The sequence below is a fragment of the Anser brachyrhynchus genome (genome assembly GCF_964034855.1).
Source record: "Anser brachyrhynchus genome assembly, chromosome: 24".
In the NCBI taxonomy this organism is placed as follows: Eukaryota; Metazoa; Chordata; class Aves; order Anseriformes; family Anatidae; genus Anser; species Anser brachyrhynchus.
In genome coordinates, this window is record NC_137717.1 from 1547463 (window position 1) to 1979004 (window position 431542).

General features: G+C 45.7%; 2 protein-coding genes and 1 long non-coding RNA gene across 26 annotated transcripts; 1 reads left to right on the plus strand and 2 right to left on the minus strand.

Annotated features, from left to right (window-relative positions):
• Positions 1–27164: 27164 nt before the first annotated feature.
• Positions 27165–28741, minus strand: LOC308182569. Its single transcript, XR_013941889.1, has 2 exons — positions 28046–28741; positions 27165–27954 (listed from the first exon to the last, which is right to left on the minus strand). It is a non-coding gene; the product is annotated as an uncharacterized lncRNA (long non-coding RNA).
• A 3926-nt stretch (positions 28742–32667) lies between these two features.
• Positions 32668–370347, minus strand: CSMD2 (CUB and Sushi multiple domains 2). 24 transcript variants are annotated; one of them, XM_080566781.1, is made up of 77 exons: positions 350131–350405; positions 349761–349966; positions 348951–349119; positions 334126–334329; positions 333493–333561; positions 333314–333410; positions 331348–331606; positions 305345–305561; positions 289275–289387; positions 257663–257857; positions 251036–251243; positions 207746–207858; positions 201018–201095; positions 193309–193396; positions 191963–192117; positions 189348–189469; positions 182784–182887; positions 178223–178335; positions 169711–169893; positions 158196–158522; positions 156012–156206; positions 153222–153360; positions 152304–152491; positions 151685–151873; positions 151390–151506; positions 145417–145632; positions 142863–143051; positions 138712–138881; positions 136652–136808; positions 136072–136263; positions 134605–134731; positions 128795–128997; positions 126219–126410; positions 123590–123728; positions 122870–123057; positions 116142–116336; positions 115041–115157; positions 112649–112762; positions 112373–112468; positions 109739–109942; positions 108969–109093; positions 105644–105740; positions 104313–104417; positions 100548–100666; positions 100384–100453; positions 97544–97660; positions 96362–96571; positions 94566–94754; positions 90931–91108; positions 90301–90446; positions 86444–86524; positions 85393–85506; positions 83398–83586; positions 82729–82875; positions 81564–81752; positions 76198–76383; positions 75702–75896; positions 74069–74242; positions 73527–73700; positions 70031–70204; positions 69029–69217; positions 66105–66278; positions 63501–63683; positions 57216–57392; positions 56243–56422; positions 54849–55022; positions 53740–53913; positions 50513–50586; positions 49051–49162; positions 46757–46936; positions 46046–46111; positions 45293–45454; positions 44607–44719; positions 43781–43868; positions 42437–42575; positions 41704–41879; positions 32668–41310 (listed from the first exon to the last, which is right to left on the minus strand). In XM_080566781.1, exons 7-76 carry the CDS (start codon positions 331502–331504, stop codon positions 41720–41722), a joined length of 10824 nt encoding a protein of 3607 aa, XP_080422907.1. In that variant the 5' UTR covers positions 331505–331606; positions 333314–333410; positions 333493–333561; positions 334126–334329; positions 348951–349119; positions 349761–349966; positions 350131–350405; the 3' UTR covers positions 32668–41310; positions 41704–41719. The 24 variants fall into 24 exon arrangements, 23 of the variants coding, with proteins under 23 accessions (XP_080422907.1, XP_080422923.1, XP_080422906.1 ...); XM_080566797.1 differs by lacking the exons at positions 333314–333410; positions 333493–333561; positions 350131–350405 and adding exons at positions 369061–369178; positions 370221–370343; XM_080566780.1 differs by lacking the exon at positions 333314–333410.
• Positions 334336–346481, plus strand: LOC308182476 (uncharacterized protein C1orf94). Its single transcript, XM_080567199.1, has 6 exons — positions 334336–335658; positions 339445–340013; positions 340720–340916; positions 341985–342056; positions 342700–342881; positions 343536–346481. Exons 1-6 carry the CDS (start codon positions 335429–335431, stop codon positions 343609–343611), a joined length of 1326 nt encoding a protein of 441 aa, XP_080423325.1. The 5' UTR covers positions 334336–335428; the 3' UTR covers positions 343612–346481.
• Positions 370348–431542: the final 61195 nt, after the last annotated feature.

The window sequence follows — 431542 nt, forward strand, 5'->3', positions numbered from 1 at the left end:
AGAAACCCCACGGCAGGCAAAGGAAAAGGGGGAAATAACACCGGGAACGGGTCTGCTGCCCCCCTGCGTAGCCCAGGGCAGGCTCTGACTTCCCGCGTTCGGGAGCACACGGGCAGGTGGAAGTGGAAGAAAGCAGAGAAAAAAGGGAAACGGCCCCAGATGGCAGGGCAAGATGAGGCCTGGCTCCCAGGAGGAGCAGCCCTGCTGAGCACCAGCCCAGCTCTGGCCCCCAGTTCCCCAAGAGGAGTGAGTATTGCCCCTAAACAATGATTTCTATCGTAATAACTTGCTCCCGTCAGCAAGCAGCCTGGTGTCAGATCCATTTTTATGGCCTGCTGAAAATGCCTTTTCTGTGCTGCCCGAGAGGCGCCTGCTCCTTCCCTTCCTTTCTCTTTTCCCACTCTTTTTTTCCTGTCTTGCAGGAAAAGGAGAGAAAATCCCCAGCAGATTTGTTGTTTATAGAGTCGTGTTCAACACGAGCGAATCGATACAACAAAACATGCGCTGCGACTCCGCGTCTGGAATAAATGAGGTCCCGGGCAATTCCGCCGGTGCCTGTCATGCTCAGGCACCTGCCGGATCGGAGCCTGGAATGAAACCGAAATGTCTCTTTGCAGGAGTTAATTACAGCTCCACGTTTCTCATTTATCTCCACCACCAGCGCTGTGTTGTGCCTCCAGGTGAGAGGCGATTTTGGCTGGGCTGGGGGAAGCACCGCTCGGTTTTTGTTCCTGTGCACAAATCCTGGGCTCGCGGCACCCGTGCGGGTCTCAGCACAGAGGGGCTGCCCCTGGGGGACCAACGCTGCCCCTGGGGCACTGCCAGCCCCTGCCCAGCTGCTTTGTCCCCAGAGCTCCCCATGGTGTGATGGCGAGAGGGCTGTCCCCAGGCCCTTGCAGCACCAGGAGGTCTGGGGTGACCGAAGTGAGGGTGAGATGTGGTTTGCGTTCCACCCTCCATTTCATGCCTGGGCCTCAGATTTAATGCAGTCACTTGGCAGAATCAGATTTGTTTTTTTGCAGTCTGTCCCCAGCAGAAGCTCCTGCAGGGACGTCGGTGGAGTTGCACCTGCACAGGACTCAAGGCCATGTGCCAGCTTTGCTCCACTAATCGATGCAATGTGCACAAACGTGAATCGCAACAACAGAGGCGAATATTACATTAAAAGGGAAAAATTCTCACTTGTCACCAGCTTAAAATCAGCAAAAGAGGCATGTAAGTGCTGCTGGGCCTGGTGTCCAGCAGAAGAGGTGCCGGTGGGTGCAGATCCGCACTCAGGATACTGAAACTTCAACCAGAGAGGACCCCTAAAACTTATCCTAACCCTAACGGCGAAGCTAACCCTAACCCTAACCCGAACCCTAACCCTAACACTAACCCTAATGGCGGAGCTAACCCTAATGACAGAGCTAACCCTAATGACAGAGCTAGCCCTAATCCTAACCCTAACCCTAACTCTAACCCTACCCTTAACCCTAACCCTAAACCTAATGCTATCCCTAACCCTAACCCTAGCCCTAACCCTAGCCCTAGCCCTAGGCCTAAACCTAAAACTAGCCCTAACCCTAAACCTAATGCTATCCCTAACCCTAACCCTAGCCCTAACCCTAGCCCTAGCCCTAGGCCTAAACCTAAAACTAGCCCTAACCCTAACCCTAAACCTAGCCCTAGCCCTAGCCCTAGGCCTAACCCTAAAACTAGCCCAAACCCTAACACTAAACCTAAAACTAACACTAACACTAACCCTAACCTTAACCCTAACACTAACCCTAGCCCTAGCCCTAATCCTAATCCTAGCCCTAGCCCTAACCCTAACCCTAACCCTAATGGCGGAGCTAAACCTAGTGACAGAGCTAACCCTAACCCTAACCCTTCCCCTAACCCTAACCTAAACCCTAACTATAAAACTAGACCTAACCCTAACCATAAACCTAACTCTTAACCTAACCCTAACCCTAGCCCTAGCCCTAACCCTAATGGCAGAGCTAACCGTAATGACAGAGCTAACCCTAACCCTAACCCTAACCCAAAACCTAACCCTAATCCAAAACTTAAACCTAACCCTAACGTTCGCCATAACTGTAACGCTAACCCTAACCTAAACCCTAACTATAAAACTAGCCCTAACCCTAACATTAACCCTAAAGGAACCACAAACACTAACCAAAAACTTAACCCTGACCTTAACCCTAGCCCTAGCCCTAACCCTAAACCTAACCGTAACCATAAACCTAACCATAACCCTAAACCTAGCTCTAACCCTAACCCTAACACTAACCCTAACCCTAAACCTAGCCCTAAAGGCTGAGCTAACCCAAATTACAGAGGTAACCCTAACCCTAATCATAACCCTAATCCTAACCCTACCCCTTACCCTAACCCTAACCCTAACCTAAACCCTAACTATAAAATTAGACCTAACCCTAACACTAACCCTAAACGTAACACTAACACTAACAAAAACGTTAACCCTGACCTTAACCCTAACCCTAACCCTAGCTGTAGCTCTAACTCTAACCCTAGCTCTAGCCCTAATCCTAACCCTAACGCTAACCCTAAATCTAGCCCTAAACCTAACACTAACCCTAAACCTATCCAAAACCCTAGACCAAACCCTAATCCTAAACCTAGCCCTAGCCCTAACACTAACCCTAACCCTAATCCTAACCCTAACCCTAACCCTAAAGGCGGAGCTAATCCTAATGACAGAGCTAACAGTAACCAAAACCCTGACCCTGCCTCTAACCCTAGCCCTAAAACTACACCTAGCCGTAACCCTAACCCTACCACTAACCCTAACCATAAGCCTAACCCTAAAATTAACGGTAATCCTAATGACAGAGCTAACCCTCATGAGAGTGCTAAACCTAAACATAACCCAAAACCTAACCCTAACCCTACCACTAACCCTAACCCTAAGCCTAAACCTAAAATTAACCCTAAACCTAATGACAGAGCTAACCCTCATGAGAGTGCTAAACCTAACCCTAACCCTAACCCTAAAATTAAACCTAACCTTAACCCTAACCCTAACCCTAGACCTTGCCCGAAACCTAGCCCTAAACCTAACACTAACCCTAAACCTAACCCTAAAAATAACCCGAAACCTAACCCTAAAAATAACCCGAAACCTAACCCTATCCCTAACCCTTATCCTAAGACTAAGCCTAAGGCTAACCATAACCCTAACCCTAATGGAGGAGCTAACACTACTGGCAGAGCTAACCCTAATGACAGAGCTAACCCTAACCTTAACCCTAGCCCTAGCCGTAGACCTAGCCCTAGCCCTAACCCTAACCGTAACCGTAACCCTAACCCTAACCCTAGCCCTAACCCCCCTCTGTGGGGCCGGGGCTGGGCTCTCCCCTTGTGGTGCACCATCCATGAGTGTTTCCAGGACACGTTGTGACACACCAAGGTGTATCCAGAGAGATGCTGTAGAGGTGCAAGGGGTTAAGCCCGTAGCCAAGCCATCAATCATCGGGCCCAACTGTTGCAATATCATATTTCTTATTGATGGAATTAGCAGCGCTGAGCTCCCAGCCCGATCAATACCCTTAATAATTCTATCAAGGTCATGTCAGCTTTCATTTCCCCGGGTATGTTTTCTGAAAGAAACTCATTTCTAAAACCAAACCCCAAAAGTGTTGCCTGCATCCTGCCCAGCAACAGCTCCCCGTGGAGGTGGTGGGGCGCAGCTGTGTTGCCCCCTGAGCTCAGCTGGGGGGGAGCACCCACCAGGGGGCTTTCCGTGCAGAAACCTGGCTGAGCTGGGGTGCACCCAGGGTCGTGGTGGGGCGTGAGTCCCCCAGTGCCACCCAGAATACGTCCCCATCCCAAGCACAGCCAGATCCCAGCAGCTGTCAGCAGGGTGCTGGCTGGGGGAACAGCCACCCCCACGCAACACTGCGAGCAGTGGCCACAAACAGCTCGCGCCACGGATTTTTGATGCCTCAAAGGCCTCTGGCATTTACCAGCCACACCTCGAGTTGCTGTCTGAACCAAAGGCTTTGATGGCAGTTTAAAAATGGAATTACTGCCTGTTAGGAGTGTGTCGGGAGGCTGTTAGAGACCTGTTGGCTGGGGTTTGGGAAACGTCCACCGAAATCTCTGCAGGTGCTTTGCAGGCAATGATGGGCGCAGTTTTCCTGCAGGTGCAGCAGTAGGGGTGCAGCAATAACAGGGTGCAGTTATACTTGGGGTGCCCCGGGCTGGCAGCCCTGGGGGAAGAACGGGTGGGTGCTGGGGACCGAGACGCATCCCAGCAGAGGTGCCTCCCCCCGGATCCTCACAAAAGGCACACCACTGCCCCAGGCTTTCCTGCACAATGGTGGGATTAGAAAGCAGAACGAGCAGCTCCGTCTGTAGGCAGCAGCTTTGCTGCTCTTTCTCATGGCAGGACGTGGGGCGGCTGGAGTCCTCTTAGAGGCTGTTCTGCGCTCTGCTGACAACCCTAATCCTCTCTCTCACATCAGGGCCCTGCCATTGTCAGGGGTTTACGAGGCCCTGAATCTGCACTCGAATCTTTCCATGTGTATTATTAATCCTGTGTCTCCATTCCTGTGGAGATGGATTTAATGAGGGTAATTATGATTTGCGAGAGAAAAACCGCTCAAGCTGCAAATAGTGCCAGCAATTCCCCGTTTCTTTCTCTCTCTGCAGCAGCAGCTCGGAAAGCACCAAGAAACATGGTGTCCTCTGCTTCGGGTGAAAAACCTGCAGCTTTCCCCTTGCATGGAGACCCCTGCTGATGCCCACTGAATCTCCTGCCCCTGTTCTCTGTTGGGGCTCCCCACTCGGTTGTTAAAGCAAGATGCAGCAGTAGCGGAACCCATTGCAGCCTTGAAACACCCTGGGAAGAACCAAATCTTGAAGCTGGAGCCCTCCCGTCCCACCCAGTGCTTGCCAGCCTGCTGGCTGCTGAGCAATGCAGGCACCAGGGCCTCCTGCAGATGGTTCCTCTCCTGCAGCAGCCGGCGCTGGGCTCTACCTCCAGCCTTTTTGGCTGCTGCGGAGCTCACGGCTTGTTGGCCGCTCCAGTAGGTTCCCTCATTAAAGACAGGGACGCCGTAGCCTTGTTTTTCCTGATGGATTAATTCTGCATGAGCGGCCTAGATTCTCCCCGGAGTTTCACTCAGATCTGATTTTCTCATTTCTGCCTTCTCTGCGTATGGTTGCAACCGCACCTGGGTGCCCCGGGGGGGCACGGCACAATCCCCGGCTACGCTCGTGGCTGTGCTGGGCTGGGTGTGTGCAACGAGTCCCCGGGGGGGCACTGCACAGGTTTCGTTTTGGTGGTTGGGATTACAGACATGAGGTGTTAGGGAAGCCCAAGCTGGCAGACACCTCTCCTCCTTTACACCACCCCGTCCCCCCGTCCTGCATCCCCTGGGGGCTGAGCTGTCCCTGCAGCTCGGTGGACTCCTGTTGCAGAGAGCCTCTCGGAGACACCAGAGCCTCTCTGCCCACTGCTCGGCCAGTTTTTCTTCCCAGGCCAGCTCAGTAGCTCTCTTGCTTATTTCAGGTCAATATTTTTTCCTTCCTACCAGGAGAAACAATAATGTTTTGCATTAACTCCGTGCCCTCTGCCCTGTTTCTTTCTTTCTTTACTGCCTCCATTGCATGAAATCTTGGATGTCTCAGCCCCAAGGTCCGTATTTCAGATGCACGAGAGGCAAACAAAGGTGCTTGGGGGACAGCGGGACGTAGAAGGATCATTTTTTTTTTCTAGGGATTTGGATCAAGATGGAGATGGATTTTCTCGGTTTGCCTCAACGTGAGGGGATTTGCATGTACATAAACAGTGGTGCAGACTGCTTGTAGTGCCTGTGCCTGCTCTGCTGCGTGCTGGTGGAGGTAAGGCAAGCCAAAATCTAAAGAGACCGTGTCAATAGCATTACGGGACAGGAGCAGCATAATGCTTTCCATTAAAACCCATCGTCCCATAGAGATGGATTGAAAGGCGCTCTGCTCCTCCTGGGATAAACTTCTTCCCTATCTCTAGAGAGCAGGCACGGGGTTTCATGGCCCTGTAAATCCAGCTTCAGGGCTCCCAGCGCCAGATAAAGAACCCGCTGTGGCTACACGACGCCGCGCGCTGAGCCGGTGTGAATTCGCTCTGCCAGCTCACGTCTGCTCCGGCATTTTGGCAGGATACGGCCGGCCGGTGGGTTTTGGTTAGGGCAGGTACCCAGCGCCCTGCTGCGGGCTGCACAGATCCGGGATGGAGGCTGGGGAGGCCGGGGAGGCTGGAGGTTGGAGGCTGGGGGCTGGAGGCTGGAGTTGGGGGCTGGGGAGGCTGGGGTGGCTGGAGGCTGGGGGCTGGAGGCTGGGGTGGCTGGAGGCTGGAGTTGGAGGCTGGGGAGGCTGAAGGCTGGAGGCTGGGGGCTGGAGGCTGGAGTTGGAGGCCGGGGAGGCTGAAGGCTGGAGGCCGGGGAGGCTGGAGACTGGAGCCTGGAGGCTGGAGCCTGGAGCCTGGAGGCTGGGGAGGCTGGGGAAGATGGAGTTTGGGGAGGCTGGAGGCTGGAAGGTGGAGGCTGGAAGCTGGAGGGGGGAGGCTGGGGAGGCTGGAAGCTTCGCCCCCCAGCCCCACAGAGCTTCTGGGGGCTCCCTGGCCGGGCGGAGGGAGGGGATGCCCAGGGTACCCGCGGCTTGCATCTCCTCTCCCGCTGGCTCCCACCCCTCCCAGCTCCCCTCCTGCCCTCCCAGCTCCCAAACGCAGAGCCAAGCCTCGCACCCCGCAGCCGGGAGGGGGCTGCTTTGGGGCTGGGAGCGGCGGGGAAGGACGGCCCCGGCCCTGCCCGTCCCCACGCCGACGCTAGGGGGGGGCCGAGCTCCGCCGACGAGGTTGCAGCCGCCCCCCGCCCCCCGCTCCCCGCTCCGCAGCCTCCAGGGCGAGGCCCGGCCTCTGCCGGCGGCCTCCCCGAGCCCCAGGGGTTTTTTAGGGGCGCAGCGCCCTGCCTGCTGCCCCCTGGGGCTGGGGGCGATGCCGGAGCAGCTTCTCCCTTCCTTCGCCCGGAGGGGTTTGCTCGCATCCTCCCTGGGGTCTCCTGCCTCCTCCCAGCCTCTCGCCTCGAGCCGGAGGACCCCAAGTGTCCCCAGGCTGGGGTATGGGGACGGGGCTGTCCCAGCGCCTCTGATCTCAGAAGTGATGGCAGCGGTGGTTGCAACGGGCAGGAGCCCGCAGCCGACCGACGTGGAGGTGCCCAAAACAGGGGGCATCGGCAGCCCCGGAGGCATGCTGCCCTTCGCTGGGGGTCCACGACCGCCTGAGCCGAACCCCTTCGGCGGTACCACGCTCAGCACTGAACTTGTGAGAAATGGGTATCTCGTTTTTAATAGATGGCTTGTCAGGAAAATCTACAAAAGGGGCGGTGTGCAGAGTCAGAAACCGCGGAGCGTGAGGCAGAAAATGCATGGGTGTTTCCTAAAGCTGTGGCATTTTCCGTGGACTTTGGTCAGGTGAGGAACATTATTTCTCAACCTCTTCATCTGACAAAAGTAGCCCAGAACATCCTGACATTGCCTGCCCAGGACCTGAGAGCCTCAAGGCCCTTCAGACACAAACAACGGGCACATACGGCGGGGCTCAGTGATGGAGAAATGGACACCGAGGAGGTTTGTGCCTGCAGGGCGCTCCTACCTGCGCAGCCAACGCGGGGCAGGCTGGCTCCAGAAAGTGCCGGGCAGCGGCAGCCGGGCACCATCGGTCCCAGTTGCACCAGTGGTGCGGGGCTGGCGCAGCGTGCGTGTGCCACTGGGACCTGCAGCCAACCCCGGGGGCTTTGAGACTGGGCCCCTGCAGTAACAGTGATGCCCAGTGGGGGGGTTCTTGCCTCCTGCCCAGGAAAATATGGCTTTCCCCACAAATATTGCAACCGACGCTCGGCGCATCCTAAAATAAAGGCAGCCGTGGCACACGTCTCTGCGTGTACTTCACACTCCCACGTCTGCTGGGATGCAGGACCCAGCTCTGCTCAGCCGTGGAGAGCCGTGAGGTGCTTTAAAGCATTTCCTTCTCGTTACACCTCCTCCTCCTATTTTCTAATACACTGAACTATGAAATTAGGAACGTGAGACCTTTCCGTTAGGATCTGTCCCGAGCAATGCGAGACGTTTGGCAAAGTTCAGAACCATGAGAACGTGCTGCAGTGGCATTTTTAAATCATTAATCAGAGATTGGCAGCTAATTCCTAAAATTCTTATTTTATTGCTTACTGTCAAGTTAAGCTGTGTCTTCCTCGGTGCCTGGGATGCTCCTTGCACAGTGTCCCCAGCGCTGCCCACACTCGGCCCTGGGTGCGTTTTGCTCCCAATTCCAATTCAAGGTGCATGGAAATGATGCTGAGCTGCTGGGGCTCATAACGGCAGGTTAGGGACTAAGGGAAGCACTAATGCACACCTCCCTGGCAGCCTGCAAGAACAGGGTCCCAATATTTAAATGTTTTCTGCATGAGGGAATTTAATGAGCTAAGGATGAGGCTTGAACCTCAAGCTCTTCGGTGCTAGAGCCGCAGCTCCTGCTGCTTGCCCAGCGCGGTACCACCATCGCTGGCTCCCAGGATCACTTGTGCCCTGGTGAGAACACCAGCCTTAGAGGGCAAACACTGCAGGGCTGGGTGGTTGGGATGAAAACCTCTGGGTTCACACCCCCGGGGTCTGTCTCGGGGCTCCTTTCAGCCCTGGCTCACACACCACGCTTTAAATAATATCCCCTGAGCTTAATATCACCCAGCTGCCCTGCAGCCAGCCCCTTCCCGCTCCCCTTGTCCCCTGCCCCAGGAGGGTCCCTGACGTCCCAGCACCGCACCCTAGCAGGGGTGCAGCACCTCGATGGCCCCTCCAGCACAATCTGGGTGTCCCCAGCGTGCCCGGTGTGTGCCACCCCCCAGCCCTCCTCTCCTGACTGCTTGAGCTTGTTGCTTTTGACAGAAACCAACTTGCATTGCACAGAGGAATGCCTCTGAAATGCTTAAAAGGAGCCAAAATAAATGAATCTATAAATATCCTTGTCCCTGACTACACGTCTCACTATTGCAGATGTTCTTTGGCATTAGAAATCCCCTCGGCCCTTTTTAGCTTGTATGTATTTAATGGGAAATTAAGTCCTAAATCCTCCGTCAACTTGTCGGACGGAGGGACCCTGCCTGATGTTAGGCAAGGACTTGGCCTGCGGCCACGTGCGCAACCAGGGCTTCGTGTTTCTGCAGTGGATCTGAGCAGATCTCCTCCTTCCTGAGGTGATCCTGGCCCTGTTTTTACCCGGGGCCACAACCCAGAGCTGGAGCAGCCCTGGTTAGCTTGGGCAGGCATTAGTTGCACCACTGTCCTGCTTGCTCCCCTGCCAGAAAATTGTCATTTTGTGCCAGGAGAAGAGACCTGGAAATGATATTTGCTGCCCTCTGAGTTTCTGCATGCTCGTGGGATGAAGGACACAAGCTGGAGCTGTGCACAGGGTGCCCTGGGCCGTTATTTCAGCCACTTGCCCTGAGCTCAGGTCGGGCTTTCCAGCTTTTGGCTCAAGGGGCTCAGCACCAATACGGGATTTATGGAGCCGGGTGGGAAAGGGAGGGCTTTCTGGCTTTCTATTTTTGGCTCATCTCAGGGAATCCTACAGCAACTTTGGCTCCTGTATTGGGAGCCACCATTAAGCAGCAGCATGCAGATGGGTGCAGGGATCCCGGGGAAAATGGTGGTGGAGCAAAGGGGAGAGGTGAGCCCAGGACTCAGGGTGGGACGGGGGGGTGCCAGTGATGCAGAACAAAGCAGCCCCCTGGAGGCAGGAGATCCCCTGAGCCTGGCAAGGCCTTCCCAGGACCTGCAGCAGCCACTTGGCCCTTTCCATGGAAACATCTCCATCATTTGCCCAGGTGTAACGTCCCCAGGGTCACAGCCAGACCCTCCATGTCCTCCTGGCCGCACTGCCGAGGAGCAGCGTACGATTTTGGGATGCCAGCAGCAGCTCACTCGTGGCTGCAGCCCCACTAATGACATCTCCCACCCCGGAGGGGGACCCTTCCACCCCTCCAGGGGAGCGGGCAGCAGGCTCACCGCCCTCACCGGGGGGAGCTGGGAACATTTCCCTTCTAAAGCACCGCTCAGGGGCACTGACTGGGCTCAGCTCTGCTCCTTCCCAGCCAGCTCGCTGCCAAAAGGCCGGGGAAGACGAATCAGCAGTTTGCCTGCGTGGCTCCCCGGAGCCCTGAGGAAAAGAGCCTGTTCTCTAGCCTCGGAATAAGGTTTCTTTAGCAGCTGCTAAGCAGAGCTGCTAGGAAAGGAATGGGAGGACGTTCAGCAGCACCACGAGCCCGTGCAGCATCGTCACAAACCACGCTGGGTCCTGCACCAGCCCCTTGATCTGTGCTGGATCCTGGCTGTGCCCCAGGGCTGCACGCCTGGGTCTGGGTCACTGGGGGACGTTTCCTCCTCTGAATCCCAGCGGTGTGGGGGCACAGCTTCAAACTGGGTGCTGCAAAAGGCCAACGGAGAAAGACACACTTTAAAAAGGAAAAAAAAAAAAACACCACTCGATTAAAAAAAGAAGCATTTAAAAATTGAGGTTTGCGCATCTCTAATGACGAGGGATGGGGAAAGCTTGCTGCCTCCTCTCACGCTCGCCCCACTGCGTGGGCAGGAGGTGACGACCAGCGCTGCGAAATTTAGCAGCTCCTCCAGGCAAAATCACTGCGCGGGGAGAGCTGCTCCAATTTCATCTCAGGTTGCCCAAACCTCGAGCTCTCCCCTCCTGCGTGCACGGGGCTGCTCCACCAGCAGGTCTGGGCTGAGCACGGGGGCACGGCAAGGAGCTGGGTGCTGGCTGGCTCCGCGCCCCAACCCCTGGCACCCCCGGGTTGTTTGGTGCCGGGTCCTGCCAAACAAGGGTGAACCAGATCTGTGAGATCGCCACCTTAGATGCAATTATATCCTACGGTCTGGTAAAAGCCAGGATTTATCTCCTGCTTTGATAGACGGCCTTTTCTTCCTCTGGTGTTTTAGCCACAAATCTCTCGCCCTCTCATTTTACTTTATCACCATGCGGGCAGTTTGGGGAGAAGATCTTTTAAACGCTGAATTAACATGCAAATGTTAAAAAAGCCCAATGACAACAACAACCAAAAACCATGCCCTGCAAGAGCAGCATAAATATGGAGAAAAATAATTGTGCATTAATGCTAATTGAAACAGTGAGGGCCCCACTTATACCGTTTTGAATATGCATCAATTGAACAAAGAATTAATGGAACTTAAAAAAAAACAATCCTGACAAAAGAGCCCCCATTCCGTTTTCACGACTAATATTGTTAAAATGTTTTACATTCCGGGAATAAATGTCTGGTTTTGAGTGAGAATTAACCCATGAGTCATTGGATCACTGCATATTATAGCATTTAATGGTTATTATTATTTTCACGTTTCCCAGAACGGTGCCAACCACGGAAAACAAACTGAGACGGGGATCTGCAGAGCAAAACACAGCAGCCACCAATGGGCTTGCCTCAGTTTCCCTACTGCAGCTGGGGTGGATCCGTCTCCTCCACCCCATCGTGGGCAGCAGGGACCTTGCTCAGCTCCTTCCTCACGCCATCAGCATCCTCCTTTTGCTCCCCAGGTCCCCGCGCTCGTGCGGGTGTCTGCGTGCACGCTCGCAGCCCCCAAAGTTCCTGGAGCCGCTCCTCGTATTGTTTAATTTCCATACGCGACCCCGAGGTCTGAGCATTCAATTAAAATCGCTGTATAAATTACTGCATATGCTAATGGTGATGGAGCAGGCTCGGTGCAATGCTGATGCCTCTGAAGGCGGCGATGGCAGAGTTCAAACGGCCTCGCTCCGAGGAATGAAACACTCGCCAGGATCTGGGGTTTGGGTGATAATTGAGACTTAAAGAAGAGCACCTTTTTTTGGGGGGGGGGAGAGCAAAGGGATTTCAAAAATAATGAGCGCTGCGTGAATAAATGATGAGTGACTGGGAAGAAAGTTGGTTATTACTTTATAAAGAGCCCTAATTTAATTAAGGTGAGGAATAGAGCTGTCTGGGGCTGGAAGCCCTGCTCCCGGACCACAACCAGCACCTGCCTGCGAGCCTCCAGTTCAAGGGAAGCAGCAGGGAGAGACTCCTGGTCCTGCCAGGGCCCTGGGAGGAAGAGAGGGAGGAGGAGGAAGGAAGATTTGGGGATGTGATGGTCCCACACCAGCAGAGGATGTGGACGCAGCCAGCCATGGGACACGGGGTCACACCACCTGCATCTGCTCCTCAGTCTTTCTCCTCCCCAGCTGTACCTTCTCAATTCTGCAAATTATTTTTGCGTTTCATTTTTCTTCAGACATTCTAAAGAAATATTCCACCCCTCTCGGGCATTAATTCCTGCACCCCTCCGTGCACAAGGCTCCGTCCCAGCCCGGCCCCAAGGCTGCTGGAGCCCCACAGCTGAGCTGGGACTCAGCAGGCTGCGGTGCTGCTCACTGAGGCTCTAACACCTCCAGGGCAGGCTGCATTTATGGGCAAGTAACTAGGTTAGAGAGAGAAAAAAAAAAGATCCTGGCATGTGAATGTAGGCTAAGGCATCCACAAGCTTTAATCTTCTTCAGGGTGATAAATGGGGAAGAGGTGGAAAAAGTTGCTCTGTCCGCTGTTTCCTGTATTTTTTTCCTTTTCTTCTTTTTTTTTTCTTCCTTCTTTTTCCCCTCCGAATAAACCCTTTGTGAAGCTGACAGAATATCTCAAGTGGGATGTAAAAATTACTTTTTTTTTGGGCACCTTTGCCAAAGCCTTCCAGCTAAGCTTGAGCAGCCCCTGTGACACCAGTGCCGAGGGAGCAGCCAGAGCCCAGCACGGCCCAGCACCCCCGTACCGGTGACAGCATTCCCAGGGGCAGGGGTCTCTCAGCTCCATCCCCTCTGCCCTCTGGTGCTGCTCCCCCCAGCTTCCACCAGCCCAGCATCACCCGTCCGGGGGCAGATTTCAAGGGCATCGCCAGCTCCCGGGAGCAGGCGTCACAACCTGCCCTGCTCCAAGGGTGCAGATGGTGTTTATCTGTTAGGAATAACCCGAGCTCTGTGTCTGCTGCCTGAGCTCCTGAATGTTAATCTCATCCCCGGCACGCTGCCCGCTTTCCCTGCCCGGGATCCAGCCCCTGTCTCACCGGCCTTGGAAGCTGCCGGCGCTGTCGCCGCTCGCCCCCAGCCCGCCCCTGCGAGCAGAGCAGGAGCAGCAGGGAGGACAGTCCGGGAGCCTGCTAAAGCTCATCTTGAGACCAGAATAGCCTTCAGGTGTCTCAAAGCAGCCCAACATCTGAGGGTTGTGTGCGTAAACCATGACAAAGCCAGTTTCTCTCTCTGCTGGAAGTGAGGAGTACGGGAAGCCAGGCATCGAGGTGCTTCCAGCTGAGCTGCAGCGTGGCAGCAATAAATGATCTTCCTTTTTGGAGGCAAAAAGCCACCCCCCAGCCACCTCCTCTGCGCACCTCGCCTTCCCCATCACCTGGGATTTGCTGGTTTTCCAGCGGGGGCTGAGCAGCCCCCCCCAGCCTTCTCCAGCGGGCGCCTGGCCCAGGCAGTGCCAGGGGTGCTGACAGCCCCATCCCTCCTGCAGCTGGGCTCAGCGCACAGCAGGACAGGTTTGGGGCTGGGAGCAGCGGACAGCAGATCCCAAATGGAAGGAAATATCAGCCGTGGTGCCAAGGTGCGCACCAGGCAAGGGCAAGCTGGATCTTTGCCCTTCCAGGGCAGCCGTAATGTGTCCTGGCAAACCCTGGCCGGCTCGTCCTGCTGTCCCTTCTGCTTGGCAGGCTCCATCAGGACGTGGGCTGGAGAGCTGCAGCAGCCAGTGAGGTCCGTGACAGCTCTGAGATGGAGGGCAAGTTGCTGGGGACAGCAGTGGATGGTTCCCACAGCAGTGCCCTGCTGGAGGTCACCGCAGGACAGCACCAGCGCAGGGACAGGCACGGCCCCTTTGACCCCCCTCAAACCTCACTGCCCATCTTCCCCGAAAAGCCAGGGTCCTCACCCTGGGATTTCTTACCCAAAGGGTCTCTCCAAACCAGCACAGCAATACAGAGGTGGTTTTAGGGAGTGGAAACAGCCACCCTGAAAGCACCCTCTGCTTTGTAACCCCCCTCGGAGCACTTGGCTGGTCGCTGCCCAACCTGTGCTGACACCCAGAGCCAGGCAGCACACATCCTCCCTCCCCAGGCTGGGTTATTGTATTTTAAAATTAGCTCCATATGCAAAGAAGGGGATAGCTGCTTCCTGTTTATAAATGAAATAATGTTGATTGGGTCTCCTAGTGCCTGCTTGCCGTGGAGCTAATTAGCTCCAGACGCGGAGCCTCGGCAGATGCTGCAAGGGGCTGATCCTGGCAGAGGAGGAGCCAGGGGTGCTGCGGATGGCCCAGCACACGGTGGGTTTCCTGAGAAATCCACACCCAGGGTACAGCATCAGTAGCCGGCGGGGTTTTTGGACATTATTTTGTTGTCATCATGGGTTGGTTGTGCTTCCTACCGCTTGTCCAAAAGCCATGGGAAGGAAATGCTTTTCTGCTCGTGACCCGCACAGCCTCTAACAGAGGGCAGGCTGGTGCCTGGCTGCTGGGCTGTTTTGTGGCGTGTGTACACAGGTTTTAAACAGCTGCTTTCAATCTCTGACAAATTTGCTGGTGGGACAACTAGGCTGCATTCAGGGAAAGTGTCTGCTGAGCTCCCACAATTACAAGGCTGCCCCAAAGTGACTATCATTTGCTACTGGAATGTTTTCTAGGCACTCAAATAGTGGTAGAAGTAGGAAAAAATCAATAGCTACAATCCCATTGGCTTGATTTTACCAACGAGCCATGCTTCGCCCAGCAAAAGCTTCCCTAGCAGAAGATTACTTTATGTAGCAGAAGGTTTTCAGCTGGCCAGAAACAATTCAGTGTGCACGGGGGGCAGTTAAACATAACAACCCCAGCGAACTTCCGAGGCTTTGAAAAGCAAATCCGGCCAGAACAATCTGCTTAAAAGCGCTGGCTGCAGCCAGCACCCCCTTAAGCCTGTTCCTCCGTCACCTCTCAGCTCTCTGCTGCGGTGGCGGAGCCAGGCTGGAGTAACGAGCACGGAGATTATGGGCAAGAAGAGCAGATCGAGCAACTCAGAGGAAATATGGGGAGCTAAATCTTCAGTGGAGCTGCTGCAGGCAGCAATGGCTTGATGTTTGTGGGCAGGGAAATTTCCAGTGTACCTTCAACAAATCCCTGCTTGTGCCTCCCTGCACTTCGAATCCCTGCTAGTCTGGCACCTTTCCCACGGGCTGGCTGCACCTTGGCACCATCAGGCAGAGGACGCAGGGGCACAGTGCAGGCAGCGTTATGGGATCAGGACCCAGACATTTAAAAATCAAAGGGATTTGACTTTTCTTGTAGTATCTGTCAAACGCTCTGCTCCAGGAAGCCGTCCTCTGCTCAGGCATCCAGCCGAGCCCAGTGAACACCTCCTGCCACGTGCCTCAGCGGCATGGGGAACCGATCACATCTCTGTCCCTTTCTCTACCCACAACATCTATTCCCAATATGCAGCTGAATAATTTCCTGCCTGCTTCTTTTCTGCAGCTGGAAAATCACAGAGAACGACCTGGGAAGGCTGGCTCACGTTTCAGGACAAGCCCTGGATGAGCCAAGCAGGCGTCCTGGGGACAAATCTATTTAGAGCCACTCAGTGCCATCAGACTCACAGCAGTGGGTAGAAACTGCTGGTCAGGGGAAGCAGAGGCCAAAACACAGTTTGTGTGTGCATCTGTGCACGGTCACAGTACGGGTCCCAGTAAGTGCATGGCTGTCTCCATTTCCCTGTGCAGCGGGCAGCAGAGGAGCAGGAACTGAAGCACTAATGACAGCCCCCATCCATCACCCTGGCTAATGCTCTCCTGAGACAGCTCTGCCATTGCCACCGCCAGGCCAAGAGAAGGGCTGACTGCCGGGGCCATAAACACTGCCTGACCTCGAGCCTCAGGGCATCTGCAGGGGTGAGGAAGGCTCTTGCTGCACCTCCTGTGAGCTGGCGCTCAGTACCCGTAGGAAGTTATTGCTGCCACTGATCTGCAGCTGGGTTTGGGCCATGGGCTGTGCCTGCCTAAGTTGGTGAGATGGTATTAGACCTTCTTTGCAGTATCGAAATAAAATGCTCCAGCCCACTAAAAGAATTAGCCTTGCTAATACTGCAAAGCTGCTTAATGGTGGATTTGCCTTCTGCAGCAGGCTGCAGACCCAGGAGCCCTCGGCTCGCCTCACATGCCAGCACCATGCAGGACTGCACCATGTCAAATGCATGCAGGACAGTGTCCCCTCCCCGAGAACGTGCCAGGCCTGCCCCAGTGCAGCTCCAGCTGTTTTAGTCCCATCTCCGTAAAGGAGGGGTTGGTTTCCCTGCCATGCCACTGGCCCCTTCAGCATTTCACGTTTGTCCCCTGCAGTGCACAGGGTGCCCAAAACAGGCAGCTATTTATAACAAGGTAACGTGCACTGCTTAAAAATTTCATGAGGATATTACAGGAATTGAGCAGAGCCCATCCATCACCTAAATTATATTTCTAACCATGACGGTGCCATGCATGTTGGGAGTCAAGCCAGCAGGAGAGGGCAGGGGACGGGAATATTACAGACATTTTTGTCACCATCCCTTTTGCAACAAAAAGCCGCGGAGATGATCGGCCACGGGGAGCCCATCAGGTTTCCTGGCCCTGCACCGATGAGACTGAAGGACTGCAGAGCCCTGGGGATTGCCCATCCCCACTTGGGGCAGAGGGGACACATCTTATCTGCGATGCCACCAGAGCTCCAGAGCTGATACGTGCCTTGCTTGGGCGGTTGCTGGGCAAGAGGAACCCTGCCTGCTGGGTGCTGGTGGTTGGGATGGGTCAGGCCTTCTCCTGCTGCAGCCCCAGCTCACGACTGGCTAGGGCTGAGCTCTGCCTGCTCCCTCCACCTCCAATTAGCCAAACCGTTTGGAAGGAGGTGATGAGAGAGGGAAAAAAAAAAGCAAATTGGACCTAAGAAACGTGAGGTGCTCCTTGAGCTGTCCATCCTGGGGAAGGGACCGCTGCTCCTGGTGGGAAGGAGCGCGGCGCACCCCGCCGGTGCCCTGCCTCTGCCTCTGCCACTTAACCTTCTGCCAACCTTATTTCCCTCTGAAAGGTGCCAACACGCCCCTCCAGTTTTTGAGGCTTAATTTAATAACACTGCTGATGTGCACTGAAATCCTTTAATGGGAGGGAGAGGCCAAGGATTGCTGCATAGGTGAAGGATTTCTAAGAAGCCACAGCAATATGCTCCGTAATAAGCTGAAATGGCTGTTTAAAAGGGCAAATAGAGCAATATTTCCTGAGAGTAATTCTCGGGCGCAGCGTGCCCCTGTCTGTACCCACCCCTATCTCTCCATCTTTATGCTGAAGGGCTAACATACAGCTATATTTAATTTATAAAAGAAGTAGTAGTAAATCACAGCTGGGAGCAACCACAGGTTCACTCTTCTGCTTTCCTGCATGTACATTACTGTACACACAGTCATTACTCAGGGAGGTTTCCGTGCCTTGTTATTTCTGCAGCTTGTATCACTTTAGGATGGCAGATAGTAGTCTTCTGAATAGTTTTAGCTTTTGGGGATTTATTTTAAAATAAAAAATCCTAATTAAAAGCATCTCATGAATGTTAGGACTGAGCCAGCCATTGACAGCAGGGCATGGATCTTCGCAGTGCCCTGAAAAGCGAGCAGCAAAATGCAGCTGGGGGCTGACGCACAGCACCACAGAGGTGCAGGAGCTGGGGGTCCCATGGGGTGCTCATGGCGAAGTCTTCAGCTGACCTTCACCCACTTTGGAGGGCCCCTCAACTCACAGCCCCAATTCAAGAGTGCTGAGAAAGCATTTTGTGAAGGCAGGGAGGGCCCCGAGCTCTTGTGGTGTACAGGGCAGCCCCCAGCATTTATGGGGTTGGGGAGGTGCAGAGCCATGAACCCACCCCGAACCCCAAAGCATCCCAAACCCCGCTGTTCTGCTCCTGCTGCGAGAGCCGGTGGGGGCAGAGCGGGTTGCAGCGGGCTGCCAGCGGGTGTTTTAAGAACCAGGCGAGAGTCCGGGCCACGCGGTGTTCCTGTTTTAAATTGACCTGAAAATGACTTAGCTACGGACTTAATGAAGTGTTAATGTATGAAAAGCTCTCATTAAAAAGCAAAACTGTGGACGCTTTTGATGGCTGCATGGCCGGACTCTGAACCGAAACTGATTAGATATTCAAAGGTTTTCCAGAGACCTCTGCTGCCGTGCCTGCCGGCTTCTTTCTAAAGCCACCTTGCTGCCCTCCTTGCCTTTTTTTGGTTTGTTTTTTTTTTGTCATTTTTCCCAGAAGTGGCTGCTCCATGCTCCGGGCAGGTGCTGCTGCCCCAGGCTCCTGGCCACTTCCAGCCCCAGGGGATGAGCCGGGGGCAAGCTCATGCCAGGGCGCCCTGCGAGGTCCCCTCCTCTCCTCTCTGCAGGCACTCGAGTCCTTTCTGCTCCATCTCCGTGCAGATGGGCTTCTGTCACGCTGGGCAGTGGCTCGTGGCTGCACAAGAATGTGGCTGGGGTACAAGAGATCACGATGGGGGCTGGTGCTGTGGGACATCAGGGGTCCTGTCCTCACCCAACATCGGCCCGTCGAGCTTCATGTCAATGTGGTCCCTGCGGTGCCCAGCTCCTCACCCCGTACACATTAAATAATTGATTCCTACGGCCCTGGTAGAAAATGAAACAGGAAAAAACCCTGCTATTCTGCTGTTTCTTTTTATGGTCTCTTTCCCAGGGAGGGCACTGGCACATTTACTTTTAGTGGCTGCCATAAAATGCTCTCTGAAATCCTCCCTCGCAGCGCCGTGCACAGCCCACGCAGCCTCTTCCTCCCTCTCCAGCGCCTCCTCCTCCTCTTCCAGACCCACGTCAGGTTTGAAGCGGGGCTCCCAGGCCGCGGCAGAAGCAGGAACAGTGCAGCAGAGCAGCGAAGGCAGCAGGTGACATAAATGTAAATGAAGGAGTCAGGGAGCAGAAGGCAGGAAAACAACCTGGCGAGGCTTCTCTGGAGAACGCCGCTCGCCCCGTGCCCCAAAATGATCTGGCTGGATGGGAGCGAGCAGCCTGCAGGAGCAGCAGAGCTAAGGAGTGGGTTGAAAGTACCTCTGTGAGCATCAAGGAGATGGGTTTAGATGAGAAAAATGAATCCCAAATGTCTTGGCTGAGAAAGAGCAAACTTCATGGGTGGGCTGAGCTGCTATTTACGTGCCTGTGCCCAAGGAGAGGGATTCCCTAAGGGCAAGGTAGGCACACGGGGTGCCTGCTCTGCCCAGGCTGCTGGTGTGGTCCCAGTTAAACCCTTCCCTGCTCTGTCCTCTGTGCCCTCTGCTGCACTTGTGAGCACCTGGCCTCCACGGGGCAGGAGGGGGCTGCTGCCCCTCAGAAAGGCTGCTGCAGGCTCTGGAGCCAGGAGAGCAAAATGAAGTGCTAGCAAGTCAAGGAACGTACGTAAAGCCCGATTCACTTAGCTCATCCTGGTTAAAGGCACATTAAAAGAAATCCCCTGGGATTAATGGGGGAAGCGAAGCTGACCCTCTGCACCAGGACTACAGGGCGAGCACTGCCAGGGTGTCCCGGGGGGGGTGTTCAGCCCCGGTGCCCCCTCTGGGCTCCCAGCTGGGCGCAGGGCAGCACCGCGGTGCAGCAGAAGCAGCCTCTTCCCTTCCCTCCTCCCAGTTTCTGTGTGTGCACATGAATTATTTATGCAAATAGCTTTGTTATTTATAAGCATTCAACAGATAGCTTGGACAAACAGCCTGCAGCTACGCAGCAGCAGTGCCCACTTCTCATCCAGCACTTGTCGTTTACAGATGACAAAGAGGAGGCCGGGCTCAGATAATGGGATGGCAGAAGCCGTCACATTGCTGATTTCTACCCTGTAGTCTGCATACCTCTCACTGTAGGTGAATTACTTTTATAAAGACCATGTACCCTAGCTAAGAAAATAAATATTATTGTTGGTGAGCTCACATTTACTGTCTAGGAGCCTGCACCCCCATTAAAATGAAAGAAAGCTGAATATCACCAGCCAGGGCTGCACGGGTACTGTAGAGTCTCACTACGAAGTACATCAATCTTACGGACTCTCTGTCTCATTTCCTGAATGAACCTTTGAAAACAGATATGTACCAAATAATGAGCAAATCTCCGGCGAGGGCGAAGGCCCCCTGCTCAGGACACGGGGTCTCACTGGTGCTGCAGGAGGGAACAGAGTGCAGCGGCCTCGGTGCGTGCTGGGGGCTCCCGGAGCTCTGCTGGCCTGGCTGGAAGCCCAGCAGCACCCAGCAGCACCCAGCAGCACCCAGCAGCACCCAGCAGCCACCTCCGTCCTCCAGCTCTGCCAGTCCCCTTTCTTTTTTTTTTCTTCAATTAAAGGAGAAAAAAATAAAATAAGAAAAAAAAAAAAGAAAGAAAGATGCAGGCAATTAACTCGCCCGCTATTTTCAAATGACTTTTCCCTTCTCCTGTTCTTCATTACGCACACAGGTTTTGTCTTGGTAACTGCTGTATTTGCATAATGCCTGTTTTGTAGCAATTGTTTTGGATTTTTTTTCGAATTCTTTGTTTTGGAAAGAATTACTGCAGGCCAGCATCCTACACCTTCAGTGCTCGTCCCCAGGGAGGCACGGGCAGCGAGCGGGGAGCCCCCCCACAGCTCGGCTGCGGGCGCTGGGAGGAGTTTTTTTGCTTTTCTGTTAGCAGGAAAATTGTTTTGGGGAGGTAACTGCAGCCATCGCCTGCTGCTCACGGTGCTCCCGAGTCCCCGGGCAATACAGGGAAATGCTGCTTATAAAAACTGAGTGGTGATTTTGTCTTCAAGTCATTTCTTCGCAGTCACCTGCTGCTTTATCACCTGGGATTGCCGGGCTTTGTGTAAACATAAATTAATCCTGATGATGCTCTTGCGAGGCAGCTGGCGTTGCAGCAGTCTGGTGCTGAAATGTGGTGCGCTGAGGTTTGCACGAGCAGCGGGTGCCTGGAGCCCTGGGGCGGAGACAGGGAAGATTTCTACCTTAGAGTAGCCAAACTATAAAATCTCTTTAATTCCTTCCTTCTGCACCACCATAAATCATAACGTTTATCTCGGACAGATTTTTTTTTTAGGCCCCGAAACTCAGAGGCGGCTTCGTGGCGAGCTCCAGTGGTGCCTGCTGCCCCCTGGCACCCCCAGCACCAGGCTCAGCGCTCACAGCCCCCCGCTCGTGGTCTGGGAATCGGCACAAAACACTGCTGAGATTTTGAGCCAGGTCACTTTTGACGTGGGAGAACCCAGCCCAGGCTCCCCCTGGTCCATCACTGAACAGCGACGTGCGCCAGGGCTTGCCCACGTCCCCACCGCTGCAGGCAGTGGCAAAGGGTGCCCAAACTCGTTAGCCTTAACGAGGGCATCTATCACAGCAGGGACTCAGAAGCATCTCTTCTCTTCTCTGCTTGACGTCTCTCTTTAAGGAAATCCAAACCCAAACCAAAAGCAGAAAACTCCAACCCGAACGAAGGGAGGTAATTCCCGGCTGTTTCTTCTTCGCCAAAAAAAAAAAAAAAAGTTTCTAGAGGAAAACTCTCGTGATGGACATGTGGCTGTACCGCTGCTGACAGGAAAACATTTCAACGGGTGTATTAAAGCTGGCATCCTGTCAAACTTCCAGTTTCTGAATGATTGTGCTTTCCTTAGAGGATGCGCAGAAGCACTGCATGCGAAAATTACTGTTCTCCTCCGCCGGAGAGCCAACAGGTCTAATTATCACCCAGGTCTGCCGAGGCCGGGTGGCTTGTCAGCGTAGTGCTACGGGATAATTAAAGTCCCAGCTTTCTGCAGCAGAAAGAAGCAGCTTCTCATTAAAACGGGATTTTCAGAGTTTTGATGCCCCCCCCTCCAGTCACGGGAGCAAAAAACCTGCTGGGTGTCCTTGCCGGCGGGGCTGGCCTGGGTGCTAAAGACAAATTAAACCCAAACCTGAGCATGCAGCAAAAATGGGCAGAGGGAGCAGGATGGAGCCCACGTCCCGTCCTGCCCCCCGAGGTCAGCCCAGGAAAGCTGCTTGGTTTTTCCTTCAAGCAAAGCCAAAGGAATGGCACGAACGCAGCTGGACACGAACGACACGCCGACCAGACAGACGGCAGCACCCGCAGCGAGCTGGGCTCACTCGCAGAGACGCCAAGCAGTCAGGATTTCAAGCTGGGACCGATCGCCCCGCTCGTCTTGACAGTGCTGGAAGGTTCCTTAGGTCTTGGCCCAAAGTCTCATTTGGGTGATTACATTCTGCTGCCGGTTTAAAGCACCTTACACGCTCACAGGGGGAGATCTATCCACCTCTGTGCATGCAGTTCTGTTAGCATCGGTTACACGGGGGGTTTAAACCTTCTTGCTACAGACCCATGCAAGTAACGCGTTACCAAACCTTTTTCCCCATGCCTGTGCCCTCTTACAACAGCAAATTTGCTTTGGCTTTGGCAGTCGTGCTTGGCGGGCACCAGCGCCTGCGTTTATCAGCCATGAATGCGCGCTACAAACCGGGCGAGGTGAATCATTGATTTTTTTTGGTGCTCTCAAATCTGGAAGTATTTTTTTAAAAAAAGCGAAATAAAATGGTGCTTAAAAAATTAGAGAGCAGGGGAGAATAAATGGAACTTTTTTTGAAGCTTGAATTAATTATTTTGTTTTGCATGAAAGCGTTTTTCTAGAAGAACTGAAAGCAAACCAAAGTCATACTGAAGAGTGTCCGTAAATGAAAAAATAAAATTCAGACTGAACAACTAAAGTCAAACTTCAAAAGTCTGAACAGAAAGGCTTTGATACTCTAAAAACCTGCATTTTGGTTTGCTTTCCTTTGACACAGACCGTGCAGCAAGACCAGGAGGCGCAAGGAAGAAGCTCGTGTGCAGCTGAACCTCGACGAACAGCTACAGCTGCCAAATAAATCAGGGCTTTCCCTTTCAGATTTTTTAAATAAGAGCGAACAGTTATTTATATTAAAATATGTGTGTTGTTTCATACGCCTGTGGAAAGGGCTCAGCCATTATTACCAATGATCTGATATACAGTTCTGTGTTTTTATAATAACAATCGATAAGGTAGGCGGGCAGCATGCACAGGGGGAACGTATCACCAGGGATCTAATTAGTTTTTATTACTGTAATAACTCAACAGGTGGACCTGATGCTATTAAAAATAATGAAAGCTTTATCTCTGCGATAATTATTTTCCCTTTGAAAGCATGTATGGATGCGTGCACGCACACACCTATGAACTGCAGATAAGAGGATGAGCTCAAGTGATTAACTCTCTATGAAGTTGGGATTTATTTGGCAATTCCACTTCTAAACAGGGAACGGGGCAGCGGGTGCTGCCTCCAGCCACGCCGCAGCCGTGCGGGTGAATTTAACCTGCTCGTTAAATCCCCCGGGCCCTGACCTTCCCCAGCACCTACACACCAGCACAGAGGTGACCCTGCGGAAAGGCACATACGTGCCCCGATGCCCTGGTGATGGCCGCAGGGGGATGTCATGGACAGTGGCTGCAGTGAAACCTCTGTCCCCCTTGTGCTGACTGCATGGGGACAGCAAAACCCAGCAGCCCCCTACATGCTCTGTGCCTGCCCCTGCTGAGCCACCCCGTGCTGCTTTCCCGCTCTGCCCGTTCCCGTTTTCTCCCGTTAGTGAGGGTTTGGTGAGGATGTCAGCCCGTGGGCAGGGACCAGCTCCTCTCCCCGCATCGCACCCCTGAGGAGGGGCCGCTGGGATGAGCCTGGTAAGGAACCGTAACACCTCCCTGGTCCTTCGGCAGCTGTAGGAGCAGGAAGCGTTTGTCCTAATTACATTGCTCTGAAAGAGATGGGCTGAGGCATTTCTGGGCTGCTCGGGGAACGTAACAAGCATTAAGGCACGCAGCAGCGGGAGACAAGAAAGGGAATTACCGAGAGGTGGAGGCAGCTGCAGCGCTAATGCATTCAGCTGCCTCTTCAACCTGAGGAACCAGCAGCAGCTCCGGCATGCGTGGTGACAGCCCCACCTCTGCCACCGACACCATCGAGGGGCTCGGAGGCCTCGCGGCGTGCCGGGGACACCCCAGGAAGCAGCACGGTGCTGAGACCTCAGCAGCTGGGCCCGATGGCCTGCGTGGCTGCTTCTGCGCTCGCTCCCTCTCACCCATCTGCTTTCCGTGGGAACGGGCACGGCCAAAAGAAACCTGTGCTCGGCTCCGAGCCGCACACCGGGCTGCACCAGGGGTCAGGCGCTGGTCCCTCAGCAGCCACCGACACCTCCCCATCGCACCATGGATGGGGTCACCAAATGCTGCCCCTGGAAATCCCGCTTGGCCAAATCCCCCTCTAGAGTAAGGACGTGACCTGTCCTCCGAGGGGTGCGGACTGCTGCTTGCAGCTGAGCTTGCAGGACACAGCTCCTAAGGGGAGCCAGCGGCAGAGCCGTGACTTGGCCTAAAACGTAAAGCTGCAAAACCTACCTGTGCGCGTTAAATTGTGATCACTTAATACAACAGCGATTTGCATCTAATTTGGATGAAGTCAAGGGTAAAATTCTCATTAAATTACCTGAGTAGAAATAGGTGTTCTCCTTTGCAAGAAACTTCTATGTTGTTATTTCATTTTGCATATTAACACACCTATTTCTTTGTCTTTATACTGCAAAGGAGTGCAGCCATTCCTCAATTTAAGATTTTATTTTTTTAATAGACACCTACAGCAACCTGCCATGAGGAAGCCGGGAATGAGCGGGTTGTTGGTTTTGCCTGATTTATTGTTGTGCCCTGCCCAGCTCCAGACCCCCTGTATATCTCGGTGCGGTCCATAAATCTGCTGGCAGCTGTGGGGATTCTGCGTGTCAGGCTGCCCGGCTGGCTTGTCTCGCAAGCTTTCTGGAGCTAGCGTACATGTGGTGTAGTTATTCCTCCATCCATCCCTCCTTCTCATAAATAACTTCAGGAGTTATTTATTGTTCTCAGCTCGGGGTAATTGCCAGAAAATGAAGTTCTGTCTGTTTTTGCCAAAAGGAGGAAAGAACGAGGGATTTAACATAAAGCCCTGTTTGCCGCTCGGTGCGCCTCCTCCAAAACTCCCGGTCAGAGCTGCCCACATAAAATAAAGCCCGCTTTCCTCCTAATGAAGCCTCCGTGAATTCCTTGGCCACCAGCTCCGTGCTCCGCTGTCCCCTCCTGGTCCTGCCCTGTGCCACCGTCACGCTCCTGGCCCAGGTCCCCCGGCAGGGGCTGTCCTCACCAGCCCTCGCTGGGGCTTTTCTGCCTCGCTCCTGCAGTGGGATAACAGCTTTCCTGCGCTAGAAACAGATTAGATTTTCTTGTCAAGAGCTAAACTGCAGGACTCTTTCACCACTAGATCAAAGGGCTCGTGTTAGTTCCTATTTTGAAGGGCCCTGTACGGCTGGATGACAGCAGAAGGAATTCACCGCGCCCTGCATAGCTCCTGCTCACCCCCTCTGAGGGCTTTTTAGGCCAATGCCTCTGATCAGAAATGAACTTCACCCAGTGTGGGGCAATCGACGAGATGCTGAGATGTTATTAGAACATCGCTGTCCCTGTCCCTTAATTTGCAGAGAGAAGTAACGGGGAAAGTGAGCTGGTGCAGTGGAAAAGACCCCAGAGTTAGCTGCGCATAGCTGCAATACGGGATGCTGCTGTGGGAAGTCTCCCAGTATTAAGCACAAGTCCCTGAAATGTGCCACTGCTTGGCAGTTTTCAGATTATTTATGGCCTTTTATGCAGAACAAACCTGCCTGCCTCCACAGGCTTCCCCATCAGCTGGCAAACAAGGTGACATGAAAAGCTTTATGAATAACACATGGAAACAGAAAATCAGATGGATATTACAAGGCAGAAGGGAAGAGAGTCACCGTTTAAATAATTCCGCTGTATTGCCACCTGCCCTAAATTACTGAGAAGGGCAAGCAGACCCAGGTGAGGCTGGGGCATGGTTCGGAGGACGACTTGCTCAGTGACAGTGAGATGCAGCCCCCCCAGACCACCAGGGGCATTTGCCTTGGCCGGATTGAATCAGCCTGTGGGTCCCGTCCTGGTGCAGGCACCCGTTTGGGAGGCAGGAGGTCTGCTCCCTGGTGCTGGTATAAAACACAAGGTCAGCACCTTGCCCGCCTCCAGCCTCCGTGTCCTCTCCCATGTCCTCTTCCCACCTGGGAGCTGCTCAGAGCCGAGGCTCTCCCTACTCTCCCCAGCACCCTTTCTTCTTTTCCTTTTGTTCACAGACTCCAAAAAAGCCTGGCATCCCTTCGTTACTAATGCTGGTGAAACAAACAGGCCCCCAGGAGACAATTCCCCAAAACCAGATGTTTAGCAACGCCTTCCTGAGAACGGCCACTCACGTGCAATTTCTCTACATGCAAAATCAAGCACTCCGGTGTGCTGCTCAGTACGCCCACGGCAGAACTTGAAGCAATATTTCGGTTCCCAACACTGTTCTGCAGGGCAAGAGGCAGAGCTTCAGTGTGGAGAAAACCCGTGAGGGCTTCCTGAAAACTTCCTGAACACGGCAGCACAGTCACAAGGGGGTTTGCAGTCATTCCTCACAGCCCAGGGCTGATCTTTGCCGAAAAACTAAGAAGTTTTTAACCTAGTGGGGAAAATTGAGGCAGCAGGTGGCTCGTTATCCAGCAGAGGGCTGTCTGCATGGGCCGAGGGACTGCTCCCATGCTCAAAGCACTACAAGACACCAGCCTACAGGTCAGAAGCACGCACTGTCCTGGTGGCCAAAGCAGAGAGAATTATTGTGTCCATTACCAAAAAAAAAAAAAAACAACCAAAAAAAAAAAAGCATCACTTAATTTTGTAAGCAATAATGTGTTAGCTATAAATGTTATCTTTCAGCAGTAACTGCTACAGAACATAGTTATGGGCTGGCTACAGCAACGCATGCCGGCACTGCAATTCGTTAACATTGTTGATTTTTCCCCCCCAAGCATATGCTGAAATTTGATTACATCCAAGTAAATCTGTTTGTCAAACATTAATAGCCTCCTTCCATTCTATTACTCTTTTTCTACCAGCACAGCCATCACATATAAATATTTCAAATCATCTCACTCAATAAAGCCAGTCCAAGGGCATCACGACCTGATGATTTCAGATTGTTATTGACATATTTATTGGAGGCCACTGTGTTGGCAGGGCGCTAGCCGGCACACGAATAAGGATGCAGTTAGCAAGCAGAGGGAGGGGAGCCAAGCACAACAGCCCAGGGAAAAGAGAGTGTTGTGCTCTGTTGGTCCAGCTCTTGTAATCGGTGAGATACTTCTCTGGCTGCACCAATGACATGAATATAAAAACAATACCCTGCGGAATAACATCTTCATGCCCCAGGAGCTTCTTGTATCAGCGTGAGATGTTAAGTGGGTGTTTTTAAGGAGAACCTGGGTCAGATGGGGGATGTGACCAGGGGCTGCCACCCCCCCACGAGATGTCCCGTGCCTGGTTCCATGTTGCGGATGGGCCTTGGTGGGATTCCCCTGTCCAAGCTGCTCAGCCCCTCTCAGAGCCAGCCAAAATAATTATTTTGCGCTGCCTAATTTTGACTCTCAAGTGCCAGCGCTTCCTATAGCGCTGTCTGCAACCTCAGCTGCAATATTTCCCTTGCCAGATTTTTCATTCTTAATAACAGGGTATAATTAGCGCTAATTAATACGAAATGCAGTAAGCAAGAATTCCAGTAGTTTCCCCTGCTGCTTTTTCTCATCAGCTAAGATTCGTTGGTGGCTCCTGGGTTATGACCTGGGACAGGGAGCGAGAACTTCCAGACCGCACGGGGCGAGAAGGAACGGCTTCTCTAAACGGGATCCTCTAAAGCACAACGCCTCCTGCTCGTCTGCAGAGGGAAGCACTGAATTGTCCTCCAGCTCACTGTAAACTGTAAGAAAGAGGCCGTGAGACAGTCATTGCGTCCTCTGCAGTTCCCTAAGAGCAGAGGTCAGGCGTTGAACATTTCCCCTTCCCCTCACCTCAGCAGCCGCAGGGCAGCAGGTGAGCTCGGAGGGGCCGGTGGCAGCGCCTCGGCAGGAAAACTGCCGTGGGTGAAGGCTGTTTGTCGCTGTTCAGACACGGCTGTAGGCTCACTGCGGGCTGAGAGCCACCGTCTGCAACAGGCTGCCCATTTCTGGACCCAGGAGGGAGCTCGCTGCTCGCAGGAACCGCTCCCAGCCCCGGGCCAGGAGCCAGGACCTGGCTCCCTGCTCCTGCGGCAGCCCGGGCTGCGGATCAAAGCCCCATGCGTGCCTTAAGTCCGTCCGTGGATCAAAGCCACCCTCGGGTTCTCCAGGACCACTGCGTGGAGACCCAGCCAGGAGCAGACGTCTGGGAACAAGAGAAACTTCAGGCCACTCGCCCACCACCACCCCTCGCTGGCTTTCCAGCTGTTTGATCAGACCCACGGCTGCCACCTCCGTTATTTCAGCCCCATCTCCAAGAGCTGTGCTCACCTGCTGCTGTTTTCTGCTGCAGCCTGCAGAGCCGAGGCCGGAGGCTTCGGTCACCCCCAGCTGCCCACATCCCTCCTGCCAGGGCCAGCAGGTGCCGGTCTGGCTGTGCACAAGAAGAGCTCTGCCCCCACTGCAGACTGCATTTAAACAGCTGCACTTCCCAGCGCCCCAGCCTGGGCTTCCCGTGCTGCATTAATGCATACAGACTTTTCAACTTTTCTTCCCCCCCCCCTTCCAAAAACTGCTGGAGCTTATCAGGAGATGAAAGATTGAGGGACATGCATAATTAATGGCCTAGCTTTATTTAAATAATTTCATTTTGCCATCACATTTGCATTCTTCAGGTATGGCTTTAATTCTTTAATTACAGAAGAGCGTGCCACAGTGCTTTGCCTGATTAACAGTTGAAAATTAAGGCTAGAGTGGAGTGTGGGGGGGAAGGATGTGTAAATACGGTAATAAGCATATAAAGCAGCTCGATGAAGAGGTGAAACTAAAGCACATCTTCAGCTCAGCCGATCTACCTCCTCTAAGGGGAAAAACCTGGAAGCCCTCAGGGAAAGACTTGGCCAAGCCCACGGCCCCATTCAGCACAGCCTGTGAACGCAGCACGGCCAGACCGTGGCTGTCCTGATGGGCTGCACCCAGCATCCAGCTCCCTCCAGGGAGCTTTTGTGGTCCCGGGAGAGCAGCAGGGGCCTCCAGGGTGGCAGAGGCCAGATGGGGCTGGGCAGACCTGGAAGCATCCCAAAAAACAAAGGCTGACTTTGTGAAAAGTTTGGCAGAGCTTCTGTTATTGTTGCATTTAGAGAGCAGGATTGAGGTGTTAGGGTCAATAGAAGCCGAATTCTCTTGCTGCAAGCTGGTATTTTCACCTTCTAGAAATGAAGAAAAAATTTCCCGGTCAGTTTAGGCAAGCTCATTTGCCAGCAATTACCCAGGGACCAATATCGATGCCAGCTACAAAACATAGCTCTCCCTTGGCTCTGCTCCCAGCCCAGCGCCGAGCAGAAGCAGGCAGGTACCTCAAATTGGGACGGCAGCAGAGAAGGAACGAGAAGCGAGTAAGATGAGAAACAAAGCATCGGAAAGAATCGAGAGCACTGGTGCTACAGGTTTCTGTGTGGAATGATTATTGCCAACGCAGGCCGACGGTGCTCGTTCTGGCTGAGTGCTCCCCGGGTGCTGCACCCCTGCTTGGGCTGCTGCTCCTGGCCAGGGGGCTTCACTGCCCCGGCCTCCTTCTTTCTAAGCTTTTTTTTTTTTTTTCTTTGATGGTTTGGTGGTTATGTTTTGCTAGTGTCTATCTGAATGAGGACTTTTCAGTAATAAAGAGTAAAATGTAAACTTCTAAGCTTGGTTAAACTAGCGCACGTCTGAAAAAGAAAAGCAACTCTATGACGGCGAATGTTTCACCTGTACAGTGCTGCAACGTCCTGCTGATTCACCCCAAACCAGCTCCCTTCCACAGCTGCTGACCGACGATGGCCCCAGGTCTGCTCCCGCGGCGCTGTGCGACAAGCAGTGGCTGCACACCCAACCTCCCCAGGGCTCCGAAGCGGAGCAAACGCTGCCAGCAGGGCAGGACTGCGGTGCGGTGCTCCCGGACCTCTCTGCAGCTGGGTCTGGATGCGGCCGCTTGGCTGAGGCTGCCCCAGCCCTGCCCCGCAGGGACGAACCTCCGCAATTAACCCAATTAACCAGCAGCCACAAATGGGAATAAAGCGGCTCCAAGAGGAGAATGTTTAAACCCTTTAAGCAGTGCTGCGGAGAGCCTGCTGCTGTCAGAGTCGGGCTGATGAAGGCTGCGGTCCCTAACCAGGGTGCACGTGCAGCCCTGGAATATTAAATCTAATGGGAAGATGATAATGATTAATTATCCCACCTGTCTACAGGGGGAATAATTTTCTCCTTACTGGAATAACTAAAACAGCTTCTTTTACACAGTAATGGCACTTTGCTGTCACACAGCACCTTAAATCCTAGCACTTTACACCTATTTGACTAATTGGGACACAGCCTTGCCAGGGCTGGCTGAGGCATTCCTCCAGGATTGCTCTGCCCACAGCCGAACTGCAATCTTTTCTGGGGTCAAACATAAAAGCTGCCAAAGATCGCCCTGAAGTGCCCGACCAGGGCAGAAAGCCGAGGTACCTGGCGTGGCCGGAGCAAGCAGGAGAAATCCGAGGGCTGATTTCTGCAAGAGGGCCTCATCTGCAAGTCACGGTGTAAGTACGAATGAAATGCCACCTCTTTTTTTTTTTTTTTTGTCTTCCAAAGTCTGGAAAATGAATAATGCATTTTCCCCCCTAGCGCTGAACTATAAATTCTCCTTTTAGTGCGTGGAACATTTCTGAAGAGAAAAGGCACCCTGGCTGCTGCACCCTCCTCCCTCCGACTCGCTCGCTCACTTCCTTCCTTCAAGATGCAAAATCTCAGTTAAATAATACAAAAATATGTCATACTCGGGTTTTTCATTTAAGTGCAGGCTTACTGTGGTTGCTGCTCATCTAACAGCCCCCTGTGACGGATTTCGTATCACTCATCTGTTCAGATGAGGATGCGAGGAATTTGTATAATCTTGGCGTCTTCCCAGGAGATAAAACCAAGTGTTTATCCCAAGGCCCCGGTGAGGCTCAGGGAGCTGCAGCACAATACAGCACAGCTCAAGTGCCAGGAACCACTTCTGGCTTTGCTAGCAGCTCTCTGCACACCCTTTGGCAGCTCCCTTGCATCTCCAGCCCCCCAAGTGGCCCCGGTACCTTTTTTAAGGGACCTTAACTGGTCCCAAAATAAGGCTTCAAAAGCTCGTTGCAGTGGGTTTTCCCACAGCAACCTCTTTTAAAGTTTTCACAGCTCCACCCCTGGGTCATCCTGTGGTGCTTGGCTCCGTGTTTTCCTCTAAGGAAGGAGGAATGGGCAGAAGATGCTGCCGACAACAGGCAAGGGGCTGCAGAGCCATCGTTGTCCATCCTCTGCTGAAGCACAGCCCCGCAGTGGCCGTGCGTGGTGAGCTCCCCATGGTTCAGACCCCGCAGCCAAGAGCAGAGGTGCCGGAAAGCCTGCGTGTGGTTCTCAGCCCTGTTAGCTGCTGCTAGGAAGAGGGAATCCTTCTTCAGTGGAAATTTTTAATGAATTCCGTCTCACACATGCGGTGAAGCAGGCAAATGACATCGCCCCCATCCTGCAGCTGAGCCTCAGCGCTCGGAGACGCAGCGTGGCGAGGGGACGCTGCCCAGGGGAGAAGGGCGGTCGGCAGCACCCAGAGCAGGGTGGCAGCACCCTGTGAGCACCGTGTCCCTGCCAGCCGCCCCGAGAGCAGGTCCCAGCCAGCTCCGAGGCAGCAGAGAAAGCTGGAGATGCAGAGGGGGACATGCCTGGTTAGCTGGGAGGGGAGCACGGAGCAGGATGGGTACCTGGTAGAGCAGCGCCCTGCAGGAGCCACAGCTGGGCCTGCCAAAACATCCAGGAAACTAAAAGAAGTCATCAGGAGGATAAGATCCACGCTCCATTTTCCTAGTCTAGCCAGAGCAAGCTGTAACGGAGAGACGAGACGTCCAGGGAAGCTGAAGCACGCAGCTCCCACCATTGCTGGAGGAGCTAAAACACTTGGCTGACCTTCAGACCACAGCGCAGAAACGTTCCCAGGTTTCAGGCATCGCTGACAGCTGAGGGCACCTCGACACCCTGCAAGGAGGTGTAAGGATGAGAGAAGCTGATTTGTGGCAGCTGTCCCCCAGCTCCGATGTGATCACCATCTCTAGTGTTGCAGTCCCAGCAGACCCGGGACCGTTCCCCGTCTCAGAAAGCCCTTTCACGATTATTACTTTATCGCTGTCACGGTGCCAGGAACGCCAATTGTTTCCAACCTTTAGGAAAGGAGCCAAAGAGGGTGGCTGAGTATTTTTCTGTAGGACATCCAGCTGTGATAATGCGATGAGTAAAGTTGAGCTAAGGGACTCGCAACGGAGCCCTCGGGTGGGGATGTTGCGGTGAAGCGAAGGCTCAGACAGAACAACCTCCCCTAAAAGGGGGTGGCAGCGCCCGCACCTGCAGGACAAACCCAGCGAGGGGGGAATGCCCGGCATTTATTTTTCACAGTGATGCTCAGGCAGAGATGGATGTCTCGGGAACCAGACCAGCAGCAGAGGGGCATCTGGCGGTGCCCAGTCGCCAGGCAGAGCGGAGGCAAGCGCAGCCCGTGTGTGTTTCCACCAGGCACTTCGGTGTGTGCCAGGCTACACACAGCAGGGGGTCAAGCATCAAACCTGATCACTGTTTCTCTACGCATAATAATTTATGATCCTGGTCTTAGCATGTATTTTCAGGAACTGCTATTTGAATTAGGATGAAAACGGAAATTAACTCACTTTGACTATTAGGAAGAACCAAGGTGGATTTACTGAACGTTTTCCAAACGTGCTGTACTAGGGATGGCAGTGTATGGTCCTCAGGTGCCTGAACCCACAAACTGTGTGTGTGTGGCTGGATAACCCACATCCCACAGCAGAGGACAGAGGGAGCTGGCTGGGGCTGCTGGCCCCTGGCAGAGGCACAGCCTCGTGCCTCTGAAATGAGCCGGGAGGTGCTGCCATATCGCTGAGCTACGTGAGTATACGCTGTGTGGCCGTCAGCCATCGGGTGGTGGCAGTCCATAGCTCTGCCAGGAAGGACAGACACCAGACAGAGGGATAGCATCACTCTTCTTTCAGCTACGTAAGCTCTGACTGCAGCCTCTGAAGTTGAGACCGTTGTTGCGTACGTGCTATGGTCAGGTCACCGCAGGACTGTGGTCATTTGGTCATTTTCTCGTTTGCTTTCTGAGAATACCGAAGTTTTTCCCAGGCTGCGGGTTTCAAAGCTGCACACATGATCTGCCCCCACAGAAATTTGCAGGGGGTTTTACAGCAATTCAGTAAGGACATGGAAACAGCACCCGACGAACAGCGCAAAGCACTTTGTTAATGCAGAGCCACTAATGAAATCTAGCAGAGCACCAGACCTGATCATGACAAATATATTTGTCAACTCCTTTCAATAAGGAAGGAATTAAGCGAAATTGCAACCTGCTGCTAGATATTCTCTTCAAAGAGAAGGGGAGGGAAATTAGCTGTAAATTATTCCCTGTGAATTACCACTTAGCTCTCCCGATGCCTGACGGGCAGGCCACGGGTGCTGTTGCGCAGGGCTGTGCCCAGGCTGGGCACGACGAGGTGCAGCTGCCCTAGGAGAGGAGGCAGCAGCGGATCACCAGCTCCACCAACCCAGAACAGCGGTGCTCACGCACTTTTTGCTGGGGTTGTGACACTCAGCACTGCTTTCACCTGGCCTGGTTGCCCGCACAGTCCGTCGAAATCACCTCCTCCATCCTCCGGCGTGCCCAAAACGCATGAGACAGCCCAGCTGCGCCTGCATGTTTCCGACACCACCTCTCTGCAACAGTTCCTGCTGTTTGTTGGTTTTACTTTTTATGGAATAGGTTTAAGTTTCTCGTTTGTTGGAGACAGAGTGAGCAAGGCTGCAAAGAGCAATGTACAAAGTGGGAGCCTTATAATGGAATTTAAAAATTGATGAGGAAAACTGGAACAATCTAAACTGATGTTAACTGAGTAATTAGGCAACATCAGGGCTGCAGATTCTCTCACGCATAAGTGGCCATTAGGCAGCTACTACCCACACAACCTTTTTCCTCTCTCCTGGTCCTACAAGGACAGATCAAGCCTGGAGCCCAAGCATCCATGAGCCGCGTACAGGGTCAGAGCGAGGGCTTTGCACAGGGAGAAACCTCAGCTGCAGGGTCCCACAGAAATCCCCTTGATTTAAAGCTTTCCCTGGGCTTTACATCGCATTAGGGACACCCTGCAGTGTAAATGTGTTTCTCTGATGGTCGTGTGAGGATCTGAACTACACAAGGGGCCTGGCAGTGATGCTTCTGTGTACTTGCTGTGGGCAAATCCCACTTTGGACCCCCAAACTACCCAGCTTGTTGACATAAGGGGTTTATCAGGTAAACCAGGGATTTCCCTTTCTCCCCCAGGTGGGTCCATGATATTTTATCCTTCCCATCCGAGAAACTGCAGGACAGGGCAACAGGCAGAGCCCCAGGGCCAGCACAACCCATGGCTCCCCCTGCACGCACGCACGGCCCCGCTCCCAGTGAACGCCTCCAGGGCAGCCGCAGCCCCGGCAGCTGGCACACGGAGCCATGCCCCGCTCCCCGCTGCCTTCCCTCCGTGGTTAATTATTCCAGCATTTCATTATTCACCTCACTTGGTTTCTTCGTTTCTCCTCCAGTGACAAATGAATTTCCAGGTGCTCTGTCGAGTGCTGTAGAGCGGAACCAGCGCAGCCGCCGCGTGGCCGTAATTCGCTTGGACAGCTGCACGGCCACGGCTGCTGCCTCCTTCCTCCCTGCCACGTCCCCCTGGTGCAGCCGGGGTGCGAGGAGGAAGAACCTGCCCTGCCCAGCCACCTGCTCTCCTCATCCCCACGTGCAATTATATCACGTTTGCACCCCAAAACACAGACCCCAGACACCGCGTGGCTTTAAGCACAACAGGGTTGGGCAGCACCAGCTTGGCAAAGTCCCACCGAGCAGGGTCTATGCAATCTGGGAGCCAGCAGCATGTGGGGGTAAAACAAAAAAACACCCTGAGCTCCCTGAGCGGGGCCCAGCTAGACTAGACGAGGCAGGGTGGCTGCTTCATCTAATTCAAACAATTAATGGGGTGTTTTCTTTCGCCGGCCTAAGCTCTGTTGAAAAGCAAAGGGAACTGCAGCCGTGGGTGGACTGTATGTATGGGGCACCCCCATGAGTTAATTAGTCATTTAAAAAATGCTGATATAAATTGCTGTTAATTAGCTCTGTAAATGCTTATTCTGCTGGCTAAATTAGAACCTGCTGGAAGGGGTCAGATGTGCCAGCACAGCTTAATGTTATTTATTGATTTCTAAGGGGACTCTGTGGATGTTTGGGGAGCCCTGAGAGACAGGTGAGCTCCACAGGCCTCTCCCGTTTTGTGATTTGGTTTTCCTCACCTATTCCCTTTCTGTTGCTTCCTTCGTGCCTGGCTGACTCGGCACAGTTGGGCATCACGGCAGCATCCTCAGACCTGAAGACACAGTGTTGGCTGACCCAAGGAGGCAGGTTTTCTCCTCTCCAGCTTCCGTTTCCCTTTGCACAAGCTGGGTTTTGATTTGCAAACCCTGCTCCCAGAACCATCTCCTGCTACACCTTCACGCCATGCCCGTTGCCACGGGACCCAGGGCAGCCCACAGCCCTTGTTCATACACTGACAGCGTCTGCCGGTGCCCGAGGGGAACATACTTTAAAGACACTAAAGTCCCTTTGCAGAAGACTCCAGCACCAAAAGCAGGCAACGGCATGAAACTGAAGCACTACCACCTCCACCTTAAGAGCATCTAGCCCCCAAGAGCCCCCAGCTGGGCCTGCAGAGGGGGCCGGGTGGCCTTGCCTTGTGACATGGCCTGGCTGCAGGACCCCAGCCAAAATGGCGCCCTCATGAACCAAAAGGATGACCAGAGACCTCCCAAAGGTGCTGACAATCCTTCCTCCGTCAGTGTCCTCCTAAATCAAACAGGAACAGTGCTGTTGCCACACAATTCAAAGTAAAAAAATGTCTGAGGTTCATCATGCCATGGCTGGGCTGTCCCCAGCTCCAGCACTGGCCAACATGCGGCCCAACGTGCTGCCTGCTCAAACCTCCCGCTGCCTTCCTGCCGACCTCGTTTCAGGTAAACCAGCCGAGGCCAGCTGAGAAGAGAATGAAACAAGAAAGATGAAGCATCTGGCTTAGAAATCAGACAAATAAATGGCAACGGGAAAGCCACAGAGAGCAGCAGACTAGCATCAGTGAAGCCAGCGTGGGCAGAGCAGAAGCAGGCAGCAGGACATCAAAGAGCGTGTAACGCCCTTTTTATAAAACAAATTTTGTCAATCAGCGCTGAGACACAAGCTAATTGCAGTCAGTCACCGGCAAGGGGGAGAGAGGAGGCGTTTCAGCAGAGAACACAGCCTAATTAAAGCAAACTGGGGCATCCTGGAGCAGACCCACCGGAGCTGACTGGCAGCCTGCAGAAGCCGGGGGCTCCGCAGACCCCGCTGTCCCACCACCCAGCAGGGCTCTGCTCACAGCCCTGTTTCTTCCTGCCTGCAGCGCTGAATAAGCCTGATAAAAACCTGCTGGAAAAGCAAAATAATCAATTCTGCACACAGCCAGGGATTAACCCTGAGCTCTGGGATGGGGCAGTGACAAGTCGTTATTTCCTGCACCACGCTGAGGCTGCGACCTGGCCCTGCAGCAGTGGCTGCGGAGGAACCACCACCCGCACGGATGGAGAGGAAAAGCAGGGATGTCTCACATTGGTGGTGCTGTAACTCGAAGAGAAGCTCGCTAACGTGGTCCCAGGGACTGATGGAGTCCACCATTTTGGCAGGGGCATGGAGGGCTTTCTTCCAGGCTGCTCACTGCTGCAATTAAATGATTAATTTGTTGTCTGGCTCTACCTTTCTCTAGGGCTCAAAGAGATTAAAGTTCTGCCCCGTTTAGTTTCTAAGCTCCAAAATACTTCATCTGGAGTCTCAGCCAGAAGAAAGGGACGAGGGACTGGAAGGGGACAGGGGCCTGGGGGTTGTCACCCCAAGATTGCCCTCCAATGCTACAGCAGGAAAAGCAAACCGCTGGAGCAAGAACCCCTGAGATAAGGCTTAATATGGGTCAGAGCAAAAACATGTTGACAAACTCTGCCAGGGACACCAGAAATGAAAACACGCCTATTTATCACTGAAAAATTCATCAACTTCAGACACACTCCGAAAGCACAACAGCAGACATGTAACAACATATTCAGTGTCCCTTTCCAACCAGAAAATTCTCTGCCAAATTAATTTCCAACTTGAAGCAATGCGAATTCAGCACCAGGCCTGGATCAAGAGACATTAACAGCAGTTAGTCTCACTTTGGGGAGCTGTGCTCCCGCCTTCAGTAGTGAAGTTGAGATATAAATCACAGTTTCAAGGGTTTTGTTTGTTTCCTCGAGGATCTCAAGTACCTGTTTTCAAAGGGGCTCTGCTGATCTGCCGTGGCGGAGGAGCCGTGAGCTCCCCGAGCCCTCCCAGCAGACCGAGCATCAGCTCCCTGCTGGGGGGCAAGGGAGGGGAGGATGAGACCACAGCTGGAAAAACTTCACATCTGATTAGTGCAGAGCAAGTGAGAAGAGAGGGCGGCACCAAAAGGGCTGGCAGACAGATGTCGGTTTGGTTCAGCTCCTTACAGATAGGCCTGCTGCTGGCCACGCAGCGCAGACCGTATCCAGACTGGGGCTGTCTGCCCGGGGCACGGGGAGGCGTGCCGCAGTGGTGATGGGGAAAGGGGCAAGGTCTGGCCTGAGTCCTCTACCTTTTACTGCTGCTGTGCATTGGTGAGAGCAGGGATGTGCTTCTGAGCAGCTGTGGCACGAGGCCAGGACGTGAAGGTCAGGAGCCCCCCCCAGCCTCCAGCCCCGGGAGCATGGGCGCGTCCCTGCTGTCCTCATGCATGGGCACGTGTGTGCGTGCAGGTCAGCGTCCAGAGGATCCTAGAAGAAAACTTTGGCAGCTCATGAAAAAGGCACCAGAGGAATGTAAGAAAAGCAATGCAAAAATTTATATTTTATTTTAATTCAAAAATTTAAAATAGCTTTCAAATTCAGTAAAGTATGCCTGGACACAATGAAAAGCCTCATATACAGAGACAGATAAATTAAATTGTATATATTGCAGACAAGCCAAGTGTATGTATAGATTACATATTTACACTTTTATGTAAACCATATTTATACATTTTATTACATTTACAAAAAAAAGCTGATCTTCCACTACTGTTTACTACAATAATGAAAAAACATTTACATTGTGTCTTTACTGTACAAACTTTTGCTTCATAAAAATATATCTCTGTACAAAAGAGGGATTTTTTTTCTTTAATTTTTCTTTCTTTTTTTCTTTTTTTTTTCCTTTTCTTTTTTAAACATAATGCAAGTCCTCTGGGCGCAAGAATGAAGAATGTCACGTATCAGGTCCCAGCCAGCTTGCAAAAAAATGGGACAAGACCCCCTCCACTGCCTTTGTTGCTTGGGCAACAGTAGAAAATGGTACATAATAGGCTGAAAGCAGCAAGTCTTGTTTAAGTACGGCTCCCATTCTCCCTACCTTGCTGTTAAAATACCTCGGGCTTGTTATACACACCTTGACACAAGCTTCTCCTTGCTATTACTTTGATTGAGTGGGATTTGGAAAGGTTTGAAAAGCAAATGTGGGACCTGTTGTTGTGTGCGTACATCGCTCCTTTCCGCCTGACAGCCTGAGCTGCTCGGTGCGTGCCAGGGGCTGGGCACTGCTGGCAGCCAGGAGTGGTTCTTTTGCAGCTCAGCAGCAGGAGCCCGGTGAGATCCAAGCTCTGCTGCGGCTGTTGGGGGATGCTGCAAGGTGCTGGAGTTGTGGGTACTGAGAGAGGAGCCGGGATGTTGCAATCAACGGCACCAGAGCACAGGGGACTACACAAAAGGGCGCTGCCTTCAGGATTTGTTTGGTTTTAGGATCTGTTTGGTTTCAGGATCTAAGATTCTACCATTTGCCATGCAAGGGAGCCTGGTCTGTTCGCTGTGGTACGGGGACTAGGCAAAGGGCATGTATAACATTAAAAATTAGGCTAGAAGGGGCCTTTGAAGTCAAATATGGGCCAGAAGAGCAGGTGTGAAGTCAGGAACCAGCTCTCTGTGCACACAGAAGCAGGAACCTGGAGAATATCCAGATCTTGGTTACATCAGTGTGACTGAGAGGCAGCTCCTGACTTCACCGCAGCAGCTCGACTGAAGCAGACAAACTGCAGGGGATGTGTGCCCTGGCTCCAGGTCCCGAGTGCCACCGCAGCCTACTTGGGGTCCCCTCCTCTCACTTCCCCTTCAGCTTGCCCTGGGGTCTGTGTCCTGCAAGCTGGAGGTGCTCAGGGAGGGGCAGGCGCCCTGCCAGCCTGTCCTGGCTACCTGAAGGAACGTAGTCCCACAGCCATGGAGGGCTGCAACTGCCTCCGCCTGCATATTTGGCACGAGCTGGCAGCGTGGCTTGCTGCAGGACTCGCTCTGTCAAGGTCCAGCACTGGCCCTGAGCTACGTGTGCACCCACCTCTGTGCGGCAGTGCCTGACTTTCCTCCACGTTCCATCAGGGCTCTGGCTTGCACATGTGCTTCCACCCACCTCTGAGGAATAAATCAGAGCGCCTCTGCAATGCTTTGGGGAGCAAAGACGGCATTTTTTGGCAGGCTGGCTGGTGAGCAAATAGGCTGTAGAACGCTGCTTACTCTAAGAGTGCTGAATAAGAGACAGAAGTAAAAAAAATAATATATATTTATACATATACACACACGCACACATGCGCACACACAGTAAACGAATAAACAAAACAGAAAAAAAAACTACCCTGTGGTTTTCATTAGACAAAACCTCAGCTGATGCTAGGTAGGGGAGAGCCAGTGTTTAAATGCAAGCATGGATGTAAACACCACCCCTTTTTTGTTTTAATTATTCTCCCATCAAGTTTTCTGTAAGAAAAAGATGCTTCATTGACTTACTGCTCTAAGTCAACTGTATTTCAGAGAGGTGCTTGACATAGTTTGGTAAAATGGCACTGTTGCCGCCTTTGACTCTTGTCTGGCGTAAGAAACAGTGACTCAAACCAAACAGACTAAACCCCTAAATCAACAAGAGCAGCTCTCCTCTTTATTAGAGGAGGAAAGTGTCATCACAAAAGCATCGTTCGTTTATAAGGGAGGAAAAATGTCAAGCCGCCTTATCTGTTCTCACGAAAGCCAAGCCAACCTTTCTGCTCCTGGGAAATAAAGGGAAGAGCTTTGGATAGAAATTAAAACTCTTATTGCATTGCCATTTGGAGGATCAATATGGAAAGGGCAAAGGCTTCTGAATGCTACTGGTGTGCGTGGGGGCATCGTTACTTGTTACAGTTATTTTTAAAGAGGTTTTTGTCCCTTCGTGTCTGTCAGCAATTTTCTTATTAGGGTGTTTGGGAATGGCTAAAATCAGCAGTCACCAGGAGAAGGCCAGAGGTGGAGAGAATTTTCCTTATCAGCCCTGAAAGCAGCCTCAGGTTCAGAGAGACAACGTCGATGATGAAAACAGGGGCGGAAGAAACCCAACAAGAACATACAAAGGAAAATTAAATACAGGGGAGAAAAGTTTGAAAAGGTCCCATTTGAAAACGTCTGCTTAGACAAACCGACAAATAACCCATACAACCAAATAAAGACAAAGCAAGTATTCACCTTCTCCCCTACGGGTATTTCCCAGGAACCCCAAGCAGCACGTCATGAAGTGTAACCTGCATTCGTCCTTCCTGTCCACGCTCCTCCCAAAAGTGGAGGGGACCCCACATGCCCCTCTGCTCCCTGCAGCGTATCGATCCCACCACCTCACTTCCCAGGTCCTCCACTTCCCCAGGCCTTGACATCGGGCTGGAACCCACCGGGAGCGCGGGAGAGAGGAGCTGTGCTGGAGCAGACCTTTGGCTGGCTCCGTTATCCACGGCAGGATGCAGACGGAGGACGAGGACGACAGAGGACAACCCAGCAGTCTCTCGGGAGTTAACACAAAGTCCAACAAGGTGTAGCAGCTTCTCCACAGCCTCAACACGGTTGGGACGAGGGAGATGGGAGGGAATGGATGGAGGCTAGTGAGGTGAAACACAATCATCCGCTAGATACCAACCCGGAGGAGTCTGGACAATGGGAAAGGAAGGGCGAGAGAGAAGGAAACAGTTGGCTCTTACAAGCAGAAATGAAAGCCTGTATAGCTTTGCTGTCTCAAACTAAGAACTTGCCGGTCTAGAAGTGCCCTTGAGGGCTGCTTGATGCTTTTAGAATCATAGAATTTTGTTTACAACGGCAAGTTATTCCTCTGTCCCTGCGCAGTAAAACTTTTAACCCCCTTGGTTTACCCTCGTCTGTACCTTTTGTACCACTGTACAAAATGCCCTGTCGGGAACCACACAGGGAACCACTCAGCAGCACACCAGTATTCTATTCATGACCAGTTCGGCCTAGCTGGGTTGAGGTGGGACAGAAAAGTGCTGGCACTGTCCCCCTCTCGTGCTCCCTTTCTGCCCACTCACCGCATGGGGACGAGTGCTATACAGCTGTGCACACAGTGCTGACTGTGAACTCCGTCTCGTTGGCCATGATGTCTGTGGGCTGCAGGTTTCGGTCATACATAGGGTTTTCAAATGTTGCTCGGACGTTGGTGTTTTCATGGCCTGCATAGCCATTGAATGGGACTTTTGGTCTTCTCCTACAGAAAGCCAGAGAGAAAATCCAGAGAGGTCACGGGTACTCCTGCTGCAGGCAGAACAACAGCACTGGCAAAGTCAGTGGAAAGGAAAGAGCTGGTTTTGAACAGGGTAAACACCTGGGGGAAAGGCAGCAGGGATCTATAACAAATCTTATTATAGACCTGTGGTAAAGGAAGCTCTCTGGGCTTTGCTATAGTCCTAAGCATGCTCTGTCTGCAGAGCAGCCACATGCTTTGAAGTGCAACAGCATTTCTACAGCAATGCACTGATCAGGAGAAATACGTGATTTACAACATATGCAAAGCCGAAGTATGAAATTTACTTTGCCTTATCCTACTTAATGTTGCCACAAATCTTATTGATGGTCATAATAGCGCTCAGCGCTCTCCTCTCCTAACACCCTTGTCCTTCCATGCATGCTTGCTCCATTACTTTTTTACTTTCTACATTAAATGAGAAACCAGGTCTAGGGGGAGTGCTTTTAAGTCAAGCTCACAAATATTTCTGTCAGCCCCCTTATTTTGTTTCACTTACTGGCATCTTTCCTGAAACCTACCTGTGTTTGTACAGATAAAGCACGAACCCTGCAATAATCAGGGCTATGAAAGGCACAAGAATGGCAGCTGCCACAGAACTGCTGTTTGATGCAAAATGGTGTCCTATTGATTCTGGATCATTTTCCATCATGCTGATGTCTGAAACACAGCAAAAGTAACCAAATTTCAAAACACTGCTGCAGGAAATGGGGTTTGCTTGACTTACAGGCTATGTCTTCAAGGACAGAACAAGAGTTACAAGTGTTGCTGTAAAAGGTAATCAAAAGCTTCTGACCTTCATGAAGAAAGGTTTGGAGAGCTAGCCTAGTTCAGGCATTATCATTTATTGAGGAGTGCAATTAAAGATAGATGTAAACAGATTAACCTTACTGAAACGCTCTTGCTTGGATATGTAAAGCCAGGCTTTAAGAGAGACTTCCAAAGGCCACAATAATGAGCATCTAATTCTCCATAAAGGTGATAAGACTCCAGGGTTAGATTCCAAAAATGCTAAGAGGCCTAAGAGCTTAAGCCACATTTTAAGAGAGATTTAGAGGCTTAGACCTTGGGTGGTCTAAGCTCTCAAGTGCCTCTGTGACTTCTGAAAGTGCGATGGAGATGCTTTTTGTGGCAGCAATGGGACCTGGGCTCTTAGGTCAGACATCTGGCAAGATGGGGAAAAAATGTGCTCAGGTGCTCTTTTGTGCCTCCAAACTCTTTCTGTCTTTGAACAGAAACATGTTTGTTTAAATGCCTCATTTTAGTTCACACATTAAAAATGTTCTTGTTGTGTTGTCTCCCCCAGATCTTGCATTATCCAAGTTGAGGAAGGGGGTTTAGTCCCCCTTGCCAGAATATCCAACATTTAAGGTATTCAGTGTTTGAACACCAGTTAGGGCAGAGTTGCTGCATCCACTGTGCAGGGAGGAACCAGAGGTGAGAACGGAGCAACTTGCAGGGTGGAAATGCTTTCAGGGAACTGCGATCCCCTCCTTCCTGTGCAGCGTGGATGGCTCTGCCTCAAAAACGAAAAAACAGCTGCTGCTTCAGATGTAACTACCTCCAGCCCCCTTGGCTACAGAGACCTGAGGGCACCTGACTTCTCTACCCCAGTGGCTGGTTTGGGTTTTGTCAGCTCTCTTGTAAACGATATATGGTGGGGAGAAGTACAGGGGAGACAGGCTGGGCCTTCACTAGAAAGGGCTACGTGAAACCTGACAGGTCAAAAACAACCGGGGGATCTGGCCCAGCAGGGTTGAAAGCCACTACCAGGGGCAGTAGGATTGTTTCCTGCTTGAAAATCTCTACTACCGCCAATATCTAGCCTTTGACAATTAAAGGAAGAAGTGTTAGAGGAAAGTTACCCAGTCTCTGAAGACCAAACTGCCCAAACCCTTTGCCACGCACAAAGCCCTGGTACACAAACGTGCCACTTGACGACTCTGATGAGACCTGCAATGACATGAGACCAGAGATTAACAGATTTCTTCAACACTTCCCTGGGTTTTTAGCACCTGTCTTGTCAGTCTTTTTCAACTTCACGCACAGCATTAATTTAATTCAATTCCCCAGAAAAAAAGTGGCATTTTAAAAGAAGTTTAACTGCCCAACAACTTGTTAAGACTCTCACATCTCAAGGGGAGGGTGGTGGTGGAAATCTTGTTTGCAATAAACTTCAGACCATGCTGCTGATTCAACAGGGACAGCAATGGCCCTGAGCTACGACTGGCCATGGGTCAATCAGATGCACATTTCTTCTAAGCTCCAGTGGATCTCTTATGGGCATGGGAAGCTACCTGACACAGAAATTGGGTTGAGAAGTTGACTCCATAAGGGAAGATTAGCTCTTCTAACTTGATGTTATAGAGATATAAAACGTTAACATGGAATTAATCATGTTGGTTTCTCCTCTAGTGTTATCTGGAAGACTTACAGATAACCAGAGGGCAGTAAGAAAACATACAGCTGCAAGGGAGTGTGGAAGAGCTGACTGCTCATGTAACATTATCTCATGTGCTGGAAGAATGCCCTATGTGCCCTTCAAGCAAGCAGGGCACTGGAGGATAACAGCCTCATATTGCTACCAGCTAAGAGAGTTATTTCACCAGCTGCAGTGAGAGGAAAGCTGGGGTTATGATAGCAGTGGGATGAATCGTGTGGACTTTGTATACGATGTGTCCGTGCACTTACATGTCCATCTAGAGCCCATTTATCATTTTTGAACTTGTTTAAAAAGATCTCCACTGGCCCCATTATCTGATAAACCTGGAGAAGCAGGTGCACATCTTCTTTCTTGTAAATGCCTGGAACACAAGTGACTTTGAATCATGAGATCGTAACAACAATTCAAATTTGAAGTAATTCACTTTCTACCTGTCAGAGTAGAGAAATCATCTCAGAGCGGGCAACAACTCCTCCTATAAATCTATCAGTGGGATACACCAGGAAACACACCACAAAACCACAATCCCACATCTGCCCCCCATGATATTAAAGACATTCTGCACATAGGAAGAGACTCAGCTGTTAATGTTTAGCTTATATTACCAGGTCAGTAAAAGTGCTCCTTCGAGGGCAGGTACAAGGGGCACTTGTGCCATTTAATTGTTTGTATTACACTACAAGTCCACCACTCCAGCCCTGTGGGAATGCAAAATGGACTGGGTCGTGCTGCCTTTTAGTTCGAGTCACAGCAAACCCAGGTACAGGACTTGTTCATCTTGGTCCAGGCAAAGAGTGGAGACTTCAAACCTGGGTGGTTCTGTCCAGCTCTATCACAAAATCCACACTGTTCAGGTAACAGAGCACACTGCCCCTTTCCCTGAGACAACACCATGAGTACAAGTCCCTACAAAAGGCCACGTCGGCTCCCTTACCAGACACCTGGAGCTCCACGCCGCTGTGGTCTATTAAAGTGGCATTGACTTTACTGGTGACAGGGTCGAAGCTGGTGACAGACAGCATCGCAGGCTGCTTCTTCCCCATGTATTCATAGGAGCCTTTCCAAAGGGAATTTCTTGCAAACACATCAGCAGGCACTAGAAACCACAGCAAACAGGGACACAAACACAGGAGCATTGCATTGCTGCTTATTTTCATTTTTCAGAAATCAAAATAGAGTGAATTTCTTTCTTTTCTCAAATTCAAAAATATGTATTCAAATATCTCAAATCCCACCCACTCTCTGTATTATCATCACTGAGTACAAAGCCAAAGAGAGGAGAACAAACAAGCTGATGACTTTAATTTTGTTGTTTTGACAAAAAAAGCCATGGAAATTTTAAAAACAAACAAAACCCAAAAATGGATTCTTAGGAAAAGCTAACACACACACAAAAAAAATCCCAACATCCACCAAAATTTTAAAAAAAGCTCTGATGTAAAACATCCTAGAGGGCTTGAATCTCCAGGGAGCGCAGTGGATGTTGGTGCTCGACTCCCTCAGGGCTCCTGTCCGTTCTCCAGCCAAGCATGAAGGAACAGGATGGGGCGTGTGGGCTGCTTTCACCAGCCCGGCTGTTTTAGATGTTTTATTGGCTGTTCTGGGGACAGGGCAGGAAGGGATGGACCTCGCCGTTTGCCATAGGGCAGTGCTTTGCTTCCCACAGAGAGCCAGCCCCATCACGTACCTGACACCTTGGCAAGTGGCGGGTCCCGCGCGGTGCCAACCGGCCTTCCGCTGGGGCGGATGTCAGCTGGAAGAGAGGGACAAACCCCAAACCAATGAATAATGGTGCATCCGACACTGTTGAGACACTGTTTTTTTCTGTCGTGGCAGTACTCGTAAAGGACAGCCCTCACCTGATGTTGCTTGCACACGTAATGGGGCTAACCATCCTACAGGGGCTTTGCATGGGTTCCTGCCCACCTGCTGCATCATGCACCTACCCATCAGCACAAGGCTTTCATTTACTGTCCTTGCCATCATTTATTGTTTTGCTTTCTGCTCCAAACCAGTGTCCTGAGACAGCAACCATGCTCCCCAAGAGCCACACAGCTGTATTTCAAGACTACATGTTCCTGACCTAAGACTTTAGCTTTGGGGCAAATAAAAGGTTGGTAAGGTACAGACCAAGGTTCATCTTGTGCAGATGTTTCTAGGTCCAAACCACCTGGCAGAAAATCCCTCCCGTCTTTTCCCTGCCTCTCTCCCGGGAGCTGGGCAAGACCCTGTGACAGCTGTGGTATCTGCAACCAGCTCAGCCACGCAAACCCACGACTCTCTCTAAAAAGCCAATGTAGCTCCAAGAGCAAAGCTGGTTTCTGTTGGGCTGCAGCGCTCCCCTCTGCAGAGATGGAAGGAGAAGCCAAGCTGGCATCATGCTGCTCAGAGCTTTTACCGAGGCAAATGGGTGGTTTTCCCGTCCAGCTGCCATCTGCTTTGCAGGTTCGATGCTCAGATCCTCCAGTGAGATAGTACCCGTTCTGACAGGAATAGATCAAGGTGTAGCCCAGGGATGGCAAATCCAAAGCCCCGACGTTGGCGTGGGAGGGGGTTTCTGGCTGCTTACAGTGGTGAGCTGAAAAGCACAAAACCAGAGGTGAGATTCCCCACCCAGAAAGGCAGAAGAGTGTCACCAGTGAGGTCAGCAGGGACACAACTCTCTTTGAAGAGCATTTTTCAGCAAAAGCTTTCTCTGATCACTGAGGGAGACAATGCCATGCCTGGATTTTTCCCAGCCAGATGAATTAATGAGACCATTTCCTGTGCTTCGCTGGCCAGATTGCTCTTCCTGGCTGAAGCTCTCAGGGGATCCTTCACTCAGTTCCAGCTTCCATGAACTAAAAAAAAAATCAGGCACCATTATCCCTCATCTTTTAAGGAAAAAAAAAAGTCAAAACCAAATGATGCTAAAGACCTTGTGCCTGACACATAGAAGAGAAGAAAGCTCAATTCACCCTCCTAGAGGTGAGCAGGAGTTTGAGCTTCTTGGGGTTAGACGGGCACTGCTGCCTCCGAGCAGGGATGCAAGCATTTTTAATGCCTTCCCTTATAGCTGCACTCAGAAAGGTTGGGAATCAAAACTGAGCAGCCTCCTTCCTTCTTTCTTTTAACTTACACCCGAGCAACGTGTCCCAGGAACATCTGCAGGCCAATACGTGCCTTCACAGGACATCAGGGCCCAGTAAGTCAAGCCAATGACTCCAGTGGGTGCATTCCAGATCTGTTTTTACATAACCTTTCTTCACAGGACCAGTGTCCTACTAATAATTTGCATCTACCTGTTCATAGGATCACACAGCAAGTCCTCAGAAGCGTGCAATAGCCATAAATTCCTGTAATTGCTCAATAACTTCCAGGAGATGGCCTACAGAAACCTAAGCTGAGCTTGTCCAACTGCCTGCCACCAGAGAGAGCATGTGCGTGTGCCGCTCTATCAGGCCTTGTAGTAAACGTGTCACCACTTTCCTTGAGAAGTTACGGCACAAAGCTAATCCATCACAGCGCCAGGAAGCTCGCTCTCTGCCACGCTGTAAATTTCCCCGTTCTGTCGTTCTCGAACTGCTCATGAATGAAAACAAATCCTCAGCAGCCTTCATGAGGTATTATCTTCATCCTCGTTTTAAAGAAGATGGAAAATAAAATTTGGAAAGGCTGAGAGACCAACCTGAACTTGCACAGCCATAAAGCCGCATCCGAGACCCCGGCTCCGAGCCCGCAGCCCTGCTCAGAGCCAGCAGCTCAGCACCACATGAGCAGTGACTGCATCAACTCCATGCTCCCGTGCTGAGGATGGAGAATGTTGTTCACAGAACCTAACAGCAACAACTCAGCAGCCCTTGCTGACACAAGTCGAAAATAACTTCTATTTCAACACATGTAGCACCAGGAGCAAAATCCCACTTACAGTCACAGCTGCTGCCATCTTCCTGCCATCTTCCAATTCAGCAGAGGGAAGCCTGCGAATCTGGGGTCACGTTCCCCTCACCAAGGCGAGTAGTGGGGAAAGGCAGCTTCCAACAAAACTGCCCCCTCTCCCCTGATGCTACTTGTAGGAGTTTTTAAAAGGCAAGCACCCAGCTGGGTTACCTGCCTGGGCTGCTCGCAGTATGCGTCCCTGCAGGGTTTGTTAACTGAAAAATATCTCGCCAATAAACCATCTCACAAGAGAGAGGGAGAAGATTTGTAGTACTTATGATACAGAGGCCATGATGGATATTACAGCTTAAATACATTAACTCAAATTCCTTCTGGTGTAGCAGGGAAAAGATGATGGACAGCTTAAAACAAAGAGCAACACATTATTAAAGACGAAGAGAAACACTGCTTTGCTGGAGAACCCTTCTGGCTAAATGTTAACCATGTCCCTGGAGTGCGAGCTCACATCTCGGCCCTCAAATGTGGTTTCAGAAGCACAACACAAAGCCTCACCTCAAACTACATCTCTGAGGAAGGAACAAGTTAAAAAAAATCTTATCTAAAACCAGAAGTGGCTGCTGGTATAAGCGTGTCAGCAGAGAAGTGATCATGCGAGCTCCCCTTTTCTTCAAGGACGTGTTTTTTCAGAGCCTTCCCCAAAAGGTACCAGCTCTTCAGCGCCAGCCATTTGCATGGTGAAACACACCACCAACAGAAGATAACAGCACGGCCAAAGGCACCGGATTCCCTTTGGCAAAACATCCCAACACTTACGGACGCAGTCCGGCTGCACGCCGCTCCACGTCAGGTTGGGGAGGCAGGTGCGGGTGGTTGAGCCCTGCAGCAGGTACCCCTTCTGGCACTTGAAGAAAATTACACTTCCCACCTGTTTCAATAGGAGACAAAACACTGAACTTGCCACTGCTATGTACTTATAATACAAAAGCACTAATGTAATTTTTCATCTTCTGTACGCTGAAAAGGTGATTTGCCTACTTTCTGCACTCACCCCCCTGCCGGAGTCTAGTGCCAAGACGTCCCTCAGAGCCCCTGGAAACCTGCAGCCTTTAGCTGTGCTGAGAGTTACTTCGTTCAGTGATAAGGAAAGCTGCTACATCTTTTAAAAACACCCAGAGCTAGCACTGTATTTAGAAATGGCTAAAACTTCTGCCAAAAAGGACATTCAAAATAACTAGTATCGACAAACATCCCACAGCTACAGTGTAAGTGCCAAATTGGACCGTGAACAGCAAAAAGGATCACAAAAACTGAAAACTGACTCCTCAACATGCCTGAGGTATGCCTACATTTTGCAGATTATTGACTTTCTGTATTTGGTTTCAAGGTGGCTAAGATCACCCCCTGCTTCAGACAGGTGGCAGTGTGACGCAGTTTGGCTGTGAGCCCCAATACTTCAACCGGATTTGCTTTCAGACCAGGATACGCTGGCATACGATCGCCACAAAGGGCTTTGAACATCTCCCCTGTCCCCCCCAGGAAGGCCGTACCATGCCGGCCGCTTTCTTGCTGCCTGTGGTTGTGCTTTATCACACACTTGCTCCTGGATTCTCGGTGGGCTGCTGAGGTCCCCAGGGCACCGCATCTGAAGGTGCAATTTCCCCAAATTTCCCTTCTCCATCACCACCTCACCCCCAACGAGGCAGCTCTGCTACGGCGTGCAGCTCGCAGACCAGCAACCCTCACAAAAATCAGACTTAGGGTGTCTCAGGATTAATTAAATACTAGAATTAATTCATTAAAACCCAGGATTAAGATAACTAATTAGCAGCAGAACTGGCAGATCCATTCTGGCAGGGGTGGCTGCATGGAATTAAACATCCCGGCCCCGGCCCTGGCTCTGTTGCAGCCGGCAACGGGCGCCCACGGAGCCGGCAGCGGAGGCCGGAGGTGGAACGCCCCAGGGAATTGCTCTGCTGTTTTTTCTCCTTTCCGCTGATTTCACAGTGCACGGATTACGAAAACCACCTACAGGATTTAGTCTGAAAACGAATGGAAATTTCGCCTCCGATGTGAATACTAATTATGCTAATAACTATTAATTAGCGCTGTAATTAATATTATAAATAATGCATTGCTAGTTAATCCCCTACAAATGCACCGAGGTGTAACGGAGCACGCCGTGACGTCCTGCCCACAGACGACTCATGAATCCACGTGAGGACTCGGACTGACCGCAGCCAGTACCACCGAGGGGACCCCGCTGCTGTGACTGTACCTGGTAGCCCTGGGAGTTGTTCTGCATCCCAAAGAGAGGCACGCCGGGGTCCGCGCATGTTGTGAGGCTCGGGTCTTAAAAGAAAAGAACAGAGACTGTTTTAAAGGAGCTCTTGTGAAAGCCACGCCAGAGCTCTGCCTTCCCCTGCTCTCCACATAGCACAACCATCCCGTGCCTTTGCAACGCGAGCAAAATATTTTGCTACAGAAGGAATACACGGCAACAGGGAAAAATACATGGATATTTTTGTTCCTTAAATCCCTGACGGTTGCAACGCAACCTAACCAGAGGCGCACTATCACCCAGGAGAAAATGTAAGAACATAAATCTTGTCTCAGAGACATTTCCCTTCCCTTCCCCTGTTCTATACTCCACGAGCAAAGCAGCTGGCTCCCAGCGCCGTGCCCGCCTTTCCCGCTGGCCATTCCCTGCTCCGAGGGAGTGATGTCCCTGTCCTCCCCTGTGCCCGGGGTCAGTGCGTTCGTCCCTCTGGGCAGGGCTCAGCCGGCCCTCGCACGCTCACCTCAGCACCTTGCTAATTTGTGGTGATAGATGGGGGCTGGAAATTTTAATGCATCTCAGATACGTAATCTCTCTTTATGCCTCGTTTGGTCTCGATCTATCAGAAGATGAATACACACAATTCAGTAGGAATACTTGCTCCTACTCTTTTAGCACTTATCTCTCTTTTTTTTTCCAGTGTGTCGACAGTAGCAGGACATCAATGGAATCGAGGCAGAGATGTATTACGTTATTATCAGCATCCCAAACGGAGCAAAGGAAACTAGAGTTTTGGGGTAAAAGGCAGCTGGGCAGCCTCAGGTTCCCTGCTCCTTGGGATCACAAGACTGAGCTACGCTGCAGTGCCCACCTGCAGGGATGCTCCAGTACCCCGGCGAGGGGATAACTCTGTTAGCAGAGACCTGGAACATTGTGGAATCTCATTCAGATGAGATTCTGGTCTGGATTCCCAGCCTTTTTTCTTCGACGCACTTGATATTGCTATGAGAAGGACCTTAATTCTTCCCCCACTTCCCTGCCCTGCCCAACCCCTCTCTATACTTAGTCAAAAACCTCCAATTAACAGGATTGGGCAAGGCAAGAAATAAACTCTCTAAGAAAAGTCTCCACAACCCAACACAGTGGGGGCAGAAGTGGCCTGTCGCTTCTTGCTGCAACTGTAGGGAAATGGAGCACAACTTCGGTACCTAACAGCCTGGTTATTTATTTTTATGCCTTTATTCCTTATGATCTAACTAATCAGCCTCTTCACACCGAAGCATTATGCACACCTGGTGTTCTCCCTGGGTCCTTAGAGCTGTGGCAAGTCACAAAACAAGGGGTACAAAATGTGGCTGATCTGGGGCTGCAGCACACAAGCTAATCCATTTTCCATCATCCAAATTTGCTGAGATTTTGCCATTCATCACTGACACACTTTTCATAGAAGCCCCCAGATAAGTCACATTAAAATAAATAAAGAGCTCCATCGGCTGGATGAGGTGGAAGGTGATGGATGGCACAGGGTGATGGAGGGCAGAGCCGCGGTCTCCTGGCTGCATCTGGGGGTCTGGCAGCGCTGACCATCTAACGTGTCTCAAAACTGGATGAGATCTGGCTAAACAGAGCATTTTGGGTTTGGCTGCCCGTGTTGGAAGCTGACATTTCAGGTCAGGGATTTGTAGACACGTCTTTCCCTTCCCATGGTTCGTTTTACAGAGACAAATTCAAGGTACATTTCACCAGCAGCACGGAGAGCTGTTTGCTGTGCTCGAACGCTGCAGTTTCACACAAGGCTCGGGAGGGCTGGGTGCCACACATGTACAGCAGGATCCCTGATAAGGGATTGCAAGGAAGTGATGAAGCATTAGAGAGAAACCTGACACTATCCTCTAAAGCCAAAATTTACAACAGTAGGCATGTGCTCCCAAGTGCCTGTATGCGAGAGGCTCCTGGTGACATCAGCAGGAAACCAGAAGACTCTGACATTCAGGTCACAAATATTTTTACATAAATGTAACTTGCGATACATTTAACATGTAGTTAACAAGCCAGGGTGATTGAGAACAGTGGAGAACAGGCTGAGCTCTGTTTCTGCCCCAGCTGGGGGCAGACAACGTGGTGATGATGCTGTTCTGGCAGGCAGCTAAGGCACACAGCACAGAGCCTGTGCAGCTCAGCACCACGGGAGCCCCCGGAACTCAAGACTGGAGCCAGAGTTTTAAACTGGTGGAGAATGCTGTGACTAATTATGATTATACACATCCCTTAGGTCTCCAAGGGTTCTGGAAGCCCCAGAAAATAGTCACATGAAGACTGTGTGGGGATTTCAACCTGAATCCCAGCATTACAGCTAGGCAAAGCAATCTGTAGGACTTTGTTCTCTGTATACATCACCTTCACATTACAGGAGTTGCTATTCTGCCATTCTGGATATAATTTAGACGCAGCAGAGAACATAAGAGCTCTCACGTTCGCAGTTTGGGCAGAACTGGGTTTTCCTGCAGTTTCTGTGAACAGGACAGCCACGCTCAACGGCAACCCATGGCTGATCTTTGCGGCTGCGTTGCATTTCAGCCACATTACCAATAATGATACGGTGCGTTTCCACAGAGAGATGTGTTGGGCTGGAGGCCCCTAAGGAAGCCTGGAAGCAGCACGGAGACCACAGAGTGCAGGACTGCAAAGCCAACAGCCTGGATGTTGGCAGGGGGATGGCAGCATTAGCACAGTGCAGGGGACGAGTGCAGACGCAGCGCTGCGCTGATGCGCCGCCACCATCCCCAGCTCCACGGGTACCTTGGGCAGCACCAGATTTTGGGGTCTTTGTGTGCTGCTTCCCTCCGCAGGCTCTCCCACAGCCCTCACACCCCACGGTCCAAGTCACCAACATTAATCTGGAAGCTGTGCAGAGGAGCTCCCTCCTTCCTCCCTCCTGCCCGCCACCACCACCAGCAGGGGCAGGAAGGATGGGGACAGGCACTGAGTCTAAGCCGCAGACTTCAAGACAAGGAGGTGGGTTGTTGATCACCACCTAGTACGGTCAGAACAAAACAAAAGCATCATCTCTATACAACAGGAAAATGCTCTCATTTTCAGGGAAACAAAACGCTAATTTCTGCAAACCCAGAAAGGGAAAGAAAAGTAAAACCCCACACTTTTCTACAAAGAAAACTGCAAAACGACAACTCTGCTTGTAGCTGCAAGACAGAGGAGCCTCCCCTTACCTATGCAGCTGGGCTGGGTCCCGCTCCACGTCCCGTCAGACTGGCAGAACCTCCGGGCTGATCCCACCAGCACCAGGGGGGCCAAGCAGGAGAAGGAGACGAATGAGCGGTACGTGAAGCCTCTGTCCTCCCGCCTGCCTTGAGCGGGTATCCCAGGATCACCGCAGAACACAGCTGCAGCAGGCAGAGACCAGAAGATTGCAGTGAGCCTCCTCAGGAGCAGGCAATGCTAATAAGCTAAAGATGGGTCTATTGATGGCCCGGACCTTACTACTCACTGCCATCAAACTCAGTGATTGACTAGGGAATTACTAGTGGCAGGAGGCGTTGCTGGCTACTTCCCTTGTAATTTTCTTTTTTTTGCCAACTGCTGTTAATTAACTTCCACCTTCTCCCCATCTTTTTTTTTTTTTTTTTCCCTAGCAGCATGCTTAGCTTTAAAATGCATCTCTAATTGCACGATGTCAAATTGCTGTACGGTTCCATGTCACACAGAAAGCCCACTAATTATACAAGATCCAGGGAAAGGTGCAAGGAACACAGTGAGGGCTTTGTATGATTTAATATGAAAATGGCTATTGTGCAGCTGCCAGCCATTCAGCCAAGAAAAGAAACTCAAATCTGCCTTTATCATTATGAGACACTTAACTAATTTTTTGCATTAGCTATTTTATCAAGCACAGAGGTTTCCAACCAGCCAAAGCTCTGCCTTCACAAAACATTGCTAACTTCTGCTACAACACCACAGTGCCCTTTGTGAAGGGTTGGTAACATTTCAGGAGCCCTGGCTTCAGAAGACTCAGTCTCTAAGGAGACACGCAGACAAGCAACTGGAGTTTTAAAGATGCCTCATAGACAGGAACATGTGAGGGGTTCAAACCCATTGCAGACCTGACCTCACACCTACATTAAAAGGGGGAAAGTGTCCAGATATTTAACTTCACGCATGCTGAAAATGGCCCCTCTGTGACATTGCCAGGCTGGACAAAGTTGACACTAAAATCAGTTGCATGGAGACCAGAGATGTTGGAGAAAGGGCATCAAACGCCTGGGTTTTAAGCCCAGCCCGCCTCCCAGCTCACACACAAAGACGCAAATGCTGTACTCACGGAAGCACTGCGGAATTTCCCCGCTCCACGTCCCGTTCCCCTCGCAGGTGAGCACAGCGGGCAGGGAGAGCTGGTACCCTTCCAGGCAGGCGTAGCTCACGCTGGAGCCCCAGCTGAAATCCGAGCCCACGACTTTGCCATTAGGGATGTCTTGCGGGGATTTACAGATGATAGCTGAATGAAAAACAAAGGCATAATCGGTTCTCTCGACTTCTCGGTGTAGTTATTCTCATTAACAAGCAAATTCATGTAGGATCAAAGTTATATGCTGCTCTCAAAGAGCATCTCCTGGGACTGGCCTAGTAGGGGCGGTGTACAAACTTTTCCAGCTGTGTATGCAGTTGTAAACCCTAGGATTTTACTTTGAAGTTTGGAGTTAGCCAAATCCCAAATCTTGAAGTCAGATTTCTGAGTCCGTGTTCACTTCCAAGCGAAGGTAAGAATCCAGCCTGACTTAGTGTGAAAACTCATCTAAGACTCCCTGAAAGATTCATGGATTTTGGAAAACCTGGCTGAATCTCAGATTAGCAGCTGAATCAATAACCAGCCTGTATTTCATTCACTCTAGGGTGTTTTAATATGACATTTTTGCAGTGCTTTGCTTTTCAGCTCAGGGGAGCACTGGGAAAGATGCTAAGCTCATGCAAATCAACCTGGCCTCCAAATGAGACTCTGGCCACATTCTATATTATTCCTGCAACATTAGCTCAGTGGTGAGAATGAAAGAGGAGTGTAAGAATTGCTCTTTACAGCCTCTGAAGGAACTAGAGTATATTTGGAAGTTTCTACGTGGTCTGCATTTCTATCAGAATCATGACAGGTAAATTTTCCAGATTGCAAAAGAAGTATACAGCTGCCGCTACAAGCCTTATCTACACTTGGTGGGGGAGTAAAACACTGGCAGAAGAGATCCAGCCTGTCCTGCAACTGTTCTATTATTTCCCTTTCCTATCTCTGAACTAGAGAGGCAATCTCAGAATGGAGAAATAATGAAAGGAGTTGGAAGAAACATTTTTCAGACTTCAAGATGATGGGAAGAGTGTGTGCCCGCAAAACAGAATGCTTCATTCAAGTTTTATCTGAGTTTTTGTGACGAGTAAGTCACTTAGCTCTCCGTGCTTCACTTTTCTTCTTCTACCCTAGGGATAATAGCAATTCCCTCCCCTCCAAGCATGATGTGATGACTGATAGACCTAAAGACAGCAAGGTGTTCATGCTATGTTGAGTAATTTGGGTAAGTGCTATAAACACAGTGGACAGACTGAATGATAGGACCAAGAAACCCCTAGGTGGGTTCTGGGCACTATGCAGTAGTTAGTGCCTAATACCTTGTGTCCCAGGTTACACCAACTTTGTGGCCCATAAAACTTATATCCTCCTACATTTACTCTTACCCTTGCAGGCAGGCTTGGTGCCATTCCAGGTTCGGTCTTTTGTGCACGTTAGAGAGGATGCCCTGTCTGACTCCATCATGTAGCCAGGCATGCACTGGAACGCCACCGTTTTATTGTAGGTAAAATCACCGCCCAGCCTAATGCCGTTGGCTGGGACACCGGGGTCACCACAATTGATCACTGCCAAAGGAAAAGAAAGAAGCACTTGTGGCTCACCGTCCCTCGTCTCACACTTCTGGAGCTGCGATCACTAGAAACCTGGCGGTCCTGAACACTCTTCAGAGCAGGATGTAGCCCACTAGTCACAGAGAAGGGAGCTTTTGTAGCACAGAGGAGTCGGAGAGCTCTGCTAGCTAGCTGGAGCAGGCTGGGCTGTAACATGTGGGGGAAACTTTGCTTCTACTCGGTGGAGCGAGCAGTGATGTTAATGGCACATTAAGGCCGTGCAAGAATAAATATTAACACACATTAAACATCAAATAAAACCTGGGTCAGATCTGGGCTAGCTCCTCAGCCTAGTTACAGTCTCTTACGCAAAACCACATCTGCCAACATCTGTGCTTCTGCTGGAGGCAGGAGAGAGGCACACAGAGACCCAGCGCCTTCACCAAGGGTCTCTGGGCGCAGGCTCTGCCCACGCACATGGTGGCTCCCGGAGGCAGGACCGCTCACGTTCCGGAAAGCCCCCGAGAGCCCCTCCAGAACACTTGACATCTACTCATGGAAGTTATTACAGAGCTCCCTTCACCCAGCTGGAAAAAGACAAACCCAGAGCAAGAGTTTTCCATTAGGCAGTCACAGAGCTTGCAGCCGGAGTGACTGGTGCTGGCAGCAGGCAGTTTAGCCGAATTTCTCAGCACAGAGCACTCGTGTGCGCATCCACAGCGAGCCTTCAACACGCTAACAATCTGCCCGCAGAGCCTGGCCAGCATAATTCAGAGCTCATCGTGCAGGAACCCGTCCCAGCACCCACCTGTACACTCTGGAGTGGTCCCGGTCCATGTCCCGTTCACAGTGCAGTGCCTGCTCAGCACCCCTGTGGAGTAGTAGCCTTCCCGGCACTGGTAGATAATGGAGCTGGAGAAGATCAAGCCGTCGTTAAATATAACCTTCGCGTTGCTGGGGGTCCCTGGGTTTCCACAGGATATAACTAGAAAGCAAAACGGCCAGGTGAAAAAAGCAATCCCTGCAAATAAAAAACAAGGCTTTTATCCTGCAGTTGACTGTTTGACATAAAAGGAAGATTAGCTGCAAAGCCACCGGATCAAATCGGACGGCGCAGGCTATTCCGTGGGCAGCCAGCCACGTCAGTCTGACAGCATCACCACCACCGGGTACCCCCCGAGCAATGGGTCCTGCAGCATCCCTGCCTGGGGAGTGGGAAAACGGCGTCCCTGCAGGCAGTCGGTCCCAAAGCACCAGCACCTCTCTCCTGCCAGGTGGATCCCGCAGTTCAGAACCACAGCCAGGCCTCTTGGCCGCTCTGCCAGGCTGAAAGAAGAAATTTTTTTGGTGTCTGCTTGTTGCGGAGGCCTTCTTCTAGCTCTCAGTCCACACCTGGTCCTCCAGCTTTGCCAAGCAGTGGTGCCCTGCCTGGGGTGCCTCCGTCCCCCAGCGGTCCGGGAGCCTGGATCTGAGCGTGCCACTTTGCTTCCTGCCCCCTTGGGAAGCCGACAGCTTTGCAGACTTCAAAGGAATGAAAGCAGCGAGGGACCCTGCTGCCCTCCCCCTGCAGCACCGCCACTGCCTGGTTATCTCCAGGTAGGCCTTCAGAGGAGGGAGAACGTTGTGGGAAGGCAATTACAGGTTTGTCAGCGCCCCAATTTTTTGTCTAATGCACCACAGCAGTAAAAGGGCGTTGGAGTGAGTGGTGATGCATGAAGCCCTGTCAGGACAAAATAAGCACCTGCAATAATTGCACCCAGCCCTCATTTACTCTGAAATTACAAGACATAAAAGAAAATCACAGGAATCAAGGAAAGGCTTAAGCTGCCTGGATCTTTGTCAAGGAAATCCCTTGCTCTTTCCCCTCCCCAGCAATGTGCCATGGTCTCTGCAAGAGCACCAGCCTGGGCACACACGAGGTGAGCCCCCCCCCAGCACGTGCACCCACCACGCCACTGCCAGCCCTTCTCCACTGGGAAACGCAACTTTGGGCCACAGCAGGAAAGCAGCGAGCACAAGCCACCAAGGCAAGGAGAGAAGTCTCCCTCTTCCTTGTCGCTAAGTTTGCTGACAGCCTGTTAACATACGAGCTTGTTGGAGGCATATCTGTTTGACAGGAGGAAACTAATAACCATTCTGGACCGTGCACACAGGAACTCTGCATGGCACTAACGCCATCCGAGGTGCTCTCTCGTTACGGATTTCTCATGCAGCCAGTGTCTCCGCGTCTCATTTCCAAGAGATGCTGGGATAAAAGTCAGATTCTATCACCCCAGAAAAAAAGCTTGAAATTACTATTTCACTGCTGGTCCATACATCAGCTGTTCTCTCCTGTCCAGCCTCCTCCACATATGCCTGCGGCCAAACATGCACGGATGACCCCAAAATATTACTTTTGTGACTAAAAGGAGACTTATGGAAATTGGTTAATCTCAGTGTACATCAGCTACAGCCTCTGTGGTGCAGATATAAAAGAAGCCATAAATGTAAGGATGAAAAGCCTTAAACTTAAAATCATAAATTATATATATGTAGGATCCAATCACTCAAGTGAGCAGTAAGTGGGTAAATAATTCCCTGTGGCTTCAGTGGGAGGTGAAAAATGAATGAGACCCCAAAAGAAAACTGTTTTTGCACTGTTTTTAACGGAGTATAAATCGTAAATACCCTGGAAGTCCCATAGTCATATCCACTCACGTCTCCTGAAGAATCTCAAACCCAATTATCTTTAAGTCAAAATTCAAGACAATAAGCTGAAAATCAGCTGCAATGGGGATTTCTTGCAGTCGCTGCTTCTTTACCAGGGAAATATTCCAGGAAACGACACTAACTTGGAAATGACTGATATGACAAGGAAGGTTTGACTTTCAGCTGCTGCGAGGAGCGCAGGAGGTACCGGCAGCCACTCATCTCACCCGAGTCTCAGTTTCTGCCACGCTCCAGAAGATACGCCAGATGAGCCCAGGAGCCCTGACCCTCCGTGCCAAGACCCGAGCAGCACACATCTCCCTGCAGAAGCCCCGTGAGCCCTGGTTCCCAGTCGGCTCCCACCCCACAGAGCATCCGTACCGAGAAAAACCTCTGCTGGGCTGCGGAGCACCATGGGGTGCACGCACAACACCAACCACGTGCACTGCTGAAAGGTCCCCGTGCTGCTATGGAAACATTTCAGACATCTCTGGGACTTGTGGATTATTACAGAACTCCCCACCTCGGGGTTTCTGGGTTTGTTTCTTTATCAAAAGTAAATTTTGTTCCTGTAGTTATTTCTGTGAAGTTCTTTTTAGCAAACACCACTGAAAGGCTTGCTAAAAGCCATCAGTATCTCTGCCAAAGACAAGGAGAGTGCCCTGCGCCACAAGGAAGATGAGAACAGAGCATCACAATCAGCAAAAGCTGTCTGGTGAGTGCTCTAAAAACAAATGCTTGGAGCTGGTGGTGAGACTTGTCTGTGAAGTCAGCCGGGAGCCAGAAGGCAGCCAGAGAAACAACCCCCAGAGAGCCACCAGCCATGGAACGGAGTCAGTCCCAGCATGCTGGCAGAGGGATGAGCCTGGCTGGGCACCCTGGCAAAGCGGGTGGCACAGAGGTCCCAACTTCTGCCACTGCCAGGGATCAGAAACTCTTCCCTGTGGCAGGAAAAAGAATGGGGATCAGTTCCAGGATAACTCCATCCCCACCAAGTACATGCACACCTCTAACGCCTGCCTGCAGACACGACTTTCCAAATAGCTTCAGGCCAAGCAGCATGGCAGGCTCCAAGCTCCTCCGAAAGTGGGACAGAAGATGGCACAGCAGGAACCAAACACCTGAAAATGTGTTCCCCAACCCTCCTGAAAACTCAGCTACTTGCCCTAGTCTAGGAGCTGTACACTATTTTCAACATTTCATCGCTTCCTTTGGCCTGCAGAACATGAAGTCAGTGGCGCGCTGCCTCACCCCCCTTTGCTGCTCACTAACTTACTGTGCAGGTATCGAACACCAGCAGCTGCTAACTGGTGTGATTTCGAAGCAAGCCGACTGGCTGGGGCGAGCACAAGAGCAGGAGGCTGTTGCTGTCGCACTCTCCCCGAGTTCCTCCTCCCAGAAGAAAAATTTTGGCTTCTGGGGATGCTTGCTCTGTGCTCATGCTGGGGCAGGGGGGACTTTTGTGTCTGCCTTGACTTCTGCTTACAGCCCGAGCTGCTTCCTGGGAGCTGGATGCTGCTGGGGGGCAGCTTCTCCCATGCACTACAAAGTGGTTCTGCTATAAGAAACACTGCAAAGTCCAGAGGTGCTCCAGAGCTCAGCAATGACTAGTCCACACACCCTTTTTTTCTGAAAAGCTTATTTGAATTGCTCCCTTGCCTTCTTTTGGGTCTTGCCTTGTCTTTTCAGGGCCTTCACCAGTGCCAAGAGAAGGGCACTCTCCTGCAAGGAACAGCGAGCCCTGCTCCTCTAACCTGCAGCGAGGAAAAGCTGAGGGCTGATAACTTCTCCCAGAGCACAAGTGCACATCTGACTGTGCTCGAAGTGACATGTGAATACAGTGTCCTTTGCGCGTCCCCCACTGCCCTAATCTTTATAACCGTTGCTCCTTCTTTCGGGCTTTGCTGCCACCTGACCGGCCGGCTGAAACACTCCCTTAATGATGTCTGACACATCAGGCAAAACCTCCTGCTGGAATAAGACACAGCCGAGAGCCCTTGGAGTCTCACAGCCTTTGCTTCAGGGCTGGTAATTTCCATGCTATTTAATTTAACCAGTAACCCACATTCCACCTAACTATGCAGAGAGAGAAAGAAAAAAGCAGCCTAAACCCAAATTCCAGCTCTGCCACCTCGCATGTCCTCGGTGGTCAGATGGGGATGAGACAAATCTCAGTTCCTTCCCCCTGCATTATCACATTAAATAAACACGTTTCTGTCTACTGAAACTGCCAAAGAGCAGCCAGGGCCCCATCTCATTTTGGATTCAGTTTTAATTCATCTGGTGAAACAATAAACATTATAAAAGCAAATTTCTGCTCAGCTTCTGAGTGGAGGAGGGAGCACACAGCAGAGTACGACTGGTGAACCCCCTCCTGCACCGCTCCTCAGTGAGCACAAATGGGGCATCAGGAAGGAGAAAGAAGGAAAAACACATCTAAAATGTCATTTACATCTTAAAAACTTGCTGGAAATTAATGTTAAACGAGATCTGCCATTTTTAGAAAGCTAGGGAAGCTGCTCTTACTGGGGACAACAAAGCTGGAGCAATGTAAAACAGACTGAGAGCAGGAGTCCCAGGAGGAGCCTCTCCAATTAATTTAATTTCAAACAATTTGTACATTTTGGAGAAGTCAGTTGTGGTTTCTTCCTGCCTCCCTGTTCCTTTGGTTTTTATGGAAATATTCCAGCTGGTAAAAGGTAGCAGGACTGAAAGCTGGTGAGTTTGAAGGTCATCCTTTGTGAAGCCCAGTACTCTCGCACACTTACATCCCCTCCATATGGCTGTACTGGTCCTGACGCAGGAAGCCACTGCCAGTCCAACAATCAGCTCCTTGACTTCAAAGACAAGCACAGGCTTTGTAATTGAACCTATTACGGCAGCTTGCTCTCTCTGAAATGGAAATAACAGCTCCTCTCCTCTTCCTTCTGCTTACACGGTAGGATTTGCATGGTGTCTGCGCGCTTGTGTGTTCATCTGCAGTGGGCCCACATCTCCTGCTGAACGGACCGAGACCCTCTGCGCTCATTTTGCAGCTTATCTGGAGAGCAATTTGCATTGAATTCCCTGGGCAGGTGAGCGCTGGTGACCTGTGAAGCCCCATCAGGCTTGATTTTGCTCAATTTGGTGGCTGAGAGCTGCGAACAAGTGGCTGAGTCACAGCTAATGCCCCGCAGAGGTGCCGAGTGGCTGCGCTGCCACGCTGGAGCTTTTCCACGTCAGCAGAGATGCCTGCTCCTTCCAAGCACCTGCCTGGGCACTCAGCCCTCATTTTCATTTGCTCAAAATTAATCTCTCCCCTCCGTCTCCTATAGCTACCTGTTCCATAAACTTGAATATAACACTCAAAAGTGCAGTCATAAGAACACCTTGTAGCGCTTGCAACTTGCCGTGCATACAGATGACAGAGACATAGCTTACTGCTCATCACTGTAAATTACTTTCCTATATTGGCCAGTCAGCACTTAACATTAAATGACTACATTATAGGCCTAATGTTATTATTATTCATAAAGTATGAAAAAATCTGCCAGGGATCCTTATTTTGGTGCCTCTAGAACCCGATGGGTTATTTATCCTGAGATTAATGAACAGAGCCTTTCTACTGAGAAAAAAAAAGGAAAAAAAAAAAAACAAGACCTGAGTGTATTAATAACACGATTCAATGTCTTTTCAATCAAGAGCTCCATCAATTTGGAATAAATTTCCAATTCATTTACAAACTGTCTCCGAGCTTTTGGCTTTCAAATCAGCTGGAGAGAAGCACTTGCCCAGGTCTCCTTGCATTTGGTATCCTGCCTCATTTTGGCTTTTGTTCTTTCCCCAATTGATTTTTAAACACTTTTATAAAACAGTAGCAGTAAGCAGCACAGCCCAGAGAATCTGGCTGGGGGTTTATTACATTGGATTATGGGGTCTCACTTGATTCCTTCAAATAGGAAAATAAGGGGTTTGGGTTTTTTTAAATACAAAATATGCTTACTGGATTATAATTTGCATTTTGCATTTCTGCTTAATGTAAATGACTCTTGCATGTGCCAGTGCCAGCTTTAACAGCGGTTTGAGTCTATTCACATTACTCATTCTGACACATTTCTTTGATAAAGCAACAATTAATCAGTGGTACTGGACCTGCAGATCTGCAGCCAAAATGGACCATCTAGTTGGACGTGGGATGCAGAACAAGAAATTCACCCTGTGATTCTTGCACTGAGCGACGCTCTCAGGAGGATGATCGAGAAAGTGAGGACCAGTGCCCAAAGGCTCTACCTGCTCTATACCTCAGTCCTGATGTTGGCAACAACCTGAATGGCCTCGTAACCAAAACCGAGGGGCTGGGCTGGACAGGCAGCCGACCCTGAGGCAGTACTGGTGTGGCACAGGAGGTGTGGGGTTGCAGAAGTACCTTCACATTCGGGCTGTGTGCCGCTCCAGGAGCCGTTGGCTTGGCAGGTCCTCTCAGATGAACCCCGGAGCGTGTACCCGGGCTCGCAGCTGAAGCGGACCATGCTGTCTACATCAAACTTGTCTCCCAGCCCAATGCCGTGAGACGGGATCCCCGGGTCACCGCACACGCCCTGGCTGCCTCCTGTTAAGAAGAGAGCACAACACCATCAGGGTAAGTGAGCCTTGGGGCTTGGCCCTTCTCCCCCCTGCACAGCACACGTTCAGAGGACGAGCACAGAGATTTGGATCGTGTGGCTGACTCAGTTTAACTCTCTGGCTGGCTTCCAGCAGAGAGGGAAAGTTCCACAAGAAATGTCCCCCGACTTTGGGAGCACATTGTTTTTAAGCTGGTTGCAAAATACGGCCCTAGCTCCTGAATCTCAAGATGGAGTCCTCACCAGCTGCAGCTGCTTTCCGTGGCAGCTGCTCCAGCAGACAGCAGCTTGGTTGCCAGCATCAGTCATGTGGATGGTTTCCCTCCAAGCAGAAATTACAACATGCTCCAAGCCACCTCAGCAAGCCCTACTGTATTTGCAGAACAAGAAGCTGTTGGGTTTGGAGTACGGAGGCGATAGGGATCCAGCTGAGAACCATCCGCTTGTACAAGTTGTGAACACTTTGTGCTGCTGGCTCTAAGTTAGGGGGACAGGAGGAAGGGAGCAGCTGCAGCAGATGCCTCGTGGGGGTTCGCTGAAGCAGGCTGGAGAAATGCCCACCTCTTAACTGCCTGATGCAGGCTCACACCATGTATGCCTGTTCTTGGCTTTCTCTGCTAATGATCTGTGTAAACACATCCACCCCCAAGCCAGGAAAGACTACTCCACTCCTGCAGCTAGCAATGAAGCTCCCAGTTCCCGAGCCTTCTGTGCTTTGCTGCAGGTACAACCTTTGCAGTGTTACGTGCAATGTAAAATATAATGAACATATTCATCACCTGGGAAAAACGGTTGCTTTTAAAAAGAAGGGGGAGAACGCTGCAGGCTCAACAGTTTCTTTCATACCAACTTACATCAAAATCTTTCGTTTCATTGCGCAGGAGTTGCCATCAGACAGTAGGGATCTTTGGTGCACAACAGAGACAATCTGAGCTCCCAGCCTCCACCCTGGGTTGGGAAAGAGGCCTTGAAAAACCTCCCCTGAGCAAAAGGCAGAGAAGACATGAGTCTCTGCCCCTCCTGCTCCAGCTTCCAGCAAGGACTTGCACTGGGGAGGCACTGAGGAACAAGGCTCTGGGGTAGAGTTTTGTGTTCTTGTTACAGTAAAATAGAGGCACATGACTAAAGGCTTCATTCTTCACTGCTTTGGTAATTGCACCACCTGGGTTTGGGGTAAAAGAGGGCTCCTTCCCCAGGCTGTTGGGTGGAGATCCTGGTTCTGAGGTACTGGGCGTTCACTGGGCCCTGGGTCAGAGAGGACCCGTCAGGCACAGTCAGCACTGGTCTAAAGCTGCCTCCACGAAGTCGTTCAGAAAAATCACACACAACAGATGTCAGCAGGAACTAGTCAGAGTAATGCTGAACATCCCAAAAATCCACCCAAAAAGATGACAGAAGTGACAGTGAAAACTGCACGGGGAAAAGGGACGAATTAGAGCGGAAAACCCTTCCAAGCAGCTACAGATCAGGAACTCTGCTCTGCAGATATGGCTTCTGAGTATGAGGATGACTCTGCCTCATTGCTTTTTCCCTTCCAAAGCAGAGGTTAAATTTGGTCAAGTGCAGCTGCTAAATCTAAGCGGTACAATTAAAAATTAACACTTGTCCTAACTGCTCTGCTCCATCTAAGTTCTTATTTTGTCAGTATCTGTGCTCTCCGAAGGAACGAGTGACAGGATGGCACGGAGAGGGCTTTGTACAGCATCCTGCCAATTATTCAGCATCTTTCCTTCCAGTGGAGGCCATCAGCTGAGATCCCAATGCCCTGATTTCAGGAAGGCTTGGCAAGCATATCTCTTTGTATCCCACACGACTTTGACCTGTCTCACCAGGGACATTTTTACTTATTGGGATGTTTGCAATGCAAGACCCTTTCTCACTGGCAAGGGAGCAAGGAGGGAGTTCTGAGGCCAAACTGCTCCCAGCTGAGGTACTGAGACCTGGGACAGCTACGGTGCCATAACAGCAGGTGTCAGGCCTTGGAAAGGGGCCACACATGCTCTTTTACTGGAACGCACATGCAGAAGGGTCAGATGCTGGAGTTAGGATGCAGGGACCTGATTTTTCCTAAGACACGTTCACCCTGTACAGACTCCGCATGGAGAAAACCGTAACCAGCAGGCTGCAGCACACCTCCTGCCACAAACATTTGCTGCAGTGATTTATTCCTCCTCTTGCAAGCTTCGTGGTTTACTCTCTGCCAGTGCTTATCATCCAAGTTGCAGGAGACTGGATAGCTGAGACAGTGATTTTCAGTATTCCACGATCCAAAATCTCCGTAGCACACACATTTCTCCAGCTCATCAAAGCCTGTCAGGCTGCCTCCTTGCAGGGCAAAGAGCAGTAGTGCTCTTTACCCTGCGAGGGACAGGACTGTGCCATCTCCTCCTGCCCCGAGTGCAGCTCACCTGAGCAGTGCGGCAGGGAGCCGCTCCAGCGCCCGTCGAGCTGGCACATACGAGTGGAGTTGCCGATCAGAGTCCGCTTCCCGAGGCAGCTGTACCGGACCACGGAGCCGACGGTGTACTTGTCACCTGAGATCTGAGCGTGCGGCGGGGAGCCCGGGTGCCCGCAAGAGACCACTGCAAGAGAGAGACGGGACAGCTTCAGCCACGGGGAAACTGCCTGTGGGACATGTTCAGAGGCGGACAGAGCAGGTACACAGCAAAGCCCTTCATGTTCGAGGTTGCTACCTGGGATCTTGGCAGCTCAGAGCCCACACATCTGCCCCAGAGTGGCCTGAGCCCACCAAATGGCTGTGCCCAGCCCCGGTGATGGGCTCACAGCAGGGTGCAGGTATGGCACAGCAGACCTTGTACTGCGTCCTTGTGGGGGACACACGCTGCTCCTGCAAGAACTGCCACGGGTTTGTGCATAAATGCCTACTCCTAACACTGACGGGCATTTCGCAGGTTCCTTGGGGACACATCCCTTCTTAAACACGAGTATCTCCATGCACACCCTCATCCCCATCCACACCCGGCAGCGCCACGTCCTGTTGACACAGAGCTGTAATCGATTACTCGATGCTATGTCACATCTGAGGAAATTATCCTGGCGGATACAGAGCACTGCTCGCTCAGCCATTACTAGTAAAAAAAATAAACACAAACACACAAAAAACCAACCCCCACCGCTAACAATAATTAATAGGTTTACTTTAGCTTGGCAATCAAAGTGGAGACAGCGAGGGTGTTGACAAATATACCAACAGATCTAGGGACTACTAGACAGGTTTGGATGAGGATCCTCAGTGTAAAGACCATGCATCGTTTGGTTTCGGAAGGAAAGCATCCGTAACGGATATGTTCTCTCCCTCCGCTAGAGTCTAAAAATACAAATACTGGCATTAGGTAGAAAACATGATGTATGTTTCAATAAAAAGGAGAGCACGCTTATGTTTGGGCACGTGGGCGTTGAAATATATTGGTGCAGAGCTGTGACTAAAACCAAGGACGCTTTGCAAAGAAATGGGTTTGATAGCTAATACTTAAACTCACACTGTAACTAACAATTTAATAACAGATACTCCAGCAGACTCGGCTAAGCTTAAAACCTGTGGCAGTATTGAGGTTTTTAAAGGATTTATATACACAGCAGGAAGACTGTTTCTTCTGATGCATTAGGCTCTGCTCCCATGTACTTTCCTTACCGGGCTTGCTCTCCCACCCCTTGAAGGAGATCAGCTCTGTTTCACTTCCTCTTTAAAAACAGGTATGAGACACAATTCTCAGCCCAAGCCTGTCAAGCTTCTTGGCTTATGTTTTAGAAAGTCCCTTGTAATTCTACATACCCAGCTATAAACACCTTTAAGGGGTATGGGTTTGAGCACTGAGCACAGCCTAAGGTTGACACAGAAAGAAAACAAAGACATGCAAGAATCTCTTACATTATTATTCTTATTTGTTTTAAACTATTAAGCCCACAAATCAGAGGATCATTTGTGAAACTGACTGGAATTTCCAAAGTTTTGAGAATGCCCACAAATCCTCCAAGTCAATGGATGTTCATCATTTTAAGAACGGAGATCCCTTTTACTGAGCTGAACAGCTGTGGACTGGAGAAGCCCAAAATATCAGGCTCCCAGCTTTTAGAGGAAACTACTGCCTTGGAGTCCCTGCAGCTGTGTTAACACGTGGTTATCACTTGTCAATTCCCACAGCCCGTGCAGGGTGCTGTAAACGCAGGAAGGTGGCATGCTGCTAACAAAAGCAAAGAAAAATGTACCGAAAACTACGTTTTATGACTGTCAAAGAATAATACAAGAAAAAAAAAATAAAAAAGAAACAGTTGTGGCTTTGGAACAGCTCAGCTGATTTTCGTACTTAAGGAGATCCATTTTCTGACTGCTTTACTGATTTGTTATGCCAGGTGACAGGAGATCCCAATTGCTTTAGTCTCCAAGAAGGAAATACTAGAAAAAAAGACTCCTGAGATGCTGTGTCAAGACTCGGACTTGGAGGTGTCATCTTTGCACTGCTCTTTGGGCCAAGCCCCTGGCTGCTAATGCCAAGGGCATGACAGAGCCTCCTGCATGGGGCCAGCACGCTATGCTGAGGGCAACACCACTGACATCTTTCATAAAATGCCTGAAGAGCTCCTAAACTAGGTATTACTACTACAGCACATGACCAGCAAGAGCATTTTGTGTCTTTCTACATAAGGTCTTCTATACTATTGGAAATATCCCTTAAGCCAAATCATTGCTCTGAACCTCCCAATTCTTTCTGCAAACCACAATGTCAGAAAGGGCAAGGATACTCTAAGGAAGGGAGAAAAAAAATAGAACGAGTCAAGAAGCAAATCCTCTTTACCACCTGCTTTGCAGCAGAATAAAGGCTGTGTGTATTTCACCACCACACCATCCTTTCCCTCCTCCGAAGCCACGGGGACAAGTGGGTGTATGGAAACTCAGACATGCCTGGCTGCTGCTAAATATGCTCTGTCCTTGGTCAGGCTAATTGATGCTGCTTCCTGTGAAAGCCTGCGGTGCAGAAGCCAGGCTTCTCTTCTCTACCTGCACTATTTCTGCTGGAGCCCCACAGAACCAGTAAAACTCAGAGGAAGCTGCCTTCCCCTGCAGAGGAAAATGATCCTTGTCTAATATGATTTCTCTCCTCTGATCACTTATTTTCCTTCTTTGGGCAGGATCCAGAGCCCAGTGAAACATATGGAAAGGTTCCCATGGATTACAAAGGGCTTTGGATCCAAACTTTTGACATAACCATTCAGCTTAAGCAACAAGAGAACTACACGGGAGGAAAACCCGTGGTGGGTTTGTGGAGTAGAACTTCATGCCCTGACCAAGCAGGTATTATTCTGGAGAACTTACAAAGACACTGTGGGAGGGCACGGTCCCAAGTGCCATCCCCCTGACAGGTCAGTACATGGGTACCCAGTAAGTAATATCCATGGCTGCACTGATATGACACAGTTGTTCCAAAGCTGAATCTGTGAGGACCGCTTGGCTGCACTTGACGGATGCTGTTTTCCAGGTGCCCAGGGTCAGTACAGTTTATAACTGCAAACAAACAACAAAAAAAAAGAAAAACAAAGGGTGTAACAAAGAACAAAGGATTCTTCAAAAATGAGCAGGAAAAGGGGAAGAAACTGCAAATCACATATTCCACAGTTTATTTATTTATTTATTTATTTAAGATTCTTCGGGGGCAGAGATAGCAAAAGTCTTTATTAAAAGTAAGAAGAGAGGAGAGGCAATCCTGCAGGCTCCTGCCCTGCCACAGGAAGCTCAGCAGCAGAGCCTTCCTCTCTGGTCCCAAATCAGGGCTTGCATCAGCCAACTGGGAAGGGCTGATTTCTTGACCAACACAGCAACAGTATCGAGAGAGATACTGGATTAATGGAACACAGATGAAGGGAGTGCAGGGAGGGGAGGGAATTTGGTAAGTGAACTTGAGTACTAATACCAGTGGAAGTAGGGCAGCCTGTAAGGAAAAGGGCTCTGCAGCAAAGACCAAAGTGTTTGCTTTGAGTAAACTGGACTAGGGTTACCAGGAGGACGTCTACTAAGGGTCTGGCTTGACATTTTCTTTTGTATTCCCCACTTATAGCAAATAATTCAATGTCTTGGAGGATGTAGAGGCTGGGCAGGGTCCATTAAGAGCCTTAAGTGAAGCCCAGGGGAAAATCAGGTTTGTTACATTTAAACCGGCCCTCGGAGTTCAAGCATCACTCGCACATTCCTGAGGAGCGAGGATGTTTTACAGATGAATTTATGCCAGTGTCAGGCTGGATTTCAGGAACCTAGAGTAACAAGGGAGGTGCACAGAGGATGAAGCCCGAGCAGCCTAGGGGGTGGCAGCAGACGACTTACCGCGGCAGGCGGGCAGGCTGCTGCTCCACTGCCCGTTGGCCAGGCACTGGGACTGCGATGCCCCTTCCAGGCGGTACCCAGTGTTGCACACAAACTTGGCCACATCGTTCAGATTGAACTGACTCCCTTGGGTCAAGCCATTGGCAGGGTTGCCAGGGTGGCCGCAGGTGATGGCTACAATCAGAAATTGGAGATGTTACTTCTCTGCCTGGAAGAAAGTGGATTATCCAGTGGGGGGGGAAAAAATAAAAAACAAACTAGAAGGGCAACCATGCAAAAAACCCACATCAACTCTGAAACCCACGCTGACTTCAAAGATCTGTGGCCTGCTCTGCTGAAATACTGAATCAAGTTGAGGACACGGTACCTTTGTTCATTTTACTGGCATAAGAAATTCTCTGAACCCCTCTCTAAGCAGCTGAGTGCCAGCATCTCACTGACTTATGCTGTAAATCCCTAGAGCTCCTCTTCAAAAATCCTGGCTACTGCTATTAATCTATTGCCTTACATTACCCTGGGCATTGCACACGCAGCCATGAAACCTGATGTTTTCCTCCCCCTCCCTGGTGTAAGTCAGATGTATGCTCACTGCAGTATAAAGATACACCTGGAGGGATAGTAAAAAGAGAGAAAAAACTGAGAAAAATCAGGTTTCTAGCATGTGGCCTAAAAAGCTTATATCTTCCTTCTCAAGCCTGAACAACTTCAGGGGGAAAACCTTTGTAACTAAATCCCTGTAATGAGGATTTTTGTGTAGTTCTTTTTCCTGTGGCTGATGTCAGCTCAGGCCAGCGAGGAGGTGCAGAGCTAAAGGACCCTGCTCAGAGTCACTCCAAGTTCTCAGGGCAGCTGCAGGTAGGGAAGGTGCAGGGACTGGAGCAGCAGGAGCCGAGCAGCATTGAGCACTGGCAATGCTGACGTTTAAATCACTTTTGCCTGGGCCACCCTGCCGGCTCCTTGTCAGAAGCGGGTCTGGAAGGGAGGACACAACCCTTGCTGCAAGTGAAGCCTGGAGACCTTTGCTTTGAGCACAGCAAAAGAAATGTCAGGATGCTCCATAAAATGCTTTTTGGCTGCTTAAGGAATGCAACATCTTCTGACAGATGAAGACAAACCAATATTGATTATTGTCATGCTGAAACAGGGTAATGGTCCATCAGTAAAAGTCCAGCAGTGTAGCTGTACGGCTGCCAAAACTGGAAGCCGGAGGGGGAAGATGAAATTCCCACAAAAGATCCATAACACATTTGACTGCCAGGGCTGGACTATACCACAGGGACAGGAATTTATTCCTTATGCAAGCTGGTGACAGGTACAGGTTTAAAAAAATATGAAGCAAGACAGCATTTCGGTGCTACAGGAAGCAGATGTCAGGTTCTCCGAGGTACTTCTGAATACAATTATGCAGGTTTTGAAATAGATGATGGAATCTTTCCCAGAAAAAAAGACTCCCTCCAGTTGGCATCGATCAAAAAGACCAGTTCACATAGAGCAAGCAACTGTAGCAGGTTTAAAGAGAAAATATCAGGACGGTAGGAAATTATAATGCGGTAACACACAGTATCCTGAGCTTATTCAGAAGCAATAAAGCCACAATCCATCTAATTTCAGAGCTCAAGAGTGGTCTGCTTTAATAACATTAAATTTATGTTATCCATAAGGCCTAATGTAGTGTAATAACTTCAAGGCCAGCTTCTTCACGAGACACCTTTATAGGTCTCTGCACAAAAGCTTGGTAGGCTTTTAGGTGCCAGAATCAGAAGCCAGCACAAAGCAGTGCTGAGCAAAGGCACTGCATACGAACGAGCTGAGTAGTGGAAAGATGGCTCAGTAGTCAGAAGACAGATACAGATGGGCTTTGTTCTAAAGGGTTTGGTCCCTCCTGAAAGGAACAAGATGATCCAAGAAAATGGATGTTTAGAAAATCCTGCATTTCCATGAATCTGCCTGACAGCAGGAAGACCTCTATCAATATGATTTCCTGGTCCAAGGTTACTGTGTATGTACTTGGCAGGTAAAAGTGAATTAAAACTTTTTCAGCTGAGCATCCTCAGACACTGGAGTAATTCACACCTGCCTACAGAACCAGGGACAGCCTTCCCAATAATTCTTTTCCTAAAAGCCTTATGCAGAATCCTAGACATGAATGCCTCCAATTTTAGGAGCCCCTGCTAACCTTTACAGCTCGAGTCTGTTTCCTATTTTTAGGCTGGAATCTGCATATTCATTGATTTGCGGGTCATTCCTTACTTCGTATCTTGCTGTTACTATTGTGCCTCAGCACATAAAACCCTAACCCAGACATGAGAGGTTGGAAGTAACCACCTGGAGAATCATGATATGAAATGCATGGAATGCACTGTCCACTGATAAGATGCTTAAACTTATTAACACCTTAGTTAGAGCTCTAGAGACTTACTTAATTAGCTTATTTACTGGAAAGATAAATGAGCAGGTTGTGCAAGGTGACTCATAATGTGGATCAGAGGAAGAGAGAGAGCCTGACTTTCCTCTGGCACAGAGCACAGGTCTCAAAGAAGGGGATAATAGCGGTGTGCTTGGCGGGGACGATGTCTGCCTTTAACCTCCCCACACCCTAATAAACTCTCCCCAGAAACTACACCTTCAACTGGGCTCACCCATTAGAAATTCAGCACACAAAAAATAGCAAAAAAGATGGAATTTACAAAGCAGAGGCAAGAAGCAAAGCAGCCAAAACTGCAGAGTTGCCACTCCTGCCATGCTTCAGCTCTCTCCTATGCAAACCCCAGGGATGCTTGTGCACTACACACACTCACTCTGGGCACGCAACCTTGCGCAGCCCAGCTGTGAAATGCTGCAAGAGAAGCAGAAAAATGAGCACAGGAACCTGAAAACCCACAAGTTGCTCCTCCACAAAACAAGGGTGGTTGCCTACAGGTCTTCCCACTCCAGATTTGTTCCCAGCATGACAATTGGAACCCGTTTCATCTTTGGACTATCCTGAGAAATAACAGGCTCGCTTCCAAGCAACGGCACTTTTGGAAACCTAACTGCATTTCCCCAGCTTCCCCAGTGCCATTTTTGTAACTGCCTTTTGAGTATGTATTACCAGTGCCAGAGATTGCTGCTCAGTTATAGAGAGACCCAGTACGGACCCAGAGCTGCCAGCAACATGCCAGGCTGAACGGGAAGGGCCAGCTTTGCACAGAACAGGGGGAGTCAGAGCGAACTCAGCTGATGCTGCCAACCTGACAGCACTCATTTAAATGAGGAATATTTCAGAGAAAGGAGCTACGAATAAAACTGAACTCTCCTCCCATCCACCCTTCTGTAGCAACAATCTAGGGGGCAAGCATTTCTTAGCTGAGTGAAAACCTGGGCTGGTTGGTCCCCCCCAATCTGGTTTTTCATTGCTTACGTTACTTTTTCTTTCTGTAAACTGAACAACGGCCTTTGCGCGTGCTCTTGTCCTCTGCCCATAACCAGGGCTAAAGAAATCTGACCACATACTTACGCACACAGACAGGAGTCTTCCCAGACCAGCGGTGGTCCTGCTGGCAGATCCGCACAGACATCCCGATCAGGCGGAAGCCGGGGTTGCACTGATAAACCACGCTGCCGCGGTAGTTGTAGTTCTCCCCATTGATCTGCCCATTGACGATGGGACTGGGAACACCGCAGTGCCCAGCTGCAGGAGGGAGACAAGGAGAATCACTGAGAGCTCACGCCCGCCCCTCCTGAAGTGATCACACACCGACCTGACTGTCTGGCTGGATCTGAGTTTGAGTCTCTGCAGTAATAAATAAAACCAGAGCAGCAGCAAAAACAACATATCATTTTTAAAGCTCTCCTCTCCAATCTCAAAACATCTCACATCTACTGAGCAGGACGGAATCCAAGTCTGCTTCCTTTTTCTATTTACTGAAAACCCCAATGTTTCAGCAGCACTGAGTCCTCACTTGGGTTCCTTCTTTAATCAGCATCCAAAATTCCCGTTCCCTCCTGAAACACCTTCAGGACTCTTTCACCACCACATCACGGATGCTCCACACGTACCCAGACATTTCACTTCGGCTCCACTCCAAAGTCCGTTGGCCATGCACTCCCGCACGCGGGACCCTACCAGGGTGTAGCCGGTATTGCAGGAGAAGATGGCCGTGGCACCGTAGCTGGTCAGCGTGCCGATCTTGTTGCCGTTAGGAGGAGTCGGCAGATCTCCACAAGAGATAACTGAAAGAGATCCCAAATTACAGTAAGAGAGAATGGACAGGGAGATAGTTGGTTTTGTTGTTGTCTTTTGTTGTTGTTGTTTTTTTTGTTATAGAAGTGCAGACACTTATCACCACAAGTCATTATTAAAGCCAAAATGAGTAGGAAAGATTATTAAATAGTGCAGAACATTATTAAACATGCAGAACAACAATTCAGTCATGTTACATGAGCTGACAAATATAAGCACTACTAAAAATTATGCTTCAGGACACGAGTGAAGTCGTAAAGATAAGACTGGCTAGGAAGAAATTAGAGAAGCTTTTCACACAGGAAGTTTTTAATACGGGGATATTTCTATTATTAACCCATTGCCAGATACAGCCGTCAGGCAATGACTTTCAGAAAACCCACAAAATGGCACAAAATTAATGGGTGCTTTCAAACTAGAACGTGACACTCAGAGACCTCTGTGCTTTTTCTGGCACAGTGACTTCCAGGACAGGGCTGAAGTCTACAGATCAAAGCCACAGAAGACACCCAGTGGAAAGCCCAGGGATCCAACTCCCACAGGTACAGCTGGAGCTTGGCCAGGAGCCATTGCACATGCAGCTCCAGCCACAAAGTTCAGCTCTTTATTTTATCTACCTTAAAGATCTGCAAACCCTCTGGGAGCTTTCACACTCAGCAAGAAAACAGACTCACGCTGGGTTCTTCTGACCTTAGTGCATTGCCAAGTTCCTGTCATTTGAATTTATGTGGCAATAACGCTGAAGAAATAAAATGGGGTCAGGCTCACGCTCCTGGATCTGGCTGAAGAGCTAGCAGGGGTAAAACTACATCTGTCACTGAAGCTGGCAGTTGCATCTCTAGAAACAAAGAGAGCCAGGAGGGAAGGGAAAGCTGCCGTTCTGAAGGAGAAATTTTTCTGCCTCTATCCGCACTCTTGAGAGAAAAATCTCCACCTTTGACAAAAAAAAGATCCAAGGCACGGCAGTCGTGTCAGAACGACTGAGAGCCGCTTGTTTGCCAAGGGTGCTTTTGATTTACAGGTGACACTGTTACCCTCGTAAACTTGGCATTTGCATCACATTGGAAGAGGTTAGGTCTTAAATCAGAATTTTTTATTTTCTTTCTTAAAAGCAAACTTCAGAGCATCTGGCACCAGTGACAGTGAAGCTGCTGGGACCTGACAGCAACAGATGAGCTAATGTGCTCGAGTTCTTGCGGAAGTGTTTAGGTTAAGCCAAGAATCAGATCAACAGATGACCTCTCCCTGCCTCCAAACTATCTTCTACCAGAGCAGTTCTGCAGCCATGTTCTCAGACACTGCCATGAGCAGCCAGGGTTGCGGCGTGCTTGCACGCACACAGCAGAGCTTGCACACCTGCCGAATGGCAAACAGAAAGCACGTTCCCTGCGCAACATCCCGTGCATCTGGCTTGTCCCTAGCACAGCTCCCGAGCTTCACTGCTCTTACTTTTACAGGTCGGCATCGGTTCGCCTATGCTCCACTTCCCGTTGGCTTGGCACCTGATGACCCGCTGGCCTGTGTAGTAGTAGCCCGGGTCACAGATGAGCATGAGCTGGGCGTTGTAGTGGTACTGGATCTCGTAGGTCAGCCGCCACCGACCGTGCTCAACTGCGATGCTGTTGATGTCGGGACAGGTGACAGCTAAAAGCAGACAAATGTGGTGAGTCAGGGGAGAGAAAGGAGACAAAGCGCTAAGAGGTGTTTAACTCTAGGGTACTTTGGGGCATTTCAGTGAGTGTGTTGGCTTTTTAACAAGGGGCCCAGTATTAGCATCTCCATTTTACAGGTAGGAAAACGAGGCACCACGAGAGGGGGCACCAGACAGAGGTTGCACAGGATTAGAAACCTGATGTCCTAAATATTGTACCTATGAGGCAGGAAGATATTACTGAAAGGACTTCCCAAATTCCCTGTGGCACAGCCCCGGGCTGCCACCACTCACCCACGCACTGCGGGGGCTGGTTGCTGTTACTCCACTGTCCTGCCTGCAGGCACTCAGTGCTGGACTCCTCCCCGGGCTGAAGCTGGAAGCCCTGGTTGCAGTGGTACACGGCTTTCGTACCCACTGTGTACTCCTTGCCAAAGACGACGCCGTTCTTCGGTGCTCTGGGAACGCCGCAGGAAAGAGCTGGGAAGAAGGAGGGGAAAAAAAAGCTGAGAAATCAGTCAGCTTCAAATATGATCATGGATTTGTGATAAGTGAGCTGAAACCCCAGCTACAAAGCTTGCCTATTTGCAAAACTCCAGCACCCTGTTGAACCCCAGAAGCTGCAATGAATGCCCGCTTTCACAGAGGATCAGATTTTCACCTCCTTTGCATCACTGCGGTAACAGCAAAGCCAACACTGAATACCGATATCTACTGGAAGAGACGCTGGCTCATATTTTCTCTATCATCTGTAACACAAAGTGCATCAACACAGTATTCAGAAGTTTTCACACAGAGATGAAGGATTAGATAGCAATAATGTTTTGTATTTACATCCCACAGCACTGACAACCTGAATCCCTTTTCCAACAGCACTTCTGGATTACAGAAGGCAGCAAATTCTATAATTATGTAGTGCCAGAAGGAGGGCTAAATTTAGCACTATGACTGAGAAGGTAAGGGGGAAATTCAGGGGGAAAACTCAAACAGGCACAATGCCAAACGGCTGCTCAAGACAGCAGCACTTAGAGAAGCTCTGCACCAGTCCTGCTGAGATCCTCGCTCTGTGGCCAAACAGGGCAGAAAGGGGCCAGCCAGGCCACAGAAATGCAAGCAACAGCCAGATACGGGCAGACCAGAATCACGTTCGTTTATGCTGCAAGAGTTTCACGAGTCACTGCAAGCCCTGCTGCCCTCTTCCCTACTGCTAGGAAAACCAGCACTGGGAGTCCGTCACTTGAACCTGTGCTCTTTTTATCAGCATTTGGAAGAGCCGGGAAGCCAAATCCAGACTCGCCTCCAAAACCAACACGCAGGTTCCCATCCCTCTCTTTGAGGCTTGGTGCTGGGGGAAGCCCATCTCGCTTGGGCTGGAGACCACAGCCAACTCATCTGGACAGGCACAGAATGGCAAAGGCTGGGACATGTAAAGCTGCCCCTGCAAGAGAATTCCCCCGTGGGGCTGCCAACAGCCTCTGCAGGGCACAGAGATGAGCAGAGCCTGCTGGCAACCACTGATTTGGAAGCCAACAGCTAACCCAAACAATTGTCTGCGTTTTAAAAATGCTCGAAAAAAACGTTTCTTCCTGGAGAAGCCTGAGCTGCTCTCACCCAGCTAATACATGAACTAGAAGCTGAGCCTGTCTCCTGAGCCACATGCTGATACCTGAACACACATTCACCTTCCTGTTATTTCCTCTGTACATAAACAAGGGTTAGAAAATCAGCAACATTAGGAAAGTCACGTTCTGGTAATACGGACCCCCACCGAACACTGAAAGGAGAGACCAAAATTATTGAGTACAGCATCAGCACAACCACTGGAGCTTTCCGCCACTCATGGTCCAAGGCACTTTTATCCCATTACTACTACATGAGTGGGCCAGAGCCCCAGCCTGGAGCACAATTACGCAGCACCTTGCAGATGCTGGTGTTGCTAATAGGTGTGAGTAATTCAGCAGGCTGGTATTAGCACGATCAGGCATATCCCTGGTTGAAATGATAATCACATGTATGTCACTTCATCGAGCTAAGGAGCTTGGCGAATCTCTCTACAAGGCTGGGTGTCTAGACAAGCAGCCACGCTGAATACCAATTTCGTTCTAAGGCAAAAGGAGACCTGGGATGTCCTACCCTTTCACTTCCATCCTGTAGTTCTCTTACTATTGCTTTTTGATGCTGCTTCCAGAGAGGCTGGTTAGAGAGCTAGCCCCTTCCCTTGTCACTGACCCCAGCAAAGCCTAATCCTTTCTCTACTCAACTCTCTTCTGCTCCTGGGAGCTGGAGAGAGGGGTCATGATGAGGAAGCTTCCACTGGCATCAAGAGTTTGGTTCAGAGGTCAGCAGAGAGCATGTGAAGTCAGCAAGACCCTGGTAATGACAGCAAGAAACATCTTACTCCTTTTCACCCGATCCCGAGGACAGGCCCAGTCTTCCCAGGCAGGACAGACAGAGCGAGGGGGCACAAGGCCTGAAAAGTCTTCGCCTCCAGCCTGACACCTCACCAAAGTCGATCACTTGTGCTTGGTGCCAGGAGGCAGGGGCACAGACTGACACGGAGGGACACCAGGAGCAAAGAGAGCCTGGGCCCAGCCTTGCTCCAGGCCAGTGAAGCTGAGCTGCCACTTGCCTTCGTTTCTCTTCACGATGCAGGGATTGCTACCGCAGGCTAGTCCTACCTCCTGCCTCTGAAGTGGTCTGCTTGATTAGTTAGAGTTTTACTATTGCATAAGCCTTGCCCTGACACAAAAGATAGTTAGCAATAATACAGAGCTCGTGGGCCAGAGGCAGTTGACTCAAAAGTTCATTAGGCCACCAGAAATAACAACAAAGAAGTAACTTTCTCCTCCTCCCGCAGATGGTCAGGCTACAACGCGAAGATGTATTGGTCAGGAAGAGCTCATTAGGCTGCAAACTCTGCTGCACCGAGCGGGCTGCGTGCTGCACCTGATGGCAGGATCCTGCCTTTCCTTGCAGTCGGGCATCCCTGAGCAGAATGCAGCATGAGTAACTTCCTATTTACAGAGTCCGGCTTGATTTTTGGGGTGGTAATAACCTTGCTCCATTTCCGAAGCTCAAATTGTGGACAATGCAATCCACTGAAAACAAAGATTAAAGAGTAGCTGTTCCTGGGGGAAAGCAAAAACAACGTTTGGCCAGGAGAGACCCACTGAGAGCGTGATCTGGGGAGAGAGGAGCGCTTGTGGGGGTTCAGGGGTATGAAAGCTCAGTCTCCAGGAAGAAAATGTGCTAGGAAAAGGGACGGAGGCTATGAAAGCAAATCTGCAGCTGGGATTCCAAAAACAAAGCAGCTTAAAAATAGGCAGCAGAGACAGAAAAGGCATATTAGATCATCTTGTGTTCTCCCCCATTGTGCCAACGCAAGATTGTTCCCTGCAGAATATTCTCTGCTGCTTCCATAAATGTCAGCTAGGACAGAGCACGTAGTAAAGATTATTCAGAGGGGATCGGGAAGGGGAAGAGGATTATGTGCTGGCAGAGGGGAGCTATGGGAAATGTCATTTGTTAACTAGGCCATGTGTTTATGGGGACCCCAGTTCCTCTCCTCCTGACGCAGCTGACTGTGTGAGCAATTTATGCTGTGTTGTGGATCAAGTTCCCGAATCTCTGCCATGTGGTCCTAGCCACCAGAAAGGAGAAATTGAGTACAACCCAAAACAAAAGGTTGCCAGTTGGCTTCGAGAACAGTGCGAAAAAAAGAGATGTGCTGGATTTTATGCAGCTGACCTGGGCAAGGAGAGCCGAGCCAGCCCTGGCTATCAGCTGCTCGAGGCCAGGGGGGGGAGCTGCTCTGCCGTGAATTCTCCTACGGCTCGGGCTCGCTGCTGCTCCCCGCCTCCTGTGTCCATCTCCAGGCACTTGGTGACCATGGGCCAATATTGAGATGCCTGACACGAACATGGGCAAACAGAGCGAGGAGGTGACGTTCCCCAAGGGGTTATGGAAAGGAACCCATGGAGCTGGGCCTGGGGCGAGCGATCCCACAGGTGCCCCCAGTTCCAGGCCAGGCGGGGGGCAATGGACAGGCCTGCTCTGACTCCTTCCCTGCTGGCCGAGGTACCGGTGCTCAGGGACTCATTTCTGCTTTAAATTCCTGCTGTTGGGTGCTATCTCAGCCACGTAAAACCCTCCCCACACATCCTCTCTGTCCACCCCGTCCCTGCCTCTGTGCTTGAAATCAGCTCCCCACACACCACAGCACCCCACGGGAGTAAAGAGCTGAACCCGAGGCTCGGGTGGCATCCCCAGCACACCGAGGCAGCGAACACTTAGCAGTGTTGGTACCGATTTTTGATTACATGATTTGCCTTAAAAAAAGACCCAGTGTATATCGGAGAGATTCCTGTCGCTGGGTGAGGGCTTCGCGAGGCGCAGTTGCCATGACAGCCCCTGGCGCGTGCCGGGCCTGCTGCGCAGTTCATCTGCTGGTGTCAGCAGCCCCAGCCTGCCTCACTGCTGAGGTTAAATCATTATCTGAGCTCGTGCCCATTTTCCCAGCCCCCCCTTGCCAATGGCATCGCACTTTGGGTGACAGGGGCTTGCTTTACTGTTTTCTGCTCGCCTTTAAATAAATACAACCTTGAGAGGGCTCCGAATGGATTTAAGCACCCACATCACAGAGCACGCCTTCAGAGGCAGGACTGCACGCAGCCCAAGCATCACCAAGAGGCACTAAGTGATTCAGGAGGACAGAGGGGAATTTTCAAGGCTCTTTGGTACCCCCCCCCCCCCAAATAATCCTGCTTTTCCTTTGGACCGGGTGACGATGCAGACAGCGCAACGAGATTCTGCCTCTCCTGTCTCCGTTCTCTGGCCAGTTTCCAGGGAAGTCAATGTAATATTAATCCCCAGTGTTCGGTTCCCTTGGAACATGGATGAATGTTCAAAGACACTGAAAGGCTTCATCTGAATAAAGATGGGCATTTTATCAACACAAAGAAGCAGGGATGATTGGTGGATTGAGGAAAAGGTGCAATCAGAAAGTGCGCATAGAGAGACAAAATGGTGTGAAAGCAACCCCCCGGTGCACGCTGCCCTGGCCTCCCCTCCTCTCCCACACCTGCAAGGAGCCACGTCTTAAGTGTGATAGGTCATAACGATTACGGTTGATTAGGAGGTGATGTGGAAAGAACAACTACATGCCTAAATCTTATATGAAGCCGACAGAAACTGGGCACTATCTGAATCCCAAGAAATCTCATCCCACACAGAGCTAAGAGTGGATTTCCAGAAATAGTAAAGGAAATTCCAGTCACCAAATCCCAGTGGAACCCACATCCCTGCCAGCCTTTCCAGATTCTTCTAGACAACAGCTTCTTTTGACCTTAGCAGAGGTTGTGGCTTTCCTGAGAATTCAAATGCTTCTAAAATGGTAGCTTTTGCACAGACAGACTTTTTCTCACCTGCCCCAGGCTAGACAATGACCCTCTGCTCCTCAACAGTTAACTCCCTCCACTCCTTGCCCATCTGTTCCCAAGGACTTGGATATAAGAGGACCACCCCTCACTGCCTACCTGCAGCTCAAAGCCTGATCTCAAAGGGAATTAGGGAATTACAATAGCTTTTCATTTTTACTGCATTTTACTTGGTCCTCCCCAGGACCCCAGTGTCTGTGTATGGATGCTGCTGTCTGCTCTCACCTTGGCACAGAGGGATTGCTTCATTCCAGTGGAAGTAGCCTTGGGGGTGCTGGGAGCAGGTGGCGGTGCTGTGGCCAACGAGGCGATAGCCTGTGTCACATCCAAAGCGAACCGTGCTGCCAGGGTGCAGACCCGTCTGGCTGAGAATCAGCCCGTGGGCTGGCGGCTGTGGGAGGCTACAGTATGGAGCTGAAGAGAAGGGCAGAGGAAAAATAAATAAATCACTGGATGGGCTCTATCAAGACAAATCCCCTTCTCAGGGATTACACAGTGCTTACCATAACGTTACTAAGGCTGCACAAGGAACAGAACTTGTGATAGATAAATACAAAGTCAAAGTGGAAACGAGTGTAGAGCTACTATCCAAGTTTCACTCAGCTCTAGAAATAAAGAGTAATTTCTGATAATTAAATATTACTTAATTCATTTACTGAGCAAAGTCATTACTTATTTATGACATGCTGGCAAGTTCTCAACCCAGTTTTATAACTTTCATTAATTAAGGCTTGCTAAGTTCCAAAAAATAGTAATTCATTTTAAGGAATTCTCAGCAAGCATTCAGTATCTGGCAGTGGTTTTGTGCTGAACGAGCAACCAGGACTCCCTGGTCCTGTTCCTCTGAGAGCAGTGGCAGTATGCCTGACCGGGACATGATGTGTTTTAAACAGTTTGCTACAAATGCTGTAACACAGTGACATGTCAGTCGTGTCTCAGGCACCAGGAAGCTCCTAACAGAAGTTTTTATGTTTTGAGATGGTAACCTTCAAACATCTCAAAACAGCCTCATCATTCCAGAGACACAACGGATTTTTAACACAGGAATGTTCACTGTGAATTGCATGGGATGGTTTCATGCATCCAGGGCCAAGTTGTCTATGGTCATATATTCTGGTTCTGAATCGTAACAGTGATGGAGGAAGCCCAGCCAGAGCTGTGAGGTTTTTTTTTGCTGGAAATTAAGCCGCTTTCCCAAGTCTCACCAGTCCCTGCCGAGGCCTCAGAACAGGGCCAGCATTTTGTGCCCTCCCAGGCACAAGGCACCTCCCTTGGTACCTTCTGCCACCACAGATGGCCTCTGCCCCTCTGCAGCAATTTCGTGGAGATCCTTAGCTGAAGAGATGACCACGTTTTTGGCAGAGGCATGTAGTCTCTGCTGGGTACTTACCAAAGTAGCGGATTTTGAAGCCTTTTCTGTTGTAGGCATGATCGGAGGACCAACGGAGATAGACTTTGTTCCCACTGCTGGTAACAGTCAGAGGAGCAGAGTAGTTCCCACTCAGTGACAAGAGCAGCGGACTCTGGCCAGAGGGACCTGTAAGGAAAGTGGAAGGGAACAAATAGAAGTCAGGGCTGACACACGGAAATTGTCACTCACACCCTCATGTGCCAGGATGTGTTTCTGCAAGAAGAAACAGGTGCTTTTTGGAATCGGAGTGTGAGGGCTTCCTCTTTACCATGAGTCCAGGAATGACAGCTCATGCTCAGTGCTTGTTTTGTGAACATGAGCCCCAAAGAATACACCTGGCTCCCAGAAAAGCAACAGCAAATAAAAACCTGTTGACTGCAGTAAGACCAGGCTTCTGCTCCAGGTATTATGCCTTTAGCTCCAGTAAACGCAGGAGCTTCAGCAGAGAAAAAATACTTTACAGACATCTGAAAATCAAATCATTGGTATTTTCTTATTCAGAGGATCAATGAGCTTAGGAGGAGCTTTCTTTAAGTCCAGTGGAAGATTACAGGTGGTGGTGGGAAACTCTCCTCACAGTGCCCTGGGAACAGAGATTAACAACTAACACCTCTGCTGCCAAGCAAGTCAAACTAGCGAATCTCTTACCATCAAAGATTTCAAACTCGTCATATTGCTTCTCACTGAGGAAGTACTCGATGGTGAGGGAGATGTTATATCCAGGCTCTACCTTGACCACCCAAGAACAGGTCTGAAAGTGGGGGTAACTTCCCAGGAAGCTCTGGCTGAGGATCACGCCGGTGGAGTCTGTCATAACCTCGTTCATCGGGCAAGGCACTGCAGGGAGCGTGAAGGAGAGACCACAGAAAACAAATCTTTGTTTCTTGTGAAGTAAGGAAGGGAACACAAGTTACTATGGCTGAGAAGGTCTATCTTCATGAGCCAGGCTGAGACAGAGCACAGGTCCCACCCACATCCTTTCACTGGACAGCGAGATCCTTGTGGTTTAGAGAGTCCCCAGAGGCTCTGACTGAAGCATGCCCTATTTCTGCAAATTTAAGCAATTATCAAATTTAAAGGAAGGGGCAAAAAGCGACTACACAAACAAAAGCCTTCAACTGTCTTTGCATCATTTCATGTCTTTCAAAATGAATGGCACTGCAACCAAATATCTATCCTCAAGTTACAAAACGCTCCCTTGGCAGCTCCTGGAAACTTTATTACCTGGGGCAGAGCAAGGCGTGGGACTAGAGGCTTATCCCAGGTCACCCATGGAGTTGTCAGCTAGGACATAACAACTCCAACTCCTTTCTCTAATCACTAAAGCCCATTCAGTGGAATTCTGGAAATATTCAATCCAGCTGAAAACCCAAAATAAAAAGGCCAGCAACAATACCCCAGGAGAGGAGGCTAACACACAAAGTGAGCAGAAAGCATAAAAAGAAAGGGATCTTTATTTATCCATAATTGTCTCTAAAACTCGGTGCAAACGCTGTACTTGTATTAACAGAAAATAGTCAGAAGTATCCAGAAAGAACGGAGTATTCTTTCCAAATCCTTAATCCCATCAGTGATTTGTTGACCTCTGTAAATTGGTGGCCAGATGTAATTTAAGCAGTCCCTTTACCCCCAGGCTAACAACCATCAGTAAATAATTGAATGACCTCTGTTTCTCTCCTTCAGTTCATGCTATTTCACAGAGAATAAAGCTACAGAAAAATATCCCATTATATGGTAAAAATGTTCAGATAGGAGGGAATGAAGTAGATGAAATAATCACGGTTGGAGCGAACAAAAGTACCAGCAGGAATCCAAAGGATAAATAAGGTAACATGGCAGCACAGAAACATCTCTGGGAGCCCTCCTGAGCAGCAGCAAGGTGTACAATGCAGTGCGTGCTCGGGGCGTTCATTTTTCTCCCATGTAATACATTCTGTGGCACTAATAGAGAAGCTGTTCCTCACGGGATCACCTCGCTGGAGGAGCGCACTTAGCTGCAGCCTGCTCTTCCTTGCTTTGGCTGTTCGTGTATCTCTGGCAAGCTGTCAGCGCAGAATCCTCCACCCCCTCCCACGGTAAGGACGTTTGGGTGGCTGTTTAATGACTTTGCAAAGGCAGCCAGACATGCAGTGTGTCAGCCCTCTGCTCAGCAAGATTTCACTCAGTCCCCCTTCAGCGAGTACGAGCTTAAAGCACCTCCTGACTTCATGCCTTGGGGCGTAATTCGGGAGCACCCAACAAGAGGCAGAGCCCCCCCCACATGCAGAGAGCCTGCAAATCCCCCATGAGCTGCCAGAGAGAGGAAGTCTCCCTGTTATTTATCACGGAGCTGTTGCAGTAAGCCACCCAGTGTATTTCTCACTGCTATTTGCTCGTTGCTGAGCCTAGCCAAGGTGCACGGTCCTGTGCTGCGGGGCAGGTAAGGGAGAGGAGCCTTTCCCTGCACGGGGGTGCCTCGCTACCCTCCTCACCAGGCCCTTCTACGTGGTTTTATAATAGTGGGACCCCAGAGGTCTGAAGATGTGGTATGTGCAAGGAAACCTCCCCCAGCTGCCATCCAGCTTGCTGCCTCCCATAGCAAACCTCTGCATTTTGCAGCGGGGAAGAAAGCCGTGGCTGCCCTGCTGGGACCCCAGGCTTTACCTTCACAGGTGGGTGGGGGTCCTTCAAACTGAAGATGCGTGCCTAGCTTGCAGGTCAGGATTTCATTTCCAATCAACGTAAAGCCAGGCAGACATCTGTACCTCACAATGTCACCTGCAGACAGAAACAGAAAACGTCTTGACCGAGCAGAAGGATCAATTCATTAAGGCCTGAGGACAGGGCAGCACGGCGAGCAGGGACCTCTTGACCCAGCCTCTGCCATCAAGGCCACCTCAAGGCTATGTGGCTCAGTCTATGTATGTTCCTCTTTGGATTTCTGGATGTTTTTGGAGAAACTCACAGACGTGCAGGTCAGGCCATCCCACCCGCACCCCCTGCCCACTCGGGTGCTGCCGGCTCCTCGTGCCACACTGCCCCCAGCCCCACAGCTGCGCTTGCTACACGCCGACACAGACTGGGCAGAAACAGAAGGCAGGGAAAGGCACGCTGCGGCCTTGTTTGTGATAAACCACTGTCACGTCGCTAAGACTGTTTTGATTTGTGCTAGCTATTCAGGTGAAGACTTTCCTTGGAGCAGGCAGTGAGAAAAGCTGCTTTTAAAAAATCACGGCTACTTCACTGGTTGCAGACGTAACGTGGATGTAACCGTGAAAAGCAGCAAAACACAAAAGACAGTCAATATGGGTGAAAGGTTCTCAGAAAAAGAGTAGTGGCCTCTAAACTTCTACACAAGGCATCGCTTGAAACACCTGAAATGCATGAAGGCCAAAAACTATTATTGTGGCAAAGATCTCTGAGCATTTCCAAGCAAGCTCTGGGCTTTCACAAAAGACAAACCACTTCTGCACTGACCAAGAGGAAAAGTCTGGGGACAACGAGGTCAATTTGACTCTGTGTGGAGTCAGCTACTGAGCAGGGTCACGCACACCTCGCCACGCCACACAATTACATGGCTGAAGAGGTTGCCTGGAGCCCCAGATTTGGGGTGCCACCCCCTGGACATGACGTGTGTCTGTGTGTCTTCCCCCAGGTATTCCCAGTGACTGGGGAGAGGCAGGGATGGAGGGCTAAGGGGACCGCGAGAGGCTACCTATGTTAAACTCTTCATTCTCAGTGATGACTTCTGCGTTGGGAACGATGGTCGGAGGCTGACATCTGAAGAGCTGGTAGGCTGAAAGACAGCAAAGGCAGAGCAGTAAATGTTAAGCTGGGGACGACTGTCTCGGTGCCAAGCACACCAGACATCAGAGCAAATCCTCTCTCAACAAGCAGAAGGCACTGGCAAAAATGTAACCAGCCCTTTCCCCCTCCAAACCCTCCAGAGATGGCTCCAGTTGTTTGTGCCCCAGAGCAGCTTTCTCTATTTTTTTTTTAAATCTAATAAGAAACAGATTTTCATCATTCTGGGGATATACAGTGCCCAGACACTGATAGTCTCTCTCGATGAGCACTGAATGATGAGTGACGGGTGCTGCCATGAAGCAATGGCACTGTCTTTTGGGATACTAAGAGAGAAGATCTTTGTGACCCTCAGCAGAATTAGGTCAATCATAGAAGAGTGCTGGACTGCTCCAGCATCAAATAAATTGCAATAATTATTCAGAGAATTTCATCTTCACCGCCTGTCCTTGAACACAGAATGAAATACCCAATAATTTATTTCTAACCTGGAATTATTCATTAATTTCTTCTGCAAATAATTCCAGGAGTGCAAATGTTTTCAGCTGCAAATTCTGTATGTAGCTCAAAGTTCACAAAGTGACCTGGGCATAAAGCAAAGCAGCTCAGACACTGCACTCTCACCCAGTTAGGTGTTTCTTCAGGAGTACCGTGGGGCTAAATGGGAACAAGGATTCTAGTCAAGGAGCAGAAAATTTCCTATGACTCACGCACCTGCCCAAATACACTGCAAATACCAAATTTTCCATCAAAAATTAAAGATGAGCAAACACTGAGCAAAACAAATCTACTGCTTACGAGTATATGGGCGCATAAGGCTTGAGAACTGTGCTGCTTATGAAAATAAACACACGAGAGCTGTGAGCATGGTTAAATTGAAAAAAATGGTACTGGGATCTAAATGAATATTAATGAAAGACATTTTCTGCTATTTGCTCAGCACTTCTCTGAATCTTTGCTCCCCCCGCACCTGACCCTGGACAAGCATAACTTCCTCTGAAATTTATATCATCCCTTTAATTTAAGATACTGGAGCTCAAGCTGCCACTGAATATTAATTCTTACTAACTCCACTATGTTGAACTCTTCACACAACAGCAAAGCTGGCAGCAACCTTAATGAGGCTTATTATAATGCTTAAACACACATGTAAAGAAGTAGACTCCCATCCTCTCACCCCAATTTCCCTGCCCCCTAAGGTGGGGAAGAAGAGTATTTCCCCAAAAGCTGCAGGGAAAAACGTGACATTTGGAGGGTGTGAGAAAGGGCCAGGGGGGACGCAGCCGTTTTTGGGTTACTGCAAGGGACGGGGGCACACAGGCTGCATCCCAAGTGTGCGAAGGGGAGGAAAAACCAGACTGCTACAGTGAGCTGAACTCTAGCAGGGGGAGCAAAGAGAAGGGCCAGCTCTGTTGTCATCAGCTTCTCTGTGGTGCAAAAATTAGTTCTCTGAATATTAACTTCACTTTAAAAAAAAAAAAAAAGGTGGGGTGGGGGAAGCCCAGATTGGGCAATAGGCCAAAATTTTCAAAACTGCCTGAAGAGCAGGAGATAGGGCAGTGGGGGAGAACCCTTCTGTTCCACAGCAAAGAGCCATCCCAGGAGGGGACGCAGTGGTTGGCAATCTTTTAAACAGATGTTTGACAGCGGGGGAAAGGGGAACCAGTAATAAAAATTTAGATTAAATGCTATTTAAAAAGTGCTTGACAGCATCTATTGAAACAGAAAGATAACCCAGCATTTACAGCATTAATCTCCTCTCCTTAATGGACCATATTTCAATAAAGAGGTGTGATTAAGACGGCTTCAGCATATGGGTGATACAGCACCAGTGAAGCTCCTTTCAACAACACCTCCACTTGTTCTAACCAGGACAAAACAAGAGCCCTGTCCTTGAAACCACTCTGGGACCCCCTGAGTTACTGTGCCATAAAACCCCTTCCCATCGCAGTCACACATCACTTCGAGCTGGCACCTGAACTAACCCGTTTAATAATGGGTGCAACAGCATCATTTTTCAAGGGATGCTACTGAATCTTCAAGCTCTCTGAATCATTGCTTTGTTTCCCTTCCTCCACCCTAAGAAAACATTTCTTTGCAGGCATTTAAAAGGGCAGCAGTTCCCTGACAGGGTGCTGCTGATCTCCACCGCATGGGGAAGGACAAGTTAAAGCTGAAAGAGGATGTCTATGGCCTAGATCTGCCCATATGCAGATGCAGAAATGAAAATATACACTGCTATGGATCCCAAGGAAATTCCATTTCCTGCAGTTACACCCCAAAGAGCAAAGCCAAGGATGTAACTGACCACGCTGCCCGATCCCTGCAAACCCTTCTCCCAGGTCTCCGGGGTACAAGGCACCACACACAGGACGAACGCCGAGAGAAGAATCTCACTGCAACAACCGCCACCAGTTAAATCTGTGGGGTTAGGCTTTATCCTGAAGTCCCGTGCATAAAGGGACCAATAAACCCGTAAGTGCTGCTTTAGTAAAAGGCCAAGCAGTTGTTGGAGTGCCCATCTGGTTAACGGACTGGAAACGAGTGCTGGCCGTGCTGATCCCTACCAGCACAAACTCCAGGCCTCCCCTGCCTGGCGTGCCCACGAATGGCTTCAGACCCCAGATCAACCAGCAGCTAAAAAAGCCTCACTACGAAGGGCTATCAAGGCTAGAGAACAGCGACATATGCTGATGGGCTCTAACCACAGCAATGACAGTATCTAATTCATATTACAGAAGGAAGCATTCACTGAACTGCAGCAGTGTTTACGTACTGCTCATTCCTGAGCCAAACTGCCTAACCCGTATTTTTTTGCATAACTGTTATATACGCACCATTGTCTAGTAATATAAATCTTACAGTGTTTTGCAGCAACAAACCAATTCCCTCCGAAGCCTAGCAAGCATTCTTTAAATTCAGCCTATCTGTATAATACTCGCCTTTTGGAACTGAGCATAAGCTAAAACATTCTGCACAGATTCGTCGTGTAATTCATGTTAGACTTTGTTGAAGTTGCTGCAAGCAAATTACCAAAGCACAAGGAGGTCTCCATTTGCACTTTCCAAAATCCCAGTACTGCTGTAGCAACTTGTTAGCTAATCCAATTTAAAACTGGGCTCTCGTTTAGTGGTGGAAAGCAAACGCTCTCATTTTGATGTTATACCCAACATCTCTCTCTCTGGTGTGAGCTGCACTCACACCAAAGAATCCCCAAATAATTCACGGATTTACAGGAATCATTTTCCTCCCCAGAGAATTAAAGTCACTTCTCAGCTGGAACACAGTTGTCATTTAAAACGGGACAGCAGGATGATCTAATTGGTTTAGCATGGCATTGGAAAGACAATACTGTATCCAGCGAAAATTGCAGAGAAGACTTTTAAGTAAGCAAAGTGGAGCTATCCCATAATGGGATCTGCCACGGAGAGGACAGTATTTACAGCATCACATTGAGAGAGGCACAGGATTGGCATGGCTGTTAGTTTGCAGGCTCTTGATCTGTGCTTGAATTATCGCAACGTTACAGATGGATTTCCACATCTGCCCAGACTGTGGGACCACTTGCCAGCACTTGACTGCCTAAGAGACTTTCAAACTCAAACCTGTGAAAACCGCACCCCATTGCAGAAGACTTCAGGTAAAAGCATATTTTTTCCATATATTCTCTTCCTTAGAACTAGACCTCCCCACAACAAACCACAACTGATCCATGCCCCTCCATATCCCACAGGCAGGTATAATGTACACTCAGGAATCAATACAGACCATAGAAATAAATGGCAAAAATCCCTCCATTGGCTGCATCGCTGTGGAATTTCATCAGAACCTGGTTGGAAGAGCTTTGGGCTGACTTCTTAGCAGAGTTGCCAGTGAACACACCAAGCTGTGGGGCTGTTTGCTGTGGACCATCCCTAAAATCGTAGGTCAGAAACACAAGAAAAAGCATTATTATGCATCTTTCATCCTAGGCAACAACCAACCTCCTACACTGCACTTTTTGTTCTTCCCTCCTCATCCTCCTTTTTCTACATCTGTATTACTTTCTGTCTCAGCCGCTCCCTGGAGAGCTGACCTGGGTCCCCAGCCCCTCTCCCCACTCCTTTATGACAAGGATGATCTCCTCTGGCAGCACAGTGCTGGCCCAGCAAACATCTGCAAACACAAACTTTATTTCTAACCTCAGAACTTGAAGAATTAGGGCCAGTTTTCCAAAGAAGTTTCGCTCTGTTTGCACAGTGGACACTGAGATATTTTGAAAGTCAGCTATTGATCTAGTGCTACAAGCTCAAGAATCCCCACACTGCAGCAAGGGATGCTCTGTGTATCTGACATTTCTTGCAGAAATGGGGCCTTGGTAGCAGCCCTGGTCAGTCCTCACGCCTCTGCTGTACTCACCAAATCGTGATGAAATCATTGTAGGGCTCCGTTTGCAGCAGAGTGAAGTTGAGATGGATCCCATAGCCCACAGGCACTGTAAGGAGCCAAGTGCAGTCCTGGGAATTGGGGTACTGGTTGGGGAAGCCAGGAGAGTAAACCGTACCGTTCTGGGTGGTGATGTTGCCCCCGCAAGGCACTGCAGGTAATCAGACAAACACAAACCTAATGAACAAATACCCCAAAACAGTAACTCGCAAAGATCTCCTATTTCCCATTTTCCTTCCCCCCCGCCTTTTTTTTTTTCTTTTGGGAGGAGGGATAAAAAGATAGCACTTCTGAATACAGGTGGATCCAGCCCCAGAACCTCAGCCGACCTTGCCATGAATAATTCGTATCTGTCACAACTACATCTAACCTTTTCAACTTAGTTCCATTAGAATAAATTTGTTAAGTGCTCCTGAGCTGAAAGGAGACTGTCAGGGTGTTCTGTACAGATGTGATAGCCAGGTGCACAAACAAACTCCATCTTACACCCTAGTAAAAGTCTTTGGGCTCCACCAGCTGTTTGCACCCATGCATGGAAGATACAGCTCCTGACCAGATCCCACCAGTGGGCAAATCTATTCACTCGCTCATGCAGCGTGGCCTGGACCAGAACCACGGAGCAGCTGGCTGCTCACAGATCGCATCTAAGCAGGGGGGAAATGATGATTTATTTGTAAAACAGAAGCATCCAATTCATTAATCAAGACGACAGTTCTGTTGCACTAGGCATCTTCCAGGTCTAAACAAACTTGCAAACTAAAGAGACATAACTAGGAACAGCCTGGGCAGTGAACAAGAGAGACAGAAAGCTGACATCCCGCTGGCGGTAGTGCAGGAGGGCCACAGCAAGTCCCTGGGTGCAGAAATCCCATGAACAAGCACTGGCCTCTGGATCTCCCCGGCACAGCTCTGTAGGTGAACGATAACGTCTGCAGCGCATTGCTGACAGCCTGCAACAACCAAAGGCATGTGCACAGGGGTAAGTGCAGTGCCATCTGCCTCAGCCTGCTCCATTTTAGAAGCCACGCTGCTGTGTTAACCCAGTCCTTGGCTTAGGTTAACGCATTCTTCCTCCCAGTACAACTTGTAATTTGGGCTCAGTGTTACAGTAATATACAGCACCACACACTCCTTTTCGTACAGGAGTAGCCCCACAGACTTCCACCAGCCTGGACACGACTCGATGTGCCAGATGTGAAGTTAGAGCCAGGCTCCAAATATTTACTGCCTAGTTCTGCTCTGCCTACTCATGTGGTCTGTCAAGCTGAGAAAAGCATGTGTATTTATATAAATCCACATGCTCATTTTCCTAAACAAACACCCAAGGAACCTTGGGGGCCGAGTTCCTTTCCACCCTGCACAGCAGGCAGCCTGCTGATCGCTGGAAAAACTCCCTGGGGTGCTGCTGGAAACCTCAGCCTGTGTGCATTTATTTTAGAATTACAACTTCTCTTTTAATTAAAAGGGCTTTCAGCTGTGACCTGTGTGGGGAAGGGGAGGTGGTTAGCCTAAGGCAGCGAGTCATTGCTGCTTGCTGCTATGCAAAAATGGACCGCCCAGCTTGGCTGCATCTCTGGAAGCAGCCAGAAAGTTCTGCATTGACTTCAACAGCACTTAACAGCCCAGCGGATGGGCACACAGAGGAAAAAAAGCAAATGGCCCAAAGTGTGCCTAACCCCTCACCCCTTTGTTCTGTCAGGAGTGCTGCAGAACAAGGAAGCTACTTAAACACAGTAGTAAAAAATAAGGACTGGATGGTTGTAGCTGGCAGAGCTGATGGCAGAGGTAAGTAAGGGCATAATCCTGCTACCGCCCACCCGCAAGCCCTACCAGCAGCACGCCGGGTACTCAGCCAGCAGGCTGAGCACCGAACAATTTCTCAACTCATGCACATCTCTGTTGCGTTGCTGCAGCCCCTGAAGAGCGGCTGAGAATCCGGTTCTTTATGCTTTGCGTTCTCTGGAGTTCAAGGACTTAGGACTTGAAAGCAGCACAGTATCAGCCCTCCCCCTCTTTCCCCAGCACACAGTTCTTGCAGACCAAGTGCTGTAGGGAGGCCGGGATAAAGGTCAGTGCTCCTGGGAAGTGCAGTGGAAATCTTCAATAAGCAACCTTGAATTTCTTAAGGGTTCACATGAAACCTTTCTAAAGTAAACCACACAACACTCAGCCCACTGGTCCAAAGGATAAAAAGACTGAAACAACCCTTTTGGGGTTTGAAAAGAGAATCTGGACATTGGAGCTTCGATGCCTACAACATCGATCGGCTCCCTTTGGGCAGCAGGGTCCTCCCAGCACACCCGGTCTTCAGGAAACAGAGCGTGCTCAAGACTACTGAAAACTGTTGGGTTGTTTTCCAAATATCATCCAAATATCATCACCACACTAAGGAGACGAGACAGGGGCACAGTCTTCCCACACTAGGAGTCCCCAGAGCTGCACAGGTCTTTTACCAGGGACCCAACGTGGCAGCGAGTGCTAAGGGCGCTGCAGCCCAGCAGGAGAGGCTGTGCCCACAGACAGCAGGGCTGATCAAAGCCTCTCCTCTACCTGATTATTCAGGCACACTGGCTCATCATAAAAATGTTGACTTTGATAGTTGTTTGAGTTGGCAAAAGGCAAGAACCTTAGTGAGGACAATAAAACACTGTTCTAACTGCGCTCAATGTCAGCATGAAACTGTGGGCTGGTTAACGAGGGGAAGTAAAAGGTAGAAAGAAAAACAGAAAGAGTCATTTCTACAAGCTGTAAACCTGACAATGCATCAGCAGTTGTTTAACAGGGCCAATACAGCAACATTTTTTTTTTTGTTATAAGCATAGAAGACAAACGCCATAGCTGCTATGCACAAGAATGGAGGAGCTCTCTGGGAAACACCTGTGAGGAGCTCACCACAGGACTTGCAGTACAATTTCCGTGTTCCCCAAAGAAGTCTGCACATGTGGGCATGTGAAAACCAATGAAGCCTTGAATTTGTCTGGTCCTGAACTCTTAAGCCAACTTTGGCAACTTATTTGACTTTCCTGATTCAGTGTTTCTCTCTCCAGAAAGACAATATTGACCTCTTGCATGAGGAAACTGCATCAGCTAGAGAATTAGGGCCTGCAAGGCTCTCTAGACCTCTAGTAAGCTCTGTGCATCGGCTGATCAAAAATACTAAACTAATGGAAATGGAACACTTGAAGAAATAAAGACAACAACAAATATTACTGCTATGACCCTGGGCTGCTTCCTTCTGGAAGCACAGCTCCCACCGATACCAGCAGCAAGGCTGACAGCTGCAGACAGTCCTCGCCCATAACATGAGATTCAAACGCACCACCTCAAAAGATGCACCTTGGTTTTGAACTGTTCAAAATGTTCACTTTGACTAGGCTGAAATATGTTGAGCATCAACTTACTGAGAACATGCTTCAACAACTCAGGGGTCGAAGCTTTATTCAAAGCGCTCGTTCCCAGCGTGTCTCCAACGATGTTTTTTTTTCCAGAGAAATTTTCAGCCCAGTCACAGAACAACGATTCAAAAGGAGGCCAGAACAAAATGCTGAGGCCTTTTCTTTCCCCAGAATGCCAGCCGGGGTGCTCTCGGGGTGAGCCCAAAGCCATACCTTCACACCTGGGCAATGGGTGATCCCAGTTCCTGTTGGTGCCGTGCTGACACGTCAGGACAGGGTGCCCGATCAGCTGGTACCCAGGCAGACACTCAAAAGAGATGGACTGGCCAACGTTGTAACCAGCTCCTCTTACAACGCCGTTGGCAAAAGGTTCAGGGTCAGGGCATTCCTGCAGCTCGTAGGCTGGAAAAAAAAATTAAAGTGGAATGTTTCATACTTATATTTTCTCATAAAAGCGTGAACAGTACACTCATCATGCTGCTTGGCTACTTCCCCTTGTACAATGACTTAATTGAAGGAGATAAAACTTTAATGAACCATATACGCATCCGCATGGAGGATGAGGGACAATCCTGCTGCTGCCTCGTGCTAGCCTCAGACGTGAGTCCTGGGGCCCACCCTGGTCCTCCGGGGTCTCGGAGTCTGCATGCACAGGGTTACCCCGCACTTCACTTCTAATTGGGAAATCTGCCTTGTTTTTCAACAAAATGTGGACGATCCCGATGATGAATGCGAGTCAGACTGATAGCATGTTCCACCTGGCATTACAAATTACTGGTCAGCCTTGCTGGAGCTCATTTGCATAGCAATTTCCATGAGATTACCCAGAGTGCCTCACCGAGCACATTCCTTCCAAAATTGTGCAGCAGCGCATGAATTATATGGCGCATGAACAGGACAGCCAAGGCAAAATTAATGTTTTCAATTAAGTATGAGTAGCGGCTTTTATTGCTATTTCTGGGGAGTCAGCCTTTTGTCAGTCCTTGGCTACAGCACGTGGCTGGAGACACCCTCTCCATCTTCCCCACTCCTCAGATCTCTCTCCCAGACAGAAGCTGGATCGTTTGGCTCCCAGCTGCTGCAGAGCAAAGCCTGTCCTGCTTATCTTCAGTATGGAGCACCCCATCTGCCCTTGGCATCCTCTGCCCATATTCCCAGGTGGACAAAGAGGACCGAAGGATTTTGCAGAGAGCCCGTTCAAGGTAGGGCTGTGGATCAAGCAGGATCACGTCCTCTTTCAGCAGGGGAAAGATCCAAAGGCAGCCCCAATCCGGCACTTTCAAAGAGCAGCAAATCCAGCAAGAGGGGCACTTGCAGGGCCTTGCTCTGCTGGCTGCAGAGACTGCGGCAGCTGCAGCTTGGAGGACATCATGTTAAAACTGGGGAGCTGTCTGAGGACACATGCTGGGTAAGAACTTAAGCCCATCTCCATTTCCCCATCGTTTCCAAAAACTGCACTGTGTCTTTTGATTTTAGTCATTTATTTCTCTACTTTCACTCCAGGTTTCCATGCCAGAGCCACTGTTCTATTATTTAGCTATTTACTCATTTGCTCATTTCCCTCCAGCAGCCTGCCTCAGCACAAAGTTAGGCTGCAGCTGAGGATGGGAGGGATGAGTTTGGGTGCGCCCAAACCGGACTTCAGCTGAGACTGAAAAGCAGCTGCAAAATTCCAGAGCAAACTCAGCTGCTGAGGACTCCTCTCGTTGCACATGACAGTCGACAGAGCCAAGATCTAAGTGAATCTAGCTGGAATTAATTCAAAGGCATTTCACTGTCACAAAGTACTCTAGGAACATTTGTTATTTGCCCTAGGCATAAGTCAGGGCGAACAGATCCCAGTTACAAGGATTAAGCATGGTCTTCTTGTAACACCTTTCCACTCATTTGGATTAAGTCCTTGTGGAATGAATTCAACAGAATAGCAGCCCACCCTCTCTCCCCCGCCCTCAGCGTTAGCACCTGGGGACAGGATTGTCCCAGCGCTGCACGTTCAGTGGCCTCCCTACCTTGGTATTCCAGCTTGAAGCCTGGCTTGTTCTGCGAGTGGTCACTGTGGAAATACACAGTGGTTTCATGAGACGTGGACAGGAGGGAGCCTGGGATTTCGGTGCCACTGAACCGCCCTATGACGTTACTGGTGTCGTATGGCCCATTGCGGATTTCAACAAAGTCGTGGTTTGGCTCGGTGGAGAAGTTTAGGAACTGGATGTGAGCACCTGGGGAGGAAGAATGAACAGTTTACCTCTAAAGCTATCCACAAGCCTTAACACATCAGCACTGCTCACCCAGTGATGCCCAATACAGCCTAGTCAATCAGAAGGAGTGCATTTACTGTGTCAGAGGTAGAGGGTGCCTTGTCCTGCTAGTTTCAGACAAGATCAGGCTATTAATGCTGTGGATTCAGGCTGCTGGAGATCCTGTGCTCTCCTCTCCCTCTGCCTGACACCAGAGAAATTATGCAGGCAAACACAGAGCTACACGGACCCCCTTCTTGCCATACTGCATCCAGCCAGCACAGCTGGCAGGCGGCTGAGCTGGGGTTTCCTTTCCTCAGCAGCGCACAGCAGCCATGCAGCTACACCTGGAGGAGGAAAGTTAATTCAAGAAGTCCAGAGTCAGCATTTCTTACAGGCATGCAATACTTCCAGCCCCTGGCAATTAGGTACCCTGCTGGGGCTGGCCTGGAGAGCAGCTGAGCTGGAGGTGTGCAAATCTCTCCTACTAATGGTTGGGGAGATCCTAATTTTTAACGTGATGATGGCTACATGCAATCTACCTCATGTAGGATACAGTCTGACAAAAGCTTTGGTCACCTTTCACATTTATAAAGGGAGGAACAGCTGGTGATATTTTTAGGCTATTACAAACATAAGTAGTTCAAGATGGGGAGGTACACAAGTACAACATGGGAGGGTGTTACAGCTAATTCAGAGGCAAATGTACAAATCTGTATCAAGCTGTTACACTCCACGGTGACCTGTAACCACCTTTTGAAGAAGTGTCAATCGTTTCATAGCACCATACAAATGCACCTTTAACAGAAAGTGGGATCAGGATGTCAAACACCAATTTCTGTAACTTATCTTGGCAAGCAGAGCATCCAGCACTTGCCAAGCACTACCGAACAGGGCTGGTATCCTCCTCTTGTCTCTTTTATGATAGCACCAAACCCAATCCCACTATCTCACCAAACCCCACTGGCAGCAATATCCTCCACGTGCAGTCCAGATTGCTGGGGTAGTTTCCTGGGAACCCTGGGCTCAGGAGCACTCCTTCCATCTCTTCAGCTGTTCCTCCACATTGGGCTGTAAAATCAACAGTGTTAATGGTCAGGACCACTTGCAGGTCTCTCTGTATGGCTGTGGCCAGCCAGTGATATGGGAAATAAAGACATAAAAAACCTAAGAAGAGAAAAAAGGACAGCCTGCTAAGGAGCTAGCACAGATTTTCCAGGCACTGAATGGCTGCATTACTAATGCATGCGCCTTTCTCCTGTCCTCGAGATAAAAGCCTCGACCCAGAGATACAGCGTTGGCCATCGCAGTGGGAGAGACAGATTTAAGCTGCAAGAGGAGAGATGGATGGTCTGCTCCCTCCGTAGACACCATAACAGTGCACATCATGCACACTGCGCCTGTTTGAATTTTTAACCACCCCAAAAATTGCTGTGAAGAACCAGAGTGATCTTATTTTCACTCCAGTTACCTCTGCTTTCTCTGGTTAACTGACCTACCTTGACTGCTATACTTGTCAATCTCCAGGCAATTACTGATAAATATAGAACAGCGTGTTTGCACACTGACTGAAGTAAATTCCCTACCAAGAAGCAGTCCACAGATGACAGCACAAAATATGTTTACAAAAAGCATCACATGAAATTTAAGCATAGATAGCATCTTCTCAGGCTTATCTGGATGACCTCTACCTTGTTACGGTAACACCATCCAACAGAATACACCCAGGTGCTCTCCTAACACGTTCTGACAGCGGAGGTACGGATTCCCTTTGTCCAGTATCACATTATGTGTGCACTGGCTACTAACGAGGCTTCTCCCAGAAGTTCTTTCTTCTTCCTCTTAATGGCTCTTTAGTAGTACTGCTTCTGAATTATTTAGGAGTCAAGCATCTGGATGAAGTGGACAGAAAGAAAACCAGCACAATGCCAGGGAAGCAAGAAGTCCCCTGAGCAGGGGAATGATGACTCCTGGGTTCTTGGGTGGCTGGTCCGCAGCCACTGGGGGTCTTGGCAGTGTTCAGACAAATTGGTGAATAATTAGCTCAGGACAACAGGCCTCACCACTGCTGGCATGGGGTGCTGCTGCTGCATCCCCACAGCTCCCACAAAGATGCCGGATGCTCACGATCATCTGCACTTGGCTGCAGAGACACGGTTATGCGTCTCCAAAGCTGGATGACCTTTTTCAGTCAAGTGTGATGCAGGCTAAGAGATAGGAACAGACAGGTGGACAGGCGTTTGTCCCGCTGCACTTAGTCGTGACTGGCCAAGAGCAGACAACCCGAATTAAATTGCACCCATGTTTACACGCTGCGACAGTGCCGAGCAGATGCAGCCCGGCCAGGCAAAATCCTGCTGATCTAAATGACTGATGCTGATCAAAAGCAGAAAAAAGAAAACTTGAAACTGGCAGCTGCTCAGATAGTCGCTGACCCTCGGTGCAGTATCGGGATCCTCCTCCTCCCTGCTGGAGTCCCCTAACCTGACGCTGAGCTGAAGGGCTTCTGGTTTCTTTTAGAGCAGCTCCCACGGGCACGAGTCCTTTAGCTCAGACATTCTGCTCTAACTGTCTCTGTACTTATTGCTGGCCTGCAGATCATCAGACGAGGAGCTGTTAGCTCTTATAATTACTTTAAAGCAAAATGATGTAAGCTAGAACAGCAGGAGCCTGAAATAACTGTTAACTAAAGCTATTAAATGCATAAACGTCTCTCTCAAAGCTGTAAAATGTGCAATATGAATATTAAACATCTAGATTTGCTAAAAGCAAAATACTGCTTGAAAATAATCCAAAAACTCCAACAAGTTCCCTTCACCTCTGTTGCCTCTTCTTCTGGGGCTTGCTTCTGCCACCGAGGAAATCAACTGCCCAGCCCTATTCTCCTAAGGTCTGAGATGCTCGGCAGGCTCAGCCCTTCTCCTCAGAGGCTGTCACAGGCAAATGGCTGTCTTGACAAGTGACCTGGCTCTTACTGGTCACACAGGACCTGTTAGACACCAAAGCGAGGACAGCGAGGCACCGGGAGGTGCAGTTTGGAGATATTGGGAAGAGAACAATAAAAGATGCAGTTTCAATGATGTCAAGATGCATTTAAAAACAAACAAACAAACAAAACAAACAAAAAAACAATAAACCAGTCTGCAGATCTTTGCTTAAGATGGGAAAAAAACCCTCAACCCATAGAGACTACCCGCTTCCAGTATAAAGAAGTCTCAGGTTTTCCCTTTAGAATGAATTTTTGTTGAGGAAACCATTTTTTATATTTTAAATTTAATACTGTATCTACATTTTAAACAAAATAAAGCAATCTGGTTGGCCCACAGGGATGACTGCTGAAATTTCCCCTTGCAGCAAATGAAGCCTTCTCCATGCTCTGTCTCGCCTACAGAACAAACCTGCGTTTCTCTGACTCAGACCTTCACAGCGCTCCTGTTCTCCTGCACCTCCAGCAGCCCTCAGCCAAAGGGCTCCATCTGAAATAAAACTTAGTGTGCTGTGCTCCTGGCTGCTGGGCTGCCCTACCACCATCGAGATGAAATCACCAGCATGCTCTGGTTTATACAGCCACTTTTAAAGCCCCTTTATATGGTATGTATGGGAAAACAGGCTGAGAACTGGGGCGCACCAGGAAATGGGGAAGGTGAAGAAAGCTCCCAGAGGTCGTGCTGTAAGAGTACAACTGGCTCTGTCTGGGCAATGAACTTTTCCCCATTTCATCAGCAGCCAATTTACACAGGTTTTTAGAAAGGTGCTATAAATATCAGCCAGATAAGAGCGAGCAAGAGTCCTACCGATGCAAAGTGGAGGCGGGTAATTCCAGCGCCGCACAGTGCCCGGCATGCACGAGATGTGAGAGTGTCCCTGACGGAGAGAAAAACACAAAGTTTGAGCATCTCTCTCTTTCCCAAACATTTATTGTCATCCTTTTTGTCGGAAAAAAAGCAGTCCTCAGTACCTGGAGGGCGTAGCCTGGTTCGCATTGGAAGGAGACGACGTCGTTCACTAAATAGCGCTCCCCGATCTTGAGGCCATTCCCGGGAACTGGGGGCTCTGGGCAGCTGGACAGACCGACGGCTGGAAGGGAAGAGTGTGGGTAAGAGTAGTGAGTGCTGCAGGGAGCGGGGCTGGCTACAGCCTGAAGGCAGAAGGAATGAAGTGCACACCTTCACTTCATGCCAGCCCCCTGATTACCACCAACCTCCACCACGGACATGGGGTGGGAAAGTCCCGGGGTCCTTGGGTTCCCCACCAAGACAGCCCAATGTATCCCACGGTATTCCCCTGGGCTATAGGGCATGTCCAGGACCCCTAGTTCACATCCAGTGCCTCCACTTTATCTGGAACACACTGTTCTTAACAAAGGTATCACTCATCATTATGTGATTCATGACCCCAAATGCTTTTGACTGAACCGTAATGGCTCGACCGAAGAGCTGCACCACGAATCAAACCTCCTGCCACCAGCCCTCCCCATCAGTCTGTGTGCATGTTATGTTCCATACTCCTTTACTGACCAGGCAGCATCTGATAGAAGACTGGAGAGGATGCAAGAGGGAATTACCTACCTGTGCTGTCCCTTGCTGGCTGAACTCTGTTTTGAGCCATGCTTGCAATATAAAGGACAAACTGTGTCTGTTGCACGCAATTTGTGCCTTCCTGGGCAGAAGCTGCCCAGTTTCATTCTCCTACCCCCTCCTCTCCCTGTGTTCATCTGCAGAATGAATTCATCGTGTGATACAAGCAGGAGCATGCGAGGCCAGACTTTGACAGAGCCTGTACAACAGCCCACAAAAATTTCATTCAATCCCGTTTCCATCTGAGCTACAACTGAGAAGCCCAATTAACAACTGCTGCAAGCCCAATTAGCAGTCCCAGCAGCCACGTGCCAGGTGACGGGCTCTCCTTTCTGTGCGTGCCACCCCCTCGTCCTTCTGCAACACCAAAAGGAGATAAAAGGAAGGCAGGCGCCTGCAGTCACCTCCTCGCCACCGCGGCTCCGCTGCCTGCCAGCGCCTCCCTCGCTCTCTGCTAGCAGCTGCCACTACCAGATAACCTCCTGCATCTCTGCAAGGGCTCGTGCTCTGCTTAGACTCAGTCTGGAGGCTGAGCCGAAAGCAGATGAAGAAACCAGAGAGGAGATGGTGACTCTGCTTCAGAAATCCAAGGCATGCTTTCCAGCAAGAAAATGTGCAGTCCCTCCCTGCACATGGCTGAAATGCCTGACCTTCAGAAAGACAGAAAGCAGCTTGAAATAACTTCCCATTCAGATCAGTGGCCACTGAATTTCACTCAGTCCTAAATTCTTCTTGCTCTGCTTTGACTCGCAAGCATGGAGAGATAAGAGCTTTGCTTGAGGAGTACAGTAAGGGAGAAAATAAACTCTGGTGTTTCTACCCATCTCTCAAAACTCCTTTGCGGCATCTAACTGAACAAAGGGTAAAACTGGGGACCAGAGCCGTGGAATTCCAGCCGTATGAGCAAAGCAAAAATGGTATTATTTCCACCTGCCCTGAAAATCAACACATATTAATTTTCTCAGCAAAGAAACCAAACAAACCTGGCAATCCCAAGCCTCAGGAAAACCTGAACCTGATTGTTGCACCTGGGCAATACAATCCTCAAAGAGCTTATTGACTGAAACAGTAGTGGGGAAGAAAGGGATGCAGCAAGAGGATTTCTGTAGCACACACTTCCCAAGCTCTCCCAGGGAGCATTCTGGATCACACTCTCCCTCCCAAACCCTCTTGGTTGCTGTAATTTTGCTCGAGCCATTAATATGCAAGGTTTCCATCTGCAAACACACCAAAACCTGGAAAGCTCAGTACTAGTTGGCCCTCTAAAAGCACACGCAGTCCCTGCAGTCAAGCAGCTATGCCATTTCTGGGGATGTTTTACAAAACGAAATGCACTTTCAAATCTATTTGCTGCTTTGGAAAAAATAAACAGAACATTTGTTGGCTTCGGAGACGTACACAAGATTTGTGATCAGAAGCAATTGGGAGAGCCCGTGTCCAGCAAGAAACAATTACGTTTGCATTGCCCCTAGGAAGACTGCAGGAACACAGACAGCAGTTCCAGCACATCGCTCCTCAGCTCAGCATCACTGCTACCAACGCAGGAACAGAGCCAGACCACCAGCACGCGTTAACCAGTCCTCTGAGACTCGCATGCAGACCCAACTAGCTCCTGGCCCCGTCACACCCATATCTTTAGTACCCTGCGAGTGCATGAGCCTGCCTGCTCTCCTGACTGCTAGCTAAACATTCGATTTCGATGCGCTGAATAGAGCTGAGAGCTGCCATTCTGCACCTGCTTGCCTGCATGCTGGCTGTGCTGCTGCCGGACTACATGTGAATAATTCAGCCAGCCAAGATATAACAGCTACCATCACTGTGACCCATTGTGATTTGGCTGCATAACACCTTTCTTGAATGGACATCTGCTCCAACAGGAGGAATCAAACCACAGAACTGGGGGAAAATGAATTTTCAGCATCTAAATCCAAAGCTGGTAGACCTTTCCAAGGAGACTTTCTTCTCTGCCATGTCTTCCAATTTCAATCAGGTTTGTTCTCCTACCAATGAGGATTATTTTTTTAATATTGTTTCCATATATCAATGATGATCTCAGGTCAGAATCTGCAAGAACGCAGCCTTGTCTTAGACCTGCTGGAAGCAAAGTGCTGCCGTTCTGTTGGGATGTTGGCATAATCCCTTACAAATGAACCCACTGAACTGTCCAATGCAGAGGAGTCAGGACAACGCAGATGCAGGTTAAGAAGGGTAATTCCATACCGCAATGGGTATCATCAAAAGGCAACGTCTCCAGCAATAATTGCTGCAGCTCGGAATGATGCCCTGGTAGCAGAGGCAGCTGACATTGTCCTCAGCTGTATGGACAGGAGCAGAGCCTGCAGATGGAGGGGGGTGATTACCTGCCTCTACATAGCACCCATTAGACAGCACCTCAAATACCGTACCAGTTTTGCTCCCTACAATGTAAGAAAAAGATCAATAAAGTGGAGCAAGCTCAGCAGGAGGAGGACCAGGATGGCCAGGGGCTGCAGCGCTTATCCTGTGATGAAAGGCTGCCCGGGGTGTTTGTGCAGTCTCCATCCTTGGATTTTTTCCAAAACAGACTGCATAAAGATGCAAGTAATCTAGTTTTATCTCATAGCTGACCCTGCTTTCAGCAGGAAGTTAGATGAGATTACCTCCTGAGGTCTCTTGAAGCCTGAATTATCCTATGAAGATCTGTCTAGCCCTGTATGCTGCCTCCAGCAATGACCAATATCGAATGCCTAGGAAGGACTGCAAAGAACAGGCAGTTCCTCCCAGTCTCTGGCAAGCATCATTTTAGACACTTTGCGAGCTAAGATTACAGCACTGTGTTGAGCAGGCCAACTCCCCATGAATTTTTAATACTTTGGCTTCCACAGCTCCTGCTGTACTACAAGACACAAACCAAACAGCGCTGCCAAGTGCATCAGCAGCAAGGTGCGGGTCGCTCTGTGACCCTGCATCTCCTCTGCTGCAGCTCTTCTCCATTTACACTCACTGCCTCTTTGTGACTTGAAGACAGGGAACCACATATGCATGGGCCCTAAAGCTCACTGCCCCTTCCCTGCGATACGCAGCTTCCACTTCTACAAGGCAACAGCTCTGTAACCATTTCCCCATTGCCCAGAGGAACTGAGAGATCAAGGCTGCATTGCTCTTACTTTTGTATTCCAGGTGAAAGCCAGCAGCAGAGACGCTGATATCCGAATAGAAATGCAGATAGAGCTGGTTTGAAGTGCTGTTCAGCAACGCAGGCACTGTAGTTCCTGGGAAAACAAGAGGTGCACAAAGATACTGAAGAGGATTCTTTTTTCCTCCTCCATATCCTTGGAGATTTGCTGCAGAAGAGGCTGAGAACAGAAAGTCCTTTAACTTAACAAGCTCTGCTGGTTTTGATCAGGTTCTAATGAGGCCAATTGAGAAATACCCAAGGCCTCTCTGCAATGGCCTTTTCAAAGTATAATGATGAATTTCATCATGTGAAGTTTTGCCATTCACAGACCAGACCTACTAAAAGCACCGAGAAGGGAACTGGTGAACAGAAACTGTGTGGGTGGAGCTCAGGTCCCCTGCTAGGTCCAGATTCCTTCTCCTGCCTTGTTTCCTAGAAGCTGTTGCAGCAGCAGTCAAAGCAATTCTATCCAAAACCCAACGCTGGGAGCAGTCTGCCAGTCTTTATGCATGGTTGTCCTTACCAGCCTCAAAGCACTTTGAACCCATGTTCTTTCAACAAGAAAAAATTGGGGCCATAGTTTTGCAAGTGGCTCTGCTATCTGAAAGCTTCACAATGCTTTTGGGCTGCTTGTTACTCTCCGTTCTGCCAGAAGCTCCGTTCCCCTTTGCTGGGCAGGAGAACGGTTGTTTTGTAGCCCTGATTCCATTCTGGTGCAATTCAACCAGGTCAGGTTAACCTGTCTGTGCAGTGGTCTGAGCTGAGAAAAGGCTCCCCCGCAGTACAATGTTTTCCAGCAAGGGTGAAAACAGTAAAGAAAAGCTTAGAGCAGGTTTTCGTAACAGAGCTAGAACCCTGAGAGCTACACACACTAGCATTCACCTCACTGCTGCTGCAAGAGCTTGAAAATGCTGGTGATTTCCACCATGTGTACACCAATGGAAAGGTTGACAAACCTCTCCAAGGTCACCAGCTTGCAAATCAAGCCTCATCCAGGGCTCTTATAAGCTGGTATCTAGCCTCATCTCTCTTTCCTTTAAGCAGCTGATTTCATAACTGCAGTATCCCACCCCCCCAAAAAAACACAAACTAAGCCTTGTTTCTAAGGTTCTCTATCAATGTTTTCTGCTGGCAGACAATGGTCAAATTACCAGCCCAACAGAGCATATGATTCCCTTTAAGCACATGCTTAATCTATTCTGAGTTTTCGAAGCTCTTAAGCATATGCTTAACTTTATGTACGTGCTGAAGTCCAGTTGGTGTTAACAGGAATGAAGTTTGCACTGATGGCTTTCACTGAACATGATGCTGAACACGTACCAGAGAAGCTTCCCAGCATGGTGGCTGTGTTATCTCCTCCATCGAACACTTCCAGGGAATCCCAGTTCTGCTCAGTGACAAAACTGATCACCTGTATCTGAAGTGATAACAGAAAGAGATGGAAAAAAATCTGCAAGTTCTAGATGAAAGTTTCAAACACTCAAACAAATTTTCTATGCCAACAACCTAAAAAAAAAGAGGCCTTTAAAGACAAGACAGGAGCATAACTGGCTTGTACAACTTGGCCCCAAACAAAAGGCTTCATTTCCTGGCATGTGGCAGTGGCCACTGCTGCTTGGCACCGCTGCTGGTGGGTTTGGGGAGAAAGCTGCAGCTTTGGTAATTCTGGCAGGTAGATGTCTTTTTAGTTCCAGCCTTCACACATTTGCTTATTAGAGAGCCTCAACACTTCGAGGTCTCTTTGGATGAAGATTTCCTACCAAGCCTAATGCTTCTGATGTGCAGTGGTCCCGTTGAATTCAACAGAATTACTCCCTGAAGCACAGAGCTCAGCAGGACACACTTGCTGGACTGAACACTTTGAAAGGGACTTCAATGCACTGCGGATCTGGGCTGCAAGCTCACACGTGTACACACACCCGCCCCTCTTCCCTCTGGAAATTCAGTGAAACCCACCCTTATTTCCTTATGTTCTTATGCTGTATGTATACATCTACTCCAAACACCTAGCTTGCTTTTGTCCTGCCGAACATAAAACACACATATACACTCACAAAAAAAAAAAAAAATCAAACCCCATTATTTCTGCCATTTTAACTTTTTTCCTCCTTTATTTGTTCTGAATAATAAAGCAGGCTATAAAGTTCCTGCAAAGGTTTTTTTTTTCCCCAAAAAAGGAAAAGTTAAACTAGCAGAAATTGTAGTGACCCCTGCAGAGCCATTACTGATCACACTGACCACATCAGTATCTTGTAGCCTCCATAATTACACCCCTATTGTGATTTACATTATTGAAAGAGGACGTGGATTGATAATGTGCGTTTTGTTTGCTCTTACATTTTTTAAATTATTTATCCCCCCCATGTACCCAACTTAACGGAATAAACATTTTTAAGGACCTAATTCTAGTCTGACATGTGGATTCACAAGGGATCTGCATCTATTTACTGCCATGTATATAAATTAATTCACTCAGGAAGGTTTGCTAGAGGAATGAATAATTCATGGTAGAAGTGCTAGCTCGCACACTGATTACATAAAAATCTTGCTAGTGACTCGCTGCTACTAAGAAAGCTTTAATTTCACCTCCTCCTCTGATTTACAGCTGTTTAACCTTTAATTGTTGTACAAAATGAGGGTAAACTGATGCTTAAATTAGTATTTAATAACTCGGAGCATGTTGCACACAGCAGCAGGTGACCAGGGACGCTGCGTGCAGGGCGAGCTGATCGCGGCAGGCCAGGGCTCGTGGCTGTGCCTGGCTGGGCTGCGGACACATGGTGGGTCTGGCTCCATGGCCATCACCCGGCCTCTGAGCTGCCCCCAGCTCCACTGTGCTTTACTTCCCGGGGGCCAGCAGCTCTTGTCATGCCTCTGTCCCCACTAAAGACTTGCATTGGAAGTGCCAGATGGGGTTTGCTGCCAAAGGAGAATGTCCCCTCGTGTCCTGCCTGCTTCCCACGGTCCAGTCCTCCACCAAAACCTCTCCGCTCTAGAACTGGAACGTGAACTTCAGCCTTTGATGTTAAAGCTCACCCACAGGACACCCTTTTTGTTGTTCTCTACTTGCTCTCCGTGTTACGCTCCGAAATATCTTTCTCTTGCAAGAGATCACATGTAGCAGGGGTGGGAGAGCCTTTAAAACACTTCTTTGACATTACATTCTCCTCTTTTACATGTGAGAACTGCATCTGCACAAGCAAAGATGTGAGAAACAAGTACTTAGGAATAAAGACATGCTTTTAGCAGCCTGCTGTAATACCTGCTTTCCTCTAAGCTCAGCAGACATATGCAAAAACAGCTCCACAGGCTGAGAAACTAGCAGCAAGGGTTTGAATTCAGAACACAGCGGTGCAAAATACAGACATCTATTTACTTCACTTTAAAAATTAAGTGAATTATCACCTCCTGATCCCAGGAGTCCTGAGCAACTTGCAAACTGCCTCAACTGCTCAGATGCTGGGCTGAGCTAAAAGGATCCTCCTGCCATCTGGGGGTTTGGAGAACGGCTGAAATTTCAGATGAGCAGGAACAAACTGACAACGAGCTCTGAGGCTTTTGAAAACACTAAGTGCTAAATGGCTTCAAAAACATACAAAAGAAGACTTCTGGACTGGATGCAGTGCAAGCCCAGCAAAGGGCACGAGGTATTCCAGGCTTGTACTCTTTTGCCAGGTGCCCGTGCAGCCCCCAGGGCCCCAGCACCGCTCCCACCAGCTCAGCCACCCCGTGCCCAGGTTCAGATCTGAGTTACGATGATGACACCAGTAAGAAGGCCCCCATGGGGGAGCAGAACTGTAAGCCAGCAACACGGAGCTGACGTTTCAATAAAACTGTTGAGAGAAACCCAACTGCCGTGTGCCAACAGCTGTGAGCGCTGCAGAGAGGGAGGAACCCACCTACAGGCCTATTAGCCAAACACACAATGGAGAAATAAAAGCACTTAATGAACAAAGCCCTTGCAGACAAAGTGGTGTAAAGAAGAAAGAAACCCTCTGTTAATGAGGCGTGTGGAAGAATGGATCTATTAAAGAATCCATCTCCTCTGTGTCAACTGGTGTCAGCTTGGCGCATGGTGCAGGGCGAGGCGTGCACGTGCTGAATGGGAGCGTTATCTAAGGTTTGGTCGCTGATGCTGGGCTTAATTCTCCACATCCTCTAGCTGGCGGGACTATTTCTGCAGAGAAATGATAAGGACCACAAAAAGCCTGGAGAAAGCGCATTTACCTGGAGACAATGAGCAGCAAAGCTGTAATTGTATAATCATACTGCTGCAACTCTGCTGGCATAACAAATCCACACAGGCACTCCGAGCAAGCAACTCTTCCTTGGTATAGGTTACAGTGCTTTCAACATCGCATAATTAAGCAGTATAAAGATATATGCCCAAAATATCACAATTATTTTGTTACACCAGAACAGCCACATGGCTCTGGTTATTTCCCATAGAGAGTGCCTCCAGGAGGCAAAAATCCATTGAAATATTATGCACTTATGGCAGCTGTAGGGTAAACGAATGGCTGATTCCAGAGAATTACACATTCAACCCATCTCAACTCTATAACGTGCAGCCTCTTTAAGTGCACGAGATGCTGTGTTTTCTCCTCTCTCCATCATGCTGCAGCGACAGCTGCTAACACCGTACCTGTATTCCTGCTCCTTCAGGGACTGTTATCTTCCACACACAGTTGAGGCTATTCAGGTATGGCTCAGGAAAGCCAGGGGAGAGGATGGTGCCTTTGCGTTCAGTCAAATTTCCACCACATGGCACTGGAATAAGCAAAGAAACACTTGAACATGAAAGGCCTTGGCTTTATGCTGGAACGTTCTCCTTAAAATATCTGTCTGTTGACAAATAAGCAAGCAGAACTGGCTCATGATTTAAAGATATGATTTGCAGGGATAATCTCTTTTCAATAACTCTCAAATAGCTTCTATCACAGGCAGCAAGCAGGCCATAACTGTGGGGAGCACTGAGCACATCAGCCCAAGGGACTCATTCTTTAGGCCTGCTCTCCTCCAAAGAAGGTGAAAGCAGTTTTCGGGCAGATCTTGTTTATATTAGCTGCTGTCCCCGATGCCAAAACCAAGTATCGGACCAAGAGGCTCCTTCCCTAACATTTGGGGTTCGCTGCCCTTGTTCACAAACAGGTCTGGCTTTTGGATGTATGAGGTAAAAAATGTTTCTTGGGTTTTGTTTTAACCATCCCAAAGTCTCCTTCTCTGGAGATATTCAAAGCCCGTCTGGACGCCTACCTGGGCAACCTGCTCTAGGGAACCTGCTTTGGCAGTGGGGTTGGACCCAATGATCTCTTGAGGTCCCTTCTAACCCCTACAATTCTGTGATTCTGTGATAGGACGTCATTTATTTTTTTGAGCACAACTTGCTGAACTGTATTGTCATTTGTCACCTACCCACACAGGTGGGCACAGAAACGTTCCACTGAGCCAGCGCGCCGGGCATGGTGAGGCACTCGATGCTGCGGGCGCCCTGCAGCGCGTAGCCAGCGCTGCACTCGAAGCGCACCACGGCCCCCACCGCGAAGTCGCTGCCCAGCCGCCGGCCGTAGCGCGGCTCCGGGACGGAGCTGCACTGGGTGGCACTGGTCCGAGGAACCGCTTGCGGGAGAAACCAGTAGATGAGCGTGCAGTTGTAAAGCAAAGCAAAAAAAAAAAAAAAAGACAAAACAGAAGAAAAAAAATTGTTAAAGCGTACCTTTGGGAAACTTAAGTGCCCGGATCATAAGCACTCATCAGTACAGGGGGAAAACACAGGCTGCAGGCACTCTGGCCGTAAGCTCTGTGAGGACAGGGCCAGCTTTTGGTTCTGCACTTGCACAGCACGAGCTGTGGCAGGGCATGGCGAAGCCCATGGACAAGGTGAGGGTGGGCAGGCTCCACGGCCAGGCAGGACGCTGGTACTGAATGAAGTTACTTTTCTCTCATCATGTTCCAATAAAAATAACACATGAACCTGATTACACTAAACCCCAGAGAGTGGCTGAGTCCAAACATGACCAGTGAGAAGAAAAAGAAATAGCAATTCTCTCAAACTTTTATCAATTCAAGTGTTACTTGAAATAAAAGCAGCTAGGACTTTACAGAACCATGCGTGTTTCTGAAGAGGAGACTGTATGCCTTCAAAAAGCTTACCACCACATCAGAAAGGTCATTTCTACATAGGGAAACCGAGGCATTCAGCAATGACTTTCTGAAAATTGGCTTGCCTATAATGCTAGAGCCTCAGCGGAAAACATTCTAAGGTTTCTCAGCTCGCTTGACCTCTTTACTACAAAGGATGGCAATTTTAAACAATCTTCTTCATGACAGGAAGGGGAAGAGAAAGAAAAGGGGAATTTAAGTTGGGATGCTGCATCACCAACTGTTGAAATTGCCTGCATTCCTGTTCAGTCCTGGAAACAACAGTTAAGGAAAGAAACAGAGTCTGACAAATAAGCGAGGGGAAATACAAGTCAAAGAACTGTCTATTGCTGAGGAAGAAATTAATTCATATTTTTCTCTGAGTTGCTTTACAATTTATTAGTGTTTAATGCCTGAGTTGCTGGGATAGGGGAAAATGTAGAGATGATGAGCACATTAGCTATATTGTTTGTTTGATTATCATTTGATTCAGAGAGATGAATGTCAAATCATGCTATGTTTTTATTTAACCCATGGTGCCTTTGACTCCTCCAGAAGCCACACACGCGATGGCTCTCCTACTGGTACGTGGGCTGCCTAGGAAAGGGGACAGTGAGGTGCTGAGCTGTGAAACGTGTCAGTGGCCTTGGGAGGGGAACGGAGAGGTAGAAAGGATCCGTTCACGACAATGCACTACTTTGGCCACATCCAAGATAGCCAGAATATTTATGGATCTGTGCCGCTGCTCACATAGCCCCAGTGCAGCCATTTGTGGCTGACGAGCATGTGCTTGGCCTCTCTCCAAACCACCAAAACAATCTCAAATGTGTGCTTGACCCTTCAGCTCCACTCTCCAGTTGAGGCTGCTTTCAATGTGCTGCTTCAGGCTTCCGATGCCTTCACCTCAGGGGAACCTGCAATACATCTGTATGGCTGGGTGGGAGAGGCTTTGGGAGAGACAGAACTCATTTGTATAAAAATGACAGTAAATGCCATTAGATCGTGGCAAGGTGCGTCAAAAATAGGCATGCCTCTTCCTTTTACTACTGCAGCAATCACTGAAGAGTGTGTAGGAAGGAGGAGGTAATCTTTTCTGATTTCATAAAAATCCTTGTTTTGGTGAAATCTTCAACAATTACTATTAGAATTAGTTGTTTTACAATAATTAGGCAGAATTTTAAAGAGAAAGAATCTCTGTATGCTATAAAATCCCAAACATGCCTTACTTCACCCTCAGAGAAGGTACAGGTTACCCCTGCTGCCTTTCCTTACTTTACAGTACAGCACACGTAAAAGTTTGGCTGAACCACAACTACACAAAGCATGTGGGTGAGAAAAACCCTTCTGTTTTCCCACTAGTCTGTACATCGCTTTCTGTTTACTACTTTAAAATCTCTAAGTGGGACTCGCCCAATGCAATGCAAGCTGTTACTGGAAAGATCAAGGGGCCAAAGTATGACAGCAGGAGACCTAAGCCTATGACATGCAGAGAGGAAGGATTTTGCAGAGCTGCTAGACAAGTGTTCAGCTGCTTACACTGAGAAATGTGCTAAAATGCCAGTGGGAAAACCTGCTTGGGTACAAATCCCAAGAATTCACTGCGTACTCAGGGCACGACTCAATGAGATACTTCTGATACTAATCCTGGGATGTGTGAGGGCTGAGGGCTGAGTGAAAGTGGAAGGTCTGAACATTTAGTACCTACAGGAACCAAAGAAACCTGCAAGTCCCTTGCTATCAAAATAATAATCTTAATCTCCTTTGGTATTTCCTGTTCAGATAGAAAGAGTGCAACGACCCACAGATGTTGAAAGCATTTAATGCTGTCCACAACACTTCAAGATGTACTTTTGACTATTATCTCCTAACACCAGTCGAAATACACCTCCAGAACACAACTATACTCACCTTGGTAGACAAAATGAAAACCTTTGGCTGTAGACTGACCCTTGGAACTAAATTTAATGAGAATCTGGTTGGTGGTAGCTAATGGTAGTGATTCACCTAGGTGAGGAGAAAAAAGAAAAACAGAGGAGAGAGAATACAGCATTAGCTATCCAAGTGGCTTGCTGAAGCCTCTCTAGGGCTTGCATACAAAACTGTTTTGCACTGAGCAAGGTGTTAAATGGCAGAGTGTGGTTTTTACCTTACTTTTTCCAGCAGCAACAGGGACAGATCCCTTACCTGTATGAGATCCTGAGAGGGAGCTGAGGAGCCGGGAATGCTGGTTGGGGCCATCGTGAACTTCAATGACATCGTTGAGCGCCGTCTGGAAGAAGGCAAACTGCCCGAAGACCACTGCGAAGACAAGGAGGGCCTGTCAGGGCGGGCAGCGCGGTGAGCAGCGCTGCAGCCCGTGCACTGCCAAGGCTCGGCACTGAGACATTTCAGCTTCTTTTATTTCAGGAGCTTGGCAAGGATAAAAAGGGCCTGACTGACAGCCCTGGAAGATGGGAGCCCTTTATTTATCCACAAAGTCGGCGTAACAGAAGCAGCACCCAGCCTCCCCCATGTTCACTTGCCAGTAGGCTTTAACACTGATTCATAGGCCAAAAGGAATTGTTTTATGAATCATCCCGTTTGCCTGCCTACATAACACAAGGTATGTAATTTCACTAACAGATAATTATTATTTATTATTTGTATTAAACCTCTGTCATGAACTGGGCTCTTGTTGGGTTAGGTATTGTTCAAAACCTGAACAAAATAACAATCCCTCTTCTGAAGAACCTAATTTCTAGATTGAGCCGCTCTGGTCAGGGAGGACCATTGCTAGGGATAGAGCACACCCACAATTTTATACACAGTCAGTCCTAGGCCTGTCTACACAGACTGCTAATAAGTAAGCCATTCGGTGCTCCGGGTCTCACTGCATACATTGCAAATGCACTTTAGGAGCAAGCAGAATTTATAAAAAGGGAGAAAAAATAATGAGGGAATTAGAGGTGTGCTTTTTTTTTTTTTTAATAAACTAGCGTAAAAATTCTTCAGTTATTTATTTTTCAGAATACAATAACTGCTTTTATTCCCCTTCCAAATCTGCCTTTCCCCCCCGTCTCCTCTCCTAGCTTCACATTTTTAAGTTGTAAGTGCCCAGTTGCAGATTCGCAAGCTGAGAGATCTCTTGCTGTGAAATTCATCATCCACCGAGCTACAACATTTGTTTCCTGCACATTCAGGTTCCCAGCACAGCTTTGATGCTGGGAACACTGAAAAAGTGACGATAGCACACCCTGACGCCTGCTGTCCACAGAATCAGAGAAGTAAAAGAGAAGGGAAATGCATAACATTTGCTACTAATGGTTTTCTGGTTGTTTTTAATGAAGCTATTGAAAGGTAGCGGGTGGAGAAGAGAAACTAATTTAGCTGTCATCCTACCGTAGGCAGAAGTCACACTTGTAGATCCAGCCTGCCTAGCCCACTAGGTATTTTGTTTCTTAAGACAATATCAAGATCAGCTAGAGTAAAGCAGGTTAAAAAGTGTAAGAGAACAATGTTCTATTTCATCAGTTAAATCCAGGAACTTGGACAATACCTAGATCCATACAGCCTGAAGGGCAATTCGAGTGAAAGGAGCTTTTAACTGAAGCCTGAACACAGTATCCTTATTTTGCACCTTGCAATAATCTTAGCAAAGGAAATCATAAACAACTGAAAAGGCCATAGGGACTGACTAGAGCTACATCGATATAATGCACTGCGAAGCTGTACCAAATAACAGAATTTAGAGCCTGACTGGGCTGTCAGTGCAAGTGGTTTTAAGGAGCATTAAATTCCCTTCAAGTAAGAAAATATGTTAACCAATACTAATACCCATCCAGCTAGCTGACTCAAAAGTTCCTAGAATGTCCATCGCTCTTTTATCCAACCTCTGACCAAAATGAAGTGCCATTGGAGTCTATAAAAAGCACGATGGTTCACTGAAATGGGCCTGGCTTTAATGCACATTGAGGTCGCAATTCAGTAGACAGACTGCATGAGCAAATAGTTGCAGAGTATCGACTCATTCGAGCATGTTACCGAAACACAGATTTGGAGCTGTCAGAACTGCATCTACCAGCAGGCTCTCCCTCAGCTAAAAGGTGGTTTCCTGTGATCTGTAATTGCACTGTGTTCATTTAAAAGTGTATCATGCACAGGTCTTGGTGAAATTACAGGACAAAATAATGTCTACAAAAAAAACTTTACTCAGTTAATGTGTGTTTATAGCAAATATATTTTGTACTCTCTGAGGTCTTCTGAGTCTGCTGCTAGCATTAAGCAGCATAAATTATTTTTTTGCTGATTTTTCGACTCTGCACAACTGGATACAGTGCAGGAACTGGAAGGGGAATAATAAGACTATATTTTTTTGTTAGTTTTGTGCTTTTCCTCATTTTTGATAATTTTGAAATTCAGAAAAATCTTTACTGACCACAACAAAGTATAAGTAGCATGCAACAGTGCCACTAAGTATTTTCCAACCTCCCTTATATTTATTTACATATGCACTTATTCTACTGCTTCATCTAAACAAACTCAAACAAGAGACAGTAAAACAGGTTTTCAGGTGTCTGAAAATCTGACAAAAATATACCGTAGTCCTTTGGCACAACAATGAAGTACAAGCAGACTTGTCCACTGGTGTAATTCTGGGGGTAATTTGGAGAAAGGACTACGCCGTCTGAGCCTGTGTACTGACCGCCACAGGGTGCTGCAAGAGAAAGTCGAGAAGAGATCGCTGAGTGTACCCTTACCAAAGCCTGCCTCGAACCATCAGCCTTTTTTCCCACTGCTTTCAAATCCATCTCTGCCCACATTTTGTAATTCCGTGCAGTGTCAGCTGCCCCGACCTATGATCGATTCCGTGCTTCAGGCATTGCAGCTCTTGCTGCAAGTTCTTATTAAGAAAAATAAGGCTTATCCTAACCTGAGTTCATGCCTGCTTCACATTTAATTATTAAGACCATGCTGAGGCTAAGGGATGCCATGTGTGGTGTTGTAGCTAATGGGTGATTTGCACTGCTCTCCATCGGCTCTTGAAGCTCAGGGCTTGACAGAACCGAGTCCTGCTCCTTTTGCCCTCTCTCAGCAGCAGGAGCCTGGCTGCAGTGGGAACAGCGCTCCCCCCACCAGGGCCTTTCGAGCCAGAGATCTCATTCGTCCAGTCATCCCAGACTGACAGCTCTCTCTTCCGTCACTTCTTATGCTAAGAAGGCCTGGCTGCAAACCCGTCATTTAAACCATTTTCTCATTAAGCCAGAAAATGAAACAAAACAACAAAACCCCAACACAGAGCCCCTAAGACAAAATTGTCTGTTTTCTCAGTAAATTATGACCCTGCTCGCGAAAGCACATGCTCAAGGGCTTTGATTAGCAGGGATTAAGTTGAACAGATGTTTAAGTTGTTGAATCCTGCTCTGCACTAGGGAAACAGGTTTTGCTATGCACATAGCTGCTCTGTTCGGTTTTTTCTCCTTTTAAAACGAAGGTTCAAGAATCCTCATATAAGTCAGCTTTTCCTGACCCTAGGGTGTTAAAAAATGGAAGGATTATGAAACACCGAGAAAAACCATCTCTGTACCCTTGCAAGCAGTTCTATACAAAAGTAACAACAAGCTTTGCAACTAGATAAACTGCTGAAGTATTTTGTGCTAGGCAGATCATCCTCTCCTCACCTTTTCCCCATGGGCCTTACCTGTACAGGTAGGTCGAGGTCTGTTCCACGTGGGTTTTCCATCTTCTCCCATTATGCACGTCAGCGTGGAGACTCCTTCAATATCATACCCGCCGTCACAGTAGTAGGTAATGGTGGATCCCAGTTTCAGGTCTGTACCCACCCGTGTACCGTTCTTAATTGAGCCAGGATCAAAGCAGGACTCCCTGGGATTTTCTGTAAGATAAAATTGCCAAGATCTTTACTGCTCTGATAGAGCGATTTTCAAATTGTGGACAACAGCACGTTTTTTGTGCTTTTCTTGTCTGGGAATCTCACTTAAGCATATTACAAAGACTAGCACTGTTTGCAGGGTTTAGATTTCAAGCATTCTCTCATGCTGCTGAATCCGGGAATTACACGGGTCAAATTCTGGTCCAGACCATTTGCTGATGCTCAGCTCCAGCACAAGCACAAGCAAGAAGGAAACCTTCAGTTCATACAAATTAACTGGTACCCAAAATCCAACCAAGAAGGCAACTATCTACACTCGCTCTCCCTCTTCAACAGGAGGCAGGCTGCAAGGAACTCTGCAAATTAGGGCATATAAACAGATTGAACATACAACATATTTCAGATGTGCTACATCTGCTCACATTATCTCCTTGGCACCTATCATACCAGTATCTAAGAGCTGTCCGCTCTCACCACGAAAATACATAGTGCCGCGTGCTAGCTGGTTGGCTCTCCAGATGTGCAGCATGGCTGCAATTATTGCAAAATGATTACAAGCAGTTAGACAAAATGAAGACATTTTTCTCTCTGTTCACTATGCCCTGCAGAGTTAAAAACCCCATTTACATATGAAAATTCCAGTAAAGACTAAGAGCCGTCAGGACTTGGATATTTCTTTCCTTCTTCTGAGGGCTTTTTTCTTTTTTGCCCTTTTTTTTTTTTCTGCATGAAATATAATTAGAGGCTTTGATTAATCCTGCTCTTTTGTCATTTGGAAATTGCTCATTAAAGATGAGGGCTTTTCTGAGAGCAGTGGGTCTGTGAACAATTATAATGCATTTAAGCATTAAATCATGGGCTTTTTAGTATTTGGGGAGGGGTTGGAGGGGAGAAGGAGAAAACAGTCAAGCCCCCAGATCTTGCTTTTGTTCTCCCCTCTCCTCCCACCTCGTTCCCAGTGAAAAACAGGATTAGCTTTATGGTTTTCTTTACACAATGGCTGTCCAACTAGCTAGTGATCCAGGTAAACAGGGCACAACAGGCTGTTTTTCCCTAGAACACCAGTTCCCAGTTCTGGGAGCCACATCCTGATGAACCCTCAATGCTCCTCAGAGACCATCACGCACCTGTATCATCAGACCTTAAATCATGACCAAGTGGCTCTGTGAAGCCACCTCACAAGCTGCTTGTGGCCTGGTTGAGGTCAGTGAGTGACCCGTAGGCAATGCCTCCGCTCTCAAAGGGACAGAGCCTAAGGGGCAGTGCTGGGGGGGCGCTGGGACTCCCGGGCTCTCTTCCATGCTTGTGTCTGGCTCCATGAAGTTTGGACAAGTCGCTCTTCCTTTGCTGTCCAACCAGAAAATAGGATGCTCCACTTTATCTGAGCCTGGGAAGATACACACATGTGCCTAGAAGCGTGATTCACACCATGCTCAAAAGAGAGCTTTGATACTGAGGACATTGCAGAGAAGAGTTGGGTTCTAAGACAAAAGAATTCAGTCTACGTTTTTATCCCATTATTGGCCGTGTGTGATCTGACGGAAGGTCCTGCTGAGACACCAGCTAGACACAAAACACAAATCTTGATTGTGATGAGTAAGATACGAGGACCGAAGAGCTTGTTTTAGTCACAGCACTGGAAAGCAAAGTCCTTAGTGTGCGGGTCAGCTGGATGAACATATTCTCTCCTCATTCTTCCTCATGCTTGTGACACATCAGCAGCAGTTGGAGAAGCGAGTAGGCAGCCCTTACCATTACTGCAAGTCCAAGGAATGTTCTGGCACAGACTGCTCACCACAACCCACAGAGGTGAACAAATCGCTTTGGGCATCAGTCGGCCAGGGCACTGAAGATGAGTGGTGCAGTTGCAGAGCTCAGAGTTCGCTTCAGCACACAAGCCATTTACAAGAGTCAATGCTTCATCTACATGTCCAAAATATTTCTTCACTCTGCAAGCCTTTACTTCTCGAAATTGTTAATGTTTTAGACCCTTTCATACAAAAGCTGCACCCAACGGCTTTCTTATGGCCACTTTCTGCCTCTCTTGTTATTTTGCACAGCCTCACTGCCTTTCTTCTAACGAGCCGATGCAGCTTCAACCTGCCAATCAGCCTCCCACCCAGCTGTCAGATGTCTCAGCCATGTGCTTGATCTCAGTCTCTGCTCTTGCTTTGAAAAATCGTGATGTTCAGCGCTCAAGTCACTCTGCTGGCTGCTGAAAAGGGGGTGGTGGCTGATTGTTGAGAGATGACCCCGCTGCTTTTGTTGTGTTTTCCTCGTTCTTGACTGTTTCTGTTCCCTTGAGGGTCTGTGCCTTCAGGGACACCACTCACCTTGGATGACGATGCATCCTGACACTAGTCCTACACAATTCTCCAGCTGAACACTCCTCCGCTGATGAACTGCCCCAAAGATCCTCAGCAGTAGGCTACAACGGGAGGCAGGAGCTCAAACTTAAGGAAGTATTTGGTTGCGTGGTGACAGCAAGAGACTCATAGAGGGATGTAAAAAAGCCACAGCTTCCACAGCCTTTGATTTATTGGGCTACAAAGTGCTTGCTCATTTAGAATTAATGTTTTACGTTCAGTCACACCCTTCAGAAATCAAGGACTTCACCCTGATGTCCCAATTAACATGGAGTCAGGCTGCCAAATGTTTAGGAAAGAGTCAAGACAAAAATGCCATGAGAACTGGCTCATTAGTCCACAGAAAGAAGAAGTTTTCTGTGATTCCCCTCTCCTTTCCCAAGGAAAGCTCAAAGCCTGCAGGAGCTCCTAGACGAGGAGGTCAGGCTTTTATCTGCGTGTTCAAGAACAGCTCCATCAGAGAGCGCTGGTCTGCCCAGCACACCACGAGCTCCTTCTCTGTGAACATGTGCAAGCCTTTAATAAGCGTTAAGCCTTACAGCAACACCCAGAGAAATTGCCTAAAAGAGTTTTTCACAGCAGTCATCATATACTGAAGAAAGGACAGATTACATGAGCATCTCCCACGTCAGGTGCAGCCCTTGGCACCCCACGCGGAGAGGCTGCTGCCACGCCAGGCACCAGGAGCACAGTCAGAACTCACCCCAGGAAACTGGACCGCCTTTCCCAAAGAACAGATCTGTGTTTTCAAATGCAAGTTGTTTCAGGGTCAAGCATCATTTCCTATTTCTGACCTTTTTAACAGCAAGCAGTACTAGATGTTTTTAAACAGCTTGCCTTGCAACAGATTTTGCAGAACAGCGTTTCTGTGGGGAATTTCCACCTTAACTAACCCATAAGTAATGCTGAGTATATGTTTATATGCTCAGGATGGGCAAAACAGTTCTGGCAAAATAATAACGGATTTGAAATAAGGTTTTTTTTTTCCCTTTTTTTCCCCACTCCTTTGGATGGGTGAAAAGTAATCGGTTTTGCTTCATTTGCTTTCAATTTCACGCCTCTTCACTTTTGGCCTCCAACAGAAACAGGAAGCACTAAGAAAGCATGAGAAAACCTACTGCCTTGGAGCATCCGACCTGGAAACTCCTTCCCACTTTCTGCCCTAAGCATGAGGAGCCAAACCTGAATATGCAACTTGGGTCCCATTCGGTACCAAAGCACCAGGACGTGTCGCTTGGATGGAGGCAGGGACTTAATGGAGTTTGACCCGCTTTTATGTCCATGACTGCAGATCCACAACACACACAGAATATCTTAGGGGGACAACCTGGGAAAGCTCTCCAAATGACCAGCCTGCCTTTTACATCACTCATAAAGTGTGGTCTTGGTTTAAAAATATCATTATGAATACGTAAAATGCCTCTCAAAATCTGTGGTTTGCAAGATAATGCAATGCGAACTGATTATTAGAATTCAGCTGATTTCCCAATGCGAAAAGATAATCCCTACCATACAGATTCATCCCCAGTCAAATTTGAAAGGGTATCTAGGAGCATTTTCTGGCAACAGCAGCTTAATGGGAGACCCTCACACAAAGGGGTCTTGAAAATCAACTGGAGACAGTTAAATCTTAAGCAATAACTGGAACAAGAGACACTTTGTAGGTAGATCAGAAGCAATCTCCTTCCTGTGTTTATGCTCTTGTTTTGCAACTGTCTTTCCTATTTTGTAACGAAGAACTTATCATCCTTTTGCTTTGGTAGACTAAGAGTTGTTGGGCTCTAGTGAATCTGCTATGAACAAAGCACACTGCTTTCAAAAAAACAGCATTAACTAATGTTGCAGACAAGCACTTTGTTAAGGACTGTGATAACTTCCCCAGACCTACAACAGGGTGCCTGAGGAAAGCATTTCTTCCTTTTCAGAAGCCAGCCCCAAGCCAAAATCTACTCGCTATTGCTAAGTCACCCCAAAGGATAAATTTCTCCCCAGCTGAAATCCCCCGAACTATTTAAGTTTCACCTTACCCTTTGAACCAATCCAAAGCTTTATGCAGACAGTAAACAATTTAAATGTAATAATTTAAGAGTGCATGGGGGAAGTGCATTTTTTTGCTAATAACCTTAGTTTGATTTTTCATTCTGCTGCCCAGCTGACAGCGCATCACAGGTACAAAGCAATGATATGTGCTCATCTATCAAAAATCTTGCTGGTGTAGTACATCAGTGTAGATAAACCGGGAAATTGCCTAGCTGAAGATCTGCCCTCAAACACCTTCCTATGGCATTGCTGCAGTCCCACTTCACTCTCACTGTCATGCTCCATGCAAAAATCAGCATAGTAAAAGACAAATTCATTCTTTTCTCACTGTTTTCTCCATTCCTCCTGGCCCCAGAGGACAACTTTCTCTTGAAGAGCCATTGCCCCTGAAACAATTTCAAATGAAGTGCTGAAGCTGTTTGAAATTCACCCGACACACCATAGCTCCAGGCTAGCGATACAGTCCCAGTCCCAGAGAAGATGCAGGATTTCAAGGAGGGTACTGACAGATGGCTGCTTTGGTTTTTTTCCACCCAAACACCACCAAAAGGGGACTACAAAGCCCCTGGAATTAGCTGCATTTCACATACGACTGGCACAGGTGATACAGGGTATTTAGGGAGGTAAGGGCAGAAGCCTACGTGGGCTGCAACACTGACCGAACACAACGAGGAGGCTGAGAGGGACAGCGTCTTTGAACTGTACTTGGGATTCCCCGCTGGCAAGGAGCCGAGCTTGGCATTTGATTTTCCTTCACCCGTGCTCCCCCCCTGCCTTGCTTTTCTTCTTCCTTCAATTCCCCAAAGTTCTATTTTCTGCTGCTTCTCAGACTTGAATCCTGGGCTCCTTTTAAAGTGCGGGGAAATTAATGAGCAAACTTAAAGCCTCATTCTTTTCTCCCAGCAGTTTGGCTTTGTGGGAAGTATGTAGGCGCGATTAACACTGTAGGAGTATTTAGGAGAAAAACGCATCACACAACAACCCTAATTTAATGAGATTTCATTTGTTAACTACTTTATGGCTACCCAAAAGGAAAAGGGAAAAGAAGAAAAAACCCAAGACTTAATCTTCAGTAAAATTAATTCTAATGAGGGCAGAAAACTTTTAATCTCTTGAATCTTAAGCAGTACCAGTTGTCTTCATCTTATTATTTCATAATTTCACTGCAGGGAAATTAATCTGTTTGGTATACATAATAGGAATTGCCATTTAACTATCTCTTAATATCTGGTCAGGTAAATTCAACAGCAGAAGCTACAGACTGAATATAGGGTACTGGAAAAGAGAATTGCCCAAGCACACGGAGAAAGCAGCAGCCCATCAGCTCTCTAGCACAAGCCATTACTGCTCCCGCAGCACACAGTTGGGCCAACAAGAGCCAACAGCCTGTTTCACAGTGTACACCATGGATACAAAGCCATGTTTTATAGTGGCACACATCCAGGACATCTGAAGCTATCAATACTTTTTTCCCCATACTGCAAGCTAGTATATATAGGCCAGAGTAGGCTTGAAGAATCATTTCTTTGTAGCCCTGTTTTTTGCAGTTCTTAATCCTTTTCTCTGTGTTGCATAATCATGGCTCATCAGACCCAGCTTTTCAGAGCATATTTTTCACTAGAGTTTGTAACGACTCCATTCTTCTATCTATTCTGTGCACAAACAAGAAACATGCTCTGCCAAAGCCTTCCTTTTGCTCCCTGTCTCTCAGAGCAGCAGTGCCAGGTCTGTCACCTCTCAGCTTGCTCCATCAACAGAGAGGCAAAAGCATCCAGGGAAAACTCTAACCACTGCCCATGTCTCTCACCATTAGAGCTGAAGCCACAAAAAAGTGATCCCCAGCCACATGACAGGCCTTTTATGCTGCTCTTATCTACCTTATGTCACTGTCTCTTCTGCCAGCCTGCAGAATCCCCTCTCTGCATCTCCTGCTTTTGCCCACTGTGCATCTTCAGCAGCTTTGGTGATAGCAGGAGAGGCAGCAGGGTTACTGTCTGAAGAGAGCTTTCCATAGCTTCTAGAGCTTCTCCCACCTGGTTCAACTAGGTGGTCTAACCTGACAATAAATGCAGGCAAAATCCCAAGTACTTTGAGTTAGCTGGGCCAGGCGCACCCCTGGGCAGCTCTTACCTGTGTAGTCAATGACAAATCCAGTGTTGCTGACAGACGCATCGCTTCGGAAAGCAAGGAAGAGGCTGTTACTGCTGCTCTCTATCCTCTCGGGTAGCTGGGAGCCATAAAAGCTTCCAATCAGGGGGCTGAGTGAGTCGGGTCCATCATAAATATGAAGGAAATCATAGCCAGGCTCCAAACTGAAGCTGCGAAAACAGAGGAAGAGAGCTTAAAGCACAAGCATGCTACAGCAGCCCCTCGGAGAACAAGAGAGGCTGTGGTATTGATGGGCTGCACAACCACACAGCCGAGAGACTGTTTCTGCCCCCAGGCAGCTCCTCTGCTAAGCACAGGACATTTCTAGCTCCATTCCTTATGTAAGGAATCAAGGATCAGTGATACAGTCCAGAGCATGTAATCTTACGTCCTGTGAAGTCACGGGGGTTTCCTATCTTCTTCTAGTTACATGGACATGTTCTCTAAAAGCCATGCACATATCAAGGAGAAGCTGCAGTTGAAATATGTGCACATCCTCCCAAATTAAGGTAACATTTGAGAACAGATTACTGAGGAGTATGGGCCCAGTCCTAGCAGGTTCGGTTTGGTTTCTCCAGGTAGATCATGACCCACAGGTGGGTCATGAACCCCCTGGCTCACCCAGGCAGTGCCCCACAGCTGGGACTCCCCATCCCCACATGCAGCCAGAGAAGGGGACCCAAACAGCTCTCAGGTACGTACATATTGAATACCAAGGCGATGACATAGTCAGGAGAGACGGTCAGCTTCCAGTCACACTCCTTCCCCGGCGGGTAGGGCTCTGGGTACTGCGGGGACAAGATCACTCCTGCTGGTCCTGTCAAGATACCTCCACAGGGAGCTGAAGGCAATCAAGCAAAGGGATGAGGCTTTGTCTTAGAGAAACTTTAAAAATAGCAGGAAGGAAGGGAAAAAAAGAGAAAGGTGGATAGATAAGGGGACAGAGAGGCAGTTCGCAAGTTTGTCAAATGTTAAAAGATACATATTGGAAGAGCTTGTAGCGGCCCTAACAGAAATGAGGGTTCTGTTCTTCCAGACAGGGCACACATAAAAGGACAACTAGGGATGCTATTACAATCCTCATGAGATATATGAGTAACCAGAAGGAGAGAGAGATGCTTTTGTTGCATTTATTTAGGCAACTCCTCGTCAAAGTCTGGACTGTTGCTAAGAAAGTGAAAACATGTTGTCTGGTACTAATGATTTGTTCGCGTTTATTACAGTCGCCAACACGTTAAATGCCAAGCTGATTGAAAAATCAATTATTACTTATTTGAGGCTGAAACTGCCTGCATCTGTGTCCACTGTGGCGAATACTCATGATTGATTTATTACTGTCAGCCTTTCTGCAGTCTCTTCATGAGAGTCGATGCTCTAAAATTCTCCGTTGCTCAGATCAATCCTCCCAGATTTGGGATGGGGTAAGAGAAGGGAGCAGAGTCTGCATTGAACGCAGGTGTTTGACACTAACCAGACTAAAACAATGCAAACACCAAGTGGGAAATGAACTGGTGTGGGACAGAACTAAGAACAAATCTTGGAAGGCTCTTCCATGGAGGAGTGTGAGTGTGCATCCTGTGGGCATTTTTAAAGCCCTCCTTGCAAATACACAAGAACCTCCAGGTAACAGGTAAAATTTTGCTGGGCTGTACTAGAAAGCTCACACCAGAGAGTAAACTAGAGATCCTTCTTCAAGGCCCAGAAGCAACTACTTCAGTCAAGGCCAGTTGCAGGGTAGTGCAGGCACCAGGAACCTCCATCCCTCTTGAATCACAGCATGGACCAGTGAAGAGTTTATCTGAAGGTCACGCACAAATAACTTGGAAGAACAACAAGCACATATTCTGTGTCCATTAGCCTTCAGGGAGCATTCTTCTTCCATACTAATGTCAGGGGAAAATTTTGAAGAAACGGAAGACTCATTTTTGAAAAGCCTTAGGGAGATGACTGTTCAACACTGATTTCTTTGAAAATCCCACCCATAATCTCCGAAGGATTTGAACTAGAAGCTGGTTTCAAGTCAGCTCTATGGAGTTGGGTCAGGATCCCAATTTCAAATGCCCCAAAATCTCTGGTGGTTATTTCGACAGGCACTTCAGTTAAGCCCACATTGTTTAGGGACTGCAGAACTTGTACAAAAAAGTTGTGAAAATATATCTGAAATGCTAAGTACAGCCATCTAATCCAAGCCTTTAGGTAAACCCCATTTTCCCAGTCAGCTCTAACTATGTGGCCTGTCTCTATACCAGTTACTATAAAACTAATATTATCTGGCTACTGATTATTTCTCCCAATCCTTTGCCACTGAAGGGAGGGAAGAAGCAAGACATCGCTTTCAGCTTTCCGCAGCCTATCAAAGAGATTACGTCTCCTAAAAACAAGATTGCCAGGCCTCTGTTCCAAAAGGACCCAGCACGGTATCTCCAAGTCAAATTGCCTGCAGTAAAGATGACCCATGAGAATCCATCCCACACCTAGATTAAGGCACTAGCTATGCAGCTCTGAAAAGGACTGCGAGCCCAGCTTCTGGTGTGAAAGAAAGCTCAACAGGAGAATGACAAGATGGGCATGACATGCAACGATATGACTTAGATATAGCTCCGGGAAAACTAAAAGGACTGTCTCCATCAGGCTGAAGGGGTGCCACACTCGATCATTAGGACAGTCATTCAGAAAACACCAAGTCATCCTGCAGGGAGAATAAATCCTATGCATGCTGCAGAAGCTTCCTAGCTGGCATTAAATCAGAGGTTGGAAACACAATTAACTAATTTTCATTGCTTGGGAAAAAAACATTACACAAGAAGGGATGAAAGTTACAGGATAAATAACTGGTGGCTAGCATTTAAATGGACAGCAAATTTGATGTTTATTTCTCCTGTGTTCTTAGCGTGAATATTTTTGTGTTCTTGACATATAAAAAAACACTTATGAGTTTCTTTTATTACTTTATGAGCTCAAGGAGAATGTCAGATAGTTCTTTCTTGTGATGGAATTTGTTGTCTTTTCATGCAGAAATTATTAATCCATGACCCCAATCCTCTCTACCAACCTGACTTTTAAAGAAGTCTTTAATTTTGACTTGTCGGGTTAAATAATACCACTTACATTGCAGGATGTCCTATGAGCTTCCAGCATGAACTAGATTCTTATTGTCCAAGACACTCCAGGGACAAACCCAAAAAGTAGTTCTGTGAGATGGCTGAGACATATGTACCCTGCCGCAAACCTCTTCAAACCAGGTGGGACTCATCCCCTTCGGATATAGAAGTTTTGCAATGAAACTGGACAGGGAAGCCAGTTCAATGGGAGGATGGATGCTTGTTCATACCTGTGCAGGAGGGAGGGTCTGGCTGCCAGAAAAATCTGTTCTCAATCTGCACGCAAGTGATTTTGGCCTCCCCTTGCAGAGCGTATCCTGGATTACACTGGAAGACGATGGAGTCGCCTGCCTCTTTGCTGTCACCACTCCGGCTCCCATTCTGAGGAATCCCTGGGTCATTACAGGAAGTGGCAGTGGAAACTGAAGAGCATTAAAAATACATGTATTTAACACAGGCTTTCAGAATTTCCTCTCAGCTTATACCTTTCTTGCTTTGTCAAAAAATGAAGCATCTTATTTTCAGCCACTTTCAACATACTACATTTCATCCTAAAACTTCAAAGTTCCTTCTCTATTTGCCATAAATTTACCTGAAACACATCTGCTAGTTCTTTGAATACATAATAGCAAAGTATTTTGCAGATGATTGATTACCAAGAACTTCATGAAGTTTCCATCCTCCCCACACTGGTCTCTCCAGCAACGACCTTTCCTTTTTAAAGACATTGATTTCCAGAATGGATCAGATAGACACAGCAGGGAAAGACTACTGCATTTGCTATAAACTATGGAGGAGATCTATGGCACACTGCCGTTTGGTTCCTGGCTGTTCCAAGTCCCAAGCTACCACCCCATCAAGAAAGCTCCATTTCCTTCTATTTCCATCTTGACTTATTTGCAGAGGACAGTAAGGAAGAGAGGAAGGGAGATAAACCAGAGATTCACGCTGCAGATGCCAAGCACTGGCTGTACTTAGGCTCTGTCCTTAAGCAGATACCCAAGCAATGACTTCATTCTCCATCCTTCCCCCTTCGGTATCTCTTAAAGTTGCCACACGCACAAAAACTGGCTTTTACTTTGCACTGAGCATCTGCCAGGCCAGCTGGTAAAGGCTCTGGGGAGCAGCAAGTTCAAGTACACTACACAGAGTGCAAGTTTGATGTATAATTGTGCACAGGCATGTTTACTTAATAAGTCCAGGCATCCACTGATCTTACATGGCATTTCTATACAATTCTTTGTCAGACACATGCTGCAAAATACACTAATCTGCTAGCACTTTTCACTTCCCCTGAGTGGGAGGAGAATTTAGCCTTTAGCCCTGACCTTTCAGAAATACATGTGTTGCCCTCCCAGCCTCACTGCCATGTCCCTTGGAGGTATCGAACAGCCCCCGTTGGTCTCCCAGCCTCTCTCCCCGAGCACCTTCTCAGCGGTGGGCAGGCAGCACAGCTTCTCTGCTGGCTGAGCTCACGGCCTGTCAACACTACAGTTATTTAACAGCAGGGAAAGTCCTGCAGTAACAGAAGTTTTGCAAGCTTATATAGATCATTAAAGTTCACAAGATCCAAAATCGTATACTTCTGAGCTTAGGGCTGACTACTTAGTCACACCTTGTGAACAAAGGCTTTGAACAGAAGCATTCAATAAAGACCAGCTCTGTATCAGGCAGCCAAGCAGAGCTTATTTCCTGCTACGTTGATATGAGTCCATTACACCTAGCCAGTTTATAGCAAGCCCTTCTTAAAAGAGCCAGCGGAAATCCCTCTCTCTTTTTCTGTGCAACTGAAGATAAGGCAAGTTAGCAGCCCATCCTGGTCTTTGCTGGCAGGCTGCGACACAAGCCTGGCAAAGAGAGAGGAAGGCAGAGCTGTGCTCAATAGCAAAGCTCTCCCTCTGTCATGGTTATCCCAGAAGGTCTTGTGCCAGTGCAAACTCTTCCCAAAGAGCTGGCCTGCTCTCCAGGCCATGCCACGCACCCAGAAGAGAAATCTATAGGCAAAAACCTGGGAGACAGAGAATGGGCTCTGCTGCTTTGATATGTCTGAGTCACAGAAAAGTGGTATCATTGCTCACCCAGCAGTTCCCTGAGCTATTTCCTACCATCTCCAAAATGGGCATCTGCCTGGTTGGTTACTGGACACGTCAGTGAAGGCCTGCATCCTGGAAACCTCTGTGAGAACACTGAGATGTATCACCCTAATATAACTGAAATAAATGTGCTTGCAAGGCCAGGTCTTTGGTAATGACCACCAGGACTTAGGCAATGACAGACTGCAGGTGCATTACACGTAGTGCTCCAGCTTACCATGACATCCCTACAGCAGCTAGAGCTTTTGGGGATCTGCATCTAAGGGGATCCAATTTGAGGGATTTTAAATAGACTTGGTTTTCAGAGACCACTGACCAACTGCTCTCAGAAAGCCTGGGGGAAGCTGCCTGTATGTTGGTGTCTCTAAGGGACCGGGTGGGAACATGGTGGAAAATATCTGTAATTCCTATTGAGTATTCCACAAAGAACTGCTTTACATCTTGCTGCCAAGTTCACCACTGTGAAGGTGACTGTAGCAGAAGGGAGCAGAGAATTTAACTGCATTGCAAGGACAAAATATGTGAGTTTTCTCTATTTGCAGAGACTCAAATGCAGCAAAACACAAATGGCTGGAAGACTGCACAGTTCCTGCTGTTGAGTCCAATACAATGCCATGAGCTTACCGCCAGTAGTACTTCATAGATGGACCCTTGAAATCACTTATCAGTAAAGCCAGGTTTGGACAACGCTGAGGAAAGAACATACAGCCTACCTGAAAACTGAACAGCGAAGCCCTGCTTGCTCGTGAAGAAATCCGTGTTGAACTGAAGGATGACGGAATTGAAAGTACTGTGGACATCGCTGGGTAAGCTGGACCCACTCATCTCCTTTAGGAGGATTCCGTTCTCCACCGGACCGTCCCAGATCCTCAGCACGTCGTGGAACTCCTCAGTGTGGAAAACCATGAAATGGAGCCTGTGCAGCAGGAAGAACTGGAGGTCACACCACAAACTAAGCTCTCCCTTCTTCCATGGGAGGGTTACAAAGGTGCTTGCAACCAACCCAAGGTACCTCATCCCACTGTGCGTGTTCTCTCCTGTTACCTGCCACTAACCTCAGACAGTATTTTAGCCCTCTACCAAACATACTCTATAAAAAGCAAGATCTCCTAGTGGGACACCTCCCTAGTAAAACACTCACATCCATAAATGGAGAACAACTGGGTCATGGATACTAATGCTTTCTGAAATTTGTGTCCTTTGTGCTGTTCCCTAAGCAAAAAAAAGCACTAATCTCTCCTAAAAATCTCGAGTAGCAAAGGTCCAAAAGCCAACCACGGGCAGCAGAGAAATCCCCAGCTGGAAGATCGCTGTTGGTTTTGCACTGAAGGTGCTCAGCCATTACAGCGAGTAGCTGTCACACAGACAAAAGGCTCAGTCAAGGACACGCCAGCAACCTGCAGCAGGGAGGCACAGAAGCTGCGAAGAGGAGGATGGGCTTTGTCCTTGGTTTTACAGGGCTCTATTACAGATAAACACGGAAGTATTGAGAAACTTATTCTAAAAGGAAAATTAGCAGTAAATGCGCTAAGGTCCCTTCAGACAACTGATGTATATTCATGCAATTCACACTTTGTCCCTATGTTGCACACAGCAATCACCTTGGCTGTCCTTTTGCTTTTTTGTGTATCCTACAAGGAACGGCTTTTTGTCAAGGGCCAGCATCTACTGATAAAATGCATCGATTTTTGTTACTTGCTTTCAGATCAAAGAATTTGCTCCTGGCACCAAGCTAATCTTGTATATCAGGGGAAAAAATGGAAAGGAAAACAACCAGCACCACTCTTATTTAAAACAGCATCATGCTGGAAAAGAAACCCTCACCAGGGTATTAGGTGCCCCAGAGGTTAATAGAAAAAGGGCAGAAAGGAGTGTGTGTTGGGGGGAGATGGTAAGCAGGCAAGTGCAAATTCTGAACGCTGGATTGAAGCATGTGAGAGGAGCAAAGTGGCTGACACAGGAAAGGATTTTTACACATTTTACAAAGTTTTGGATGTTGAAAAACTCTATTCAGATCAGCTAACAGAATAACTTCGGTAAGAAATAAAGGGAAAGAGTCAGCATGAGCCAGCTCTCCAAAACACACAATAGGAAGGGAAGGGAGAGAAAACAGAAACTAAGAAGCTGGTGGCTGGCGGTGAAATTACACTCTGCTCTCCATGAGGTGCTTATTACAACGCTCTGAATGCAGATTGTGTTTCCTTACCGTGTGTACTTTATAGTTTTGTCTGCCCTGGAGAGAGGGCTGCAAAGTCTTCAGCACTTGCATCAAATGCTCCTTGGTACACAACCGCCTGCAGCAAGTGCTACTCGGAGCTCTGCTTTTTCCTGCTTTTAAACTCAACCAGGGCTCTGCCTGCTTGACACTTCCACAGAAAATTCCCCAGAGAAAACCCAAGATGCTGCCAGGAGTCACCCTGGTGAGGAAACTCACTGCAGAGCCTGCACCAGTGATGGACCTGGCTGGGTGGGAGGACAGAAGTGACCTGGTGGCACCCGGGACGGGACAAACTTGGTCCCAGCACAACCCCCAGTGGGATGCTCCTCGCTTCCCACCCTGGGCTGGGGCAATGCCATGCTGTACTTCTCTCCAAAACAACCTCTGCTGTGGAAGGATGTAAAGCAGCTGCCACACAAATCCAGACTTCGCAAGCAGCTTTTGGATCTTCCAAGACGAGAAGAACCACCTAAGCATGAGATACCATCATTATTATTGTCACCCCCAAGGGAGTTACCAACTAAAGGCTGCTGCGATACATCAGGGCTCAGTCCTTTTCACTCCTGCACTTAAAATGTCAGCCGACAAGAAGCCATTCAGTCGCCTCTGTTTCTCATTGCCACATTAGCACTGGGGGAAATACCACCCGACATGCTGCAATCAGGCTACCGTGGGTAACTCCAGGCACGCCACTCCGAAACAGGGGCAGAGATCTATAAACTGTACTGAGAAAAGCTGCAAAAATAAAACAATCAGGTACTGGGCTTAAAACCCTGGCAGCCCTCAGAAGAGAACAAGAAAGCATTTGCTTGGCTGCTTTCCCATTTATCCAGGGCAAACAAATAAATAAGGTAGAAACATGAAAAGAAAAAAAAAAAAAGGAAAAAAAGCCAAACACTGCAATGCACTCAGCAACAAAATGACATCCATGGAATCCGACAGAAACCGAAAGAGCTGAATCATAAATCTACCTAGCAGAGACCTTGCATTTAAAAAACAAATAAAAAAAACCCAAGGAAAATAAGAATGGATCATAGCAGAGCTGCTCTCCACAGGTGCCTTGGCCTGATGGTTTGCTCGCAGGCTAGCCAGTGCCAGTTAGCCAGAATTGCCAGGGAAAACTCATCACTGAAGATCTCAGAAACAGGGAAACAGGGAGATGGTGGCAGAGACTGACCCAGGATGGGGGAGACCTGGGAGGTCACCAACACCTCGCCGTGGGACCGAGGCTAACTGCTGCCTCCAGCAGCTCCCTTCCCTCATTTACTTCTAGTAAGCAACTTGCTCGCAGGCTTTACCAACGAGGAGAATGCCTTAGGAATATAACCAGATGACATAAGTTGCTCAACACCAGCTGGTTGAGGAGTCTGTTGGGATAGCTGATTTTATTAAGAAAACTGGTGATCTCTGAAGCAAATCAATCTATTCAAAAAGCACATCTGTAACCAAACAGCACAGTTTTTCTATCAGCCTGACTCCATTCCCAGCAGGGCTTAATTTAAGACAAGACAGAACAACTGACTTAGCAGACAATGGAGACACTCTGACAATCCCAATTACATGCAAGAAAATGCAGCTAAAAGCAAATCAGGAATATATATGCATATATATATAAGCTGCCCTCTATCATATAGAGGGAGAGAGAGAGGGCAACTTCTCCCAGCTTAGCAAGGCGGAGGAGAGGCCAGCTCTGCACTGATGATCTGCACGACCTGTACAAAACCACTCTGCCCCAGCCCTCCAGAAGGCACCCCACGAGCTGCCTGACCAGCCTGGGGGTCCCTCCTGCTGCCGCCTCCTGCCCAAGCCCCTGCCTCCCAGCTTGGCTCCGTGCAAGCTGCTGAGCTCCCATCCGGAGAGGGCTGCAGCAGAAGGCAGCCTGACAGCACTGCGCTCTGACGTCCCCGCCGTGTGGTAATGCCAAAGCTGCAGGTCCTTGATGCTACCAGCAGTTTGCAGGGCTCCCCACCGCCACCCTCTAGCCAGGAGAGGGTTCCCAAACATAAAAGCTGCTAAATGTTACACACCTAGAAATACCCGTAGAAGAAAACTGCAACAGCCAGATGCTTTCACTCGTATTTCTCGATAAGACTGTGAAAAACGGAGCCTGTCCATACAGCACCATTCGTTAGGCTGGGGCTGGCAGCATCAATAAACCCTCTCGTGACACTGAGATCACCGCCACGCAACGGAACGCCACTGCCGCTCCTAACCGTATATTCACTGCTCTCAGCTCTGCAAGCAGGACTTGAAGGCAATGCCATTCATTTTCCAGCACACCTTCCTGCTTCTCCATCCTATTTCTCTCCCTAGTCTTGCAGGCAAGTCACTTCAGTTGCAATTTTGTGTGCGCGTGCATGCTTGTGTTTGCACATGCACACGATTAATCCCCTCTCAGAGTACAACCCTTTAACTTTCATGGCAATAACGGACAGACTGATTTTTCTGCCTCTCTCTCCTTCCTTTCCTTCCCCTCCTTCTGTGCAGATACAGCTTTATTCAAAAAGCTTTGGTGATTAATTTTAATGTAAGTTATAAATGAGGGCTTTATACAATTGCATCATGCGTGAAGAGGATTATTTTTCCAATGGATTACCATAAAAATGAACTTGCTGAAAATGTGCTCTCTCAACTACCCAGAGTTCTGTTTGAGCTGCCAAATAAAGGAAGAGAAGAAGAGAGCTTTCATCTCTAATGACAAAGGAAGGGTCACAAGGTGTATTACCATACTATTGCCTGGCATCGTTTCATTTCAGTCATGGCCCCTTCCAAGCCTCTGGCTGATCCTGCAAACATGAGCCTATAGTTCTGCTCCTTTGTGTACTCTCAGAGAAGTGGCTAGGATTATGCATGTGAGTAAAGTGTGGGTAAAGTTCATTTGCTGAAGCAGTCTTTGGAGGAGGCAATCTCCTACACTTTGGGGAAGGAACAGAGGACGGGGTTTCATGCCTACTTTGTCCTACAGAAATCTTCAGGATCTCCTAGAGAAGAATGAAAAAAAGAGGAGAATTCAACTGGAAGTTGCTTGTGCAGGAATTAAGCTGCACTGGCTATGCTCTTTCTTCTACGTCCATATCAGAAACCATCCATTATTGAACCGTACTGATAAGCAGACCTAAGGGAGCGAATTTCTGCTTTACGGAAAAACGAAAATATTGGACCAAGCCTATCCCCCACATAAATCCATCGACTAAAAGCACCGTAGAGCTCAACATGATTAACTGTCTCCAGTGAAGAGAAGATGGGTGCTGATGCAGCAAGGAATCTATGGTGGAGATGAATGAGTGCAGGACCAGAACAGCAACAGGGCTCAGGCCAGCACAGAAACAGGGCTCACGCACCAGGTAACAAGCATTAGAAAGGATGATGGGGAGATCCTGGGAGAAGAGGATTTTTGTTGAATAAACCTTAAAATCTACCCTTCTTCCCCACAAGACCCATCAATTAGCAAAAACTTTACTTGCCAGTACAGTTGTTTTCTGTTGAAGATGGCTTTGGCTGGCCTGAAATACAAAGGTACATGCAGAGCAGTGCAGGAATGGCTTGGCAGGGCTCGGGGCACATCGCAGCGTGGGAACAGTGGCAAGCGGCAGGGATCACAGATGAAGCATCACGGAGTAGAAAATTGCTTGGATTCTGCTGGTGACTGCACTAACTTTACGAGCCAAATGTTCTCAGTACCATGCCTACCTAACTGCCAAACTCACATAACTTATAAACAAATTACCTTTCAGATTGCCATTTTCCAACAGGAAAGTAAAACCAGAACAACAACAGAAGTCAGAGGAGTGGGAAGAAAAAACAGTCTTGGGTCTCTGTACAGACCAGATGTTTAGAAACAATCTTGAGCTTTTCCTTTGGGAGAATAACTGCATTTTATCTCCTAAAATTCCCTTTTTAATATTATTTTTAATTCTAGATTTATTTTTATTACTAAAACCTACACGAAAGAATAAAATTAGAAGATGAAAGCTACGTGTTGTGGTCTCATTTTTCCAGCTGTTCACTCGCACCTGGGGACCCCCATGCCTGACAGTTCGCTCATTCTCACAAACAACTTGACAGAGCTCATCTGCTTTGGTGTTAATTCACTCTGGCAGCATGAATGAGAGATGAACCAAATCCATAATTGCCTTCCACTATCCTTTGTGGTGCCTGAAGAATTTGGAAACCCAATGACAAGACATTACTAAACCTCTCTGACCTCAGGTCATGAAAGCACTGAGTAAACCATCACCACTCTGAAGAAGAAATGCAGAAACAAACAAAAACTGTAAAAACCAGGAGCGAAGACCTTCAACTCACCCTATTGTGCAGCCAGCTTCTGCCTCTATTGTCCAAATGCAATTCAGATTATGATCGTAGGGTGTGGGGTATCCGGGAGACAGTATCCGTCCTGACGACTCTCCTTTGATAGTACCCCCACACTCAGCTGAAAAACATATGGGTTGGTGAGAAGATTCATGACATATTATGGCTCTTGGCAACAATGCAACTGTCATCCTATCGATACAACGGAGAATTTCTTCCCATCTGAAGAGATTCTTAGAGCTTACTATCCAAAGATAAGGAGAGTCTTTTAATTCAGCTAAAACAGTGAGTCAGCAGAATAACTGCACTTCTCTGCATGTTCCTAAAATCTGACATGTTGTCAAAGCTTCCCTCCACCTTTTTGGCTTCATAGTGAATAAAGACAGAGCCTGCCAGCATCCTGGCTTTCCCTGATTCATGCTTGGGGTGAAAGAGCTCAATTCTTCTCCTTGCATCTGCAAGAAGTCTTAATGATTCATGAATGTGATAAAGGGAACAAGCCAATATATGTATGTCTGCTACATGAACCTCAGTGAGAGGATTTTTGAATAGTTTTCATAATATGTCCATTAAAATTCTGTAAGTTTCCACATGTTCATGCAGACTATGACTAGTATATGCAGACATGACTAGTCAACGTGTCTATTCAGCTAATAGGGTAAAGGTTAGGAAGATGGATAAATCACAGAAATTTGTCTTTTCACCTCAACAAGCAAGGCTAAAATTCATCAGACTTGTGGCATAAAGGTTCTAACTTCTGGGAGAATTCAGAACACCAATGTCTGAGCACACCACTTACAACAAAGAAGGCAGCCTGCTGGTTGCTGAGAGTAAGTCTCTAAGAACTTGAACATGCCCTGGGAAACACTAGCTAAGCATGTTGCTGTCATGTAACAAACCAACAGCATTTCATTTAGATATACAAAATTTAATAAAAGAATTTTCCATGCAAAAAGATATTCTGCTGGAGAGTTATAGGTAAAGGGGAACTCAGGACTTAACGAAGAGAAGACTAAGGGAATTAAAATGTCTGAGAAACTGGGATCAGATGTCATGTAGCTCTCAAATAAACATGACTTTGAACTGTCAAATGCCAGGACGCACGTTGAAGTCTGCCATTATCAGGAAGTGCCACTCTATTTAACACGTACAAGTGAAAGGACACGGACTGAGAAAGCAGTAGTCTCCTTGCAGTGAAGCACAAAACCTTGTCAAATCTGTGCTCAGAGCACAGTGTTTCATGTTAAAACTGCTTGTAGAAGTTTTGCAGCTATTAGCGCTCTCAATCTGAAGATGCCTTACACAGGATCCTTATCAATATCTCTTTTGATGTAGATGGCTGCAATCAATACCAGAGATAATGTCACGTGTATTAGCTAAAGAGAAAGAAAGGGCACTCAGTGCATTGCCCGCAAGCAAAGCACTTGTTAGAGGAGTTGTTAAAAGCAAGCGTTGTCTCACCTACACAGGTTGGCAGGGGTTGATCCCAAGCTCTCCGCTCTCCGGTCAGACAGACCAGCACCCTGCTGCCTCGCAGTGTATAGCCAGGGTCGCAATTAAAGGATACAGAGCTGCCAGCGAAGTGTCCTTCGTCATGGACCTTGTAGCCAAATTGCGGGATGCCAGGGTCCTCGCATTTGATGAGTTCAAAACCTGGAGCAGGAGAAACAGCATCAGCTTTCCTCATAAATTTAGCAGCCAGAAGCCATTAGCACAAGATTATATTAATTGCTTTCCTCTTAAGAAAAATGCTCTGTTGGAGAAAAGAAACACCATATGAAGAATTGTATTTTTTGATTGAGATTGGAAAGAGATCCCAGGGATCTGATATCTCAGTTGCAAGTAGAAGTTTCTGTATCACCACTGCCTCATTCACAACAGAACAGGCTTGCTGGCATAATTCATCTCCCCCACTCTGCTTCCACTTTAGACCCCAAGATCTTTACAGAAAGGACCGTTTGCTCTACTCATGCAACTGTAACAAAAATACACAACTACACCTCAGATTCCCATCTCACAGGCATATGGGCCCAAGACTTACTAGAAAACTGCAGCTCAAAGCCTTTACTCGTGTTCTCGCTGTTGGTGATGAACTCAAGCCACATGCTGCTGGAAGTGCTGTTTATGCTGGTGCCAAGCATTTCAGAGCGACTAAAGGAACCCAGCAGGCGAGCAGAGCTATTGCTGCCATCATAGACCTGGGAGGAACAAGAAACACATACTGGAAAACATCCTTTATTTGCTACTTGAGGGGTCAAATCCTCCATGACTGAGAACAGGGACAGCTCATTTGGAGCCAGTGAAATTATTCCCATTAAGAGTCTGACTTGATGAGAGTTGATGATGCTGTTTGTTTGAGGAGCAGGATTCATGCCCTGGACGATACGCATCCCTCCCCTTACACCTGAGCTTATACCACACTCAGGGCCGTGTATTCTGAACTAAACTCTCTTTCCAAAGCTTCAACACAGCTACTGGGACAAACACACTGTTCCTAGAGTGAGTCATGGATCTGTCTTGACCCCACTATTATTTAAAAAAAAAAAACCAGATTTTTTTCTTTTGGATAGGATGATTCTCTTATGAGGATAAAGGGCAACTTCTCGCTAATAGAGATTGACAGTAACTTTCCTCAGGAGTAGAAGAGAAGTTGACGACAAACCTGTTAAGAGAAAATAATTTCTTTCACAAGTATATTCTTTGCATTAGCAGGAAACCTCTCTCGTTCTAGTCATCCTGTGAGTTGAAAATATGTGGATTACACCTATCTCATGGTGCAGAAGTATGGCACTTAAAGAAGGACGGAGGCATTCTCTGGGAAGATGGTTTAGCACAGCAGCACACATCTTGTAATATTAATGCTTCCTACAAAACTATTTCTTTTTGATTAATAGAAACTCAGCCTGGATTTGTCTCCTTCCATATAGAATCCTGAAACTTGTAAATGCAGATTAATCTGAGTATGGGAATGCTGAAGAGCTTGAATTTAAATAAACCCGCTTTGCAGGGGATTCAGGCTTGGTTCCTAGAAACACAAAAATAATGCTACAAACCTCCCACTCCCTCATGTGTCAACAGCTCCCACTGTACGACTGTGCAGATTAAAAACTGAAGTCTAGCTACAAGGGGAAGATCTCTGGCATTCCAGTAAATCTATTAAATTATTTACCCAAATTAATGCGCATTTCCACACAGTTGGTGTAATTTCTGTAGCTCTGCGTGGTATTTGAAGATGATGGGTTAAAGCCTGTCTTTCCCTATCTACTCACTCTCAGAGGCCAAGTATTTCTCTCTAAAAATAAAAGTAGCCTCTCTCAGTCCATATGGGCTCTTTCCACTACTTTTGCTGTTTAAGACAGATGCTTGGTAACCTAAACAATAAGGCACAATATGCGTAACAAAGACTGAAGCCTTCCCTGCATCTTAGGGAAGACGACAGCAGAAGGTATAGCAATACAGCACAGATATCCACATTTTTACAGGATACAGAATTTGTTTATACACTCATCAGCAGAGTGAAGCCTCAAACAATCACCTAGGCTGAAGAGCACAGGATGCTCACTACTGCCTTAGTGCTGTTGCCAGGGACTGCCATGAGCACGTGAAGTTCAGAGGTGCTCATTCCCTAAAATTATAGAATATGTTTTAAACGCAGCCAACTAACGCCCAGCAGTGACACATGCTGATCAGACAGTTTCCCTGGGCTAGAATACATTGTTTCACAGCTATATCAGCTTTCGACCTTGTTCTAGCACTAGAGTGAATACCCACAGATAATATCCTAGCTCATCTGCCTAGCCTTAGGAACAGTCTGATCCAGGAAATCTTGCTGCTGTCTTCAAAGCAGCCATGTCAGGCACCTCGTGACACAGCAGTGACTCCTAGCTATGAAAGCCATATGAAGGACTTTTGGGGGGATGTCAGTCCAATTCCTAGTTGAGACCCTTCCAGAGATTAGCGCTGCACTGCTGGCACTGCCTGGGTGGCATTTTCCAGAGATTAGTCACAGCTAGCTCTGTTAAAATTTTAGGACATCACCTCCCTTTCAGATCTTGCTCTCATTACAGCACTACCCTTCACTGGTAGAGACAAAAGAATTACCTTGAGGACATCTCCTGCTTCCAGTTCAAAAGTCCTGGCTTTCAGCTGGATCCCCTTTCCTGGCTGCGTCTGGATGGAGTAGATGCACTCGTGGTTGTTGTTATAGTTTATTGGATAGTTGGGGGACAACAGAACACCTTGGGTTCCAGTTACAGATGAGCCACATTCAGCTATATAAAGACATAAAACCACATTTTAATAACCACAGATGCTCACTCCTTCCTATACCCATCCGCTAACATATCCATGAACTCTACTTCCAAGTGTAATTAGTGAAAAAACAAAGAAACAAACCCCAGCACTTACTAGCACCTCTATCATGCTTAAACCTCAGGTGTTTTACAAGAGATTAACATCCTCTCCTTGTACAGATAGGGAAACTGCATCACAAAAAGTCAAAATCCATGGAAAGCCACCACCTGCTCAAAAGCATGTGTGTTTGTGATCCTTCCTGATCCACGAACCAGAAGGAAATTAAAATAATATTATTAGATTGAAATATTTAAAGTCTTTTGCCATGCTGTATAGACAAATACCTTTACAACTTTTACATTAACATGGGAAATAAAAATTGTAATGGCATTCCTTTAACAGCCAGCACAGCACACCGCTGGCTGCTGGTACCTGTGTGTTTCAAGTGTAGATCTCTGTGCAGAAAGAAACGCTCAGTGAAACTCTAAAATAATTACAAATGATAAAGCTATGTGTGAATTTGAAAATCTTCCCCAAAACAATTTCCTGAAAACTAAAAGGGCAAAATTTGACATTTCCTTTTGTTTGTTGTTAATTCTGCCCTTGGCTCTTCAGTTCATCATCTAACAATATTTTAAAGGACCTCTTGCCCCTTGCTCCCTGCTTTTGTTTTTCTTCCCAGCTTTGCAGCTAACAATTACATCCATTCCCGCTAGAAAAAGAGAGAAAACTGGAAATCCTTTTGCCCCTCTGTTTCAGAAACTAGCTCTAATTTACATGTTTGTTTCCTCCCAACATGTCACTCAAAATCCCACAATGGGCTCGGATTTTTCTGTGGCATAGAAAGAATTGACCTTTCTTGTTCAAAATACAAGGGATTGGGGACGGAGAAGGAGATGCTGCTGCAGGAATCCCTGTCAACCTCTTGCTCAGGGAACTGGAAGGGTAGGGGTAGTATATGTTACTGCAATTGTTTCTCTCATTTCTGAGGGGTAGTTTATGTTCCGTTACAGGTTATAAACTGCTATAGTTTTACCAGTTCTGAAAGAGGAAAAAAAAAAAAAAGACTCCCTTCTCTCTGTTATTCACTACGATCTGTCCCTCGCCTGTCCCTATTCTATTACATTCCTCTAGTAAGGCTTCTCTGCTTTTCTGCTCTGGGTAGTGTGAACAACATTTGTTTTTGAGTCATTTGAAGTTGGAAGATTTGTAAGACATAAAACTAGGCAGAGTGATCTTCCTTAGAGAAGGAGGAGAATGACAGCTTTGGAGATTCAATCGATCTCGAATCTCATGAGATCTGGGTTTAAGGCTTCCAGGAAATAGAAAGAACCAACATTCACCTATTTTATGTACTTCAGTTGCAAGCTTTTAAAGACACTACCTCTTTCTCCTATGAACATGCCACAGTGAGTATAACAGGAATGCTTGTAGCGAGGACATGCAGTCCTCACTACATGATATAGCGAACAGATATTCAAGTGCATCTGATTGCAAGCAGCAGTAGTACTGTGATAGCACTGAGCTCATGGGACAATATGAAAATTAGCTCTTACCTGCGGGTATCTAAGGGAGGAAGCAAAAGTTTGCAACACTCAGATACAGCTTGAGGGCCTACTTGCAAAATGGCATCCCAAGGATGTGTGTCCTCCTTCGAGGACACCTCTTGCCAGCAGTGACTGTCTTGTCCGAGCATCCGAGCCCAGCTAGAGCCACTGCAGCCCGTTTGCTACATAGACATACAATCCCCTAGCATATGCAAATATATCCTGCAACCACTCTACGTTTAGGATTTTTTGTTACTCCCTGATTAGCTCCCACATGAGCAAACCGTGAGTCGTCATTTTCTTGGCCTATTTACCCTGAAAGATTTTCAGCTGTAAAACATTGGCTTGCTACTCCTTTGAGTCCCAGTGTTTTGTATGCACAACTGGGCAGAGTTGTTCCAACTTGCCCTGAAAACAGCTTTTCTGATTAGCTAGCTCTGCCTCGTCTCCACGGGTCCTTCGCAGCATACAAAGCTGCTGGATCTCAGGGAAACCATCATGGTGCATGTGCAGCTTTCTGCACCGACTCTGCTACTTCTGCCAGTCCTCCCGATAAAAAATGAAGGCAAAATAAGGAGGCAGCAGCAGACGTGGGGAGAGGAGGTACTTCTGAGGTGACTTTCTCCTTCCCCTCTTGGCCTCTACGGAAAGGACGACATTCCCTTTAGCACAGATTACCCGGGATGATGCTGGGGACATCAGCACTTGGCACCTGGTCTGAAGCAGCAGTCAGCGGGGAGGCATTCCTGCCCTGGAGAGACGGGCTGGCCAAGGGACAAGATCACCCTTGTTGCTATACAGATCCATCTAGAGCAGGAACTGAATATAAAGTGTCTGGGCTCTCTGGCAAAAACACATCTCCTGTGATCTGAGGGGCTACGTCCCCAGTTTCCATCTGTATCCTTTTTAACAGGGCAAGCACACAGGCTTGAATATTCACTGCGGGCATCATGGAAAAAGCTGTCACCCTGCTACCAGAGCTCTGTGCACATCACCAGACGGGAAATTTGATCCGTTATTACAAAACCCACATGCTAATTCAAAGCCATCTACAGTGGGGAACTGGGAAAATGGAAGCCATTGAGTCCATTTAGGGATGTCTGAGGATCAGATTTAAGCTATGTCATGATTCTTTTTGATTTCTATTCCCTTGATGAGCTTTCTCTGCAACCTGATTATTATTCATGCCCTGAAGAGGCTGCTTGTCACAGCAGGATGATGCAACCCTGAGACCTAGGCATTAAACAGTGCTGGGAAATGCATTCAGCATGGCAGGAGTCAACAGCAAAGCTCAACAGACTGAGAAAGTAGCCTGGCTCTTGCTGGGATGCCTTCTTTGTGAAGGTTGCACATAAAGAAAATCTACCTAGCAGGCTCTGCCAGAGTGAAAACAGGTAAGAGATCTGGTCTATCTGGTCTGAATGAATCCTTCACGGTGCTGTGGGTGACCCAGGCAGCAGCAGAGTACTGAATATTTTCCCCCTTACTAAACATACAACAAAACCAGAAATACGTAAATCTTCCTTTTGCAAAGGCCTGAGGCAGTGGTGATTCTTCCTTCTTTCTGCTTTCTCACTGTGGCACACTGCCGCTTCTGCTCTTTTGTGAGCCGCTGTGCTTGGAGGGGTCTCTGTGGGCTGGGCAGGGGGCTGCCCTGCAGACCTCGCCAGACAAGGCTGTCTGGAGCCCATCTGCATTAGGGATGACAGCCAGAAACTTGCTCCATGTTGCAGATGACTTCTTCCTCTCCTGTATCTCTAGATTTATTTATTAGTATAAATAATTGCCAGAGTGATTGCAAAAAAGGTACAATGGTCAGGAGGAAGAGAAATGCAAGGTGTATCGTGCTGGAAACCTCTGCAGAATAAGGAAAAAGTAAGAGCTACAGGGAGTTTTCCAGGGACATCCGCTCTAATTTGAAATTTGCATTCCTTAAGATCACCTACCCAGAAGCAGCTTTCATCTCTGGACTATTAAGTTTTATAGCACATGGATTCGAAGGGAGGATGGCCCTAAAACCAGGCTGTTTTACAGAACCTATCCCCAAAAGGATGATGTATCTCCCATAGTTTGTGACTCATTCACTTGTATGATCACCGGGGCTCGACTACAGCGCTGTGAATGGGCTGCAGAGACAGGGGGCTTCTGCTGACATGGGACCCCAACGGCGGGGCACTCCTCGTGCTCCAATGTGGGATAGGACTGCAGCCCCTCTGCCCATCCCTGCCCTCCCCACACTGAGCCAGGGGGGCTGAATTTGTGCCAGCTCCCCATCCCCTCACCACCCGGCCTGCAAACTGAAGGATGCCGCCCCCGAGGCGTCCCCCTGGCGTGTGCCGCACATCCCTGCCCGACTAAACGATCCAGCACAGCGAAACCAACCAAGCAAAATGAAAGCACATGACCACCTACCAACACACCTTGGCAGAGGCGAACTCCACACACGCCGTCGCCCCCCGAGGCAGGTGATGCGCGACGCGCCCTCCAGCCGGTACCCGGGGAAGCAGGAGAAGGTGAGGACGTCGCCCACGCCGAACTGCAGGCCCTTCCTGATGCTGTAGGCCGGGACCTCTGGCTCATCGCAGGGCTCCAAGTCGTATTCTGCAGGGGGACAAAGACGCGTATGGCATGGCAGGGTGACACCTCACAGCCCTTTCTCCCCAGCTGTGAACTTAAGGATGAGGGGGGAGCTTTGAGTTTCGAGCCAGCTGCAGTGCAGGTCTGAAAAAGCAGCATCCATGCGAGATGTACGACCTCTTTGACCACGAAGACCAGCTTGAGTCACACTCTCCATACACAACCCTTGGGGTGTCACCAGGATATTGATTTAAACCAGCTCAAAATACAACAGGCCTTGTTTTCTGTCACTGTTGTCAGCCAGACAAGAAAGTGACACCAGTGGTGGCCAAACACGATGGAAATCTGTCATCCTCCCCCTGGTTTAGTAAAATGAAGATGAATTGATCCGGATGGGATTTCTGGTTGCCTCTCCATTACTAATCCTGAAAATGAATGAACACAGCATCCTGCTTGGGGAATGCAAGAGAACATTTAAGCTGCTGCTAAATGAAAGGTCATGGAGCGTTATGGAAAAGAGCCAAATGTATGTCTTTGGTCACAAACCATTTTAAATGAAACCTTTTTTGAGAGCTATTTTTTGAACAAATAACGGAAGTGCAGAATACGAAGTATGTGCTTATATATACAAAGGAAACTAAAAATATAACGGACTCCCATTTTCATTTTCCAAGAAAGGAAAGAAGTCCCAAAATACATTGAAAATAGCAGCTATAATTAGATAATTTGAGGCAATTTGTTTTAGACAAAAAGGTATTTTTTCCCCATCAAAATGGAAGTTAATTGGAAATTTTCTGTCTAGTTTCCACAGAGCATCATCTGTGAATCGCTGACTTCAGAGGCCAGACAAAGGTATTGGAAACCAGATCTGAGCGTAGCAGGTTTTATTTGCATCTATGGCAACAGCTCTGTCCCTCGAAGACAAATCAGACTGAGCTCCACAATAAAAATGGTCATTTCTCTTCCTTACCAGCAGGCTGAATTTGCAGCAGTTGCCCTCAGGACTAAAATGTATGCTGAGATATAGAAAAGAACAGTAACAATATGATAAGCTTTGGTCCGTTACCTGATTGTTTTACAGAATGGCTTGTCAGGGCACTCCGGCAGCAAAGATTACATTTTCTGAAACGTGTGCACAGGCAAACACTTCAGCAGTCATCTGTAGGACTTCGGGGTAAAGGACACAGTTCAACACCTCACAGCCTTCAACCAGAGATCGCCCAAGCAAGGTATTTGCAAGCATGATGATCTGTTTTGCATAAGCAACCGTGCCTTTATTTGATTCTCTCCTCATGCACACGCTGCTCTTCATTGACAACTTCTGAGAATCCAGACTTTCATTTGAAGAAACCAATATTTTGTATAAACGAACAGTTGAAACCTGCTGTCATCAGACTGAGCTTTGGAGACCTTGGCTCCATTCTCGCCTCTAGACCTGTGCTTCTCTCTCTCCCATGTTTCCATCCCAAGCCTCTGACTTATTGGAAATGCTCATGGCAAAAGCTCTCTCTCTCAGGTGCTGGTGCACAGCCAGATCTTCATTGGCACAGCTGGGGCAAGAAGGGCTTCTGCCATCAACAAAAACCTGTATCGCTTGACGCCCTGCTATTTGCACCAGGAAGTCTGCTTTAATTTGTTATTAGGAGGTCAGTTAGAGAAGGCCCAGCAAGAAAATACTTTTTCCAGCTTCCCAGCAATGCCAGTGGGCTCGTGGAAACCTGGCCTGGGTTACACGTGGCACGTGTTACATCTAGGACAGGCTGAAGCCACCTGCAGAGGCTGGGTCACTGGGTGAGCATCCAAGAGGAGCACAGAACCAAAGAAAAAAGCATAAAACGGGACCAGACATACAATGGAAGTGACCGGTTCTGCTTTGCTCCTTATCCAAGAAGTCCAGATTGCCCAAAGCTGCCTTCCAAAATTTCCCATCTGTCCCAGCTTCCCAGGTTGGAAATGTTCTATCTGCTCTATTTTCCTCTGACATACAGAGAAGGCAGGCATCTGGAGCAGAGAGGGATGGCCTCTTGGAGATACCCCAAGGAAAGGAGAACTGAAGCTCTGTCCATAAACAGAGAAATGAAGAACACTGGGTGAGGAGGGAGAGGATAACACCTTTGTAATGGTATATAATTCCAGTGGGTCCAATCCAGCCATCTACTGGGGCTCAAGGCAGGCAAAATTGCTGCATCTGGAGATATGGGGCCTGGAAAGAGAGTATTTCCTGTGACACACAGTGCTTTAATGCTGGCACAATTTACCGGTGTAACAAGAGGAGCAACCTTCAATGACCTGAATCACTTGCACTGCATCAACAGGGACATATTCCCAAGATTTGCATTAAAATTGGAAGAAAAGGGAAAGCATCAAGTCTGTCTGCCTCTGTTCTTACCTGAGAAGGTGATGTTGAAACCCTCGTAGGACATGGAGAAGTCTGAGATGAAGCGAATTTGGGCAGAGAAGTTTCCAAAGAGCCCTGCACTTAGTGGGGCGGGCAGCTGAGAGCCTGTGAGCTGCTTCAGCGGCTGGGCAAAGCTGGTGTTCTCAGTGATCAGGAGGTAGTCATGGCCATTCTCCAGGTGAAAGGTATGAAAGGTGAAGAACACACCTGCAGGGGAGGAAAAACAGAGATGGATTCAGCCAGCAGCTCTCCTCTGGCACCCTGTGGTCCCAAAGCACCTCTCCTCTCCCTGAGATATCACCATCCTTTTTTTTCCTTTTATTTTTTTCTCCTATTTCCCAGTAATAGCAGCCCAACTGAGAAGAAAAAACACACTGAAAAGCTTGGGCACATTTATGTGAGGAATGAAACATTAAAAAAGTAAAACAAGGCTACGGAACAGGGCCTGGAACAGAATAAGGCCGTTAAAGTCTTCGATTCCCGTGCCTTTGTAACACAGGAACAGAGACAACAGAGGCTCGCCCGAGGGAGGGATCAGCAGCAGAAAGGACTGAGCCTGGCAGCTCAGGGAAGTATTTTATTTTAAAAGTGTTGACCTTTAGATGGGAAGCAAGAGGAGCAGAAAGCTGTAGTTGTGAGGACTTGAAAACAAAACCAAGTACATTCTGGAAGGAATTCCTACCGAGAAAAATGGGACTTAAGCCAAGTGCGAAGGTCAGAGCGGCTTCTCCAGAAGACAAAGCATGCCAGCACTATTACTGCGAGGACTTCTACACCAAACGATGGGACCCAGTGCTAGGCCCTGGAGGCTGGAGGACAACAGGACATGGACAGACCCACGTTTCCTCAGCCATGTGGCTGGTAAGCATTTCACATGCATCTCCCAAGGAGGGCTACGCCTTGTGACCACGCTCCCTCCTGGGCAGGTGGGTGCCCGCACACTGCTCCTGAGCCCCCGCTGCCCTCCCCGAGGCACTGAAGATTTTGGCATGGCATGCACAGCCCAGGTTCTTGCCAGCTGCAGCAGATCTCAGAGGCAAAGAAAACCCCATCCACATCATTCTGACAAAAATAAAGACCACAATAGATTGAGCCAGGAAAAGAAGCAGACAAACACGGGGAAACTATTTGGCTCTTTGTCTACATTCAATTTCAACAATTTGAAACATTTCGTCAAGCAGGCTGTGACCTTGCTGCATTTGTAAATTAACAAGCAAGGAATAACAGATTACTTAAACCATCCTTCGCACTTACAGGAACGAGATAGTAAGTACCTCAAGACTTTGTAAAAGCCTCCAGCAAGGCACTTATCATGCAGGAATTCAAACGCAATTAGAAACACTTATTTTCTCTGGAAAATAATTCCATCTTTGAAAAACAAAAAATGGCAGAAACAGCTTTCACAGGGAAAAGTGAGGCAGAACCCTTTATGGGAAACCCTGTCACATTACCTCCACACCAAGTCAGCAAGCTAAAGCAACGCCTAGCGCTCCATAAAGCCTCTTTGCATCTATACGGCTTCTTTAATCCAAAGAGCTTAGCAGACTTCCTGAGCACCGAGGGGCAGGCTCCAGAGCCCCGTCTCATGCTGAATTGGGCTTTACACTCCTCATAACCCCGTGAACTCAACAGGGCTGTTTGCAGAGGAGGACTCCTCCATGTGAGCACAAGTGCTGTAATCTGGTCTTCATTAGTCACAGTCAGATCGCTGCCTCCTCGCACACATCAGGAGCGCCCAGTGGCATGACCAAGTTATTTCATTTAAGCCAATGATTAACAGCACAGAGACTGCCAGCCTGGTGAGACCCAAGGGCTGTCTTGCTCTGCATCCCATCTCTGCCAAACTACAGCATCAGCTGCTTCAAAAGCATGGGAAATCTGTAAATAAGGAACAGAGGAATAATCTCCTCCTTGCTTCCCCACTCCCCATCAATTTCTGGAGATCAGGATGAGACCAACTGCTTGAAGCTCCGCAGCGTGATATTTAATATCCATCCCAACCAAAAAAAGTATTTTTTGTCAGCATCAAATTGTAACTCTGAATATTCCATTTATCCCCATGTCTATCCAATTTCTTTTTGAAGGTTTACTGTCACATACAAGCAGTTTCCTTCCAAGGAATGAAGGACACAGAGGTTGGAAAGCAACACAAAGCCCTTCCCATAGAAATTATTGTGCTGGGAAGGTGCAGGGCTCACAGGACTTCTCAACTGCATCACATCTCAAATGGTAACACATGCTGGTCCTTCCCTCTCCATCCCTGCACAGCAGCTCCTTGCACCTTGCTACCCTGCAGTGCCCCAGGCAGAAGCATGTGTGCGACTGCCTAGTGATGACTAAAAGGGGCCTCGGCTTTGACAATCCCTTTTTCATCCCCAGGTAAATGTTACCTGGGAGCTGGCAGAAAATGTTTAATTCAACTGTTCCCCTCTGTGGAACTCCATGAAAGTAGGAAACTTCGAACGGTTTCCAAGTGTTTATTATTCTTACCAGCAGTGTACTTGATTGAAAATAGGTATGACCTGTTTTGGCACGAAAACTCGGTGAGATGCAGTGAATACAAAATGCTTTAAGTTTTTCTTGTTTATCAACTGACAGTAGATTTATACCCCTGCCTTTACAAAACCCAATCTAGGGAACAGAAATAATATCACTCCACCAAAATCAACACACCACCAGAGAAACACAAGCATAACTCAGTCCCCAGAACGGGGAGGACAGCTCCTGACTCCAGGTCTTTTCAGATAACAAATCCAATCTCGCAGCACAAGGCCCCTCCAGCAGCAGAGCCAGTTAAGGGCTGTGTAACTGTAGCCATAAGTGCTAATTACAAACTCATTTTAAAGGATTTGCGACTCTGATTAAACCTTTGCTCTGGTCTGAAATTTACTGTGGCACAAAATGTCTCTGTAAAGGCAGTTTTTTTCATTCTCTGTTAAAGAAACAACAAAACAAATTATAGGGAAAAGAAATCACTTTGAAGTCCTCAGATTAAAAATAATAGTCTCTATTTAAGCATTTAAATACCTTTAAAATTAAGCTGCTTTTAAACTTGAATTGTACAGCCCATGAGTCCATAAAATAAATCAGTGTCTGCAGTCACATAAAAACAACTATTATAACAATGAACTTGTTTCCATTAGGGGACTTGTGTGCTGCCCATGTGCAAGAAGTTCATAAAGATCTGGGAGTGAGTAGCTCGAGATCGGCTTTTATGATGCAGATCATTTCCTTGCTTGGTCATCAGCCTGGCAAGGATGGTCCAAGCCAAAAGCCCTGGATTTTTTTTTTTCAGCTGGGAGAACTGAAAGACTTTCCAGGCCTGAGGCAAGTGCTGCAAGTCCAAGCAGCAAAGCATTAGAAGTGGGGGCGGGAGGCTTAAAACTAGAACAAGAAAAATGAAGTACAATGGCAAACACCTAAGTGATGCAAATATCCCCCTGCCTACTAAAGCTGCTCATAGCAGAATTGTTAAAAATTCTGGGATTAAAAAGTACCAGATTTACCCAGTGATCTCCAAGAACAGGGAACTAAAAGGACAAAGCACACTCTGTAAGGATTCTGCACTGCAAGTGCACTGTGGATGAAGCTAGACAAGAACGGGGTTCAGCTATGCTTCTTCTAAGCCTTCTGTTCTTCAAGGACTAAGTTCATTTCATTTCAGTGGCTATTGCTCTAACTTGGGATCGCTCTGTTTGACTGCACTTTACTGAAGGAATGAGCAGAGACATTGCAAGAATGCTGAAAAGGACTGGGAGAAGCAATGCATTACACAGCAGCTGAACGCAGCCATCACTGGGAAAACAGATCATTAAGGAAAACAGAAAGCTGTTGCAAGAGGAAGAATGCGTACGTACATGCATGTGTATGCACACTCCGACCAAAACAGACCAGCATCTAAATACAGTTCAACATGTTTCACAAAACATCAGAGGAAAGGACATCTTTCTTTGTTGTGTCTATCTTCCACTGCACTGGTAGATAAACAACCTGTCTGAACTACAGGGACAAGGAAGGAGAGGTTTTCCTCACACGAAATTTGGCCACACACCAGCTTGTTATAAGTGTACAACTTCCTCCATATATCCTCTCCTCTCGCCTTAACCTTTAAATGGATTTGAAGATTTCCTGCATCCAAGCAGCCGCCTTCATGAAGCTTGCCTGGCCCAGAAAGCCCAAAAATGCAAGAGGAGTGTTTCTGCTTGGGGGCAAGCACTGCTCCCGACAGCCACAGCCCTGTGCCCTGCTAAAGGGCATGCCTACACGGAGTGGGATTCCACCATCTCCTGCAGCTTATTTCTAACCAGCTCCTGAATGACAACACTGAAGGAAGGATACCAGCAGCGAGCACAGAGAGGTGTGAAAATTTCAAATGAGACACAATGATACGAACATGCTCCGCTCACTGGTATAGAAGAGTCTCTTACTTTAGACAGTTCACTTTTCTCAGAAACTTATCCTGGACACCTATCAATTTTCACTACAACTAGCCAGACTTACAGAGTAACTCATGGCTTGATTTTCTAATACTCATTACCGCCACTGGGGCTAAAGTTTCAGAAAAAACTCATACACAGCTAAACCTGGGATCAGCTTCTCAGAGAGCTCCACGTGTAGCTTCTCAGAGCCAAACGTGGTCCAGTTCTGGACAGTCAGGTCCAGGGCTGAATTCTCTGACTTATCCAGAACTGTGCCACACCAAACTGCTCTAAATGATGTGCAGTTTTGTGTACTACTGAGCAGGGGACAAAGAGCCCTAGACTTACAGAGGCATACCATCGCTGTTTGAAAATGCATCGCTCTTCAAGCTTTGCTTAGCTTGGTCAGAAGATTTTCTTTTGATATTGGCAAAAAAAGTGCATGGGCCATCAGAGTTACACTTTCTCATCTAAAACAGTGACAGTTTGCTGCATTGTGCTTAGCTTAGCAACAGGATAATGCAGTGCCTCATTGGAGAGCTGAATCCAAGGCAGAGTGGATTAATGAAGAGTGGATTGCTGCTACTCAACAGAATACTTTTCACAGCATGCAATGGTTCCCTTAATGCACTGTGCTGTTCATTGACAAGTTTATTTGCTGTAATACAAATGGTATTGCAAAATTGGCTCATGATAGCTCCCGTCGTGCTGATATCCAGTACAAGACAGTTACATAACTATGCATATAGTTACATAAAGGGTTTATACCCTTTGTGCTTACCCCAAGCAGGTACGGACTGGGAGAACAGAAAAATCCCCCCCATCCTTCTCCATAAAACTTGTTCTCTAATCATCAATGATACATTACCCTAAGATTTTCCTCCAAGACAAAACATTGGCTTGTGCTGCACAGGAGGCTGGACTAAATATACCTGTGCACTGCCTTTAGGCTGACAGTACTCCTAGCTAGGGGGGAAATGAGAGCTGCAGAACTAGGGCAAACCTGGAAACTGACAGCCTGAATTCTGTCCTATGTTTGGACATGATTTACTACATGCTTCCACTTCTCCATCTGTAAAACGTTATACAGATAACGACCGGGCACAATGAACAACACTATGGGTGAAAGCACTACCGAGTACCAAATAATACTGCAGCAGTGTCAGTGGCAGCTCTCCCTTCCTCTGTGTGGCATTACTGGCACCCAGATACTGGCTACCTTTTCAGAGGGTATTGCCACAAAGCTGTCTAAAACTGAAGACAACTCCTGGCACAGGCTCTCTGATCTGGGGTTTGGTATAGGCACACCTTTCCCTCTAAAAGTCCTCTCTGTTTTAAGCGGAATAAGACATGTGACCAAAAAAACCTTTGTCTTGTCCAGAGACAATGTTTGAGTGGTGGCAGGAATGACAGCTGGCCAGACTACATGGGTACCCATCATCACTGCCTTGGAGCAGCAAACACACGGAGCACTGGCCTCCCACTGACCACCCTCCTGCAGTGCCAAGTTCATCTCTAAAACCACTGAAAGCTAAAGATTTCTCACCTTTTCCATGTGAAGTTTCTATTGTCCATGTGCAGTTCAAGTTATTTGGATAAAAATCAGGAAAGCCTGGGGATAAGATGGTACCACTGGAACCACGAATGTAACCTCCACATAGAGCTGAAAAAAAAAAACCCACACACAAAAAAAACCTTCAAAACCAGAGCCAAAACAAAGCCCAACCCTTCAAAATAAAACAAAACACATACATCAAATGTCATTGTGAACTTCCCAACTGCTGCTCTGCTTTTGTAGCAGATCTGCAAATTAAGTTTTTGCCATCTTCTGCACTCCTTACCCTCACAGCTTGGCAGTGGCCTGCTCCACTGGAAGTTTGGCTCACACTCCAGGGCTTCGTTGTCGCTCAGAGTGTAGCCTGAATCACAGCTGAACGTCACCAGTGCTCCCACGTAGAAATCATTCCCATGGCGCTGTCCATTTACAGGGATCCCTGGATCCAAGCAGTGGTCTGACTGGAGCTTCACAGCTGTGACAAACAAACCCATTCCCATCAGACCACTCAGTGGCTGCAGACCCTGCTGCAAGGTGCAGTTATTAGTCTGGGGGAAAGTTTACTCCTCGTATAAGCTCATTTGAAGTCCTATTGATTATCCCCAAGGAAAGAGGATGAAACGGGCAGAGAAACTCAACTTCGTTTCTTTCCAAAATATATTGTGTTCCTTCTAACAATATTCTGTAGATGCTAAAATAAAAATAGAAAAAAAAAACCACACACCTCTAAACAATCAAGATGGTCAAAAAGCAGAAAGTGCTACTTGACTTGTAATAGCTTCACATTCTCAAATCACTAATAGTGCTAACTGCCTGGTGAAGGGGAAAAGCAAATCCAACGGGTCTTTGATTGAGTCCATTGTGTGGCTGGAGAGGGTGTAATTACATGAAGAAGTTGCACTTACTTTCATATCGGATCTGAAAGCCTATATCAGAGTGGCTTTTGTCAGTGGTGAAGAGGAGGTAGAGGTAGTTGCTGGTGCTGATGAGGAACTGGGGCACCTGAGTCCCATCATAGACACCTATCAATGGGGAAGAATAGGACCGGCCATCTCGCACCTCCAGGGTGTCGTAATTCACCTCAGTCTTAAACCTGAAAGGGATGCAAAAATATGTCTGTGAAAAAAACAGCACTGCTAATTTTTCTTTATTGTAATCCTGAATGTCCTCTAATGACTAGAAGGCAGCACGGGCTATGGGATAACATATGGGTGCATTTCTACTGCTTGGTCTTTGGCTGGCTGAGCATGTTACTAACAACTTATCATTCCCCTCCTGTGCATTTCAGTTTCTTTCTAATCTTTCCCCTGCTTTATCTACTGATTCGGTACAGTTTTTGCAGCAACAAGCATCACGTGCTATGTGAGCAATTACTTCTCAGACATACGGGTGCGGGTTCAAGAAAGTGTAACCTCCTCAGAAAGTGAAATCTGGGGCAAGTCAAGAGACTCAGCACTCCTGAATCAGGGCCAGATCCTCACCGCTGCCTCTTGCTGGCTGACTGAGCACACATGGGAGCTCAGCCTCTGAATATGTGGTTCAATATGCACCTAAAACAGCACTGCAAATTAGCAGGAGTTAGTCAAAACAAGAAGGGAAAATCACCATTTTCTACTTTTTCTTCTTGGCCGTTAATGAAAACTCCATATGTTGCCAGAAGTTAATAAAAAAATCAGAAAGAGAGAACCTCACTGCCAAACTTAATGCCGAGCGGTTCATCCCCTTTCCCTCTGGGGACAGCTACAACCCAGCCCTGCAAGAACCACCAAAACCACCCGCTAAATCTGCAGACAGGAAACTTCTGAGAAATCCGTGGTGAGCACCTGTCAAACGTGATCTTGATGGGGTAGCCCGGCTGGGCCTCTATCACCCAGGCGCAGCTCAGGGAGTCCTTGTAGAAGCCAGGCCAGCCAGGGGACAGGATCGTTCCGCTGGGGGACGTCAGGTGGCCCCCACACGGAGCTGGGGGAAAGCAAATGACAAAAATTCAGGTAAGAAGCTGCGGCATGACCAGATATACCTATCCCTTCCAGACATCACTGTCCTGACGTACAATAGCTTTCGTGCATTATTGTTTCTTATGTGTTAAAAATAATCAGAAGCAGATGAAATATCACTAGGTTGGAAGAAACTGCCTGTTTAGTTTAAATTTAACATGTAGCAGTCTGCTACTATATCTGTGGGAGAGTCAGCAGCCTGACCTTGTACAGCGGCTCTAAGCGGACAGGGTATAATAATAATAATAATTAGATATAAAACCAGAGAAAACTGCAAGGTCAGTTTGGATTTCAGTAGCTGCAGGTGCCAGAAAATCTTTCATATCTGAGGTAATTGAGTCATGTTTCTTCTACCATAAGGGACATCACAAGACTGTGGCATTTATTCCACGTTGCGGTCCCTTGCGCCATCAGCAGAAGCTGAAGGCAGAGTATTATCTTTTCTGGAAAAAGGACACCGGTTCTGAGGGACCAGAGGTACAAAATCGTATCGGCCTAAATTGCAATGCATTGTCCTCTAAAAAAATCAGACAGGACAGAAAAGTGTGTGTGTTCCTGGGACTTTGTGGGCACCTCGCAGGCTTCATCCCTCAGGCGTTCCTTCACAGCCGGCTGAGTTATCACTGCCGGAGGCACTCATGTCCCTGCAGCAGCAGGACCCCATTACTATCATCACTCCAGGGAACTTCCATGGGGCAGACCAAGCCCATCGGCCCCAAAAACTTACTGCCAGGTGAGCCCTCGCAGACCAGGGCAGCCCAGCTTCCCCAGAGCAGCTGCTGAAGCCCATACTCAGGGCCAGCCATGGTGCGAGCCCTGCACAGGCTATGAAGTGCCATATTTGATATGATCTTAAATACCTACCTAAGTCTGGGCCTAAAATCTTCACTGCTGATCTGAAGGACGCCAAATAAAAGTGAATTGATCTCCAGTGGATCTTAACCAATTATTTTTGAATAAGATGCTCCTTTCTGCCCCAAAGCTATGTAATTTCCTGTCAGGACTTCTATCCATCTTTCGGTTCTTCTCTTAGGTCTTTTTCTTTTCCACTAATTTTTTCAAGCAATGAACAGTATTTTAGATCCATACACTTCTTTTTACTTTAATAAGGCTAATCAAAACGTACACTGAATCCAGTGCACACTGAAGCGTGAGTCAAAGAGATCACCACTGTGAAAAAAAACCAAGTTAATAGCATAAGGCTATCTAAGGTTAAAGCTTTCAAATACAAAAGTTGAATAAAAGTATATTATTTAATGTATGTTTCCCTCCTACACTTGGAGATACATAAACTTAAATGCTCACACTTGTGAAAGGAATGGAAACCCTCAATCAAACCTACAGACATTTTATTGTCAGCTGCTTGCGAAAGAACAACTAGACAAGAAAATAAAAAGTCCAGCTTCTTTCTTCATAAAAGTTATTGAACACAATTGATGCCTCTTATTTCAATTTCAAAGACAATGGACTAGATTGTGTGCTTTCTGCTGCTCATCCATTTGAACAAAGCATGACCAATTACTGAAATTATTTCTCAGTATTACTTCTTTTATTCAAAGTGTTGTAAATACCAGCGCAGAGCATCACTTTTCTGAGAACAGAGGGTAGAGGAAGACTTTTCACCTCTAATGAGCTCTATTTTTTCGTTTCTTTTCTATAGCAGAAGCTTTAAAGGACTATGAAAAAGCTTTGAAATCTGTATTAACGTCTTTCATTCAACCATTTCAATTCATTTCCCCCATTTCTGTACTGGCTAGCACAGTTGTTGTGGCACGGAGATGTAGGCAACATTTCTGGTTCTTGGTTGCTGGAATCAGTTAGAACGGACTGATGTACCACACTGACAAAGACACACTGAAGGTGTGTGTGTGCATGTGAATGTTTGCAGCAATGAGTTCTCTTTTCACAGTGAATATCTGTACCTTTTGCTGCTTTCATTATATAAATATTATATAATGTATTTTACATGCACCAAAAATCAGGACAGAAGACGTATCTCCACCTATCTTCCATGCTCTGTTCTTTAATTCCTTTCATGACAGGAGTAGCAGGGAAGCTTTTAGCCATCAGTAAATCAAAGCCTTCTATTTATTGCCGTTATTAGAAAAATGCTTGTTTAACATGAGCTCTGTAAATAATTCTCATTGCTCCTTTTACAAAAAAAAAAAAAAAAGAATTATAAATAAACTGAGTTCAGTGCTCAGTGTTTGTTGGACTAGCACTTCCTCCTCAGCAAACTCTTCTGTGCAGACAATACCTTCCAGAGCTATATAAAATCCTGCCCATAACTGAGAAGCTGAGGGTTAGAACAAAAGCCCAATAGTCCTTCAAGTCTTAAAAACAAATGCCTCTCCCTACATGGTGGCAGAGGACTCCAGCAAAGCCATCATTGTATACCCTTGCTATGGAATTAAGCTTCAAATCTAACCAAGCACCCTTGCATATCAACAGAAATCTACCTCTTGGGTGATATTGAAACTAGAAGATTTGGATTATATGACTGGGACCTTGATAGACAGAACTACTGACCCTTTTCCCCAAAGGCTGCAAATGTTAGGGGATGATTCTCTGTCCTGGGTGCACAAGCAGACTAGTAGGAAAGACACTAAAATTTACCTTCACATCTGAGCACTGCATTGTTCCAGACCACGTTTCCTTCCTTCAAGATGCAGGTGATGGTTTCTGAGCCATGGGTCCTAATGAAGCCCTCATCGCAAAGGAACGACACAGAGCTGCCAAGCTGGAGGCTGTCACCAAATCGCTTTCCGTTCACAGGCACGCCAGGGTCAGGGCACTCGTTATGCCTAAATGCTAAAAGGGAACGAGAAGAGGACAATAAAGGATTTGTTTCCCTTAACTCTAATATAATAATCAGGCAGACCACAAGGTTAAGAATTAAACTACATTTTCACATCCTTTCTATGATGGCAACTAACACACAATCTTGCCCCCGGTCAGCCTACCCTTCTCACAGGGAAGACAAACCAGCTCGAACTTGAATTTGACCCACTATCATCCCAGCAAGGCCACTGAGTTCCACACAGACAAGTCAGCCCATGGCAGAAATCATGTTACAACCTCTTGTCTAAGCTGCTAACCAAACCAATCTTAGCAGTCGTTCACATATGGAAAAACACAAATACAAAATACAGTCAGATTAAAAAAAACAACTCCAAAAACACCACGGTTCATGCATCTAGATAGAAGGACATAAGCTAACCATTAATGAGAAAAGCATGTTCTGTGATTGACTGCCATATAGTCCCCAACCTTACTTATCATCATTACTAGGATAAAACGAAGGACACAAAGCAATTACCTTTCTAGGTGTTCCAAAGTCAAATATGGAATTGAACAGATACATAGCTCTCCTTAAAGGACTGCCCTTTCCATGCAGTTAAAAACTAGGCCAGCCAACCAATCAGAAAATAAGTCTACAGCCTTAATTTCCCATTAAGTGCATAATTATGTACTACATCTTCACATGCTAGGAGGTGGTCTTCCGAGATGAACAGCATATAAAAGATTAAAGCCTCCAGTTTAATTATACCCACATGCTTTTAGGTTCCTTAATGCACTTGACCAAACTCAGAAGAGTTCTGGATTTCCTACAAAGCATCCTTACTGGTACAATAACTTGTTACTATACACTGCTAAAGGGGAAAACACAGGCTGAATCTGTTCCTTGTGCTCTTGGATCTTGTAGCAATGTGTTGTCTCCTGCCTCAGACCTAAATGAAATGAACGGCAAGGTGTCGGATAAAGAGTCAGGAGCTCCCTTTTGGCAGTTCAAACAGTCAGAATAGATTAACTCGTACACTTAAGAGTCATTTACAACAGTAAAAAATAATAATAATTTAGCTTTAAAATGGCTTCATACGAGGCCACAACTCCCAGGATAGGCATGAAGCATTCAGAAATGCCTACTGCACCACTGGCTTTCTATATGAGCTATCTCCTAACTCAACAGCATCAAGGACTCAATCTTAGGTATGAGATACTGCCACACACGATACATCATCTGATGAGCTTGCCGTAGTGTGGCAAATGATTTCTTAAGAACTCCGATTTTTATCTTTTTTTTAAATAGAGGATTTGCAATCATAGCTAGAAAGGCTATTAATTTAGCTGTGCCACTAAAGGCTATTATAACAAAGTCATTTATCAGTTCTGCTGAATAGGTTTAATAATGCTCTTTAGAAAATTACAGGACAATACGAGGATAAAATTACCGTAGCATTCATTTAAGATTTGAAGACTGGACTTACGTGAAGCCAAATATATCCATTGAAGTTTCAATGCTTTGCATTATAAGACTTTGCAACATGTTTCCTTTGGTGTTTAAAGTCCTACATACCTACAGGAGTCAGCAAACGACGGTAGTATTGACTGATGAACACAGCTATCTGAGATCTTACAGCTGCATCAGGCTGTCCACAAAGCATCGTCTCACCTCAGCGAGCAGAATGCAGACACAAAGAGGGAAGCCAAAGCCCGCAGCAAGCTGGGGACTGATGGGGAAACAAAACCCCTGGATGCTCCGTAGACAGATAATCCGAGGCCAAACTGTTTCTTGCACCGCTAGGTAACGCTAAACTACATGGCCAGAAAGAACATTTGCATGCAACTCCAGGCTTGAAAGCCAATCCTCTATTACCCAACTGCAAATCAGATGTAATCCCCAATTTTCAGACTCACTCTGGATTTGCAATGACTTCACTAAGATCACTCTTGCCAACAGGTACCCGACAAGAATTTAGAGCTTAAAATGAAAACAAGAAGGAAGGATTGATCTCTTACTAGTGAAGGTTATGTTGAAGCCTCTCTTCTCCATGGAGTGGTCAGTCTGGAACTCCAGCCTGGCTACGTGACCGCTGCTGGTCAGAGAGGAAGGGATCTGGTTTCCTGAGAAGGTCCCCAGCACCGGCGACTCAGCAGTCCCACCATCCTTCACGGCTAGGAAATCAAACTGAGGCTCCACATCAAAATCATTGAAAGCCAAGTGAATTCGGCTCTCTGGTTTAGCTATAATTAACCAAACACAGTGCAAGCTGCTTCCATATTCTTCAGGGTAATTTGGTGACAGCACAATCCCGGACGGGGTGGTGAAGTTGAAAAAGCAGGAAACTGCAACGAGAAATCACCATCAATCATGCAGCACAGTGCTCCTACAAGCTGCTGTCATGTTTCCCCCCCTCCTTGTCCCTTGAGCTGGGTGATTCCTGCAAATCCCCAATTGCTTGGCTTCTCAGAAACAATTAAAGAAAGGAAGGGCTCAGTGCTCCATTCACTGCTGGATGTCAGTGATTTATTTGCATGGGGAAGAAGTTGCTTCAAAGTGGTCTCCAGTCCCTGCTTTTGGCTGACTTGCAATTCTCCAGTCTAGCACAATGCTGCCCCACACGTTTGTACAGGCTTTGTGCCATGCATGATGGAATATGGCTTTCTTTTTCTGCAGGAAGAAAATGTCACTCAGCCAGGTGGGGATTCAGTATTTTGCAGGTGAATTCTCCTGCATATCCCCATGAGAAATCCTGCAAGAGAATCCAATATGTAACTGCAGCCAGTACAAAATAAAAAAGTTAGCTTTAGAAGGAACATCTTCCATTGCAGCCACAACTCAGCACAACCTACAGGACCTGAGGATCTGAATCGACACAGCTGTTAGCCCATGCTGAGCTCCAGGCTCCTCTGCTACCTGTACCCAAACATTTTAGTGTACTGCATGAACTGCAGATGCGCTTTTGAGTGCAGTACAGATTTCTCCGAGTTGCTTGAAAGCCTCTGCTTTATAGATATTATCTGAATACACCTTTCAATTTGCTAAATACAATTTTCATCCATGCTCCCCAACAGATGCAGCTGCACCCAGGCAGCCTCAGTGCACTCTGAATTCCTCGCCTTCAGACTATTCCCATCCTGGATTAAATATTTATACGATCTGGCAATAAACTGACAACTCCTTTGAGAAGTTTTACCTTTGTCCATCTCCGTGGGCAGCTGTTTCCACCTGTGCCAAAAGGAGCACTGAAAAATGAAGGCTGCTGTTTTGGTGGCAACTTTGCTGCACAGCACGAGGAAGAGCCCCAGACCCTTCCTGGTCCTCCCCAAGTGCCAGGAGCTTGGAAACCTCAAAGCAAGCACTGGCTAGCTGCAACCTGCAGTTCAGGTGTAGGGGCAGCTCCTCCCCTTCCCATTGCAAATAAATCACTGACTTCTGCTGGGCCAGCACGGCACCAAAACGAGGGATCAAACTGGACTGCCATTCCCATGGAAATAATTAAAAGCAGTCTTAAAATGAAGTTGTGGGGAAGAGTGCATAAGAAACAAATTTTAGCTCTCAAGAGTTTTCAATATATACTGTATTTCAGCTGACAAGGTCCATTAATTTGGGAAAGCAAGGCTGCATTTCAAGTGGTACCTATTCAATGTTTTTGATACTTTACGTATGTATGCTTTACTCATCATCTTCCCCACCAAGCACCCTTGGGGTAAAATCCATTACTTAGAACATAGATCTCACTAATTCATGGCAAAAGGACATCACACAGAGAATAAGACTGGTTTTAGTTTGGCATTTATACAATTATTTGGTTCAATGCTCACCCTCCCTCCATTATTTCCCCTCCATCTTCCTTCAACGCTTAATGGCTTCAAATCAAATAGGACGGACGTTACCATGACGTTATCAAGGCTAAGAGCTACACAATCCATTTCCTGCTCTCAGCAACAAAGAGAACAGATTAAAGAGAAAAACTGCAAAATATCCTCAGGATTTAGGTTCTTTACTAGTTGCTGAAGTATCAAGGGATGCTGTCAAATAATTCTGTCAGCGTAAACTCAGTATAATCTGCCTACGAATCCTTATTGAAAATAAACGCATTCACACACAGAGAAACATCTTAGCAGTAGGAACTCCGCACAGGTGCTACGTATCTCCTATAGTTTTTCAGATCCAAAGAGGTAAATTAGCATTCACACAAGACCTACAGCGTTACATAGCCAGCAACAGAGAGGTACGGTTGCTGGCACAGCTATTATGGCCCAGTGCTGGTGGCTCACTTCAGGAAATAACAACAACAAAGAACTTGCTGACAAAAGAGAGAAAAGCAGAGTGAGGGAAGAATATGAAATTAACCTTTGTTAGATAATTTAAAATGACAGATTAAATAACAGCCCAAACCCCCCAAAGTCTGCACTGCAGGGAACTATAACTTTGATTTTCCATGAAACAAAATAAAAGCGTAGGAGACAGCCAAGTCGTGGGCTGCAGGATGGAGGCCACAGCTGTGGCAGGACACCAGCATATGAGCTCCCCATGGGGGGCACTCGGCTTTGCCTCCCCGAGGGTCACCATCCTGCTGGCAGGTCAGGGGCACGTCCACCCCGGGAAGCGACAACTGATGCACCAGGTTCGCTATCATGTCTGCAAGATGAAGATTTCCTAGATTTATTTTTTTAAGCAAGAGAGGTTTTTCTTCAGTTTGAGAGTTGTTTTTATTTTTTGTCTGGGGCTGCTCTGGACAGAGCAGGCGCTGTGATCCCACTCCAAGCCTCCTGCTTTATCAGAAGCGCTTTGCCGGACGCTCAGATTGAAGCAGCAGCTGTTTAACAACACGTCAAGGACAGTGAAATGTGCTATCAGAACAAAGATGATAGTACCCAGGAAAGGTGGAAGACAGCTGAGCATTACCTGTCTCATGCTGTTTTGTGCATCCGAGACAGGCAGGAGCGAAGTGCCCCCAAGGAGCGAGCAGTCATCTCAACCAGCAGACAGACAGAGGGCAGCCCTGCTGCCTGCAGCCCGTCCGTCAGGACCGCTGAATTAGGAATATCTGTGACTCCGAGGCCTTGAGCTAAGAGAGTTAAATTAATATTTATTATGGTTATTCTTATACCTTACGAGAGGACATTTCATTATGTGCATAGCAGAGGTTCAAATTTGTACTGACCTTTATCAATTATTACTGATGAAGTAATGCAAAAGCAATTAGAAAAACGCCTTTATTAAATACAGCAGAATAAGTCACAGCAAAACCTAGTAGAAACAGTAGACTACCTGAGAAAGCCAATGAGGCCCACGTCATTAACAGACGAGTAAAAGATGTTTATTCAAGTCATCACAAACATCATCAATATTCTGCCTTCATTTAGGGTAGAAAGACAGGGGAGGAACAGCTCCTTCTTTCTTGTCTTAGAAAGCCAAGTGGGACACATGGCTGTGGCGAGAGGACGCTGCTCCATGCTCCCTGTGCGCAATGCTCATGGCTGAGCCGAACACAGAAGCTATCCGACAATTATTCTCCAGCACAGCTGCTTGTTTCTGTGCTTTCAGCCTGGAGCAATTTCTGCATTTGTCTGGTCAGTGTAAGCACAGCTTGCTTCTCTTTGCCTTCCAAAGATCCTGCCTCCTCAGATCATCGCGCTTCTGCTTCGAGGCACACCCGATGGCCCCAGACACCTCATCTCTGCTCATCCTGCACATGAGAATCCAGGGTGGATCCTGGGGATAGCGCACACCTGCGGCGGGTGGGAACAGGAAAGGCACCAGATTCAGGAGCTGAAAACAAATCAGGGAATCACTGTATTAAGTTCAGTCTCCATGGAAACAACAAAAAATCGCGACTTCTCTCTCAGCTTTTGGATATCATTCCCACAGCCTCTGACCACTTGGGATGGAGCTTGAAGACGGTAACATACTTTCTGCCTTATTTTCCATTTTTAAGTAAATTCCTCCTCTAGGCATAGCTTGGTGATGGACTGGAAAAACAGGACCTCAGCAGGAGCCTGGTTAATAACTGACGCCTCACTCTGGGAACCATATGTCCCAAATAGCTAACAGAGCTGGAAGCTCAGGGCACTGGCTCCAGCTGCGAAGCAAAGTACTTTACATTTCGTATTTTCCTCTTTCTGTATCTGCTCTTTCAGTAAACATATCTGCATCACAATGCGTTTTCCTTCTTAAACCCTGAGGCACCAGCAGGGCAAGTGGGAGGTGAGAGAATAGTCTGGAGCAAACATTAACCGGGAGAACATTTTTGCATTACAGAGCAACAAACTCTTCAGCTCACTCTGACGGAGTAGCTGTCACTGCCAGCATGTGGCTGACCGGGGGCGGGAGAGCAGGTATGTTAAAGAAAAGGAAAGAAAATGGGTGGGGTTTCATAAATTTAAGGAAAGTATCATCCGTGAACTTAACATAGGCTGAATAGAAGCCTCTGTGAATGTGGAAGCGAGCTACAATACCAAAGCAAGTTTCATTCCTACCCACTCAAAACGGGAGCAGTGACTGGGTTACCAGGAATAACGTAAGCTTCTTAAAACTTACTGGAAGATGCTGATCCCACTACAGCAGTGTTGGGCTGCTTGTCTGCCAGGGTTTCTGCAGCCATCTGTTATTCAGGAGGTGCTCCAAGGCTTCTGCATGACGACGAGATCTTTCTTGTATGCCCCTGATTATTTTAGAGGAACTCTCCCCCTCACTGCAGTTCAGACCTGCAGTCTCAGTTGGGAATCAGTGGTGGTGTCCACAAGAAGATGAAGCTGAATTGGCACTTTTTGGCAAAACCCTCGAAGCAGTCTAGCACTAGGAGTGCTGGTAGCGGTCCTGTTATGCACCTTTTTCTTTTTGCTCCTTCACAGTTTAGCAGAGGATCCTTCCTCTGCTGCAGCACTAGAAGCTGCCAGACAACTGTTGCTACACATTTGTCTTCTGCAGGCTGGAAGCTGCTTGTGCAACAGGCCAGGACTTGAGTCTCTCTCTCTCCAGAAGTCCCATTTCTCTGCACATCTGGTGCTGAAGGCTGACTGCTGTAAAACAACAAGTGCGAGGCTCCCACAAGCACGCGACTGCAAGAGGGGTGACAGCAGCTGCGATTAGGTGCAGCAGAGGGTGTGCAGGCAGGTTCAGCCACACGTGAAGCACTGGCTGTGGGCAGCAGTAGAAAGAGCCTCAAAGATAAACTTGCACACATCACCTCCGCCTGCAAATCAGAAATGTCCCACTGCAGCTTGATCGAACACTGATATTAACATAAAGCAAGTCAGGCATAAGGAAACTTCTCTGCAGACCAAATTTAATCCACGCCCCATTCCTGTTTTCTGGGTATAGAAAAAAAGGAAGGAGATAGAAATGGCCTCCTTGCCTGATAAAATCAGCAAGCAGCACTTCAGATTCAGCCTCACATGAACAGAGTCAATGCATCGTGCTGAGCCACGGCAGCCAGGAATATGGACAGATGCCTTGGCACAGGACAGTTCATTTACACCAGCATGAAACCCTATCAGGGTAACAATTCAACTGATTCAAGCAGTAAAATAACAAGCATGGAGACAGCCCAGTAACGTGCAACCTCCTGATCGGCGCTGAGAGCGCAGCCGGGGGCACCGCTGGTGCCTGCGTGCTCAGCGCCGGGGCCTGACGCTTCTGCCAGGGGCCTGACGCCGGCACTCACCACGTGCGGGCTCTCTGCAGCCAGAGCATCCCTGCTGCAGCTGTGAGAGCTGCCCGTGTCTGCTGGAACACCTCCGTCCCAATGTGGCAACCCCACCTTTTATCTTCTGGTTTTCCTGCATCTTTCTCACTGAAGTAGGCTGACTGCACAAGTACCTGGGCAGAACTCAGCGACCAAGTGAGGAGAAAGCAGGCTCCAGGCCGACCCAGGTGGACCTCAGCTTCCCTTCAGTATCGACACAAGGGAAACAGAGCAACTGAACTGAGCAGTGTCGTGCTGGAAGACATGCAGCTTATCTGGCACAACTTGCAAGGCAGAAAAATAGCAGCCCCCAGGTTAAAGTCACAGAAAAGGAAAACAAAAAGAAAATTCTCATATAGGCTACACCATGGCTGGGGAGTGTGGGGTGCAATCAGTATGTAATTCACTGTGATTAAATGCATTCCTGCCCAGCACAGCACTTAAACATGTATGTCTCCTTAAGCAAACATTCACATCTCAACGCTCTGATAAACGGGAACTGCAGAGCAGAACTAGGACTTCAAGGGAAAATGCCCTGCTTAATTTTGAGAACGGAATGGTCTTACATGGCTGCAAACGTGAAACAAGGTTCTTAACAAAAGCTACAAATCCCACATGTATACAGAGATCATGGTAATCCTGCCTTCATTTAATTTGCTTCACCTACTGCTGGATAAAGAAAGGGTCTCAGTGGCTCAGGGGAACAGGCTGGAGATAAGGAGCATTTCACCACTGATTTGCTGCTTTGAACTCAACTCGGGTCAACGGTGAGCAGAAGGCGTTACCAGGTCCTGAAGGACCTGACATCTCTTGCACAAATGCACAAGCCACCTCAGCCCTGGAAGTGGCCTCAGCAGACTACAAGCCCTTTCCTGGGCAGGCTTCCAGCTGCGTAAGCCCAGAACGTGACCGGCTGCTTTGCTGAAGTGAGGGTGAACGTGTTGTGGTAGGGGAAGGTTGCCTACCCATTCCCTATTCCAGTTTGCTTGGCAGAGATGATTAGAGCATCCCTCTGCCATAATTTCAGGAACTTTCTATCAGGGTCCTTCATAAAAAGCATCAACTGAAAAAACAAACCAACAAAAAAACCAACCAACAACAACAACCACAAAACAGCTTGTAATTATAAATTAATACAGTTCCTGTATTTCTTCAAATTCCACTGGAAACATCTGCATCTGCAAGAATATAGGGAAAGGGAACGGGAATAATGACCAACTAACAATTTAATTTTGAACTAAATGAAAAACTTGTCAAGAGATACAGAATTACATGGTTCTGTTCAGCACATTGCTGGGAAAACATCTACTGCATTTGCACTGCTGGCTACAAATCCCGAATGTTAGTACCAGACAGGGTGCACAACAGGCTAGCTACTCAGCTCAAAACTAAGATCTGCACTCTTTGCAAAGAGGAGCTAAGATTATTCAGCAGGTATAGCATGCAAATATGGGATTAACAAAAGAAGTAATTACTAGTAAGGAGGAGTTAGGTTTTATACTGCTGTTAAAGAAAATCAGATGTTTAGAAAGACTGGAAAAATGCGGAAAATCCCATTGCCTCTGAAGATGACTGTGTTAGTGCTGTACTTCTGTGTGCAAGGACAGGGGATCCTGAGCTCTGCCAAACTGCTAGTGCAGGGAACTCGGAGACAACTCTCAACAACGAAGGATCGTGTTGGTGCTCAGTGGGGACAGGGTGAATGCATGGCTCTCAACAAGGCACCGCAGACCTCCAGCACCAGCAGGCATGCTGATAGCGGGGTCACTGCAAGCCCCAGCAACTGTGAGCAGCTCGGTGAGGAGAAAAGGGCTGTGGCTGAGGTTTCCAAGTGAACAAGAAGGGAAAGAAGCATAACATCTGCTCTAAAGCCAGAGGAGAAAACACACAAATTAATGTAATTTCAATTGGAAGTGCTTTGGGACATGCCTTCTGCCTCTGTGCAAAGGAGCACTATGCATGACTTCTGCTTTAAGCAGGGCTGTAATACAAATAAAGTTAATGACCACATAAACCCCTCCATAAACTAGTGGAGTACCCTGTAATGAGAGTCTGAACAATGGACCAAGTCTCTGGAGGATTCCAAAATACCCTGAGACAGCACAACTCAGATTATGGCCCCTCCATTTGAACATACACGCACACACACACGCAAGCACGTGCCCTTATTTATCACCAGCCTTTGTGGAGTTCCAGTCAATCAATGCCAAACAAATACCCCTCAGTTCAGCACAGAAACCTCCACCCCCAGGTTTCCACAATGCGCTGTGATCAGAATCTAGGCACTGTTTTATTTCTCTAAGTGTTATTTAACTCTAAAACACTTGACGGGTCCAGAAAACAAGTCTGGGATTAATCAATTAAACTCGTATCAGGAAGTTAAGTTGTTTTCAGAAATTACTCTCCCAGAGCAACTGACAGAGGATAGTTAGGAGAAGGCAAAAACTTTGCCTTTATTCACTGAGGTGGCTACAAAGGACATATATCCTATAGCAGTTTATGCCATAAATACCTATCACGAGACAACAGTATTGTTTGGCGCAAGGAACCATTCAGCTAAAGGTGCAGGGCTGAAACCTTGGGAGTTGTAGGTCCCAGATCCGTGGGAAGAGGGCTGCAGGGATGGGGAGGTGCTGGAGAGGGACAGCTGGGAACCTCCTTCCTTGATTTACTGAGCAGCTGCAGAAGCCCCCTGAGCGCTGTCCTCCTGCAGTGGGGATGTCAGCCCTTCCTTTCCTTAGCAAGGAAACAGGTTTTGGCCATATAAAGTGTTTCGTTACAGGGCTTTCCACTGCTGTATTTCACATAAAATTCAGATAATGTGTTTTTCCCTGCTATATATGAGCATGTTTAAACAGTAATTCCAACCATATGCTTGGAAGTTATAGCACTACTGAAATGCCCTGCTCCCCGACTACATCTGTCCGGACATTTATCATCACTTTCACTGCAATATCTGAACAACTCACCAGCTCCCCGTGATAGCTGTAATTATGGGCTGGTTCCCCATTTGTAAACTTAATAATCTCCTCAGCCACAGGTAACTGTAGACTTCAGGTCGAATATTATACCTCTTACAAGTTCCTCCCATCAGAGCACAAACTTTATCTAAGTAGCACAATGGTTTCCCTTAGGTAGCATTTATCCACCTGACACCTCTTAAGCCCATTTTGCTGTCCTTCGAGACTTCAAGAAAACCAAATGTGGCTCTGAAAGAAAGCAATGGCTTGGGTTATATCGGGTTATGAGAGCTGCCTTAGCCTCTGACAGGTATCACAGTCCTGTAACTTTGAAAATGCAAAGTCAGGGAAGGATAGTAACTACAAACATGGTCTGAGCACTACAAGGTGTGGCAGAAAAGACAGAAAGAGGTCTTCAGTATGCACTCATCACAGATACCCAGACAACCACACAGCGTGGAAGCAGACACCAAGTTCAGAGCATACACACAGACAGATGACTGTGCCACAGTTACCCATCCAGTTACAGTACTAGAGGTTCTCAGGCTCCGAGCAGTTGTTTTAAATATCTCAGATCATCAGCAATAACCTAAACAAATAGAGCAAGGCCGAGGATACCTTGCTTAGGAGGGCTTTAGCTGAGAACACACATCAAGAAGTCTTGCAAAGTTTCTCCAGTGACCTACGTGCTCGCCCTGAACAATTGCTGGGATGCAATGACAACGAGGAGGATGAAGATGGTAGCTCTGTTATCATGAAGGCACAGTCACAAATTAAGAATCCATTGCAATAAGCAGATGTATGACTTAAATAGTTTGTGTTGCTTTGTCATCGAAGCCCCAGGAAATGAGTTCTCCACAATAAATTCTGTCTGCTCATAAATCATTTGCTTAAGACAGCAGGATGCACCGTAGCACACTGTTTAATCTCCTTCTGCATTTGTCATGCATTTGCAGCCAGTATCAGAAGCACCAAATTGTTTGCATATTCCCACTAGCAGCACATAAATCAGGTTACCTTATTTTCCCGCCTGATACCCAATACATTTAATGGTCTCCCAGCATTTACAGAGAGTTGTCACTAATCCCACTACACATTTCACGCCAGGTTACACATTTTGTCACGTCACCTCTTCTGATTCACGCACACTAATATGATGCTGTCTAGAATAATCAAACCTGAAGGCAGGGGAGTGAAGGTGTAAGAAGGTTATGAAACACTTTTTCCACTACCTACCTGCTGACTTGCTGGCTCATAAGTATCCAAAACTGGAGGATCTCAGAAAACAGCATATAACGGCATTATTTTAAATAAAAAATTCCTGCCTGTGCTACACATTGCATGGACTGCTGATTGTTGGAAGACTGGAGCTTGATTTGATGGTCCTGTTCACTATCTACCTACAAAAAAAATAGTCTAACTTTGCTGGAAAGCCTCTGCTCTACTACTGTGAAAAAATCACCTGATAACAGCCGCAAACAACAGGTTTAGTCTCCCTGCAAACTGTCAGCAAGAACCTCAACCAAACCATCAGCTGTTTTTATGAATTCATCTTCTGGGAAATGAGAAAAAACTTCTGAAGCTAAGCACAGAAATGGTCTAATGCTTCCCACTTCAAATATAACCAGGGAAACTACATTTTCCTCATTAGCATCTTTAGCTGATTTGCTTATAGAGAAAACCAAGTAGGTAGAAAGTCATTGCAACTGGAAAAGGCAAAACTCAGAGATAATTGCTTCTTTTCTCCACACATACATACACAAATGCTCAGAGATTAAATCTCAGTTCGAAAAGAAAGGCACTTACTTGAAAATAGATTTCCACCTTCTCCCATAAAATGCCAGTGTAGGGATGCTAAAGCCCCTGCTTCCCCTGCAACTCCTGGAGAGCCCAGATTCAACTCTAAAGCCACAGGGTTTGACCCACCCAGCGCACCCCCCATCAGCTGCATAACGCCTTTGGCGCGGATCAAGTTCTGTCATGCCATAAATGACCATTTTATACTGGAGTATCTAACAGCAGTGTATGTATTTATCTGTATAGTGAATACACAGTTACCATTTGTTAACTCTCTATCCTTTTTCCTCATATTTGTCCTCTGTCACTCAACTGTTGTTTTTTTTGTAGGTTCAGTCTCACTCCACTAGAGCACAGTATTTGTTCAAAGACACAGAATTTAGCATAGCTAACTAAGTAGAGATGGAACAGAAAGAAGAGTTTGTTTGTCACCAGTTGCAGAAAATATAGACGCTTTTGTGAGTTTTAGTAATGCTCAAATACAACACTTTCTGAATGAAGGTTCGATCAATATAATAACACAGACTGCCCACTGCATCTTCAAAGGGCAGTGAGACCATTAAAACCCAACGGCAACTGAGCACATAACTCCCCATTTATATCCAGTTAGAAAATCCCCATTATAGAAAATTTTATCTTCAGTCACCACTGGGAGCAGAATATCCTATTCCTGCTGAGAACTCATACAACAAATTAAAAATTGAGGCCCAGCAGCAGGGAGCCTGAATACTGTCAGGTAATGAAAGAAAATGAAACAGCTGAAAACAGAATCAAATTCAATAGGTTTAAATTTTGTTGTTGTTGTTGATGCCCCATCTTGGATACAAAAAATCCTACTTGCTCTGCAGAATTAACGTGAACCCAAAAGCCAGGAGGGCAGATGGGCAGAGCAGAGGGCACGCGGTGCCAGCATGGGGCCACATCTGGATTTGGATGCTGTTCCCCTCGCACTTCCCCTGCTGCTGAGAACCAAACCAAACGCTCCCCACGGCTTCAGCTATCTGAGCACAGCACACAGCCATACTATGTGACCACCTCAGCACACAGAGAAAATATTTTAGAGCCATCTCCTCACTGACTTACAAACACAGACTGGTTTCTGAGCAGACCACTGGCTACTCTTTTGGCAGGTAATTGTTTTCTGTCCCTTCAACTCAAAGGCAGGCTGGCACTCAAACTTCAAACTGTCCCCGTGGCGGAACGTGGATCCTTCTCTTCTGCCGTAGGCCGGGATCCCAGGATCACCACAGCTCCCTTGGTCGATCTCTGAAAGAAAGTAAAACAGATATTGCTGGGGGCAGGCTCTGACATGGAGCTGGCGCGGTGCTGTCGACCCACAGCTCTGGCAGAGCCATCACAGCCCCAGGAGAGCGCCTGTGCCCCTGCAGCACGCGGGGCAGCAGCGGTGCCGAGCACATCGGGACCCGAGATAACACGAATTTCAGTGCTGTGACTCTGGAAGGCCTTCCCTCCTAACAGCCTCTCCTAGCTGCTCCCTCATCCTTAAAGTAATCATAGCCTAATGAAAAAGAGGGATATCCAAGGAGATCCAGTTCTGCATTTGCTTCAGGGATGTGGTTTAAAACAGACACACCATCGTGTCACCTAGCGTGAGCGAACCTTGGATTCCTCCAGCCACGCGGATATGGGCACAATGTGTTTGCTGGATTGCTGTGTTTGCTCTCTCCCTCCCTTACTACCGTTTTCATTTCCACGTGTGGTCCTGAAGGCGACAGCTGACACCTTCTTGCATGAAAACACGCAGTTAATCTCTTGCTGTGCATGTATTTTGACTTCAAGTAAATCGTAGACACAATTTTCTGTTATCTGCTGCTCCATACAATTTCATTTCAAAAGGGTCCCCTGCACTGTATCACTACTAGCTACAAAACTTCATTCCTTTACAGCCTTCTTAGTGCTCCCACAGTATTCATCTGCTTCACATTCATCTCGTCTTCCAGCCTTCTCTAGTTTTTTATCCCCATCATCTGTGATCAGCTTTGCTGTCTTTTCTCCCCGATTTCAATTTCTTACACCAAATTGGAAACTTCTTTTGTGACATTTTCTTTACAGAAGAAAATCGTATAATCCGAGATTTGCATTACTCCATCTAATATTCCAATTTGGTTTGAATAACAAGCACCACCTCATTATTATGCTGACTTCAGGCAACTTAGATACAGGTGTATTATGAATAGAAGTCACGAAAAGGCACCTAGCTTCTGCTACTGCTCTATGCATCTTGAACTAAAAAGTCACTGCCAGGTAATGAAGCATTCCCAAAATAATTTAACATAAATTAATATTAATAGAAAAGTTTTCATGAAATATGGTTTTGTTTTTTTTTTTTTTTGCCTGTCAGTGAAAACAGTTTGCCAGGATTTATGCCTCTTCCTGCAGGCTTTGAAAATCTGTATGTTGAAGATTTGTACTTGCGCATGAGGGACAAAAACAAAACAGTTCATATTGCAAAGTAGAACTGAACTTACATCGCTCTACAAAAAAGAGACGATGTAAATCACAGAAAGAAAACTGAGCTTCAAGACTCAAGAAACAGTAACAAGATCAAAGGGTGGAATGCATATTTTAAATACGCATCATTGTGACCTGACAGAGACACAGGGAGCTGATAACTTTTCCGGCTAGAAGCCAACAGCCCTTAAAAAATTATTTTTTGTCATGTCATTCTTTCTCGCACCTTGGAACACGATACTAGCAAGTCTTACTCATGGCAAGCTGTCCTGCAGGGTGCCTTTCGTCCAGTTGCTGCCTGTTCTGAAGCCTGCGACAGTGGGGGCTCCGAGATGCAGGGAAGGGGTCTCTCCGCTTTGTATCTGGGAAAAACCTTTCAAGTTACGTGTCCTGACACCACTCTGGTTGCTGCTATTTGGCCAGAGTGCGATGGACGCTAACAAACATCACTCCAGCCATCTCTTAAAACAATGCTCTAAGCGTTAAGGGCCAGGGTGAGCAATCAGCTTTAAGTCTTCTCTGTACCCTGCACTGTGGGAACAGAAGTGCCAGCATTTCTTGGGCTACTGGGACAAACGCACCTCCATGTGCAGAGACTTCCACTGAGAAGCAACAAAGCTCTTTAAAAACAGCCGTGACATCCCTGGCTGCCTACGCCAGGCTCCAGAGAGGGAGAGCCCTGTCCTCCTAACGCCCCAAAGGGCAGTTTGGCCATCAGGATTCCCCCAGGGCTAAGATTTCACCGCAGGGCTGTACACCTTCACTGCGTACCTATCTGCAGCTCTGGAAGTGGCCACAGGAACCCCACCAACAGATGTGCCAAGCAGCTCTAGCTACTGCAGAAAGCAGCACGAGCTACGAGTGTTCAGCATATTCTTTGCCTTTGTAAAATCAGGACATGCTCGGGCTACCAGGCACTCAGAAAAAACGCAGCCAAGCAATGAAAATAAGTAACTCTTTTGACCCTCTGCTGAAAAAGAATAAAGGTAACACAGATGCTCTCGAGGTACTGACTGAATGCTCTCCTCCCTCCTAGGGCTCCCCCCACTTTCGAGCTTGTGCAGTCCTTTTCTGTCACACCGCGTGAACCCAAGTGGAACATCTCTAGAGTGTGAAATCACAGGCTTAAGAATGGGAGAGAAACGAGGAATTAGAGCTCATGTTTTCCACCATGCATGTGATCTAATTGTTAGCAGCATTCAAACAAAGCTAACACATCTTATTACGTTACAGAAGTCATAGAATGGAATTTTTGTCCTGAGAAAATCCTCTGGTTCCTACACGTCTTTTGATACATATTAAAATTCATGAGATATTTAGCAGAGCAGAAATTCCAAAAATGAGTGATTCAGAAATATCAAAACATGTTACTTCAACAAGATTGAAACATTTCACCTGAAGAATGTTTAAGTAAAATCACTTCCACATTAGAATAATAATAGTCAAAACTAAACAAGAACATCAAAATCAAGTGTTTTGACATTATTTAAATGAAACAAGTTGAAATGAATCTTTCAAAACTTCTCCATCAAATATTATATCACGCAGGTAAGTTTTTGACAAAACAGCATTTTCTAACAGAAAACGTTTCGCCAGAAATTTGTCACCAGCTATTTGTGCTGTTTGTCTCCTGGTGGTGGGTGGGGAAATCGGGTCCCTGTGCTCAGCGCAGAGGAGGCAGCCCCCGCTTCCAGAGCGCTGAGGAAGAGCAAGTCCCTCGGATTGTGTGGGCACAGACCTGCTTTGGGGAGAGCAAACGCTCACCGTCTCTGTTCCTTTACAGAGCTGCACAGAACCACTGCTGGCACCCAAAATTTAGGCTGCTGTTTTCCTGGGGCTACACGCAACTTCTGTTCCTTCCTGACTCAGCTCTACAGGAAACTGCGGATTTCAGAACTGCAAGCAAACACCAAATGAGCAAAATCCCACTCTCCGGAAAATATATCCATAACATGTGGGATTTGTGAGCACTTAGAAGCCATACCTGAAGAAATCACACAAATATTAGCTCTAGTCAGAAAGACCCTTAAGAATACACTTAGTCTTACACACACAATTTCACACATATATTATCTTTGCTTAAACTAATGAAAGTTAATAGTGTTAGGTATGTATCCTTAATGAGCCACGACAAGGGAGTTCCTATTGTCTAGTTTTTCTAGTCGATTCCAGCAATGAGGAAACGAGATGAAGAAGAAGGGATAAAGCAAGAAGAAATCCCCTTTTTTTGGCATGTCCCTCCCATCTAAGCCACTGTTGAAGGGCGAATGCAGGAACTGAATCTACCAGGCTCATTAAAGCCCTGGGGCATGACATCAAATCTCTCCCGCTCATGTTTAGATGAGATGCGCGTACAAGTAAGGTGCCCCGGAGAACAGATCAGGTCAACACACCGTAAGCTAAAAGCCTTCACGTCTGTTGGCTCAGCAGTTTTGCAGCAGGCGTGTTTGATGACATGAGTCAGTACATTTCACCGAAAAGCAGAGCAGGAAACAAACACTGCATTTACTGACAGACTTCAACACCAAGACTATTGAGGGGGATGTCAGGCAACGTAGAACCTAAGAAAAAGACACATGATCAATGAAAAATACCTGCAGGCACTACTAAGCAGGAAGCAAGGAAGGAAAGAAGGCGGCCTTGGTGCTCATGAGCACAGGGGCAGCGTATCTGCCCAGGGCCTCCGCAGCTCCTGCCACTGGGATAGCTGAACGTCCACGTGTGGTCATGTTTGAGACCTGATGGCTCAAATAGCAACGGGACGAGCAAAGGAGGCATTGCCATAGGGCTGGCAGAGGAACACTCACATTTTTTTCACAGAGCAGCAGAGTTTTCTTGCAGAATAGCAGAAAGAAAAGAAGTGGGTTGGTTATCTGGGCTTCTCGGTGTGACCCGAGGGCATTTCGGCAGGAAGGGACCGTGCTGCAAGCCAGGGAGCACGGCCCAAGCTTCAAAGCTGACTGAACAGAGGCAGCAGAACCAGTCTGAGATGCGTGCATTTTCCCCTAAGTCTCCCGGGATTAGGCAAATGGAGAGGTTATCGTTTGCTCTTGATCTGACACACATACATGTGTATGAACACCTTTATGTGCAGCTTTATCTGCTGGCATCCATACAGAGTTCTGTATTTAAGTATAACGCACACAGAGAAACAAACGTGGAAACCCAGCGAGTTCATCTGGCCGAACGCCCCGGGCGGTACCGATCTGATTAAAACCAGGAAGGTCGGCAGCGGAAATCTTCAGACTTCAGCTCGGCAGAGCTTCTAAGCCTCTTAGCAGCATGGGGCTAAGTCTGAGCTCCAAAGCTAAGCTCTCCAGAGCCAAACACTTAGTCAGCATCTCAACACTAAATATTGTTTAATCATCCCCTGCCTGCAGCACGCTGGTTGTTCAGAACATAGACCTTAGTCAGCTCTACCCAGACTAACCCAATTCCTACAGAAATCCAAACACTGTTAGTGTCTTTTTGTGTCTGAAAATGTGGGCTTAATTTGAACTTACTGTTACTGTATATTAAAACTATATAAAAAGTTAAATGCAAGATTAAAATCTGTTTTTGTTCTGCTTTTTCATGGTTTATTACTTCCCTTACCACAGAACTTTATATTATTGATTTTATTTTATGCTATTGCTTGTAATAACCTCAAGCTCATCAGTGACAAACACATTTTTCCTCGCATCTCCCCTGTGAGGAAAACCAAATATTTTCGGTCCATTGGGGAATATAACTGCAGAAGGATTACAGCTGAGATTTTCAAAAGTACCTAATCAATATAGGAGTCTGAATCCTGTTAAATGAACCCTAAATTTCTCAAGAACCTTTGAAAACATTATCGGAAGTAATTATTTATGGACAACCGCTGTAAGGGGTTGACCTGGGGACTTTCAGGGAACCATTATGATGGCTGCGGAAACAGCAGCCTGCCCTAAGGGAAGGTATTCTCAGAAGAGGTTGCCTCAGATTAAAGAAAAGGGAGAAGATCCAGGGCCCCAGGAGGCTGTAAGCCTTCTCACAAGTCAAGCACTAAATTGCAGCATCAATCAGCTCGCTATAGTCGTGAAAAAGAAAAGACTTTTCCAGCGAAGTGGAGCTTAGTACAGATTTCTTCTGACAAGCACTGGAAGTCCAAAAGCATTGCTCGCTATTATGAGGGAATGTCTGTTTAAAAGGATAAACGTGGCTGCAGTTGAGACATAGAAGATTTAGAAGTAATCTTCATGAACATTAATGAGCCAGATCCTCAGCTGGTGAAGACTGACACAGCTTAATTGAAAATCAATGCTGTCACACCAATTTGTACCAGCTGAACACTTGTTCCAAAAACATCCAGTCTTGCAGTGCAGACATGGAAAAACCTAAACCCACAAACCGTACGCTTTGTATCCTCTTCCTGGTGCAAATACGTTCTCTCTTTACCCACAATTGCAGCAAAACGATTAGGTTGGTTCCCCCTGCCCAGGAACTCTCCACTAAAAATTTGATGGCATATTGTCCTCCTGAGCGCATTCCTTCCAACAGGTCCTTAAATCTGTGCGTCAATAAGTCTCATAGGCATAACCATTTCAGCACTAGCAACAAGCTTTATGATTGCATTACACTTAAAAGGTACACTAAAACTTACATGTTTTAGGATGTAGAACTATTTAAACGTACTCTATAAACAATACTCTGTTCTTCTATTAAGCAGATTTTTGGTCTTGACTTTATATAGCTCCATTAGCTGTAATTTTCCTCTTGCAGTTAGGAAGAAGTGTGGCAATAAAACTGATACTGAAACTTGTTAGTAAGTTAGGTATAATTTCATAATGTATTTGGTAAGTACTAATTGCCTCTTACTTAAACAGCTCTTGCTTTGTGAGTCAAAGGATTTGCAAAAACGAAAGAATTTTATGGACCAGGCTGATTTGAATTCAACATAACCTCAGGATAGGGCCAGCATGGGCCTTAGGCACAGAACTGTACTTCTTTATTCACACACAAACCCATCTTTCAAGGTCAAAAAGCTGCTGTATAAGAACTGTGAAGATGCTCAGGAAAAGAGAAAAGAGGCTGCTCTCTGCCTGTTGCTCAGATGTGTTGGTCAAAGGACTGACATTCACCAGGGACGGGTCCCTCTCCTTTAGGGCTCACTGGGGCACAACAGGTCCAGAACACTCCTTTTTTTCCTCTAGAAGGTTCTGGACATACACCACTACAGCAAAACCAGGTAGCAGCTGTGCAGATAAAGCTGATGAGTAGGGAAGGGAGAAGCACGTTTGCCATTGGAAACTCCATAAAACAGGATTCCAAAGCATGAACGACAACAGCGATCCCCAAAGCAACTGCTGAGGTCACAGAGACTAAGCGGGGCTCAGCCTTGCTAGAGATGAAGCTCTCATAACATCAGAGCAACTCAGAAGAGGAAGAAGTCAACTTCCTTATAGATCCAAAGCTCCTAACAGCATAAGCTGAGTCTGTATATTGTGTGTTTTGCAACTTTATGTGCTGTGCTATAGGATAAATACAAGATTTATCAAGAAAATAGAAGAATAACGTCCACGTTGCCCTTTGGATGAGATTAACTAACCAGACAGGATCTTGTAGCAGAGCTGGAGAGTGTTTTCACCCATCCACAGCTGGCAGGCAGGGGTGCAACAGTCTGCCATGCCAGGCAGCCAACAATCAACCGCTGACAAATGTGGCAGGAGACAGACCTCACAGCTACTGCAAAAAGCATGTTTTCAGGCTCGTACAGTGACTAAGACTGAAATAGTACCATTAAGATACTCCCAGGACAATCAGCCTGGATTTCCCTTTTCTTCTTCCATTTCCATTTCTTTTTATCTATGTCTCTAATGACTTTCCTGCTGACCTGGCCTTGCAATGCTCTAACTACTCTAGCACTGTGACCCAATCCCCCTTCAAGGTACTGTTCAGCTTGCCTGGACATGCTGACATTTGGTCCAACTAGGTTTTCTAGTAGGTCAAGTCCCCTCAGGCTCCTAACTGTTGTTACTTTAGCGTCAATCAGCAGCACTGCCATGGTCAGGTCCTGGCCAGAACACTGTGTTTCAGGGAAGTGTTATATTGTAAGTTCCAGGGAAACATTTTAAATATGAATGAACTCTAATGTGCATTTAGGGCCCTTGATAGAAACAGTTTTGATTTAAACGTTAATGCTGATGTCAGTGGGACTTGCTGTTCCTCAGACATTCCACAATCAGCCCCCATGTCTAGATGATTTGTGTGCCTAGTTTTAGGCATCAGAGCTGAAAGAGTAAGCTATTCCTTCTATCAGCAGGTTTTAGACAAAACTGAAAATGTTTTGAAAAGAGATTGAAGTTGACAGCAAAAGCAAAAGGATGACGATGTGAGTGGAAGCGTTCCAGTGTGCCCGTGCTGGAGGTTGCATCCTGGAAACAAGCTCCCCCCTGCAGGTGTGTGGCTGTCCGACAGCAGAAGGGGAGCACATTCTTCAGCCCAGTGCCTGCAGAGGAAGCTAGCAACCCGATGTGCTCACACTGAAAGACCACACAAGACAGGGATTTCTGGAAAACCTAGAAACATCTCAAAACAGGGATCTAAAAAACACTTCAGCTAGAATCACCAGTCCCTTACATGAGTTAGAAGTAAGGAATACTTTCCCATCACTTTAACTTTGCAAATACATATGACAACAGTGAGGATAGAAGTTAATGGCAGAGTTCAGCATCCCCATCCTAATGCATTTCAAGAGTTTCTTTTGAAAAATCCCAAAATGAATTTTTATTTTATTTGTGATACTACAGATTAGTCAAAGTTTGAAGTAGTTCGTACCAGTGATCTACTGGAACGAACCTTTGATTACTTGATCTCATTTTCTTGCACAGTCTGTTGCAGATGCCATCACTTAACTGAAACTCACCAACTCTTTTTCCAACAAAGCAGATGAAACAGCAATGAAACATTAGCTATCCAGTCTGCTTTCACACAAAAGAAATCACAAAAGCTGTTCTTATTGAAGCAAAGCTTCAATTTTAAGGAAAAGTTTGCAGAGCTTCAGTATTTTGAGAAGCTCCTTTCTCACAAGCAACTAGGCCCATCTCATCTCATCTCTATCTTTTTAAAAACAGGTAAATTCTGAGAGAGACACTTGGATTACCTTCATATGTTGCTTTGAATCCCAGCAAGTTACTGACACTGTCCGTCTGGAAGAGGAGCCACATCTGGTGCTGTGTGCTGACGATGAGATCAGGGACTGTGGTGCCTGTCAAGCTGGAAAAATAAATAAAAACATGTAAATAGTTTGTATACCTCCAGAAACTTAGTATTCCACCAAAATACAGGCCACTTATACCTCTGTAAGAGTAAAAGCAGACAGAACAATGCCACCATGATTAAGACCAACCCCAAAACAAAACATTGTCCAGAATCCTGACGGATTTTTCAGGACAGATGAGCCTCTCAGTGTATTTCTGATTACTACCTATAACAATGAGTCTTATCACAGTTGAGGGCCTGGAAGTTATTATCACCACCGCTATAAATAATTACAGTTTAGTACCATCGTTACAATATATTTATCCAGCATCAATACTAGTATTTCCTTTCTCCCTGAAGCAAGATATAAGCAAACAAAGTCCCAGAAACCTTACTGGTCACTGTATCCTCCTAACTTCTTTTACAGATATTTTCTGGTATTACAAAATTTACTTTCAACATGCTCTCTATGCTTATTTCGTAACAGAGAAGTTTCCACAGGGACCTCAAAAAAAAAAAAAGGCAAAAAAATCAACACCTTGAAGACAAGGCATGAACCTCAAACCTGCGGAATGTCCTAGGAGCCCTTGAAAAACACCAACTAATCCAGGCAGTATGGGATGCTCAGGGCATTGCCTACCCTGCAAGGCTACTCCTAGGAAAGCTGAGGAGATTAAGAAAAATGTCACCAATCTATCTGTACTAATGAGGCATATGTGGCTCATTCAGCCTTTGGGATTAATCACCTCGCTGTGGTTCAGCACAGCTTCAGAGTTTTATCCCCACCCACACAGGCACCAGCGCAGGCACTTAGAGGCACAAATGCCCGCTCCGAGCACAGCTCCTTCCCTTCCCTCTGCTTCTGCAAACAGAGCACTGGTGCGTGGGAAGGGCTCATAACTAGAGGTACACGAGTGTTATGTTGTCTGTCTCAGTGGCAGTGTTTAATGCTATTATACTATTTCTGCTACGGTATCATCTGTGATAAATGTATAAATTACCCTAAGCTTAACTACTGCAAGTGGAGAGGTGTTTTTTTTTCCTTTTTTCTGTAGTGTTTACTTAAGTTTAAACACATGGATATGTATAGACGTGGCTTCTGCCTGGCATCATGCTCAAGTACAACAGCAGCACCTGAAAGACTTCTTGATAAAACTGAACCCCAAGCTCTCAAGGAAGATTTACTGCAAACCAGTACTGCAAGGGAACAATCCCGGCAGCTGTGTGTTGATAACATCCTGTGAATAAACGTAACTTGCAACCTCCAGGCATAATTATTACAATTCCCACTTTCCTGGGTAATCGGAGACAGGATGGCTGATCTGCCAATTACAGTTTGTTTAGAGTGAAGCAAAATGACTGCTCAAAGGGTTGTGCTACTTATTCTATTTGCTTAACACTCTTAAAGCTGGCTACCCGCTGAGTGCCAGATTCTTTCAAATAGCCTTACAGGTATCATCATAACCGGGACCAATCATGCCATACAAATAAATCTCCTCCCAATCCCCAAAATTGTCTTACCAGTCACACGTGCACTAGGGACCACTCTAACACCCGAAACTGGTCACCATACAGGCTTTGGCCATGGGATCTGGAGCGTGTTTTCCCCTGAAATTGAATCCACGTCTCCCAAGCCCATCAAAACTCTTCTAGTTCTGCCCCCACCTTTGCTTGGTTATTCCTTTGACCCGCATCAGAAATTTTACTGATCCTACAATGTTGGTAGATTAGGAAGTAATCTTTTCTTAATAACTGTTTTGCATCCAGAGGGTTTGATGGGGACTGGAAAAGATTCAGAAGTGTTATTGTTGATTCTTCTCAATCTATTTAAGCAGCAGACAAGAACAAGAAACATACCAAGAGAAAAACCTTCAGAAAAGGTGTTTCAAAGGTTTTTGCATGCTTTCACATTCTACTTTAACAAGCTGAATGATTGATCTGGATGCTTGTTACTTTAGGGAATAAAATCCTCCCTGCAAGTCAGAAAGCTCAGCCTAACAATCTGTTACGTTCTCTGAGATGCGTTTTACAGGGATGAGAGTGAGACTGGAAACAAATGGTCCTTTATATCTCAGTTTGGGATAACGTCTGGTGCTACGAAAGTTGATTCAAATTTATTTCTTGATTTCAAAGTCTGCAGGACTGAGTTCTTCTTGAATAGCCAAGAATAAATGAAGAGTAGTAAGAAAATTAGAACTCTTATCTTTAACAGGATTAGATTTCTGCATGCTGATTCCTCCAAAAAAGCTACAGCTTGTATCCAGTGGATACACCTAGTGCGTGAATTTAGCTCACCTTGGGTTAAGAGAATAGCAAATGCTAAAAGAAATCATCCATGGACTTTCAACCACATTCATTACTAATAGAATATTTCTGTGGTCCTCACACCTCTTTCACATTTCGTTAGTTTCCAACTTATCCTCCCAGATTAAAAAGAAAAATGAACAAATTGTGTCAGGATTAGCTTCAGCAATTTAATGGAAAGAGATCCCCTGCAGCTGGGAGAAGATACCACACACCTTGTGCAGGCAGGCATAGATATTCTGTATTTGTATTAGCAAGGTGTTGAGTCCCTAATACAGAGTGAGAAAACGTGGAATGATTAAAACAAAATTTATGAAAATCTTCATAGGCCTCAGGCAAACAAAAAAGGAAGGGAGTGAGAAATCATTTCGGCAAGTTATTACAAACTATTCCCTTGGCTGTAATTTGCACATTTGGGCCAATCAGCTGTGAAATGTTCTGTGACACTTTAATTACAAACACTTTCACAATAATCAGACCTTACATTTATATATATTGCAGGTTAGAGTTTCTGACTTAAGTATCACTGCTGTTCGTGTCCTGAGAAGCACAGTAAGATGAAACTCAGCAACAGAGATTTTGCAAAGACAAGCAAAAAAAGATAAGTGAAAATGGAGTGGGAGGCCAATTCGTGTGTTAAAACAAGTGAAAGGGAGAAATTAAAAGACACAGTATGAAACATGCTTTATCAGTTGGAAAGAGTAAAACAGTTTTGCTAGAGTAGCTATTGGAGAGTTTTGTGTTACACTTTTTTTAATTTTTTTTTTTAAAATCAGAGAGAAAATCAGGGAGTCTTTCAAGTTAACACACTAAAGCTGTTTGCCAGTAGCCCTAGTTTCTTCCAGCTGCCCCGTTTACCACTTCTAATGCTCCTTCTGAAAGTCCTGGTGGTTTTTCCCTGCTTCCCTGCCCTTGCAAGTGCCCTCAAGACATTTAAGACTTCGACAAACACCACTGGCTTACAGCTGTACTCAACAGATGCACACACTGATATGACAAGTGGTTGGCCCTGATCACAGACAAGGGGCATGACCATAAAGCCACGCAGTATTTTGCTTTGATGCTTCAGAAGAGCAATAACAGTCATTGTTTCTTCAGTAAAGTGGATTTGAATGATACACAATTATCACAATTAGAGTTGAGCACACTGCATATGTAAAAAATAAAATTCAGAGAGATGTGAAAGTCCAAAGGGGAATCTCTCTGAAGCATACACACTTCCACCCTATCAGATCCGTGAGGTCCTGACGCAGAGCAGAGGCTTTCCTCAGAGCAGCCAAGTGCTCTCACCAACCTCAACACTCTGCCTAAACAGCAGGTACCAGAAATTGATGCTGACACACTGCAAACACAGGGGTCAGGGAAAACCCTTGCCTTCAATCTATAAACCCACAAGCTGATTGGTATTAGTCTGACTGACACGTTCCTTCCAGCTGAAACCCAAACCCTCGCCAGTTATTAAGCACTGAGCAAGCAGGATGGCAAATGTTGCTACAGAGCCTATTTCACTTTATTTCTCCATGTTACCCTTACTATAACAAAGAATTTGGTCTTCAAATCTAAAAAATATACACTGAAGATGTATCAATTTTTTATTTAAAAAACTGGCAACATCAGAAATTTCTTCTCATCCTTCAGTACGGCTGCAGTGGCCCTTTACTGGTCAATTTTCCCTTTGTAATTGCATGAAATTGGGAAAAAAACAAACAACAAAAAACACATGTAGATGGGAAACACAAAGATGTGAAGGCCTGGAAGGAAAGTAGGACCATCTACAATGTCTCATCTACTGAGGAAACCTCCACAAAACACCACATCTGCAAACTAAAGGATATAAATTGAGGGTTTGCATATACACTATATCCAAATTTTAATCCTGTTCACTCAGCTCCCTGGACAGCCTCAGCCTCTAAGGGATCCTGACAAAGGCAAGTCAAGAAACAGAAGCAAAGAAGTAAAAAGCTTTTCTGTCAGCTGAAGCCTAAGAGAACATGATGAGAGAAGAAAACACCGAGAACAGTCAGCTCCACCAAAAATGAGAAACTGCTTACAAAACAGAACCAGCAAGCAGACTGGGACTCCATCGAAGCAATAAATAAATCTCATCAGGCCGAACTTAGACACGGATTTCTCACGGTGACAAAGGACATGCTACTTACACGTAAAGCACAGATTTCTGGTCTCCAACTTGTCCTCCGTCACCAACTGTCAGAGTGTCATATCCTCTTTCTAGTTCAAATTCTTCAAAGGTGAGTTTGATAACCTGGCAAAGATGGAGCATGTTAATACGAATCAACTGCCAAGGCAGCCAGCAGAGCCTCCTGCCTTGTTCATTTACCTGCTTGCCTATTGAGGAGCAATTGTACAAGCATTAGTATCTTCAGGACAGCACCAAAAGCGACCACCCTCCCTTTTTATAGCACTGTGGCACTTCTTTTCAGATGATACTTACTGAAGTTACCTCTTACCTCTGCTTAACCTACTGATTTTTGAGATGACTTTATTGATAAAGATACATGTGGTGGGATTTCAGCATGCTTTTTTCATCAGGTATTTCTACCATTTCTTTTACAAGCCTGAGATTTTGGTGATACATTTGAACGTGCATATAAGCAGCACATTTGTTATGGTGTAATAAACACTTTCTTTTTGGTCTGCGTCGGTCAGAAAATTCACCTGGTTCTCAGGAGCTTCTCACAGACCCAGATTTTATGGAGTGCCCAGGATCATGTCCAGGCAGCTTCTGAGTATCTCCGTGGTGGGAGTACCCACAATCTCCCCCTGGGCAGCCTGCTCCACCCTGTGGTTTTCTCCTGCTCCGTCCCACCCTTCCACCCCCACCACGAGGCACTGACAGGGTTTACGTAGCCTTCACGCACCGTTTAGGAGCAGAGGTCCCACTGAAGTCAAGAGCTTTGTGTTCCAAGTCTCTTAGCTGCTTGTGAAATCTTTTATTTGCAAATAACTGAAAATCACATTTTGACTCAGGAGACCAAGGCCCTTAATCCAGCCTTGGACAGGGTAAACAAACAGAAAAGGAAGAGAGCTGAATTTACAGAATTGCTTTACATTCACAGTACCAACCGAAAGTAATGGGAGCTTTGTCTCAAAGCTTTTCAACTGCCTGGATCCAGGAAAGCACATAAACACATAAATGCATTCATCCCTTTGTACACATGCCTGTAAATATATTAAATTACCTAACTCTCAACAGCTTATGTTACCAAATTTGGTTTAACAGTACCTTTTGCTATTTCACACATGAAATAGAAGTTACCAAAATTAACAAGAAGGACCCACAACGTGTACCGAGCACCACAGACACCTGATGCAACTCTGCACCTCTTGATTTGGGGTAAGAGACAGGAATTTCAGCTGCCATCCACCAGTTCAGCTGTTCCACCAAGAGAAGCATCAGCGGCACAGGGCAGCCAGCACCAGTGCGGGGTGATTCTCCCCAGGGAACTGCGACACGCTGAGGTCAGAGACTCATGAGTGCACCCCGCCAGACTGATGGAGTTGGTCATCGTCACAAACTGAGTTCCCGTTCAGGCACCAGCCGATGAAGCTGAGTTTCACGTGGGGTGGATCATACATTTAGACCCCAGTATTACTCATACTAACACCAGAATTAGCCTGTTAATTTGCTGTAATGCTAATAATAATAATAACACTCAGTTAAATAGACCGTAATAGGAAGTCATTTAGCAATGGATATTAAAGAAAAGTTAAAATCTTTGTTTGGTAATTTCTTGCAGCATCTCCTGCAAACACTTGAGCACACTTGCAATCACAGGGGGATAAAAATCCCACCACGGACCAAAAGCAACAACTAACCCTATTCTGTTAAATATGAGGATGCCTCTGCAGTCTCTCCAAGGCCTGCATGTACTCTCTAGGAAGATGACAACCTTCTGCTGTCAAAAGCTACTCAATTTAAACCACAAAGTGGTCAGTCAGGTGTTGAATGGCTTCAAAGTTCTTTAAAAATAATGGGTGCGCATACAGCTCGGACTGAACTGTCACATGCTACCATGCTCTACATACAAATGCAATTATTTTTTAAATGCATTAAAATAAAAAAAAGGCAAGTTCAGTATTTTACTCATGACATTGTGAAAATAGGGCATTACCCAAAAGTACGAGGATCTTGAAACAGTAGCTGGTGAGATACTTCACAGAAGTTTGGAACCATTAATTTTAGTCAGTAGTACCAAAATATTAACCTGTGCAGATTATTATTAAACCATGTAATGATGGAATAACGTAATTAATACAAAGAACACACTGCTGTAAAACAGCACACGTCATTAGTTAAACCACTCGTTCAAGTAAACTGCATTCTAAGGAGTCTGACCCTAATTAAATGACTAATTACAGTCTAGTATATTGAAGACTGTAACCTTGTGGCACAGGAACAGGATGCTGAATACAATATTTATTCATCCATTTTCCTATTTTTCTATTTGGGCTATAGGCTGAAAATTATTTAATGATTCATTAAACAACAAGAGACCTACGAGCACACACAAATACACGAATGACACAAAACCTCAATTTTAAGCTATTGAAGTGACAGGAAGCAATTAGCAAAGTTGAGAAAATAGGCTTCAATATGACACCTGATTCTAAGGCTTCACACACTGCAAAGCGATTTGAAGTGCAGTCACATTCATAGGAAAAAAACACCCGTTCTCGCCACGGAGTACGGCACCTCTTGCAGTTATATTCAGATGCTTTACAAGCAAACATTACTCATCTCCCTCCCGTTCTCCCCCGTCTCGAGCATCTGTCTTCAGAGGGGATGAATCATCCCCCGGAGGGGCCCATCTCTCTCCACTGATGACACGGAAGCTTGGACAGAGCTGTGTTTGGCTAGCTAGACTCCAGGTGAGAATAACCGCAGGAGAAATATCAACCAGTGACATCTGGTATGTCAAGAAGGTTCAGAAATAGTTTTGATGCAAATGCACCAATTACCATATGCATTTCTCAGTTCCCGAGTGACTTATTTTTCCAGTGTGGTTGAAATTAATTCCCGTGGCACCAGGGACCAGCAAAAAAAAGAAATCTATAAGCTCTCAATACTCCCCCAAATAGCTTTAATATGTCATCCTCTGTATAGGAAATAATTCCGAGTTGTCAACTGAAGAGCACTATGCCCTTAATACTGCTTATGTAGGTTTCTGAGCAAACTTCGAGGGGATTATGTACCTCAGTGAATCTGGCTCACAGTTCTTTTCCAAATATAGAACAGATGACTTGCAAATGAGTTCTAAATTCAGCTCAGTGGTTTTCCCATCGCTCATATTAAAAGCTTCATATAACAGGACCTGATCCAAAGATCACTCGAGTCAATGAAAAGATTACCACTGACTTCAGCAGGCTTCAGCCCAGGCCCATAATGCTTTAATCTTCAAAGTATTTTATAGGCATTTTAATTAATTCATCTTCAATTCCTCCCTCACCCATGCTGGGGAATGTGCAATGATGATATCATCCCCTTTGCACAAAAGCAACATGAGTCAGGGAGGTGAATTCTCTAATTTAGCAACATGTTTCTAACACGGGCCTTCATTTAAGGATTTTACATGCCCGGGTATGTTCCGGAGGCAGCGCTCGTTGACTTGTGGGTAGGAATTGCAGAGACAGATACCAGCAACTCCCAGTGTTGTACTGGAGCACGCACTTGTTGCGACACCGTGAGCGGCTGCAGTAGCACACACAGCCAACACCAGGGGCTGCTTTTTGGACAACAGGAACTGTCTGTGCCCATGAATCCACTTGCCATTTTGTACATTCATTACTCAGATGCTGTCCTGTCTGCACGGCTTTGGTTCCCGGAGCCTTGATGAATAGTAGAATATATTATATAGAAAACAGTAGAAAACTCTTAGGGCGATGGATTCATTTTAATTGTTTCCCATCTTCCTGAGGGGTGCCAGAAGGAAGCCTGTGCCTTGCCTCGGCTCCCACGACCATGCAGAGCCCTCCCTGCCATTCAGACAGAGGAAAGGTACTGGGCTGCAGTTTTGAACTACAGCTCAAAGTAATGCAGGCAGGCAACACACAGTGCAAAGAAATAAGCATGCACAGCAGTGGCTTTCCCAAAACAATTATTGCATTTCTCTCAGTCCTCTGCGCTTCAAAGAGATGCAGAGTTTTCCCCTACCTGTAAATTACACTTCCAGGATGAAACATTCAAAAAAGAGAAACTCTCCCAGAAACCCTTCATAAACTGATGTTGCTAATTAACTGTTTATCACTTCAAAGAAAAAGAAAATGGCAGCCTTTTTACAGACAGTGAGTATGAACTGCTGATTTGACCAGCCTATCTTTCTTATTTCAGTTGTGCTACAGCTCTACAGTATATGAGGCTGCAGCCCATGTAGCATAACTACTATTTTGCTATTAAACCTCTGTTCTACATAAAGTATTGAAATTAATGGATTTTGCCAATTTCAATTCACTTCATAATTTATGAAAGCTAAGGATCAGGACTTGCAGATTTTGTTTTCTAATCAACAGTTTATGATAAAGGTTTAAAAGCTGAGGAAGAACCTAACCAGAGGAAGAAGAGAAAATTTCTCTAAGTAGGAATCCAGAAGACCAATTTTTTGAAAAATGAGAGAGTCTGCCCTGGAAGCTTACAAAAGCTTATCCTATCACACTGCTGAAAAAGCAGAAAAAGTTTGTTTCCTACCATCTAGGCTAGGCACAAGGCTAGCAGAAAGGCCAGAAAATAAACAGATATGAACATGAAAGTCCAATTATTCAACTCTAAAGCAACATGAAAAAGAGTCAATAATATAGTGGCCGTGGCACATAAGCATCCAGATGTTTGATTGCCATCTCCTCCTTTCTAAACTGTAGTGGGACAAAAGTGTCAGCCTCCGTAAAGCCCAGGGCACATCCAAGGCCAGCTCATTACAGTTTCTTCTTAAAAACAGAGAACTATTTTATTTGCAAAACTGGGATTTTGCTGGTCTTTGAAAGACGAAGATGTACAAAAAGAAAGATATACATGATACATACCAGTGCCTAAGAAGCTGATGTATCCAACAGCCTGTCCATGTGCAGGCAGCGTACACCCGAGGGTCTGCAGGCCCCCGGCTGAGAAGCCCAGCTGACACTTGAGCAGTAATGGCTGTTGTTACATGTGGCCTGTTCTCTGCTCGCACATTACCCTGATGAAGGAGAACCTCCTGAGTCTGATTAACCAGTAAATCACTCCTAATAAATCAGCACTGAAAAAAATATCCTGATTCCACACTCCAGTTTCCCAGAATTTGGGTCATTACCAGGCTCCCATGCAGCCAAACCAAAATATCCGCTGTATGAAATGACCAGCTAATGACAGCCCTTTAAATACAAACCCATTCTGAAATTGGAATGTAGGAATACTCCTCATTAAAATCATAATCCACCAGTGATCTGTACTTATTAAAGGCTTGAATTGATGTCGATGGGGAGAGAGAAACAGAACTCAACAGGGCTCTTCAGCCAGCCCCAGCTCTAGCTGCCCCGCTGCAGCAGGTGCTCCAGGGGGAGGCAAAGCACGGGAGATCAGAGGACAAGATGCCATCTCATCAGAGGTAGCAAGCAGGCTGCAACTGTGGATGGTTGCCAGAATTTCTACAGACTGGAACAATTTCTTGTGAAAGATGAGATGCCGGGATACTAACATGTTTGTGAAATGACTTCCTTGGACGAGCGGCAGAAGGCAGAGCGCCAAACTGCAAGGCTGTCTGGTGGCAAGGACCAAGAAATAATTGACTGGATAAGCATATGAGCTCAGTGCCTTGGAATGCAAGGTTTTCTCCCAAACTAATGAAGATTATATTAGTAGGAACCCAGGCACTGAAAAGAATGAAACCTGTCTTCAGCAGAAGCACTGAATGATACCTCAGGGTATTCTGAGCTTCAACACAGCAACGAAGTCATTTTTGTTCTTATGTTCCCATACAGGTCTGTAGAGGAACAGGCTGAGTTTGTAGGGCAGCTCTAAGAGGTAAGAGGCACTGAGGATTGTTCTCCCTGTGACAGGAAAACGGGAAAGACTTCATCTTACAAAGACCAAGGCAGTTAGGACTTGTACTGATCAGTGAAAAAGGATTTGAACCCTGCCAAACTGCACATGCAGACCAACGGAGACAAAAAATCATCCCCAACTTCCAGTGTTCTGAACATCAGTAAATACAAAAAGGACTTGTTTATAACCAAAAAGTAAAGGAAAAGGAAAAACAGCATTGAAGAGAAATCCTCCCTCCCTCACTTGCTCTTGGCCCTTTGCGGGCTGAAGTCCCTGTTGGTTAGGGGCCAGCTATCAGCCAAAAGGAAGTTAAAAATCAGAATTCCTGGCACAGCATTTCTGCCCCAACTGAGCACTGGCTTAGCAAGATGCTTTGCTACGCTGTTTGGCATTTCACCGCCATTCATGCCAAGATATCAAAGAGGTTTCGATTAAAAATAATTACATTCACTTTTAATTACATCCTTTAATAAAATGGATTTTCAGCAGAGACAGAATGTGACAGGACACGGTCTTTAAAGACAGTCGAGAAATGTGTGAGAAGTCTCTGGGGAGAGAGAAGGGTGTGACTTCAGAAACAGAAACCTGAAGGGCTAAATATCAGAGACTAGTCCTGTGAAGGACCATAGCTACACACTATTTCAACTAAGACAATAAAATAGTGACATGAGAACGTATCTCTGAGACCTACCTTGGCTGGATTGAGTGCCGTGATGACCCACACGCAGTAAGCATTGTTATCGTATTGGACAGGGTAGTTGGGAGAAGTTATCACACCGCTGGGACCACGAAGGTACATATCACACATCCTTGCTGTGAAAAAGAAAACAAGACAGATGTGGGAATGAGGTCTGTTAGCTCTGGGATGAATACGGAGTTCTTTGTTTGGAGATGAGAGAGAAATAGTGATGCATACTGTATGAAGGCAGGGGAGAATTAAAAATTGCTGCCCTGTGTTGTTTTCACTAGCCAAAACGCTCATCTTCTTCCATGTAACATCAGAGACAAAGGATTTATCTGTGATGATTGGATGAGTGGGGTGTTTCCAGAGGCTATCAAACAGATGGACCGCCAGACCAACCAACAACCCATTTGCTAGCTCTCACACTGATTTAGTATTTGCTTACTGTGTTGAAGTACTCAAAGAAATACTTTCATGTCCAGGACATTGAAAGCAGCTACACGAAAGATGCCAGGTAAGACACAGATCCTTTTTAATGTCCCAGGAAGGTCATATTTCCTTTCTTCGTTGCAGATCTAAAAAAATACTGCACATCAAGTATTTATTAGGTGAGGGCTGACTTCGTTCTGCTACAACTGTGGACTCAAAGAACGAAGATGGCAGCTCGACTTCACATCTTCAAAACATTTTAGGTACAGTAGAAGCTGAAAAGCACTTAAGGGGGAAATTTTTGCTTGGAGTATTCCTTTGATGTGATATTTAATCAGAAAATGTAAAGAACAGCATCCTTGTTTTGTAACTGCCTCTGCTGTTGTGATGGATCCTCAGAATTAATCTATCTGAAATTTCAAAGGAGTCCTATTTGCAAACGTGGTTTCTGCAGGGCTTTTTTTGCCCCTGAACAGCAGTTGAGCATGGAAAATGGTCTCACGGCCAAACTGACCGTACGGCAGGGCTGCATTCCTGCTGCCCTGTGTGACCCCATTCCTGGGGCCTGCTACATGTACCCAGTCCCACCTGACAGTAAAAGTTAAGGGCTGCTATTCGCATCTTAAAAGCGGGCAACAGGGCCACAAAGGGACTAAGGGACTCTTCCTTGGACTCAGAGGGAGTCTGCTGCAGAAAGGGAAGCTAAAATTCCCTCTCTGAACACAGTGGCAAGATGCTTCATTACCAGGTGTTAGAAACTGCTCCAGTCCAGTGGCTTTAGAGCTGGCTGGTCAGGCACCCTGCAAGTTGAAAGAAACTCACCACACGATAACAAAATGGAAACAGAAAATGTGGCTTAAAACTGAGATAAAAAGCAAATGGAAAACTCTGAAAAGAAAAAAAAAATGGAAGTTAGTGGTAGAAATTTTTTTAAGTTGATTCACAGAATCGCAATAATGCAGGCAAATCCTTTCTTATCTCTTGCAAGAGGACACCATAAATTTCCTTTATAGTGTCACATATTTATGCCAAATATCCTCTTACACTGATTCAATTTATTCTAGGCTTGTTTCAAGAATTAGATGGGATTCCAAAGCCTTGAAAACCTCTGCAGATGAAATTAAAGAGGAAAAGAACTGAAAAAAATACCAATTTATGACTTTAAGAGCTTTAGAGGGATTTAATTAAAAATATTACAAGTTGTTCATTATTAGCATTACAAATAGCACAATTATGCATGCCACTTTTTATAGAGAGAGAGGATAGAGAGAAAGAAAACAAAATGGCCAAGGGCAAAATGGACATTAGTTTTCATTTTTACGCTGAAAGAAAACTCCATTTGCTGATATCTCATGGCTGGGCCACAAGATAATCGGGCTGCTGCTAGCTTCCAAACTTTCACCTCGTCCCCCCTCTCCTCCTTATCCCTTAAAAAGAAATATCTGGAGTGGAGAACAAAAAGGGACAAAGCATTGCTGAGAGGTGTGGACACAGTACACAGGTATGAAGGACACACATAATCCATCAGCTGCAGAGCTAGTAGCTTATGAAGCTCCACAGTTAATAGTTTTATTAGTTTTATTGTGTACAGGAACAGGCGTTTGTCTTAAAACCTGAATTTCTGCTATCAGAAAGTTGCATGAGAATCAAGTGAAGGTTTCTTTCTCAGACATGAGCTGAAAAGATTGAAAATTTGAAGCCGTGTTACTCTGCTTACCCAGAAAACAAGAATCCCCACTAGAATAGAATAAAGATCCTATTGACTTTTGAGCACGAACGAGCAAGACCAACCTCCCATTTCCAAGAAAACAAACGAACCCAGTGCAGCACTGAAGAAATTGCAGCGACGAGCTGAATTTTTCCAACAGGAACCTGTTTTTCCAACCTAGAACCTGTTCTAGGACTGCCTAACAATATATTTGACTTTTAAAGAGAAGGAAAAACTGAACCAAAAAGAAGCGAAAGAACAAAGGGGCTGTAGCAAGGTGCCTCTGAGAGGAACCAGAGATGGTCTTCCACAGGGCAGGTGGGAGCTGCAAGCCTGGAAATATCCACTTATAGTGCTCTGCTTCTTGGAACAGCATTTATCAAAAGAAAAAGGCAACAGGCAGCAACCAAGTGCAGACAAACTTGAGGACGGAATGAGTGATGCATGAATGGGACATAAAGGAGATGGATTTTCTCATTAGTCCTACCAACTCGATAAAAAACGTTCCTCTTCTCACCTCTGCACACTGGCCTGTGGTCACTCCATGCAACAATCATGTCGCTCACTCTCTTACAGGTGATGCTTTTGGACCCTTGTAAATCATAGCCCTCGTTACAGGTGAACTGGATGCTGGAACCCAACCTAGCAGACAGAACAGAAAGTGAAGTTAGCAACTGAGAAGCTTCTGCAGCAACGTGTTTGTCACTTGCTTTTTTATTATCCCAGTGATTCTCCAAATTGTGAACAGAGAGAGTTCACTGGCCCTCCAGGCAACAGCAGAAATGAATGAGGGGCAGGCGTTTGCCTCATTCATTTGCTTATGCTGGGCACTGTTTGCCTGAGGTGGTGACAGTCCCCGAACAGATTCAAGTCTTTCAATGCAACTTCAGGGGGAATTTTTTTCAGTTCGGGAGCACAGACTCTGTCCCAAGAGATGACATGCTCAGCATTCTTATAAAGAAAAAAAAAAAACAAAACTTTATCTACTACTGAAAGATTTCTTCTATATTCTATCACTTTGGATTCAGATCCTTTGCTGAAGCCAGTCCTATCTTATTCACTGAAGTGACACAACGCCGGTTTACAGCAGCTGAGAATTTATCCTGTGGCATTTAGGGACTCTGTTGGGAATTGCCTTTCCTCCACCCTCACTCCCCCTCCTCCAATACATTTTCTGGACTTCAGGAGAATTGGATAGACTTAGGTTAAATTGAAAGACATTTTTAGTGAACAAAACAGCTATCGACAGCAAAATAAGATTAAATATTGATTCCCCATTGCTAACAGCAGGCTGATTCATTCCTACACTCTTTAAATGAACGCTAGCAAGTACAAGGGAATAACAGCATTGTTTTAAACTCTATAAGAAAACAATTATCCAGCACCACATTTACTTATTGACAAGGAACTGTACCAGTGCTTTGGGAAGACACCTGAAATTCACTGGGGGCAGGGGCATGCTGTGACTTAAGCTAACGTTAGAAGCGATGCTGTTGCTGTTTAAGACAGCTCTTTCTGCACTTCACTCGAAATGGGACTGACAACAAACACGGATTATACAAGCCTGGCCAGATGCCCATTTTGAGAAAGGAGAAATATTCCCAAAGAACTCATTGCAGATCATCATCCAGGACACGGTCTCTCACACACACGTGCACTTCTATACACACTTGCTCTTCTACATCACTAGGCTCAGCAAGCTTTCAGACAGAGCACATTTAGATGTGTGCAGATGGTCTCTAAAAACAGACTACGTAACGTCAAGGAGCACACACGATGGTTATAAACAATAGCTTTGCAGCATGCAGAAACACAAACATAAAAGGTTCTTACCTAAAATCGTTGCCTATTCTTTTGCCTCTCTCTGGAATCCCAGGGTCTGGACACATATTATGTCCCTGGGACACACCAACCTGAGTTACTACAAAGCAAAAACAGCACATACAGAGACAGAATAGCAAAAGAAACATTCTTTCATCAACTGTCTTGGTGGATGTGGAGAGAAAAATGGCAATTGGTAGCTTGAAAACCTGAATGTATTCCATTTTGCTTAGGAAAAACAGCTTTGGAAACAAGTGTAACTGGAATCATTTCAGCTCAGTTTAGACACCAAAGTGTTTTCTAGGAAGTGCCAGCTAGGAAAACAGTTTTCCCCCCTGTTCTGCTATAGAAGTACCTCTGAAGAGAGATTTTTTGTTCTGCAAAATTGCACCAATTAAACAGCCCATTTCCGAAGCCTGCGATTAAAACGGCCACCTGTGACACGGCAAGGTGACTGTCTACCACCCTCCAAACCCATCTGAGCGCTGCCAGAGAAAGAAACAACTCGATGAGAAGGTAAGTGTATGGTACCAGGGAAAAAAGCAAGCACAGAACAAAAGAGAGAGAGGAGAGGGAAATGTAAGTCTAGCATTTTAAAGCAAGTAATTTAGTTTGAATATGAAAAACTTTATGGAGCAACCTTAATGTAACTACCAACAAATATGAAACCTCTCAAGTGGTGATCAGCACTGAATAAACATCTGCAAACCTGATTCTCTGTCTCCCCACGTCTGCCTTCCCCCTCCAGCCTGTCACACAGCACAAAGAAGCACTACCTGGGAATGGATTTAGCCAGGGTGGCTCCTGAAAGCATGAAATGAGATCTAGCAATATGCTGATTTCAATTTGGAATTCCAGCAGCTACCGAAACGCATAATAATATGGGACAAAGGGGTAACTTTGTCGCAGAGATGTAGAAGTTGATGTGATTCAGCTTTCTCGTATCATTGAGGGAAGGACTCAAGGAAAATGCAACACGTCAGCAAGGCTGAAGCAGTGGAGCATGAATCCTAAGCGAGCACGTTCCCATTCTACCTCCGCCTGCCACCAGGTCAAAGGAGAAACCTCAGCTACACCGCAGAAGGTACTGTGTTAGCACAGTGCCCAAGCCCACTGCCAAATGGGATGATGGTGGGGTGATAAAAGCACGGTTCTCACTCCAGACATGTCAGCTCCACAGCACTGAGCACGGGGGAAGACACGGAGGGTGGTGCATGTAAATATTTACATGGGGAGAAAAGCACGTGGAGCGTCTGCACAAACACAGGCTGCACAGCATGGACACACAGAAAGGCAAGACCATCAAATGTAGTAATTATTCACTAATTACACCTCGTGTAAGTCAGGCACTACAGCTGGAAGATCGAACCCTGTTTCTGAAGGGATGGAAGGATCACTCTGCTCCTGCTGGTACGGGGCTTTCGTCTGAGCATCTCCACCCAAGTGCTGGCTGCCTGCACTGAAACCATTTCAGCTCGTAACCTGCTGCTCTGCTCGAGGTGCTTCCCCCGTCCCAGCCCTCCCTGCCTGCGCTGCTGCCGCCTTCCTTCCCCGCACCAAGTCCCACGTGCTCGGGACCAGGGACACGGGGCAGGGGCTGCCCAGCCCGGCTCTGGCACAGCCGCTGCACGCTGCCCGGTGTCCTGGCCTGCTGTTTGCTGCTCTGTGGGCTCCTCCGTGAATTTGGGGGCAAAAGAGGAAAAGAGACACAGCTTTATGGGAAACCAGTCCCCCGATAGACTGTTTTCTCTTTTGCATATTCATAACCTCACGTTAAGCTCCATCACGTGGACAAGCAGACACACTAGCGAGACAGAAGCATTACAGCAGCACAGGGCAGCTATCTTTTGATGGCTGCGTTTTGCAGCTACAAAGCTTTGCTGCCACCTTTCATGGATTCTGACGATTCTGAATGTACACGAGCCAGAAGGAAGGGAGCCCTCCTCAGAGCAGGGATCCTTCTGTGCTCTTTTACCAATGCCCCGATAACCAAAGGAACCGTGGCAAAACCCTGCTCCATGAGGAGGTATCTCCAGCAGCCATCAGGGCTGCAGGATAATTCAGTGGGTTTGTTTCACTGAAACACATTATTTCAGTTTGATCTACTCTCCCTTCTTCCCTGCTAGATTTCATGGTTAGATACGTGAAAAAATTGAACAGTTTTTAATTTGCTGTTAACTTTTTGCTAACTTGGCCAGTCTGCCTTAGGTCCTGGAGATTTCACGCGTGTTTACAAACTATACAAGTGGCTGTAAAGACTCAGCCACTGTCACAACACTGCAGGAGCTACAGGCGTATGTTGCAATGTTAGCCAAAATTCTGGCACAGAAAAGTTGGTCCAACTCTGAGCTCTGTCTTAGTACCCGTTTGGGGCCATTGCCTGTAGTTTTGATCAGCTGTTGAGTGTAATCTATGGAGCTAAATACTCCTCTGCTATGTACCTCCCAAGGCGTGGGACGTGCCTTAACAGTTCTGCTCTAATGATACACGAAGCAAATGGGAATTTAGAGAATGAAAATGCACAGAGGCTTCAGCAGTGAGCAGTGAAGAGCCTCAGTCAGAGCAAGGAAATAAGGTCAGAATAAAGCAGCCCCCGGTATTCTAGCACATTTTTGGTTGTTTCACTGCAGAACCGCTGTATAGAAACAACAGCAGCAAGAAGCCTTTCCCTGAAGTCGTGGGAGGGATATGGTCTCTTCAGAGACAGCGGTAGTCCTTCTGCGGATGAAATCACCACCTCCCCGTGGCCCTTCTGCTACGGCTCGAAATGATGCTTTGCTTCTGGGAAACCAAAGGTCAGCTGAGCAAAGAGCAAGGTGACACTGTCTTCCTTTGGCTTCCTTACATCTCCACCTACCTACGCAAATATCCTGACTGCACATACAGGTACCTCCAAGGCAAGTAAAATTAACATTTAAGATAGAATATACAAACTAGGGTTGTATGGCACAAGTCTACAGGGTATGTAGGAGAAACTAAGATTTCTCACTGTACTTCTATACCTTCTCCAGAGTAAAAACACACTAAACAAGGAGATATGCCTCTAATGTACGTATTTACAAACACAGCTTCTACGTACGTCTGCATTGAAACACTCGCATGCCCTTCCCTGCAGAGCAGATTACCAGATTGCCTTTCCACATCAAATTCTTTCTCCCACAGTCAAAACACTATCCAGACATCATTTACACCCGTGTTGGTTACTCTGAGCTGGTGTCACATCCATTTATTACGTCTCATATCAGACGAGAGCGAACCTAGAAGACTGATTCAAAGCTTTGAGAAGAGGCAAGGCTACAGATGACCAGCAGAACCCACAGGCACCGGAGAGCAGGTTGTCAATTACCAATCATACTTCTGAAGACTAAAATACTTCTTTCATTAGTATCTATATAACACATGTAAATAAACCAGTGAGCAGATTAGATACAAACAGAGCAAGGAGAGGTATCTTCGTATCACGATAGTGTGGACATTTGATTTTGTCAACTTTAAGAGTGAAAGAAAAGGAGAGGATGGATTAGATGGCCACTTACAGAAACTTCTGTTCTTCTATCTTTTGCTTTAAACACACACACATGAACACAACTAAACCAAAGTTCATAAACCATATTTGTTATGCTGAGAACTTGTTGTCAGTACTGTGTTCATCTTCCTAAAGGTTTGACTGATTTATGCCAGGGCTGTAGCACTCCAAATGAATTCTTCAAGGTTACAAGGAAAACAATAGATCTTAAAAACTGTGATGAAGTGTTCCAGTTCTACATTACAAGCTCAAGGATTCTTTCTCCCAAACCATGGAACTTGTTTTCCTCCTCCTTCACTCTCCTATTTATTTTTTCCCCAACAACTTCCTTCTCATCATGCATTCAGTAACAGCCAGTTATGATTGCTTTGTTTGCAACGGTAATTTACTCCATCTGTTAAAAGAACTAGGAACCTTCTTTAGCTCTCTGTATTTCTCCATATTAATATAGTTCACTGATAGACTCCCAAGGGACAATTTTTATTGAATTTAAGATTGTCAAATATGAGTTACAAGATAAAACAAGATCTAAAATGTTGTGCCTTTTTTTTTTTTTCCTAACAAACCCTTTATATTTCTCAGCATGAAAAATACAGTGATAAAAGTGAGCTCTTCTCCTGGCATGAGGGGGACAAAGGAGGACTTTAGCAGCTATCAGTTGTTTTAAAATGGTTAAGTTAATCTTCGTGATCACTCTAAGGCTTACAGTTACTCCATACAACCTTCTGGTCAAATTTCCAAGACTGTTTGCAGCATGCCCTACTTCAACCCAACCGGGCTTGTTTGGAAGCTGTGCTGCCTACAGCCAGAAGCCCACAGCCTGCTCCTCTTTGCTCCATGCTCACTTTGTACCGTGGCAGCGCAGCAGGGACCCACATGCAAACATTCATTCCTTGACACGTGCTGCAGAAAGCAGGCTTACTGCAATGCTCAATCCAGCAGCTTCCATACACTTGGCTGAGACTAAAATTGATCAACACCTCCAAAATGACTTTGCATTTGCAGATTTAAAATAGATTCTGACAAATGTGAAGATACACGGAGCTTGCACTACTTCATTCAATCCCTTTCAGTAATGTCCAGCAGTGTTTTCAGGTGTGCCTCATTCAAATGTCAGAAAAACAACTCTGATGCTGTTTTATAAAAGCAAAGTACCATGTTTTTCACACAGTGTGAGCACGGAATATACACATTTACATATTGCATGCAATATACTGACTTTCTCGCTGCTTTAGGATAACTGCAAATGCAGAAAGTGTCTTGGTTAATATCAGAAAAAAGTAATCCCCTAAATGCAATCTCAAATTTTAAAATGTGTTTCTTATAGCTTATTCTGCAGAGCTGTATTATTTTTCCTCTAAAACTGATTAAAGCAAGATGCCCAATTAATTTTAGGGCTGGTGAACAGTATGAAGCACTTGATTTAAATTTCAAATAAACACGTTTGACTGCAACTGAACAAAATTAGCACGTCCCCCACCCGATTCCATGTTTTTTAGATATTCTTTTTCTGAAAGAGTACAAACAGCTGCGATATGAATACATTTTGTCTCCATTCAGACATGTGAAACAGAGTTTAATCTGGCGAGGTAGGATCTGGCAGGTAACCACAGCATCCATCCAGCAAAACTGAAATCCTCTGAAAGACCTATCGGGTATTAAGCATGTAGCTGCAAGCTGCCTTATGTGACAACAGATTCTTCAAGGGAGAATTTTAGGAGAGATGCAAAGACCACTAGAAACCATTGCTGGCAGGAAAGGATTTGAAAACAAAGCAGGGTATAGCTCTAGCTTTTACCAAGAGACACAGCCATTTCTAAATTCTGATATTTGAGCCAGATGAAATGATGATAGCAATACGAGCAAACTTCAGAGGCCTTTAATCAGCCTATCCCACCTGTATAACCACTACTGAAGCATAGCTCACAAGCTCACGAAAGTTTCAGAGAAGAGAGGGCACGGCTAGCCAAGCAAATCAAAAAAGCAAGGGGAAAAAAAAGATAACACTTCAGGCTCCATCTTCTGAAAATAAACCATTTTCTGGAGACATCTTCTACAGAATCAGCATTCCTGAGGTTGAAAATTTACTCTAACAGATGTGTGACAGCAGAAGGCTGTGCAGGATAGAGGTTAATCAGGGTTTACAATCCAGACATTGCTGAGAGCAGCGTACGTGGACAAAGCTAAAGACACAAGGGTTGCACCAAACACCCTGCTGGTACCAGGAATTTGGGCCACAGTACTATCACTATATCGTGATATACACCTTAAGAGATTTCAGGCTAAGCTGCCCTCCTGTCTCTGTTTTGCCTTATCAAATACGACATGAGGAGCACTGCACAGGGTGCTGAACTGGCAGCTTTGAACGCTGCAGTCTGCTCTCCACTGGGCGAGGACAGACTGGGCAGAGGCACCGAGAGCTTCCTACAACTTCATCCTCAGGAGTGGGGCACGACTGCGACACAGCGGGGTACACTAAAAAGGAAAACCCAGTTGCGGTCTGTTACTCAGCCCTCAGCACCCTCCCCAGGACCCCTGAAGGACTAGTGCTGACAACGGTCCTGACACAAACCAGAAGCAGAGCAGACTGCTGCTACCTGGCCACAGAGAAACCAAACCATTCAGGTTCACGATGGGTGATTCTATACACTAATTTATTTAGAGTGCTGTTCTGGGTCCTTTGGTTTAGTGACTGTAACATTCAATAACAACTGATTAAACTGCTACTGGGAAGCATCCTAGGGTTTGCAAGAAGGCAAAATGGGAATCCTATGTATTCTTGACACAGAAGACTTATATACTGTAAACTAACGAGTCCAAAACAGGCTAAAACTTATCACTTGGTTACGACTCCCTTCCCCACAAACCCCAATATCCAAGATCACACAAACCCCACACCAAACACATCCTCGCATCTTCTGGAGCTCCAGTGCCCACACAATCAAAGGCTGAGGTATTTTCCAACATAATTTCACCCTCAGTGAAGTCAACTGTTTATCATACCTCAAAAGGTTAAATACTTCTTGGCAAGAATATTTCATAGGACCGAGAGCATCCTGGATACAGGGCTTTCCTTAAAAGTGAATTTGTTTTCTTCAAACACGCCCCAGCATTTTCTACTCTGGAGATGTTGGGCAATTTACATCCTGCTATTTACCTTGTTGGACCTTTCTCTTTGAATAACTGGAGACTACAAGCACTCGTGTGAACCTAAAAGTGAGCCATTTTCATTTCAGACAGACAGTGAGTGATGTTTTAAATTCAGTTCATCCATTTTTCTTAACTGAATTTTGCATCTGAAGTTCAGGCGAGTGAAATGTCCAAACAGTACCTCTTTGATGGGTGCAATGGACTATGCAGAAAATGAACAATTATATCCTCCCCCCAAAAAACTATTTAAGAAATACTGCATTTTGCTCCTATTTAGATCTCTATAAAATATAACATGGAGTTAATTCAGATCCTTCCTGTTTAATCTTGAGTCCCCTTTAGAGTCCAGTCACCTGCCCAGAGACACGTGTGTAAAGAAACTCCGAGTCTCGCTCGGAACGAGCCTAATGCAAAGATGAATGACCTAACGGATTCACTTACTGCAGGAGGAAAACACACCAGTGACAAAGCGACGTTCTGAGCACACCTCTAACAGATATCAAACACTAGATATACTGAATGCGAGAAACTAATACAGGGACCACAGAAGTCAGTAGTATAAGCTTTTGCACACTGAAGTGGCATGATTTTTCTGCAGGAACGAATAATTACATAAAATGCAAAGAGAAAAACAGAGAGACTGCTACTGATTCTGTACATTTTCTAACACTTGTTTTTTGTGGTTCCTTAGCCCTTCTCCTAAATTTACGATAACATTAATTCAGTTTTCAATATTGTTTACATTTTGACACTTTCCAAACTAAAAGAAGACAAATAATGAACCCCAGTCTGTCACCAAACAGGATGCATACAGTATATATTAAATGCACACACACCAATCCCCTGCGTTCCCACTTTAAGGGGTTAGTATATGCTTGTGAATAGAGCACTGGAAGGAAGTGATGCAGTAATGCAAAGGGAAGAGAGGGTAAGGCATTAAAACTTTCAAGAGTGACAAAGTTTTAGAGATTATTGGAAAGTCAAATGAAATGTTCAAGGAGATCATTATACAAAAGAGAGCATACGGAGGAGCCAGAAAACTTACACACTGATGTCTTCTGGTTATTGTCCTTGCTTGGCATTAGCTTCACCCCTCTGGACTTCAACTCCATTTGCTTTTTGACTAGAGACAGATTTAAAACAAAGCAAAAATACAAGGACAGAATTTAGCTAAGCATTAGTGGTTATTTAAAATGAGAGTAACAGCAACAGTTGTACACTACCCAAACTCGAGGATATCATGCATCATAGCCAACCTTTCCCAACCCCTCAAAGCCATGAGGTTCCTCTATTCATTTACCTTTGTTAGATCTGGACCAGTGTCGTCGTAGAACTGACCCAGTCCAGCTGACCCAATTTGAATATAAAAATTGGGCATGCAAGCCCCAACCCTCTGGAACCATGCCATTTTGCTTAATGTACTAAAAATGGGAAATGGACGAGAGGGAAGATCTAAGAGACTTCAGGGATCTCAAGAGCAAAATGTTAAGTTCCACTTGGTTTTGCTGATGCAGTCACTACATTATAACACAGTGCACAGTAAGGCCATTCTCTACTTCTGTGGGAATACAGCTCTCAAAAGGGACACCCCATAACCTGAAAATTGTACATGAGAACTACAGAAGTATTAGATTCATAAAAAGGCAGTAAAATATCAAACAAAAAGGACCATATTAAGGCCGTATTACTGGCAAGGAGTAGTACAGATTTACAGACCCACCGTTAATAGCCGTAAGCATATCAATTATAAAATCTTCATGACTACTCCATCATAGGTCCTGACCTTTCTGCTCTAAACCTCATCTAGATGAGAAAACACACAAGGGTAGCAGCAAGATTTCAATCCATCCACTGCCAAGAGTCCCATCCTTCTAGGCAATAGCAAGCTTCCCAACATAACCGAGCAACTATTTGTTCCTATCCTCCAGTCTGTTACCGAGGCTCTCTACACCGGAGGGTTTTGCACAAAACCCACACCATCAAAACCTTCTGGATACCCGTAGAGAGACACCACAGCTCCCTGCAGCGTAAATACAGATATTTTTGACTAAGATGCAGCAGAATTTTTACTGGCATATTTGAAGTTAATGCAGCGAAAGAATAACTTCCCATCAGAAAGCATGATGCCCGTATCAGTTTATCCTTTTTCTGATGAGCCAGTTATCATCTGTGGAGGAAGGCAGTCCATCTCTCACTTCAAACTGTTCTTTTCTCGTTCTTTATCTCATCCTACTTTGATCTCTAAATTAGCGCATTTTGAAGACAAAGCTGTCAAGAAAAATTACCAATATAACTAACGAGTTTTTTTTTTAATCATACTTTTTTTGGCTTAAAAAAAATGTTAATAACATCTGTTTGCAGGAGCTTCAGACACGGAGATGTCAAGCATTATTCCTTGAAGCTTACCTAAGGTAGCACTTTACTCTGCTAGATGCTAGCTTGGAGCTTTTTGTTCATTATTTGGCTACAGCTTTTTGCCTTCTCTTTAAATAAAGCATAACTTCAAACTGAGGTCTGAATTAGCTTTAAAAATATTCATGAAGAAAAGCTTATGTTGTCTAGTATTAGTATCTTTAATCTGTTGGACGTTTATTGCTTTTTTTTTTTAAATAAAGAGGGAAAAATAATTAACAGTATGCCAATTTCAAAGCAAATCTAAGACATGCCTGTTTCATTTTGACTGTAATCCATCTGCAAACGCTCCAAGAAAAAAGCAGCACGTCTCAGAACATCCCAAACAGCAACATATCCCCCTCCAGGTCACGTTACGACAATTCTGGGACCTTTGTAGTCTGAGCTCAAGGTTCTTAACATAACTCACTGTATCAAGGGCCTAAAAAAGAGAATATGAGGCTACGAAATCTAAAATTTCTGGGGAAATCTGGATCCTGCCTCAACTGGAACAGTGACAGCTTTAAAGCACAAATGAGAAATGAAAAGGCTGCAGGATTACAGGACTAACACACGCCTGCTGTGCAGGACGAACGCAGGCAGCACCATTCTGGCTCGGGGCAGCACCCAGGTGCGCCCTGCGGCAAAACCGGGGTGGGAATTCCTCATGGGGTGCTGCCCGTGGGCACCCCCAGGGCCCCACTCAGCCCGGCTGCTCTCCCCAGGGACGCCGAGCTCCTGGCCCCGCGGTGCCGAGCCGAGGGCTGGGGCTGTCCGGCCTCTGCAGCGCGGTGCTCCCACTGCCACGGGGATAACACAGTGCCTTGCCCTCCGTAACGCCGCAGGTAACGAGGCTCCGCACCAAGCGAGTACACAGGGAAGCTCGCAGTCCTGGCCAGCATTCCCTCCCAGTCAATAAAACACCGTCAGGCCCAAGTTATCTACGGCTAAATTTGAGCTATTACAGGACGTAGCATGGCTCGTGACTTTGCAGTATCTAATTCATTGCTCTGTAAAATGCTTCGGAGCACCATCAGTAAGTGAGGAGCTTTACGAAAGTAATTCTCGTTTTTACTCTCTGCACCTTCCCATTGGAAGTTACTTCACGCAATTACCAGTAACCGTGTCTCCTGGCCACACCAGCAGAAGCACTGCTCTGTTGATCTCTGCATGGTAATGCAAGCTTGGAGCCCTAAAGATCAAGCAAAGCTTTCCCATCACCAGCCCACTGGTTTTCAATCCCTGCGCCCACAGCCTTGATGCTGACACCGTAGCCACGACGCGTCTCGGCACATCTCGCCGGGCACGCTGGCCACTGAGCTACAGGAACCGCGTGGATTTCAGAGCTGCCCAACATCCCCAGCTCCAGCAGAAGGCAATCGGGAGGAAAGTTCACAACCCCAACACATCTGGGCCTTGCACACGACTGCATGTTTTTAAAAGGACCCACTTAGTGACAAAAGGTTAAACCACATCCATGAGCTGCCTTTAGAATCGGGCCCACAGAAGAAAACCCACTCCAGATTTGTGACTCTAATGGAAAACTTGGCTCAAAAGCACCCAACGGTAATGAAAACAAGCAGCAGAAAGCAGACTGTCACTACCAGGGATCAATCCTGAAATATGGGGGCTGAACTACATTACCCATGAAGCACGGACTGTGTTTACCCTCATTGCATTCCGTCTCTTTCAATGGTAATTGGTAAAGAGCTCACTGTACACTCCCTCTCCTTAATCCCTCAGTTCGTTACATGGAGACGTAATGAAGAAGTCAAGGTTTACAAATGACTCAATTTAGATTAGAGCAAGTCAGAATACAGTATATCGCTTTCTTTTTTAAAAAAATAAATAAGAACAATTCCCCTAGCTATGCCCTCAAAAATCCAATATATGAAAATCTATATTGTTTATAAATTTGAATGTGGAACAGTACTACAAAGGATTGTGTCAGGCTAATTGGATGAACAGAAGTTACTCTGTTTTCCGGAGGGTTTTGCTGCTCACACGTACCTGATAGATCTAATGGAATACTCAGTGTCCTGTCAAATTTGAAAGATGACATTACAAAGCTTTTCCAGCAAGCAAGCAGTCTGGGATGTTTTTTCTAAACTGTTTCATGTTGCTCTAAATAAGAATTTAAGGAGACATTTATTTATTTTTAATTTAAAAACAAAAACCACCACATTTCAGCAAAAATCTATTCCATGAAACTCTGTTTCCCTCGCTGGGGGGTTGCCATGATATATTGGCTTGCTTAAATCAGATTTCTACTTTATTTTCTTCCTGCTGGGGTGCTCTAGTATCATCTGTGATATTACTGCAGGCTGCTTACAGGGATTCTCACTTGAGCTGGACATGAAGAGAAACCACCTTCCCTCACCTGCAACCATTTTCAGACACCCACGTGGCTGTATGCGCACCTAGCGAAATGACACCCTTATTTCATTTATGCCTGCCATTAGCTAGTATAAGAAACAGCTCTTTAGGAATCAGAGCCTGTAACAAGCACCAGAATTTTCCTCTTTTTGCCTTTTTCTCAGGATTGCTCAGGAGACTTAACAGGTTGCAGAGCATACGCTCTATCCCCTTTGCAGCCCACAGGCGTGATCCAAGATGAGGATTGGTAGATCTGCCAAAAATTAAGGATATATAGATATACACATATTTTTAAAAGCCTTTTAGGTGGTGCAATATGTGCAAAATAGTTCATCAGACCATTATTAGAGATGACAAGCCTGCCAGTATTCTGCATTGTGATACGGGCTGAAACTCACCCACATTTATCTTTCTACCTGAGAGTGCAGGACAGAAGGGGAAGGGAATGGGGAGGGTTAGATCAATAAAAGACGCAATTATGTGTTGGTAACAATCAGCTAAAAAGCAATTCAGGATCCTATTTAAGTAATAAAATATGTGCTGGAGAGATGGACTACGCCAGGCAGATCATTATTTAGATCTGTTTAGCATCATTTTAAATTCAGCAGCTTTTTCATTACCTCATTTACAGTACCTCATCGCTGCACTGATGACTGACAATACCTGGCTTCTAACCCCTACTGTCGCCTGTCCTGAGCAAGGTACATCGAGCATTTTCTTATCACCTGCAGGTACACAGCACGTATTCGGGAATGAAGACAGAGGGAGCGGGAGGACGAAAGAAAAAAAGATCAATGCACCAATTTATCTGTGGCCCCTTTCATTTGCTTTCACGGGGTGTGGAACATGGTATTTGCAAGAATGCAAGATTCACCTTACATAAAAGCAAAGGGAAGGGAAAAATATTTCCACTCTCCCTGCAGAGGAATGAATTTAACTGTATTCAACATAAAGAGAACCTGTATATGGGCTGTTTATATCTAACCTTGCTTTTACATTCATAAAGAGATGTCCAAACGAGGGCGTGGATTAGGAAGAGCTGAAATGGAACATACGAAGGCGGCGTTCTGCTGAAACTAAATATCAATGTTAAACAAGTTGGAAGGGAAATGACTTTCTTATAGATTATCAACAAAGCCAGATACTGTCTCGGAGGATACAGGATGTTAATAAATGGGCAACACATCTTTGGAAAACAGACAACGAATTAGATTCATCCTAACCCTCCCTTCCTTCCTGCTCTTGGACAATCCTGAGGTTCACTTACATCTCTACTGCTAAGAAACACATTTTAGTTGCTCTACTTTATATGGCATTACATGTCCTATTTTGTAGCTACTTATTTATTTATCTCCATTGAAATATTTATGTTCAAACAAGGTTGTGTTCCTCTGAAAGGGTTATGCTGAGTTTTCTGAAGTTGCATTGGCATCTTTAGTGTTCTGTAGACACAAATTCCGCTGACTGCAAAAAATCCTGCCTTTATCCCCAGGTTGTTTTGTTGTTGTTGTTTGCTGGTGCTTTTTTTTTTTTTTCTTTAAAGCATTGAAATCTTTCTTAACAGATGGAAAGACCCTGACAAACTTCATAAAAACCAGCAAGTTACTGAAGAATGGATTTCAAATTCCCTTTGCCACCTAGTTAGAGGTCCTCCTTGAATGCCATTTCAACAGCACATTTTTAGGTTCGTCTTTTAAATACTCAATACACAAAAGCACAGTTCATTATATCTAACAAAAGTTTCCAAGGAGCGTGCTAGATTAGAACCCCCTGACATTTATCTAATCAGAGGAAATTATAACATTAATCTTTATTTTTCTATTTAGGAAAAAAGGATGATTCACACAGGTGTTTTAATAGAAAGCAGCAATCATGACTGCAAAGGAAAATGCTGTATCAAGAGTCATCAGCTGCACGCAGTCATTTGTGTTATACAGACAAAAAAAAGTGTTTTTAATTATAATTTAAAATAAAGAAATGTATACATTAAAGGAATATAAGGAAAGTTAGGCAAAAACAGTGATTCATAAAAGCAAAGCCCATGCTGAAGCCATGACAACATTGCTAAGACAAAACAAACAAGGAACAAACAGAACCGGTTTATAGATTTATGAAAGGAAAATCATCTCCCTTCCACATTGTTCCCGTCAGTCTAGGGCTATGGCACTTTCTCCTCATCCATGTCCTGTTCCCTCCTTTTGAGGAAAGCTGTCGAACTACATGGACAAAGCTCTGGAGGGTGGACAAGGAGCTGGGTAGGTGTTCCTGCTCCTTCCCTGCTTCATTGCCCTGATTCTTGACCCTGCCTTTGGAGTTAGTTGCCTCAAGCAATGCTGCACCACTGCACCCACAACAACCTCCAAAATCCTTGGGGAGAAGGGTGTAAGCAGCCCTAAGTAAGCTCCTCAAAGCCACCCGTTCTGGTGACCATTTGGTCACACACAGGACGCGCTGAACTGCAGTGTCCCACGGTTGTTGGCAAGCCTCAGATGAGGAGCTTGTCTCTGCTCACTTTGTGTCCCAGAGCATTTCCTCTCACTCAACAGCATTCTTAGACCCCAATCCTGAACTTTTTTCTTCTAGAGACAACCAGTAAATACAGGATAGTTTAGATCTCATTCAAAACAGACCCAGCGACATCTCACTTGAGCACAGAGTAAAACGCAGACAGTCACCGTGGGACTCTGCGCTGCTCTTTGCCTCGTGGCACCCTGTCTGTGCTGCCATAACCCACATGGCACCTCCTGCGAAACTGCAGGTAAAGGAACATCTGCTTCCTCTAACAAAGCATACATCGCAAATGAATCTTCCAGTAGCTCTCAAGTGTTTGTATTTCCAATACATTGCCAAGAGCAGCTCTCCATGCGACAACACCTGGATACCCAGCTAGAAAATTAAGGTTAACAACAGAATAATCATGCAGAAAGTTAATTGTGGATTCCTAGGAAAAAAAAAGTTTGACTAAACGTGCACGCTGAATCCGCAAACAGGGCAGTAAGCATTTACCTTGATACTGGGCGCTGAACCCCTTCTGCCTGTGGTTGCCATCTGATGTGAAGTGAAGCCGCAGCCAATTTTTACTGCTGATAACCGGGGCCGGCAGATTCATCCCAGTAAACCTGCAAGAAACCAACCCGTAACAGCCAAATGTTATTTGGACTGTGAATTGCACCAAACCCACCTCTCCTTCCACAGTCAATCCTCCTCCTACATGAATATCAGAGATCCTGAACGTGTTCCACGTGCTCAAAGCAAGCACCCCATACAAAAGAAAAATCAGATGAGAACGCTCAATTTTCATTCACCCCCAAAGCCCAGTGGCGTGTGCGAGTCCTCCCAGCTGCAGCGAGCACCCTGGGGAGGGAGCTGAGGAAGATGCAGCCCTTCCCCAGGCCCGGCTAGCAGGGGAGTGGGGCCGGGAAGCCCTTAAGCCCTTTCGGGAGGCACCTATAGCAGCACCCGCTGCAGCTGGACACTCCGGCACCACAAGGAAGAGCGGAAGGAAGAGAACCCCACTGAACTAGAGGAGCTCCGCACGTTCCTCCAGAGCAGCAGTGCTTTCGTAACTGTCACCTGTTGTTATCTTATTGATATCACCCTGAAATCACAAAATCATCTCGGGGGCATACCACACCTAAAGCAAGCAAGGTGAGCTCGGCTCTCAAGCTCATTCAGTTCCTGTCTTCATGTCTGGGTAACTCTTCTTTAAAAGAATAAAGTTTATTTTAACTGAGGGAGATAAAGCATCGCAAGAACAATTTTCTTTTACTGGGAACAGGCAGCAAGAAGCAATGATTTATGATCTATCCCAACCTGGAGAAGATTATAACCATCAAACATGAGGTGGAAAGCTCCACAGCCCTTTATCAGTCCTTCAACAACTTTTTTCTTCGTACCACTTTATACCTCTTTAAAAAAAATACTGTTTGCTTTATTAAACTTTAGGCCATAATTCCTGGTTGAGTTGTCACATGCCAAGCCTTAGTACGGAACAATGTTTACCTAAGTCACAGCACCCTTGAATTGAGCTACATAACGTTAACATTAACCACGGTGAGGTGAACAACGCTACCATGGCAAAAGCTATTATGGAATCCTATTATTGTTACCTAAAGCCCATTTGATTTTTTTAATCGCAGACTGTCACTTATTTAAAACAATATTAGCACTTCAATGTCTGTGCTTTTTTTAGATGAAGGTAAAAGTATACCGTATATCTATTAGATTCAGAAGGATACTTGCATTTTTAATATAACTACCCAATTTCAAGAGTAGAACTGAAGCCTAGAAAGTATTTTAAAAAGTCCTTCACTCACCTAACACTTCCAAAGGTACTCTAAATTTTTTCTAAGGCAAACAGCAGGGAACCAGGCTGATACTTGGCAGCTTATTTATTAATGGCAGATGAACTGCAGCGTAATCCTGCTCCGCTCGCTAATGAAGCAGCGGAGATGATTACGCTGCATAACTAATGCACCTCTGCCACCTACAGTACAGACTAAACCACGTATTATCTTGGAGGGTTAAGCTGAATTCTGAGTAATTATGAAGCATGACTGAAAACATTCTTTACGCTATAAAATTGTTTAAGATTGTTGCTGAACATTTCTCTATTGATATTTTTGTGCCAATTTTGTCGACCCTTCTGAGATACCAGGTCTTCCAAAAATGATTGTTATATGGCATTTTTCCATCCTTGCTTAACTCAAAGTTAGCTGAAACCATTTTGATTTGATACTTTTTCAAATAACTAAGTTCCAACAAACACATTTTGGGCTGAGATCAAACATGGGATGTCTAAAACCAATTCTGAGAAAGTTACCACGGCTGGTTGTTATGACAACATCTTTAAACTTAATACTCTTAGCCCCAAAGACTATTTTATTATTTGGAATCAATAGTCAAACTTCTCATGAAGAATCTTTAGGTATGCAGAGCCAAATTTTGCTTTCATAACTGTGCAGAGCTGAGTAATTCGATTGCCTGATGTAAGAACTAGAGAAGAATAAAGTTAACCTGCCTGAATGCTGCAGAATTTCACCCTCCTCTTCCCCCACCCCATTTTTAATACGTATCCTTTCGAGAAGTGGATTCTGCAGCCTGCTGACTAGTGGTTTACTTACACATACACTTACTTTTACATACATGAATTGTCTGCTATTAACTTCCAAGAATCCTGCATACATAAAGTGAAACGCTAGAATTCCACCAGCTGAGTGAATAAACACGTTGAAAACCAGTTAGAAAAATTAATATACAGTACTACTTGCTACCTTTGCAATACCATAAAAAAAAAGTTTATGAAAGTAAAAGCAGAAATATAGAAAAATAACCAGTCATAACCACAAGTGTTTTGCACTGCTGTAAAGTATTATAGAAGATTTAGGGTGAGGGACAATGGCTCCCTGAATTTCCTGCGTGGAAGTTCATCAGCACCATATGTCATTTGCTTAAGACGTTAACAGCTTTTTGAAAGAACTAAATCAGCCAAGAAATCACTATCGGGTCCTCATTTCCATACACACCACTGCTCAAACTCTCAGCACACAAAAAGACTGTATTCTCCAGGGCTCTAGCTGAACAGACTCCCTCTTCTCACTTTTATCTCCCTATTCCTTTTATTTCTGAAGTTAAGCAGCTCATTGTTAACGTCAGGTTGCAGGATTTGGAGCTATTTTAGATCCCAAATGCTGCTGGCCATTGGCATCCAACTGGGATTTTGCACTGAAGCAGCACTGGAGCACCAGCTGAGACACACCAACAGCGATGGCAAGGAGGAACAAAGCAGCTGCTGCCTTTTTACACGTCTCAGGCTAAGAACAGAGCCCCAGCAGGGCTGCTTTGGCTGGGTACCCCATGGAAGTGTCCAGGATGGATGCATGGTACAGCACCATGCACCACAGGAAAAGCACCAACAGTTTTGTTTTATTTTTTTTGGGGGGGAACCCTCCCAAAGAACAAAGCAAACAAACCACTGCGGTGGGCTGACCCACCCAACATCAAATCCCCACCTCAGACACAGGTTGCTTCACCCGAGCAGCTCCATCTGGCACTCGGGGCTATGGAGGAGAAAAAACCACAGTGCTGCAGGAGGGAACATGCTGGAAGGCGCAAGCTGTAATCCCAGGGCTGCAGCTTCTCCTGCTTCACGTTATCCAGGCAGCAGGCAAGCCACCGTCACGCAGCCAGACCAAAAGCATCCCCATCTCCCACCTTTTCCTCAGCTGCTGCTGCTACTGGGTCTGCAGGTGCACAATGGCAGAAAGAAGGGCTCATTCCCAATGAAATCATGCTGCCAGCACCAGACCGGATAGGTCAGGGATGAAATGTTCTGATGGGTAAGAAACCAAATGGCTACAGCTACGCTTTTAATAGAAAACATCGTGCTCACCTGCAGTTAACTACTACCTTCTCACTATAAGGCTCCCACAGGTTTGAAATAATCGCTAGGAAGCATTAATGGTTAATTGATAATGGAATATTTAATTACAGATAAACACAGTTGATCTGAAGCAGCTGCGTGGTCCTTGAATGCAAATGCCCTGGCTGCTGTTGCTGAATCTCAGATGAAATGGGAAGGATGCTCAGCAGGCAAGAGCCAACAGCAATCACTAAAAGCAGAGAAAACACCCCAAGTGTCCTGCATGAGCCACCACCGACTTTTCTGTGCATAGGGGTAACGCCAGTCAGCACCCGCTAGCACTGCTAAACCAGCAGGCAAAGTGACAGCAACCCGAAACAAAAAGGCACACGGTAAAGGCTAAAACAATCTCTTGGCGAGGACGCTGATTGTACTGTGACACGGAGCACATGATGTTTATACCTCCAGCTTTTCAAGGTCACGTTATTTTTGTTTTATAAACCCAGCGCTGCCTTGTTGTCTTCAATAAGCAGGAAATACATCACAGAGAGTTTAAAATGCCCAGAGCTAATTAAAAGCTGAAACTTCTTTCCGCATTCCCCAACACACTTCTGTGCTACATTAAGTAGCTGAAGTTTCAACACCTACCATTAGCCCAGTAAATGATTGGATTTCTAATAGAGGGGCTTTTATTCACATGACTCATTGGACTATTTTTGACCTCTGCTACTTCACTTTTCAGTATTCCAGGGTTTTGTGTCTGTTTTTTAAAAGTCTATTAGTAATTTGCAAAAACTTTTCAAGCCTCTCCATGTCCATTTCCTCTTCCTCCTCCCCTTCCCTGCTGCCATCGTCAGGAGATATGAATCACTGGATTAAATATGCAGCTTCCTGAATATGACAACATGTTAACTGGAAATCTGGGCTCTGGGATGACTAACTAGCAATGTAAGAATTGGTGGTGGCTTGTTTTTTAAAGTAAAATCAATAACCATTACTGACTGATGGGAACTCAGTACCCATTCTATATTAAATATCGTCTCAATTCAGGAGTCACTTGGAGAAAGAAATGAACTGAGCTTGCCCCCAGGAGCAGCCTCCACAGCCGTGCCTGAGCCTGCAAATACAAACAGCTCTCTGGAGGCAACCAGAGGCAAAGGAGGTTGGACAATGAACAAGCTCGTTTCAGCCCTGGCTTCAGTCTCGTCCCCCACTGACCATGTTTTTGGACACTGGCTTGTCCTCTACCTATAGAAGGCCCTTGAAATCACAATTTACCATTTGAACCACATGAATACTTCGCATGAGAAAGAATCTGTTAAGATATGCCTAAGATACTGTAAGATACTGATTAAAGCTGATCAAATTTGAAGGGTCCTCAACACCAATGTCAAGCAACCAGCGCAGAGAAACCAGTGCTCAGAAAGCACAGGAACTCCTGTAACCGCTTGAAGAGCATTTACCCGCCCCAGGAAAAACTCAATGGCAGCGAGGATTTAGAAATAATGTGTTTCTTCATAGCTAAGCCTGATTTTTTCTTCCCTCCCGCAATTTAAGCTCATCCTATGCACAGCGCATAGAGAACAGATTTTAGCTTTTTATGTCAGTCCTTTGTGATACAGGCAACGAAAGGCACGTTCCCAGCACACACGGGGAGCTTTGAGGACAGCAGGCTCCGGGCTCCCCACAGGAGCTGATCTCACCAGGTAAATACCCAGAACAGGGAGAACAGAGAGCTTCTGACTTGCTCCTGTGCAGACAGCAGGCTTTGAACATGAACAACCATTTTAATCTTAGCTCTTCTCTGAATAAGCAGGGAAAAAAGCTGCCCTAGGAGCACTTGGGTCATTCTGTGGTTGAACGAGGTCGGTGGAACAGTTTATTTACGCACATTTGTGATCAGGCTGCAAGTCCCAGCTGTTTGTTCCATCAGCATGGCAGAGGAGGACTACGGTAGGAGAGGCCCGGCAGAAGACAAGAGTTCACGTTGTGATCACAGGTTTTAAATGAACTAGAGAGAAATATGGGCATGCCAGGCACTGCTCTCAGGTTCCAAGCAGATTAATCTGCTGCAGATACGTGCATGGTACGCTACATGAAGCTTTCCTTCTGCTGTACCAGGTACTAGATCTGCTTAAATTTCAGACCATATTAAATTCTGGGGGGAAAAAGAACAAACAAAAACCAACACAGATACTCAGCAATAACTTCCAACATACTCCATAACCTTTTTTTTTTTCTTCCTAGCAGGTATTTGTGACTTCATTATTCCTTTTCAAACCGAAACCCCTGCAGAATGTACAGATTTTCCAAATTTCACTCTTCCCTTGTACTTTGTTGAGACAGCTCCTAATCCTCACCCTGTCCCTGCCCCCCCCCCCCCCCCGCACGCTGGCTGCAAGTTTAGATGGCCTGTCAAAAAAGCACCTCTCAAGCACCAGGTTCTGAGAGTTTTACCAATTTTATCCCAAAGGGCTTCCAACATTTTTAATGTAAGCTCCAAGGCATTTTATTCTTAAGTGAAATTGAAACCGCCAAGTTAAACGCAGCTCCTGCGATTCTCCTTTATTGCATAATACAGGAAGGTTAATGGTATCAAAGCTCTTCTTTTGAGCAAAAGCAGTGAAGTGTGGTTTTCTCAACTATTTTCTTTATTTCTTCTTTCACTCTTGTATTTCACATTGGAATCCAGCATTAAATATTTATACCACTCAGTCATCCATTCCTCCCTTGGCGCAATTAGTATTATTGTACATGGATGGCAATGATTAATCTGCATTCACGCACCATTATCTATTTACAATCCCAATTCCGGCTTTAATTTGGTTCCACATGGAGAGAAAGAAAGAAAAAGAAAAATCAATAAAATGTCAGAAAGTGAGTTAGAGCACTAGAATAGTAGAAGGAGATATTTGCAGGCAGAAGATCCAATTTGAACTACCCTGAAATTTTATAAGTATGAATTTGACCACAGTACTTCCTACAGAACCCAAACGCAGCGAGCAGTTCATTGTGCAGATGCTATACAAACCGACTGTAAGAAAGCCTGAAGTCAAAGGTCACAACTGGAGTTAGGAACTCTACTTGAAATCCCATTACATCGAGTGCATTATTTGGAGAGAATGAATTTAAGCATGAACTTGAAGGCACACACAAGCCCCGGTGCTATTCAGAATCAGGATGTAGCCAGACACCATCTTAAATAAGCCCAAACAGATAAAAGACAAGGAAACAACTTTAGTGGCAGTAGTAGTACTGCCTTATGTTTTAGCAGGGACCAGGCTGAGCCTGAGAGGGGTGCTCGCATTTCCAAGGTCACACCAACATTATCGCAGGATGGGGAGTTGAGCTCTGAGGTTTTAAGATTCGGAAAAAAAGCTTTTCTGACTGACAGGACATGGAATACCTGGCACCTCTGACACCTTCGTGGGACTTTGACTCAGCAACGGCCACGTCAGACACGAGCAATACGCGACTGGGGAAGGCTCGGAGTCATTCTGCTGGTCTCCGTGTCTCTCCTCTCCCAACCCCAAACCTCTGCATCTCAGAGGTACCTGGAATTAATCGTTCCAGCCGTTCAGGATCCCATCCAAGCGCTGCTGAGACACACCTTGTGTGCTCGGGGCACAGAGCTGGCACCAGCTGAGCCCCGGCCCCCAGAGCGCGGCCTAGTCGCAGCCAGCAGCTTCCTCACAGCCACAGCCCCTGGGGCTCCATCGCATGGCAGCACTGGGACTCTGGGGATTCATTCTTCCTTTCAGTACGACTCGGGGGCATATTGCTGAAGATATTCATAGCTGTGCATTATTATTCACTTCACCCGTATTTTTAACTTTTCATCCAACCCTCTGCTCATATTATCATGAGAGGTGAAGTACCATCAATTTTGAGCATCTTATTTAGCATGCCTGCTCTCTTAAACAAAGTATACTTAAGCACCTCTACACCTCATTTTTTGGTGGCAAGAGACATCTCAGCACAATGGACTTTTACAAGGAAAATGAATAATTAGATCAAGTTATTGTTCCTCACTAAATGCTCTAGGGGATGGAAAGAATACACCTGCATCTTAATGAAAGAAGCCTGCCGATTCGGATTCCACCTGATTCTTAGTTCCTGGATGCAGCTCTAGGGCTAAATTCCCCTCCTGATTTAACTAGGTCACAGCACTTTTGACCTCAAATACTCTGCCACCTGCCTGTTTTCTCTCAGCAGAGCTGCACAGATCTTTTAACAACAGAATTCAGATTCAGCTCCGAGAGCAACAAATTTCTCCCAAAGCCTTCCAGTTGTGATATCTGCCTCTACCACCTCCAAAACCAGTAATGGAAATGAAATCTCATTAGTTTATCACTCAGCTTGCTTACTCTTTTTCCTCCCACCCCCATTCCATCTAAAGATGAAAGCATTTCCGTGCAGCAGCAAACCATCAGTCACTGACATCAACCTTAATTAATGCCTGCTCCCAGATAAATTTGCTGGCTAAAAGCAAATCAATACTTTTTTTTGCAGGAGCCTTTACACTGAAGTTTTCTAAATTCTTCATTTTTTTTAAGTGACATTCCTCAGCTCATCTTTAAAAGAGTGTAAACCAAAACCTTGGCTGATACAAGTCAACGTGGCTCCATTGGAGACAACAGAGCCAAACTAATTTGCACTGTGCAGGGGATCTGACAATCTAATTTCTCTGCTGTTTTCCTTAACCTATGAAATGCTTCAAAATTATTTCAGTCTCATTAGTCTGAATTCTCTTGGATCTCCATGCTAGATTAATTATGGTCACTTAATGAAAGAATCCATTAGTCCACATGCATTTCTGAAGCTGTCACAATGGAGCAATTCAACAGATAAGATGGTCTCTGAGGAATTCTTATTAAGCGAACCAGTATTTATGCGCACACCTCCCTACTACACATAACTGGTTTCTTACATTTACACAGAGAATTACATACATATATGTACACATGCATGCATATATAAGCATGCATTAAATATTAAAAAAGTAAATGGCTTAGCTTGTAGGTAAATACTTAGTTTTCAAGGCATTAACAGAGTTTAGATTTGCATTTTTGGAATAAAATCCACTTCAACCTGAAGGCATAATTTGACACGCCACTTACGACAGCAATGAGCAAAATGCAGATGGTGCATAAAGGTAATTGTAAAGTAGTCAAGCTGGCCATGAACAGAGAGTCTGTCTCCATCGTAATGCAGCTAAAGCCACATTCCTGCTTCAATTGCAAAGCACTGCCGAGTGGGACAGAGTCTGGATGTGGGCCTTTTGCTGTGCACCAACAACTGGGGAGCCGCATCCCAGGGCATGAAAAGCTCCCACTCTGTTGATACAGATCCTTCGGGGTAGGTCACTACCAAAAGCTATTAGAAAGGCTCTTCCTCCCACAGAGGACACGTTTCAGGGACTGAACAGCACTGCTAACGGGGAGTTTGCAGACTTCTTGCAAAAGGAAAAAGAAGGGCCAATTTCCCCCGACTCAAGTAAAAGGGACCTCAATGCAGCCACCCTCACTACAAACTGATTCAGTAGAATGGAAGTCAACTGACAGAACAAATGTGTTTGTTTATGGCTCAGGAAAGCAAGACTGCAAGAGCGCAAACCCATCAACTATGATGGCAGGTACCGGAATAGGAGACCATATTGCTGAAACGGACGCATTTTATTACGTGAAAGTACTTACCATAATACTTCTACTACAGAAACAGCATTTGGCTCCAGTCATACCAAAAGAAAGGTAACAAACATGATTATATTTATTCTATTCAGGAGAAAACAAACACTAATTCAACATAACAGAAGAACAGCTAATGCAATTGAAGCTTACTAATGCCGCATTGCAAATCCCCCAAAGAAATCTGCTACAGCTTTATTACAATTTCCTATAAACCCTTTCTGCCTTATTATCAGTGCTACAGAGATTGTTTTTCTCAGTGCAGGCAGAGTTAGATGTGTTGATAGCAAGAGACACTATTTATTACTTGATAAATAGCAACCGTTTCCATCACTGCAAGCACAGATATACTCACGTCTTTGTCAGTCTAACAATGCACTTAAGTTCCATTAAATTTGGACTCTCTATTGACAGATTAGGCTGGAAAGACATGGGGCATGTTTGCACAACAGTCAGCCCACAAAATTCTGAGGACTGAGCCCAAGAAGTTGAAAGATTATTCAACTTTTAGCCTCTCGGTTTTCCAGCACACCAGCTGCAGAAGTTGCTTCCTTTGGGAACTGGTGCACAATCAGGTCAAGTCACCTTTGCTTTTAAATTCATAAAACTCTGAACTGATACTGCCTTCCACTGCCTAACGTTACGACGTCGCATTAAAAATTGAAGATGCCAAGCTTCAGATACAACTGGAGTCTAGGCTGGAGCTCAACCACATTTGGACCAGACACAAAATTGAGTTTGTTTCTTGTTTTTGTAGTTTCTACAAAGGCTCTTCTGCAACATAACAAAGAGTCCCAGAAACCAGGAGAAAACAAGACTTGCAAACTGAAGCTTCGGTAACTGACAGCTCTATGAAGACATGCTAGAATTACAGCAGTCTTGGCTGTAGAAATTACAACAAAATGCAAAGCAGCCTCAGGATGAAGAAAGTAATCAGAAATAGCAAGTTGTCTGAGCAAAGACTATTTTCTGGCTCCACATTTACCACAGTAGGATTTGAATGTGACTGGAGTTTCTACACAGGACTGCAACTTAATGCTGATAATAAATAATGGCACACAACTGCGCCAACTGCAGAAAATACATCTTTACAGGCACAGCACTTCCATTTCCCTTTTAAAGATGAAGGGAACTGATGGGCTGTGTAACAAGGTGAGATGGTAAAGCCTCCAGAGGAAGGTGTAAGCCAGGTCTAATGGCTCCTGCCTCCGGGCAAAAGTCTGAACTAATCAAGTGATGAACGGCCCCTGGGTGCCAGCGCTCCTGCAGCTGCTCAGGACCCCGGCTGCCCCCGGGGTACCGGCCCAATGGGCGCTGATTGATGGCAGCAGCACCAAAGCTTTGGGAACAGCGTGTCCTGTTCCCTTTTCCCCTCCTCATCAAATCACAAGGGGCTGAAAGTTTCATTTATTTTTATTTTCATCATTTTGAAGTGTACATGAACTCGGAACGATGGCAACGTGCCTCGTGGCCAGAAGTCACAGCCTACGTAGGTTGTTTATAGGGTGCTCAACTCTTACAGCCCCATGCACTTGTGGCCCTTGCTTAGCCCCTGGAGGAGTGCTGCTCTGTTCCAGAAAGCGTATAGAAAACTGGAACAGGGATCCATCATTACTGTACATCTGGGTGCTTACATAAAAGGGACTACATTTCCAGTCCTTTTAGCAGACAACAGTTTTGAACTATCACGGTCAAGACTGTTTTACTTTGTAACTTCCAACTGCAGTAGGGTGACAGTGAGACTACAATTTCTGTTGAAAAGGGCTTAGTGGAACCATCTGCTTATTTACTCTAGATATTAATTTAGCATGAAGTCCAAAACTGAAGAAAAGCTGCATAATGGCTTCAAGCCAAATCCACAGAAGCCACTTGGTCGTTAAATTCCAACCTCAAAGCTGCTCTAAACACTTCAAGCAAGAGCCTTCGTGCATCCTCCCTGTAGAGAGCACCAAGTGCAGAAGCATGGTGGGACAGGGCAGTGCTCTCAGCAAGTTCCAGCATTCAGCATCAACCCCGAGTGCCAGCAACTGGCGACCTAATGGTAAACCATGGAATCTTGCTCAAAATCTAACCTCAGGATCTATTTTGCAATAATACCTAGACCTGCAATATAATTTGACTTTATAAAACATTTTAAGGTACCATTTCCATCAGCTTCAGCAGTTTTTTGACCAGACTGCAGATCTGTATTGCAAGCATTGTGCTTTACAGTCCAGAGACAAAAATGAGATTTTATCCCTGCTCACGCGCTACGGCACTGCAGAGCTGGCTGAGAACAAGCTGGAGTCTGTTCCACCACGTAAATCAGCCGTGTCTCCGTGTGGAACAGCAGACCAAAACCCATCCCTCATTTACACTCGGCACCACAGGATCACACACCAAGGCCAGGAAGTATGGATAACATCCTCAGCCTCCTTCAAAGTGGTGTGCAGTCCATTTTTCTCTTGAACATCGCTGTTTGACAGTGATTCAACATGGCTAGTTAGCAGCCTCTTCCGTTGCTTAAAAAATACCATGACAGGTATGGAGTAGTTTCTTGTCGTACCCTCCAGCTAACCACCAAGAGAAAGTAGTTTCCCTTCCTCCTTGGTAGAGCCATGCATGTTTATATAGTGACTGTGTCTGCCTTCATCATCTTTTACATTCATCTCCATGGCAATTTTCTTTTCTAGGCATTGTTAGCTGCCTTTCTGGGAATTTATTTCCAATCTTATATTTATTCAGAACTGGCATTGCCCCTGCATGCAACAGCTGCTGGAAAATTATATATATCCCATTAACAAACAATACAACTGTGCTGAAAAATACGACCACAAAGCTTGAAGAGGTTTTCTGAAAAGTAAAATTTTATTTATTTTAAATGTAAACCCTCCAGTTCCTGAATACAAACCGATTCTAGATAGAAAAGGAAAAGGTTATGCTTTTTTTTTTTCAGAAAGGTACTTTGGTGGACGGACAAGGTAAAATCCAGGACACCTGCAAAGCTGCTGCACCACTTTCTCATATTGGTGCATCGCTCCTATCAAACCCTTCCATATGTGCTCAACTTTTGTTCAGAATGAGCAGAACCCTTCCCATTAAGCGTTGCTTCCACTCCCTCTTTCCTGAGCATGCTCTCATGCCAGGACTAATGGGCAAGAGAGGAAGAAACCTTGGGACTCACCACCACCAGTTACACCACAGGACTTCCCATGCAGGCAGTGCCAGGCTCATTCACAGTGATTGAGGCTTGTTGTTATCCTTTAAACTGAAACCAAAAACCCCACTGCTTTATAGATCCATAGAAGCAAACACGACTTTGGGATCCTGACAGCCATTTCCATTCGTCAGGAACCTAAGCCTTCCAGAATAGCAATTCTGAGTTACAAAATTCACTTCTGTGCTACCAGCTGCCAAACCTAAGCTTTAAAAATATTTAACTTGGTATTGGACCCTTGCATCAAACTCCGCTCAGTAAAAATACCTTCTACCAGATATCAAAAGAACAATGCCCTAGACATTAGGCACTACAAGGAGGTCAAATGAAAGCAGGTCCATGAACAGCAACCAGTATTTCAGAGCTCAATCTTATCTTCGCCTCAATGTGCATGGCAGGCACGTTACAAGATGGTGTTGTTCTGGCATCTCAGTTAACAGATGTACAAGAGCAACTTTGCTCTACAGGATGGAATAAAGATGCGCTTGCTTTGCTTCATGCTTAAGGCAGGATGAGAACATCCAGAGATGACTGTGTTGTGTGTGATGATTGTGTTATTTTCCTTCTTAAGTCTGGAAGGGATAAAAATATTCCATACTGCAGCCAACTTGAAAATCACTGGAGCTGGAAAAGAAGCGAGAATCTTCATCTTCCTCCCACTGAACCCATGGCACCTTCCCCTGGCCGCCAGCACAGGCACTGGGCTGTGCAATTCCCTTGTTTCCTACTCCCAGATTGGGAAAACTATAGGATCAGGGAAAGGCACAGAGCTGGCAGAGCAAACACCTGGTCTGCTCCCCAGTCTCCTAAGTAAACCATGCAACTGTCTTCAAATCAAATCTTATCTGTTTAGTATCCAACAGGAACGGAAATGACTCCTGATCTTAGCCAAGCATGGCAGCCTAAGCCATCACCGAACAGTGAGTTACCTACTTCAGGGTCCTATCTGCTCTGCATTTCATACTCATCCGCAGGGTCCCTGGGACCTGAGAGAAGTTGCTCTCATAGTTAGGCAAGGCTCTGGGACTTACAGGGCCAGGACTCAGCTTTTCAGCCACAAGCACCCTGCAAAAATAGGGCAAATCCATTTAATTTGTAAATTTAATGGAAAAATCCTTCCATAGCAGCATATCACTGCCAGACAAAGAGCACGAAGTGCCCTCTCTACACAACAAGAACACGCCACAGTCACAGCCAGAGCCACGGTTAACAGCAGCAACAACACACAAGTTCAGCTACGGCCACAGGTAACCTCAGGAACAGCATCGGTGTAACCCACGCGCTCTAGAAGGCACAATCCAATTAATAACCCTTTTGTCTCACCGAAACCTCTTTTGCACCTTCCTACTAAAAGTGAAACTGCCTCTTGGTCTCCAGCATGAGCCACTGTAATATTTTATGCCTGCAAGAAGGTTGCAGGGGCAGAGGGAGAAAAAGAATTCAATTACCCTCCAAGGTCATTCAAGCAGACTCTCAGTAAATGAGGTTTCCCTGAAGATTCATAAAACTAAAATATACATGTCTTGTATATTAAAGCTTAAAGAAAAAAAGAGATCAAATATTATTAAAGGTCTGAGTGAGAGCTATAAAAGGCATGGAAAAACAGTGTTAAGCCAAACACAGGATCAAATTCAAAAGGAGCAGAACGGAGGAGAAGAAGATACAGATAGGGATTGTTTCCAACGGCGAACGTGTTTACCTCATTAATTTCTGATACTCCCATCCTCCGATCAAGGTGTTTGGGATAGGGCAAAAGTTAAACAAAAACTAGGCACAGTTCCCAGAACGGCAGCCTGGGAGCACTGTATCTTGCGCAGACAGCCCATCAGTAAATCCCTCAGCATTTCGCACAGAAGAGGTCACTATAATTATCGACAGCACCAGCGGGGGAAGCGGGCAAGGTGACACAGGGGGCTGACGGCCGAGAGCCCAGCTCCCCCAGGCTGGTGCTCTTCTCACGTGCAGTCTCCTTAAAAGCCTGGATGTGCTGGGGATAAGACCTCATTCTGGAAGTCACATATACACGCCAATTTATTTGTTCTCATACCTTCCTGTATTTTACACAACAGGCAGAACATTCCTGTCCCACGTTTGTTCAGGGCCCAGAGCTGTAACTACCCACAGACCAGAGCCAGAGAACAGACCAAGTCAACACGCTAATGCTGGGCGTTTCAGGAGCTCCTCACAGATGTCACCAATGCCACCAACTGCATTGACCACTCTGTCCCCTCCATCAGAGCCCAGCACCCCCCTGGTCCAGGCACGAAGGGCTCTCAGCGGCTGCCCTCCAGATTCCTGGCCCCGTCTGCAGGGCAGCCAGCCCCTTCCAGGCCTCCCCCCTTCCCTTTGGAAGGGCAGCGCTGCTGTGGCTCAAAAGTAGGGCTAATAAAAAGGCAGGCAACAAAAAAGATTTTTGTGGGATCACCGAGAGGAGTTTTTATGAGGGAGAGAAGATTCGGTAATGATGATGTTGAAGAAGCAGTCGTTTGTACAGAGTGGTCCCCGTGGTAATTTCTACAGTGACTACAGAAGTATAATATATAGGATTATTGCAAGGAAATCTCTCATAATGAAGCAGATTCTTAACTTGGTTTGACATTGTCATTTTACACTACGCTATTTAATGCGAGACCAGCAAAGTAATAAATACTTATTTTGCCAGGATATCAAAGCCCTGTGAGAGGTGCAATATACTAGTTACAGCAATGAATTGTTAAGCTAGATTCTCATTTTTGCACTGAATACTTCATTGTCCTCATTGCCTCTTCAGAGAGAAAAAGAGTTACCTGCTTAAACCACACCGGAAGGTTTGATATTGCATTCTCTGATAAGTTAATGTTTGAGCTTTACCGTATCTAGTGGCAGACACAAGGAAGCTTCTTCAGCAACATCCAGTCAATGAAGCTATGGAAAAAATAAGACTTGTTTTTCCCCTTTGCTCACCCAAACAGTTTCTTTCCCAGGTCATCATTAACGGCTTCAGCTTTTCCTGTCAAAGGAAAGGTTTTGAAGAGGTCCTTGCAAGATCATGTATATTTACTTAGCAAGCAATTGAATAACTGGAGCAGAAGAGCATAAACCACCCTTAATGGTGAATTATTTAAAAAAATCCATTTTCAAGAGGCTAGTGTAACAAAATAGTTTGCTGTTGAGAGAATTCCAAGCATTCGATCCAAGTAAATAAATGATTGTTTCTGAGGATCAAGCGGTACATTCTCATCAGCAAAGTGTGGACTCCTGTGCCTGCCTCAGAGAGCCAGCACATCTGACAGCAGAGCAGCAACTCCACTTCAGAGATTCCCTCAGTGAAAGCTTTCAGAAAAGGAAAGCACTCATTTAAACTTCTGCCTGCCCGTTTTCTCCCATCTCCTCCATACATTTGCAGTCAGGTTATAACAGGGCTATCAGCAATGCCCGCTGCCTCCTCCGACAAGAGCCCACAGCTCACTGGCTGTGCTCAAAGGCATGAGAAAGGTTTAAAGAAAAAAGCTGTCGATGGACTTGGGTACCATTTTATCACGCAAACCACAGCATTGTAAAAATAATCGCAGCCCTTGAAAATTTGATGTCTGCAGTATTTGATTTGTTGAATCAGCTGTATTTAAGAAAACAATGCAAAAATTACAAAAATCTCCACAATGTGTACAATTCCTATTACAATCTAGATAGTCCATAAGGATGGAGCCCATGGCTACAGGCAGTAAATGACTGCAGGGACACAACCTGTTATGTCCCCAAAGAACTTACATCTCCCAGAGAAAAAGCAAGAAAAGTAGAAGGGAATTACCCAAGGTCACAGAAGTGGACTACAGCAAGCTGTGTAGCAGGAGTAAGCCTACAAATTTTAGAAGTCATTTAACGTACAGAATATACACTACAGCTACACAACAGTCGAGCAAAAAGCAGGGCACTTGTATAAAATACTTTGCTCAGACAAAAGTTTGGAGGAGGGAGAAGGATCAGTTAATTTGGGCTGTTTCCTGCTGTCTGCTTAATATCAATGGATGTAGCTTGTGTCTGTTCTGGAGTTGGACAGCGAGAGTAACAGGGATTTAATTGGCATGAAGCCCACGGCAGCCTCTGCCAGAACAGCTGCTGCCTGTCTGGGAGAAAAGCCATTCTTCTTGCCAGTGTCCTCCAGTACCAGCACACCAAAGACAAACAGCTACGTGGTGCATTTCTTACCTTACAGGCTATCTGAGGACTTAAGGTTAGTAAAACACACGTATGTGTGCACACAGAGGTTAAAGGAGTTCGCTCTACACTTAAACACGTTTAGCATCAACTCTCCCAAGCGACCCCGGCATGGAAAGGGCAGCGGTGCCAAGCAGTGTGCTACTGGAGAGGCTCGGCTGGAGAGGGAGGTGGGCATTGACTGGGGCTTGGGTACTGTGCTTTGGGTGACCTGCTTCTGCTCCAGCTTTGTTTTCTTTTAAATACATACGGTATTACTTCATAGAGCCCCGGATATCTGTAGGTGGAAGTACTAGAAAGAAGGCAGTTGTTATAAACAAAGGAAATATTGTTAGAGTTTGGGGGTCGAGGAATCATTACCAGAGAACTGGAAACACACACGCTATTTTTGTAATTGTACATAAGATGTGCAAAGTAAGAGCAACTTCCTCTATCTGTTGGTATACATCAAACTTCATTATGATAACTCTATTGAAGTGCAGGTGAGTCATTTAATATTTGCTGCGCCACTGTTAAATTGCCAACGACTACAACCGGGAATGGATTTTTACAGCCACGAGATTAAATTATACACCCTCACTTCACTCCCAGAGAGGACACTCTCTGATAAAAGGAAAAGTCTCCAGTAACAATGAATAACAGGTGCATTAAAATAAAAATCAACTAATGGGGGGAGGCTCATTGTCTGTTCTGTTGACAAACGTTACCAAAATATACAATTCAAACCACAGTAGACATGAGAGAGAGGTGATCTCACTATCAAGGAAAAACAGGCAGCATGTTCAATTCAAACAAATGCTATCAAGAAATATTCCTGAGATCAGTACTCCTTGAACCTTTGTTATCTTACCCAACAGCATCTTATCTAGGGATTCGCAGCACTTCAGCATTTACATACAGCATTTAAAATAATTCCTCTAGAATAAACTGCTTATCGTTTTCGTGATGTCCCTTCCCCTCACTTACAAGATGGCTTTGCAGTTTGTCCTTTATTTTTCCCCACATGTAACGCATCTGAGCTGTACTTCATGCAAAGAGAAGCCGTGTCGCGGGTTAGACGAGCAAGAAGCTCATGACAAAGTACGAGCGGAGCGAGGCCCCCAGCTGACAAACCAGAAGCACAGGCAGCCCCAACATCAGGATAAAGTAAATGATGAGCCTCACATCTAAGCACAGCGCCTCACTAGATGATCTTGTTGGCAACCCAGCGAGACAACAGGGAACAGCCACAAACATTTATGATCCCAGTAACCTGTGGAGATGATGTCCTTGGCCGTGCCATCAAGACAATGAGCAGAGTAAAATGGTCTTCCCATGAAGAAAAAGCTTCATAATACTTTCGTCTGGGTATCAGCCAAAAATTCTTCCTCAGGGGACATGAATTCTAGTGGTGCAGGAGATGTTTAATTCCCATTGAAGCCAGCAATGCAGAGCCCGTTTGATAGCAGTCAGTCCATCAGATGAGGGATCTGAAACCAGCCCCGAGCTCATCCTCTGCCAGAGCAGGCAGAGGGCAGAGAAGCAGGAGAGTCCCTGCTACCCAGGCACCCTAGGGTGGTCAAAACCCCCAAAATGCCCCTGCACTGCTTTTAGCCCAAAGCCCAGTTCTCTAGGCAGTATCATGCAGTTACTCTTTAATAGCTTTTTTTTTTTTTTTATGGCATGGAAGGAACTTAATATTGCAATTACTTCATTTAATACCATGTAATGGCTCAACAAGCTTGTCAGCTACCTGCAAAAGAGAAAAGGCAAAGTATGGTATAATTGCACTAAAGTGGAAAACATGAGTAACTACTCATATTAAAAAGGATCAGAAATAAAAAGGCAACATTGTGTGAATTAGAGAGAAAATAAAGCCTTTATGACATGCAGCTGAAGATCTGGCATGGTTTAGCAGCATCTTGAAAACCAGTTCAGCACAAGAGACCATTCTCCTCCCAGTGACCTTAGCTTGCCACAGTCAGGACAATAATGGGGAAACAAGAAAGAAGGAGAAAACGTTGAAAGCGCGCACTCTTCATAGGCATGCAAAGTGGATAAATCGCGTTTCTGTACAGAGTTAGTAGGTCAAGGACAAGGCACCTCCAGAGAGATGGTTTTCCTGTGACTGAGTAAGAGAGGTGGTACGTGGCAGCATCGGTGTCTGCTCTAAAACCAGCACTTGGCTTTTCAGTGGTCTGGCAGCCCAAACTCCCAAAGCAGTGGTTGAACAGCCCCTCTGCAAGGTGCAACCAGACTTTACAGACCTCACAATTTTATGGCAGGAAGGAGGAGACAGGAAAAAAAGCCACCCTTGGTAATAACTTCCCTGATGACCCTCAGTAACATTAAAGGCAAGCATGCCAGCACACAGTTGGAGGTATTGCTAAGGGTAACTACTCCTTACTCCAGCCTGGAAGGGCCCAGAATCAAGTCTCCCAGGCTCTGGACTTGAGTCGTGATGACAACGGCTGGCTGCGCTGTCAGACCGGAGTGACAGCACTTTACCTTCACAGAAGGCGGCAGCAGCAGAAATGGCAAGGATGTGTCTTACTCCCATTTTCTTAGCTGGTTTCTGTCCAGGAAGAAAAGCAGCAGCGTTTGCCACCTCAAAAATAGCTTATGAAGAAGCATTTCACTAAAAGGACCCGCGTGTACACCTCTGCTAAAGAGAGAGCTATTCTGATTAAAATTAAGTCTTTGACCTTAGCTTTATGCAACTGAGATTACTTCTATCTCTACTAAAGGCAAAACATTCACCAAAATATCATCACATTATGAAAGGTAACACACATTACTTCTATTTACCCTGTGGTTTTAAAGATAACATTTACCATGTTGGGTCCTTTTTTTTTTTGCAATCACAAATCTGACTAAGAAAGACTACAAGAGAAGAAGCTTTCAAAAGTATCTTTAGATTCACACTGTATAATTATGAGAAGCGACAAAGATGACAGTGCTGAACCTTTTCCTTTCTTCTGCTCTTCTATAAATGGTAAGCTTTCAGACATTACACAACTTTGCATCTCTCTACATCATACTTTACATAGATCCTATACGCCTTAGCGTGTCTGATCTTTTCAACTGAACTCTCAAATGTCAACATTCATTTACCTTATAATTAACATCATCATGAGCGGTGACATTTTTCTCATCTTCCTGCTTTTTTTGTGTGTCTTGATAGGTTCTGTCAAGGGGCTGTTTTTACTTTCACTTTTTAAAAGAAATAGTAAAAAAATGTTCTTTCAAATTAACAGCCAACATACATTGAAAAGCTTGGTGCTGGTGAGGCAGTAACTTCGAGCAGTGCCGACCTTTGCAGCTTTCTGGCAATGAATGGAAAGCCAGGGCTTCACGTTTTTCAGTATGCGACCCATGTAGTGTCTTTTGGATTTGTTAGTTTCCTGCATTACCTTTTACATTACTCCTTCCAGCATGAAATTTTCACTTACCATGGCAAATTGGAACCAATTTCACACCTTCATCAACACTCATTAACTAATAGGCAGAAAGGTAAGGTCTTGGATGAGTGAGCCAGTCATCTAAGCTGGTGAGGTGTTCTTTTTCTTTTGTTTTTAATGAAGTGTCAGATACTAGAGAAACATTATTATGTATTATATATAAGCTTTATAGATTCTGCTTCTCACTAGCAATCTAAACAGGTCCACAACAAAGATTTTCTTCTGTCTGGACTGATGGCAAAATCTCTTCCCCATAATTAGGTGTCTGCAGTCTCAGGATGCATTTCCAACGACTGCACTGACTAGATAACGACACTAAGCAGGTATTTTAGAACAGCCGCAGGACTCGATCGGATTCAGTTAAGAAAATGGACAAAACGCACTAACAATTTCAGGATACCCTTATGTATACCCAAATGATAAAACAAATAGCCCTATCCCAACCGTTTTGCAGCCCGCCGACTGATCTAAATTCCACCACTCCACAAGGAGACAACACGCTGAATACTCAGCATCGGCACGAAGGGGCTCATTCCCTCATCTCCCATGAATTCTTCAGGAAACCTAGGCACAAGCGGGTAAGGACAGCAACGCTCACCCCCTCCCCACCCCCCCCTTGGAGATGCTGCCGGTTATTAGGCAAAGCACCTTCCACCAGAGACTGACTTTGCAGCCCAACAAAAGGGAGAGGCAGCTTGGAGCAGGTGGTTTACCTTTTAGGTAAACACTGTCTAATGAAAGCAAAGACTGGAAGCGTATTGTGGCACAGAATATCTTGCCTATTCTGCACTTGAATTTCCCTTAGCAAAACACCCGGCAAACTCGATGTACCTTAGTGCATTATCAGGACGAGACATTTTTAAGTTACAGCTCCCTATAAGCTCCTATCAGATAACTCTTTTTCTACCTTTTTGTGATGTTCCTGACTCGTGTATGACAGCAGCGGCAGGGGGTAGCAACAACCTCACAGCCATTCCCAGCTGTAGCCACCTCCCAATGTGCTAAGACGAGTGTGAAACACTCTCCTCATGAGGACGGCGCGTGGAAGAGCAGATGCCTCATGGCAGGGTGTCAAGCTGACTGCAGCCTCTGACGGACAAACCTCTCGCAGGGGACAGGACCAAGGAATGTGAAATCAGGATGAGCACAAGCCTTCTCTGCTGGCTTTCGAAGGCACCACTCCGGCGTGAGGACAGCACACGTGCCCAAAAGGCTTCTGGCTCCACTGATGAACCACAATCCAGTCCCGGTAGGCTCTAAGTTACTGAGCTCCTGTAGGTTTATAAATGCATGCTGTGTACGCTCAACATGCAGCTAAGGAAAGGGTTTCCCCACTAGTCCCCGAAGAGAAGATGAAGGCAGTCACAGCCACAGGAAAGGCTCTGCCCAAACCCGGATGCAAGCGCATCAGAAGGTGGGCATCACTGGGCACTGCTGCCCTCAGATGGTTTGTGCTCAACAATCACTGTTCTACCTGAGGAGCCTCCAGCACAGAGGAAGTTACCGCAATAAAGCTGCTGCGTTACGGCGCCGTACGGCCTGCCAAACCCCAGCACACCTCTCGGCACCGGGGAGGAGCGGGACAGCACCGGCTGGGGCCCCGCACCGGCACCAACGAGGTCGTTCCAGCGCTCCAGCCCCAGGATTCACTTAAACAGAGCCGGCCTGTTTTGATGAATTATGTAGGTAATTCAGGGACATAAGCAAACATTCTGCTGAGTTCAGATTAATGGCCTCAATTCAAAGTGAATTTTATAAATGACCTAAACCAAGTGGGACGCACGCTGTCTCATGTGCATTTTAACACAATGCAGTCCTTAAGGCAATTTCACCGAATATCGTCAATTCCACATTTAAATGAAATTCCTGGGGAAGATCTGGAAAGAACACAGATAAATGAGGCTAAATAAACCAAATCAGGGAAAGAGCAAAAGACTTTTATTTGTAGCTCCTGAACTCTGGGAATTGGGGAATCTGGAAAGTCTCTTAGGCTGAATTATTGAGATAATAAAGCACCTGCTGAAGAGACCTCTAAATGCTGTAATGAAATTATTTCATTGCCCCAGAATAATCACAAATGCAGGTTCTCTTTTGAGAGGAAAAAAAACGGAAGGGAAAGCAGGATAGATAAATGGAATGCAAATCACCCTCTCTGCTCAGAGTAAGCAAAAAAAGCCATGACATGAAAGGAGGAAGCCTTATGGTCCTACAGAGTCTGTTCCTGTTATTTACTACTGCGGGGTCACTTGAAAAGGAGTGAGAGTAAACAGAAGGCGAACTGCGAAGCACAAAAGCACCACCACGTTCAAGTATTTTGTCTAGGCTTCATTTTTATCAACATCTAGACTGGAACCGGGGTTTTGCCACAAGCTTCTACGTAAACTATGACAAGTGATCCGACCCCAATCCTGACATAATTAAATGATGTCACAATTAAGCCATCTGACCCTCACTCTGACATAATTAAGCAACGTGGCAATTACAGAAGCCCTGTTAGTTGCAACAGAATTATGTAATAAAAAAGTCATCTGTAATACAGGAATGACTCCCTACTTCCAGTCTTTTGTTCCCCCATCTTTACCTTTCAAAAAGACAAGTTCTACAGAAGTCGGGGCTGTTTCATAATTTAACACTTCTGCGATCCGCTACATATGAATATTTAACGCTGCTGGGAACTTCAAGAAGTCATGTTGTACTTACAATGAATGGTCAAAATTTCAATTTGTTTTATTTATGCTCTTGTTCTTAGCCACAAAAACTCTGAGAGGAGCAGAAAAGATAGTCATTTCCCAGGAACAACTGGTTTAACCTTTTGAAAACAAGCAAACAAAACATAGGAAATTTCTTTCTTAATGTTCCCACACAAACCTGCAGAACCTCGCTACGTTTTCATTTACTAAAATGTAATTAATGAAGGCTTTTAAACCCTCAGAACCTTTCAAATTAATGAAAAGTCCACCCAAATAAATTAGACATGTAGTCCAAGAGCTGCAGATTTAAATTACAGTAGTTATCCTGACAGGAACCAAGAAGCAGCTGTCACATACAATTATTTTTAGGGCTGCTACTAAACCATTTTCACATTATGAGCTGCCACCTCTCAGCAGCTAACAGCAGCTCCGCATTTTATCATGACAAAAAATTAGAGGCGCTCGGTTATCTCCTCGGGTATTACACACGCTCGCAGCGCACCGGGCGTTAAACGGAGATAAACCCCGCCGCCAGGGGAGGAAGGAGCCGCGTTGCGTCACCGCGGCTATGACATCACCCCAACCGCCCGGCCAATCGGGCTGCAGGGCGCACACAGGGCCCCAGCTGATTGGTTACGGGATCTCACAGGTCACAGTCGCGCTGTGAGGTCATCGCCGCCGCCGAGGGCCGCGGAGCTGAGGGCCCTGCGGCGCCATGGCCCCGCCGGCCGGCGCGCCCCGAGGGCCGCAGCGCCACCACCTCCTCTTCTACGTCTCCATCAAGAAGAAGGCTGAAGCCGGCCAGGAGCCTGCCGCTGGCGCTCGGCTTTCACAGCAACGCTCCGAAACCTGGAAAGCCGTGGCCATGGAGGAGAAAGAGGAGGCTGAAGACATGGTGGAGCAGCAAGAGGCAGCGCGCCCGAGCAAGGGGAGAGCGTCGGACCCTCTAAGAGGGGCGAGGAAGAGAAGGCGAAGGAAGCCAAGGAGCAGAGGTCGCTTCAGCAGAACGAAGCAGCCGCTCCCTGCTTTCTTTCTGTTCATGGCGCAGCATCGTCCAGAGCTTCGGAAATCGAATCCACACTGGACAGCAGCAGAAACTGCCATGAAGTTAGGGAAAATATGGCATGAGCAGCCAGAAGGAGAGAAAGAGATGTACAAACAGCAGGCTGCAAGGCTGAGGGGGCAAAAACAAGCGAGAAAAGCACAAAGGTCAGGGTGTGAGCCAGGAAAGGAGCTCACGGCAGAAAAAATGAGCAGGAAGCGAAGACTCTGATGGCTTGCTTAGCTGATAAGGCTGTGACCCTCTGCAATTTCACCTCATCACTGGTGCAGCTGTAGCTCCTTGCGAAGTTTTGTGCAGTTCATCACAAGGCTCAGTAAAAATAACTGCAAACACTAGATAACCCTGATAGTTGGTTCCATATTTACAGCACTGGGAGGGTTTGTGCACTTTAGGGATGGATGTTTCCTGCTTACCCACAAAGAAACTAGCAGTGAGTCTTCCCTCTCTCCTCTCCCCTCCAAACCCCAGGTTAAAACAGGCTCCTTCCATGTGGGAAGGATTCTGTCCCTCGAGCTCAGCAGGTCCTGGAGCCCGAGAGATTGTGCACGAATACTGCTGCCCCAGGGCAAGCGCAAGGCACGCGGCTGATGCCAGGGCTCTCTGGCTGGCCACCTGCTTGGCCTGTCCACAGCACGCACAGTGCGTGCCCTTGGAGGTGACGGAGTGGGTAGGATGGAGCACGCGGCTCCAGTTTTCAACCTTCAGCCCTCTGAACAGCAGCGTCGTTTGGAAGGGATGGCAGCTGCCACTCTGAAGACAGAAATAGTCAGTAATAACCTCTGCAGGTCAGGGAGCAGAGGAAAGCCTTAGGAAGGAGCACAAATTCAGACTCAAAACCAGGACAGGTACCAGCCCCCAGTGAAGGGCTGGAGGACAGGGAGGTTTCTACTTTGACCCCAGCCTCCTCACGGGTTCCTAACGGAACAGGCACAGCTTATTTTCACAGCAGGGCCAGCGCCCATGTCCCTTCTTTAAGCAACCCAGCCCCAACTTCTTTCCTTTGGCTCAAGCAAAGGGGTGACTAAACTCGATCTAGAAGTCTACATCTGTTATAGAAAGGCTGACAGCCCATGCTATTTATCAACTAAAGCAAGATAACCTCTTGCCCAAGCAGTGCTTGCTGACTATCTGGCTCATAAGGACATCTTTGCAAAGCCTGCACTTTGGAGAGGAGGTCAATTGCTTTCCAGACTCTCTGAAGTCTTCGCATGCTGCATCTCAACCCCAGTGCTCTGCCAGCTTGTCTGGTCCATGAGTACAGCCTCTCCGTCCCTCTGCTCCCTGCTTACGTACTTTTCTTTTTTTAAAAGGAAAAAACCAGCAGGATAGAGGACCAGGGAAAGCATTCATTCTTAAGTGCTGTCTGGGTATATGAGGCTGCTGCTATTTTTCCCCCCACATGCCCCCTGCCCCTAGCAGCCAGTTTTTTCTGAAGTTAAAACTCCAGGCTGGAATTTGTTAAGGTTTAACCAGTCTCCTCTCAACTCATGAAGATTCACATCCAGTTCTTTCACCTAACATGCTGCACACATACATAAGGAAACAGTGAAATAGTCAAAACACTTCCACGCTGCCCATGCTGGAGCACAGCCTCGGCATAATGCATGAGTGCTGTAGTCAAATGTTGCTTTTTTTCCTTCTATGTGCACCAAGGGAAATGCTTCATCTCAAAAAATCACAAAACAAACTGGGCTCCGAAGATGTGCTTGTCACTTATTCCTCACACCAAATTTTCATGTTAGCACCATCTCCTACAGTACCTGGAAATGAAGTCAGCGGTCAGCAGCTCTCACCGCTGAGAAACTTAAAAACCCAGCACACGACCCTGGTATGCTATCACTGCAAATGCTGACATACTCAGTAAAAAAAATAATACTGTGCTGCGACTTGATAGCAGGGACAAGAAATATCACTTTAATGGCTCTCATGACTGCATGGCCGCTAACAGTTTAACAGGATCCATCAATTAAAATCTATTCCCAGCTGCACTGGTGATGGCCACACCAGACTGTACAGCTATTTTTGGTACATTACAAATATGAAGTGGTTAAAAAAGATGCATCAGAAAGGCCTAAGATATCACCCATCCAATTATACTTTTAAGGGAATCTTTGTCTTCCATTTCTCAACTTGCATACTTCTTAAACAACTGGCATTCAGGCAAGATCACGCCCTGTGAAGTTGGTGCACAAGTTCCGCTCAATTTAGCTCATCACAATCTGCTTGTGAGCGATGTCTTCAAATACCTGCAGCACTGCCTCAAAACATACACTTCTTTGTAAACACACACTCCAGTAAACTCCCAGCGTGGCTATTTTTACCAGCTTCTGCAGCTGAAATGCAGTCCGAGAGGCCAAAGGACACCTCTGCCTGGCAGCCCAGAATATGCGATGAAATTCCAGTTAGCTGCAGTGGGAGAGCTGCTACTGAGAAGGAACAGGAGGGCCTGGAAAACAACGCACCTGGAGCTGGTCAAGTTTTTCCACCATTATCTGTTTTCACCCTATTGGCATATAGACTATAGATGCAAATAGATGTTAGAGCTAAGCATTACCAATGAAAAATAACACTTCTGGAGATACCTTGCAAGGTAGCTACAGTCTTTGAAGAGCCCACGGATAACTGATGGAGAAAGGGGTGTAATGATTGCTATGGCTGACATACGTATGGTACATAGCTCGGACTCTGGGTTAGGATCCTCCTCTGTTTTTCTACATCACAGCTAAAGCATGCAACAAAACTCCCAGCTGAAGCCTATGGTTTCTTTCGGTACCACAACGATACAGGCTCACTGCAAGCCTTTGCATGAAAGCTGCTGCACTTACTTCTCATGTAGTCAAAACTAATGATAATGACATTATAATGGATCTAGTAATATCATTTTTATAGAGCTTAATGCTGCCTGTGTTGTCACTGCTAAGGGACAGATGAGTAAAGAATACTTTGTAAATTCTGCGGGAGAAGATTAGCTGGACTACTTTCCCTTCAAGCCAGCTAAATGGATTCATCCAGACAGCTGGCGGAGAGACAGGCTTTGCTTTCCCTGCTGTCTTGATCCAGAGGTTTCTAAGGGGCAGAGTTCTGGAGTAGAAAAGAATAGCCAGAAGTATTCTATCTTTATCCAAAGCCTTCAGAAACCCACTTTCCTGTGCTCTGACCGGGGGGCACAACAGCTGTCACCACAGCCATAGTGGCACTCATACATGTTGGATCTCAGATACGTTATGCACCTGGGTCAGACTTCAAAGCCTGGATAAACAAACCAACCCTCAAGCTAAAATTTTACACATTTCCCCACCTTTCTGAAAAGAAAAAAAATGAAAAAAAGCCTGAGCACAAAAACATACACATCAGTAAGCTGACCTGAATGCTACTCTCAGGCTTCTACTGGCATTGAGAGAAGCGTATCGCTGCACATATTGCCTCTTCTGCTTGTTAAATGGGAACAACAGCACTTCATCCTGCCTCCTTCATTTAGCCTCCACTCTCCTTACAGTAGCAATTTCTTCCCACGTGTGTAGAAGACAGTCCAAGAGCTCTCCTATTACAGCAGCAGTACTAGAAACACTAGAATATTTCTGAATAGCAGATATATTTAACAGATGTTCTCTGCAGTAACGCTTCTAAGCTGTTGCTTCATCTTGTGCCTATGTAACACAGGCATGAGAAGTCCCGTTCAGAGAAGCTGACACACTGGGTGCCCCACCAGATTAGGACAAAAACCAAAAGAAAGCCCACAAACAAAACACTGCCATTCTTTCTGGATGTTGCAGCAAGGAGTTGAGCAGGACTACAGGACTTGCTTGGGTTTGAGTAAGCAGATGCACCACTGAAACTCAGGCATCTCTTGGCATATTAGAAGTTATTATTAGCCCTACTGGCATTTCAGAGAGCTAAAGGAAATATTAAAAGGGGAGCATAAAATTAAAAGGTTATAGCAAAAATCTACACCAACTACAGCACAGTTAAGTAAGCCACTGTTGGCATCTCTGTCCCCAGAGGGCTCTAAGTGATGGTCACGCCAGCACCCCAAAGCCTCCGCAGCTGCAACCAGACAAGCCTGGCAGAGACCTCCCCCAAACTCAGCTTAGGCAGCAGCTGATTCCTTCTTCGTGACTCAGGCTGGTATTTACACTGTACAGCCTTGTAGGAAGGGCCCTGCCATGAGTTAATTGAGATGTTACAACTTAAACGCTTACACAAAGCGGAAACTGGAAGCGTTCTTTGCTCATTAACTGGCTGGCAAAGAACCTTTTTGTTTTAAAGAATCAATAACTTGCTTTTATTCACAGCTTGATTTTAATGTGACCAAAAAGATACCAAGTTGCTCAGAAGCTAAAAAGCTACCAGCGCTATCTGTGGTGAAGAGCGCAACAGCTTGCTTCTTTTAAGTCCATCTTGCAACAAAGCACAGACCGCGCGTTACAGAGCGCGTACCCATCTGCACGGATCTGAGAGAGGCAGTACATCCTGCCTCCCTTGTTAACTCTGATTTATATCACAAATCACTGCAATAACAAACTCGTCGTCTGCGTGCCTGTACAACATTTAGCACGGGGCAGCCCTACTTCGAGGATGCTATACGCTAGGACAGCTTCGTTAAGTGCTCCTCCATTTCCCTTTCTGTCCAAGGAGGTAGTGTATTTAGCATAGATAAAGCAAGCTGCCCTTGCAGTTCTTGGTGAGAGGGCATCTTCATTCCAAATTTGAGTGAAGATAATGAAACAGGTCTTCAAAGGCGTGCCACTCCCACTGAACTGCAAACCCATCTGTTTCTTTTATTTGGTAATAGCTACCAACAAAAAACAGGTGTTATGTTATTAGAAGTGCAATTAGAACAGCAGTTTGACAGACCCAATTTTGTCTTTCCCCAAATTTATCATTTAGGTAGATAAAATAAATATCTACTTGTGCTCTTGCCAACCTCACATGACAGGTACGTTCCATCAGGCAGACCGATAGCTGAGACTTGCAATTCCCTAGGGGGTGATACTATGCATAAAATGCCACAGAATATGAACAATAGGCATAAAATATTAATTTCTTTTCCACAGAAAAAAAAAATTTCATCAGACTACCATTCAGGAGACCACAACTACCGGTTAAGATAATGTTAAATATACTTAAATCACTGCTTGACTCGCCAAAGTATGTTTTCCATCACATATTGCAAAAAAAGTTTTATGCTTCCAAGAACAGCAAATGACAAAAGAGGATTCACAGAAGTTTAAATAAATAAATAATAATAAATAATAGGTATCTGTTTGTGAATCTACAGGACACTGGAGAAATTACTCAACATCAACCAGAAATTAAGCGTCGGCTGCAGAGCCCCAGCGGCCACTCGTGAAGCAGGACTTGGCTGAGACGGGGATGGTAAAGGCGGCATCTCCTGACTGCCCGTTACCGTGCAGTAATTTATTCCTGTGATCTGCCACGTTGGCTAGATCATGCAGCTGAAGATATTAATTCCTCTTCTGGGTACCTGCACATGGAAAACCACTGCTATTAGAGGACATTATTACATGTGCATGAGGAGAACAAAACCCGCTTTGTTTTACCAAGGCTTATTTTTTAAAAGCAGTAAAAACTCCTACAATGACCTCGTTCCTCTAGAAATCAATGAAGAGCTCATGCTCGACTAAATCCTGGTGCTGAACACAACACAGCCTCGCATCAAACCAAACATACTAATCCTCCCTCGCTGCGTGCCAGGAGCCGTATCAGCTCGCAAGGGCTTGGCATGGGCCGAGCATCGGCACCTCGGGCTGAGCCACAGGTTGGTTGCGGGAGCGCAGGCAAGTCTCCTTCCAGCGAGTGCTACTCAGCGTGCTTTCTGGGGAAGATTAAGAGGTCCGTAACACCTGAGCACACATTAAAGTTGCCAAGACAGCAGAATGAGAACCGCGCAAGGGCAAAACCTCCCTCTTAAGAAGTCTGGGTGGATGACCTTAACATAACCTGACAGCTTCCAACTGCAGAAACTGTTGACTACTTGAAAGCACTGCCAGAATGTCAAAAGCAGGTTGTACTTTTTAAATTTCATTTTCTTTTAAACCTGCCTTCTGTGTGCTTTGCTGCTACAAGTTTCTCCTCCCCTTCCAGGTTCAATCTGCATTTCTTCTGCTCAGCCTGACTGATGTGAATTGTGTCACCAGAGCTCCACGCTTGCCTATCATTACATATTTCCAAGTGTTTGATCAGATAAAAAACCCTGAAATAGATTGTCTGAAATTAAACAGACTGTAACAGCACTCACAGAAAGGCAGATCTTACCAGCCTGTCTTTTTCAGAGGAGCTGAGCATCTCCCTTGCACAAGTTCAGTGCCAGACCTGAGCCAAGGCACCTGAAGGGCTGCCGCATCGAGGGGCCTTACAAAGGAACCTTGCAGCTTTGCTGTTCAAAGCAACAGTGCACGTTACCGGTTTATTAGCATTGCTGCTTACAAGTCATTTCAAAGCTTGGTGTAGTGATTATAGCTACACAGAAGTCAAATTCACCAGGAAGTGATCAGAATTATCCATAGCTTGGAGGAACTTTCTACCCCTCCGATCAATAACACCATTAACAACCTATTCCGAGCTCCGCAGCGCTCCTAGCATTAGAGGCTTGGCACAGCCATGGTAGAGCCTGTTAAAGATCTTCTCACTCAACTGTATGAAACCTTATTTCCATACGAGTTTACTGGGCAGAGCCTTACAAACTGCTAACTGCAGACCCCAGAGCCTGCACACCAAGGAAGGTTTGACGCTCTGCCAGGGGCAGGGGCAGGTCCCAGATGTGTTAGGACTACCACACACTCAGCAGGATTTTCCAGTACTATTACTGATACCTATAAACACCTTATGATAAGATAAGGTCCCACCAAAAATATTCAAGGAGAGCAATAAACGTTAAATTTGTAATTACAACCATAAATGACCAGTTTACATTTCTGTTAAGGAAACATCAGACAGCCTACAGTCACCCAAGACTTTACAACCCCAAACCAGTTGGGCATAGTCTTAACAGAATGTTCTTAAGGAAAATAAAAACAAAAAACAACAACAAAAATCCAACTCCAAATCTTCTGAGCAGCAAACACATTGAACTCGGGGGATGCAAGCAAGCATCAGGTCTCTACCAAAGCCGGCTTGCAGTCCTGCACAGACTAAGGAAGATGGTTCCTGATAATTTGGCATAAAAAGCAAAATAGTTCCTTTTTTGGCAACTTACTAGAATCAGAACTTGCACAAAAAGAGGAAAAGCGCCAAAAGCAAAGTGAGCATTGGCATCACCACACATACAGAATATATTATTTTGTCCCTTTGGACTTAATTAGTTCAAATTTACAAAGAATGACACCCATAAAGATGTTAAACATTAACAAAACTTCTGTTAACTTGCATCAAAATTAAGTCTAATTGCAAGCTGTTTTATATACGTTCCAGGGTTACGAAGTTTAATGAGTACTTTATTCTTTCCTCAAGACCTCTACTATATGAATTCCATGCTAGAAAACCCTAGTTCCTTAAAAGGTTTAAGACAAAAATTAAAAACGAAATCTACGATATTGTCCTCTAATGAAGACATCCTCCTACTTTTGATTTTTTTTTCTTTTTTCTTTTTTTCTGTGTAGCAATGGGGACAGATATTGAGCAGCAATACACAGACCGTACTGCTTAAATATTTCCTGTTTTAAAACTCATTTTACTTTTAGAGAGAAAACAATAATATAGAAGCTTATGAGCTTTTTCCTTTTTAAGAAAGATGGGAAGAATCTTTGAAGATGGGGCTCAAATCAGAGAGTGCATTACCTGGGTTTAAAAGACCGAAAGATTTTTTTACGAGGAGCTTTGCTCTACCTGCAACAACCACGCACACCATGCAAAGCAGACAGAGCTGCCCAAGCTTTTCAGGCCAGATGTTCTTACAATCTGGAGGTGTTTCCCACACCAAGTACAGCCCAGCAACCATAAAAAGGAACCAGTCAGCCCTTTAAAATACCCGTGTTTGGGCTGGGACGAGGCACATGAAATAAAACCCCCGAACTTTGAGCTCTCCCATCCCAGCAGCACATTTCGAGCACAGGGTACCACTTCCAGGATCGATGGTGTTAACTTATATTGTTACATTACAAAGTGAACAACCTTATTTCAAAACTCCTTCATGCCAGCTTCCAGCCTGAAGCACTTTTATTTTTTCCCTTTTAAGAACAGCTGACTTATCAAAAGCAGGTTTTTCTAACAGAAAACCACAAGCTAAGCCACATTATTATAATTGAAGCAATTAATTACTTTTATGCCTCTCTTTTTAAGAGATCTTTAATGCAGGTAATTCTGACTAAGAGCTCATTTCAACTGCTCCATCATTTAAAGGACGATTATAAAAATTAATTTATAAAGTGCAGAACTAAGACAAAGGGGAAAAAGGAAAGCGAGGACAGATGGGCATCTCCCCGAGCTCCGATCAGGAAGCATCAAACCACCGCTTCCACCTTAAAAGCATGTTGAAGGCAGATCAAGTTTTCAGGTCGCTGGTGGAAAATAAAGCAGCCCCGCTTGCAGTGTGCTGGCACGAAGCGGCCGCGGCTCAGCACCACACACACTGAGCCATCCCGGTCAGTGACCGAGCCCTGGTGGCTGTCCGCGCCCCGTGGGCTCTCAGGGCTTTCCTCCCGCAGCCAACCTGGCCCTGCCCTCAGCACAGGATTCAAAAGGGACCGGAAAAAAAATAAACACATATAATAAATGAAGCTTGAGCTGATTTAAATAAGAGTGAACTTATTTGTGTTAATTACACTGCAAGGCAATGGCAGGGAAGCAGCTAATCACATTTTGTCTTTTTCTACTTGTACAAGGCAGCAATTGCCCTCTATGCAAAACCACATTGGTACAACACTGTAATGGGTCTGGTTTTCCAGAGACTTGGAAAATTCCAGCTTACTGCGGCCAGGAATACAGTCATTACGTGTTAGCTGTTGACAACATTTTGCCTATTACTAATGCTCCGATATTTACTGATGTCCTGGCATCTTCCTGATCCCTGCTATAAATCCAGCCACAAAAGAGGTCCCTGCAAGGAAGAATCAAAACATCCATGTTGTAAAACAGCCAAGACTGTCAAAAACAAACTCAGCGTGAGCTAAAGAGATCATGACCTGCCATGACAAAAGAAAATGCCACCAAGGGGAAGAAGCAAAATACAATCGCCACATGAACCCAAAGCACATTATTTCCTTCCACCATCCGGGCTTTGAGAAGACTGATTAGATCTTAGCGTACAAAGTACCAGAGACATTAAGAGCAAAGATACTTATATGAAGTGTCTGCTTTTAATAACTAATATTACTAGACTTGCAGTCTATCCTTGAATCGAGAAGCGTGAGACGGGAGACGTATCTGTGCCAAGATCCATCAGCGGCACCATCTCCCCGAGCAGGAAGAAACACACTGGATTTTTAAACGCAGAGAAACAGAGATGCCAAGGTGAAAGAAAACTTGCAGAATTCACTGTTTTGCTCCTACGTCCCATAAGAGAAACCGCTCACGTTTCTGCCTGTCAGCTCACTGCGCTCAGAGCCAGGTTTTGGACCAGCTCACCAGGGAAGCCCCAAGCCCTTCAAAAGTACGCCTCGCCCCAAGGATGCAGAGCTCAGGCTTACACTAAGATTTCAGACAGCGCTTCGCTGGGTGATACCGTATTAACCAATTCTGAACTGCTATTAGGCCTTTCACTTTAATACTTAGTTTGCAACTCCCTCTCCACTTAAGAATTCAGGAGTCCCCCTGTGAATAGCTCACTTCCAGAAACATCGCACAGATCTGGAATAGAAAACAGCCTGCGCGCTCTCCTGCTTATCCCATCCATTATTGATCCTTGCCAGGGCATCTTTATCTATTTTTTAAAGCAGCAGCAGCTCAGGCCTGCAATAAGCAAACAACAGGAACAGAAGTCAATTTTTTCCACTGCAGGTGAAAGTTTGTTACTCAACGACAAAAGGCCTCCAAGGCCTCTACTACAGCTATTAAATTACAGATGTTTGGCTATGGTAAAAATATATATATGTACACACACGTATATATTTTTGTATTCCACTGAATTTTTCAAGATGTATTATAGATATGTCAAGTTATAAATATACATAACTTGACAAATACAATGGGCTAGCTCTGAAAACACACTTTGTAATATTTAATGTGAATAGATCTTCCATTTCTGTGGCTGCAGCACTGGCCGTGGCAACGCTTCATTTAACCTCTCCTATTGAGAGCAGCTGTAACAGAAAGCGTTAGTGTTTCTCTAGTCTTCAAAATGCTGACATTTTCTACCACTGTCTTCACATCTGCTCTCCATCTCAGAGGCTCTGTCCCTAGGGATGCATGGTGATGGTGAGGGGTGGTGGAGCTCTCCCTGTGTGAAGACCAGACCAGAATCTTCTGCTAAACTAAAGCTCCTTGCTGCTTCTGCGCACAGGGAGAGCTGGACCAGATGGCCTCTTGAGGTCCCTTCCAACCTCAACCATTCTGTGAACTAGTATCAGCCTTAGGAGAACCTCAAAACCTTTTGCGATCAACAGTAATATATTTAAACCCTGTGCTAGCCAAATGTTCTATCATCCTAGGTGAAAGAGAGAACAGACCCTGCACCTAAAACCCAAAAGGCAGCAAGATGCTGTTGTGCTGGCTCTAGAATAATCAACTGAGAAAGTCCCCTACCTTAGAAATAAAAACGAGAGGAGAAACCCAGAAGTAAAATGATCTGACACGCTCACAAGAGGTTAGAGCCAAGTTCAGTTCTGAGACCTATCTGGTATCTCATCTTATCTCATAAACCTGCAGTTTACAAACCCAAATCTCAGCTGCAAATAGGGCGAGGTTGGACTAAAGGGCCCGAATGTACAAGCAGAGGAGACAAAATCGTGGTGATAAGTGATTTGCCACCATGACACAGTAACAGAAATAAATCCCAATGCACAAGAGCATCTTTCCTCCCCTGCCCAGCACTTGGTTTGCTGCCAACTTGCTACTTAGCGAGATACTGCTCCAGCTCCCAACGGCAGGCTGACCTCAGAGCGCCTGCTACCAGGAGCATGCCAGGACCTCTCACACAGTCTGTGCAATTTTTCTTGACTCTGGAAGGTGACAACCTGACACCTGTACCTTGCTAGAGGGCTACACTGGCTAAGGGGCACACATACTTCACCACGTCACCCCCAGCAGCAAACCTCTCCTGAAGAGGACTCTAGGATTTCTTCCCTGTATTTCATGCATTTCAGTATTTCCAGAGACAAGCGGAAAGATCAGGCTGGACAGATGTGTGTGGCCTCAGAATTTCCAACATAAAAATAAATTACTTCTCCACGGCTTGAGCTTATGGAAAACCACCGAAAACACAATTCTTCCCCAACTTCAATGAATTAACATACAATGCAAATTAAAGGGAGATGAGCTTAATCACAGTACGTGGGATACATTACCATCAAACATCCAAAATCAATTTAAGGAGTAATATGAATTAAGCACCAAAATGAATCTGTATCATTGTGAATTTCACTTAAAGCATGTGACAAAAAGCTACAGAAACTGAACACATGTGAATGAGTTTGTGATTTCCTAGGAGAAGCAGCTGCAGAGAACCTAGGGAAGAAAAACCAGAAGGCAAAGATCATTTAAAATATATTTTGTGAAACAGGTGACATTTGAAAACAAAGTACTTACATTCTTTAATACAACTTGTAAATATATGAAAGCTTCTGTGAACAGGTCCACAAAGAAACCGCGGAAGAAAGATCTTTTGAAAGTACTGGAACAGCTGCAGAGGTGTCTCTGCTCTTTCACTTTGAAGTTGTAGATAAGGGCAGGCAGTGTAAAACATGACTTATCAGCTCTGGCAGGCAGATTTTGACGTTCAAACCCAATTCCCTCACCATGGTGCATTTCTCTGCAAAGGGAGACCCCTCCGCATATGCACACCTTCAGCCGGCTTAAACAACAGCGGTTGAACCTTGCACAGAAAGGGACATGAATTGGCTTCTGATGAAGAAAAAAGTGAGCCAAAATCACACGAACAGGGCCCCACCACCGGCCCCCAACAAAGAGTAACACAGAAGCATCTCCTGGAAGCACCACGAGGCAGAGCCAGCCATCTGTCCTACCAGCAGCTGGCCAAATGCTTGCTTAACCTGGGAACGCTCAGTGCCCCACCACAGCAGAGGAGATCTGGTGTTCTAAAAAGACGCCCAACCATTTACAGCCTGTGACATCTTCTGCACTTAGGTAAAGCGCCCTGTCTCCGCCCAATAAAGGTATTATTCACCAGTTTACAACCCATGTGGTCATTTACATGTTGGCTTACATCCGGGAGGTACTCTTGCAATTGCCACCGTATTTCTATGATTCTGTGATTCCCTAGCTTTCAGCCAGCTGCGTTACACTAACTTGCATGAGCCCCCTCTTTCCAGTACCTCTCCTCAGCTTGCAGTTGAGTGTTTTTGCAAACAAACTTCTCTTTTCCCTCAGCACGTGTTCACATCCTGGACAGAAATGGCAAAATATTAATTTCTTCACGTTTAGGAACCTTCACAGATTTTTCCACTCTGCACCTCATCCCTTCAGGTGCAGTCCACAGAGCAGCCTTTGCACAGGGCTCGCTCTCAGCCTCAGAGGGGACCAAACAAAGGTCAATTTAGGATAAAAAATACAATTAAGAGATAATTAGTGTAATTTTCAGCCTAAAAGCATCTTCTTCCTTGGTTTAAATAGCTAGCTTGAATATTCATGGAATGCTCTCTACTATCTAGCAAATAGAATTAATCATATTAATGCATGGAAAAATAGGATTAGCTAGAGAGGGGTATATGAAATCTAATCATGTCTTATTGAATGAAACATGAGTGGGAGAGGTCATGAGGCCCTTTCCTTGTAGTTTGTCACAGAAGTCGCTCTCCCTGCCATGCTCGGGGCAGAAGAGCTGCTCAGAGCACTCACCTCCCCAGAGGACGGGCAGCAAGGAGCAGCAGGAGCGGCTGGGTCCGCGTTCAGTCCCACGGCAGCTTCAGGAAGGTGTTGCACAAATGGGTAACCAAGTCCTTCGCTGATGAGAGCTAACACAGCCTGCGTGTTATTTTTATCGGCTCAGCTGCTGTCTAAATCCTCCTTTCCTTACCAGCAATGTATGCTAAATTACGGAACCTCTTTAAATACCATCTTACCCTGAGCAGCTTCCTTCCAGAATTTCCCATTCAGTTATTCCTGCACTGCAACCAGTAGGGCGGCTTTAGGACAAGGCGCAATGTTACTCTACTGAAACTACTTTGTTACAAAGCATTATCAATCCTTCAACTTCACTTAAAAACAGCAATCAAGAGGATCGCAAATCATCTGTGCCCACCAGGGACGCAATCAGCTCTACCTCTCAGCTACCACCAGGAAACAAGTGCTCCCAATGCTGCGCCACCTGCTTCCCATCAGGGAGAAATCAGATCACGGACCTATACGCTCCTGTTCTCCCTACGGCAGGTTCGTAGTAAGACAAGGACCCAAGTGAGGGACAGGAAGCTGCAAGGCCTGGGCCAGCCCCGCGAGCTGATGCTCACAACACCGGAGGCAGCGAGGGGCCGCCAGCAGCAGCCTCAGCAGGGAGAGCTGCAGGCGTTCCAGCCGTTGGCTGCGTGAGCGGGGCTGCTCTGCGGTTCCTTTATGGGCTTTTGTGCGCTTCTCCAAAATGTTATCTCCAGAGATCGCACGTTCTAAGAGACAAGGGGTTTTTGCAAGAAAACTATTTCCCACTGAAACAATGTTTTAGATAGGACAGCTTTAAAGCCTTCACAGAATTTCCTTCTAATTAAAAGCACCATGAATTCTTTACCAGAAAAAGAATTAACCGTACCAGTCAAATAAGGCAATCTATTTCCAGATCCTGATGAAGATGTAACTGACATTTAAATAGGGACTTTAAAAAGCCACTTCATACACTTTTTTTTTCACTCATTCCCACTCCTATGGAAAACATTACCATGGAAGATGAGCAGCTGAGTATTACAGATAAAGCATCCGTTTTTAACTGCCTATTACAACAAGGAAGCTCGATTCACTGCACAGGAAAAGAAAACTTTCACACTTGCATTATCTAGGCTTTAACTAGAAATAAGGTATTTCAAGACAACTGTCTTCAATTCTTCAGCCTCACGCATGCACGAGGGCAGGATACTGCTTGTCAACTTGCAAATAAAAGCAATTACCGACTGGAAAAAATCAAAAAGGAAGTGGCAACTGTGAGATCCCAATCGTTCTGAAGCAGCCATCAGGCAATCTGTTCTCCAGAATCCCCGCGAAGAGAGGCAGCTGCCAGGGCGCAGGCAGGGGGGGCGCGTGGAGAGGGCCGGTTCTGGGCTCCCCAGCGCTGGGCAGCTCCGCTCCGTACCGCAGCGCCTGCTCCCCTCCTGCAGGCACTGCCCCGGTTCCCGTGCTGGTGGCAGCAGCATTGCCAGGAGAAGCAACAGATGCAGACCCCGCGCTCCAGAGCTGCGGCATGCTGGCAGAAGGAACGCGCTGTAGTAAGTGACAATACACCAGGGCCCAATTCACGAGTCCTTTGGAGCCAAAGCCTCTCCCCGTTGATTTCAGTAGATGTTGGCTGAGGCCTGAGATGAAAATTCGTGCTGAAAGCTCTGAGGCAGCTATCTAAGGATCAGAAGCTGCTTTGATATAAAGAAAATAGGTTGGTTCATTAGAAGCACATATAGAGAACAGTTTTTACCAACTAACATAATCATCATCTGAAACAGTGACCTTCAAGAACAGGCACTCTAATTTCTTACCGGTAGAGCACAAGATGTGCAAATAGATGAGCCTGGCTAGTGGTATGAGACACCTGGCGTCAAGAGGGAAGCTCAAAGCAGACCTCACACAGGAGATCTTTAATGACTATTAGAAGCAGATAGACAAGGGTGGTGGGGAGGGAAGGGTCAACTGCAGATAATGACAAGAAATAAAGCCAGCAGTAGTCATGAGAAGCTGCTAAAACATCAGGGACATTCCTCTAGTCATTCCTCCCTCAAAGTCAACTCTGCAGATACGTAGCATCACGAGAGACACTCTGCAATGCTTTTCCAGAAGACAGGGTTTAGTGGTGGCCCTGGTAATGAAAACAATGTTTCCCAGGGGAAATGACAAGGTTCAGAGAATGGAAGGGCAGCAGAGGGGCAACATGACAGATGATGCAACCCCCCTAAAATTAGATTTCTGTTCAATAAAAGCGCAATAAAGTCAAGAGGAGGATCACAGCGATGAAAGATAGCATAGACCAAGGCTCTGCATGAACGCAGCGATTCAGCACGTGCTTGTGTCCTCCTGGAACAAATATACAAGTGAGGCAACCGAGGAGAATGCAGTTTTGAAAGAACAATGAAATCACTGATTAAAAAAATAAAACTGAGTAGGTGGTATCTGCGAATTGTCAGACTCATCTCTTTTTCTTCTTAAACATTTGAATTTTCAAACACGTAGCCACATTCAGTAAGAGTTCAGGAATAAAGAGGCATAATTAAGCTCAAGAGGGAAATGCACCACGGTGGACTGTAATTGAGAAGGGTAAGCCCAGTCCTGATTGCCCAGAAGAAAAGGATGAGCAACCGTAGCAGTTTCCATTCCCAAGTTACGGTGTGATTTCTCTAGGTTGGGCTAAGCAGGCTCAAAACTTGGGAGCGAAAACCAGGACCCGGGGCAAACGAAGCAGTAATTTAGAAACAAATTGGTTTCCCAGGTCGACAAGCAACTTCTCAGCGTGATACTAGGAGGTGCTCTGCCAGGTAAGGCTCTGTTTCAGCCAAGCTCATGCAAAACGATGAAGTAAAATAAGGTCAGAGGCCGAGGGGGTTGCAGGCAGGAGGTAACTGCTGCACTAGGAGCTGATACGAGGCTAGGTTCCGACCTCTCCCACACCATCATTCCTTCGATCCGAAAGGCACCACACCACGACCTGGCAGCAGGCACTGAGCACCTTTCCCAGCTACAGCCCAGGCCCTCCTACCAGCTGGGACTCTCAGCCTACCAAACACAGTCGCCAAATGCAACACCGCTACAAAACATATGAAAAGCTTCTTTATTAAAGAAGTTGTCTACATCTCAAAGTAGATTTCCCATCTGAAGATTAGAAACATCTAATGAACCTTCAAAACATGCCAGACAGACTGTCATACTCAGACAAATGAGATACTTGTTAGTTTCGTCTCATGGAACTAATTCATTTGGCAGGAGCAGAGGTTTCTAAGTAGTTTCATCAGTGGAACAAATAGCCGTGGAGTGCCAAATAACACCGCTTTGGGGTGGAAAGGGCATCATTAGCTGCCTACCTGGTCAGCAGACAGGCTGGAGCTTACAGCATCTCCCTTCTGCTTCTTCCCACTTAATGACCACAGCAAAAGGGAAGCTCTTGATAGCAAACGTTACAATGTTTGTATATTTCTACAACTTCCAGAATCCCTAGTCTAGAAGAAGGGTTGTGCATTGCTCCACACAGCCTGAGAACAAGGCTCCACCTTTTGTCTATCTTGCTGGCTTCAGCTGTATTGGAATAACTGCCCAGACCTCCTTTGCTATATACTTGATCTCAATACGTATGTATGTTTATATGAACCGAAGTCAGATTATTAGTCATTTCCTACACCACCACCCCTTTGAAGGCAATAGCAGCCCAACACATTAACACCACCCAGCGGGATGCTTGCCAGTGAGCGAAGCTTTGAGGCAGGTACCACAAAACCTCCGCAACCAGCAGAAGAATTTCATTCATCCTTTCGTGCCTCTCAGCTAGTACAAAAACAAGGGGGAGAAGAGAACCCCAGTCTTGAAAAGGAGACAAAACCTGGGGACGGTGACAGGAGGAAGCCCCCCCCAGGCCGCCCAGCTCTCCCGACAGCCCGCGCTGGCAGAGCCAGCCCTCCTCCCCAGCCCGCCAGGCCCAGCGCCGTCCTCTCTCACCTGACGGGCCCTTTTTCACACCGCTACTTTCTTCCCCTCCTGCTCTCTGCTCAGTGCAATTTTATTTCTCACCTGTCAAAATCCAGGCCCAAGGTCCCATGACAGAAGCTGCAATAGCTGTTATAAGAGCTGTAAACGTGTAATTTTATTAATATGTCTCAGATAGCTACTCAGCCCCTATTGCTCCGCTTGACACGAGAATACTTAGATCCACAAAGCCCTTTCCTTTTCAAGGCCCATGGAGGGAGGAACCCGTGTCCGAGAGGTCAGGGCCCGAAGGAGTACCAGGACCCCAACCATGGGACCGCTGACAGCAGGGACAACGGAACCTGGCTCCTCAGGGAGCACCACAGCATCTGTCTTTGGAGAGGAGAGGGTGACTGACAGCGCAGGACAGTCGTGGTAAGAGCAGGCCGCACGGAGCCTAACGTGCTGAGCTAGCACTCCTGTAAATACCGTCATTATCCCGTAGCTCGAAAATAGATATGAATTATACCCGAGATGAAATTTAATTTTGTTTATTTGTGTACATCTCTGGACCCGATTAAAACTATTTATAATGCTTAGGAAATGAAATATTTAGCTGCAAGATACTTCAATAGAATGGCTTGTTCGGCCGCAAGTCTATCTGCTGTATTACCAATAATTAAAACTAGGTCTTCATAGAGGGGGGAAAAAAGGTTTTCAGCTATATTTTCAAGCTGAATCGTATCAACATGTTTAAAGACGAGATATGAGCTCAATTTATTCCCCCTATGGGCAAAAATTATTAAAAATGGGAAAAATGAGTCATCTGAATTTAATTATCAGGCTCTGAGTTGTGAAGGCCAGCTTTGAAAAATGAAATTTAAAATAAGACACTTTGTAATTCTGCTTATGGGACTGAAAAGTTTACTTCAAGAATACTAAATCAGGTCCCTCTGAATTGACTGGTGTGTTTATCTTGCCTGTGTGTATTTCCCGATGCTATAAAAATGCAGGATGATTCTTGAAAAGTAGGAGCAGCTTCACCCACAAGCCCTGGATGAAGCCCATGTTTGTGTGACCTGTTTCACTCATTAATGCCCTGCATCTCGCCTGGCCTGCTCCACCAGCTAATTCAAACAAGAGTCCACTGCTGTCACAGCTCAGAGTTCATCCAGCTCCCTGGGAGAACGCATTTGAAGAAAGGTGATCATTAAAGATGCAGCACGTTGGTGCTTGGGGTGGAGGCAAGGGAATGCATGCGACAAGGCCCCAAAGCTGATGTTTGTAAAACTTACTCCTCTAAAATAGTTCCCAATTCTCATTTTTAGAAGAGGTGGTAGTTTTTTTGTTTGTTTAGTTCCCCCCCCACACACACACACTATTGAAATTCAAAGGGCTTAATTTGCTAAGACATGTTTGCAGTTTTTAAATTTCTACCACTGTATATTTATGGGTAGTTTATTAATTTTTTCCAGCAGGTTCCCTCTGACAGGCATTGTTTCATTTTTGATATGACAAGACACAGTGCTGCACTGGCAACACCTCCAGGCTGAATAATGTTTCTTAACTAGTTACATACATCTTTACCACATACCACAGATGACTGATCCTCCCTGCAGTACATAATGGCTAAAAAGTAATGGTGCCCGGAAACATTAATGCATGCTAATAAAAACATTTTTTTTCCCCCTCATGAAACACCAACATCTCATTTTCAAAGGGGTCCTGGGAACAGTAAAGAGTGAGTACATAGTAAATGGCAAGTTCCCTCACATTAATACATCCTGAACATTCAAATCCCATTCCTCCATAATTGTCAGGCGAGTATAAATTACTGAAATGAATGTTATTTGTGGTAGTGACAGAATCTTCATAAATAATCGTAATTTAACTTCCTGCTGATAATCCCAGGCAACACCTAATTATTTCAAATGCTTAATTCTCCCCTTCTAGAGGGGTGCTGGGACTAAGATTACTCTCTTCCATTTGCTCTTCGTTAGGACTTTTAACTGTTGGCTGCAGCCACAGTGCAGAAGACGGTAGTGTCCGGAAAAACTAGAGGCAGAGGTGTCCTTTGCTAAGCAACAGAAGCAACGTGCCAAATTCCCTCTGTGAGCCCTCACTTCAGATTTCATAGCACTGATCATTTGGACAGCTCTTGTATATTGGAAAAAAAAAAAAATCAGTGCAGCATTTATTATACATAAAAGCAGTATTTCTGAAAGCAATGTTCAAGCCAACTTAATGGTATGCAAGGGGTATTGAAATTCCACACACAGACTCATGTCTAAAGAACCAACTCATCTGCAGAAACATTTGCCACAGGTTCATTAACAGTAAAGTTAACTTGTCAGCAGCATATTTAGCAATAATCAGAGAACAATTCAGTAAAAACAAGATTGGAGCATGGCAATGTTTAAAGTAGGGTTTCTTGGGTGTGGATTTTGTGGTGCCCTTTTTAAAATTAATTTCTTATGTCATTTAACCAGCTACACTGTGAAATCTTGCTGCAGAGAATGATTTAAAGCAGAAAATAGTCAACATAAAGTTTACCAAGCAAATTAAAGGCATCCTCGAGTTTCATCAGAAGGCAGCGGCTAAAACCTGTAACTGGGAATCACCCCCATTCAAGCACAAACTCAGAACATCCTATCAAAGTTTGGATCTCTGCATACTAAAAAGAAGGTGCTACTGTATGACAATACAGACAACAACGAAGTATGACCAGAAACCTACCAGAGCGAAGATCCCTCTGTTCCAGCAACTTCTAAAACGTCATATCCATCTTCCAGTTGAAAATCCATGAAAACCAGGGCAATAGTGTCTCCAGGTTCAGCGAGAATAGTCCACGTGCAGTCTGCATTATTGCCGTACTCCAAAGGAAAATGAGGGCTTGAGATAATTCCACTCTGTCCCCTTAAAGTCCCTCCGCAAGCATCATCAGCTGGAAACAGAGAATTCAAGTTATAAGATTTTGCTGAAACGCAAAGCACTATGTCAAAAAAAGAAAAAAGCCCAAAGCAAACCTTTGAAAGCACCAGTGTTTTTGTAGTGGGTTAGGACCTCTATTTGCTTGTTTGGAATATTATTTGTACGCTACACCCTGAATAAAAGAAAGCTGATTGATAACATCCTCTCTCTTCCCACTGTTTGGTTATTTTTGTTGTTTCTGAAATTTCAAGCAGCAACATTGATTGGTATGAAACAATGGTCAAATGGGATGGCAAAAAAATGGCAGAAGTCAAACAAGCAGCAGCCTACAAAGCCGAGCATCATAACAGCAGAAATTGGCACGGACTGGAAACATCTAACCCAACTCCAAAAGCTTTGGATCCTTACTGAGCAGTGCTCGAGTGGGTCCTGGAGGACCAGACTGTGCAGGATAAACCTCACACTTGTCTGCTGATTTGCACAGCACCACTGCTTTGGGGAACAATACAGCATTCTCCAGAACAGCACCTTTGCACAGAATTTTTCAAGGGCAAGGGCAGCACTCAAGCTTGCTGTAAGACAACTATCTCAACTGATCAAAAGCCTATTTAAAAATGTTTTCCATGTAACTGATAAAATTCTGGATATTACCCACATAACAAATACTTCACAGGTTGATATGAAAAACTTTGCACTGAAAATTTAGATTCATCTTTTTCGAGTGGATTTTGGAGAAGCACTTTTTTTTTTTTTTTTTTAACTAAACAGCATTAAGAGACAAAGATGTTGACGGATGCAAAATCCCATTAGGCCAGCCAGTCTGTCTCCTTGCAAGTGCCAGCTTATTCCCCACCATATACTTACTGGTGATTTGTTGAGTCTAATTTTAAACACCCCAAGTGACAGAGCTTCTACCACTTCCCAGGGGAAGCAGTTCTCAGCCTAACACGACTCACTGCCAGGACACTATTTCCTCATATGCTGTTGCCTAAGTTTTTTTGTTCCATCCCTTACTCCTAATTGGGCTCCTAGGAGGTATTTTCTGCAGCTTTCCTCCCATCCACGTAGCTGGCAAAGCAGGAAGAAAACCACCAAGAACTCAAAGACTGAGAAGAAGGGTTTCACAGACATGAAAGCTTTTCTATCACAGCAGGGAGGTGGTTTTAAAGAGTTTCCAGCTCAACTCACATACATACCAGCACCTTCATCAGCAACAGAAACATCCCCAGGGGATGGGGCAACAGGACTTGAGAGTACAAGCACTGTATTTAATAGAAATGTAATAGAAAGGAGTAGAATATCCCCCACACCTTCCTTACGTGCCTTGGTTTCTGTTTTCTTGAGGAAATGGATATTGCTACCAAAATCAGAGTGCTAAAGACAGAACCATTTGTTCAGAAACCAAGCAGTGACATTCCCTGTTTACATACTGATGTTTGCTGCAGGTTCTTTCATTTTTACAACCTAAATTTCATCAACAGGAGCTATTAGAGCAATTAAAGGAGGGGGATCTAAAGAAAACATGGGCATGAAGATAAAGGAAACCAAGAATTAATTTGACTAGTATCAGGGCAGCTCCCTGCTCTCCCACCTACAGCATCAGCCTGGAGTTTATTTGGAACATTGCTAGGAAAAGCCTGTTAACCTTACAACACGCATTACAGAGCAGCGTTTCAATGCTTTAGTCAAGGAGCTTGGGGCTTAACAGTATAAACACTTCTTTTTATTACCAACTATTAAAAAACCCTTCCAAACTGCAATTTAATACAGGTGAGAACGTGTGTGTGAAGTGCAACGGGACATCAGCACCTGAGGAAAGGGCAGAACTCTGCTCAGGGGGACCGCCCAGCAGCGAGACCTTTCCAGCCTTGTGGCACCAGCGGGCTCTGTCAGCAGGGCTGGAACTTGCAGCCTCCACCTCCTGTAACTTGAAAGGCAACGTGAAACAAACCTCCAATACGTGCCAGCTTCTCTTTCTCGTGGCCATCTGCCATCCCAGCGCAGCCAGCCAACGAACCAGCAGAAGGCACCGGCAGACACACGCTTCCCGGTGCCATGGGGAGGCCCCAGGCCGTTAACCCCGTTTGCATGGCACTGACACCGCGTGCTGCACCAGCACCTCTAACCCCAGTGGGATCACGGCTCCTTGCAACTGCTTCTGTGTGCACACAGAGAACTGAAGAAGCCACTTTATTCCTGAGACATTTACCCCACCAGGGCAGTTATTGCCAACATCACGTGCTGCCTTAACCATTGCTGCCTTGCTGCTATCAGCCCAGGCACCATTCAAATACCTCTGCAAATAAGAGCGTGCACCACTACCACCTGCAAGCAGTCCAGCCTCCACGAGCACCATGTTCCCAACAGCACGGGTGCTGCTGATCAAACACTTGTTCCTCACTATGATCCTGCATTCTCGCAGCTCAGGTCTACAGAGAAACCCCCGAACTTTGGATTTGGAAGAAGCTATTCCTACGGGCAAGTTCTCAGCCACATTTACTGCTGGGGTCTGACACTCTCTGGTACATTAAGGATATTCCTGTGTAGAAGGAGGGATGCAGGGAGGAATGGAGAATATGCTAAAGAAATTTGACTCAGTGCTATGAGAGAAGTTTGTAGAGCTTGTTACTGCTAAAACATGTTCTATAATCTTCTAAAAATCTTCTTGAACAGCCATTCAATTATTTTGGGCACGGTGCAGTCTAAGCAGCTGTTTGAGTTATAAGAAGACAGACCACTTTTAATGAGATTATGCATATTTGATACGCTTAAAATGTAGCTTTGCAAATGTTCTCAACTTTTCAGCTGGCTTACTGAATTTTTATTCAGCCGCCTACCAGAATCATGAACCTATCAGTTCTACTTAAATTCAGCAAACAATCTGGGCAAGACTTCTCTCCGCATGCATGAAAGTGCTTCACAAAACAGACATGTGAGTATTCTTTTGGAGCTTCAAATGCACCATCGCCATCACCTTACTTGAAATTAACTGATCCAGGTGAAGGTTGTTCCTTCTCTGGCTACAGCATTCCAGGTCTACTGGGGTTTTGCCTCCAGCATACCAACTGTCAAGATAAAAATAAAGCTAGACTTGTTGGATTCAGCTTAAGGCCCCATTTACACTAAGTAACTGGGCCTCGTTTCATTCTGTGATTACAAAACAACTGTGTAGGATGTGTGTAAAAACACACAAGGTGCAATGAGGAAACCACTCCACATAATATCCCGACACATTACAGACAGGATAAATGTCAGCTCAGTCCAGAGTTTAGAGTCTGAACCAGCCTCACCGAGGACTTCAGTCCTTGGGGCGAGTTTCCAAGTTGCACATGGTCTACGAGGCACAGCCAAGCTTCTCTACTGAGCAGCCCAAGCTGCCACCCAGTTCCACGCGCTACTGCTTTGCAGATCAGCGTGGAGATGCCGTTCACTGCTGCTTTGGTGCTACCAGGATGAGATCACGGCAGTTTTAATCCTTCCTGCCACATACGCAAGGACCGTAACTCACCAGAGCAGAGCCTGTGCTGAGTGAATTTATAGTCTCTTTTAGCTCGGAGTCTGAGAATCAATTTTGATATAACTGTGCTTTCAAAAGCACTGGCGAGCTGCAGCACTAGCTACTTCCACTGGTCTCTCCAAGGAAGTGCTTCATCAAGCCATTCTTTCTGCATCTGGGATTCCTCCCTACTTCCCCTCCTCATTAAGATTACACTTATCCTTTATAAAAACAGTACCTCTAAGCTGAGAGATGGGTAAGGGTAGTGCAGACTACTCGTGAAGGAAGAGCAGCTGAGCCACAGCACTCCTTCAAAGCACTGCTATCCTGGCACAGCCAAGTTCCAGCTTCTCAAACACATTCATTTCTTATTCTTCTCTACCATGCATTTCTTTGCATCTTTGATCATGTCAATGCACAAAGACTGGAAAGGAGACAAAGCTACCAACATATAAAAAAGGATGTAACAGGAGGAAGACAAGAACGAAGACGAGCACAAAGGAACCAGAAGAAGGTACAGATTAGCACGGTAGAAACTCGTGTGCTGATTTCAGCACTTGTCTTCTACCTCTGCCCTCATATTGGGGAAGGAGAAGGAGAAAATGGCAGTCCCTACACTGGACATTGTCCTTTGCAGTGACATTAGACAAGTCCATTCCCAAGATAGCTGCTCCTGAGATTATAACACCTGCTCAGCTAGAGGGCATCTTTCATCTTGATTTGTCTGACTCTGACCCAGCAGCATGACCTGACCCATCTCCAGCTTACATCTGAAAATGGAACACTTAGAAATGCATTCAACAAACTTGCAGGTGAAAGTTACCAGTAAGCCAATATTGATAGAATTAATTGTAAGCTATATAAGCCGCAACCATCTTTTCTCTCTCTCTCTCTCAAAAAAAAATTATATCTATGTATATGTACACACACACTCCTCTTCAGGAAACAGTTATGGAAGCATTATCATCCCTGCACAAGAAGGCAGTAAATCTGTTTGTCAGTACGTAAATCTTTATACCCCTTGCAACAACTGGTATCCGTATTGCTGGTTTATCAGCCAAGCACGAATGTCTGCTGAAAACCCACTTAAGGTAGAAGGAGTGCAGCTGGGCAGATGGTTTTCAAATTCAGCCAGTCCACTTGCAGATTGTCTTTGCTATTTTCTACCCTCCTAAAACAAGATACAATGAGAAGACTTCCTAGTTCCTGCCTCAAAAAAAAATGCCTTGGAAGTTTTACTGTTAGTCTTGAAGCAGCAGGGCCAAATCTATTAAAAAGGAGTGGTACCTCCAGGAGCCTGCAGGCACGCTGCTACACAAGTGTACCTGAACAAGTAAACATTTTTCTGTAATCGGAGCAATTCACACAGCACTGTCGCAAGTACCATAGAATTTAATAGTCCTTCATTCTGAAGTACATCAGATGCCTCCATCATCATTGCTGCATTCAAGACTGGATACAGCGGTATCAAAATTAAAAGAGAGTTTGGCAGGGCAAGACAAAAATGTAAAGATGGTCTTTATTCCATCTGCAGCAGGGATCACAAAAATTACAATCATGCCAACTTTCATGTTTCAGTACTTTAGCACCTGCTGGGGGCAGAAGTTAATCCTTCCCTTATTGGAAACTACTACACAAATACCTGAATAATAGCAGGGCAAGCATCCTTCCTTTGGAGGAAGACTGTATCAGAAAAATGCTGTCAGACTGGAGGAAATGCTGGTCCATCCATGCACAAAATCTCTTATCTTCTGAAAAGGCTATTGCTTGGTGTGCTCTCAAAGCTGAATTTCACCGAATGTTCTCCCTGCACATAATTCATAATTTTCTTTTTAAAACCTCACCGTTTTTTTGCTTGTTTGTTTTTTTAATGTTACAGTGAGTCCTGATACAGAGGAAAAGCAAAGACTCATAACTGATCATGCTAAAATGGCAATGACAGTTGTCCCTCCACACTATCTGCCTGGCTCTATGAACCACTCCTTCAGTGTTACAATGCCCTTGGCTCCAAAACAGTAGGTAAGCGAACGAGAAATGTACTAAGCAGCATATATTACTGCTGTGTAACTCATTCAAGAAAGCATTAAAAGCACACCAAGCAAACAATATTTGTTCATTTTAAATTCAAGATTTATGCTACAGCTTAGAACTGCTAATTGATTGCACAGGCAGAGTCAATAAAAAGAATCAATATAAGATGCTCTGCTGAAGTACACAAGGAATTGAGGGGAAAAGACTTCAAAGCAGCAGCAACTGTTTTGGTAAAACAACACAGACACTTGTATATTTACGGACTCTCTAGTCCCTCGTGGCTCCAGAGGATTAGCAAGCAGCTCTATACTGATCAAGGAACCGAAGCTGGCCTACCCAAACAGGCCTGCACCCTTTCTGAACAAAGGAGGGATTTTACCTCCCATACAGCATCCCCCATCTGAGGCTGCAGGCCCCACTGCCAGCATCCCGCAGCCCAGCAGCACTCTGCACAGATTTGCTTTTCTTTACAGACAAAAGAGCAGCATCACCGTGGGAACTGCAGCAAGGGAAGCGAGCTTGACATGGATGGGAGAAAGCAGAAAAGCCAGCATAAATGTTCTCATATTTAGCAAAAATGCATGGCCTTAAGAAGGTGCCTTATCTTGATGGATAATACACCTACTTTTCTTTTTTTCCTCCCCTTTAGACAAAGAAATTGGAGTTAAAACAGCTGTGCAACATTTTTGAGTACTTTGAGCACTTCATAACCTTCCCATTAGTCACCCAAAGCCTGGCAGCTTTAGGGAATCCAATAAAAAGAAACCTCAATATTAAATACATCATGTTTAGTTTTCAAGTCTTTTAAATCAAACTTACAGCCCATGAAGTTTTTCCCAACCCCAAATTGCTCATTGAATCCTATTTCATTGTGGCTTGTTCCAGATGAAGAGAGGACACTTTACCTCTGCAGAAGGGAAGAGGAAAATCCCAGGAGGCACCGTTTTCTGAATTGGCGTGACATGTGAGCAACGCGTGTCCTTCCAGAAAGAAGCCTGGATTACAGCTGTATCTCACTTTGTCCCCGATGCTGAACGTTGTCCCTTGCTGAATGCCGTTCTGCAGCCTTCCTGGGTTCCCACACGTATGACTTGGTAGAACTGCCAAAGAAAGTTGGTTCTGGTTAGGGACAGTGTATTACTGTATAACAGAGCTGGCAGGTGAGGCATCCAGAACAGCTCACCTCAAAGGAAATTTAATCACTAAAAATGTAAGAGCAAATAACCATAAAACACACCATATTGAAATTACATCAGAATTCATTAGGCCAGTTACAATTAACATTTAAGTACCATTTCTACTGAGTGTGTGTGTGTACATATACATATATATAAATACATATAAAAGGAAACACAATCACTCCCAAGCAATTGAGTCATAAACAAGATTCACTTTTTCCTGACCCATTTTTCCAGTTTCTAAACCAAAGCATTCCTCTTTCCTGAGCCCCCCTTTGCAGTTCTAGTAATTTGACATGACTACAATCGATCAAGACCTAGAGATTAGGTTGTGCAAAACAATGTTTTCCAACTGATCTTCACGAGACACCTCAAAGGCCCCTGCAATGTAAACAGGGTCGTGTTATACCTCAGAACCAAACAGAAGACAGCAAAACCTGCAATGAGCCAACTCTTGCCTGGACAAAAAGCACTGCAGAATTTCAGCCCACAAGGATTTATACTTCCCTGCACTGCACATTTAATCTGGCTTTCACACAGAGGCATCAAACCAGACTGAGCAATGCAGATGGGCCCAACTCCACCGAGGGCAAAACAGAGTTAACTGAAGGTTGCAACCAAAAGAACATGGGTACTTTATTATGAAATTAGGAAGTTGCAGCTAAAGTGCTACTATATTCTTAATCAATGCCTCTATACAGCAGCTTCAGAGAGCTTAAATAAAACTCTACAGGTTCCCATAAACCACTCCAAGAAGATCCACTCAAATCTTTGTTTTAGAGCCCAATATAAAACCAAATGAAGGCAACCACAAGGCTGACAATGTCTTAATCAAATTTGAATCTCGCCTTGTGCAGCATCTTCTATTACAGGGTTTTTAGTTCGCTTTTAGTTCTCGCTGCCATAGTCTGTTATCAATAGGTAATAAATTATATTAATGTCCCTTATGCTGAGCCTATTTTGCCTCTGACAGTAACTGGCAAGTGATCTCCCTGTGGTTATCTCAACCCATAAGCTTATTTTCATCGTAATTTCTTCCCCGGCCTTTTGATGGGGAGCGAGAGCACAGCATGGTGGAGCTTAGCTACCTACCAGTGTGAAACCACCACACTCAAACATCAGAGGAAGGAAAACATGGTCATTTGGAGCTGAGTGATGGTTTACCATAGGAAACAATTTTGTCGGGGGACTGAACAAAAACAGATGAATTTCGATGAGCAGAGGGAGGTTTAATCTGCAGCTCTGCCAGGGAAAAGAGGAAGATTAAAAGGAAAATGATATGCTAACGTACACAGCATGCAGCAGAATAAAATACAACCAAAACTGTGCGTAAGCACGCGAAACGAAGCACAGCTCCGGAACACTAACCAAAGCAAAACCACTGCCTCCCTGTCCTGCCACGGGACAGCATTTCGGGATCGGGAGCTGATGTTTCTCTGCTCTGCCTCCAGCACAGACCCGGCTGCCTCCGATCTGAGCCCAGGTACCTTTGGAGGGTTCTCTGCAGCAGACTGGGGACAGTACGCCCCACAGGGAAGAAAATGAAAAACTAACCTGTAACAAATATAGGATTAACCTTCCTGCCTCCAGACATCCTGCTTTCCAGTTAATCTGGAAGTGGGTTAGCAGCAACCTTGCCACCTTAAACTTGATTAATTTTAATGGCACGTGCATCTGGACTCCTGCTCTGCTTCAGTTTCTTAGATTTTCCTGGTGAGACTGCGAGCTCTTGCTGCACGCCTGTGTGCAGAGGAGCCCCTTGTAGAGCCTGGGGCCAGAAGAGCGCATTCAGCACCCTGGGAGCTGGGCTTTAGTGGCCCCATGCCACAGCATAGTGTGGGGTCACACACAAGCCCTGGCAGACGGGATTTCTACCCTTTACTCCTTCCCCCAAAATACTACTCCCATCCTCCCACAGAGCACCTGGAAACGGACGGCTATATGTTCGGCAACAACTTTCACATCAAAATATTAATGACCACGCAGCTTTTGTAATCGCGGGGGGGTGCTATCAAATACATCAGACAGGCTGAAAAGCCGCGTAGAACTAATGTTTCATTTTCTGTAATGATACTCAAAACCCCAATTTAATTAAATTACCAATGTCACTTTAAAAAAAATGAACCCAACTCCTGCTTTTATGCTTCCTTCCTTTAAAATTAATGACTAGAACTTTGCTATAAATAAAAATCCATCATTTTTAAAAGTCACTCTCTAACACTAGCTGCTCTCTAGTTAATGAACTGTGAAGAATCAGACAACCCCGACCTGCATCGTATCTTAAAATCATACTTGAAAAACAGGATCTCATTTAAAAATTCTGCTTCATTTGGCTGCCTTAACTAATATTGTGTTACGGGACGGGCGGCACACATGCTTTTAGGGGGAGGCAGCATTAACTCCTTGACTGCTTTGGGTTCAATGCAGTTGCTGAATAAGCTGGTGAGCACTTTTTTTGAGAACACTGATGCACATCTGCAGAAGACAAACACTTCAGCTGCTGCATCGTGGGCCAAAAAAAATGCTTCCCAAGAGGCTGAGGCTGCTTCCAGAGCCAGGTTCAGTAGGAGCAGCAGATCCAGCTGCCCACGCACGATGGGCAGTCACACCCTGCGATCATTCTGGATGGCCCCAAACCTGAGCTGACGAAGTTCACCTTCTCCTACAGAGGGAAGGAGAAGAGTCAAAGGACACATCTGTGCTTCCTGAGAAAGCCCACAGCTTCACGAAGCCCCTGCCGCAGGCCGCCAGGTCCAAGCAGCCGGGGCGCAGAGCTCGGCGTCGCCCTTGGGAGCCCCACAGGCACTTTGCTCGGCAGGAAGGTGGTGCCTTTGTTTCACCGCTCAGCCCGACGCCCTGAGCCACTGCCGCCACCGCCTTCACGGCGATGGATTTGCGATTCTACTCCAACATTCCTTAGAAGAGATAATATTATTGCTCATACTTGGCTGCCTCTAACAGCCAGAGTCTGATTGCTTGAGAGATTAATAGAACTGTATTATTTACATCAGATGTCGCACAGAATAATATTATTAAAGCTTTGTCTTACCCATTTACCAATTCCACTGTAGATTAGTAGCATGGATTTTTTTTTTTTACTCCCCATAAAAGCTTTGTTCCTGGCAATCAACATAATATTTTTCAGTGATTGTATGGAAATGAATGCAGCCACAGATCAGATTGGTAGAGATGAATAGAAGGTCCTGTTAGTCATTTTCTAGCAAAGTATTTCTTTCCATGATGAATATAGAACAGTTTATTTTATTTGTCTTGATTTGAACAGCTGCCAAACCGTTATCTTATTTTATGACAGAGGAAAGGAAATAGGATTATTCTGCTGCAGTTGCACCTGAAGAGCTCCTCGACGTACCTCAAACAGCACCATTCAGATATACTGCACTGGAGACCACACTCCCCAAGGGGACACGGCAAAGGAACCACGGTCGTGGTGTTAATTGCCAGCACAGGCCCAAACAGAAACAGACCTTCACTCGATCCCACAATTCGGTGATAATTACAACTACAGCTGCCACAGGAGGCAACATGAGGTAGGATGACAGGAGAACAAGACAACAGCATCTCTTCAACAAGGGACTATAAAGTGTCAGGACATTGAGAACATCAGCCAGGACTGATGTCCAAAACCTAGAAAGAATTCTCCTACTTTCTTCAATTCTCAGCCTACCCAGCAAAGGCACTTATTCTTCAAAAATGAAAGTTGTAGGCCCTGTGACCAGCCTCCACCCAACTTAACTCCTGCTTTAAACCTCTGCTCTTCTTCCTCCCCTCTTGCCTTTCAGTTTGGGCCCCTTTTATCCCACCCTTTGGGGCTTGCACATGTTCCACTGGCTTCATCCCAGTTCTTGTGTGCTACAAACAAGCAGTGAAGATTTTCCTTCATGAAGCCAGGCTTTGTAAGCTTTATATCCAGATCTATTGGTACAAGACAAAAGGTGTCACAGATTTCATATTGTGTTGCTTGAAAATGAGCTGCTAAACAAACTGGAAATGGAAGCAACACACCTGAGAATTCTCCGCCATCCATTCCTGTGAGCTGTTAAAGAGCAGCCAGAACCGATGATCATCAGAAGCTTCCCACCATTCCCTGACCGGATTGTTAACCCCATTTGGTTTTGCCCTTCTCAAGAGGCTCACCGGGCTGTTCCCAAATTCTCTCATCCCCTTGTCCAGGGATCACCACACTGGACGTTTTCAAAATCAGCAGCTTTCAAAACCTAGTACTCGTCAAGCCATGCCTCCTCATTCCAGTTCACTCAAAATTAATTAGTAGTTTTTTAAGTCACTAGATGTGACTCAACGCATCCTTGGACAGCATCCCACCATCAAGACGCATTCAGGCTAATTACATCAGCCTTTCTCAAAACCCCACAGGCTCTTTGTTGGAAGAAAAAAAAAAGCAAAAACCACAGAGATGCTTCTCATCCTGCTCATCCCATTGATACGTCTGAGTTATGTTACCAATTCAGGTCCCTTCAAACAAAACAAAAACTCAAATCTATCTCTACCTTGCTCACCATTCAGAAGAGAAATCTTCCCTGCTTCCTATTCAAATTAATCTCTGGCTTTATTTTCTCTCTATTGTTTGAATATAAAATAACCCCAGCATTTAATACATCTAGCTACTTCATTCCAGTCTATTACCCTATTTACATAGCTAAAAGAAACGTTTTTATTGCTTGAATTATCTGTGGTAGTTTACGACAGATACTTCAATGCTATCATTGTCATAACCTTGAAATCTTATCAAGGAGCCCAACTTTTATGATACAGACCATACATTATCTCCTCATTCACAACTGATTTTCATTCCTAAAAAAAAAAAAAAAGCCATGCCAGAGCAGGCACTTATAGCTCCTGAGTACAGCTACTGCAGCAGGAATAATTCCGCATAAAAGGATGCTACAGAGACAAAGCAAAATAACAAAGCCATCGATCTAAACTTACTGGCTCAGGCATCTCTGCACATCCACATTTCCAGATTAATCACCAATATGCTTTTTCTAACCGTTTCCATTTTGTTGCACCTCCCGAACCTAGCAGGGTCTTGAAGTCAAGACACCCAAACAACTCAACACAAACGTTTCTTCTGCTGGAGATCCAGGCTGGGCCAGGAAGAGCAGCATGTTGCTCGGAGAACAATGTGTTCTGTATTTATCTCACTAGAAATCTGAGGAGAGAAAGATTCTTAAAGGAGGAAGTATCTCAGATTTCCATCACATCCTGGAAAATCAACTGAAATACCTACGCACCATTAACGGTGCACCTTTGGCCAGCACAAATGTGAATTCCAACGGGTGGGGAGATCCATGCCAACCGACTTCCCCTCCCTCTCTGTCCATAACTTTCAGGCAAAGTACCGCAGGGACACTCTATGACTCTCTAATATCTTTCATCAGTGTTTCAGTGCAATCTGTTTTAGTTCAGAAGAGTTGTAACCTTCAGAATAAGTGTCCAGTGTGTGTTACAGAAAAGGAAATAAATGGTATCTTTTTCATTTCATTTTATCCTTTTTTTATGTCATGATTCATTTCCAGTACAGCCAACAGAGATAAAGCTAAATGGAAACTATTTTTTCCCTTCTAATATTTCTTTGTTCACTAAAAACCAGCCAGATAGTTACTTCTGGATAATAACAGACCAGAAGGGTTCATCATCCATCTTCTTTGTGGTAGTAGTTCTAGGGCTTTTTTGGAAATTCATTTTTCAAGTTTTCAATTTACCTTCCTGGAATGTACTAGAGCAACTTCAGCGCGACTTCCGAGAGTACCTGCGAGCTGAGCCAGGAGGACTTCACGTTTGATTTAATCGCCCCACTACAGAAACAGCAAAAATTCAAAAACATGAAAGTGACAAGCTCACGGGAGATGTGGCAATGAACAAGCCCACCCTGAAGCATTCACCCCATTTACATTGTGACCAGACGCCATCCCGTGCTGGCACCCTGTCACATCGGACAGACTCCTTACTTTCCTTTGCCCGTGACCAACCCACGCGTTAAACGCTCACTCACGTTAATTGAATCCACTCAATACCACAGACAACCAAGTATTTCTGCAATTATCTTAACCTGTTCTGGGGAGAGCATATGCTTCCTACCCTCACTTGGCAGACAGACTGAAGACAGCTCCCTGTCACAGAAAGGCCGTGAATAGAAACCCTCACTTCTGATGGCGCGATCCCTCTGAGACGAACAGGCTCAGGCAACCACGCTGCTCGATTCTGCTCTTCTGATGCTTATTGAATAGGTGAGGCTAACTCTAGAGGTGTTCCACGGGCTAACATATTGAAAGCTTTGTGAAAACAGAGTTGAGTAGAGGAACGCTGTTGCTTGCATCTCAGCTCTCTGCAACACGAAGCCAACATTTTTAAGATCAAGTTCACACGGTACCTCGGGAAACAAAATATAGGACCGATAGCAGGATAGGTCTAGCCTATTTCTCGTGCGCCTAGAGAGAGAGAGACACAATTTTTATTTCCCAAAAGACAGTCACACTTCCTACCATCAGCTTGTTGTTACAAGCAAGATCAGGACAATCAGCTTTGTGAATCACCATTTTCTAAGAGGAGGCTTTTTCTGGAGGGACTGGAAAAGAAAGATCCTCAAAGGCAGCTGGAGGGATCAGAGGGAAATTACAGATCCATCAGGCTGTCTTCAGAGATGCAGTGAGCCCCGCTCCCTAACAGTTGGGACTTACTGCCACTCATTTATACTTTCAAACAAATGTCACTACTTGCTGAACATACCCGAGGAAGCCTGGCTAGCATGAAAATACAGAGACTGAAGCCCAGGTACACAAATCTTTTGCTGGGTCTGGGCCACCACCAGCATGCCGGCAGGTGCTGAGTCCCCAGGACCGGGGTCCTCCCCTGCTGCCCCAGCCCAGGACTCTCCTGCATCAGCATCCCAATCAGGCAGGCACTTGACAACCGCTCGTCTTTGCGAACGTGCTCTAGTCCTGCTGCTTCTCAGCGCAGCGACACTTGAACGCAAGCTTAATTTAAAGTATGCAGTTAAGTGTTTTGCTTAGCAGGAATGGATTTAAGTGCATGTTTAAAGGCTTCATTGAACTGGCATTTAACAGCTGCAGAGTAACCTGAAGAAACTTCCCCAGGGAGGAGGAGGGTGGTTTTACATTTGTTTCCTCTCTTCCTCCCTGAACTAAGGTTAACCACTCCTAGGCAAACAAAGAGATCTGCATCTTCTTGTAAGACAAACGGCAAGCCAAGAAAAGCAACGCCGCAGTACTTCTCAGCACCAGAAGACAAGTGTAGGTACCAAACCAAAGCTGAATTAAAAGAGCAGCCCCAGGGAGTTCAGCTGTGTACCAGGCTGAGCACCTCACTCCTTTGCACACACCAGGACCCAAAGCCAGGACATCAGCTTGAAAAAGGGGGGTCAGATTTGGAAACCCGGATTTGAGCCGATTCGATCTAGACACTGGGTGCCAGTGTTGATCCGCTCTGCATTTTGCTGGAGAGTGTCCCTGGACAAGGAAGGCTCTTTGTTCTGTTAAAAAAAAGCCTCTTCCAACTTTAGAGTCTCCATTGTTTATCTGCTTATTGATCTTCTCGAGCTATTGGCTGATTACCCAGAAACAGGAACTGGAGCCAGCTACATCTGTTTTAATAAATATTTCACAGCAGAGGAAAGACATTCACCACAACTTATCACCCTGAGATTTTTTAGGCCAGTTCTCTGGAAGCAGCCGGTATCAGGGCATGGGGCGGCAGCAGCCCCAGCAGGGAACCCAGCGGATTTGGGCTGCTCAGGTCTAACACAGCACCAGGCCCTAACACACAGACCTGCGGCGTTGTCACACCAGTGGCAGCTCCAATTCCTTTGTCTCCGTTGGGTTCCACACATCTTTCCTTCCTCACTCCCAGCTTTCTGGAGCCTTTGGAGGAGCCAGCCGTGCATCACACCGTGCTCCTGCTTGGAGTGGCAGTCCACGCATCTTCCCAAGCAAACCAAACCGAGTTAGCCTGCAACTACACTGAGGTTAAGCCACGAATAGCCCATTTCCCCCCAAGGGGGGGCAGAAACACCTGTAATTCACAGCTTCCAATTGCTTCAGCTTCCATTCAAACCACGTAAAGTCTGGCTCACCCCCTAAAGGAAACACAGAAACAACCTAGCCATGATTAAACTGCCTTCACCATTTATTTCTCCCAATTTATTCCCTTTACAGTCAGCTTTTCTGTGCTTTAGAAAGCTTGGCGACTCAATACCACGCTAGGGCCAATACCACAGCCATAACTAACTAGGAGACGCCTTACAGTGAGTTCAAAGGCCAAGTAAGTGAAATCACACAGTTCGTGGGGAAATGCCCTTGAAAACAGTAAAGGTGAAGTATTACTACTGACTCTCCTACTCAACTGTAAGAGCAACCAGGAGTGCTGAGCTCCCAGCACAGACACCTCCTATCGATGAGCAGAAAGCGCAGACGGTTCAGGATGGTGCCACAGGAGTCCCCCGAGCTGCGGTAGCAATTAGGAAGCCTTCTGCTTTCCGGCACCAGAGATGCATTATTAATTTGCGGTCATAACTGATCAAAAAAATCTAGAAAGTAATTTTATCCTCTTCACTGAAAACAAAGCTGAAGCGATCTAATTATGACATTAAAAACACGCCTAGGGCTCAGTCCTGTTTCCTAAACTCACAGGTGCCTATCCTGCAAAATTTGCCACAAGCATAATTTTGCAAGCTATGCACTAACATGCACTTATCTCAGAGAACAAGTTTTTAGCCCCACATGGGATCTCCCCAGTGCCTGGATTTATTCAGAAGCGTGAGCTTATTATGATTTCAAAACCTTATCCATCTGTTACACAAAGGCGGATGCTGTGGATCTGGGTGATCAGACCTGCCCTTTCCTCATACGTACATCCCAACCTATTAAATGGACATTAAAAGAACACTTACGCAAGCTAAAGTTAAGGCAGATGGGAAGGTGAAAGCGGTAATGCCCTTAAGACTTGTTAAAAAAGGGGGGGAAAAAAAGAACACCACCAGGCAAAAATCATAGCCGAAGAGTTCAAGGTGGACGTCAAGAAAAACTCCTCCAGTAGAGGGGAAGTACAGCACGACAGCAAGCAGAACTGCCCCCCGCACGTTGTGCTGTGCGCCTCTTACATGCTGCCAGGCCAGCTGTAAGACACGAGCCTGCCTGCCGGTTTTGGGTACTAACATTCACTTTTGAGACTTCTGCACGGGCATACGTATCTGAGAGGGAAGGGGAAAGGTCCAGCCACCTGCCGAGCACTTCTCCAACCAGCGTGGCAGCTGAGCTGAGCCTGAGAAACAAAACCTAACAGCTCTTACTACAGCATTAGCATAGCCACACAACTTGTTAGCCCAAACAAACACCGCCCTCTTGTTAAAGAAAACAAGACTGAGGATGCAGGGAACCTGGGGAGGCCACCTATCACACAATCAATCTTCCTGGCCTTCCATTTTACTCAGGGAAACAGCACAAATGCATCTCCTTGGAACTGACGAGCTTAACTCCAAGGCTAGGCCTACATCCAGGCAGAGATGCTCATTTAAGGTCAACCTGGACTAGCATGATGGTCCAAACACTTCACTGCGACCTTGAATGTACCAGGAATTGATGCAAAGAGATATTACAAATGAAAAATCCATACAGATGTGCTACAAGAAAGGCATCTATTCTATAAATATTGTCATGGAAACGATTCAGATTTGCTTTAAAGGACACTCGGAGCACATTAATGAAAGAGACCGGACTGGGACTGAACCTGGGAAATAAGATACCGCAGGATCTCAGAATTGGCCTCAATCTTGTTCCATTAGAAGGAGCAAAGCTACCTGTTGTTTAAAGTTGACACCACTGATATTCGAAAGCTGAATGTTTTGGCCTTGGCGATACAAATCTACATGGAGAAAGATCACACTGAAAGAGTTCGAGTGTAACCATAAAAACACTATGTTAGCTACCAAAAAGCATATACCAAGGAGGAAAAGATGAACACTTAACTGAGCATTCAGCAAAACGGCTCAAATGCAGGTCCTTCTACTTCCATTCTGCCTGGGTACATTTTAATTGTGCTGTTTAAACACAACACAAGCCTGTGCTCTCTGAGGGTAAAGATGCTAGATAACAAACCCTTCCTGAACCTCGGACGGGGAGCGTGGAAGCGGGCACTCACCCTCCCCACTCTACATTTTCTGCTGCAGATGCTACAGCTGCCGGGAGGAAGGTGAAAGAACAAAATCTGTTTATTACAGACATTTCCCCCAACCTCTCAGCCACAGGGGAGAATAATTCCCAGCTTCTCTGACTAACGGTTTAGACCTTGAATGTTTTCTATTAACAAAACACTAAAGCTTCGTCTGAACAGTCTCCAGCTCTTGAACCCTTCAAACGGCCAAAACAGATCCAGGCAAAGCACTTACAAATTCTCATACTGGAAAAGGAGAATTTACACAGCTCCTATCTGATACGCAATTCAATCTAAAAAAGAAAAACCCTTTTCTCTGGAGATCTGCATCAGGCACTCAGAGGAAAAGCACTGGGAAGCCAAAGCAACACTAGAGTGGAAAAAACAGGGCCCATTGTAAAAGATAAACTAAAGAGGCTGATGCATCAGCCCCGTGCTCAGCAATAGCTCACTGGAACTTGTAAGGGATTCATGCAGTGGACTTCTCTGTGACTGCTGCCACTGTCTTCGCTTCAGTAGCTGTGCTGAAACAGATATTTTTAGACTAAACCCCTTTATGAGCTGTTCATCTTATCATTGCTTCATTCCATTCATTACATTTTTAATCATGTCCAAACAACTGAACTATTAAATAAATTCCAAAGCAGCACAGCAGGCTGCGGCTCACACAAGCTAAGATCTGAGCAGTCGGAGAAAAAGGCTACTTTGGTTGAAGATTAAACCTTCCTATTCTTAAAAAACACAAAGCATCCGCTGGACTCAACTGCCACACATTCAGGATTATGGCCATTTCTCAGGCCCGTCTCCTGCTGGCATCTTAAAAGACGTTTGGGACGTGATATACTTTCATAAAAGTTACAGGCATCCCACAAAGGAGGGAGAAAGTTATATAAGTGTCTCTTCGTTAATGAACTCCACACGGCAAACGCCTTTGTTGGCCTCCATCAGAGCAACTTTTAAGTGTGGACTTGTACAGCGCAACACTTGAACCAGATGCCAAGTTCAGACAGCTTCAGGATGCTGTGAATTGCCTTGAAGTGAGAAACCCCAAAGTGCTGTGACCACGAGACGCCGCGCAGCACTCCTCCCATTGCTTACACTGGAGTGACCAAAGACTTGAGCGATGTTTAAAGACATCCACCCACCTGCTTCTGTAAACGCAGGAAGATTTGACTGAAAACAGGCAAGCCTTTGTGCAACAAGACAGAAGGGAACCATTAGAAGGCTGGAAAAAAACTGTTATCGTCCTACAGCCCATTTACTTCTGGCACTATCAGGCAGCTCCCACAGAGGCTATTGAGCATCCTCCTCCCTACAAACCCTGGTACTGGGGTACCGTGGACCCCAAAGGGCGCACAGAGCTGGGAGCGGGATGCGGAGCCCCAGCAGGGCTCATCCCCATGAAGCTCCGTCCCGCCAGGCTGCTCCCCGGTACGGCTGCAGCCGTGATGAGAATTACCAGTGCTAGAAAGCTACCCGAGACCTGAGTTAAATTGAATATATTCTACAGCAGAGACAACAAAGCTTAACAACATGTGGCATTTATATAATATTTTACATGTTCAAAGCATCGTTTAGGTATTACCTGCAGCTCAGGGTCAGCTAGACTGGAACTCTATTTAGAACTAGTTCTCCTGGGATTCCTGATAATGGATGCTTCACTTGTACCAGGAAAAAAAAAAAAAAAAAAGAAAAAAAAACAAGAAAAAAACACAAAAATAGATCTGTTTAGGAGGTAGCACAGCCTGTATGCTTTCATTGCAACCTACAGTCTCAGAAGAATAACAGATTTTTTCCAACTCTCAAGTTTTCCTTTTAATTTGACTTCTACACAGAAGATCGTGACAATGCACATTGAGAGGTACAAACTCAGTTTAACTCACATTCCAGATCCCAGGTCAAGGAGAGCATCAACAGCCAGAAAAATCATCTTCTGATATATAAACTGAGCTACTGATTTGAGGCAGGGTGAATAATACAACTTTCAGCTACCTTTCCCAGCTACAAGTGCACTTTAAACTCCTCATAAGCATAGCAAACGGTGTCAGCCTCTCATTTCAGAGAGCAGCTTCAAAGGGTGCGTGGCAGCAGGATCACGACCCTCTCAGAGCCGCGTGCCGGTGGCACAGGCTCCACTTACTCAAATGCAAACTTCCTTTATCCAACTCGGGGAGCCACAACTCAAGCAGCAGAGCACTCGTTCCTGACCTCTCCATTTCCATCAGGTCTCTTCTATGCCTTGAATTCGTGAGCAGGCTGCCAGCTCAGGGGGACACCGACGTCATGAGAATGAGAAGAGATGAAAATGCTGGAAAACAGCTTAGGCAGAACGCATCCAAACAAGCATTTATGGACAACTGTGATACATTCACAACAGAACACAACTGCTAATGGCATTCCAATATGAAATATCCTTGCATAAACTCATTCCTCCTCCCACTGTTTCTGCAAGGCTGGTCTAATTTTATAGGATGAGCACTTACACGGCAGGAACAGGGTAACAGTGAGATCAATGACTGCAAGAATTTTTAATTAGCATAAAGGTTCCTCTGCATTAGTTTACAGAATTGAGAAACGCTACAATGTCTGAAAGGTTAATTCTGAGAGACTCTGAGACCCAAATCTGTGTCAATGACACTGAAAAATGCATGTAATTTGTGACAGTGCAAAGAACAAACTGCTCTCTTCTGGAGAGCTACAGGAAAAATTTGGAATTACTTTTATGCCACTTCTATTAGGAAGTTCATGTTTCAAATATGTTGTTTTCTTAAGAGTGGGGTTTATGAGATTTTTAACATTAAATTCACTTGATACCAAACTACAGGATATATAGTATTAAAATGCAGGGTGGTTCCCAATCGGTCTCCAAAGTGCAGCCAAGATGTACTCTGCAGGAGGCAAAATCCCATGGAATTTAGTAACAGCACTGAAAAGAAAGCTCCAGCAACAAGTGGAACACAAAGTTAGTGGTCTAAGAGGGACAGAGAATTAGAATCCTTACCACTTAGTCCAGCTGCCTGACCTCTTAGGGCTAACCAAAAAATGAAGCACGTTGATGAGGACATCATCCAAATGCCTCTTGAACACTCGCAGAAGTCCATTCCAGCATCTGACCACCCTCACATAACAAGTTTTGTCCTGACATCTGGTCCAACCCTCTCCAGCACAGCCATGCCATTCTCACACACCCAGCCATCGGTCGCTAGGGAGCAGCGCCTACCTCTGCGCTTCCTCCCCTTCCTAAAATACGGTGGTCCAGGTTTCCTCACCCTCTCCTCACAGGACATGCCCTCCAGCCCTTTTACCAGCTTTGCTGCCCTCCTCTGGATGCTTTCATTTTTATACTGGGGAGCCCGGAACTGCACGCAATAGCCAAGGTGAGGCTGCACCACCTCTAAATACAGCAGGGTCAGGGGAAGTTAAAAATACTCCTGCAAATAGTTTTTTGCTTCATAAGGCTAAACAAAGCCAGCCATGACATTAATGTCTTTCATAAAAAAAAAAAAAAAAGTAGGAGATACCATCTTCACATACACAACTCAAACAGGGAACAGAAGAAAAGTTACACATTTTGGAGGGGAAGAAGTATATTAGTTCTAGTTCAGGTGTAGCACTGTGCATGAGTATTTCAAAGAGTAATCTGAAAAACCATTGGACATACGGAAAAATGCTCGGAAAGTAGCCACTTCTTGCAGCAGTAAGCTCTAATGGATTAGTTAGAACGACATTGTAATGCTTTTTATAAAACCCTTTATCTTTTATAACCTCTTTATGAGCTTTTTTGTGCTAAGCTGGAAATATCCAGACATCCCTACTGTTTATGGAAGCAATGACAGACCTGCCAAGTTCCCCGTCCTCCATTCTCAATTGCTGATTATCAAGAATGGAGGCCACAATATTGAAGAAGCAATGTGTATTTATATCTCTTTGGCAGAAAGATCCCTTTTGAATGAACTCTCATGTTTCCCAGTTAGAGATGGATGCAAAGAGGAGCTGAGGACCTTCAAGTTTTAAATACAAAGGAGACAAAAACTCAATTTAGTAACAAAGACAACTTTTCCCTGTTTTGGGACATCTAAATGGACTGAAGTGCCAGAAGATGATTTAGGGTGTTGGCAGGAGATTTCTTGGAAAGAAAATGTTGGCAGCACCTTCCAGACTGGAGTCTGTTCCAGTGAGGCTGCATGTACGTATGTGGCTGTCCAGGCACGTATGTTAAGGTGTGCACAGCACCCTGCTGGGCTGTGCACAGGACGACAAGGCTGCGACACACCAATGGCAGGTGGCTGAGCATCTGGAGTCAGTAGCCCCCACAACAATAATACCTGCACATGAAAACCTGACCCATCAGAGAAGACAGGCACCTGTATTTACACTACACCTATATAACGCTACTCATGGCTGAAAATGTAAATTCCTTTATTAAGCTCAGCACAAGTTGTGCACTGTGCAGCTTTCGTACATTGTGCTTAGCACCAAGTTTTGCACAATCTTTGGCCTTGAAACTAGCTGGAAAATGAGGAAGAAATGGCTAGAACCTCTGGAGAAGAACAGCTCTGCAAAGGCGCAGGAGCTCAGTGAACCTCCTTGGCATACATCTACCAGCCGACTCCCCACTTACCCAGGCCAAGACCAGCCAGAAGACGAAGCCTCCACCTGCAGCAGCCTGGCAGCTCTGTCGCTGCAAGACAGCCAGAAATGCTGAAAGTCAAATAAGAAAACTGTACCAGAAGTTAATCCTTTGAGTGCGAGGCACTCTGAAAGACCTGGTCTGTCAGTCAGCTGGGGCCAGGGTGGAAGAAGGCCCCGGTGAGAGAAGAGAAATGGAGAAAAGCAACTTTCAGTTACATCCTTACAGATGAGATCTCTCACTGTGAAATTTCCAAGATAAAGCATAGCACAGCGCTTCCCTGGGGGCAGAAGGCAGTCACCGTGACTTTATCAAGTAACTAGTTATAATTTTCATGCAAATAACAAGAATAATCAAATGACTATCACAGCTGTGTCAGCCTGAAGAAAATAACATCACCGGGCTGATCAAAGCAAGCAGCTGACCGCACAGACAGCACGTTCAAGATGGTATCTGTCCTTTTGCAACTCGTTCGCTTTGGTGTGAGCTAAAAATAATAAAAAAAGTTACCTCTGAGGCTGCTTGTAACTGACTGAGCACAACAGCCTTCCACAAGCACCCACCACAGTTACCGGTCAGCATCCAAGGGGTCACAGGCCCGCGCACCCAGGTTTTGTTCATTTTCACTCAGTCTTTGCTGGCACAGAAGTACAAGCAGAATGCATTTGCCATTCCTCAAGGCAAGGCACCAGACAGGTCTGTGTGCTGAGGAATGGATGAAGCAGCTGAACAAATGAGGACAAGATCAAACAATCAGCAAGGCTTGTTTGGTTTTTGTGTGTTTGCTCCCCCCCACACACACTTTTTTTTTTTTTTTTTTTAAAAAAAAGGCAGAGGTGTTCTCATCTCTTTCGTTAAGCCTCAGGATAGCATCACACAACTGAGTTTGCTGCCCTGGTTTATTACTGTTTTACCTGTAAAAACTCCATCTTTCCAAACAGCTCATGGCTGGGGTGATTTTGCTGGATGCTGTGATTTTAACACAAAGCTCATAGGACATGAATCATCTTTTGCACTACTTAATATATATTCAATTTATCTGAAATACTGGGTCAAAAATTATTGGTCCACATACAGGGAATAATTGCATGCTGCTTACTTCTTTGAGAAGCCAATCTAAAACCAACGTAATGAATTTGACGACAGGGAAATTCAGACAGCTAATAAAAATTTACCCTTAAGGAAATAAGTGCCATAAGTAACGCACACTTTGCTTTCCATCTATTGCATAAATTAAAGGTCACACACTTAACTCATACAAACTAAATGATTTTTTCTGATAATTAACTTTATACAGCATATGTTACAGCACTGGGGTGGGCCTGCAATGATAAAAATCAGGAACTTGAAATGAAATCACACATTTTTTCCAGCTATGGTTGCAATCATTGTGTCCATTGCCCAGAAGGAAAACATTTTCTAAAAGGGTCCTCTTCACTGGGAGCTAACTGGATTGCCACTGATTTGCACATTAAAAGGTTCAGGATGAACAGAGATGTGCTTGTGGGTTCGTACTGGACAGTTCTCAGGGAAAGCCGTGTCTGCTGCCTCACTGCCTGTGTAAGGCCGTTCACTGCTAATGTCATTTAAACTCTCTATGTCTGGGCAAAAGATGCACAATACTTTTTTTTTTATCAGAACTTGATCTAATCCCGTTGAAGAGAGATTCTATTTCATTCAAACAGGCACTGTTCATATCAGACCAACATATCTAATAATTAAACACTTAAGTTTTTGCACGAAAAGCAGAGGATTATTAGAAAATAATTAGGCATTAAATACTGCCAGCGCAGAAGAGAATGTGTGAAAAATCAGTATTCAGGAATGAATCAGAACTTGTTGCAATTTTCCATAAATGTGTTTCTGGGTGGGTGGCTGAAATCAAGCTTTAATATTTTCGGTGACCTTTTCACTTCTTCATCAAAAGTATTATTCATTGACCAGAGTTACCTAGCCAAAGGAAACAGGTTGAATAAATTTTCCTAAATCTTTTACATCTCTATAGTATGTTTGACTTAGCTTTTTATTATTGTTAGTGCTGGATTACTTGTTCTGTATTTTATACCAAGCTTCCTATCTTCTAGAGAAAGAATGGCTTGGTACAGCATTGCTACAAAGCTACATGGGTCAGATCGTCAGAACCTCTGCAAGGTGAGAGAAAGCCAGGTTGCATTTATTTTGCCCTACATTTCAAGGATTACTGATTGACAGGCCCAATGCTTACGAATAATAATAATATCACTGAGCCTTTTTGTGTTTGACTAATCATTGTTTTCCCTGTCTAATAACAGGATGCAGTTGATATGGAAGACTTAATAGCATAAAACCATAGTGACCTTCCCCACCTGAGAAGACGGTGAGGAAAGTGACAGCTGATAAACACAGAGCAACTGGGAGAATGCTCCAGCCATTTCATCTCCAGACACATCTGCCATAATAATCAGGGTAACAACGAACTCGGACTTGACGACAATCCCCCACTCCCAATTCTCCCCCTTCCTTCCGCAGCATTTCATCTCGCCGTTCCTAATACTTGGGGAAAGAAGCAATTTGCACTTTCTGTCCTGGTGATGCGCTCCGAGACTCCCTTAACACAGCCCCAAGCACCTCGACCACTGAATCATCTCAGATCTGGATGGTAAAGCAGATATCCATGTACAAGTACATTTTCATCTAGATGTTGACAGTGTTAGAGGCACTGTTTCCTGCCACCTCCCTAAAATTGCTGTTAATACTCTCCTCACACCGCAGCAGCTCATGCCCTGAATGAAGCATCGCTGCTCCTGCTCAGCCCTGAATAGCTGTACGTGGCATTTTCCAAACACAAGCTGCAAGCACGTTTAAGGAAATGCCTTTTCCCCTACCTGCTATTTCAGATACAGTAATCAATAACAAAAATTGTAAAGGCAACTGATACTTAGGACATGAAGAACTACTAAATCTGAAGAAAATCCTGTAGTACATACATATATTACCCCTCTTTTTATTTATATGAAGCTGAACTGTTCTCAAAGTAGCTTATATCTGCAAGAAGAGTTTATACAGGGAGATATAAAACACCTTGATTTGAGTCAAGGAACAGAAAGGGCATAAAACAAGCAAAGAGTTCCCTCCATGAACTTCTACAGCTGCTGGTGAGCCCTACAGTGGCTGAGAACAGTATTTCAAGGCAAAACCCAAAATATCTGCCCAACATCCTTCAGTGCAGGTAGTTTTGCTAGGGATAGACTTGTGGATCTGCATTTGACTTGGGGTTAGGGACTCACTAAAAAAAATTCAATCTAAGTAAATCAGCATAAAGCAGAGCAGTACAGTGAAGGACACTGAAGTACAGTGAAGGACATTTTTTGCCACAGAGGATAGTTTGGGTTGGATGGGACCTTAAAGCCCACCTAATTCCAACCCCTGCCATGGGCAGGGACCCCTCTCCACCAGCCCAGGTTGCTCCAAGCCCCATCCAGCCTGGCCCTGGGCACCTCCAAGGATAGGGCATCCACAGCTTCTCCGGGCAGCCAGTTCCAGTGCCTCGCCACCCTCTGATTAAAGAATTTCTTCCTAATAACTAATCTAAAGCTCCCCTCTTTTAGTTTAAAGCCATTACATTTGTTTTGGGGGAAGAAAAGAAAGAGGTGCTCTTTTTTAAATCTCAAATGGCTAACAGCTAATCAGTACTGCCTTCTGAATCAAAATATTTCTCATGGTGAGAACGTATGGTAATCAGACAGATCACCACATGGCATGTGCGTTCACTTATGGAAGTGGAGATAAGTTAATTCCATACGCATTTAATTTGAATTACGATGGATTCAGGCTGAGCTGAGCAAAACCTAAACCAAAAGGTGTACTGCACACAGTCATAGCCTTTTGGTATTTAAGCTTTCCTGAAGATACCTTGTATAGCTGAATACATACATACAGGTCTTTTATTTATTTATTTTAATATATCATCTGCTTTAGCTCTCAGTATCTCTGCTCTAAAGGAGTAAAGCAGGCAACTAAAGGATAGGAGACTCCTGCCCTGTTCTTCAGTGGAGCTGATGGAGCAAACAAAACCCACCCACCACCAGGAGTCACAACAACTCCCGGCTTGAGCTACAGATCGAGCAGGGCTCTTCCAGTAAGACGGGTCCCAGCAAGCTGCTTGGAAGTTATTTACTTATTTATACTCGGGTTCTGCTTGGACAGATGACATTTTAATCTCAAAACTGGAAAGAAATACTACCAGGTAAAGAAAAGGGGAAGGAATTACCATCCACCGACTAGGTGGATTTGGACGGATTGAGAGGAGATGTCTCACAGGAGCTTAGATCCAATCAGCACGCCAGAGGATTTTGTGGGATAGGTTTTCTCTTACGCGGCGAAGCAGGCTTCCATTCAGTCTCTGCAAACTGCTTTCTATTTCCCGACCGTTACTGCTACGAGCGATAAGTTCAGTTCAGGGCAAGCCACTAAAAGCAATGCTGGCCAGCCCAATCACCTTCTCTTTTTCTGCAGTAATTGCCTTACCTGCATAATCGAAAGTCAACTAGTCTCCTACTAATGGAGAAAGTGAAGCTTAAAGCTAATTTTTTGTATCTAAACCGCTGCATATAGACAGTTTTAGGCTGGATTTTCAGCAGTCCGCCCCATAGCTTCCTCTAAAGTCAGAATTTCAATGGTGGTCAATTTGGGAGAAAACGACCGAAAAACTACTCACGCTGGCAATAATTAAAATTGGTCAATACGTCTTCTAACGACAAAAGGAATATCCACAGCTTTGGAGAATATCTAATTTTCATAGCCTTGATCCATTGATGAGGGAACTGGGGAACCAGCAGAGGTAAGTAAACCAAAGAGAGCAGCAGCTGCATTAGCAGCAAGGATTTGTTCAGAGACCTGAGACACCACCCTCGGCATCTCACCTTCCTTTTTATAGCCACCATGGCTGTACCTGCTTGAGCACATTGTGCGTGTAAGGATGAGATGGTAATGAAGGACGGACAAGCCTTTTAACCAAATTGCCTTGGCAGCAAGTCTGCAATTTTCACACAGCTCATTAGTGGTGACTTTTTATGGAAATGTATGCTGAAACAAAACCAAACGCATCTAACAACTACATGTTCTGCAAATAGATTCCTTGATTGAAAAGAAATGGCTCTATTATATGCAAAAGAAAAAAGGAGCAAAAAGGGAGGAAAATGAAGGTCTGTCAGGAAAGAAACAAGATCAGAGTCCTTCACAAGGTACCTTCATGCTGCTGTGCCGACACTTCAAGGTACCGACTCTCAACACCTGCCACCTGCACAGGCAGGTACGGCAACACAGAACTCGCAAGTGCATCTCAAGCACAAATAGCCCTCGAGTCCGAAATGCCAGGAAAACAAAAGCAATACTAAATCTTGCAAATTCTTTTGTGTTTTCTGCTCATCCAAACATCCATCTCTAAAATGGACTGATCCACAGAGCAGCTGCAGTGCGATGGGAGAAGCAGCAGGACCTCCTTGACAGCGAAGTGTCCCCGTATTGTAGCTGGGCAAGTGTCACTTGATGTTTGTTTAGATGCTTAATGCTGGATCCTATTTGCAAAGCATTATTTCTGCTCTCCTGCGTCTGCACTGATTGATCTCATTTGCATATGCAAATCAAATGCCAATATGAGACACTTAATATTCCCTCAACTTCATTTAGTGCTGCAGCAGCATGGGTCAATATCTCACTCCATCCCCCAGTACGTGGGGAGGGGAGGGGAGGGCTCTCGCTGAGTCAGCAAATGCTAATAAGCTTTGCCGCTTTCAAGTCTTAAAATCAATTAGTAGTAAATTAAGGCAGACTTGCTGGGAGCTCATTTAAGTAATAAAAATCTTTTGTATAGCTAAAGAGAAAAGAACAGGAAGGTTGGTTTTTCCCTCCCTGGTTCCCTTGGGAGGTGTTTTAATCAGAAGTCATAATGGAAAGCAATGCATCTGCCGCAATGTTTATTGAGATGGGGATCTGCTCTGCCATTTTTGCTGGCTGCAGAGGTAAGGCAGTAACGATATTCAGAAAACACCCAATCCTTATTGCAAATTTTTATTACTGAGCTTGGACATAGTTAAACTCAATGAACGGGGTCATATCCTGCCCTTGAACAACATTAACGTACCCAGAAAGAGGAACTGAGAGGGGCACATCCACATCCAGCCCTCTGCCCTGTATTCCAGACACCCAGCCCACACTGCAGCGGCACTCTGCTTGTGTTGATGCTTACAGAGCAGTCACTGGGCTGTCACAGCACCAAACATCCCACCGCGTCCCACGGGCTCTCTATTATTAACACCACAAGTCTCCTGGAGCAAGCGCTGCATGGCAAGGTGCATCAGCAGCTTCAGCAGCCCCAAAAAGCCCCAGCCTGCAGCCTCAGACCTCATCTGCCCCAGCAGAGAGCCTGAGCCCCCCCCACCCAAGCCCCTGGCTCACCTCCCTGTGCTGACGGGTGCTCAGCACCACCAAGTCAGGAATTGTCACCAGGGACTGCACCAAGCAGACCCACTGAAACCACAGCTAACCAACTGAGGACCTGGCGCAGCGCTGCTCCAGCACAGGCTCGCCCCATCCTGCTGGCAGAGGAGGCGCAGGCAGGAGGCCCGATGGCACTGAGGCCGAAGGCACATCCTCTCCCTCCCATGCAGCTCCCGCAAGGCTCCAGGGCCCAGAGCTTGCTGCTCTGTCGAGCTGCCACTACAGATGGCACGGGCCATGCACGTACCTGACCTTGCAGCAATCACGAGAGGCTCTCGTTATTCAGAGCTGAGCCGCACCCCAGCTGGCAGCAGAGCTAATTTCAGCTCTCCGCACCAGGAGGTATTCGCACCTGAACGCTGCCCACGCCTAAAGAGAAGCGCCCCTCGTCACGCTTCCCAGGGAAACGGTGGCTATCACAGCTGTTTACATCTATTTCTTCATTTTCCGATCGAGATTTTTTTGTTTGAGCGCCTGACCACCTGATGTGGCACCGCACCCGAACACTGCAAGGGGCAAACTCCTGGCTTGTTGGCTTCATTGTACTTCAAATTTATTGGACATCATCCGCAAGCATCAGACTGAGCAGCACCTCCACGGGTTCCTGCCATGGCTGTGAAAAATAACAGTCACCACTGTCATGCCAGGTCTCCATTCACCTCCCTTTCAAGGCTGAAATGCCACTGATGACTCGAGTAAGTTTCTGACATGAGAACAGTTTCATCCACATAACGAAAAGGTGTAAGTAGAAATTGGTAACTGGAAATAAATAGCAAAATTAGGGTTTACAAACCAGCTTGAGATTTCAGGTAGCTTTTTGCCCTTTGGAAGTTGTTTATAAAGTTCGCCTAAGGTACCAAATTCTGAAGTTTTTTGTGTGTTACCCAAAAAGAATAAACGCCTGCCACGTCCTTCAGAGCTGGCGCAGGCCGGCAGCGAGGGGTGGCGAGAGGCAGGGGCAGGCACCGGGGGCACTCCGGGACAGGGCTCAGCCAACTGCCGCCGACCCGCCGGGCGTTTTGCTATTTCTCTCTCCAATTTTGCACTCCCCAATCCACCCACGTGACTGCGCGGAACAGCTGACTGTGCAAAAATCTATTGTTTCAAGATGCATATGGTACATTAAGTGAAACAGGAGCTGCACGTTGTGAACAGCTGATGATAAACAGGGACACAGCTACGGAGTTGAGAAATTCTGGAAAAACTCCAAAAAGGAGCCATAAAAAAAAATCTGAAACCATATGATATGGAAACCCATTGCCAACCAATTTTTTTTGCATAACATAGAAAACGCTTAATTGGAGACAAAAAAAAAGAATCCAATGCTATGCTTTAAGTCTAATTATACAACTACTGCTCTTCCAGACGCTGGGCTGTGTAAAACAATGCTGTCAGTCAATATTATTGACAACAGCGCATTGCCTTACTGCCTACTGGGGGTCTCGCTTTATCATGTAGTCCCGATATTAACACTTTGCAGGCAGGAAGCAAACCAGAACGCCCCGTGCTGCCTGAATAGCTGCAGGGTTTGGCACAGCTCTGACAGCGCTCCCCGTATGCAATCCTAAGAGCAACGTTAGGAGCCCTACGAGGAGCACGGCGAGCGCGGCGTCCTCCTGCTCCTCACCTCCCCGCCGCGCTCCTTCCCAGCCAAGCCGTGCCAGGCGCCCAGGCGCAGAGGAGCAGGCACGAAGCTGCTGCAGGGCTCTGCTGCGCTTTAACCACTTAGCACCAAGCAGTGCCACTGCGTCACTGCCTCCTTCAGCAAGGCTCGAGCTTTTTCTGCTTCCTTCCAATTTATTGCTTCTTGACAAGCAGCAGTGACAAGGAAAGGGATAACACCTATTTTCTGTTCCTATCCTTTCTCTCTTGCATGATGTTCATTATGATCGATCACACTTCTTAAAGTGATTATTATCTATTATCTGTTGAGGTGGATTGGGACATTTCAGACAGGAATATCAACACCCAAATATGTTTTCTGGAATTTTTGCTTTGTTGTTAAGCAGTTCATTTACAGCCATTTGGAAACAGCAGCGTGACCCAAAACAACTTATCCATGAACCCACTAAGAATAAATATTGCTAAAAAGTGCATGGAGCCAGCACAGCCAATTTAGGATCTCAGCTGCTGATTTCTTGGCTGCCTTGAATGCTCTAAGCAAGTTACTGCAGCAAAATAAACTCTAACATAACAATTTTTGAATTAGAGTAAGATGAGAACTCCTGGGTCATCTGTTACTGTCCTCTGCTATTTCATTGCTTCTCCATATGGTGGGCTACACACAAAAATTAACACAAATTATTTTTAAAATGGATTAGCTGAACTGCATTCAAACCTTGGATAGGTACTTAATTCAGAATTAAAACACTAATTCCATTTAGTTTAATTCACTTTGGAAGAGAATTAGCTCTGGAGCTGCCTTTCCCCTCTGACAGCAGTCACCGCGTGCTGCAGCCGAAGTACCCAGCCCTGCCCAAACCGTGCAGCCTTCCTCTGCCAGCCCCGACCTGGGCTGTGCCTGGAGCAGGGGCCCTGCTGGGCTGCTGCTGCCCACTGGTCCTTCCAAAAGCAAAAATCACCACAAGCTACAGCCATCTGGTCCCCAGAACCAGAAAAAGTACTGAATTTGTAACTGCATCTCTCATTCATGGCACTTCCCTACAAATTTGCTGATGCGGTTTGCAGCAGTATTCAAGTAACGACTCCCATGGTCTCCTGGAACACACTTGGGAAGTGCCGGTCGGTCCTGGAGCCCCAGCCACACCTGCCCTACAGAAGCACCGCCAGTGCACTCCTTCCACCTGCTCCTTACAGGACTCCAAGACATTAACAATCAAGATTTAAACACTTCGGGAAGGTTTTTAGGTTCTGCAGTCCTACAACACAACGGTTGGGAAGTTTTCCAAAATTTAAATTAATTTTGAACAAATTAAAGAAATGATGTGATGAGTACTGCAATCCTCACTTTTTTAATCATCAATGCGATATAACTAATTCCATCAACATGTTTTCAGAAGAGCAGCAGCATTTGGTACCAGCATCACAGGAGATGCTGGTGTTCAAACGACTGCTCCTGGACAGGAAGATGAAGTGTAGCCTGGTTTTCCTGTTTGCAAACTAGAGACAGATGAAAGATGCTGGAAGGAACAACCCAGCTATGCATGTCTGCTGCAATCATCTGCCGTCAATTAGTTTAAAACAGTAACGAACATCTCATAAACAGCGTTAAAACCTCTTTGAGACGAAGGGGCATTTTGAACCCGCTGTTTCAGTGTTGGCACCTTCAGAGAAACACCATTTTATGGCTTCCCACACTGTTCTTCTCCATAGCTTTATCTCTACAAACCATGAGGACTACAAACTTTTTTTTTTAATTAAAACTTTGATTCCAAAGCAAGCTCTTTAATAATGAAAAGTAATAGTGTGGATTCAGCATAGAACCCTGGCTATGTACACATTTAGGAACCGTTTCACCAGTTAAAGCCACCACTGAAGCAGTACATCAAGCGCTACAGTCTAACACTGCTCCAATCTAAGAAAGCAGAGTGCTGTGCTAACCTGAAATGTAGAAAACATTTCAAAACAACAAAATGCATCTGTCTAAATAGGAAAACAGCACAAATATGACACTATCAGTTTGCATTTAGCATCATCTTAGCACTCAAACTTCTTATACATCCTTTAACAGTCACAGCGTTGTACCTGAAGCTAAAGAAACCACCTACAAAGGAAAACAAGGGTTAACCCGTACTTTGCTGCAAGATTCATGTTCATTTGCCTAGGTCTGAAAAAAGAGAAAAGCATCAATCCAGTAAATTTACCCCGAGCCCCGTATGTCTCAGACTATGATTTAGGTACTGAGAGAATTGGGACCCAGCTGGAGGTCTAAGTGAACCCAATACAGCATTCGCTCAGAAGGCAAATTGGCGTAAAAAGTACATTTAGTTATAGCTTTAAAAATTTTAGCCTATTCAGTACTAGCCTGGCAGTTCTGAAATTTATTTACCCAGATGGAGAACACGCTTTGAGCAGGCACCGGACAAGCATGAGTCACCCTGCCATCACCGCCCAGCCCACAAAGGCAGCGTGGCCACGCCATCTGTGGGCTGCTCCCCGCTGCTTTACCACCCCTTCCTTCGCTACCTCCAAGCCTTAAAGGCTCTCTAGTTCCCTGTAACTCTGACCCTTCAGTGCCATCTGCAACCAAGCAGAACAGAAGCACCTAACCCGCTACTGAGGAACTTACTTGCAGCTGGTGAATCCTATCTGAACCATCTGAGCCCAAGTTCTACTTGAGGCACAAGCAAAGTGGAGCCAAATTTTTCAGAAACTCTTCCCAGAGTTTTGTGTTAAAGACTCGTTTTCTAAAAAAAGGATTTGGGCACCAAATGCCTCCACCTCAGTCTTTGAAAAATGAGATCATCATTTCCCAGTTTATCAGAGGACTTCCAAAAACTGCACATTCCCCAAGACCCTAGGTAATGTAAGAAAAAAATTTGGATTTATATATTTATTAAGGACACTGCTGGTCTTAATCACAATCGGAAGCTATTTGGACAGCCATTTCTGCAAAGATCTTGAATATTCCTCCATTAACTGGGCAACTGTTACTGTAAAGTCAAATTACAGCTGGGAAAACGGAGACATGAAGCAGTTTCACTTGTGCAGTGACAACACATCCACAGAGCAAGAGTCAGGAAACGTTCAGGTTGAGCAAAAGCAATGGGCAAAGATGGACAGGAACCAGTTTTTAATTGTATTATCTAAATATGTATGCATAATTCCACAAACAACCCTCTAAAGAATGAGATATTTGTGCTTGAGAAAGAGGAGGGTATTTATTATGAAGGAAAACAGTACCATTTACTTGGGGTTGTTTCTCTCTGTATTTAAACGCTTCTAATTTCTTAAAATAAGCAGTGTTCTTCTAGGCATAATTGTTTCTTTTCAATCAGGCACTTAGTGTTTGCAGCTATCAAATTTGTTGCAGCTGTAATCAAACACGATGTCTTGGGAAGGAAAATTTTCACCTACTGTTCAATCTTGGTGCATTACACAGCGCAGTTTTGCAGCCAAGGAGCCCGGAGATCTTAATGAACATTAGTTCATTCTATCTGGACCTGAATATCCTGAATTTCTAACTGAACTTTGCTTTTGGAAAAAAAATAAAGGTCTTAAAACAGCATCTATCCTCTTTTTTTTTTTCCCCTTGCCTGCTTGGTTTTGCTCACATCCACCAGGGCACCACATCTGGATGCCGGGCTCAGAGGTTGCTGCACTCTTCTCCTGCACCCGGCCCGGAACATCCAGCACTCACCCCACTGCGACCCGTGCTCCTGCCACGTCTAACGCCTTCAACCTCTGCAGGTATTGTAATGCAGAGCATCAGTCAAAACAGAAAAGCTTACTGCAAGATATTCAGGCATTGAGTGCTTGCTTCATGTTCAATAAACACCCCAAGAAGGACCTGTAGAGCCTCGAAGAGTCCAAAGGTTCGTTAAGCTCATCTCAGCGTTTTACAGCATCGCTCCTGCACCATGTACATTCAAGACTAGTTTGGGTATCTCTCCTTGAAAAATAGCAAGGGATTTAAACCCTCAGTACTAAAATGAGGCAGCCAAGGGGTAATGGCTTACAAATAATAATACAATTTTATTTTATACTTGTATTAATAAGCTAAAAAAACACCCTTTATTCATCATGAACTGTTATTAGTATTATTGAGGAAGCGATGCGGAATTTATATCAATTTCCTCATATTGTAAAAGACTTGACCAATTTATTTTAAATGTCAACTTACTGTGTATTCATCAGGTGTGTGGCAGCAGTGATTGTAATTAATTTCACACTGTAATCTAGACATGTGCCTTAATATTAGCTTCGCACATCTTTCAGGGGTAGCAATAAATGGAAGCATTGGTCATTTTTGGTCACCAAGTCTCCAGGAATATTTTTCACAAGACAAGAGAGTCAAGATTCACGTCCTAGTAAAATTCATACTCAGATTATTTATAGCCGCCTACTTCGAAATTCTCCTGCAGTTGAAATGAAATGCAAGACTCTCCACAACAGCTGGTTGGGAATTTTGAGAATAATTTAGTCACAAAAGGAAAAAATCACATAGACTGAGGGTGAACAAGGCTAATTGTGAAATCGTAGTGAATTCCAGGGGCAGTTTAGTAGGAAAAAAAAAATCACAAATTTGTGACTGCTATAGGCATGAAAGCACTTAATTTAAATATTTTCTAAAACATATGTTCTGAAGTAGAGCTTAATAAGAACTGCTTATGTTTTGTAAAAGAATCTCTGAAAATATTCTTCTAACCCAAGTATTTTCTTTAAATGGAAAAAAAAAAAATCTCTGCTTTCACTTCAGTGAGACAAATCTGACATTTTCTCATTCCCAGTCATCCTACAGTAGTTGCCCCCGCTCCTTTCCAGATGATCCACTGAACTACAGCTATTTCTGGCAACCTAGTCATGTCTCCTCTCCTTAAATGTGAGACTGCCGTAGCTTCTCCCACATTCACCACGCCACACAGAAGCTCCTGAATGCTGTCTGTGCATTCATGAATGCAAAGTCATAGCAGCGCGTATGACAAGGAGCCATTCTGGCCTTATTTTGCATGAGAACTGGGAACCCAGACCTCACAACTAACAGGAGATCATGCAGAACATCTGCGTCAGAGCTGGGATGAGAAGTTAGGTCTCCAAAGCTGTGACCAAGTGCCTTTAACTCAGAGATTCTGCACACACACCCCAAAATTATACCTTCTGAAGCGGTTGTTTCCGTTCATCATGAGATGGCTGTGCTGGGGAAAGATCACATCAGCCTTTCTGTTCGCTGTCAGTACTGTCTTCCATAGCAGAATAAACGTATACAAGCCCCCTAATATTTACTGAGCTTTGAAACAATACTCGGCATCTACAGAAAAATCACACAAAAAAAAAAAGACTGCAGAACATGAAGAATCAGACGATGAAAATGGACAGAAACAAGCTGGCAACACATAGCAAGCTAAATAAAGGAAGATGAGGAAGTCAGAGCACAAGAGCATTAAGGAAGATCTAGCAGCAATGCACAAGCACCTATAAAAAAAGTCAGAAAACTGCACGCTCATGAAGGAAGCATCCCAGCACAGCAGCCCTGGAGCTGGCTTTTCCCCAAATTCTAGTGCTCCTTTGGCATCAAACCTATGTGGGGCTTACAAAAAGCTCCGCAGACTTCCAGAAACTCAATTTGCCTGTGTTCTTACAGCATCTCTAAATGTTTTCACTGCGGAAACGTTTTTAAAAGGATCTGCCACGAATGCATGAAAGTGTTCCTTTTTTAGTAAGTGAAATGTATACCTTCAGTGTATCCAGAAACAACCATAAATGAATAAACGTACATAAATATGAGTAGGTATCCGTGTTTTTTTCAAGAAATTGCTTCTAAGTGGTTTTATCATGCACACCTCATACTAACTAAATAAATTAGGAAGATCTTAGCTTAGATAAAGCCAACCTCACTTTCTGTACTGCCCAGAAGACCAGGGTAGAGCAGACGTCAGTTTAAGTGCAATGGTTTCGTATCACTTTGGTGCCCTGATGTACATATTTCCTTCCTGACTTCCTTTAAAAAGGTTTCGGAGATCTTTTGTTCCAATTTTAAAATTCTGCTTCTTTTGGTGCATTTCCCAGTGATTGCTTAAGGGGAGGAGAATAATGAACCTGCTTTGATAGCAGATCATAAAGGAGCCATTTACCACAAGGACTCTGATGCATTGTTCTGTCTTTAAACATGAATTATCGAATCACAAGCTATTCACTGAGTTGGAGATTACCAATGAACTGAAACAGCATTGCAGCAGCAGCATGTGCCTCTGATCAAAGCCACACTTATCTCCTCCTTTACTCCGAGTTAACAAAATCCAAATAGCAAGTACCTTGTTTTGAGGAAGGTGCAGAGCTGCACTTTCAGCAAGCCTCCATCTCTGAAAGTAAAGCTTTAATTTATAACAGTGCTCTGTGTCACTCAGTGGTTATATATTTTTTTGTATTTTATTTTTTTTTCCCGCCGGAAACGCACTTGGTTATCTGCTTTAAAGCCTCCTTACCATCAAACTTCAGGTAATTTAAAACACGTGACTGAAGGGTAGCCCTGGAGCAAGCCTGTGTACGAGATTACCTTCTGAATCAAGGTGCTGCAGAAAGCCAGGGACTCAGCACGAAGGTACCGAAAGAAGAAAGGAGAACACAGCTCTACGAAAATTGAAGTCCTATACATTTATCCCTCTGAAGTGGCCAGGTAAATCTTAGAACAATCTTATTGGTTCTCAACCACCAGTAACGTTCAAAGCATTAGGGGGAACAGGGATGTGACCCTCATTCTTCTGATGTTCCCAGCGCATTTATTTTCATCAAATGTCTCTACCACAACCTCTAGAGTGACAGGGGAGCAAAAATACTTGTTACCGACTCCATAGCGAAGTGACCCATCCGACAGTTTGGCTTTTGCTAAAATTACACAGCCAATAAACATCACAAGACATGCAGAAGGGCCAGTATGTTGGGGAGGCAAGGAATTTATATTCGGTAAAAATAGAGTTTCCATAGAAAAGTTTTGCACAATTCTGACTTTATGTTAAAACTTTGGCACAGAAGCATGGCTGGAAATGCCTGGGCAATAAGGGATTGATTGGAGAAACCAGGCTAGTACAGCAGGGAGTCATACAAAGAAGTGTACAAAAAACTGTGTGCAACTAAATGCCAAAAAAATCAATTCTCAAAGTCAAGGAAGTACAAAAACAGCTGTGTCCTCTATCACACAGTTTGAGATCCATGTACTGTCATGGTTATCAGGCATAATGATTGACATTTCTAGCAGAGGTTCTGCAAATGGGATGGGATCCATTTGTCCTCACTGTGCTGCTGTGCTCACCTAAGCTGACAGCTGCCACACACCACCAGCCAAGAGCATCCCCAGCAGACATTTGCCCTGTGAACAAACAGAGCTTGGTCTCCAACTGAGATGAACAACTTCAGCACCATTGCCTAGCCACAGCGAACACCTGCTAAAAACACCGATCACTTAAATAAAAACATCCTCGTGCCACTGCTGCCTCAAGGCAGAGCAGAGCTTTTAAATGCCCTCTAATTTCTGATTAAACAGAATTCTCCTGAACCTGAACAATTGTCAAGTGCAGAAAACTGAGAGACTACATCATCATCTAAATGAAGGCATCTACTTGGTTTAATGCATTGGGTAATTGGCCAGTAGGACTCATTACCAAAAGCTATCATTAAGGCTAAGAACTTCTTAGGATTCCAAAGAAAAACATTTACATGGGTAGAGACAACATTCAAGGCTCAATAATTAACGGAAACGTAACTCAAATTTAAACATGGTTAACCTGTCATTTGCCCAGCACCACCAGCTCATATCACAATCACGTTCTCTCTTCTAGTACAAACAGTTCTTTCACGTATTTGAAAACTTCCAGTAACAGAGGTCCAAAATTTTTTGAAGGTACCAAGCCTTCACCTCCACAACCACCAAACGCTGCATATTATTTATTACAAGAGACACAGGCCGTGAATTTAAATACTATGAAAGGAAGGTGCAGGGAAAAAAATGACAAGCAAGGAGAATGTTAAGAAAAATGCAGCATCTCCGGGCTCCCTGTGCACCGCTCTGTACTCCCCAGTAGCTCAGCTGTAAATTCCAGTGGCTGCACAGGGTTCAGTGTTTGCTGTAATCTTGTGGATTCCATTGTCAAATTCCACACTACGCTCCTGTCTCGGTCACTCTCGCTGTTGGAGTAAGCTTTTACAGACATTTTGAGCGCAGATGCTAAGGGGAAAAGTACATTCACACCCTTGTAAGGGATCAGTGATTTGAATTCTGAAAAAAAGAGGATCAAACTGCATTTGAACCAGACGCTTCTGTCCTGGACTGAGTGTCTGCTTATCTCCATATATCACATCATACCATAAGAGAGTGCAAATACGATTCAAGACAGTTACTGAACTGGGCAGACTTACCTTCATAGTTTGCCTGGAAGCCTTGAGCACTGACCGCATAATCACTCACAAGCCATAAGGACAGCACAACCCCTGTACTCACAATAGGAGCAGGCAGCTGGAAACCCGTTAACCTGAAAGAAATCAAGAGGAAGATTACACTCACCATTGCTGCCTTTGATCTGCCAGCAAAACAACGAGTGGGGGGCAGCTGCCACTTTGGACAATGCAGCACAGCCTGAAAGAGTTAGGGGGATCTTCAGAGCTGGAGAAACCAGACTGAGAATAGAATATCGAATAGTTCACTTGGAAGGAACCTGCAAAGATCGAGTCCAACTATTAAAGAGCTTTTTGACAAATGCTGGGCAAACCCATCCTGGGCTTGTAATGCCTTCTGGCTTATCAGAGTATCTACTACATGCATTTCTTCATTGACCATGTTTTTAGCCATTTTATCTGCTTCACACCTTGTTCATTTAATGTCTGTTTGGCAGTACCCAGCTGCAAACCCCTGCTCTGGTCTCAGAGCTGTCACTGAGCCCTTTGGAATAACAGGCCTTATCCGTGAAGTGGGAGCAATGTTTAAGGCTGCCAAGTGAGCCCGAGACATCATTCAGTAATGTTTGAAACACATTTTGAGAACCTAGGAGTAAAGATTCTGCAGCACTGCACAAACTATGTTACAGCAAACAATCCAAAATAGCAGAAGAGAGCAGACAATAAAACTGACGTTACCAATTAATTAAATCCCATCAGGGTGGCTGCTTTCATTGAGTATATGTTCTGTGGTTTTGCAATGTTTTGAATCTTGTTTCTGGAAATCCTCCCCTCCCTGTCTGACACTACAAGAACAATCCCAGAGATGACACTTTTTCATCCGGTGGCCTAATATCTAACAGGTACCACAGAAAGATCATAATCCTTAACTCTCTTTAATCACTGAGGAAATCAAAGCTCAGAGAGATTAATTTATTTGCACAAGATGACCAAACAAAAGAAGAACTGTAGAAAAAGGTGACAAGACTATTTACTAGACCAGAGACAGAACTGCACAAACACAGGCCACCTTTTTTTGGTCTCTCCCCCAGCCCCTTGCAGACTCACAGATAAATTGCAACTGTTAATTTTATTAAAAACATTACAAAACTTTTTATTTTTTATTTTTTTTTTGTAAACTAGCCTTATTAGATCCCAGACACCAAATCCCTGTTACTATATTGACACAGCCAATGTACATTTCTCACAAACAATTACAGTTTTATAACTTATAATCCATCTCCTCATGCTTGGCTAAGGTGATTTACATAATAGGTTTACATAAGAAGCTTGTTGTTTTTTTTTCTTTTAAAGCAGTCTGATTAAATTCTTGCCTGCTGTTATCAAGGACAGATTCACACCCAATCCCCAATGCCCGATAACCACACTGAAACCAGGACTTTTACAAAAACGTAGAAGGAGCAGTGACTGATGGAACTCACTGCCACGTGGTACTGTTCGACACCAGGAGTATTCAAAAGTTGGATCATGACCAACACAAGAAGTATAGTAAAAATGGTTACTGTAAGAGAGAAAGCTTAATGATTCTTACACACATATGCAGTTGCTCATCCCACTCTTCTTACACACCAGTTAGTCTTTCTTAAAGAGAAGGCAAAAGATCCCTAGTGATGGACTACTCCTTAGGAAATACCTGCAAATATGTATTTCATTTGAAGTTATCTCCTTTCCTCCTGTATTACACTGAATGAAAAAAAAAAAAAAAAGTACTCAACAAAAACAACTCCTCAGTTTCTGGGGCCACCATCCTCTCTGCCCACAGGCCCACTGCAAGCTCCAGCTCAAGCACTTTCTCCTTAAGTTTGCCATCAGCCCCCTGGCAACTTCCAGAGACAGTAAGTGAACTTCCCTTCCTTCACTGTTCTAACTCTACTCCTAATTTCATAAACTTAAATATTATGTCAAATAGATTGAACTACCCGACTCATGAAAGCTGACATGCTCTGCCTGAGAACCTTATTAAAGCAAAATTTTCAGTTATCAGCAAAATTCATGCAGTTGCCAATGATGGCAGTCACGACTTAAATGTCAAGGAAGTACTTACCAGCTCTCAGCATAAAAGCCATTGTCTATACAAGTTGAAAGAACAATTGCTCCTGTTCATTCAAAATAAAAGATTCCAAGATTCTTTTTTGCTAGGATTCACACAGGTTTTACTGTGCACAGAACTGAGAAAGAGTGCCATAGTTTTCAATTTATTTTGCAATTTAATTAAAATGTCTTATTGAGACCCTCACATACTCAAAAAAATCCAGGAAACACACGGACCAATTTTAATAAAAACATACAGGGACAACAAAATCTTTTTTTCCCCCCCAGCTTATCACCACATACTGCTTTATCATTATCCAAGAATTAGTTACCAGAAGTCTGTGCTTTCTATTTCCAAAGGAGATCTCTTCTCTGTGAACTAAGTTTTTGCATCAGAGATTCTGTTCACAGGATGTACTAGTAAGACCCCACTTCACAGATGTTGATTTTAATTCAGGGCAACATTTACATGTCTGCTTACCTGAAAGCAAGTGCACATGTCCCATAGGAGTCAATGGGAATTATGTGCTACCTGAAACAAAATTGCCCTTAAGCATATATTCGTACTTTCTAGTTACAGGGCCTTGAAAGGGAAGCATGGCCTGTGCATAAGGGCATGAAATGACAGCAGAGGTTTGATCTCAGTCTTCTACAGATCCCATACTGACTGAACAGACAATTTTTACAGGAACCTCTGGGCTTCCAGAAACTCTAAAAATTAATAAACAAACCCAACCAGCTCTCCAAGCCCTTAACTTCGCATGTGTGTTTGCATCCATCTAGTATCCCTGGAACGGCCAGCAGGAGATGGGCTGCCTGTTGGCACAGAAGGCGATCAAACACCATGTCTTGCCCTTCAAATCTAACAGCCTGCTGCCCACAAAATAAATGAAAACGCCCACATTAGTGCTAAAACTAAACTTATTCAGAAAGAAGCAAGGAATACTCAACAGTTAAGATATCTATATGGCAACGCCTACCTTCTCTGCTATGGATTTCCCTGTCTTCTGCACCACTCATGCTATGGAATTAATTCCAGCCGTTCTCCACTAGAGCAGAGGTTTGATCTCAGTCTTTCTACAGACTGCAGCAGCTGCAGTCCAAATACAAGTCATGCTTTTCCTCTTCTTAAACCTTCAACCAACACACACACAACTGCAGTTTCTCCTTTCTGATGTCCTCACCTTCTCCAAGCAAGAGAGCAGGCAATATTCTCTTGAGGAAACTGTAATTTAATTTAACAAGGCCTGTAAAACCTCAGCACACCCGTTCCAAAGAGCCAGGAACAGCCAAGCGTGGCAGGACACCCTGCCTCATTTTGACCTGGCTGCTAAACTGTCCTCAACGCCTTCCTCCCTAAATCTGCAGCCCAGGCAAATTTAAAGCATGGGCATCAACATGATTGCTGAGAGAATATGAAATCATTCCCAAACAGCCTCATACATGAAACAGTAATTCTGATATCACTGTTATTTAGTGTAGCAATAAAAAAAAGATGTATACGCTAATGAGAAAGAAAAGCAGCAAACTCCATTCCTTGTTTTTATTAAGGGCCATAACAAGAAGGTGAGGGCAGTAATAACAGCACGAATAATCATCTTCCATTTCTTCTGTACCTCTGGCCAAATGGATTATTGAGTGATTATCCCCTTAAGTTGCTTGGGGCCAACACTGATTGTGTGAGATTTCAATGTGTTTTTCATTGGCTTAATTCTGTTCCTACTGTGAGGAACCAAACTAAACCAGTGCCAGAAATACCACTTCATAAGCTTGCCCTTGCATCACAGCACAGCAAAATCAATATACCAAAACAAATCAAAACAGAAATCTCCCATCTCTAAGCACATCCTTCCTCGCGCTTTGCCCCGGGTTTGCCCCAGACATTGCCAGACACTGCGCGTGTACCACTCGTACCGCCGCCTCACACAACGGCTGGGCTAGAACCGAGGGCAGGCCCGAGGCCTCGCAGTGCCGCTCGCCGGGAGCCCAGCGGCTTCCCCCACAGCACAGTGTCATCGTGCCCCATGCCACCACAGCCTTCCCGAGGGAAACTCGTCCCATCTGCCCACCCACGGAGGTGAACGCCACACACAGGCCCCCCGACTGCTCTGCTCGGCAGGTTCGGCCTGCGGCCGAGCGCTCCTTCTGCCCCGAAGTCACAGCCGGGACAGGCCGCCTCAGCCCCTTTCCAGCCACTCTCCTCCACCCGCTGCACGCTGCCGTCCCCCTCCATCAGGTACAGTGCTATCATACACTGCGACACAGGCTCCCATTTTGGAGTGCAGGTGCTGTAATTAAAACAGAGCACATTATTTTTCTGGTAGGATGCCCACCATCAGCTCAGACAGCAATCAAAATAGTTATTGCAGCTGGCAATCCAGCAGCCTTTAAAGCATAAATGCTGGAGAAGTGTCTCAGAACATCTAATGAAAACGCATTGGATTGCATCGTTTAACCCCGCATTAAATTACACTACATCATACTTCAGTGACTTTTTCCTGCATGTAATTTAAAGGCACCTATCAGCGAAAATTTCCCAAACAAACCACTCTTTTCACCACATACAGTCAAAAAGACCTGGTTCCATAAGGGCTGCTCTGGCAGTCCTTACTATGCCAGGGCAATTTTCAAGCAAAGTCAGGTGTAAGAGTGTTAAGGAAATACCACCTCGGAGTGCGAGCTGCTCTTTGGGAAACAAAGCCTGGAATCACCAGCCAAGTCCTCTCACACTATAATTCCTGCTAGCAAGGCAGCAAACCGAAGCAGTCATTTGAAAGGTGCGTTCATGAAGTGTTAGACCAATCCATTACCAGCTGGAGCCAACAGAAAGAGCCCAAAAGCTTACAATCAACTTTGAATCAAATTTTGTGTCTTACTCAGCTAGACAGTTGGCTGACATGCACACAGGAATAGGAGAGAGACTATCCATATGTTCAATCTCTCCTCTGAAAAAACGGGTATAAGATGAGCAGTATTTAATTAATATTTGCAACTTTCTCAATCTTGATGAAAAGAATGTGCCCGCATTGTACTCCAGTTGCTGCGAGAACACCTTCAGAATTGTATGCTTAAAAACTAAAATCTTAAGGGAACTGGAAACATAGCCCCATGTACTGGTGGTCATTAACAGATGCCCTCCCCAAGGCTGCTTCATGGGCTATATGTCAAGAAGACAGAAGAACAGATGCAAGAGATCAGGGAATTTATCCACTACAACCCTTCCCGTTTCAGACCTCATTCTAAGTAGATTTTTTTCTTTAGAAACAGTTGTGGCTGTGGGGGTGAAGTAATTGGGGTGGGGTGGGGGAATAAACAGCATCTTGTCATTTCTACTAATACCTGAGTTTTACAAACCATCTTTCATCCCTTAATTAATTTCTGCATATTTGTCGTCAATTTTTCTCCCTTCCTCTTCATATTTCTTTATTAAATCAAGCAGCAATTACATTAAGATGTTATTGTTTTAGATAACGTATGGACAGAATAACTGGTACCATGAATGTTTTAATTAATCACCCAGAAAACAAGCAGAGCGTAATCCAAGCATACTTTCAGCTCTTGCATGCTGCGGACACACAGAAGTCCCTTCTCCAAGGCAGAACTCACTGGCATTACTTGGACCATTCTCAGCTCTGAAATGATGCGGTGAACCAAAAGGATCTCAGCTTAAAGTGATACTGTAATAACATACAACCAGTTTCAGTTCACACTTACACTTATTCAAATTGTAGGAATGATTTATGCATAAAACCAAGCTGCTCTTCTTTTGGAGTCAAGCTCCAAAGAGGTCCTGAGCACGTATCTCCAGAGGCATGCTGTGACCAGCAGTACCAGGAACTCTGCGTAAATTCTCTGTTCACATTTCACAAAGCAACTCCAAGGTACTTCGCTGCCAACTGACACGTCCCATTTTATTCCATGCTATTTTCCAAACATCCTCTCTGCCCAGCTGGTTGATAATTAAGTTGCTTTTAAAATACTATCATCAGTTCACTCCGTCTGATACATTACTGTGTATTTTTCTTACCAAGCCAGTAACAATCACATCCCTTAAACTCATCCAGTGACACATGTTGTGCCTGGATTTTTTCAGAAAGTTTATTTACCCTTTGCTAACAGCCCTCAATCTAACATCATCCAATCAAGCCCACGTGCCAGTGCGACTTAAGAATGGACTGCATTTTCTTCCCTTCTCCAAGCCAAGTATAATTCATCAAGCCACAAGAGTCCTTTGCTTACCTCTCTGACACTGACAAAGGCTTCATTAACTAACACAGTCTCTAGGGACAGTCACAGGGCTCATAAATTCCAGCCTAGATGGATTTCTTTGCTCATTTAAAATGGGTTTTGGGTCAATTCCCTCTAGAAAAGTGTTATTTATAGGGCCTAAAGCCTCCACAGCCATCTCAAATATATGAGGCCTTCATGGCTCTCAAGCTGTGAACAGAAACTAAGCATCACATTTCAATAAATTTCATTTTTCCATACAATGGGACAGAGTAGGAAAAGCACAGACTTGGAATTTTCATCACATCCCTTCTGTGCTTATTTTGCCTGTACTTTCCCAGATAATAGTGAAACGCAAGCAGATCTCTGACAAACTTTGGCAGCTATATTTCTGGTCTTGTTATTACAAACCCAGAAGAAAAATTCTCAGAGTGGTTCACCAAATTTTAGCAACCTCTTGGCAAATCTGAGTTGATACTCTGAGTAAACAAAGACAAGACTGGATATAAACCAAGTAAAGCTCAGCAGTATCAATTCAAAACTTGGCAGTTTTAGATTATTTCTGACTTTCTTCAACAACAACAACAAAAAAAGTCATCGGGGGTGTGAAATCCAGTAGATGGGGAAAAAAAGCCTCGTACAGAGGCTACAGATGCTCTCGGAGCTTTCATGAGCTCCAGGAAGCAATTTGGGGACCTATTGTCTGCCTGACCAGACATTCAAAAAGTGATCCAGCAAAGGGAGAAAAGCGCCAAAATTTCACTGAAGTCTCGATAATTGCAGCCACGAAATGACAGTTCAATGGGACAGGATTTATGTTTCAGGAAAAAAAAACACATTCCTCCTCCTCCAGCCATGGTAAATCCGACAGACATTCCGCTGATAAGCAGCAAAACTGAGAGGCGTATGCTTATTGCGTACCTGAGCCCAGCGGAGAGCACGCACGCAGGCCATTAACCGCAGAGGCACAATTGCAACCCCAGCTATACAACAGCGATAAACAGAAGCCGGTAACAAACACTTAGAGGCAGCACGAATCTGCACAACAAACAAGGATTTCACCTGCTATTACAGGCTCTCTCCACAAATATTTGACTCGTGTGGGAGTAGCTCCATTTTCAAAGGATTCCCTTCTACCAGTAAACGTGTTTGCGTACAAGAAAGAGGAACACGATGAGGACACTGAAAATATCAGCCTGATAATGAAGCAGCACACCACTGGCTGATGCCCGAGGAACATATACACCTTCTTGAGGAGCTTTACATTCCCCCTCCCCCAGTAAACACAGGATTTCTCCCCAAGCAATCCTCAATTACCATTTCTAACCTCACAGTTTAATGGAGCCTTTGGGCTTTTTATCATAAATCCTCAGTAGGCAGAGGCAGGTTTTTTCCTGCTCAGTACCAACAGCTAACAAGGCTAACAAATTCTGAAAGAACTGGAAGTTTCCTATAAGCAGTAGTTGAACATACCTTAAGGCTAATCACTGTTCAGCCACATGAATAATCCCAGAACACGCTGGGCATCCAAGATGGTGAACGTATGGACACACAATCAAGCAAAAACTTATAATTATGGCTCTGTTAGTATAGATACTTACTCCACGTGCATCCCTGTTCCTCCTGCTTTCTCCATTTGAATCTCAAGAAGCTGAAGCTACACAACTGTACAGAGCCAAAGCTGACATGCAGAGTGACTCCAGGACTCATCTGCCAAGGCTGCACATCCCTTTTACTCTTTATGCATACAAAATCAGGATTTGAACTAGACTTCGGACATCAGTCTCAAGGGAGAATCTTTACTTCCCCCAAGTGAATATTAAGTGGCAGCATAAGGCAAGCACTGTTCTGCCTAGGTGGTCCCGGGACAGGCAGCTCAGCTAGCTGGCTGTGATCTGTCTGGGGGATTTCCACACCAACTGCTCTCCCACTGCTGACCAGAGCACAGCTATGCCTATGCTAATTCCTTAAATTTTTAGTTGTACATAATAACATAAAATTTAATAGCAATATACAAGAAGGAAATGGAAATTCATTTTCTATAAACCTAGAAGTTAAAAAGAAGCATCAAAACACATCAATGGCACAAAAACACAAGTTGTTCTTCATAACCAATACAGTCAAAAAACAGGTTAATAAGAAATTTGATTTTTAGATGTGTTATAAGATAAAAATAGTCTGAAACAAAAAACATTGCTCCTGCAGATGAAGATTTATCCAAAGACTGTAATATTGATTCATGTCATACCTACTTCTCTGTTCCCTTGCACCTTGTACAAGTGGTATCAAGCAGAGCTGGGATGAGAAATGCAGGTAACTGCGGATGTTTAGCGGGAGATCCCAGTAATGCACGCTGCGCTAGAGGTGAAAAGCCTCAAGTTCAAATCCAGCAGCACCAGAGCTACTTCTCGACCTTGCATTAGTCACTTTTTTCTGCTTCCATACTCCCCTCTGCCTCAAATCCAGGAGCTGTGAATAACTTCAGGGAGAGGCTGTCTTGCATACACCTGGTTAGCTAAAGGTCCTGATTTCAATAGTAAAACTTCTACATAAATTCTTGAACAACAGCATTTCACACGTCAATTTACACATGGATCAGTGACAACATAAGCTACCAAACAATTCAAATGAAAATATTTGTCTCCTTCCTAAACCTTTTATTCCACTACAGCGGCACTAATCAGCTGTAGCCCTAAGTATTACAAAAAAAACATTTACATTCTTTAAGAAAAAGGACCAGATGTCAGCAGCTGCTCTTGCACCACACCAAAATCCAATTCCAAGTAGTCTAAAAGGAGCCAGGCCACCCTCTGCCGCCCAACAGGAGCATAATGAATTAGAGTCAATAGGCACTGAAGATTTGTCAATTTTCTATTTCAGACTGCAAGTAATAGCACTCCACAATTTCATTGTATCTTCAATGATCTAGTAAGACTGTATCATCTCCTGTAGTCTTTCATTAATTTTGATAAAAGGGAAATGCACACTGTCTAAAGAGGTGCTTTGCTTGAGAAACTCTCAAGGTCAGACGTTACAGTGAGATGAAAAAATTCCTTGACCTTGAGATTCACTGCATTCAAAAGATAATACGAAAACCCATGTGCTTTTCCTTCCTTCAGGAAGATGGCATTAAAAGGTATGAAATGTAAAATTTACAGCCATACTTCGATTCTTTCTTTACCCTAGCAAACAGGCTCTCCAAGTGGGGGCTTTTAAGCATTCTACAACTTTAACTTACAAAAATAAAAATATATCATTTTACAGATGGGAAAGGGGAGATTAGTAATTTGCCTAATGTCACAGAGCAGAGCAGCTGCTGGGCTCAGAACAGGACTAAGACATACGCCTGACTTCGCTGCTACACATAAAAAGATGATAAACTTTCTCTGTATAGGACATTTAGTAGTAAAACAGCAGCAGATAGTGTCTTTATCACTAGCCATCTTCGATAAGGAAGAGGAGCAATCCCATGAAAGCTATTAGAGCTCTCACCTTGCAGATGTATTTTACGTGGAACACTAGATTTGGGCACTGCAGGGTCTACAGTGATCATAAATCAGATCACATTCAGACTTCACGATGCTCTACTTCTGTTGTCTAAAAGGCTTGTAATCATTGGACTAAAATGCAGCCTGAAGTAAAACCAAACATCAGCTAGAGGGATCTAGAGAATACTACCTGGTCCTGGCCTTCAGCAATTACTTCGCATCATCAACAAGGCCCTGCATCGTCAGACTACAGGGATAAACTGCAAAAGGAAAGCTGGAAGAGGGAAGGGTAATGCATTATGCAATACAAGTTTAACTGTAGGCCAGAAAAAGAAACCCCTCGTGACCTGCCCTCTCCATGCACGTTGGACTTCACTGGTGAAACACATCAGCGATGTCCTGCAGCAGGGCACTTCGTGGGCATCCCCCTTTCTTCCCTCCCACCGCTCAGCATCTAAGGGATAGGAGACTTTCATAACTTGTGCCAGCTTGGGCATGGAGAGCTATCTATCAGGACACCACGATCCTCCCCGGCATTTCTGCATGCCTTAAAACCCACCTCACTTACTAATGGCATTCAGTACTCCCAGATCTATCAGAAGCAGAACGCTCCAGCGCAGTCTTAATTACATCTATTAGATGTTGTCTAATTATAGAAAATCTTTCTACACTCAGCATACCTTAATATGAAGCAAGATGCATTGTCAACGTTTTCTAGTAGATTTTACCCATTAGCATGGTTAATCAACAGTTTAGGGGGAAAAGAAGACAGAAAACAAAAACCAATCCTGAAAACAAAATATTGTTCGAGTAACAATAATGCCTTAAGGCCCAGCGACAGACAGCCCCTGTACTAAACACACAGCAGGGAATAGCTGGTCCCACAGACAAAATGCAGAACAGCCTTCAGCTAGGAAACTACCTCCCCAGTCAGTATTTTATTCAGTGGCTATGAATAAAAGGCTCACATTTTCAACAAGGTCCTGTTTTTACCAGACAAGGTACAGGCCACAACCCAACAGGAAGATCTGAGAGGGCAGATCCTTTACCCTTTAAAACAGGGCCAAGGATCCAGTATCGTGGCAGGAGAAAAAAAACACACAACATCCCACCCTGACAGCAGCAGCAGCTTTTATCACTCATCACAACAAACACTGTCCTCGCAAAAAAAACAGACAATTTGAATACAGCCTCAGAATTGAACAGCCATAAACACAGTTGCATTCACTCCATTAGCTTTCCAGGACTTAGTTCTATCAAATATCTCAAAATCTGAAAGTTCAAATATTCAGCACTTATTCGAAACAATACAATGGGGCTGCCAGCAAAAGGCCCTCGTGCTGCTGGAGCAGTTTAAACAAGCATCAGGAAAAAACTGCGTGCGTGTTATTCTGCAGAGAACTTGAAGTGTTTGGGTTGGTTTTTTTTCCTCCCCAGGGACTCAATGTGAAGTGACAGAAAGACTCTGCTAAAGGGAAAATGGAGATAGTATTCTGAAGTTGAGTAAGGATGACAGAAGGATTTATCTGGCCCTCTTTATTCTCGTTATCTTTACCCTTCGTAAAAAGAACTATGATCCCCTAGGAGACATGAGTTAACTATAAAGGACTATGTCACAGGACCAACGGTGACTCAACAAAATCCTAACACAAGTTGGTATATTACCAGACAGCAAATGCTATTTTCCAGAAAATTCTTTAACAGTCTTGAACTCGGCCAGTCCAATACCTGACGGCAGAACCCCAGAACCCTGCTGCAAGCAGGAGCACGCAGCACGTGGGGGGGAATTCTCTCCTGCACTGCTCCCTTTATCTCTTCTCCTCCTCCCTTTTCATCGTTTTTAAGATCAAAAGCTTTGTTCTCCTCATTTGTAATTAAGTACAAGACACCCAGTTCAATTTTTCAAAGAGTATTTAAAAGGTTATCAATGAGAAACAGGCAAGATACAGGTATTCCTGTTGTATCTGTAAAATAGGTCACGCTGGTGGATAATTCACCTCTTATCAGTAGCATCAAGTAATTTTAAGATCAAACAAAATACTTCATCTTTCAGTCAATTAAATATGGCCAAAGAGATGGTTTCTAACTGCATACACAGCACGTTGATAGCAATCCTCCTCTCAACTCTTCAGTTATCTGCCAGGGAAAAAGAACGAGCATCTCCCTGGAATAAGCAACACAAACTTTAACAGAAAACGCTGACCAACAACCAAAATGTGAGCTAGAAGACAACTTACAGCTCCGCTGAGCCGAAGGCAGCAAAGATCTCTTTGTTTTATGTAGGAAGCTATTGTCTGGAAATTCCTACCTCATTTTCCCTAACACTACACACTCCAGAGGCATCAGAACGGGACAGCTCCTCCTGCTGTGTAAAGACGTACCTCGTACCTCCCGGTAACGTCTGCAGGAACACACCAACTGCACCACCAAGATGCTGGCTGGAGCAAAGACTTGCCCTTTTTTTTTTCTTTGATGCATTGGCTCAAGCACTTTCCTAGCCAAATTCAGTGTTATTCAAAAATTCCCTGTTAGACCAGAAGACAATACAGTCACCTCCCCATGTCAGACGGGAAGCAAAGCCCACAGGTTGTTAGGTTGTAAAAGACTCCATTTGCTGCTATCCCTGGCATGGTTCGGTATGTGTGCAACTGAACGGCATAACACGGTAAAAAAGATTGCCCCTTCTATCCTTTATCCTTTTGCCTTTCCAGAGCAATTTATTTTTTTTTTATTTATTTTTTTTTTTTTACGAAAAATGTCTGATTTCCTAAATTGACCAGTCCTATTCTAAGTGTAAATTCAGTAGCTTCCTTCAGGAGAACAGGGTTATGCTTGTGAAATAACTTACTTTCCAAATCTATTGGTAAATATACTTTCTCTGGATCTTACTGCAGGCCTGAAACTTCAAAAAAGTAAATTAGCAACTAATTTAAGATTCCTACATTAAAAGCATCCTGCAAATTATCAGTATCAGATGAAGCTCCTTGATGTCATGTGGCTTTCCTTAGCTATGTTTTTCTTCTTGTCAGCTGCTGTCTGGTTATGTCATGTAACAACACTCAGATATGAAAAGGTGCAAAGCATCTCCCAAATCCCACAGCAATTTTGGATCCATAAATAACTCCAAATATTCAAATTTCAGTCAGGTCTCTGCTGAGCTGCTAAGCCCAGCACGGTGGGAAACCAATCAGGAAACCAACCTGATTGGAGCAGCCTCTTAACAATGACACAATCAGCAAAGCACAATGGGAATTTGCAAAAAGTATTCCTGAGCAACTGCAGTTCTCAGATCAGATCTCTACACGCACCCCTCCGATCCCACTGGCAACTCAGAATATTCAGGGACTTGAAGGATGGGCATTTAGGATAGCTTGGTCTGGTTTTATGAGCACAAACACTGCTCAGAAGGAAAGCCACATGCAGGCACCAAAGTTACAAGTCTCTGAACTGCTGAATACACATAGCTCTCCGACTCAGGTCAAGGAGAAAAAAATCTGCAGCCATCTCTGTTCACAGGATCCAAAGAAGATTCTGCTACAACGGTCCCTGCTCGTGGTGGTTTCACTGGCTGAAAGCCAGTGTATGGCACTGCTAAAAAGCAGAATTATCTGAGAGAGGCTGAAGAAGCAAGCACTCTGATTTTTATCACAAGAAACAAGGTCCGATTTTTATCGAACAAGGCAAAGTCACAGTGAAAGATTGCAACATCGCTGGATATCTAAATTAAGACACTGAAACACATTTAATATTCACACACATCACAAACACACAAGGCAAATTCCCTAATATACAGTAAAGCAGTTTATTAGCAAATGTCTCATTGGATTAAGTCTGCTCTTATTCTATTAGGGAACTTTCACACCACGTTAAATTGCAAGACAACGGGGTGTTTGCCAGCACAGGATGAACACAATTAGTAACCCTTTCCCAGAAAGGAACAGAGGCACGACACTGAGACACCAGACTGGGGGGGGCTCTCAGCAATACATGGCTTACATGGAATACCAGGGTTTTGAGAAAACTAACCAGTCTCCATCCCTCCGCAAGAAAATATTAACAGGTAAGCCCATCATTTGTACTGAGATCGTTCTGTTCTCCCAGACAAGCAGGCAAGACCTACTGAAATAAGTCCCTGATGTCCAACAACATAAACTTGTCCGGGAGAAGCAGAGAGGTACAGTTCCTGTCTTTGTTAACTGCTTTGCTGGTAGGCCTTGAACAGCAGTCAAGAAAATAGTTACTTTCTCTACACAAACAGGTTTTCTTTCCTTCTTTTACACTTGCTTGCAGCTTATTTTGGCCCGCCTCCTGGTAGTATGATGAATGACGCGTGGTCATCCATCTTCAAGTGCTGCACTTCCATGATGAATGGAGTACATTTGGAAAGCAGTCAGAAAAAACAAAATTGATCGCCAAAGGAAAAGAAACGGAGAAAGAAGAAAAAGGCCAATGCTGGGCAACAGCTACAGAGTTTAATGAGGTAAGATTGATGTACAAAAAAAATATTAGCCGAACAAAGCGGTTAGACAGCAAATAGCACAGAGGAGCAAGCTTCAGGTTTTGAAATCACTAACCTAGAAATGTCCAGGGGAAGAACGCTAGTGCCCATCATGCACAAGTCCATGTCTCATTAACTTCTGGAAGTCCTTTCAGACCTCCAGAAAGCTTCTCCAATACCTTTTTCTTTCCATTTATTTTACTTTTCCCCCACTGCACTAAATACAAACCACTACCCAAGCACCTTATCTACAACTCACATACACTTAGACACCCAAGTCGTACAACACATTCACCAATGATGCAGGGGAAGGACACTATTTGCCTTCCTGACCTTCCGCCAAACTGCAAGACTGCAAGATATGAGGACAGTAGCCAAGCTGCATCTCAGAAGTTTGTTGTACTGATGAACTGCATTAAGATGCCCTTGCTGGTACTTCTATCTGTAATCATATCATGATTATGAGTAGCTCAGAGCAATACCTGGATGCAATTCATCTACAGTGTCTTACCGATTTACTCCACCATGACCCTACTTCTGAACTAATCTCGTTCACGGATTTTGCTTCTTCAGCAGAACCTTCCACTGACATCCAGAGGGCAAAAGGAAACGTCTGGCACTGCTGATGAGCAGAGCAATTTGCTCGGGGCTTCTCAGGGCAAAAGCTGCATCAACTACTCACCATACAAAATCTCCTGAGCAGAATTTTGTATAAGACGTAGGCATCTTTTACATAATACCCAAAGCAAAGCACTACACTACCTTCTGATTAAATGATGAGGTCCTGTAATTAGGATGATTCTCAAGCACAGTTGCAAGATGAAGATATGATTTATTTACATAACTAAAATCATCTACATAAAGAGCTGATTTTCACCTGTGTTTTTAACTCGGATTTTACAGTTGTGTTAGAAGACAAGACACTGAGGTCAAATGACCCATTCGAAAATGGTTTGAAGTAAAATTAATTTCCAGAACTGTCCATGATTACAGCATCCCAACTGGAGATTTTAGCACTCGAGGCTGCCATTGCTTCTTACTTTTTGCCTTTATCACTATCAGACATCAGTTGCAGTTAGACACCACATCAGAAAACAGCAGTCATATCACACATCACCAAGCAGATTTCATCTATGCTTCAGATCTAGGGGGCTATTATTCCTTCAAACGCAGAAATCTGGCATGTCGCATAACAGTTGCTATCACAGCAATAAATTATTTTTCATAATCAGCCTCTCATTTAACTTTATATTAATACCAAGATTGTACCTGAAAGTCTTAGAGATCAGACTCCATGGAGAGTCTTCATACTAAGCTATTATACTTGGTAACTCCTTACCCCTGAAGGTCCAATAGTTTAGTCAGAGGTGAACAGAAAATACCATCCCAGCCCAGCTAGTGAGAAAACTACATGTTAGGGAATTACCCAAGTTGACCCACAAAGCATTTGGCAGAAATATAACCTGAAATCCATTATCCATCCTCCCACTCAGAGAATCTCTTTTGGATTGAAGGAAGCTCCGCTGCACATTGGCTTTGCTTTCCATTTACTCCATTTTCTAATTAACTTCTCTGGATGTCTGGAATGACTTTTGATAAATCATTACTGTCAGGCATTCAGAGAAACATTTCAAACCTTATCAGAGATAAGAAAGCAAAACAGCTATAAGAACTGCTCATGAAGAACTCCCAGTTTATTGCAGCATCAACCTGCAACCTAGATGCCTTATTCTGAGTGGAAGAAATGGGAGCATGTTTATAAACATCGCTGTTTGTTACAGACAATATACCTTGTTCTCAAGTTCCCCTGCTGAGGCAGTCCATCGTAGATAGATAACACATCAAAATCTTCCTCTAACGCAAAAGACTGGAAAACAAGCTGTATCCGGTTCTGCTCCTCGGCAGTGATTGTCCACGTGCAGTTTGCATAATTTGGATATCCATACGGAAAGCCTGGACTCTGTATTGTCCCATTTGGGCCATGCAAAATGTAACTGCAGTTCTGGGCTGGCAAAAGAGAAGATAAAAGTAGAAGTCAAACAGTGCAGAATACAAATTTAACAATCTTCGTCAAAACAGATCACACAGGATTCTTTCCAATGAATTTGTTCTTCCCCAGGAATTCCTGGTCCTGGGGAACAGATAAAGGTAGTCTCTGCAGATGCATTTTTGTGCTCCCTGCAGGAAGTCAGACCCCAGATACCCATCTCCTGTGTAACGCTCCCTCTAGCTTTAAATATAATAGGCTAATAACAGCTAGATTACAGCAGCCGCCAACTATAACTGGAAAACAGATACTTTCCCAAAGGCCCTTTCACAGCCCATGACTGTACACTATGTGTTTTTGGATTTGCCCCATTTCAGGAGAATCTAGCCAAGAGTGGTGCCTCAAGCATGAAGGGTACAGAGGCCACAAATCAGCAGAATGACAGTGACAAAGCTGACCATTTCTTTTACTCTTAATTGCACTGGAATAAAAGAAGATTGAGCTCAGCGGTGCGTACAGAGACTTGCACCACTTCCACCTTGGAAGGCCAAGAACTGCAATGGGCGTAATAAATAAGTATACAGAGGAACTGAGTCACCAAATGAACAGTCTGTGAGAGATTGCATGAAAACGATGACCAAAATCAGAAATTAAAGGTGTCCTGCATCCAGAAAAAGCAGGACTCAGTTCAAAGGCTTAAACAAACCATTCTCAAACAGCTACTTGGAACTACTAAAAGAACCTACAACAAGAAAACCCAAATATTTGCAACTTCTAAGCCAGCAGTTCGTTCTTCTCCATCAGCCTTCTTTCAGGTATGTGTTGCTCGCTAGCCCTGAAACTATCTCCCAGGAGAGGGAAGAGCCAGTGTTTATTACAAAGGACCTTTTTTCCACGCATATTGCCTTAAAAGAAAGGTACGTTCCCACTTGGTCTCCAGTTTGCATGTTCCAAACTGGCAACTGGACCACTGCAATGCGAAGTGGGCTGTGGCCCTGAGCTGCCATCACCAGTCCCATCACATACCTGCTAGACCTTATGAGGCCACACAGGAAAGAAACCGGTGGCTCGAGGCAGCCTTCCCAGCCTGCTCTGTTTTTACTCACCCAGTTCTGAACCGTTTCAGCTCCTCACGCAGGCCAAACACAAAGCAAACGTCTGCCCATCCGTATTCCTAAGGACCTGCCCTGACTCTGTAGCTACATCTTCTGAGACAGAAGCCGAGTCCTGCACCCACCAGCTAAATATCTAACACCTCCCTCAAATCAATTTTTCCTTCCCCAAAGCACTACCTGTGAACACTCCATCCCAAAGATAAAGATCAACTGCCATGATGTACAATTTCTGGATATATGAGGGTTTTCTTCTCTCTGGGGAAGCCAGTATATGCGTTGGGAACAGCCTAAATGACAAATTCTCCTTAGTGCTTTCCTCTCTTCACTGCTACTTTACTGGAATGTCTTTTGAGGCACGAAGTAGGCCAAACTTGTGTAACTCTTTGCTGTTTTAATGGAATAACTCCCACACACACCAAAATGAAATTCCAGTTTGCAAAGCAACTGCTGTGAAACCCAAAGCAGGATTCCACCTTTACCCTACGGCCAGCAGACTTCTGATCACTGCTGCTTGCATTTGGTCTGGCTCTTCTTATTGATGCTGGATTGTTTACCCCTGCTTATGCAGATAACCGAGTCTTTCAAGTTGAAATGAATCCGACTAGAAATTACTTCTTTGATTTCCCAATGCTTTTTTCAAAGGCAGCAATGGTATTTGCACTTCTGAGTGCCAACCAGCCACAGGTAAAGAACTGCAGAGTAGGGCTCATTAAAGCCAATTATAATTAGATTGACCTACTTTGGTGCAAAAACGCTTAGTGAAACTTGTCTCCGCAGGATGAAGCTCATACCTTCACGAATCCAAAGTGGTCAATCATATTTACTTCCCAGGGACTCTTTTCGTATCATGTTTACTACATCAGTTAGGACAGCCCTGCCTTCCCCGGGGACTAGAGCTGAGCTAGGCACGACTCATTAACAAGCCTCGAGTACTTTGCATTTCTGCAGCACCTGGCATCTGCCTCTCTCCGTACACTTTATCAATACACAATAAACACGAGAGTGGAATCCACCTCCCTCCTCTGCCTCAGTTCCATTCATTTGCAGAACTCCCAGAAAGGATGCGTTAGCTCGGTGCCAGCAAGCTGCACGGGACTGGGAATATTACTGTTATCACGGAGGGGTAAAATTAGGCCTGGGCTGGTTTAATAACATGAAGACTGCCAAAGATCCATAAGCTTCAGTTCTCTAAAATTCAATCACATCCTCTTTTCTTCATCCAGACTGGCACTCAATAGGCAATGTGGGGATATTGAATCTGTCTCTGCTGCACATTTTTTATTTTAATCATAAGTAAATGTCATCAGAACAATTTAAGGAAGATTGGGAAATTAAAGAGGCTCTATCCTTCTATTTCCTGATGGTATAAAAGCTACTGATGCTGCATGAAGTTCAAAAAATAAATTCAAGGTCAGAGATGCTATGTTTCAAATACTCCCAAGGTCATATGAAAAACAAGATTTAAAATCAACGTAAAGTGATGCTGTCCTTGCATAATTAGTGATTAAAGCAAAGAATAAAGGGCAGAAAAGTGTAAACCTAGATGAATAAAAACAAATACATAATAGAAAATAGACACAGTTCTATGACATATCAAATCAATCTACTGAAATAATTGCGTGTTCATGATTCTGACCAAGATGTGCTTTGAACACAGCTAACAGAAAATTGCTTATTGCAAACAAAAATTAGTTTTTCAAAAGCTGACAATCTGGAAAGCAATATATTGTTCATCAACTGTAATAGTAGGGAGCTTCATTTATGTTGAACACTGCTGGAAAAAGTCAGCAGGCATGGGAAAGACATCCAGGAAGCCCCAGAGAATGTATGCATAGTCTATAATTTGTTTTCAGGTATGAGTTAGCTCAGACTTGACTGACAAAACCTTATCTGGAGTCTAAAGCACATGACAAGGAAACACAACATTTCTCCTCTGAAGACCTGCAAAAACAATTCTCTTTATCCCTTTGGCTCAGAAGCATGGACAGGCAGGTATAAAGGACAATGACAGTCAGCGCTATAAAGTTTAGACGAATTTGTATTTGATAGAGGATGATATTCTTCCAAAGTCTCCGGAGCACTCTTTCCAGCCCAGGATTCTGACACGAGGCACCTCCACACACCTCACTCAGGTAATGGAAAAGCAGGAGCTTCTTTCCTGGGTCACATCAACAATCCACCTTGTCCTTCAGCTCATCGTGGCCAGGTGGCCACAAGACAAAGCACCAGTGACAGCACAAGCTCTAACCTGAAGCCACTTTTTTACACCCACTGCAGGTCAGCATCAGCCCTGCCATCAGAGGATTTACAAGCCTTCCAGAAGGGTTGCGTTTACCCCTCTCGCTTTGCCACTCCTTATTCAAAAGCCACAACAATGAAAGAGCAAGGCGAATACATATGGCTAGCACATCTGATGTCATCTACCAGAAGGTCTGGCACGGCAGCGTAAATATTTATGTAGGTATTCCACCTTTTAATGCTATTATTCATGGACTTCTACTTTCTGAAGTTGCAACACCAACAAGAAACTCATCAGTGGATATGCATTTGTGGGCAAGTGTCCTATTTTGTGACAGAGATGAGTAGGCTGAGAATGGAGCTAATTCTAACTTGTACTCTGCCAATGCAACCTGTCATTTTCAATTCTGGAAAGTGGTTTATTATGAGAGTATATCTTTTTAATGAATGCATCAATGTAATTTTATTGCAGTAGCACTTAGTTTCCAGACAAGGACGAAGGCATTATCACGCTTGGCACTGTTCAGTGGACAGAGCTTTTCTCCAACAAGATCACATCTAGCAGGGAGGAAAAAACACAACCCAACGAACACATTAATAGAGGGCTTGGTGCTTAGCAGAAAAAACACATCTTTATCCAGGGGCACAACAACCATTTCCTCAATGATAGAGCATAAAAGTCAGCTTTACCTGTCTCAACTCACACCACTTGTTTTGTGCAATATACGCTGCTTGAACAACGTACACAGTGGAACCAGCTTCACTCCTGCACCATATGCACAAGGAAAATGAAATATTTACTTTGCAGTATGCTCACAAAAGAACCACATTTCTAACAAAAATACAGGCTGTCAGTGGCATTTTATAATACACAGTTAATCCACACGCCACAGCTTCACAGGACTAGACACTTAAAGATGAGCCAAATACAGCTCTGTCTCCAGCTTGTTGAAGGGGGAAAGCTGCACACCCCTCAATTCAGGGTATCGATCAGCCTCGTGCCGCGCAGAGGGCAGGAAGAATGCCCTTGCACACAACAACCGAGGCTGCTTCTGACAATAGAAGCTAAATTACTGGAGACAGAAGCTGGTGGGAGGTTTACTTGCGCTATCAATCTGAAGTTGTTTAGACACATGAGCGAGGGACCATTCTCGTATTAGTCACTCCTGCCTCAGAGTGGCCTCCAATGCAATATTGCAGCTTGAGGACTAGAGCAAAACAGTCCACGCACCAATGGCTGCAGTGAGGGTAGCACAGAACTGGTTCTCACATCCTCCATGTCTCACGGCTGGCAGTCATGATGGCCACTGTACGCTGCCCAAAAATCAGCTGACACATGAATGAGGAGACTCGACCATTAAAACTCATTCATAGTAACAGAACTTTGTTATTTCCTTCAAATAAATAACACTTGCATACAGGAGTGATCCGCCTTGGCTGCTGCACCCCTCAAGTCTCTTCACTTAGAATTTCAGCAGCTCTCCAGACCCAGATAAAATTGCGCTTTCAAATACCGTTACTACAAATGCTCTTTGAAGGAGCTATTGCCAACAACACCTTTGTTAGTACAAAGGTAAAGAAAATAGGTACAAAATACAAAAACCCAAGATTGGTTAACCACCTTCCACCTACTTCCAATTCTTTAAGCTTTCCAGGCCAGATCCATGATGGCGTAAATCAAGGAAACGTTTTAACTATTCTGATTCACACCATATTAATCTCTAGGACACAATACTTTGGAGAGAGGAAAACAGAATTTACTTCTGAAGTGCTTCCTAAATTATAACGGTGCCCTTCATTTCTCAGCAGAAAAAAACTAATTTAGCGAACACTGATGTATGGTCATTGCACAATTCACAAGGAACAAATATCAAATCATATATACTGACTTGCTCTCAGCAGTATCGTCTATTAGTGATACATGGCTGTCTTCTCCTTAATGCAGTAGCGTTTGGTATTGTCATTTTCTTTAGTTATTGTTACTTAGGTACAAGTGTTTCTATTTTGTATTGTTCTAGCCTATTCACTGAAATAGATGAACATAAAAAACACTTTCCCCAGTGAAACTGAAATCCATATCCTGCAGACACAATGCAAGCACATTCCATTCTGACCTGAAATACCAGGGCCAGATTCTGCTACTTCATCAGTAACTTCTCAATTTTTTCTATGTACATTACTGCCCCAAATCATTCACGTTCACTGCATGAAGATCTTCCAACCAAGGCACTAGACCCCATCTCAGAACCAGAATGCAAATGCTCTTTAGGTTTTCAGCATCCTCTGAGCACACGTTTGGATGCCCTGAGCCTGGTAGTGCCCAAGGATGGAGACAGAAATAAGACAGCCAAACTCAGCACAGCAGCACCCCGGTTTTCTCTGTGGGATGGCGCATGTGAAACCGCGCAAGACTCGCATGGCTCTTCACAAGGCTGCGTAGATGCTACGGCACAGGACCAGCACCTGAGGTCCCTACTGGACTTCTCTCTCCACATGAAGGCACAGGCAAGCCCCTTTCCGAAGGGGCCTCAAAAGACTACAGTCATGAGTGGGTTGGGAAATGGCTGCAGCCAGCTCCTTCACACAGGTCTTTTCACAACCTTATGCCAAAAAAGAACACATTAAAAACTCACCCCCTATATTAAACAGTCATTAAGAATTCCATGTTATTTTTTAAAACATTGTTTGATCTGCCATCTAAATTAGGAAAAAGTTTTTTTGCCCCAATGTTTACTCTTTTGAATCATTTATCAGCAACTTATCATGTTTTCTTACATAGCCGACCTAGATCTTCTCAATCACAATTCAGAACTAGTTTACCCATTGTCTAGCTTTGATTCTCCTGTTCATACAATTTAAGTGAACACACAGTGAAAGTACCTTCACACTTCATAAATCTAAGCCTTGTTTCCCTAAGTATTCACCTTTTCATAGTTTCAACTTAACCTACAGTCTTATATCAAAGCCTTCAGGGTAATAAATAATGCAGAGACATTCCATTAACTATAACTTTTAATCAAAAGCCACTGGATTGAAGAACATCATCAAGGGGATGATTTACACCTCAGATAGCCAGGGCCTTTTTCTTCTCTGAATGCATGGAATGAAGAATACAAGGGCAAAGAACAAGCATTTTATCTGAATCCAGCTCAAGCCCCTACTGCCAAGCCCAGGAAGAATTACAGCACCCACCTCAAATCAAGAGCAGCACGTGAGCTTTCAGCCTACAGCAGGTTTGCACAATCCTGCGGGGTACTGCAAATCAAACGCACCGTTCTTGAAACCAACTTAGTCACTCCTCCAGTCCTCGGAGACATTTCTTCCCTTCCATCCCAGCAGTCCTTCACTCCAACTCTGCCACCACCTTAGGTGCCATTTAGTGCTGCCCATTCCTGGGGAACAGAGCCCAGGTTTCTAGACAGCTATCGAAGAGATCTGTTACCTTTAGGCGTCATTCCAACCTCAGCATAGCAATTCCGTGTTAAGGGATTCCCAAGCAGAGAAAGAAAGGGAGGAGAGGAGGTGATGGTGGAGTTAAGATGCAGCAATAACATATTTAGCTTTTCCCACGTGTCCATCTACTCTCTCCCAACCAAAACTTTTGCCTTAGAAGATTATGTAAATTCCCCACACCCACAGGGGATTTCTAAACACATTGCTATCCTTGCAGCTCTCCAGCAAAAGCTCCAACCAAGGCACCTTCCAGGTAGAAATTGCAAATACTTCCACAGCCCAGGAAAGGCAAGTCTGGAACCTCCAAGGGGCACCGCGCTGCCACACAGATGTGTGATGATATGATGTTTCTAACATGTCTCGGAAGCGACACACACACATTTTAGATTAGGAAAATCCTGGACAAAAGCATGGTAGTTCTTCCGTTTCCCTAATGCCTGGCCAGATCCATCTTGGCACTGCTTTAGGCCAGCCCATTTTTTCCTACATAGACTGGACACAAAGAACAGTTTATTCCCCCCTGTGAAAGGAAAAGAAACGTTTGCCTATTCTTTTAAGTTCTCTAGAAACAGAACAGGCACCTACATATTGTGATAATTAATTCACCAATTTATTTTTGCTTAACAAAAGTACCTAAACTGGAAATGCTGAGGTCAACAGACCCAAAACGTTGGAAAGTGCTACCGGAGGCAAACCCAACCTGCTCAGTGCCTTCCTTGTTCAAGTGTGCTTCCAAATCGCTGGCCAGGTTCTGGCCTCCTCACAGCTGCTCCACGTCTGTCTGCGGCATAAAGTCAAAGATCAGCCAAAACGCTGCAGCTAGGGCAAAGCCTGGGTGGAACACTGCCCCATTCCCATGGTTGAGATGCTGGCTGCACATTTCCTCCTCAACACCAAAAGCTAGCCTTCTCTTTAGAAAAAGAAAAAAAAAGTATCTTCCGCTTTATTATACTTTGTGTGAACCTCGAAAGGGCATACACTTACAGTAGCAAGGTCAAAAGTTCTGGTGTGCTGCAGAGAAAAAAGGAAAATGCCCAATTTTAGGAAACATCAAAAGCTGTTGCAGGGCAGAACTCAGACCACAAGAACACGACACCGCACATATGTCTGTCTTACCGCTGCACAGCGGCCCCCTGACATGTTGAGAGGCCAGAGACTGCAACTGCTGGAAAGTAATGCCTTGTTTGGTTAAGACAGAAATTGCTTAAGCGAGTACACTGGTCATAACAGCAGCTGCCAGATCTCCCCTTGAGGCTAAAAGCTCTCTGCTCTTAGTGGAGGACAGAGGGCAGCGTGGCATGCTGACCTGACATGGGCTGTCCTCTGCAAGCTTGCTTCATCCCTACACTGGAATGGCCTGGGAACAGAAGGGACTCGGTCTTCAAGACCCTTATCAGATTTTATTTATTTTAAAAACAGATCTCTGTCAAAGGGCAAGCCAAAAATCACACTACCGTGGTGTAGCTGGTAAGGACTTGAGCTGTTCCATGAGTATCACAACACGCACTCCTGGGGGCTATCGAAGAGACATCACGGTGTCATGCTGGCTTTCCCCAGGTGCACGCTGTACCTTTCTCAGCTACTTTTACAGTGCTTACCCCTGCAGATTTATGTACCACTTTACCATCTGAAATGCTTAGAGCCTGAACAGAAGCAAAGCAAGCTAGGTAACAGGACAGGCATTTAGCAGTGGAGACTTGCTAAGCAAGGAGGGAAGTGGGATGGATTCCTTCTGCTTTTGTTGGTAGAAGTGAAGTAGAATAGCTCACACTAATAATAGAGAATAATAGAGATTACTTCAGCGTTATCACCAGAACAGTTTAAAGAAAGCTATATTTTCAGTTAAATATTTCAACTTAAACATGTATTTATTTCACTTTTTTCCTCTTTGCTATTCCCTCCCCCATCCCTTCCTCTGCAAAAATTGGGAGAGGGAAGAGAAAAGCCAAAAAAAGGGAGCTCAGATCTCTTCAACATTTTGCAAGAACATTTAGCAGGAAGTTTTAAATGATTAATATCTGAAGTCCTGCACAATCACCAGGCTAAGGCACTCCTATGGCAGAAAATCCATTCTCAGCAGACAAGGGCCTAACCGTATTTTGTTGTGCCCTTGTGGGACTTGGTTCTGTTTAGGGCTGGAACAATCGCCTGGAGCCAAGTTTCTCACACTTTGTATTGTCCTTCTGCTGTAAGCCTCTCAATAGAGATTAACAACTTCAAGATTTTATACTTGATTTTCTTCAGCTTTAAGCACACTGCACAGCCCTCTCCGGACCCTTTTACAACTCCCGGTGAGTGCTTTGTATGGGCTCAGGCAGGGAAAAGCCACCACCCCCTCCAATCCTTTCTGCTTTTATAAGGATGGAATAATGCTGCGTTCCTCGCCCTTCTCTGAGCGTGTGTGCAAGGGTATGTAAAGAAGACAAAACATAACCAGGCTTTAGCACTCCCTTCAGCATACAGATGAGACGATTTGAAGAGCAGTGGGGAACTCTGACCTGCGCCGTGTGAATGGATCCTTTGGTGCTGGCGGCTGCAGGAAGAGCAGCACGGGATGCACCAGTCCCACTGATGGGACACGGCACTGTGCTGCTGAGGCAGTAACAGCCCTTACACCCTGGCCCCAGCGGGGAAGAAGCCGTGACACGTGGGCTCTGTGCCCCTTCACAGGGGCAGATTTCAGCCAGGTTACAAGACAAAGGCTCTTGCCCTAAACACAAATGCAACTTGCAGGAAAATCTAAACAGGTAGTGGCACGTGGCATGAAAAGATCTACATCCGAACCACCCGCATTTCTTATTTGCCAAATGCTTACCAAAATCAAGTCTGCTGGCAGCTTTTTAGGCTGTCATTTTCTTATGACAGAGAGAGTCGTATAGAGAAAATGGAGCAGGCCAAGTTTGAAATGAGGAAAGAGGAAAAGAAGGGCTCCTGCTACTTGACTTCCAAGCACGCAGGATTACATGGAAAAACAGGATTCCATGGGAAAAGTACCAAAGGAGCAGATGGGAGAGGAGCAAGGATGCGAACAAGTGTGCTTGACCTTGGACTGGGGATTTCAAGGTCAAGAGTGAACACAGCCAGTGAACACACTACAGGCTACACATAACAAGTGGTTGGTATGCACAGCGAGCTTTAATATCAGAGATGGCACAACCAGCAAAGCTACATCTTGTTTTAAGGAGCTATTACATCAATGAATCAATGTAAGTAGATGGACAAGATGATGTAAACATGCACCGCTAAACACAGCAGGAACGTGTCTGACTTCAACACGCATCTAAGAAAATCCCTGCTAATGTATGCTAGATAATCTAAGCAGTATCAAAGTAATCATTAGAGAAGTCTGCGTTCATCAAGATACATAAATGAATATATTTTGTGCTTAATATTTTGTATCAGCAGTCTCAAAAATATTGCCTTCTATTTGTGCTAGCTCAAGTTAGCAGCAGGAGGCACGGCACGAATGCCCTGGCACACACCACTTGATCCAGTAGCCAGCAGATAGCAATGGACGCAGCGTCAGAAAACATTTCAAATGTGAGTAACAAACAAGACTTTGCTTGGCCAATACCGATGAGGAATTTAAACAAATTACTCCACAACACAGAATGCCTCAGCACCTGTTATCCAAATTTCAGTTGTCACCATCTTCCACGAAAACATGGTGACAAAGACCACACGCTGCTTTACCTGGAGAGCTCCTGAAATAGCACGCACAGAACAAAGAAACGGGCTCTGCCTGTTCAGACTATCACAAATGAAGAGATTGTTTCCGCGCTCTGCTGACCTACAGAGGTGGTGTTCAGCCAGGCAAGCAGAGTTTGTCAATGCAAGGAACGTACATACTAAGAAAGAAAACCCTGAACCTTTTAGCAATGAACAAGGAGTAAGAATTTTGTCAGCAAGGCCGAAAATACTACAGCTCACTCAGCTTTAAGCAGGGTTCAGCTTCAGCATAGTACTAGACAAGATGTGCCACGCTGGTGTCTCTTTGTACTGGATTGAAACCAGAGTCAGGGACTCACGAGTAAGATTCCTCGTGTAAACTGCACGTCTGTGCTTCTTCTGACTCTACCCCATACAATAAACATCACACGGATCCAAATGCAGCGGTACGGCGACATGAAGCATTTGCATTTAGTACTGAATAGAAACACTACGAGGAACATCTTACACACCCCACCTCCAGGCTGTGCTTTCTCTGCAAACGGATGATACTCACTGCCAAGCCTATGCAGAACCTGCGTATTTTTCACTGCCTCAAATCCGAAAGAGAAGCACTTGGAAGAGGAGCTGCAATTATCTCACGAAACACGTGAAGTTCAATTGCTTTATCTGAGCCCCACTCAGCCACTGATGTTGAGTACAGGAGGATGTGGAGTGGACTGGAGAGCCGAGCCTGTAACTCGTGCTAGGCTACTGCAACCAACGTGCCATGCAATCCCCCAGCAGATGGTATAACGACAAAACACAACCCTGAGCTGCCACCAAGCCACTGAGCCCGTGAGGGGGTGATCTCTGATAGCAGGAGGGAAGCCAGGCAGAAGCTGTCCCTGCCTGCAGCCCACCCAGCCACGGGTAGGAAGGCGTAGGGAGCTTCCAACCCGTCCCATATTGGTGGGGTCGTTGTTCAGGGTGGTTACAGAGAGATCTCACACAGATCCCACAGATCACAGACTGACCCCACCCCAAGCACCAGGCAATGGGACTCGGCTGAACGACTGACAGAAGAGGTTTCAAAGCCCCACATACCAGATAAAGGTTTAACTACCAGGCAACTCTCAGCTGGTCTGAATTTTACAGGGCAGCGGCAGAAAGCTGCCTGGAAGTATTCAAGGGAGCCTGAAGGTCGAGAAATTAAGAGCAAGGCTTTGCAAGCCTCCTGAAGATCGGCGGCAGCATCTCTCACCCCAAATTACCATTCCGCCCAGCTCCTGGCAGCCAGCGGCTCCGTCCCGGCGCGGGGCTCGCGGCGATGCCGTGACGTTGGCAGGCAGTTGCTAGGCAGAGGCACACATCCAGCAGCCTAACCACGGGTCTGCTACAGGCTGCCTTTCAGAAAGGAGAAAGCGGGGGGGAAAAGCCTCAATTTTACACAGAATATTCGCAGAAATTTCTTTGAATGCTAAGCAACTAGTTGACAGAGTTTGGCAACTGCAAGCTGAAACGAGCTTCAGCTGTCTGTGTGGCTTCACAAGGAGTTGCAAAAAGCCTCTCCTCCTCCCTTTCCTACACGGGATTCGTGCCTGCAGTATTCAGCAACACCCAGATGCTTTTTCTGAACACTGGGCACCGCAGGAAGCCAAGCGGTCTGGTCTGGAGGAGAAGTACCATCCCCAGACCAAAGCAAGCAGGTGGGATTATTCTTAGCAGTGAGCTTTACATGCACAACTTGGACCTGAATTTTGGCATAGACCCTCCAGCATCCAGGGCTTTGGATATGACGAGCCCAACAGTAGTGTTTTAAGCAAAGCCAGCAGCTCCAGATGTTTCCATGTATCTTAGACACAGGTGTGGCTTCTTCCCACTTGCACTAGACACAGAACAGAAAAGCTCTCAGCCGTCTGCCTGGAGTCAAGCGTTTGATCCAGGTGACTCAATTCTAGCCGGCTCCAGGACTAGGGGTATGGGATGCTTCGTAAACAGCAGTATTTAAACTCAGAATAAAGGTTAGAGCCTTGTGATAGAAGCAGACAATGCTTCTGCCACCCAGCACAGGGAAGCGACCACGTACACGCAGCGGCTCTGCCCCCTTCTCCCCAGCTACCCTGTGCTGCCCGGCTGAACAGACGTGAGGCGGCTTTCCCAGCTGCTGTGCTCCTGGACCACTTAGAGCAGTGCAAAAGCAATCAAACAAGTGGCCCATCGGCAGTTTCACATTCGCTTGGCTTGCAACAAGTCACCCTGAAGTCTGCTCTGCCATCCAGTCGTTACGTGGATGCAACGTTCTGAAAACGGCCTGCCATCCGTGCAGACAAGGCCCCGATTCATTCCTTACAAGTTACTGGGTTAAATGTAGAAGTCACTGCATGTATTTCCATGGCCGACAGCATTCGGTATGCTAAACTCACACTTCTGTCTTATAAAATCACATCAACTCTCATCACTACTGAAGTCAGCTCCAGCGGGTTTTTCATTTATGAAGCTGTTTAGATTCATAATCCAGAAACTCAGGGATTTTGTTTGCTCTCAGCGGAACTTGGATTCAAGAGTTAGGTTTCAACCTGAGGCACCAAGTGACGTTCCCACCCAAAACAAGCCAAAACTGAGTTTCCTGATGGTTGCAACAAGTCTATCCCTCACAAGCAGCCACCCATTAGCAACCTGATAACAGTAATTATCTGCAAAAGTTCACAGCTGCACAATTCCTGATGAAACTGGGCAACCTGTGTGGACCATCCATTACTTGAAACCGTTTGCTCAGCTCTGCGAGGTAACACAGTTAGCCCAGTATTCAGCCTGAATGGCCTCTTCTCAAGGGATGTAATTTTCTCCCTTCAAAACTTTCTCTTTCAAAATAGTCTCTTAATCAATTTTGACTGTTCCCTTAGCGCCACGACTCTTCTACACAGCCATTGTCAGCATAATAATAATACCAAGCACTTATATAGCCATTTCCATCTTCAAAGCACTTCACAAGCATTAACCAATTAATGCATATTCTTCCCATGCTGTCTACCGCGACGAAGAGCCTCACCGGGTATCCCTGTGACTGCCCTTCATGGCTTTTCAGTGGACCAGACAGCCTTGAACTGCACGCCACCATCAGCCTGCTCTGCAGTCGTTCTGCATCATGTTCTGACGTGGGCCAGAGAAGCTCCACATCCCACTCTGGCAACAGGAAAATGGCTTTGCAGTCCACCATATGAGCTTGCACACACCTTTTATCTGAAACCAAGAGTTAGCCTAAGAAGATAACGTTTAACAGATGGTTAAGGCACTAAACTGGAACACAGGAGGCCTGATGATGACCCTTGAATAATTAAAAACCTCCAACATGAGATGAGGTGACTCCTTTGAGCAAGGTTTCACAAAACCAAAGAGGAATTCAGCTAAGGACCACAAGTCCCCTTTCACATGGAAATTCAGCGTTCAGGACTAGATTTACAAATATATTTAGAAACTAAGAACTGCAGCCAGCCATCGTGTAGCATTTACAAATGCACCTGAGTTTTGCAGCTAACATATCCTCTTACAAGCCAAGCGCATACTTACTTAGGCATCTAAACATCCTTGGAAAGATTGCCTCAAGAGTCCAAGACTCAATAAAAGCGTTTAAGGTAACTTGACAAGAGTCTCTTAAAATTTTACTCTTACTTTCTCTCTGCATCTGTAAAATGACCATGGTGGGAAAAAAAAAAAAAAGGAAGAAAGAAATTTACATGCTTAATTCTTTAAATGTCCACAGAGAGACCTGGTTATATTTTCATTCATTTATAGCTACATGGAAAGTGCAGGAGTTATCTTCGGTAGCTGCAAGGTGGCCACCGTCCCTTTTTAGCATCCGGGGTTCAGAGAAAAAAAAAAAGGCAGAAGTTCTGTAGAAGACGATGATACAGAAGAACTGGCTCCAAATACTCAGCTAATGCCATAACCAGCAAACTAGCTGTCAGTAATGACCAAACTCTTATACCTGCAGATAAAAACATGAAAAACCTCATCCTGAGTAAGCACATACTCCACTTATTAAAAAACTCTTCACTCTTCTATGGCAATTCTCATCTCCCCACGCTCAAAGAAATGCAATGTACATTGCAAGTGCTTTGAGATCTTCCAACAAAACACACTCTGCCAGGCATTTGTATTATAACAGCTCGCTCTTCTATTATTATATTTGAATTACAAAAAGAGGCAAACAGAAGGCAATTTCTCGTGGGAATTTTTGTTGGGATATAAATCCATTTTTTATTTGATTCTGTTAACAGCACTTTCACATTCACTTCCTTTAAGTATTGCTGCACTTTATTACTAAATGCCTGCTTGTCACCTTGAGCAAAGAAAGTCCCCTGAAGTCCCTGTTGCACAGAAAAGTTAAACAATTGACTTTGCCCAATGAGATAAAAAGACAGTGACGTGGCCTAACCAACAAACAGATACAAAAGGTTTCTAATGAATTCTACGCAGAAAACAAGCAAAAAGAAAAACTGAAACCTTTCAATTATATCAGAAGTTTCAGTCCCTTCACGTGTGAATTTCACATTGACAACAGTTTTGGGTGTCCAAACATACCACCATCAACCAGTGCATGCTCTGAAACCAGGAAACTGAACTTATTTTTATCCTGTTCTGATCCAATTTAGCAAAATTCTCACGCTAGGTACCAATCTGCTGAGACTCACGCACAATTTTCCTACAAATTGAATCACAATCTACTCATATGCAAATCTAAAGCATGCAGTTTCTGTAGTCTATGGCCTCCACGTATGCCTAGCTAACAGATTCTCAGAACTTATTCCCAGTATATTGCACGATTTTATTTTTCTTTCAGCTTGTCCATTCATTTAAAAACTCATTTTCGCCCTTAGACTTTCTATTTAATCTTAGTTTTCAATCCTAAAAGTAGATCAATACCTTTCTTCTTCAATCTACATAGCTCTCAATCAAAGAGTTAACAAGGGGTGAATTGAATCGACTTGTAGGTTCAAATTGGGTATTTTTTGTAAGAAGTCTCATTTGCTAACCGCAGTCATGGAAAAGGAAAAAAACCTCCCCATAACAGAATGGCCCTCGGTGTTAGATTCCTAGGCAAAAAAAAGGTTATAATTTGTTCTCTAGCTTAAGACTGTCACAGCACTTAGCAGGAACAAATGACAGACCCTCCCATAAAACATTATTTTCTGGAGTGTTTTAAATCCAGTGGAATTAACTTGCTGTTCCTAAGATAATTTCCTTCAGTTAGGACTGATTCAGCTATTTATGAAGATAAAACGACAGCGTGGGCTTTGCAGGATGGTTTCTCGTATCCTAAATCTTGCCAAGGTGAAGAAAGCAGCGCTCTATCTAGTACAGAAGAAGATACCTCTGTCTGAGACTTCTGGGCTGAGGTACTGGATGATCTGCTTTCATGATCAAGGCCCAAGAACTTCATTCAAAAAAAAAAAAAGAATAATAATGGTTTCACCAGGCTTTGCTCAAGGCTTTAAGCAAAGTAATATCTACAGCGTGGGGACCGTTTCACACATTGTTCCCTCTGCACATGAGCACTGACAGTTTATTAAGTGTATTTTCATTAAAACATCCTACTGAAGTCGAGAAGCTCCAACACTGCTGCTTTATCAGCTGCTGAAGAGCAGCAGCATTTGCCCATTGTCACAGCACAGCCTCCACAAACGGAGCTGGAGCCCTCAGGCCAGGGATGGCCGTGCAGAGGCTCCAGCACACAAGTAACACCGTCCCCCCTCCTGCATCATACCAGGACTGGGTCCTTTGGAGACTGTGTGTTAAACTCAGCAGTAGGAATAAAATCCCAATAGTACCAGGGACAAATTCCCTACCCTTCAAATGATCCTTATTTCAGCGAGTGGACGCTATTTTTTACTATCAGCATACCGAGTCCTTTTCCAAGTGTGCTTAACTTTAATGAAAACATCCCAGGATTGTTGCTGACAGATGTGCAGTGTCCACAATCAGTGCCTAACCTTTCCATAATGGAGACAAAAAAACAATAGAGGGATATAAACAATATGCTGCATGATGCAAGTAGCATCTTTTAAAATGGCATTGGCTTTGGAAAAGCTCCAGGCTTCATTATCCTTCTGAGGAAATAGATTTCCTTTCTGGAAGAAAATATATTTTTCTTGATATTATTATTCAGTGTATCAAATGGGAAAGGAGCATTGAATTGTGCCTTTGTTACAGAAGAAATGAGCTTCCATTTTCTGTACCTCCAACTTGGCATTAACTGCTCACCGAACTTCAGATCTAGCATCCATCTAACAAAGGACCAGATCCTCCTTTGCCCTGCAACAATTAGAGGAGGGGAGAATCCTGCTGAAGATAATGGAGTTACAGAAATGTGAAGGAGGCATGACCGGGGAACAGAATGAGACCCGGTGCATCCTTATGTCCTCAAACTGCAAGACTGGCTTCTATGCAAGACCCTCAAGATGCCAGCTAAAAATGGTCATTTTGGCTAAAAAAAAAAAAAAAAAAAAGCAGTGAGTCCCCTGTACAAGCCTTTAGGTCCTGAGCTTGGGAATGCACCGGTAACAAAAGCAGAGCCAGGGCAGAACGGTAACAATATCCAAGTGATCACACAACCGTGTATCATTCCCCACTGTGAAGTTTTCTGGCAAACTCTGTGGAAAACCAAAACAACTCGAGCATTAAGGGAATCCACTCATCCTGCTCTTTCAGGCACTAAGTGCCACCACCAGCCCTCTGACGGGCTCCAAAAGCAATGACAGATGCCATTAAGAAGGAGGCACAATAACTACGAAACAAACTTCTGTTTCATCTCTGCAATCCCCGAAACATTTATCTTCCTCATACATAAGACAATACTTTTATTTATTTTTCCCACTCCGTTCAAGAAGCTGAAGCTCAGACAGTTTAAGCAACTGCTTCAAAGCCAAGGAGTCTACGACAGGTTAAAACCTGAAGGTCCAGACCACCCCTTCTGTCAACAGCCTGCTTTTGCTTGCGACCAGTATTCAATTTCCTGATGCTTTTGGTGAATTCTTTGTCTGCTGCAAGTCTCCCACCTTCCCATCTATGCTGGAGTACGCTCTTCTTTTAAAAGCTGTGCCGCAGTCTTTCACTGCAAGGCACAAGTGTGGCTCTATACATAGAAGAAACTGTGGAAGTGGTATACCGCTAATTACAGACGGAGCTAAGCAACCTGAGTTGGAACAGAAACTGCATTTCATTATATTTCTGACTTTTTGCCATGAGTACTTTATTTCTTGAAGTTCAGCAGCAGACAGACAACTTTCACCTCAGAATGTCATTCACAATTAATCCCAAATTGTACATGAAATGGTTGAATTCACTCCATGCAATCAAGGGAGAGAACCAAGAGCATAAAACTTGTGTGGCTAATCAACACAGTGCAATTTGTATCTGCTGAAAGCTTATCACAACATACTGGGATCTCTCTGCAGAATAAATCTGTAAATCATTTCAGGGTTTTACAGATTCTACTTATCCCCATTTTACAGATAGGGAAGTGAAGCAAGGACAAAGGCTCATGCCCTCAAGGACTTTTGAGAGCCAACTGCCATGGAAAACAGCAAGAATTGGGCTTTGATGCCTTCTCCAGTTGGGAGGGAGAGAGCAAGGGCACAAGTAACAGGAGAGCACTGAACCATAAAATCCCCACTTGTGGTTAATTCTCCAGCGGTGATTAATTCATCTTCCTCGTCTCTCTATTTCAGTGCTCTTGCACCTTCTAAAACAACTAGCTCTGGAGACACTGATGGGGCCAGGATAATCAAGTTAAGTGACTGTGGTTTGGTGCAGTGCCCTGTTGCTCTACATCTCGCTAAAGGAAAACAAAATGTAGCTGCTTCTCAAGTTAAGGGATACGTAGGTGGCACTAAGGCAAGTGCTGAAACCCAAATAAAGCTATTTCATCATGACAGAACAGAGTTAGCATTCCAGAGTGCTAGTGCAAGCCAGAGGCCAAAAGAACAAATCTTTGTTTTTAAATGTTCTGGATAAAGACAACTTTATTTGATATTCCTCATTGTTTTATCTGCCTTGAAATGGGAACTGCAGACATTTTGATAAATGTATTGAGAAATTGTTCTCTTTCAGTTTAACTACTGTAAAATGCCTTCACATCCGCGAGCGCAAACACAGCTCAGACCTCATCTGCAGCAAGAAAGCATCTCAAAAACACCTCCTCTCTCAGCAGCAGCAGAATGGCACTTCTGTGCTGCAGTCCAGCACGCAGCAGCATGGAGTAAGAAGACGGAGTCTATCCTCAGTTCTGCTGGTAACCTGCTGTGCGACCTCGGGCAACTCTTTCTGTATCTGGTCCTACCTCGCCCTTGCCCTGCATTTACAGCAAAACGTCTCTGGACAGACGGTTTCTGCCCAGTGCCTTCTCTCACAGGGCTGATAATGGAGCAGGAGCAGCAAGGTCTTCTTACATGGAAGGTGGAGGGAGAGAAAACATGCCGGCAGGATATGAGACGCTGATGATTTCCTTCTGATTGCAGATGGAGAAAGACTTGCATGTTGAGGCCAGCAAGAATTACTAAGAAGGAAGCACAAATGGCAGAGAACACTGAGGTACACCAGGCCTTTGTGAGAGCTTGGCAGCACTCCTATCAAGCCCAGCCTGATGTACACACGAGTATAAAGCTGTTTTCTGGTGGTGCTGGTTGCCTTTCCCATCTATTGTCTTTACACAAACTTGGCTGAAGAAGCAGACTTGGCAGTGTGGGCAGAGAACCCCCCTGTATTGTGGTCTCCCCCCAATCTTTGCACCCCCTAAACATTCAAGAATTACACCCAGTACTTGTTGACAGCTTGGACAGTACAATCTTCCAGGCAGGGGCTGCCTCCAACTGTGTATTTACACAACACTGGACACAAAAGGGCCTCTGCTCATCCAAAAAGCTGCTGGGTTCACCATGCTACAAATACATAACAAAACATGTTGGATGGGTGTTCCTTCAAGTCACATTCCCCTCCTTTCACTCTAAATACCTGCTTCCCCCTGAGCCAAGTCATCAGTTCAATTTCAAGTAGATTTTTCGCAGTCAATAACACAGGGAGAATTTTTTTTTTAATTACTTCCTTATCACACATCTCCCTGGCAACCAGAGCTGCTCCAGGCCTCACAGTTGCAAAAATCTTTCTGCACTTTGAGTGAAAGTCACAAATCACCAGATCTCCCTGCTTCACGACTATTTGGGCCTCGCGGAAATTATTATTAGCAGCAGGACCAAGTCCCTGGTTCTCCATCCATCCAGCAGACCACAGTGTGAGCACACAAACAGGCAGTTTATTATCACGGCAGCGATGCCCGCACCTCAGACAGAAAATTACTGCAACCGTTCCTGCAAGGCGCTGCTGTACCTCAGCCTGGGAAGATGGAAAGAACACCATACTACGTCCACTGTGAAGCGACAAAGGAAACAACAGACCAAAAAATCCTGTTCTGCTTTCACACAAGGGAGGTATAAGAAAATTGCACACAAACTCACTGCAGCATACTATCTCCATTCTGGCTGTGTCCATGGCAGCAAAGAGACTGAAACGGAGTTAATTTGATTTCTTTAATCAATGGGATTTTCCCAATTACACATTAACCACTATCAGATCAGTCAGCCACTGCATAGCATGGCAGAAGCATATTTATTTTGGAGATTACTGCACTGCATCATGTTTATTGCAAGCAAAGTACATTGATTTCCATAATTGCACTGTACTTCACTCCTCCAGAAACACTGTGTAAACACAGAAACTATAGGGGCTACCATCACATTTTATTTTTTTTTTTTTAAATCTCCATCTTGATTTCAAGAACTGGACACTTGCATTGCTTTCAAAGTAGGCACTCACCTCGGGAAGCCTCAGAAACACCTCACAGTTGTGCAGGAAGCACCTCTCAATGAGGAGCTTCACTCACCTTTGCAGAGAATTAAGAAACGAAAAAGGAAAAGCAGTCTTGTGTTTAAGGCTCAGCCTGACATATTTACAGCTGCACCAAAAATTCCCTAAGTGACCTTGTGCAAGTCTCACAATACAGAGAGCAGCTTGCGTCCCGTCGATAAGGGACGACCTGGGCTGCCCCGCGGGCACACGCGAGGGCACCACCACAGGGAGCTCCATTCCTATGGTCAGTCTTCCTGGGCGAAGCAAAAGCTTACCTGGTTTTAAAATCCATTAAAGCCTTATGCTGTTAACTGTCCCCTCAGTCATCTGCACCCGCAGCAGCTACGCTTGCATGTTGGAGTCAACATACGTGATCACATTACCTCTGCCACCTTTGGTTCCTGGATATGTTAGACAGGCAACTTAGAGCTAGACCAATTCAAGCAGAACAGAACCTTTGTTACTCAACTTATTTCTCTTTATAGCCCTTAATAGTAAAGTCTCACCTCTCCCCTTCCACTTGAATTTGCTATGCTTTCTGTTGCACATATTTCAAATCTAGGCCTACTCATGGTGGTTTTGAACCTCTCAAAGCCTAGAAATATAAATGATTATACAGAAGCATTTTAAAACCCACTCAGCCAAATACAGATTTGATATAATTTCTCTGAAGCCTATGAAAAATGACTCCGGCACTGTGTCTTGGGACACTTTTTGCTAAAAATTGAGTTAGCAAGGCTTTTCTTATCAGACGCACAAAGATGCATCTATTGCAGCCTTCTCCTCAAAACCTTCATACCAGCTACAGCTATGCTGTAAGCCTCAACTTATGTGATGCAGTGAAAGCGAATCGTCAAACGGTTACCTGCACAGTCAGAACAGAAAACTCAAGTCCAAATCCTATAATGCACTAGCCAGAGTACTTTGCACCCTTCCCATCTCCAGTGAGGGTTTTGTTATTAGAGAAGTAGCAAAGGGCTTTGGTACACCTGAAGGAAGCAGCTCAGAGAGGAGACATCCTTCAGCCAACCCTCCAGAAGCACTGAAGATACACAACTGATGTTACAAAGGTTAGGCTGCCTGACTTCCCCCCAAACCTGTCTGACCATTAACATTATAAGTTTCCTCTGGTCAAGATCCACGCCAAATTTAAGTAGGAATTACTGGGGGAGGAAGGAGGGCCTGCAGCAGGAATAGAAACACAGCTGTGAAATTTGGCATTTCACAAAAAAAAAAAAAGGCCTCTCAGGAAACAGAGCAAGGCAGCAAGTAGTACACAGTAATTGAGCAGTTGCAAATCCCTGGAGCACAGGTAGAAACAGTTAACAGCAAATGGAGTCAGGGGAAAGAATTATTCTTTGCTTGTCTATAAAAACAGATTAATGAGGCAGTCGCTCCCATATCAGAAAATGTATTATCTACAGCAGGAATACTACACGTGACATCAACAGCTGCACCCTGAACCCTAAACCACCTCAGCACAAAGCATATCCACTGGGATCTATTGCAGACTACCTGGACCACATTCCCTGTACCCCTTTTGACGTATGCCTTCTTCTGACAGACACTCCTAGACAATTGGAAGGCAGCCACCGAGGATCAGCTGAGCAGACATCCACCTCTGTTCCACTGCAGGCTGGCTCAGCTGGGGTCCATCAACCACCTGAATACAAAATTTCCCTAGGAGGTACCTGACATACAAAGGCTGGGCTCCATGGCAAGGAAAGCTTGAGCTTAGATGTTTGTCAGCAGCAGAGAAGCCATGACAGAAGTCAGAGAGACAGACAATGAACAATTATATGGCAAAGGAAAGCCTCCTGTATCCCGAGTGATGAACTCCATCAAAGACTGTGAAGACAGAAGTGAAATTGCTTCCCAAAGGTTACACAGCAAGGCAGAGCCACAGAATTGCGACCTAAACATCCCAGGCTTGAAGTAGAGTCCTGGCTACCACCCAGCACCAAGGGTGTTCCTACTAAAGGCTCCTTCCCCTGCCCTTCTCAACCCATCAGTATGGACACACACTGGTATGGAGAAAACCATGATGAATTTGGACATTCTCCCCTGAGAGCTCACAAGTGTGCAAACCAATATGAAGAGGTAAGAAAGTAAGTTCACTACACTCCAGTCAGTCAAACCTGAGTGCCACGCAGTTGTCCAGGCACATGGAGAGGGAAGGATTGTCTTGTAGTCCCATCCAGCTGAGGATCACCTGTATAACCCCACCGTGGAACACAAAAACCTACAGGCCAGGCCACGTTACCTCCCCCAAGTCACCAGGGTGAGGAGGGAACACAGCAACACAAAGCCTTCTGCATTTTGCCCTCCTCTCTAAGCACTATGAAGTCAGTCTGATCCCATGCAAAAAAGGCTGCACCCTCTAAATGTTTGCCATAAACGCCTCCCTTCCTGTAACAAGAGACATTCGCAAGACATGAATGAGTAAGTGGGAATCATTCATTCCATTTAGCACTGATATCCACACTGCTTCAGCACTGATAGTAGGACTCGGATCAAAATGATATACTCAGCTATTGTCATAAAATACTGTAGTTTTATCACGTGCCACAATCAAATATAATCAAGCTGGTGACTATTCCCTTCCCTCCTACATAAAAACATCTATCCACCACTTCAGAGAGTTAGTATCTCACACCCTCACCCCTTTAAAAAAGGCACTCAAATCACGGAGTACTTCACAGTTAAGTCGCTTCCCTGGCAGACTAAGTACCAAGTACCCCTGATTCACTCTTTGTCCTGTGGAGATTTAAGAAAACACAACAAAATGGAAAGATGATTTATAATACAGGTATGTACACATACGTCAAAATTCATAAACAGCTTCCTGCTCATCCACTCTTCAACGGAAGAATCTGGCAAAAACTGTTTTCCATCAAGAAAAAAAGAAAATCGCAAGGGGTTTAAACTGATGAGATCACCTTTCAAGCCAGTGCATCTTCCCATTACCCAGTACCAAACAAGATGTTGACTAGTAAAGCAGCATGAATAATAGCATCAAGACTTCCTTTATAATAGGCCTTCAAAAGACATTGCACATATACCCGGTCAACAGACATACCAAGTGCATGTCCCAGTGCCAATGCATAGCTAATTACCCAGAACGGAACAGAAAAACATTGCTCTTATTCCTATTAAGAGTACCTGTTTTGACAACCAAGAAATAAAATATCAGAATCATTAAACGTGTTTGAGAGGCCACACATGAATCGCAGTCAACTTACAGCCAAATTCAGTGCCCTCCTCGAGTCTTAAAATGCTGTCAAGTCACTGCACCACTGAAAAAAAGGGAAGCTGTGCACCCTTCCTCCCCCCCAGCCCCCAGATATACACCAAACTCCAGCACATCAGGAAACCCCTTCCCTACAGCTGGGTCACTTTGCGCAACCAGAAGCTACCTTATCTTGCCTTCAGATGCAGTGGCATCAGAAGAAAGCACATGCAGTAACCAGCCGGTTTTTAAAAGGCCATCACTGGGCAGCTGGACTGCTGACAGACATCTGATACAATATGAGTAGGGATTTCTTTCCTTTATTTTTCAGACAGCCAGAACTACTAGCTGATAGTTTTATACATATATATGTTTATATATACACAGCTCTACTGCCACACTATGGGTACTCGGGGTTATTACTACCTACACAAACCCTAGGAAAAGGCGAGATCAGGAGTGAAGCCTCTCAGGAACTTTGTTCCACAGAGGACCGTGATTTGCTCAGCGAAGGTACCAGAAGTCCCTGCCAAACTAAACTTACTTTCTGGGATTAAACCCTAAAACTGCAATGGATTCTGGAGAAAGGTGGCTGTGTTCACTTGGTAGATACGTTCACTGTGTTCTGGATATCTTGGAGTAAGCCACTGGTTTCAAAATTGATCCCTTGCCTTAGCAAAAAGATCATTACCCGGATTTCTGAATTTGCTGAAAAGGAGTACCTGGGAAACTCATTGACAAATACCGTTATTCAGATGTAAATAAACACCTTACGTCTAAAAAACTTCTGCAGATTTACTTGCGGAGATGAAAACACAACAGAGAACCAACCCCTGGGTGCAGGAACCAGAACAGCACTCCAAATACAGAGATGGAAGAGCTACGGGCCTGAGAAGAAAGCCTGAAATACTGAACAAGCAGTTACAGAAAGAAACCTGGAAAATTTAAGTATGAACAAGCTACAGATAACCTGAAAGAAGAAAAAAAGCTGTAAAACCCTTACATAATAAATCACATTTAGGTATCTCTGCATCATTCTACTTATATCAGAAAAACACAACAGAAACTGCTGGAATGGCAAGTTCCTCTTGTGCAAAGGCTAAATGTTCCTGCTGAAGAAAGGAAAAATAATCACCAAAAATAAGTACTCATCCATAATTTCAGCTTGCGGGTTGTTGGGTGGTTCTACCTCCTTCCCTAATAGATCGATTCCAGTAGCAAAAGTCTTTGGGTCTACTGCAAGCATACTTGGGAGGAGCAGTTAATTATTCTGGATCTCTTCGGAGAAAGTCTGCCTTACATAATAAAAATCAGTGTCGAGATAACACAAGGTTTTCCAGAAAAGAACCAAGCAGCTTTCCTACACATGAACACACACAAGCATACATTGTCACAAGCATACATTCCTCTCGCCTAGGATGCAGCAGATAAGACAGACGTTACTCAAACTCTTGGAAATCGGGGCACAGCAGCGTTGAAAGAAGACGCTGCCAAACACTCAGCTCTCCCACTCTTCCCCCTCCCACACTCGCACACATAAGGACAGTCCCTAAATATTTGCTGTTTACACCAGAAATAAACTTCAGTCCTTAGATATGCTTTTGCTACAAGGTCAATTACAGAAACCGGGGAGGAGACGTAAGCAAATTCCCCCCCCCCCCTTCAAGTCTCTATCTTCCAAGAAAATAAACATTTTTCACAAAAATCAAGATGCTGAGACTGAGAAGCTCATCGATAAGAGCATATCAACTTGAAATGCAGGAAGAATAAGAGGAGAGTGCTTCCATTTTCATGCAAGGAGTCCTATTATCAGCTATAGTCAGATACCAGGGTAGTGAAATAATGAATTAAGATGCAAGGGAAAGACAGAAGGGGAACCGTAATGGCATTTTTTAGTCATCTTGCATATTGTCTGGCAACTGTGCACACATTATTCGACCCACCAGAAGGAGGAATAAAAACAAATAGAGCCACCTATTATAACCGTATCATTTAAAATTGTTGCTCCCAAAGGACTGAGGCAAACTATCTCTCAGAAAGGTCTGAAGAAAATCCGCTCCTTATTGAACACTACAGGGAAGCATGTGCTGACATACAAGTACACACACACACACTCACACCCCAGAGTCCCCAGGAAAACGGATTAACGGTGGTCCCTGGATCTAAGCAGCAGGAAGACAAAATACTCCTAAAGTTGCCAGCTTTCTCCATGACACTTACCGGTCGCTGAGACAGCCAGCAGCCCCACGGAGAGCAGCAGCACCCGGCTCCAGGAGCTCACTTCCACCGTCATGAGAGCAAAGATCCCCAATTTCCCCCAATTCCTTCCAAAGCTGCAGCTGCATCCCAGCTTGTCCCATCCCAAGGAAGGTTGCATGTCAAAGGGTGGCAGGAATGGGGTGTGCTGGGGGTTGCTTGTTGTTGTTGGGTTTTCCCCCTTTTTTCTCCCCCTTTGCGATTGGGATAGTCCTCAGCTCGGCTAGAAGAAGAGGAGAAAGGAAAGAGGGGGGAAAAAAAGCAGGTCAGGCTTGTGATTTTTCTTATTCTAATTTTTTCAGCCCAGAAAAAAAATCCCACCGCATGGAAGGCTCTGAGCTTCTGCAGCTGGAATGAACCAAGTGTGGCAGCAGCTCAGGGAGAGGAGAGGCGAGGAGAGGAGGGCTGGCTCGTCCCTCCCGGTGGCTGTCTCTGAGCCAGCTCCCCGGCATTAGCAGCACACAGTCCCCAGGGATTTATACTTTTTTATTAGCCAGTTGATTAATCGCTCCCACATCTTTGTTCTCCTCTTTCCCTAAATCCTGGGGAGGGGGCACGGGCGTTGCGATGAGGGGCTGCCGTGCAGCCACAGACTGGCTCTGGCTCGGCTTCGCTTCCTGGACCCAGCACACACCTCCCACCAGCCCCCGCCCCACCAAAACCAACAAACCACAAATTATGCTTTAGCATTGTATTTATTGTTTTTAATACACACCACAGGTTTCTTTCATCGCGGAAAGTCCCAGAGCCCCCCATTTGCCGTGGAGCACAGCACGCACACGGACGCGCACGCAGCAGCTCTGCTATTAAGACATCTGCCAGAGCAATGCAGCCTCCTCCCGGGGCCCCCCACCCGAGCCTCTGTAAACAACTTGATGATATTGACACAATTTGGGGGACGAAGCAAATTTCCTTACAAACATGAGTCACGGAAGAGACACCCCCCGTCTGCGACCTGTCCTAGCAGCGTGGATCCCAGCGATGGGGTGAGCCCCAGCCCCGGTGGGACCCTTCAGGACCGGCGGCGTCCTGGGGGTGGCAAAGGCAGCACTGGGTGCCCCCTCTCCTGGGCCACCGGGCACACCCGGCTGTGGTGCTGCGGCCCCTCTGCAGGGCTGCTCCAAGTGGTATTTCTCCTCTAACCTCCTCTTTTTTTTTTTTTCCTCCTTTTTTAAATGTCTGTTAGTACATTTGTCCCTATGGCTGCACACAAGATGGGGAAAAAACACAGCCCCTTAAAGACACATCCAGGAACTTAATTATCTTGGCGGTGATGCTCAGACCCACGGAGAAGGGAAATAACTCCAGCTCACACATGCTCAAGCTTTAAAAACGGCAGAACCCCAGAAAATCCCCCCCCCTCCCCGGCAAGAACCTACTTCTGCGTTCACCTTCGGGCGGGGGGCAGCACCCATCCCGCTGCCTGCCGCCCCCCAGCCCCCGCAGCCCTTCCCCGGCCGCCCCGACACCCCCAGCCCCAGCTCCTGGCTCCCGGGGGGGCCCCGGCCCCGCCACCCATCCCCCTGCCTTGGCGCTTTGCATTTGCTGCAGTTTCTTGCTGCAAACCCCCCTTCTTCAGCCTTGTTCCGGTTGCCTTGAATGAGCTTATTTGACAGCTAAAAACAAATTATATCGAGGGCTTGAAAATCTGTCCCTCCGCCCTCAAATCAATCCTCTTTCTCACTCCCTTTCCCCTGTGTCCCCTCTGCATTTGAATCCTTCCACTGCCTACACTGTGAGCCAATGCCAAGAGCCAAGGCAACCAGGGCTGTTACATGAAAGAGTTGCTTTATGTCTGTTTAAACTGCAGCGTCCTATTCAAATAGACCTTATTGTTCAAAGGCATAGATCCAAATATAAAAGGAGCAGAGAAACAGGGTACCACACTTGACAGCTCTATACATTGCTTTTCCCTTATACAGCCATTCACCTCAAAGAGTTCCCCATCCCGAAACTGCATTCAGCCGAAGATGTGACTTGGTTGCTGCACACCAGCAGAGCATCAGCTGAGCCAAAGTCAGCTAGCCCTGCATCAAGAACAATCCACAGGCATAATAAAGTCATTGAGGAGATACAATGCCACTTTCTTCCTGGTAAATAAAACCATACCTATTTCAAATCAAGGATTTCCTCCCAAGGAAGCTTTCTGCTCAAAACCACTAGGTTTAGGGTCTTAATCTCTCAAAGAAAAAAAAAAAAAAAAGCATTTAGTTGTTAAATGGGCAACACTGACAAATACAGCAGAAACCATCACTGCAGCCACCACCTTCGATCACAACCCAGTTTTGACAAGGAGACATTTGCAGGTCCTGGTTAATAGCCCCGCTGTAACCTGCGCCACTCGCTGCACCTCTCACCTTGCAAAATTACCTCTCTACTAAAAGAGGAATCCTGCCTTCGGTGGAGGCACCCACCAGAAGCCGGGAAATTCTGCTCTGCACTGCCACCCACAGTCAGAGCCAGGGCTCAAATGAGTCTCCTGCCTTCAGACTTCGCTGCTTTTCGGTCTTTGCAGATATTTAACCAACTTTTTCCAATTTCACTTAGCCCAGCGTACCTCACCCTCCCTGCCAAAACAGTATGAACTGTTTTGTGATTGCTCTGAATCGAATAAGAGCAATTGTAACATCCCCGATTCCTGGTTTAATCCACAGAGCTGAGAGCAATTCACAGCTACAAGCCACGTCCTCACAGTAGCTTCTTAGAGGAGAAGCTGAGACCTTGATACAGGCAAGGACTTACCAAACAGAACAAGCGTCAAAGCCGCCTTCTCCCACTACTTTTAACACCAAGCCACATCCCTAGGGCTCTTCCTTCTCCCTTCTCTCTCCTATGTGCATCAAGCTCCAGTGGACGCAGACGCAGAGCTGGCTCACAAATGCTACCACTGGGTGATGAAACGAGGAACCACAGAAGGCGCTCACAGTAGGAGCATGATCATGTGCACTAAAATTAAAAACACCACTATTAATAATTTCATATGGGAATACAAGCATCTCAGTAAGCACCACACATTTACTCACTCTTAGCTGCGTTACCACTATTGGGAGGAAAACAGCATTTATGTGGGCATAACCACGAGGTGACAGACAGCTGACAATAATATCTCTATTAGCAAGAGGTTGCAGGCACTACTTAAGTTACAGGACAAGTCCAGGTCTGGATTACCAAAATGGAGATGACTAAAGAGCCAAGACCTCGGTGTACAATGTAATGACTTTGGTAACGAAGAACTCCACGTGCAGTTGTTGTATCTGAAGGCATGTCTTTTATATTTAAAAATACTTTGCCTTTTATTTTCATACCTAGATCAATTTTATAGCCCAGCACCTAGCCAGCACACAAAATGCCACAGAGGATATTGAAAAGAAACGGAACCCAAGATTCTGTAGCCCTAATTGCTTAAGTATATGCATGCTACAAAACTGAGGAGGAGTCTTTTTTGCACAGCAGTGGAAGGTTTTAGAAGGCATCTAGAGATATTCCCCCTATGTTTTTGTAGGAAAAACATTCAGCTATTGAAAGAGGTAAGCCAGAATTAGCCCTTCCTGCTCTTCCCTTGTAAGAGTAGACTTGCACGTGACTTCTTGTGGATGGGGGAAATCTAGAGTGGGCTGCAAAGGATTTCAGGGGACAAACTACTTGAGCAGGAATTAAATGTGTTCCTAGATAGGCCTCAAACAGGGACACACAAGGAGGGGACTGCCGGCAAGAGAACAGAAAAGGACCAGAGAGACGGTGCTCGGTGCTCTCCTTGGGGCGAGCAAAGCAGAGCTTTAGGAGAAGAGGGAAGGACAGTCAAATACCGAACCCAGAAAGACTGGAGTCTAATTATATAGGTTTATGCCAGGGAGCTCTAAGCTGTGTGAAGGGTGCCAATGCCGTTTCCATCCCCACTGCTGGAAGCCCAGGGGATGCTTCCAGTTCCCCTCCCCGCCCGCTGCCCGGCCCTGCAGTTCCGCGGTTGCCACGGCTCCTCGTTCCGTTTGCTACCTGCACAAACATCCCCTTCGCAAAGGCCGTCTGAATGCAGAGAGGCTGAAAGATGCTCACTGGTGGGTTTCCAGCTCCACCAGTAAAATCGGAGGGGCCGTTCCCGCTGGGCCCTTTCCCCAGGCACATCTGGATCCACGACAACACCCCCCAGGACAGCCTGGACCAGGCCTGCCACAAGATCTGGAAACGCGTTCAAGGCCTCTCGGAGAAGCTGCAGCCCGCGCGCTGCTCAGAGCCGTCAGAGACCCTTCGAAGAGAGAACGGCAACTCCCACCACGAGTGAGTAACCCCAGGGCCCAGGGGGACAGGCTGCTAGGCTTTCCTCAGCGGGGCTTTATGAACCTGTGGAAGCGAAGAGCCGGGACGCGGGGTGCCTGCGTTGCTGACGGCCTCCCAGTTAGGCAAAGCATTCCCACTTTTTCCACTATCACCAATTTTCTTTGGAAAAGTGTGCCCCATGAAATCTAACTACTTCAGAATCTGAAGCACCATAAGCAGCTGCTGCATTCGCTTCCCCACAACATTTAAAGAAAAACAACTACACACACATCAAAATATTTACAGAAAGTGAAAGCAGCATTCAAAAGAGCAAAATCGAAAATTAAAGTGTTATAAGGAAGCTACTGTAAACAGCTGATCTTTACAAAGAAAAGCTGAATTTAGCACAGAAAAAATTATGCCAAATCATGTTCCACAGGACAAATGATGATAAGGGAGGGAAATATGCTCTTCAGATTAATAGGATAATATTTACAGTATGCTCCTGAAGCAGAAAAAAAGTAAAATTTACAAATCCAGCTACCAACCAGCAAGTATTAGCACATGTCCAGTCCTTGAAACCTAAACAAAACATAATACAAACCTGGCCCATCCTACCTGATACAGTGGAAACAGTTATTGCAGCTTTTAAAAGCTAACTTTACAGACCGAGGAAGCAGATGATTTCAGATAAGACATGGAGGCACAGAAGGGGCAGTGCCTACACTATGTCGGTGAGAAACCTAGGAACCCGACCTTTGAATCCTGGCTTTCTTCTCTTCCATATCCCTAAAAAATTCTTAAAGAAATTAAAACAAATGCAGGAAGGTTGAAGCCAAGTAAGCCAAGAATAACCAGTGGCACCAATGGAGTTGCACTAGCCTACAATGGTTGGTCATATCATACAGCTGAGGCATCCCTGCAATTAGCACATGCTCAGCTGCATATTTTAGCCCAATCGGTCACTAAGAAGTCATAGGAAGGAGGTATCACACGAACCAGTGAAGAAGTATCAACTATGAGTAAGTTTTAAAAATATATTTTACAAAAAATTACCTTTAAAGAAATGTAGATCTAGGTTTTAGCAATGAGCCTAGTAGAGCAGCAGCAGCCAAACCAGCAGGGCTTCCAGCCCAGGCAACCTCCAAAGCCTGGGGCAGCTCAGCCTGCCGCTGCGGCCGCAGCTCGGCACAGCCGCGGCTTTACTGCAGCGCTGGGGGATTGCGAACTGCAGGACAAGCGATGAAGGCTGTGGCAGGGACACCCAGCAAGGACCTGAGACTAATTCAACAACTGCAACTCAGATGAAATTAAAAAGACGGAGAAGGCCGATGGCTACAGTGCTTTCCCGGGGTTCAGAAACATGATTCACTGTTCACCTACTGCTCTGTTACCTTTGGCAGCTCATCTGGCCATCTCTTCCCCACAATGTTTTCCTGTAACTAGCTAGCAGGCTCCTCAGGAAAGCAGAGCCCTCTACATACACTCCTACAGGGCAGCACGTTGATCATCAGTTGTTCAAAGACCCCGAAGTCACCAAACCCTCCCAAAATACCAAACCTGAAGCACCAAAACCAAATTACTGCACAAACTTCATGGAACTTCCTTAAAATGAAAGCAATTCAAGTGAGGCAGCCCCAGGTCAGGTTTCTGCCTTTGACCCTGGAGGCAGAAGCTTCCATAATTGTCGTTTTCACTTCTTTACTGTGCGGGTGCCAGCACTGGCGCAGGTTGCCCAGGGGGGCTGTGGGGTCTCCTTCTCTGGAGATATTCCAAACCCGCCTGGATGCCATCCTGGGCAACCCTGCTTAGCAGGGGTGCTGGACCAGGGGATCTCAGGAGGTCCCTTCCAACCTCAGCCATGCCGTGGTTCCGTGACACCGCACCTTCCATGCCCTAGGTACCTCAATTACTCCTGAAAGCCTTATTGTAAGATTTTTCTTAATCTTTCTACATGCCAGCTGTCAATAGAGGTGTTCCCCAATTCATCAGCTGCAATAACATCAGCGGCCAAAGATTACGCCGTATGACCTTGCTCAATTTAGCAATCTTTAATTATTTTAAAATATTGACTTATGCAAATTGCTGGTATGCTCATTTTTAAAAGTATCTGGAATCTTTTAAACAAACAGCAAGTTTCACCTTCCTAAACGCTAAATCAACCTTCAGTGTTTCCGCAGTGAAGCCATCTGTGACCTCACTGCGCAGCGTGAGGCTGCTGTAGCACACGAGGCCTTTGCCATGAGCTCATTCTGACCCCACAGAAGTTTGAGTGACCCATATTTCAAATCCAGTGAGCACACCTAACACAGCACCACCGAATTTGCTTCCCTTCTATTGACTTTGCCAAGGAAACATCAGAAACTTATCACTGTGATTCTTGATTTCAATTAAACGGCTAAATTCCCACTCATCTCCAAGTCTCCTCAGATACGTAAGCACTTCACTAGCAAATCAAAATCATTCTTAAATCATACAGACATGACACTGATGGTACAAGACAAACCTTTTTGCACAGAAAAGGTTTGCTGTGAATGCTGCAGTGTCACCCACATCAGAAAACTTGGTGCAATCTCTGCACCAAAGCTGCTCCTGGCTCAAAGCAACTTCCTTAAGTGAAGACACTTCAAAGACGACTGAAAGAGCCATTGCTTCTACATGGAATTCCACGCAGCCAGCTACCCACGCTTAAAACCCAGCGTTACTTTGCCTTCTAGGTAGGGAGCTGGTACTATCTTTCATAATTTTGCTACTTCCTTGATGTTTATTTTTTCCCCTTGAGTTGAGAGAAGAAAAAACAGACTACGGAAAAAAACCTCCATTTGGAGCCCAGATGTAAACTTGTCTCTGCATCCCCAAGAAAGGAACGGAGGAAGTTTTCCCACCTCTCGTACTGCACAATACAAACGAGAGAACCAAACACCTGGGGACACACAGGCTGTGGGGTGCAGAGCCACGCACACATGAGCGGTTCCAATGAAAGATGGGGTGAAAAAAAATGTATGAAATAGGCTTTACTTTATAAAAATGGAAATAACCTATCAATTTTCTATCCACAGTAGAAGCTTGTTGAGGTTTTTGTTAAGAGATGTTTCTTTTCATTTTTTTAAATAGAGGAAAAAGAAGCATCCTACTAATTATAGTGATCATATGATTAGAGATAATTAGATACGCTTACTATTTAGTTTCCTAATTTTTGTGATATTTGTATACCATGTATGTACCTGCATAGTGCATGTACAGAGCATCAGTCTTTTCTCAGCTTCAGGGAGAGTAAATTGGTAATACATTAAGTTATTGAACATACTTGGCTGTGAAAGAGCAAACTGGAATTTAAAACAGTATTTTGAGTAGGTAACCATTACAGGCACTTAGGTGTGCCTCAGAGGAACACAAAATTGTTCAGCCCTGGCAGCAGTCCCATTGTCAGATCCGAGGACTTCAGTGGGTTCCTATATGAAAGATGGTTAACGAGCTACAAATACTACTACACCCAGCTCCGTTAAATCCTTACAAGGGATAACAAAATTGTAAATGACAGATAAGTCCCTGGAAATTTAGGCCCTCATCCTGCAAAGATCTGAAGATCCACTGAGCCTTGAAGGTTGAAACCATGCAAGGCTGGACTACTGAGAGCAAACAAGGTTTCTCCTATTAGGGACACCAGGGAAAGGCATGCAATCCCAAAATCCTTTCTTGTGTCCAGAATCACGGACTTAAACTAACATTATTTGACTGATGAAATAAAAATCATCACAAAGCTTAAGAGTCAAGAAGATTAGCTCAATTTTAAGTCAAACTGAACAGAAGCCATATTCTACTTTCTTACAGAGATGGGTTGCTAGATGAAACAGAGGGACTTGAAAATATATACAGAGCAGTGATTGGAAACAGAGAAAGGGAGATGAAGTTACGAGCTCTCTGCGATGCTCAGCTTTCTGCTAAATCCACCATCACCAACCTCCTGTGTTCAGCGAAGTCGCACAAGGACTCCAAGGGGCTGGAGGACAGCAGCACGACGGGCGGTTGCAGCACAGGGGGCAGCAAGACAGAGACACCATGTCTGCAGAAGCACGCAGACACTGCCAAGGGCCCAGACAATCAGGCAACGGCTGAAGAACCCAAGGCAGTGAACGGCTTCCTACAGGGTAGCACGTTCAGCTCCGTGAAGAACAGCACACCTGCGTCAGCTCCACCAGCAGCAGCAGAAAGTCAAGCTGCAGCACAGAAGCAGCAGCTCCCAGCATTTGCCAAGACCTGCTCCAAAACCGACTCCAGTGCAGTCACAAAGGCACTGCAGAATCCAGGTATGGATCTGGCCATGGTGCTTGAACAGCATCCGGGAGCCTTGGGAAAATTAAAACTAACTAGAAGCTGTTGAAAAGCAGATGGCGTTTCCATTCACAAAGTTTCATTTCCTACTAGATGCTCGTATAGCTCTCCCACCTTACCAGCATCTCTCCAATGTCCTTCTCACATCAATAAATGAGAAATACAGGAAGGTCATGACCACAGAGATTTATATATTTGCTCGATGTTTTCTGTAAATTATTTTTTTTTCCCAGATGGCAGGAGAGGGTGCTGTTGGGTATTTTGTTGTTGTTTTTTGTTGGTGTTGTTTGTTTGTTTTTAAGTGTCATGATTTTTGGGGTTCCCAGAGAGATATTTAAGAGATCCAGAGTAACTTAAGAACAAACCAAAATAATGCTGCACGTCCAAATCTACCATTTACATTTCTGGCCTAGATTGATCACAGCCTGGAGGCCTCAAACAATCAGCTTCTTCTGGGGGTAATTTCCTAGTCTGAGAGTTTTGAACGCTGTAAGAGTACAGTAAGAACCTTTTGCCCCATTTCATTCATACTTATGGCTCAGGCAATTAAATTTACTCTGGGTCCTGTGGGTCAGGGTTTAAACAGCCCTACAAGTGAATTTGAAGTGTTAATTGCTAAGTTTGGATCTCTGTGCTCCAGAAATACAGCCTGCAAAAGCAACTGGTATCTTAATATTTTGCTTGCAGGTAAAGTGTATCCCTTTAATTGCAAGCGTTCCACACATTTATGTTAAGAGAATGCTGACTGATCTTTAACCTTGTTTTGTTTTACAGTAACTACCGCAACACCAGACAAAAAAAAAAAGGTTAAATACAGTGCAAGTACTTTTACTCCACGCTTTTCTACTACTACAACGACCACGGCATTAAATCAGCTGGTGTGGCCAAGTCTGACCTTCCCTCCACTCCCTGTCTTTCCAAACTCCTCGAGCTTTCCACAGTTTCAGGTAATACAAACTAAATCCAGACTCTGAGATTACATCCCCAGCTCCATACTGACAAGCTCAGGGCACTAGCTACCATTGTTCTGAAAAGTGCTTTCTGACTTCTAGGGTAGAGTCTAAAAGAAACCAGCCTGCTATCCCACAATGAATAATTACACCGAAGTGGCATTAGGTCACAAACAAAGCATTATCAGCGTATGTACTGCGGTCCTCTGGGAAATTTGTGATCGATGGATGATGTTTTATTGACACATATACTGAATGTTGACCTCTTACCATTCATTACTTTCTATTTTTAGTTTGCATTTACAAATAGTTATTGTGTAATTACAAATATTTTGACCTAACAATTCATTGGGGATATATTTCGTGTGGTTATTCTGTTTACAGACTTGGACACTGGTTTCTTAGCCTAGTGAAACAGGACCTCCTATCAAAGTAAAAAAGCCAACTGAGGTTATTAAGGTGGCAAATGCTTAAGTCAAAAGAAATAAAATACTGAGAATCCATGCATCCATGCCTTTCTACGGGCTATTCTCACCCTTTGATTTCGCTTTGATTCCACTGGGGGAAAAAAGAAAAAAAGGAAAAAAAAGCTACATTCTCTAACAGAACCCAGGTCATCGCAGATGTTGTCAAAAGTTTCCACCATCCTGTTAGAAAGGGGAGAGCAGGAGACTACTATGGGCACACCTGCTGTGCCAAGCTAAGCTCCCTTGAAGGTTTACAGTCCAAGAATTTTCATTTTTCATTAAGTCAATGAGTACTTAGCAGAAAGCTACTTAGCATAGGACAAGCACATCATCCTTCCACCTCCCAGCAGTCAAGGGGGAAGTGAGCTCTTCCCCAGGCAGAACAGAAGGTAGAGAGCAGAAGGCAGACACCTATACTGGACGTCTCAGACTTGGGAAGACAAAGAGAAGACTTTTTCTGAAAGCTAAGAAATGCATTTGCTTCAGCCTGGTTTCTTTGAATATAATGTTCCCCCTAAAATCTTATACAAAAATAATTAATAATTAATTGATCAACTCAGACTGTTTTTAAAAGTCATGTCTTACATATACTTAACAGGGTCCGTATCAGCGAGCACGGTTCCCTTATCAGCAAGCTCTGCACCCTCCCTTTGGATGTTATTCGAGACAGGTGTGTTGAACTGGTTACAAATACACTTTAATTCACTGAATATAGATGCTAAGCACAATAGATTAGTCAGAATTGTTTGTCATATGCCAAGACTGACACTGGTGCCATCACAAGAATAGATTTGGGGGAAAAAGATGCCAAGCTGGGGACAGGTTCATTTGGAGCAGTATTTGCTCCAAATAGCTCAAGAAGTGTACCTGAACCTCTAAAAACATCTATTGCATATACTCTAGTTTTGTATGAAATTTTCTGTCTCCTCTAGACTGCATTTATTTGTTCATTAAAGTCTGTATTTATATAAAAATGAACACCGCCTTTTCCTAGTATCAAAAAGGCTGGGAGAATTTACAGGGTCAAATTCCCGTGGCTGCACCAATTGCATAGCCACCCCAGCTTTTGCTCCAGAGACTTATCTGAAAGACGCCTCCTAAAGAGAAGTGATCAGAGCCCAAATTGAATGGCAACAGAAGTCTCTGCACTGAAAAGAACAGCAGGTTAAAGGAGATACCAGAAGTGGGGGAAAAAAAAGTTCTTAAGAACAACAAAAATATTTCGGTCAACTCCAGTTTATATTTTGAGGGTCACTGCCTGTCATCATTATTGTCCCATTTATTGTTGTGCACTGTTTCTTTCTCCTCCCCAGGTAGCTCCATACAACCCACAGCACATTTTCCAGTCAACTTACCCTCCTCTGTTGAACTACATCCCCGTTGTTCAGCCGGATTTTCCATACCAGCAGAGGACCCTACCTAAACTACCCACCAACATCCAGGATCCACCGACAGCAGGCGATGGGACCCCGTATCCATTTTCTCCTTCCTACAGGTAAAGGCCGTGCAGATTCGCATTCTAGTTTTGCGTCTCTTTGTCAGTTGCTGCAAACCTTCGCAGAGCCCACAGTGTAATCAGCAATTGGGTTTCCCGGTTCCATTCTCACCAAATTCCATGTCAGAACAAAAGACAGAAGTTACTACAGGGCATAAGTTACAAGAAAATTTTGATACAAGAACAAAGTAATTGATTTCAGGTGAATGAAGCCAAAAACTCTACACTGTAAGTGTAGAGTTCACACCTAGAGCTTCTAATCAACATCGTGGCTAAAGAACAAACATTTCTTAACCTAGCAAAAAGCAGAAGTTTCAGCATGAGAGAAACCAAGATATTTTGACACTGTCAGAATGTCATGAAAGGATTCATCTTAATATGTTTCTGTAACAACTGTAGATAAAAATCAGCTTATTTCAAGGGTCTGGTAACAATCGCTCTGGGTAAGTTCTGTGTATCATCTTTCATTACCTATAGGATAGATAACAATAGCATATGCTTCCCCTACGTCATCTTTCCAGAAACTGTATTACAAGTCTACAAAAAAAAAAAATGCAAATAAATGCTTCTGAAAGCTCCTTTATAAGGAAGAAAATCATGTGGAGGTTAGATGTAATCTCCTGACACTAGAATAAATTTTATTTTTTGTTTTAGGTTTAGTTCTACACCCGGAGGAGCCATGAGCACTAACCCCAACTACTCTTCCAGTGGGAACTGTGTAAACTTTTAAGTGAACCCACTTCTCCTATCCTGATATTTACATATAAAAATTTAGTATCTATTAGAAGTCCAAGGATCCTGTAAGGACTTCAAGTTTCCCTAAAGTGAAGATTTCTATCTAGAATAATCCCGTGTGACTTCTGTGGTAAGAAACAGCTATATGACAACGCATCAGAAATAATTTTCTTTAGGATGACAGAAAAAGGGACTTTTTTCCTTTTGGAAGATGAAGACATAATAAAAGTGTTTTAGTTGTGACAGATGTCTGAGCTGCTCAAATTTCAATGTTGGTACAATAAAGATGGTTGACAAAAAAGTCCACAAGTCTCAGAGATGGTAATTTTTGTCATACGTTCAAAGTGAGATTAACACAAATTTGTTAATGACAAGTCCTTAACCAAATATACTATTGTTGTACCACAGTCTGGGAGAGAAAAATCTGTGTGATCCTTCAGCAGACTGAAAATTAGCCAAGATGCACAAAGTGAGCTACCTCCAGGGTCCTGCGACAAATGAGGCCATAGGATCATTAAACACAAGTGACCCAAACCACAGCTATAACCACAGTCAATACGACCAGTGCACTAAGGCAAGATTGCATGCTTTTTTCTACACACAATACTTGTCCTGTTTTTAGTACAGGATCAAAGGTACTTAATGAAGATGCTTGTCAATATTTCCTTTCTTAGCCATTATTCAATACGTGGCTGCGAGCCCCATTTATAGCTACATGAGTATTCCAGTTCTCAGGAGCTTCTTGCTCATGCTCAGTTCCACAGTTCCGTTTCACAACACGCTTGTCCCAAATCCCTCAGAGGTGGGAATAGGGAAGTCATCTCAATTTTGCAATTTAAAAAGCTGAAATATGAGAAATGAGATCCAAAGTTTCATCCAGTTATAGGGCACTAACAGCAGGTAAAGTCAAATATTCTCAAGAGCACAAGTAGTCTCTAGAGGGCACAAAATTCACGTACACTTTTCCGCTGGCTTGACCCTTCTTGCCATTCCCTTCCAGTGCATCCCTCTCTTACCTGATGTCACACGCAGCTCCCTGGCCAAATTCTTACCTCTGCAGTTAGCAAGTACTGAATTTTTCCAAGTTGCTCTCACAACAACTCTCTCCATGCATCGTCTATTTTGTCTGCCACAGGCTTCCTTTCCAAAAAGAGTTTTACAGAGTATGATTTTTTTTTACTTCTGTTTTTCAAAATCTAAAACTTGGATCGGAATTTGCTTTGGCTAAAGTCTCCTGTGTTCTGCCCCAGTAAATTCCCATTTTCTTTCAGCAGAATACAAGCTTGGATTTTTCTGCTGTTAAATCCACTGGCTGTTTTCTCCAATATTCCTAATGCAATTAGCATAACAAGATAAAGGAATCAAGTCCTTTCCCATTTTTCCTCCTTTACAAAAGGACTGATGACAAACTGGGAATTAGAATCTGTATTGAATTACATTTGCCACAAAAGAGTTCATTAAGTAATAGTACATAATAAAAATCATCTGTCAACTTGAAGGATAGACCAAATTCACTTAACGAAACAGCTGGTTATTTTCTAGAGAGCTCCATAGCTCATAAGTGGTCAATATGAGCAAGGAGGGAGACAGAAAAAGGGAAGAACGGAACGGTTCAGATGTTAGCATGCCAAGTCGGTTTCAAGACTCGTCTTCTGCACAGTCACAGCACAACTGCAGGTGAGACTTTGTCCCCAGTACCTTGATTTCCCCCTCACTACAGCAGTAGTAATGGCTCTTTTCTCACCAGGAAAGGGCACAACAGACAGAGATGCTTCAACAGCTGGAAATATCATGAAATACCAAACTTCCTACCCAGCTCCAACATACCGAATGGTCCTGACTGCGAGGGAAGTAGGGGCGTCACATTTCCCGGCCCCTAGCTTCCATGCACAAGGCCGAGGCTGCTGCACCATGCCCTAGTGGAGAGGTTTCACTGCTCCCAACCTCCCCTGGTGGGAAACTCAAATGTAAAGGCGTTTGACTTGCAGAGTACGTGCTCTCAATAGCAAATCTAGGTCTCGAGAGCACAAAGTTGAGTACAAGTCATTTGCTTTAGCAAGCCGTATCAGCGCCTGACAACACTTACCTCTCCTTACGCATTCAGCTCACTGAATAACCACATCTGTGCAAACTGCACTGCTGTGGCTCCAGGGATTTGTTCTAAGATCCTCAGAGGGCCACGACATGCCGCTTACAGTAAAAGTACTACAGGTAACAGTCAGCGCCACAGAGACAGCTCGCTGGGGATAAAGGTCACCCTCGACATGATATTGCTATGAACCTCCCGTGCCCTTCTTGCATGTATTTAACACAATAGTCTCAGAAGAGCAACCCTTCTTAAAAAGGGTCAACTTCATTTTAATCTTGTTGACTCCTCACCATTTAAGGATTTACTGCAAGTCACATTCTCAGTGGCCCTATTCTTCCACCTACCTACAGAAGTTTCAGATTTGTTCAGTACTTTTAAAGGTCTCAAGAGAAGGGATGTAGCAGGCCTGTTGTGGCCGGTACTTGGCTGCACACGAGACCCTTCTCAGGCAATACCAAAACCAGTTATAGACGCTGAAGCTCCTCCGTTCTGCTGTTCCCTTTCTGAGAATCTTGCACCACGACACAACCAGGGTGGAATCACCTGGGCTAGCACACCAGTGCTGGAATCAGGCCAACTGCATCTCTGATTTGGTTAGAACTTCACAGAGCGTTACAAAAATCTGAAAGCACAGTGAGCACATGTATGCCACCACCGCCCAAGCTCCTGCCTAGGCAATCAGAAACTGCCTGACTACTTTGGATCCAACCCCCCAGCACAAGCATCACACAGGCTTTTAAAGGATCCATGTACATAGATCAATATTGCCATTTAAATATATATATATATTTCAAGACTGATCAAGCCTATGCCATTTAAATATATATATATATATTTCAAGACTGATCAAGCCTATATGAGTCAGAAACCCAGGAACCAGCTAAGTATGCTAATATTTACCTTTCTTTCCCCTTTCTTCAACCTGTTTCTCCTCAGAAGTGTTTTCAAGTAGTCTAAGGTTACCTTTCTTCAAAAATCAAGGTTCAAGTTCTATTGATCCCAATTCCTTACAAATAAATCACAGTAAAAACAGAAATCTTGTACCAGGGGCTGTAAAAACTTCTTGCCTGTCTCCTACTATTATCATACATCTCAAAACACAATTCACCTCTTATCCTAGGTTATCTTCCTTTACTAACACAATTCACCTCTTATCTTAGGTCATCTTCCTTCACTGTAAGAGAAGAAGAAATTTGTTTTCTTGCAATTGATATTACCTTACAGAAGCTCTGTACAATGGCAGTATTTGTTTACATGTAAGAACTGCCAATTTTTAGCACACAAAACTACTCAGATTATCAAATTCTCTAGAACTGCCGTGTTTGTTATCTGCTAGAATGGGCCAAAAGCCATTGCAGTTACCGGCTTTAGGCAGAGTCTTTCCCCTTTCAAATATTCCTTGATATTGTCCTGCTAATCAGATCTACAGAACTGGTCACCAAATAATAATAAATCTTTCTGAAGACCCCCCCACCCCCAACATGGTAAAAATCCTACCCTTGCTGCTCCAGTAAAGAGAGGATAAACTGGAGGATGCAACAGACTTCTAAGAGCTGCAGTCACCTGGACTTGCAATACTCTGGAGACAGAACCACCTCCATCTGTGAGCACAGAGCAGTGCTTCTCTCCCTTCCCTCTAAAAGCCTCACGCTGCTTGTGTTGCTACCACTGCAGTTTTTTTCCCCAAAGTCATTTAGTCCAGCTATCCAAACCAAATTTTTGGGAACCAAGCAAGCTAATTTTCTAAGCCCATTATACTTAACGTGTGTGGAGAGGGGGATTGATTGGGTAGCTATTAATCAAAGGATAGGTTTTATTCTTGTGATGTCATAAACCACAGTAATGGAGCTCAAGCAGTTTATTAAATTACAGGAATGCCAAAGAAAAATAGATAGCTTTAATAATACATTTTTGCCTATCTGTTATATTTTATATATAGCTTGCAGAGGAGAATTAAAGTTTTCTACAATACAAAATTACAACTTAAAAGAAAAAAATAGATTCTGATGCAGAATGCAATTATTCTAAGCAAAAAGTTTATTCTTTCACTAATGTGTGAGATTACTGCAGTTCAGAGCCTGGCAGAGAGAAGGAAGATCGTTCTGAAGCATAAATGCATTAGTAGAGGAAAGAATAACAAGCACAAAACATCTCTTCCAAGCAGCCCCCCCTCTAGGGAGGGATATAGATCCCTGGCTAGCACGCCCTGCTAGCGTAGCTCTCTACCATCAGCCTCACAGGCTGGACCACCACCACAGCACCCAAAAGAACACTACGAGGTGTCTGCCTACAGACTGCAGCAGGGAGTCACAGCTGCCAGGTTGGCAGAAGGACCTAAAAGTCAGAGAACTTGGCCAGAAACCTTTGCTCTTCACTAAGATCCAGCCCAGCCCAGTTGAAGAACTGCTCCATGAAGACCATCTCTGCCTACTATTCCCAAGGTTCTTCTTAAGCAGGAACAGTCTTTCTCTTAGCTACTACTTTGACTGGTTTACCTTCTAATTAAGGGTTTAAGAAGCATCCCTCTATACAGCCTCAAGCCCATCAAAATCTGACACTACCTCATTTTTGTTTTTCTCCCCCCATCCTCCTTCCTCTCGTCTCCAGCATTTGCCTGTGATTCAGCATGAGCACACCCATCCAAACACCACTTGGAAACGGCAAACTGAGTCATATTACCTGGATGGAAGGCTTCCAAGGAAAATGCCCAAGTGATGTGGATGAACTGAATTTTTCCTCTGCAAACAGGACTCACAGGAACATTACCAAGGAATGTTGTGCTGTGATTCAAGATGTGGTGGCATAATGAGCTAAATTTTGAACCCCACGCTCTTAAAAATTCTGACATAAAAATGTTACAACTGTAAGGCTCACAAGCTTGAGGTGGCTCACTTGTATTAGTCTCTTAATCATGCTTTTCACACTAATCTCCAAACACTATCTTGCAAAGACAGACATGTCTAAGTATATTGTAGTGTTACACCCTCTTAGGGAGTAGACTGAAGTGTGTATTTATCAGCAACTGCAATTGCATAAAGCACAGGGACAGGTAAATTCATCAACAGAACATGACGGGTAGGGATAGCCCAAGGTTAGGAGAAAGAGACCCAGGAATAGCAGGAGATCTCAATCTCATTTTCATATTCACCTCTCAGGAACAAACCCCTGTTAATGTTCCACAGGTGCTTCTGCAAAAGCAGGGCTCAGAAATGACACATCTTAGTGAACACATACTCCCTTCTCACCTCTGAGAACAGATTTGGTCTCCTGGGATGAGGGAAGCATCCAGCTGAGGAAGGGAACAGCAGGCAGCAAAGTGTACATTTGGATGTTTCACACTGCTTTCCTGTTCCTCTTGGCACAATCTATGGAGCGCTTGGCTTCAACGCCCAGGCATGCACATGGAAAATAGAGCTAGAAGGAAAGTAAAAAGGTCACCCAGTCCACCTCCTACCCTAACACAGGATCAACATCACATGAAACATCTGTCCTGATAAGGTGTACACAGCTCACACAGGTAGACCTGAACCTGCCTTCAGCAAAGAGACTAGAGGGTTTCTTGCACCAAAGTTAAAGTCTATGAACATATCTCCTCTTAAAAAGATCAGCTGTTCCAAACATTCATTGCCAATACACCTTGTCCCTACACGCACAGAGATTAATAAAACCAACTTCTGCCTTATCTGTGCAATTTCCCACACAGTTCCTGTAACCTGCCCATTTGTGGAACAGTTACTGACCAGCCACATGTTCCGCCACATGCACTGTACCAAGGGATGAAACTGACTGATGAACATCGTGTTGTTTTTTATTTTTAAATTAAATCAAGACTGGGTAATTTTCTTAAAGACAATTCAGTTAGGGATTAATAGTTCAGCAGTTGTCCGCTAACTTCCTATAGGATCTTTTCCAGTAGAAATAACCATTTTTTTCAATCCACGACCTGCTTTTCATGTAGAATTAGGTGCTGTAGATGTAACTAATGCACTGCCTCTATTTTCTCTGGTTCAACTATTCAAACTGAAACAAAGGAAAGAAGTGGAAAGCTTACTTACTCTCAGCCTGGCTTCCAAACTGTTGACCACCCATAAAGATTTTGATTACAGTTTCCTCCATTAGTGAGAAAATTGTTAAAGTTTGCTGCCACTGGTTATGAAGAAACTGACATGGCTTCCAAAAAAAGAGGCGAAGGTGTATTTTTGATCCTGGCAATTTAAGTGTTCCAGTTCTCTGAACATCTTCCTTCAGATATCGGCACAGCCTAGGGACAGGGAGATACAGTGCAACTTTTCAGTTGTCATTCTGTCAGAGGCCACTACAGGACTCTTCCCATGCCAGGAAAATGCTTTTGTCACTAAGTCTTTTCCAGGACACCAGCTAGCGCACAGCGTGTTAACTCAAACAACTTGGTGAAGTGACACAAACCTCATCAAGCTGCAGAGACTCGTTTGACCTCTGTGCATAGAAGGTTTCTCCCTGGAGCTCTGAATGATTTCTTCCCTTGCTAAAATTGCTCGTATGCAGGTTTACCCCAGGGGCTCGCCGTAACACCTGTGAGTTCTAACACGCTGTAAACAGACTGCATCACACCTTGCGTAGCAGTGGGAGGCTGAAGGTCTGTGTTGCATTCTCTCCCCACCATGGTCAATAAAGGATCCACGCACCAGCTCTAAGACTTCCCTACCAGGCACAGCCTGCCATCAAATACTTGAAGGAAAAAACAAAAAAAACCAAAAAAACGTAGCTATACTTGTTTTAAAATGACTGCCTCAGACTAATAATTTTTAGTATATGCATGCAACAATAAAATATTAATTCTGCAACAAGGCATACCACAACCGGCACAAGGTTCAAGGAGTAAAACCTTCACATCACTAAACAGCGTGACACATCGCTGTAGACAACGAAATAGTGAGCTCAAAAACTGATCAACTGGCTCTTTTTTTAAAAAATAGATTAAAAAAATTTTCACCCACTTGTTCTTTTTCAAGCAGCTTTTTCTACCCTCATCTGCAATGCCTTAAAATCATGATCCATGGCATGCCTACGATTACTACCCTACCTTAATAAGATATCTTGCATATAACACAAGTCACTGATAAATGCCTCCTTGCTGCTGTGCCTGTGCTTCACCATTTGTATGGTGCTGAATTAATCTTATTAGGAAGTATAATATTCAGAGCATTTATTCCTTACTTCCTTTCATTTGTATAAATATGTTGCTCTGCCATGTCCTAATTGCCTAACATCTGTTAGAAGGAAGGGAAAATAAACACATTATGGCAAGAACAAACTAATACCCTTTAAAAAGTGCAAATGTAGAAGTGCTTTGCAGAGTGGGCTGAGAGAACGAGGAACACCAAAGCCAAAAGTGAAAGTCATCCAGCCCACTGAGCAAGCAGCTTTTGTCATCAGTGCCACCAGTGGACTGAATCACTGCTACTAAGACAATTAAGTTCACTCGGTTCAGTTTTAGCTTTTGATTAAAGTGTTAATTTACTCAAAGTGGTGTTTGGCCAAAACACGGTGCATGTGAATGCGGGAAGGTCTGAAATAAATATCTTCCACTCAGACACTGCTAGCAGCATCCTGGGCACATATTCAGCTTTTTGCATACAGGACCTCCTCAGGTCCCCGTGTCAGTACCCATTCGTTAAGTTGAATGTTTCTGGGTATGCTGCCAGTTTATTGCCAACTGATGATATTAGCTTCCTATACAGTCACTACAGCCCCCTCAATTCACAGTGAAGTTGAGATGCATTTAGGCCCTTCCACAAAACGAAGGGCAGACGTGCTACAAGGGGAACATGAAAGCCTAAGTGTATCCTACCGACAGTGCGGTTGTCACGAAGTGTTAAAAAATGACCTTCATGTTTCAGCTAGTTTTGGTCTGTACTTTACAGGCTTGCTGAAGCAGCTTATTAGTGTCTCCATTTGCCTAGTGGAAACAATTTGCAATAGTAAAAAAGAAATCAGGACAATTGAGTAGATCTTTCTGCTATAAGGAAGAAGCTGAAGAGACGTGTAGCTCTTAATTTGATTTCACCTGCTCAAGAAATATCGCTTCAATCTTTCCTTTGCCCCAGCTTGTATTTTAACTCTCGTTTAAAAGAAAACAAAGCCTAATTCTAAATATTGTAAAGTCTCAAGGTGTAATCTCAACCTGCTGTATGTTACTTGTACGCTTTAATGTCATTCTGACACAGCAGACAGTTACATTTTATTGTGTGATTTCACGAGTGACTTAACCATAGCCACGGAGCCCTGTAAGTAGTTTCATCTTTGCAAGTTTTACGACTTCTCTGTTACTGCCATTCTTTGCCTTACTCTCAAAAATGCATCAGTTATCAAGCTAGAACTAAACTGTGTGCAAATAAGGAGTTAGACTTCAGCATTTCCCCCTCCATATTTTGTAAGCTGAAGTCAAATCACTCACTGAGATAGCATCTTGTGAAAAGGGGAGAAATCACTTCCAAAAGATTTATCATTCAGAGTACTACTCGGGGAGCCCAATACCCTCCTTGCTTCACGTCTGAGCAAAACATATGAAAAATGTAGGTATGGTATAAGTCAGCCCACAGTGGCAGTTTTAGACTCTGCACATCCTACGCTCTCAAGTCATGCATGAAACATTTCCAGACCCAACTTCAGGGATGAAATTAGGGCAGTCAGGACTTCAGGACAGCTAACGTGATCTTTCCCTCCCCTGACCACAGCAGCAGAGACGCAGAGAGTCATTTACCAGAGCACATTTAACCTGCCTGGGAACATCCCTCCACTCACACTGTCACTCAGGGACTCCTCTGCTCTGCATGCCGGATTTCGTACTTCCTCCACCCAAACCCTGGGTGCTGGCTATTAGCAGAGGCAGTCATGTTTTCAGTACATTTATTCAGTATTTACAATAAGGAAGGTTTGTGAGGACTGAGACCTCTTGCTAATTATTCAGTACAAATTGCTAATGGTATGAGTAATGCTGCAGATAAGGAATGCACATACTTTAAGTGTCAATAGATCTCACAGGCTATTTTCAAACATGGCTTACTCTTAAATTACAAAAACAAGGCCATGTCTATGGAGAAAGGTGGCAAGAAACAGCACTGAATAAAGGAATACAAACCACATTTGTGTCATTTTGTTCGGCAAGTAATTCAGCTGAAAACCTGTATAAAAGAAAACAGGTTCTTACAGTGCAGTGAGCGACTGACTGCATCAGGGAGAACTGGCTTAGTGTAAGAAAGCCAGTTTGAAGAATACTGTCATTCCTGACGCTGTTGGAATTGCCACAGCAAGAAAACACAGCAAACATTTAGCAGTTCTGTGCAGAACCAGGCCAAATTCTGAGCAGTGCCAGGTAGCGCCCAACACAGCACAGATGGGAAGAGCACAGGAGCTGCGAGAAGGCCTGAGAAGAGCCATCCCAGGCAGCAGGGATAACTCACGTGCTGCGATTAAGCCGACACCATTCTGCACGGACTCTGACGGGTGACAGCCACCGTGCACGTCTGGCCGAGCACACACACACAGGTCCTAGGTCCAGACCAAATAAGCTTGTGAGGCAGAGGTCTACTGGACCAAAGGGAAAATCCGAACCGTGCAAGTCTGTGAAATAGGTAAGATATGCAGCATAAGCTGCGCTACCAAGAGCTACTGGGCATTAAAAAAAGACTAAGTCTTTACCCTGTATTTACATACGAGGAGTAAATCTCACCTATTAGTTATTAGAAGTAGGTGAATAAACTGCTGGAAATCAGGGCACATTTCCCCTCAGTTTCAGTTCACTGCCTTTTTTTAAAAAAAAAAAAGTAGATGAAATTCTTCATGTGTTTGGCCTTTACTCTCCACTCACAGCATACACAAATACTACAATGGTTTGGCTGATGGACAATTCAGTCCCCCACTCTCACTGAGGGCTCCCACAATAAATGCAATACAAACTGAGATTTCTCAAGATCAAATTCATTATTCGCTCCCTGTGGCTATTTAAGCATTCAATCTGCTCTTTCCTGGTTATTTGCTCCAGAAACAAACTGCCACTTGAATTTTCATGAAAAAGCAAACTCGTAAGGACCAGCTGAAGAGGAGACTGCAGAAGAATGACAGCTCTAGGTAGAAACAGTCCCTCTTAGCTTCTGGCCCATCTTGGTGTGTTACAGCACAGCCCGAAGTGACAGGACACTCCACAGATGGGCACTGACAGAGATCACGAAGAGCTTACCCTTTACAGACCACAGAGACAATTTTCCTCCCTGTTCCTACAGGGGGGACAAACTGACTCACTGAGAGACTACTTTGTTGACTGGAAATCATACAAGCTCTTTGCAGTAAAGCTGCTAAACAGATTTACTGGCACACTTACCCGGTAGCACAGAGCAGAGTGTAGGGTAGCCAGTCACCAGGAAAGCTTTTTCCTCTTCTGATGACCCTTTTTCAAAAAGAGCCCATCTGACTAGGCCAGCCAGCAGCAGCAAAATCTAATATATACAAGATATTTTATCCATAAATAAGGTTTCAAACCTCCAGAAACACAAATAGATGATATAGTGTTGATGCCAAGCTAGGAGAGTCCTTAATTTGCTTGCTCTGGCAGGAAACGTGGAAAAAACAAATGCACATTTGTTTTTTCCAGTGGGTTAGCATTTCCTTTCTCTCGGTGCTGGACAGACCATCTGAGCAGAGGGGAGGCATCGCTGCTTTCAAATGTTTATTTTTAATGAGCAAAAACATTCTGCCTTCACTTTGCAGATGCAGCTACAGGGTAAGACACAGCCTCGCCTGTGTGGTTAATGGCTTTTTGTCAGGACAAGTTAATACGTTCCAAGAACGCCGCGTTATCACAGCCTTTATGAAGAACCTATGAAGAGCGCATGCCTTAAAACTTCTGGATCCACGAATAAGAGAAGGTATTTACCCTTTTCTTGCTACCACGCAGAACGGCAGCTGCTGGGTACAGCCGAGTTACCCGGGACTTGCCCCAGCTCTGGCAGCGCTGCAGGAAGCTCTTGGCAATCTGAAGCCTTGGTGGCCTTTCTAGCAAACCTCCCCGGGAACTGGAAACCCTCAAACTGCACTGGCTGTCATTATGCTCACCACAATCTGCGACTTGGCAGCGCTGCATGACTTTGGACAGCCTTTCTTGCCAAGGGACAAACTAATTCACACATGGAGTTATGGATGCAATCATCTCCCTTTTAAAGCCCATTTCTGTCTTTAATTGTATGCACACAAGGACCACCTATTCTCTTCAGCACGTCAGTGAATTCTTAACAATTTATAAATACAGAAATAACTCTATCCCTCCATCCACGAAGAAGGACATTTTGCCTTTAAATGTGGAGACATCATTTCAGCTTAACTTCGTAGAAAGAATTTGTTGAAATCCAACTCAACGCTGGTTTCCAATTTATTCTCCTTTGATAGATGTCCAGAGAAAAAAGTAAAGGCTTGAACATGACTCTTTTTTAATCCGTGATGAATGGAAAGCACTCTTCAGAATGCATGAAAGGTAAAAAACAATTTACACTTTAAAGCATGCCTGATTTGAAACGCTTATCTAATGTGGAAGTCCCTTTTTTTAATAAGGAAATATTGATTATGACTTAACTACTCTACATACTTAAAGTCAGCCAGAGAGGTGCACGGCACAGCTGCTATTGCTCACATGATAAAAGAAAAAAGTATTTACTTTTTGCAGTTCTAGACTCTGTACATGTTATAGTCTCAAGCAATACATGAAATACTTTCAGACCCAACTTCAGGCATGAGTGAGTTAGGACATCCACCTCCAATTTCAGGACAGCGAACACGCTCTTTCCCTGTCCTGATGGCAGCAGCAGGCATGGGCAGAGATTTACCAGGGGAACACTTAACCTGTCTGGGAACAGGGAAACAGCTCCCCAAACTCTACTTCTGAATGCAGCGATACATGCTCGACCACAAGCGTCAGAACATGATTTGTAAAAGCCACTCCAACATCACAAATGTACCCAACAGGAAAGAAGTTTTCAAATTATCCTGAATATTTGTCCTCTTTGTGTGCCTGGGAGGAATACATTTTATAATTCACCTTCAGTTTACAAATGGACACACAATGGGGAAAAAAATAATGAAGCGTGAAATACAAAACCTGCATTTGACCTGAACCATTAAATAGTAAAGGCAACACAGCTGGATCCAGTTCAAGTGCTCTTCCCCAGACTCAGAGTACGTAAGAGCCTGATTCAGAAGCTGGGGCCAAAGCACCCCACCCCAAAAATACAACCCTTCAGAAAAGGAAATGGATTTACCGTATAAAACACATAGGGCAACTTCTCTGCCAGTTTCAGGGAGGAAGAGTTGCACTGAAGGTACAAAGTAGAAAAAAAGTACTGGAACAGCAACAATTTGCACCAGATTAGAAGTTAACTCTTGGCAGCAACAGAGGAGCAATTACAGGCCGGAATTTTGAGCCAGCTTTAGCTCATTTGTTCCTGTGGAAATACAGAGCAACTTCAGGGAAATTACTAGGCTAATGCCGAGGAAAAATGCTAACAGCAGCCTCCAGTGTTCTTCAGAGCCCAGTCAGAGAAACATATAGACTAATTTTGCATTGCTGTTCTTCTATAGTCATTTGCTAACTTGCAGAGGCTCACAGGAAACACTAACATTGCTCTGTTGAAGATTTGCATTTTGATTTTCCTTTGTATACCACCACAGACACCAGCAAATACATTTCCAAGCATCCAAGTCCTGCAGCTAACAGGCAGCTTCTACCACCTGTATTTCCTGTGTGAGCAGCAAAACTTTGCTGGTATGAGGCCTGTACGTTCATCTACGCCCAAGCTACTCTCAGCTGCTGCACAGAAGCTCCGAAAAGACCCAAAGTCTCGGGACAGCTTTGTGCTAGTCGGGAAGTGTTCCTACGTAACCACACCGTTATAGAAGCTTTTTTGCTATTAGCAAAGAAGAGGAATGCCTCAGCAGGGTTGTTGGACAGGCCAATTCAGAAGAGCTGAACTACTGCTTCGAACCCCAGAGAAGCGGAGACTTTATTGGATGCTGCGGTCAAGTGAGGGCCAGGAAGAGCAGGTGTTTCTTCAGTCACTTCTATTTACTGTAACAGACACGGATTCAGCATGAAAGGAGGCCGATGAGACTATTTGGATCAAACCTGGCGAGAAGGCAATTGGCTCAGCCACCTGGCACACTGGGAACAGAAGCAACCTCCGGCAAGCAGCCAAACTCTTGGCAGAGCACAAGTGGGATTTTTTTTTATTGCTAGTACGGATGGGATCAGGTTGGCAAATGGAGATAGCAAGGTTTACACAGGTACATAATCCATATGCTGCGGACATCAGTACTGTTCAAAGAGTGTATTGCACAGAGCTCTGCACACATCATCTGTATTGCTCCCCAGTGCTTCAGACACTGGAGCCATTTCTACACCTGTGCTGCAAGTCACGCAGTCCCTGGAAGCACTCAGAAAAAGCTCTCATTTGGGTTAGGACTCCTTCCATCTCTGACTGCTAGTTGGAAACAGTGCTTCTGAGCTACGTGGCCATGCTGTCAGTGTCCCCTGTTCCTGTGGTGAGGAGCAGGGCTGGCCCAAAGCCATCCTACTGGTACAAAGCAAGCCCAAGGTGAGATGATCCTGGGTAGCTACCGAGTCCAGAGCCATCTCGCAGGGCTGCAGATGCATAAAATGAGGTATAATGACCTGAAGAACCAGGTGCATGTTTTTATAAAAGCATATTGCTCATCTGAATTGGATCCAAAACTCTTCAACCACTTTATATTTAAAATGCAGCTTCCCATTTCTGTAGCAAATAGCATTGCCTGCCTTTTAGTACTACCTGTTCTTGAAGGAGATCGGATATCAGCTATCAATTGCAGTAGCAAGCATCTAATTTGACTTTGGCAGCAAGATGACAGTGTCTTGAATGCTAAATTACATCTGCAAAAAGGTCAAACCCCACGGATACCTGGGCATTTACATAATTCAAACAGCTCATCAGTTGCCTCTGTTTTATTTTATTTTTTTTAAAAGCTACTCCGAGGCAACAATTTTGACATGACTTTCGGGAAAGTGACTTTTAGTGGGTAATATTCTTGGGTTTGACCTTGTTTCCACAGCGTTAATTACTGTCATTATCAACTGCTTGTACCTTCAGGAAAAAAAAAAAAAGGCAGACAGTTGTAGGAATCAGCCCTCCCCTGCAATCACTGTAATAAACCAGAGACCCTTGCCCTGGAATGAACAGCGTTCTGTACCGTAGCATTGCCTCCCAGACCTTCCTCCCTTCATAAAATAACCTAGAGCTGCTCAATAGACTGCTACATGAAGTTGGTCAGCTTCTCAGCTGGTGCAAACTGATACGCACTGCTGAAAGCCAGGCTGGAATACGCTGCGGATCAGGCACCATTTCTCAGCACTGCCACTGATTTCCTCTGCCACTTTTAAAAAATTTAATGCAGGAAACAGTGTAATGAAAAAGGATTTCTTTCCCCCATTTGCAGCAAGGAGCAAAATCAGGTCTTCCAGGTCCCATTCCCATCTGTCTGCTTTTCTGAATGTCAGACAAGTCACATTCCCCCTCCTTGCCTCAGTTTCTTTTCTTCTGCCTCTGTCAGAAAGCTCAGTCTACGCCACAGCACAGGCTGAACTCCTTTGGTTCGCAGCTCTCCTAAGCATACCTCATTACTGATAACCTATTCAAGCTTTCCTTGTGGTTTATATTCCGCAGATGAATTACAGCTTTGTAATTAATCTTCCTCCTTATAACTCTATATGTTAATTACCATGATTATTTCTGGTAATTCCATTTTATAAATGCTCCTAAAAGTATGAAGCACCGACTGCGCTATCTGAAATGAAATCTCTGTTCAGAAAATTCAAGGAGGGAACTGAGAGCGTAGGGCACAGTCTTTAGAAACCAAGATGAAACTGTATTGAGTGCTGAGCACTTGGTTCTTCCCTGGACTCCTCCTGCCCCATAGCTCCTTAGCCTAATTACCATCAGAGCAGGAACATTTTGATCTTCCTCACTCAAAGGGCAAAGAACGCTCACTGAAGGACTATTCCCCTCCCCTCACATCTCTGGCAAAAAATAAAAAGCAGAAAGTTTGCTTTGAGCAAGCGAGTTTGTTCCCTTCTTTGGAAGGAAACAAAAAAAAAATACACACCCCAATTTCCACACACAGTGAACACCTGTACCATGAAAAGAAACCCCATCAGCCAGCTGCCTACCTCGCTCCTCCTACATTACTGCTTGGCACATTATGTAGCGCTTGTTCCCGTGTCATCCAGCCAGCTTCAGCGGTCTGCCTTATTAGCCAGCTTGCTACTTCCCTCCCAGCTCATTTCTCCACTTGAATTCTGCCTCCCTCTATCTGAATTTCAAGGGATGATATTTTTGTTGTTTGAGACCTAAACCACGATAGAAAGACATGTTTAGGGTTAATAAGCATCTCTATCAATAGAATATTCAATCAGTATGAATAACCATCACATCTCTCCCCACCCTTCTGACTGATGATAGCTAAATTACTTCTAAATATAGCCCTTAAAATTTGCATTAATCCCGTCTGCCTCAAGCGTGTTGGGTTTATTGACAGCATGAAGATATAAGCCAAGCACCTGCATGCAACACAAGCTTATAAAATAGGAAATAAGAGCAATCCAGGTGAAATGCAGTTTCCATTAACCTTGTCTTTTTGGTTTCACTTCTCCGAAAGCTAAGACTACCACCAAATAATCTCATTGTGGACAGCTCTGTACGTCAGCCTACCTAGAGAACTTTACAGCAGTACCACAGCCATTACTTTGCAGTGTGGAGATAAGAAGTAACCAGAATGAGAGCTTCTTCTTCATCCAGGAATACTAAGATCTTAAAAAGAATAATAATTTGATAGCACTTTGTGTCCATTTAAAAAAAAAAGTTCCTAGTTGGTGTATCCAAACACCGCAGCCCCCACAAGCAGTTCACATCACAGCAGAAAACAATCCTATTTATAAGCTTTGAAGATTTCTCGGAGTCAGTGGGCAAAAGTTGTCATTTGTTAGTTTCTGGCTTTCCCCAAAGAATTTGGCACCCCAATCCAGAGCGTGGTCTTACAGTTCTCTAAGGTATGTACAATGAAGAACACAGAAGCATAGCTTTTTTATCCTCCCTACAAGAAGTTGTTTTCCCTTGATGGATGGGGCCAGGAGAACATCCTCTTATGTCGCTTTGATGTTTTTCAAATGTTATTATATCATTGAGTTTGCTTCAAATGCAGTGGTGAAGCATGCTACATCCCCTGACATCAAGTGGAAAAGCCTCTTCTGCACAAGCCAAGGGAAGAATGGAGAATGAGAAAGACGCATTAACAACCTGACAGGAGAAAAAAACCCAACCACTAAAACTACTTAATCCTATATGAATCTAGCTGCTGACAGGACAGGGAGTCGGTGCTGTTATTATTGCTATCTTGCAGAATGATGATGCATCTGGCAGGAGTAAATTGTTCAGCGTCCATCCAGAAGAACTTGCCATCTAAACACAAGGCAGAAGCATTAGGGGAGCTATGAAAGACTAAGCAATTCAGTCAAGGTGACTCTGCTGGTCAGCTGGCTATAAAAATTCACACAGTATCAAATTCTTTTCCTGCCCACCTCTAAGGCACCCTCAGGAAAAAGCCAAAGAATTTTACCGGCCGGATAAATTCTTCTAACAAGCCAGATGCAGAAGGCAGGCTTTAGTTTGGGCAGCTCTGCTTTTCCACTCTTTTGTTCTAACCACAGAGCTACAAAACCTGGTTTTATTCCTTTTGTGCCCCTGCTCTTGCTTTTACCATTCCCTTGCTACCATTTTATGGTCTGTAATATGTGCAATTCTGATTTAGTGCTAAAAATGTAAAGTCTGATTGATCCAAAGTTTCAACATGCATGAATCAGCTCTCTGTGTAAACCTATCCTATACATTTAAACAGAAGAATAAGCTGAATTGTCTCTTCTAGACTCAACACATATGAATCAATTCTCTTTATAAACCCACCCTATATATTTAAACAGCAGAATAAGCTGTTTCTTCCAGACAGAGAAGCCATCTCCAACTTACCAATGAGTAGGAGATATATATTGGTCCCTTGATGAAGCCACCAAAATACTGAGCTGTTAATATTCCTAAAATTCTTAATAAAGCATTATAGATTTATGAACTAGGTGAAAAACTTCAAGCAATCTGAAACCCAGCAGATTTCAGAGTGAAAAACTGTATCCACATCAAGCATGCTTAAGAATACCCACCTTGCGATCTGCCTGATATACAGCCCAAACTTCCCGAGATAGAGCAATGATTTTTAAATAGCCCCTGTTGTTGGAAGCATTGATAGTCCTGCATGCCCAGAAAATAGTCCCTCTGTAGAATCATCAAATCCCTTTTTAAGATGTAACAGGGGAACCTCAGGTATCCAAATTACTTACCACCCCCACACCTCCCATGTGATTTCCCACATTTCAGAGACAGCACATTTCTCTCACGGCCACTGCCAGAAAAAAAAAAAAAATCCTATTTTGCTATGGCCAGTACAGTTTTCAGAATGACTTATAGTGCAGATAAAAGAGGGGATCTTCCATGGTAAAATGACTTGTTTAAAGCAAGGTTTCCAAAAGGTAACTGTAGGAACCAGTAAGACTGGAGCTGTCACCTTCTGGCCTTGGTACCATTTAGTCAATACTTTGTGCTTCAGTAAGTCTACAACAAGCCTCCAGATACACGTCCGGAGTCAATCCTGTTTTGCTCTGGTGTAAATTACAAATAACTCCATTAACTCCTGGAGTTACATCAAAGCAAGAGGTAAATAAGGCCCTGATCATATTCCCTCTAAGGACAGCCTGCCCATCACCGTTTGGGTTAATGCACTTTGCTGCTAGTTCTGGGCTGTTCGCCATCAGTAGTAATTGGATTGCAAGAAAGGCAGATATCTGGTTCCAAATGACATTTTTATCAATATCTGTCTGTTTACAGGTGCCTGTCATAACCTTCAAATACACTTAAATAACTCAATCATCCAAGCATTGAACATATGCTGGGAAGAAGATTCATCAGACAAATGCACAACTACTGCCCAAGTTTTTGCCTTCTAAAAATGCTAATGAAAGAACTCTTCCTTGCCCAAAACTGAGAGGCCATGTGGACTGCATGGCCAAGTCATCACAACAGAACAAGTAAAGCAAATATTTACCTCCAAAACAGCTGGGATTTTTCTTAATTTTCAGTAGAAATTGCTGTTTAAGGTTTTCAACTAAGAAAAAAAAAAAACGCTTTCCTTGGGAGTGCCTTTTTTTTTTTTTAAAAAAAAGGTAATATTAAATCAGTATTATTTTAGATTCAGACCTGCTACTGTAATACCCCGTGAAAGCTGTAGCACACTTCCACCACATGCCCACCGTAACACAACTACATAGTTACCTCTACTCAATATACTGATATAGAAAGACAATCCTGTCAAAATTCAAAGCCTAACCTTTTAGCCTCATTTGAACCAGAGACAAATGCTCCCTCTAATCCCCAGCTTGTTTAAAGACCGAGTGAACCCAAACGTACCTGCAACTGAACTTTCATTCTGAACTTCAGGTTTGAAAATAGACATTAGGACAGGACAACCTACCCAGCAGGACCTTACTGTGTAAACTAAGCTGAAAATTACTTGTTACTTGTCATAACTACTCTGACTGTAAGAACGTCCCATGCTCCCTTAAAACACAGAGCAGGACTTTTTCCCCACCCTGTTCCAGACTACAGGGGCTTACTTCCTCACTTTTCTTCCCTGCACTTAAAGGACAGACAGCAATACTTTGAATTTACACAAAGGTGGTCTTGTCCCTGCAATAAGACTTGAAGTCAGAAAGGCTTAAAGTTAACATACGGTCAAAGACTTTCCTGACACCTGACAGCTCACTTAATAACCTGAACCCTGTTGAGTATCTCTACCTTGAAGAACGTAGCTTATTCTTATGTCACTGATGAAGAGAGAGCAATTCTGACCTCAGATTCTACAATCCTTTATTTCTGGTAAGCCTCAGTACTATTTGGAATGGCTCCGGGAAGCGACTGACATGGTGACTACATAGGATGTGTGTAGGAGAGACACCTATTTCTACAGTTGACTGCCTTTTTTTTTTTTTTTAAATCCGAAGCTTCAGTTCTTGTAATCAAGTGATTACTGCTTTCATTGAGCAAAACAAGACAGACTAAATCCTCACAATTACAGGCAAGAGATGCAGAGTTAAGGGGCTCAGAAAAAAAAAAAACACAAGTTAAATTCAAATATGCATTAAGAAAGTCTCATGACATCGGAAAGTAAACAGGGAACTCCAGCTCTTGGATGGACACTGCAAACTCCCAGAGCACAACCAAGTGCAACCACCACATTTGGCACTCCTACATGCACTGCTGCAAAAACACCAGGTTTAGACGACATAATACTGCCAAGCCCTCTCAGCAGAGCACATGCTAGCTTAAAAAAAAAAGAAGAGCCCCATCCTCAAAACGCTGATCCTTCAAGCATTCTAGCCTCCACAAACTTATGTCTATTTATTTTGCCTTGCTCATGAAAGGGCATTAGAAGCTTAGATTAGAAAGAGCCTTATGCATGTCAGATTAAAGCTCTGTGATAATGTCTTTAATGTTCTACTTTAACAATAAATTTAATTAGGACAACAAGGAGGCAGGGAGGGCTGAAACCTGCAAAGTGTTGCCAGCAACTCCTTTTCAACATCTGAATTGGAATGGCTCTTAGCCAGATGAGCAATTACTCCAACAGCGGACGGACAACCCATGCATGTGAGGCCCATATGCTCCTGCCTAGCCCAGGCAAGGAGCTCCAGGATGTTCTGTCGCTTCCCACCCCGCTCTCCCAGCAGATCCAAGAGACACCCCCTGCTCACAACGCTGGCCCCTCAGAGGACAGGGATCTTGGGAAGCACACAGCCTCGAATCTTTCTGTCTCTCTAGCCTTCAAAATAACCGCCAACTGTCACCTGCAGCGGGAAGCGGGGACAGAAAGCTGCAGGTCTGTGTGATCTCTCTCCTCCAGCTCAGCGTGGAGGATGTGCTCAGAGCGAAGTGCACAACCCTTGGAGCCAGCTTCCTTCAAAGACGGGCAGCAGCGCAGCCAGCCTCAGCTGGGATAAATAGGCCACCACGCCGGGGCGAAGTGCCATGGCTTAACACCCCCCAGCGGGCAGAGCAGATAAAAAGCAACCCTTAGAGCTTACAGTGCCTGAGCTGCTGCGAGGAGCTCTTCAGGTAGCACTGATGGCACTACAGAAGAGCTCCTTGCTGGAAAAGCCCCATGCCCCTGGGGTGTTTACACCAGCACTGACAGATCCGTGCCTGTGATCCAAACCATTGAGTGCAGGCAGAGCTGCCAGCCAGGTTGGTAGCAGCTCACGTCCTTCACGTGAAAGCAACACAAAGTGGTGCAGCATCAAGTTTCTGCGATGTCCTCGCTGTTCTGAGGTACTCCAAGGTCCTGCCATGCAGGGCACTTACAGCCACACAGGGGCTCCTGTAACCAAACCCTGCCGGTGTCACCAGGGCAGGGGATGACAAAGCTGTGAGCAAACAATCCTCGATAAAATACAATCAGCTCAAATTTAACCATGTACCTGCTGCTAGCCTGTTGCACCAGCAGGGTAAAACCACTCTCGTGGATTAAGCTAATACTTTTTATGAATTGATGCACATCAACAGAATGACATGTAGCTGAGGGGCTCTGGTCCCTGCAGTTTCTGTAATTAGGACAGACACACGCTGATTCCCAAGCAGCAGGGGAAAGAGGCCCAGAAGCCCAAGTCTCAGGAACACTCCCAAGAGGAAGACATCCTCAAGTCTCCCACCTTGACTGCAGCCACACCATGAGCCAAAGTTCCCAGTCTTTCCTTCTTAAGCGTGAATCACCAATGATTCTCTTTCAAAGCACTGCCTGTCCATAGTCTGTAGGGAACTGGAACTACTCGCATTAATAGTAGCTGTTGCATATTACATTTACGGAGCCCTTTGTCCAAGGATTACAGACTTTGCAAAACTTAATTAATTAAGCTGTAACCCCCCCACACCTCCATACAGTGCATTAAATTCTGTCAGCATTTTTAGACTAAAGCACTATTTTATAGCAGTTATTAATTGGCTGTAGGCATCAAGTTCTCACCCAGGGAAAGATTTAATTCCTGCCTTTCAAGCAGTAAGCTTAAAGTAGGAACTCTTGGGGCTTCTACGTTTGGGTTCTGCCACTGACTTGCTCTCCTGACACCAGACCTGTAATTACCGGTCATCTAGCTAGCCACTCCCCTGGGGAAGCTGAGACATACAGTGGATACCCAAGGGATTAAAACAGGTACCTCAGAACAATTGGCAGTGTACCTGCTACAGCCTCCCATGCCTAAAATAAATGGCTCTGGACTAACTTTTCCTTTGGACGCTCTGATGTCATGTTGCGATTCTTTCCACCCACTCTTGTGCTGGCAAGCTTCAGCTTATCCTTCTCGTCTCCATCTGCAAGGCCATCGCATAAATGAGAAGTGATTTTTCTGTGTTCTGGGCTGGAAGACCTGAATACTACCAAGCCTCCTGAGGGACTCTGGTCCAATCTTACTTCCTTGACTCCCTTCGACGCATTTCCAGGTGTTCAGCCTGGCTCTCACTCTACACGACAGAGCCCAGTGAGGGCCCAGCCAAGACGAGGCTCTCTGATGCCCCTATTACAACTTACACTCAAGTTTCCTACCTTGACTCCTACCTGAATCTTATGCTCTCTCCCCTCTCCATACCAAGAACCATGGTACCCATTCGTATTTCTAAATCTGAACTGAAAGCAAAGGTAGTCTGACCTCCTGTCACAGAAGAGATCATCCAGATCATTAGAGGGATAGCCATAGCACAGCTCCCCACAAAATCCTTCATGTTCTGCAGGACTACGGTGATGGGCCTCATAGCTCCAGCTACAAGCCAAAGACATTTCTGCACGCACAGCTGAGAGCTGATACTCCTCAGTCCCCCGACCCCTTGATGATTTAGGGATTATGTTGACTAACTTTTCAAAATACTGCAAGATCCTCTGATGACAGGGTTGGTGCCTATGACCCATGTCACAGAAGAAGTATTCTTTATCTTCTGTAGAAAGCAGTGGGATTTTTATAGAGTACATGTATGAGAAATAGAGGTGTCTATTTTTGTCCCCACTGCAAGAGAAGCGACCAGAACATTCCACGTTGAGGCCTGATACAGAAACCAAACAAAATTAGAATCCACAGCCCTCAGTGGGATCTTCTTATTCTGAAAAGACTGCAATGGAAAGAGGAAAGAACAGAGAGAGCACATCTATCAGCACCTGGACATACCACGGATCAGTAAAAGACTTCCAAAAAGCTGGGAAGTGGACTGCCTGATAAAAAAGGAAAAATACACCAGTTGCAATAAAGGGGACCTAAAGCAGAACAAGCCTCCCCCACCTTTAGTTTCAGCTGCATTGCACCGGGCCCCACAGAGACAAGGTTTCCTGACAGAGCAATGCCATCAGGCTCTGCACAAATGGAAGCACAAAGGGAAACGTGCTGACGTGCAGAAGAATTGAGGTTCTTGCTTCCTCCTGACCCAGCCAAACAGCCCCTCTGCTTACTACGTAACCTTTTGCTCCGTTCTCCATAGCTTACTGCTGTGATGAAGAGATGCTACGTTGCTGGGAAGAAAAGGGTTATGAGCACAGGGTTTAAAAATAAATCAACCTTTGTTGTTTTGGAAGCAATCTATGAAAAGGATTTTGCTGTAAAAGGCATTGTATAAATGAAGGCACTATCATTGTTTGACAATAAAAAACAAACAGTTTTCTTATATTTGCTTGGAATAAAGCCATTTTGCAGATGTCTTCAGATAGACTTTTTAACTGCTTTCCACAGCTTAATTTTCTCTTTTAGGTTTTTATTACATTTAAATTAAAATTATGCCTGTAAGCAGTCAAGGGCAACTTTTAACAAGTCTATCATTGTTGAACTTTTCACTGCTCATATCACCTTTGCTCAGGAGCCTGTAAACAAACTTTACCCCTTTTCTGATATTAGTCATCCTCTCTGCTTAAGCAAGAGCATTCTTGTCTACTCTAACTTTGCACTTTCAAAATAACTGCTTTCCATGTTATGTTACTGCACTAATTATCCATAACAATTAGCATTAACAGAAGAGCCAAAAGCCCCTCCACGTATCCAAGACTATGCTCTTTAGGAAACAGATTATCCCAAAGCAGTGGGTGCAAGGAATAACACAACAGAGGAATGTTTCCACAGAATGGCTCACAACAATGGACAGAGTCAGGAAAAGCAAAGCCAAAAAGCAACACCTCCACCCAAGGCAAAACTCTAACTTAAGCAAAAGCATTTTGGAGCAGGAAAAGATTTACTTTATTATAAAAGTATGTCAATAAGAGTGACTGGTTGTGAGGATCCAACAAGAGTTTCTCCTGTAGTTTTGGTTATGACCAGAAAGGAAGAGACACTGACACCATCTTCTTACACCACCCTGCTAGAACAACTGATCTTGCCTCACTCAACAGCAATGCCTAAGCTCTTCAGCAATTTTCTACCAATTTACACATTTAGAAAGTCAGAAATGAGGACTACAGTGTTGGACAATGTCCTTATGACAGTCAGTCAAAATAGAGATGCAGATGTTTTGACTGAGGTCTCCTAAGCTTAATTTGCTCAGACTCCCAACGTAGAACAGAAATCATCATGCATCACAGCAGCGCTGGCAAGAGCAGACACACACGGAGACGTTCAGCTGTGTAGGCTGTGTTCACTGACTGAACAGCCTCTCCCCTACCTCCTCAGGGACGTAAGAAGAAAGAAATTTTATTTTCTGAGTATTGCTTTGAAGTAGCCAGAGTACAACTGTCTGGCAATCCCTCTAAAAGGAAGGCTGCCTCTAAATCACCAAAGCACACTATGAAATACCAATGGGAAATACCTCCATAGAGGTTGCCTTCTTGCTCTTGCACCTTTATATTTTCAAGCTCCTTCACTTCAGCAGAGGCAGCTGCAAATGCTGCAGGCCTAATTAATGCAGCACATTGAAGAGGAGATCAGCACACCTGCTCTCTAATAAAGATTTTACTTCTGTTGCTATATTTATTCTTGTTTCACTCAATCTAAAGTAAATGCTATGCAGACCCAAAGCTGCTCTTTTCATATGGAGAAACACAGCAAGAGACCCCCAGGTACACAGATTTAAGTAAACAATTAAGTTATCTCATATATACTCTCAGTTAACTCCCATGTCTGGATTTAGTGCATATTTTCTGGGTTGAATAGGTCTTGTTAAATTTAGCTGTAACTATTAAAGTAATCTTCAGATTGTTTGGGAGGTTTCCTTCATTAACGAAGGTTCCTGGGATGGATTCTCCCAGGACCAACAGGTACCAGGAAAGATGCGTTTATGTATTTAGCATTTTTTGCCTCCCACAAATGCACTGTCAGGTCTGTGGAGCTACAGACAGCCAGAAGGATAGCCTTTATCTATGAGAAGGAACAGCCCTGTGAGGGAAGCCAGCCTATTTTGCTCAACACAGGCTGATCACCTGAAAATTTAGAAAGAGAGGTGCTTCATAAAGCATGCAAGCCATCAAGCATAGGGCAGTCTAGATTACAAAAGGCACTTGTCAGCCCTACGAGCGAGGTAACCTCCAGCATTGTGTATTTTCAGGCTCACTAAAAGGTAAACTAACAAAACCATTTTCCTGCTATTCAAAAAGAGAGCCTGCAGAGCTGTTTTCAACCATGCAGTCTACGGTACCTTGTTTTGCAATACCGAAAAAAATTGTTTCCCTATCCATACAAATCCTGATGCACGTAAAATACAGGGATGGCTCATAGTTTACCAGCAGCAGTTTTCTTGTCTCAAAGATGAGGTGCCACACTAGGACAAAGCACTCCTGCAAAGGACTACTCTGCAAGCCCTAACAATAGCTTTCTTGTTTATACACTCAAGTCATCTTTAACGGCGATCACTTCAGGACAATAACCTCGTGCCTAATTACACCTTAATAATCATTCACATTACAGAGACACCTACAATAAGGACATAAGAACCTAAGTTCCTTCCGAGTCTGACTTCTGTCAGCAAGTGAATTAAATGCACTATATATAGAACAGCAAGACTTAGTAAATATACAGAAGATTCTACTCCAGTAACCTACAATTTTAGTCATAAGAAGTAAGCACCAAATACTAAGATGCAGATTGAGCAAAGTAAGATTCTACACAGAGCTTCAAAAAATATCTTATTCACACATTCCTATGCAAACTGAAACACCCACGAGGGATTCTTCCAGATGCTTACCAACCTTTTCCTCCCCAGGTCTCAGAGTTCAGTTGAACTGCACTGCTAGCTCCCTTTCCCATTTGAAGTGTAGCAGTTCTCTTTTCTCTTCCCATCTGAACCAGAATTCAGGCAAACAACACCTTAATGTGAACGATTATAGATACAATCAGTGTACAGCTGTTGATGTGAATCCAGACCCAATTTTAAAGTTATTACCAAACAATAGCTGCATGACCCCATCTGTCTCATGCCCAGTGGGCTGCAAGGGAGCTCTCTCCATAGGCACAGCTAGAGACTTGCTCTGTACTGGATTTGATCAGCATTGATTCATGAACCATATCAATAATAAAACCTCCTACTAATCTTAATGGTGAGTGATTGTGCTCCCGGTTCAGGGCTCAGTCAAGATGTCCTCAATAAAACAAGAACGATCCCATCACACATCCAGAGGATCCTCAGAAGCTCTGTCTTGGTGCCTGCCTCTCCCTCCCACTCCCCAAGCTGTGGCAATTCCATTGATTTTAAGGTTAACTCTTGGTGAGCTATAGCCACTTAACGCCTCACCATGAGATTGCCATTTGCCCTGTAGGTTAAGAAAAGACTCTTTAAAAAAGACAACATAATTTAAAAGATACTTTGACTTGATAAATACTAAATACTGTGAATGAACAGCATGGGAGTATCAGCTTCAAGTAAATAACTACATCACCAGTTCATCAATTACACTGGGAAAAAAAAAACCACCAGCAGTACTCAGCAAATTGTTTTGATGGCAAACGTTAACTCTGGAAGGTTTTGGTTGTTAAGAGTTGCAGCAGCTCAGTGTGGAGGCTTTTGCTACTCACTTTCCTTATTAATACTTGGGGTACACGTTTGGAGAGGGTGCTATGGTGCACGCATACTAACAACTCTATAATCTACTTGAGCAAGGCATCCCCGGACACTTTCAAGAGCCACAGAGGAAAAAAAATAACTCCCAGCAGAGCCAGGATCCCTACTAGGGCTTTGTGCCTGGTAGACAGCCGCTTGCTGAGCACACCCTGCAGCACACTGTGCTCCGCATTGCTTGGTAATTGTTCCTGAAACACAAGCGTGCTTGAGGTGACACAGGTAACTTTCATCATTAAATTGCTGTTTTCTTAAGAAAAATGTACTATTTACATAAGTAATTGTTAAACTCACCACAGGCTGCAGCAGGCTTGAGTAAGAAGTCCAGCTCCTCGCGTTTTGGGAAGACGCATCTCCGTGAAGCGCTAAGAGCTGCAACAGGAACCAGCACCACGTCCGGGGGGGGGGGCAACAACTTAACCCTAAAGGAAAATTAGAGGGCAAAACACACCTTTGCATTTCAAAAGGGCTATCAAGCTGGTTCCTGCTAAGTCTTCAGCAACCCTCAGCACCTGATGCAAGGCTGCTGACGGCCTGGAATATTCTGGAAGCACCTCCCAGCCACCGAAGTATTCACTACAGGTGAGCAGAGCTTCTCTTTTTCTTCTCTTTTTTTTAAATAGAACTACTGAAACTGAAACTCCTGAGACTACTCAAAAAAATGAAACCTACTGAAACCACTCAAGCACCTGAAAGCACCCTCCGTGGTCCACTTGAGACGCGCTAGCAGTAATGGCCACAAACGTACCTCAGGTAGGCTGCAGCAGAGATAGGTCTCGCTGAAGGGCCACTGACCTTCACTCTTGCCTTCAAAAAATAATAATAAAAAAATGGAGGTGGGGGCAGCAGGGAGGCCGGGCTAGGCTGGGCTGGGCTGGGCTGGGCTCTGAGCTCCTGGTGGAAACTCCCTTTTCTTACTGGCCTGCCAGGGCCATGGGTCTTCTTACCTCTCTCAAGAAACAGACGTTTCCTTGCACAAAGACAGAGGTAAGTCTTTTTTGTTACTTTTTTTTTGTTAATTAGTTTTGTTTGGGTTCAGGTGATAGTTGCAGTGTCTGCTGATACCTGCTACAGTCTGTATGTGGGAGCTAAGAGTGCAAGGACTTGTATCTCCTTCAGGCTGTGAAAATATTCGTTTGTAAGTAGCCAGTGTTCAGCCCACAGATGGGAAGCTGTGAATTGTGTGTTATTTCCTAATGCAGAGTTGAATGGAGAACGTATTCAAGGTTTGGTTCCTTGTTTTAGGTCTGCTTATGCTCACAAAGTTCAGGTGTTACCCAGTGCTCCTGTGGCTCACAGCTCCCTGCTGGCTGTGTCTGCACAGCCCCTGGGAGGAGCTCCCTGAGGCTCCCAGCAGCTTCCTCTGGTGTCCTTCTACCAGGCCAGGGTGTGTGGCCTTGGGTGGGCTGCCTGCACAAACGGGGTAATTGTCCAGCAAAAGTGGAGCTGAACTGGCTGGCAAAGCCAGGATAGATGAACCTGCATCACCACTCCTCCCTGGTGAGACCTGAGGGGTTCTCCAAAAGAACGAGAAGTTCTGTCCTGTCATCTTATTCCTGTTCCTGCAGCGATAGTGGGGAGGAACTGAGCCAGAACTCAGGAGTCATTTTTCTGCTCCTGGCAGGTTCTCTGCCCAGAGGAGCAGTTGTAGGGTAATTCTGGAGTGAGGGTCTTTTTGTCTCAACTGTGGCAGTTGATGGTGTTGCAAACAAAGTGGTGGCTGGCATACGAGAGCAGCCAATCCAAACTGGAATTTAGTGTGTGTTGTCCAGGTGTATGATGCTGAATTATCAGCCTCTCTACTTGAGATAAAGCCATGACTGAGAACATAACTGTAATAAGCAAGCCCCTGGTAATCCCCAGACAGTTGGACATCGCATTTCTTGTTATGCTTCCAGGGTGATATTCCCGGTTCCAGGTGCAAGCCCCCTTTATACCAGCACCACCACCGCCAAAGTAATTCAGCGTTATAAACTAAATGCTAAGAGTCCGTGTCAGACCTGCTGCCCTCAATTTTTTTTCCGTTTACAGAACTTGTGTAGTTTCTCTCCTGAGTTTAACATGAATGAAAACATGAACAGCCTTGTGAATAGGAAATGTGATGCTGCGTGGTACACTTTTAGCACTCTGCATCAAGGATTAGGTGTACAACTCCTGTTGCTATAGCTTTCATCCCTCGGAGACTTGCATGTGTCACATATTCTGAATGAGGTGCGGAACCAAAGCAGGGGGGGAGATGTACAACAAAGGAGGGAGCCACAAGCAAAGCGGGGATCCTTTCTCTTAATTCTGGCTTTATGATTCAACGCTTATGATGTCAATAACTTCAAGCTGTAAACAGCAAGCTAACAAAAGGCCTGTGTGGGAGGAAGTTAAATTTGTGCTCCGGATGACTGGCATTCCTTGCAATTGTTAGTCAAGCCTGTTTCAAAGACCTACATGTTCCTTATGAACTCTCATTAGCACTGATGGCCTTCCCAATGGAAATGCCAATACCGGAAAGACCAACAGTCCCATTTAGACTCTATGCAGTGGAATATGCCAGAGTCTCGATAACAAAAGTAGGAAATTGTATCTATTTCATGTAACTATTCAATCCCCTGTGCACCTTATATGCTACTAGAGGAGGTAACAATAAATGGGATGGGGTCAACAGGAGTCAGTTCATTTTGCTTATTACTCTGGAAAGTAAAGGGAAAAAGTTATGTCTCAGCCAGCAAGGCTTCCTCAGGAGCTTTACATGAGTAACAAAGTGTTCTGTTTGGCAGTCTCTGTAAGAGGTGCCAATCCACACTAGACCTGGAAAGTTAAGCAAGCATCTGTTCTGAGGTGGTGTCCTGCATGGCTTTGGTTTTGTTTGGCATGAAGTCTTCCACAGAAAAAATGGAAGGAGGGGTAACAAAAAAAAAAAAAAAAAAAGGTGACTGGGTAGGTGGAGTAGCTGTGACAAAAAGGAAAGGTCAGAATTAACTTTTAATGTGCTGCTTGTGTCAGTCATTAGTTTTTAAGCTTAAGTCAGATATCCTTCAGTCTTTGAAATAGTCACTGGCCTCCTATAAAATTGTCCTCAACTTGTCTCATTTACTTTTTTTCCTCAAAAAAAAAATTATAAGGAAAGGGTTATTTCTTTTAATCTAAAAGAAGAGGCAAACATTTTAGTGTCATGTTTCCACTGCTCCTGGTATATTTCTCCCCAAATCAGTGTAATGCTTTTGTAGATACAGCTTCCCATCCTGAGTGGCTCAGCCCCAAGGCCAAGTATATTATGAAAGAACTTTCGGTGTTTTTACTTTTCCACACTGGTAAATGCAAAAGGCAGTGCGTCAGGAAGAAAATTGGCACAGCCCAAGTTTCTGTTGTGACAGATCACCTGAATGTTCATTTTGTGGACTTTTTCCCTTACATGCAGAGATTTAGAGCCATGTCCAAAGGCCTGGTTTGGGTCCTGCTCCAGCTGACTCAGCTTGGGGGCTGAAGGGGATAAATAACAGGTGAAGGTCAGTAGTATATGAACTATACATATCACTTGGCTATAAATACAGTCACTTCTTAATTAGATTAATTACCTGCATGGGTTGGCTTGAACATGCATGAATAGGCCTTGGATATACATCAGTGCCACGCTCATGAATTGGAGAGGGAGTAAGGAAGACTTGGAGGGAGAGAGAGACAAGCAGAAAAACAAAGGTTGTGACAATGCTTCCGAGCACAGGCTTTCATGTGGGTAGGCACGTAGTTGTTGCTTTAGGAAATACAAAGAATTGAACAGTTCTGTAATCATAACATCTACAATTGCAGAGCTTTGGAGATTATGGCCAGCTTGAAGCAGAGGCATTGCTGTTTTCTGGCACTGAACAAATCAAAGCCTATGTGAATAATGAATGTGCAAGTCAGCTTGAGCCTGATACAGCTGTCGATTGGATTCTGCAAGATTCTCTCCTACTGTTGCCCTGCAGCAGACCTGGAAGCATTTGCAGCTGTTAAAATGAGCAGGAGATGTTTGCAGCTGCATCCTGTCCCCTGCACGTCAGGAGGCTGGGAGCTCCGAGTAGGGCACAGGAGAGAGCAAGTGCCTAAGGAGGGGTCTGTGTGCACAGGTGTGTGAAAACAGACAAAATGCTGGATTGAGGAGGCAAGCCGGAGTTCTTTTCAGGGTAAATGCATGTTCTCCTGGTTGAGCAGCAGTTGCCTGGATTCACTTCTCAGCTGTTCTACAAACTCAGACAAACCTTTCAGTTCATCACACAAATAGCTGGCATCCAGCCTGCCTCAGAGATGTTCCTCTCCCCGGCTGCCGTGCAGGGTCAGCGATGGTGTCTGATTCATTTCCTCTCCCTAGGAAAGAGAGGGTGCACCTGAGACAGTGGTGGTGGAGCTCCAGGGTTTGTTCCTCCCCTTCAGCAAAAGTCATGGCTGACCACCGTGTCAGCAGAGGATGTTACTCAGAGGGGGATCTCTGGTGAGGACAGATTCGCTCATACCTTAGTAATAAAGAGAGCTGCCCAGAGGAGCAGCCAGCCAAGCTCCTGTGATCATCACTTGAATGAGTCTGTGATGCATTTTATTTGTATTTCTTGTGCAGTTTCCTAATTTGGCTCCCTGTAGCCTTGGGCTGGTCTCCCTATCACTGTATTTAATTGAAATAAAATACGTGCAACACCTGTTACATTTGGACTCTGAGTTCACCTGGGGTCTCTGCCACAATATAAATAATAATAGCTTCAAATTATATTTTGAATGATTTACTTTGTGCTTCTGTAGCACTGCATAACTGAGCAGGGCTGCGTTTAGATTGTTTTTCTGTTGCAAGGACTGACTCAGGACCAGAAACGGCAATGGTGCAGGGTAGTTCCATTTCAAGTAAGATGTTGGAAGACTGCATGAGGGAGGTGCCAGAGTGTTCACCTGCATATCAGACACTTGGATGTCTTAAGCAAATGGGCTCTGGTTTACTGCTCTGGCTTGGAGGGAGTGTCCAGACCCCCGTGCTACCAGTGTCTGTGCTGTGGCTTCTTGTTCCTGTCTCCTGACTATAACGTGACAGATGTTTAAGATGCAGCAGGATCCCCTTGCTCAGATGTTTGTCATGCTGCAAGCTCTGAGGACCAGCATGTAGAGATCTCAGCCCTCCTTGGGAATTACAGCTCCTAAGCAGAGGTGCCCCCTTGCACATCTATCCTCCCTGCTGCTCCGGGCTTTCTAAATTCAGCTCTGGCTCTCCGAAGAGAAGGCTGGGAACGTGCACCTAATTCCTGTCCCTGAGACAACAGGAGACGCCTGCTTTTCGGCAGGCAGAGTCACCATTTGCTGTTCTAATTGAATATTTTGTTTTCCGTTTGTGTTTCTTTATTTTCAGATACCAGCAACAAACAAACTGCAGCATGTACGTATTTACACCTTGTTCTGGTTTCAGCTTCCCTCCTGGTGCCTCTTGTGCCCAGAGTAAATGCAGGAAAGGAAGGTGATAATAGAGCTACCGATTAACCAGCCTGGTATGATTGACTGAGTACAGGCTGGGTGGAACAGCAATGCTGGAGAGAAGCTTTCCTCACTCCCCTCTTCCAAATCATATTTTTCAAGTTCACGTCAATTACCTGTGTTTCCAACTGGATAAATGTGAATGAGAAGGCTTTCTGTGATCTGCTGACAAGACAGCGAGGCACTTTTTGCTAGCTTCCCGGATGCATTCTGTACTGAGTGCTTGCACAAGCTGTGTGAGAGGCACTAACGTTTTCGCCATGTAGAAGCTGTGTAAGATGCAAGTAGTTACCAGCTGCACTGCAAGCTTCTGCCACCTTATCCCACCCAGCAGAAGCCTCCGGGAGACCCGTTCAAGTCCTGCGTTAGACTCTGTCGATGACTTAACCAGCAATAAACATCTGTACCATCTCTACATGCTACATAGCTCCATAGCAAACAGTCCCTACTTTGAGGGGCTTAGGAGTTTAATCAGTTTTTTGTAACCAGGCAGCTCTGTTTGTTTTTAATTTGCGGGTGCTTTACACAGAAAGCCGCTCCTTTTGCCACTCCAGCAGGATCAAACTTTGTGGGAGGTGTTCTGCACATAACCACTTCTGTTTTCCTTTGTGTTTGGTATTAAACACCCTGTGTCTGCTTTTGTGCTGGGGAATTCTGACTTGCACAGTGGTGTGGAAGAAAGTCTGGCAGGAATGGGTAAATATTGTCTGGCTCACAGTTGTGATAGACCAACTGACAGCAGAGCTCCTGTTTCACTGGATCATGTATGTGTGCATTATTGCAACATGCAAAATAAAAGGTATTATTTTCCTGTGGACACGTTCTTAAATGTGATTGCTTTAAAATACAGGTAAAGATGAGCAGGCCAGTGATGCTACAGCACTGGGCTGGGTTTGAACAGAACCAAGGATCAGTTTCCAGATCTGCTGCCACTTTTCTCAGGAAACAGTAGCTCATATCTCTGTATGTGCCCCAGCTTTCTGCTCTACAAAACAGGAACAAATCTTTGTGCCCTCCACATGTGTTCAGTATAGTGAACGACAGCCCGTGTAGCTTCATGGAAAATAGTTCTTGTCAAACTGACCTGGTTGAGTTCTTTGAGGCTGTAAATTTGGTTGACAGTGGGTGTTGGGATGTGTGCTGTATGATATTCCGCTGAAAAGTTTGTTGAACACACAGTAAATGGCTAAGGGCTGGGGAAAAGGGATGGTTTTTCTTAGTGCAACTGCACAGAAAAATGGTATGAAGGCTGAAACTTTAAGGACCATAGGGTAGTCCCGCGCTGGTTCAGTGTTCACGCTGCTCTTTACTCTCTGTGAAGGGGACAAAGCAGGGCTCTGCCTTGTCCTGGAGAGGGCAGGGAGCTGGAGCACCAGAAGCTGGGTTGAAAATGCTCCCCTGTGTTGAGAGTACTTGTGTTAGGCTGCAGTGAATCTTGTGCTTCCTGGGCTTCTAGGCTTAGCATGGTTACACTTCGTAAACAATTTGCAGTCTTAGGAAATTCGGCATCAGCTTCTTTCTTGGCCTGAAACATCTTAGAGTTCATACTTCGGTAAATTGCTAGCAAAGCAGGAAAGTGGTGCTCTGTTATCAACAGGATCTGTAGTAATAAAGCCTCTTCTTTGACCCTGAGATTGGATTACTTGTGTGCCTTTGCTGCTGTTCCCAATTATCTCAAGGCATTTGTGCTGAAATAAGATGCTGTGAGAAGCAGGGCTGGGTGGTTGTTTGAGGATCTCCTGTTCCTCCTGATAGGGATGAGGAAGCCTCTCTGAGGCTGAGAACGGTGGAGTTCCTCATGTAGAAAAGAGGATGGAGAGACTCCATGAGGGAACTTGCCGGTCTTTTCAAGTTAACAACTTGCAGCACTTCTTAGAGACAGGTATGTTGAGGGAAAAGGCTCAGGGATCTGTTTTACCTCTGTGGATTGATGCTGAACTGTTCTTTGCATAAGAAAAGCTTGGGGAAAAGGAGCTGAAATCAGAGTTGTGATAGATGCTCTGCTCTGCTTGGTAATCCTGTGTTCAGGCTTTTATCAAGGTAAAGGAACTGGGTAACAGGTGTCAAAAATATTGCCTTATATGCACACTTTTAACTTGGCTTTTAGGTTTAATGCTTGACGTTTTTAACTCAGTAATATAGTAATACATGTTTCTGGAGGTAATAAAGCTAATGCCTTTACATGAACCTTTCACGGAGTGTGAGTCAGGAGATACCACGGTGGAGCTACATCAGTTGTAAAAGTAATGAGAGCCAGATAAAGCTGGCACTGAAGCCCCTGAAGTTAGTGGGAGAGTCCAGGATTTAATCTAAATTTAGGTCTTGGTTGGGCATATTCAGAATGGGTCATCATTTTAATGTTTCTGCCTGAAAAGGACTTTGGCTTCTGTGAATGAGTTCCTTCCTGTGTGCCAAAGCAGAAACGCTTTGGAAAAAGGCTTGTTGGAGCGCGTGTTCTGCAAGTGCTGCCTCTCCTTTGTCTTCTGCTGGCCCCATCAGCGCGGGAGGAGAGCACGCACGGTGACAAGGTCACTGGTGCCGCTGGTACAGCAGAGTTGTCGGGAGCACTCCGTATTTTAAGAACTGCTGTGGTTCCCACAGTTCACACCTCAGCCTTGCCTTAAGGCGTTACTCTGGGCTCTTAAACTTTCTGTTGAAGCCCTGAGAAGGCTTTGAGCCTGGGGAAGATTGGAGTGCTGTGGGTGCATCGATGCGTGGTGCAATGTCTCTATAATACTACAAGCTCAGCGTATGGGGGCGAAGCAGGTGCACTGAAGATAGGAGGTTTATGATGTCTTTTGCATGGGGAGAGGAAGAAACAGACAGGAAGGTGCCTAGCTTTGTGCTCTCGGTATGAGCACCTGGTGCGAGGTAGGCTTCGCAAGAACCCCGCATCATCTGGGTGCTATGTTCTTAAGTATACCGTGGTGGGGAGGGGTCCGTGAGGTTCAGAATTTCCTTGTTGTAATGTGTTTTCGGTCCTTCTTAAAATAAGATGCAAAACAGTGCCCGTAACAGACCGGTAATGTTGCAGGGAAGCAGGATAGGTGCTTAAAGCGAACACGAGAGAAAGGCTGGTATTTTACTGGAGCTCTGTTGATAACCTTGGCACAGGCTCCCTGCCTCTGACATCCCATTAAGCAGCTCCGTTATGGGAGGTGACAGGTTTGGGGATGGGAGAATAGAAAACAAGTGAAGTTAAAAGTTGACAAACTGTTGCTACAACAACCTGTCTTTGCATGAGGGATTTGCTCTAACAATAAACTTTAACAAGTGGGATTTGGGGACTGGCGTGTTCTAGTAAATCCTCACAGATTGACAGGTGTTTACTGCCAAGGCTTTGGGAAGCGAGAGTGGTAGCAAGTCCCCCTTGGTCTCGTGTAGCAACTGGAGAGACCGTGTTAGTGCTGAGCAGACTTCAAAAGCCCAAATCCTGACTGCCCGGATTGGATGGGAAGTGCCTGCAATCATCGCCACCACCTCAGCCCTGACTCCTGCAGCCAACTCTGTGTAAGTTGCGCCTGGGACAAGACTGTTTGGGTAAAGCTTCCTGCCTGAGCTCCTGTGTGTCTCTTCATCAGGTTCCGCACTGCCTTTTCATCGCAACATCTCTTGTGCTCAGGGTTTTTAATAAGAGGAGAGCGCATAGTTCTAGGTACCGGGAGCTGGTGAAAATGCTTCTGTGTGCCCTTTCAGGGTTATGGGGTTGCTACTGTGCAACTGTGGCAAGCTGTGAAATGCCTGGTGAGGCACCCAGCACATGCAGCTGAAAAATCTGAGCTGGGAAATGAGGTCTCTGTAGGTGTTTAACCAAGCTCTAGTGTTCCTGTGCAGAACTGAAAAGCTTCTCAGTGAAACCAATTAGACTTGTTAGGCCTGACAAAGTCACTTTTACAACGCTGAACAAATACCGGTGAGATTTTAATTTCCTCCCACAATTATTTGTTTATGGTACTAGAAAACTTCATCCAGATTTGTTTATACTCGAGTAGCTCAAGTACAGCAAGAATATAGCAGCAATCAGAAAAGCAGCAGCAGGTTTAACTGAGAAAGTTTCTCTCCGATGCCCTTCTGACTTTGCAGGAGCTAGATGCAAACCCCTGGTAGGTGATATTCTTTGCAGTGGGATTTTGACTGGCCTCCAACAGCTGCAGCAAGATCACTTCTGGAGTACCACGGCTGATGTTTCCTATGCTGGTTTCGATACCAGCACCAGTATGTGCCATGACCTCTGCCTTAAAAGCGAGTAATCAAACCTCTGATGTAGTATTGCTTTGTCTTCACTGAGAACAAGCCTGTGAGGTATGTAGTTCTCTCCTCAAAAGACAAATTCTGCTTCTGTTACTACTTCAAGCCTTTCTGTGCCCTCCCCATCGCTGGCAAGGCTGTTCGCCAGGGCGCAGTGAAGCAGCTGAAGCCAGGCTCTGAGGCCCGTTGAGCTGCTGAGGAGCGCAGTCCTGTCACTGGGGCCGGATGCTAAATCCAGCTGAGAACATCGGGCTCCACAGGTGAGAGCTTCCATTTTGGCTCTCATTTTAATGCCTGAAAAGGTGTTTTCATCAAAAAGCATGATCCCGTTTTGCTTGTCAAACCTTGTCAACACGATTGTGAACTCTTCTGAAAACTGTTCTAATGCCTCTGCTTGTTTGTAGTTGTCTCACTTGCTGTTGCACTTTCCTCTGATAAAACAATTACGATGAGTCTTTGGCTCATCATAAGTTGAATGAGTTCTGAAAATCAAGGTTGTTCCAAATGTTTTGGGAGTTACTGCGAAAACCCATTTGCAGCTGGAAACTCAAACGGATGACTTCTTTAATGGATCAAAACTGTTTCTGAAAGAAATATTACTAAAGGTTTTAGAACAGTTTTTCTTCTTTATCTGGAACTATGCAAGGCCTGCAAACCTATCTGGTGCCTGAAAGGAGGAGTGTTTTCTGCCACATGAGTCTCAACAACCTCTTGTAGAGCTTCCTTGTTGCTATTTGCAAGCTGGAGTGGGCTGAAGAAGCTTTGCAGCAGTTGCATGCAAATCCATCCTCCGCTCTTCTCCCATGGCTTATTGAAATAGCAGGGGAGTTGTCACACGTCCCAGTGGCAGAGATGATCGTCAGCGTTGATGTTTTGGGTGAGAAATACAGGGTGGGAATTCAGGAAGCCCTTTAAAAAGTTTGGATGTCTCGTGGCTTTCCTTTCCTTTCGTTCCCTACACACAACTTCCCACCTTTTTTCATATTTAATCTGAAAATCAGCAATCTATGGGAGCAGTCGCTTTTGCAGAAAGAAATAAAGTGCCAGGTGAATGTGGAAAGGACTGATCCCACGGCTGGTGCTGGCTGACATCAGTAGCGTTGTGCTAACTTACGCCACAACTGCACGGATGTCTCAAGGCCCAGGAAGGAAGAGAAACTTGGGCGATCATTAAGAGCCTCCGTTCAGGGAGAGGAGAAGAGGTGAGGCGTTGCAGATGTCGCTGTTTTTCCTTGGGCTGTGTTGCACGAGGTAGTTGTGCTGCTTGCAGGTGGGTGACTGCTGGTACCCGCTGCCTGCGTAGCTCATTGCGCTGCCCTCATTTGCTTCCTCCTACGCTTGTTGTGCGGTATGGGGAGGATGCCTTAAGGAGGGAAAACGTAAGATGAAAATCACATGAAAAATTCAAGGAATTTTTATTAATAATAAAAAAAATCCCCATATGTTTATGTTGCTGTTAGAACCAAGCAGTTCAGAGCTGGGAAGGAGAGGTAGAAGTGTGGTTTTTCAGTGTGAGGTTGAACATTGTGTAATTCTAGATACTAAATGAAAGTCCCAACTGAAAGCAGTGCTTGTAGGGAGGGGCGAGGACAGAGTGGTACAGTGTCATAGAGGCTTGGGGCTTTGTGCTTTGGGTCTCTCGCAGTGGGTGAAGTCCAGCACCTGGCCCGCTGGCTCTGCCTTGTGCGAGTCCTGTCACAGCCTTCTGGTCTGAAGTGGATGAATCAACCCGTGAGCAGGTGAGACATAAAGCCTGCTGTGTGCCCCTGGCAGCGGCCCTTTCCTCGCCACATTGAGCCTGGTTCTCTCTTGCTCTTTGGATCTTTCTAAATAGCCAAGGTTTCTAGCACTTAGCTTGTTGCCCGGGCTGTCTGGACGTAGATGGGTCACTGCCTGCTGCAGGCAGGCACGGCGGTGGGATGGGAAGTTGCACAGGCTGTGATAAGCAGATAAGTGCCTCAAGTCTATCAGGCTCCTGGGGCTGTAGTTGCTAGTGCTGTCAGATGTGTGCTTTCCTTGTGAGCTGTGAGGTTTTTTTGTGTAGTCTGGGCCTTTGAATTTCATTCCTATGACCTCTCCCACATTCATTTTTTTAACTCTTTGCTTCAGCCTTGCATTCCGTTTACAGAGACAAGGAAACACCCTGTTCAAAACATCTTTGTTGCATCTGCTGAGCGTCTGTGCCAAAGGCAGAGCCGTGGCTCGGGGCTGCACAAAAGTGTCCTGGCTGCTACAAAGCCGTGATGTGCCACTTGGGTTCCTGATGTGAGGGGCTGAGGAGATCACAAGGTGAGCAGTGTGCTGAAGATGCACACGAGTCTGTCCTCACCATATTTGAATGTTTTCCCTCCAGCAATGAAAAAAACATTTAACTCCTTTGGATGTGAGATGCCTTGTCCGGGGTGGAGGCGATTTCTGAGGTACATCAGAGCGTTTGGACACTTAGCCCTGAAATGGAGTAATGGGGGAAGGTTGTCACAAAATCCACCAGACTTCTTCGCTTTGGTGTGGGAATTGATGTTCTGTAAGGAGCCAGATCCCCTGCTTGTAAATCAGTTCAGTTTGTAGTATCTGTCAAGTGTCTGGGGACACCTGGGTATCCGATGCTGTATAAATGTCAGTTGTTATTACAGTTGCTTGCTCAGGTTATTGATTTCTCCCCTGCTGTTCTCACTGGGATGGAGTGATTTGAGGTCTTAGGTAGATCAGCTCTTCCTCCTCCAGCTTGTCTTGTGTACGCCGTACTTTGAACCCTCTTCCCCCAAACTGCAGTGTAGTTAGTGTGTGTCGTTACCTGTTCCAACTTCTCCCACTTCAGCTTTTATCCCTTCAGCCCAGTAGGTTAAACAGCGCCCAGCTCCTGCGTAAGTACTCTTGGGGGCGCAGGGTGTCTTCTGCGATCCTGTACTCCTGCTCGGTGGCTAAGCATAAGAGAGACTTCAGGTCCCAGAGAACTTGCAACCTGCAGTGTAGTTAGGGGTGACTGCTGCTTGATTCTCGTCTGCTAACATGAAGCGCAGCTTGGCTAATTGCCCTGAATATCACCCCGTAAGTCTTACAGGCAGGGCTTCCAAGCGGCAAGCTGCTAGCCGGGCTCGAGCCAGCTGATTTAAAGCTTCTGTGGCATGTCAACTGCAGCTGCAGCCGCGGTGTGTGCTGCTGCGTCGAGCTGACCAGTCGCACTCGGAATTACAAATGCAGTTAGCTGGCTTGACCAGGACAAAGAGCAGGTTAGTGTCAGAGACGGGAGCAGAAATAACATTTCACAGCTCTCAGGCTAGGTCCTGTCTGCCGCATCAACTTCATCTCCGCTTCCTGGCAGCGCATTACCAGCGCTAAATGGTTCTAACGGAGCAGAAAGGGCATGGGGTTCCTTCGTGCTTGGCAGGGAATTCAATCCAAACGTGGGGAGGACAGGAACGAGGACTCATTTTCACCTAAATGTGAATGAGACACTTTTATGGGTTTCTTTTCCTTTGTGTGCACTGGGAGCAAGGGGCAATAAATTGGAGGATTTTTATATCTTGCGCAAAAGCTGACATTGCTGAAATATCACATTATTGCAAGCTGCCATAAATGAGCTCTTCGAAGAGACACAGCTGGACTCCGTGAATATGGAGGCAAAGTGATTACCGGAAGCCATCAGCCGGCACTGGAAGAACTGTAGGAAAGTCAATAACTTATTAACACTAGTTTCTGGATTATCTGGTTTCCTAAAGAGATTGCTCTCCCACTGCTCGAGTAAACGGTGTTTTTGTTATGCAAAGCTACAGATTATGTTGTCCCGTTTTACACTCCCTGCTCAAAGTCCTGCAGTTTGAGCGGGGTGAGAACAGGTCCAAGAAATGCCAAAGGCAACGTGTTCTCAGCTCTGGGTTTGAGAGATGCTGCTGTGCTCCCTTTCTGTACTTCTGAGGAATTAGGTCTTGTTCCACAGATGTCAGGGAAGGCCAAGAAGGCTGCTTAAAAGAGCTGCCAACGGAGCTGTCCTCTGCAGTGCCTCTGAATTTCCCTGCTAATGACTCTTACAATGGTGAAATGCTGTGGTCCCCCCTCTCCGGGCCATTCTGCTGCTCCTAGCAGAGACCGGTATTACCAGACCTCAGGGCAAAGGACTTCTGACGTTGTTACGCTGAATGTTTATGCCTCGGATCTAGGCATGGGTGATGCTGGCCACAAGAATACCCTAACATGCCTTAAACTTACCTACATGGTCCAAGGAGTTGTTGCCCAATGCAAGGGAAAATGCAGACCCACCTCTTTGTGTCATTTGTGCTTTGGGTTGCAGTACGCTGTGTCCTTTCTGGTTTGGGGCTTCTCAAGCCCCACTGCTGACTCCACCATTGAAAAGGGTTCTTGGCACCCTAACGTACTTTGCAAGGTGATGGTGAGAAATGGTTTGAGGAAGTGAACCACCTCCAGAGTACAAATCCAAAGCAGGTGGAGATAATTCCTGTGCATTTAGAGCATGAGAAGAAAGCTTGTGTCCTGATGGTGGAACAAAAGGGAGGAATGCAGTGTCTCTTTTTTTGGGGGTGGAGAAGACTTTAATTATGTCGGGTTGGGGCAGGTACCAGGTATGGAAGGAAGAAAAACTGTTTGACCATTCAGACTTGTGAGGGAGAAAAGGTGCTTTCCCATCCTTCCAAGAGCCTTCTGAGCACTGCCACGTGGATGTTCTGCGCACTCTAGAAAACTCTTAGAAGCTGTTCAGAGTAGTAGATTAGAAAAGAGGAGCTTGTTGGCTGGATACTGAGCTTCTCAAGGGGAATTCTCCTTCGTTCCTGTCCTCCTCCTCCTCCTCATGCACTAAATTAATTTACTCACTTGATGGACCATGTCCCCATCATCAGGAAAGCAGAACATATACTACTTTTTATATATGTATTTCTTGCACCATTAAACAATTCTGTCTTTGACAAAACCTATGAATAAGTTACAAGAGGTAACCTAGACTGTTTTAGGACATATTTCCGTAATAAATAAACGTACAGCTGCACTTGACAACTGCTTAGTATGCAACCCAGTAAAAACTGTAGCCTTGTAAATAACAGCAGTAATTAAGGGGAGCTTACATCTAAAGCTTCCTTTGTCACAGCCTGCCTTTGCGGTGGGATCAAGTGGTGCTCAGAGCCCTTTGGCCCTGGTTTTTGGGTCAGTGTGACGCATGGAACTTGAGCAATGAGGCTGACAGGCTCACGACTGGGAGGGAGGGAAGGTTTGTCCGAAGGCACAGTGCCTGTAGGAGCAGCTCTGCAGCGTTCCAGCTTGCTTTGAGTCCTGCTGCACCGTCCTGACCGAGTTGGACAAAGGGACTCTGGTCTCTAAGCCCTTGCATTTCTACGGGGTTTACGGAAACGAACAGTTCTCAGCGGGGTGTTCCACCTCCGAGCCCCGCATTACCACATCTCCTTTGCAAATTGTGCCCGGGCTGCCTCCCTTCTCAGCCCACTGTCTCCTGCCGCTCGGGTGTGCTTCCAGCAACGCAGGCTTCCCTCTTCCCCACCCTGCCACCAGCAGATGGGGGGGAAGTGGGCAGGAGGCTGAGACAAAAAAAAAAAGCTTGTTAACAAAATTTGTTTAAACATTTAGCATCTCTGCTGCTGTTCCTCTGCACTGAGCACACATGACAGGGGGTAATTTATGTCCCGAAATTACAATCCATATGAATTAGCCTGGCACAAATACATCATTTCCTAATAATATAGACAAGATGCTGCAAGGAGGGATGATGAGAACAGCCCTTTCCTATATGTTCTGCTTTACCTGCTGAGTAATTATCTAATCATTTTCTTGCAGTGATATAAAAGGAATCTCACTTCCCCTACTCACACCCACCCTGTAATGCAACAAGTGCTGCGTGGAGGCTCCTGTGTGAAACAAACAGGGCTCTGAAATAACAGCAGGAGATCCGCTTCTGCGCTGACACAAGCGTGGCCCCCAGGACAGTGCCCCAGCTGAGGTTAGGCTTCAAGGGAACATCTGGGCAGGGAAGCCGCGACGTTAGCTGCTGTGCTGCGGCGCTTGGGGAAGCTTCCTCCTTCCGTTTCAGGAGTGAGAAACTTTCATTTATTGCAGGATGAGGTCTTAGAGTGGCTACTGTGGGACCACTAATATTCTGCATACTTGCACATCTTGCTTAAGTTATCGTAGCTTGTGCTGCTTACCCATATCTTAAATAAACGGCTTCCAGTTTTTGTGCTCTGTGGTTTATTCGCAGTCGTAATTCTTTAGCAAAGCCTTTTCCCTCCCCTCTCTTTTGTACAGCACCCAGCCCAGGCATTCACTGAGAGGTGACTTGGGCTTCTGGATTCTTCTGCAATGTTAATTCTTCAGTTACTAATTAGCAGAGAAGCCTTGGGTTTTCCTTCCAGTGTTCCCCTTCCCTGGCTAACTCTGACATCCCGGTTAAGCTCAGAGGTGCTCTGTGACGGGAGGTCTCCCTCCCTCGCCTGTGTGCGACCTTGCATAGGGTTGTTTATGGCTGCCTCGTGTTACCATAGCGATACAGAATGATTAAGAAATCCTCCTTAAATTTTGTGTAATAACGTGGAGTCCTTGCAGAGCTAGGGCACAGCTGCGTCCTGCTGAGCAGGCCAACACCGGGGCGCTTGCTTTGCTCGCATCTCACGGGGTGCCAGAGCCCACCGCGAGGCTGTGCAGGAGCTGCTGCTTTGTGGTGCCCGGGCTGTTGGCTGAGCACCAGGCTTGTGGTGTGCAGCTTATCGGGGTTTTTTAAGCACTTTGCAGAGGCCTGCTGAGGGGCTCTCTCCCATCGGCGAATAAAACAGAAGCTTCCAGCCCAGGACTGAGCCCAGTGCCTCTGGAAGCAGCGGTTGTGCACAGGGCCGAGGTGGTGCTTGGGCGCTTTCCAGTCCAAGAGCCCCTGGTGCTGCCGTGCTGGTTGGGTGAATTGTAGGTGACTTGGTGTGAAGCCTGCTTTCTTTGCTTAGTGGCGATTCAACATAAATTTTCAGGAGCTTTTCTTTTTTACTCCTTCTCCATTCTTCATAGCTGTCATTTAACAGCTGCATTCGTGCTGATGCAACTTGTACTATGCTGCCAATTTATTACCTCCCCGAGATGTAATAACCATTATACTAATAATCAGCTTGTAGGCAGGAAAGGAAACAGAATTCACAACTGCATGAAAGCCTGCAAGGGGAAAACAGCTCACAGCATTTTTCAGTTGTTTAACCTTGTGGCCTTCCAGCGATAGAGGACTGAGAAGCAACTGCTTTTGTCCTGCGCTCCGTGGTGCAGTGACCTTGCTGGATAATTACCTTCAGGTCGTTGTCGCAGCCACCCCGAGCACCATAAGGGAGCAAAGAAAACCTCGTGCGTGTCAGATGCTGCTGAGGTGGGTGTCGTTGTACTGAGACAAAGCATGAGCCCTGAAATCATATCAAAATAACCTGTTGATGCAATCAGTTAAACCTCATAAGTAACAGAACAAGGTGATCGGTTTGTGTCCTTACATAGGCAAAAACTCCCCTTTACCTTTCCTTTTGGTGTTAGTAGTTCAAGAGCTTATTGTTGTCCTTGGATATGAGGGTCCCATTATCCCAGCCCTGTATTCCGTGGCATCTTGCAGACAAAAGAGAAAAACTGAGAGCTAGAGGCAGAATGTAACTTTTCCAAAGGTGCGGAGCTGGAAAGTTAAGGGCAAGAACCCAGGGTTTGATATTGTGATGGTAGGAGTTGAGCTGTACGAGGTCTGGGCAGTAAATAATTAGTTCCCTGCTTAGGCTGCTCACTGCTGCTCTTCCTTCCTGCTAGGGAGATGAAAGCTGTGTTTTTACAGCAGTTGTGATGGTGAGAGAAAGTCTGGAGATGTGTTGCTGGACCAAGGTTTTCTTAATTTATTTTTGATTTATAAAAGAAAAAAGGCCCTACCATCAGGCTCTGGCCATCATGCAACTGAAATATGGAATCTATAACAAAAGCGGGGGGAGAAGCAGTGAACCAGTGAAGTAATGTGAATTGATTTAACCAACCACTATGAAGCCTTTCAATGATGCAAAATGAGTAATTAAAAAAGTATATTGCCATGTGTTGAGTTAGCCTTCTTTGTGAGTCTAAGTACGTTAACTCCTTTCCAGCCTCAGAACGAATTGCGTCTTGGCAGCGTGTGTTCCTAATTGAGATTTGAAGTCCTAGATACTATTACCGTGCTAGATACTATTACCATGCGAATCAGAAATAGCAAGCATAGCAAGAAAAATGATCTTAACTACTGACCTCCAGTGACAATACAGCAGCTGGAAAAGAATGACCACGCAACTGGGATGCCGGAGGTGAGGATTAGTGGAGAACAGGAAAAATAGACCTGGCCGGTCTGTGTGGTCGTGGATGTGTTCTGAGCTGTGGGAACAACTCTTGTTGCTGTGCCCCAGGGATGCTGTGCACCGCTGCCTCCCGCTGCAGCAGGTGTGGGGGACCGGCTGACCCCGTGCTGTCAGAAGGGCTCCAATTCAATGAGACGCCTGGGAAGTCAGGGCTCTCGCGGCTCTTTAGTTCTATGACAAAAGTAATTGGAAAAGAAGACTACTCCAGCTAACAACTTGTTTCGTGATATATCAAAGCCTCTAGTACAACAGGATGAATTATCTCCAGTAGTCGTGAATTATTGGTGAAATCGTTTCAGTCCAACCTGCTGAACTCCGTGTCAGGAGTGAGGCCTTCCGTCTCAGCCGCTGATGTGCTGTGTGGAGAGCTGCCTTGCTGAGACCTTCCTGTAAGCACCAGGCTCTGCCAACCCCGCCTGCCGTTCGTCCCGTGAAGGACAGAGGGAAATAAGGTAAAAGATGCTCCATATTCAATGCTTAAGGCATGATGACAATTAAGAGCTTAATGTGTTTATCTGTTGCTTTCAAATGGGGCAGCCAGACTGAGCTGGCTCCAGTCAGGATCTTGCCGTCAGCCTTACACCATTAGCTCAGGTTTCTAATGACATCATGTCCATTCCTTTGCTTGAGTTGGTCCACTTCGGCCAGGGAAGAGTGTTATCATTCTTGTTTTATTACTGGTGACAGCATGGTATTTTTCAGCTACCTGAAAACACTGTTTGGCTGATCACTTCGTAAGTTATTGGGTTATTGTGAATTATGGAGTTCTTTCATTCTGCTCCCAGCAGATAAAAATGCATTTCCTTGCAGCTAATCTCAATATAAAAATCAAATCCTGTCTCCATTTGCGTGCGTGGTATGATCTAAGCATGGGCTGACATAAGAGGCTTGTTGAGAACAGCCATGAAAGCCAGGTTTGGGGTCCGATTCTTTTCTCTTCGGGGGCCTGAACTGAACACAGTCAAAACTTGCCCGTGAATTTGGGTCCAGTTATAGGGGCTTTTATAGAGGAGTTGAGTCTTAGAGTTACTTGGGGCATATCGGTTTGATAGCGTCAATACCAACCTTGCTAATGGTGTCAGCCCAATAGAGAGCCTCTGCTCCGTGGAAGTCGCTGTCCATAATCCTTTTTCGTAGGGCTGAGGTACAGCTGCACAGAAGTATTTGCAAGGGAAGATCCACCAGTGGTGCGTAAGACGCTTGCTGCTAATGTACCGTGAATTTCTCAAATACCTGGACAATCATCTCTTGTTTTGCTTTCTTATTGATATTTAGTATTAAGACTGGCAAATAAGAAACTTGCTTTCTCTTCTTCCCCTTGTTCGCTGCCATGCTTAGGTTAGTTTCTTTTAAAATAATAAAACTCTAAATTACATTTTATTTTCTTACCAGCTGCTAACTCTCTGAGACAGATTGGGAGATCAATTATCACAGCAGTGAATGAATCTGATTTTTTCAATATAATTTACAGTAATTCCATATTGTCTGCCCAAGAAGCAAATAGTGCTGGCTTTTTTCCAAGAAATGAGCTTAGAAAGAACAACAAAATGCACAAAAACAGCAACACCACTCTAATACACCTGCAAGGACTCCTGGCCTTCCAGTGGTTGTAATACTGTACCAAAGGTGGGGAGCGTAGTCCTTGTGTGCTCTCCTAAAACTTCTGTGATAATTCTGGAATTGACTTTTGAGGCCAGAGATCCCTGCAGCTGAGGTGAGCGTGTTTCTGTTTCCACAGAGGGTCACGGCTGCTGGGGTTACGCTGCCTGCACTTCACCCAACTGCTGCTCGGAGCACCAGGAGGTTTTTGCTGGACTTCACCGACCCGTGGACCACAGTCCAAGAAGAAAATTCATCCCTGCTTCTGTTACCACTCGTTCCCCCTTGGGGATGTTTACAAGAGGTGGGTACAACCTGCATTTGCTGCTGCTGGTCTGTGATGTGGGGTCTGCCCTCTGGGATGGGGGCAGCCAAGGCGGTGGGGCCAGGCTGCGGGTGTTGACAGAGACGAGGGGAGCTACACATATATCCAGGGGAGGCCAACACCAAAAGCAGTTTCTGAGAACTTGTGTCACGTATTCAGGATGTATGTTTAGCATGAGCGTCAAATGTGTTTAAATCGTTAACAGAAATGGCATGCAAAAGGTTGGGGGAAGGGGAACAAAACCAAAAAAGGCTGCAACGCTTGTTCTCTTCATTTAAAAGCTCAGTAACTAAATCTCACTTTAGCTCTACCAAGAATACAAATAGTGCAATTAATTGGCAGTAATTTAGAAGTCTTTCATTTCAAAAGCCCCAGGACATGCGGTTTGAAACAATGAATCTGTTGGTGTCATCGGTGGTTCTGCACGTGGTCTAAGATGCAAGCAAGCAGGGAAAGGATTTTGCTTATTTTTCGCCTGTTATTTATGGCTTATCTTCACATAGTGAGAGAACGTTTGTTTGTTGCATTAAAAATTCCTTCCCAAAGATGAATGGATTGATTTCTCCCCATTCCATTAACACACAAAACAAGAAATTATTATATTTCTCAGTGCAAAGTGGCTCCTGAATCCAGTAACTTTAGGCTGTAGCACAAACACTCAAAGCTCTCGGAGAATACAATAGCGTGAAAGAGGTCACTTGCTGGGTCACAGATGGTTGGCTTTTTTTCGCTTGTTCGGTGAATAACTGCAATTTCTGTCTCTTACGTTTGTACAATCACCATTGTCCTTTACCATGTCTATGATTTTCTATATTAGAATTGAGACCTCTATTTCGCAAATGACAAGTTCGACTAAAGCAAACACCACACCCTGCATTTTCATGCAATTTTGCGGATGTGCTGTTTCAATCCTGTGATAGATGGAGAGACCAATACTCATGACTCCACATTACTCCCTCTGCAGAGGTAGAAAGTGCTTTTGAGCATGCATGAATTGCACACCATACTGCGTAACAAGAGACAGAACAATATTTCAGTAGCCAAAACGTCAGCAGAAGATTTAGTAGCTGATGTGTTATCAAATCTAAGTGTGTGTATATGAAATGCTGTGACTGAGGCAAGACAGGTCCTTAGGTGGTTGAGGCTGTGATTCTGGGCAAGTCTCTTTGCCTTCTTGGCAAATGTTAGAGTGAAGAAAGGCTGAGAGCAGGGATGTGCAGCCTGAAGAGAAGGCTCTGGGGAGACATTGCAGCTTTTCAGTACTTAAAAGGGGCTTTTCAAAGATGGTGAGCAACTTTTTTACTTGGGCAGATAATGATAGGACAAGGGGGAATGGTATGAAATTAAAAGAGGGGAGACTTAGACGAGATGTTAGGAAATTCTGCACTCAGAGGGTGGTGAGGCTCTGGAACATGTTGCCCAGAGAAGCTGTGAATGCCCCATCCTAGATGATCTTTGAGGTCCCTTCCAACCGAAGCTGTTCTGTGGCTCAAATGGAGCAGTGCTGCTGTTTGTACTCAGTCTGCAAGCCAGTTAGGGCAGAGACTTGTCTGCTAGGTGCATCCAGTGCACAGCGGGTTCTAGAAGTGCTTGTGTTCTTTTGTTGTTGCTCTTCTGTAAGTAACAGTGGTAGCTGGAGTGGCCAAAAGGCCTGGGAGAGATTGTTGCTTTGTTTGGAGTGGGAGCTTGGTTTATGCACTGACTTTCACACGCTCTGGGAAGTTGCAGTTAATGTTCTTTGTTTGCATTAGCAAAAGCAGGATCTGACTACACGGTTTGGCGTTTGGGGATCTGCCTAGACTATACCATGTTCTGTGACATTTGCAAAAGACTTGATTGTTTGCACCTCTGTGCATTTAGGCTTATAAATATTTATTAACCTTCTCTGGCATGTATTGCAACCAAGGCAGGAATGATCTTCCCTGTGGCTCTGACTGGGGAAGAGGGGACCCCCTCCATGAAACAGCTGTACGGGCACAGGATCCACCGCTTAGCAACATGTAATGTACTGCGGAGCAAAAGGGACCCAGAAGAAACTTCAGGGATCAGAAAATGGGAGACAAGGGACTGCTGGAGAGCAGGAACAGTCCTGAGCTCAGATGGCAGCACACCCAGACTGGAATTCACATGCAGAGCTCTGCCACTTCAGGGCTGCGTGGGCTTTGAATTGCTTTCCAGTGCCTCTTCATTAAGGTAGATTCTTTACAAGCCTCAGAGAGCAAGAGAAACTCTTCTCTTCACCTTTGTAAGAACTGCATTCGTTGGCACTAACTAATGGAGTTGTTTCCTGAGTTCCAGCTATACAGTTCTAACACAAAGAGCCTGTTTTAAATGTCCTGCATGGCTACAAGGGGATTGTTTCTTTTGCCTGAAGTAGGCAGTTTTTGACAGTAAAATGAGAGGTTGGCAGGTGTTTCAGTGCCTCTAACAACTGGTGTTGCATGGATTATCAGGACAGGGATGGTGCAGATGCTGCATAAAGCACTTACACAGGAAGCAATGTCCTGGCTGCTGGTGGCGCCGAGGTGTGCAGTCGAGCTGCACGAGGGAGCTGTACTTAAACCTGACCTAGAGGATGCAAGTGAGTTAGTGGATTGAGAGGGGAGGTGGAGGATGGGGTAGAAGAAATGCTCTTAATATGTAGAGGAAAGAGAAAGTAGCCCAGGTGTCTGGAGAGAAATGTTTATTAACTACTCAACATAGCAGTCAGCATCCTTCCATCTGCTGTGTGCCAAGTTGAAACATCAGGGCCTGGAAGGGCACACTGGCATTTGCTAATTCAGTCTAAAAGAAGCATCCTCCCATGATTAGGGAAGCAAAGATCATGCAGAATTAGATGGAGGAAACAGGAAGCATTCTCATAAGGTAACTATTGATTATTTAATGAGCTGATAAATGCCAGGCTACAGAATAACTGCACATCTGAGCTGCTTTGGCCTGAGCAGAGGATTCTTTCTCAAAGCAGGCACAGGCCTAGAGCTGAGAGCTTTGTGAGCAGGTTGTATGCAATCCCCAGTCACCCAACCTCTGTTCCCAGCAGAGCACCTTTGTGTCAGTTGCACTGCATCAGAAGGTGACCTGTCCCGGGGCAAATCAAAACCCTGTTGAGCTGTTCTCTGGCAGATTGCAGAATAAATAGCTATTGCTTTATCCCTATGTTGAACTATGGGTCTGTTTCTTCTGACAGTATTTCTAGGGCTCTATAGTGACATTTGTTCACCTCTCTCTGCTCTAGCATTACCTGAACTGTGCTCTGTGCTCCAGGGTTTCTGAGCACCAGTTTCAATGGTGCTAAATCATGGGCCCCAATTCTTTGTCTCCTCAAACAGCTCCCCTGTAGCCCTGCAGAATATAAGCAGCAGTTGATCCTGATTTATTGTGTTATTACAAAATGCAGAGGATTGCTGTCCTTTGAACAGAGAAGACCAAATGCTTTTTTGTTTTACTTCACTGAAATTTTTGGCTCACCTGTCTGGGCTCTTTGGGCACCGCGTGAACAAGGATGCCTTCTCTTGTATGCCTCTGTCTCTTAAGGATGCTATAGATAGAGACCCGCTCAGAAACGTGAAGAATTATAATAGTTTGAGGGGGGGGGAAAGGTGAAAGACCTTTATTGGATATTCAAACATCAGGGCTAAAGAATATTTTTTGGACAAAAACCTAGACTTCATGCAAATTCTGGAATAGGAAAATAATTTTAACTGTGCATCTCCTAGGTCGAATATATTTTTAAATCTATAAAGAAGCAGCTGATCTCACATCCTTTCCTTCCACCAATTTTGTTTCCTGTGCATGAGAATACTTTTTCCTAACCAAGGAGCCCCGATATTGTACAATAGCTTAGTTCTCTAAGAAATCTTGCTCTACCTCTTGTGGTCTGTAATGCTGCTAACCAGAAGTCTGCACTGATAAAAGGACAAGGCAAAAACTGCCAAACTTCCCTACCCTCTCTTGTCGTCTTCTCTCCTTCCCTCCCCTGAAGATTTATTGATTTATTAATGGTAACCCTATTTGCTGTTGTGCAGCCCGAACACAAAGGATAACTGCAGGAAATCTGAGAGATTAACAAAATTGTTACACTCAAATGCTTTAAGATCGAGCAAAGCACAGACCAAAAGGAACATTAATTTACTCGGTTCTCTATTGCAATGCACGTAAATGAAGATCACTTTGAATGTGGCCCCAACAAAAGTACATCTATCATTGGCTGGTGCTATAGTGGTAGCAGGTAACTCTCATGTGCAATTCAGTAGGAGTTGATGCTGGCTGGGACTATTCACTGGAACAATTTCCTTGTTGTTTATTTTAACCTTGGATTTTAGCTAAGGGGTCGGAATTGGAACAGAATTGGGGGAAAAAAAAGGAGTAGGAATCTGAAAAGATGTAGACAACACACAGCAAATGGAAATTGCAGAAACATTTTGATGTTCATATGCTAATTGCATCCCACTTCCTTGCAAACCGCAATCACTTCATTGTTTTTGTGCTGTGTGGTTTTTGAAAAGATTTCATTGAAGCCTCCTTAATGAGGCAGACACAGAGAATGAACGAGAGGTATGTTATGGATGGAAATTTCTTCTGGATGCTCCACGTTAATTCTCCTTTGATTTCTTCCTTGGTAAAGTTGTTCACTTAACAGGCAGAAACCAAATTGGTTTAACTGAGAGACCAGCCAAGTCCAAACCGGCATCCTAGAAACTAGCCGTGCTCCTTTTGCTGCGTGCCAGCGCGAAGCAGACTTTTAGCTGTTTTACTTAGCAGGGGTTTGCAGCTCTGCTTCTGGGTTGGTATGAGGCTTCTTTGCCCAGAGTTCTCAGTTTTTGTTTTGAGTTTGAGACTTAAAGGAAAAAATAGTCGATCACTGTTTTTTTTTTTTTTTTGTGATTTGACTTCTGGACTATGTGGTTTCATCCATTTCTTCTTCTACTTTATCCTTTTGTTGTCTGACTCTGTGTCTTTGGTATCTGTCATTCCAAAACCCTTTGCCGAATGTTTGGTAACTTCTTTGAGTTGTGATTGTTGTGATTTGCAGCTGGATAAGGAAACCTGAAACAAGGTGAAGGAGTGGCAGCCTCTGCTCCTGTAGAGAGGTTGGCTGCGATGCTGCTGAAGTATCTAGCAGGAAAGAAGACAGTTGGGATGCATTTGAGAAGAGCCTGAGGAAGATGCCCTGGGAAACCCAAAGCCTCTGGGGGGTGATGCGTGTCCTGTAGCGAGTGGTCGCTGGGTGGTGGTGCTGGATGGCGTGGCTGTGCATCACTGCAGTGAAGAGCTCCAGCCTGGCTTGTGGCTTATTGGTATAATCCTGATGTGCCTCAGCGTGGTGAGGGCTGCTGGAGCCCAGAGATGCTGCAAAAACGAGTGTGACTGGGTGTATGCTGGAAGGAGTCCTCGGTGTCATTAATTACAATATCTATAGGCGCAGGCAGTCAGTGAAAAGGCAGTGCAGACGGTGACCCTGTGGCAGCAGTAGAACTAGAGCTCAGCAGCAATATAAAAAGCCTTTTTTTCCCCTTCTAAATGCGGTACTGCAATAAAAGTGTTTAATAAATGAGGAGAGAAGCAAATGAGGTTGTTTCCAGGGAGGGATGCTTATCACTGAGGTAATTTCTATTTTGTGTCTGTCTTGGCTTTGTTTATTTCTTCTCTTGTTTTGCTGCTATTAGGGGAGACGATTCAAATGAACGGTGGAAATGAATCCCACTCCGTGTCTTTCTGAATCCCGCACAGGGAATGGTGCCGTCTGAATAAGATAATGTGTCAGCTATAACTTCGGTGAATACACTCAGGGGTTGAACTAAGGACCTTAAAATATTTGTGTATCTTATGTGCCTCTATGTATATTACATAGTGTAGCTTATGTATGAAATACTACAGCTGGAACTAGCAAGGTGGAGCTCCTGCCTCAACGTCTTTACCCAAGTATACTCCCTTCACACAAGTGTACCTTGGTAAAGATGGTTTAGCTGGAATATGAGTAAACTTCAATCTCTAAATGAGGCCGGACGGGAACTCCAATACTTCCAAAATTGCTGTGGAGTTTGAACTGCTTCCCTGCTCCTACTGTTTTCTATCCTTTCTAACTACAGCTGATGAAATTGAAGGGGCAAGTCAGTATCTTTTTTTGTCCATACAGCAACAAAATGTATAAGAAATCTGGAATCCTGTAAAACTTCTGACCGCAATGTTTTCATGGTAAGTAGCTACAGTTTCTGAAATTAGCCTGCCATGATGGAGAGCTCATGTCAGAACACCTCCTTCTGCTAATTTTAGCACATGCATCTTGGGAAATGATGCCACAGAGTCTGTGGGAGTCTGAGCCTTTAAGGCCAGAACCAACTGCAAGATCATCTCATCTGACAGCCAGCATAATGCAGCATTCAGCAATCGCTGCATCAGGATGGCGAGTCGTGCCCCGTCCAGGAAATATCTTACAGATACACGCAGTGATGCAGAGACTCCACATGAAGACAAGTCAACCAGGTTCCTAGCTGAGTTGTTTCCAGTAGCTTTTCCAAAGTCTTTGGGGTGCAGTTGTCTGCTGAGACGAAATGTAAGCTTTTTTGCTGTGTAATGGTTAGACAGAAAAGTGACAAGACATCCACAGGAAACCATCAGTTGAAGCAATAGCCATATGATGAGTTCAGGTACAGCTCCTGGTTCAGGATGAGAGTCTGTGATGAATCTCAATTTTTGTCCTGCTTTAATATTAAAAAATCCTTGAAACATTCTGTTGTTCCCACATGAAAACAATGTATTTGAGTGTGACTTGGCTGAGTGGGATGTGATTTGTCAAAGTCTTCATACTCATTAGCTTTCTGCTTGTTTCACTCCTCTTGATGCACCTCACTTCCACCTCCACTCCTGCTAATGCACTTTGTGTTTTCCATTGTCGAAACACGTTTTTGGTCTGATCAGGCAGAGACAGGCATTGCCGTGTTTAAAGAATATGCACTCTTAATTTGATGGCATTATGATCAGATGAAGACATGTTCCTTTTGTTCATGTTTCTTTGCTTAGACACTTGCCAAGATAAATTGAAATGTAAAAATAGCTGTCCTTGTTTAAGCAATTATATTTAATAAGGCTCAGAGGGAAGTGTGTTCTAGGAAATGCAAAGGGTGGGAACTGAAGGACTCTTGTGACTTTTGTCCTGGCTTTGCTACTGGTTTGGCACTTAGCTTTGATTTGATGGTAGAACAAAAAATGCCCCTGGTCTGCAGTGCAGTTGTGCGCTTACACTGCGTGCGTGAGCTGTTGCAGCCACTGGTGCCAGTGGAGAGGACCCCAGAGGTCACCAGCACTCTTTTTAGTGACTCTCCCAACATAGGGGCATGTATCAGAGCTGAACTGTTAATATTAAAATGGCAAATTTAAGTGAAATGTAAGTTGCAGAGGCAACTCTTAATTTTGTTGGGCCTCATATAGTTGTGCTAGGATGAGACAAGTGGCAGGTTGTAGTTGTTGCAGTTCTCTAGCTGCTGAAGTTGGAGAACTTGATTTTTTTTTTCATCCTGTTGTGTTCTGTCTTACTTAGAGTATAATATCCCAAGGGCGGGGATTTTCTGTTGCTTGAAGCCCAGCAGGACCTGATCTCAGTTGCATGCTCCTCATTACTGTAATGGGGAGGGGACTTGAGCCACCTGAGAGAGAATACTAGTCTGTGGAGGTGAAAGTCAGGTCTTGGGTTAGCCTTTAAGAGCCTATTAGATAAATAATGTCCTATGAAATAAATAAGCACATGGCCTCATTCTTTACAGTCATGAGCTTTCCCAGCAGTGTTTCAAATCAGGTCCTAATCACTTCAAAAGCTTCTCTAGCACTAAGCTTCTGTGGAATTGTACACACATTCCCCTAGATGGTATGAAGAAAGTGACTGCTGTTTGCTACTCGTGCAACAAAAGAAGATGTTTCCACAGTTAAAGAGCTCAGCTGAAACCAACAGCAGCAACTACATCAACAGACGCACACAGACAGCACCTGCTTCTGCTGTGGAAGCTGATCAATTGAAATTGATTCTTCCACTGTGATGGCAAATAAAACCCCCACATTTTCCAGGCTCTCGACACAAAACGTATTGTATGTCATGTAAAATATTTATGCTAAACTCATTTGGAAGCTGTAACTTATTATCCGCAAATGAGTTCAGAACCTTTTCAAAAGGCATTTTACTTCTGAGCAGAAAAGTGCCTTACCGTCTTCAGTGCTCTGGGGTTTGAATACACGCACACACACTGCCATTATCTACCCAGGAATAATTTGCTTTTTGGAGAATGGTGTTAATTTTTTTATTTTGTTTGGGAAGGCTAATTCGTTTTATATTTTTCTTTCTACGTGTGTTCTTTTGCACTAGTGAGTAAATTATTTCTTTTTTTAAGAGAGCAAAAATATTCCATTCTTGAACTGGGGAATGAGCTTTGAATTTCCTGCTCCTTTTGCCATGGATTCCCTGGGTTTCCTTGGACAGATTTAGCTGCTTATTGGAACTCAGCAGGATTTCATTATCAGCAGATGTGAATCTTTTAGAGTTCAATTAAATCATGCTCAGTGTATGTCTCTCCTGTAGATGAAGACTCTTGTTATCTTTATTTTGCAGTTATAGGAACCAAGAGGTTTAAGGGCCCACCTACAAAAGAATATGAAATTATCCAAAGGCAAAGATGAAGATTTGTGGTTTTTCCTCTCTTTATGGGAACAGCTTGCTTTGAGTGAAAGTCTCCTGCCAGCCACAGATGTGCAGCTGAGTAATGTAGTTAACACTTGTCTGTCCTCTCTGATGCTTTATCTTCACAGAAACCCTTTTCAGGGGCTCAAGGTGATGACAGTAATTTCCATCTATGTTAGTTTAAGACTGCTTTTGCTTTCTGGAAAGATCTCAGATTTTTGTTGTTGCTAGCACAGCTCCTTTATTGACCTGACCCACCCCTTTAGGAAACCTTTCCAAATTGCACAAAATAATGATCTGATGTGGTGGTGGAATTTCCTTTCCTTTCATTGGAAGGACGCCCCTCCATCAAAGAGGGCCCTTTGCTGCATCTCCAGAAACATCACTGGTAGGAGGATTCTGCAGCAGTGATAAATATGCTATTTTCATGGTTTTAATAATTAAAAATGCACTTAAATCCTTCTGCACACACTATAGAAAGGTCTATTGCATTTATTCTAGCCTCTCACAGATCCTTAAGGTTTTATGGGTGCTTTAAAGCAGAAATAAAGATCCTTTTTTATATCCAAAAACCAGATGTCTCTCAAACTGCCATCCTATTCCCCACAACTGTAGTTATTTTCTCTTTAAGATGTTGCATCTGGACCACAGTCCTTTGCCTTTCCTTTTCTAGAGATGTGCAGGCTTACAGCGGAAGTCTCCTGCTCCCCTCACCCCAGAGGTCGGCGCGGCGTTTAGGAGCAGAGGTGAGTGGTGCTCTGTTCCGGAGAAGCACACGCAGCAGGACTGTGCCCGTACGCTTGCCAGGCTGAGCAGGGAGCTCCAAGGACTGGAGCAGCTCCTCGGCTGGCCCCGTGGGCTCCTCGCTCTCACTGTCCCGTGCGGTTGTCCAGGCTGCAGGAGTTCGCAGTGCAGAAGGACAGGCTGAGCCTAAAACGGGTAGGGACACAGCCCGTCCCCCTGCCCCAAATGTTCACAATTCCTTGGCTCCGTCTTGGTCTGGTGGGATTTGCTGCCTTCCCATACCTGCTGACCTTTTCTGAGGTACGTAAAAGCATCCATGGGAATCTTTTGTAAAGACAGACGCCCAGCTTGAAACACAGATGTTCAGAGAGGTCTGCCTCCATCTTCCTCCCCAAGTCCTGCATAAAATGTACCTAGCTGACATGATTGTGCTCTAGCTCAGAAGCAGGTTAAATTCTAAATACTTGCAATATGGCTGTGGCAAGTATCCCTTTGCTTCCATTTTCCATCTGTATAATGAAGATAATTCTGTCCTGCTCCCGAATGGCAGCATTAATAAAACTCATGGGTCCTGCAAGTATCCAGATCAGTGCGGTTTTGTTTCTGAAATTATTCTGGCACTGCAGGGAGAGGAGGTAGCTAAGAGCATTGAAGTAGCAGACATTACACCATTAGCTTTGAGTACTTGATTGGACTGCAGAATATCAAAGGATAAGAAAATCCAATGAATTCAAAGAAAAGTTCTGTTCTGCAGAATCATTATATCAGAACAATGTATATGCAGCTAGTTTTGAGCTCTACACAAGAAGTCTCCTGGAGAAATAGAACTGATGTATCTAGGCTGTTTGGAATATATATTTGTTTTCATTATCACTCTTTGGCAGAAAACATCCTCCAAAGGAAATAAATACATGAAAGTATTAGATGGGAAAAACTGGTGATTTTTACAATCTGCTTTCCTCCCACCTTGCTTTTTTGTATTTGTGTTCTATCTTGTTTTAGAAGCTCTGTTTCATTTATAATGAAGTTTCTTGAAGCTTGATTGGCAGCTGAGGACAATTTGCAATATACCAGCTGCAGTATAAAGGCACTGTGATGAACGGCTTAGGAAAACACAAGGAAAGAAAAATACCAATTTCAGTAATGGGGTAGGTTTGTTGACAGAAGTCGCTTTGGTTCGATTTAAGTTCCCTCCGCTGTGAGCAGGCTTGGTGTGAGGGGCACCTGGTGGCACAACCACAGCGTGCACGTCACCGCTCCCGGCCTGGCCCCAGCTCCCCTGGGCGGTGGTGCTGTGCCACCACACACTTGTGACCCCCAAGTTAGTCGTCTAACCTTGAGCTGCTTTATCCCCAAGCTGCAGGCTGCCACCTACACGTCCAGTTCTCTTCCATGCCCGTTGAACTGATTCCCAAGCACAGGACGTGCCTTTCTGGCATTCCCTGTTCAAACTGCTTGTGCCGTTTGACTCAGTGTAATGGAAAAATCTGTGAAGCCCAGCGTGTCAGGTAGTGGGAGTGCAGACAGGATGGTGGATGGTATACTGAATTGCGGGAGGAATCTAATATTAAAGCAGATAATTAAAATAGAAAATAAATTGAGAGACTTTACTAGAGAGCAGAAAGTTAGTTTTCAGCAACTGAATTGGCAATAAGGAACACAATATGCTATATCATTGCCCCGTAAGGGAAGGATGCAGATGAAATCCCCCCTGAGCAAAATAATGAGGTTAATTGGGGAGGCACAGCTATTCTTATTGGGGAACACAGGAGGCCAGCATATTACTGTCTTGGCAAAAGAGACTTTGATGACCAGCTGGGACTGATGTTTTTTTTTTTTTTAAAAAAAAAGTTATAAAAACTATCAAACTGTCTTAGTGCAGTAAATAAACATGCCAATGCACGGAGAGGAACACACAGGCAAACTGTTCAGTGCAACATTACATCCTAAAAGAAGCCATTGCCTAAAAAGGACAAAACTGCAATCTGCAGCTGTGGCTCTCATGCTTCTTCAGAAACTTTGGATGCTCCTTAGAACGTGTCCAGGTGGTGAGGAACATTTTCTGATATGGATTTATAGGTCGTAATCTGGCAAAATGTCATGATTGACTTTGTTCACAAAGCTGTGAGGTGTGTGCTGTGGCTGTAGTGTGAGGCAGCAATGAGAGCACGAAGCTTGGATTCAGAGCCTTCATGAACGCACCCTTGGCCTGCAATGCAGTGCAGCTTGGGTAGAAGACGCTTTCTTCCCCCACCTGCTGTGCTGCACGGCTGTGCAGTGCTCCCAGCTCTCCCATCTCTCCCCATGCAGAATGAAACCTGCTCACAGCTGTGTCAGGTCCTGGCCTCGGCAGGAGCACACGTGGGAGAACCTTCAGCAAGGAGAGAAGAGAGGATTTGCCCGATGACACTTCTGGCTGAGCAGCGACTCGTTCAAGTCCTTGAGGTCTCATTTACGGTGCTGGTGCAGAGGGGTGAGAACGGATCTGCTGGCTCTGTGCAGGCTGTTGCCTTTGGAGCAGAGACTTGGTCTGTATTTGTGGATGCAAAGTGGTTCACGTGCAACACTTAGGACATCTAAAGTAAAAGAGCATCTATGCTCGAGGGAAAAATGGACCATGCGAATGTCTTGAGTGACTAAAGGGAGGGGACAGCAAGCCAAGGAGAAGGGGTAGGAATGTATGGAGGAGGGAGAAAGCATCTTCACCATTCTTCGTGACAAGAGAAACAAAGCATGTTCTCTCCTCGCTCAAATTAGATGTATTTTTTTGTTTTAATACTTGCTAATATATGCTAAGCTACCACTGCTTTTCAGAAATTGACAGTTAGGTGCCACTGCTGCCTTCAGTCACCCTGGAGTTAGGGGGAAGGTTTATTTTTATAACTTCAGCATGACATGATGGTGAGATGGTTTTATATTTATTTCACCTGGAGAGGAATTGCAGAGTAAGGCATGACTTGGTTAAGAGCGGAGCTGACTTTGCATTTCCTGAAGTCCAAAACAGGTTGAGATGTGTGTTTGAGAAGGGGGGAGTCCAGGCCTGCTTCTCCAGTGGGAACCGACGGGCAGGAAATCAGCCAGGCAAGGCGAGCAGCTTTGCCTTGCTCCACTGTCCTTTAAGAGAGAAGGGGAGAAATAGCTTAATTGCATAAGCCTTGTGGTTCTCCATTAGTATAATGCGGTAGTAGAAAGAAGAAGGGTGGTCGGGTCAAGCATTAAAAAGCCTGAAATGGTGAAAAGAGACACCTCAAGCTACAGCAGCTTTGGAAACAATTCTTCAGAAGTGGGTCGAAAGGGATAACCAACACATCGTGCCATGCTCTCTGCTTTCACTGATAATAGTCTGAGGGATGAAAAATTGACCCGTCATGATACGGTACTGTTACACGACTCTTCTCATCTAGATGGCAATCCATAAAGATTTCAAATGCTTTAAAAAAAAAAATAGTGCTGCATTAATCCCTTCCAAAGATGCAGAAAACAAAGCAAAGGAATTAACTGAAACTCACCCAGAGCCATCAGTGAGCGCGGCGGCGTTCAGAAGCCTGTCCCCCACCCAGGCAGTCTGTCCTGGCACTGGCACGCCATGTCTCCCTCGCAGGATTGTGGAGAGGAAGGAAATCTTTAAGGTGCTCTTTAGTTCAAAGTTATGTTGCTGTCTTTGGTTGTTTTTTTTTTGTTTGTTTTGGTTGCTTTTTTTGTTGTTTTGTTTTTCATTTCCTGTGAGAACCTTTAATGGAAATAACCGATTTTCCCTGGTGTGGCAATAAAAGCCATTTTAAGGTTGTGGGCATGACACACCAAAAAAAAAAAAGAGTTTTGTCTACCTTTCAGTGAGCAATTGCCATGGGGTCCGTGCCCTGTATCGGGCTCCCTGTGATGGAAGATGGTCTTGTGGTTTGCACTGCTTGCACTTCACAGCAGACTCCAGTAACCTACTGGGAACGTTCGTCTCTGGTCTCCCACTTGGCTGTGCACACGTCCGTAATTAAGCTGATGTGACACTGCTGAAGACCCTTGCTGCTTTCACCTGGGAGGGCAGAAAACAGCCTGAAGAAATGCTTGTTGCCGATTGCAGTGCTGTTGGTAGCTTAGTAAATTATTTTTATTGGTGTGATCTGCACCTCCAAGAACATCTTGTAACCTTAATCTGCTTTAGGTAGTTGGTTTAAGATATTTACAGTATTTACCTTCCTTAGTTCTGTTTTTCTTGATCATGTTAGTGTCTTGATTTTTAACAAAAGAGGATTCAATGTTTCACTTGTAGTGAATATGCTTAAAATAGTCTCCTGGAGCAGGAGGACAACTGTTCAGTTCCTGAGAGCCCCGCCACATTGCACCCCGTAGCAAATAGTCACGGAAGGCAGAGGCAAGGAGCCACCGAAGTTGTATCAAAATTTAAAATGGGACATGCCTCAATTCTGGCAGATCTTCCTCTTGACACTTTTAATTTCAAAAAAGCACCAGAGGAGATTGACTATTTTTTCCTTTGGCTTATTTTTCAGTTAAAAGCTAGAATTTTCCTGCTAGATTATTTTTAGCTGGTAGCGTTACAGGGAATAGCACGGTCTGATCTCAAGATGTTTGGCAGGCTTTCTTATTACCTTTGAAAAATCTGGGTAGGATGTGATCTTTGTTATGCTGGTATGAATTCAGGGGATGCAGACTCTGAGGTTTTTCTTTGCAATGAGAAACTTCCTTGCACTACAAGAAATGCAAATGCAATCATCCAGCTTTACCCCTCCCCTCCAAAACAATCAAAGTAGCTTTTAGAGATTGATGTACAAGAAAGGAGAAAAAAAAAAAAAAAAGGTAAATCAACCTTACCAAAGTAGTAACTAAGCCAAATCATATGAAAAGTAGCACTGACCCTAAATAAATAAACAAGCCACAGACAAAGAAATGGCATCTACCCTCCACTGCCAACGCTGACTGCTGGATGAAATAATATCAGTTTAATTTTGGTTTTATGATTTTGCATCTCGGTATGTGTGTCTTTAATGTTGTTTTTAAAAATGGTCTCTTTGAATGTGTTTATTGTGATGTGCTATAGAGCACCTTCAAAGCAGTTGCAAGGAAAAAGGAGTCATTTTTGACTGAAGCATATACCGTAGGGTAAGGATTAGCTCAATCTGTCCTTCCTCTCTTAGGACTTTAACACAAAGGGAAAACAAGATTTTAAGCTTTTGAACATTGATTCAGTGACAGTACATGTACATTTTTAAGGGACATTAAGGTCACTGAACATTCGTTCTTAGAGAAAGTGTCATACTGACAAGGCAATTATTGATTTTTTTTCTAACCCAGAGGTGCTCTCTTCCTTCATATGTCTGTGTTTGTATATATTATGTTCTGGTTTTCCCTTTTCCTTGGGCTTCACCCCATTGCCATTTTTAGGTGATTTAAGTCATCAATCATATAATGGCCGGAAGGTGCATCGTGCAGTCCTGTGAATGAGAGCCTGGAGTGCCCAGGGATGCAGTTCCCTACACCCTTGGGAACGTGGCTCAGGCACATCAGTGAAGTGTCTGGAGGTGCGGACACAGCTGATCCCAGGAAGAAATTTGTGATCAATGGTGGTCTGAGTCTTGGGGCTGAACTTTAACTGGTGATTTCAGTGAAGATGTAATGATTTAAACTGAAATAGAAGGTTTTGGAATATCAGCTCTGAGCAGGAGGTGATGAGCTAGAATGACTCTTGGAGGTGGAGAAAGCAAAGGCTTAGGCTGCAAAGGGCTGAGAACTGTGTTCCTCTGATGTTGCTGAGCTAGCAGTGGGTACGATGTTAACTATAATCAAATAATATTTTGCTAACTCTACATACAGGCGTTAGAGGGTCAGTCGGTGCAAGTGGGATCCCCAGTATCTGCTGGAGATATGAGCAAGCCGCGTGTCAGCCCTGCCTCTGCATGCTTCCCTCTAGCTGTCAGGCTCTAGCCACGTGCCTACTGTAGGCTTCTACTTTCAAAGAGCCAGTGTAGCACTTTATCTTCTCCTGCTGAGGCACCCAGTGTCTCTATTAGCTCGATAATTACTCACCAAAGTTCCTGTTTTCATAGCAGTGATAACAGTTGTTAATCACATGCTGTGCTAGGATTATACCTCCTCTGCCAATCCCATGCTTTATTCTGAACTTGACACATGCCAGCCAGGGATGTAGATTAATGCAACTGCAGCAAGTCATTAAGTTTTATTTATTGTTAGTATTAAGCGTGTGAAGATGGAATCCATGGTCAAAGATGTCTAATGGGGAACCACAACACACTCTTAGGGTCCGGCAGGTTCATTCTCCAAAGTTTTTTGTCTGGGGAGAGGATCGCAGTCAGCATCAGAGAAACAGCATGAAGATGGGTATAAAGAGATCAGCAAGCAGCAGAGGAGCAAAAAGTCAATATGGGGTTGTTGATAAATCCCTGAAACTGGGAACTACTAGCGCTGGGTCATGAGAAGTACAAATGCCATATAGGCTAGATGTGGTTTTCTGAACTGGGGGACTAAGCTGATGTAACTAGTGAAATGGCAAGTGAGCTGAAGCCACAGGAAGCACTGCCTATTAGAAGAACGTCCTCTAAAAAAGCTCCATTTCAAGTCCTTTTGTGCCAAGCAAAGTAGCAATGGAGTAACTCTGCATTCTGTCCATCTTAGTACCGGCAGAGAAAATAAAAGGAAGACTACACAGACAAATAGCTAGCATACCTTTTTATAGAAAGGAAGAATTCATAGTAGGTTGTTTTGCATTTATAGGTGAAGCATCTTTCAGTTTCACCAGCATAAGATGGAGAACTGACTTCTGCCTGACTTGCATCTGCCTAGCCATAAAAGCAATTTAAAATATGTGTCTGTCAGCAGAGTGATTGTATTGTATGAATATCTCATACTGCCCCTGAACATACACCTGCTGTGTGGCAGTCAATCATAAAACATCAAGTCTGAGATGTTGTGTTATTGCTCAGTATTGTTTATTGCGAAGTACAATATAGTGGAAGCAGGGCTGAAGGGTCTGTAAAGTTCAAGTGATAAATGAGAAGAGTAACTTCAGAGTTTTTGGAAGAAAGATTTCAACAAAATCTGATGTGTAGAGAAAAATACTTCAATTCTCAACTTAATATTGATGGTGGTCCACGTCCGCAGTCCTTTTAGTGCCTAGTCCTTAACAGCATTTGTCTAGGCAGGAAAATGCTAGCCAAAGTGTAACGCAGGACCAGAAATTCTCCCTGTGAGAGTACAGAGCTAGTTTCACGGGTGGGAAATATTCAATAGACCTGAACTGATTATGGACCTAGTCCATATCTATAGCTAGTCTAAACACAGATCGCTAAATTTCAGTTAGTTCTTGCCTTCACTCTCCTAAAATACTCTGGAGGGTTTCTCATGCAGCCTGATGTTCTGTTCAGGTAGCAGGAATGTGGCACGGTGACAGGAAAACCTCCTGCTGAGCTTCCCGATCATGTGGGTGGTTTGAAGATGCAAACGAACAAGCAATTGAGGTGAATGTTTCAGTAACTGGGGAGAGTTGCTGGTGAGGAAAAGAGATTTTTTTTCTTCTTTTCTGAACCTGTGAAAGAATGCCCTGAGCACATCATATCCAGCTTTAAAAATACAACATGCTCCGTTAGTTGAGCAGTGAAATATTATTCTGCAGCGAGCAGTATTCCCCCTTCAGTTTCCTGTGCTCATTGCCTTTTAAACATCAACAGCGCTGCAAGCTCCCCAGTCCTACAAGGTGTCTTCCCCTGAAAACCAGGAAGAAAATCCTGGGGAAGACCGCTTTTGTCCAGCGCACAGGAGAGCAAGGCTTTGTTGCCTTTAGGTGGTCCATGAACTGCCCCAGTGAGCAAGGAGGGCAGTGAATGGGGAGCTGAGGTGATGGACTCTGCTGGGGGCCGCTGGCTGAACTTTCCTTCAAGGGTTTGTCCAAAGCAAAATGCAGAAGTGTTGGGGATGGGAGAGGAAAAAAAAAAAAAAAAGCACAGCTCAACAACAAAGTGATTGCTGCAGGGAGAGAAAAAGCAGCTTCTGTTGAATGATGCTGGCACAAATGAAAATAATTTTCTTTCCCTTTTGACTTAATTTTTCCTCTGCTTGCATTTTGCATAATAAGGCTATAGATGCGCCGGGGTTGCTGTTTTGGGCCAAACTATGGGGCAGTTTCTCCTTCTCCCTCTCCTGCTCTTGCCTAGCAGAAGAGCTTTTCAGGCCAATTCAGATGGACCTGGTTATGACATGGTGGACCCAGCCAGCACATTTTGGCTGCAGGAACTGGTCGGCTTTGAATGTTGTTTGGCAGCGCTTATTATAAATAGAGGCTAGGGTTGGTTCTTTGGCTCTGCAGCATACAAATATAGATTTGTTCACTATCCCTGGGTCATAAAAATCTCTTTAAGGCTGCTCTCCAAACAGAGAGGATCGTTTTGAGAAACCTCTTTGTACTGTGCCTGTGTCTGCCTCCCTCGGATCAATGGCGAGGCATCCTGCTTTATTATTTCTCTTCACATGGCATGGGTGGGATGAGGGAAGGACTGCAGGGAGCACTTTGGGTTGCCAAGGATGGTATTGTCAAGTCTCTTTCTGTTTTCCCCTTTATCTCAGTGTATCGTGAAGCCTTTTGCTGACCAGTGAAGGTGACCACCTGTCCCATTCTTACCTCTCCCAGGCCGTTTCTGTTCAGAGCAGCATGAGGATGCTCAATTATGTCTTACCAGGAAGCCTTCTATAGCCAGGTCTGAGTTTCTCTCCTAAGGGTAGAAGTGATGCTTGGTGAAAAGGGCTGTAAAAGTGGCTCAGGTAGTCACAACTGGAGCTGAGAGATCTCCTTTCTTACAGAGAAGATTCTGGTGTGTAATAAGTCCACTGGAGATGTCTGTTCCTATGACAGGGTCGGGAGGGATTGCCAAGAAACCAAACCTGAAGGCTTTGATATCTTCCTTTTATCCTTTGCAGCAACAGCAGTCTGGAGAGAGCGGGGAGTGAAAAAGAAAGGAGTAATCAGGTTGGGTGAAAACAGGCAGCACGTCCACAGCTGTGGCCAGCCAGCTAAAAATCCTCAGATTTTGAAGATGAAACATGTTGTCTCCTGGGTCTTTGAATGCAGTGTGCAGCGTGTCACTCACGGCAGCCTTGCCGAGGAGCCAGACCCACGTCCTTTCCTTGCAGCCAACTTTTTGTTGTCAGGCTCTTCTCAGTGTGAGGGGGAAGAGCTGTCCCTTTACAGCAGGGTGACCATATAAAGATGAAGAACTTTGCTATTAACCCTTTACACAAGGCCTCCTATAAGCATCTGTGGAAAGAAATAGCCACTAGTTTTATGTAGTATTAACTATTCCACTTTACTCAACCTATTAGTGGTCCAAGTAGCGCTCACTATTGCTACGTTATTCAGAATTTCTTTGACTTTTCACGTTAAGATCCTCACCCCTAGCAAAGTAACACCCAGAGTAGCCCTATCTTACAGCTTCGAGGCAAAGAGATATGTCACTGCACATACTTTAAAGCAGGGACGAGTCTAATCAGAGGCAAAATCAACTCGTGTCTCGGTGCTGTGGTGATGTTTACTGTCAATTACTGCACAGGAATGCTGGCTGCCTTTCTCTTTACCCTGTAACCTTATTGCCCAGCATCTGCAAAGCAATGGTAATTTGCCAGATATAGGAGTTGGGATAAACAAATTTGTTACGTAACTTCTCAGTTGCCAGGAAATGTGATGATTTTTGACTTCTGCCGTCTGACTGGAGTAATGGGTTCAGGACAGAGAAGGTGCCTACAGAAATAAGCGGCATTCACTTAGTTCGGGACGTAGCTGACATGGTAAATATACCTGAGGCCAAAATCTGCAGTTCTGGGCCAGAGCCAGTTATTTGCCCTTAACATTGCGCATGTTTACCGTGATAACTTAATTTACTACAGCAAACTGCTTAATGATTGCCATCCACAGTGCCCCGAGCTACCTGGCTGGGACAGACAGAAGCCACCCTGTTATTCACAGGTGTCCCTTAGGATCTATCTGAGAAATCTGCCACCCTGACACGTTCATTAGCAATGCATGAAGGTTCTGAGCAGGATTACTAGTGGCTCCTTTTTCTTTTGCATCCTGTGGCTGAATTCCTAGTCCTACATATGGACATAGGAGCTCCTGTTCAGCCCATGCTGGGACCAGATTTGCTGGAGAGCCTTGTCCAGGTTTTTGGATTTTCACCTGCACGTGAGCCCTTACAGAAGGGTTCGTGGTGATGCTGCCAAATACCCAGCAGTGCTCCTGGGTCACCTGGAAATGTGAATATTTGCTACAAGAGTACACTTGTACTGTGCGATTCGGCATGCTGTGAGGATACTTAGCCTAGCTTTGAGGCTGAATTGTTTGAGGTGTGCGTTTGGGCAGAATCTCACTGACATGGCAAAAGAGCTTCTGTCACCCAAAGCAGGTTGTTTAGAGCCAGTCCAGGTCTGTGTGTGACTGCCTGTGGCAGCTGGATGGCACTAGCTGGGAGTGGAGAGCTTGAAAGAATCTTGCCCTGAGCGATTGTGCTGCGCTGGTCAGGCAGTCCCAGCACTTCGGTGTCTGGTGGCCATTAAAGGCTATTGTACTTTGTGATCAAAAGGAATATTAGAGGAAGTTATTTCCATCTGTGAAGCACAGGGAGAGAGCAAGAAGATGCAATCGAGTGCAAAATTTTATTTTTAAAAGCTCCTTTTGCTTAAACAGTCTCATTTCAGGGGTAGCTTAAAGTACATAATAGTCCATAGAACAGTTGGGCAGACTCAATGCAGTATGATATTTTAATGTACTGTTTGAGAAATGACAAATAGAAAGGTTTACTTGCTTTAAAACACTTCCCATTTAAAAGGCCTATAGCTACATCTGGTACTAGATGACTTTGTAATGAACAACAGAAAACGGTAAGTGGTGTCGCTTTGTCTCCAGGATGTTTTGAAGTCCAGGTATCCCAAAGCACTTATCAAAGCTATTATGAAATGCTTTGAATTAATGACGAAACAGACTGTAATGCAGTGATTGTGTTAAGCACACACTTGGATGTTATGGACCTGCTCGTGGGCTGAATTGTCTGTGCTGCTCTGATGTGGAGAAAGGGAAGGACTGAAAAGCATGAGCATTAGGAACTATGCCAGTGCTGGTGCAGAATGCCCTAACAAAACCCTGAGAAGGCACCTGAGAGCAGCAGCGCGTGTGCTGCAGGTCTGGGACAAAAGGAATCGCTCGGACTGCGTTAAGGGAAGTTACCACAGTGCCTGACCAAATCAACTGATGCTTTTCTTGGCTTATTCTGTGAGGTGCTGAGTACCTTGTACTCCTGCCTGGCATCTGCAGGAGCCAAGGGCAGACAGTGTCCCTGCAGGGCCAGATGCTCATTTATTGTGGGCTGCTCAAATAATGCTTGGGAGGATCTTTAGAAAAAAAACTGCCTTAAAGTGAAACTTGGGCCGTTAATTGTAATTTATGTTGGGAAAGTTGAACAGAATCTTCGCTTTTCTAGAGTGTAATCAGTCATGTTTTGATATATACAAACAAAATAGCTTGGGGAAAATCAGAGGGAAAAACAATGACTAATGATCCTGTGCTCAGCCTGTGGATGCAGGTCTTCTAATTCCTCCCCTGCCACTCCAGGGTTACTTGCCCTTTTCTTTAAAGACCACGAGTCAGGAAGCTTCTTTTCCTGGGGACAAGGAAAATCTTATGATCTAGCGAAGGCATTTTTCTCTAATGACCTGAGTATATTTTGGTGAGTTTGGGTAAAATGGATGCTGGGCTACCTTCTGTCCTGAGTTCTGCAAAACTCTGATCTCTGGGACTGAACTTGGCCCCCACGAATGAGGTTTAGAGCCAGGCTGCTTGTTTGTTGGGGCACGTTAGCTCATTCCAGGTGAGGATTTAGCCTTTGTTACCTGCAGTGTTAGCAGCTCTTCCGTGGACTGTTTGCAGCAGAGCCAGCCTTCTCTCTGACTCATCAATGCCCACAGAAACACAGAAAATCAGTTCCTGATCACAATACCTGTTTAAGAAATCAGGAACTGCATTGCCCTCTTGATGTAAACTTGTGTTAAGGTCAGCATCAGGGACTTGCAACAAGCGGTGATGCGAGGTCAGAAAACCTGGGGCCAGGTTTGTAGTGGGTGACAGTGCTCTGTTCGCCTACTGGGGGCTACAGACCAGACCCCAAATTCCACCTCATCTGCTCCCTGTGCTAGTGCAAACCTCAGTGTAGAAACTGTTTAAAAAAATTAATCCCATGCCAATGCAGTGCACGCTTCAGTACTGTGTAGCTCACTTCAGCAGCCTTCTGGCCTGATCTCTGAATGCGATTTATGCACGTGGCTGTGCCTGCTCAGCGCAGCCTCGTGCCTCTGGCTGGGAAGGTCTGTCTCCCCTTCTTGGTGTCGATTGCAATGACAGCTGTCGTGTGCTAGCTCCTTCCGCTGCTACACCTACGTGGTTACAGAAATCCTCAAATCTTGACAAGCTCCTAGAGCATCCACTTTGCGATCTGTGGGCAAATGTTTGTGTGTGATGTGTACGTGTATGTTTGCACACGCATGTCCTTGCAATAGGTGATTTGCAAAGAAGGATGCTAGGCAACACAGACAACTTCAAGCATCATCTGCTAAGGAGCCCTAAACAGCTTGCATTTGTTTTGGAGTGAAAATCCTCCAACTGCTCTCCTACCAACCCTGTAACATATTCTGAGATGCCGTGCTTCTGGAAGCTGAGGCTTGCAGCTGAAATGTCTGAGCGCAGGGCTAATGTGATTGCCGAGATAAAATGCAACATTCATAAAACCGCCATGTGCCAAGTAACTGCTGAGTGGCCTGGGCCAGATGCTGATGTCAGCTCCTCCAGCATATTTCCACTCCTTCGAATGGATTATTTTGGCTTTGCATTGGGGACTGGCTTCTGGCCAAAAAGTTTTGCCTTTGGTATATGACAAGTTGATTCTCTAGGACAGACGAGACCTTGCAGAATAGCTAGGGACTGCTCCAACCCGCTATTTTCTCCATTGAGTGGGAAGACAGCGTGTGACTGTGGCTGCTGTACTCTAACAAGAAGGCAAATCTGTGGTGAGAATGGAAGCGCTGTGTATCCATACCGTAGCTACCTTGGGACATTCAGTGCTGCTTGTGTTAGAAGGCTTCAGTGCGGGAAGGAAATGTCCTACTGAGGAACTGATGCTTCGTTTCATATTTCATGGAGATGTGTTACTTCCATGAATGTTTGTTTTTTTGCAGGAGCATGTTGCATTCGTGTAGCTTGCTAACATGACAAGTGTTTGTCGTGAGACCTCAGCTAACACAAAATGTGACTTCACTCTCAAGATTTGGAGGTGTACACACCATGACTGGTTGTGGTGCCTCTTTGGGGAGCTTGGCCTCTTTGGGAGAGGGAAATACTAGATCTTAGCAGTCCCTGCTGAGGTCTGTTTGCTGTGTGGGTGTTACAGGAGGCACGGTGAGATGCAGAGCTGAAAGAGCTGCAAGTCTGAAGAAGCACGTGGTCATTCCTTGTCACTGAGAGCTGGTCGCTCTGGCTGTACATCTAATGCCTCTCTGACTTGTTTCTCAGCACTAATGAGGAGCAGAAGGATGCCTTATCAAAGATGCAGTTCCTATTATCATTTCTGGAGAGGCAGAGATGCTATACAATACAGAAGAAAGACTGGGAACACATGAAAGAACGAATGCAATTTGGGGGAGCTGTGTGGTGCCTGATAATAAAGCTGCAGTTGTCTCTCTCCTACCTTTATTTATTTAGAACTGCCTTGTAGCTGGGCTCAAAGTTTAAATAATACTAAAGAAAGAAAACAAATCAAATACCGTAAAAAGCAAAGTGCTTCAGTGCTTCCAATTTAACAGCTCGTGTGAGAACCTGAAAGGAATCACAGTCGATAATGAGTCATTTCATCTCGGTGACTGGTGACGAAGAGCTGCCCTTGTCACCTCTGCTCCTGAGGGAAGCCAGAGCAGCCGCCTGCTGGGTGCAGTCCCGGGATGGACAGACTGATGGACTGGGCTCCTCTGCGGTCAGCACAGCCTGCTGGCTCCTACAAAATCAGCCCTGGGCCATCCTTCGGTCCCAAAGGGCAGAGGGACGTGGAGCCTTGCAGCGCTGTTCAGCCACCAGGCCCCCCTCACAGGGCTCCCGTCTTCCAGCCTTCTTTCACTGATTGTGCCAGGCCTGCAGGGTGTCACCTTTCAAGGTGACAAGTTCAGAAACAGCAGTGACAAGCAGATATTTTTCATCCCTAATTGGTTCCTCTCTTTTTTTTCTGCCTTGCAGTGGTTCTGGGCCTTACAGTAGGGTTGTCAGAAGGCTGTGCTGCGCAGCAGACCTGAGGTAGAGGAGCAAACAAAGGTGAGGGTAGGGAGGAATTCCCAGACAGCTGTGGTCAGCGTAAGTTCTTCAGTTGGCAGAGTAAAGCCATGCTTGAAAAGAGACTATGTCAATAAACTTTGCATGTGGCTCAGAGAATGTCTACTTGTAGGGAGGTTTAAGAAGTGTTTCCCTGTCCACAGCATTAACAAACACGTCGTAATCAAATCACAAGGCTGAGCAGGAAGATGAATGTGTACCGTCCAGCAAAATTCATGCAGAAAAGGCTGAATAAGTGATACCCTGTGACATTTGTGTAGCCAAAGGTGGTATTCGTCCAGCCGAAGGCAGTAGCTACACCCTCAGAGAACAGCAAGTCTGTATAAACCTGCTCTTGACAGATTAGGAAAAAAACCCAAAAACTTCAAAGTTAAAAATTTGAAAATCTGGCCTGTATTTTCTTCTCAGACAGGCTTCTGAATCTGCACTGGGCAACTATACATTACAATTCATCCCTTCTGAGGTCTGCTTTGAAGAACTGAACAGGTTGTACATCTGCCTCTCAATGCATATTACTTACCCAGTAGGGTTTTCACAGCCAGGCTTCTTGAAAATTGTAAATCTGAAAGGAAAACCCCTTTTTCCCATTCATTAAAAGCATTACAAATGACCTTTACCTGCTGCAACCGTAATCCATTACTAATGTGCCTTGTACTGGACAGATAATGGGGATCTTCTGCCCAGGGATTAAGGGACTGTGCAAACTTAGAGCTGCTGATGTCCTCAGAAGATGCACACATCTTTTGAAATCGTGGGTGGGACCGTGTACCACTAACACCTGTACCAGGGCACGCTTCCACCGTGTGCCCATCCCGGTTTTAAAAGCTTAGCTCAAGTGTCTGTTAGTAAGTCAGCCGAGAGCTTGACATCTCTGAGCAAGGGATAGTATAAGACTGTTTTTGTTAGTACCAGGCTGCATCAGAAGAGTATCTGGGGCTCTGAAGCAGGGGTTAGGTGAACTCTGCTGCTTCTCTTTCCAGTGGACACGAGCACCTTGTAGCTCTCGTCTAAACTAGGAACAGAGAAGCAGGCCTCGGGTGGTCTGGCTTTCTCTCGGGTGCCAGCCGGAGCAGTTTCTGTGCAGCCTTGCACTGACTTGTGTCAGCTGGGAACGTAGCCCTGAGCTCCCTGGAGCTGCGCTTTGGGAATTGTGAGGAGCATTTCTGGCGTGAGGCACGCATCTCCCATCGGGTGTGTTTCTGGTGTGATCCTGGAAGTGCTGCGCCGGGCTGTAATAGCAGACAGGATGGATTTCCCAGCTTTAAGTGAATGGGGAGAAGGCAGAGGATGTTAGCTTGTCACCCTCATCCATCTCAGCTTGCTCAAGTCACTATTGCAAATGGAAGTTAAATGTTGAGAATGTACCAAGCAGTGCAGACAAAACCTCGCACGATGCTATTCTTACCGCTGAGGCAGCTTCATGGAAGCTAGGACATGTCAGGTTGATTTATCACACAGCTTCTGGAGAAAATAAACAATTCCGTTGGCAGAAGAGAGCTTTCCTCATTGAAGAGCCATCAGATTTGCCAGGACAGTAATGGGCCTGGGAGATAGCCCCAGGGGGTGGGTAGAGGCAGCAAGGAGAGCTGCCAGGTGAACTAGCAGCAAACAGTGCCTCTCATGGAGCGCTTGTTACTGCAGCAGGCTCGGGAGAAAAGTGATATGCTTGTTTTCCTCTGTCATGGCTGCCCTCCCACTCCTGAAATGAAAAGAAAACAAATGCTAACTACTCTGTAAATATAAGCCTCATTCGGAGGGCTGACATAGCGTGAGGCTTGCTCGAGCCCGTGACCCCTCGGTGCACAGCTGTCTTCCGCTTGGACTGTCCTTCCTCCTGTGCAGACCGGACCAGACCCATCTCATGTGAGCCCCTGCATCGGGTGCCAGTGACTTCATGTGACCTGGGGATAACTGGGGCACAAGTCCAAATGGCATCTGTCCATCACACATATACCCCATAAGAGACACCTTTTGAAAGCCTTAGAAACCCGCAGCTTTTCTCATAAGCAGCTGTGATTTGTTCCAGCTCCAGTGCAATGCCAAGCCCAGCCTTGTGTCCTGAGCTATCCCTGTGCTGGATCCAGCAACCTGTGGTCTCTGGTCTTGTGCTCGCCAGCTCCACCTGCGTGCCCCCTGGCTCAGGAGGCTGACCTAGCACAGGTATGCAGCTCTCCCTGCAGCCAGCCGGGAGCTGGGGTCGGTACTTGAGGCACTGTCGAGTGCCCCACAGAAAGATCTGGGGTCTCTGGATGCTGTTGCCTTTCTAATAGTGACAGCAGTGAAAGTGTCCAGCTTTTATGTTGAGTGTCGCTAGGGAATCATCCTCATAATATTCATTAGAGTTTTGAGATTAGTCTTCACAGATTTATTTCATATTTCTTAACAAGACTTGTTCAAAAGATGAGCCTTGTCATAATCCCCCCTCAAGGTGAAAGGAATTGAGACAGCCCTATAGAAAGGTGGAGGTGGCAGCAGAGTCTGTGACCAGGCTAGTCACAGACAAAGCTTTGTGTAGTCAATTAACACAGGGTTAACTCTCAAGCACAGCTGTATAATTATGTCTGCCTTTTCTCTTGATATTCATCTGGATTAATTATGTCTTTGTGGCTGAACAATTCCTCCTACCGCCAGACAAAGAGCATCCTGCTTACCCCGGGGAAGACACCAGGCTGCACAGGGCAGTGGGACGGCTGGCTTTCGAGCGTGGAAGAGGCTGGGGGGGAGCCTCCTGGGGGAGGAAGCCAAATCCTTTGAGGATAAGGGGAAGGATGTAATCCTCCAAGCAGCAGTTACTACATGTGATGTGATACTGTGTTTTGGTGTGTACCATCTATCGAACACGCTGTTTTCACTGTGATCAAAGGAGTGTGTTCTAGCAGGGAAGATGTCTGGTCTGTTTCTGTCCGACTCTTGCATGATGTGAGGTGGATTGGTTTTTCCTTCCTTTTGCCTTCCTTTATGCACTGATGTCCTCCAAGCAAGGGCTGGCTTTTGCTGTGCTCTAGTGCCTGACACCGCACGCTCTGCGGCCGGCGTTTCCAGCTGCGGTGCAGGCATGTCGATCCCTGGCTGACACTTGTTCTGTCCCCTGTTGAACGTCTTCTTTCTGCTTGCTGGTGACGGCTTAGAGTGCTCTCTAGGACCTAGCTAAGGCATTATTTCAATCAAGCTGTGCTAATTCAGCTAAGGATTAGGCCCGTGTTTTCTTCCCTTGGAAACTGATATTCTATAGGTTATCAGCTACTTGGAGATAGATAAGGTTTTGAACCTGCCAATATTAGAGGCTACTGTGCTGTGGAATTGTGCTTCCAGAGCCTGGACTGTTATCCTCATGGGAAAACTGGGTTAGAGCAGTGAAATAGTTCACCTGGTTCTCTGGTGAGCGGTGACCAAACAGAAGGTAAATCCAAGAGCTTCAGTGGGGACTCAGGGAATTTCTGTTGCATTTAACAAGTCAGCACAATTGTTGGATGCGTGCAGGCAGTGGTGGCCTGGGAGGGAAAAGAGTATTTATTCACCTATGCTGCTTTTTCTAGTTTCCAAACATCCGTGTCACTGGGTACATATGAAACCCACAGTGCTTCTCATTGTCTGTATAGGGGTTTCCTGAGCAGCTTAAGTATTAAATCTCATTAGAATGTTGGAATTGAGCATCAAAATCTCATTTGTCTTAAAGTATAAGGCTGAATTTTTCAATTAAAGGAGTTCTTACCTCCTCTTCTTCTGGATGGCCTGGCTGCAACACCTCAGACTCTGTGTACTACTTGCCTCTGCAGCTTCCGAGCTGCTCACAAGGTACAGCTGGGCTAACAAGTGATGCTTTAGCCCATTATCTAGGAAGTATGGTGCATGGATGGAGTCAGTTAAGTGATTATACTGGGAATGTATGGGGCAATAAATGTCTCCCTTGCTCATAACCCAGCAGCTAATGCAAAGAGATAGTGCTGGGCTGCTCTGTTTCTGCTGGGCTCTGCTGCATTTAGATTGCAATTAGGTTGTATATTTAAAAAAAAAAAAAAAAAAAGGCATAGTTAGCTGCTCTGTAATTCACTGAAGGTGAAATTCACCCCTGTTCAGCAGTCCAGAGCAATACCTACGTATTGTTAATTTTTTCGCCTAATTTTTTTTCCTGGTCTTTGCAGCACTGGCACTCTCCTGCAGTCCCTTTGGTCTCCAGCTGTCTCAGGGTGAGCACTGCAAAACCATCCCATTTTGACTTCAGGGGTTGCATGTCATCCAGACCCGCCGTGCCTGAAGGCAGTGGAGTCACGTTATTTGTACTGCTGGAAGCATCTGGAAGGCCTGGATGCTGGTGTGGCTGGTGTGGCTGGAGGGTATGCCCATACTGCGTGGTTACCCTCTGCATCTGAACATCCTAAACTAGAACCTGGACTTTGAGCTGGCAAGTTCCTTGAACCCCAAGAGCTTGGGTGAATTTAAATTCAGGCCTTTATGCACAGTATGACTAGATTAGTCCCTAAATTTAAAGGTTGTCTCAGCAGCCAGACAGCGCCCTTGCTTCACAATGCAGGTCATCCTGCCTCCAACAGTGCCCTCTCCCCTTTTAACTACTGAATTTAGAAAGTTTACACTAGTCGCTTCTACAAGACTTATACAAAAGCCCAAGGACAGGAAGCTGAATTTTTGCTCTGTTCTTTTGAAGGCTGAGTTTCTCATAAAGTAAGGTAATGCCAAGAACTAGAAGGAAAAAAAAAGTGTATCATCATGCCTGGCACAGTCTGTTAGATTAGGAAAATGTTTGATTCTTATCTATAGCAGTGATCGCACTGCTCTGTCCTTAGAATCACACCCATATCTGAAAGCTTTGCTCTGCCTGACTTTGTCTAATGCACGCTTGTAGCTTGTTGTAAAAGCAAAGCATTCTGCAGGTCTCTTTTTTAATGAGCAAGAAGTGGTTTGCCCAGGTGGGCAATCCAGGTATGTACCAAACCCAAGGCTGATGCTAACAGCCGCCTTAAACGTCCCTGGACACCGGCCTTCTGCACAGCCACAGGTAGCCTGCCCTTTGGCATGTCAGTCCCCCATCAGCCCTGCCAAGCTCCCGGGTGGATTCTTGCCCTGAAATCAAAAGGGAAATTTTTAATTAATATCTGATCATTTGGAATTCATAACTTTGAAACGATAGAACAATTACAGTGTCTGTGAAACCCACGAGCCATTAATGAGGCTGCCATAAAGTCATTAAAGATCAGCTCGGCTGAGGAGCTCCGAGGTCTCTTCTCGCAGCTCACCAGAGGGTCGTTGGCGCTGGCCCCGCTGCAGCCTCCTCGGGCACTCGGGCACGGCGTCGCGCTTGCAAACAGGATTGCCTCAGGAAACCTCGCCCCTTCATCTGCGAGATGGCTGTTTGTTAAAGCGGAGAAAAGGCCATGAAAAAGCTTCTTGTCATCTGTAAATAGCCAGTTCCTTCTAAAATTCACATTCCAGCCTGATGATTGATAGAGCAGTTCATAAACGCTGTAAATGCACGTAGCTAAATGGCAGCTGAATGCTTTGCTCTTTCTCTTTCGGAAAAAGGTTACTTCCCTGTTTAGCAGTAACTGGTTTTATTAGGGATGTCTTTGTGTGCGTTGTGTCTTCCTTCATCTTTTACCCAGGCGAGCAGGTCCTGTGGCTAGGACCTGGCCTGGATATTTTTGCTTAAGCTGTTCGTTAGGTACTTCCCACATCTTTGTCACGCTGCCAGCTGGTCTCTGGGGCGTGCTCGACAGCACCAAGGAGAGGAAAAGGTCATGGAGAAAAAGTGGGATGTAAGAGAAGAGCAGGGGAAATGAAGGAGAAAAGAGATTTTGCTTTTCTACAAGGAACAACGCATGAGCTGAGACGGTAAAGGAGACGGCTTGAGACAGAAGTACTGCGTGCATGAGGGTGAGCAGGAAGGGGAGAGGAAGGCAGGGGATGTGTGAACAAGAGGAGAGCGTGGAGGCTTTCCATGGTCGGCTCTGTGCCGCTTCTGCCTCTTAGCTGGAAGGGAAGGCTCTCCCTCCAGGATCTCAGCTGTCGTTTCAGAGCATCTAGAGTGTTGTGCTCCCTCTCCTCTATGGGGAGGGGAGATCGGCCTGGATCTGGGGAGTGGGTCTCCCGAAGGAAGCTGCACCGCAGAGGTTATGGCAGGGCTGCTCTGCAGGACCCTGGCACTTCTCTGCCTCCCACTCCTTCAGATAAGACCCGAAGGACTGGGAAGAGGGATCGAGCAGCTAAGCCAGAGTTCATTACACAGGAACATTAAGCAAGGTGTGATAGCCCCAGCTACCCCACTGCAGAACAGCTGTTTAGGAGCAGGCTCGGGGAGCCGAAGGGCTGGCCAGGGGCGCTGGGAACGAGCTGCGAGGAATTAATAAAGACCGTGATTGCTTTCTGTGCTCTTAACCTGCCTTGAGCAGGACAATCTGTCTTGGATTAAGGCTGTAAAGGCTCTCTGGTGCAAATTGGAGGTTTTACACCACTGAGGTCAATGCGACTTGCTCTCCTTGCTCTCCTCTTCCTGGTGTAAAGCAGCAATGATAGCTTCTGAAATGAGCAGGGCCAATTTTCCTTCTGCTTGGCCGTTGCAATTCCAGTACCTCCACTTGGGCTGAGACTCTTCACTGGGGAAGGAGTTAAGATGAACTAAAATGAATTAAGGCCTCTTTAATTCTGAAGAGGGTTTGTGTCATGGTCTAACACAGTTTAACTAATCCACTTTAAAATTAATTTGGTTTAATTTTCCTTAGGGCCCCCATGTGGATATACCCTTAAATACCTAGAATAAATAACAGGTAACTCTGTTGTAAATCACCAGAAGTAATTGTGTACCTACTTACCTATTGTAAATCAGCAGTAACTCCAGTGGGGCTGATTCTCTTCTGGTATATCTGGAATAAATGAAGAGTAACTTGCTGTAAGTCAATAAAGCTAATTTTCCTTCTACTTTCCTGGGATAAAACAAGAGCAAGTCCAGGGGTAAGGAGCTCAGCTGCGAGAAATTCAAACCAAGGTACGTATTTTAACTTCTGATGATAATTACCTCCTGGAATAACTGACCAAGGACTACAATGGATTCTGTGTGAATGCCAACTTCCTATCAAGATCAGGTAATTGTCTAAGAGACTGCTCTTGTTCAAGCAGGCTTTAGTACGAGGAAGGTCTCTAGTCTGCAATAGGCAGGGTATCGTGCTAAGTGTGTGTATTTACCCCTTGGTTTGTTAACCCTGGAAGACACTGTGAAAGTGTCTTTCCCCTCTGAGCACAACCACAGCTACAGCAATCTCAGGAACCAGAAGAGACAAGATAGGGGAAGTTAATGGGTATTTGGACAATTAGCTGGGGCTGCTGGGGCCACCCATGCATGCACCCCTGCATGCGAGCTAACCCCAAGATGAAGCAGGTATGGTGGTGTGCTCACAGAATAGGGCCAGCTAAAAAGTCAAATTAAAAACAACAAAACAATAATAGTGTGGGGGAAATACCGCCAGGCTTTGTCAGTGAAGTTTCACTGTAATCCATCCATGGAGGGTTACCTTATGGTTGGTTGTTGCAACAAACCTGTTCTTCACTTTTTTTGTCCACCTCTGTAAGCCCTGTGTGAGATTTAGGACTTATGGCTATGAAAAATAACTAATTATAGCAGTGATGGTGTATCGTATGCAATATTTTCTTCCCCCTTCTGACAATACAGCCTCTGGCAAACTTTCCACTCAAGTCAAAGCAAATTCTGTGTTGCTTTCGGAGGCCAAGCTCCATCCTACTGATGCAGGTTGTGCCAATGTGAAATATGACATAAAGTGCAAACCAGCAGAAAGCATAATTGGCAAAGTGAGTAGAAACCCCATCTAATGTTGTGCCGTTTCACACCCTGCTCACACAGGAATTACCGAGTTGCGCCAGCTGTTGAGCAAAGCCCCACCAGCATCATTCTCAGTCTGATGGCAGAGAAGGAACCGATGCAGTCGTGTACCCCAAATGACTCAGTTCCAGCCTATGCTTGTTCAGGGCAGGGTAAAAGCAGCTCCCATGGCTCCTTCCCAGTCACCTGTCCCTGGGAGCAGAATAAAGCTACTGACGAGGGAGGGATTCCTCCAGCCTCTGGAGGTCACGAGGCCGCGTGCTCCCCTATGGCCAAAGAACCCTCCTTGCCTGCCCCTATGGGAGGAGGTTGTGGCAAAGGGCATTGCGTGGCACTGATAAAACTACATTTCCTTGTGCCTCAAACTCTCCTCTGGAGTTTGTTAAGTTGGATTATCTAGATTGGTATCTTTTTTTTTTTTTTAATATAAAAATTCTCCCCACAAACTGTGGGGCTCCAGTTAACCAGAAAAGGGATTTCTGTCTACTTGCTTTCCCTTTTTTGCTTGGGACATTGTATTTCACTCAGGTAAGAAGGATTTGTCTCAACTAGAAAATTGGTTTAAAATCATGCACTCATCCTTCCAGTAGCACCTTGATGTGTGTGGGGGGTTCTCCTCTCTCCGTGGGTCTCACCACTCCAGTGCAGGAATAGTCTCCAGCTGAAATTTTCCCATCTTGGTTCAGCCTTGCCTTGGTTGCCTATATCTATGGGTATGACTCAGAATTGAACTCCAGACTCCGAGGGATTTTTCTTAGTGGTGTGGATAAACTCGGTGCTGCTCTCATTTTCAAGACAACAATGCCAGATGCTATCCAGTCTGTACCCTTCCGGAGAGCGAATGCTTTCCCTTCGTAGCACAGTGATGGGAAGGCCCAAATTTAAATTGAAAAGTGAAAAAGGTCTGGTTACTTTATTGTCAAATACTATTGATCAGAGCTTGGCTGGCCTTTGCTTGCACTGTGTTCATCGTCTGGCCCTAAAGTTGTTAAAACTGGAACAAAGAAGTGGAACAGGGGAAAAGAGCTGGTTTTGTAAGGGCGAGCAGAGTTTTTTCTGCTAGGGATCTTTCACCTCCGTGATGAGTCACGGCGGAAGATGGATAGAGGGGGATAAGAATGACTTCATGTGCAGGAATAGATCTCCCTTAGATGTGTCTCATTGTATCTGGGAAGAGAATTTGTGGGGTAAGGAAGATTTAAAGACATGAAGTACACGTTTTGTGTGTGCGCACGTGTACGTGTGTGTGCAAAACAAGCTTGTGTGGAATGGAAGAAAACAAGCTGGATGAGTGAGCAGAGAGGCAGTGTGCACAAAGAAGTATTGGAAAAATTTTAAAGCTTTCTCTGCAAAATGGAAGAATATAGTCTGTGCTTTTTGTTGCTGATGTACCTAAGCCCCCCCAGAAAGCTCGCCTAAGCCATGCAAGCAGAATCACAAGGTGTGAGTCGGGGGCTGGCTCGGGGGAGCTGCCCTCTGTCCCGGCTGCCTCCTTTTCTTGGGTAGCAGAGGAGCTTCTGTTTGACAGGTCTGATCCTCGGAGTTAAAAGTTTATTCCTCCATCAGCACATTAATGAAAAGAGAAATGTAGCTCAGGGAGGAAAGCTTATGAAGAGAAAATCAAATCTATCAATTCCCTGTCCTGAATAAATGAATCCGGTAGCTTGTGTGTGTAGTTAGATGCCTGGCAGGTGGTGGGTGTTCCACATACAATCAGGAGGGGGAAAAAAACAAACCAAAAAACCCAACATCCAGCCCTTTTCAAACTCAGCACTGAGTGCTAGGCTCGTGTGTCTCTTGCGTGCTGTTATTCTTCCATCCGAGCTGCAGTTTGCTAGTTACTGCCCATAAAGAGAATGCTTCTTGTCTGTGTACAGGTTAGCAAAACACAAATAGGAAAAAATGCCAATAGGTGGCACTTAGGAATATATGGGGGTGCTTACAGGTTTGGTAGGAGTGATGGAGCCCTGTTGTCTCTGTGCACTGCAAACAGGCTCCGTTAGGAGCTCCTTACGTCCGCTCCTAGCAGCAGTGATGTAAATGTGTCTCCTCGAGGCCCTGCCTGCTGCGAGCAGACGCAGCCTCGCCTCTTGTTCCCCAATTGGTCTCATTTTGATTTTAAACAAGACAAAATCTTTGGAGATGAGATAAGCGAGGCTGGTAAAGCCAGGTCGCCGAGGAGCTGGCCTGGGTATATTGTGGGTAAATCGCTATGCTACCTGCTGTGACAGGAGTAATTTATCTCGGGCTGAAAAAAGCCGCTGCTTCCCATCCTGAGCAGTGAGGGTCATTCATCACTTTTTGTTATTTTTATAACAGAAGAGAGTGTGCTGGTTCCCTCCCCCCGGCCCCTCCAGCCAATCCCTGGGGACAAATTAGCTAGTCTGAAAATGGATGAGCTCAGGGACTCTTTTCATTTATATTTTTAATAGTGTAACAGAAACACCCTCAATTCTGCAGCAGGCCCTCCGGCACAGGTAGATGGGAGAAGGCTGAGAGAAACCTTGGCCAGGGAGAGGAGGTGGCCTTTGTCTTCTACTGCTGACTTGGCAGGTGGCAGCACTCCGAAGCCCCTGGGGGCCTCCGAATCCTCCAGCAAAAACAGCGTGAGCCTCGGGGCCCTTGCAGAGTGAATGGTCTGGGGCGAGAAAGCTTTTGGGGGGTTCTCAAGACTGGAGAGGGAGGAATCAGATCCTGCACTGGATTCAAAACTGTCCGTGTGTCATAGAAACACACGGCCCTGTTTCATGATGGTGGTGACCTCTACAAAACCACGTGTGCTGTGTGTTTGTATATACACAAACATATATATTTCATCTGTTACTTTAGTTAAAGGTATGACCATGTCCTCAGTAGACCGTGTTTATGATATATATCAGCTGAACATAATGTATATTTATAGCCCTGTGCATTACTGCCCAGGTCTGCCACGGGAAAGCAACTTGTGCTCCTGCCATGAAATGAGGCTTTAGCATTTTGTTCTTCACTCATCTTCATATTTGGATGGTTTGGGCACTGAAGAGCTGTATCCAGACAGCAAAAAAGAAGATTGAATAGCAGAGACCTTCAGGTTAATACAGATGCTACATGATCCCTTTATCACCGAAGGGACATTGCTTCAATTACTCTGCCAATCACCTGTCTCTCAGCCTGCCAGTCAATTATTCCACAATCGAGGGATTCGCTTCACAGAGTAGCCAAAAGTGGCAGATATCTGTATTTTGAAGAGCCAGTTTTGCATAATTCTGTACACAAGGGAACAGAGCTGGAAGGCTGGGTCCAGAGCACCACTTGTGTGGAAAATTTCAAGTGAGCAGGTGAGGTCTCTCTGGTGTATTAAGTTACTGGGACACTGGGGAGGATTTCATTTGTAATGGTAGAAATTGCTTTTGCATCTCATGCTTCACTCTAGTGAGTTTGTTCAGAGAAAGGGCAATGAGGAGAAAAGGATGGTGATTTCTTCTGCTTTCTACTTTCCTCTGCCTTCCCCCCACCTCTGAGGAAGCTGTTGGAGCTGCAGCGCGTCCTGTGATGGAGACGCAGCTGCAGCCGGGCGCTGTGCTGCTGGAAGGGAAGCTGATGCTCTCCTCAGAGAGTCCTGGTCCCTACATGGTAAAGGCTGGAAGGGCGTAGGTTAGGGCAACCGACCGGCAAGGTACATTTGGATTCTCTTTTTTGATCTCCTCCTTTTGATTGTGCAACATAAAGCAAACCATCTAACCTTCCTCTGCCCTGGTGCCCTGTCCGTGCTAGTGACAATTACTTGTCGCCATTTATAATGTCTTGAGGACAAGCAAAGACTATGTACAGCCACCAAAGGTTTTTCTGAAAAACTCGAAAGGGGCTAGGTCTTCTGGGGAAGCAAGCTGGCACTGCTCCTGTAGCTGCAGGGAGCACCATTGCTTTGTACTTGCTGTTGATACAGTTCAGGGCTTCTCCCATAGCCTCAGCAATAGTCATCTGTATCCCAAAATACTCAGTGGCTTCACTGAAGATTTGTGGGTTCTCTTCATTATTAGTATCATTAATTTTTATTTACACAGAATTTATGATCCTGTCCAATGAGGTCTATCCAAAGTGGTTTCTTGAAAATGCATTTAGTCTTGTGGGGATGGGTAGGCCGGTGGTCAGCATGCCATGCCCTGCTCCACACAGAGGGAAGAATCCTGAGGCTCACATTCTGATTTCTTTGTTTCCTGTGGGAAAGGTACTTGTGAGAACTCAAGTCAGCTAACAGAAAACACAGCATGAGCATGTGGGTAGAATTTTGGGTGCCTGAATATCACGGTGATGTGAATTTTTCTGTGTCAGTTTTCCTATCAATGTCTTCTTCCTTTAAGGGTGTTGTTAAATACCGTGCAGAATGTAGGATGCTCAGATTCAGCAGGGAAAGAACAATGCTGTCTTTGATTTTTACCCTCTTTTAAACACAGATCTTTCTCTGTAGAGCTAAGAGCAATGTTGCTCTTGCAGCAGTTCTTAAGCCGGGGGGACCTCTCCCTGCTGAGCCCAGCTGGGGCGAGAGCCTGCAGGCAGTTGGGTTGAGGGCAGGCACCTGCCTGTGCTCATGCTTCATCCTTCCTGTGCCAAAAACTTACTCTTCTACCTCCACGCAAAGCTGAGGGATGTTAGAGGCAAGGGACAGGATATAGCTCTTACCTTTGCTTGGACCACAGCTCTGGAGGATGATTCAAAGTCCAGTGCTGCCTGAAGTTGTGTGGAGCTGGCTCTGTTGCTAGGAACCTTACTGCCTGGTGTTTGGTGGTTTTTTGAATTCACTCTTCCATTTAGACTCTTCATTATCACTGCCACTTGCTGGGACCGACAGCTGCTAACAAACACCAAGGGATTCCAGACAGCTTTGCAGACTATCTTTGAGTGCCTCAGGCAAAGCCTGAAATACATACAACATGAAAATAACCCATTCTGCTCGCTCACTGCATCACACCCTTCTTCCTCCCAGTAGGGAGAGGTGGTCCTGTGCTGAAATGTACTGGACTCGGTATGGGGGGCTTTTTTTTATTCCTGCTCGTTAGGGAATCCTATAAGTGTAAGTTCAGAAGAGTGGCCTAATGCACAAAGTGTACTTCCATTTGTTCATGTACTTACTTTTCCTCGAAGGAAGCAAAGCTCATGTCATCCCGCACTATATATGTGTCCCTTGCACTAGTGAAGCATCACGTGTGATGAAGAGACTGGGTCTTAAAAGTCCAAGGGAGCACACTGTCGGGCAGCTTGTTCAGAAGAGGTAGACCCTGAATGATGGCACTTCTTTGGGACACAGCTTTTTTTTTCAGCTGCGTGCAGCACTCAGCCCAGGGTTCCCTATTTCAGGTTGGGCCTCTCAGATTCAGGGAGGTGAGCTACCTCGTCCTGGTGCACCCTCAGCCTGGGAGCAGGGATGCCCGGACTGCTGGTGCTGGGCAAGCCTGGAGCTCACTGCAGTCATTGGTCCGGGTCTGTGGCACTGAGATTAAGGGGTGCTGGTCAGGTTTGTCTTTGCTAATCCTGCTTTATTCAGATCGGCTGCTCTGTCTTTCATGTTAACCAAACAGACAAACAAAAAGCCTCAGGAAGAAAAATCCTGATTTGTTGATTAGCCCCAGCCCTGCTGGAATCTCATCCTCAAATCCATCTCAGTGCATCTGGTAGGCTCCCCCTGAGAACTAGATTATTTTGAGACTTGAAAGGCTGACTTAAAAAATATTTGCATTAAAGTACAGATCAGAATGACCTGCAAAAAAACAAGCACAGGTCAACTGTCTCTGAGGCATGAATTTGCTCTGAGTGCCGAGAGGTTGTAAAAGAGGTTTTCTTCCCTCCATTAATAGGCTTTATACAAAACAGTACATACGCTAGAGTATGGTTTTGCTGTGTGCTTATTAGCAGTTAAAACACTGATGTGCTCCTGACACTTGTTTGGCCAGGAATAAAAAGTAGTGTTATGACCTGAAGAAAAAAAATGGAGTTCAGGAAAAAGGGGATTTCTTCCTTGCATAATCTGGAGATTGTGGAAAGAATGGCACCATCTGGATAGTTCTTCCTTTCTCACTGGCCTTGCTCTGCAGGTGTTCCCATGGGGAAGATGGTACAACATAAAACTTGGACCTCAGCTCTTGCTTACTTTGCTATCAGCTCGTGCTGTAACTTGAACGTGTTTCAGTTTTAGCTAACTGAAGAGCTCCTAGTACCTTTTCTAAGCTCTGGGTTACAGGACTTCGCAATACTGCAAAAAGGAGTCCTCCTTTGACCTTGCATGGAGGTTCCTCCTTGTAGAGCTGGAGATTTCAGGTATGTGCTTCTGTGTCCCCAGTTCTCCGCATCTGGGGCTTCTGGAGTAAGACGAGGCAAAGGCTAGTTCTTGGTCTTCTATTGCAGCTCAGTTACCATGTGGTGTGTTTTTTGTCTTCTGTTTTCAAGCCTGGTTAAAGCTCTTCCAGACCTGGCTGTCATTTCATGATTTGTTTGCCTCTTACTCCTAGCAACTAGGTACACTGCACACGGTTTTGGTCAGTATAAACCAGAAGGTCTCCTTATTTCCTTGCCTTCTTTCTCTTCAGTGAAAGATACGTTCCTATATTAGGTCCTGTAGGAGATGATTAAGAGCTATTGCACCCGTGGGGGATTGTTCACTTGCTGCTGTTGTCCTGCCCGGTTTAAAGTGATCCTTTTCCTGGCTCTCGTCAGGCACCACCTAATGCGTGTGTATCCCTGCTAGGAGGTTTGGCCTGATGCTCAGCTTAATATATTCTGTACACAATTTTGTCCCATTATTCCTAGTTAAACTCTCTTGGATCACCCAGAACATGAGGAATGTGTGGCAGCTTCCCACAGCACAGCATAATTAGCTACTTCAGAAGCTACCTGCAAAGAGTGATGCCCTCATTATGCCGAGCAGAGGAGAATTTGGTGGGCTGAGATGTCTCCAGAAAGAAGATGCATTTCATTTCTGAGAAAGAACTAGAGGCAGCCGTTGCCCTCCTGTGGTTAGCTTTATCACCGATTGCCGTGGGAGCTCAAAGGCGCATGGCAGTGCCCCTTGATGAAAGCAAACACCTTTGAATATCCATTAGTTTATGGTGATTAAAATAAAGCCCTGTGGCTCGTAGGCTGCACTGTTACCAGGAAGCAACTGCAAATGTTTGGAAATGCTTTCTTTGCTGTTCCATGGAAGTCCGGTGTTTTCGTAGGAGCCCTCCACAACACACGTGGGGCCCTGGTTTAATTGGCCTCTTGGTGCTGCAGCAGTGCAAGGAACCCATCACACCGGTCCTGGCTGGCTGGAACCCTTCTCCCCACCCTCGTTAGAAGAAACCTTTTTCATTTGTTCCTTCACCGTTTTCATGGTTTAAAACCTGAGAGCCCAAAGAAGCCAGCCTCGGATGGAGAGCTAGTCCTCAGTTTTCCCACGTAATTCCTGGAATCCTGAGCCGGCCAGGAACTTTTTAGTGCCTGCCAGTCTAATAACAATAACGCTTGATGTTTCCATAGTATTGTTCATCTAGGATCTGAGTGCTTCGCAAACAAGAAATAATTAAGCTTACTATCAACCCTCTGGGGTAGGTATTATGATACTTACTTAACAGATGTGTAAACAGAGGCATAGAGAGCTCAAGTTTTTCATGTTCAAAGCACTTTGCAAATACTACCTAATTAATCCTCGCAGTGGCCTTGAGGTATTTATTAGTCCCCTTCAAGGGCAGAGCAAAGTCGCTGGCAGAGCCCTCCGAACCGCTGCACTGAGCGGGGCTGGGGGGCGCTCCCGGCGGTGTCAGGCCGCGTGGCGGCCCTGGGCTCCTGGAGGGGTCTGCGGGGAGAGACTTCACAACTAGGCTGGACTTGTGTTGGGCTTGCTTAGTTCTGTTTTCTGTTGGCTGTTAATAGCGTTAGCTGGCTCCTTGAGGTTCGCACTGAGGGGAGCTTGTTGTGGTGCTGCTGCACCTGGCGGCCTAGCTTCCATTGCAGCTCCTGTAAGGGACACCTCCTCTAGAGATGACACCTTCTCTAGAGACATTCCTGTGGGCCCTGGGGGATTTATTGCACACAAGCCGATGGCAGATGCATCATTCTGCTTTGAAAGTGCTGCTTCACAAGTGCCCTCTCTAATTTTTCTGTCAGAACATAAATCAGATCGCAGCTTTGCTGGTGGCCTGCTGGACTGTGGTGCTAGCCTGAGGGGCTGATAGGAATCGCTGAGACAGCTCAGGAGATTAATTAGCTTGATGCATTGCACCTACATAGGAGATGTAAACATGAACCCTTCACAGACAGGTTCCTGACCATGGCAGCTCCTGGATGTTTAGGCTAGTCTAGTATCTTAATAAATGCTTCATATTGGGTGCTGGCCATAGACGGTGCTTTCTGTTCTGTCCTGGGATCTGGGGAGAACACCCCAGCCTCTTAGATCTAAATGGGATGATAGTGATCTGAGGGACTCAGATTTTACTGCTATTCCGATGTTATTCATTGCAGCTGGGGTTATTAGCATTACTAACCCTGTGAGTATTATGGGGGAAAGAAGATCCCTGGCATTTGAAAAGTTCAGGGACAAATAGAGTATTTTTCTGCCCGTCAGTTCTTGTGAGCTTTGGAAATTATGCCACAGGCAGCTGTGAACGCTGGTTCTGCCTATTCAGTATCCAGCAATTAGTCAGCGAGCTGCTACTTACTCATCTGGGATTCAGGGCTCCCGATTGTACAGCTTGTTATGATGGCTGTTTTGGGGGCAGCTTGACTCATTTGCCTGCAACTCCAGTTGATAAGAAGTTTCATAACTCCGCGTGCATTTCAGCACTGTGTTACAGTCTTTTGCAAATATTACGAGCTAGCTGGATGAAAACATACTTTGAAAATGAAGGGCTACGTACATGTACAGTGAGTGGTGCATATCTGTGTGCAGGCTTACACGTGGGCTGTGGTCAGGGGATATTACAGCGTGGCTTCCTGCCCTGGCACATCAGCATCTCCCTGCTGAAGCTGCTGGAGCTGTGGAGATTTACCTTAGTGGATGGTCCAGTCCCGTGAGGTTTTTAAAGCACAGCTCCTGAAGAGCACTGAAATATTTTATTAGCCTTTAACAAGACAGAGTTACGTCAAGTTTGTTCAGCATTAATTATATTTTCTGCAGTGTTCTGCCTACACCATCAATTATTAATTAATCTCACTATTTTTAGCTGTTACCTGTCCCTAATCACCTGGCTGCTATAGCTTTCTGGGCTTACGCCAGCATGTGTTGCCAAAATGCTCCAGACCAGTTGAAGATATTAGTACGATTATAATTATCTCTTTATTGCTTGTGTAATTCTGAATCCCCTATGTGCATTCCATCAGACACATTTCTTGGAGGAGGAAAGGTAAATATTTTCCCCCGGAGGAGAAAAGGGAGGAGAGCGACCCCTCGGTGTCACGCTGGCACGAACCCTCCTGTGTGCTGAGCCGGGTGCTGCCAGCCTGCTCGAAGGCAGCCGCCAAGTAGCTGTGTTAGCGTGGGGCTGTGCTGAATCCACCCGGCTGCAAGCAGGGTACGTGAGCGTGCCGGCACTGCCGCCTGACATCTCGACCCACGGCTGCAGCTCTGTGAGCTCCAGAGAGAAACTTTTGCCATCTTTGGCCTTTGACATTTGCCTGTGCAGCCTTTGGCTCTCTGATTAATCAATGGTGCAGCGACATGATGTTTTCTTCAGGAAATTGCTGCTTGTGAGGTTCCTCTTCTGCCTGCTACTTCTGGAAGCTGTTGTTTTGTCCCATAATGCTGACATGATCGTGTCGGAGTGAGAGAATGAGGGGGACAGAAGCAGCATGGTCTGTCTATAAGGGATTGAAGTTTATCACGTTTCCTCACTACATTCTTTTTGCCTCTCTCATCACAACTATCACACTGAGATGTTGCCATAAGCCTCTCAAAGCTGCCCAGGCAAAAAAAAAAAAAAAAAAGTTCCCTATTTGTGCATGTCAGATCTTCCCTCCCGACTGTGCTGCTTGCAGCT

Excerpts from the sequence above, each read along its gene's own strand:
- LOC308182476 (XM_080567199.1), top strand. The coding sequence starts at position 335,429 with ATGCTCACTGGTGGGTTTCCAGCTCCACCAGTAAAATCGGAGGGGCCG. Across the intron at positions 340,917-341,984 it reads CGAGCTTTCCACAGTTTCAG|GGTCCGTATCAGCGAGCACG; the intron begins GTAATACAAACT and ends TATACTTAACAG. Across the intron at positions 342,882-343,535 it reads CCATTTTCTCCTTCCTACAG|GTTTAGTTCTACACCCGGAG; the intron begins GTAAAGGCCGTG and ends TTTTTGTTTTAG.
- CSMD2 (XM_080566778.1), bottom strand. The coding sequence starts at position 370,279 with ATGCGTCTTCCCAAAACGCGAGGAGCTGGACTTCTTACTCAAGCCTGC. Across the intron at positions 57,393-63,500 it reads CACACAGCCCGAATGTGAAG|TTATATCCTGTGGAAACCCA; the intron begins GTACTTCTGCAA and ends TTTGCTTTCTAG. Across the intron at positions 42,576-43,780 it reads GTTTGGTCTTCAGAGACTGG|ACATCAGCATGATGGAAAAT; the intron begins GTAACTTTCCTC and ends GCTGTGTTTCAG.